Genomic DNA, 576716 nt, shown 5'->3' on the forward strand with positions numbered 1-576716 from the left:
ATTTTCAATTGGAAAATGTCTGTATAGAATGATGAAAAAGAACCTTGAATTCCATCCTCGACTATTCCAGCTCATACGTTTAATTTTTGACAGTGCTGAGTATGTGCCTCAGTTATCCAATGAAGAGTCTCTTCACTCCAATATCTGTAGTTTTGCAGACTCAAGAAGGCTGCTTCATCAGAAAAAAAGATTTAATGAATGAAGCGGGGATTTTGACTACACAAATCTTGCATTACTTCGCAAAACTGCATTCGGCTATCTGGATCATCCTCATTGACTTCCTGGACATTATGAATTTTATATTAATCTTTCTCTGGCATACTTAATTATACATCAAGGCTTGTATTATCATTTATTGGACCACCAGCATTTACAAGATGTATAACGTGTCTAGTTTCTCTAAATTTCTTCTCAGTTTACTAACAGAGGATTGTATGATAGGTGTATATATTAAATAATACATTTATATTAAATAAATTACTACTTCAAGTTTTACCTCAAATCCAACCATAATAATTAATACTTTCAATAATTGTTTTTCCGTGAATGAGACCAGTATTTATTTATTTCATGCAATAAACTGCCAAGAACTGACTTAACCCTTAACTTGGCGCGCCTATAACCGCTGTAAGAAACATGTTTTTGCTTACTGGATGTGATTTTTAGAAGGCTCCATTATCAGAGTCAATTACAGTTTTTTTTCTATTTTAAATTTTTTGACATTTTATTGACATTGTATCCCATAAGATACACTACTAGGCGTCCCGTACATTACAATGTACCTCGCAAGACACATTGCCAGGAACACTATAAAACAAGTACTGATGCCCAATAGATACATTGCCAGGTTATTAAAAAAATACCTCCGTATCTAGAAAGATACATTGCCAAGATGTATATTTGTAGTTTGGACCAATATATTGGGTCATTGAATTAAAACAAAATTATCAAAATTCCACAAAATATAATGAAAACAATAAACAAATCTACAATAAATTGTTCCGCTAAAAGTCTTTAGAATTTTCAAGACTTTTAGCGAAACATTTGTAGATTTGTTTAATATTGTCATTTTATTTTGTGGAATTTTGTGTTACTTCAATTATGAATAGACGGCTTTTTGTGTAGGGGTTTCAACCATATAGTCCTGTCGCCAGGGGGGGGTACAACGGCCTCGTTAATTCAGATGGACTTACTCAAGTTTTTTTTATGTATTTTGACCCGTAGAACACGAATTTTTTGGGTAACAGTTGATCCGGATGTCGATAAGATTGTTATAGACCAAGAACTTGAGGAATCAAATAACAGCGATTTTTGGCAAAACAAAACAATATTTTGTATTTTTTGGGCCATTTTAAGTAAAAAATATTTCTACAAGTTTTTTCGTAGGATGCACAGTTTTCGAGATAAACGCGGTTGAACTTTAAAAAAATCGAAAAATTGCAATTTTTGAACCCGAATAACTTTTGATTAAAAAATAAAATAGCAAGTCTGCTTACCGCATTTGAAAGTTTAAGTCAAATTATATCGGTTTTGATTATTTGCATTGGTAAAAATTTATTTTTTTATTGTTTAACAAAGCTATAAACACGTAGGGTTTCCCGTGCTTTTACATGCGTTTTAACGCATGTAACGTAGAAATAGTCTTGATTGCACTAGTACCTATTCTACCTACTCGTTCGATTTTAAATGAGAAATCATAGAAACATCACTCACGCACTAGTTGTTTGTAGCTTTGTTTAACAGTAACACAATAAATTTTTAGCAATGCAAATAATCAAAACCGACATAATTTGACTTGAACTTTCAAAGGCGCTAAGCAGAATTGCTGTTTTACTTTTTAATCAAAAGTTATTCGGGTTTAAAAATTGCAGTTTTTCGATTTTTTGAAAGTTCAACCGCGTTTATCTCGAAAACTGTGCATCCTACTAAAAAACTTGTAGAAATATTTTTTGCTTAAAATGACCCAAAAAATACAAAATATTGTTTTGTTTTGCCAAAAATCGCTGTTATTTGATTCCTCAAGTTCTTGGTCTATAACAATCTTATCGACATCCGGATCAACTGTTACCCAAAAAATTCGTGTTCTACGGGTCAAAATACATAAAAAAAACTTGGGTAAGTCCATCTGAATTAACGAGGCCGTTGTACCCCCCTGGCGACAGGACTAATACACACAGTATTGAATCAATTAATATATATTATAATCATGTACATTTATAAATTATAAATAAACTACAATGATGATCAAACATTTATTTTTAAAACTTAAATTCAAAACTTCAAATAAAACTTGGAACACTCAAAAAATAAAAGTAGAAAGTAATTATAAGTATAAAAAATACTTATTTTACTATATATTATTAAAAATAGTTATTATGAAAATCATAAAAACAATTACGGGATTCCGTCAAACATAATCTCGCCCTACATTTTGTACAACTCATTGCTGTTTGTCCTTTGCAACAGTTTCGGCATCGTCCTTTGGTTGTAAAAGTTGAAAAGTGTCCGAAAAGATCTTTTCTGACATCTTCTCCAGGTATATTCTACGAATATATGACGTGACTACGAATCTTCTTTTTCGGTGTAATCGATAATGTCATCACGCCCAGAAGGATGACGTCACTAGTATTATGTCAAAAAAATCGTAATTTAAAAATAAAAATCGATCTGTTTCGGGCATTTCTATGTTTATTTAGATAATATCTAATGAATTTATGCGTTACTTTATAGACGCACTGTATATACCTAATATGTAAAAAATAGAATTCGATAATATGAAAACATACTGTAACATTTTTTTATACGAATACTTTCAAGAAATAAGAAATATTGACGGACATACATAAATAATTCATACATACAAGCTGGGACATACATACAAAGCTTTTGGAGTAGATAAGAACATACGATAAATCATTACAAACATAATATACCAAATGTTTTTATCACTTTTCTGTTAATCCTCTAATGGGCAAAGTAGCTAATAAGAAACAGTTAGTATTTGTCCATATACCGGGTGATGTATCCAAAAAGATACTCATTCAATTTTCATCAGTACCTGCCAATGTATATTCAAGGATACTATCTAAATTGCCGCTAACCTGGCAATGTATTTTCAGAGATACTACTTTTCAAAGTGACCCTATCTATTTGTTTATAAACGAATCCTGAATATTATTTTATACGATTGATTGTTGCAGGCCTAATTATCTAGAATTATAGTTTACCAATTCAGATAATAACTTCAAACATTTAAAAAATGAATTTACTTTCCGAATGACACAAACTAACACCTTTTTTGGAAGCCATTTTTAGCACGCTTACATAAAACGCTCTCTCATTGGTGGAAATCTCTGTGTATGACATTCAAATTAATTTATTGGTTAGGCGAATACTTTATGGAGAGGGTACGTTTAAAATCTCGCGGCAACTTTACGTATATATAGAGAAATTAATTTTAATAAACAACGTATCCTGGAGTACACACCGCCAAGTTAAGGGTTAAATTTGACCCAAGTCAATTCAGTGTTTAAAAACTATGGTTTTTTGTTATATACATATTTGATCAACTGATTTATGAGCAATAAGAATTTTTGATATCTTCACGTAAATTTTACCGTACTATTTTGTCAGATTTCTCACACCACACCATATCCAACACAAGCAGGTACTCTTGTGTTGTCTTACTGCTTGTTTATGTTTAGTACCGTTCTCGATACGGCAGGAGTACGTCAACTTTGTTTTTGAACGGTTTACCACGTGCTATAGAGTATAAGTACCATTTTTCTTTAATCTGAACTATATGAAAAATATTTTTAAAGAAATACGTGTTAGAACTTAGTTTTGAACATGAATACAGTTTGAACTTGTCAATTGTGAATTTAGTTTTGTGCGTTTTTCATCATTCATTACAATATTTATTTAGCAACGTTAATAAATAAGGTAAAGTACATAAATAGTGATCAGATTTTTTTGTTTCCCTGATTATCACTTTTAAAATGGAATAAAAAAATATGAAAAAATTTTTTTTAAGAAACGCTTTTTTTTAGTTACGAGTGAGTAAAATTAAAAATATTATAAAAAAAAATCAACTAAAAAGCAAATAATTAAAAAAAATTGAAAAAATCCAACACATTCGTCAAAGAAAAGCGTGGTGCGTCTTCATCGAATTAAGTTCGTCCCACGCTTTTCTTTAACGAATGTGTTAGATTTTTTCAATTTTTTTTTATTTTTTGCTTTTTGGTTGATTTGTTTTATATGTTTAATTTTAGTCACTCGTAACTAAAAAAGCTTAAAAAATTTTTTTTCATACTTTTGATATTTTTTACTTTTTAGTCTTACACTTTTCAAACATTAAAATATAATAGCATCATGTTTATTAACATATGTATAAAACATAATATGTACTAACATGAAAAGTAGTCGGAATCGGCAAAAAAATTGAAACTTTATTATTTATTTATGAAGCATAACATAAACAATTAACGTAAAAAGTGAAATTATGTATAGTTCATATAATTAGCTACAATCTGTAAAAGTTTCAAGTTTTTACATTGTAAAAAACAAGCGAATTTAAGCATTTTCCATTAAAATCGTTTTTTATTATTTAAACAATTAATAATCATAAAAAATTTTTTTTCATTGACTATTCGTGTATTGTTTCCACGAATGCATATGTCTGCAAATTTTCATTCATTTGCATTGGGGAAAAGGCAGTCAAATTAACGTCTAAAAATTTGACGCAAACTATTGAACTAAATAAAAGCGTTTAAAAAAGCTTCTTTGAATTTCAAAAATACACAATAGAACAGTTTTGGCCTTTAGAAAACTCGTTCGAATCCTTCCCTTTATTCATTTCTTTAAGTATTCGTTTAATTTTCTTTTATTTTGCATATTCTTCTTCCAATTGTTCATGTCTGTACATTTTGAATATTTTTATCATTATTGCTATGTCTTTGTCATGCACTCTATTTTCTTCTGTGTTGTATTTGTCGCGACAGAACTAATTTTGACATCCTTTCTTTAAATTATTTTATATATGTCCTATATATTATTTTTTCTTTTTTCTAGCGTCGACACACCTTTCCGGTAGGAATCGAGCACGCTGGTTCGATTGGCCATCAGACCGACTTTCTAAATGTCCCAACCTTCATATTTCTGATGACTTTATAAAGTTTGTTATTTTTACTTCATCATAGAGTTTTTATTATATTTGCTTTTGTTTTTATCTTGCATACTTCCATTTATATTTTTAGCGTTGGTTTAAAGAGTACTCTAACCAATGGATTTCCTTGTCTCATTCTTTGTTTTGCATAACAATCCTGATTATGCCATTTAGACTTTTTTGGTTGGTTTTAGCATTATTTTCTAATTGGACCATATTTCGTTTAGTACAGGAACTGAAGCTTTTCACCTCGCAATTTTTACAGAATGGATCGATTTGCTTGAAAATTTGAGAATAAGTAGTGGATAGTCCAAGGATCAAAATCTATATGATACCGTAATTCGCTTTTACCATGAGGGTGGTTGCCACCCCATCTCGGGGGTCGAAATTTGTTATTATATTTTGACTGCAAAAGTTGATAAAAACATTCATTCTAAGCCAAAAATGTTCTATACATTTTTTTGATAAAATTAACAGTTTTCGATTTATTCGCTATCGAAAGTGTTAGTTTTATATCGAAAAAATCAATTTTTTTCGATAGTATACTCATTTACGATTCACTCAATTTTTGCCGTAGAAAAATTTTCTTTAAACCATGTTTTTAGGAATAAATAACCTACAATTTCATATTTAAACATGTTTTCGTATCTCTGATGCTAATCTTTATATTCTGAAGAAAATGGCATTTTTTACCAAACTACAAAAATTCTACAAAACTACAAAAACTAATCATTTTAAGCCAGTCAAACTTCTAGAATCTATTAATAATACATAAATAAAGAATCATGAACAAGGCTAATGACTAAAAACACCGATAACTTACATTATTATGCTCCCAATTATATTTCTCATTTTTTTTTTCAAAAAAATATATTGATTTTTTAACCGTAACTTTTTTATTTTTTATCTTAGAAAATTTGGTAAAAAAGGATTTTGTAGGTTTTTACAAGATCTATAAGGCTATTAGTATTAAATCTTTTTAAAATCCTCAGCCGCAAAAAGGGGTGACTTTGAAAGGGTTGGTAAAGGTGGTTTTTGCATGTTATTACAAGTTTTAATTGTCAATAGCTCACTCACTTTTTGCCTTAAAAAAAATTTTGGCAAACTATCTTCTTGGGCACTAAATAAGCTACAATTTCATATTCAAACATTTTTTCGTATCTCTGATGCTAATCTTTTTATTCTGAAGAGAAGGGCATTTTTTTCCAAAGTACAAAAATTCGTTATCCGCTTTTAACTCCATTTTATTTTTTAAACTAATCATTCTAAGCCGGTCAAACTTCTAGAACCTGTTAATAATATATAAATAAAGAAGACTAAATAAGGTCAATGACTAATTTAAATTAGGGCGGTGATTAGGGGGTTGTGTCGGATCACTTTTTCCCTGAAAAAAATAGGGACTGACATTCTATTCATTATAAGTCACTTAATTTTTGAGCTAGAGACTTTTTTATTTCTGGAGATAGATGTTTTTAAATACTTTAAATTAGATTAAACAAGTTATCCTCGAAAAATGCATAGTTTTCCCGTCTTTTGAGTTTGAAACTGCAATATTTAGCATTTGACGAAGAAGAGCTACAATATATTAAAGTATAACTCAATTACTGTTGGCCTTAAAGAAAATTAGAAAACACGGTTTTTCTCAAAAGGTACATTTTCGTTAAGTAAAGTTGATTTGATAAAACGAAAACTTTTTGAGTTATTAACAGAAAACATTGATTTTTTCGACATAAAACTAACATTTTCGATAGCGAATAAATCAAAAACTATAAATTTTATCAAAAAAATGTATTAAACGTTTTTTGCTTAGAATGAATGTTTTTACCAACTTTTGCGGTCAAAATATAATAAAAAATTTCCACCCCCGTGATGGGGTGGCAACCACCCCCATGGTAAAAGCTCCTTACGGCATCATATAGATATTGATCCTTGGACTATCCACTACTTATACTCAAATTTTCAAGCAAATCTATCCATTTTGTAAAAATTGCGAGGTTTTGTCCTATTTTAAGCTTCATTACTTGGACTAGTTGTACTTCTAGTTACTCGTATTTTAGTTCCCGAAATATTTGATTTCATATTATTGTATCGTACGCTTGTTTGCAATCTATGAACATTAAAAGGAGTATGATTTTCTTTCCGTAGCATGTAACAGCTTATTAGCACGTTTACTATTAGTAAGTTTTAATTACTTGAGGAGGTAGGAGCAAAATTTTGGTCCAATGTTATTTAAATTCATTTATTTGTTTTTAATTCTGAGAAAACTAATAAATATTTAAAAAAAATTTAAACGCAGAATGAAAGATTACATTATTACCGAGGGCCGAAAGACCCGAAAGAATAAACGAAAAGTTTCTTTTGAATGAAAATATATGAAATTAAAAATCACACTAAATTTTCTCTTTTTTTTTCACCTTTTAAACCTATTAAAATGAACATAGAAATTTTCAGGGACTTTAAGCCCTCGATAATAATGTAATCTTTCATTTTTAAAGGATTCGAACAAATGAATGCATTTAAATAGCATTCTACCAAGATTTTGCGCCTACCCCTTTAATTAAATACTAAGGTTATTTTAATGAAGGATTTATTTAAATTGCGATTTTTTTCTCCAATCACTCATTTTTATTCGTAAATATTTTCATTTTAGTCAGGCTCATTTATTCTTTTTTTTTATTTATTTGTCATATCCATTATTATCTGATCGTAATCTAATTTATTTCTGCCTTTTTCCCTTACTATTGCAAGTAGACTTTCGGGACTCATAGTTTGGATATTTTCTACTATTTAACACGTTGACGGACAGTGCGTCAAATGTATAAGCAAGTGTTGTGACACTATATGTATTTTGCAAAATAGAGTAGGAAAAATGCAACGTCTATATACGTTGTGTCATATTACATCAATCGAAATTAGACGTCTATAGACGTTCTGTCCGTTAACGTGTTAACTGCCTTCACTCTTTTCGTTTCGTTTCACTCGAAATTTTTAAAGCATATATTTTTCATTTTTCTGAAGATTATCGAATCCGTTACAAGCATTCAGTCTTATTCTAATAAAAGTTATGAATTTTTTAAAGTAAAAGGTGCAAATATATGAATTGTTAAAGTTAAATCGCAAAAGTTAAGTGACAAAATTTGAAATTTTAGCTTTTTAATCACGTTTATAATAAAATATAAATTACAAGAAAAACGTGATTTAATTTTTTTTTATTTTTAAGGTAAAATTGCGATTTTGACAATGTTCTCCCATTTATAATTCAAAATAAACTTTATCTTCGTTTTCAGCACCATAAAAAACATAAAGTAAGACCAAAATTAGTCATTCACCAGTCGTGGTCAGTGTCTCGAGAAATCAGCGATTCTATTTGGTGAGAAATCGAGAAATAAGCGATAAATATTCTGGAGGTGTATAACGTCGGTTTTAAAAGTTGCAACATTTTTTGTCTATAAAATATTTTGGTCGAAAACTCCCCACAAAACTTATTTGTGCTCTATATTTTAACATAAACGTGATTACAAATCGATTTAACTTTGTAATTCACGAATCTGCACCTTTTGTTTAAAAAAAATATAGCTTCTATAAGAATAAGCTTGACTGAAAGCTTGCAACAGGTCCTATAGTCCTCAGAAATGTAAGAAATATATTCTGTAATCTGAATATATTTCTAAAGTATTTGAAATAAATTTCTGAAATAAATATATCTGAAAAAAAAATAATAAAATCGAACAGAGCTGTAGCGAGTTAAATGCAAAAAAAACGTGATTTCTTTTTTTTTATTTTTAGGGTAAAAATTGCGTTTCTGAGGATGTTCCCCCTTATAATTTAAAATAAACTTAATTTTCCTTTTCGGCACTATCAAAAACATAGAGTATGAACAAAACTAGCCACTCACTACAGCTTGGTCAGTAACTATGTCATTTTCGCCTAGGTATGTCAATATCAGGCGAGGTAGAATTCTTAACCATTCAGATTGAAAATCTGATTTTAAATATTGAGTTTACTTGTTTTTATACTGATTTTTGCTTACTGTTTTTTCTGTTTGTCTTTTGTGACGTTTTTAATATTATTGTGATTATATTGCTTGTATTTCTTGTGTTAATCGTTATTCTAACCTAATCTAGTTTTGTATGTCTAGTCCCTGACGACTAATATTTTTATAAAATTTTCCGTTTGGGATGTTACTCATTAGTTAAACTTGTTAATTATACTATTATTTTTTCTTTTGTTGAATTTTAAACGCACCATTTAGCAACTGACATGAACGCCAATTTACATGATTTACAATCAACCATATGAACTCGAGTCTGTCAACACTGATATGATGGACCACATGCAAAGTATAAACGCTTCTTTGGGGCGTCCTAGTTTTCGATAAGCAATTTTCTTTAATGAGCTTTCAAACTATTGATCACTTGCAACTTTCGATACATTTTCATTGTTTCTGCTCAATAAAATATTGACTACACCGCAAATATTCTCAATTATAAAACAACTATACAATAGACAGTTGACAAAATGCTCAAAAAGTTTCAAAACCAAGGGCTTCTGAGGATGCTATCACTTATTACTTTAAACTTATCGCTTATTTAACCACTAATGCTATGTTGTATTTTTGATTGTCACTATTTCACAATCACAAGGTTAACAGCCATGCTTTGACTAAAAAGATATGTTGGTGGATGTTTTATGCCCTATAATACATCAAATGCTGATTTTTCTGTGAGTTTATGCATTATTTTTATGTGGTTTACTATTCTGTACATATTTGGGAGTGTTCGCAAATTGTGAATTTTTTAATGTGCAAATGGCAAAACTATTTTATTTATGAATTTTACGAAATAAAAGGAAGATATCGAGCAGTGAATTTTATTTAACCTTGCCCAAATATACTTTCGCTCCTAGAGCATCTTCAGGGGCATTTCGTCAAGAAAAGAAAGGTATTCTCGAATGCCATTTATTATGATTGGTGGCAAGTTAAATTATTAACATATATGTAGGTATCTAACAAATACACTATTACACGAAGGACAAACAGATAAATTTGAGTGCCGGTATACTTCTACATTTTTTGAAGATGGAGGTTTTTGTACCTCCGTCTCAAATGTAACCATAGTTACATTTAGTCTTTGTCAGCCATGTATTTAGGATTTATAAAAAAATGTTAAAAAGTCAATCAAAATTAGATCATAACTTCAAAATTAAGCAATTTTTTAATATTTTTTAAATTTCCTGAAGAATTTTTATTGTTTTTTATGTTATCCGAAATGTTCAACAGCCGTTTACTAATGATATTTTTAATGTTATGTATAGTAATCAACAATCTTTTATAATCCAAATTCTAGTAATTTATTCATTACTATTTTCTGTTCTTTCATACATATTCTAATTTTTTTTTAATCCATTTCTTTCCAAATGAACCCAGGCTAATTTTTTTTATTTCAAAATTCGTGTTAAAATACTAGCTTTTCGAATATATAAAAAGATTTTTTATACGCACAACATTTTTAAAGTTATTCTAAATGATTATAAACTACAAAATTTCAAAAATTTGGCATTAGGATTTTTGACTACATTAATTAATTTTTTATCTTTTTTTAATACATTTTGATACTATCACTCTTCTACTTTCATTTGGCATACTTAGAATTGCCCTATCTTCATTATTTTCTGTCTTATGTTATTGCAAAATCTCTGGGATAAACAAATAGAATAACTATTATACTAATTAATGGATCGGAATTTTGAGGGTTTGTGAAGTACCCCAATACCCAACTTTGGGTGAAACACTAAAGTTTTAAGGTAGTTTTAGTAAAAGTTATTAACAAATAACGATTTTCACTTATTTTGCAGTTTGCGTAGCAACAAATTAACTTTCTAACTTTCAAAAATCGGCATTTTGAAGGTTTTTCAATGTTCTAAAAAATTAAATTTTGTAATTTTATGTCAACTATTTAGCTTTTGAATGGGATGCAAAAAATCGAAAGAAATCGCGATTTTTACACTAAATTGTTAATAATTAAAAACGGACGCGAACTCTAGGCAGGAAACAGGTAGGTTTTCTTCCTATAGATCTACAATAACTAATTAAAAAATATGAAAAAAATTTTTTAAGAAACGCTTTTCTTTAGTTACTAAAGAAATTAACTAAAAAGCAAAAAATAAAAAAAAATTGAAAAAATCTAACACATTCGTCAAAGAAAAGCGTGGCGCGTCTTATTATGTGTTAGATTTTTTCAATTTTTTTTGATTTTTTGCTTTTAGTTTGATTTTTTTTAAAATATTTTAATTTTAGTCACTCGTAACTAAAGAAAAGCGTTTCCTAAAAAAATTTTTTTCATATTTTTTTATTTTTTACTTTTTAGTCTTACACTTTTCAAACATTAAAATATATCGTCATGTTTCTTAAAATATGTATAAAACATATGATGTACTAAACATGAAAAGGGAATCGGCAAAAAATTTTAAACTTTATTGTTTATTTATGAAGCATAACGTAAACAATTAACGTAAAAAGTGAAATTATGTATAGCTCATATCATTAGCTACAATCCGTAAAAGTTTCAAGTTTTTACATTGTAAAAAACAAGAGAATTTAAGCATTTTCCATTAAAATCGTTTTTTTATTTAAACAATTAATAAACATAAAAAAATTTTTTTATTGATTATTCGTGTATTGTTCCCGCGAATGCATATGTCTGCAAATTTTCATTCATTTGCATTGGAGAAAAGGCAGTGAAATTAACGTCTAAAGATTTGACGCAAACTATTGAACTAAATAAAAGAGTTTAAAAAAGTAGTCAGCTACCTGGATCTTTGAGTGTCTCGAGAAAATCTTTATTTCTCTGGACTGTTATTGATTCTATTGTATTCTATTGGGTTTGTTTTATGTTTTTGTCTTACGTCTATGAGGTCCATCTCTTGCATTATTCATTTTTGTTCCCAATTGGTTTTCATGAACCCGATGTCATCTTCCTGTATCTTTGATATTTTCGTTGTTAGATCACTCCATGTTACTTCAACGTCTGTCTGTACCAAGTTAATACTTATTTCTCTTGTCACCTTTTCCTTTTTAACTTTCAGAAATCTTTTTAACCTAATATCCATTATAACTGGATTATGATCACTATGTTTATCAGTTCAAGGGTAGGTTTTCGTATATTTTATGTACTTATTACAGTTGTTATTGATCAAAATGGAGTCAATTTGATTATTAACAATGCTATTAGTATCTTCCGTTGCTGCAGGTGATTTTCAAGGATGTTGTTGAATAAGGTATTGGCTATTAACATGTTCTCTACGCAGAATTGTATAAGTCTCTCTCCCCGATTGTTCCTGATATCGAGACCGTACGCTCCTATCTTGTCTCCTTCAGCACCACGACCAAGTTTGGAGTTAAAGTCTTTCATGATTATCGTTATCTCACCTCTTTTTGTCACTCGAATTATTTCATCTATGTTGTTATACAATTTTTCGATTTCATCCTCTGAATTGTCACTTGTTGGAGCATAGACCTGAATAATATTTATATTATTAGGTTTGTATGGATTGTTCGTAACTTCAACATTGCTACTATATCATTTAGTTTAGAGTGATGAAGTCTGTGACTGATGGCGCAATTTTCTCCCGTACTACCTTTGTTACCCTAGTCAATTATCTACTAGGATTGTATGCAATAGAATGATAACAAAACTCGTCAAATGCCTAACGAATGAACAATCTGCCTTTAGAAAATAATGTAGTACCTATTACAGTATGGTGCAAATGAAAGGAATAAATTCGTTATTTCGTAAACTGGCGACTTTAATTAAAATTCCCGAAGCAGGTCGATTTTTATTTTTAAATTATAATATTTTGGCATACACATCTTAAAAGTAACGTCATCCATCTGGGCGTGATGACGTCATCAATAATTTTTTTAAATAAGAATAGGGGCCGTGTCCTAGCTCATTTGAAAAGCTATTTAACTCTCTATTCAGTAATGTAAACATTAACATAATTAATTATACAGGGTGTCCAAACAATCTTTTTTAATTAAATTAATTGGCAAAAAAAGAAGAATGTATGTAATTTATTTAATTCAAAATACGTTTTACTGTTGCCATAAAACAGAGAAGAATGATTATTTCACAAATAAACATTGCTTTTCGCTTAAATTCAATGTTCAAGCCAGCTCCCGCCGGCCACTGCCTCTTAGAAGTTTAAACATTATTTAATTTAAATGAAATAAATGGCGACTCGAGGGCGTTATTCGAGGACTTATTCCCCGTTAGAGGGCGTTCTAACCTTACTCCGGTATAAATAGTTTTATTGTATACCGAGAACTACGGAAGTTTTGATTTAAATTTGTCTTCTTGCATAGCCTCCTTGACAAAAGGTAGACCTAGAAATAGCGCTATCGGGGGATGGCAGGAGACAGATTTAAATCAAAACTAAACCGTCTATTTTTGTATTTTTATTTAATTTAAGCGAAAAGCAATGGTTATTTATGAAATAAACATTTTTTTCTTATTTTTGGCAGTAGTAAAATGTATCTTGAATTAAATAAATAACATTACATTCTTCTTTTTTTTTTGTCAATTAATTTAATTCAAGAAAATTTTTTTGGCCATAAATAATTATATTAATGTTTATATTTTTTTCCCTGGAAGCCGTATCTTGTGAACCGGTTGTACTGCAGCCACTTGGCTTATTGTACATCTTTCATTCGTTTATGAAACCCATTCCAGAATTATACAGGTCTAGTGGGTGGGTGCCATATATATTTGGAGTCACTTCGATGTCTCCGAAAAGTGTTTGCCGCATACGATCCAATGCCTCACAGTCATGCAAAACATGGTTGACTATTTCAGGTTCTCTGTTACAGAGTCTGCAGCTCAAGTCTCCAGGAAACAGCCCCATTGTATGCAGGTAACCCTTAGCTGGCGCTTGTCCAGTGAGGAAACCTGTCATGACTCTGAGCTGATTTCTGCTTGTTTTCAGCAGTAAATCAGCCCTATACTAGTACATGTCCGTCCGATATACATCTTGCCATGTATTTGACCGGGTACACTCTCCCAGTGTGAGTTGTGTTGGCTTCGGATACAGGCTTTTTTTCGTTCGCGGACGGTGCTTTTTGGCACTTCTACGGCCCGATCTGGACCCAGGTATTTCGTAGCTGATGCTCTCTTGGCAATTGCATCAGCTCTTTCATTACCGTATATGCCCCGATGACCTGGAACCCATACCAGCATAACACTGTTATGTTGTGCCAGTCTGTCAAGTTCTTGTCGACATTCCCACACCAGCCTAGAGTTCACCTTAGCTGCTTGGCTATCTGTGCATATGTTAACCCGCTGCAGTTCGAATGCCCTCAGGTTGTTTTCTCTTGTACATTGCAAGATTGCAAAAATCTCTGCCTAAAATACGGAGGTATATTCTCCCAGTGGAATAGAAATGTTGAAATTTCCACCACTACAGAATATTCCTGCGCCCAAACCGTCTGCAGTTTTAGACCCGTCCGTACACCAGGTGTAACCCTGCAGTCTGGGTCGAGAGTTTCCTCTGTCCCATTCGTCTCGTGGGCAAATGTCCACTTGAATAGATACTTCAGGCTTGTATCTTGATGTCATATGGTCAAAAATCATCATCCATTCGGCATCATTAGTTTCATTCGTTATTCTACTATGTACTGTTTTAATTGGTACGTTGCTCAGGTTTTCTCGCAGTCTATAATATCCCATTCTCGCCTCACCTCTTATTGTCATATGTATGTAAAGGAGGGATATCCAGTAGTGCCTCCATAGCTGCCGTAGGTGTGCCCCTCATAGCCACCGTGATCCCGAGACAAGCAAGTCTTTGCACCTTGCTTAATTTGATGATGGCACTTTTTTGTTGCACTTTTGGCCACCATACCGCTGATGCATATGTAATTGTGGGTTTTACCACCATGTTATAAGTTACCCCAATATGGTACCCCGTCAAAATAGCCCCGTCAAAAAAGCTCCGACAAAATAGCCCCGACATAATATCCCGCACACAAAATAGCTCCGACAAAATAGCCTGCAGACAAAATAGCCGCGGAATAATAGCCCGCCGACAATATAGCCCCGACAAAATAGCCCCGACAAAATAGCCCCGAAAAAAAAGCTCCCTTCAGAAATCATCATGAAATAATTCCTTAAAAATACATTTTTTCGGAAATGGTAATTAACCTCTATTCAGATGTTTATCTTAACCACATTAAATAAAAATTGTCTTTTCAGAGAACTCGAGTCCTGTCTATCTTGAAAGTTTGAACATTTAAGTTAAGCGAAAATCAATGTTAATTTATGATATAAATATTTTTTTCTGTTTTCGAGCAAGAGTAAAATGCATTTTAAATTAAATAAATTAAATACTTTCTTCCTTTTTGTCAAATAATTTAAATTAAAAAAAAGTTTTTGGACACCTTGTATAAATAATTATGTAATTGTTTATAAGAGGCTGTTTTAGCCGGGGCTATTTTAGCCGGGGCTGTTTTGACCGGGGCTATTTTGTGTGCGATCTATTTTGTCGGGGCTATTTTGTTTGCGGGCTATTTTGTCGAGGCTATTTTGTGGACGGGCTATTTTGACGGGGCTGTTTTGACCGGGCTATTTTGACGGGTCACGGTCCAATATACCATGTCTGGTCTCAAACCCCACATTTTTCCATGAGTACGTCTGGCTACCATTAACGTAGTTACCCCTCTCTTCGTTATTCTTTCTCTCTGCTGATTCCAAGTAAGTCTTGAGTCTAATTATTATCCCGAGATACTTTACTTCACTCACCAGATTTAAATGTAGACCATTTAGACTTAGAGGACCCAATTCCTCTGAATTCCTCCTTTTAGTAAATGTCATGATTGTCGGTCTTGACGGTCCAGTTAGCTGGGGCACAGTCGATCGACAAGTTTAGTGGATTTGCGATTTGCGGTCGCTGGTTCGAGCCTCAGCTAGGTCAGAAATTTATAAAAGGCCAACGCCGTAGTATAAAACTCAAAGAGTCTACGGCTTGGTGTGGATAAACTGGCGTCGGATCGGCCTATAGAGGAGCGGTACGGCAAGGGATAAGGGCTTGAGGCTTGGTGATACTCCTCCATAGATCCCTACCGAAGGGCGTTGACGCCTAAGAACGGTATATATATATATATATATATATATATATATATATATATATATATATATATATATATATATATATGATTTTTGACTTTAGAGGACTAATGTTAAACCCTACATTTGAAGTCCATTCTGTTACTCTCTGACTGTACCATTAAATTTTCCGTGGGCTAAGATGACTAGGTCATCCGTATAGCCCAGAACATGATGCCTATCGTTGTCGAGTCTAGCTATCAGGCCATCCATGACCAGATTCCACAATAGAGGAGATAAGACTCCCCCCTGCGGGCAACCTTTGGCTACCTGAGTTGACACTGTATCCCCTAGCAACGTAGCATATATCACACGGCTCCTCAGCATGCAGTCTATCCATCTGCAGCTTTTTTCGTCTATTCCTTTTAGACGGATCGCCCTTGTGATCGCTTCGTAGGGGGTGTTGTCAAATTCTTCCTCAATACCGAGAAATGCACCCAACATCACATCTTGGTTTTCTAGAACGTACCCACCCTCATTCCGTCTCCACCCTCTGTACGATATGGTGCAGTGCCGTTTCTGTGGAGACTCCCACTCGATACGCATAATGTCCCAGATGTATCGGACTTTCAACCGATACACCATCCCTGATGTGCCTATCGAGCAGTTTTTCTAAGGTCTTTAGTAAGAATGACACCAAACTTATTGGCCGCAGAGACTTAGCCCTTTCCTGTCCTATTTTGCCAGGTTTGGGTATAAAAGCCACACTTATCAGCCTCCATGCTTTTGGTATGTACCCCAGTCCTAAACTAGCCTGCAGTATCTTACACAATTTTTTGAAAAGAAGATCGTTTCTCTTTTGTATAAGTATTGGATAAATCCCGTCCGGGCCCGGCGATTTATATGGCTCGAATGAGTTTATTGCCAATTTGATTTTGTCCTGGTTTATAACTTCTTTTGCCACATGCCAGTTTTCCCTAGAACCATAAGTCATGATATCCAGTCCGGTTTGCCATGTGTCTAGTGGTATCAGTTTTGTTTCAGACTCAGGAAAGTGCACCCTGAAAAGCTCTTTCAGGGTGTCTTCACCATTCTGAGTGTATTCACCTGACTCTTTTTGGAGCGAGGGAATACTTATCTGAGGTTCCTTTGAGAGAACTTTATGGAGCCTTGACATTTCTGAAGTCCCTTCTATCTCTTCACAATGCCTTCTCCACGATTCTCTTTTTGCCCTTCTCAGTTCCTTATTGTAGTCAGTCAGAGTTTTGCGATAATCGCCCCACTCACCTGATCTTTTGGCGAAATTAAATTTTCGTCTAACCTCTGTCCTTTGATTTGCAAGATTTGAATTCTTCACTATCTCCGGACAGTTGTCTTCGAACGCTGAAATGACAATCTCCCGCGGTATACCCGCTGGTATTCTCCCGCGGTATTCCCGCTGGTATTCTCCCGCGGTCTCTTTTTACCCTCGGGTTTTACCAGTACTCCCGTTTTGTTTTTATGGGGATTTGCTATGGTCCATATCCCAGCAGTCATTTTTGCCTCTCTCGTCATCTTTCTTTTTTGAGCTCCAGAAAGGCGTTTTTGCTACTTTGTGTAGAGTCTGTTCCACTTGGAACACCTTCTGGCTCAGTATTTGGGATAGATACAGAATCCACGGCTGAAGTCGCCTCTGTGTCTGTTCCCGTTTTTGTGTTTGTTTTTTCAGTCTCGTTCTCCATATTTGTTCCCACGAGTCGGGACGAAATGATGTCAGGCACGGCAGTGCGCCCTTACCGTGCTAAGGCTATAATCCCCCAGAGTTCTCCATCTCTCTAGCTAGGGCATCGCTTTAGATACACTTTACTCCCTGTACCATGCATCCCGTTGGCACGACGGTGTTACACCTTAGGATTGGGAGTCATAGATCATTTGGCGATACCCAGGGTGCACCACGTGGAGGCGATCCATCGCTAGACGCCCGCATTAATGTTTATATTAATAAATAGATAATTAAATAACCTTTCAAATGAGCTAGCACACGACCCTATCATTTAAAAAATCATCGATTACGTCATCACGCCCAGATGGATGATGTCACTAGTATGATATATATGCCAAAAAATCACAATTTAAAAATAACAATCGACCTGTTTCGGGATTTTTCGTTAAATTCTCCAGCGTACGAATTACGAATTTATTCCTTTAATTTGCACCATATTATACAGGGTGTTTCATTAATAATTGTCCATATAGTAACTGGAGAAACCTTAGCACAAAATACGAAGATTTAACCTAAAACACTTAAATAAAATGTGGTTCCTTACTGAGCTACAGGGTGTTTTATCTAAAAATTTAAAAACTATTTTTGCTTAGCATTTTCAAACTATTTAACGTATCCTTTTCATACTTGGCAGGAAGTATAGGTACTGCAGAAGGTACTAAATTATGTTAAACAAACGTTTATGATAATTACCAGAGGCGTACGACGGGGGAAAGTGAATGGTTGACCCTTTCCAAATTCTACGCCACTGGCGAAATTGCTATTTTAGTTCAATTTTTGGATTCTCCAATACTTTCCATGAAAATAATATACTCTTCATTCGTAACGATAAAGTCATTAGTTTTCGAGATATTTGAAGTTAAAAATGAAACGACACGGTTATTTTGAACAGTGTATTGTGTCGCTTCATTTTTAATTTCAAATATCTCGAAAACTAATCATTTTATCGCTAAGAATGAAAAGTATATTATTTACATAAAAACTATTGCAAAATCAAAAAAATACACTAAAATAACAATTTCGTCAGTGGCGTAGAATTTGGGAAGGGTCAACCAGCCACTATCCTCTGTCGTACGACTATGGTAGTAGCTAGAAACGTTTATTTATCTTAATTTAGTAGGGTGTACAGTACATGCACTTTCTGCCAAGTATGATAAGAATACGCCAAATAGTTTTAAAGTACTGGGTACAAATAATTTTTAAATTTTAATCATATGAATCATATAAATTAATTAAAATAACTGTACCGTTTCATATTTAACTTCAAATATCTCGAAAACTAATGACTTTATCGTTACCAATGAAGAGTATATTATTTACGTAGAAAGTATTGTAGAATCTAAAAATGGCACCAAAATAGTAATTCCTCCAGTGACGTAGAATTTGAAAAGGGTCAACCATCCACCATCCCCTGTCGTACGCCTCTGGTAGTAGCTAGAAAAGTTTGTTTATCATAATTCAGTAGAGTGTCTAGTAGTCGCACTTTCTGCCAAGTATGAAAAGCATACGTCGAATAGTTTTAAAATGCTGAGCAAAATTAGTTTTTAAATTTTTAGATAAACTCAGGTAACTTTAGGTAACTCAGTAAGGAACCACATTTTATTTAAGTGTTTTAGGTTAAATCTTCGTATTTTGTAATAAGCTTTCTCCAGTTACCATATGGAAAATTATTAATGAAACACCCTGTATAATATGAACAAAGAATGTAAAAAAATCTGCTTTTAAACGTTCTTTTTAGGGCATATACTAAAAATTTCAAATACCTACTCATATAACTAATACCAATTTGAAGTTATTAACTTTACGCAAATCAGACAGGTATAAATATAGGTACCTTCCAAAAAACCATCCTTTGTTCACCAACACACTTAATTTGTTTCACTCCAGCAATACTGATATCTTTTTCTAAAGCTAATTATTTTCGTTCCGTTTGTTGTTAGCAGACCTTTTTTTCTCTAAATTTGACAGCAAGAATCATTATTTTGTTTCAGTCCAATTCGGCAGAACGGTGTCGCATTCTTTTTTCTTACAGTTCTCGTTTTTTACTTTTATATGATTAAAAATATTTGTTGCATGAATTTTTATGATCCGTATCTCTAACTTTTGGTGACCAGTCAAAGAAGTTTCTTATTTTTACATTTGACAAAAGTTCGACAATTAAAAAGTCGGCCGGAACAACAATGTCAACAATACACATACATAACAAAAACTATTAATGAGGGATATAAAAAAGGGATATAAAAAAACTATATTAGCTGCTCTCTTATGTACTTTTGATGTAGTGGTGCGCACTGATATTAAAATACCTTAAATCAATATTTATTACTTATCTATTACATGTTTTCTTTCCAAGAAAATTATAAAAAAAAACAAAACAGAATTTTGGTTCATTTTACGATAAAATGAACCAATATATTGTTCAGTTAAGTTGTTTTATCATTTGCCATATTTAGCCCGATCAGGGAACGCAAAGTTTTACGAAAACCTCCAAAAAAATAAAGGAAGGATGAAAATTTTTGAATAGGTGGTTGAAATTGTCTATTATTATATAAGAAAAAGTTTACAATTCCACATCCCCTCTATTTTACAACAATTGGAAAATACGGGGTGAAAAATTTGTTCTCGGCTCGGGGGTGAAGTTCAAACGAAGTACGTTCAAAATAAGCCCGGAATTGGATAAAATAACTAAAATTCTAAGTAACTTTTTTTCTATAGAGTTTTTTTACTAAGTCAATACTTTTCGAGTTATTTGGGAGTGAATGTGTTCATTTTTAACCAAAAAAAAAATGTTTTGGACGGTTTTTCGCAGATAATTCAAAAAGTAACTATTTTAGCGAAAAAATATTCTTAGTAAAAATATAGCTTATAAAAAATTTAAAAAAATGGTGTATGCGTGAGGTCGGCAGACCCAGTAGAAGCAGAGTTGCAGCTAATGAAATGTAGGTTCTTCTTCGTCAAATTCCAAATCGAATATTTCAATGTGAAATAACCAAAAAACGGAGCACTTTTCGGGGAAAATTCATTACAACTTTTTTAAAGTGTAAAGTTTAAAAAAGGTTTATTTGTGTTTTTTTTTAAATCTTCTAACATTAAAAGTAAGTGAGTTACGCTGAAAATGTTGTTGGTCCCTTTTATATTTTGGTAAAAAAATGGCGAAAATCACCCCTTAATTAGCTTCTCAAATAAAATTAATCGTTACCGCTTTACAAGTTACTTTACTTATGTATTGTTTATATTATCTATTGGTTTCATTGTTTCAAAGTGCTTAGTTTTCCTAGATCCTATTCCCAAATTTTCATCCTTCCTTTATTATTTTTTGGGTAAGATTGTTCTTTGATCTGGCTAATTAGAGAATATACTTTTAGAATATTAAAGAAATGCATCAAGCTCTGGAAGCTACTCCCGAAAGCAGTAAACGTATATATCTACCTTGATTGTAAGTATGTGGACATATGCATGTAGATAGACAGGTTCAATGAGGCGGCTTTTGACCTATTCCACTGCGACCTTTTCAGATATATTGTGGTCCTCTAGCCCTAGCTTACATTCTGTAGCCTGACTCTTTTTAAAAGGACTAATAACTTATGACTGAACCTTTCATATAAAACAAAGAAAAGTCTACTAAAGTAATTATGATTTCAAAAATTAAGTTGTTATTAGAAAAAGAAATAAATTTGATTATAAATCATTACACTATAATATAATTGCGAAATTAACTGTACCATGCATCTAGTTCTAGCATCTGAAAACCCACTCCCATTACGTAGAGAATATTTGGCAAGCAAATATTTCCTAATCCAACATTATCGCTGCACGTAAAATGCAAAAATAATTAGTCAATTAAATACAGCTGATTTAACATCTACACATTTTACAAAAAAGAATTCTCCACTACTAGTGACAGCATTTGTAACTTGCCATGAACTTAATTTAACAAACTCTCCTTGCTACCTTATTTGGGAATCATTGGATATACCACACTTAACAAGCGTTCTATCTACAAATACAGTGGAACCTCGATAAGTCGGCCCCCGATAATCCGGAAGTCCGGCTAACCCGGACCGATTTTCATCAGACAATAAAAATGTATTAGATTTCAACAATAAAAATGTATGTATTATGTTAAAACATTTTATCTGTACCCTCTTCTGGAATGTCTTAAAAATATCAAGTTTCATTGATAAAACTTCGCTTCGACCATAATATAATATTTGAGAGATAATGGGTATTTGTGTAATTTGAACTATACGATAGTAAAAATGACTCATGGCACACGGCGGCGGCGGCAGAGCGATGTTCATTATCTCGGGCTATCGCAAACAACAGGCACCTGCTATTCCTTTATTTATTTCCAACTGTCTTTTAAAAAATTATATTTTAAACAATGGTCTTTTAAACAATGAAAGAGTCACTGTTCTAAAATAACATAACATTGTTCCGATGGCAGACGAAATTGACACAACCAAAACTGACTGAATTTTTTTACCTAGAAATGAACAATACTCTACTATACTGTCTATTATACTTATACTCTATTTATACAACTATAGGTAGATGTGTACTCTGCATATTTCATGTTATTTTAATTATAACGGATTTTATCTATAAGTATACCGTATTTTATTAATTTTTACCATGCTCTCCGGCTAACCCGGATTTTCGATAACCCGGATCGGCCGCGGTCCCGATTAATCCGAGTTACCGAGGTTCCACTGTATTATTATTCCTAAATACCAAACTAAATTTTTTCATAATACTCTCAAGGAAATCTTAAGCAATTATTCAGATTACACCACGATCTATACAGATGGGTCAAAATCAGTAAACTGTACAACAAGTGCTTACTTTGTACCAAAAATAAATTTTAAAAAAGTATTTACTCTAAATAATCAATCCAGCATCTTTTCCGCCGAAGCATGTGCTATATACAAAGCTCTTGAATGGTGTTGTGAGAAACAATGGAACAAAATTGTTGTGTGTAGTGATTCACTATCAGTATTAAATGCATTACAAAACTTTAAAGTCACAATTAACAGCAATATATTTATATTAAAAATATTGCAACAATTACTAAAATTATCAGCTTCAACATATAGTGTTAAATTTGTGTGGGTTAAGGGACATTCAGACATATTAGGTAATAGTATTGCGGATTCAATAGCTAAAAATCCACTAAAGTACCCTCAAATATTGATTGAAGAACTTAACACATGTGATCTTTTTGCATACGTTAAACAGCATATTAAATGTAAATGGGATAGACGTTGGATTCAGTTCGGTGAAAGTACAGGCACTAATTTGTTTAAATTACAACCAACAGTAGCTGTTAACCAATTTTACAAAGTTGTTGCACTAAGTAGAAATACAGTGTCGACCATCCTAAGATTAAAAGTAGATCATGGATGTTTCCCGAAGCATCTACATAAAATCGGAGTTCTCCCAACAGGCAGATGTGACTGTGGAACTGGCATAGCTAATCTAAATCATATATTTTTTAACTGTCCCTTAAATCTCAATGCAAGTATGTATGTGGCTGCTACAAGAATTGCTGAAAGCAGGTTTAAGTACTCCCCTAGACTTAAATGTGCTATTAAGTGTGGATAACATTAAAATTTTTAAACTAATTATGACATTTCTTCAAAAAATTAAATTAAAAGTGTGAATGTAAAACTAATCGTTTGAATGAATAGGTATTTCTTTTGTATTATGTAATGTATGAATGAGATATTTACTGTAATTAATTATATTATTTTGTAACCTATGTATTAGGTCTGGATCCCGCGTATGAAAAAAAAGTTGATTAATAGCAAGCTGAAAATTTGTTAATAGCTTAAGGGTGTCTAGTCGAATAAACTTTGATATATGGGAACACTGAAACAGGAGTAGTTTTAATTGTGGAACAGGTTAAAAATTTGGAACAGTCACAGCACGAAAAGGGCACATTTATTTTGTCCGACAGAACAGACTTAAACTCTCCGAACAGAGATTAAACTCTTATGAAAAAATCAGACTGCTATTTATTACCTGTCATAATTCCTGTCATTTGACATATTCTACATGTTCCACTCATTAAAACGCCCATTTGGTGATAAATAGCAGTCTGATTTTTGCATGAGAGTTTAATCTCTGTTCGAAGAGTTTAAGTCTGTTCTGTCGGACAAAATAAATGTGCCGTTTTCGTGCTGTGACCGTTCCAAATTTTTAACCTGTTCCACAATTAAAACTACCCCTGTTCCAGTGTTCACACATATCAAAGTTTATTCGACTAGACACCCTTAAGCTATTAACAAATTTTCAGCTTGCTATTAATCAACTTTTTTTTCATACGCGGGATCCAGACCTATATGTTTTTAGTTGTTACCGTAGTGAAAAAAAAATTAATATAGTTGTATTTATTAACATAGTACGTAGGCATTGTTATTTGTAAGCTTTATTTTTTTTTATTTTTTTATTTTTAAGTGTATACTGGACAATTTTATACTTATGAACGAAGAATAATAATTTTATATGTAGTTACGTGGCTAAAGGTTCTGAACCAAGGCCAGAATAAAATAAAAAAAAAACTGTACCATTCCAATGGCCTTAGTTGTCAGGCATTTAAGCTAAATAAAAAAAAAGAAAAAATATATTTTTATTTATAAACATTTTCTTATATTTTCTTATTATATATATAATAAGAATATATATATATATATATATATATATATATATATATATATATATATATATATATATATATATATACAGTGCTAGTCAAAAGTCCGTACCCCCCCTCGTATCTTTTGAACGGTTATACCTATAATAGTGAAATTTGGAGGGAGGAAATAAACGGACGTAAGCTTCTTAACTAGTCATGACAGATGACGTAATAGTGACAGATGACTTTACAGCGCCACTGTGACAGATAATTTTAAATGGGACCTTATGGCAAGTGATACCTCGTTTGAAAGGTATTGAAAATACCTATTCATTTATACTAATTTTGTTTGAGTTTAAGCTAATTTTGATGAAAAAATGAAATAAATATAAAATTGTAGTTTCGCATTTAATTAATAAAAATTCAAAATTCTGCCTATGATTACTTGTCAAAAGGGTTGAAGTTTACGTAAAAACTACTAGAAAATTGAAAAACGTCAAATTTTTTGACAAAGAAACCATAGGCGGACATTTGAATTTTTGTTAATTAAATGAGAAACTACAATATCATATTTATTTAATTTATTCACCAAAATAAAAATCCACCTACACCCAAAAAAATTAGTATGGCTGAATAGGTATTTTAAATACCTTTCAAACGAGGTATCACTTGCCATAAGGTCCCATTTAAAATTATCGGTCACAGTGGCTCTGTAACGTCATCTGTCACTATTACGTCACCTGTCATGACTAGTTAAGGAGCTCATGTCCGTTTATTTCCTCCCTCCAAATTTCACTTTTGTACGTATAACCGTTCAAAAGATAAGAGGGGGGGTACGGACTTTTGACTAGCACTGTATATATATATATATATATATATATATATATATATATATATATATATATATATATATATCATAAAGGAGTACGACCGTCAATTCCAATATAACAAAGGAGCACTCGTAAGTGTAGGGTTTTATCGGTCAAGTGGGTGAAAAAAGAGACAAAGAATTCAGCTACTTCATCTATTTATTGAAGACGTTTCGTCTACTGCTCAGTAGACATCATCAGTTCATCTACAAAAAGAGTGGTATAAGAGACAACATCCAAAAGAGAGGTAAACAAGCACTAGCGTTACCTTAAAAAGACATGTAGCAAACGATACGACTATGTACATCTTATCGTTTGCTACATGTCTTTTTAAGGTAACGCTAGTGCTTGTTTACCTCTCTTTTGGATGTTGTCTCTTATACCACTCTTTTTGTAGATGAACTGATGATGTCTACTGAGCAGTAGACGAAACGTCTTCAATAAATAGATGAAGTAGCTGAATTCTTTGTCTCTTTTTTCACCCACTTGACCGATAAAACCCTACACTTACGAGTGCTCCTTTGTTATATATATATATATATATATATATATATATATATATATATATATATATATATATATATATATATATATATATATATATATATATATATATGTATATATATATATATATATATATATATATATATTTCAATATATTTTCTATCAAAATATGAATTCCAAAGTAAATTAATGTGATGTAAATTTGAACTCTATTTTTCAAACTCTAATGCCGATTTCGTGAGCTGAGCAGGGCGAGGATACCTAAAACTCTCATACAATAGCTGTAATATATCTTACCAATCGGCCCCTTTATCCATCCAAGCAAATTGTCATTAGTTACCTTTCCTATCCTAATTGACATCAACGGAGATTATTTACTCTTAGTCTAAATAAAATATCTTCCGGTACACATGCTCATTGGAATGGTCACGTTCTTTCATTATACATAAACAATTGTAGCCACTCGTGTTTTCGTGGATAAAGATGTGTTTCAGCTTCAATGATCTCCCAACGATATGTCGTGATGTAGAGACTTCATGATCTCGGCTATTGGCTGCAAATTATTCTTACAATGGACACAGCACGTGTCCGTGGAAAATAAGTACCTATTTGAGTTTTAATGGGGGAGTGTATTACAGCGTCCGTTGTTTTATACGAGGATTGATCAGTTAAATTTATATGGTATGGTAATGCAAATATATGCTATCTAGGAGTCTATTGTTTATTTTTTGTAAAGACACTGATTCATTATCTTATCTGTTCTTATTGTGTCCTATAAAGCACAAAATATAGCCTTATATTATAGCAAAATATAATCGTGATATAAATATAATCAACCCAAAAATTTGCACAATAAATAAATTTAATATAAAATATTGATTTTAAAAAAGTATCTGTATATAATTTTTCCTTTGAGGTGTTTTCGTTTTCTGTTTTTTTTTTATTTTTAGATTAAAAGAAAGTAGAGTTACGATTTCAGAAAATATTTGTTTTGGAAACAGGGAGTACTACACCCTTAATATCTGAGAACTTTTTGTTTTCTTCTTCTTCTTCTTCTTCTTCTTCTTCTTCTTCTTCTAATATCCTTTGATCCTCTCAGGCGTTGGATTGGGATTCCGGTTCTTCCTGTACCCATTTTTCCATGCATTTCTATTTTTGGCCATCATTTTTAATTCTTCAATAGTTTTTCCTTTAATTCTTCCTATTTCTTCGATCTGATCTATCTATTTTCTTCTGAGTCCTTCTCTTCTCATTTTTCTCCTACTTCCCCATTCTAATATTTGCCTTGTAATTCGTTCTAGTTTCATTCTATTAATATAGTTAAGAAAGCCACTGCGCATCCGCTAGGAAAAATATTCCGATTCGGATTTTTTGCACAATCTTACTCAAAAAGGACCCCTTTTAACAAATTTGCATGTTGCCAGGACAAAAATAGGGTCAAAAATTTTTAAAACGTTTTTTTTTTGTTTTTTTTTCCTAAAATATTTTTTTTTGCATGGAACACAGTTTTATTAGGTTTTTTAAATCATCCCAAACAGAAAAGGTCTTTAGTGACTTTTCTCTTAAGTTGATAGTTTTTGACATAGGTATTTAAGCGATTAAAAATTGAAAAATTGCGAAATCGGCCATTTTTAACCTTCAAAAACTATGTGAAAAACTGAAAATTTGAATGTTGCCAAGGTAGGCAGATATTCTTTGAACATCGATTGATGAAATCCCGAGGAGTTTTTTGCAATAAAATATTCAAAATTCCTTTGTTTTTTAATTGCTAATCAAGCGTGCGCAACACTATTTTCCACGTGCGTTGCATGTGTATACAGTATCGTGCAAATGAAAGAACTAAATTCGTTATTTCGTAAACCGGCGACTTTAAGGAAAAATCCCGAAACAGGTCGATTTTTATTTTTAAGTTATGATATTGTGGCATATCTGGTATACTAGTGATGTCATCCATCTGGGCGTGATGACGTAATCGATAATTTTTTAAATGAGAATAGGGGTCGTGTGCTGGCTTATTTGAAAGGTTCTTCAATTCTCTATTCAGTAATATAAACATTTACATAATTGTTTATACAGGGTGTCCAAAACATGTTTATTAAATTAAATTGTTTGACAAAAAAAGTAGAAGGACACCCTGTATAAACAATTATGTAAATGTTTATACTACTGAATAGAAAATTGAAGAACCTTTCAAATGAGCTAGCACACGACCCCTATTCTCATTTAAAAAAATCATCGATTACGTCATCACGCCCAGATGGATGACGTCACTAGTATACCATATATGCCACAATATCATACATAACTTAAAAATAAAAATCGACCTGGCATTTTTCCTTAAAGTCGCCGGTTTACGAAATAACGAATTTATTCCTTTCATTTGCACAATACTGTCGGTGGAAAATAGTGTCGCGCACGCTTGATTAGCAATTAAAAAACAAAGGAGTTTTGAATATTGTATTGCAAAAAACTCTTCGTGATTTCATCAATCGATGTTTAAAGAATATCTAGCTACCTTGTAAACATTCAAATTTTCAGTTTTTCGCATAGTTTTTGAGGGTTAAAACAATTTTTCAATTTTTAATCGCTTATATGTCAAAAACTATCAGCTTTAGAGAAATTTTACTAAAAACCTTTTCTGTTTGGAATGATCCAAAAAACCTAAAAAAACCTTTGTCCCATGCAAACAAAAATAATTTTAGGAAAAAACCAAAAAAAAACGTTTAAATAATTTTTGACTTACTTTTGGTCCTGGCAACAAGCAAATTTGTTAAAAGGGGTTCTTTTTGAGTAAGATTGTGCAAAAAATTCGAATCGGAATATTTTTCCTAGCGGATGCGCAGTGGCTTTCTGGACTAATATGTCCGAATCAGAACATTTGCTTGTGTTCTGATTAATGTACTCTCTAATAGGTTTCGACTTTGTCAATTGTCTATTATTTTTCTTTTATTTTGTTGGCTTTTAACATATTTATGCATGTGAGTCCAGCAGTGTCTGTTATTTACTTTATATCCTTCGTTCAAGCCACCTCCAAATTTTCCCCAGCTTTCGCTTTTTGCCATGTTTCTCTTCGTAATATATTCCTTCTTATCGCTTTCTAGATGTTTAGTTGTATTTCTTCCAGGCAGTTTTATATGGAGAAATAAAAATATCGGAAAAGAAACTAAAGGCAGAATTTACAAAACAGTCATCAGCTCAATAATGACATATGCGGCAGAAACACGACCTTACGCAGAGAAGGCAAAAATATTGCTCGAACCAGCGGAGATAAAAACCCTTCAAAAAATCGATGTTAAGACACTATGGGACAGAGATGGAAGTACAGATATAAGACGGAAATGCAAGGTGGAGAACCTTAATAACTGGGTAAGAAACAGAAGAATAGAATGGTGTGATCACATAAGCCGAATGACAACAAATAGAGTAGTAGGAAGGAGGGCGCGGGACGGTAACCAATGGAAAGACGATTAGTAGGAAGACCATGAAAAAGATGAAACGACAACTTGCTGGAGGCAAATTTAAAAAACAGGGTCATATCTATAAAAAAGAAGAAGACATTAGTTTGGGTTAGGATCATTTTGAGTAGGCACTTCCACTCACACCCTTCCACTTGACCTAAGAGGTCTATTATTCATCACTATGATTCATCCCTAGGGTAAGTAGTCCCTTCAGGGCTCCTTTCTTAGGATTTAGTTTATAATGCTCAAACGTATTGAGCCTAGAATCTGCCGTTCGCACTTTTTGTCAGTCCAATTTTGTCCATGTGCCACTTGAGGCGACAGTGTCCTGGTGGGAGATCTATGATAATTTTGAGATCATTCCTGTTCATATCTAGTAGGTCTTTGCATCTCTTCTTCGAAGGTTAATTTTATAAAAGACTTCGAATTCTTGAGACCCCTTTGTTCGTACCAATGGATACGTTTCATTCAACAAGTTCTTCTTCTTCTTCTTCTTCTTAACTCAGGCGAGAGTCGTTAGTCTCTGGCACTTGGTCATAAGACCTTTGTACCAAACCCTGTTCTTCTCCTTAAACTTTAATAAGTCCTGTGGCCTCAACGAAGACCAACAGTTTTCTTATCGGTAGTTTTAAGATCTCTTCTGGTTCAAACCTCATTTGACCAGTGAAGTTCTGCCTTACATCACCTAGCACACTGCAATAGCATAGTATGTGTATGGTAGTTTCTTCTTCCATTTCGCACTTTCTGCACCGTGGTTCATTCACCTTACCTAGTTTGTATAGGTGATTTCTTAAACGACAATGTCCAGTCACCATTTCAGTGACCGTTTTGATCTCTCGTTTATTGAGGTTCATCAAACTGTTCGAGAGTTTTTTATCAATATTCTTGATTATTTTTTTAGTCTGGATTTGCCCTTGAGTGGTTCTCCATTTATTTTGATGATTCTTTATCAGCCATTTCTGAACCTCGTTTTTCATAGCATCTTTAGTGATGCCATAGAAAGGTTCTGGGCCTTCAAAAGTTTTTCTCGAGCCTTGTTTCGCTAACATATCTGCTCGTTCGTTCCCATGCACCTCTTCATGACCCGGCACCCATATTAAAGACACTTTGTTGTCTTTTGCCAGGTTATTGAGGAGATCTTTGCAGTTTCTCACCAGTTTTGATTTGGTGAGAGGGTTCTTTACAGCCAGAATAGCCGATTGGCTATCTGTGTAAATGTTGATTCTCTTAGCTTTAGGGTCCTCATCAATTATTTCATCAATGCAGGCCACCAAAGCAAAAACTTCAGCCTGGAACACCGTTGTATGTTGACCTAGGCTGTAAGATTTATTATAGTTACATGTTTGCCCAAAGACTCCTGATCCAGTACCATGGGCAGTTTTAGATCCATCAGTGAACCATATTAAGTCTCCATTAATGTTTGGGACTTTTTGTTCTCTAGATGGTATAATTGTGTTAATCTTCTCAGTGAAGATTAGTTCTGGTGTCATCATATCTAAGTTCATCATAAAGATGTATTCCTCAAGTATAGTCCCAGTAATGTTTGTGTGGCTATTCAATACATAATTTGGCCTCCAAGTATTGTTTGCTTTGAGCCTCAGGATGGTCATAAAGGCTACCGCCGAAATATACAATTCCAGCGGAGGGAGACCTGTGATAGCCTCTAATGAAGCCGTTCCTGTACTATTCAAGGCTCCTGTTATATTTAGAAGCGCTTGTCTTTGTAGGGTGGTGAGAGTGGTCACACAAGATTGCAAAGCCGTCTTTCTCCACCAGAGTACTGACCCATAAGTAACTGTCGGTCGTATCACTGATGTGTACAACCAACATATCACCTTTGGTTTCAATCCCCAGGTTTTACCTACAACTCGTCTGCAGTTCCAGAAGAGTCGCTTAGCCCTATTGGTTATATTGGTAATATGAGTATTCCAATTGAGTTTCGAATCCAGGGTTACCCCTAGATACTTAACCTCATTGGTTCTTTCCAGTACCTCTCCAAATAATTTCAGCTGACTCAGTCCAGTAAGCTTCCTCTTATTTGTAAAGGCTACCAGTTTAGTTTTAGAAGGGTTCACGGAGAGGTTCTCTTTCAGAAACCAGTTCTCTATGTAGTGAAGGGCATATCGCATCTGATACGCAACAGTGCTGGGAAATTTTCGCCTAGTTACTATCACGATATCATCTGCGAAACCCTGGACCCAGATTCCTTGGGCGCTTAGCCCATGAATCAGATCATCGACAACTATGTTCCATAATGACGGTGACAATACACCGCCTTGAGGGCATCCCTTAGTTGCCCTCAGATTTATGGTATCTTCATGCGTATCTGTGGATATTATTCTGCTCTGAAGCATCTGAATAATCCACTTGCATGTTGTGTTGTTGATTTTCTTCCTCACCAGTGCGCTTTGTATAGACTCGATTGAGGTATTATCAAATGCACCTTCTATATCTAAAAATGCAGCAAGGGCGACTTCTTTCTGATGCAGACTCCTTTCGAGTTCCGACACTAGATTGTGCAGGGCGGCTTCACCTGATTTCCCTGCCTGATACGCCCATTGCCGTTGGTGCAGTGGATTTTCATTTAAATTGTTTTTCTTGATGTGTTCGTTCAAGATTTTTTCCATGGTTTTTAACATGAATGAGGTCAGACTTATAGGCCTGTAGGATTTTGCTAAGGTGTAATCTGTTTTTCCTGGTTTGGGAATAAACGCCACCCTTGCCCTTCTCCAAGCTTTGGGAATGTATCCCAGAGCATGGCTAGCTCTAAATATTGTGATCAGGGGACCCATGATTATTTCCAGACCCTCCTGGAGAAGCTTAGGAAATATACCATCCGGTCCCGCAGTTTTATAAGGTTCAAAAGTTTCAATAGCCCATCTGACCTTGTGAGAACCAAACATCTCGTCAGAGGTCAGCCAGTCCCTTTTGGTTGGGCTATTGTTTGCTTGATGATTGTTATTAGCAGTCAATTGCGTCGACCCTGGAAAGTGAACACTTAAAAGATGCTCTACAGCCTCCTTCTCTGTGTCCGTACGGACGGATTCAACAAGTTACATTAAAGCATACTACTTATGGAGCATAAACATGAAAATTGACTAAAAAACTTTCATATACAAATCAGACAAAATTTTGAAATTGAATGACAATAAAATTGAGGTGTAAAATATAGCAAAATAGACAACTATAGGTAACTATAATTGCCGATTGAAAGGCCAAAAGGGATTGGCCATAACTAAGCAAATCATGTGGTACTTTAGACTAAAGTCGACTTTACATTACATGACTTATCATGTGATTTGTCATATGATTTGGTCATGGAATGAAATTTACATGTTTACATTGTGTTTTATCATAAGCATTGTCATGCGGCTCGTCATGAGCCAAATCATATGATAAATCACATGATAAATCATGTAGTGTAAAGTCGACTTAAGACCAATATTAGAAGGAATGCCGCGTAAGACCAATATTAGAAGGAATGCCGCGTACCAAAAAAGTTTATTAATAGCGAGCTGAAAATTTGTTAATAGCTTAACGGTGTCTAATCGGACAAACCTTAATGTACTGGAATACTGGAACAGGGGAAGTTTTAATTGTGGAACAGGTTACAGGTTTCGAACGTCAGACTACGAAATCGTGCTATGTATTTTGTCGGACAGAACTTCCAATTGATTTGTTACCATTTCATTAAACTCTCATGTAAAAATCAGACTGCTATTTATCACCAACATAATTCCTGTCATTTGACATGTTCTACGTGTCGAACTTATTAAAATGCCCATATTTGTCGGACAAAAATTTTTTCATATATTGTATAAAGTTTACTATTGAATAAACTTAAATTAACCCTGCTAGTTTTCACAATCATAAACTTGTCATCACTTGTCAAACATCTTCCACAAGTAAAAACACGTTACACACTTAAAACTTCCCCTGTTCCAGTGTTCCCATACATCAAATGTTGTCCGACTAGACACCGTTAAGCTATTAAGAATTTTTCAGCTTTCTATCAATAAACTTTTTTTTGGTACGTGGCCCTATTAAGGCAATTTACTATTATAATTGGTAATTAGCCACAATTTTACTTTGAAAGTAAGTTTATTTAAAAATGTGGAACGCTTCCCAACTATCTAAAATAGTAAATTGCATTAAGATGTCACAAGAAAATAAGATGTCATAAGAAAATAGCTTCAGAACAATAATAATCGACTTTGACTTTTATAGACGTCAATTACAGTCATATAAAAAACAGCTCCTGAAAATTACTATTTAAATAGTGAAATAATATATTTTGGGCTTGTAAAACTCGATCTATTATATCCTTAATAGTTTTTTATTCCCCGTGACCAAGAAAAACCTAGAAGCTAATTGTATTTGAATTTATTTTACCCCATTTGGGGTTTCCGTTTGGAGACGTCAATAATTGGAAGTGACAAAGTGTTCAGTTATTAAAAACTTTAAAATTTAATATGGACTATGCAGGGAGACCTCCAGATAAACCTCCAGATATTAACAGAATGGATCAAGATGATAATATAGAGAAAAGTAACATCAATATAAATAACACATGGGACGGTAAATCAAAAAATAAAGGAGAAACTGTAAGTAATAAATCTGATATTTCTACAGACAATATAAGAGAACATTTCCTATATCAGAGCAGTGACGTAGGACCTTTCCATATATATATATATATATAGAAAATAATACTCCGAACTTTAAGGGTCAGATTAATGCTATCAAAATTGGCGACATTATACTCTCTAATTTTTCGAATTTAGATAACAAAATTACTAGTATTGATTCAATAGGCAAGAATAGAATTAGAATTAAATTTAAAGATTATCAATCAGCCAATTTTTTAATCAATCAAAAAACTTGCTCATTGTTTACAAACAACAATTTAGATGTTTACGTTCCGAAGTTTATACTCCATAGACAGGGTATAATTAGGGATATAGATATAGAATTTTCAGAAGAATATATCAAAAATAAAATTAAACAATACGATATGCACTGTAAGTTCGAAGTAGTTTCGGTTAGAAGAATAAATAGAAAGGTAGAGAAACATATCGAAGATAAAACAATAATAGACAAAGTTCCAACAAAATCATGTATTGTTAATTTTAAAGCACAAACTCTTCCTAAATATATCACAATTAATAAAGTGATCAAATACGTTGAACCCTATGTTCAAAAAGTTCTATTATGTTTCTCTTGTCTTCGTTTTGGACACCTTGGATTTAATTGTAAAGCAAGTCCCAGGGGCAACAAATGTCATGATTTCCATAATACAAAAGATTGTATAGTAAATGAATATACTCCAACTTGTTTCAGCTGTCAAGGTAATCATTTGACTACACACCTAAGTTCATGTCCTGAATTTTCTAGACAGAAACAAATTAAGAATACGATGTCATCATTAAATCTAAATTTCTTTGATGCATGTAAACAAATTCCGAAAGTTTCATATGCCAATATTACTGCCAGAAATAGTAGTTCTTCCTTGCCAACCAATTCTAATCAGAATGAGCAATCTTATCAAGTAATTCCAAATCAATCAGCTTCATCCGCAAAGAAATTCTCCTCACAAATGTTCTTCAGCAGTAATAACCCAGAAAAAATAAATTTTAAGCGACACCGGCCAAGTTCTCCCAATACTTTGGAATCAGCTAGAAAAGAAATACTTTCTCAAGAAAATATTCCTAGACAAAAAGGTGGTATTTATAATACGTCTAAATATACAGAGCATACACATACAACAAACTTGAAAACACAAGGAGTACCATCACAATTAAATAATGTAATTTTAGAATTGGTTCTTAATATAATTAGTTCATTAAAACTCACTGAAAATTTAGACAAATCAAAAACAGAGATTATACAATAAATCAATAGATACTTAAGTACGGCAGCGATCTCACAAGAAGACTTACTATCTCAAACATCATGTCAGACACAACTAACCCTTTAAACTTTTTACAATGGAACTGTCGCTCAGCAGTTTCTAATAAACCAAATTTAGAAGCCTTACTTATTCAAAAAAATGTATATGTGGCCATGTTATCAGAAACATGGTTTAAACCAGAAAAATTTTATAACTTCTCAGGATATAATTGCTTTAGGTCTGATCGCCCTGATGGGTACGGAGGCACAGCAATTTTAATTAAAAATAAAATAATTACAGAAGAGATAAATTTATTGGATAATTATAATTTTACTTATACTTGCATGGCTGTTAAAATTTCGTGTATCAAGAAACCAATACATATAATATCCATATATAAAGAACCAGGTATTAGAGTAACGGTTGAAGAATGGGTCAATTTTTTTCAAAACATTCCTTCTCCATTCATCATTGGAGGGGACTTCAACGCTCACAACATGGCATGGGGTTGCGAAAATAATGATACTCACGGTAAAGTTTTATTAGAGGCGATAGAACAATGTAATCTATTATACTTAAATGCTGGTTCTCCAACTCTTGCACTAACTTCCAGCCCATCAGCAATCGATATAACAATATGTACCCAGGACATTGTATCTAAATGAACTTGGTCTGTTATTCAAGATCCACATGGTTCTGATCATCTACCCTTGATCATAGCCTTGGAAAATTCGGAACAAGCAATACAACCTAGTGACAATACACACAAAAGATGGAATTTACATAAAGCAGATTGGAATTTGTATTCATCGAACTTTTATTCGGGAAAACAACCACAAACTTATGAAGAATTAGTTACCGAAATAAAACGATGTGCAACCATTTCAATTCCAAAATCATATAATAGTAACAAATATCCTACAAACAAGATACCCAAACCATGGTGGGATAATAACTGCGAATCAGCTGCAAATAACCGCAAAACAGCATATAGACATTATAAAACAAATCCTAATCTTCACAATCTAATTGAATACAAAAAATTAGATGCCTTAGCAAAGAAAACTTTTAAAATTAGAAAAAAACAAACTTGGATAAATTACTGCGAAAGCTTAAACTCCAACACTCCAATCAGCGACGTCTGGAAGAAAGTAAATCGCTACAAAAACCGAAAGCAGTCCAATCAACTTCCGATAAACACCGAAGCTGCATGGATAGAAGAGTTCCATTTCAAGATTTCACCTCCTTGGGTTCCAAGTCAGATAAATGAATTACCGTACCCAGAGAAAACTTCAATCTAGAGAAACCATTTGAATTATGGGAATTAAATCATGGGCTCAAGCAAAATAATAGTTCATCTCCAGGGATGGACTGTATATCATATTCTATGCTATATTTTCTACCTACAGAATATAAACTATTATTACTACAAATTTTTAACACTATATGGCAAAACAAAAATTTAATTCCCAAAGCATGGAAGGAATATATTGTATTACCTATAAAAAAGCCAGGAAAGCCAGATAACAAAGTTGAATCTTACAGACCTATATCTTTAAGTTCCTGTATACTAAAAACTCTAGAGAGATTAATCAAAAATCGGCTTGAATACTGGCTTGAGTCCGAAGATATCCTTCCCAAATCTCAGTACGGCTTCCGAAAATCCAGGTCTACACAAGATGCTCTCACTTCCCTAGTCTCTTCTTTACAGGTCAATTTTACAAATCAGGCGTCGACAGCTGCAGCATTTATAGATGTAACTTCAGCGTTTGATAACATAAATTTAGATATTCTATATAAAAAATTAGTAGATCTTGGAATGCCACTTAAAATTTCAAATTTCATTGTATCCTTGTACAAGAACAGATGGACTTACTTAAAAATAAACGAGAACCTTTTACCACCAAGGTTAACGAGTATAGGTATACCACAGGGTAGTATTTTAAGTCCACTTCTCTTTTCATTGTACAATATAGATTTAGAACATATAGTACCTCCACACTCTAATATTTTACAATTTGCAGATGATGTTGTGTTGTACACCTCCCATTCTTCCCTAGACATTTGTAGACGTCAACTTGAATTTACATTAGATTGTGTAAAAAATGATTACCATTCTCTAGGCTTATCCATATCAACCACAAAGACTGAAATTTGTTTTTTCTCCAAAAAACGCCAAATTCCTCAAGGCACCTTCAAATTAGGTAGAATAGAATTTCCGTTAAAAAATTGTGTTAAATATCTTGGGACGTATTTGGATCGTAAATTGTTATGGAAGGATCAAATTCATTCTATTATAAAGAAATCAGAAAATTCTATGAATATCCTTAGAGCTTTTTGTAGAACCGGTTGGGGAGCTGACCCGAATATTGCATTGCTATTCTATCGCTCAATGATTCGACCAATTTTCGACTATAGTTGCCATTTATATGGGTCTGCGTCAACAGGATATCTTAATAAAGTTGAAATTCAAAGGAATAAATGTTTGAGACTCTGTCTCGGTTACTTAAAATCTACTCCTATTACTATTATTGAGATTGAAGCTAAGGAACCACCACTTACTCTACGTAGACAGTTTTGTACAGATAAGTTTGTAGCTAGAGCTATCTCAAAAAACGTCAGCTACTTAAGGACTATTCGTAACTTGAATATATTAGATTTAAGCCATAAATATTGGTGTACTAAAAAAACCCCCATATACGTTGAAAGCTACAGGAAGTTGACAATGAATGAAAACCAAATGTACAAAAATAAAATACCTTTAATTTACACTAAACCTCCTGAAACTCTCTTTTCCAAGGTAATACAAACAAACTACATGGATTCAAACCTTCCAGGCAATATTATCAACAAAATAATTAAAGACAGGTGGCCTATGTTTCAATATATTTTTACTCACGGCTCCAAAATTCAAAATAAAACCGGATGTGCAATGTACCACTGGAATTCTGAATACAAAGAATAATGCCGATTGCCTAATGAAGCTTCAATATATACTGCCGAATTATCAGCTTTATTACTTGCGTTAAAATATATAGCCTCTGTTGGTATGGACAATTATATCATTTTCACTGATTGTAGAAGTATTGTGGACAAACTCACTTCTATCCAATCGACAAAAAATCTAAACCACATTGAGATAGAAATTAAGAGTCTATATTATGATTTTACTTCCTCGGGCAGTTCAATTATTATTTGTTGGGTGAAAGGACATTCTGGAATATTAGGAAATGAAGAAGTCGACAAATTAGCTAAATCTGCAGCTTTAACCAAACAAAACATAAGCAACATACTTCTACCAGTAACCGATATAGATAATATCAGTAAAAACCATTGCAAACAAAATTGGCATCGTGTATATAACCAAAGTACAACGGGAATAAATTTTAGAAATTGCCAGCCACTAATTCCCAATGAGAGATGGTTTAAACAAGAATCAAATAGGCTATTTATAAAAACAATAAACAGAATGAGGTCAAATCACGCACTAACCCCAGCATACAAACACAGCATAGGTATCAGTGATAACCCTTATTGCGCCTGTGGTGGAATGGGAGATCTACAGCACCTCATATTGGAGTGTGGACTGTACAGACAAAATATTAAAGTAATGTATGAAAAGTTAATTGATCTAAATTGTCCTTTACCTGTCAATTTAAACGAAATTCTTTTTCCAAAAAATAAGCAGACGTTACAATGTCTTTACGAATATGTAACGTCCTGTAAATTTAAATTTTAAATAGGCTTAGATAATAAAATTGTAAAAATATCACACAAAATTGAAAAATGTATCCATTAAGATAGATTAACACTCTGTAAATTTAGATAATAAGTACGCTTAGATATTAACTTAAAATTGTTATTGTAATACCATACAAAAAAACACAAATAGTCTGGCTAATTGGCTCTGTCAAAGCCATTAATAAAAAAAAAAAAAAAAAAACAATAATAATACCAATAGAGGGAGATAGTACTAATAGTATATTAATAAACAGTTTTTATAATTTTTAACTACAATTTTTAAACTAAAAAATGTATATTGAAAATGGTTATCGATAAGGAAGAAGAAACATCAAATAATTTTTTTTTACAAAATTGACATGATTATTAAATGGCGTATAAAAATATTTGGGATACTAATTATTTTAAAATTTTTATCCTAAATCGTACACATGAATTGTTTATAGCTTTCTTTAAATGTTGTATTCAAAATATAAAACAACAATAATTGACGTTTAACAAGCCGAGCCTCTTAAATAAAAGCTTTAGTCATTTATTTTCCCATATTTTTATTGGACATGTGTGAATTTCAACTTTTCTATACATTTCAGTTATCTGCTCCAGATTTTAAAAAATGGTACTAGCACTCAAAATGATTATTACTTCATAAAGAAAGCACTGCGCATTCTTTTCATTGTTATTTCAGATTTAAAAAGAACGATTACAATGTGGATAATAAAGCAGTTAACATACTGACATTGTTTTACAAAACTACTACAAATGTCACGACTTTGTTTAAGGAACATACGATTACATAAACAGATCATGAACTATTGCAAACAATAGGTACACATACACAGTACACAGGAAGAGAAACTGACAAGGTAATTTCTTGTTGTCTTACCATGAAAATAATACCACGAAAAATAATATAGTGAGTGTTTCGTGAAATTTTTACTATGAGTCACGTATATTAAACGAAGTTGCAATAATTAATAAAGTGGTAGGTAATATTTTAGTAGTAGGTATCAAATTTTTAATGTAATTCAACTACATATACTCCAACAAAAGGTATCACACGAGTGAAATAATATCGTCCATGTTTAAAAAGAGAAATAGAGAAGGAAATTAATTTATATGGATATTGACTGTAACAAGTCAGATCAGATTAAAAGCAATTGATAAAAGCTATTGATTAATTGGTACCAATAACACAAGTACGATACCTGATATTCTTTTTAACATCCAATTTATGTACAATCTTTAATAATGATTACAATAAGTTAATTGTTTAATTAAATTACAAGGGACGTGCAGAAGTCCAGTGACAATAATATATTACCTATGTCAAAATTTTAGTAACAAAATTATTTGTGACTTTGGGATAAATGTGTACCTACATACATATTTACAATCTTTTGCTAACGAAGTTGAAGTCAGCTGTCTTCTTCTCTTCTTTACGTGCCATCTCCGCGACAGAGGTTGGCAATCATCATCGCTATTCTGATCTTAGATACTGCTGCTCTGAATAGTTCGGTTGATGTGCATCCGTACCATTCCCTCAAGTTACGGAATCATGAGATTCTTACGCAGTCGTCTTCGGAGATATTTATAAGATGACAAAAAACGTTATTTTCCTTCTATTCCGTATATTACAGTAGCACTTAATGATCAGATTGTATTTGTTTTGCCAAAACTAACGCATTTCTCATCACAGACAAAAACGCAGCAGTTTCACATCTCGTTCTCTTTCGTATTACGTGAATATAATGTTCAGTAAAAATTTTTTTGATGCTTAAGTATATTGGAATACATGTGTTGTGTAAGCGTGCAAACCTAGACGAAAAGGCTATAAACATAAATGGAGAGCAAATTAGTCACCTAAGGTTCGCGGACGACATAGTCCTGATAACAGTTCGCATTGATCATGCCATCGAAATGCGCGAAAGGCTCTATCGTGCCTCTACACAAGTGAGTTTAAAAATGAATAATGCCAACACACAAGTGACAACAAACCTCGTTCTGAGTAAGAACATCAACATAGCTGGAACAGGTATAGAACAAACATCAGCATACAAATATCTGGGACACGAAATTCGCCCCAAAAGAAGAACAGAAAGAAATTTAGAGAAAAGTCTTTCATTAATGTGTGCTGCCGGTTCTAAGCTATGGTGCGGAAAGGCGAACGCTCACTAAGACGTCCGCAAACAAAACTTGAACTACCCAGAGAGCAATGGAACGGTCCATGTTGGGATTAAACCTGAGAGGCCGGATATAATTGTGCCGTAGATCGGTAGTAACCGACACAATCAAAATAATATCGACCTTAAAATTGAACTGAACAGGGCACGTCACGAGAACGAAGAACAGCAGATGGACAAAACGTATTCTCGAGTGAAGACCCAGACAAGACGCCTTTCGAAATAAAGGACGACCACCAACAATATGGATAGATGACCTGAAGCGGATACACCAAAATTGTATGCAAGCGGCTCAGGACAGCGATTCGTCTGATGAACTACGGGAGGCCTACGTTCATTAGTGGACAAGTATAGACTGAATGATGAAACATGTTATGTTTTAAACGCAAAATTTATTTCCAATTGCCCCTCGTTTACAAATAGGTAAATAAATAATATAACGTTGTGGTCCACTTACCCCATATTAGGGAAAATGGAACCTAGTGCAACTAGCTTTTATATCTATTTTATTTTTTTTTTTCTTAGATAGGTACATAATTTCATTTTCCATGCATGTTTGAGCTTAAATTTTTAATTTTAGGGATTCCACTTACCCCGGTGTAGGTATCTTATAATAAATTAAATTTTTTTGAAAATCTTGTTGGTAGGTCGCTTGTAGTGTGGAGGTTTAGGATACTGTTTGTCTGGGGCTTCATAAGGTTCTTCACTATCCTGTTGGGGTGGTTTTTCAGTGGTCTGTCATATTTTTGGGAGTAACGGCAATTTCTCCTTTAACGGTCTTCATTATTTGATGGAATGGACTGACACCTGCTATGAATGGAATGACAGGCAAACATCTTTTAAAGTTGTATTCGAATAACAAAGAGATTGAAACCAGTACATGTATTAGCGAATAGCAGATCTCTAGGCTTTAAATGAAACTACTGGACAAATCCATGCTAGTTTGCTGATGGTTTTTGAAATCTGTAAGTGTAATGAGTGACCCGAGTGTAATAAGTGAGTTCGACTGCAAATCGCCTAAAGAAAATATCGCAATCGATGAATATGTCGGCCAAATCAAATTAAAGATGATCAACATTCACGAACTGTCCCAAAAATATACTGAGATAGCTAGTGATAGGATGAAATATCAATATAATTTTCGATCCACGAATGAAGGCTTTGAAGTAGGTAATCTTGTCTATGCAATTCACAATGACATCGAAGCCTTTCTCCTAAACTTCAGATAAAATGAGAAGGCCCATATAAAATTAAAAACAATAAATGATGTAATATATCTGTTACCGGCCAAACCCGATATCATGATAAACTTGTTTGGCCTAGGCCTAATTTTGAAATTTTATAATAATTATTCTAGTCCGCAATTCCGGAATGTCAGACGATGGATCTGTCTCCTTCAGCATTCCCCATATGCACGCCTCATGTGGAATTAGAGCTGGTGAGTGGCGATCTCTCAAAATGATCACGCAATATTCGAAGAGACTCCCTGGCCGTGGGACATGTTGCCCCGTCCAGCAGAAACCATTGTTGATTTTAAGCTTGGACCGTTTTCGCAACCTTTTCCGTATGACCGAAAATAGCACTCCACAATAAAAAAGTTTTCTGCAAAACTGAGAACAATCCTGGAGTACCTAACATTAACACGACATTAACATATTATATGTTATAACAACGTTTAGAAACCATTCAGTACGTTTCGGCGCATGACACATACAAAGGCATACGCATTTCAGTACTGTTTATTTAGCCGCATACCGTATATTCGTGCAATAATCTTACTTTGATAGTACTTTTAGGGAACTTTATAAATTTGACAACCTATGGTTGATTAGTCGTTTCGTCCGCTGAATTGTCTATTCATTTTCGCTCCTTTGTTTGTGCTCTTGTAGTTAACAATGCACTCTATGTCTTTGGTTAGTTGCGTCAGTACTTCTGATGTAATTTCTACTCTTGATTAGTTTTCTGTTGTGACGTTTTCTATTCATTTCACATATTTAATTGTAAAGTTGTATTCCCTCAACTTCAATCTTTTGGTTAATTTGCTATATGGTTCTGTAACACCGAATAGGTAGTACTAGAGAAATAATTGATGTGCCATTACTGAATATTTCTTTCTCCGTGCTATTCTTGCTCCGTTCATTACTATGTTCAGCTATTTTTGTGGAAACTATGTAGTTCCATTTTGATACTGTTTCTGTCATTTTCATGTGAATTTCGGTTATTATAATTTCCTATGAATGAGATACTATGAAGTTCTCCTGCTGTTTGTAAATCATATTTTTATTTGAAGTTTATTTGCCAGATTGGTCAGTGTGCTGTTCCACTGTGTAAACCGAATCGCGAGCCTATCTAACTAATATCTGGAATGTCGCGAGAACTTATTACTTTGTTTTTGACGGTGTAGTTGCTTCCAGTTACACCTTAGTTCTGTTAGCCTAAAAGAAACTTTCGTACATTAAAAGTTAAGAACGTTGTATAATGTAAACTCATAATATTGCCTCATTAAGTAAATTTCTGTTTATAAAATAAAAAAAATAAAAAATACATTTGAACATATCATGTATTTATCTTTCAACTTACATGACATTGATACTTTTTTGTTATTTACAATAAATAGTTATTTTCCTAACTAGTGCGGAAAGTGATACTTTCACGCACGAGACTGCCGTTGACCCGAACGACGCGATAGCGGAGTTCGGGCAAGCAGTCGAGTGCGGGGAAGACACTTTCCGCATGAGTTAGGAACAATATTTTTTCTAGGGCAGTACGTTTGGAAAAAGCCACAAAAAATAGTTATATCAATGTTTATTTAGAAGTGAAAATACACAAAGTAATTCTTTGACAAGGTTGTCAAAACCAAACTTTCAATATAATGGGTTACCACGACGACAATATTGGTTTCCATGACGAGGATTCAAAACCATTGTAATTAGGTTTGTTCTAGCATCAGTTTCAAACGGTTTGAAACCATCAGCGAATAGTGGACCAGCTCGAGTAGAGGGGATAGCACTGGTGACTGTATTATGTTTTCTCACTGACCAACTGTTTGCTGACGGTTTCTGACTGGTTTGACTGTTTGCTAGAACAAACTTATTGTCTAGTGATCTGACTTTTAAATATTATGTCAAAATAATTTTATTTCATCGAATTATCATAGGCCAGGAACCGAAGCTTTTCACCTAGCAATTTTTACAGAATGAATAGATTTGCTTCAAAATTTGAAAATAAGTAGTAGATAGACCAAGGATCAAAATCTATATGATACCGACAGGCGCTTTTACCATGGGGGTGGTTGTCACCCCATCACGGGGGTGGAAATTTTTTATTATATTTTGACCGCAAAAGTTGATAAAAACATTCATTCTAAGCAAAAAATGTTCTATACATTTTTTTGATAAAATTAACAGTTTTCGATTTATTTGCCATCGAAAATGTTAGTTTTATATCGAAAAAATCAATGTTTTAATAGGTATACTCATTTACGATTCACTCAATTTTTGCCGTAGAAAAATTTTTTTTAAACCAAGTTCTTGAGAATTAAATAACCTACAATTTTATATTGAAACATTTTTTCGTATCTCTGATGCTAATCTTTATATTCTGAAGAAAATTGCATTTTTACCAAGCTACAAAAATTCGTTATTCGCTTTTAACTCCTGTTTTTAAAAACTAATCATTCTAAGCCAGTCTAACATCTAGAATCTATTAATAATACATAAATAAATAAGAATGAATAAGGCCAATGACTAAAAACACCGCTAACTTACATTATTATGCTTCCAATTGGATTTCTCCTTTTTTTTTCAAAAAAATGTATTGATTTTTTAACCCTAACATTTTTAGTTTTGATCCTAGAAGTTTGGTAAAAAAGAATTTTGTAGGTTTTTATAAGGTCTATAAGGCTATTAATATTAATTATTGTTAAAATCCTCAGTCGCAAAAAGAGGTGACTTTGAAAGGGTTGGTAAAGGTGGTTTTTGTATGTTATTACAAGTTTTAACTGTCAATAGCTCACTCAATTTTTGCCCTAGAAAAAATTTTTTCAAACCAGCTTCTTAAGAAATAAATAAGGTTCACTTATATGTTTAAACATTTTTTCGTATCTCTGATGCTAATCTTTTTATTCTGAAGAAAAGGAAATTTTTTACCAAACTACAAAAATTCGTTATTCGCTTTTAGCTCCATTTTTTTTAAAACTAATCACTCTAAACCGGTCAAACTTCTAGAACCTATTAATAGATAATACATAAATAAAGAAGACCAAATAAGGTCAATGACTAATTTTAATTAGGGTGGTGATTAGGGGATTGCTTCCAATCACTTTTTCGCTGAAAAAAATAGGGACTGACATTCTTTTCATTATAAGTTACTTAATTTTTGAGCTAGAGACTTTTTTTTATTTCTGGAGATAGATATTTTTAATACTTTAAATTAGTTTGAACAAGTTCTCCTCCAAAAATGCACAGTTTTCTCGTCTTTTGACTTTGAAACTACAATATTTAGCATTTGACGAACAAGAGCCAACATATAATAAAGTATAGCTCGATTACTATTGGTCTTAAAGAAAATCTAAAAACACGTTTTTGTTTATTTTTTCAAAAGGTACATTTTTGTTAAGTAAAGTTGTTTTGATAAAACGAAAACTTATTAAAAACATTGATTTTTTCGATATAAAACCAACACTTTCGATAGCGAATAAATCGAAAACTATCAATTTTATTAAAAAAAATGTATAGAACGTTTTTTGCTAAGAATGAACGTTTTTACCAACTTTTGTGATTAAAATATAATAAAAAATGTCCACCCCTGAGATGGGGTGGAAACCAACCCCATGGTAAAAGCGCCTTTCAGCATGATATAGATTTTGATCCTTGGACTATCCACTACTTATTCTCAATTTTTCAAGCAAATCGATCCATTCTGTAAAAATTGCGAAGTTTTGTCCTATTTTAAGCTTCATTACTTGGACTATCAGTAGTAATTGCACAAGAGCTCTAAAATTATTGAATTTTTCCCGAGTGACACTTTGACAGTTTTAATTTCACGATCCGAAGGGGAGTGAAATTATGTCAAAAGGGCAAAAATTCGATATTAATTTTAGAGATCGAGTGCAATTTGTTGCGATTATTTCATGAATAAAACTGTTCAAAACCAAAATTTAATTGTAATTTATTTATGTAAGTACAAATTAGTACAGTTAAACACACAGTTGTTATAAATATTTGACGATTGAAAGTCATCACTTTTATAATTTTTAAAACATTAATTATTGTCAGTAATGTCACTGAATGTATTTTTCGTAGCAACCAAGGGCATCTGACGTAATATACTTGACGACGCGCGACGGGACATTATCAAAAATTATCGGGTATAATACACCAGGCTGTGGGTGAAAAAACGTGATATAATTCAGGAATTCTTGAAACCTATCAGGTGTTGTAAAGGACGATGTCAGGAATAACTTCTACTAAAATGTAACCAAAAATTTGAGGAGGTTTTTTAATTATGACGTTTTGCATTTGTTAAATTTGCAATTTTTAAAGATTTTTAATTTTGCAGCTTAGGATATTCATTTTAGAGAAAAACTTTTAAATAGAAAATTGTAGTAAATTAAAAAACCTACAATTTGAGTTATGGAAAGTTTTATTTTGTTAATTCGTTATTGCAAAACAGCCTGCGAAATGTCCAAAATGGCCGTTTTTTGTAATTGCAATTTTTATTGTAAAAATAACTTTTATTTATTTTTTTAAGGCTTTAAAATGAAGATCTTTCAATGACAAACATAAAAAAGTTTGTATTGTTCGATTGGTGAACGTATTGCTTAGATATTATAACTTGTTTATAAAAAGGGGTCAAATGTCGAAGTCTATAACTTTTTGAAAAAAAAATCGTAGAAAGTTAATCTAAGATCCACTCTCCTTCAAAAGACTTATATTTGCATATTCTGATGAAACATTTTTCAACCTCTTACTTCGGGTTTGAAAATAAGGGGGCAAATTTCGTTATAAACGTTTAGAACTGAAGACGCCCCTGTACATCTTATGAGTTTCTAACTTGCAGATTATTGTTGCTGAGGACAAAATAAAGATTCGAAACAAAATAAAAAATTTGTACGACCAACTGAAGCAGAGATAATTGTTTTTGTTTTCTTAAATCGTAGTGACTTTATTTATAACAATTAATTATTTCACAGTCATTGACTAAAGAAAGACTTATATTATCTTAAAATACAAATTATTTTAAACTAAAGTTACATTTTATTATTAAAAATGATTTTTAAGGTGTAGGTTTATTTTTCTTTAGGACTGTGATTTATTGTGTCGGTTGCCCTTAGCAACGGTTAGCAACTTATCGTACATTGAATCACGGTTTTTGCTCCAAATTTTAAAGCACCGCTTGGATTGACATGAAATTTGGAAAATTTGGAAAACACATAGATAACATGTCAAAGAATAAAAATGATAATGGGCTCCTGTGTGCTTTTGCACTGGGGGTGAGATCCTCCCCTTAAAATTGTGAAAACATATCCGTTCAAAATAAGCCCGGAAATGGATAAAACGACTAATTCTAAGGAACTTTTATTATGTAGCATTTTTTCATTAAGTTATTACTTTTCGAGTTATTTGCGAGTAAATATGTCCATTTTTCACAAAAAAACACGTTTTTAGGCGGTTTTTGGCAAATAACTCAAAAAGTAAGTATTTTATTGAAAAACCATTTTATTGAAAAACCATTCTTAGCAAAAATATAGCCCATTAAAAATTCAAAAAATGGTGTATGTATGAACTCACTAGACCTAGCACAAGCAAAGTTCTAGCTAATGAAAAATAGGTTCATGTCCGTCAAATTTTAAAGTGAATATTTCAACGTGAAATAACGAGAAAATGATGCAATTTTTGGAGAAAACTCATTAAAAATTTTTTAAAGTGTTTAACAAAATATTATTTTTTGTTTTTTAAAAAAGTTTCTAGTATCAAAAGTAAGCAAGTTACGTTCAAAATAACGTTGATCTCTTATTTTTTTTGTCGAAAAAATTCGGGAATGTCACCTCCTAATTACCATCTTAAATCAAATTAATCGTTACCGCTTCACAAGTTACTTTGCCCATGTATTATTTATATGATCTGTAAGTATCATCGGTTCAAAGGGCTTATTTAAAAAAAATTGCTTTTAAAGTAAATCTGTTTCAATTATTAATTTTGAAAAAAATGTATTATTTTCAAAATAACTGAAAATTTATTAGTGTGACCAAAAATTACAAAGAGTAAAGAAATGTAGTTTTTGCTTTACTGAATATTTTGAATTTTTTTTTGTAAGGCAAAAATTGGTTAATATATGGCTGTTCTAAATTTGCATACACTCCTGATTATTGACTAGTTCTTTTCAACTACAGCCCCTTCAAAAATAAGAACTTTAAACCGATGAAACTTACAGACATATACGACGCATACACGAGTAAAACAACTTGTAAAGTAAAAAGGATTAATTTCATTTTTGATGCTAATTAGGGGGTGACGTTCCCATAATTTTTTTGTCAAAAAAAAGAGACGGAATTTTATTTTGAGCGTATTTTGCTTACTTTTGATGCTACAAACTTTTTTAAAAAACAGATACACATATTTCTTTAAGCACGATTTTTTGGTTATTTCACGTTGAAATAATTCACTTTGAAATTTGACGGATATGAACCTATTTTTCATTTAGAATTTTGTTTCTACTGGATCTAGACAGTTCATGCATACATCATTTTTTTCAATTTTTTTTTCTCAATCATACTTTTTCAGTTATTTACCAAAAACCGCCTAAAAACGTGTTTTTTTGTTGAAAAATGAACGTATTTACTCAATAACTCTAAAAGTATTAACTTAATGAAAAAATGCTACAGAATAAAAGTTGCTTAGAATTAGTCGTTTTATCCATTTCCGGGCTTATTTTGAACGAATATGTTTTCGCAAATTTTAAGGGGTGAAACTAACCCCCAGTGCAAAAGCACACAGAGGCCCAATATCATTTTTATTCTTTGACATGTTATCTATGTGTTTGCCAAATTTCATGTCAATCCAAGCGGTGCTTTAAAATTTGGAGCAAAAACCCTGATTCAATGTATTATAAGTTCCTAACCGTTGCTAAGGGCAACCGACACAATAAATCACATTCCTAAAGAAAAATAAACCTCCACTACACTTTAAAAATCATTTTTAATAATAAAATGTAATTTTCGTTTAACATAATATGTATTTTAAGATAATATAAGTCTTTCTTTAGTCAATGACTGTGAAATAATTTCTTAATTGTTTTAAATAAAGTCACTACGATTTAAGAAAACAAAAACAATTATCTCCGCTTCAGTTGGTCGTAAAAATTTTTTGTTTTGTTTCTAATCTTTATTTTGTCCTCAGCAACAATACTCTGCAAGTTAGAAACTCATAAGATGTACAGGGGCGGCTTCAGTTCTAAACGTTTATAACGAAATTTGTCCCCTTATTTTCAAACCCGAAGTAAGAGGTTGAAAAATGTTTTACGCATTTATTTACATCAGAATATGAAAATACAAGTCTTTAGAAGGAGAGTGGATCTTGGATTAACTTTCTATGATTTTTTTTTTCAAAAAGTTATAGACTTCGACATTTGACCCCTTTTTATAAACAAGTTATAATATCTAAGCAATACGTTCACCAATCGGACTCTACAAAGTTTTCTTATGTTCAGTATTGAAAGATCTTCATTTTAAAGCCTTAAAAAATAAATAAAAAATATTTTTACAATAAATAATGCAATTGCAAAAAAATTTTGGACCTTTCGCAGGCTGTTTTGCAATAACGGATTAACGAAATTAAACTTGCCATAGCTCAAATTTTAGGTTTTTGAATTTTCTAAAATTTTCTTTTTAAAAGTTTTTCTCTAAAATGAATATCCTAAGCTGCAAAATTAAAAATCTTTAAAAATTGCAAATTTAACAAATGAAAAACGTCATAAATAAAAAACCTCCTAAAATTTTTGGTTACATATTAGTAGAAGTTATTCCTGGTATCGTACTTTACAACACCTGATAGGTTTCAAAAATTCCTGAATTATATCCTGAAATCGACCTATGTTTCACCCACAGCTTGGACTATAATATCACAAGAGAGTGAGAATAGATTGAAAATAATGCGACAGTTTTTCAAAAATTTGTTGCCTGGCAATAGATACGAGTCCGCAGGGCTCGAGTGGCTATTGCCCAATGACAACAAATTTGAGTAAAAATGAAGCATTATTTTCTTATTTATTCTTACTGTCGTGTGATATTCATAAGATTATTTTTTAATACGTATATTATGGATATTTTCTTAAATTTGACAGTTGTCAAAACTAGGAAACTGGTTGCTATTAAACAGAAACAATCTACTTAAAAAAATTCTATCGGTAATTTTCTACAGTAGATAATTCTCAGTATAATTTTAATCTGATTGGACAGACTTAAACACGTGATCAAATATCTTACTATACGATTGTAAGTTAAAATCATTAGAAAATAATCAGTTTCATTTTTATTCCTGTAGCTTTCTATTGGCCAGAATCTCCTATGAATGAAATAATCGCGCTAATTTCATTAAAACATGAACACATGAAAAAGATAAATTTGAAATAAATTAGTAAATCATATCTCAATATTAGTTTATTGCATATATTATAATATATTATAATGCCATATTACAAGGTATTTTACTTTCCCGCACGCCGTGTAGGAAATAATTTACTTTCGCGCACGCCGTGCGGGAAAGTGCAACTTTCGGAAACGGAATGCGTGCGTGAAAGTGGCTCTTTTAGAACGGCCGTAGAAAAAATACCTTTTTGTAATTTTACATCCCTTAAAACTATCCTCATAATGTAAAATATAAAAGTAGAGAGAAAATGATCTTTGCAAAAAAATATAATAAAATTTATACAAAAGATGTATAGAAAAATAAGTAAAATATTAGACATTTATAGAAAAACAGTCATGTCACTAAATTATTCTAATATACATCACTGTCGTCACTGTAGTTCGTTCCTTCCTAATCTTTGTCATAGATTGGAGCATTATTTTAGCAGTTAACACATGTAGCATTAGGGCGCGTCCATAGTGCACGCTGGTTTCCGAGTCAGGCAGCCAGCGCCGAGTCGGTGTGCGAATTATCATTCGCATTTATTTGTCAACGCTCTGGTGCACTTTAAACAGGCCCATTTAAATACGAAAGATTTAGTGCAAAAAGCTCTATCTTTCTGTAGGTGCTTGACATGCTGCATCCTTCTTTTTGTATTTTAATGGCCTTGGCATAACCAATTGCCCAGACTAAACTACATTTTTTTCGGTTGCAAAAAATTATCTCTAAACTAAATTCACAATCAAGATGCAGTAGAAATAAACCAACCAAGACACTTCAATGTTATGAGGAGCACCCCGAGTCGTGATTTACAATGTATAAACTTTGTAAATCATGATTTGAGATATATACAGTGTATTTACATTGAAAATCATAATTTGCGAGTGCTCCTCGTAACATTGAAGTGTCTTGGTTTGTTTATTTCTACTGCAACTTGATTGTGAATTTAGATTAGTAATTCCTTCGCCGCAGGTGATTTATGAATTTTTGTGGGCTGTAAATATTCATTAGCACTATTCCATCTTAAAATGTCTTAAAATCTCTTAATGTGCTCGTCCAAAACATCCATGTAGGTACGAATAATGCCACTTTTACAGCAGTGCTTTTCACTAGTAGCCGCGAAAAGGTCCGTATATCGAGATCCCATTCACACCGGTTCAAAAATTCGTATACGCTCCAAAATTAAAAAAAATGTTGAATGGGTTGCATGTGAGAGTTCATTTTAAATGAAGTAAAGTCTCTCTTTTACTTCATAAAAAAAAGTTGTTTGTTATTTATTAAATAACTCCGTTTATTTTAAAGATATTGTATTCAAATTAAAGGGAAAATCCCAGTGATTGGCTGTATACCATAGTTAAAAAACTTACATAGAAGTAAAAAACTTCGGTTTGTAAAATGGTGTATAATTTTTATTAATCCATCCAAATGGTATATAAAAACGCCAGAACGTTTTCGATCTAGTCAGATCATCTTCAGTGACATTCTGAACTGTAGTTGAAACTAGCCCACTAGTTGGTACATAGCCTGGTTGGTACGGCACAATGTCGATGTTAATATAGATTATCATATTAAGTAGTACTCGAAAGCAGCATGGCTTCACTGCTCGAAACAGCTGAAAGGGTACTTGTCAAGGTGAGTGACACAGACCTAATTGTATTAATTTTATAAGGAATTTCAAGGACTATAAAACTACATTGAAAACATCTAATCAAATTCTTTAGTTTTTAAAAGGTAAAGGGTTAAACAGCACATGAAAGGTGATAATCGCGTTATCGACCTAACTTAAACTAACCATCTCTTGTGGTTATTTCCATAAAAAAAATTTTCTACCCCGAGAAGGGGTGAGAACCACCCTCAAGATAAAAGCGTATTTTGGCATAGGGTCGACTTTGTTTCTTGACTGTCAAAATCAAATAAATTGATATTAGGACGTAATTCGGAGCCAAATACCCTCATTGACTGCAGCAATATGTATAATGCTAAATTGAATTCGTATGCTAGAATGAACTCGTAGCTAAGATTTGATTCGTTGTAAAACTTCGGTCTACATTACAGATATTACATACATTACAGATATTATGACACATAAAGCCTGTTTTAATAAACCTAGATGGCGCATTTTATAAAACCAAATATCTCACCTCCGCTCAGAGTGTCATAAGTAAAAAAAGCAAGGTTTCGAGAAAACGGCGTTTAAAGTTTGTCCTACAACATTTTCGGGTTTAATTCAAAAACTATTAAAATTATAATAATAACTATTTAGAAAAGAGGAAGGCCACCGACCTCCTGGAAACAAGGAATTACAAAAGCCATGTCAGAAAGAAATCTTCAAGAAAATGACTGGCTAGATCGACAGGCTTGGCGATTGGGTACCGGAAGGCGTAGAACGCTATAGAACCGGTTATAAATATATATACTATTTTAGTCAGTTACAATGGTTTTTGAAGCTCTATACAATAGCGTATTAAGTAGGTATATTAAAATTATTTAAAAAAAATATTTTTTTTTTATGAGTTGTGACACTAGACAGATAAAATAACGAAAAATTTACGAAATATTATTTATCAAAAGTGACAATTGCAGTACAGAATATAATATCATTATCATTATCTGGTTAACAGACTTATATTTTTTAATGACGTGAGTTTAAATACAAGTAACAACTAACAACATTAAACACAAAATACTGCAAAAATAAAGATAAATAAGTGATAAATGTGTCACTTTTTTGAGCACATACGCAGACTGTTTTGAATAAAGTAATCACATAATACTGTCTTAACTAGACAAACGACGCTTTATACACATCTTAGATGGACAGATGCTTTGCACAAGTCGATATGTGACACTGTTTGTGTTCGGTGCGTCGTTGAATTTGGATAATCGTATAATGACACTAGTGTCATCTACCGATAAATACTTGACCCATAGACGTGACACTTTGTGAGATAGGAGTTTATAGCTTTATTACTGTTGGTGCAACAAAACCGATTTTAAAATTTTTTGAGTTATGACACTCTTTGAGCCCAGGTGCGGTATGGACATTCTTTTATTAATAATTTCATTAACTAATTACTAAATCAAACTCACATTTAATGTTAAAAACAGTATCCAAAAGCAGTCACGTTTCGACTTAATGCTAATTTAGCATTCAGTACATCGTATTGTACTAGAATGCCGTGGGACGAAATAAGGTAAAACAAAAGACAGTTTGTGGAGCGCGACAATCTCAGAATTTTAACTAAAGACACGTTCCGTTTTGTTCCAACTAAAAAAACCGTCGAGAAAATATGTTTATGTAGAAACAGTATCTGTTTATTTGTTTTTCCGGTCAAGTACATATTATATTATATTTAATACGCTGATTGTCTTCTTATTTTAGTGCAGTCACTAAAAGTTTTCACCTCCGATTTCGTTGAACCTCCATCTATTTTCATGAAAATGGGTGAGTATTTATAGCCCGGATCCCGCTTATAAAAAAAACTTTATTAATAGCAAGCTGAAAATTATTTCAGGTGAACAGGGAAAGTGTACTTTTGAAGTGTGTAAAACAAATAAATCCTAGCTGAGCGCTTTCGGCTTATAAAGCCATCTTCGGAGCTATGCTACAATAGAAAGGTCTCTAATGAATAATTGATCTTAGAATTCAAAAGTTTAACTTACGTCAAAAGGTTCAAAATACCACTATGAAGAGAGATGGATCCCATGTACGATATACAAAAAATACTTCTATTACTTGTGCAATGTTTTAATGATGGAAAAAAATATAGAAAAAAACCTTGTCTGTCTGTTGAAAAAAGGTGGTCAATTCTTGCAGTTCTTAGTCGGAAAAGTTGAAAAAACATATATATATTACAAGCACAAAGGACTTTCACGAAAAACTACATTACATATAACAAAAATTTGATCATGGTAAGGTCGAGAGACCTTACCATCTGATGTGTGCTGTGTCAGTATGAAGAATGGCGGAATGGCGGCATGTAATCTGGTGGATTTTAATGACAGCTGACATAGATAGTGTGTGCTGGTAAAGGTACTTTCACCTTTTCTCATAACAAGTGACAGTTGACATATGAAATTTTAGCAATCGAATTGAACAACTTTTCAACATGGTCTGTAGTTACATAAATCTAGTTTTTTAAATTATAATGAAATACATATTATTGAAAAAAGACGACTTAAGGTCCAAGATAAATCAGTTGACAAGTTATCCTTCAAAAAACTGAACTCGGATCTTTTTTAAAAAATTTAATATAGGATGTAAAGAAGCTTGATGGTGGAGTTTTCCATATTATTGGATGTCACAAATTTCATTAGGTGCACTATGACTATGGGTGTATTGAAGATGGAAAATAAAATTAATTAAGAATGAATTTTTTGAGAATATGGTTTTCTAAAGAATAAGCTGCCAAATGATTGATTACAATTATTGATTTATAATGATAATATTTAGTAAAGAATTAAAAAGTTTTTAAAAAATGTTTGATTTTGATTGCATGAGGTCAAACTTCTTCCTCTAGAGCCTCCCACAAGAGTCTGAATAGAGGTTTATAGTTGTAATTAAGATTGATTTATGTATTTAAGCAAAAATCAGGATTAAGTTTCATTTCTTTAGTTATCTCTAGATCTTCTAAAAGGTTCATTTTTCTATAGTTTTTGGTTGGTACGTTATGAGATGTTCCTTGATCCTCTGAGAAAGAGTCCTCATAGTTCTGCCTACATAAGTCATGTTACAATCTCCACAAAACAGCTTATAAATACCACTTTTATTCAGTTTGTCGATTTTATCTTTGGTGTGGCTGAAGATGGACTTAATGTTATTTTTGGTTTTGAAGGAGATGTTTAGGTTACTGACTTTATTACAAAGTAATCTTGATACTTTTTCTGAAATTGGCCCTAAGTAGGATAAGGATCTATAAATAGATGTAATGTTGGGTTCGTTTTCTATGTTAAAAGCTTGTTTTAGTCTCTTTTTGAGTATTGACTTTCTAATGACCTTATCTACGGTAGAAGAGGGGAAGCCATTGTTGTTTGCTATTTGTTTAATGATTGAAATTTCGTTGTTGTAATTGTCTTGGGACATGGGGATGTTTAGAAGTCTGTGAATATAACATTGAATAGCTGCCATCTTACGTTGAAAGGGATGGTTAGATGACATGGGTATCATATATATGGTCAGTTTGAGTGGGTTTTCGAAATACTGAGTATTCCAGAGTAGTAGAAGGTGTAGAAGCAGAATATGTATTCTTTTTGATGGTTAGGTCTAGAAAATTGATCATGTTGTTGGTTTCTAACTCCAATGTGAATTTAATTGCAGGATGTAGGTTATTAATTATTGAAAGAATGTTGTTAGGTTCTGAAGGAGAACCTTCTATAAATGCTAAAATATCATCCATATATCTGTACCATAGGATTATTTGTGGATGTGATTGGACAAAAGTATTTTCAAGAGAATCTAGAAAAATATCTGCCAGTAGTGGAGATAAAGGATTTCCCATTGCTAGACCTTCTGGTTTTCTGTAAATTTTGTTGTTTAAGATGAAGAAATCTTGAAAAAGGCAAAATTGAAGTAGTGAGGTGATTTGTGAACATTTGTTAGGGTCTATATTCTTTGAAATTAAAAGATTGTTTACAATAGGAATGGTACAGTCTTTAGGAATGGTACAGTTTACAATAGGAATGATTTTTCAGTCTTTACATTTGAAAATTATTTGTTAATAGCTTAACGGTGTCTAGTTGGAGAAACTTTGATGTACGGGAACACTGGAACAGGGAAAGCTTTAACTGTGGAACAGGTTTCAGGTTTCGAACGTCAGACTACGAATACGTTCCATGTATTTTGTCGGACAGAACTTCAAATTGATTTGTTACCTTTCATTAAACTCGCATACAAAAATCAGACTGCTATTTATCGGCAACATAATTCCTGTCATTTGACACGTTCTACGTGTGGGACATATTAAAATGACCAACGTGTTTGTCGTACAAACATTTTTTAATACATTATATAAAGTTTGCTAGTGAATAAATTTAAAAACAACCCGCTAGTTTTTACAATCATAAATTTGTCAGGATGACAAGTTCCACAATTATTAAAATCACGTTCCAGAATTAAAACTTCCCCTGTTCTAGTGTTCCCATACATCAAAATTTGTCCGACTAGATACCGTTAAGCTAATAACAAATTTTCATCTTGCAATTAATAAACTTTTTTTGGTACGCGGGATCCGGCCTATTAGAGGATATCTCAACAAACAAAACTGATATAGTTACAAATTGCGCTTTTACCCTGGGGGTAAAATGATAACCATCTCTTCTCGGGAGTGACAATTATTTTATTAAAAATAACCCCCATACATCGCTATAGGGACAGATTCTAAGCAAAATGTGTTATATCAAGTTATTAAAATGAATAAATACTTTTTGAGTTATTAAAGATCAAAGATTTAAATTTTTCGTGAAAAAATTTAATGTTCTATTGCGGGTTTTCATACATAGCTCAAAAACATCAAGTTTTTGCAAAAAAGCTATCATTACCAAAATTGAGGATGCTAAAAATCGAAAAATTCCTTGGTTGCAAAACAATTTAGTACGAACTCAAAGTGAGTTGTATATTTTTTTCGTCGAGTACCTAATCAAATCTACATACAGTGAGGACGTTTGAGTTGGAATAAATTCATTATCTCAAGAATGGACAAATTTGGAGGGAAATCCTAAGACAGGTCGATTTTTATTTTTAAATTGTGACTTTTTGACATATATATCATACTAGTGACGTCATTCATCTGGACGTGATGACGTAATCAATGATTTTTTAAATAAGAGTAGGGGTCGTGTGATAGCTCATTTGAAAGGTTATTTAATTCTCTATTTAGGAATATAAACATTAACATAATTATTTATACACAGGCTGTACAAAAAAAATTTTTTATTAAAATAATTTACAGAAAAAGAAGAATGTAAGCAATTTATTTAATTTAAAATACGAAATTTACGGAACTAAAAGGCAGATATCGAGCACTGAGTTTATTTAATCTTGCCCAAGTATACTTTCGCTATCTAGAGCATCTTCAGGGGCATTTCGTCAATAAAAAGAAAGTATTATCCTCGAATGGCATCTAATAAAATAGTTTGGTGGCAACTTAAATTAACATATAAATACACACTTAACAAAGGAAATACATTTTACTGCTCAAAATATATTTTACTGGTAATAATGTTTATTTCACAAATAAACATGGCTTCTCCCTTAAATTCAATGTACACCCTGCTAAGATACAGGTTGGTGGCAGTTTTAACATTGAATTTAAACGAAAAGCAATGTTTATTTGTCATATAAACATTTATTTCTGTTTTCTGACAGCACTGACATGTATTGAAATAAATTAATTAGGGATTCCAATGAACTGTCAGTGGTGGCCGGTGGATGGCTAAACTGACATGGCCATAGACATAGTTAAGGGGGGTGGTCATTTCGTATCTAATGTTTACATTGAATATTGACAAATTTGTAAAGAATATCCTGTTTGGTTTTGTTTTTTTTTTAATTGTGTAGCGAAATTTGTGAAATTGTGATAGCAAATTAAATATGAAGTGGTTTAAACATTGGATACGCCTATGGATGACAGTTTCGCCATCCAGCAGCCATATTATATCACGTGATTTGGAATGCCTAATTACATACATTCTTCTTTTTGTATCGATTAATTTAATTTAAAAAATTTTTTGGACATCCTGTATAAATAATAATTATGTATGTTAACGCTTATACTACTGAATAGAGAATTAAATAAGCTTTCAAATGAGCTTCCACACAACCCTTACTCTCATTTAAAAAAATCATCGACTACGTCATCACGCCCAGATGGATGACGTCGCTATATGCCAAAAAGTCATAATTTAAAAATAAAAATCTACCTGTCTCAGGATTTCTCTCCAAATTCGCCGCTTCTTGAGATAATGAATTTATTCCAGCTCAAACGTCCTCACTGTTATGTCAGAGAACAACGACCACATGTGGTCGTTGTTCTCTGGTTATATGTATTCAATCTTAAATAACGGGCAACGATGCATTTTATAACAGACTTACTAGACGAGGGTATTTAGCACTAAAAACACCCGAATAAATCGATTTTAAATACAGCACCTAGAGACTTGCAGTTTTTTGCATTACGTTCAGGATGACGTCAGGAAAAAGTCTACTATTCGAAAATGGGTGGAAATGCATAAGTGCATAAAATGCATCCAAAATTGCATAACCATGTCAAAATCAGTATACTAAGGACCACATTTTGTTATTCGGGGGGTTTTTGGGATCACTGAACACGAGTACGCCATTAGAACTGACCTCCGGATCAACTGGTGCCCAAGGTCACTGCAAGAGACGTCATCTTCTGGAGTTTCGAGGGTTTTCGGCATTACATTGATGCAAATGGATTACTCGGACTATCTGGTGCACAGGGTCGCTACTAAGGCACGTCATCTTCTGGAGTTTCGAGGGCTTTCGGCATTTAGTTGGTGCAAAGGGATTACTGGAGGGCTCTTAAGGTCGCTAAACACGAATGCGTAATCAGAATCGACCTTCGGAACACCTGGTGCTCGCGGACGCTGTATGGTGTATCATCTTCTTAAGTTTCGAGTGTTTTCGGCATTAAATTTATGCAAATGGATTACTCGACGGTTTTTCAGGGCGCTAAACACGAATATGCCATCAGAACAGACCCACGGAGCACCTGGTACCCAGGGTCATTGCAAGGGACGTCATATTCTGGAGCTTCGAGGGTTTTCGGTATTTGATTGATGCGAATGGATTACTGGAGGGTTTTTGAGGTCGGTCAAGACGAATATGCCATCAGCACCGACTCCTGGAACACCTAGTACCCCAGGCAAGGGGCGTAATGGAGGATGTCGGGATGACGGAGGGGCATGGAGTTTCGAGGGTTCTCGGTGCTACATTGATGTAAACGGATTACTTACAGGTTTATGGGGTTTCTGAATGCGAATACGCCATCAGATCCGACCCACGGAGCACCTAGTGTGTAAGGCAGGTCATCTTCTGGAGTTTCGAGAGTTTTCGGCATTAATTTGATGCAAACGGATTTCTCGTGGGTTTTTGGAGTTGCTGAACACTAATGCGCCATCGGAACAAACACCAGAGCACCTGATGCCTAGGGCACATTATCTTCTGGAGTTTCGAGATTTTTTGGTACTAAATTGATGCAAACGGGTTACTCATGGATTTTTGTGGTTGCTGAATAGAAATACGCCATCAGATCCGACCCACGGAGCACCTGCCGCCTAAGGCACGTGATGTTCTGGAATTTCTAGAGTTTTTGCTACTAAATTGACGCAAACGAATTACCATGGATTTTTGGGGTTGCTGAACACAAATGTGCCATCAGGACAGACACCAGAGCACCTGGTGCTTAGGGCACGTCATCTTTTAACCATATGAACGTTGATTAAACGATCAACTGGTTAAATTTATCAACGACTTATTAAAATGGTTACACTGTTGACTTATTCACACATTCTTAACACAATGATTCGACTGGCATAATTTTATTATTACGATGGTAGTCACAGCAAGCGATCTCTAAGCAACTAAAATTTTGGGCGAGAGTTCAAATTGGTGAATTTTTTTTTGCTATTTGTAGACTTTTTATTAAACTAACTATATCGAGGTATTCAATTTTTTTAGTTATTTATAAACATAAACTCAATTTTTATGTGACAATGTTTTTCCTTTATTTATTTCAAGATCGATTTACTATATTCTATTTTGGTAGTGTTATTATGCGTTGACGATATTATTGATCATAGTAATTACTAGATAAAACAGAATCCTTCATCTAAGTCATATTCGTGTTCAACAACCTAAAAAAACCCAAAAGTAATCGAAACTCCAGAAGATAAGCCTTGCCTTAGGCACCAGGTGCTCTGGTGTCTGTTCTGATGGCGTATTCGTGTTCAGCAAACCCCAAAAACCCAAAAGTAATCCGTTTGCATCAATTGATGCAAATAAAGTTGATAAAAATAAAAATCGACCTGTTTCGGGATTTTTCCTTAAAGTCGCCAGTTTACGAAATATCGAATTTATTCCAGACATTTGCACCATACTGAATAACTAACTAATTTTACAATTAATTTCTAAATCTGCAATACTAGATAAAAATTATGAAAACAATATTGGATATAATATTATGTACAATGAATTTAGGCTTTAAACAAGTCTATCTCGGTTATTTTTTATCCTACAGAAATCATAAAATAAAAAAGTACAATATTTGCTAAAGAAAAAACTAAAATTTAATTCTCTATTATTTTTTGCGCATATCGAGCATTTTTGGGAGTTATTATCAAAATAAAATGAAACTCACGAAAATTTGAAAAATTTATTTCAAAATATGCATTCTAAACCGATCAAAATTTTTAAGGTTAATATTTATGCTAAAATAAAGAAAGTCTTGTAGCGATTACTACAAATTTTCATTTTTGTGGAAATGACGTAAGTTTTATTTTTAATTTTTTCCTAAAAAGATCAAAAGGGTTCTCTTATTTTTATCATAATTTGCTTAATTTTGATGCTATCAATTTCTTCTGGAGCTCATTTGATAGATGTCCCTAAGTACTTTTAGGACAAGTGTTTAGAAAGTATATTTTATAAAATGCACCGTTTTTCCGTTTAATAACTTAAATACATAGATTTGAGTACTCGCCGAAAAAAATATACATTTAATTACCTATAATTCACTTCAAATTCATACTAAAAGGTTCTGCATTTAGTATGATTCTTGTTTATCTTTTGTTGATCGATTTATCTTCAAGTTTGGTAATGATAAATGTTTTGCAAAACTTATAGTTTTTGAGTTATTTATGAAAAACCGCTCTAAAACATGCATTTTTTCACGAAAAATTAAAATCTTTGCTCAAAAAGTATCGGAGAGTTCTCCGTCTATCATAAACGTACCCATACTGGCACAACTATACACAATTCATCATCCCATCCTACACGACACAAATTAGCAGCCTACCATAGTATGATACATAGACTGACAGAAATTCTCATGTCAAAAAATAACTTCGAGATAGAACTGAACATCATTAAACAAATCGCAGTAAACAATGGCTATAACGAACAAACAATTAATAAAATTTTAAACCAAAAACTCCATAAGAAAGCCCTGAAATTAGTCTATCCACCACCACAGAAAGAACTCAGTACCTTCTGCTCTATCACATATACTGGCAAGATAACAACAAAAATAGCCAGATACATAAAAAACAAAGGAATAACACCAGCTTTCAGAACTAAAAACAACTTAAGCAAATATATTAAGAACAATAAGAGCCGAAAAAGAAAACAACTACAGAGTGGGGTTTACAAACTAACTTGTGGTGACTGTCCGAAAACTTACATCGGTCAAACTGGCAGAACCTTTGACAAATGGATAGCAGAACAAAAACGGACTTTCAACAATAGAAAAACAGACACTTCTACATACGCACTTCACCTTCTAGATCATAATCGTTCTTTTAATGAACAGTTTCAAATTCTGCATATTCAAAATAAAGGCCTTAAGCTATCTTTATTAGAATATATGGAAATTAATAAATTGAAAAATACAGATATAATTCTGGATGACCAACTCGAGACAAACAGCTCCCTACTCCTCAACCTCTTCAGTTATAGTCCAGTCGGCAGGTTGTGGAAAAGGGGCGTCACGAAGAAAAATTCCCGAAGTTAATGAAATTTTAGGATGTTGTTTGTACATGTTTACTGATGTCAAATCCAAGTTTTCGACCTCGAGGAGGTTGTGGAAAATTTTTGACGGCCGAAAAACCTCGAAATTTTCAGACTTGTTTCAGTTTGTCGCTCTTAACTCTAAAACGGTCAATCCTACGTGAAAAGCTATCATATAGAATTTAAAGACGGCACAATTTTCCGTCGATCAAAAAAAAAGTCCGGAATCGGTCCAATAGATAAACTTTTACGGGCGATCAAAAAATGACAATTTTTTCTAATTTTGTTAAAATCTTAATGTTGTTCTGAAGCTATTTTCTTGTGGCATTTTTATAATCAAGTATATTCAAATGGGAAATAAGCCACAATTTTACCTAAAAATGATTTTATTAACGTTTCGACGCCCAAGTCGGGTGTCGTTGTCAAAATACAAATGAATTTTGTATTTTGACAGTATTTGTATTTTGACAACGACACCCGACTTGGGCGTCGAAACGTTAATAAAATCATTTTTAGGTAAAATTGTGGCTTATTTCCCATTTGAATATACTTGATTGTTAAAATCTGGCATAACCTCATTTTCAAAGTGCTGTAGCTTTACAGCATCACTCCCAATTGCCTACCCTCCTCCCTAAAAGTTGTAGAGCATCAACAAGAGAGTTCAAAAACCACAAAAATTTTAAAATTGGCCTAATTTTTGAAATTTTAGAACCTGTTTTTTTAAAATTGGCGTTTCTCGAAAGTAGCTCCCACCTGGTTTTATGCTCTTTCCTGGGGCTTATTCAACCCTATAACCCACAATCGTCTCTGATACCATTCCGTATCGACCTAGGGACGTAATAAGGATTTACCTATGTATGTAGGATTATTGAAGATATATGTATTTAAATCTACCGTATCCATATTATCAGGATATTTTATCGGTCAGGATTTATTATCCTTTAGTAGAAAATATCTGTAGGTATAGGCCAGTGCAAATAGCGTAAAAAATGGGTCAACTAAGAAATAATCCCGTTGTTCCAATTTTACTTTATCGTACTATATACGTAGTATAGTATAATAGATAAAGTTATAGGATCGTGCAAAAAATTTTTTTTCAGATTTCACTTTTTTTCGACGTTTTGAGTCCCCCTGAGTCTAAAAAGCAAATAAAAAAAACATGTCGGAAGTATGTACGTACGTATGTACGTACGTATGTACGTACGTATGTCGCCACCGCCCAGCAAAAACTACTGGACCGATTTTGATGAAATTCGGTATGAGTAAGTTTAAGAGAATTTTGTCGAGAAACTAAGCTTTTAAAAAAAATCTCTCAAAGGGGGGCCGAAATAGGGGGGTTATTTAGGGCCCATTTTTGCAAATTTTGACAGAAATAAATGAAATTCAACTCAAAGTAAGCTCATCGATAGGTAAATAAAAGTACGGAATTTGACATTTCCAAATTCAAAATGGCGGCCAACATGGCCGACCGCCCCCCGACACATTTCCCTATCTATCTAAAAAGTTTTTGAAGATAAGTTTAATTTGAAAAAGTCGTTATATAGCCTAAAGATGGGGCTATAAGAAAGATGTTATTGTTTTTCAGAAAAAGATATGGGTTGCCTATATTTAAGGGGTCAAATTTTGACATAAATTTGAACTAGATTTTTTCAAAAATGGCTCCAAGGAATTTTTTTATTTTTTGATATATTTTTGATATCCTATCAGTAAATTGAATGACATTAGTCATATATCTTAACTCCCCATAGGAGGGGAGTTATGAATTTTTTATAAAAAAATATTCGAGTGCCCGTAACTTCCTTCTTAATAGAAACTGAAATTTGAAATTTTGCAGACATATATGGTATTTTATTATCTATTATCACAATAAATTATACCAAAAACATGGCTTCCGGTTGAACCGGAAATGAATAAAAAATCTTAATTTTTTTGATACGCCCTGTATATTTTAACACATTTTGAAAGAATGCAAAATTACCTTTCCAATGACATAAAATTTATTGCTGTAGCTCAAAAACTCGAAAAGTTACGGTAAATAGAAATTTTGCTATAATCTTATGTGTGTCCTCTCTCACGCGTTCATAACAGAGCATTATTGTAGAGCAGTCAATGAGGGTATTTGGCTCCGAATTCCATCCTACTACATTGATGTACTTGATATTTTCACAGTAAGTAGGGAATATCTCAAGAAACAAAATCTACCATATATACTATGGCGCTTTTTATCTTGGGGCGGTTCCCACTTCTTCAAGGGGGTGGAAAATTTGTTGGTCAAAATAAGCACGGAAGTGGCTGAAGAACCTATTTCTAAGCAAAAACTGGTCTATACTTTTTTTTGAGAACTCAATACTTTTTGAGTTATGCGTAGTTGAAAATTGGCCATTTTCATTGAAAAATGACACCTTTTCGGACGGATTTTTTGTGAATACCTTAAAAACTATGCATCGAACTAAAAACTCTATATAAAACATTTTTTAGATTATAAATAATAAAGAGATTCGTTCCTTCGTAAATGTTCTATTTATAATACAAAAAGAGATATGGTAGGTGAAAATAGTTTGTTTTTTGGTGCATGCTCAAATTGGTGTATTCAACTTGAAATAACAGAGGAACGGTAGGTTTTAGGTGCATAATGCTACCAACACCTTTTGTAGTGTTTGAAAAGGCCTTTAAAACGAGCACCGTTAAATGTCGGTTACTTACAAACTAAGCGAGATATGGTGCAAAAAATATAATGACTAATGTACTTTAAGGAAAAATGAAAAGTATATACATTTAACTCCCCATCCACCATAATTTAAATGCATTGTTTTTCTTCTCAATACCTTTTAATATAGTGTTATTTCTACTTTCAAAAAGTTAAACGGGTTTAAAATGAATGGTTTTTTTTTAAAAATGTGATCAAATTATAGAATGAATTTTTAAATTTTCTTAAAAATCTTCCTTTTTCTCCATATAATTCGAAAATAAAAATATTTCACCCCTGAGAAGTGGTGGGAATTTCCCCCATGATAAAAGCGCCATAGTATATAGGATAGACTTTGAATTAGGAGATTGGGCTACTCCCAAAATTTCATTAAAATCCATGCAGTAGGATAGAATTTGGAGATAATATCTTGTTCTTAATCTCGCGCATTGACTGGCGTAATCGAAATAGAATGAAATGCAAATATTGTAAACTATTAATTTCTCAGAAAAATGAACTAATTTGAAATGAAAGTATGATTATAATATTCTATTGATTTATGCAATAATCTACACATCTATAGTGTGTCCCCGAAATATGGCATCGAACATTTTCTCAAATGCAGGAATTAATGATGCGTAGAACCATAAAATACTTTTAAGTACAGTAGGTGTTTCTAAAATATCAAAATAACGAGTAACTTTGTTATTTTTATAGAATGCCAATATCTAGTACCATAACGATAATAGATCGGCACGATAAAGTTCTCGGGCGGCCCTTCCGTCCAGCGTTTTTAATATGTTTTTTGAACTGGTTCCCTAATGTAAAATCTTTTATTCTATCAAACTTACGGTAAAAGATAGAAGGTTATGAATATGCAACATATCTTGCTTTGAGCGAAAAATGCGCCTCTAAAGCTGAAAGAAGGCCGAAAATTTCTTAAATACTTTTTCTTCAATTCTTAATTAAACAAAAACGAATGTATTGATATATAAATAAAAACTGATTGAACATATTTAAGTTGAATTTGTATTTGATACACAAAGTGATTAAAAAAATAAGGTTGCACCTACATTTTGCGGTTTATTGATAGAATTGATAATGTATACAAATATAAATACACGTAAATATTATACCACAGAGTTAACATATTCAGTGCAGGACCCTAAAACCCGATTCATATTTTCAAGTTAATTTAAAACTTCAAACTCCTTACTTTTATTGCATTTATTTAATAAATTCATGTATATTTTATAACGGTTGTCAATATTATTTAATAAATACTACTAAAATCTGACTGATGTTATGACGAAAAGCAAAATAAAATTAAAATAAAATAGTTGTAAAAGTTAGTGTTGTTTTGAATAAGAGGAAAAATATCCAAAATGTATATGTGAAAAAAAAACTAATTTGATTAGAAATTTTCATTTTATTTGCCAGAAAATAAAAACACTTGAATCAATGGCTATTGTTTATAAAAATTGAACACATTTTAAAGGAATTCCCTGACTAAAAGTTCACTAATAATTTACAGGTATAAGTTGAAACTGTTTTCTATGCAACAATAGGTTAATCCTTTCAGTAGGCAAATGACCTTTTACTGAATAGTTTTAAGGTGAAAGCAATAAAAGCTAACGGGAAATACGTCAAAAGTATGATTTGGTTGGGTCAATCCTCCCTTCTTTCTCCCTTCACCCTTCCTTTTCCCTCCTCCCTTTCGACCTCGTCCCTTCAGAAGTAAAAACAAATATAAATATTTAGCCAGTGGTGTAGAAGCCTCCCAAAGTATCGGGTCGTATTTATCGTGCGAAGTTTTCTACTTTTACCTGATATCCTTCCAAAACGTTCGTTACTATATTGTTATTATTATAGTATATTATAGTAGTGTGTGTACAGTAGTATATAGTTGTTAGTAGTGTAGTGAAGAAAACATGGCCTCAACTTCGTCAACACCTACGAGAGAGAAGTGTTTCATATGCAGATCATCGTTGACAGAGGGTGTGGTGAATCATGTGAAGGTAAGAGGTGTTGCCAAACTTTGATCGCCCGTAAAAGTTTATCTATTGGACCGATTCCGGACTTTTTTTTTGATCGACGGGAAATTGTGCCTTCTTTAAATTACTATATAATATCTTTTCACGTAGGATTGACCGTTTTAGAGTTATGAGCAACAAACTGAAACAAGTCCGAAAATTTCGAGGTTTTTCGGCCGCCAAAAATTTTCCACAACCTCCTCGAGGTCGAAAACTTGGATTTGACATCACTAAACATGTACAAACAACACCCTAAAATTTCATTAATTTCGGAATTTTTCGTCGCTAAAAGTACTTGCCGACTGGACTATTAAAGACTTTTAAAAAGTCAAACCCATAGTAATCTAAATCACTTGAGAAAGGTACTCTGCCGAAACAGCTGTAGTCACATAGTTGTAATAAATTTTGTGGAAGTATAGAAAACGAACGTTTTCAGTGTTTTATTGTTTTATAAAATGAACTTCCATCAAGTAACGGTCGAATCCATCAATTATTACAAAAAGTATTGATTTATTTTAATAACTTAACTTATACCTATAACAAATTTTGCTTATAGGGCAGTCAGTGAGGGTATTTGGCTCCGAATTCCATTCTACTGCATCGATTTACTTGATATTTTCACAATAAGTAAAGAATAGCTCAAGAAACAAAGTATACCCTATGCCGATGTGCGCTTTTATCTTGGGGTGGTTGCCACCCCTTGTCAGGGGTGAAAAATGTTTTGGTTAAAATAGCCATGGAAGAGGCTAGAGAACCTTATTTTAAGCAAAAACTGTTCTATAATTATTTTTTGAAAACTCGGTACTTTTTGAGTTATTCGTGGTTGAAAACTGGCCATTTTCATTGAAAAATGGCACCTTTTCGGACGGATTTTGGCTAATACCTTAAAAATTATGCATCTAACAAAAAAACTGTATAAAATATTTCTGTAGGTTATAAAAAAATAAATAGATTCGTTCCTTTATAAATCTTCTAGTTAAAATACAAAGAGGGATATGGTAGGTAAGAAGAGTTTGTTTTTTGATGCATGCTCAAATCGGTGTATTCAACTTGAAATAACATAAACTGTCGATTTTAGGTGTATAGTGATACTAATAACTTTTGTAGTGCTTGAAAAGACCCTTAAAATGAGCAATACTAAATGTCGATTACATTCAAACTAAGCGAGATATTCTGCAAAAAATTGATGACTAATGTATTTTAAGAAGAAATGAGAAGTTTATTTAACCCCTCATCCATCAGAATTTAAATACATCGTTTTCCTTCTACAATACTTTTTATTATAGTGTTATTTCTATGTTCAAAAAGTTGGACTGGATTAAAATGAACGGTTATTGAAAAAATAAGATGTAATTATAGAGCGATTGTCTAAATTTTCTTAAAAGTTTTCCTTTTCCTCCATGTAACTCGAAAAAGATAAGAGATACGAAAAAAAGATACCAAAAAAATGTAGGGCTTTTTCAGATAAAAATTTTCTTTAAATTTTTTATTACTGTATCTCTTATCATTTTCAAGTTACATGGAGAAAGAGAAGATTTTTAAGAAAATTTAAAAATGCTCTCTATATTTTTTTCTCTTTTTTCAAAAACCATTCATTTTAAACCCGTTTAACTTTTTAAACATAGAAATAACACTATATTATAAGGTATTGTGGAAGAAAACGATGCATTTATATTTTGGTGGATGGGGGTTAAAATTACTTCTCATTTTTTCTTAAAATACATTAGTTATCAATTTTGTTTGCAGCATATCTCGCTTAGTTTTAATGTAATAGACCTTTAATTAATATAACTCACTACAAAAGGTATTAGTAGCATTATACACCTAAAATCGACCGTTTCTCTGTTATTTTAAGTTGAATACACCAATTTGCGAATGTACCAAAAAACAAACTATTTTCACCTACCATATCTCTTTTTGTATTATAAGTAGAAGATTTATGAAGGCAAGTGTCTTTTTGTTTTTTATAACCTACAAAAATGTTTAATATAGTTTTTTTAGTTAGATGCACAGTTTTTACGGTGTTCGCAAAAAACCGTTCGAAAAGGTATTATGTTTCAATCAAAATTTTCAACCACGAATATCTCAAAAAGTATTGAGTTTTCAAAAAAAAATTATAGAACAGTTTTTACTAAGATTTATTCTCTAGCGAATTCCATGGTAATTTTAACCAAAAAACCCCCAAGATAAAAGCACACATTGGCATAGGATAGACTTTGAATTAGGAGATAAGTAGAGGCTAGGCCCAAAATTTTATTAAAATCCATACAGCAGGATAGAATCCGGGGGTAATATCCTGTTCTTGCTCCCATTGACTGGCGTATTATAATTTGTCCCTCTATCGATTTATGTGGTTATTTTTAATGATATAATTTTCACCTCCTAGAAGGTGTGGCATCCACCCAAGGGTAAAAGCGCTAGTTGACACCATGTCACTTTTGTTATATACTTGAGGTATCTTCTATCTAATCTCTATATAGCTAGTCGCCAATTTTTATGAAAATCCATAGAGGTTCATCGAAATCAGAGATCGAAATCTTCAGTGACTGCACTACTATGTTTATTTGTTTTTTCGGTCAAGTAAATATATATTATATTTACGACGATTATTGTCTTCTTATTTGTGGTGACTGTAAATATCTTCTTAGATGAATTCAAAGAAGCGTGTGGGATCATAAATATTTGTATTTTATTGTTTGTTCATTTTTATAGCTGCGTAGTCTTTGTTAAAGCTTTGGAATGCTAGATTCGTATCCTATAACTGATTAATAGATCAATTTTATGGATAATGTACAATCACCGTGTCGGATTCCGTTTCATTCTCTTTATGACTTTGTAGATCATATCCGAACGTTTTTGTCTCAAACGTAGCAAATTTAGAAATGTTCCCGATTAAAAAATTATATTTTAAAATGTAGTTTATTTTTAATTTATATTTTATCCTTTTTACAGGCCTGGATCCCGCGTAACAAAAAAAAGTTTATTAATAGCTTAACGGTGTCTAGTCTGACAAATTTTGATGTACGGGAACACTGGAACAGGGGAAGTTTTAATTGTGGAACAGGTTACGGTTTTGAACGTCAGACTACGAAAAGGTATTGAAAGGTCCCATGTATTTTGTATTTTGTCGGACATAACTTGTCTACATGTTCTACGTGTCGGACTTATTAAAATACCCAACATATTTGTCGGACAAACATTTTTTCATATAAGTATTATATAAAGTTTGCTATTGAATAAACTGCTTGTTTTCACAATCATAAACTTGTCAGGATGACACGTTCCACAATTAAAATAATGTTCCACAATTAAAACTTCCCCTGGTCCAGTGTTCTCATACATAAAAGTTGGTCCGACTAGACACTGTTACGCTATTAACAAATTTTCAGCTTGCTATTAAACAACTTTTTTTTGGTAGGCGGGATCCAGGCCTAATATTTAACAACTAAAGCATTTAATTTGGAATTATGTTTAACTTATTTTAAGTCCACACATTTTATAAATGATGAAATACAGGGTGATTAACTTTTCTGACAAAATCCGTTACATCTGTTATTAGAGGAGATACCAAAAAAGTTTACAGAAATAGGTGGCAGCTGTAAGCTTCATATTTTACAATTAGTTACAAAATATATTTAATATAGAGGGTCCTTCATAACACTGTACCACATCAAATATAAATATGTTTTTTTAATGAAACATCTGGTATTTTATTTTAAATTTAAAATGCGCATACAAATATTTTATGTCATACAGGGTATTTAAAAAGTTATAAGCAAATTTCAATGATTATTTCATTCATAGGAGATTCTGACCAATAGAAAGCTACAGAAATCTGAATTAAATCGATAATTTTTGATAATCTCCCGTCGTTAAGTATATTACGTCAGATGCCCTTCGTTGCTACGAAAAAATACATTCAGTGACATTAATGACAATTAATGTTTTAAAAATTATAAAAGTGATACTTTCAATCGTCAAATATTTATAAAAACTGTGTGTTTAATGGTACTTACATAAATAAATTACAATAAAATTTTGGTTTTGAACAGTTTTATTCATGAAATAATCGCAACAAATTGCACTCGACCTCTGAAATTAATATAGAATTTTTGCTCTCGTGACATTTTGAAATAATTTCACTCGCCTTCGGCTCGTGAAATTAAAACTGTCAAAGTGTCACTCGGGAAAAATTCAATTATTTCAGAGCTCTTGTGCAATTACTACTGATTATTTCATTCATAGGAGATTCTGACCAATAGAAAGCTACAGAAATACAAATTAAACTGATAATTTTTGATAATTTCCCGCGTCGTCAAGTATATTACGTCAGATGCCCTTCGTTGCTATGAAAAAATACATTCAGTGACATTAATGACAATTAATGTTTTAAAAATTATAAAAGTGATGACTTTCAACCGTCAAATATTTATAATAACTCTGTGTTTAATTGTACTAATTTGTACTTACATAAATAAGTTACAATAAAATTTTGGTTTTGAACAGTTTTATTCATGAAATAATCGCAACAAATTGCACTCGATCTCTAAAATTAATATAGAATTTTAGAGCTCTTGTGCAATTACTACTGAAAATTTTGCACAGGAATTTTGAAAAGTTCAATTGAAAAGGAGTACAAATGAACGACCGGTAGTAGCCATAGTTTTTGAATGATGGTCAAAATGCATAACTCTCGTTAGCAGAAAAAATTTATTACGAAAAATTTACACATTGTACTGAATACTTAATTCTGAAGACTCTAGTGTTTATTATTAAACTATGAGATATTTTTAAATTGTTTGTAAAAGGAGTTTGTGATTTAATTATTAAACAATAATTGCTTTTTAAATAAATTTTATTACCAGGTAACATGGAACAATATGTTGTTCATTAAAGAATTTTGTACATCCAGAAATTCCACCCCTATAAGGCCGTACTCTTACTTTTTTGCCACTGTTGATGGTATAAAGTATACCGAAATGTATTTAATTTTTGAAAAATAGACAGCGGTTCCATGGTGGCTTAGTTAATGGAACAATTATTTACTAATTTCATGTAATAAATTAGTCCTTATAAAAAATGTAAAAAACTGACTTAAATTTTACGCAAGCCAACTCAATTTTTAAAAACTAGACTTTTTGCTATAGTTATTTTTAGTTCATATTTTTTGGTGACAAATATGAGAATTTCTTTTTGTCTTTTCAAATTAGTAGAAAAAACATCAGTGCCTACTAAAAATTTATTATAAAATTTCTTCAAGTATTTTGATAATCGAAAAAATTAAGGACTAATTTACATATTTTTCATTTTACAATTCAATTCAATACATACTTTTTAAAAAATCGATGAGAACGATCTGGATTGCCGATCTACCACATAATTTACAAGATTTAAAAAAGAGAATTGTATTGTAAATTCGTAATAAACCTTGAGAAATGAATCACAATATTCAAGATGATAGTCGCCATCGTTCCAATTACTGCCAAGAGACAGGTGGTGGCAGTTTGAACATTTAATTTGAGCGGAAACAATGTTTATTTGCCTAATAAACATTTTTTTCTTTTTTCTTCATCATCATCATTGGCTCTACAACCCATGGTATTTTCTGCCTGTTCTCAAATCAGTTTCCATTCCTTCCTATCCTTCGCCTTAATTTTCCAATTTCGTACTGTTAATACTAGTAAGTCATCTTCCACCTGATCCTTAAATCGTGCTCTGGGCCTGCCTCTTTTCCTCACTCCATCCGGTCTTTGGTTATAAAATGTGTTTCGATGGCTTTATGTCATGCATTGTCTCTAATACGCCAGTCAGTGAGAGCAAGAACAGGATATTACCTCCGAATTATATCCTACTGTATGGATTTTAATGAAATTTTGGCAATAGTCTTTACTTATCTCCTAATTCAAAGTCTACCCTATATACTATGGCGCTTTTTATCTTGGGGGCGGTTCCCATCCCTTCAAGGAGGTGGAAAATTTTTTGGTCAAAATAACTACGGTAGTGGCTATAGAATCGAATGGTAAGCAAAAACTGTTTTATATATTTTTTTTAAATCTCAATACTTTTTGAATTATTTGTGGGTGAAAATGGTCACTTTCATTGAAAAATGAAACCTTTTCGGACGGTTTTTGGCGAATACCTTAAAAACTATGCATCTAACTAAAAAACTATATAAAACATTTTTGTAGCTTTTAAAGAAACAAACAGATTTGTTCCTTCATGAATCTTCTAGTTATAATACAAAAAGAGATATGGTAGGAGAAAATAGTTTGTTTTTTGGTGCATGCTCAATTTGCTCAAATCGTTGTATTCAACTTGAAATAACAGAGAAACGGTCGATGTTAGGTGTATAATGGTACCAATAACATTTTTGTAGTGCTTGAAAAAACCTTTAAAATGAGCAATAATAAATGTCGATTACATTCAAACTAAGCGAGATATGCTGCAAAAAAAAATTGATGACTAATGTATTTTAAGAAAAAATGAGAAGTTTATTTAACCCCTCATCCAACAAAATTTAAATGCATCGTTTTCCTTTTACTATACCTTTCATTATAGTATTACAGTCGAACCCGCTTATTGGAATAGCCTTTGTGCCAAGCAAAAGTATCCCTATAACCGGGATATTCTAATAACCGATCATTGGTTGCTACTATAAATGTTTCGGGACCTCAAATTTCTATTCCTTAAACCAAAATATTCCTTTAAGAGGTATTCTAATAAGCGGGTTCGACTGTATTTCTATGTTCAAAAAGTTGGACGGGTTTGACGGTTGGACGGGTAATGAATGGTTTTTGAAAAAAAAATAAGATCAAATTATACAGCGCATTTTTAAATTTTCTCAAAAGTCTTCCTTTTTCTCCATGTAACTTGAAAATGATAAGAGATACAGTAATAAAAGACAAAACAAAATTGTTATCTGAAAAAACCCTTCATTTGTTTACTGTATCTTTTTTTCGTATCTGTTATCATTTTAGAATTACATGGAGAAAAACGAAGATTTTTAAGAAAATTTAAAGATACGCTCTATAATTTGATCTTATTTGTTTCAAAAACCATTCATTTTAAATCCCTCCAACTTTTTGAACATAAAAATAACACTATAATAGAAGGCATTGCAGAAGGAAAACCATGCATATAAATTCTGGTGGATGAGGGGTTAAATATACTTCTCATTTTTTCTTAAAATACATTAATCATAAGTTTTTTTGTAGGATATCTCGCTTAGTTTGAATGTAATCGACATTTAATATAGCTCATTTTAAAGGTCTTTTTAGGCACTACAAAAGGTATTGGTAGCATTATACACCTACAATCGACCGTTTCTCTGTTATTTCAAGTTGAATCACATAATTGAGCATGCACCCAAAAAACAAACTCTTTTCACCTACCATATCTTTTTTAATTATAACTAGAAGATTTATGAAGGAACGAATCTCTTTGTTTTTGTATAAGCTACAAAAATGTTTTATACAGTTTTTTTTAGTTAGATGCATACTTTTTAAGGCATTCGCAAAAAACCGTCCGAAAAGGTGTCATTTTTCAATCAAAATAACCAATTTTCAACCACGAACATTTCAAAAGGTATTGAGTTTAAAAAAAATTATAGGACAGTTTTTGCTTAGAATTAGGTTCTCTAGCCAGTTCCGTGATTATTTTGACCAAAAAATATTCCACCCTCTTGAAGGGGTGGGAACAGCCCCCAAGATAAAAGCGCCATAGTACAGGGTGTAACAAAAATACACGTCATAAATTAAATCACATATTCTGGGACCAAAAATAGTTCGAATGAACCTAACTTACCTTAGTACAAATATGCACATAAAAAAAGTTACAGCCCTTTGAAGTTACAAAATGAAAATCGATTTTTTCGAATATATCGAAGAGATTTTTTATTGAAAATGGACTTAGAATGGCTATTGGAATGTGGCATTCTTATGGCAGGAATATATTAAAGAAAAATTATAGTGAAATTTGTGCACCCTATAAAAATTTTAGGGGTTTTTGTTCCCTTAAACCCCCCAACTTTTGTGTACATTTCAATTAAATTATTTTTGTGGTACCATTAGTTAAATTAGATATTTTAAAATTTTTTGGCTCTTAGTATTTTTCCGATAAGGCAGTTTTTATCGAGTTGCGGCTTCTTTTTTAATATGTTTACATAAAGATTTTATGGGGGTTTTGTTCCTTTAAACCCCCCAAATAATTGTGTACGTTCCAATTAAACTATTACTGCGACACCATTAGTTAAACACGGTGTCTTAAAACTTTTTTGCTTCTTTTTATTTTTTCGAAAAGGCATCTTTTATCGAGACTTCTTCGAATTCTTTTTATGATTCAAAATACATATACTTACCTAAAAATGTAAATCATAAATAAATTTTCCTATTGTTACCAAGTCTCCATAATCGTAGGACTTAACCATATACAAAAATATGTGGTGGATTTGACAAATATTCAAAATATCTTGATAAAAACTGACTTTTCGAAAAAGTACTAAGAGGAAAAAGAGGCAAAAAAGTTTTTAAAACATTGTGTTTAACAAATGGTACTACAATAATAATTAAATTGGAACGTACACAAAAGTTTCGGGGGTTTAAAGGAACAAAACCCCCATAAAATTTTTATGGGGTGTCTAAATTTCACTATAATTTTTTCTTAAGATACTGCTGCCCTAAGAATGCCACATGTCCATTTTCAATAAAAAATCTCTAATAGTTTTCGATATATTGGCAAAAATCGATTTTCATTTTGTAATTTCAAAGGGCTGTAACTTTTTTTTGTGCACATTTGTACTAAGGTAAGTTAGGTTTAACCGAACTATTTTTGGTCCCAGAATATGTGATTAAATTTATGACCTGTATTTTCGTTACACCCTGTATATAGGGTAGACTTTGTTTCTTGAGCTGTTCCCTATTTACTGTGAAAATATTAAGTAAATCGATGTAGTAGGATGGAATTCGGAGCCAAATACCCTCATTGAGTGCCCTATAAGTGCCCTATAAGTACCAATGCTAGGCTCACTATAAAGGCAGTAAAGCTCAAAATCATAGCGTATACGCCATAATATGTTTCCTGCACGACTTTATAAGTATGTCTGATGATTTGACGTTAAAAACAGCCCAACGGTTCTTTATCACTTTTTGTTATCTTCCACGTTTTTGACGCGTAAATGAGTACGGGCTTGATTAGAGTTCTGTATATCAATATTTTCGTTCTTTTTGTGACTATATTTAATTTAAAAAGTTTCTTTAATCTATAGTATGCTCTATTTTCTAGATATATACGTCTGTTAATTCTGTAGTTACTGTATCACTGTGGTTAATTTGTGAGCCTAGTAATAGGTCTGGATCCCGCGTATGAAAAAAAAGTTGATTAATAGCAAGCTGAAAATTTGTTAATAGCTTAAGGGTGTCTAGTCGAATAAACTTTGATATGTGTGAACACTGGAACAGGGGCAGTTTTAATTGTGGAACAGGTTAAAAATTTGGAACGGTCACAGCACGAAAACGGCACATTTATTTTGTCCGACAGAACAGACTTAAACTCTTCGAACAGAGATTAAACTCTCATGCAAAAATCAGACTTCTATTTATATCCAATTGGGCGTTTTAATGAGTGGAACATGTAGAATATGTCAAATGACAGGAATTATGACAGGTAATAAATAGCAGTCTGATTTTTCATGAGAGTTTAATCTCTGTTCGGAGAGTTTAAGTCTGTTCTGTCGGACAAAATAAATGTGCCGTTTTCGTGCTGTGACCGTTCCAAATTTTTAACCTGTTCCACAATTAAAACTGCCCCTGTTTCAGTGTTCCCATATATCAAAGTTTATTCGACTAGACACCCTTAAGCTATTAACAAATTTTCAGCTTGCTATTAATCAACTTTTTTTTCATACGCGGGATCCAGACCTATAATAGATGAACTCTCTTACTCCTTCGAAATTACACAGAGAGGTTCAAAATTATGGAATAAATTCCCGAGACAGATCTATTTGTGTTTTTAAATTATGATTTTTTGACATAATGCCATAACAGTGACGTCCATTTGGGCGTAATTACGTAATCGATGATTTTTGTAAATGTGAATAGGGATCATGTGGTATCTCATTTGAAAGGTTATTCAATTCTCTATTTAGAAATATAATCATTAATATCATTATTTATACAGGATGGCGAAAAAAATATTTTTAATTAAATTAATTGAAGCAAAAAGAAGAATTTATGTAAATGATTTAACTCAAAATACATTTTACTGTTGTCAGAAAATAGAAAAAATATTTGTTTGACAAATACACATTGTTTATCTCTTAAATTCAATGTTTAATCTGCCAAGAGGCAAGTGGATGTCTGTTTGACATTTAATTTAAGCGAAAAGCAATGTTTGGTTATTAAATAAACATTGTTTTTTCATATTTTCTGAAAGCAGTAAAATTTATTTTGAGTTAAATAAATTACACAGAATCTGAATATACAATTGAATAACCTTTCAAATGAGCAACCACACGACCCCTATTCCCATTAAAAAAATTATAGATTACGTCATCACGCTCAAATGGATGACGTCACTATTATTGCATATTATACCTTTCTCAAAAAATCATAATTTAAAAAAACCACCTATCTCGGCATTTTTCTCCAAAGTGGCCTATTCTCGAAAAAACGAATTTATTCCATAATTTTGAACCTCTCTATATGTTCCAACCGTCAGATATTCGTGTTTTGCTATTTGGTTATAGTTTGTGACTTATTTATACTTAGTTTTATTAGTATGTACTAACGTAACCAAATCCGCCGTTCTTCTTACTATGATATCAATATCTATCGTCTGTATAAGCTAGTGTTGGTATACTTCTTTTATTAGTAATGGTTCCTCTTGTTGTTATTCCAGATTCTTTAATCCAGATTTCTCTAGGGCAATGTTGAATAGAAGTCACGATAGACTATCTCCCTGTTGAAGTTCTGTTTGTGTCTGGAAAATTCTTGATACTCCGTTCTGCACTCTTACTTTACTATCGACTGTTGAGAGGGTTGCTTTCACAAATTTCACTAAACTAGCCACATCTAAAGGTCACATTCTACACACATTCAACGTAGCCACAATCTAAAATACATAGACAAATGGTGAGTATCAATTCCATACTCATTTGTTTTTCCAAAGCTAACAAAGTAAATTCTCCCATAACATCAAATTCCTTCTGGAAAAAGTGAATCTTGCAGTTTACGGCCTCATTGCCTCTCCAAGCAAGTTCAAATGAGCAAAGGTGAATAAAATTTTTTTGTTCTCCATTGAGGATTTCCTCGTCGTAGCTTTGGATGATTTTTAATAGTTCTTCGGTGGATAATGCTTTTAAACTTAGTTTTCTTTTTTCTTGAATACTTTGAAGCTGCCTCCGCTTGGTATCTATGGCCAATCTTGCACATTTGAAAGATATATCTGTAAAAGGGTCGGTTTTTATGCCGTACTCCGTAAAATATTTTCTTGTACCACTTTTGCTGTAGTATTCCACATTGACTTTACGGACGACTCTTTATAGTCTTCGCCATTTCCTTTTTACATGTTAAAGGCATAATCCTCGAGAAATTTTGCTAGTTCCGTTATGGTACTACATCTTTCAAGCGTAAAATTTCTCACCCGTAGGAACTTAGAAAATTTGTTCCAAATAGAGTTTCTGGACCTTTGCGTGTTCAATGGGACATTTTCCGAAACCAATTTTTTGATTTCTTCCCCTGACTGGCATCCAAATCTTGATTTTTCGTCTGGATTCATTATATCTGCCCAACACTGATTACGCCTCAATGACGTTTGTCAAACTGACAACAATAGAATTACCAGATACCTTCGTGACGGATCTGTCATAATTTTGTCGCTGATAAATCACGGACAGGAAGTAGTTTTGTCAGTATGAAACGTGGCGTTGCTATTACGTTTTATCAGTTAAAAATAGTCTATTGAAATACTCGACATAAAATTTTATTTCATAACTTTTTTATGGACTATAGCTTTTTGATTTTCTGCTATATTTCAATAAATCGTTATATGTCTTATATTGTATGTTGAGTTTGAGTATTTCATAAAATGGCTTCAAATAAAAGAGAACGTTGTATTAAATGGGAAATTGAAAAAAAAAGTAAACAAATTAATTTATTTTACTTATAAATGCACTATAAATATGTTAATTTCAGCATATTTTGAAGAATATTGTGGGGGATTTTCTACATATCAGAAAATAAAGGCCTTTTCTTGTAGAGTGGAGCCTCCTCTTCGCTTTTTCACAATAAGTGAATCACGTATTAAGTTTTCTAAAAACCTTACATCATCTTTAATAAACCGGATTTCATTCTGAATTCTTTATCAGTGTATTTTGAAAAGGAATTTTTTCTTTCTTAGAAAGTTTTCCTTTTTCGTGTATTTTCCATCATGTTACTTAAATTATCAACCTCTTCGACAGCCGCAATACCTCTTAAACACATTGTTTTATTATATATCTACTCACAACAAATAAAAAAATAATATATTTTTTCTCTGATGACTTTGGCAGTCATAAAATAGGTTATACCAGACTTAAACAAGGGTGTGGGTCGGTATAAGCTAGGACTAAATTCTTATATCAAGTACTAACTTGTACTCCATGTTCCATGTTTATTGGTTGTGAATTTGTCTCGGTGGCGTTCAAAATCCCGACAGCCAAAATTCCGACGGCCAAAACACCGACACGCCAGAATCTCGACAGGCCAAAATCCCGACACGCAACAATCCTCGCCTAAGCAAAAAATCCCGACCACTACATTTTGAATATTTATTGTTTCCTTTTCAAATGCAATACCAAATCATATTATACAGTATTGAAATTGAAAAATTAATTACCTACTAATAAGTACGGGTACTAATTATTATTATGCATTTTAAAAGAACAAATCATTAAACACTTCATTTTATAATATGAAAGCTATACTTACTGAAATGGAAGGTTGTAAGTGACATGATAATATCAATTATATGAAAGTAAACTTGAATTTAGGATTTGATTGTACACTATATTATTGTTAGTTCATATTAAATGGTAAATACTTTTGTTTAGTAACAAAAAATAAAAAACATATGGCCATAAACAAAAAACCAGAAATAAATGTAATTATATGTTAAAAAGGAACTTATCAAACCTGTCGTGATTCTGGTGTGTCGGGATTATGGCTGTCGGGATTTTGGCTGTCGGGATTTTGGGGTAGACCCATTTTGTCTATACCTGATTTATTCTCAATATAACTTTTAAGCTTGGTTTATTAGTAACAAGCAGTGTTAGTGTTATAATATATATGCCAAAAAATAACAATTTAAAAATAAAAATCGTCCTGTATATACATATTATATACTCTACATTGTTGTTCTGGTTTTTATTCAGCTGGTAAAAATTATCCTCATGTATGCGTGAATCTCGAACAAAAAGTTATCGTGAAAGTATGAACGCAAATATTTACCAAATGGTAGTGGTTTATTCTAGAATTTATCGTTGTATGTGTTTTTCTCCGAGTTAGTCATTTAATATATCAAAATGATTGACGTAAGCTGCAAATATGACAGGTTAATACCTAAGCAGTCAATAGTACCACGTAGTACCTAAAATGGGTTAAATAAAGTTCAATTACAAAAATATGTATTGCACACATTAGTATAAAAATAGTTTATTTTTGTCTTATGGTTTCCCAATTGGTCTCCTGGAATTTACAGTAGCGTACACAAAGGAAAAGAATAATCAAGTCACAACACAATATTAGTGGGTATCTAACAATAAAACACTGAAAACGTTTGTTTTCTATACTTCCACAAAATTTATTATAACTATGTGACTACAGCTGTTTCGGCAGAGTGCCTTTCTCAAGTGATTTAGTTTACTATGTGTTTGTCTTTTTAAAGTCTTTAACTGAAGAGGTTGAGGAGTGGGGAGCTGTTTGTCTCGAGTGGGTTATTTAGAATTATATCTGTATTTTTCAATTTATTAATTTCCATAGATTCTAATAAAGATAGCTTAAGGCCTTTATTTTGAATATGCAGAATTTGAAACTGTTCATTAAAAGAATGATTATGATCTAGAAGGTATGTAGAAGTGTCTGTTTTTCTATTGTTGAAAGTCTTTTTGTGTTCTGCTAACCGTTTGTCAAAAGTTCTGCCAGTTTGACCAATGTAAGTTTTCGGACAGTCACCACAAGTTAGTTTGTAAACCCCACTCTGTTGTTGTTTTCTCTTTCGGCTCTGTTGTTGTTAGTTCTGAAAGCTGGTGTTATTCCTTTCTTTTTTATGTATTTGGCTATTTTTGTTTTTATCTTGCAGAATATGTGATAGCGCAGAAGGTACTGGGTTCTGTGGTGGTGGATACACTAATTTCAGGGCTTTTCTATGGAGTTTTTGGTTTAAAATTTTGTTAATTGTTTGTTCGTTATAGCCGTTGTTTACTGCTATTTGCTTAATGATGTTCAGGTCTATCTCGAAGTTATTTTTTGACATGGGAATTTATGTCAGTCTATATATCATGCTGTGGTAGGCTGCTAATTTGTGTTGTGTAGGATGGGATGATGAATTGTGTATAGTTGTGTCGGTATGGGTAGGTTTATGATATACGGAGAACTCATGGTTGTTGTGTAGTCTGATGATTGTTACATCTAGAAAGTTTATGGACTTTTTCTGTTCTGTTTATATTGTAAACTCAATATTACTATGAAGTGAATTAATGTCTGATAAAAATTGGTCAAGTTGTCTGTTAGTTCCTGTAAATCATACTAGTATATCATCCACGTATCTCCACCAATATAAGAACTGTTTAAATACGGGATATTTAGAAATTGTTGTTTCAAGCTGGTTCATAAATATATCTGATAGCAATGGGCTTAGAGGATTACCCATAATCAGTTCTGCACTGTTGTTTGTGTTTATTTGATTATTGAATTCAAAATAGTCTTGATTTATGCAAATTTCAAGAAGGTGTAACATTTCAGATGCAATGATTGGATTTGTACTGTTATGGTCTAAAGCTGTAGTCACATAGTTATAATAAATTTTGTGGAAGTATAGAAAACAAACGTTTTCAGTGTTTATGAACTTCCATCAATTAACGTTCGAATCCATCAATTATTATTGGGTATATTCAATTAATATTTTTTGAAACATTTTTACTTATATAGGTAATGTTTTTACACTCGCATTTGAGAAATAGGTCCAGATGCGGTCGTTTCATATGCGGTCAAGGTAATTTTCGTTCCAAAAGCGGTCAATCCAAAATATTTTGGCAGGTAAGGTTGCACTTGCGATCAGACATTTTACTTAAAAGCTAGAAATGTAAGAAGGTCGTAACGTAAATTAGTAACCACCCGAGTTATTAGCAGGTCCGGTCGACCCTATTGAAATATTTTAATCCGCTTATCTATATTTCGAACAATAGGTAATGAAAACAGTAATGACTAAACCACAATAATCCCCTCATTGCGGATTTTTGGAAAGTTTGTATTTGCCTAATTATAAAGGTTGGGGGGAGAATTACCAAAATCTAAATATAAAAACAAATACATATTATTTGCATATTGTTAGTTTGAGAGATTGTTTAGTGCAGTACGTAACAACTTTTAATAATGGAAAATTTTGAAGTGATTGAAACCACCAAGGGAAAAGATTCTGCTCTTCACGCTGGATATCAGTATCGAAAATATAGGAAGAATGAGGAAGATGTTGTAACTTGGGTATGTGTAAAAGAACGTCATCACAACTGTAAAGGGAGGATGAAGACAAAACTGACGGAATTACTCGAATTCAACCAACACACTTGTGTCCCCGATGTAGCTCTCTTAGAAGTAAAAAAGGCTACGTACATTTCAAAAAAGAGAGCTCGAGAAGAAGACACTCCAACCCCAGAAATTTACAGGGAATAGTTCGAAAAACTATTTACAAAAGGACTCGATTTTGTAAGTGAAATTCCTTTGTATGCCTCACGTAAGTCTACACTTTGTCGTTCAAGACATTTACAAACTGGTGTCGGACCAGAACCAGCGTCATCTATTGAAATAGATATTCCACTGGAAATGTTGACAATAGATGATACAGTTTTTTTTTTTTGTTTTGACGACACTGAAGAATAAGAAAGAATTTTATGTTTTTCGACTTCGAAAGCAAAGGAAACGTTAGCAACAAAAACAGAAATTTTCTGTCGACGGTACATTTAAGAGCTCCTCCAAACAGTTTACACAAATATATACCATGCATGTTGATATGGGCAGCACTGACGACGAAACAAGAATGGTTCCTATGTTGTATGCGCTTCTACCAAACAAAAAAATGAAAACGTATAGAAGCATGTCCATGAACCTAGCAGAGCAAGGTTAGCAAAATGTAATCAGACCAAGTGCATAATTAGGTGCTAATTAGGTGCTAATTAAGTACCCCAATCGCGAATTTATTGCTCCTTTTTTTTTAAATTATGACGTGTTCTGCCAGGTACATATGAACTCAGCAGAGCACAACCATAAAAAACATCAAATCGAAAAGTGACCAAGCTTATAATTAAGTACTAATTAGGTGCTAATTTAGTACCCCAATCGCGAATTTAGTGCTCCTTTTTTTTAAATTATGACGTGTTCTGCCAGGTACATATGAACTCAGCAGAGCACAACCATAAAAAACATCAAATCGAAAAGTGACCATGCTTATAATTAAGTACTAATTAGGTGCTAATTTAGTACCCCAATCGCGAATTTAGTGCTCCTTTTTTTTTAAATTATGACGTGTTCTGCCAGGTACATGTGAACTCAGCAGAGCACAACCATAAAAAACATCAAATCGAAAAGTGACCAAGCTTATAATTAAGTACTAATTAGGTGCTAATTTAGTACCCCAATCGCGAATTTAGTGCTCCTTTTTTTTAAATTATGACGTATTCTGCCAGGTACATATGAACTCAGCAGAGCACAAACATAAAAAACATCAAATCGAAAAGTGACCAAGCTTATAATTAAGTACTAATTAGGTGCTAATTTAGTACCCCAATCGCGAATTTATTGCTCCTTTTTTTTTAAATTATGACGTGTTCTGCCAGGTACATATGAACTCAGCAGAGCACAACCATAAAAAACATCAAATCGAAAAGTGACCAAGCTTATAATTAAGTACTAATTAGGTGCTAATTTAGTACCCCAATCGCGAATTTAGTGCTCCTTTATTTTTTAAGTTATGACATGTTCTGCCAGGTACATATGAACTCAGCAGAGCACAACCATAAAAAACATCAAATCGAAAAGTGACCAAGCTTATAATTAAGTACTAATTAGGTGCTAATTTAGTACCCCAATCGCGAATTTATTGCTCCTTTTTTTTTAAATTATGACGTGTTCTGCCAGGTACATATGAACTCAGCAGAGCACAACCATAAAAAACATCAAATCGAAAAGTGACCAAGCTTATAATTAAGTACTAATTAGGTGCTAATTTAGTACCCCAATCGCGAATTTATTGCTCCTTTTTTTTAAATTATGACGTGTTCTGCCAGGTACATATGAACTCAGCAGAGCACAACCATAAAAAACATCAAATCGAAAAGTGACCAAGCTTATAATTAAGCACTAATTAGGTGCTAATTTAGTACCCCAAATGTGAATTTAGTGCTCCTTTTTTTTAATTATGACGTGTTCTGCCAGGTACATATGAACTCAGCAGAGCACAACCATAAAAAACATCAAATCGAAAAGTGACCAAGCTTATAATTAAGTACTAATTAGGTGCTAATTTAGTACCCCAATCGCTAAATTCGTGCCCTAAATTCGTTATTAGGGCACTTAATTAGCACCTAAATTTAAGATAGGTATGTTTGGACTTTTTTGATTTTTTGAGGTAGTACTCTAATGACTTCATATGAACCCGGCAGAACATGGCTTAAAGGAAAGAAAAAATGGAGCATTTAATTCGCGATTGGGGTACTAAATTAGCACCTAATTAGTACTTAATTATAAGCTTGGTCATTTTTCGATTTGACGTTTATTAAAGTTGTACTCTACTGAGTACATATGTACCTGGCAGAACGCTCATAATTTAAAAAAAAGAAGCTCTAAATTCGCGATTGGGGTACTAAATTAGCACCTAATTAGTGCTAAATTATAAGCTTGGTCACTTTCCGATTTGATGTTTTTTATGGTTGTGCTCTGCTGAGTTCATATGTATCTGACAGAACATGTCATAACTTAAAAAATAAAGGAGCACTAAATTCGCGATTGGGGTACTACATAAGTACCTAATTAGCACTCAAATGTGAGATAGGCCAGCAACTGTATTGATGATTTTTTCAACGGCTTGACTTTGTACTGACCTCGCATAAACTTGAATGCAGTACGCGCCAAAATTTGGAAAAAAAACTGAGCATGAAATTCGTTATTAGGGCACTTAATTAGCACCTAATTAGCACCTAAATTTAAGATAGGTATGTTTGGACTTTTTTGATTTTTTGAGGTAGTACTCTAATGACTTCATATGTACCCGGCAGAACATGGCTTAAAGGAAAGAAAAAATGGAGCATTTAATTCGCCATTGGGGTACTAAATTAGCACCTAATTAGTACTTAATTATAAGCTTGGTCATTTTTCGATTTGACGTTTATTAAAGTTGTACTCTGCTGAGTACATATGTACCTGGCAGAACGCGTCATAATTTAAAAAAAAGGAAGCACTAAATTCGCGATTGGGGTACTAAATTAGCACCTAATTAGTGCTAAATTATAAGCTTGGTCACTTTTAGATTTGATGTTTTTTATGGTTGTGCTCTGCTGAGTTCATATGCACCTGGCAGAACATGTCATAACTTACAAAAATAAAGGAGCACTAAATTCGCGATTGGGGTACTACATAAGCACCTAATTAGCACTCAAATGTGAGATAGGCCAGCAACTCTATTGATGATGTTTTCAACGGCTTGACTTTGTACTGACCTCGCATGAACTTGAATGCAGTACGCGTCAAAATTTGGAAAAAAACTGAGCATGAAATTCGTTATTAGGGCACTTAATTAGCACCTAAATTTAAGATAGGTATGTTTGGATTTTTTTGATTTTTTAAGGTAGTACTCTAATGACTTCATATGTACCTGGCAGAGCATGTCATAACTTGCAAAATAAAGGAGCACTAAATTTGCTATTCGGGTACTAAATTAGCACCTAATTAGTACTTAATTATAAGCTTGGTCACTTTTCGATTTGATGTTTTTTATGGTTGTGCTCTGCTGAGTTCATATGTACCTGGCGGAACACGTCATAATTTAAAAAAAAAAGGAGCACTAAATTCGCGATTGGGGTACTTAATTAGCACCTAATTAGCACCTAATTATGCACTTGCTCTGATTTCATTCTGCTAACCTTGCTCTGCTAGGATCATGGACATACCAACAACAGTGACGCTTGATTTTGAAGATGCTGTTATTCAAGCTCTCAAAACTGTTTTCCCAGATGTTAGACTGCATGGATGCAACTACCATTTTAATCAGTCGCTTTGGAGGAACATTCAGTCGATCGGACTGACAACACAATACATTAACGACGATAACGTTAGACTTCATTTAAGAATGTGTTCTGCATTGGCATACTTACCTTTGGAGCAAACAGAAGACGGATGGCTAATTATTCAATCTGCTTCTCCGGAAGATGAAAATTTGACAAAATCTTATGATTACTTCGTTAACGAATGGCTAGAAAATCCAGTAATTAGCATGAATATGTGGAACTGCCATGGCCTCCGACACCGAACAAATAATGCCGTGGAAGGATGGAACAACCGGTTAAACAGAATGTTAAAGAAACCTCATCCAAACATATATTTATACATTCTCATAAAAAATTTAAGAAAAGAAGCAGCATATTTCGATTTCATATTAAATAGAATGGACTTAAGAGGAAACAGTAGCGATCAACAGGTAGCAAAAACGCGTTCCCAGATTGCGGCTGTAATTTTGAATATTTTTTCGAGATATTTGACACACGTATTCGTAATATAATAAAGAATGGCGGTACAGAGCCCAATTTCAAAAATATATTAATATCTGGAAATTACTCTGTAATTAAATACAATATTAAAAAAACGAGCCTGTACCGCCATTAAGAAGAACAAAAAAATACACTTTCTTCAAATAAACTTTTTTATCCGATGCCTAGATTTTGTGTAATTTTGGAACTACTAAAATTTTTTATTTCATTAGTAGTTCCAAAATGACACAAAATCTAGGCATCGGTCAAAAAGTTTATTTGAAGAAAGTGTATTTTTTTGTTCTTCTTATTGGCGGTACATGCTCGTTTTTTAATATTGTATTTAATTATAGAGTAATTTCCACATATTAATATATTTTTCAAATTGGGCTCTGTACCGCCATTCTTTATTATATTACGAATACGTCTGCCAACTATCTCGAAAAAATATTCAAAATTACAGCCGCAATCTTGGAATGCGTTTTCGCTACCTGTTGATCGCTACTGTTTCCTCTTAAACCTAGAAAATAAGAAACGAAAGAAAATGTATATTCAACTGGATAATAGGATAAAGAGTGCAACAGAACTATTGCAGCGCTCTTGTGATATAAAATCATTTTTGGTGTCCGTGGCAAATATTCAAAAATTTCACTAAAAAAAACATTAAAATAAAAAAATGACAAAAAAAAACAAAGATAAAAAAACAGAAAAAATAGATAAAAAAGCTAAAAAAAGATAAAAAAAAACAAAAAAAAATTAAACATGCCTATGATTCATCATAGTCCGTCCTAGTCTGGATAAAATGTGAAGGATTTTTTTAAATGTTTGTACTTAACTAATACACATTAAATATAAAAAGACATGAAAGCACCTTAGGGAAGGAACTCCCATTTTTAAATTTATAATACTTTTTAACATTTGACACAAACAGTAAGGTAGCCAATTTATATAGAAAAAATCAACAATTCGATAATATTTTATTTATGTGACACTAAGGTTTATTAAATCAACTATTTTCTTTTTGTTTAACTAGTGCACATAATCTCACTAAACTCTCAAAAGAAGCAAGTTTTTTATATCAAAATGCTTTTTGCCGCAATAAAATTATTAAGCATTTTCTCCTCTTATCAACGTCTATGGTAAATAATATTTAAATCTTACAAAAGTTGGTTATAGAATTATTCATGTGATAGTGGTAGAAAAAGGTAAAAATATTATTTGTTTATTAGGCAATGACCGCACATGCAACGATAAAATCAACATATTTTTGTATGACCGCAAATGCAACGATAATAGCCGTGATCGCAAATGCTACGACCGCATCTGCAACGACACCGCATTTGATACGTTTAAACACAACCGAAAAAGATTTATTTTGATGACTCTTACAACTTAGTTAATTATAGTCTAATTGATTCTTTCAGGAACAATGGAACGGATTCGCATCGCAACAAAGTTTACAATAAAAAAATGCCTGAAAGTTTCTTTTCGATATGATTTTTTTTAAAGGCTTCCTCTGCATTTTTAATGTGATATAATTTTCTATTTCATCAATATTTGAGAGACAGACATCCTGAACTTTTGTGTAAGTCTGTATAAAATTTAGGTCTTCTTTTTGAGATTCAAACTCTTACGATACCATTACTTTGCGTGTACCGAACAATGACTTATTTTTGCTACGATTAGGCAAAGCGGGTACTAAGTAACTATAATTTTTAATTTACATACAATACTTTTTATTATCATAACCACAACACACTTTATTTAAATAATCTTTATAAATGGATTAGATACACGTTTACAGTTACCTGCTGAGAACAAACGGGACCTTTTGGAAGATAGTTATATGTAATATGTATTATAGGTGTTTTAACAATTGAAAGAGATTAAGTTTTTGGATTTGTTTGTTCACACATTTTTTTCCCTTACATTACGCATCAACCACGCATGGTTATTAGCGTGTATGGATTGTGTTACAAAATTATAAATTAAAAATAGATTTTAAACATAACAATAGCAAATTATAAAAAGCCCTAAATCTATACAAAGTAAAGTAAACTAGGTACTGTATTTATTTGTAAGAGGTTGCAGTCTTTGAGGAATGTGAAAATGTTTTTTGTATCACTGTCTTTCAGGGGCGTCATTTGATAGGGTCAGGGGAAGGGCACCCCCTCACTCTGAAAATGACTGAAATTTACAAAAAATAGATCAATTTTGTATTATGTTTGCATATTTAATGTATTGTATATAAAATGTTCCCCCCCACCCCCTAGCAAAATTTCAAATGACGCTCCTGCTGTCTTTTCCGAGTGCACTTGCACTACTTAATGTTGGTGGTATGTTGTACTTTTTTCGTTGCACTTTATACTTCGGACACTGCAATAAACAATGTTTTACGGTAAGAACACTTCTACACAAATCACACACAGGTTGGTCGACACGTTAGAGTATGTAGTCATGGGTTAATCGAGTATGGCCAATCCGGAAACTCGGAGACGAGTGAAGATTACTTGTTCTCTTCTGTTTTGAATTGTGGAATTTGATTGTGGTTAATGTTAACTTCGTGCAGCTTGGTTGGGGAGTTTTTCCATGTATCCTGCCATATTTTAAAAGTATTTTCTTTGAAATATGCTTTCAGGTTGGTGTGTAGGACCGAAATGGACACTCCCCCCACTCCGACCGAAATGGACATAGGCTCAGAGAAAACTGATGAGTTAAAGATCGGTGCTTCAACGCCTTCACATGAGGATATCGCGAGGGCCGACGACGAGGTCTTCCATGGAGCGTCTCACTCCACCCTCGTGGAGCAGTTTGGCTCCATGTCCGACAGCGTGGCGGCCGAACACGTACAATGGGCCGAACGGCCCTGTCGTTCATGCTCTCCAACCCCAAATGAGGAACCTGATGTAAACCCTACACCCACGGTAGGTGACCCACCTACCAATGGGACAGAGCCTAGAGAGTCCCCGACTAAGCACTTTAAGCAGATATATACACTTATTAATTGATATAAAATGGCTTCGAACGGTGCGAATACTCTCAAAATATTACAAGTAAATATCGGAAGGGCTAAGGTGGGACATAATCTGATTCACGCCAAAGCTCTGGAAATAAAAGCAAACCTCATTATAGTCCCTGAACCTAATAAAAACATCTCTAAAAAGTTTGGTTTGGTCGCCGACAAGCGGGCTGACGTCGCCATCTTCTTGGTTAATAGGAACCTATCCATAAGCAAAATCACCAAGAAAGAAAGCTTCAAGTTAAAACTCAATGATGTAGCTATTATAGTCTGTTATACCTCACCAAACATCAACATCACACAATACCAAGAGAAGGTCGAAAACATCATAGAGGCGGCAATAACAGAGAAGCATTATATAATTGCTGGCGACATAAACGCCAAGTCCATATGGTGGGGGTCCCCAATAAATGACGTCAAAGGGAATATATGGAACGAATGGATTGCCTCTACCGATATGGTAGTGATGAATAATGGGAAACACATGTTCGAAAGAGGTGAATCCGGAGCCACATAGATGTTACCTTGGCATCCAAAAACTACGCTAAAAAGATTACGAATTGGGACGTGCTAGATGATAACATATTTACCTTCCATAAGTACATCTTCTTCGGGATTGCCACAAAGGAAACAAAAAAGAACGGCAGGAAGATACTTGACTTCAACAAAGCAAGATTTGCGGAGTTGATTAGTAATCTACAGGAAGAAACCACTGACTTTCCCACCTTCAGGTATTCCATTACTAGGGCATACAAGTTAAGTAGTAGGAGCAAAACCGCCTCATACACCGTACCCTACTGGTGGAATGACGGAATTCAGTCGAAACGGACAGAATGCCTTAGATTCAGACGAATCGCCCAGAGACACAGGACCCAGCAGACAAAAGACGAATATAAATCCGTCAAGAACGAACTAAACAAACTTATAAGAGCGCAAAGCTCACATGTTGCCAAGACTTGTGCGAGGCGCTGGAAAATGACGTATGGGGCGATGCCTATAGAATAGCCACCAAAACGCTGAAGTTCGAGGTCCCATACAATCTGTGCGATGAGAAAAGAAGAGAAACATTTTCTTTCCCAACAAGCCCGGCATTGAACATAAGTACAATCCACATATCTGTCCGGAGAAAATAAGTAATGCGGAACTCATCAAAGCAGCAGAGTCCATTAAAGTAAGTAAATCCCCTGGACCCGATCGTGTGCCACCAGAGGCGATAAAACTAATAGTTAAAACACAATCAGACGCTATCAGAGCCATATTGAACCAGCTGCTGACAAAACAAGAGTTTCCTAACCAGCTCAAGCTCGCGAGACTAACTCTAATACTCAAACCCGCTAAAGACCCGGAAGAAGCTACCGCCTATAGACCGATATGCCTACTCGACTGCCTAGGAAAGTTGTATGAGAATATTGTTAAAAACCGTCTTGAAAGAGAGCTGAGAGAAAAAGACATCATCTCAACCAGACAGTACGGTTTCAGGAAAGGAAAATCTGCTATAGATGCGGTCAAGCATATTACAGACACTGTGAAGAACACCAGAAAAATATGGGCCGTTTTAGTAATGTTTGACTTTTATATGTATGGGCCCAGTTGGCCTTTAACTTGGCCAACTGGGCCCATATTATTACTAAATTAGAAACCGCTAAAGTCTCGGGATATCTGATCAATATTATAAAAAGATATTTAAGTGAGAGACATGTTTCAGTGGCCAGAAATGTTGAGATGAAACTCACAGCCGGCGTACCGCAAGGCTCTGTACTAGGTCCAACGTTGTGGAATGTCTTGTACAATGGGGTTTTAAATATCGATTACGGTAGAAACAACATGGCAGTAGCCTATGCAGACGACCTTGCTATATTGGTCACCAACGACATGTACTGGGACCTTGTGGAAATCGTAAACGAATGCTGCGAGAAAGTAAACAGGTGGATGGAAAATAATGATCTTGAACTTGCAGGTCACAAAAGAGAAGTGACCATCCTTAAAGCTCCAATAAATGGACCGGACTTGACCTTCCAAATAGGTAGTAGCCAACTAGAACCGACGAACTCTGCGAGGTATTTGGGTATTGACCTGGACAGAGGCCTAAGATACACGAAACACTTATTAAGAGTGGTTAAGAAGGCAGACAAACGGACGGCAGCTATCCAGAGAATAATATCTAACATTGGAAGGCCCAGCAGCAACAAGAGAAGTTTGTACCTCCAAGTGGTGCAGTCGACCCTTCTATATGGAACCCTCGTCTGGATCAGCGTACTAAAATACCAGAAGTACAAAGATATCATAACAAGAGCCCAAAGAAAGCCTCTTTTAAAAGTGGTGAGCGCGTACCGAACCACTTCTACGTTGGCCTTACAGGTGATAACGGGCACTCTTCCTATTCACCTGTTCGCCAAAGAGAGACAAATGCTGTATGAAGCACACGATGGCCACTTACAACAGGTGAGAAGGGCCATACGAGTAAACATGCTAATGGAATGGCAAAGGGAATGGGAGGTACAGACCACGAAGGCTCGCTGGACCAAAACACTGATCCCGATGTTGTAGCTTGGTACAACTCTAAATTTAAACGGGTAATTTACTACTTTACTCCGTTCCTGACGGATCATGGATCTTTTAGGTCTTACACATATGGCATCAAAAAAACCAACGATGATATATGCACCACGTGTCACGAGAGGGACGATGCGGAACATTGCATTTTCCGGTGTAATGTTTTCGTCGTAGAACAACAAAGGCTGCAGAATAGGTTTGGCGCTATCTCGCACAACAACATCATGCAGATTGTAATGACCAGCAAAGAGAATTTCGAGTGTATAATCGGCCATATAACAAGCATCATGAAAAGAAAGTCTATAATGGAAAGAGTAGAACAAGCTGGGTGAGAGAGTCTACCTCCTTCATAGCGGTCAACTGTAAAAAAAATAAAAAAATAAAATAAAATCTTTATTTCCTTCTTTCTTCTTTATTGAATAAAAATGTATCGAGTTACCTTCTCTGTTTTTTTCTCAATGTTTCTACACGCTCACCGCTATTAGGTAAGTGCTGTAGATATAATAAATAGCTCTGAGGGCACCTTTAATCCGGTCTGCGCGGGGTATCCCCATGTTTCGTTCGCTAATGATCTCGTCCAGGGATACCTCAGGTCGAAGAGGGGATGGTTTTAGTTGGTAGGTGACCTGGCAGGGATGTCCGAAGGGATGTCACTTAGTTTTGACACCAGGTCGTCGGCGTATGTCTCTGGTTTGGGTTGAATCCAACAGTACTAGGGACACCTTCCCTAGTCGATTTACGAATCTTTCCACCTCATTCCAAAAAAAAGGTTGGTGTGTAGGGTTTTTATGTTCTCTTCTGCGGTTGGGTTATTAGATGCATTTTTTGCTATTTTGTCTACAACCTCGTTACCTTCGATTCCAGTATGAGATGGTACCCAAATAAAATTAACACATTTAAGTGTAGTGATATCAGTAAATATACATATACTCATAAACATCACTACGTTTAACAATCTTGTTAAACTAGATATCAGATAAATAATGTCTTATCAACAATATTATTTCCTTCAAATCGGCTACCAAGATCAAACCAACATGTCATATAAGTCATATTATATTATAACAGGTGCCAGGTTCATCCACGCAAATGCAACTAATTACCCCACAATATTTATCACAACCAAATCCTTCGTCTTTCCTCCCAAACTTAATCAACAACAAAAATCAAACACAGTGTAGCTCAAATATCCAAATAATATCAGAGACTAACCAACCTAACAACAACTCAGCCAATCTCAAGGCAGACTGAATCCGACACACCTGGGACACCTTTCCAGGCGGTCTTAAGAAGATTGCCACCTCCCAAAAAAAGGGTGAAACAACTCATGTAGCAAATGAGCATAATGATCAATTTACTTACTCCCGCAATCAATAAACTCAATGGATTTACAAATAAAATATAAAATAGTCGTTCTGAATGCCAATGGCCTTCATCCACAGAAAAAAGAACTCAAAACATTGGTGCAAAACTAAAGTGGCATAATTAAAATTTATTCGATCAAACATTCTAAAGGGAGAAACACACCAAGCATTACTTATAAGTAGAGTTCGGATTTAAAAGCATAAAAAACGCAAAAAAAGCGCTTAAAAAGCATAACAATTTTACGAAAAAAAGCATTTTATTATACAAAAAAAGCATGAAAATAAGCATATAAATTTTAACAAACCATTTTTTTAAAGAAAATATACCGGGTGTCCACTTATATTTTCCCCATTTTAACTGTCTATAACTTCTAAACGGCTCAAGATAGAAATATGGGGTTTTCGCTGAAATGTTTTATTTTAGTAAAAGTTTTGTCTGAATGGATTGAATTTTTTATATCGCTTTCAAATACAAAAATAATAATGGCGGATTTTTGAAAAAAACGTTGTTGACTTTTTTTAAAGGAACACCCAGTATATTCTTTTGCAAATTAAAAGAAATATCATTCACCTATCCAGCGATATAAAGTTTTTTAAAATCGGTTGTCAAATCACTGAGTAATTAATTTTTAAAATGAGAGGTGCAACGTGGATATCACATACCTAAATACCATAACGAAGCAAATTGATATGTTATGTGATTTCCACATTGCATCTCTCATTTTAAAAATTAATTGCCCAGTGATTTGACAACCGATTTTAAAAAATTTTGTATCGCTGGATAGGTAAATGACCGTTTTTTTCAAGTTACAAAAAAATATACTGGGTGTTTTAATAAAAAAGTCAACAACGTTTTTTTTAAATCCGCCATTTTTTATTTAAAATCGATATAAAAAAGGTCATTTACCTAAAAACTTCAAAAACGGTCATTTACCTATCCAACAATATAAAAATTTTTAAAATCGGTTGTCAAATGACTAACTAATTAATTTTTAAAATAAGAGATGCGATGTGGAAATTACATAATATCAATTAATTTGCTTAGTTATGTTATTTAGGTATGTGATATCCACGTTGCACCTCTCATTTTAAAAATTAATTGCTTAGTGATTTGACAACCGATTTTGAAAAACTTTATATCGCTGGATAGAAATGACCTTTCTTTCAATTTACAAAAAAATATACTGGGTGTTCCATTAAAAAAAAGTCAACAACGTTTTTTTCAAAAATCCGCCATTTTTATTTTCGTATTTAAAAGCGATTTAAAAATTCAATCCATTCAGACAAAACTTTTACTAAAATAAAACATTTCAGCGAAAACCGCATATTTCTATCTTGAGCCGTTTAGAAGTTATAGGCAGTTAAAATTGGGGGAAAATATAAGTGGACACCCGGTATATAATTATCTCTAGGCTTAGCTTAAGAACTAGTAAAGACCTATTATAAAAATAATAATAAAATAGAATAAACAAAAAAAATAGATAACTGAAACAAAAATGCTTTAACCTAATTTTTATCGACACGCTTTAGATTTTTAGATGAAGTAAAATATACAGGGTGTCCCGAAAAGATTGGTCATAAATTATACCACAGATTCTGGGGTCAAAAATAGGTTGATTGAACCTCACTTACCTATATACAATAGTGCACACAAAAAAAGTTACAGCCCTTTGAAGTTACAAAATGAAAATCGATTTTTTTTTCATATATCGAAAACTCTTCAAGATTTTTTATTGAAAAACATCTTAAAAAAAATTAAAGTGAAATTTGTGCACCCCGTAAAAATTTTATGGGGGTTTTGTTCCCTTAAACCCGCCCAAACTTTTGTGTACGTTCGAATTAAATTAATATTGTATTACCCTTAGTTAAAAACAATGTTTTTAAAACTTTTTTGCCTCTTAGGACTTTTTCGATAAGCTAGTGTTTATCGAGATATTTTGAATATTTTTCGAATCCACCACATATTTGTATATGGTTAAGTACGATTATAGAGACCTGTTAATAATCTGAAAATTTATTTATAATTTACATTTTTATGTGTATTTTGAAAAAGAAGCCACATCTCGATAAAAGGTGACTTATCAAAAAAGACTAAGAGACAAAAAGGTTTTAAAAACACGGTGTTTAACTAATGGTACCACAATAATAGTTTAATTGGAACGTACACAAACATTTGGGGGGTTTAAAGGAGCAAAACCCACAGAAAATATGTATGTAAAATATATTAAAAAGGAAGCCGCATCTCGATAAAAACTGGCTTATCGAAAAAATACTAAGAGACAAAAAAGTTTTAAAAACGTTGTGTTTAACTAATGGTACTACAATAATGAATTAATTGGGACGTACACAAAAGTTTGGGGGGGTTTAAGGGAACAAAACCCCCATAAAATTTTTATGGGGTAGACAAATTTCACTATAATTTTGTTTTAAGATGTATCTGACATTAGATAAAATCTAAAATATAAATAGTTTTCTCAAGTTTTTCAAATCTCTAATAGTTTTCGATTTATTGAACAAAATCGATTTTCATTTTGTAACTTCAAAGGGCTGTAACTTTTTTTATGGGCATATTTGTACTAAGGTAAGTTAGGTTCAATCGAAATATTTTTGACCCCAGAATGTTCGGTATAATTTATGACCAATCTTTTCGGGACACCCTGTATAATTTTTATCTTATCTTTTATATCATTTTTGTTTAAAGCATGAAATAAATAATTACTCATTTAAATGTTCCATCGTAAAGTTTCGGCACCTATCACTCAAAACATTTTTGTAGGTATATCTAAAAGCTTCTTTCAACGTCCACTAAGGTTATCGGTGCATACTTATACTTTGCCACTACTGCCAGATCCATATCTATATCTTCAACGTGCTCTCAATTTAAAACTGAAAATATTTTCTTCATCTTTTGAAATCCTTCGTTTTTGTTAATACATCATTGAATTTTGTTAATACTATCTGAACAATTTTTCCAAGGATACCTTCCATCTTTTTTTCAAAACTGTTTATTTTGTGGATCGACTCAACTAATGACATTTGCCGTTTCTCCAAATATTTTATTGTTTCACTCACAGAACAAAAGTTGCTATTTTATCGATTTGCTAGCAGTCGCTTCAAGTTCCAATACGAAGTTTTTAAAATTTTCGAAATATGCGGCGTAGTATAAAGCTGCATCTAACCATCTACCCCACCGAGTTAACAGTGGTTCCGGTGGTAATGGCATGTTAGGGAATCTGTCTCTAAAAAGTTGCACCCTTAAAGGAGCTTTATTGAAATTTTTTTCCATTTTTTATCAACTCATTAACAAGTGGAAATTGCAGCCGTATAGTCTCAGCAACGCGATTCAGGCCGTGTGCTATACACGTACAGTGAATTAGATTTGGATAAAACACTTTAAGATTTGATGCCGTTTTGATCATATATGGTGCAGCTTCGAAAAGAATTACCTAATACTATTTTGTTGGTGGGCACAGCCTCGGGAAGATAAAAATTTGTTAAAGCGTCATTTACGAGTCTTGAAACTGTATTGTTATTTATTGCTTCTAGTTCTTTTTAGCACACTAAATAACCCATCGTCAAGATTTCTTCGTGAAGTACGCCTATGAAGTAATTAGCGACGTATCTTCCACAAATATACGTAACCTCGTCCACAGCAAATCAGATGTAATTGTTTCCCACTAGTGTTTTTACTTTTTTTCTGGTTTTATTTTAAATGCAATAATTAACATATTTTTTCGCAGAATATTTTCATCCGGCACATGTCTTCGATAGTAGGTACTTTTCCAAAAATGATTTAAAACTTTCATTTTGCAATTTATTTAAAGAGAGATCAGAGTCCAAAATTGCACTACATAGATCAAAATTAAATTTCTGCTATTCGCAAATGCATAAAATGATAGTAGTATATAAAAAAGCACTAAATAAGCACAAAAATTCAAAAAAGGCATAATAATTTAAAAAAAGCAAAAAATGCATAAAAAAGGGCTGTCAAAATGACTTATTTTTGCATATTTCGTTCTTATTTAAAAAGAAAATATTCCTGCTGGTATTATTTACCATAAGCATTATGCTTAGAAATCCGGACTCTACTTATAAGCAAATAGTATAACAATTATTGAGAATGAACATGGACCAATAACAATATCTGCCATATACTGCCCATCTAAAGGCATCGGTACCAAAAAGACATCGGTACCAAATATTGTAAAGCAGAATTATGATTCTACTTATCATCAGACCAATCACCGATATTAGTAAAAATTTTCGCAAAAAGCTTAGATAAAGAACAACAAACCACTTTGCGTAAAGGTAAGACTAGTTGACGGCAGATGACACCGTGATTGTAGGAAGCTCTAACTAAGCTTCAAAACAAAAGGACCACGCTGCAGCGCTACGCTGTGGATCCACAAAAGTAGTTTCCGATGATTAGCCGTAAATTCCCATGCAAATCAAACGCACCATCCGAGACGAGCGACAGTGGCCAGTCACAGTCGCTCGTCTGGGATGGAACGTCCACTTCCCCTAAGAACTCACGGCCACTCATCGGAAACTACTTTTGTGGATCCACAGCGTAGCGCTGCAGCGTGTTCCGTCTGTTTTGAACCTAAATTCTTATGTAAATTAAACGTTCCATCCCAGACGAGCGACTGTGGCTGCCACTATCTGGTCCGTTTGGTTTGAACCTAAGTGCCACTAAACAAAACAAGCCGTTTCTGTAATAATATGGACTAAAAATTAATATAAAAAAGACTAAATGTGGTAAAAAAATGTCAAAACGATAATAAAAACGAAAACAAATATTCAAACAAACATTTGGGAGATGTATCGATAGAAGGGGTTGATAAATACAAATACTTCCACCTCATCCCTTGAGACTTTATCAGGGCGTGGTGACACTCTAAATATTGTTAGCTTGCTGTATCCATTGACTGCGATTCTGTATCAGATGCACGACTTCATATAGGGATTTTCCCATCAGAGTCTGCATTTGGTCTGCACATCGTGTTGAAGATCTTCCTCTTTGTCTCCCGCTTTCCACCTTACCCTCTACTACCAATAGTTCCATGGTTCCTGTTCTTCTGGCTATGCGGCCGAAGTAATTCAGGTATGAGCAGTTTATGTTTTTAATAGCATGTCTTTTATATGACGCTCTTCCAGAATTGACGGTTGGTTCTGTGTTCTGTTGCAATCGCAATTGTTGGTAATCGGGGAGCCCAAGTTTACAAATCTGTCTACTACTGTCTACGATCATTATTTTTGTATTTCCGGTGTTGATCTCTGAAGTCCGAATTCTTTGTTTATAAGAATTAGTCGTCCGGCGATGATTATCATTTCAACTTCTTTCGCTTCTAGTATAAAAATCTTTTATCTCCGTATCGCTAGTTACTGATTTTTCTGCCTCCTATAGTGATTCCTCCATCCCATTCCTCTAGTACTTTCCTCGTTATATCTTCAGAATATATGTTGTATATTAATGGTGATAGTACGCAGTCCTCTCTAGTTCCTTTTTTCTTTGAATGCTTTTGAATATATTTCATGTACTTTAACTTTAGCTGAGTTTTTGTGATATAGATTTCTTATTACGTTAACTAGGTGGCTAGGTGGACTTTTTTTTTTCTATTTTCCATTATACTCCAGAAGAGATCCCATTTTACTGAATCGAAAGCCTTTGTGTAATCTACGAAACCTAGTAGCATTGGTATATTGTGCTCCCGTTACTTTTTATTATCTGTCTAGTGCAGGCGCGGATCCAAGGGGGGACAATGGGGTCAATTGCCCCTCCTTGAGACTTCGCCTGGTGTCGCCTTTTTTTAAGAAAGAGATAATTACGATTGAAAATAAATAGTGAGTTTTGTGTTCTGTTGATAACTGAATAAAGGAATGAAACATAAAACAGAATTCCTTCTCCAAAGTACGTGTTCTCGGTCTTACTGTATGGTGTCGAGTCAAACTGAATAAAATCGATCTACTTACCTATATCGCCTTGAGGCTTTCGAAATGTGGTCCTATAGAAGAATTTTAAAAGTATCTTGGGTGAAAAAGATTCGAAACTCCACAATACTAGAACGTCTCAGCAAGATTACTGAGATTATAGAAGGCATCAAGAAGAGAAAAGTGGAGTATTTTGGACATGCAATGAGAAGTTTCAAATATAGGTTGCTACAAAATATTATGCAAGTGAAAATAGAAGGCAAAAGCAGTCCAGGACGAAAAAGCACTTCGTGGTTGATTTAGAGTGGAAGTGAATAAAATTAAGATAGCTATGATAGTAACCAACGTTCTGAAAGGACACGGTACATGAAGAAAAATAAAGTAACAGCCCATACCGAAAAAGAATCCTGCGTACGCGAGTGGCGAGAAAATTTTTATTTCATTGCTCCCTCCTTGCAAGGTTGCTGGATCCGCCGTTGGTCTAGTGTTCAATATCTGCTAACGTGTTCTATTTCCTGGTATGAATCAGCATTGTTTTTCGGCTATCTGGAAATAGAAATGTCGGTTTCAACAGATATACGGAAGATACCCCAGGTGGGTAGGAAGTTTATTCCACAGTCCCACACCGAAATAACGGTCTGCCTCGAGGATTCTGGGGGAGGCAAGTCGACATTGAAAAAGAAGAACAACAAACAACTCCATATAGCAACTTACAACATCCGTTCCATGGCAAAAGACGAAAAACTCTACGAACTAGAAGAGGAATTAGGGAATATGAATTGGGATATAATGGGACTATCAGAAGTTAAAAGAAGAGGTGAAGGGTATGTGGACTTACATTCAGGCAACAGGCTCTATTATAAAGGCAATGAAGACTATACATACGGTGGAGTAGGTTTCTTAATCAACAAGAAGAGAAAATCACAAATTCAAATAATTGACAGCATCTCAGACAGGGTTACATACATGATTTTAAAACTAAATCCAAAAACCAAATTAAAGATTGTGCAAGTTTATGCTCCAACTGAAAAGGCAACTGATGAAGAAATAAATACTTTTTACGAAGATCTTAAAAAAGCTATAGACACCAACAGAGAATCCAAAATAATAATAATGGGAGATTTTAACGCCAAAATTGGAAGTAAGATTGAAGACTCTGAAAGCAAGATTGGAAATTTTGGATTCGGCACAAGAAACACAAGGGGAGAAAAACTTATGGAATTTCTGGAACAAGAAAACATGTATATTATGAATACCTTCTACAAAAAGAAACCTAACAGAAAGTGGACATGGGTTGCACCTAACGGAACCACCAAAAATGAAATAGACTATTTTCTCTCAAACAACAAAAGAATATTCGAAGACGTAACAACAATAAACAACGTAACAACGGGTAGTGACCATCGTATAGTTAGAGCAAAAATAAATATTAACATGAAAGAAGAGAGGAAAAGAATATTTAAAAAAACAACGCGAATAGATGCCTTTAAAGTAAAAACAAATGAAGAGCAATTCCGAGAGGTCTTAGCGGATAAGTTCAAATATGATCCTTCACATAATCAAGATGAAATTGACGAAATTAACAAAAACATCAATAAGAACCTTCTCGAAGCCGGACTACAGGTCGCAAAGAAAACAAGTACTAAAGAAGACAAAATAAGCAACGAAACTAAACAACTGATGACGGAAAGACGACAACTACTAACGCAAAACAAACGCCATACTCAAGAATACATAGAACTTAATAAAACAATTAGAAAAGAACTAAAACGCGACTTACAAAAATGGAACGAGAACTTAATAGAGCGAGTCATTGAAAACAACAGAGGCTTAAAATGTCTAAGACCCGCATTGGGTGTTCAAAAAATCATTAAAATTAAAGACGCCAATAGTAAGGAAGAGAAGGACAAATATAAAATAACAAAAATAGTCGAAGACTTCTACAAAAGCTTGTACAGCTCGCAAAGCCAGCCTAATGAATCAACAAAGGAGAACGTCAAAAGAAAAATAAAAAACGTGGGATCAGAAGTACTACCAAATATAAAGGGATTCGAAATAGAAAGAGCTTTAAAAGAACTAAAAAATAATAAAGCTCCAGGACAGGACGGTATAATTGCCGAGCTCTTGAAAACAAGCAAGACAGTAACAATCCCTATACTAACAGAGCTATTTAATAAATGTCTCCATAATAGCAAGATCCCTAAAGACTGGAACGAAAGTCTAGTAATACTTTTACACAAAAAAGGGGACAAATGTGACCTACAGAATTACAGACCGATATCGTTGCTCAGTCAAGTATACAAACTATTCATGAGAATTATTAACAACCGGTTGACCTACAAAATGGACAATTACCAACCAGTGGAACAGGCTGGCTTCCGCAAAGGATATAGTACATCAGACCATCTGCTGACAATGAGAACATTGATAGAGAAGGCAAATGAATACCAACTACCCGTATTTCTTGCCTTCGTAGACTATGAAAAGGCGTTTGATAGTATCGAGATGTGGGCCATAGAACAAGCTATTAATAATTGTAGAATAGATTCGAGATATAGACAACTAATACATAATATATATGAAAATGCAACTATGATAGTACAACTAGACGAAAATACAAATCCCATCCCTATTAAGAGAGGCGTGAGACAAGGAGACGTAATATCGCCAAAGCTTTTCAACCTAGCACTAGAAGACGTCTTCAAAACGACAAATTGGTCAACCTATGGCATTAACGTTAATGGCAAGAAGCTAAATCACCTCAGATTCGCTGACGACATTGTGATTATAGCGAGCTCATTCGAGGAACTGCAAATTATGATAGAGGAACTCGCAGGCAGCTCCCAATACGTCGGTCTAAAAATGAACATGAAGAAAACAAAAATAATGACAAACACAGATGACCCCAGACGCATAACTATAAATGGCAGTGAGATAGAAAAAGTCCAGGAATATATCTACCTAGGCCAAATCCTGAAACTTGACAAAGAAAACCAAAGTGCGGAAATTAATAGGAGAGCAAGACTAGCATGGGCAGGATTTGGAAAACTTGGTTGGATACTTAAGAACCGCAAAATACATCAATATTTGAGGACCAAAGTGTTCAACCAGTGCATCCTTCCTATCATGACATATGGGTGTCAAACCTGGACCCTAACCAAGGCAAATATGAATAAACTAGCTACAACAGAAAGAGCTATGGAAAGAGCAATGTTAGGTATACGACTGTCAGATAAAAAGAGGAGCGACTGGGTAAGATCAAAAACAAAAGTCGAGGACATAACAACAAAAGTTGCCAAACTTAAATGGAGCTTTGCAGGCCACACTGTTAGACAAAAAGACCAACGTTGGAATGCCACGATACAACATTGGAGACCTTACCAAAGTAAACGACCGAGAGGAAGACCACAGATGAGATGGGTTGATGATATTAAAAGAGTAGCCGGAACGAATTGGAAATATGTTGCTCAGGATAGAGACCGATGGAAGGAGTTGGGAGAGGCCTATGTCCAAACGTGGACGATAGAAGGCTAAGAAGAAGAAGAAGGAAATAGAAAGTTATTTAGGATTTCAGAAAATAATGACCAAACAACATAAATATGGGCCAGGATAGAAATAATAAGTAATGCGTTTGTATAAATGAAATAGTATATTGTACAACAAGAGAGAAAAAAGACATATTTCTCACGAGCGCAGAAATTTGTTGGCGCAAATCAAGCGAGAGAGAAATATGTCATTTTCTCTCGTGTTGTACACTGTACTTTTTCTATGGATGCGTTTGTTGCCGCAAATCAAGCGAGAGAGAAATATGTCATTTTCTCTCGTGTTGTACACTGTACTTTTTCTATGGATGCGTTTTTGTCAAGAGTTTAAACTTCAAAATTAAATAATTTAGGTGCTTTTAGGTATATTATATGCCTAAATTGAAATAAAATACATATATACACATAGGTATTTAATATTCTTAATATTTATATACTTTATTTATTTAAAATTATAAGTCACAGTTGAACAGTCTTAAAAGGTAATTTTTGATCAATTTTGACAAGTTTAAACACATTTTATTTGACAAAAAGAATTGTGTTTGTATTGTGCATGTTACCATGGAAATGGCGATCATATGTATGTAAACCGGCGGTGAACCCGTGAGAAAAAATATGTCTCACTGCAATGGCCGACTTTTCTCACTGTGTGAGGAATTGTTAGTTTTGAATGTATGTAAGTAGTGAGAGAAGTTGTACATTGTATAGCATCCATAGAAAAACAATTTTCTGCAATAAAGACCTTAGATTAGAACTGAGATTAAGAGCGCTGAGATGTTACGTGTTTTCGATACTACAATATTGACTTAAAAGTTGGAGACTGAAGCAATAATACATAAATAAACTATGCTCATTTCAAATGTGGTGTTACAGAAGGATGTTTAAAATAACATGGACACAGAACACGAACACATCAATTAATAATAAAGACAATAAAAATAATAAAGTTACGATATCTGGGACACATAATGAAGGAACAGAGATGTGAAACGCTAAGATTAATAATACAGGGAAATATAAGAGGAAGAAGGAGAGTGCCATGGTTGAAAAATTGAAGTGACTGATTTAAATGCAGTTCAATAGTGTAGATAGAGTAAAGACAGTGATGATGATATTCAACCTCCGATTGAAAGACTGCCGTTACGGAAGAAGAAGACTAATTGGTTTCAATTTAGAGAAAAACTAGACAGACCCTATTAGAAACCATACAACGTTTTGGTGCGAAATACTGTGAACGACTGCTTTTGCATCCTAATGTCTTCTTCTTCTTCTTCTTTTTATATAGACATTACTCTGTCTGTTTTTCAATGTGCCTCCAGTAAGTTGTCATTCCATATTTTTCGTGGTCTTCCCACTGATCGTCTTCCTATTGGGGAACCGTCTCTCGCCGTCCTTACTACTCTATTTGTTGTCATTCGGCTTATGTGGTCGTTCCATTCTACTCTTCTGCTTTTCACCCAGTTATTAATGTTGTCCACCTTGCATCTCCTTCGTATATCTGCACTTCTAGCTCTATCCCACATCGTCTTACCATCGATTTTTCGCAATGTTTTCATCTCTGCTGTTTCTAGCATTCTTTTTGTCCTTTCTGTATCAGGTCGTGTTCCTGCCGCGTATGTCATTATTGGTCTGATGACTGTTTTGTAAATTCTGGCTTTCACTTCTTTTCCGATGTTTTTATTTCTCCATATTGTTTCATTCAGGCAACCTGCGGCTCTGTTTGCTTTATTCACCTGATCTTCCACTTCTGTTTCGAGCTTTCCGTAGCTGCATAGTGTGATGCCTAGATATTTAAACTTCATGACTTGTTCTATTATTTGACCCTCCAGCTCTAATTTACGCATCCTAATGTGCTGGCGGAAAATATAATAAGGTCTTAACTTTAGACTAGTTTTAAGGAGATTACTCACTGGAGTAACTTTCTACATGTTAGTATATTTAACATAATAAATGTTTATTGCTATTGCCCACGTGGACAACGATCTCAGGGTAATATGCTTCATATTGAGGCGCTCAGAGCAACAGTGGCCTAACCCACACCCCCCAATTTTACCAAAATGCTTTTATTACATTAAAGTTATCGATTATTTAAGTATTTTAAAATGCAATGTGGTTCAACCAAGCATTGCTTGAGCAACTCTGTATCTGAAAATACTTAAATAACGGATAGCTTTAATGTAATAAAAGCTTTTTTATTAAAATTGTGGGATGTTTGTTAGGCCACTGTTGCTCTGAGCGCCTCATATATGCTTCATAAGCTAAAATATGCTTTGCTGTCTGTAGTTCTACATAACATCACATTCATGTGCAACTGCTTAATCTTCATGACCATATTAAAAATTACGACAAATTCAGAAATAAACAGAACTTTATTCTAAACTCAAAACAAAACAAGAGATTTATGATAGTTAATGTTATGTCCACGGCTAGTTTTAATTAATATACTCCCTTTCTCCATTTTTTTTTCATTCTTACTTGTCAACAACTTAATATCAAGAAATCATCAATTTTATCTATCTGAAAGTTAGTTACGATTAAGCTGAAATCTCTTCAATTGTAATCAACGTAGTGGAAGTGAGTTTTTTCTATTTCTGATATTTTATAATACAAAGGAAGTAATCAAGTAGCGATAAATTGTGGAATTTAAGTGAGGGATTAAAAGAAAAGAAAATGATAATTTAGATAGAACACCTGCATTAATCTGTTCTTAATTTCATGTATTTCTGCATAAATGCGGAAAATGTGAAGTGATTATCTGATAGGGCAAACAAGTATGTATTAACTGAATATATTAAAACTGTTACGATTATTTTATCTACAATTAAAACCAAACGAAGGTATGCAATTTACGAGTATTATTAAAGATGTATGTAGTCGTTCTGGCGAGATAATATATTATTTATTTTTAAATTTTTCTCTTTCGAGCTTGGACGTTTATGCTTATGTTCACACTATTCAATCAGTAATATAATTTTTTCATCTTTTATCTCTTTGCCTAATAGTCAATTTATTAGAGAATATAATATATATACTATAGAGAATATAATATATCCACAGAGAACGGCAGTTCTCGCCAGTGGCGCACAACACCCCTACATGCGACACTATATATACACGAAATTTTCGATTTTCTAAACCTGACTGAATTTAAAATTGGGCCAAATCCCATCTTAAAGTTTAGGAAAAGACTCGTCCATCCATAAATTACCTCTCCATTTTGGTCCAAGGGTGTGGACTTTACGGCCCTTCCCATTTAAAGCCTGTTTTTCGTTCTCGTCCCCAAAACTCCCAAAAATTTCAAAAATTTAAGCCCGACCTTTGCGGCTTCTGATAGCACAGATCATTACCTTTCCAACGCATGTTTAATTTTGAAAATCGGTTATACCATTCAAAAGTTATCGAGCTCAGAAATATGACTCAATTTTTATTTAAAAAATGGAAAATGTTTGTGGATATGTATGTATGTATGTATGTGTGTGGAAAAGTTACACCGATCTGAATTTTTTTTTCTGTGTTTCAAGAGGGTGTGAGGGCCGATTCAGAACCGGTCTAATTTTAGACTTCTGACTACCCGTAAGCCAGCTAGAGGGCTAGGTAGATACAAAATAGCATATTTTTTGGACGTATATATCTTAGGTTCCAGGAAAGACAGGAAAACCGCAAATACACCAAATCAATAAGGTTGAGTTAAGCTTTCAAATGGGGCTTAAGCTATCAAGCTGAGACATACACACTGCTCACCATAGCCAAAAACTTAAAAATTAAACTTTGAAAATTTTGGTTTTTCGACAATTACTCAAAATTTCAACCTACGAATTGCGCCAATAACTGAGCGTTTGTAGAAGGACTCAGGATGCGTCCAACGGTGTATACCTTACATCTGGGAAAATTCGAATTTTTAAGTTATAGGCTTCATAAGTATGATCAAATCTATTTCTTATGGGAAAAACGGTTTTTCAAGCTCAATAATTCCTGTAATACGTTCAGTTATTATACTCGATCTTGGATGCATCAGATACTACTTGTTAATACGTTTCAAATTCATGTTTAGTGATCAACATCAGGTAAGCCGTTCAGAAGTTATAGAGCTCCAAATGTATAATTAGTCCAGGAACTGAAATTTTTCACATCGCAATTTTTACAGAATGGATAGATTTGCTTGAAAATTTGACAATAAGTAGTGGATAGTCTAAGGATCAAAATCTATATGATGCTGAAAGACGCTTTTACCATGGGATGGTTGCCACCTCATCTCGAGAGTGGAAATTTTTTATTATATTTTGACCGCAAATGCTGGTAAAAATATTAGTTATGAGCAAAAAATGTTCAATATACATTTTTCTTGATAAAATTAATAGTTTTCGATTTATTGGTTATCGAAGCTGTTAGTTTTATATCGAAGAAATTACCAGAAAACGGCAGTTCTCGCCAGTGGCGCAGAAATACACCCCCCTACACGTGACACTATTATATACACGAAATTTTCAATTTTCTAAATCTGACTGAATTGAAAATTGTACCAACACCCATCTTCAAGTTCAGAAAAAGACTCACCATTCATATGTCAACCATCCATTTTGGTCCAAGTGTGTAGATTTTACGGCTCTTCCTATTTAGGGTCTCTTTTTCGTTCTGGTATCCAAAACTCCCAAAAACTTCGAAAATTTAAGTCCGACCTTTGCGGCTTCTAACAGTACTGATCACTACCTTTCCAACGCATGTCTAATTTTGAACATTACCAGAGAACGGCAGTTCTCGCCAGTCCCGCACACCCACATCCCCCTACACGCGACACTATATATACACGAAATTTTCGATTTTCTAAATCTCACTGAATTGAAAATTGGGCCAACTCCCATCTTAAAGTTCAGAGAAAAAGAGTCACCCATTTATATGTCAACCATCGATTTTGGTCCAAGGGTGTAGATTTTACGGCCCTTCCTATTTAGGGTCTGTTTTTCGTTCTCGTCCCCAAAACTCTCAAAAACTTTAAAAATTTAAGTCCAACCTTTGCGGCTTATAATAGAACTGATCATTATCTTTCCAACGCATGTCTAATTTTAAAAATCGGTTATACCATTCAAAAGTTATAGAGCTTAGAAATGTGACTCAATTTTTATTTAAAAAAGGGAAAATGTTTGTGGATATGTATGTATGTGTGTTTGAAAGTTAAACCGATTTGATATTTTTTCTCTGTGTTTGAAGAGGAGGTCAGGGCCGATTTAGAACCGGTGTAGTTTGTGACTTTTGACCACCCATAAGTCAGCTATAGGACTTGGTAGGTACAAAACGGCATATTTTTTGGGGGTATATATATTCGGATCAAGAAGAGGCAGGAGAACCGCAAATACAGCAAATCAATAGTGTTGACTTAAGCTTTCAAATGGTGTCTAAGCCGTCAGGATCAGACATACACACGACTCAGTATAGCCAAAAAACTGGAAAACTAAACTTTGAAAATTTTGATTTTTCGACAATTACTCAACATTTCAACCTACGAATTGCGCCAATAACTTAGCGTTTGTAGAAGGACGCAAGACGAATCTAACGGTGTATACCTCATATCCGAGAAAATTCGAATTTTTAGGTTATAGGCTTCATAAGTATGATAAAATCTATTTCCTGTGGGAAAAACGGTTTCTTAAGCTCAGTAATTCCTGTAATAGCTTCAGTTATCATACTTGACCTTAGATCCATCAGATACTACTGGTCAATACGTTTCAAACTCATGTTTAATGATCAAAATCTGTTAAGCCGTTTGGAGTTATTAAGCTACAAAAGTGTAATCCAATTAACGATTATTCCCGAAATGGTTTATGTAGTTGTAGTGGTTACGACGCTAAATTTGATCTGGCAACGGGCAATCCGACTTCATTTACCGGCCATCTCAATATTTTTTTTTCAATCTATTTCGAATAGAAAAAATCTAGTGTACATTCGATGGACACTAGATCATTTGGAAGATAATGCAACAAAGGTGACCATTTATAAAGCTTGACGTGTAATAGAGGAACATTGCATTCAACTTCATACATTTAATTTATAAATAACTTTGAAAAACTCCTGATACAAGAATAAAAAAACCGCTAAACGCCGTAAAAATGAGTGGCGCATAAAATATTCCAGCAACAAAAGATCTGATATGAATATTACGTGGCGCGAAAATGGATTTTCATTTGATGCAAAACTAAATTCTAATTTTATTTTAAAAGATTTTTCCATAATATTTGCTAAATTTGAAGTAAACGCGCCACAAAAGAGTTTCAAAATTCAAACTGTATCAAAGTTACTCTTTTGTGGCGCGTTTACTTCAAATTTAGCAAATATTATGGAAAAATATTTTAAAATAAAACTAGAATTTTGTTTTGCATCAAATGAAAATCCATTTTCGCGCCACGTAATATTCATATCAGATCTTTTGTTGCTGGAATATTTTATGCGCCACTCATTTTTACGGCGTTTAGCGGTTTTTTATTCTTGTATTCGATATTCGTGAATATTATTCACGAGACAATTTAAAACAAGCATTATTTACAAATAGTCTAAGAGCTAGTGAACCCTCCGACTAACGGTCGTCCTGTAAGGCTAGACATTTGTCTAGTGATAATTCATAGCACACCAAGGCTAAAAACCATGACCTGGCAGGCATCAGCCGTGCACGTGTATCTACCAGGTGAATCGAAAAGTGCATAGTTTAGGGGGAAAATAAACTTTCTCCTGTAAAGTTTAAATTTAAGTATGTGTTTGAGTAAGTCACTTGGAAGAAATGTGTACAATGACAGACGATTCTGAAGAGCATAAGACCTTGCCAGGCGAGGGGAAAGATTAGGGGTTTTTCCTAAAATTATATTTTTTGCATCGAACAAAGTTTTTTTAGGTTTTTTGAATCATTCCAAACAGAAAAGGTCTTTAGTGACTTTTCTCTTAGGTTAATAGTTTTTGTTATATAAGCGATTAAAAATTTTGAAAATTGCGAAATCGGAAGTTTTTAACCCTAAATCGGACATTTGACTAAAAATTTCAATGTTGCCAAGGTAGGTAGATATTCTTTAAATATTGATTGATGAAATTCCGAAGAGTTTTTTGCAATACAATAACGAAAACCCCTTTGTTTTTTAATTGGTATTCAAGCGGGCGCGACACTGTAGTATAAATGAGGACGTTTGAGTTTGCATAAATTCATTATCTAGAGAATGGGCAAATTTGAAGAGAAATCCTCAGACAGTTCGATTTTTATTTTTAAATTAGGACTTTTTGGCATATATATATAATACTAGTGACGTCATCCATCTGGGCATGATGACGTAATCGATGATTTTTTTAAATGAGAGTAGGGGTTGTGTGATTGCTCATTTGAAAGGTTATTTAATTCTCTATTCAGTAATATAAACCTTAACATAATTACTTATACAAGGTGTACAAACAATTTTTTTCTTCTTTTTGTCTAAATTAATTAAATAAAAATTTTTTTTGTACACCCTGTATAAATAATTATGTTAATGTCTATATTACTGAATAGAAAATTAAATAACCTTTCAAATGAGCTATCACACAACCCCTACTCTCATTTTAAAAAATCATCGATTAGGTCATCACGCCCAGACGGATGACGTCACTAGTATTATATATATGCCAAAAAGTCCCAATTTAAGAATAAAAATCGACCTGTCTAAGTATTTTTCTTTAAATTGCCCTTTCTCTAGATAATGAATTTATGCAAACTCAAACGTCCTCACTTACAGTTGAGTCCGCGAGTCTTTACCCGTGCGTCATTAATACCTGGCGAGATAAAACACATACTTTTTATTTAGCATCATTCTCTTCCACGCATGAAACTCATGACAAACCAGCTGCCGTTTGTTATTAAAGAAAAACACATGTTATTTTTATGAACCATCTAGACTCAGTGCATTGAAAAGAGATAGGTACAAAAAAAGACGATTCGGTATGTTTTCATATTTTAAGCACAATTTGTTTGACGTTTCTGCTTTGTTTACTTTTGTGGCTGTCAGTCAGTTGAATTTTTTGCGGTTTTTGTCGAATTTTTGCGTTTTGAAGTTTCTTTATATTACACAAACAGTTGTTTTCACAACTAATTTTATATTGGGCTTTGAAATTTTAAGGTAAATAATTATATTTTGGCAATTAATATTTAAAACATACAAAGCTAACGTCATTCACACAGTAAAGAAATGATTGTGTTTAGATTTGCGTCAAAGTGAATAAAATAACAAAAATAAAATGTTATTGAATTTTTTTATAAATTATTTATTTATTTATTAATCAATAATAATAAAAGAATTTATTAAGATACTTCAAATGTAGCTGTAATTCTGCACAAAAATTTTGAAGCAAAACTTACATTTGACATTCTATATATTTGATAACGTCAAATTTTCTAATAAAACCCGTAATCGGAACAGTAGCCACTTTTTGTCAGTTGTTGTTGAGATTTCAGGTAAAGACTCGCGGACTCAACTGTATACTACAGTGTCGCGCCCGCTTGATTAGCAATTAAAAAACAAAGGAGTTTTCGATATTGTATTGCAAAAAACTCTTCGGAATTTCATCAATCAATGTTTAAAGAATATCTACCTACCTTGGCAACATTGAAATTTTTAGTTAAATGTCCGATTTAGGGTTAAAAATGGCCGATTTCGCAATTTTAAAAATTTTAATCGCTTATATAACAAAAACTATTGATAAACTATGATAAAAACTATTAACTTAAGAGAAAAATCACCAAAGACATTTTCTGTTTGGAATGATTCAAAAAATCTATAAAAACTTTGTTCGATGCAAAAAAATAATTTTAGGAAAAACCCATAATCTTTCCCCTCGCCTGGCAAGGTCTTATGCTCTTCAGAATCGCCTGTCATTGTACACATTTCTTCTAAATGACTTACTCAAACACATACTTAAATTTAAACTTTACAGGAGAAAGTTTATTTTACCCCCTAAATTTGCACTTTTCGATTAACCTGGTAGATACACGTGCACGGCTGATGCCTGCCAGGCCATGGTTTTTAGCCTTGGCGTGCTATGAATTATCACTAGACAAATTTCTAGCCTTACAGGATGACCGTTAGTCGGAGGCAGGGCCGCCGCTACCATGTGTGCAAAGTGTGCATCGCACACGGGCGGCCGATTATAAGGGCGGCCAAAAGAAGGCCACTGATAACACTTTTTTTTTAAACGAAAATAAATTCAAAAAATTAAATAGTAATGATTCAGATATTTCTATAAACTCTAATATTCCAAACAATCTAAACAAAAATGCCAGAAAATGTTATTTATTATATTATGAACTGCCCTTTTGCAGCTGTAGTCATAAAGTAGTTCCGTGAATGCTTTTTAATTCAAAGTGGCTGGCGGATTTCGGATTTTAAGATATTTTTATCTACGTGGTCCATATGCGATTTTTTCAAATTCTGAACATTTATGAATTCTTAAGAGAGTACGATACGACAATAGGATACTTTCCGAGAATTTAGATAAGTGCTTGTTAAGTTACTCTCATTGAGTAATAGAAAAGTCTTTTTTATTACCAGATGGTTTTAAAAAATCTTTTCTATTACTCGACGGTTGCTGTTATGATATTGTTCCTTTATGCTTATGTATTTTTATGGATAGGGTTATAGTTCAGACTAAGTTGAGAATTTGATGATTTTAGAGACGCTTTTCTTTTGCACACTACTGTATTTCAAATAGGCCTGGGTCCCGCGTACCAAAAAAAAGTTGATTAATAGCAAGCTGAAAACTTGTTAATAGCTTAACGGTGTCTAGTCGGGCAATTTTGATGTACCGGAACACTAGAACAGGGGAAGTTTTAATTGTGGAGTGGAACAGTTTAAAAATTTGGAACGTCAGATTACGAAAACGTCCCATGTATTTTGTCGAACAGAGCATTCAATTGATTTGTTACCCTTTCATTAAACTCTCATGCAAAAATCAGACTGATATTACTAACCAACATGATTCCTGTCATCTGATATATTCTTCGTGTTCCACTCATTAAAATGCTCAGTTGGTGATAAACACCAGTCTGATGTTTGTATGAGAGTTTAATAAAATGGTAACAAATCAATTGCAAGTTATGTCCGATAAAATACATGGAACGTTTTCGTAGTCTGACGTTCCAAATTTTTAACCTGTTCCACAATTAAAACTTCCCCTGTTCCAGTGTTCCCACACATCAAAGTTTGTCCGAATAGACACCGTTAAGCCATTAACAATTTTTCAGCTTGCTATTAATCAACTTTTTTTGGTACGCGGGATCCAGGCCTATATATTTAAATATAGTAACGTTGAGATTAGAGCAATTATTATTCATATACGCGTTATGGTGTCCTGCATATTTCTTTAAATACTAGTACCTACGTTGAAACGATTAAAGTGTTGGAAGGGGCGGCAAATATTAAGTTGCACACGGGCGGCCAACACTTTAGCGGCGGCCCTGGTCGGAGGGTTCACTAGCTCTTAGACTAAAAACAAGATTTAAACTCTACAGTATATTTGACGTATGTAGAGATATGTGCGCATTTAATTGTACGGGATGTTTCATTAATAATTGAAAATATTAAGATTTAACCCAAATCAGCTAGTCCGCAAGTGCTTCCTAAGGGAGCTAGAACTCTTTGAAGATGGCGTCTTGATTACAGTTCTTTTTTAGAACGCGTCTATTTAGAAAAACGAAAAGAAGTACGCCGATTTACCTTCCTGAGATAAATCGATTCCATAAATAATAATTTGCGAATTTCTAGTACTGATCATAGGCGTCCCTTTTGGGTAGGGCAACGGTTATTTTATCGCATAACTTTTTGTCTTTAACTTTTAAGTATTTTTGACACTGGATTATTAAATTGTGAGTTATTCAGTACTAAAAGATAATCTTGTTTTAAGTCGTTACAATACACCGTTTAGAATTTGAAAAAAAAAATTCAAAAATGCTGTAACGAAAATAGGTCAGTTGGTTGGAATCAGGTGCCTTTTTGGTCCATATTAAATAAAACTGTATTTCAGTTCAGATAACATTATATTTACAAAGATAAAAAAGATCAAGGCAGGTTTTTTTTATATTTGATTCAGAGTTGAACCACCATCTCCATATAGCTATTATATTTACAATTCACAATCGGTGATTAAATCGTAACAACTGTTAGCAACATGTTAGTTACGACATGTTAGCGTCTTATAACAAAATACGAATCATTATGTCTTTGCACCTAGTCTGTATTTATACACAACAACCTATATCAACAACACTTATAGTTCAATGTCGTATTTACTTCTTATTGTTCGTGATTATCTAAGGTTAATATACGTTTACGTATATACGTTATAAGGTTAATAACAATGATAAAGTTATGCAGACTTTATACTAAAATCTTAATAAAGATGCACTATGTAGAAATAAACAAACCAAGACACGTTTAATGTTACGATGAGCACTCGCAAATCATGATTTAAAATGTATAAACTTTTTAAATCATGATTTGGGAGTGCTCCTCGTAACATTCAACGTGTCTTGATTTGTTTATTTTTATCACATCTTTTTTGTGGTTGTAGTATAGGTGTAAAATTACTGTAAGATGTATACTTATATGAATTACATTATGTGGATAGTTATACTATGGAAAATAAGATACTACACTGCAAAAAAATCCTACATATGGGGGCGCACGCATCATATTGAGTCATAAAATGTATAACCTCATAGCTAATTTTTGCAGGATTATTTGATAAAAACATTAACTGGTAATATTGTCCGACAGATTTTTAAGGGTAGTCACTCCAGTTGTCGGATGTACCAAAGTTTAGAAACCTCTATACATATTTACGAAATGCCTCCCTTCCGAAAATTTTCCGTATTAGAAAAGTTTTCTGACTCGACATGAATAACTGAGTAAAAAAGCCTTGTGAGGATGGTAATTTTTTTTAAGTGTGGGCCCAAGTCTATAATTTTATTTGACTAGAATTGTTAACTCTTTTACTTGATTTGTCTTTACGTTTGAATAATTCGCCCATGCATTCAAATATATTTATAGGAAAATTATTTACTTGCATTCGATGCCATTATAAAGTTTCTTTGAACTAAATAATTCATAAGTATGAAGTATATTGATCCTAAAATAATGTAATTTAAAGTAGGTGTATGTACATCAGAGATGAAGATTATAGTTTTATTACAAGGCGTATAATACGCAGCAATAAAAACGTGAGAAGTAAGTTTATTATCAAAGAAACGTACTTTACGGAAATGGCTAATGATGAAATCATTAAATATTGACGATAAACTGCTACAGACCGAAACACGTAGTTAGTAAATTAGATGACTTGGATGCACAATTTAAATTTATACTATTTGGTTTTTTTGCATACATTGTCTGTTTTAGTTTTATGTAGTTATCTAATTTCTTGACGATTTTTTAAACAATACAATTATTTTGAACCATTTAAACTTCAGGCGGCCGATGCGTCCAAGAATGAAGACTGTTGTGGCTTCGCTGTGACCATAACGACGACGGCAATAAGCTCTGTGCGACTACCTAGAAGCTATAGTGTTTACACCGCAGATTTATATGGACTACTTCAGGCACTAAAGACTTCACTTCACCCTACTTCAGATGAAAGCAAGAAAATCACCATATGTACAGATTCCCTCTTCTCGATTCATTCCATAAGATGCATCTTCACAAAAAACCCACTAGTCCAGGAAATACACAACATCTGCAACCAACTATATTCCAATAACATAACAGTCACAATGATCTGAACTCCATCCCATGTTGGTATATTGGGAAATGAAAAAGCAGACCAGGCCACTAAAACAGCATGTTTTTTCTGACTCAGCCTTCAAACAGGTCCAAACCTATACGGACCTTAAGATATTGTTTAAACAAAAAATTCTCAGTTCATGGGCAGACCAATGGTATAGAACAAAAACTAAGCTGCACGAAGTTCAACCTAACTTATCTCGGCTTAATATGTCATCCATGAACAGGAAAGAAAAATCAGTTATTGGCCGACTCATACATTGATATAGAGACTCATATAGGGCATACACGTCTCACACACGGATACCTTACGATGTCAGAAAGCACTCCAGTATGCCATTTCTGCAATAATCTATTCCTATTCCATTAAACATGTAATAGTGGACTTCTGTCAGTATGATTTCTCTAGAAACAAATTCAAGTTAAAAGGGAATCTAAAAGACATCCTCGGTGTTCCAAACGGTTTTGACTGTGTTCTAAAATTCCTAAAAGAAACACGTTTATTCCAACTAATCTAACCAGTGCACAGTGTTTAATCTATAAGTTTTATTGTCTAACTAATTATCACTAATAAGAACTGATCGCACCAAATGTATGTTTGTATTTATATTGTATGTATAATTTGTATCTATAATATTGTATAAATACTGTTCCCATGTCAATGACCAGTAAGTAGCTGTCAAGACACGTTATTTACAAAAAAAAACTTCAGGATTTATGTTCGTGCGTTTTTCTTAATTTTCTACAAAAAATAAGTATTTTTTAAGGATTCTTCGCACTAAAACTTGAGTAAATATAAAGAAAATATAATTCCTTATCGACCGTTGCTTCAATAATATTTTCTAGACCAGGGTATTTGGGAAAAAATAAATCGATTTTTAAATACAGCACCTATCAACTTAAAAGTGTTTGCAATGCATTCGGCATACCATCAGGAAAAAAGTTTACAATAAAAAAATGGGTTGAAATGCTTAACACGTTGACGGACAGTGCGTCAAATGTATAAGCAAGTGTTGTATTGTGACACTAAACGAATTTTGCAAAGTAAAATAGGGAAATTGCTGAATTTCTTTTAGCGCTTATAGTTTATGGAAACAATAAGTTTTTTTAACATTTTTTGTAAAAATGTGAACGACGACCATGGATGTCGTGTCACATTTCATATGCATCTGTAAATGTAAAAATCTACCGATTTTTTTGTCACAGCTTGTTTATACATATAATTAGAGAATTAACATATCGGAAAAAAACGGGAAAAATTGGGAAAAAACAGGTTTTTTCCGTTTTTTTCCAGACCATTTTAAAAATTGGAAAAAATGAGAAAATTTGAAAATATATTTTAATTGAGACTTAAGTGTACTTAAACTAAGGGACTTTAATTGTAAGTGTCAAAACCGAAACTTCAAAGGTAGAAAGCACATTATTTAACCAAATTGCTCAGTGGTATATTTTTATCTGAGTCTGAATCTGAATTTTCAGACCAAGCATCTGATTCAGACTCGATCTCCGCTTCACCATCCTGAACGGAGAACACAACATGATTTTTGCCAGTCTCTTTTAAAAGTGGATCTATTCTAGTATCGTAAATAAATATCTGTTTTTCGTTTATAACCAAATTTAAATGAATAGCAACAACTTATAAATTTTATCCTGTGATAACATATTTTTTTGCTTGTATATATGAGGCCGTGTAAAGACCAGTTTCTTTCTGAAGAGGCGGAAGATGGAGGACTATTTAAAATTCGGGAGGCAATTGGCATAAGTGGCTGCGATGTACATAAACCTTGCTACCATATAACGGGATTAGTACTACATATTTGCACTATCCCATAAAGAATTTTGACTAAAAAATCCAGTTTTTGTCCTAAATTGGGCTAGATTTGCCACCACCTTCCCTACATGTAGGTTTAGGCCCAGTCTTTTCACCTCCGAATAAATAGTTATCGGGAAGTTTATCTGGCAGATTACATGTAATCTGTCAAATAAACTTCCCGATAACTAGTTATTCGGAGGTGAAAAGACCGGGCCTTAGTGAACAAGCCATTTCAGAAATGAAGTCTATGGCTTCCATTAGTTGGTCTTCATTCAATTATTCTTCTTTAAAGCGAGCATCAAGAGGCTGCAAAGTGAATCAGCTTAGAACAAAATTCGTAGCGTTTTTCAACATACATATTTTAGCAAGCTTTCGATAAGAGAACTAGTCTGGTTAACTTGTTGGGGAATATTTTTTAATACCGTGTCTTTTATATACCTACTTAAAGACAAAAGGCACTTCTTATAATATGGATCTATCGAATTCTACTAAATTTATCGATTTTGATACGGGATGCAGAATTTGTTTAGTATATTGTAACAAATGTCAGTTTTTCCGTATTTTTCCATTTTTTCCTGTTTTTTTCCGGAAAAAACAGGTTTTTCTCCTGCACCCAATTTTTTCGTAAATTTTAAATATCTACATATAATACGCGAGTTTTCTACAGCTGTCGCCGCTTCTCGCATCCTAATTTCTAGCGTTTTCTGTCGAAGCAATATTCAGTTTTTAGGTCTCTGGCGGTCATTGCATCTTCGACATCTTCTCTCCAGGATCATGTTGGTCTACCTCGTTTTATTCTAATGGGTGGAGTCCATTTTTCTATTTTTTTTTGGCCATCTATTTTCAGGCATTCTCTGAAGATGTCCAGACTAGATGAGTCCTTTGGCTTCGATTGTGTCTATTATATCTGTATCAATTTCCATTTCTCTCCTAATATCTTCGTTTCTCACCCTATGAAGTCTAGTGAGCCGGCAACATCGTCTCCAATAGTTAATTTCCATGTCCTTAATTTTTGATTTGTTTCTTTGATTTATTTCTCAGAGTTCGACGCCGTACTACCCAATATTTTCTATTATTGTTTTATACATTCACCTTTTATATTCTTTTGTTATTTTGTTATTCCACAATAGTCCGTGTAGCTCTCTGGTGGCTGATCTTGCTTGGCCAATCCTGGAATGTATTTCGTCGTTACTCCCTGCATTTGAAGTTATTTGGACTACCGATTTTGAAGGTTTCTATTGGGTTCCCATTTCAATTTGTAGGCTTTTTGGTGTTTCTCCTACTAGTAAGTACTCGATTTTTTGTATATTATTTGTAAGGCCCCACTTAGTGTACTCCTCTTCCAGTTTTCTGAGCATATAGTCTATATCACTCTCGTCTTCAGCTAGAATGGCTTGGTCGTCAGCGAAGTGTATGGTGTACAATCTATCGTCATCGATTGGGATGCCCATATTGCAGCACTTTTTTCTTCACAGTGAGAGCGCATCATTTAAATATATTTTAAAGAGTGTAGGTGCTATGCAGCAGCCTTGCTTTAGACTTTAGACCCTTACTGATAGGAATTTCTCTCGTTAATTTGATTTCAGTTTTAATGTTTACCGTCATATTTTTGTAAAGTTGTTTTACGGCTTGTATATATTTTTTGCTTATTCCTTATTTTTCCATTGCTACCCAGAGCATTGAAAATGGTACACTATCGTACCTATGCTTTTGTCAGATCTATAAAGACTATATGGGTGGAAATGTTGTGGGTTAATCTTTTCTCAATAACCTGTTTTGAGAAAATATGCTATCCATACAGGATCTACCTGCACGAAATCCATTTTGTTCTTCTACATGTGTCATCTCTTTTTCTATTTTATTTTTTATTATTTTTACATAGAGTTTTGAGAGTGAGTTTATAACCCTAAGCCTAAGCCCCCTATAAGTTGAACAATTTTTTCTATCTCCTTTTTTGTATATGTTGTTAATATGTGCTTTTGTCCACTCCGGTGGTAAGTCATGACCTTTATAGAATAAGGTGAAAACATACGCCAATAATTCTCCTAATACTTGTGGGCTGTGTTTTAGTAATTCGTTCGGTATTCCTTGTGGTCTGCATGACTTTCGATTGTATTGCATTGTCACAGCTTGTTATTTTAAAAATGTCGTCTATAGACGTTGTGTCACATTACGTCAATGAAAATTAGACGTCTATAGACGTTATGTCCGTCAACGTGTTAATTGCATTTACAGTGCATAAAATTCATTCAAAATCAGTATATTAAATTATTAATGGCCAGATTTTGTTATTCGGGTTTTTTGAGTCGCTGAACAGAAAGGCGCTATCAAAACTGACCACGCACCGAAGCATCTGGTGTCCAGGGTCATTGCCAAATCGTCATCTGGACTTTCGAGGGTGTCGGCACTAAAATTATGCAAACCGATTACTCGGGGGGGTTTTAGGGTCTCTGAACCAGAATATGCGATCAGAACCGACCTCCGGTGCACCTGGTACCCAAAAACTTGGAAACTTCAGAGAATAACGTGCCTTAGCAGTTATCCTGGGCACCAGGTGCTCCGGGTGTCGGTTCTGATGGTGTATTCGTGTTCAGTGACCCCAAACCTCCAAGCAATCTGTTTGCATCAATTTAGTGCCGAGAACCCTTGAAACTCCAAAAGATAACGTGCCTTAGCAATGAAACTTAGCACTAGATGTTCCCTTAATATACTAATTTTGACATTTTTAAGCACGTTATAATGCAAACAAGTCTGGCCAGGCTCCTTCAACAATCAAGGCTCAGCTTGTTGAAACTTTTCACCCTGATCTATTTATAGATCATCGCTGATACATTTTAATATTTTTTGTTTTAGATTATTATTTGTACAAAAACAGAATGTTACTTTTTTTGTTTATTTCGTATATTTTAGTTTTAGTCAAATCTATGAACATACGTATTGTTTAAATGATAAAACTGAAACTTAGTAAATAATCCGAGTATTTAAACTATCGATCGAGCGATTCATTATAGAATCCAGCGTGCAAGAGTGCAAATCGAATGCAATTTACTCATTGTTCAACGTACCAGTGGCGTAACCATACCATCTCAGGCCAGTGGCCAATTCATTGGATGAGGCGTGAGGAATATCGTTACATTGTAATTTAATTGTAATAAATATAATACAACACAGTAAATTATATTATATAAAACTAAGATAGTTACCCAAAAGTAACATTCTGTCCATTTTAGTTAAATATCTAATTTTCAAACATATAGGTTTTGTAGGTATATGTAAAATAATTATTTTTAATATAATTTATAATAAAATTATAGTTTAATATTACCAATATATTTATTAATAAAATTTATTGTTCCGCAACAGTATCAATAATATTAAACTTTAATGATCTACTTTAAATAGACTGGATAACCAAGTTATGTAGCCTGTTTTATCTAATAGAATTCCTTAAATGTGTAGGTGTTTATTAATTTTAGTTTCGAGTTTATGCTTATTTTAGTTTATTTTAGTATGTTTTAGTTATAACACCTGTGACTACATCTAGATCTTTCAGCACTAGCTGTAGTCATAGATGTTATAATAAATAACATTAATGCAGTACACACTTCAGGAAAGCTGCATGACATAGAATTGTTGTTTATTTGTAATAAGTAAATCAGCAAGTTCTTTAAAACTTATTAATTTTTCCATCTCATTTCTGAAGGTGGACCGAAAACCGCAAATTTTCCTGACAAATAATTCAGATATGTATTTTTATATTTCAGATTTGTATTTTTATATTTCAGATATGTATTTTAATATTTCAATAAACTCTAGTGCTTTATTTAAGAGAACAGTATCATTGAAATCTTGCAAGTGGCAGGTTGCAAAGCACTGTAATTTGAATAAGTTTTATCCATTTGAAGAAAATACAATCTCAATACAATATATTTCCAGTCGTCATAGTCTTCCATCCAAACATGTATCTATTTTTTTAGATGCCCGATTTGTGAATGACCAACTTGGTTCCTAATTCGTTTTCTGAAGTATTAAGGAACGGGATAGCCATATAGGTTCACGTCTCATACCAGATATGGTGTCAATATATTAATGTTTTTTAGGAAATGACTATTATTAGTTATTTTTAAGAAAGAACCTTTAGGTTTGCAATGTCCGTTTTCGACCATGAATTGTTTTACTTGATCATTTAGTACTTTAAAATTACCTACTAAAGTATTATAATAAATCCTTATTAGTAATATATGGTGAAGATACAATTGTTTGCACTTAAATATGATTCACTTCGATTATTGCTAGTACATTGTTGTGGTTGTTTTGGATATACGCTGGCGTCGGGTGCTGTATCTCCATACTGTTACGTTTAGTCCAATTATTCTTCACTTTCAGAGCACTGTTCACTTGAGTGTTATCAATAGTCTCATCATTCTTAAAGTACTGACTAATTTTGGGTAAGTTTTTATTTTTTTCCTTAGAGTGACTTTTTCTCTTTCGTTTTTCGCTCCGATTCAAATATTTTCTAGAACCAATGTCGATATCTAACTTTCACAATTATGTAACTTTTTCTTTATTTGCGTGTTCAATAAAAATAAAACTACAAAAAATCAAAGAATGTGTAGTACACAGACCTCCGTAGTAAAAAAATACAAATCTGTGACTCCCCTAACACCATGCGTCGCTAAACCACCAGCACCACGAAAAAGTACTCTCTCGGTTAACAAAATGAGGTTAGTAGGTACTCTCAGGTTAAGTAATTAAAATTCAGTTAGGAGTTGGGAGTTAGGAGTTAGGAGTTCACATTAAAATTGATCATTTTCTTATGCAATCAGATTAAACCCTAATTATTTATTTGAATTTATATGGGGTCTTTGATTGTGTCTAACTTTAATTGATTAAGTACTTATAAGTAGAATGAAATTTATATTTTGACTGTTTTATTAAAGTTTGTTGAAAATGTTCTGTCACCCTGTAGTTACGCCGCCATTGCAAAGCACCCAGTTGCTAAAATTTATATCTAACAGTCAGTGATAAAGAACTTACTAGTTTTTAAGATTAGATGAAATGAATATAAATGATAAGAATAAATTAAGCATATTGCGGTCATCAATTTTGCTTTCCTGTGAAGAAAAGAAGAAACGAAGCATGTAATGGCAACTTTAGATTATAGTTACAGATGCAAATATTGGGTTTTGTAGTTTTGAGTTTAGTAGGATTGTGATTTGTGTTGTATTCTAATATTCAAGGATATTTCAGTATCATTACAGGTTCTTTAATAATGACAAGGAAGAATCGATTCAATGGTCTGTATTTAAATGCTTCAAGCACGTTAAGATTTACAGAATAATAACCTGTTATGTCTGTATAAGATAACGCAACTTTCTGAGTATTCAAATAAAACGTGTTACGGACAGTTTTTCTGAAATGATACAATAAAGATCATCATCTGTGTCTTAGGTGATAATGAAAGATAGCTCTGGTCTTTTTTGTAACACTATAGTCCAGACAATGGAGGTATTTTCTTAGACAATGAAAAATATTTTTGACGAGGGATCAAAATGTTTCGAAAGTGATGATGAAATTTCAAAAAGAGCTTGTAATTTTTTTTTTCATTTTATTAAGTGCAAATTTACAAACTACTCCAATTACAACACAGAGTATTTAGCAAATAGTAGCAAAGTCTTGAATCCTGGCATGCTTTGGGCACCATCCATCGATGGTTCTCCAATACATCTAATCAGTTAGGTCCTCTGGCCATGTCCTTTTCAGTCTTCTTCCCACAAGTGGCGGCTGGTAGAGTTGTTGAATAGTTTGACTTTCATGGGCGAAATTTCTTTCTTGGGCTTTGGTTGCTTGTAGTTTAATAACATATTCGATGAATGGTATCCCAAGGTCATTATGGATAGTTATATTGGAGACGTACCATGGTGCATTCGCTATCATGCGCAGCGTCTTTGATTGAAAAGTTTGCAGTATTTTAGTGTTGCTCGGTTAGCTGCAGCCCCATAACTCTATACCATAACTCCATATCGGCTTTAGTATAATTTTGTATAATAATACTTTGTTTTCTAATGATAACTGGGATCTTTTACCTAGCAGCCAATACATTTGTCTGACTTTTAAATTTAGTTGAGCTTTCTTGGTTTTGATATGGTTCTTCCATGTCAGCTTTCGGTCCAAATGGAGTCCCAGGTACTTGACATCTGATTTTAAGGGGATAGGAATGTTGTTAATATGAACCTGTGGACAGTCGATCCTTCTTGTTGTGAACGTAATTTGTGAAGACTTTTCACCGTTTACTTTAATCTTCCATTTTTTAACCATGTTTGAAGTGAATTTAAATAGTTTTGCAGTTTGTTAGAAGCTCTATCTGGGTTATCGTCTGATGTAAGGATTCCTGTATCGTCGGCAAATGTGGCCATAGTAATGTCATCATCAGCAGGTATATCAGCAGTGTAAAGGAGATAAAGGAAGGGACCGAGGACACTACCTTGAGGTACTCCGGATTGTATGGGATGATATTTGGAAAGTGAGGTATTTACTTTGATTTGGAAAAATCGCTCATTCAGATATGATTTTAATATCAGGTATATTTCATTAGGCATATTCTTTTTCACTTTATACAACAGGCCTGTATGCCACACCTTATCAAATGCCTTTTCCACATCAAGGAATACTGCCGCACACATTTTCTTTCCCTCTAAAGTTTCTTTTATATAATTTACAATCCTATGGCACTGCTGTATTGTTGAGTAGTTCTGTCGAAAGCCAAATTGATGGTCAGGTATTATGTTATTTATGTTTATTCTTTCGAGAATTCGGACTAAAAGAAGTATTTCCAAAAATTTTTGACATTATTGGTAGAAGGCTTATAGGACGATAGGAGGAGGGTTCTGTAGGCGGTTTGCCCGGTTTCGCAATCATAATTATTTGTGCGTATTTCCATTGAATAGGAAAGTGACACAGTCTGTTATATACAATAGTTAGCAGGACTATCGCTTTTCTAGGCAAATGCTTTAGTACATCACCATTAATTAAGTCATAACCTGGAGCCTTATGAGGGTTTATTTTATTTATCGCCTTCCAGATCTCTGTTGGTGTACATGGTTTCAGTGGTAGTGATAATTGACAAGGAGCGTCGAGAAATGTGTATACTTCTTCATCTTCAGCATTGACTTCTGTATGTAGACTAAATACCTGGGCGAGGTGTTGTGCTAATGTGTTTGATTTTTCTTCATCAGTTTTTGCCCAGCTTAGATCTAATTTTCTAATTGGTGGAATAGATGCTATTTGTCTCTTGAATTTTTTGGTCGCTTGCCATAATGAATGGTCATTAGGTGTTAGGTTGGAGATGTAATATTTAAAAGTCTCATTACGGGCCTGGATTAAAGCTGTACGCAGTTGATATGTTAACCGATTTAATTGTGTTTTATCCCGGGGATTCCTTGACCGCTGCCATTTGGCTCTAGCTCTTCTTTTTTCATTTAAAATTTCTAAAGGAATGTTATGATCATGGGTGGTAATTTTTTTATCATCTGGAGTTGACTTCCATGCAGCATCTTGTATTACTTCTGTTAAATGTTGCACTGCTTTTTCTATTTCATGGGGTTCTTTAATTCGATGTTTTAAGTTTATATTTGTGTTGATAATAGCTTGAAATTGTTCCCAGTTGGTTCTTTTATTGCAGAGTTTTGCCACAGGTTCCTTCCAAATTACAGTTGTACTTAGTGTTATGATTATTGCGGTATGATCTGAACTTAAATCAAGACTGGGTTCTATTTTGTAATGTATATTTGAGATACCTTTGATAACGGCAAAGTCTAGCAGGTCAGGAATCCTGTTTTGATCGGTCGGCCAATACGTTGGCTGACCTGTCGAAAGGAAGTTTAAATTATTTCTCTGCGAGCACGCCAATAAATTTCGACCCTTTGGTGTTATAAGCCTCGATCCCCATACGGTGTGTTTGGCGTTCCAGTCTCCAGCTGCTATAAATCGGGGTCCTAGTTCTTGAAAGAAGGTCTCGTATTCTTCAATTGATATGGAGTGTCTAGGAGGACAGTAAATTGCTGCAATGGCAAGTGGCCATGTAAATGTTTCTATTTTTAGTATGGTTCCTTGTATTTTAGGCGTGGCGTAATTTTGTAGGAAATAGTGTTTAATAGAAGATTTAATAATAATTGCTGTTCCTGCGTGAGCAGTTCCATCAGGATGATGAGTAAGGTACGTTGTGTATAAAGGGATTTTTACTACTGTTCTTTCGGTTGAGTGTGATTCTGAGATGAGAAGAACATCTAATTTATTTACTTTTAAAAATGCTGTGATTTCCTGTACATGGTTTGGTAGCCCGTTGGCGTTCCAGGCGGCTATTCTAATTAATGGAGCCATTAATTCGTTATTTTACTAATGACTGTTGTTAGCATGTTCAGGATCATGCTATTTTGGTTCAGAAGTTGATTAAATAGATTTTTGAATTCATTTAAGAAGCTTGTCATCATGTGTGTTAAATCTTTACCATTATTTGGTCTGTTGATGTTTCCTGAGGTTACTTGAGCATAATTGATTCCATTTTGCGCATATTGTTGAGTCATTTGGTGCAGTGCTGGATTGGGATTTATGTATCCTTGTGTGTTTCTAGGTCCAGTTGTGTCGTTATTCCTGTTCTTTGCTTTTAATAAGTCTCGATAAACAGTGCAGCCTTTATAGTTCGCTGGGTGGTTGCCCTTGCAAAGAGTACATGTTGCAGGTGTGTCTTTCGGCTTTGTGCAACTTTTGGTGTCGTGTGATCCTCCACATTTAACACATTTATAAGGTTTATAACAGTATGACTTAGAGTGTCTGTATGCCTGACATCGAGTGCATTGCACAATGGTGTTCTTGTGTTTCGGAGCTTCTACTCTAATTCTGGTATTGTATATAAATTCCACATTAAAAACTTTATTATTGTTGTTTTTTGGTTCCAAATCGACGAAAAATAATGGTAGGGGCTCTTTTGTTACTCTGTGCTGGATGTTTAAAACATTTCTGACTGTGTGGCCTTGCCTTAATAATTCAGATTTTATTTGCTCTAAGGGTATAGAATGGTGTAAACCTCTTAGGACGACTCTATATGCTCTTTCTTGTTTGAGTTGATAGCTATGGTGTACTATTTTTTCGTCTCTCATGTAATTTATTATTTTCCTATAAGAATCAGGTGTTTTGGCATTTATTTTAACAACATTTTCAGGAAGAGTGGTAGTATAATATGTTTCATCTTCAGTAACTTGCGCTATAGAGTCAGTCATTGCTTTGTAGTCTATTACTCCGTAAACATAAATAGGGGGCGGCTTGGGATCTTTCGTTTGGGTATTTGGGTTGTCATCGTTTCTTTTACCGGTATGGATTTGGTTTGTATCTGCGTTTTCTTCTGAGAGAGTTTGAAACCTATTAGATGTGCTTACTGAACCACCTTGCTCAGGAGTTTCTGCTATTTTTCTACGTTTTCTTTTTGATCTCGACTCTTTTAGTTGTTGCCACGGACAAACATTTGCATAACTTTCCATGTTTTCATCGTCACTTGATGAGGACGGTAGGGAATAATCTATTCCTTCTTCGAAAGTTTTTGAGTGTATCTCTGGCTGCGGAGGAACTGAGTTTTGGCTCATTTGAGGTAAGGATAAATTTTGGAAATTAGATGGATGAGTGTACATATTTGGAAGAGGTGGGAATTGATTTTGATAGTAGTGCATCATGTCTGCTGATACAGAGTTGTGTTGTTGCATATATTGATGATTTGGTTGCATTGGTATCATTGTATTTGAGGTTTGATTTATTTGTGCATTATATATATTGTTGACTGGACCGGATCCGTTCCAATTTCCAGCCAAAAACATTTTTATAAATGGATGATTATTATTTCTTGTCTAGTGCAATTGAGTCGCACCCAAGAATAATAAAATAAAACATTTGAAAATAAATTGCTGATAAAAAGTCTATATAGTCTTTGTGTAATTCTAATTCTAATTAATAGTCTATTTGGACACTTTGAATTTGGCAAACTCTTACCCAGCTAGTGGATAGTGTAATGTTCTTGCTGGACCACTTTCACTATTTTTAAACGATGCTAATTCACTATTTTTGAGGTATTAGTACTCAACAAACAATGGCTGATGTTTACCATGTAGTGGGTCAACTGCACTTTACTTGTAATTAAAAACAACAAAAGTATGAAGAGCATTAATTATTCAACCGTTTACGTTCTCTGTCGAACATTGCTGTCCAGCTTCCTGTTATTCTCTTTAGATCGTCTATTTGTTTGGAGGCAGTTTTTTTATTTAATTTGATGGCTTTGGTATTAGCCAGGTCTGGTAGGCAGTTGTCATGGACTCCTCTTGTCAGTAGGTACTTGGTCTACATTCTACAATGTTTATTGATAACCTGAGATCGCTTTTCCTTATCAGGTGATGGGTCCATATTAATTTTAGTTATGGTACTCTATACGTTTATTTTTGTATATCTCAATGTTAATCACTTAGGGGAGACTAGAGTTGTCAAAATAGCCAGAGATAAATAACCAAATGGCAGTGGACGAAGTACTAGCCGACCGCACGAAAGATGGAGTAAAAACCTTCCATGAAGGTGTTAATCTGCCAATAAATAAGCAGAATTGCCTATAGAGTTGTAGAGAGGAGAAAGCGGAAGAGGATAAACACAAACCGAATAACCGAACACAATTTACGTTCACCTGTGGGGACTAATGGAAGTACTTGGAAATTTTGGAGAAAGGAAACTGTTGTAGGTTTCCTGCTCGAACCTAACTTATATTAAATAAAGAGATTTTATTACAAGATATATGTAAGACAAACGTGAGAAAGCACAGAAGGCAAGAATAATATTAATTATTTCATTTATAGAGATTCTGACCAATAGAAAGCTACAAAAATAAAAATTAAAGCGGTTATTTTTTAATGATTTTAACTTCCAATCGTGTAGTAAGATTTTTTCATCACGTGTTTAATTCTGTCCAATCAGATTATTAATACAGCGGTAATTTTCTACTGTACAAAATTACAGTGGGAATTTTTTCAAGTAGATTGTTTCTGATTAATTGCAACCAGTTTCCTAGTTTTGACAACTGTCACATTTAAGAAAATATCCATACTAAACTTTTAGTTCTGCATCTAATATCAAATTCTCACGAGAACACAAATCGGCAAATTTCAGAGCTCGAGTTTACTTCGGTAAGATTATTTCATGATTAAAACTGTATTTATAAATAATTTTAATTATTAATATCTTTGTCTAAATATTCGATAAACTGTGCTGTTCAATTTGACAAGTTGAAAAATGTGTGTCACATTAATTGGGATCAATGTCACTGAATGTTTTTATACACTTGAAGACTTGAATTTTATATTTAAGTATTAAAAAATAACCTTACGAATATCACACGACAGTAAGAATAAATAAGAAAATAATGCTCCACTTTTTCTCAAACTTGTCATTGGGCAATAGACACGAGATACACGAGCGGGACACCCTCAAAAAAGCGTTTTTCTGAAATTTTTACAGTATATAGCTCTAACATTTCTGAAGACAAAGGTATCTGTTTCAAACTTTTATTTTTATCCTGATAAAGGTTATGAATTTTTTAAAGGAAAACGTGCGGATTTGTGTATTGCAAAGTATAATCGCAAAGGTTGTGTGACGAAGTTTAAAATTTAGCTTCCTAATCACGTTTATGTTAAAGTAGAGAGTAAAAAGAAGTTTTCTGGTAAGTTTTAGATCAAAATGTTTTATAGAAAAAAAATAGTGCAACTTTTAATGTCGACATTAGAAATCCTCAATATAACGCTTATTTTTCGAGATACTGACCATGGGTGGTGAATGGCTAATTTTGGTCCTAGATTATGTTTATGACCGTGACAAAAACGAAAATGAAATTTATTTTAAATTTTAGGTGGGGGAATACTGTCAAATTGCAATTGTACCCTAAAAATAAAAATAAATGAACAACAACTCTGGTCCGCTTTAATATTTTTTTCTAAAATATTTTTTTCTAAAGTTTGTACACTATTGGGACCGTGCAAGTTCGGCAAAGCGACACCTACTTCTACGCTCTGCAACTTTATTCGCACTTTTAATTATATTGGCCAATTATATTAGTCCTGGTTACTGGATAATTGTCAAGGCCATAGTCCAAAAAAATAATAAGAAGAAAAAATAAGATTCAGGTTATGTTATTAAAACGTAAACAATTGTATGTAGTAAATAAAATTAGTTATTATTAAAATGCAGTACTGCAAGCAAAATACAATTAATTAAAGTTACCTTTATATCATAATTGCATATAATATCAATATTGTGAAGCAATTAATAATTTTTCTTCTTAAATGACAGTAGATATGAAATGTACGTCAATTTGACAATTTCAATTGACAATATGAATTATTTAAGAAAGTTGCAATATTTCTCCGCTATTCGCGCACGATCGTTTCTCAATTCCCTTAAAAGTACTTGCACACCGCGAATACATCGCTCACATTTTTGAAGACAAGCTGCTTTAAGCTTTTAGTCTTATTTTACTAAAAGTTATGAATATTTTAAAGTACAAGGTGCAGATTCGTGAATTGCAAAGTTTAACCGCAAAATTTGACTGACAAAATTTTAAATATAGATTTTAAATCAAATTCAAAAATAAAACATGAGTACAAAGAAGTTTCCTGGAAAGTTTTGGAACAAAATGTTTTATAGAAAACAAATGGTGCAACGTTTAACATCTACGTTATAAATCCCCAAAATAACGCTAATTTTTCGAGATACTGGTCGTTGGTGGTGAATGGCTAATTTTGTCTTACTTTATGTTTTTGATGGTGCTGAAAACTAAAATCAAATTTATTTTGAATTTTAGGTCGGAGAACATTGTCAAAATCGCAATTTTGCCCTAAAAATAAAAAAAAGTGAAACCACGTTTTTCTTCAAATTAATAATAATAATAATAATAATAATAAATGTCTTTATTAGTATTCCAAAAATTATACAACAAAACAAAAATATTAATTGGTCTGTAGGGCGAGGTTCAGCTTGTACATCACTGAAGGACAGCAATGTACAGCTGCTCTTCCACCTAACCCCCATTTCCTAATAGAAGGGCGAAAAACTATATTTTGTATATAAATATACTTACATATACTGATACTACTAGATAGTATGCAAATTAGGTACTCTAAAAATCGTAGGCTTGGCATTACTGCTCAGATAACAAATATTTAAACATTTTTTCCTTAAAACTATGTCCGGATAATGTACGAATATCATAATCAAAATTATTCAAATGACTCGCAATTGAAAAAGAAAATGAGCGTTTGAAAAAATGCGTTACGTGACGTGGTAAAGAGAGAGTGTTCCTATGTCTTAGATTAAGGTTATGGACATCAGTTCTGTAAGTTATTCTATTGTATAGGTAAGGAGGTACCCCTTCCCGAAGAATCTTATGGTAGAAACATAAAGCATGAAGTTTTCTGCGGTCTTTCATGTTTAACCACTTATTTAAAGTAAAAGTATGGCTAATACTTTGATACTTTCTAATTCCAAAAATTAATCGCAAACAGGAGTTTTGTAATTTCTGTATTCTCCTAGAATCAGTCTCAGCATTGGTATTGGAATTTGGTAGCACTGTTTAATATATTACGACTTTGGTATAGAAGCTTAAGTACCCCGTATGCTCTTTGTAAACAAAGACTAACATGGTGTGTAAATCTTAAGTCTTCATCCAACCAAACCCCCAGGTTTTTTACCTTTTTGCTAAAAACTAAGTTACCATTTTCTAAAAGCAGTTTATTTGAGTAAGTTTCTAAAAATATTTTTCGATGAGAGGATCTACCAAAAACAATAGCCTGAGTTTTGGACGCATTCAGTTTTAGGCAATGATTTTGAGAAAAAATCTGCATATTTAATAAATCATAATTTATTGCATGAACTGCTTGTTCACACTCGTCTAAATTAAATGACATATAAAGTTGTGTATCATCAGCATAGTAGTGTTGAGTGCAAGACAAAAAAGCAGAAGGAAAATTTGATGTATACACAGAGAATAAAATGGGACCTAGTATCGATCCATCCTTGAGGAACACCATTGTTAAGTTCTAAAAAAGAAGAAATTTCTTGATGAAGTTTTACAGCTTGATGTCTATTTGATAGATAAGATTTCATTAACTCGACTGCTCCTTCATCTAACCCAGAGAACTGTAGAATATAGGATAATAAATCATGGTTAATTGTATCAAAGGCTTTCGAGTAATCCAAAAGAATTAGAATTGATATTTTATTTTGATCATAAGCTTTGAAGATGTCATCAGTAATGTTTACTAAAGCAGACAGACAACTATGCCCAGACCTGAAACCGGACTGTATAGAAGGAATAATTTTATTCTTATTTAAGTGAGTACTTAACTGATTTTCAATTACCTTTTCTAGAATTTTGGATAATGTTGGCAGAACACTTACAGGTCTAAGATCATTTAAACTATTAGGAATTTTAGTTTTAGGTAATGGAATAACATGCGCACGTTTCCAGTTATTAGGAAAAACAGAATGTTTTAAACAAAAGTTGATAATATGCGTGATATACGGAAGAAGATAGGGAATACACAACTGTAATGTTAATATGTTAATACCATCATGTCCAACAGCTTTACTCTTTATCTTATTTATTATATATAAAATATCAGTTTCAGAGACTGGTTTAAAATTAAGCAATTTGTTAAAATAAGTTTTAACATTGTTTTGATAAAACATTTTTGTATCTAATTCCTCTTTCATTTTTGGTATAACTTCAATAAAGTGTTTATTAATGTCATTTATATTCCATTTGCTACTTACATCAAAACTTTTCTCATGCTTATCGTCATTTATCAAATATTTTAAATTGCTCCACATATCTTTGGCAGATCTAACATGAATATTTTTAAAAAATGATTTTTTTTCTTTTATAGTGACTGCTGATACTAAATTACGTAATTTTTTGTAGTTATTCCAATGTGCAATATTTTTAGAAATTTTATAACTTAAAAATGCTTTGTCCCTATCCAGCATTAAAGCTCTAATCGTATCAGTCAGCCATGGAGCATATTTCTTTGTAATCCTGTAAGTCCTAATTGGGACATGAATATCAAGCAATGTAACAATATTTTCAGACAAAAAAGTTACTTTACTATCTACATCTGTGAGGTCATAAATATTTCTCCATGGTATGGACTCCAGATCAGATTTAAATTGATTATAATTTAAGTTTTTAAAGTTACGACCAGTAATAAATTTTGTTTTATTGGTTTTAACCTCACAACTTACCTTTAACATTATCATTTCATGATCACTTATTTCAGGAATATGTTTTATTTCAACTGAAATTATTTTATCCTCACTTGATGTGATCACATAATCCAGTAGGGTGGATGTAGATTTTGTGATTCTTGTTGCTTGATTTACCAGCTGTTTTAACCCAAGACCATTTAATAAATCAATAACGAATTGTGTAGAATAATTGCTAAAGTTTAATAGATCAACATTAAAGTCACCCAAGCACAGTATATGATCTACTAAGGGCAATATTGAAGATACAACTGTTTCAAAAGAGTCGAAAAAAGTTTTATAAAATATTTCATTGGGATTATAGCACACACCGATTGCTAATGTTTCATTTTTAAACGAAAGTTTTAACCATATCTGTTCTATTTCATTTGTTGATTGTATAATGTTATACGTTATATTACTCTTTAAATATACTCCTACACCTCCACCCGTAGTATTTCTATTTCTATCAACTCTTACAAACTGATAACCAGGAATATCAATAATATGATTAGAAACACCTCTACTTAACCAGGTCTCACTTACACCTAATACGTCCAAATCATTATCCAGAACAAGCCTTTTTACATCATTGAAATGAGCAACTAAAGATCTAGAATTAATGTGAGCACATTTTAGATTATTCATGATTTGCTTAAATCGGATGCATATATTATATATTTAAATAACATTTCTTACAAATAGTATCAGTGGCTGCTTATAAATTATAATTAACAAAAAATCTCCCCAAATTACCTGTACTAATTGTAGTAAATAATAAATCTCTGAAATGTAAACAAGTATACGAACCTAAATAAAACAAAAAGCAAACTTTAACTGCCAGTAACAATACCTACTTAAAATTAGCAACTAATGCCCAATGTATCAATTAAATTAGAAAAATACTATTTTAAATACAGCATAGATACAAAAATACATAAACAAATAGATAAATAGATAAACAAATCAGATTGAGATTTGTCAAGCTCCGAGCAATTATCCCATGTAAATTTAATGTTTAATTAATTGCATTTATAAATTACTATGTCGAAAGGTCATTTTCAGATGATATGAGTTTCCTAGAACCATTTTGAAAAGCATAGATTTTACCTTGAAATGTCCAGCAATTCTTTACCCCAAAAGTTGATCGAACTTTTTTAAGTAACTCCTGACCACTGGGTGATAACATCTCACTAAACACCACACCACAGCCTTTAAGATTCTTCTTTTGATTGAACACATGTTCTTTTAACCACTTGTTTATAAATACCACAGCAATTGGTCTTGGTCTCCTATCATTGCTCCGCTTTTTTCCTAGTCGATAACAACAATCAAAACTGGTTGGTGAAATATTTATTTTTAATTTATTGCCAATTAAGTTCGCCACAACGTCAGGAAGGTCTTCTTTCTCTTTTTCACTAACGCCCATTATAACAAGAGATTTATTTCGTTTGTCTTGTTTTAAGTACTCTATATCGGATTGGTTCTGTAGCACCATTTTTTGAACTTTATTTAGCTCCTCTTTAATAGAATCTATCAATTCCAAAGCATTTTTCTCGAATTCATTGATCTGGGTAAAATGCGTACCTGGATTACTGCTGGTTATCTGCGATTTTAAATCCATTATGCCCTTTTGAAGGAATTCCTCAAGCTTCGCGACACGTGTAGCGATTGATTTGCTGTCCATTTCAGGATTGTTCCTTGTGGTCGGCATATTATTACTCACACACACGTTTGTACAGGGATTAACACTTAAAACCACTAACAGAATGCAATTAATTACAAATAAATCAAAAATTCTCGGATCACGACATAAACACGACTTACTCGTTTAGCGCCATCTATCAGAGTTCTATCAGAGAATTAAAAGTTGCACCATATTTTTTCTATAACGTATCTACACCTAAAACTCCCCATAAAACTTCTTTGAACTCTATGGTTCTTTTTTGACTTTTGTAGACGTCAAATACAGTCATCTAAAAAACAGCTCCTGAAAATTACTATTTAAATAGTGAAATAATATATTTTGGGCTTGTAAAACTCGATCTATTACATCCTTAATAGTTTTTTATTCCCAGTGACCAAGAAAAACCTAGAAGTTAATTGTATTTGAATCTATTTTACCCCATTTGGGGTTTCCGTTTGGAGACGTCAGTTGGAAGCGACAAAGTGTTCAATTATTAAAAACTTTAAAATTTAATATGGACTATGCAGGGAGACCTCCAGATATTTACAGGATGGATCAAGATGATAATATAGAGAAAAGTGACATCAATATAAATAACACATGGGACGGTAAATCAAAAAATAAAGGAGAAACTGTAAGTAATAAATCTGATAATTCTACAGACAATATAAGAGAACATTTCCTATATCAGAGCAGTGACGTAGGTCCTTTTCATGTATATATAGAAAATAATACTCCGAACTTTAAAGGTCAGCTTAATGCTATCAAAATTGGCGATATTATACTCTCTAATTTTTCGAATTTAGATAACAAAATTACTAGTATTGATTCAATAGGCAAGGATAGAATTAGAATTAAATTTAAAGATTATCAATCAGCCAATTTTTTAATCAATCAAAAAGCTTGCTCATTGTTTACAAACAACAATTTAGATGTTTACGTTCCGAAGTTTATACTCCATAGACAGGGTATAATTAGGGACATAGATATAGAATTTTCAGAAGAATATATCAAAAATAAAATTAAACAATATGATATGCACTGTAAGTTCGAAGTAGTTTCGGTTAGAAGAATAAATAGAAAGGTAGAGAAACATATTGAAGATAAAACAATAATAGACAAAGTTCCAACAAAATCATGTATTGTTAATTTTAAAGCACAAACTCTTCCTAAATATATCACAATTAATAAAGTGATTAAAGACGTCGAACCCTATGTTCAAAAAGTTCTATTATGTTTCTCTTGCCTTCGTTTTACACACCTTGGATATCATTGTAAAGCACGTCCCAGTGCAACAAATGTCATGATTTCCATAATACAAAAGATTGTACAGTAAATGAATATACTCCAACTTGTTTCAGCTGTCAAAGTAATCATTTGACTACACACCTAAGTTCATATCCTGAATTTTATAGACAGAAAGAAATTAAGAATACGATTTCATCATTAAATCTAAATTTCTTTGATGCATGTAAACAAATTCCGAAAGTTTCATATGCCAATATTGCTGCCAGAAATAGTAGTTCTTCCTTGTCAACCAATTCTAATCAGAATGAGCAATCTTATCAAGTAATTCCAAATCAATCAGCTTCATCCGCAAAGAAATTCTCCCCACAGATGTTCGTCAGCAGTAATAACCAAGAAAAAATAAATTTTAAGCGACACCGGCCAAGTTGTCCCAATCCATTGGAATCAGCTAGGAAAGAAATACTTTCTCAAGAAAATATTCCTAGACAAAAAGGTGGTATTTATAATACGTCTAAATATACAGAACATACAAATACAACAAACTTGCAAACACAAGGAGTGCCATCACAATTAAATAACGTAATTTTAGAATTGGTTCTTAATATAATTAGTTCATTAAAACTCACTGAAAATTTAGACAAATCAAAAACAGAGATTATACAACAAATTAATAAATACTTAAGTACGGCAGCGATCTCACAAGAAGACTTACTATTTCAAACATCATGTCAGACACAACTAAACCTATAAACTTTTTACAATGGAACTGTCGCTCAGCAGTTTCTAATAAACCAAATTTAGAAGCCTTACTTATTCAAAAAAATGTATATAGACCAGGGCGCATCTGTTAAAATATTAGTACATTTGGACGTTGAGAGGTGTCTCAATTTTTTTTTTTAGAAATTGCTTGAAAATAGCTCAAATAATAATATTTGAGTTATCCTCCCTCTCAAAAAGGCCCGGAACATTGTTTAAATATCAAAAAATGAAGGAAAAATTCGATTTTTTTCTTCGTTTTTTGATAATAACTTTAAAAGTATTCATTTCCGAGAAAAGTTGTATTGACATAAAAGTTGCGCAATTAAATTTCCTACACTATAGAATTGGTTGAAAATTTAAAAAATAGTCACCCTTGTGGCAAAATAGCAATAATTGCGAAAAAACCATACAAAAACAGGTATTCGCGTTTTACATTTTTCAACCATTTGTGCTACACTTAGGACCTTCATGTTTCACCCAGAAAAATTTTATGATACAGTAAAATAATACTGTAAATTTAATTAAGATCGGTTTAATAGATTTTGCAAAATAAATTTTGCAATCCAGCTTTCGCAAATAAAAATCATTTTTTAAAAATGTTGCAGGACTGAAAATAAAGCAGATAGTAAGTTGAATTTTTTTACATATAGAAGTGTACTGTACCTTTCATTTGCAATTTGCAATATTAAAATCGATTAACTAATACGGCATCAGGAATTTTTTTAAATAAACATTAATTATTGGTGCTACGCGCAGGACAGCGGATAGTTTGCTCTGATTGGGCATTCCAATGACCTTTGATAATGATTGATACATTTTAATTTTTATTAAATTTCGATATAAATATATAAATTAATTTATTGCAAAATAAAAACACATACTCTGTCCTTTGAAATAACACTTTTTTTAGCAAAAACTTTCTTTGTTCATATATTTTAACTTAGAGATTAAAAGTTTATTATTTTTAAACATATGCAATTGTTTAAACAATATTTCACAAACAATAATAAAATTAGTTTGATTTTTGTGGAATTAAAATATTAAAATACAACAAAATATAGAGTAAGAACAAAATATATTAAATAAAGATTGGAATAAATTTTGGTGGAAATCAACTTGTGTGAATCGAACACCGCTGTTCTGCGCGTAGCACCAAAAATTAATGTTTATTTAAAAAATTTCCTGACGCCGTGGTACATAATCGATTTTAATTTTGCAAATTGCAAATGAAAGGTACAGTACACTTCTATAAGTAAAAAAAATTCAACTTGCTATTTGCTTTATATTCAGTTCTGCAACATTTTGAAAAAATGAATTTTTTTACAGTGTTGTTTTACTATATCATAAAGTTTTTCTGGGTAAAATATGAGGGTCCTAAGTGTAGCATAAATGGTTGAAAAACGTAAAATGCGAATACTTGTTTTTGTATGGGTTTTTCCGCAATTATTGATATTTTGCAACAAGGGTGACTATTTTTTAAGCTTTTTAACCAATTCTATATTATAGTAAATTTAATTACGCAACTTTTATGTTAGTACAACTTTTCTCAAAAATGAATAGTTTTAAAGTTATAATCAAAAAGCCAATAAAAAAATCGAATTTTTCCTTCATATTTTGACATTTTGATTATTTAAACAATGTTCCGGACCATTTTGAGTGGGAGGATAACTCAAATATTATTATTTGAGTTACTTTCAAGCAATTTCTGCAAAAAAATTTGAGTCACCTCTCAACGTCCATCTCAAAACAGATGCGCCCTGGACTAATATGTGGCCATGTTATCAGAAACATGGTTTAAACCAGAAAAATTTTATAACTTTCAAGGATATAATTGTTTTAGATCTGATCGCCCTGATGGGTACGGAGGCACAACAATTTTAATTAAAAATAAAATAATTACAGAAGAGATAAATTTATTGGATAATTATAATTTTACTTATAATTGCATAGCTGTTAAACTTTCGTGTATCAAGAAACCTATATATATAATATCCGTATAGAACCAGGTATTAGAGTAACGGTTGAATAATGGGTCAATTTTTTTCAGCACATTCCTTCTCCATTCATCATTGGTGGGGACTTCAACGCTCACAACATGGCATGGGGTTGCAAAAATAATGATACTCACGGTAAAGTTTTATTAGAAGCGATAGAACAATGTAATCTATTATACTTAAATGATGGTTCTCCAACTCTTGCACTAACTTCCAGACCATCAGCAATCGATATAACAATATGTACCCAGGACATTTTATCTAAATTAACTTGGTCTGTTATTCAAGATCCACATGGTTCTGATCATCTACCCTTGATCATCGCCTTGGAAAACTCGGAACAAGCAATACAACCTGGTGACAATACACACAAAAGATGGAATTTACATAAAGCAGATCGGAATTTGTATTCATCGAACTTTTATTCGGGAAAACAACCACAAACTTATGAAGAATTAGTTACCGAAATAAACCAATGCGCAACCATTTCAATTCAAAATCATACAACAATAACAAATATCCTACAAACAAGCTACCAAAACCATGGTGGGATAATAACTGCGAATTAGCTGCAAATAACCGCAAAACAGCATATAGACGTTATAAAACAAATCCTAATCTTCACAATCTAATTGAATACAAAAAATTAGATGCATTAACAAAGAAAACTTTTAAAATTAGAAAAAAACAAACTTGGATAAATTACTGCGAAAGCTTAAACTCCAACACTCCAATCAACGACGTCTGGAAGAAAGTAAATCGCTACAAAAACCGAAAGCAGTCCAATCAACCTCCGATAAACACCGAAGCTGCATGAATAGAAGAGTTCCATTTCAAGATTTCACCTCCTTGGGTTCCAAGTCAAATAAATGAAGCTACAGTTACCGTACCCAGAGAAAACTTCAATCTAGAGAAACCATTTGAATTATGGGAATTAAATCATGGACTCAAGCAAAATAATAGTTCATCTCCAGGGATGGACTGTATATCATATTCTATGCTATATTTTCTACCTACAGAATACAAACTATTATTACTACAAATTTTTAACACTATATGGCAAAACAAAAATTTAATTCCCAAAGCATGGAAGGACTATATTGTATTACCTATAAAAAAAGCCAGGACAGCCAGATAACAAAGTTGAATCTTACAGACCTATATCTTTAAGTTCCTGTATCCTAAAAACTCTAGAGAGATTAATCAAAAATCGGCTTGAATACTGGCTTGAGTCCGAAGATATCCTTCCCAAATCTCAGTACGGCTTTCGAAAATCCAGGTCTACACAAGATGCTCTCACTTATCTAGTCTCTTCTTTACAGGTCAATTTTACAAATCAGGCGTCGACAGCTGCAGCATTTATAGATGTAACTTCAGCGTTTGATAACATCAACTTAGACATTCTTTATAAAAAATTAGTAGATCTTGGAATGCCAGTTAAAATTTCAAATTTCATTGTATCCTTGTACAAGAATAGATGGACTTACTTAAAAATAAACGAGAACCTTTTACCACCAAGGTTAACGAGTATAGGTATACCACAGGGTAGTATTTTAAGTCCACTTCTCTTTTCATTGTACAATATAGATTTAGAACACGTAGTACCTCCACACCCTAATATTTTACAATTTGCAGATGATGTTGTGTTGTACACCTCCCATTCTTCTCTAGACATTTGTAGACGTCAACTTGAATTTACATTAGATTGTGTAAAAAATGATTACCATTCTCTAGGTTTATCCATATCAACGACAAATACTGAAATTTGTTTTTTCTCCAAAAAACGCCAAATTCCTCAAGGCACCTTCAAATTAGGTAGAATAGAATTTCCGATAAAAAATTGTGTTAAATATCTTGGGACGTATTTGGATCGTAAATTATTATGGAAGGATCAAATTCATAATATTATAAAGAAATCAGAAAATTCTATGAATATCCTTAGAGCTTTTTGTAGAACCGGTTGGGGAGCTGACCCGAATATTGCATTGCTATTCTATCGCTCAATGATTCAACCAATTTTCGACTATAGTTGTCATTTATATGGGTCTGCGTCAACAGGATATCTTAATAAAGTTGAAATCCAAAGGAATAAAAAATGTTTGAGACTCTGTCTCGGTTACTTAAAATCTACTCATATTACTATTATTGAGATTGAAGCTAAGGAACCACCACTTACTCTACGTAAACAGTTTTGTACAGATAAGTTTGTAGCTAGAGCTATCTCAAAAAACGTCAGCTACTTAAGGACTATTCGTAACTTGAATATATTAGATTTAAGCCACAAGTATTGGTGTACTAAAAAAACCCCCATATACGTTGAAAGCTATAGGAAATCGACAATGTATGAAGATCAAATGTACAAAAATAAAATACCTCCAATTTACACTAAACCTCCTGAAACTCTCTTTCCCAAGGTAATACAAACAAATTACATGGATTCAAACCTTCCAGGCAGTATTATCAACAAAATAATTAAAGACAGGTGGCCTATGTTTCATTCAATATATTTTTACTGACGTCTCCAAAATTCAAAATAAAACCGGAAGTGCAATATATCACTGAAATTCTGAATACAAAGAATCATGCCGATTGCCTAATGAAGCTTCAATATATACTGCCGAATTATCAGCTTTATTACTTGCGTTAAAATATATAGCCTCTGTTGGTATGGACAATTATATCATTTTCACCGATTGTAGAAGTATTGTGGACAAACTTCTATCCAATCGACAAAAAATCTAAACCACATTGAGATAGAAATTAAGAGTCTATATTATGATATTACTTCCTCGGGCAGTTCAATTATTATTTGTTGGGTTAGAGGACATTCTGGAATATTTGGAAATGAAGAAGTCGACAAATTAGCTAAATCTTCAGCTTTAACCAAACGAAACATAACCAACATACTTCTACCAGTAACCGATATAGATAATATCAGTAAAAACCATTGCAAACAAAATTGGCAACGTGTATATAACCAAAGTACAACGGGAATAAATTTTAGAAATTGCCAATCACTAATTCCCAATGAGAGATGGTTTAAACAAGAATCAAATAGGCTATTTATAAAAACAATAAACAGAATGAGGTCAAATCACGCACTAACCCCAGCATACAAACACAGCATAAGTATCAGTGATGTGATAACCCATATTGCGCCTGTGGTGGAATGGGAGATCTACAGCACCTCATATTGGAGTATGGACAGACAGTACAGACAAAATATTAAAGTAATGTATGAAAAGTTAATTGATCTAAATTGTCCTTTACGTGTCAATTTAAACGAAATTCTTTTTCCAAAAAATAAGCAGACGTTACAATGTCTTTACGAATATGTAACGTCCTGTAAATTTAAATTTTAAATAGGCTTAGATAATAAAATTAAAAATTGTAAAATTATCACACAAAATAATTGAAAAATTTATCCATTAATATATTAAAACACCCTGTAAATTTAGATCATAAGTAGGCTTAAATATTAACTTTCAATTGTTATTGTAATACCATAAAAAAACAAATAGTCTGGCTAACTGGCTATGTCAAAGCCATGAATAAAAAAAAATCTATGGTTTAACACTAACGAAATCAAACAGATAAATTTTAAATTTTGTCATTTAATTTTTGCGATTTAACTCTGCAATTTAGAAATTTGCACCTTTTATTTTTAAAAGTTCATAACTTTTATAAAAAAAGACTGAAAGACTACAGTTACTTTCATAGTCTTTACAAAGGTGAGAAATATATACTGTAGACATTTTGGAAAAAAATATTAAAATGGAACAGAGTTAAACGTAAAAATTCGTGACTTCACTTTTTTTTCATTTTTAGGTTAAAATTGTGATTTTGACAATGTTCCCTCACATAAAATTCAAAATAAACCACTTTTTCATTGTCAGCACCATCGAAAACATAAAATAAGACCAAAATTAGCCACTCACCTTCCATGGTCAGTATCTCGAAAAATAAGTGTTATTTTGGAGATGTATAACATCTATATTAAAAGTTGCGCCATTTTTTTTATTACACATTTGTAACTAAAACTTTCCAAAAAACTTCTCTGTTCTCTATGTTTTAACATAAACGTGATTATTAAGAAAAATTTTAAATCTTGCCTCTCAACTTTTGCGATTAAACTTTGCAATTCACGAATCTTCACCTTGTACTTTAAAAAATTCATAACTTTTACCATAGTAAGGCTAAAATCTTAAAACAGATACCGTTGTCTTCAAAAATGTGAGCAACATATAGCGAACAAATCTTACAAAAAAATATTAAAATCGACCAGAGTTGTAGCGAGTTAAACGCAAAAAAAGTGATTTCACTTTTTTTATTTTTATGGTAAAATTTCAGTTTTGACAATATTCCCCCACCTAAAACTTAAAATAAATTTTATTTTCGTTTTCAGCGCCGTCAGAAACATAATCTAATACCAAAATTATCCATTCACCACCCATGGTCAGTATCTCGAAAAATAACCGTTATATTGGGGATTTCTAATGTCGATAATAAAAGCTGCAGTATATTTTTTATAAAACATTTTGATCTAAAACTTTCCAAACAACTTCTTTGTACTCTATGCTTTAACATACACATGATTAAAAAGCTAAATTTCAAACTTCGTCGCTCAACTTTCACTTTAAAAAATTGATAGCTTTTATTAGAATAAGAGTGAAAACTTGAAGTAAGTACCATTCTCTTAAGAAAGGTGAGAAATATATATACTGTAAAAATATAGATTTTAAATCAAATTCAAAAATAAAACATGAGTACAAAGAAGTTTTCTGGAAAGTTTTGGATCAAAATGTTTTATAGAAAACAAATGGTGCAACGTTTAACATCTACGTTATAAATCCCCAAAATAACGCTAATTTTTCAAGATACTGGTCGTTGGTGGTGAATGGCTAATTTTGTAAACATTGTCAAAATCGCAATTTTGCCCTAAAAATAAAAAAAAAAGTTAAACCACGTTTTTCTTAAAATTAAAAGTTGCACCATATTTTTTCTATAACACATCTACACCTAAAACTCCCCATAAAACTTCTTTGAACTCTATGGTTTAACATTAACGAAATCAAACAAATAAATTTTAAATTTTGTCACTTAATTTTTGCGATTTAACTCTGCAATTTAGAAATATACACCTTTTATTTTTAAAAGTTCATAACTTTTATAAAAAAAGACTGAAAGACTACTAGACGAAGCAACGAAGCATTAAACCTAGGAATTTTGTGAAGTAAGATGAATCGTCATGCAACTTTTTGCATTCGATTAGAGAGAGTGTCAGGCAACTTTGTGAACTAAATTCATCTAGGGCAAACATTTTTGTGCATAAGAAAATGCATTTTAAAAGTGCATCTCGAAGAGGTGAAAATGAAAAATTTAGAACTCGGGCAATATTGATTGAAATGAGTTGAATTTTTATAATAGGGGGTTTTGGGGATCGCTGAGTACGAATTTCATATCGGCGATGGTCTCCAAGGTACCTGGTGCCCACGGTGGAACTCGTCGCCTAGAGTTTTACGTTGTAATCATTAAAAAACAGTCAATATCCATTACTCGGGGGGTTTTTGGGGTCGCCGGCCACGAATTTAGTGTTGGCGATGGTCTCCAAGATACCTGGTGCCCAGGGTGGAACTCGTCGCCTGGAGTTTTATGTTATAATCATTCAAAATCAGCCAATAAGCATTACTCTGAGGGTTTTGGGGGTCGCTGAACAATAATTTCATGTGTTCGATGGTCTCCAAGGTACCTGGTGCCCAAAGTGGAACTCGTCGTCTAGAGTTTTATGTTATAATTATTACAAATCATTTAAAACCATTACTCGGGGAGTTTTGGGGTCGCTGAACATGAATTTCATGACGGTGATGGTCTCCAAGGTACCACCTGGTGCCCAGGGTGGAACTCGTCGCCTGGAGTTTTATGGTATAATCATACAAAATCAGTCAATAACCATTATTATGAAGGTTTTGGGGGTCGTTGGGCATCAATTTCATGTTTGTCGTCAAGGTAGGTTTACAATAATCTAAAAAAATACGTGTTAATTAAATGTTAGTTCACGTATTCATAATCAATTTATTTGTATAATATAATGAAAAAATTAATAAAATAGTAAAATAAAATAATATAATACTAATATAATACTTACTTGAAGTTACACAATTTTCTCTCTTCCGCATTTTCGAAAACCAAAATTATAAAACAGCGCAGCTATAGACTGTAGATAATGAAAATTCCTTTAATACCAATCTTAAACAGCTTGAAATTATAATAATATTATTTATTCTGTAATTAACAAAACTAATAAGTCTAACAATATGACTTTTTCAAAACACCAACATTAAAAACTTACTTTGCTTTAAATACGGTATCACTTTTTAGATGTTTTTTTATAATTAATTAAAAATTTTTAAAAGAACAAAACTACATAAAAGTGTAGCTTGGAGGTATTCACATATATACTATGCTTTGTTTTTAAACCAGGAGCAGTAAAATAAAAAGACAGATTCACACCCAAGAAAGTCAATAGACAACGTAGAATGAAGTAAACACTTCTGTTGTATATAGGTATATTATAAATTTATTAAAAAATTTTTAAAATTCATCCACAAGGGAGTGGTTGTACAAAACGTTTTCGGTCAAACTGACCATCCTCAGTGTAAACGTCCAGTGTACAAGTAATTGAAACTAGCCACTTGAATAGGTGTAAAACCTCAAAATAACATTATTGCTATTCAAGTGGAGGTTTTACACCTATTCAAGTGGCTAGTTTCAATTACTTGTACACTGGACGTTTACACTGAGGATGGTCAGTTTGACCGAAAACGTTTTGTACAACCACTCCCTTGTGGATGAATTTTAAAAATTTTTTAATAAATTTATAATATACCTATATACAACAGAAGTGTTTACTTCATTCTACGTTGTCTTAACAAAGGTATACAGCCAACTACAGGGTTTACCCTTTTAATGTTTTAAAGTCAATAGAAAAATCACCATATACATCTTCTTGTTTGGTTGATCATACCGGCCCTCGACGGTAATCCATCAACATTATATTATACTAATACGTAGCTAAAGAGTTCTAAAAACCGCTGTTTTTTTATATAAAAGCAGACTAGAAATCTAAAAATTAAAATAATACGGCAGAAAACACAAAAAATCGCTGATATAACTTAATTACCCTTGAAATGGCAATTATGTCAAAATTTCATAAATGTCACTAGTGTCAAAATTTAACGACAACTGCTTTAAAAGCGACAAAATTTTAAAATAATTTTTAAATAGGTAATTTTTTAGGATATAATATAAAAGTGTTTTAAGAAAAATTATTAATGAAAAATATATTTAGCGACCCCCAAAACACCGAAGTAATGGATATTGACTGATTTTGAATGAATATAACATAAAATTGCAGGCGAAGAGTTCCACCCTAGGCACCAGGTACTTTGGAGACCATCGCCGACATGAAATTCGTACTGAGACCCCAAAAACCCCGAGTAATGGTTATTGACTGGTTATAACATAAAACTCCAGGCGACGAGTTTCACCCTGGGCACCAGGTAACTTAGAGACCATCGCCGACATGAAATTCGTACTAAGCGACCCCCAAAACCCCAATATTAATGGTTTTTCACTGATTTTGAATAATTATGACATAAAACTCCAGGCGACGAGTTGCACCCTGGGAACCAGGTACCTTGGAGACCACCGCCAACATTAAATTGTGTTTAGCGACTCCAAAAACCCCCCGAGTAATGGTTATTGACTGATTTTGAATGGTTATAACATAAAACCATAGGCAACGAGTTCCAACCCTTGGCACCAGGTACCTTGAACACCATCGCCGACATGAAATTCGTACTCAGAGACCCTCAAAACCACCAGGGTAATAGTTCTTGACTAATTTTGAATAATTGTAACTAAAAACTCCTGGCGACGAGTTCCACTTTAGGCACCAGGTATCTTGGAGACCACCGCCGACATTAAATTCGTGGTCAGCGACCCAAAAACCGCCGTGTAATGGATATTGACAGATTTTTAATTATTATAACATAAAACTCCAGGCGACGAGTTCCACACTGGGCACCAGGTACCTTGGAGACCATCGCCGACATTAAATTCGTACTCAGTGACCCCCAAAACCCCCAGGGTAATAGTGTTTGGTTGATTTTGGATAATTATAACTAAAAACTCTACGCGACGAGTTCCACCCTGGGCACCAGGTATCTTGGATGACATCGCCAACATTAAATTCGTGGCCGGCGACCCCAAAAAACCCCCCGATTAATGGATATTGACTGATTTTTAATGATTATAACATAAAACTCTAGGCGATGAGTTCCACCGTGAGCACCAGGTACCTTGGAGACCATCGCCGGTATGAAATTCGTGCCCAAAACCCCCGAGTATAAAAATTCAACTCATTTCCGTCAATAGCTCCCAAGTTCTAAATTTTTCATTTTCACCTCTTCGAGATGCACTTTTAAAATGCATTTTCTTATGCACAAAAATTTTTGCCCTAGATGAATTTAGTTCACAAAGTTGCCTGACACTCTCTCTAATCGAATGCAAAAAGTTCCATGACGATTCATCTTACTGCACAAAATTCCTAGGTTTTGGGCTTTTTAGTGCTTCGTTGCTTCGTCTATACCGTTACTTTCATAGTATTTACAAAGGTGAGAAATATATGCTGTAGAAATTTTGGAAAAAAATATTAAAATGGAACAGAGTTGTAGTGAGTTAAACGTAAAAATTCGTGACTTCACTTTTTTTTTTTTTTAGGTTAAAATTGTGATTTTGACAATGTTCCCTCACATAAAATTCAAAATAAACCACTTTTTCATTGTCAGCACCGCCGAAAACATAAAATAAGACCAAAATTAGCCACTCACCTTCCATGGTCAGGATCTCGAAAAATAAGTGTTATTTTGGGGATGTATAACGTCTATATTAAAAGTTGCGCCATTTTTTTTATCACACATTTGTAACTAAAACTTTCCAAAAAACATCTTTGTTCTCTATGTTTTAACATAAACTTGATTAATAAGAAAAATTTTAAATCTTGCCTCTCAACTTTTGCGATTAAACTTTGCAATTCACGAATCTGCACCATGTACTTTAAAAAATTCATAACTTTTACTATAATAAGGCTAAAATCTTAAAACAGATACCGTTGTCTTCAAAAATGTGAGCAACATATAGCATACAAATCTTAGAGAAAGATATTAAAATCGACCAGAGTTGTAGCGAGTTAAACGCAAAAAAAGTGATTTCACTTTTTTATTTTTATGGTAAAATTTCAATTTTGACAATATTCCCCCACCTAAAATTTAAAATAAATTTTATTTTCGTTTTCAGCGCTGTCAGAAACATAATCTAACACCAAAATTATCCATTCACCACCCATGGTCAGTATCTCGAAAAATAACCGTTATATTGGGGATTTCTAATGTCGATAATAAAAGTTGCACTATTTTTTTTATAAAACATTTTGATCTAAAACTTTCCAAAAAACTTCTTTGTAATCTATGCTTTAACATACACATGATTAAAAAGCTAAATTTCAAACTTCGTCGCTCAACTTTTGCGAGTGAACTTTGCAATTCAGAAATCTGCACCTTTCACTTTAAAAAATTCATAACTTTTATTAGAATAAGAGTGAAAACTTGAAGTAAGTACCATTCTCTTAAGAAAGGTGAGAAATATATACTGTAAAAATTTCAGAAAAAAAATATTAAAAGGGAACACAGTTGTAGCGAGGTAAACGCAAAAAAACGTGATATCTTTTTTTTTTATTTTTAGGTTAAAATTGCGATTTTGACAATATTCCAATAAAGTATGAATAAAATTAGCCATTCACCTCTCCGTGGTCAGTACCTGGTCATTTTATTGGTATCTCCCGGTCGCCTAAGAGCCCTGCGGGCTCTCGTGTCTATTTCCAGACAAGTTTTCGAAAAATTTTCGCATTATTGTCAATTTATTCTCACTCTCTTGTGATATTAATGCCGTTAATTTTTTTTCGATTATTTCACTCATAGAGATTCTGACCAATAGAAAGCTACAGAAATAAAAATTACGGCGATCATTTTTAATAATTTCCCGTCGTCAAGTAATTTACGTCAGATGCCCTCCCCACAGGGAAAGATAAGAGGCGGAAGGAGTATAGGAAGAAGGAGAGTGTCATGGTTAAAGAATTTAAGGGACTGGTTTAGATGCAGTTCTATAGAACTCTTTAGAGCAGGGGTGGATAGAGTAAAGATAATGATAAGGATATCCAGCCTCCGATTAGGAGACGGCACTTGAAGAAGAAGAAGCCCTTCGTTGCTACGCAAAAATACATTCAATGACATTAATGACAAACAGCTTGTCACAGAGAACACCAAGAAACAGATTTAGTAAATATTCAGGCGAAGATATGAATATAATATTAGTTAAAATGTAGTTTTATTCATGAAATAATCAAACCGAATTACTCTCGAGCTCTTAAATTATCGATTTGTTTTGCCCTCGTGCCACTTTGACATAATTTCACTCCCCCTCGTGTCATGTCAAATTAAAACTGTCAAAGTGTCACTCGGGATACAAATCGATAATTTTAGAGCTCTCGTGTAGTTACTACTGATTATTTCATTAACACGTTCGCTGCCATGTTGGTCCGATGGGACCTTCGCTGATATTGCTTCAATAGGCCACGTTGGTCCAATGGTACCAACGCAAGTTTTGCATTAACAGGCCATGTTGGCCCTATGGGACCAACATTTATTCCGATATGTACCTAGCCGTTGGTGTTTATTTAGTATTAAATAACCATGGGAATGAACCAACGAGGCCTACAAGCTATGTGCTGTATACATAATTTGTGCGATTTATGGAATATGACAAATGTGGTCCCATATAAGACAAAAACGTTGAACACATTATTTGTTATATGGTGGCTCATAGACGCACTTACAAAAAGGAATGGTTGGCTCACGGAGGCATTGATTTAGAAAATATAGTCGGCAGTGAACGTGTTAAAATTACAGAAATAAAAATTATAGCGATAATTTTTGATAATTTCCCGTCAAGTATTACGTCAGATACCCTTCGTTGCTACAAAAAATGAACATTCACTGACATTAATGACATTTAATGTTTTTCTTCTTCCTGTAGTTCCTCTCCTATCGTAGGTTGGCTATCATCATAGCTACCCGTACCTTATTGGCGGCGGCTCTGAAAAGATCTACTGAGCTGCAACTATACCACTCTCTTAAGTTTCTCAGCCAGGAAATTCTTCTTCTATCTATGGATTTTTTCCCCTTAATTTTGCCCTGCAATATGAGCCGTAATATCTCATATTTCTCACCTCTAGTAACGTGGCCCAAATATTCCAGCTTTCTTATTTTGATGTTCTTTATCACCTCGCAATCCTTTTGTAGCCTTCTTAGCACCTGTGCATTCGTAATTCGTTGGATCCATGGTATTTTCAAAATCCTTCTATAGCATCACATCTCAAATGCTTCTAACTTCTTTGTATTGTCTACTTTCAGTATCCAGCTTTCCATTCCATACAACAAAGTCGAGAACACGTAGCATCTTAAGACTCTTATTCTCAGCTCCAGAGGAAGGTCTTGATTAACAAACATTTTTTTAATTTTTATGAATGCCTTTCTTGCAATTTCTATGCGTGTCCCGATGTCTCTACCGTGGTTGTTGTTCTCTGTTACCCAGATTTCCAGATATTTGTAGGTATTGTCCTTTTCATGATCATTTTTCAGTGCGTAACAAATGATAGGAAAAAGGGTAAGTCCGTGATAATACACATTTATGACATTTATTCTAACATGACATTTTGGTTAAATCTGACAGTTGTCACATTTTATTTTCAATTTGGAATAAAAACCAATCAAATGTGTTTCTTGCATTTATAAAATGGTATTTTCTTTGATTTGTATAGTCTTATAAATTATACAGATTATATTTGTAATATATATATATATATATATATATATATATATATATATATATATATATATATATATATATATATAGATATTAACTGTAGCTACAGGCACCCAGTAAACCGACGTCAATGTAGCTCCCGGTGTATAATGTATATAGTAAATATTGATATTTAGGCACCCAGAAACTATTTGATAAATAGGCACCCAATCTGTATAAAATTTTGATAATATAATACAAACAAGCACCACGCAGCATTGCCACATTTATGGGGGTCACATTGACTGTTTTTCTTATTAAAGTGTATATTAGTTATTTAAACTTAACACTGATTTTACGTGTTCATAAAATATGTATGTAAAAGTGGGTGCCACTAATTATCCTAATAAAAAAATATGCAATTTTATTCGAATGAAGAAAGACCTCAAACTCATTAAACTTTATTTTATTTTAAATTTGTATCAAAAATAAATTATCAAAACTGCATAACAGAAAGTCATACTTGCTCAACAAACAAAATATACACTAAAGACAAAATAAATAATAATAAACTACGGAATATCTTCTTCTTATACTTGTTGTAGATCTGTCGATTTCTTAATTCCGACGTTGAAATATTTCTTGAGAGGTAGACTACCGGCTATCACTTCATCTTTTTGGTGCTCTCCCCGGTGGACCCTTGCCTGCCGGCTTTCCTTCTAGTGCAATTCTTTGTAGTCTGTGCTCCTCCATTCTTTATACATGACTGAACCATTCTCTTCATTTTTGCCTACCCCATCTGACTACATCTTGCACACCACATTGTTCCCTGATGAAGTTGTTTCGTATTATATATCGTCTTGTCTTCCCTGCTATTGCTCTTAGTGTCTTCATTTTGTATGTATCCTAGTTGTAGCAATTCCACATCTTCTATTATTTCATCCATTAGTATATTGAATAGAAATGGACTGAGGCTGTCTCCCTGTCTGATTTCCCCTGGTGATGGTATGTTGGCCGTAGTAGTGTCGTCTGTTTTAATTTTTGTCGTGCTGTTATTGTTCATTTGTTTTATGACTGTCAAATGCTTTCGTTAGGTCTACGAAACAAATATATGCGGGTTTGTTATATTTTATCTACTTCTCTTTCACTTGTTTCATGACAAATATTGCATCCGTCGTCGACCTGTGTTTTCTTAATTCTTCCTGTTCTTCTCTGGTCTTTTTCTGTGAATCCAATTTATCCTTGAATATGCCTGTGAATAACTTCATTGTCGTATTTAAGAGAGTTATTCCTCTGTAGTTGTCCGGATATGATCTTTGTCCTTTCTTAAAAATGGGTATTGTGATATTGGTGTGCCAATCTTGTAGTATCTCTGCTCTGTCTAAAATTTTGTTAAACAATGTTGTGAGACAATAATTAGTGACTTTCTGACTGCTGTATTTCAGCAGTTCGTTCGGTATTCCATCAGTACCTGGCGATCGTCTATTCTTTAAAATTTTCATTCTCGCTTCTCCTTCAGTTTCTTTAATGATATACCTGTCTCCTGTTTTGTAATCGTGTTCGACATTGGCTTCTTCACCTTCGTAGGGTTCTTTGAAATATTTTCCCATGTCTCAGTTGGTATCGCTGTTGTCTGTACAAATTCATTTATTATTTTTTTTCTGTTTTTTAGCATTTTCCAAACTTTCCTCAGTGCGCCATAGATGTAGTGATCCATGTCACTTGTGAACTTGATCCAATGCTCTCTTTTTGTTGTACTTATTAGCGAATTTATTCTGTTGGTTTTTTATATATATATATATATATATATATATATATATATATATATATATATATATATATATATATATATATATATATGGCGCGTTGTTCCTGCGTTCCGGTGCTTTTGTAACACATATAGCATTTTCTCTTTTGTTCTGCAAGTTCTTTGACTTCTTGACAAAACCATGGTTTATTGTTCCTTATTGCGCTGGTGTTTGCTTTTCTTTGAAGACAAACATTTTATTTTTTTATATGATTTTCTATAGAATTTTTGCTTTCCAAGTATATAAAAACTATATTTTTTTGATATACTGATCTTATCCACAGGACATCTTTTTGACGTCTTGTAAAATTCAAAGCTAAAGAAAAAACCTATCATTTCCACCCCAACAATAATAACTGTACCTAATATGTAGTCACTTTTGTATACATTGATGAGCGCGCTAATAATCGGCAAAATAACGCAAAAGATGGAAAACATATTACGTTGTGCGATAGAATGAAATGAAACTAGTAGAGTTGGGAAATTTAGCGACAAAAACGTATATATATATATGGCGCGTTGTTCCTGCGTTCCGGTGCTTTTGTAACACATATAGCATTTTCTCTTTTGTTCTGCAAGTTCTTTGACTTCTTGACAAAACCATGGTTTATTGTTTCTTATTGCGCTGGTGTTTGCTTTTCTTTGAAGACAAACATTTTATTTTTTTATATGATTTTCTATAGAATTTTTGCTTTCCAAGTATATAAAAACTATATTTTTTTGATATACTGATCTTATCCACAGGACATCTTTTTGACGTCTTGTAAAATTCAAAGCTAAAGAAAAAACCTATCATTTCCACCCCAACAATAATAACTGTACCTAATATGTAGTCACTTTTGTATACATTGATGAGCGCGCTAATAATCGGCAAAATAACGCAAAAGATGGAAAACATATTACGTTGTGCGATAGAATGAAATGAAACTAGTAGAGTTGGGAAATTTAGCGACAAAAACGTATATATTTAAATTATATTTATTGTTTTCCACCTTTAGACGTATCAGAGGAGAATGTCAGCTCAAACAGTCACTCTCACAGTGGCAGTTGCTAAACTCGTGCGATACGTCTAAAGGTGGGAGACAGTAAATATAATGTAAATTTATAGGTTTTTGTCGCTAAACTCCCCACATCCACTAATTTCATTTTTTTTATCTAATAACTTAATAATAAAAAACTTAATATGTTTTCCATCTTTTACGTGATTTTGCCGGTTATTAGCGCGCTCAGCACTGTATATAGTATATATACACTTGACTCCACGAGTCTTTACCCGTGCCTTATTAATACCTGGCGAGATAAAACACTTACTTTTTATCTAGCATCATTTTGTTCCACGCATGAAACTAATGACAAACCATGCAGTTACCGTCTCTTATTAAGTAAAACCACATGTTATTTTTATGAACGATCTACGCTCAGTACAATGAAAATAGATAGGTACAAAAAAGACGATTGGGAATGTTTTCACATATTTTAAGTACAATTTCTGACGTTTTGGTTTGTTTACATTTATGGCTGTCAGTTTGTTGAAGTTTTTTATAATATACAAACAGTTGCTTTCTTAACTAATTTTATATTGGAGGTTGAAATTTGAATTGCTTATTTATTTATTAATCAATGATAATAAAAGAATTTATTAATCTACTTCAAATGTAGCTGTAATTCTGCACCAAAATTTTAAAGCAAAACCTACATTTGCCATTTTATTTATTTGATAACGTCAAATTTTAACCCGTGATTGGAACAGTATCTACTTACTGTCACTTGCTGTTGCGTTTAGTAAATTTCCGACTTATTTCATATGCTTTAACTTTAAAGGATGACGCACGGGTAAGGACTCGTGGACTCACCTGTAATTTTAACCCGTGATTGGAACAGTATCTACTTACTGTCACTTGCTGTTTCGTTTAGTAAATTTCCGACTTATTTCATATGCTTTAACTTTAAAGGATGACGCACGGGTAAGGACTCGTGGACTCACCTGAATAGAGATGTTTAAAATAATGGAATAAATTCAATTTATCGAAAACAGTCCACTTTGGAGAAAAATCCCGAGACAGGTCGATTTTTATTTCTAAATTATGATTTTTTTACATATTATATACTATAATAGTGACTTCATTCATTTGGGTGTTTGATGTAATCGATGATTTTTTTAAAATTTAAACGGGGGTCGTGTGGTAGCTCATTTGAAAGGTTAGTCAATTCTCTAGTCAGTAATATAAACAATAACATTATTATTTATACAGGGTGACCAAAATATATTTTTTTGAAATAAATTAATTCGCGCAAAAAGAAGAATATAATTAGAAATGTAAGTTATTTAACTCAAAATACATTTTACTGATGTAAGAAAATATAAAAAAAATTATTATTTCATACATAAACATTGCTTTTCGCATAAATTAAATGTCAAACAGCCACTCACCTACTTGTTGGCAGTTTGAACATTTAATTTAAGCGAAAATCAATGTTTATTTATCAAATAAACATATTTTTCTCTTTTCCCACAGTAGTAGAATGTATTTTGAGCTAAATAAAATACATACATTCTTCTTTTTGCAGCACAAAATTTAATTCAGAAATAGTTTTTTTGGCCACCCTTTATAAATAAGGATTATGTTTATATTACCAAATGGAGAATTAAATAACCTTTTAAATGAGCTACTACACGAACCATATTCCCATTTAAAAAAATCATCGATTACGTCATCACGCCCTAATGGATGACGTTACTATTATGGCATATATGTCAAAAAATCATACTTTAAAATTAAAAATCGACCTTTCTCGGGATTTTTCTCCAAAGTAGCCATAAAATGAATTTATTCCATAATTTAGAATCTCTCTGTATATGGATTTTAAATCTGTATACTGTACATTTATCTTGGCGATTCTATTTCATCAAATAAATAAAAATTTCATTAGATAAAAAACCTCGTTAGTTTCTCCACTTTATTCCACAATAGAATGACTCAGTTCTTACAAGAAAAAAAATATTATGCTTTTAAAGTATTCTTTGTGGTAGGGGAGCAAAGTATGCTAAATTTGCAGTCACTCGAGCGCTTTGGGGACCTATTGGGTTGTGAAGAGTAGGTCCCAAAACCAAAAAAAAATTGAGTAAAGTTTTCAATTTTAGTAGACGCTTGCCATTTTTTAATTTAATTTTCCATTTCCAACAATCGTTTTTTCCGATTATAACGCCATCTATCCATAATTCAACAAAATGTTTCGCATAAAAGTTACTTATTTTTACGTATCGAATCCAAATCTGCAATAAAAAATGGGGGCTCCTATTTAGGATTTTAAAGTAACCCCCCACCCCACCTCCGTGGGAGGTCGTGTGTGGTGCCATTCTACAGATTTTTCAAAAATATTGAATAAGTGCATTTTACAGTTTTTCGATCTGATGTTCATTTCGCGAAATATCGCAGGATTCGTATTTAAAATATTAAATTTACCATCCCCATCCGTGGGAAGTCGTGTATAGTATCATTCGATAGATTTTTAAAAAATATTGAGCACAAATTTTTTAGTTTTTCGATCTGTCATTTATTTCGCGAAATATTCTCTTTTTCTTGTGAAACTTTGGGACTCGCCCATTTCCTTACGCCCCAGGCTCAAATCGTCAGATTTTTGAAATATACACTCTTTTCATTTATTTAACTTACCTTATCTTAATCTGACAATTTGGAGTTTTTTTAAAGATAGATTTTTTTCGGGCCCCCCTTAACGAACTCCCCTGTAAGAGCCAATATATGGTAGACGTACATCTGCAGGGTACCAGGTTTCTCCCCATATGATAATCTGACTCGCTCGAGTAATTGCAAAAATCCCCGCTTGGGCTCGCCTACCATTAGTGGCTTCCAATATAAACACTAATAGTATAAGAGCTGTGAGACATTTTTGAGTAGGTATTTTAGGCAACCTGAAAATTTTTTAGGTGACTCTTCCATGATAGCCTAATACAAAAATGCCGGTCTGGCTGGAGGGTAGCGGTTATTTTCCCCAAAAATCCCCCCCAAAGTTAAAAAAAGGGTAAAAATTGTTATTACAAAAAATATCATTGACGTGGCTTTAAAGTAAATTTAAATATTCAAATATAAAGAAAATAAACAGGCCAGGCGATTTGAGGGCGATTTTTAACTCTGCAAGATACTTGCATGGGCGCCCCAGGATTATTTTCAGGGGATGCATCTGAACTTCAGAAGATTTCATCTGAATCTGTACATACTATTAACGAGTATAAAATATACAACTATACATGAAAAGCTATGTACATTCCTTCCGGACAGGGAAGTACAATTATTATTTTGACAGGGTATTTTTTAATATTAAAAATAATTATTCTAAAACGACAGGTTTTTTTTGGTGAAATTTTCCAACTGCCATGTGATCGAACAAATTACGCGTGCATATAAATGAAAAGCGCTATAGGTAAGCAGGAGTGTGAGAAAGAGCGTATACCGATAGCTGTTTGCGTCCTCTGTTGTACCTGAGCGAGTCCGTTCACTCGAGAAAAATCACGTGACCTGGCGATCCCACGTTGTTGTGCCTCGAAACGTCAGAGTAACTATTATATATTATAGTTTTTAAGTAACTTTTTCTCAATTAAAGGAAAATAATAGGTACTATACAATAGATTTTGCAAATATGATAGAAAAAGACAGATATATTATTATAAAGATATAGGTAGAAAAGTATAAAAGTATAAACTAAATTAATTCTGTGTGAGAATCTTGTACTTCTTCTTCAAACTCCTCATCTGAGCTTAAATATTCACTGTCTTCTTCTTCGTCAAACGCCCCTCGAAACTCAGATTCCTCTTCTACATGATCTGTAAATAGTTGTAATATGTATTTATAATTAATTAAAAATTAATTACTGATTAATTAATTGAGTTGCTACGTATTCTCTGTCCTTTTATACGAAGTCGAAGCCTGGACAATCACGGGCGTATCTGAAGATAGACTTGCCATTGTTGAGATGTGGTGTTATCGAATAATGTAAAAAAATATCATGGACGCAACACGTAACAAACACGGAAACATTAAGAAAGATAAACAAAGGCAAAACAAACACTCAACACTATGAAAGAAAGAAAAATGAGCTACTTTATTATATAAGGAAAAGTATTAAGTATTAGTTATATAAGTAAGAATACGTAGCAACTCAATTAATTAATCACTAATTAATTTTTAATTAATTCTAAATACATATTTACAACTATTTACAGATCAGGTAGAAGAGGAATCTGAGTCTCGAGGGGAGACGAACGAAGAAGAAGAGAATGAATATTTATTTTGGCTCATTTTTCTTTCCTTTATAGTGTTGAGTATTTCTTTTGCCTTTTTCATCTTTCTTAATGTTTCCGTGTTTGTTACGTGTTGTGTTCATGATATTTTTTACATTATTCAATAACAGCACATCTTAACAATGGCAAGTCTTTCTTCAGATGCGCCCGTGATTGTCCAGGCTTCGACTCCGTATAAAAGGACAGAAAATACGTAGTAATTTAATTAAATTGTCGTTAATTAATTTTTAATTAATTATAAATACATATTACAACTATTTACAGATCATGTAGAAGAGGAATCTGAGTCTCGAGGGGAGTCTGACGAAGAAGAAGACAGTGAATATTTAAGCTCAGATGAGGAGTTTGAAGATGAAGTACAAGATTCGGACACAGAATTAATTTAGTTTATACTTTTATACTTTTCTACCTATATATTTATAATAATAAATCAGTCTTTTTCTATCATATTTGCAAAATCTATTGTATAGTACGTATTATTTTCCTTTGATTAAGAAAAAGTTACTTAAAAAACTATAATATATAATAATTACTCTAAAGTTTCGAGGCACAACAACATGGGATCGCCAGGTCACGTGATTTTTCTCGAGCGAACGGACTCGCTCAGGTACAACAGAGGACGCAAACAGCTATCGGTATAAGCTCTTTCTCACACTGCTGCTTACCTATAGCGCTTTTCATTTATATGTACGCGTAATTTGTTCGATCACATGGCAGTTGGAAAATTTCACCAAAAAAAAACCTGTCGTTTTTAGAATATTTATTTTTAATATTAAAAAATACCCTGTTAAAATAATAATTGTACTTCCCTGTCCGGAAGGAATGTACATAGATTTGCATGTAAAGTTGCATATTTTATACTCGTTAATAGTATGTACAGATTCAGATGAAATCTTCTGAAGTTCAGATGCATCCCCTGAAAATAATCCTGGGGCGCCCATGCAAGTATCTTGCAGAGTTAAAATCGCCCTCAAATCGCCTGGCCTGTTTATTTTCTTTATATTTGAATATTTAAATTTACTTTAAAGTCACGTCAATGATATTTTTTGTAATAACAATTTTTACCCCTTTTTTTTAACTTTGGGGGGAATTTTTGGGGAAAATAACCGCTACCCTCCAGCCAGACCGGCATTTTTGTATTAGGCTATCATGGAAGAGTCACCTGAAAAATTTTCAGGTTGCCTAAAATACCTACTCAAAAATGTCTCACAGCTCTTGGACCATAAACGTTAAAGGGTTAATACTTTATTACTATTATTATAATTAGGTTAGGTTAGATATCTTGTACTTTGTCGTCTAATAATTTAAGTATTCTTTTCGTTCTGTCTCTCATATTAACATCCAATTTAAAGTTTATTGCACTCACTTTACTTTGATTTACTGCACACAAAGAGCACCTTTGAAAATACTTTTTTGCATAGAATCGGATATATATCTCCATTGATCGCAGCTATTTAAGCGGTATAACAAATCGGCGCGAAGTAACATGAGTTAGGTTATATTAGGGAAAGGCGGGGTTGTCAGATTTATGGTGCCACTATGCCACTTTTTTTGTTGGTGCCAAATTGACTAAAATTATATAGTTACATACAGTTGTATATAGTAGAGCGCCATCTATCGAAAAATGCCTGAACAAATCAATATGTCCGTTTAGAAAAAGTCTCAATCTGGCACCATTACGTTTTTTACATATTCTGCATTAGGGACACTTGTACTCTCCTAGGACGAAAACATACACGCTGTCGTACTGGCACCCAAAATCGGGTGCCACATCGTCAAATTGGGTGCGACATTGACATGTTTTGCTTAAAAATGGTGCCAGATTGACAGAATATATCTGTATATATATATATATATATATATATATATATATATATATATATACAAGCTGTACGCTCCCGAGGAAGCTGAAGCTGTTTTCACTTGAAGATCCTTTTTGTGGGGGATCATCCCATTCTGACTTTGGTTTTACAATTGCTGGTGTGACTTCGCTGTTTCCACTACCTTTCTCCATTCTTCTCTCTCTCTGATTTTGCTTCCTATATTTCTAATTTCCATACTTCTTAAGTCTTCTTCCACTTGTTGTCTCCATCTGAGTTTGTTCTTCTCTCTTCTCATTATGTGTCCATACCATCTAATTCTCTGTGCTTTTGTTGCTCTTACTATGTTCTCTTGACCCATCCATTCTTGTATTTCGTAGTTCATCCATTGCCTTGCATCCTCTTCGTTTTTCCTCTTTGGTCCCAGAATTTTTCTCATAATTTTTCTCTCAAAAACTTTCAGCTGCTCTTCTTCTCTTGCTGTTAATGTGAATGTCTCCAAAGCATATAGCACTATTGGTCTTATGGTCGATTTGTAGATTTTCATTTTTGTATTTCGGCTTATCTTCTTATCTTTGAAAATTTTTTTATTTCTGTAGAATGCTTTGTTTCCTCCTTGAATTCTTCTTTTCATATCTACACTTTCATTTCTTCTGTTGACTAATACTCCCAAATATTTGAATGTTTCAACCTCTTCGAAGCTGTGTGCGTCTATTGTCATTTCTGTCAGTTGCGTCTTCTTTTTTTTACTTACATTCATGTATTTTGTTTTATTTTCATTTATTTCCAGTCCTCTTAGTTTAGATTCGTTTTCTATTTCTTGAAAGGTTTTCTTTAATGCCTTTTTATCTGTTGCTACTATGGTTATATCGTCCGCATATCCAATTATTTGTACTGTATTTTTATTTATAGTTCCTGCGTTTGACAACTTTTTTATTATCTTATCTAATGATAGAATAAATAGTACAGTTGAGAGCGCATCTCCTTGTCTTACTCCATTTTTAATTTTTATTATTTCTGTTCTCTCTCTTCCGGTGTCTATTGTTGCTTGGGAATCTCGCATTGTCATTTCTATCATTCTTATAATTTTATTTGGTATTTTGCTCTCTTGTAAGTCTTGGATCATTTTTCTTCTACTTAGTTTGTCAAAAGCCTGTTTAAAGTCTAGAAAAAGTATATGTGCTTCTCCGTCGTACTCGTATGTTTTCTCTATCTATCGCTTGTTTTAGTGTATGGATAGCATCTATCGTGGATCTTCCTTTTCTGAAACCGTACTGGTAGTCTCCTATGCTTTGTTCTGTGTATATTGTTAGTCTGTCTGTAATTATACCAGTAAGTACTTTATATGTTACATTCAGTAAATTAATTGCTCGGTAGTTTTTACATATCCTGTGGTCTCCTTGTTTTGGGATTGTCACAATAATTCCTTTCTTCCATTCTTCGGGCATTGTTTCCTTATTCCATATATTCTGTATTAGTTCATAAATCTTTCTGTATAGTGCTTCACCCCCGTATTTTATAAGTTCTGCACATATTCCGTCGTCTCCCGCTGTTTTCCCGTTTTTCAGTTTGCATATTGTATCTTTTACTTCTGTATAGGTCAATTCTTCTTCTTCACCTTGTTCCGGGTTCATTACTGTTTCTCTTTCTTCTTCTACATCCGTTTCTTGATACATTTCTTCGAAATACTTCTGCCATGTTTCTGCTTCTATGGCTACATTAGCTGTCCGTTTTCTACTACCTAGCTTTAAGTATTGGTACAGTGGTTTTGAATTGTGTCTCTTATTTTCTGTTTCGATCTCGTTCATAATTTCGTCTACTTTTTTATTTTTCTTTGATTTAAACAATTTCTTTGTCTTTTTCCTTTGATCTTGGTATTTTTCTCGTTCCTCTTCTTTACCTGTGCTTAGCCATTTCAATCTTGTTTTATTCTTTTCGTCCACTGCTAGTTTGCACTCTTCGTCAAACCAATTGTTTCTTAATGTTGTTCTGAAGCTATTTCCTTGTGGCATTTTTATAATTACATTTTGTATTTTATAATTATTTTGTATTTTGACAACGAAACCCGATTTGGGCTTCGAAACGTTAATAAATTCATTTTTTAGTAAAATTGCAATTGTTTCTTCTTTCTTTTTGCATTTTTCCAACTACTTTCTCTGCTGCAGTGTTTATTCCTTGTTTGATTTTTTTCCACTGCTCCTCCATTTCTTGTTCCTCCTTGAACTGCATCTCTACATTTACTTCTTTTACAAATCTTCTTTTTACTCCTTTATCTTTCAATTTATCTACGTCCCATCTTCCCTGTGCTTTTCGTCTTTCATTCTTTTTGTTTTTATTTTACATTTTGCAATCACTAGCATATGGTCCGAATCGATGTTTGCCCCTCTGTGAGATCTCACGTCATTTATCGACTGTTTGTGTGACTTTTTAATAAGTACATGGTCCATTTGATTCCCCTCCAGACTGCCTGGTCTCATCCATGTTATCTTGTGTATGTTTTTGTGTTTATATCTCGGGCTACTTATGTCCATGTTTAAACCCGTGTTGAGCTGCCCCCCCACTAGCAAAAATTAAAAAACAAATAGCCTTGATTTATGAGCTATTTATGAGCTCTCATATTCCGCAAACTAAAAATTTTGAGCTCGTTCCACTGAGCAGGAATTTAATACCCTAGTGGGGGGGGGGCTGAGTCAGCCCCCCCACTACTTAAAAATAGGAATATTGAATCGGTTTTTGCGGCAGAATTACGAGCTATTTATGAGCTCTTGAAATTATTTAGTTTCGATTTTTGAGCTCATCCCCTTCACCCCCAAACAACCCTTTAATTGATTTAACTTAAGAGAAAGATGCTGAGAAAACTTAAAATATATCGTATTGCGGATATAATTCCTATAGCTTATATACTCTAAGAATAAACTATTAAATCAAGGGCATTTCGATTATTGAGCTACAACCCCTTCGCAAGAAAACCACCCTATCTTCCCGGCTTAAGAGAAAGTTGTATTTAAAATGCGTTAAACTAATTATTTGGCGACTACATATCATTTAATAATATATAAGCTTCCAAATTACGCGTATTTAGATTAGTAAATTGCAATTTATTTTGTATAGTGCAGTCACTGAAGGTAAAAATCAACGATTACCTTCAAGTTCGGTGAACCTTCATCGATTTTCACGAAAATTGGTCAGTGGTTAGAGGATACGTCAAGAAACAAAGGTGACATGGTACCACCTTGCGCCTTTACCCTGAGGGTAGATACCGCCCCTTCTCGGGGGTGAAAATTATTTTATAAAAAATAACTGCACAAATCAATAAATGAACAAATTAAAAGCAAAATTTATTATATAAAGTTAATAAAATAAGTCAATACTTTTTAAGTTATTAAAGATCAAAGATTTTAATTATTTGTGAAAAAAATGCATGTTTTGAAGAGGTTTTTTGTAAATCACTGAAAAACGGTAAGTTTTTACAAAAAAGTTAATAGTAGTTTAATTCGTATAGCTTATATTCTAAGAATAAACTCTTAAATCACGCACCTTTCGATTATATAGCTACAACCCCTTCGCAAGAAAACGACCCCATTTTCCCGGCTTAAGAGAGAGTTGTTTTTAAAATAATTTAAGTTGATTATTTGGCGACTACATATCGTTTAATAATTTATTAGCTTGCAAAATATACGCATCTCAATTATTGAATTGCCATTTTCTTTCTATAGTGCAGTCACTGATGGTAAAAATCAACTATTACCTTCGATTTCGGTAAATCTCCATTTATTTTCACGAATTGACAATAACAACTTGGGGTTTTAGCCTGGGGTATATGTCACCCCCTCTCGGGAGTGAAAATTACTTTATTAAAAATAACCCCACAAATCGAGAGAGGGACAAATTGTAAACAAAATTTGTTATATAATGTGATTAAAATAAATCAATACTTTTTGAGTTATTAAAGATCAAATATTTTAATTTTTGGAAAGAAAATGCATGCTTTAGAGCGATTTTTCATAAATGACTCAAAAACTGTAAGTTTTTACAAAAAGTTTTCATCACTAAAATTGAAGCTAATAGAAAATATAATAAATTGCTTACTTGAAAAACCTTTAATGTTAATTTAAAGTAAGTTATTGGTAATTAAATGTATATTTTTTTCCGCGACTGTTCAAATCTAAGGGTTCAAGCTTAAATAACGGGAAAAAGATGCATTTTATAACACTTAGGTACTAAATACTTGTCAAAGTACTTAGAAATACCCATCAAAAATAAGATCCAGAAAAAGTTGATAGTATCAAAGTCCGCTCACCAATTTTCGTGAAAATGAATGGAGATTTACCGAAATCGAAGGTCATAGTTGATTTTTACCTTCAGTGACTGCACTAGAGAAAGAAAATGGCAATTCAATAATTGAGATGAGTATATTTTGCGAGCTCATAAATTATTAAACAATATATAGTCGACAAATCATTAATTTAAATTATTTTAAGTACAACCCTCTCTTAAGCCGGGAATAAGGGATGGTTTTCTTGCGAAGGGGTTGTAGTTCAATAATCGAAAGGCGCGTGATTTTAGAGTTTATTCTTAGAATATAAGCCATACGAATTAAACTACTATTAACTTTTTTGTAAAAACTACAGTTTTTCAGTGATTTACAAAAAACCTCTTCAAAACATGCATTTTTTTCACAAATAATTAAAATCTTTGATCTTTAATAACTTAAAAAGTATTGACTTATTTTATTAACTTTGTATAATAAATTTTGCTTTTAATTTGTTCTTTTATTGATTTGTGCAGTTATTTTTTATAAAATAATTTTCACCTCCGAGAAGGGGCGGTATCCACCCTCAGGGTAAAGGCGCAAGGTGGTACCATGTCACCTTTGTTTCTTGACGTATCCTCTAACCACTGACCAATTTTCGTGAAAATCGATGAAGGTTCACCGAAATTGAAGGTAATCGTTGATTTTTACCTTCAGTGACTGCACTATACAAAATAAATTGCAATTTACTGATCTAAATGCGCGTAATTTGGAAGCTTATAAATTATTAAATGATATGTAGTCGCCAAATAATTAGTTTAACGCATTTTAAGTACAACTTTCTCTCAAGCCGGGAAGATAGGGTGGTTTTCTTGCGAAGGGGTTGTAGCTCAATAATCGAAATGCCCTTGATTTAATAGTTTATTCTTAGAGTATATAAGCTATAGGAATTATATCCGCAATACGATATATTTTAAGTTTTCTCAGCATCTTTCTCTTAAGTTAAATCAATTAAAGGGTTGTTTGGGGGTGAAGGGGATGAGCTCAAAAATCGAAACTATATAATTTCAAGAGCTCATAAATAGCTCGTAATTCTGCCGCAAAAACCGATTCAATATTCCTATTTTTAAGTAGTGGGGGGGGGGGCTGACTCAGCCCCCCACTAGGGTATTAAATTCCTGCTCAGTGGAACGAGCTCAAAATTTTTAGTTTGCGGAATATGAGAGCTCATAAATAGCTCATAAATCAATGCTATAAATAGCTCATAAATCAAGGCTATTTGTTTTTTAATTTTTGCAAGTGGGGGGGGGCAGCTCAACAGGGGTCATGTTTAATGCTGCTGCTAAATTACATAATCTTTCTCCATTATTGTTTGTTGTGCTATGTAATGAGTTTTCCCCTGCAACCTCCCTAAAGCATTTTTCTTTACCTATTTGTGCGTTGAAATCGCCTATAATAATTAATATATCTTCTCCCGGGATTTTTTCGGCATTTTCTTCTAGTGTTTCATAGAACTGTTGTTTTATTAAGTCATCACTGTTTTCTGTGGGTGCATAGACATTTATTATGGACAACTTGTTCGGTTTGCTGTTTACTCTTATGTATGATAATCTTTGACTTATGGGTTTAAATTCCATAACTTTATGCCTCATTTCCCCTAACACAATAAAAGCCAGGGCCCCCGTAAGAGCTGCTGGCGCCTGTGTGCAAAAAAAAGGATTTTGGCGCCCCTTAGGCATTTTGGTTTATGTTTATATATTGATTTTTTAGAAGGTAGGTCGATAGGTAGGTTTTTGAAATAAAGCAAAAAACTGAAGTTTAGAAGTCATAAGTTTTAACGAGTTTTTTCCGAAAAGTGTTAAATTTTTTTGGTTATAGAAAGGCCTATAGACTTCATGAATACACCATTTTTTTCGTTTTTTTATAAGCTACATTTTTGATAACAATATTTTTCAGTCACAAAACTCTATAGAACACAATTTGCTTAGAATTAGTCAGTTTACCCATTTTTGGATTTATTTTAAACCTATATTTTTTCACCACCGAGAAGGGGTAATATTCACCCCCCAAGCAAAAGCAACCAACGACACAAGTCCAACTTTTAAGTGGAGGGTAAGGGTAGAACCTACATCCAAATTTTCGTCTAATTCGTTGGTCACCTTGAAAATTACACGGTATCGCCGTATTGCACGTTCATTTACTGGGCTATATATCTAGGTACAATGGAAAAATAAAAAATAGCTGTTGTAGTAGCGATATTTTCTGAGACTTTGCTATTGCAAATTCATCAATTACATCTCTAACATTTATACCATTAAAATTTTCTTGTTCAATTGCTAATATTGCTAGACCAGGCAATCGTTCTTGAAGCATTGTCCAAATGATTTTTAACTTTGAAAAAGATCGCTTGTCAGCAGCTAAAGATACAGGTAATGTCAAAAGAATTCTTAGTGAAATGCTTACGTTTGGAAGGTTGAAGATTAAATTGTTTTCAAATATATATTGTAAGTCAGGTATAGTCAGTCTTAAGGGGTCAGTATCATCAGGTAAAGAAAATAACTTTTTAATTTCATTAAACAAATCATTGGAGTCTATACCTATCCTTATTATCCTGATCTGACAGTCATTCTTCAAGAACAAAACAACGTTTTAAAAGATCGCTGTCACTTAATTTAAATATGTTTCGTGTGTGTTTAGTATTTATACAGTCGGAAAAATGAACATATAAAACACGCTGTATTTTCTTGTCACCGTGTCACAAAGAAAATTGTCCAGTGTAACAGTGTAACAATAGTGTGTTTTATATGTTCGTTCATGGGTATTCTTTCATTTTTCCTACTGTACCTAATCCTATTTAATTTCTCAACTTTTGTTTTAAAATTAATTTTTATTTTTTTTTGCAAATTATTTTTAAATTTTTGACGCCTGGGTTTTGGCGCCACTAAAAGATGACGCCCGTGTGCATTGCACACTTTGCACATATGGTAGCGGGGGCCCTGATAAAAGCAGTTCCTCCATATCCTTGTTTTTCTTCTCCAGCATACCATACTGTATAATTTTCTTTTTCGATTTTTCCATGTCCCCCCACCTGGTTTCTTGAATTCCTGCAATATCTATATTGTATTGTTTCAGCTGTGTCGCTAGCTCTTCCATTTTTCCTTCTTCTAGCAGTGTCCTGACGTTCCATGTTCCAATTTTTTTTGTCATTTTTTTAATTCTCTTCCTTTTTTTTGTATTTTTCTTATTATTTTGAATATACCGTGACTCATTTACCTCTTCGTTTGTATTGTCTGTTTCCTTTTCATCCATCCATTCTGTTTTGTCTAGTTTTTTGGGACATTTTCAATTTCTATAAGTTTATTTTCTCTTGCATTCCATTTTAGCACTTTGTCATTTATTTCTAATTTCTGGTATCTGATTTTTATTTTTGCTCCTTTGCTTCTCTGTTGTTTTGCTATGTCTCTGATTTCTTTTTGTATCTTTGCTTCCTTGAACGTCAGCGCTGCATCTATGTATATTTCTCTACAGTCTCTTGTGTATTTGAGTTTACCTTTTTCTTGCAGTATTTTCTGTTTGTCTTCCCAGCTCTTCGTTTCTATTATACATTTCTTGTATCCTATCTTGAACGCACTTTTAACTTCTATTTTCAGTTGCAGCTCTGTTTCCATCATTTTTTGTATGTTTTCTCTTAGTCCAACTTCATCTTCCAGATCTACCTGAATTCCTGTTATGATTAATTTATTGCGTATTTTTTCTTTAGCGATCTTCTCTAATCTATTCTCCATGAGTGTTAACGCTTTTTTGAGTTCTTCGTTTTCTTTCTCCCATTTTTGTTCTTTTTTTTCTACTTCTCTTTTTAAATTTTCTGTTTCTGCTTTGTTTTGCTTAAGCTTCTGCTTAATATCTTCCAGTTCGTTTTTCATATCCTTGATTTCATCTTTAATCCCTGTTTTGCTTTCCAGGATATCTTCTTTAATTTCTTGCCTCATCTGGCTCAGCAATATCTTAATCTCCTCCATGTCCGTTAATATTGTACTTACTTTTTTTATGCGCGTGTCTGGAGCTTTTTTGATTTTATGTTGCTCTTCTTTGTCTTCTTCAATCGAGCTGTCGTGCTCCGGTTTGTGTCTTTTTCCTTCTTTTTTATTTTCTTCGTTGTTCATCTATTTGTCTTGTTGTTTGTTTTCTAGACTGAAAATCTTTATCAATATAATGCGAGAAAAATATATTTTTAGTTTACTTAAAGCTTATAATACACACAAAAAATAGGAAAATGTAACCTGTGTCTAATAGTAATTATTATTATTATTATCTTCTTATTTTTAATTACGTTTTGGTAAGGTCTCAGATATTTTGCACACGCCGGCAACGTCGCAGAATATTTGGCCGTACTTCTGTTTGCTAATTTATTTATGGCTTTCAGTAATTAAATATTCATTAATGTTTAATTATACACGTTTTTGTTATATTCAATGTTTGTTGTATTTGTAACTTAAAAAAATATTGTTCTGTATAATATTATTGCAAATCTCCTCTCTTACGTGCATCAAATTAACAGAAAGATGACTTACAGTTGAAATGTTGAATTCACCACACACTTTGTGAAAATTTCACCAAAAACCAATGTTTACTTCCGTACTAAAACAACTTTTTTCACCAGAGAGCAAATCAACTTGTGTTCACACCAACTTTTAACACTCGAACCTATATTTGTAATATTATTATCTAATTAAAAAAAAATATTTTTTTATTATGGCGCCATCTATCGACAACTAGAATAACTAGAATAAATGTTATAAAAATGTCACCGACGAAATGTAATCACCGACGTGCCTTTTTTTCTGTTACATACAATTTAATGCGTTAGAAAGAAATCGAAAAACTGTGACGCACTGAAAGATGATCATGAGAAATACTGTATTTACTCTTTCTACTTGTTGTCCCACGATATCTAGCCTTCCTACTGTGTGTTGCTTAGAAATAATCATGAACTTGGTTTTCTTATCGTTCATTTGTAGTCCATATTTTTAACTGACTAGCTATTTACTAATCGTTGCAGTGCTTCTAGACTGTCTGCAAAAATAGCGGTGTCGTCTGCGAATCTTATGTTGTTCAAGATTTTTCCGTTTATTGATATACCCTGTTCTTAATCTGATATTGCTTCCTTAAAAATAGCTTCGCTGTACAGATTGAATAGCAATGGAGACAACACGCAACCCTGTCTAACACCTGTTTTAATTTCTATGGTTTCAGTTTCGACATTTTCGATTTTAAGCTTTGCTTTTTGGTTCTAGTACAGATTCACAATAACCCGTATATCTCGACTGTTTACATCCTTTTCTTTTAAAAGTTCTACGAGTTTCTGATGTACTCTATCAAAAGCCTTTTGATAATTTATAAAGCAGACATAGAGATCCTGGTTCATATCTAGTCGTCTTTGTGCGAGAACGTTAAAAGCGGACAGAGCCTCTCTCGTTCCTAGTCGTCCTCTGAATCCAAACTGGGTGTCATCTATATCTTCTTCTATTTTTTTGTATGGTCTTGTATTATTTTAAGGAATATCTTAAGTGTGTGGCTTAATAAGGAAATTGTTCTGTACTGGGATCATTCTGTCGCATGTACTGACTTGGTTAGTATTACAAACATGGACAGCAACTAATCATGGGGTATTACTCCTATTGTGTATACCTTGTTGAACAAATCTAAAAGTATATGCAGTGTTTCTTCGTCAATGCATTTAATTAGCTCAGTGGCTATCTGATCTGGGCCTACTGCTTTATTCATGTTTTACAACTTGTCAAAAAGAACACCAAGAACAGGTTTAGCAAATATTCAGGCAAATATATCGATAAAATATTAGTTAAAATAATTTAAAAAACAGTTTTGTTCATGAAATAATCTTATCAAATTACACTCGAACTCTTAAAAATTATCAATTTGTTTTGCCCTCGTGACACTTTGACATAATTTCACTCCCCTTCGGGTCGTGAAATTAAAACTGTCAAAGTGTCACTGGAGATACACATCGATAATTTTAGAGCTCTTGTATAATTACTAGTGATTATTTCATTCATAGGAGATTCTGACCAATAGAACTAGACCACAGAAATAAAAATTAAACTGATTATTTTTTGATGAGTTTAACTTCCAATCGTATAGTAAGTTATTTGATCACGTGTTTAATTCTGTCCAATCAGATTAAAATTATACTGAGAATTATCTACTGTAAAAAATTACCGATGGAAGTTTTTAAGTAGATTGTTTCTGTTTAATGGCAACCAGTTTCCTAGTTTTGACAACTGTCACATTTAAGAAAATAATAATCTTACGAATATCACACGACAGTAAGAATAAATAAGAAAATAATGCTTCATTTTTACTCAAATTTTCGAAAAACTGTCGCATTATTTTCAATTTATTCTCACTCTCTTGTGATATTATACCCGATAATTTTTGATAATTTCCCGTCGGCGTCGTCAAGTATATTACGTCAGATGCCCTTCGTTGCTATGAAAAAATACATTCAGTGACATTAATGGCAATTAATGTTTTAAAAATTATAAAAGTGATGACTTTCAACCGTCAAATATTTATAACAACTGTTTGTTTAATTGTACTAATTTGTACTTAAATAAATAAATTACAATAAGATTTTGGTTTTGAACAGTTTTATTCATGAAATAATCGCAACAAATTGCACTCGATCTCTTAAATTAATATAAAATTTTAGAGCTCTTGTGCAATATCTACTGATAATTTCCCGTCCTCAAGTATGACGTCAGATGCCCTGCGTTGCTACGTAAAAATGAACATTAAGTGACATTAATGACAATTAATGTTTTACAACTTGTCAAAGGGAAACAGCATAAACAGGTTTAGCAAATATATCTTCAGGCGAAGATATAAATACAATATTAATTAAAATGATTTAAAAGGAGTTTTATTCATGAAATAATCTTACCGAATTACTCTCAAGCTTTTAAAACGTATGGATGTGTTTTGCCCTCGTGACACTTTGACATAATTTCACTCGGGATACAAATCGATAATTTTAGAGCCCTCGTGTAATTACTACTGATTATTTCATTCATAGAAATTCTGTATATATTTCGATATTATATATTTCTATCTTCTTCTGTTTTGCGCCTGTGCTATCCAACTGGTCACAATTCTTTTGAGGTCGTCGGTCCATCACGTTGGCTTCGCATTTCTGACCGTTATCTCCACTCAAGAAAATTTTTGTCCATTTGTCGTCTTCCACTCTGGCAACATGGCCCGCCGATTTCCATTTTGCCTTACTTTATTACTTAAATATAAAAAATCTTTAATATGTAATTTTAAAGTATTAAATCATTTTTCAACGGATAGCGATTACAGTTTGGTAAAAGCCATCTTAAAAATAAATCTTCTTCTTCTTATACTTGTAGATCTGTCGTCGATCTGTTAATTCCGACGTTGAAGTATTTCTTGAGAGGTAGACTGCCAGCTATCTCTCCACCTTTTTGGTGGTCTCCCCGGTGGACGCCTGCCTAATGGTTTTCCTTCTAGAGCAATTCTGGGTAGTCTGTGCTCCTCCATTCTTTTTACATGACTGAATCATTCTCTTCGTTTTGCCTGCCCCATCTGACTACATCTTGCACGCCACATTGTTCCCTGATTATGTTGTTTCGTATTCTATCTCTTCTTGTCTTCCCTGCTATTGCTCTTAGTGTCTTCATTTCGGCTGTTCGTAGCATGCTTTTGGTTTTATTGGTGTCTTCTCTTGATTCAATGCCATAAGTCATAACAGGTCTGACGCAAGTTTTATAAATTCTAACTTTGCTGTCCATTCTCATATATGGGTTATACGGATAAGACAGCGGCCTTGTTAATTTGTCCTCTTTAAATTAAAATTAATTAAAAATAAATAAATCAATAAATCACATAAAAAAAAACATGATAAAATCATCTTGTTCTTCTTCTTTTACTTCTTGGAGATCTTTCGATCTGTTTAATTCTGAAGCTGCCTGTGGTTAATTTTCTGGGAGGTAGATTTCCATCCCTCCATATTTTAGGTGGTCTTCCGTGGGGTCTTCTTGAACCGGGCGGGTTGTCTTCTGGGGCAATTTTTGGGAGTTTATTCTCATCCATTCGTCTTACATGGTTGTACCACATCCTCTTGCGCTGCCTTCCCCATCTTACAATAACTTGAATTTTGATTGCTTTCTAATATCTGTACTTCTCACTCTGTCTCTTCTTGTTTTCTCCACTATTGTTCTTAGGGTTTTCATTTTGGCAACTCTTAGCATCTATTTCGTTTTTTTGGTGTCTTCGCGCACTTCTATGCCATATGTCATGATCGGTCGTATGCAAGTCTTGTAGGTTCTAATTTTACTATCTGTGCGCATATACGGATTTGACCAGACTATCTCCCGCAGACATCCTGGCAATGTAGATGCTTTGTTGATCTGACTCCTCAGGCCCTTTACTAGGTCGTGGGTGCTTGATATATCTATGCCCAGATATCTGAATTGCATCACCTTTGCTATGGGGTTGTTCTCAACCACTAACTTACATCTGAACGGATCTTTTGCTATTGTCATACATTTAATTTTGTTTGTAGAAATGTTCATATTTAGTTCGCGGCTTATTTGAATGAACTGAAAGAGCTGTCACTGAAGATCATCTTCTGATTCGGCAATAATTGCTGCACATCTGTGTAACACACCATACCAATTTTTTGTTGCCCATTCTATATCCGAGATTAAGATATGTTACTTTGTTGTTTATAATTTTGCCCATGAGTAGGTTAAACAAGAAGGGGCTTAAACTGTCGCCTTGTCTAATTCCTCCCGGTGTTGGAATATTTTCAGTGAACTGGTCTTCTGCTCTAACTTTGGTTACGTTGTTGTTATTTAGGTTATGGGCTAGCTTTGTTATGCTGGTCGGTGTTTTATTTTCTATTAATATATTTAGAATATCTTCCAGGCGAACTTTGTCAAACGCCTTCGTCAGATCAATGAAGCAAATATACGCTGGCATACCGAACTCTATAGCTTTTTCTTTTATTTGTTTTAAAATAAATACTGCGTCTGTTATAGACCACTCCTTTGTGAAACCTTGTTGTTCTTCAGCATTAGTGATTTGCCTTTCCAATTTGTCCTTAAAAATACCCGTGAAAAGTTTCATCGTAGTATTTAAGAGGGTTATTCCTCTGTAGTTGTGTGGGCAAGTTTTTTGTCCTCTTTTAAATATGGGGATTGCGATGCTCTTATGCCATTCCTCTGGTGTTTCTGTTTCGTTTAAGATTTTTTTAAGAGTTGCGACAGTTTACTTGCAAGCTCAGGGCCGCCATATTTTAAAAGTTCATTGGGTATACCATCCGTTCCAAGTGATTTTCTGTTTTTTAGCTTCTTGATCTTTGCTTGTACCTCTTCGTCATTGATTATAGCACTTATATGTGTTTTGTATTCAATATACAGCGTTTCTTCAAAATCATATAGCTCTTTAAAATGCTGTTACAATGTCTCTATAGGTACTCCCTTGGTCTGCACGAACTTGTTAACTGGTTTTTTCCTGTTCCGAAGCATTTTCCATACTTTGTATGGAAATGAAAAAATCAAAATGATAAAACAGGAAACAACAAAAAAATAGAGAAATCCAGAGGAAAGGAACGGGTTTAAAAACTACATAGAGAAAACTGTAGAAAATTCATGAACACAATCGTTTTAAATGAAGCCATAATAGAAACAATGGCTAACTATAGAAAACAGGAGGAAACTAAAAAAGTATCGGGTAAATCATAAAAAAAGGAAATATTCTCACATACAGACATAAACGGAATAGCAACTTCAAATAAAAAGAGAATAATATAAACTATAGAAGAATTTACAGACATTTAAATACAAACAATCTTACTTATTTATATAAACAGAAACAGTATAGAAGAAGTATAAAATTTAGGATATGAACATATACCAGATATTACAAAAGCATTCACACCCGAACACTAAAATATATCAGGAAGAATAGGGCTCCGGAAGAGGATGGAATAATAACAGCATACTTATATTACGAAGTACCAGTAATAATCACTAAAACACAAAAACAATTCAACTTGCGCCTACCTAAAGAAGCTATATAATTTGATCAAGATCAAATCAGAAATGACCAAGAAGTGGAGTAAAACTGTTTTACCATTAATCATATGGAAATCTTTTACACAGTAATGGACTTTTAACCAACCTTCAGAATTATGGACCAATCAGTATTCTTCTCCATCTATCAAATCTATTTGTATATAAACATCAAAATTAGGAGCTAAACCTACCTCTCTCAATTTTCCACCTACCTCTATCCAAAGTATACATTTCCTGACCTCATTGTAGGGAGCAAAGTTGTACTTTTCCTCCCTAGGGAGATAAAGTACTTTTACTCCCTAGGGAGTAAAAGTAAAAGTGACGTCATTAATGTTTACATAAATAATTTGACTTATATTTGACAGTTGACAGTTATACTGTACGTACCCACGGTACGTACCTACCTACTTGTTAGTTTTAGTTCTCTAATAAATTTGGTTAGTTACAAAAATAAATTATATAAAAAAGAAAAATTACTTGATATTTTGAGGGAGGTGGAAAAACCATATGTATAACATGGAAGTAAACTGCCTTTTCCTCCCTTGAATGATTACTTCTCGGAAAGTAAACTTCATTCTCGGGAGGAAAAGTAGCACTTTGCTCCCTTGTTATATCTACGAATAGCTATTATATCAGCTAAAAGAACAAGCGGAAGATGTGAGAACCGATAAAATCTATATGGAGATGGGTATGTACTAAAGAGATGTTTAGGGTGGATAAAATTATTGGATTACAATTTTAAATCATGCATTAAATTAATGCGATAAGAAAACACAAATAAACAATGAAAGACTCAATAACCGTCGATTTTTTTATGACATTATTACTTACGTATGATCTTTTTTATTGGGGTAGAACGACCAGTCGCCTACCAACTAAAACTACCCCTTCTTCGGACAAGACAACTCAAATCAAGTTCAGCAGAGAACGAAACTGGAGAGATACCTTACGCAGTCTTAACCATGTACAGTGGAACCCCGACAAGTCGGCCTCCGAGATAACCCGGAAGTCCGGCTAACCCGGAAGTCCGGCTAACCCGGACTGATTTTCGTCAAATGAAATTCTTCTTCTTGTAATGCCTATTGATGTTGGCGATCATCATGGCAATCTGTACTTTGCACACTGCTGCTCTGAAAAGATTTGTAATGGTTGTGTTCAACCACGTACGTAGATTTTTCAGCCAGGAAATCCTTCGCCTTCCTGGTCCTCGCTTTCCCTCTACTTTATCCTGCAAGACCAGTTGCAGCAGTCCATATCTTTCACTGTTCCTCATGATGTGACCGAGGTATTCGATTTTGGCTGTTTTTATTTTGATTAACAGCTCTTTTTCTTTTTGCATTCTCAGCAAAACACCCTCATTAGTAATATGGTCGCTATAAGATATCTTCAGGATTCGACGATAAAGCCACATCTCAAAAGCCTCAATTTTCTTGCAGGTGGCGTCTGTGAGAGCACGACTTAACTCCGTACAACAGTATAGGAAAGATATAACATCGTATAATTATATATAATATATAGACTCGTATATATAGTAGTAATCTGACTTTTATGGGTATCGACAAATCATGACATTTGAATAATTTTGCCATTTTTGAAATGCAGATCTTGCTTTCTCTATCCTACATTTTTTGATTTCTATAGAATAGTCCCAATTTTCATTGACGTTCGTACCAAGGTAGGTGTATGTTTTTACTCTTTCTATTTGTTGACCATTCACACTGATTCGTCCAAATTGCTGTTCATTCTTATAGATCATCATACATTTTGTTTTCTTTGTGTTTAGTGAAAGTCCGTATCTCTGACTGACTTCTGCGATTCTGTTCATTAACCCCTGGAGGGTTTCAAAACTGTTAGCGAATACCACAGTGTCGTCTGCGTATCTTATGTTATTGATACATTCTCCGTTAATTCGAATTCCGGCTTCAACATTATCCACTGCTTCTTGAAAGATTTCCTCAGAGTAGATGTTAAACAGCAGTGGGGATAGTATACATCCCTGACGGACCCCACGTTTGATTTTGATATCGTCGGATTCTCCTGCCTGGATGATCCGGGATCATCTATCCCGGATAGATGATGTTTGATTCCACTACAGATTGCTGATAATCCTTAAATCAGAGGTGTTTATTCCAATATTGGTTAATATCTCCATCAGCTTGTTGTGCTTTACTGTATCGAGCCCTTTATGGTAATCAATGAAACATGCATAAATATCGCAATTTACGTCTCTACATCGTTGAAATAGCACTTGTATACTAAATAGAGCCTCTCTTGTACCCACTGCATTTCGAAAACCAAACTGCGTTCGGCTGATTTTTTCTTCGCACAGTCTATATATTCTTTGATGTATAATTTTTAGAAATAGTTTTACTAAACGAAATTGACATAACCGAAACTGATGTGAGTTTTTACCTAGAAATGAACAATACTGTATACAACTTTACGTAATTTAGATGTACTACTGTGCATATGTACCTCATGTTTTTGCAATTATAATGGAGTTTATCTGTAACTATACCGTATTTTATTAATTTTTACCATATTCTCCGGCTAACCCGGATTTTCGATAACCCGGATCGGCCGCGGTCCCGGTTAATCCGACTTATCGAGGTTTCACTGTATAAGGAAAATTAATTTGGTACTTACCTATCTATATACGATAAAATACCAAAACCTAAGTTTTTGTAATTAGAGAAAAAATATTATACTTGATATGGATAAAAAAGGTATGGCGGCATAATATTTCTATGGAGATATTTCTTTAGTTACTTTCCAGTGGAGGAGAACGGGTTGTATAATTTTAGGTTTTGGTATGAAACATCCCCCACCCTGTTTCATGTGCTCTTTCTAACACAGACTTTTTCTTCATGAGTTTTGTTATCTGGTCTTCTTCTTCTTCTTCTTCTTTAGTACATTTCTATCCAACTTTGGGCATAGGCTTTCCCTAAATCTTTCCATAACTGTCTGTCCTTAGCTGCGCTTTTCCAGTGAGTCTACAGCTTTTACTTCCTCTTTCTCTTCTTCCTGTCCTCGGTCTCCAGTTTTGTATTTCAGCATTCCATCTTTTCTATCTGGACTACGGTGGCTTAAAGTTTTTCTTTATTTTGTATTGCAACAGGTTGTCTGAAGATATCAATCTTAGCTTTGACCGCATTATGTGTTGTTCCGATACGAATGCATTCCAGATTGCGCATTGGTTTTCTTGATACGATACGTATAAGACCTAAAAGGTCCATGTCCGATCAGTAAATATGTAAAGTAATGGTTTACACGCTTAAAATTACATGGATCTGATCATGGATGGATCTCAATGTTAAAAAATGTTGTTTTATTAGTTTTACACGTAAAATAATCAAATACCAGTCTTCATATGTCATTGATAATCAACCACTTAAATATGTTACTACTATCACAGACTTGGGAATCATATTTGATGAGAAATTAACTTTTATAAATCATATTAATTCAATAGCTGTAAAGAGTAGTAAAATGCTTGGTTTTGTGCTAAGAAATTGCCAATACTTTTCAGTTCATACTGTCAGGGTTGTTTATTGTTGTTTGGTCAGATCAATTTTGGAATACTGTTCAATAATTTGGTCTCCTTATTTTCAAAATCACATGATTTATTTGGAAAAAGTACAACATAGATTCTTAAGAGTGTGTGCTTTTAAATGTGGAATTACTATAGCTAATCATAATTACATGGAGATTGAGCAACACATTTCATTGACTCCACTAAGCATCCGTAGAGATAGATTTTCACTAATATTCTTATTTAAGTTGGTTAATGGTCTGTTAGATTGTCCTAATATCTTAGAATATGTTACTTTCCACATACTACATCGTGATTTAAGGCAACAACCATCTTTTCGAATTCCCTTTCATAGAACAACTTATGGTGTGAATAATCCTCTTGACAGATGCATGTCTTTGGCCAATAATCTGCAGATCGACTTATTTAAATACAGTTTGAACCAACTAAAGAGGTACCTATCTTGTATTACATAGTATTAGGTTTGTTCTAAATGTTTTTGTTTTAATAGTTTGAAATTATTATTTTTATAATAGCCTATGTACTAGTTATCTCAATGATCTAGATTCAGTAAGTCTGATACAATTATACAATAATTACTTTGAATTTTTTTAACATGGATATACCTAGTTATAAGATCTAACCTGTCTTAAAAATTTAACTTATGTTTTTGTACTGTTAATGGGGGTTTCCCCTAAATAAATAAATAAAAAAAAATAAAAAAAAACATTTATACTACACCAACACATCAGGACTTAGCGTTTTGGTCCACTGGGTCTTATCGCCATTCGTTTAGCATTTATTATATTGATATCGGTTCTTACCTTAGGAAGTTTTGAGCTTTATATAATATCCGCCCTTCTTTAGCTAGGTGATGAATGAGGCGCTAACCTGCAATCACCTGTGGAGTACTCATTGAAGTCCCCGGAATACATTTGTTACTTTTAGAAGATGATTTCACTGGGCTCTTGTTATCATGTCTTTGTACTATTATTGGTATCTATACCAATGAGAGTACCTCTATCCAGATAAGAGTTCCATATAGAATGGTTGACTGTACCATTTGCAGGTAAAATTTTCTTTTGTTGCTGCTGGGATCTCCTATATTGGGCAAGATTCACTGGGAGCTTTCATTCTTTGTCCTCCTTTTGAACTGCCTTTGTGACGTGTGGTGTGAATCTTAGGCCTGAATAGAATTACATTCCTAAGTATTTTGCATAATTTGTAAGCTTTATCTTATAACGACCAATTTGAAAAGTCATTTGCAAAGGGTCTGTTTCTCATTCTGGTTTTTACTTTTAATAGTATCTTTGTCGCCTCTAGTGGCACACGGTTTCGTACAGAGAATTTACCTATGTTGATGGCATTGACGCATCTATCGGGGATAGTTTTTAAACAGGTCCCTTGTTAGAGCATTTAACCAATAAGCGTTGGTAGATTGACTCTAGCCACTCATGCTGGGCGTGTCTCGTGAAGTCATCGTATGTGTTGATCCCGTCAAGACTCGTCAGCATGATAGGTTTCGGGGTGCTTTAGTGAAACGTCAATCTGGGTACCAATTTCCCTTATCATGGGTTTTGGCCACTGTCTGTCCGTGTGGTTGTACGTATACATGTCTATGTGCTTGTCTAGGTCCACCATCATTTTCTTCATAGACTCTTGAGTGATTTTGTAGCCAGTCCTTGAATTTCTGCATCTTATGCAGAGCATAACGTAATACTCAGCATACCTCTTTTACAGTTTTAGCGGGGTTCCGGCGATCTTTTATCAGGGCCGTAGAGATATAAATCTGATGACCGATACCTTCGATGTATTCCAGCAGTTCTAACGCTTGACGATATGTTTTTATAAATCTCAGAGACCCCTCTGGAGGCTTTTCTTATTGATAAATTCTGAACGTCACTGAGAAAATTTGTTATTTTCCTTAATATGAGCTGGGTAAAGTCATTGAGATGTTGAAAACATTGAAAAAACTTCAATGTGCGACAATGGGGCCCTACAGAAAATGCAATCAAACAATCTCGTCTCTCTTATGTTGCGCTGTGCATACCGCTTACCTGGTCGAAAAATAACTCTTATAGCTGTCGATAAGAACCGTGTATCTTATGTGCCTTTCTGTTTTTAAGTTTTGTTAACTGTTATTTTTTATTATTAATTTAGTTATGTTTCAGTTAAAGAGTAAAACAAACTATCTTCTTTATTTCTAAAATTATAAGGGGCATTCAAAAAACAAAATGTTCACAAAACATAAGACTACAATAGGATTCCGATGTATATGAGTATTCCACGAATATACGACTGTTTTGAATTATCGCGACGACCAATATTTTAGTGTGCAACATAAGAAGTACGAAAGTATTTTGCTCTAATAATTATTCCAATAAACAACAATATAATTTGCAAATATTCGTTTTCGCGATAATCGAAGAGAGTCGTATATTCGTGGAATGGGGTATACTAACATTTGTACCTCGTTCTCCCTACATGGTGTCACAAACTTAACATAAGAAAAACATTTATTTTCTTCCACCCGGTATAAGTACAAAAAAGAAGTTAAAGTAAACTTTTGCACAACTGTGTAAATACTAAAGAAAAATCTAAAATAATAAAAAAAATAGCGGAATCCGTTAGTCCGTTCACGAAAAGATCAACTATGAGAATGAGCATAATTTTCTAAATCCCTAACTTTTGACGAGCAGTTTATATGTATAAATAAGGCGTTCTCATTTGAATAAGCTCCTCACAAAAGCAGCCAATAAGTGTATTGCTGTTCTAAAACCTTAAGAAAATTACCTATACGAAATAATAGTGAAACTGTGACACAATTTTTTCAATTTTTTTTTAAATTGAATTTTTGTTTTAACACGTCGGGTGCCCCTGTATGTCGGGGGCCCGTATACTTGATACGGCGCTAGCTACGCTCCTGTTTCTTATTTGCTAAACAAAATCCTTTTTAATGTATTAAAAATCAACATCAAGTAATACCATTACCACATATCATAGGTAATATTTATATTTTTTCCGCAATACTAATTTTATGTTATATGTACTATCGTTTCAACGCGCGAAGACCCACAAAATTAAGTGGAGTTATTTAAACTCATCGGTTGTTTTAAACAAAAGATCACCGATCTTCCGTTAGACGTGTTATTTCTATAATTGTAAATTACATAGATATATTTGTCCATAAAAATCATCACTAACGGTAATGATGATTATTTTACAAATTTTGTTAACCATAACTGACAAATTATTCTTTCGATATGTACATAATTCTTTAGAAGTAACGTGGCTATCACACCATACAATAAAATATGTAATATAAATCACAGTAAATATCAATAAATCGTAAATATTTGTTTTTCTATATACCTAGTTTACCATTGTTAAATTAAATTTTAGAGTTATTGCCAATGATTCTGTATATTTTCTACCTTTCTCTACTATCTTCTCGGTCTTCGTTTCTTTAGCCAATATACCTATATATGATACACCGATATGATAAAGCTATATCAGATTGTTAAAGAGACGGTATGGAGAAACAAATTTAATATAATATGAAGTACCTAATTTAATAAGTCCCGAAAAGATTGGTCATAAATTATACGACACATTCTGGAGTCAAAAATAGTTCGATTGAACTTTAACTTACCTTAGTACAAATGGGCTCATAAAAAAGTTACAGCCCTTTGAAATTACAAAATGAAAATCAATCGAAAATTTTTTCAATATATCGAAAACTGTTAAAGATTTTTTATTGAAAATGCACATGTACCATTCTTATGACAGGATCATCTTAAAAAAATTTAATGAGATTTATCATAAAAATTTTATGGGGGTTTTGATCCCTTAAACCGCCCAAACTTTTGTGTACGTTCCAATTAATTCATTATTGTGGTAGCATTAGTTAGACACAAAGTTTTTAAAACTTTTTTGCCTCCTAGTATTTTTTCGATAAGCGAGTTTTTATCGAGATGCGGCTTCTTTTTTAATATATTTACATAAAAATTTTATTGGAGTTTTGTTCCTTTAAACGCCCCAAATGTTTGTGTACGTTCCAATTAAAATATTATTACGGTACCATTAGTTAAACACAGTGTTTTTAAAATTTTTTGACTTTTAGTCTTTTTTTGATAAGTTACCTTTTATCGAGATGTGGCTTCTTTTTTAAAATATACCTAAAAATGTAAATTATAAATACATTTTCAGATTATTAACAGGTCATTATAATCGTAATTAACTATATACAAATATGTGGTGGATTCGATAAATATTTAAAATATCTCGATAAACACTGGCTTATCGAAAAAGTCCTAAGAGGCAAAAATGTTTTAAAAACAGTGTGTTTAACTAATGGTGCCACACTAATAATTAAATTGGAACGTACACAAAAGTTTGTGGTGGGGGGGGTTAAGGGAACAAAACCCCCATACATTTTTTATGGGGTACAGAAATTTCTTTTTAATTTTTATTTAAGATACTATTGCCATAAGAATGGCACATGTCCATTTTCAATGAAAAATCTCTTACGATATATGAAAAAAAAATTGATTTTCATTTTGTAACTTCAAAGGGCTGTAACTTTTTTTGTGTGCACTATTGTATATAGGTAAGTGAGGTTCAATCAACCTATTTTTGACCCCAGAATCTGTGGTATAATTTATGACCAATCTTTTCGGGACACCATGTATATACCATATCTATCTGTATTAGTCTGTATCAAGGTGGTTAACTGAACTTCAGTGAAACGTTAAGGAATGGAGTGTACCTGGATGATCTCCATCTGAATGCAGAACTTTTAAACTCCAACACTATCCCACCAGTCCACAAGTATTGCGCCAATTGCTTTTAAAATTGACACATCATATTGGAGAACGTTAAAAGGGAGTTCGGTGCCCTATTTGCTAATAGAACCATAAACTCTCTACCTACCGTCTACCATAAAACCAGGATGTAACAGTTGCAGTGGCAAGCACACAGTCTAATGCTCAGGACATAACCACCGGAGCCCCACAGGAGATTTAATCCGTCTTAACTGAGAGACGCATTTCTCATCATGAACTCTAATCAGAATCAGACATAAAAACTTTGATAGAATTTACCACTCTTGTCTTAATCTACTCCCTGACCATCGCCAACTCAAAACTATACAGGTATTAGCTTTAGTGATCTTCTGCTTAATCTGCCACTTACTATAAAATTGTCAATAAAATTTACAATTGTGAACATACTTTGGCCGTCCGCACATGAGTCGATCGAAAACAGGTCTCGAGGTTCGCGCGTCTTGCTCGTCTTGTACGAACCCTGCGGCACAAGCGAATGCTCTCCGCACACTAGTCGATTCAGTTTGCTCACATCTTTTTTATTTAACAACCCAAACGACTATTTAGATCTGTAAAAAGTACGGTATTGTTACATTTTTAGTATCATTTGTATACAATGGGCATTATACAATTGAGGGTTCTATTTCCCCAACGAATTTTATAATAAACACCTAGAAACAAAAGTTCAATGTTTTCAGAATTTTATATTACAAACAATATATTTCCACAAATTTAGTAGGTCAACAATCAATGAACTATAGTAGGGCTACAATCTTTAGTAGGGCTACAATCAATGAACATAACATGCACCGATCTTTAAATAAAAGTAAAATTTCATTCAGCGCAAAAAACAACAAAAAACGAAGGAAACAAATAAAATAAATTACCTATTATGACTAAAAACGTGCATCTCACTCGAACTTTCTCGTGCACTACGGATCGCAAGAGACGAGAGTCGTACAAGACGAGGAGATTTTGCAATCGTAAACGCCTCGTGTACGGAGCCCAATGCCACAACGAAGGAACTTGAGTGGTAGGGAGAAATCTACGCGATTTGAATCGAGCCGAGTGCTTCGAGCGTCGCTCCATGTGCGGACGGGCTTATCTAAATCACAATGAAATATGTAATATCTTGACCATATGCAATATTAGCATAATCGATAAACTCGACGATGGGTGTGATCTCGTAGACGACTCAGTTACCTCTGACCTCCTACAGATAATTTCCTTTCCAAAAATATCAATTTTTCTCATGGAATCACATACCAACATACATCCAAAATAATAACAGATTATTAAAACTCAGGGAGGAACCTTTTCAAACACTACCTGGCAACCAAGGCCCCTCATCAGTTAGCTTAAAATGAAAATCGATATCGACAGAGGTATCTGAGACATACTTAATAAAAAATCAACCAAATTAATACATCAATGCGTATCTGATCTCGAAGTCAATTATTAAAGACCAGCTCTCACGATATATATACAGGGTGCTTGGTAAAGAATGGGCCATAGCTTAACCTTAGATTCCTGAGCTTAAAATAGGTCAATTTAAGCTAACTTATCTTAGTACGTAAGTTGAAAATAACCGAAATACAGGGTGTCAAAGTTTTATTTTATTTATTCTTGAATATTTCCTGACAGGCATGGGATAACAACACACAATTTGGTAGGCGGGGTTTTTTTGGGACCAGAAATCTAAATTTGCCACCAAAAACCACTCTACATACTTTCTCTATCAAAATTTTTATTCTCTTAATATTTTTACTTAAAAAAGGTATACTACATTCATCTCGCTAAACTCAACCGTTTTCGAGATAAACGCAGTTTAAACTGCAATGCAACATAATTTTTTATATATCATTGTAGTTATACCCGAAAAATAAACTTAAAACCATAATAATTTTCAAAAATGTATCGCAAATTTCTTTAAATGGGATTTGCGATGCAATGACATAAATATGAGAACTTGCACAATTATTATGGTTTCAAGTTTATTTTTCGGGTGTAACTAAAATGGTATTATGCAAAAATATGTTGCACCGCAGAATTAAAATGCGTTTATCTCGAAAACAGTTGAGTTTAGCGAGATGAATGTGGTATAATTTTTTTACGTAAAAATATTAAGAGAATAAAAAGTTTTATTCAAAAAGTATGTAGAGTGGCGGTTAAAAAAATTGAACGTATTAAATGAGCGCTAAAAGACGTATGTGGAGCCCTCTGCGCAGTACATCATTTTTGGTGGCGAATTTAGATTTTTCGTCCCAAAACCCCCGCCTACCAAACTTCGTGTTGTTATCCCATAATCCCATATCTGTCAGAAAATATTCAAGAATAAATAAAATAAAAGTTTAACTTTGTCACCCTGTATTTCGGTTATTATCAACTTTCGTACTAAGGTAAGTTAGCTTAAATCGACCTTTTTTTAAGCTCAGGAATCTAAGGTTAAGCTATGGCCCATTATTTACCAAACACCCTGTATATATCATAACCAAAAGTAAAAAAACGGTCAATATAAACTTCTCGATATTCGTTAATCAAATACAATACAAGCGTCCCTTGGCAAAGATTATGCTGAATAAAGACAACCAATGCCGCATGGCACTTTCAGATTAGATATTGGACTATTTAGATGGCGGTACATTCTGGAGGAAATTCAGATCATAACTAAATTAAAAACAGCAAATTCTTCTCAAACACTTAATCCAATCTTCAAAAACTGCAATCATTTAAACACCTACCAAACATTCCGTATAATCCTAGATTTGATCCTCTCCTCCGTGAAACCACTGCGGATCAATCCAAATGGTACTCGAAAACCTACACGATCTACAAGAACTCCATAATCGCTGTATACCGATGCGCTCCGAAAACCTAATGCGCAGGCGATCTCCCTCTGGGTACGTTCAGGATACGTTCAGGACATGCAACGCGAATAGGCCTAATATTTCTTAGTTGATTAACTTCGTTGATTAATCAACTCCGTTGATAAACAAACTGTCGAAAGTATCCTCCAAATTGGCGATACCAACTCACTAGGTCATCGTAATGTCCTCAGAAATTATGTGAATCGTCGAGCATTGGCCTTAACCTGACGAGAATGGTCAAAGTTTTCTTTTACTATACTACTTTCAAAATCCTAAGATCCAACTTTATTAGGCTTCCGTAAAAAGACAAAATTGCGAACAAACTGGCCTCGCACAGACTCTTCTCAACGTTCTGGATGAAGTTTGAAAAGATCCTTAAGTGAAAACGGCATCCAACCAATGTTACATTTGAGCACATTTGTCTAATGGGATCAAAGAAATAAAAGATTTCAGATTTATTGTACAAGAAAATATTTGTTATAACCATATTAGTTTCGTGGCAATTAACTATCAAATAATTTTCATTTTTACATGTTTGAATCGTAAGCGCGTCAAGAATGCTTTGTGTCTCAGAAATGTCAACTGCAATTTTGGAAAAAAGTACCAAGTTTTAGATATAGATACTTGCACATGTTGTCTAAGTCCTTCCAGGTAACCTTATCAGTAGTAATTACACGAGAGCTATAAAATTATCGATTTGTATCCCGAGTGACACGTTGACAGTTTTAATTTCACAACCCGAAGGGGAGTGAAATAATGTCAAAGTGTCACGAGAGCAAAATAAATCGGTAATTTTTATGAGCTCGAGGGTAATTTGATAAGATTATTTCATGAATAAAACTGTTTTTTAAAAATAGTTTACCTAATATTTTATTGATATATTCGCCTGAATATTTGCTAAACCTGTCCATGGTGTTCTCTTTAACAAGTTGTAAAACATTAATTGTCATTAGTGTCACTGAATATTCATTTTTGCATAGCAGCGAAGGGCATCTGACGTAATACTTGACGGGATATTATCGAAAAAAATTTCCGCTGTAATTTTTATTATTGTAGCTTTCTATTGGTCATAATTTCCATGAATGAAATAATCAGTAGTAGGTAATTACACGAGAGCTCTAAAATTATCGATTTGTATCTCGAATGACACTTTACTAGTTTTAATTTCACGACCCGAAGAGGAGTGAAATTATGTCAAAGTGTCACAAGGGCAAAACAAATCGATAATTTTTAAGAGCTCTAGAGTAATTCGGTAAGATTATTTCATAAATAAAATTATCTTTTTAAATCATTTTAACTAATATTATATTGATATTTGCTAAACCTGTTTCTTGGTGTTCTCTGTGAGAAGTTGTAAAACATTAATTATTTGTCATCAATGTCACTGAATGTATTTTTGCGTAGCGACGAAGGGCATCTGACATAAAATACTTGACGACGGGAAATTATCAAAAATTATCGGGGGTAATTGTACAAGTGCATCAAAATTATGGATAATTTTGCTTCAAAGCGTATTGCCTAAAGACTACTAGAGTTCATTTTCGTAATTTGGCGAAAGAGCCCGACTCCGAAGGAAGAGGGTCCTTTCGTCAAATGTGATAATGAACGACAGTAGTTTTTAAAAGTCAGTACTCTTGAAAGCTAAATTACCTGATTATTTCGGTGCACGAGTAGGGAGAAAATTACTTGAAGAAAGTGGAACTATCAATTGAAGAAATAATATTTTTCTAAACAATTTCCGATTTCTACTATGTAATTATTATCAGTAGTAATTGCACGAGAGATCTAAAATTATCGATTTGTTTCCCGAGTGACACTTTGACAGTTTTAATTTCACGACCCGAAAGGGAGTGAAACTATGTCAAAGTGTCACGAGGGCAACAAGTCGATAATAATTTTAGAGATCGAGTGTAATTCGCTGAGATTATTTCATGAATAAAACTGTCTTTTTAAATCATTTTAACTAACAGTTTATTGATATATTCACCTGAATATTTGCTAAACATGTTTCTTTGTGTTCTCTGTGACAAGCTGTAAAACATTAATTGTCATTAATGTCACTGAATGTTCATTTTTGCGTAGTAACGAAAGGCATCTGACGTAATGTTTGACGACGGGATATAGTCAGAAATGGTCTCTGTAATTTTTATTTCTGTAGCTTTCTATTGGTCAGACTCTCCTTTGAATGAAATAATCGCCGTAATCAAGCGATAATAAAATTATCGAGTAGACAAATGGGTGAGTGTAATTTTCAGTAGTAATTGCACAAGAGCTCTAAAATTATCGAATTTTTCCCGAGTGATACTTTGACAGTTCACGACCCGATGGGGAGTGAAATTATGTCAAAGTGTCACGAGGGCCAAAATTCGATAATAATTTTTAGAGATCGAGTGCAATTTGCTTCGATTATTTCATGAATAAAACTGTTCAAAACCAAAATTGTATTGTAATTTATTTATGTAAATACAAATTAGTATAATTAAACACACAGTTGCTATAAATATTTGACGGTTGAAAGTCATCACTTTTATAATTTTTAAAACATTAATTGTCATTAATGTCACTGAATGTATTTTTTCGTAGCAACGAAGGGCATCTGACGTAATATACTTGACGACGGGATATTATCAAAAATTATCAGTAGTAATTGCACAAGAGCTCTGAAATTATTGAATTTTTCCCGAGTGACACTTTGGCAGTTTTAATATCACGAGCCGAAGGCGAGTGAAATTATGTCAAAGTGTCACGAGAGCAAAAATTCTATATTAATTTCATAGGTCGAGTGCAATTTGTTGCGATTATTTCATGAATAAAACTGTTCAAAACCAAAATTTTATTGTAATTTATTTATGTAAGTACCATTAAACCCACAGTTTTTATAAATATTTGACGATTGAAAGTCATGACTTTTATAATTTTTAAAACATTAATTGTCATTAATGTCACTGAATGTATTTTTTCGTAGCAACGAAGGGCATCTGACGTAATATACTTAACGACGGGAGATTATCAAAAATTATCGATTTAATTCAGATTTCTGTAGCTTTCTATTGGTCAGAATCTCCTATGAATGAAATAATCAGTAGTAATTGCACAAGAGCTCTGAAATTATTGAATTTTTCCCGAGTGACACTTTGACAGTTTTAATTTTACGAGCCGAAGGCGAGTGAAATTATGTCAAAGTGTCACGAGAGCAAAAATTCTATATTAATTTCAGAGGTCGAGTGCAATTTGTTGCGATTATTTCATGAATAAAACTGTTCAAAACCAAAATTTTATTGTAATTTATTTATGTAAGTACCATTAAACACACAGTTTTTATAAATATTTGACGATTGAAAGTCATCACTTTTATAATTTTTAAAACATTAATTGTCATTAATGTCACTGAATGTATTTTTTCGTAGCAACGAAGGGCATCTGACGTAATATACTTAACGACGGGAGATTATCAAAAATTATCGATTTAATTCAGATTTCTGTAGCTTTCTATTGGTCAGAATCTCCTATGAATGAAATAATCGGGTATAATATCACAAGAGAGTGAGAATAAATTGAAAATAATGCGACAGTTTTTCGAAAATTTGTTGTCTGGCAATAGACCCCGCACGAGAGCCCGCAGGGCTCGAGTGGCTATTGCCCAATGACAACAAATTTGAGTAAAAATTAAGCATTATTTTCTTATTTATTCCTACTGTCGTGTGATATTCGTAAGATTATTTTTTAATACGTATATTATGGATATTTTCTTAAATGTGACAGTTGTCAAAACTAGGAAACTGGTTGCCATTAAACAGAAAAAATCTACTTAAAAAAATTCTATCCGTAATTTTCTATAGTAGATAATTCTCAGTATAATTTTAATCTGATTGGACAGAATTAAACACGTGATCAAATATCTTACTATACGATTGGAAGTTAAAATTATTATCAAAAAATAATCACTTTAATTTTTATTTCTGTAGCTTTCTATTGGTCAGAATCTCCTATGAATGAAATAATCGCTGTAATGTTGATTCTTGTAGGTTTCTATTGATCAGAATCTCTATGAGTGAACTGTAGTCCATTGAAATGTTACATTTAAGGTTGTATTTCTTAGAGGAGTTAATTTTATTTTTTTAATGTGTAGGGGGGTTCAGTAGAAGCTTAAGTTCAAATTTTTGGGGTCGCCACCCTTGTCCCCCGGCCGCCATATTGGAAAAAGTGGTGCAAAGGGCTTTCGCGCTGTATCTCCTAAATTAGCAATCCTACAGAAAATTTAATTACACATAAAATATAGCAAATTAAATTTTCTACAATTTTATATGTATTACTTTTTATCGTCAAGTGACCAACAAAAAAGTTATAAACAAAAATAAGAGAAAATTTTGTAAGACGTTTCCTTTTCGAGGTTATAACTTTTTTCCCGTTCATTTCACAATAAAATATCATAACGATTTTGTAGAGGATTTTCCAATGAACAATTTTCACTATAAAGTTGTTTAATTTTATTCATTATCTAAGTTTTACAGCGCTCCAAACTTGACCAGATTCTCGAATTCTCATAGAAAAACAATACCTACTTTTCTATCTATAAATTAAGCGAGCGGCATCAACCGTTATGCCGACCACGAAAATCAAATTTAAGGTAAATGAACAATTTTGGTCTATTTTTATTTTTTCGAGGTCGCTGAATCCGAATATCAAGTTTATTTTTATCTAGAGTTGGTAGAACTTGTTCAAAAATCAAATTTTATACAAAAATGCCAAAAATCAATTTTGATGATTTTTCAAATTTACCTCGCTGTATCTTTGGTCGCTGTAAATATTTCCTTTTGAAAATTTTACTATATCATCTTTGAAGTATGCAGATAACATGAAATTTGTCCAAAATGTTTAAGCACATTAAAAAAGTAGTTGTTAATTATTAAACATTTTGTCATCATATTTCGTTAGTTTCATGTTTACTTTAAAAATTTGAGTGACAAACTTTTTAGTTTATAATTTTAACTAACACAACAATAAAAAATAATTCAGGAAGAAGTTTTTTGGAAAATTTTAAGTCAAAATATACAATAAGAAAAAAGTTATGTTACTTCATAGACAAGCGGCACAACCCAAAAAACGCTTATATCTCGAGATCCTGACCACTGTGTGGTGAATGGCTAATTTTGATCATACTTTATGATTTTGATATCAAAAATCGTTTTTTTTTGCTCTTCTTAAGAATTTTGCATTTTGCGGTTGCGTCATTCTTCTTCTGAACCGGCGAATTTGTCCTCAAACAACTTCTCGGGCCTTTTCTATACCTATATGCTTAGGGTTACAGTTATAAGTTTTATAGTGGGGAGAAAGCTCAAAAACAGATTAATAATAGCATAGGAATGTTAAAATCATAATTGACTGTATGAATAAAAAATATATATAATATATAGATAGAAAAGTAAGCCTAACGTTTGTTTTTATTGTATCCCTATGTCATCATCATCCAGCCTCAAAAGTCCACTGCTGAACATAGGCCTCCTCCCCTCGTTTCCAACCCCATCTATCCTGCGCCGCTCTCATCCAGTTTTTATTTACCTTTCTTAAGTCGTCAGTCCATCTTGTAGGCGGTCGACCGACGCTTCTCTTGTCTTCTCTTGGCCTCCATTCCAATAACCTCTTCGTCCATCGCCCATCTGTCATTCTGGCTATGTGTCCTGCCCATCTCCACTTCAACCTGGCTATCCTCTCGATTGACGTCAGTCACCTTTGTTCTTCTCCTGGAGAAGAACAAAGGTGTATCCCCATGAGCATTCGAGAATCTGGTCAAGTTTGGAGCTCTGTAAAACCTATATAAATAAATAGAATTAAACAACTTTATAGTGGAAATTGTTCGCTGAAAAACCCTCTACAAAATTGCTATAATGTTATTTTATTTTAAAATGAACTGAAAAAAAGTTATAACCACCAAAAGGAAACTTGTTAAAAATGTTTTACATATTTTTGTTTATATCTTTTTTGTTGGTCACTTGATGATAAAAAGTAATATAATCAAAATTGTAGAAAATTTAATTTGCTACATTTATGTTTAAATAGATTTTCCGTAAGTTCTATAGTTTACGAGATATAGCGCGAAACCCCCTTGCACCCCATTTCCAAGATGGCAGCCGGGGGACAAGGGTGGTGACCCCAAAAACTTGAACTTAAGCTTCTTCTGATCCGCCCTATACATTACAGAAATAAAATTGACTCCTCTAAGAAATGCAAGGTACGGCTTAAAAAATGTAACATTTTAATGGACTACTAATCCAAAATATCAGGAGACTAAGCGATTTCTTGATGAATTAACTTAGCGGTTTTTTTCAGTGATGTCGTCGGTAGCCTTTCTTTTTAGACTGTTTCGCATAGCATGCATTTGTAATATGAGTCAGTAGGTGAAGTTATGTTCTATTAGCATATCTATAACACAATATTTATTATTAATTTTTATGCCTTTTTCCTAAATTATTTACAATTTTTATTGTCTATGGATGGTGAATCAAATCGCATACAATATTTATAAGAATCGTTACTTACCTAAAACAACAGTTATAGCGTCATCTGTGTACAGTTTAGAATGACACTTTTTATTAGTGCACCTCCACTTGATACTCTTACTTATGAGTCCGCAATTTCGAAACTTAAAATTTTGAAAAGCACAAGAGTTTTGTTTCTTTATTTGTACGTTTTTACATATTGCTGATGAATAAATTTAAACAACTGTCATGTTTTGGATGATTTCACTTACATAAGTTCTAATAAGTACCTAATAATTATCGTGCAATCGTCCCATACAGAGGATTAAATCTGCCATCGGCGCAATCGTGCCCACAGGGGAAAGGACCCTTCATTGAGATTGGATCCATCTGCAGTATATACCATCGGCGCAATCATCCCCTGTCCAATAAGATTTCCATTCTCAAAGATATCATGTGTAATAATTATAACCCTTAACGGCATGATGCAAGTAGTATTGAGCTACAAAAAAATATTTTCCAATTTTTTATAACAATATGTGTGTTTTTGGACGGCGCGTATAATTTAGTATTAAAAATATTGTTTTTATCATTTTAAGATTTTTATTATTTTTAATATATCTCACAAACTATTGTAGTTATTTTTCAAACACACAGACAAACCAAAGGAATATTTCCAATATTCTATACAATTAGCTATCCAATAGTTTTTGCAGTATAGTACATTTTGCAATGTAGAAAATATAAGTCTTAAAGAAAAGTTTTTCAATGTTTGAAAAAAAAATATAGTCCTTATATAAGAATATTTTTTGTTGCAGCTTAAACTACCTTAAGAAACAACAGAAATAAGCGGTCGAATGTGAAAATCGATCCAAAAACATCGAAAATATCATCGAAGACACAAAAGTGTAAAAAAACTATAACAGATGTTTTTAATATATTGTAAAAATTCAAAATAAAGAAATTAAATGAAGTATAATTCAGACTTGTTATCGAAAAATAAAATAAAATTAGACTTAGAATTAAAAATATGCTTTATTGTCATGTAAAATTGTACAATTTTATCAACAAAGAAAAGTCACGAAAACAAAACAGTAACAATACAATTTTTTACTAAAATTACATAAATCATCAATTAATTAAAAAAATAATAATAATGAAGTAAACAGAATCAATCAATTGCAAAATTTAAAAATTTAAATAAATTGCAAATTGTATAGTCTACCTTACTAACTAATAGTAGGGGAGGAAAGTATGCTAAATGTGCAGTCACTCGAGCGTTTTGGCGACCTATTGGGTTGTGAAGAGTAAGTCCTAAAACCAAAAAAAGTTAAGTGAAGTTTTCCATTTTAGTGGGGACTTGTCATTTTATAATTTAATTTTCTATTTAAAACAATCGTCTTTGTCGATTATAGCGCCATCTGTCCATAATTTAAAAACATGCCTCAAACAAAAGTTACTTATTTTTACGTAAGGAATCCAAATCTGCAATAAAAAATGGTGGCTCCCATTTAAGATTTTAAAGTAAACCCCACCCCAGCTCCGTGGGGGGTCGTGTTTAGTGCCATTCGATAGATTTTTCAAAATATTTAATAAGTGATAGAAGATGAAGTTTTCGATCCTAATAGCATTATTAATAATATTTAAAAAATATTAAAATATTACTAAAAGATTTTTAAATTGAAAACTTATTGGTCCATTTCCTTGGTAACACCTCCAAGGCTTCTAAAATTTGCAAGCCAAATGGATGCTGAAGCGAAGAAGACAAGAGGGAATTCAAAGGGTGGGAAAAGCTCTCGGTGCTGATCAATTGGAGTATGGAGAACAAATCTACGTTCTCTCCGATGAGGCTCGAATAAGAGCCGAAAATCGCGATTCAGAGGACTGGACTGCGCTCCGTATTCTAATTGAAAAGTAAGATTGTTTTGCCTTCGCATTGCAACTGAATTAAAAATAAAATTTTTATTTTATTTTTGTATTGGTCTTTACTCCTTCGAGTAACTAGGTCCATTTTCTGTTGGAATTTACCAGCTGAACAAACGGGGTCGTGAATTGTAAGTTTTTTGAATTCCCTCTTGTCTTCTTCGCTTCAGCATCCATTTGACTTGCAAATTTTAAAAGCCTTGGAGGTGTTACCAAGGAAATGGACCAATAAGTTTTCAATTTAAAAATCTTTTAGTAATTTTTTAATATTTTTTAAATATTATTAATAATGCTATTAGGATCGACAACTTCATCTTTTAATTGCCAGATGACGCTAGTCACCTAATATTTTCACTTCAGTTGCAATGGGTGGGGAAAGCTCTCGGTGCTGATCAATTGGAGTATGGAGAACAAGCCTACGTTCTCTCCGATGAGGCTCCAATAAAAACCGAAAATCGCGATTCAGAGGACTGGACTGCGCTCCGTATTCTAATTGAAAAGTAAGATTGTTTTGCCTTCGCATTGCAACTGAATTAAAAATAAATATTTTATTTTATATTTAATAAGCGCTTTTTTCAGTTTTTCGATCTGATGTTCATTTCGCAAAATATCACGGGATTCGTATTTAAAATTTTAAATTTACCCACACCCCTCCCCGTGGAGAGTCGTGTTTGGTATCATTCGATAGATTTTTGAAAAATAATGAGCACGTATTTTTTAGTTTGTCGATCTGTCGTTCATTTCGCGAAATATTCGCTTTTTTCTTGTGAAACTTTGTGACTCAACCATTTCCTTACGCCCCGCTCAAATCATCAGATTTTTTAAATATACATTGTTTTGCATACTTACCTTATCTTAATCTGACAATTTGGAGTTTTTCTAAGGATAGATTTTTTTTCGACCCCCTTAACGAACTCCCCTGTATTGAGAGCCAATATATGGTAGAGGTACATTTACAGGTTACAAGGTTTCTCCCCATATGATAATCTGACTTGGCTCCCCTACCATAATTAATTAGGCTGCTGCATATGACATCCAAATATAGATAAAAAAGACTAGGTACTTGTACAAAGGGTACTGAAATTTCTTAGTTATTGATTAAGAAATTCCTCTACGGAATAATATGGTCACAGTATATAGAGGTTCCACAGTAAAATCACTCCTCTGTCGGCGCTTTGATCTCAAGAAGTAATACCGGCAGTACGCAATTGGTAATTCACCAGTGGTGGATGCGGGTTTTCCCTGTTAAAATATGTACGTTTCTATGCGACTAGCAATGCGAGAGTGTGGTAAAAGCGACTAAGAACATTGCGCGGTCGCCATGCGCGACTACAGATTTTACTTCCAATTTTTCGGAGAGTGGTTCTACTGTCCCTCTTTATACTGTGATATGGTCTTTCAGATAGGTAAGCTTTTGTCATTTTACGAAATTTGGAGAAATATGTTGCAGATTTAAATTGTAGAGAGAGATGGTTGTACATTTTTTTTACGGAATATAATATAGATTTCTTTACTAACTCAGAGGACGGGGTTGGTAAATAGACGTCAAAGGTAGAATTTCTCGTGAAATAGTCATGATTCGTGCTTGCGGAAAAGACATGTAGATGTTTACGAATTAAGCAAACATTTTCTAAAATATATAAAGAAGGAAGAGTTAAAATACTGCTATCTTTGAAGTAGCTTCTGCAATGTGTTTTTCTTCTGAGGTCAAACAGATATCGTATTGCTCTTTTCTGTAATTTGAAAATAACATCAGATTTGGCAGCTGTACCAGAACCCCAAAAATAAAGACCATATCGAAGATGCGACTCAGACAAAAAAATATGTTATTTTGCATATCTGAATCTGATCTTATAGCATAGCAAGCTGAAGATAATTTCTTCCTTAACAAATCGATATGAAGGGACCATTTAAGGTTGCTGTCTAAAAAAATACCAAGAAATTTTGCAGAATCAACGGTACTGACCTGGCTGTTATTAAGAAGTAAGGGTTGAAGAGCTCCTTTATAAGATAATACTACTGTTTTATCTACGTTAAACGAGAGCAAATTAGAGTCGGACCAGGTTTTTATTGTAAGTAGATCAGAAGTTATAGTAGCATGAAGAGTTGCAATATTTGAGTTGCTCCAAGTGATACTGGTCTCATCAGCAAAAAGAAAGATTTTTCCATCGACTTTTAAACTAGTGATGTCATTAATAAAGATAAGAAAAAGTAGAGGATCCAATACTGAACCTTGAGGTACCCCACATACAATATTTTTCAGACTATTTAGAGTCTGTATCATTTGCTCTAACCAGTTGTTTCCGATCATCCAAGTAAGACTAGAACCAATTCAAAGAAATACCTCGAATTCCGTAGAAATTTAGTTTTTTTATCAAAATGTCGTGATTTACACAATCAAAAGCTTTGGCGTAGTCACAAAAAACGGTGGCAGTGTGAAGATTATTGTTCAGTGCTTGGTAAACGTCATGTAGTACAGAAAATATGGCATCAGTGGAACATTTATTATTTAAAAAGCCGAACTCTTTTTGTGATAAAATGTTGTTTTCAACGAGAAAGGGCATAATTCGGGCTTTTATGAGTCTCTCAATAATTCTGGAGATTACTGGTAGTAGTACAATAGGTCTAAAATTAATAGATTAATAGGTATTAATAGATTTTCACCACCTTTATGAAGAGGAATAATGATGGCTGTCTTTAGGCACTCTGGAAATTTACCTTTCTCAAAAGAACCATTAATTAGTGAAATGAGGACTTTCAACACATTTTCTGGGAGATTTGAAAAAATGTTTATCGATAGACCATCAGTACTACAGGAAGATTTGCTGTTGATACTATTGATTGTTTGGATCAGTTCAGACTTATTAACTGGTTTTATAAAGAATGAATTCGACACCTTTCTTGCACTAGGAAGATAGGAAATGGAATTTTGTTGTGGCAAAATAGTTAATGTAATATTTTTACTAATATTACCAAAGTATTCATTTAGATTTTCAGGGTCTGGAAGGGAAAACGTTTGAGAAGTGTTGGTTTTATTTCAAAGATCGTTTATTATGGACCAAGTTTCTTCTGCAACACTTTTAGATGTTCCCAGTTAAAGGAAATGCTTTATTAAAGATACAGACAAGCTTACCTAAAAAATTACGGAAATTATAGTCCACGTCCACAGAAGGAAATTGCCACTCAGAGGTTAAGCATAAATTTTTTATAAGTTAAAATATATTAAAGGATTTTAAAATCATCATCATAGTCATCATCGTCCTTATATACCGAAGAATAATAGGTACCTTAAGAAACTACAGAACTGAGCGGTCGAATTTGAAAATCGATTGAAAAACATCGAAAATAATCATCGAAGACACAAAGGTATAAAAAACTGTAACCGATATTTTTAATATATAGTCCTGTCGCCAGGGGGGGTACAACGGCCTCGTTAATTCAGATGGACTTACTCAAGTTTTTTTTATGTATTTTGACCCGTAGAACACGAATTTTTTGGGTAACAATTGATCCGGATGTCGGTAAGATTGTTATAGACCAAGAACTTGAGGAATCAAATAACAGCGATTTTTGGCAAAACAAAACAATATTTTGTATTTTTTGGGCCATTTTAAGTAAAAAATATTTCTACAAGTGTTTTCGTAGGATGCACAGTTTTCGAGATAAACGCGGTTGAACTTTAAAAAAATCGAAAAATTGCAATTTTTGAACCCGAATAACTTTTGATTAAAAAATAAAATAGCAAGTCTGCTTACCGCATTTGAAAGTTTAAGTCAAATTATATCGGTTTTAATTATTTGCATTGGTAAAAATTTATTTTTTATTGTTTAACAAAGCTATAAACACGTAGGGTTTCCCGTGCTTTTACATGCGTTTTAACGCATGTAACGTAGAAATAGTCTTGATTGCACTAGTACCTATTCTACCTACTCGTTCGATTTTAAATGAGAAATCATAGAAACATCACTCACGCACTAGTTGTTTGTAGCTTTGTTTAACAATAACACAATAAATTTTTAGCAATGCAAATAATCAAAACCGACATAATTTTACTTGAACTTTCAAAGGCGCTAAGCAGAATTGCTATTTTATTTTTTAATCAAAAGTTATTCGGGTTTAAAGATTGCAGTTTTTCGATTTTTTGAAAGTTCAACCGCGTTTATCTCGAAAACTGTGCATCCTACTAAAAAACTTGTAGAAATATTTTTTGCTTAAAATGACCCAAAAAATACAAAATATTGTTTTGTTTTGCCAAAAATCGCTGTTGTTTGATTCCTCAAGTTCTTGGTCTATAACAATCTTATCGACATCCGGATCAACTGTTACCCAAAAAATTCGTGTTCTACAGGTCAAAATACATAAAAAAAACTTGGGTAAGTCCATCTGAATTAACGAGGCCGTTGTACCCCCCCTGGCGACAGGACTAATAATATAATATCGTAAAAAATTTAAAATAGAGAAATAAAATAAAGTAGAATTGAAATTTGTTTTTGAATAACAAACAAAATGAGATTTTGTAAGTTAATATCTATTAAACAGTTTTATAATCATCATAGAAAAATGTTAAATGAAAAAAATACACGAAATAGATCTTGTTAAGCCCTATTGTGAGCAGTTATCTTTTATCTTTTCTCATACAAAAAGACGCATTTTACGCACTACATGCTGTAAAATACAATTAGACATAATTTGAGCATTTACTAAAAAAGCTATTTTATTATATCTTCATCTTCCATAAGTTTGTTTAAAAATTTTGGTATATTATTTCATTTATATGCGTAACTGCTTAGGCTGTTATCTATGTTTTGTTACAAAGTAATATTTTATATGATTTTGAGAAAAATTAAAATATAACCATATTAAAAACTACTTTTAATTATGCAGTGAATGTCAATTTAAGTACACTGTTAGTGGCAATTATTTATTATCCTTCTCGATAATAAAATGAAGTAGAAGCGTTTTATAAGACTCTTTTCAAATGGAACGGCACATGCAAATACCTTATGTAATAAGGCAAAAATATACCCTGTTCGTAACACTTCAACAGCCAGGCTACTGAAGCGTTTTTTCGACAGGTACCTAATACCTATAAGAACAACTACTATTGGCTGCGTAGGATCTGGCGGCCATTTTTATTTATAAACAATTTTGTGTCAAAAAACGGCCTTTTTCCTTTTTATCAAATTAATGGAAAACGGTGAAACTTTCGGTTTTTTTAGTACAAACAACTTCGAGAGCATTGAAAAAGCTTTAAAATGGCGTATTATAAGCTTTAAAATGGCGTAGGTTGATGTAGGTACTCATTTATTGTTAATATAATTGCAAAATAGGTCGAAATTGTAAAAAAATTAATTTCGCAATATAATAACTATTGTAAAAATTAGTCTACAGCTTTGAAATTTTTGTTAAATGATGGTTCTTTGGTCTAAATATATGACAAAAATTTCAAAGCGATTCATTCAATTGTTTAAATTTTATTCAAATTGTTTATCCCAGAGAGATATTGTAATAACATAAGTCCGAAACAAATAACGTTAGAATCATTCTACAGGTGTCAAATGAAAGAGCATCAGCTAAACTTTTAAATTGGTTTAAAAATGTGAATAAAAAATGCATTTATTAGTAATAAATGATTATGCAAAAGTATCGTCAATTTTTCCTTATAAACTTTTTGAATATTTTTTTCAAAATTTTTTAAATTTTTTTTGCCGTATTTTAGGTGCACAACTATCAAGTAATGTTATGTATATAATAATTAATAAAAAAATGTAATAAATATATATAATTTATTATATAAAAAAATAAAAAGTTTATAAGGAAAAATTGACGACACTTTCGCATAATTAACTATGTATTTTTAATGGGAAATAAGCCACAATTTTACTAAAAAAATGATTTTATTAACGTTTCGACGTCCATATCGAATGCCGTTGTCAAAATACAAAAAAAAAATAATGAAATAAACAAAATGTCTGAATTGCCGATATAAATGAGTCAGATTAAATAAATTATTAGAAGAATTTTTTACTAAGCAACAACATTTTTGTTTATTTCATTCTTATTTTTTGTATTTTGGCAACGGCATCCGATTTGGACGTCGAAACGTTAATAAAAGCATTTTATTTAGTAAAATTGTGGCTAATTTCCGATTAAAAATATTTAATTACAAAAATGCCACAAGAAAATAGCTTCAGAACAACATTTCGCATAATTATTTATTACTAATAAATGCATTTTTTATTTACTTTTTTGAAACAAATTTGAAAATTTAGCTCATGTTCTTTCATTTGACACCTGTAAAATGGTTCTAACATTATTTTTTTCTGGCTTATGTTACTGCAAAAAAAAGCTCTCTGGGATAAATAATTTTTAATAAAATTTATACAATTGAATGAATCTCTTTGGAATTGTCACATATTAATCACCAAAAAACTCTCACTTGTCAAAAATTTCAAAGCTGTACACTAATTTTTACGATATTACGAAATTATTTTGTTTACAATTTCGAACTTTTTTCACAATTATATTATTATAGGACTGGATCCCGCGTATGAAAAAAAGGTGATTAATAGCAAGCTGAAAATTTGTTAATAGCTTAAGGGTGTCGAGTCGGACAAACTTTGATATATGGGAACACTGGAACAGGGGAAGTTTTAATTGTGGAACAGGTTAAAAATTTGGAACCGTCAGACCACATGACGGACCACATGTCAGACAGGTTCTAATTGATTTGTTACCCTTTCATTAAACTCTCATGCAAAAATCAGACTGCTATTTATCACCTGTCATAATTCCTGTCATTTGACATATTCTACGTGTTCCACTCATTATAATTCCCATTTGGTGATAAATAGCAGCCTGATTTTTGGATGAGAGTTTAATGAAAGGGTAACAAATCAATTGGAAGTTCTGTCGGACAAAATGCATGTGACGTTTTCGTGGTCTTCCAAAACTTCCCCTGTTCCAGTGTTCCTATATATCAAAGTTTGTCCGACTAGACACCCTTAAGCTATTATTGCTATTAATCAACTTTTTTTCATACGCGGGATCCAGACCCAGGGCCGTCTCAACCCGGGTGTGCAAGGGGTGCGAGGTACCCGGGCGCCAAGTCCAAGGGGCGCAAGCCGAACACTTGCTAGGCTAAAACTTGCGCTTCTTTTCCTTAAAAAAACTACAAATACCAAACATATATAAGTGCACTTTCATTATTTTTTACAAAGGCTATTAATGCTTAAAAAAGTTATTAAAGTGAAAAAGATGGTGTAGGTATGATGTCTGTATACCCAGTAGAGGCAGAGTTGTACCTAATGAAAAGTAGGTTCTTATTAAATTCGTATTAAATTCCAAATCGAATATTGCAACGTGACATAACCCAAAAATGAAGCACTTTTCGGGGAAATCTCATTTCCGGTTTTTTAAACTTAAAAAAGCTTTATTTTTTTGTAAGCAAGTTACGCTCAAAATTAAGTTTGTCCCTCTTTTTGGTAAAAAAAATCGTAAAAATCATCTCCTAATTAGCATCCCAAATAAAATTAATCGTTACCGCTTTACAAGTTACATTACTTAGATATATGTAATGTTGATATTACTTAGATATCTGTAAAAAAAAATGAAAAATTTGGTTTTATTTAAAGTGATTTTTCTTATTTTGCAAAAAAATGCTTTTCAAACTTATTTGAGATCCCAAAAATCTCAAAGAGTAAAAAATGTAGGTTTTGCTTATTTAAATTATTTGCATTTTTTTGTTTTTCTGTAGGACAAAAAAGATATAGCTGTTCAAAATTTACATACACTCGTGAGTAGTTTACTACTATATTGTTGTTAGGTTCGTTTATCTGAATCCGTCAACAAAGCTTGCCGAAGTTAGAGAGCATTTTCTAGGTTTTCTTACCGGTTACTGATATTACCGGACAATGATTAGCAAATTATTTGTTAGAATTTTTGAAATAAATGAATTATGATTTAGATGATTTACGAGGCCAAGGATATGATAATGGGGCAAATATGAGGGGAAAAAATATTGGCCTTCGAAAAAAAAATTTAGACATGAATCCTCGTGCGTTTTATGTTCCTTGTACAGCTTACAGCGGTAATTTAGTGCTAAATGATGCTGCTAAATGCTCATTGGAAATAACAATTTTTTTAATTGTTCAAGAAATGTATGATTTTTTAGCATAAATATTACAGTGGAATGTCATAATGGATGAGATACCCACTTTTATATTAAAACCGCTTTCAAATGCGCGATGGGAGAGTACAATTGATTCTTTAAAACTATTTAGTTTTAATATGGGGAAAATTTACGATGCATGCACAAGTACGACAATGGCACAAGAAACATTGCAAGCGTATTGATGACAAAATTAAACAACTTAAAGTTTATCTGCTGTCGTGATATGGAACAATATTTTCAGCAAAACTTTGCAAACGAGCGATATTATTATTTCGAAAGCTGTTAAGATGCTTGATCAAGTTAGTAAATATTTAGCCAACAACCGCACTGACATTGCGTTTGAGCAAATATTAATTGACTTAGTATCAATTGCTAAAGAACTAGATTGCGAGACTAAATTTTCTGTACTGTTCGTCCACGTCCCCGAAAAAGACATTTCAATTACTGAAGTTGTAGACGAGCCTCTTTTAGACCCAAAACAATATTTTAAAGTTAACTTCTATTAATATTTATTGGACATTGCCATTGCAAAATTAAGTGAAAAATTTGAAATGTCGAGGGAACATAATTATATTTTTTCTTTCTTGGAAAATATATTGAGTTGGAGAAACTCCGAAGAAAACTTAAAAAAAAACACAATCTTTAAATTTACAAAAAAAACTAGCGCATTAAGAAAGCAAATATAATTAGCTTTAATTTTAGCGTTCCTACAACCTATACCTAAAATATTCTGACAAAAGGGGGGCGCAAAGATGAGTCTTGCACCCCGGCATCATGTATGCTTAAGACGGCTCTGCCCAGACCTATTAACAATAAATGAGTACAACAACCTTTATAATAAGTCATTTTAAAGCTTTTTCCATGCTCTCGAAGATGTGTGTATTTACTAACCATAAGTTTCACTGTTTTCCAATGATTTGACAAAAAAAAAAAAGAAAAAAATGCCGTTTTTTGACACTAAATTGTTTATAAATAAAAATGGCCGCCAGATCCTAGGCAGGAAATAGTTAAAATTTTTTCTTATAGGTATTACCTGTCGAAAAAACGCTTCAGTACCCGGGCTGTTAAAGTGTCATGGAAATAGCTATTTGTATAACAAGGGAGGAAAGTGTAACTTTTCCTCCCGAGAATGAAGTTTACTGCCCGACGCGTAGCGGAGGGCAGTAATCATTCAAGGGAGGAAAAGGCACTTTACTCCCATGTTATACATATGGTTTTTCCACCTTCCTCAAATAACAAGTCATTTTTTCATTTTTACTTAATTTATTTATGTAACTAACCAACAAAATTTATTAGAACTAAAACAACAAGTAGGTACAATATAACTGTCAACTGTCAAATATGAGTCAAATTATTAATGTAAACATTGTTAAATCAAAATAACAATTTACTGTTTTTTACCATTCTGCAAAATACAGGGTGTTTTATAAATAAACGTTAAAATGTATAGATACTTCGTAATAGAAAATAGATATTATACAGGGCGTGAGTAAGTTATATTTCATGAATGAAATACTATGACGTCACTTTTACTTTTCCTCCCTAGGGAGGAAAAATATTTTCCTCCCTAGGGAGGAAAAGTACAACTTTGCTCCCTACAATCAGGTCCGGAAAAGTATACTTTCGGTAGAGGTAGGTGGAAAAAATATTATCCTGGACTATTTATACATACTGTATTGAATTGACTCTTAAAATCGAACGGCGCCATATAGGTTATAATTAAGGTAATATTTAATTAGTTTCAATCTATCAATGATAGAGTGAAAACCGACTAATAGTCCATTGAAATGTTACATTTTTTAGGCCATACCTTGCATTTGTTAGAGGAGTCAATTTTATTTTTTCAATGTGTAGTGGGGCTTAGTAGAAGCTTAAGGACTTTTGGGGTCGCCACCCTTGCCCCCCGGCCGCTATCTTAGAAAAGGGGTGCAAAGGGGTTTCGCGCTATATCTCATAAACTACCAACCCTACGGAAAATCTAATAAAAATAAAATGTAGAAAATTAAATTTTCTACAATTTTGTTTCCATTACTTTTTATCGTCAAGTGACCAACAAAAAAATATAAACTAAGTCAAAATTAGTCAAAATTTTTAACAAGTTTCTTTTGGAGGTTATAACATCTTTCAGTTCATTTTACAATAACATAATATAACAATTTTGTAGAGGGGTTTTCAGCGAACAATTTCCACTCTTAAGGTGTTTAATTCTATTTATTTATCTAGGTTTTACAGCGCTCCAAACTTGACCAGATTCTCGAATGCTCATAGGGATACAAAAAACAAACCGTTAGGATTACTTTTCTATCTTAATATTTTTTTATTCATACAATTTATTATGATTTTAACATTCCTATGCTATCATTAATCTGTTTTTGACCTTTCACCCCACTATAAAACTTAGAACCCTAAGCATATATAGAAAAGGCCCAAGAAGTTGTTTGAGGACAAATTTACCGGTCCAGAAGAAGAATGACGCAACCGCAAAATGCAAAATTCTTTAGGAGAGCAAAAAAACGATTTTTAAATATTTAAAATAGGGACTAAATGAAGAGTAATCGTCCAGGAGCATTCTGGACGAGCATCGGTATAGCGTTTGTTTTTTGACAACGATGGCTTTTATTTTCATCGATATTGGTTCGAATTTCATTATCTTAATTTAATCGCCCCATTTTCAACCCTATCTACAGTTGCGTTTTTATGAATCTGAAACAAGTTCTAACATAGCGCGTATTTCAGTAACGACGCAACTACCCTATAGTGGCTCAGCACATTTTTACAGTTCGGTCTTTTTGTATCACCTTTACATAGTATTTTAGAAGTTAATTGCGCAATAAACAGGAATTGACAAAATTTGCAGTTACGTCATTTTTCTTCCTTACCGGACTGAATATCTGCCTGCTATTACTTTTATTATTATAATTTATCCTAGGAGGCACAGAAGTCGGTCCCCCTCTACTTAACTTATTCTTAAAGTTGTGCTACCTATTTGGCCACGTGCAGTCGTATTAAAAATTGTGAAAAGTATTTTGAGTTCTACAGATGTTACTATTGAGAGTCTTGTGGGTAAAATTTATATTTTTGTGATTAGATAAGCATTTTGTGTTTTTTTGTAAGAGCGCATCATGAGTGGTGGTTATTTTATTTGTAAGAAACCTCTAGGGAAAATTATTTGTCAGTTGGAAAGTCGAGCCATCTTTACTCAATGTTGTCGGCGAACGTTTCTCTGAAAACACTGAGATACAAACTATTCGCTAAAACAGTGACAAAAAATGCATTTAATCTCTTTTCACTTCCTCCAACACAAGATGCAACCCGTTTCCACAGACTCCGAGTGTATCACCAGATTCAGTCATGGCTCGGTAAATATTGTGATCCAGAAAATTGCGGGCTGGGAAAATCATGGAAAATTTTGGATACCAATCCAAACTTCTAAGCCTCCAGTACCCCGAGCTTATGATATTCATATTTAGCAGGTGCAATGGAAACTGGAAGTGCATGTGGTTGCCGAAAAGCAAACCTCAAATGTTCAGCATTGTGCCTCTATTGTGGTGGTGAAGGTTGCAGCAACATCGTGGAGATATCAGCATTAATTATTGAAGAAAATGAATTGGTAGATGAATTACCGACAATGACACCAAGTCTAACTCTCATTATACCACAAAAATTCACCTCGGATACTGATTCGGATCGTGAGTCGCGGCCTGGACCATTGAAAAAAAAAATGAAAAAATAATAACTATGATGGGTCTTTTTCAACTGATGGATCAATAAATAATATTATTTTGTATAGAAATTGTCCGTGGATTAGGCCTATTGGGGATACCATACAAAAAACGCGCCTCCAGACTCTACCTCATAGGTGGCCGGGAAAGGGGTCAAAAATAACTTAATAATAGCACAGAAATGTTAAAATCATAATAAATGAATATATAGATAAAAAAGCAAGCCCAAGGTTTTGATTTCATTGTATTCCTATGAGAATTCGAGAATCTGGTCAAAGTTTGGAGCGCTGTAAAATTATAGTGGAAATTGTTCGTTGAAAAATCCTCTATAAAATCGATATAATGTTATTTTATTGTAAAATAAACGGAAAAAAGTTACTACCTCCAAAAAGAAACTTCTAACAAAATTTTCTCGTATTTTTGTTTATAACTTTTTTGTTGGTCACTTGACGATAAAAAGTAATAAATATAAAATTGTATAAAATTTATTTTCTACATTTTATGTGAAATTAAATTTTCTGTATGGTTGCTAGTTTAGGAGATACAGCGCGAAAGCACTTTGCACCACTTTTTCCAAGATGGCGGCCGGGGGACAAGGGCGGCGACCCCAAAAACTTGAACTTAAGCTTCTACTGAACACCCCTACACACTAAAAAAATAAAATTGACTCCTCTAAGAAATGCAACCCTAAATGTAACATTATATACGACTATAAATATTTATGGAATTTAATACAATTCTTTATCACTATTTGAATTTTTTTTCTTCTGTACTTTGTTATGCTGATAATAACTCTAAGTGTTTGAAGCAAAAAAAATAAAAAAATTAATATTAAAATTAGAAAAATATTAAATTATTATAAACATAACGTCCTACTGCTCCTCATCAACCCCCAGTTTTTTTAAATAGCGAGTGTGGTGGAGTGGCAAATCATTTGAAAGGTTTTTTTTTCTACACGACCCTTGTATGTTTTTTAATTAGCGGAATAACTTTGAAGATAATTTTTTGGATTTATCTAATTTATTGGTTGAACATCAGTAATAACAAAAAACATAAAATTTCATCAATTTAACCAATTAAATATCCGAAATAACCTCCTCTAATCTACATACAATAATACAGTATATTTTGAAAGCATCTTCGTATATTTGCAAAGACCTCAATATTATATATTGAGATTGGATATTCAACCAATAAATTAGTTACATCCAAAATTATCTTCAAAGTTATTACGTAAATTAAAAAAAAACAATGTGTGTGTACTTTGTACGCACGTAAGAAGTTATACTTCTATTATGTGATTTCAACGAAATTGATATATGTACCTACTTTAGGTCCGGTTTCACCAACAACAAAAAAATCAATGAATAGCTATTCGTCGAATAAAATTTATGAGACGTTAAGTTTATATTTTGTTTCAATATCATTTTGATTAGAGAGAGAAGGAGAAACAGAGGTACAAGACACAACAGTCAAAAGCAAAAAAGAGACAACTGAAACAATTAAATCGTACAAACTAAAAGATAAAAAATCTGCCAAAAAATTTGCAGACTTGCTAAATAAGGAGATAGAAGAAAAATTTGACCATAACCAAGTTAGAAACACTGAGGAAACATGGAGAATATTTAAAGATTTGGTAATCAATGCTGCCAAGAGAACACGTGGAACGTGCAGAAAAATCAAGAATAAGAAACAAACCTCTTGGTGGAACGACAATATCAAAACGGCAGTAAAAACGAAGAAGAATAAATGGCAAAAATAATTAAGCAAAAGAACACCTGCAAATTGCGATGAGCTCAGCAGTATAAATAGACATTTGATTTAAAAGTTTAAATTTTTTGGATAGATTTTCATTTAAATGGTAAAAAGCGCATCCAGTAGACTCGGCGAATTTGGATCCATCTGTATAAATACACTTTGACTCCGGCCATCTTTTCAGAATTGTTTGCTCAACAAACGTATTTATGTTAAATTTATTAACATGTGGTTCAATATTAAGATAATAATAAGGAATATGTAGTTATAAGAGGTTATAATAACAATTATAAAAGGGAAGGATGTCATTTCTGTAAAACTCGCTATTAATTGAATTGAGGTTTTGTATTTTGTTAGATCTTTTTTGTGCTAGGAGTTTTGATATAAAAACATCACACAAAAATTGCCGTCTAAGATGCAAAGGAGGCTCTCCTGCTTCGATTTCTAAAATATGTGTTGGTGTGCTTCGTATACATCCAAGACAGAGTCATAAACACTTGTTTTTTATTTTTTCCAATATCTGTAATTGAGGTAAATTTGCATTTCCATATAAAATACAACCATAGTCAACCACTGAACGTATTAGTGCTCTATAGAAGATTAGTGATATATTTGGGTCGGCTCCCCACTTTGTGTGACCAAAAGCTCTTAGTACATTTAATTTTATTGCGTTTTCACATTTTTTTTGACAAATGATGAATATGTTCTTTCCAAGAGAGCTTTTGATTTAAAATTATGCCAAGGTATTTAACAGATGTTTTATATGGGAATGTGAAAGGTCCTATATTAATTTAGTTGTTTTTGTTAATATTTTGCTTTTTATTATTTTTTTTTGTTGGCTTGGAATGTTCTATTTATTGCCAATGTTTCCTATTTTATTTCGTTTTCTCTTGTTTCATCACTTGACAGCATGACTCCTAGGTATTTATATTTACTTACTTCTTCAAATTGTTATCTTCCCACTTTGACCTCTATATTAGTAGGTTTTTTCCTAATTTTAACATTTTTGTTTTGTTTTCGTGAATACTCAAACCCACTGTTTTTTTTTCTTGAATGAGTTCCTCTACCATTTGCGTTAATGTATCTCCTCTATTTGTCATTATCACACACACACACACACACACACACACACACACACACACACACACACACACACACACACACACACACACACACACACACACACACACACACACACACACACACACACACACACACACACACACACACACACACACACACACACACACACACACACACACACACACACACACACACACACACACACACACACACACACACACACACACACACACACACACACACACACACACACACACACACACACACACACACACACACACACACACACACACACACACACACACACACACACACACACACACACACACACACACACACACACACACACACACACACACACACACACACACACACACACACACACACACACACACACACACACACACACACACACACACACACACACACACACACACACACACACACACACACACACACACACACACACACACACACACACACACACACACACACACACACACACACACACACACACACACACACACACACACACACACACACACACACACACACACACACACACACACACACACACACACACACACACACACACACACACACACACACACACACACACACACACACACACACACACACACACACACACACACACACACACACACACACACACACACACACACACACACACACACACACACACACACACACACACACACACACACACACACACACACACACACACACACACACACACACACACACACACACACACACACACACACACACACACACACACACACACACACACACACACACACACACACACACACACACACACACACACACACACACACACACACACACACACACACACACACACACACACACACACACACACACACACACACACACAACGTCATCGGCATATGCTACAATTTGACCTCCTCTATTTCTGAGTCTTCCTTTGTTCCTTTTTCTGGTAGTATATTCTATTGTCATGTTGAATAATGTTGTGGATAAACTGTCGCCCTGCCTCACTCCTTTGTTTGTTTCGAACTCTTCTGTTTCCCCTATTTGCGTTTTCACACTCACTCTGGTATGACCATCGTTATTTTTATAAGTTTTCTTAATTTAAGCGGTACCTGTATAGACCAGGGCGCATCTGTAAAAATATTAGTACATTTGGACGTTGAGAGGTGACTCAAATTTTTTTGCAGAAACTGCTTGAAAATAAATCAAATAATAATATTTGAGTTATCCTCCCTCTCAAAAATGTCCGGAACATTGTTTAAATAATCAAAATGTCAAAAAATTAAGGAAAAATTCGATTTTTTTCATCGTTTTTTGATTATAACTTTAAAAGTATTCATTTTCGAGAAAAGTTGTACTAACATAAAAGTTTCGTAATTAAATTTTCTACAATATAAAATTGGTTAAAGATTTAAAAAATAGTCACCCTTGTTGCAAAATAGCAATAATTGCGAAAAAACTATACAAAAACAAGTATTCGCATTTTACGTTTTTCAACCATTTATGCTACACTTAGAACCTTCATATTTCACTCAGAAAAAGTTTATGATACAGTAAAACAATACTGTAAATTTTATTAAGATCGGTTTAATAGATTTTGCAAAATAAATTTTGCAATCCAGCTTTCGCAAAAAAAATTCATTTTTTCAAAATGTTACAGGACTGAAAATAAAGCAGATAGTAAATTTAATTTTTTTTGCTTATAGAAGTGTACTCTACCTTTAATTTGCAATTTTGCAAAACTAAAATTGATTAACACCACGGTGTCAGGAATTTTTTTAAATAAACATTAATTATTGGTGCTACGCGCAGGAGAGCGGATAGTTTGCTCTAATTGGGCATTCCAATAACCTTTGATAATGATTGATACATTTTAATTTTTATTACATTTCGATATAAATAAATCAATTTGTTTATTGCAAAATAAAAACGCATACTCAATCCTTTGGAATAACACTTTTATTAGCAAAAACTTTCTTTGTTGATATATTTTAACATAGAGAATAAAAGTTTATTATTTTTAAACATATGCAATTGTTTAAACAATATTTCACTAACAATAATAAATTAGTTTGATTTTTGTGGAATTAAAATATTAAATACAACAAAATATAGAGTAAGAAAATAATATATTATATCAACATTGGAAGAAATTTTGGTGGAAATCAACTTGTGTGAATCGAACACCGCTGTCCTGCGCGTAGCACCAAAAATTAATGTTTATTTAAAAAATTTCCTGACGCCGTGGCAATTAATCGATTTTAATTTTGCAAATTGTAAATGAAAGGTACAGTACACTTCTATAAGCAAAAAAAACTTCAACTTGCTACCTGCTTTATTTTAAGTCCTGTAACATTTTGAAAAAATGAATTTTTTTTTGCGAAAGCTGGATTGCAAAATTTATTTTGCAAAATCTATTGAACCGATCTTAATGAAATTTAGAGTATTGTTTTACTGTATCATAAAATTTTTCTGGGTGAAATATAAGGTCGTGTAGCATAAATGGTTGAAAAACGTAAAATGCGAATACTTGTTTTTGTATGGTTTTTTCGCAATTATTGCTATTTTGCAACTAGGGCGACTATTTTTTAAATTTGTAACCAATTCTGTGTTGTAGGAAATTTAATTACGCAACTTTTTTGTTAGTACAACTTTTCTCGGAAATGAATACTTTTAAAGTTATAATCAAAAAACCAAGAAAAAAATCGAATTTTTCCTTCATTTTTTGACATTTTGATTATTTAAACAATGTTCCGGACCTTTTTGAGAGGGAGGATAACTCAAATATTATTATTTGATTTATTTTCAAGCAATTCTGCAAAAAAATTTGAGTCACCTCTCAACGTCCATCTCAAAACAGATGCGCCCTAGACTAGTAGCGTTCTTAATATCTCCAATAGTTGGTTTCGTTTGATGGAATCAAAAGCTTGTCTAAAATCTACGAAAAGTATTTCTAAGTTTATGTTAGATCCGTTCGACTTCTCCATTATTTATTTTAGTATGTATATCGCATCTATTGTGGATTTTCCTTTCCTGAATCCACATTGATATTGACCTATCTTATTGTCCGTTGCTTTCTGTAATCTTCTTTGTATTATAGTTGACAACACCTTAATATACTGTACTCAGTAATGTTATTTCCCTGTAATTTTGGTTGGTTGGTTTTCCTTCTTATGTATCGTTATGATTTGCTCTGTTTGCCATTCTTTTGGCAATTTTTCTTGTCCAGATGTTTACTATAAGTTTGTGTATTTCCCTATGCAACGGTTCTCCTCCTAGTTGTATGATTTCGCTGTTTATTTTATCTTTCCAGGGTGCTCTTCCGTTTTTTCTTGTAACTTTCTTCATCCCTAATGTAGTCTCTGCCGCGCGCCGTGTGGTTAATTGATTTTTTAATATCACCCCATATTTCTTCGAAATCATCTCTTTCCTTATTCAGTGCGGCAATTCTTTTACATATTTCATCTTCTTACTTTTGTATCTCTTTTGCTTCCTTTAATTTCTCGATATTTCACTTCTTATTCCTCTCTTTCTGCTTCTCATTACTTTCATCTTTTGTCTCAGCTTTGCTACCACCAGGAAATGGTCTGAATCTCCGCATGCACCTCTGTAGCTTCTCACATCCATTATACTTAATTGTCTTCTTTTCGATATCAATATGTGGTCTATTTGTGACTCTGTTTTTTGGTCTGGAGAAACCCATGTGACTTTGTGTTTTCTTGGATGCTTGAACATTGTACTGCTGATAGACATATTATTTCCTGTCTCCATGTTGCATATTCTGTGCCCATTGTCATTCGTTTTCTCATGTATTGTATGTTTGCCTGCTATTTGCTGTATATAATCCTCTTTTCCTATTTGTGCATTAAAATCGCCCAATATTAACATCACATCTTTTGGTATTTTTTCTAGCTTTTCTTCCATAGTATTGTAGAAATGATCTTTTTCTTCCTCTTTCGCATTTTCTGTCGGTGCATAAGCATTTAGTAGGGATATGTTTGTCGGTTTAGCCTCAATCCTTAGGTAGGCTATTCTTTTGTTTATTAGTCTGACTTCCATTATTTTGTCTCTCATATTTCCAGTCACTATGAATCCTACCCCATGTTGTCATTGCTTTTCTTCCCCTGAGTATATGAAGGTACCATTCTTTTGATCTATTTGTCCTTTCCCTTTCCATCTAATTTCCTGTAATGCTGCTATTTCTACCTTGTACTGTTTCAGAACTGATGTTATTTCTTCCAGTTTTCCTGCTCTAAGTAATGTTCTTATGTATATTCCATGAAGCTATTCTTATAACACCACCTTCTCTTTTTTCTTTTTTGTATTGCCCTTCTTACTTTCTTTCTTTTTGCTGATCTTGCTTGTTCTCAGGTCCTTTTGTATCATTACCTTGTCCATTTTTCTTGCTGTTGTCGTCATAATGTGTTTCCGTTCCAATTTCCCGGAGGTGGGGTGGGGGGCTACTTTAAAATCTTAAATAAGAGTCTCAATTTTGTATTGCTTGCAGAATTGGATTCTTTACGTAAAAATAAGTAGCTTTTATTCGAGACATTTTTTCGAATTATGGATAGATGGCGCTATAATCGGCAAAAAGGATTGTTGGAAATGGAAAATAAATTTAAAAAATGGAAAGTCCCCCACTTTAATGAAAACTTTACTTAACTTTTTTTTTGGTTTTAGGACCTAATCTTCACAACCCAATAGGTTCCCATAACGCTCGAATAACTGCAAATTTAGCATACTTTCCTCCCCTACTATCATATATTTAGTATACATGATATTTCCTTGAAATAGCTATTTGTATAACAAGGGAGGAAAGTGCTACTTTTCCTCCCGAGAATGAAGTTTACTGCCCGATGCGTAGCGGAGGGCAGTAATCATTCAAGGGAAGAAAAGGCACTTTACTCCCATGTTATACATATGGTTTCTCTACCTTCCTCAAATAACAAGTCATTTTTTCATTTTTACTTAATTTATTTATGTATCTAGCCAACAAAATTTATTAGAACTAAAACTAACAAGTAGGTACAATATAACTGTCAACTGTCAAATATAAGTCAAATTATTAATGTAAACATTGTTAAATCAAAATAACAATTTACTGTTTTTTTACCATTCTGCAAAATACAAGGTGTTTTATAAATAAACGTTAAAATGTATAGATACTTACGTAATAAAAAATAGATATTGTACAGGGCGTCAATAAGTTATATTTTATGAATGAAATACCATGACGTCACTTTTACTTTTCCTCCCTAGGGAGGAAATATACAACTTTGCCCCCTACAATCAGGTCCGGAAAAGTATACTTTCGGTGAAAAACACTATTCACGACGACGCGATGTTTCCGATAAATCAAATGTTAAAGATGCCCTCTGGTACGAAAAAAGTCTTTAATTCTATTCCTCAATTCCGGAATGTCAGACGGTGGATGGGTCTACCTCCTTTAGCATTTCCCATAATATGTACACATAAGGTGGCATTAGGGCTGGCGAGTGGCGATATCCCAAAATGATCGCGCACTATTCTAAGAGACTCCCTGGCCGTGTAACAGGTTGCTCCGTACTGCTAAAACCATTGTCCATTTTAAGCTTGGACCGTTTTCGCGATCTTTTCCGTATGACCGAAAATAGTACTCCAAGATACAACATGTTTCTGCAAAACTGAGAACCATCCTGAAGCACCTAACATTAACACGACATTCACATACTTTATAATGACTTTCTGAAACGACTCAGCAAGTTTCAGCGTAGGACACATATAAAATTTAGGCATAAGTATTTCAGTACTGTTGATCTTGCCGCATACGGTACTTTATTTATTTATTAAATTAGTTATTGCCAATTTGCCAATTAAATACGTCAATCGTATAGTGCGATAGAGATGAGCCATATAGTACGATGGGCGGCGGCTTAAAAGTCGAGACGCATATAATTAACAATTAAAAAATAACGGTCAAAATTGAAATAAGCCCCGATTATTGTTCAGAATCTTGAAATTTGATAATGACAAGAACTTCTGTGAAAAATGACAACAGACCTTTTTTGTTTAGAGTGACCTAAAGAAAATCTAAAACGTGTTTTTCGGAGCAGAATGTTCGCCCAGCACTCTTCAGATTTGTGTACAGGGTATTTTTGTTTAAAGGAACATAAACAGAAATTCACAAAAAAAACCGAAATGAACACATTTTTGATTCGGGAGCGATCTCACAACCTGGTAACAAAAATGATCAAATCAAAGACAAGAAATCAGCTAAAAAATACGAAATGCATTTAATAAAAAACACATTAGAATTGGAGATTTGCAATACTTGCAGAATAAACTCATTTAATAATGATAATCATTTAATTTTTGTCCTAATACAACTTGGAGGAGTATGGCTATTATTATAGAGCAAACAAAGGAAAATATTTTAATCAGATTTTAATATACAACATATAATATATAATATATAATATATAATATATAATATATAATATATAATATATAATATATAATATATAATATATAATATATAATATATAATATATAATATATAATATATAATATATAATATATATTATATAATGTTTCAAAAATTGTTATAAATCGCACATGTTACCTTTAACCAATTTAGTACAATAGTACCATTCAATGTACCATAATAAAATGATATAGCAAGAAGACGATTTTCGTAGATTTTTAATATTTTAAATGCACTTGTGTATATCTTACTATTTACTGACTTAAGACCTACTGATCGCAACTTTTCTATATCTATATTTTTGTGTATCTACCATTGAAAGTGATAGTTGGAGAGGTAGAAGCGGATTTTGTGCGTGATAAGTAATATGGAAAAACTATACGGGGATATGTTGAATTAGTTGTGTACATGACTTTCCCCAACGGACGGAAACCAGAGTGGGGCACGAGGGTAGTTATAAGGGGTCAAAGTCGCGGTTTTTGTTATTTTTTTTTGTGACGCTCATGATCCAGATAGTGCACCAAAATTTGGTAATAAGTAGGTCATGACGTAACTTAAGTAAAATCTTCAGGGGCGGAACGCTGCGTTGCCGACAAAGGGTGGGGGCAGGGGTGAATATAAAAATTATAAGGGATTTTTTGTGACGTTCGTGATCGAGATAGTGAACCAAAGTTTGGGAGAAAGTAGATCATGACGTAACTAAGCAAAATCTCCAGGGGCGGAAACCCGAGTGGGTGACGATTGTTGTTATAAGGGGTCAAATTCGCGGTTTTTATTATTATTTTTGTGACGCTCACGATTGAGATATTGCACCAAAATTTGGTAATAAGTAGGTCATGATGCAACTAAGTAAAATCTCCAGGGGCGGAACGCTGCGTGGTCGACAAAGGGGTGGGGGTAGGGGTGAATATAAAAATTATAAGGGGTTTTTTGTGACGTTCGTGATTGAGATAGTGAACCAAAATTTGGGAGTAAGTAGATCATGACGTAACTAAGCAAAAGCTCCAGAAGGAGATTTTGCCACGGAAGCCGGAGTTGGGGATGATGGTAGTTTTAAAGGGTCAAAATCGCAGTTTGTGTTATTTTTTTTGTGACGCATCACAACATTTGTCCCCCACGCAGCGTTCCGACACTGGAGATTTTACTTAGTTATGTCATGGTCTACTTATTTTGCCTTATTTTGCCAATACAACTAAAATAAAAAAGTGCTGTGCTAGAAAATAGATAACTATTTAATAAGTAATTAAAATATAACTAATGTCAATATTATTATTTTGTTAGTATCCAAAACTTTTATTTTTCGGTGTATACACAATATTTTTATAAAAACATTTAACTATTGATCAAACAACCGAAAATAAATTAAGATCAGCAAGGCTTATGTCAAGACATATGCCTTCTAGATCCTAGCAGTTTTCTCCAATATATGGTACAAGAGACGTAAATTGACTTAAGTCTTATTGCCATACCATATTGACCAATCATGTTTGTGACCTTCATATCATCGTGAATAACTTTGAATTATAATGTGGTAAATTTAAACCGTGTGTACCAATAAAAAGAGCTAATTTTTTTGGTCCAGAAGGCATCAAAAAAAATTTTTGCGAAATTCTGACTTTTTTTCCCAAACATCAGAGATATATAATATATAATATATAATATATAATATATAATATATAATATATAATATATAATATATAATATATAATATATAATATATAATATATAATATATAATATATAATATATAATATATAATATATGAAAGAATACCCATGAACGAACATATAAAACACGCTGTATTTTCCTGTCACCGTGTCACACAAAAAATTGGCCAGCGCAAGTACATGTAATAATTATTGTTACATGTACTTGCACTGGACAATTTTCTTTGTGACACGGTGACAGGAAAATACAGCGTGTTTTATATGTTCGTTCATGGGTATTCTTTCATTTTTCCGACTGTATAATATATAATATACAATATATAGTATTGTTATGCTCTGTATTTCTCTCTTTTATGAGATTGATGAGCAAGTTCTTAATTTAATTAATTACTCAATTATTTTAATTACTTCTTATGTACAACAAAACCAAATTTAAATTAAATTTTCTAATAAACTTTATTCTCAGGGCTGATTTTATTTTTGATGCTTTACCTTTGGTTTGTGGCTTCTGGTATCTCTAGTTGCTTACTCCATCCAAGACAAAACAGGGAAATTAAACACACTCAATGTCATATAAATGTTAAAAAATATTATTTATTTATCCAATATACCATAAACATAGGATTTAAAAAATATGGTAAAATCTAAATTTGTTGCAACTATTTCTCATCTACTAAATTAAGCTTTAATTCTGATATCTCCTCTGTTTTAACAAAAAAAAATTATTCAAATAATTCGTTATTTATTCTTACAAAATTTGACAAAATTTACTTATCTCCTTTTGAATTGATTACTTATTTCTTCTTTAAAATTTTGAATGACTAATCCACAGAGAACGGCAGTTCTCACCAGTGGCGCACAACACCCCTACATGCGACACTATATATACACGAAATTTTCGATTTTCTAAACCTGACTGAATTGAAAATTGGGCCAAATTCCATCTTAAAGTTTAGGAAAATACTCGTCCGTCCATATGTTACTTCTCCATTTTGGTCCAAGGGTGTGGATTTTACGGCCCTTCCCATTTAAAGCTTGTTTTTCGTTCTCGTCCCCAAAACTCCCAAAAATTTCAAAAATTTAAGCCCGACTTTTACGGCTTCTGATAGCACAGATCATTACCTTTCCAACGCATGTTTAATTTTGAAAATCGGTTATACCATTCAAAAGTTATCGAGCTCAGAAATATGACTCAATTTTTATTTAAAAAATGGAAAATGTTTGTGGATATGTATGTATATATGTATGTATGTATGTGGAAAAGTTAAACCGATCTGAATTTTTTTTTCTGTGTTTCAAGAGGGTGTGAGGGCCGATTCAGAACCGGTCTAATTTTTGGCTTCTGACTACCCGTAAGTCAGCTAGAGGGCTAGGTAGATACAAAATAGCATATTTTTTAGGCGTATATCTTAGGTTTAAGAAAAGACAGGAAAACCACAAATACACCAAATCAATAGGGTTGAGTTAAGCTTTCAAATGGCGCCTAATCGATCAAGCTGAGATATACACACTGCTCACCATAACCAAAAAACTGAAAAATTAAACTTTGAAAATTTTGGTTTTTCGACAATTAGGTACTCAAAATTTCAACCTACGAATTGCGCCAATAACTGAGCGTTTGTAGAAGAACTCAGGACGCGTCTAACGGTGTATGCCTTATATCTGGGAAAATTCAAATTTTTAAGTTATACGCTTCATAATTATGATCAAATCTATTTCTTATGGGAAAAACGGTTTTTCAAGCTCAATAATTCCTGTAATACGTTAAGTTATCATACTCGATTTGGATGCATCAGATACTATTTGTCAATACGTTTCAAATTCATGTTTAGTGATCAACATCAGGTAAGCCGTTCAGAAGTTATAGAGCTCCAAAAGTATAATTAGTCCAGGAACTGAAATTTTTCACTTCGCAATTTTTACAGAATGGATAGATTTGCTTGAAAATTTGACAATAAGTAGTGGATAGTCCAAGGATAAAAGTCTATATGATACCGAAAGACGCTTTGACTATGGGGTGGTTGCCACCTCATTTCGAAGGTGGAATTTTTTTTTATATTTTGACCGCAAATGCTGGTAAAAATATTAATTATAAGCAAAAAATGTTCATTATACATTTTTTTGATAAAATTAATAGTTTTCGATTTATTAGTTAGCGAAGCTGTTAGTTTTATATCGAAAATATTAACAGATAACGGCAGTTCTCGCCAGTGGCTCAGAAATACAACCCCCTACACGCGACACTATTACATATATACATGAAATTTTCAATTTTCTAAATCTGACTGAATTGAAAATTGTGCCAACTCCCATCTTAAAGTTCAGAAAAAGACTCACCCATTCATATGTCAACCATCCATTTTGGTCCAAGGGTGTCGATTTTACGGCCCTTCCTATTTAGAGTCTGTTTTTCGTTCTGGTCCCCAAAACTCCCAAAAACTTAGAAAATTTAAGTCGGACCTTTGCGGCTTCTAACAGTACTGATCATTACCTTTCCAACGCATGTCTAATTTTGAACATTACCAGAGAACGGCAGTTCTCGCCAGTGGCGCACACCCACACCCCCCTACACGCGACACTATATATTTACAAAATTTTCGATTTTCTAAATCTGACTGAATTGAAAATTGGGCCAACTCCCATCTTAAAGTTCAGAAAAAGACTCACTCATTTATATGTCAACCATCGATTTTGGTCCAAGGGTGTAGATTTACGGCCCTTCCTATTTAGGGTCTGTTTTTCGTTCTCGTCCCCAAAACTCCCAAAAAGTTTAAAAATTTAAGTTAAAACTTTGCGGCTTCTAATAAAACTGATCATTACCTTTCCAACGCATGTCTAATTTTGAAAATCGGTTATACCATTCAAAAGTTATAGAGCTTAGAAATGTGAATTTTTATTTAAAAAAGGGAAAATGTGGATATGTATGTGTGTGTGTTTGAAAGTTAAACCGATTTGATATTTTTTCTCTGTGTTTAAAGAGGGGGTCAGGGCCGATTTAGAACTGGTGTAGTTTGTGACTTTTGACCACCCATAAGCCAGCTATAGGACTTGGTAGGTACAAAACGACATATTTTTGGGGGAATATATTCGGATCAAGAAGAGACAGGAGAACCGCAAATACATCAAATCAATAGTGTTGACTTAAGCTTTCAAATGGTGTTTAAGCCGTCAGGATCAGATATACACAAATACACACGGCTCAGTATAGCCGAAAAACTGAAAAACTAAACTTTGAAAATTTTGGTTTTTCGACAATTACTCAACATTTCAACCTACGAATTGCGCCACTAACTGAGCGTTTGTAGAGGGACTCAAGACGAATCTAACGGTGTATACCTCATATCCGGGAAAATTGTAATTTTTAGGTTATAGGCTTCATAAATATAATAAAATCTATTGTTTCTCAAGCTCAATAATTCCTGTAATAGCTTCAGTTATCATACTTGACCTTAGATCCATCAGATACTACTGGTCAATACGTTTCAAACTCATGTTTACTGATCAAAATCGGTTAAGCCGTTTAGAAGTTATTAAGCTACAAAAGTATAATCCAATTAACGATTATTCCCAAAACGGTTTATGTAGTTGTAGTGGTTGCGACGCTAAATTTGATCTGGCAACGGGCAATCTGACTTCATTTACCGGCCTTCTCAATATTTTTTTTCAATCTATTTGGAATAGAAAAAAATTTAGTGTACATTCGATGGACACTAGATCATTTGGGAGATAATGCAACAAAGGTGACCATTTATAAAGCTTGACGTGTAATAGATGAACATTGCATGCAACTTCATACATTTAATTTATAAATAACTTTGAAAAACTCCTGATACAAGAATAAAAAACCGCTAAACGCCGTAAAAATGAGTGGCGCATAAAATATTCCAGTTACAAAAGATCTGATATGAATGTTACGTGGCGCGAAAATGGATTTTCATTTGATGCAAAACAAAATTCTAGTTTTATTTTAAAATATTTTTCCATAATATTTGCTAAATTTGAAGTAAACGCGCCACAAAAGAGTTTCAAAATTCAAACTGTATCAAAGTTACTCTTTTGTGGCGCGTTTACTTCAAATTTAGCAAATATTATGGAAAAATCTTTTAAAATAAAACTAGAATTTTGTTTTGCATCAAATGAAAATCCATTTTCGCGCCACGTAACATTCATATCAGATCTTTTGTAGCTGGAATATTTTATGCGCCACTCATTTTTACGGCGTTTAGCGGTTTTTTATCCTTGTTATGTTATACACCTGTTCAATACAAAAATTAAGCAAATATGGTGTGGATATAAACAAACTCTCTCCGTTTCACAAATGATTTGACTAAACTTTTTGTTTCTTCTCTACTTCTTTTCCCGGATTGCGTCGTCCTCGATTTTCCCACACGTACTCTTAGGATGTTGCGAAAGGCCCCTCTCGTCCAGACTGCTTCACAAACAAACAAACAGGACTCGCTCGAATTCTCGACTCAGTTTTCTCTCTGCTCGATATATATATATATATATATATATATATTGATGCACGTTAAGTTGTGACTTCCGGTATACAGAAGAGGCTGTCCGACTTCCACCTTTTCTACTAGGAATTATTTTTTAAAAATTGTGTATTTGGTAAAAGGGGGGCTTATAAAATGGGTCTACCTATTGAGGGGAAAGGATTTACCAAAATAAATTTTGTATATATATACGTATATACCGAAGCGTACAGCATACGTTATGGCTTCCATATATAGGGTAGTTCAAGGCGCGTTGTCACTTCCAGCGGTGTTGTCATATTTTGGAAGTCACAACGACTCGTCTGCTAGATTTACCTCCTATTTTGAGCGTAATGTGTGATCTTTTGAAACTTTTACTGTGAATACAGTCTGTGTTTTAAAGTTGTCTATTTAAATTAAAATATTGATATTCTTTTGATTATACAGGTTTACAAAAAAATACATTTCGGACTATTTGACGAAACCATATGACTAGGGGGGTTTTTGGGGTCGCTGGTTACGAATCCGGGGTTCGCTAACCTCTATCACGTCAGGTAAAGGTTATTTCAAGGACAAATCAAGATAAATCGACAGTCGCTCTGAAAAAGTATATTAGGAGGGTTTTGGGGTCGCTTATAACGAATCCCGGATCCGCTGACCTCTATCACGTGTAGCTGAAGGTCATTTCGAGGTCAAATCAAGATAAATCAACACAATCGCTGTGAAAAAGTATATTAGGGTGTTTTTGGGGTCCCTGATCACAAAACTGGGGCCCGTTGAGCTCAACCACGTCAGGTAAAGGCCATTTCAAGGTCAAATCAATTTTGTTAACTCCTCCTGATTTGAACTTGAAATGACCTTTACATGACGTAGTAGAGCTCAACGGACCGCAGTTTTCATGATCAGCGACCCCAAAACTCCCTATACTTTCAGAGCAATTGTGTCAATTTATGTTGATTTGACCTTAAAATGACGTTGAACTAGACGAGATAGACGTCAGCAGACTCCGGATTCATCTTCAGCGACCCCAAGAACCCCCTAATATACTTTTTCAGAGCGACTGTCGATTTATCTTGATTTGACCTTGAAATGACCTTTATCTGACGCGATAGAGGTGAGCAGACCCCGGATTTGTGATCAGCCACTCCAAAAACCCCCTTGTCATATGGTTTCGTCAAATTGTCCGAAATTTAGTTTTTTTTTGTAAACCTGTGTTATTTATGATAATATGATTGATATTTATTTTAACAAAAATACTAATATATTATTATTGCTGTAAAATGGATTTATTGGAATTAATTAAAAAAGTGTTAATAGTAAGTCATTTATTTATGAAAATTATATCAAAAATGTTAATAAATAAATTTGAACTTATAGAAAATTTTAATATTTTAGATTTTATTACAGGCACCGTCCTTTTAATTTTTGATGTACCAATAATAATATGTAATAAAAAATTAAATGGCTAAACCCTCCAGGTGGGGATTACCCGCTAAAAAGCTATCTAGATCCATCTTTTTCGAGCAGATTTTTCCCAATCTGCTACTCGATACTATTGACTATGCTTCTCCATTTCTTTCTATCCTCTTTTGTTTTTCTGCTGGTCTCTAATTCCTGCCCTATATAAATCTTCCTTTAATTCCTGTAACCATTTATTCTAGTTCCTCCGCGTCTCCTTCTAACTCCGGGTCTCCATTGTAAAATTGAGTTTATAGTTGTTGCGCTACCTGCTCTCCATATATGCCCCAACAATCCAACTCTGTGCCCAAATCTGAAAATCTGGAATAATATCTACCCGGGTCGAAACATTTTTTTTTTAATATATGAAAATAGTTATTTATGAAACGGAGTGAGTGCTATACATCGCGTAAGTTCGCAAAAAGTACTTCACGCACAATTTCATACAATATTTTATCTACGATAAACAAATAAAAATACTGTAACTCTTCGTCACTGGAATTCATTTCTATTCTACAATTCTTAGAACTGTGACATATAAAAATTCTAATTTCTTTCAAACCACAAAACTGTCAAACTTTTTTTTTGTAATTTATTGCTCATTATGTCATCACCTCTCTTGTGCTCTGCACAAGAGATCTAAGGTTAGAGCTAAGAATAAGGTTGGCTAGGTGCTACGTTTTCTCGACTCTGTTTTACGGAATGGAAGCTTGGACCTTGAATGCGGCATCAATGAAAAAACTGGAATCATTCGAGATGTGGGTATATAGAAGAATTCTAAAAATATCATGGACAGAACACGTCACAAACAAAGAGGTTCTGAGAAAGGTGAATAAAGAAATGGAAGTCTTAAATACAATTAAAACCAGAAAATTGGAATATCTCGGACATATTACACGTGGAGAGAGATACAACTTGCTCCAACTCATTATGCAGGGAAAGATTCAAGGAAAAAGAAGCATAGGGAGACGCAGAATATCGTGGTTGCGCAACCTGAGAGAATGGTACGGATGTACATCAAACGAACTTTTCAGAGCAGCCGTCTCCAAGGTCAGAATAGCTATGATGATTGCCGACCTCCTTCGCGGAGATGGCACTTGAAGAAAAAGAAGATGTCATCACCATGAAACGCGAAAGTTAAGAAAGAATATTTAATTATATGAAAGTGTGTCAAAAACAGTGAGAAAAAGTAAATCCCATTTAAAATACATTGTTACTTCATGCTTACTTTAAAGCACTGCTATCTATAATGACAGTTTTCACAAACTAAAAATTTATATATTATAATATGACATAGAGTAGATAAAAGTCATTTATTAATTATTAATTGATTATAGTCAGAAGAAAATTAGATCATGCACCCCTTGTTTTTTATAATTGTTAACATACTAAATTACATATCCAATAATTATTGTTATCCATTAAATAGATCGATGCAGATCGGCCTTATATCGGATCCTCTTCTATTAGTCCGTTCGCTGACGGTAAAATATTGCAAAACCCATAAATTTTAAAAAACCACTTAAGATTGACATGAAATTTGGCATACACATAGGTAACATATCAAAGAAGAAAATTGATATTGTGCCGATGTTTTCTTTTGCCAAGCAGACATTCCGTTAACATTTTTAGTCACAACATAATAACTATCAATGTTAAAGTATTATTAGAGCAACGCGTTATGGTGTCATATTTCTTTTAATGACCGACACACAAAATATTTTAATGACGGATCCCACACTAGAACCAGATTTTTATTACCTACTGCTGATAAGGTAGAGTTATCAAATATCACTCGTTGTCATCTCTGTGTTAATTTGAAATAATAAAATATAAATATTGTAGTTTTGTATTCTAAAATATTTGGAAAAAATATCTATGTATTTTTTTTTTCATTTAGGTACACATCATTTTAAGGGATTGTCCGGAAGAGTACAGGCTCAGTATATCGGCAAATTAATTTTGTTTTAAATACCGTCCGTATAGAGGAGGTGCTCGTTGGGGATAGGCGCAAAATCTTAGTCCAGTGCTAATTAAATGCATTAATTTTTTTCGAATTCTGAGAAAACTAATAAGTATTTTTGAAAAATTTAAACGCAGAATGGAAGCTTACATTATTACCGAGGGCAGAAAGTCCCTGAAAACTTATATAATGTTTATTTTAATAACTTATATACCTAATATATGTTTATTTTAATAAAGATAATGGGATGATAAAAAAAAAGAGAAAAGTTAGTGTGATTTTTAATTTTGAATATTTCATTCAAAAGAAACTTTTTTTTATTCTAAGGGACTTTCGGTCACCCGTAATAATGTTATCTTTCATTCTGGGTGTATGTTTTAAAAAATATTTATTAGTTTTCTCAGGATTCGAAAAAAATAAATGTATTTAAATAGCATTGGACAGAGATTTTGCGTCTACCCCCTTAGGAGAGAGTTTACTGTATTTTATATTATTACGAGAATTTATTACTTTAAACTTTTTATCGCTCTTGATTCATTTTATCGTGTATTTAATTCCATTCAATTGTAATTGTACATTCAATTTTTTTGTAATTTTTACACGTTTTATTACTTTCGAAATAACAATAACTATAAAATCGATTTTTCAGCCTACTTGGGTCAAAAAAATACACAATTTTCGGAAATTTCGTTAAATGAGAACATTTACCTACATTTCTTGTATTTAAGTTTTAATAAGATTTTTAAAAATAATTTAGATTATTTAATAGATACATTCACCGGCACGAAAAACGGGCACCCCAAAAAAATGGGTCATTTTTGATGGCTCGTATCTCCTAAACCTATTCTCCGATTTAAGTATTTCTTTAATATGTTATAGCCTTATTCTTTAACTATATCGCTGTAATAATATTGTTTCTAGACAGGTAAATTATCATTGTATACTGGGCGTACCAATCAAACTGGTTTTTTTTTTCAATTTTCACAACACTCTGTGGAATATTCTAGCCTTTATACAATATTGAAATTAAAACCCAACTATAGCCCCAGGTTTTCTTAATGTTCTGTTTGTTATTCATTCGCTTATGTTGGATAATAAAAAAGTTAGGGACTTTAACAATTAAACATGTTCTTTATCAATACATGGTGTTTCTAAATAAGTGCGACAAACTTTAAGGGGTAATTCTGCATGAAAAAATAATGATCGTTTACTTGATAAAGCTATGTCCGCAAATGCTTGCAAATATAAAATATTTTGCCAAACGATCATTATTTTTTCATGCAGAAATTACCCCTTAAAATTTGTCGCACTTATATTTAGAAACACCTGTATCGATAAAGAACATGGCTAGTTGTTAAAGTCCTTAACTTTTTTATTATCCAACGCAAGCGAATGAATAAAAAAACAGAATGTTAATAAAACCTGGAGCTATAGTTAGGCTTTAATTTAAATATTTTATAAAGGCTAGAATATTCCACAGGGTGTTGTGAAAATTGAGAAAAAAACCCAGTTTGATTGGTACACCCGGTATACAATGAAAACTTACCTGTCTATCAACAATGTTATCATAGCTATATTGTTAAATAATAAGGCTATAACATATTAAAAACATTACTTAAATCGGACCAAAGGTTTGGGAGATACGAGACATCAAAAATTACCCATTTTTTTAGGGTGCCCGTTTTTCGTGCCGGTGAGTGTAGATTAAATTAGAAGTTCATTGTAAAAAAGGAAGTAAACAAAAACACGAGAAAAATGAATTTATATAAGTAAATAGGTAAGTAAATATTATAGATTGAAATAAGTACAGAAAATATATAATTATAGAGATATATAATCACTTATTGTACCTTCATTTAAGGCTAACTTTAAAAGTAAAGCAGATCTGCTATTATTCATGTTTAAAAACAAAAGGCACACAAAACACTAAGTACGATTAGGACCGCGAATCTACAACAGATAAATGTCTGGAAACCGTTACACAGGGTTGCCAAAAAACGGAAGTCACACCGAGCGGTGTGGTATACGGAAGACGCTACGCGTTGTGTACATAACCTGTATAGTAGCACGGGAGCGACACTAGCGCTGGTGATATACCGTCGAACTAAAATCTGATCTTATGAGTATGTTAGATACGATATGACTTCCAGCGAAATTTTTAATATAAGCCTTCTGATACCATCTAGTAGCCAAATTCGTAAAAATATAGGCAAAACGTTGTGACTTCCGAAATCGGAAGTCATAACGGTATATATGAAGTAACAACGTATTACGAGAATCTACTTTGGAAGTCACATGGATACATGTATCAATATATATATATATATATATATATATATATATATATATATACATCCTACTATCAATTTGGCATCGATACATTATGCATTTACCATCGATTTGGCATCGTCTTGCAAAGTGGCATCTGTATATCGATGCCACTTTACACTACCTTAATAACTTTATTCCTGTACTTGCTACCAGAAGTCTAATCAGCTCGGTAGTTAGAGATTTGATTCCTTGATGTTACTTTAATATATCAGCTTTCCTTGTTTACCTCTTACTAAGTTATATAAGTTTATTCCATAAAATGTTTGAGTCCAAAATGATCGTACAGTGAAAATATTATATACATTTAGTTCAGTGTTTTACCGTTTTGTCGCTGCCGTTATATACATGAAAACGTATATCCCACTTTCATTATCAATCATTTTGGCATCAGAAATTTGGCATCACTGTTGAATACAATATTATTCACAACGAAAAATAGACAATTTGAGAATGTATATATTATTTTCATAAAGAAATCAGTCTGGCATCATGTTTTATTGTTTTCACCCAATTTTGAAAAAATGTGAAAACTTTGTATTATCCATGTCCGTCTGTCTGTAACCACAACTCCTCCGTCAATATACCAGCTAGAATGACAAATGAGGTATCAAATGAAAGCTGATAATCCAAGGATGGTACTAAAGGTGAGATATTTGACCTTGGCGGTCTGTCCGTCGGTCTTTACGACCGCGAATATAACTCCTCCATCATTATACCAGGTAGAATGACAAATGAGGTGTCAAATGAAGCATATAATCCAAGGATGGTACTAACGGTGAGATATTTGACCTAGGCTGTCTTTCCGTCGGTCCCTCCGACCGCAAATATAACTCCTCCGTCATTATACCAGGTAGAATGACAAATGAGGTGTCAAAAGAAAGCTTATAATACAAGGATGGTACTAAAGGTGAGATATTTGACTTAGGCGGTCTGTGACTCGGTCCCTCCGACCGCGAATATAACTTATCCGTCATTATACCAGGTAGAATGACAAATGAGGTGTCAAATGAAAGCTGATAATCCTAGGATGGTACTAAAGGTGAGATATTTGACCTAGGCTGTCTTTCCGTCGGTCCCTCCGACCGTGAATATAACTCCTCCGTCATTATACCAGGTAGAATGACAAATGAGGTGTCAAAAGAAAGCTTATAATACAAGGATGGTACTAAAGGTGAGATATTTAACATAGGCGACCTGTGCGCCGGTCCCTCCGACCGCCAATATAACTCCTCCATCATTATACCAGGTAGAATGACAAATGAGGTGTCAAATGAAAGCTTATATTCCAAGGATGGTAATAAAGGTGAGATATTTGACCTAGGCTGTCTTTCCGACGGTCCGTACGACCGGGAATATAACTCCTCCGTCATTATACCATGTAGAATGAGAAATGAGGTGTCAAATGAAGGCTGATATTCCAAGGATGGTACTAAAGGTGAGATATTTGACCTACATGGTCTGTCCGTCGGTCCGTCCGACCGCGAGTATAACTCCTCAATCATTATACCAGGTAGAATGATAAATGAGGTGTCAAATGAAAGCTTATAATCCAAGGATGGTACTAAAGGTGAGATATTTGGCCTAGGCAATCTTTCTGTCGGTCCGTACGACCGCGAATATAACTTCTCCGTCATTATACCAGGTAGAATGACAAATGAGGTGTCAAATGAAAGCTTATATTCCAAGGATGGTAATAAAGGTGAGATATTTGACCTAGGCTGTCTTTCCGACGGTCCGTACGACCGGGAATATAACTCCTCCGTCATTATACCATGTAGAATGAGAAATGAGGTGTCAAATGAAGGCTGATATTCCAAGGATGGTACTAAAGGTGAGATATTTGACCTACATGGTCTGTCCGTCGGTCCGTCCGACCGCGAGTATAACTCCTCAATCATTATACCAGGTAGAATGATAAATGAGGTGTCAAATGAAAGCTTATAATCCAAGGATGTTACTAAAGGTGAGATATTTGGCCTAGGCAATCTTTCTGTCGGTCCGTACGACCGCGAATATAACTTCTCCGTCATTATACCAGGTAGAATGACAAATGAGGTGTCAAATGAAAGCTGATAATCCAATGATAGTACTACAGGTGAGCGATTTGACCTAGGCTGTCTTTCCGCCGGTCCGTACGACCGCGACTATAACTTCTGCGTCTTTATACCAAGTAGAATGACAAATGAGGTGTCAAATGAAAGCTGATAATCCAATGGTGGTACTACAGGTGAGCGATTTGACCTAAGCTGTCTTTCCGCCGGTCCGTACGACCGCGACTATAACTTCTGCGTCTTTATACCAAGTAGAATGATAAATAAGGTGTCAAATGAAAGCTTATAATCCAAGGATGGTACTAAAAGTGAGATATTTGGCCTAGACAATCTTTCTGTCGGTCCGTACGACCGCGAATATAACTTCTCCGTCATTATACCAGGTAGAATGACAAATAAGGTGTCAAATGTAAGCTGGTAATACAAGGATGATACTAAAGGTGAGATATTTGACCTAGGCGGTCTGTCGGTGGGTCCGTCCGACCGCGAATGTAACTCCTCTATCATTATACCAGCTATAATAATAAATGAGGTGTCAAATGAAAGCTTATAATCCAAGGATGGTACTAAAAGTGAGATATTTGAGCTGGGTACTCTTTCTGTCGGTCCGTACGACCGCCAATATAACTCCTCCGCCATTATACCGGGTAGAATGACAAATGAGGTGTCAAATAAAAGCTTGTGGGTGAAAACCTAGGACTTACGAAGTCTAATTTAAAAATAGGGCGTATCAGAGATATGCCTTAGACATCATAGAAGACAATGACACAGAAAAATCAAACAAGCAATATGTCAAAAGGGCCTTAGTTATGTATCTTCGGTCCTGTTGGTCCAATCGTGATGTATAGCACCTCAAATGATAGGATTTGACAAACAGAATACAATGAGAGAAAAATCAAATACAACCTCATGTCAAAAGGGCCTTAGTCGCGTATCTTCGGTCCTATAAGACCAATCGTGACGTACGGCATCTCAAATAATAGGACTTGACAAATAAAATACAATGACACAGAAAAATCAAATACAGCAACAAGTCAAAAGGGCCCTAGTTATGTATATCTAGTCCTATTGGTCCAATTGTGACGTACAGCAGCTCAAATGGTAGGGTTTAATGAACAGAATACAATGACACAGAAAAATCAAATACAGCAATATGTCAAAAGGGCCTTATTTACGTATCTTCGCTCCTATTGGTCCAATCGTGGCGTACAGCACCTAAAATAACTGGATTTGACTAATATAATACAATGACGTATGAAAATCAATTACAGCATCATGTCAAAAGGGCCTTAGTCTTGTATCTACGGTTCTATTGGTTCAATCGTGACGTACAGCGTCTGAAATGATGGGATTTAACTGGCAGAATAAGATGGTGTAGACAAATGAAAATGACGGCATGTAATAACACTTTAAAATTGTAGAAATAAAATGGATTAACACACATGGTATGACATATTAGGTGAGAGTATTTAACAAATAGAATACGATTACATACGTCCAGTTTTTGACAAGCGACTTCTCTACATATGATAAACGCGAAAGGGCCCCAACGTTCACTGCTCGACATAGGCCTCCCGTTCACTGCATATACCCACTGCTTTCTGACGCTGTGACTTGAGAGGATAGGATTTAACGAATAGAACGACAAAGAAGACTAAACAAGGCAGCTCACGGGAAAAACACAACTGTCCGTTTTATACTCTACAGGGAAGCATCAAATATTCAACGTAAGAATATATTAGAGTATAACGGTATGATAAATCTTTTTCTTCTTTTTTTCATTTAGTGCATTCCGTACGTTTTTTAAACATAATCAGGAGAAGTTGTTGAATTTCTGAAGTCTATAAAAGAATTTCTTAACAAACCTTTTTTTAATTGTGTTATGGATTATTTTTAAGAATGTGTTTAAAAGGCAGTTCGCAGGCTTATTGTTCAATGGTCTTATCACTTTCAAGCGCCTGTCTTTTTTGTAGGACTATTAATTGTTTCTTGTGATTTCAACCATTCTAGCGGGGCAATGCCTTTTCTATAACTGAAATGAATATTGTTATCCATTTAATTTTTTTCCTCAATTAATTGAATGCCTCCTACTGGTGTTTGGTCTAAGCTTACCGCTTTTCCCCATTTAAGCTAAACTGCTCGTCAAAAGTTAGGGATATAGGAAATTATGCTCATTTTCATAGCTAATTTTTTCGAGAACAGATTAACGGATTCCACTATTTTTTTTTAATATTTTAGATTTTTCTTTAGTATTTACACAGTTGTGCAAAGGTTTACACAAACTTCTTTTTTGTACTTATACCGAGTGGTAGGTATAAGTACAGAAAAGAAGTTTGAGTAAACCTCTTGATAGGTATTAGTTACGTATCTTCACTCCCATTGGTCCCAACGTGTCGTACGGCGGCTCAAATCATTGGAATCAGCCAACACAATACAATGACTAGGGAGCGGATTTATATGCGATCAATTTTGATGAAATATTCGCATATATATGTGGTAAAAAATTACGAAATATGCGCAAGATATGCACAAAAATTCAAAAAATGCGCATTTCGGGAAACCACAAATTTTCTGTCTTATTTAGTAATCTTATTTATTATTTTTCAAATAAAATCATTTTTTATATATGCAATTTATTCACAGTTTTTACAAAAACTGCTACCAATAGTTACCTATTTAAAATAAAACAACAATATCACTATAAATATATCTTCGATTATAATTCACTACAATGTGTTTTTCCAAATTCTTTACGAGGAAACATATTCTTTGATCAGACAAAATATTTTTGTAACTTGAAAAACTCCTTTCAACATCGATAATTGGTGCGTATTTAAAATAACTTGTTAATTTCCGTTAGAAAATCGTAAAACTTTGGCTAAAGGTGTAAATTCTCTTAACAATAGAGGATTTAAAAAATCACCAGAATTATAGGTAGGTACCTACCCTAATAGCACAAGGACGTCCAATGGACGTCCTTCACGGACTTTAGGGACGTCCATTGGACGTCCGTTTTCGTCCGAGGAACGTCCTTTATACGTCCTATTTGGGTCCAAATGTCGCGCTACCGAACGTCCATTGGACGTCCATCTAATGTCCGAGGGGACATATATTGGATCTTAATCGGACGTAAATTGGACCTTAATCGGACGTCCTAGGGGACGTAAATTGGACCCTAATCGGACGTAAATTGAACCTTAATCGGACGTAAATTGGACCTTAATCGGACGTAAATTGAACCTTAATCGGACGTAAATTGGACTTTAATCGGACGTAAATTGGACCTTAATCGGACGTAAATGGGACCTTAATTGGACGTAAATTGGACCTTAATCGGAGTAAATTGGATCTTAATCGGACGTCTTAGGGGACGTGAATTGGACCTTAACAGGACGTCCAATTTTGGTCCAAATTCCACGTTGCCAAACGCCCAATGGAGGTCCACCTAACGTCCGAAGGGACGTTCGGTGGACGTCAATTGGGCCTTCATAGGACGTCCCAGTTTGGTCCAATGTATTGCTGCCGATCATCCATCTAACGTCCTGGGAGGACGTTCGGTGGACGTCTAGAGACGATATTTATACCTGTGGAGAATGTATTGTGGGAAATAAAAAATATATTTTTTAAGGAACTTATATTACATCTTATATTAATTTACAATTATTGGATATTAGATTATTTACATTAAATTATAATTACATTTCTCCAAGAAATTAACGCACCACCTTAAAAATGGGCCATTTTTGATGTCTCGAATTTCCTAAAGCCATTGTCCCATCTAAGTGATTTTTTTAATAATATTATAGCCTAGGCTATATGGGCTACCTCCATAAGCTTGTCATGCACGGGGAGCTATACTGTAATAATATTATATCACATCGCTGAGGGAACTCTACATTACATATACTTTTCGAATCAAAACTTTTATTCTCTTAATATTATTACTTAAAAAATATATACTACATTCGTCTCGCTAAACTCGAAAAATAACTTATAAACCATAAAAATCTCCAAAAATATAAATGACATAAATGAGAATTGGCACAATTATTATTATGGTTTTAAGTTGATTTTTCGGATTTAACTACAATATTATGCAAAAAATTATGTTATATCGCAGATTTAAAATGGGTTTATCTCGAAAACAGTTATATTAAGTTTAGCGAGATGATTGTAGTACACTTTTTTTAAGTAAAAATATTAAGAGAATAAAAGTAGACTGGTACGCAGTCTGATTTTTGCATAAGAGTTTAATGAAATGGTAGCAAATCAATTGGAAGTTCTGTCCGACAAAATACATGGAACGTTTTCGGTAGTCTGATGTTCCAAGTTTTAACCTGTTCCACAATTAAAACTTCCCCGGTTCCAGTATTCCCGTACATCAAAGTTTGTCCGACTAGACGCCGTGAAGCTATTAACAAATTTTCAGCTTGCTGTTAATCAACTTTTTTTATTACGCGGGATCCAGGTCTATAAATGAATACAATAAATAAGTAGGTAGGTACATATTATACACTTATTTATACGAGTACAATTAATAGTAGAGCTGGTTTTTGGGATGTTACAAGCAGCATTTGCATTTCCACAGAGATACTTATGACAGAAATAATAAAATACCGAGACGGACTATTATTATAATAATTTACAATAGGACCCGACGGCCGACGCTATAGGGACAGGTAAAATTTATGACTGAACAATGCACCGAGCATCGATACAAGCAATATGTACCGGTCGAAGGTTATTTTTTATTGTGCCAAATGGACGTATATAGTACCTACCTTTAAAAATCGAATACACAAATTAAAAGATATTTAACAACCATAAAGATTTGTCAAACTCTATCACCGACTTCATGAAAACAAGTATTACTACATTCTTTGATGGTTTTTGCTGTAAATTTTAAAGGATTGACATGAAATTTGGCATACGCATAGCTAACATGCCAAAGAAAAAAAGTGATATTGTGCCAATGTGTGCTATTGCCCTGGGGTGAGTTTCACTCTTTCTCTGGGGTGAAAAACGTTCAAAATATGTCCGGACTTCGATAAACTGATTAATATTAAGCAACCTTTATTCCATACTTACAAAGTATGTGTACTTACAAATTAGTATGTGAATTTGGGGGGTGAGTTTCACCCCGAGGAGGAGTGATATACAAAATATAGATAGATACACAAAAGATATACAAAAATGTTTCAAAACATCGAAAAAATGTGGTAAAATGCAAATATACATATCATATTATGATAAAATTGCGATTTTGGCGATTTGCCTTTTTGGATAGAATGATGATGATGTTGATTAGGATAAAACTGCAAAGAATTTTTTTATCGAAATATAGTAAAAAATATGAAAAATATACCAAAAAGCTTGAAAAAATATGTAAGTATGTAAGGAAAAACATAAATAATTAAATAAACTTTTGACAACACAACACAAAAGTTTGAAACACTCACTATTTGGATTGGTTGTCCTGGCTTGTGATTTTCTTCTTTGCAGATGACGCTCACGGATCGATGTCAATGTCCAACGGACGTCCGAGCACGGACGTCCAATGGACGTTCATATTTATTCAACACGTAAGTACGTCCAACGTCGGACGTCCGAAGGACGTTCATTTATAGTCCATCCGCATTAGGACTAAAACTGGACCTATTTTGGGCACACGTACGCTCAACTTCAAAAAGATGCTCTCAATATTCATCTGTAGTAAGGATACATTGATAAAAATTATATTTTTGCTTATTAGAATTAACCACCAAACTTCTATCATCTTGGTAACGGGAATAATAAAACATTATAAAGTCCACTTTACATCAACAATAATTGAACAAGAAATTGACGACAAGTTATTCAAGGTCAAATTTGGCTTATACAAAACACAATTCTACTTCCAATTTTGCCGTGAATAAACAGAAAATAAAGAAATTTGACAAAATAAAACATATCCAATTGTTCTATTTCATCAAATTCCTTCATTTTCTTTTACAAATCATACATTTTGTACTCGTCAAATTTGGCCTTGAATAACTTAGTCAATTTGTTGTTCAATTTATTGTTGATGTAGAGTGGACATAACGAATAATTTACCGATCAGATTTTCACACTTTACATAAAAACAAAAACATGTATTAGATATTAAACTACATATACAGTTTTGAATTAAATATGATTTATAATCTTTTCCATTTAAACTATTTTATTAACATAATTAAGTTAATATTTTATTAAATAATTTTGCTGTTTAATCCCCTTATTGGTAGAATATGTCCAATATGGACGATTGGAAAAGGTCCGTATTTCGTCCGAGTACGGACGTCCAAAGGACGTTCATATTTATTCCACCCGAAGGACGTCCAACACCGGACGTCCGAAGGACGTACATATTTAGTCCACCCGAAGGACGTCCAACGCCGGACGTCCAAAGGACGTACATATTTAGTCCACCTGAAGGACGTCCAACGCCGGACGTCCAAAGGACGTACATATTTAGTACACCCGAAGTACGTCCAGCGTCGGACGTCCAAAGGACGTCCGTTTATGGTCCATGGACGTTAGGACCAAAAATTGACCTATTTTGGACGTCCAAAGAACGTCGTGTGCTATTAGGGTATTAAATATAACAAAAGTATATAAAATTCGGATTTCCGGGTAAAACATCCTTCGTCATTTTAACATCCTACAATCATTTCATAACGGCGGCGTATTATCCTATAAGTACTTTGTGTAGAGATCGTTTATTTTCTAAGAAAAAATGAAAGGCGGTTAATGAGCTGTCTCTCTTGGTTCTCGAATTAATACAGACCACAGCCTGTGCGTGGAAATATTTTGTCGAATTAAAAAATTTAAATTTTGTTTTGGACTAATGAAATAAAACATTTTAGTAGTTCCAAAATGACACAAAATCTAGACATCGGATAAAAAAGTTTATTTGAAGAAAGTGTATTTTTTGTTCTTCTTAATGGCGGTACAGGCTCGTTTTTTTAATATTGTATTTAATTACAGAATAATTTTCAAATATTACCTAATATATTTTTCAAATTGGGCTCTGTACCGCCATTCTTTATTATATTACGGATACGTGTGCCAAATATCTTGAAAAAATATTCAAAATTACAGCCGCAATCTTGGAACGCGTTTTGGCTACCTGTTGATCGCTACTGTATCACCTTAAAAGATTTTTTAAACAAATTCACAAAAATAATTTTTTCATTACGAACGATTTTTTAGATAAGTTGGGTTATTCTGAGCAAAAAAGGTATCTTGAGATTTTTCTCTAAAATTGATTTTTGTCGAGTTATATGGCCATTTTCGCATTTTTCAGGTTTTAGATCGCGTATAACTCGACAACAATCAATTTTAGAGAAAATTGACAAGAGACCTTTTTTGTTCAGAATGTCCAAAATTATCTAAAAAAAATTGTTCAAAGTGAAAAAATTATTTTTGTGGATTTGTTTAAAAAATTGTTTAAACAATTTTTAGATATGTCACCTTGTGAATATGTTATAAGGACCTCTTTTTGAGTAAGTTTGTGCAAAAAAATCGAATCGGAATAATTTCACTAACAGGGGCGACGATAAATCCGGGACTATAGCGCTAATTATTAATAATTAAAAATAACAGCTTTGTAATAAAATAATGACAAAAATCTCTTAAGGACCTTGAAGCAAGGGTTTGAAACTTGATCTGCTCACTTTTTAATTTCATAATAATAACTTTAAATCGAGTTATTAAGACTTAAAAATGGCCATTTTCGCATTTTTCAAATTTTTAATCGCATATAACTCGACAACAATCAATTTTAAACAAAAATGGCAAGACACCTTTTTTGCCCAGAATGACACAAGTTATCTAAAAAAAAATTGTTCGAAATGAAAAAATTGCTTTTGTGAATTTGTTTCAAAAAATTTTTTTAAACAATTTTTCGACCAATGCACCGCCCGGCACCCTTTGGATATGTTATAAGGACCTCTTTTTGAGTAAGTTTGTGCAAAAAAATCGAATCGGAATAATTTCGCTAGCGGGGGCGACGATACTGCCCGGTCTACTTTTGATGCTGATGGTGATAGAATAGATACTTTTTATATAACAAAAATAAAACTTTTTTTAAACTCTTTAAAAAATTTGTGGCGGGTTTTCCCCGAAAAGTGCGTTATTTTTTGGACATTTTACGTTGAACTAGTCGATTTGGAATTTGACGAATAAGAACCAACTTTTGATTAGCTCCAACTCTGTTTTTATTGTGTGTCCAGACTTCATACATACATCATTTTTTTTACTGTTTTATAAGCTTTATATTTGCTAGGAATAGTTTTTCGATCAAATACTTACTTTTTGATTTATTTGCGAAAAACCATCTAAAAACAAAAGTTACAAGGAATTTAATTAGTTTATCCACTTACGGACTTATTTGGACCTATATTTTTTCACACTCGAGAAGGGGGTGGTACTCATCCCCAGAAAAAAAGCACACACTGGCACTCTGATGTTCATTTCGCGAAATATCGCAGGGTTCGTATTTAAAATTTTTAATTTACTCCTCACCCCTTTCCGTGGGGGTTCGTTTTTGGTATCATTCGATAGACTTTTGAAAAATATTGAACACGCATTTTTTAGTTTTTCGATCTGACGTTCATTTCGCGAAATATTCGCTTTTTTGTGAAACTTTGTGACTCGCCCATCATTTCTTCAGATTTGGGAACACTTAATAATCGGAGGGGGCCAAGTCAGGAGAGTAAGCCGCATGAGAAAGTAATTAGAAGCCCAACTCGAATTTTTGCTACTGTCACAACGCTCTTGTGAGTCGATGTATTGTCTTAGGTCTTGAGAACACTTTTTTCTTCTGCTTATGGAGTCGTTTTTCATTCATCACATACCGGAACTCACCACATAAATTTTGAAGACCCTGACATCAAAACTGTATTAAATTATATGTGATCTAAGTAAGTTAATGAAAAGTCAGAATAGATAGAGTAGAACACTTATAAAAAAAATTGTAACAAGCAATTGGACATCGTAAGTTCTAATTTTTCACAAAAAGTGACCGGAAGTTGAACCGGCAGTCGATATTTGAACCCTTCGTGTAACTTTTTGTCAGCTGATATGACGGATGAATTTTGTTCACCTACAGATATGGACGAACAGACAGGCATGAAACCGGAAGTATGTATTTGTTCTGGTCTTTCTTAGTCGTGTTGACCAATAGTTTGTACTATTTCGACGAATTTAAAACAGTACTTTCGGTTGCAACTCTGGAACAGGCAGTCCGAGGTCAAACTTCTCACATGTAATATCATATTTTGGTTATAGGCTTTCATTTGACACCTTATTTGTCATTCTTTCTGTCCTACTAATAGACGAGTTGTGTTTATTGACGGACAGACATGGATAATTCTAGGTTTTCACATTTAATGATAAAAACAATAATTATACAATTCAGCTAACCTGACTATATCATTGTGATAATGACTTCTTATCTAAAAGTGACAACGGCAATAATTGCCGTTGTAATAATTATTATTCCATTCACTCACGATAAAATATCGCAAAACCTCCAGATTTTAAAGAACCGCTTGGATTGACATAAAATTTGGCACACACGTAGCTAAAATGCCAAAGAAAAAAGTGAGATTATGCCGATATGTTCTCTTGTCCTGGATGTGACTTTCACCCCTTCTTGGAGGTGAAAAAACATACGTGCAAAATAAGTCCGGAAGTGGATAAACTGACTAATTCTAATTCTAAGCAAATTTTGTTCTATAAAAGTTTTAGGTCAATACTTTTCGAGGTATGTGCGAGTGAATATGTTTATTTTTCATAGAAAAACACGTTTTGGACGGATTTTCGCAAATAACTCAAAAAGTAAGTATGTACATATTTTATCGAAGAAAATAATCCTAGCAATAATATACCTTATGAAAAAGAGGTGTCAGTATAAGGTCTGTAGACCCAGTAGAAGCAGGGTTGCAGCTAATGAAAAATAGGTTCTTATTCGTCAAATACCAAATCGAATATTTCAACTTAAAATAACCAAAAAAATAAAGCACTTTTCGGGAAACACTCATCATAACTCTTTTAAAGTGTTTAAAAAAAATTTTTTTTGGTGTTTTTAAAACAGTTTCTAGCGAGTTTCTAGCGTGAAAAGTAAGCAAGTTACGCTGAAAATAAAATCGTTCCCTTTTTTTTGGCAAAAGAAAGTCATGAAAATTAATTGTTACCGCTTCACACGTTACTTTAGATAAATGTATTGTTTATACAGGGTGCCTCCGAAAATAGTGCGTTCCTTTAAGGTGTGGATATAATACACAATTTAGAACAAAAAGGTGTTGTAACATTTTTTCCTAAAGTTAACCGTTTCAACAAAAATTACGTTGTTCTCCATAAGAGTAAATTTTTATTTTCATAAATTTATATGACCTGGCAACATGGCGTAGAAGAACCTGTGACTGTGAAATTTAATCTAATGGGACCCCTTGTTTATTTACTAATTGAGTATCAATTTGCATATCAAAATGTATTTTCGTTTTTTGGTCAAACGGCTGAATTTAGAATAAAATGTTATAAGAATTTTTTGCTCTACATTGTGCTTTCTATCTATACCTTTAAGGAACGCACTATTTTCGGGGAAACCCTGTATATGATCTGTAAGTTGCATTGGTTCAAAATGATTATTTTTGAAAGGGGTTTTGTTGAAAGGCCTCGAACGAATCACTAGTCACGAGTATGTATATGCAAATTTTGAACAGCCATATCTTAACCAATTTTTGTCTTCCAGAAAATCAAAAAATTCCAAATATTTAAAAAAGCAACACCTACATTTTTTACTCTTTAAGATATTTGGTATCACTAATAATTTTTAAGTTATTTTGACAAAAGTCTTTTTTTCAAAATTAAAGATTTAAAAAAATTTACTTTAAAACCAAATTTTTCCACAAATAAGCACTTTGAACTGATGAAACTTACAAACACAAACAATACATAAAGTTACTTGTGAAGTGGTAACGATTAATTCCATTTGGGCTGTTAATTAGAGGGAGTTTTTAGAATATTTTTAACCAAAAAAAAAGGAACAACTGTATTTTGAGCGTAACCTGCTTACTCTTGCTGCTGGAAACTTTAAAAAAAAAATAAAAATAAACGTTTTCTTAAACACTTTAAGAAAGTTGTAATAAGTTTTCCCAGAAAAGTGTTTCATTTTTTTTATTTCACGTTAAAAAATTCGATTTGGAATTTGAGATATAAGAGCTTATTTTTCACTATAGTCTGTTTTTAAACAAGAGGAGTCATTCAAATTTCCCGCGCCGTACACCTTGTTTGTAATTGGTACAACCTCAGGCAATTTTACTCATATCAAATTTTGACACTATTGGCATTTCATAGGTTAGTTTATTTATTTTATCAGCAATTTTTGTATTTTCTGCGTTCTTCCTTTTATTTTTAGATTTTTAGTCAAGATTACCGTCAAAGGCCGATATGATCAACCAAAAAAGAAGATTTATCTGATGATATTTCTAGTGACTTTCTTGGGTGTGAATCTGCCATTTAGTTTACCTACTCCTCTTGGTTTTAAAACAAAGCTTAGCAATAACTCTGCTTCTACTGGGTCTACAGACCTGACACATATACCATTTTTTCACTTTTTTATAAGCTATATTTACTATTTGCTAATTTTTTTTCAATAAAGTACCTACTTTTTGAGTTATTTGCGAAAAACCGTATAAAAACGTTTTTTTTTTTTTGTTGAAAAATGAACATATGCACTCGCAAATATCTCTAAAATTATCGACTTAGTGAAAAACGCTATAAAATAGAAGTTGCTTAGAATTAGTCAGTTTATCCAATTCCGGACTTATTTGAACGTATTTGTTTTCATACCCTATAACCGACGAAACTCACCTCCAGATCAAAAGCACATATCGGCACAATATCACTTTTTTTCTTTAACATATTAGCTATAGGTACGTGTCCCAAATTTTATGTCAGACCAAGCGTTTCTTCAAAATTCTGACCAAAAACCCTAAGTAAATTAAACGAAAATATAAAATGAATTTTTCAAACAAATATTTTAAGTCGGTGTGAGAAATTTTAATTTAACAGATGAAATCAAATAAACACAATTCAACTCGTAAAATATTTAGACCCTTGCTTGGTAATCCAGCTGAACAGGTAAAGAACCTACCTTTTATGTAGTTTATAATCTGAGAGGATGGAATATTTTACCAAAATATTCCATCCTCTAAGTTTACAATAGACCTTTTCTACCTGTCCTCAAAAGATCGGTATTTTTAACTCGTGGCAACGTCGAAAAGCGGCAAAATGATGGGAAATACACATTTTTATGTGGTGGAAGTCAAAATGGTTATGAAGTGTAAAAATTTTTGTATATAATTTAAATTTTTAAAATTAAAATTTTAGAAAACTGAGAACGATACAGGGCGTTAAAAAATGCGCTCAACAAACATACACGAATTAAAATTCGAAAATGATAGTATTTCTTGGTGATGCCAAATGACTGCAACATGAAAAGATGACATAATGATAGCGGGATGTATATATATATATATATATATATATATATATATATATTTATATATATATATATATTTATATATATATATATATATATATATATATATATATATATATATATATATATATTTATATATATATATATATATATATATATATATATATATATATATATATATATATATATATATATATATACTGGGTTGGGCTAAAGAATGGAACCAAGCAAATATCTTTGAAACGAAAAGAACAATCTTTTTGAAACTTTGCATGCAAGTACAGTGACGCAAAACGCATCTGTTGCTATACTTTTTGTTACTAATTCACTTCCGGTTTCACCGGAAATACCCTTAACTTATTTATTTTAAATGGGACACCCTGTATATTTTTGCAGATTTTGAAAGAACTTATTATTTTTAATTCATACATACCAAATTTAGAAGAAAAAAATAGTTAAAAAGTGTCTGTAGATAATTTTTTGTATTAAAAATAAACGAGTACTATTGTCCATACTATAGACTAAAACTATTGTTGTATTTATTTGAATTTAGCATAGTAGGTAACTGTTACTGAACTAATTGACAGAAATAAGTTCTATTCAAAATGGTTCATTTAAGTGAAAGAGATCGCATTGAAATATTATATTGGTCATGGTGATCGTGTTAGAACTCATGACGAGGTGTGTAATATTTTTAATGAATTGAACGAAGTTATTAAACAAATATTGCAATTGATTTAGAGGAATCACCTCAAACTATCATTTTCAACATTTTAAATGATTTTTTTTTATTTTTATTATCGTTGGTCTAACGTAAATAAATTAACCTATTTTTTAACTGTAAAGAGATTTATTTCTTGTTTTAATAGTTTTTTCTTCCAAACTTGGTATTTATGAATTACAAATAAAAAGTCCTTTCAAAATCTGCAAAAATATACAGGGTGTCCCATTTAAAGTAAATAAGTTAAGGGTATTTCCGGTGAAACCGCAAGTGAACTAGTAACAAAAAGTATAGCAACAGATGCGTTTTGCGTCACTGTACTTGCATGCAAAGTTTCAAAAATATTGGTCTTTTCGTTTCAAAGATATTTGCTTGGTTCCATTCTTTAGCCCAACTCTGTATATACAAACAAGTGGTTTATTAGGGTTGCAGTCAGAAGTTTGGCCAGGATATCAAAGAAACACTCTTTTGACTTTTTGTCTAGCTTTCGGGGTTGTTTGACCCCTTTATCAAGACTCTGTAATATAAAACAAAAATGTAAGTATTTTAAAATATTACATTGTTTTAGTAAACCTACTAGTCGTTGAGATTATTAAAGAGAAGTTTGATGATGCTCAACATTTCAAATTAACACAAATATTGGAAACAGAAAACAAAGGACACAATACATTTTAAAATTTTTGAATAATTAGCAGAAATACAATAATTATTCTGTCATGTTAACCTACTGATAATGTAAGTCAAAAACTCTGACACATAGAGAACAGAAAGAAGAAACAATCAAATTAAATAGTATCAAATAAAAAAGTAATTAAGTGTTATGATTATTGTGGTTCTTTTTAAAACATCAGAGGCCCATACAAGGTGTGTTCAAATTCACTAACTGTACTTAAGAGTATGCAACTCATTATACGTCCATGTGTGTTTTGTAAAACAAACAAGTATTTTTATGTTTTGGTTTTTAGTGTTGCGCAAGTAGATAACAATATATGTTGCTAAGTTTTTCTATATCTGATTTTTTATTTATACATGAGTTGCTAGATTTTATGCAACACATTTCCACAAAAACGCGTTTACAGTGGTTTGTTTCCCTTGCCAAAATACAGGAACCCTCGAAATTGAACTCATGTTTCAATGTTATAGCATGTTCTGTTAGTGCACATGCATTTATTTTGTTAACTTTTATGTCACTACGGTGACTGATGGCTCTACTATGGAAATTACGAGATGTTTCGCCAATGTACACGTTGTTACAATTGAAACAAGGTATAGAATATACAACATTCGAAGATTCCTGCATAGTGAAGGGATCCTTAGTTTTTGTGTATAACATAGACACCGTTTTCACATTCCTTGTTGCGATTTTTAAGCCATTCACATTTTTGAAAATGTTGAATAGCTTCGGTGTCAGATCAGGAATGTAGGGCAAGGAACCAAAAGTTATTTTGGGTGGTACTACTGATGTGTTGCCTGTCAGTTGTCGGACTTCATTATTATGACAATTTCGTCCGTCAGCTGATTGACAAGAAGGAGAACCAAAAATAAGTTTGTTTAGAAGCCCTATGGGATAAGAATTTTCTAATAATATGGATCTCAGCTTTTTTAGTCCCCTATCCCTAAATTCCAGGTGCGACAATTTAGTGACTCTACTTTTTAAGGCCAAAACCAAGTTTGTTTTCATCTTAGATGGGTGTTGGGAATGAAAATTTATGAAACGGTTACTAAAACAAGGCTTGCGATACCACTCAGTCTTCAGAATGCCATCCCTGCAAGGTGTTCCAGAGAACAAAGGAGTTATCGGTTCCAGAGAACAAAGTAACTGATGTTTTAAACACTTTTAATAACCAATGTGAACACCTTAAGTTTACGGTTGAGAGGGAGGCGGATAATATGATTCCTTTTTTAGACATGCTCATTCATCATTAAAGACATCCCTAACTTGAAAATAGCCTTTAAAACATCTTTAACTTCACGATCTATATTTTCAAAGGTTAAGGACAAGAGTGACATTAGGGATTGTTCTAACGTTGTCTACCAGATTCCCTGTAACAACTGTAATTTGGTATATGTTGGACAAACCGCACGCAATTTAGGTAGTCGTTTAGTTAGTGACCGCAGTGATAGCAGATTATATCCTGAAAGATCTGCTCTTGCCGAACATGTTAATAAAGAACATCACAAAATGAATTACGAATCGGTCAGAGTTTTAGCTTCTGAATCCAACTATACTAAAAGACTGTTCTTAGAGATGGCTTTCATTTCGCAGAATTCTAATGCAATGAACAAAAGGAGTGACATAAATCAATTAAGCTCTATTTACTCATATCTATTATGTTTGGACAACTATCCTCATTTCAATGATGTCTTATCAACTGATTCATTGTAAAGTTTCCAGCTTTCAGTACATTGAAATGTAAATTATTTATAATTTTGGTTTTTAACTTCAAACAAAACTCTGGTAAATTTTTGATGTGTATTCTTAAAGTATTAGTACTACATAAGACAAAGAAAAAAGAAGAAGTGGTGTCATTTGCGTATGTCCAGGAATGACATTGACTTCTAACCTCACATTTCACACTTGCCGGCACACGTGGCATGTAAACCTTTTTAATTGTCTTTTTCTTATGTGTTAGTGTAGAAAATAATTTGTCAATTTGGTCTTTTACACCATGTATTTTTTAATATTTGACTCAATCAATGAGTGGTGCGTGAATTTGTCACCTGTGAGTATAACATCCACGGAAAGCAAATCTCAATAACGTAAGTTTTTAGACCTTTACACCTTGTACTGTATGTTTTCGAGGATGCTGTACTAACAGTAGCACTTTATTTCAGTTATTCCTGATGATGAAAATAAACATTTTCGAAAGCTTGAAACTTAGTTAAAAGAGTACACTTATTTCACCGCTGCATATCCCAATAACCTCAGAATTCCGTATATATATATATATATATATATATATATATATATATATATATATATATTTATATATATATATATATATATATATCAATCGGTTTTAAAACGTCTTGCGACGTTGTCCGATGCCTAATTTCCATGACACTCTATCATCCCATTGGCCCTCTCTAAGATCTTTTGCGCTCATCGCCTTCGTTACTCCCTCTCTCCAAGATTTCTTGGGTCTTCCTCTCTTTCTGCGGTTTGGTGGTACCCATTGCATAATTATTTTAGGGAGTCTTGAGTTATCCATCCTCTGGACGTGTCCGTACCATATCAGCTGTTTCTAGAGAGAGCTCTTTCTATGTCTGTTTTTAGAGAGCCGTCAACCCCCATTCGCTGTCTTATCTCATCATTACGTATTCTCTTTCTGCGTGACACTCCTACTGATCTTCTAAAAGCGTCCATTTCTACTGCCTCCAGTGTTCTTCTGTTGTTTTCGGTTATCCGCCAAGTTTCTGCTCCGTACAATAGACTGCTTTTAATAAGAGATTCATAGATATTGTGTTTTCTTCTTTTTCCTATTTCATGATTCCACAGTACGCTGTTTAGACAACCTATTGTTTTTCTGGATTGTGTTATTCTTCTCTTTATTTCTTCATCATCTTTCCCCGTTGTGTCAAAAACGATTCCTAGATATGTGTAATGGTAGCAGGGCATGATGGTTTCATTATTTTCTGATGTGATGTTCGATAGTTCGGTACCTATTGGCAGGTATTTTGTTTTTTCTGTATTAATTTCTAGTCCCCACTTTCTATATTCTTCTTGTAATTTCCTTGCCATGTACTCTAAATCATCTTTATCGTTTGCTATAACAACCTGGTCATCAGCAAACTGCAATGTATATAAGCAAATCTCCCCAAGGTCTACGCCCATGCCTCTGCATTTTCGTTTCCACTCTTTCAATGCTTTTGCAACATATATTTTAAATAAGGTCGGTGATACACAACACCCCTGACGTAGACCTTTATTAACCAGGAAGCTTTGCGATAATCTGTTTCCAGTTTGTATTTGTTATGTTGACCCTTCATACAAATTTCTTAAGGCTTTTATTGAGGTGACACTAATATTCGTCTGTCGTAACACGTTCCAGAGTTTGTTTACAGGAACTGTATCGTACGCCTTCTGCAAGTCAATAAACACGAGGTGGGTTTCTTGATTTGTGCTTAATTTTTTTCTATTAGTTATTTGAGGCAGAAGATATTATCAGTACAGCTTCTTCCTGTTGGAAAACCGGATTGTTCTTCTTCCTCTTGGTCTTTGTACTCCTTCTCAATTCGGTCTCTAATTATTCGTCCATACAAACGGCTGAATGTACTAGTCACTGATATCCCTCTATAGTTTTCACATTTAAGCTTATCTCCTTTCTTATGGATCGACGAAATATAAGCAATTTTCCACTCGTCGGGTGCTCGATATCTTGTGCAAATAGATACCAATCGGCTACTCGTTGTAGACAGAAACAGGAATCTTCCTCGGACCCAGGAAAATTAACTTCTCAACTCGGTCAACGATTTCGTTTCAACTTGATTCTGCTCGCAAAAGCCAACTTCACCACTTTACACTGACTTCTCACTTTTCAAAAACTGGACTGCTCTCTCCAGATATTCATTACACAGTGCCTATTTTTTCTCTCGTCAAAATCAGACTCGACACTCTCATCCCTTCCATCCATCATTTTCCACCAATCAAAAAACATCCTTTCTACCCACTACACCCATATTATCATTTCTTAAGAACCAATTTAATTTGTATACAACTTTCCATTTTGTTAAATTCTCGGAGATATCAAATTACTTTCGTTGTTTCAAAATGCTAAACAAAAAGCGTTACATTCTAAACTCAATAAATTTGTTTAGGTACCGCTTAACCTTCTTCGAATTTTTTATAAAATGTCTTATTGTCCATTGCAAAGCGAAATAAACGGTATTGTCTAATCTGACCGCACCATTGTTTAAGTCCGTTCAAAAACCCATTAAGAAAACCACCTTCTTAACGATTTCACTTTTCCGCGAAAACACTGATTACCAACTAAATTATCCTATTACAATTTTTGGTCATATACAGGGCGATGAAAATCTATAATTTCGTGGTCTCTGATATAAATTTATTTTCTAAATTTTTCCCAAAAAAAATATACAACAATATATAATATATGATACACTAAGCAGCAAAATTAACGCACCATCGTAAAAATGGGACATTTTTGATGTCTTGAATTTTCTAAACCTGTTGTCCGATTTGAGTGATTTTTTCAGTATATTATAGACTTATTCTTTTAAAATATCGATGTGTTAATGTTGTTGCTGTACAGGTAATTGTCATTGTGTACCGGGAGTAAAAATCATACGGTGTTTTTTCCTCAAAGTTCGGAGCACCCTGTGGAATATTTTAGAATATAAAAAATATTTGATTTTGAAACACTCGAAATGAGGTTTGCTATTTGACATTGATCAATATTATTCCAAATCTCGAGAGCTACTGTTTCTACTTCTTGTAGAGATCTACGAGGTGGCAAACGCTGTCGTAGTCTTCTGTCAATTATGTCCCACAATTGTTCGATTGGGTTAAGATCTGGACTATGCGGTTGCCAATTTAAAGTCCAAAGATTTACCTGTTGTAAATATTCGGTTCACTTCGTACAACGTGAGTTCTTGCACTATCGTGCATTAACAAAACTTAGCATTATTACCAATATATGGAGCCGATAGCATGGTAGCTATAAGGTTACTGCTTGAACCCACTCATCACGGTTCAAATTCCTTGTAGCAAGTTCCATTTCCACAAAATAAGAAAAAAATACGGATTTAATTGAAACTTTAAATAATAAATCTACTAATTTTCACAACAAACCAGACACTTTTTGACTGTTAACAATTTGACAACTATCAAATTGTTAGTTTGTCATAGACTACTTTAGGCTTGTTTATTAATCTAAAGAGAAAATTAGGATTTATTGATGAAAAACATGGCTAGTTGTTAACGTACCTAACTTTTTTATTATCCAATATAAGTAAATGAATCAAAAAACAAAATATTAAGAAAGTCCAAGACAGGAATTGAGTTTGAATTTTAGTGTTTTATATTTGCTAGAATATTCCACAGGGTGTTCCGAACTTTGGAAGAAAAAACGCAGTATGATTTTTACACCCGGTATACAATGACATTTACCTGTCCAGCAACAACATTATCACATCCATATTCTTTGACCAAAAGTCCCATTTTTAAGGTGGTGCGTTAATTTTGCTGCTTAGTGTATATAATATATTATACAGTACGTGAATCGTTCAGCTGGACATAGGGAATATACATTGAGAGAATTGTGGCAACTGCGCTAACCTGTGTTAGTTGAAGCTTCTGTTCGAGTACGAGTTTTTGGTGCAATAGAGCTGTTAGAACGAATAGAATGAGTGAGTTTTGAAGCAAGGCTGTCCATAAATAAATCAAAAACAAAGTTTATGATTAGTGAGTCAATAATTTTACTTAAAATATTTTTTATTTAAAAACTAATTTCCAAACTAAACAGTTTTCCCATCCCCTTAGGCCAAAAATATTTAGTTACTATATTGTCATATTTTGACGTTTATTTGTGTAAGTCGAAATGATTTGTCAATTTTGAGGTTAATGCCCCTTAATGCTAACAACCATATTGTCATCGAGAGAGCTCAGTTGCCACAATTATCTCAATATAATAAATTGTATCTATTTATGTATGTAAATATATACAATGTATTTTCCCTATGTCCAGCTGAACGATTTACGTAGAGTATAATATGTAATATATAATATATAATGTATAAAATATAATGTATAAAATATAATATATAATATATAATATATAATATATAATATACAATATATAATATATTATATAATATATAATGTATAAAATATAAAATATAATATATAATATATAATATATAATATATATTATATAATATATAATATATAATATATACTGGAATTTGAGATTTGCAGTAGTTGCAGAATAAATAATAACATACTCATTTCATTTTTGTCCTAATACAACTAGGAGGAGTATGGCTAGTATTATTGAAATATACTTGACTGTGAATAAGAGGTCTAGTGATGGTATTGATGAGGTCATAATGTGTATTCTAGATGAATATAACAAAATACTAGTTCACGAAATAAATGTCAAATGGTAAAATACGTAAAGGTGGTAGAAACAGTACTTTAATAGTTTATTCAATGAAGAATTTTAAAGAAAACTATTAAAAAAAAAAGAATAACCATTTTCAATTTCTTAGCATCCGAATGGCTTGCAAATTGTAGAAGCCTCGGAGGTGTAATCAGAGAAGGTTCCCATTGTTTTCATTGTGGTGGGGTGTAGAATAGCATTATGTTGTTTTATATGCCATTAGAGTGAAAACTTAGTCTTTTTGCTAGCAGTTGCCGCTAGGGCATCTATGCCATTTCGTTCGTTGCAATTCGGGACTGCATGCTGGGGTTTGTTTTGGTTGGATCAGGGAGAGCAGCATATGTGCCTCCTGATGAGAGACTAATAAGTTTCGAAACCGGTAGGGGTGCTTGCAGCACTCTCTGATTGGACTAGAATATGGTTCGGCTGTGTTTTCGTTTTGCAACGAAATTGAAAATGGTTATTCATTTTTGATTTACATTTACTCTGTGTGGAGTATGAAGGGAACCATTCTCGTTGGAACTTTACCGCGCTGAGCAGATGGGACGTGAATTGTAAATTGTAGAATTCCCTCATCTTCCTTAGTCTCAGCATCCGTATGGTTTGTAAATTGTAGAAGCCTTGGAGATGTAACCAGAGAAGGTTTCCATTGTTTTCATTCTGGTGGGGTGTAGAATAGCATTATGTTGTTTTATATGCCATTAGAGTGAAAACTTAGTCTTTTTAAAACTATTATAGTTTAAACTAATTTTTATTTAACAGAGACTTTAACAGTATGGTCATCAAAAATACGACCGAAGAAATTATTTAAGCACACTAAAAAATAAAGAACCTAAGGTAAATCACCTGTTAGGCACTTTGTTCCTGTCTCACCTGTCTATCTGTCCACACTTCCCCTAGGATATTGTGGACCCGATAATTCTAATAGACTACTCTTCCGGGATTTGTTCATCATTTCGAGTTCTTGCTATTATTTTATGTAGGTATTTTTCCGTATTGTATTCCGTACTTCGTCAATAGAAGGAGTTTCTAATGGTGTATTGTTTCTTGCTTCTGGAGGTGGTACTTATATTTTCATCTTCAACTTCGGTGAAAACTTGCTGTTTATAATGGTACACCCACCCATCTAATCCGTCCTCTTTTATACTGAGTATATTATGTCCTTCCTTATTTTCTTGTTTGATTTTGCCTTTTTAATATCTTGTTCTTCCAATATTCTATTTTCAAAAGCTCGTTCTTCGTTATTTCCTTCTGTGTAAGCATTTATATTCTCTTCTTCTAGTTTTTAGTTTGTTCTGAATACTAAAAGAAATTGAGAATAAACACTAGAACTCTAGAACAGTGGAGAGAAGCTCTTAGGGAAAAAGGTTTAAAGCTTAATAGTAGGACACAAATAGATGGAAGTACATTTAAAGGTGGAGTTACTACAAATAAAATGATAACTTTAAATGGTGAATTGATTGTAAAAAGTAATAGTACCTATTAAATATATAAGATCCGTATTGTAAAGTATGTAATGGGAAAATGGATGGATATGCATGTAGTAGAATTAGGCTGGGATGGATGAAGTAAAGGGAAGCGAGTGGTGTATTGTGTAACAGAAAGATTTCAATGAAACCCAAAAAAAGTATATAAAACTGACATAAGCTCAGCTGTGATGTATGGAACTGAATGTTGGGCAGTGAAATATTAAGAAGAATAATGAATGCCTGTGACGGAAATATGAGTGCTTAGATGGACGAGCGAAGTGACAAAAGGAATAAACTTAATAATGAGTATGTTAGAGGACGTCTAGGGATAGCACCAATTGATGCCAAATGGAAAGAGCATAGAGCATAACATGTTCAACGTCGAGACGTTAATCATCCATTATAAAGAATTTCTGAATTCCTAGTTTCTGAAAAGAGTAGGCTAGGAAGACCAAAAAAAAAACGTTTACCAACGTGGCGCAAGCGAGAGCGCTCACCATCGTAGCAACCAAATGGCGTAACAATGGAGTACAGTGGTGTCCCAGTGGCAGGTAGAATTGCTAAACCTGTATAAACATATGTAATCGAACGTATCGAAAATTACTACATATGTTTATACAAGTTTAGCAATTCTACCTTCCACTGGTACACCACACCAATGGCGCGCCATTGTCACGCCATTTGGTTGCCACGTTGGTGAGCGCTCTCGCTAGACAAGACATATCGGTAAAGAGAATTTATATTGATAAGAGTCAGAAGAGTGCCAAACGTGTGGAGAAATATGATTATAGAAGACGACTCCACTTAAGGATGGAGATTGGATACAAAGGGAACTGTGACAATGATTTATTTAATTTTTTTATAGTAGTAAGTTATGTTTAAATATCTGACTTTGATTATATTATAAATATGTATAAATTCATTAATAAATACTGAAACAAACTACACTCACCGGCACAAAATTCCGCCACCAAAAATTTTTGATTAAGTTTGACAATTCATAACTTTATTATTTGTGCTCGGATTTTCAAGACTCTTGTACCAGTTTGTAGGTACATATATTGATATCGTTTGTTATTATTGCGGTATATAACACAAAAATTTTGCTTGCATACAGGAATGAATGGAAGCGTGGTATTTTCTCCTAACTTTAAAAAATTCTGTGGAAAAATGGAAGAGCTGATTTTGTTTCATAGTCCTGTCATATTATCCTGGAGGCATCACTAAAATTTCGATTTTCGAATTATCCGAATATCTCTTTTCTTGGAAGAGCTGTACCATTTTTTGTAGATAAAAACACTGATGGACTCATAAAATAGAGGTTGGATTGATAAGATTAGAATGGCCCGCATGCAGCCCAGATCTCAATCCTACTGAGCATTTATGGGATGAATTAAAAATTTGCCGTCATCCTAGGCCTCCAGAAATTTTGGTACAGTTACGGCCCTGGTACAGGAATATCGGGCTATTCCCCAGGCACGGATAACACATCTTTATTCGATGCCAAACAGATTGCGAGCAGTCGTTGCTGCAAGAGGTGGACATACCCGCTATCGAGTTGTTTTGTTTTGTTGTTAGTTTTGTTTTGTTTTGTTAATTTTAGTGCGTTTGATATTTCTAATTAAAAGAAAAACCTTCAAAGCAGTGTTTTTATTTACAGTTCTTACAATAAAATTGATATTGGGATAATTCAAAAAACAAAAACTTAGTGATTCCTCCAGGATAATACAAAAGGAGTATGGAATAATATCAGCCCTCCAACTGTTCCACAGAATTTTTTAAAGTCAGGAAAAAATACAGCGCTTTACTCACCCCCGTATAATGCCATCTAAGCAAAAAATGTTTGTTACCGGAATAATACCAAACGATATCAATACATGTACCTACAAACTGATGCAAGAATCTTGATACTCGGAGTGGAGTACAACTAAGAAAGTTATAGATTGTCAAACATTATCAAAAATTTTGGGTGGCGGAATTTTGTGCCGGTGAGTGTATATTATAATATATTATTAAAGATTAATTTTAACTTCCAATCAAAAATTGTCTTCCCAATAGATCGTATCAAGTTGATTACTAGACTGAGCAGAATCTCAGTCACCCCATGACCTGTCTATCTCATTGCCATCGGTGCCCACAATACTAATTTCTATTTATTTCATCTTTGTCAAGTTATGATGTTATTATTTTCTCATTGATTGATTTCGTGCTTACTCGCAGTGTTTTGTATGGTTCTGGGCTCTTATTTAATTTTCACTTCCTTTTCTTTTATTCAGTAAGTTCTGAATGTTAAACAAAAGAGTTAGGCAGTGCCGGATTAAGGGGGGCTATGGGACTATTAGCCCCCGGCGGTAAATTTTGAGAGGCGGTACGTCGCTCCCATTATGTTATAATTCTATATGTGGATATTTCAAATTTATGGGGTTAATTTTCTGAAATAGCATGGTAATAAAAAATCGTCTCGTCACGGATAAGATCCATGCCTGCGGTACTAGGTCGCAAAACAAAAACATGTTTCATGTTTCCAGGAAATCGGCCAGCGCCACTGCGCCTGGCGGCAGCGTGTCCGTCTCCAACACGCCATGTTGTCAGTCGTGTTAGCGCAGTTTTCAAGACTAGTCTCAAATTTTACTTATTTATTAGTAAAGTGTTTTCGTGACATTTCTAAAAAATGACAGGAAACGAAGGAAGTGCATTTTGGAAACGACAAAAGTTAGAAAAAGAACAAAAAAAAATGTGTGTGTGTACTTTGTATGCACGTAAGTAGTTATACTTCTATTATACATTATTATGTATAATTTCAACGAAATAAATATACTTAACAGTTTATTTATATTTTATTTAAATATTAAACTAACTTTCTTACGTACCACATTCAAAAAAAATTTATTAAAACAATACCAAACATTAAAAAAAAAAGAATATGAATCGTCCGGTATTTATACCCGGGACCTCTCGATCTCTGGTCCAATGCCCTACCAACCATGCTATCAAACCCCGTCTACGTGACGTCTCGGATATAATTACACATCACGGTGACAAATAGATCAAGTGAAGTATAAAAATAAAATCAATGGGAAAATCCCTGTAGCTGGCTGTATACCATAATTAAAAATCATATATATATATATATATATATATATATATATATATATATATATATATATATATATATATATATATATATATATATATATATAAAGGGTTGTCTACAGCTAATGCCGTTTACCTTCCGTCAGCCAGGACTTCCATTTTTTCGATCTTCCCAGTCTCCGTCTTCCCAAATTAAAAATCATACAAAAGTAAAAACTTCGTTTGTATAATGGTATAAAAAAGTTTTATTAAAAAAACATTAAAAGTCATCCAAAAGGATTTGCAAAACGTTTTCAATCTGGATCAGATCATCCTCAGTGCGTTCTGCTTAGTACATGAAACTAGCAACTTTTTGAAATAGGTTATATCGAGAATTATGGTTTACATAATAATTATATGATATTTATAGCGACTTCAAGTCGATGTTAAAAGATTAAATGCGTTAGGAGTGCTCAAAGCGCAACATGGTTCCCTGCTCGATAAGAACTTGTGGTTCTTGCCAGTTAAATGTTGGTCTGTGTCCATTGAACTGGCAAGAACCACAAGTTCTTATCGAGCAGGGAACCATGTTGCACTTTGAGCACTCCTAACACATTTAATCTTCTAACATCGACTTGGAGTCGCTATAAATATTATATAATTCTCGATGCAACCTATTTCAAAAAGTTGCTAGTTTCATGTACTAAGCAGAACGTACTGAGGATAATCTGATCCAGATTGAAAACGTTTTGCAAATCCTTTTGGATGACTTTTAATGTTTTTTTAATAAAACTTTTTTATACCATTATACAAACGAAGTTTTTACTTCTGTATGAAGTATAAAAATGTTATAATAGATATTTGATTATTTTACTCCCGAGGAAGGCAAATCCAATGTCACAAAATTATAATAAATAATACGTTTACTAAAATCACTAATATATCTTTTTAATGACTTATTTGCGCTGATACATACATAACTTGAAAGATTAGCAACGAACTACATACTGTCTGTGTGCACATGCGCCCAGTATTAAAAAAACCCCAAGATTCAGCTTTTTTTTGCCAAATCCAGGCAAGATAGTATACCAACGAGCACTTCTTTTCAAGACGATCCAATTGCAACAGTTTCCGATGTTTAAGAAGGTAGGTTTATTTGACTGTTTTAGTTACTTTCTTAATAAAATAAAATTTGCAGCAGAATCTTCATTACGTCGAGATGATTCATCCACAGCAAATTCAGACCCACACAGAAAAGAGTTCTCCTGAACGTCAAATTCTAGTCGAAAGTGGTGTTAATCGAGTTGATTTACAAGATCCAAAATTCTGGCCAAGAAATTGTGTAGATGAAGTTCTGAAAGAATTCAAAACACAGAATCTTAATTCTTTAGACTTTGAATCTTCAAAAAGAAAAATAGGAGAACAAGTACTGTACTAAATCACTATTCCATAAAGTTTTAAAGAATGGTGAAAAAATTCGACGTGACTAGTTAGTTTATTCCAAAAGCATAGGCTATTTACTTTGCTTATACATATTGTCGACTCTTTTCAAGCGAAAATTGCACTTTTCCTTTTTTACTGGATTCGACGACTGGAAAATGGCTAAAGAAAAATGTGACAGTCATGAAAGGTCAGTCGTTCATTTAGAACATCTTAAAAATTTTCATTGAGTATGAGAAAGACCGATGATTCTCTGCGGCAACAGATTGAACATGAAACCACATATTGGCGAAACATATTACAAAGAGTCGTTAGTGTCATAAAATTCTTAGCTATAAGATATATAATTCTTAGTAGGGGACTCCCTTTTAGAGGAACCGACGAAAAATTTGGTTCTACTAGCAATGGCAATTACCTTGGATTACTAGACTTGTTGGCGGTATATTGAAAAGGATATCTTTTAAAAGAATATATTGAAAAATATGATTCAAAAGGCTTCACAATTATTTGAGAAATACGATGACGGAAGAAACATTAAATTCGTTCGCTGTTTTAAAATGATCTGCTTACAAAATTAGATTTTAATAAAATCATCGACCTGTTTGCAAGTAGGACGTGCAGGAAAATTTGTTTGTAAATAATTATGTTAATTTACTTTATAAGTTGTGAGTTTGTGTCTTTGTGGCTTTTTTGTATATTTGTAATAAATTACCTAATAATATTAAAATAGCTTTAATGAATTGTTAACCTATACCTACTGGAGAGTGGCGGTATAGTATGACTTAGCCCCCGGCGGTCCATGAACTAAATCCGGCACTGGAGTTAGGTGTTGTTTTTAATTTTGTATGAAAGATCTTTATATTATGTGTTCTTTATTAAGATCAGAAGATGTGTTGTTTATATAAATAAATATCCTAACCCTTTCCAAAATATTTATTCTGATGTAGCCACCACTCCATAGTTATTTAGAAGATATATCGTCTTCCATTTTCTATTTATAACAATTTCAAGATTAAAATTCATCGTTTGTTGCTTTTATTAACAAATGTAATAACGTTAATTATTTGTTATATTAACCTATTATTCTTTTATTACAGATTAAAAATGGAAACAGTTATTCGGGAGGGTGCTTTAAAATTGCTGGCAAATGAAAGTACCTGTGATGTCATTCTCAGTTGCCAAGGACGTCGTTTGATGGCTCACAAATTGATATTATCGATTGTGAGTCCTGTTTTTCGGGTAAAGATTTGAATTGGTTATTGGTAGTGCTAGAAATTTATCAATAATTTATTTATTTTATTTTATGCTATTTTTATGCTATTTTTTTAGATGAGAGAGGTTAGACCATTTTTATAAGAGTTTGAAGTTATTTTTTCAAATTTATGTTTTACGAATGTATTAACGTAATAAATTTAATCGAATGATTCTTCATCATTGATGAAGTTCTAATTCTTCATCATTGATGAAGCTCTAGTTTAACCTTGACTTTCTTTAGTATTATTTCGCCAGTCTTTTATGTTGATCGCTAACCGTTTTCAGTTTACTGCACCAATCTTCCTCGCCTCTTTGTCCATACCATCTCTTGACACATGACCAACTCATCCAAGCGTACTTATTTTTTAAGTTATTATATCCCTGCTACTTACATTTCGTTACTTCTCGTAAAGCTGTAAATTATATCGCTTTCTTTAAATAATATTTTTACATATTATACAATAGGTACAATATAACATTGTACATATTGTACAATAGGTACAATAAAACAAACAAAACTAATCCCATAGCAATCCATAGAGGCGTAAGACAATGAGATGTAATATCCCCAACTCTTCACCTTAGTTCTGGAAGACGTCTTTAAAGAACTGGATGGGAAGTAGGGTGGAACGAAAAAAGTCAAAAAAATAAAAGAAAAGAAAAATTCTTGTGGCTATCGTTTAAAAGTTGTGTCAGGTGATGAAAACAATTGGTGCGAGAGCATTTTGAAATAAAAAAATTCCATATTGGATTTGAAAAATGAAAAAACAAAAAAATTATTTTTGTCAAAAAAATCAATAAGGCTCTGATCAAATTTCAATGATCGTGTTTTACCAACTAAGTGTGACATTCTAAAGTGCTTTCTCTTTATTCGTAATGAACTTAAGTTGACAAATAATAATAGAGATCCATCTATCGCCGACGTCTTGAATGCCGTTGCAACGAAAGTAGAACAAATATGAATAAAAGCTTCTATTCCAACATTATCGCATAAGTACATTCAAGATATGATTAAAAATATTTATACAGAGTATCAAAATCTTAAGCGATAGGTACACAACAACTCAGCAAGCATCTGATTCATAAATATAAAAGATTTGCCAGTTTCAAAAGGAGTGTAAAAAGTTATTGAATATCGCGGCTTGCAAGTGCAACATGACTGGAACTGTGTGTGTGTACTTGTGATGAAATCAAGAAAGTACCACAAAATGAGCGAATTTTTCTTCAAGATCAACGATCCTGTCGAAAAATGGCAATTGGACCAGTGGATATTGCAGCATCTGTAGCAATAAGGAAGAAAATGGAAAGAACCATGAAGGCAAAGGCAAGTTCTCAAAAATATAATACTGACGAAATTGTTCTTAAAGCATGTACCGTAGATTCCTCTAATCCTTCAATAAGTAGCAGCTTGTCTGACTCAAATTCTTCTGATGCAGATGATCATGAAGAAGAATTCATTGCTCCTTTGTCAACAGTTACAGTCCAACCATCTACGTCACAAATACTGCGACACTTCACTTCAATGGCTAGTATGCTTATTTCATTGCAATGAGCTACCTCTACGCCATTTAATTCAACAGTCAGATGGACGGACCAGTGGACCACTTAATTTTTCAGGGCCAATAAGGAAACTTCTGGAACGCTGTGAAGAGAAGGCTGTTGTAGATTTTGCCGCAATAGAAAAAAACCTAGCAATATTATTAGAAACAACAGACCTTAGTACCGATCAGAAGTACTTATACCAAATCAGTCAAGCAGTTGCTGCGGGAAAATGTCCTAATGATTTGAGCCTTAAAAAAATCTGGAAAAATATCACACGTAAGATGGCTGACAGTTGATAATCGGTTGCTTCGATTGTATGTTGGAACTGAATGTCCCAGCCCCCAATTAATTATGTTAGGAAGTTTCATCCAAAAAGTGTATGCACCAATTTGGTTTTATATAAAACTGTATTCTAGCTGTTCTGATGGTTCAAAACATTTATGGCGAATGATTCATTATTCACGATTTCTACCAGTTGACCAAAGAAAAATTGTCGATGCCTTTATCCAAAGGAATGCTTATTTTGCCCATCCCGAAAATGTATTAATCGGTATGATGAAAGATGAACGAAAACATATACGGGATCTAGGACTACGCAGAGTGCCGAAAGCTAGAGAAAGTCAGAAAGAAAAAAAGATCCGATGATTCAAAATACCAACATTAAATTTTAGTGCTGCAGATTATAATGACTTAATTTCTGTTTCTGGATTCAAAGTTACGGCTCCTCCTTTGCTAAAACATATTTCCAATGAAGATGTAAGGGATATGAATGATTTTGGGAATTACAGCAACATAGAGATCTTAAACTGCCCTTGTCATACAAAATCCGTGAGAAGAACTGTTAAGTTAGTAACTGAAGCATCAGCTGCTGTTTGTGGACCAGAATCAACGGATGGCTTTATTCGTTCAAGTTTGCAGTCTAGAAATATGCCGTTTTTTAACACAAAATCAGACTACCAATCTTAAAATGTATATTGTATCACAAAACAATTATTTAGATTCAAAGAACTGATAAAATAAATAAATTTTTAAAATTTTGTTTTTTGTTGTTATTCCCAAAAATTTAAATTTAATATGGAACTTGAAGATAGGGTCTAATACAAAAAAGATTTCTTACAGTTTTATTATACATCAAATCACAACTTTTTCGCACTAGCCCAATAAAAAATAATGACTTCGAATTTTTCGTTCCACCCTAATGGGAAGATATGGGTATCAACATAAACGGAAAGAAACTCAATCACCTCAGATATTACGATGATGTTGTTCGTATGACAACCAACCAAGAAGTCTATCCACAACATTGACTTAACTAGCACAAGCACCAGAGAAGATAGGATTAAAAATAATGAACATGAAAAACAAACATCATGACAAATACAAATGACAGCAAAAAATAAATAACGTAAATATTGAGGTTGTTGACGAATATAATATATACCTGGGTCAAATAATCAAAGCTAATAAAGAGAACCAAACAATTGAAGTACACAGAAGAATCAGATTGGCGTGGGCAGCGTTTGGAAAGTATACAATAGTACCTAAAACCGTGTATTCCATCAGTGCATCCTTCCTCTTCTCACGTATGGCTCAGAAACATGGACATTAACAAAGACCAATATAAACAAAATAGAAATAATAATAATCAAACAAAGGGATAAGAGAGAAAACAAAAGTAAAAAATGTAACTGAACATATAACAGGGTTAAAGTGGAGATTTGCTGGCCACAATGCAAGACAGGAAGTCAAAAGATGGAATGTTGAAATACAAAACTGGAGACCGTTGACAGGAAGAAGAGGAAGAGGAAGACCCCAGATGCGATGGAAGGACGATATTGTGAAAGCTGCAGGAAACGATATTGTAACTCACTGAAAAAGCGCAGTCAAGAACAGACAGATATGGAAAGATTTGGGGAAGGCCTATGTCCAAAGTTGACAGAAATGGGATAAAGAAGAAGAAGAAGACGAAGAAGTACAATAGGTACAATTGTACCTACTCTTCTTAGTATCTCTCTTTTAAAGACGACCAGACGGTTTTCATATGTTTTGGAGATTCACTTTATGTCTGACTCAGGGAATAAGTATTCTATATATTTTATGTATTATACCCTCGGAGATCCGTGGAAAAAATTTACACCCAAAATAACAAAATTCATTTTGGCAACACTGTGTAAATGTTGATAGTAACATATCCTTTTTAAGATAAACACAACTGTAATTTAGTCCAAACAAATTAATATATTTTTTTGCCACCAAAAATGACATTTTTTAACCAAATAATGTTTCAAATATGATGTGCAAAATAATTTTTAATTGGGTTCTGCTAATGGGCTTGCTCTTTTTGTCATTAAAGTAAAAAAAACTTCAAATTTCACTCATTAAATCATTATTGTCCGGTTATCGTCTTAATTATTTTAACTGTACTAATATCCGTCGAGTAATTCTGAATGATTAATAGGTTGTTAAAACATTTTATCTGTAGCGGCTTCTGGAATATCTTAAAAATATCGAATTTCATTGATAAAATGCACGGATCTACCCCAAAATCCCGACAGCCAAAATCCAGACAGCCGCAATCCCGACGGCCAAAATCTCGACACGCCAGAATCCCGACAGGCCAAAATCCCGACAGGCCAGAATCCCGTTTGATAAGTTTCTTTTAACATATAAATACATTTATTTCTTGTTTTTTATTTATGGCCATGTGTTTTTTATTTTTTGTTACTAAACAAAAGTATTTTGTATTAAAAGTATTAAACAAAAGTCGGAATTTTTACTTATGCGAGGATTGTTGCATGTCGCGATTTTGACCTGTAGGGATTCTGGCGTGTCGGGATTCTGGCGTGTCCGGTGTTTTGGCCGTCGGGATTTTGGCTGTCGGGATTTTGGGCGGCACCGAAAATGCACATATCCCACCGATCTTCGCTTCGACCATACAGGGTTATTCACTATATTTTGACCGGAATGGGACGTTTCGTCGCCGCCGGTTCATCGCCGCCGTTTCGATGCCGCCGGTTCATCTCCGCCGTTTCGATGCCGCCGGTTCATCGCCAGTCCATTTCATCGCCGGCCGTTTCATCGCCGGTCGTTTCAATCGCCAGTTAGTCAGTTGATCTTGTATTATGGGAGATGACACGACACGACGTTAAATTCAGTTCAAAACTTATGACAAATAAATAGATAAAAAATATTATTATATTAATTTACTGTTCTATTTCTACTTCCCCTAAATTTGACACTAAACAGTATTAAATTTGTAGTGTTAAATTATATTTTATATTATAAAAGTTTAAAAGTCTATTAAAAGATTAAGTATAGCAACGGGAATGGTCATATCTCGCATTTACTAGAATTCCTAATTAATACTAAAAATAAATAATAAATGTAACTGTCGAAAATTCGGAAATATATCAGTTAGCGATTAACTGACTGGCGATGAACCGGTGGCATCGAAACCGCCGGCGATGAATCCGCCGGCGATGAACTGGCGGCATCGAAACGGCGGCGATGAACTGGCGGCGATGAAACGTCCTAGACCCTATTTTGACCCCCCTGTAAACTGCTTCATTTACAGAATTAGAAAATTATGTTGAATACAAAAGTTATTTGATTTTTAAATTATAATTTTTTGACATATATATCATACTAGTGACGTCATCCATCTGAGCGTGATGACGTAATCGACTATTTTTTTAAATGAGAATAGGGGTCGTGTGATACCTCATTCGAAAGGTTATTGAATTCTCTATTCAGTAATATAAACATTAAGATCATTATTTATACAGGGTGTCCAAAAAACATTTTTGTTTTAATTAAATTAATTGACAAAAAAGAAGAGTATATGTAATTTATTTAATTCAAAATACATTTTACTGCTGTCAGAAAACAGAAATAAATGTTGATTAAACAAATAAACATTACTTTTTAGTCTAAGAGCTAGAGGCGAGAAATCATCGTCATAAGTAATATGGAGTTTGGCATGCGAAATGTGTCTATTGTATGTTGATAATTATGACCCCTTTCAGGCTGACACCTCAGTGGATACAGGGAGTAGCAATAAGGGATGAAAGGGGAAAGTTAACGCAGTCATTAAAGGTTTTCACCTCCTATTTTGTTAAACCTCCATCGATTTACATGAAAATTGGCGAGTAGTTAGAGCATATCTCAAGAAATAAAACTGATATGGTGCCAACGTGCGCTTTTACCCTGGGGGTGGATGCCACCCCTTCTTAGAGGTGAAAACTATTTTATTAAAAATAACCCCACTAATCGATAGAGCGACAAATTTTAAGCAACATTTATTACCTCTAATTATTAAAATAAATCAATACTTTTTGAGTTATTAAAGATCAAAGATTTGAATTTTTCGTGAAATAAATGCATGATGTAAAGCGGTTTTTCGTAAATAATTCAAAAACTGTAAGTTTTATCAAAATAGTTATGAATACCAAAATTGAAGATAATAAAAAAAAAGAGATTTCTTATTCGAAAAACCTTTGAGAATTAATAAAAAGTGAGTTATAGGTGATGGAATGTATATTTTTTTCGGCTAGTACCCAAATCTATGTATTCAAGCTCAAATAACGGGAAAACGGTGCATTTTATAAAATATATTTATTGAACACTTGTCAAAGTACTTAGAAATATGTATCAAATGAGCTCCCGGAAAAGTTGATACCATTCAACATTACGCTACAAACATTTTTCAAAGATTAGGCTCCAAAAATTTGGAGCTTATTATATTATTTATATGTATAAGTTTTTAAAATTGTTTTAAGACATTTATATAAAATATATCAAAAATGTATTTGAATATTATGTCAAATGTGCCAATTATTGGACACCCTCAGTTTCTGTACATATTCAGTTTATACAGGGGCGGTTCTAGACCAAAACAAGTGGGGGGCAAGGGAACACAACCGGTGAATAAACAAGATAACGTGCCTTTTTAACGAAAATTATAGTACAAAAGTACTGTAAAAACTGAAGGGGGCAGCTGCCCCTCTGCTCCTGGCTAGAACCGCCACTAAGTTTATATCGATAGAAAAAATTCAATTAAATATCGAAATAATATAAAAATAATATTTTAGTAACATACATTTAATTAATAATAATATGTTCTTTTTATCATTCGTAACTTCACGCATGTGCTCTTAAATTGACGCTATTGTATAGGTACTTGCTACTGTCATTTCGGAGTCGGCGTTTGTATTGAATATATCCATCTCCATCTGAGCTATATCAACATCTTTTACGAGCACGATACATTACAAGTATTTGGTTGAACGCCTATAAAAAAAATCCAACAGATCTGGTTATTGACAAAATGGTTGGGAACTTGCTGAAGATAACACATATAAATTCAAATGGTTTGAAGGGCCTCAAATGCCAGAGATTGTTAGAGATATTATTTTTGAGAATGAAACAGACGATGAGATGGATGATGAGCAAGCTGATGATGACATTCATAATAGCGAAAGTGATGAAAATAATTATGATAGCGATTTTAGTGAATGTGGCAGCGAAAGTGAAAAATAAATAGTATTTTCAACGAAAATTTTGATTTCGTTTATAAATTCGCAAAGTCCGTTCGTTCGTTCCTGCGTTGCCGCCCCTGCAATATCTGGAGCTTATGTACCGATGTCAATGTAGTTTTGTCTCCTGAATCCAAATCCGAAAACGGCATTTCGATATCTCAAACCATATCTTCGAGATAACCGACCTCAAAAACAAGTTGCATCTCGGGACAGCAATTTATGATTTTTTAGCAATTTAAGATAGCGAGATAATTCTACAATGGAGACACTGTACGTAAAAATGTTAATTAAAATTTCATATTATTTCAAAAATATATTACTTCATATAAACTGTAAAAGAATTGAAATATGAAATAAATAAATATTACTTATTAATTTTAATGTAAGTAATGTTAAATGGCAGGTTACAAATTTTTGGTGCTGTCTACCCAATGATTTATGTATTATGTATATTATATTGTATAACATACAGTGTGTCTACTTAAGTTGGACACATATATTACGGGACACTTTTTTATTTTTAATTTTACGGAATAAAGTTATAATTCGTAAAAAGTTCTGCATCGTCTAAAACCTACGATTCAATCATCAGAGAGCAAATTTTATTTATATTATAGGAGGTATTTTAAAAAATATGAATTTCGCTCAAGATTAAAGTACCTTTTTTCACACTGTTGTAAATTATTGTTACTACGAAAAATGGTTTGAAATTAAAAACTGTGTTCTAATATATGCAATAGTTGTTTTTATTATAATTAAATAATTAATAATTATTATAATAATGTAACTATTATCTACATTCTTCTAATAAAAAGAAAATATTTAATTTTTTTCTCAAATTAGAGATACCTACCAATCATAATTTTCATTTATAACTCTTTTATTATTAATTTTACGAACAAAAATTATTCTTCATAAAAAGATCTGCACGGTCTAAAATCCAAGACGCAATCAAACATAAGATTATATAAAATTGTATCGATTCTAGTCGATGTGTAAAAAATATGAATTTCGCTCAAGAAATTCGCTCAGTAAAGTGCCTGTATAGCTCACAATATTTAAATAGTAGGATATAATTGCACATTAAACATAATTTTTAATTCTAAACAACTTTTCATAATAGCAATTTTCCATATTAGGAATTTAAATACATAAGAAACAAAGTTTTCGTTATAATAATGCTCGCATTTTTAACTTGTTAGATTTAAATTGTAATAAAACGAACTTGATAATAAATTATAATCCTAACTTCATTCCCGAAGTTCCTTTAAAAATTATTCTGTTAACAAATTTCAAATAGCGTATGTTTTAATTTTCACTTTTTCCTAAAAACTCGAAAGGGTTCTCTTATTTTCATCATCACTTGCTTAGCTTTGATGTTATAAACTTCATCTGGAGCTCACTTGATAGGTATTCTTGAGTACTTTGACAAGTGTTCAGTGAATATATTTTATAAAATGCACCGTTTTCTAGTTATTTGAGCTTGAATACTTAGATTTGGGAATTAGCCGAAAAAAATATACATTCCATCACCTATAACTCACTTTTTATTAATTCTAAAAGGTTTTTCGAATAATAAATCTCTTTTATTTTTTATTATCTTCAATTTTGGTAATCATAACTATTTTGATAAAATTTACAGTTTTTGAATTATTCACGAAAAACCGCTTTACATCGTGCATTTATTTCACGAAAAATGTAAATCTTTGATCTTTAATAACTCAAAAAGTATTGATTTATTTTAATAATTAGAAGTAACAAATTTTGCTTAAAATTTGTCCCTCTATCGATTAGTGGGGTTATTTTTAATAAAATAGTTTTCATCCCCGAGAAGGGGTGGCATCCACCCCCAGGGTAAAAGCGCACGTTGGCACCATATCAGTTTTGTTTCTTGAGTTATGCTCTAACTACTCACCAATTTTCATGCAAATCGATGGAGGTTTAACAAAATAGAAGGTGAGAACATTTAATGACTGCACCAACTTTCCCCTTTCATCCCTTATTGCTACTTCCTGTATCCACTGAGGTGTCAGCCTGAAAGGGGTCATAGTTATCAATATACAATAGACACATTTCACATGCCAAACTCCATATTACTTATGACGATGATTTCTCGCCTCTAGCTCTCCGTCTATTTCACTTAAATTCAATGTTTAAGCTGCCACCCATCTGCCTCTTGGCAGTTTGAACATTGAATTTAAGCAAAAAGCAATGTTTATTTTACAATAAACTTTTATTTCTGTTATCTAACAGCAGTAGAACATATTTTGAAATAAATAAATTACATACATTCTTCTTTTTGTGTCAATTAATTTAATTAGAATATTTTTTGGACACCCTGTATAAATAATTATCTTAATGTTTATATTCCTGAATAGAGAATTCAATAACCTTTCGAATGAGGTATCACACGATTCCTATTCTCATTTAAAAAAATAGTTGATTACGTCATCACGCCCAGATGGATGACGTCACTAATATGATATATATGTCAAAAAATCATAATTTAAAAATCGAATAACTTTTGTATTTTATACTTTTTTCTAATCCTGTAAATAAAGCAGTTTACAGGGGGGTCAAAATATAGTGAATAACCCTGTACATCAGTCTTATTCGTACCTTCGAATCGATCGCAGGCTACCGTTTACAAAGAGAACCGGATTCATAAATTTTTGTTGAATTATTAAAAACTCGTTAAAAATTTAATACTCGATAAAGATATAATTTTAAAGTCCAGTGATTTTTAAATAAACAAATTAAATTGGTTACCCCATTATGGGGAAACAAAGTTCATTAGGGACGTCCTCTCAGACGAAAGACATAGTGAATAGTGAAGATAGTTTAATGGAAAATAATAGTTTTGAACCTAGTGCTACTTTGCCGATAGAAAAACAAAAGGATATTAAATATTTCAACTTGATCTCAGATAAGTACAATTTAGATAATATTTGGGTTTATATTGAAAAAATTGGGAATGAAACTGGTCTTTCTAGATTGCATCCTATGGCGATAGGTCACCTACTATTTAAGACCCTGAAACTTACACATATTAAAGAGATAAAAAGCATTGGCCGTAATCGTATAAAAGTTTTGCTGTCATCACGTTTAGAAGCTAATAATCTTGTCAAAAATAAATTATTAGACGCTCAAAATTTAAGAGCTTACATTCCAAATCACTTGTTGCAAGTTAAAGGGCTTATAAGGGATGTAGACACCCAATTTGACATTAATTATCTCATGGAAAACATTGAATCTACTTCCAAAGTTTTAAATATTTATAGAACAAAGCGTAGAATCCAAAAAGAGGAAACAATTGAATACGTAGATAAATAACTATAGTTGTCACCTTTGAGGGTAATATTCTACCCAACTATATAGGTTTTAATAGAGTTTATTTTCCGGTAGAACAATTTATTGGTAGGGTCGTTCAATGCTATCGATGTTTGAAATTTGGTCATGTGTCAAAGCAATGTAAAAGTTCCCAGGAATGTTGTATTCAATGTGGGCAAACTAAGACTACTGATCATACTTGCGATAAAGCTATGTATTGTATACATTGTAAAAGTAATGAGCATGTTACAATATCAAAAAAGTGTCCCTTTTATGAAAAACAAAAAAAGATTAAAAGTATAATGATCGAACAAAAGACTACTTTTTTAGAGGCAAAACATTTGTGTGAACAATCATTTTCTGGTGTTATAAGTCAAAATTACTTTTCTTTGCTTGAAAATAATGAACAAGAATTTCCTGCGCTTCCAAAAATTAATAAAAATTCTGTCTCCACTCAGCTAGGCCCACAGACCAAAAAAGCGCGCCCTCTAATATCTTCTCAATTGAACAATAATTCACATGCATCTGTAGGAAAGAAAAGGAAACCAAACTCTCCTATCATACAATCTCCTATTCATAAACCTATCTTTCCCTTTACATTTGGACCTGCCCAGCCTTTACCGGCTAATCCATATAAACCCAATTATAACAAAGTTGAAAATAAAAATCAGTTGACAAAAGCTATAACAAATTTTATAATGAACCTCTTGGAACATATTCGTTCAATTGAAGATATAAAAACGTTAGACGATAAGACTATAATTAATGAATTAGAACAGGTTTTAAATACTGTAAACAATAATAGCTTAGCTAGTAATAATGGATGTACAAGATATTTTAAAAATTGGTCAGTGGAATGCTAGATCTATTATGTCAAACAAAAACAGTTTAATGCAATACGTAAACAATAAACAAATTGATATTTTACTAATTAGCGAAACATGGTTTAAAAAAGATTCTCATTACAGATTTAATGGTTATAACCTAATAAGAAGAGATAGGAAGGAAGACCGGTTTGGTGGCGTTGCGATTCTTATCCGTAACACAGTAACCTTCAGGGAACTAAAACTAAATTATAACTTTAATTCTGATATTGAAGTTTGTGGCATCAAAACAAAATTTAAAAATATTAAACTCAATATATTATCTATATACAAACCTCCTAAATGTAAAAGTACAGTATGTGATTGGGCAAATATATTTTCACAGGTCACTGGTTCAGTAGTTATAGGTGGAGATTTCAACGCGCATAATACGATTTGGGGATCTAATTATAATGATGCAACTGGAATACAACTTATTAAAACTGCAGATGACTTAAATTTTACAGTAATTAATAATGGAGAACCTACCATTTTAACTAAACCAGATCAAAATAAATCAGCTATTGATGTTACCTTCGTTACAGCTGATCTAGTCAATAAAATTAATTGGTCTATACATACATTCATTTATGGATATTCATTTACCTGAAGAAATTATTCCTAAAAGTAAATGAAATACAAGAAAGGCTAATTGGTCCATGTACGAAATTTCAGCAGAGCAATTTTTCAATAACTATTACCAAATGGAAAATACGTCGGACAAATATAATTTTTTAATTGATTGTATAAATTATGCAGCTCAACTATCAATTCCACAATATAAAGCTTATAAAAACAAAATCAGAAATTCTCCGCCGTGGTGGAATACAAATTGTGATAACATTATCAAGGAAAGAAAAGAAGCACTTTCAAATTATAAGCAAAACCGTAACTTTGAAAATTACTTAAAATGCCAAGAGAACATGGCTAAAAGTAAAAAAAAAAATTAAAGGAAATAGCTAAAGAAAGTTGGAAAAACTTTGTCTCAAACTTAAACAAAAACACTCCTTCCTCAGTATTATGGAATCAAGCTAGAAAAATCAATAGAAAACCAATTACTAATCGAATATGTCTTAATGATACATTAGCCGACGAAATTTTTGATCAAGTTGCTCCTCCATCAGTCCAATTACTAAAAAGCTACAGCTATGCTTCAAATGAACAAAACCATTTTTTGCTAGAACCGTTCAACATTACAGAATTAGAATATGCTCTTAAAAATCGGAATAACACAAGTCCAGGTTTGGATAATATTAAATATCCCATGATACAACACCTTCCAAAAATAGCTAAACTCTTGCTGTTGGAAATATTCAATGAGATGGTAAAAAATGGGAGTTTAGTCCCTCAATTTCAAAATGTCATTATAATACCAATACTGAAACCAGGTAAAAATCTCAACGTGGCACAATCATATAGACCTATATCTCTTATGTCATGCCTTCTTAAAACAGTCGAACGAATGATAAAACAGAGATTGGAATGGTGGTTAGAAAAAAAGAAATTACTTCCCAACCTTCAATTTGGGTACAGAAAAGGAAGAAGTACTTTAGACGCCCTTTCAACATTAGTGGTAGATATACAAAACACATTTACAGACAATTATTTACCTGCAATATGTATGGACATAGAGGGTGCATATGATAGAGTCTGTCTAGATATTTTAGTTGAAAAATTAGTCAAAAATTTCCAAATACCAGCCCAACTAGCAGGAACAATATATAATTTTTACTCATGTAGAAAGATATATCTCAGAGCACATAACAGTAGTCTGATAGGTCCACGATACAATAACTTGGGGCTGCCCCAAGGATCAGTATTGAGCCCTTTGTTGTTTAATTTGTACACTGCTGATCTACATAATAGCCAAATTGAAAACTGCACTTTGAAGATTATACAATATGCTGACGATTTTCTTGTATACTCGTTTTCAAAAAAATATGATAATTGTATACAAACATTAGATAAAATGCACAACTTGTCAAACAATTGGTTCCAACAAAATGGATTTGAAATTTCCACAAACAAATCTAGTGTTTGCATTTTCACACGACACAACTTACCAAATATTGATAAATTACAATTAAGCAATCATGAGTATAGTTTCCAAACTTCTATCAAATATTTGGGGATGATACTTGACCGAAAACTAACATGAAAATCACATATTGAGTTTATGCTAAACAAATGTAATCAATGTTGTTCTGAAGCTATTTCCTTGTGGCATTTTTATGATTAATTATTTATATGGGAAATAAGCCACAATTAAAATGAAAAAAATAATTTTATTAACGTTTCGACGCCCAAATCGGGTGCCGTTGTCAAAATACAAAATATTACTAAAATAAACTAAAGTGTTGTTGCTAAGCAAAAAAAATTCTTCTAATAATTTATTTAATCTCACTCATTTATATTGGCAATTCAGACATATATTATACATTTTAAAGTAGAAGACTTTAAAATGATATTGCCAATATTTTATGAGTTGCGTTCCTGGGACGACTTACTGAAAGATAGTTCATTCGATTACATGAAATTAACCCCAACTCAAGAATATCCGTCATAAAAAATTATAGCATGTGATATGTCTTTAAAAAGACAACCAAATGCAACGACAGTAAAATTCTCGCGTTAGAGACTTCATAGTAAATCACAAGGGAAAACCAGGAAAAACCTGTGATACTATCCCGACATCGTAAGTATTTGGTCTTACATTAATTTACTCTCAAAAAGTAATACCAAATTCTGACTTGTAACATGTTTAAATTATAAATATTATTAATAATACTAGATATATAAGTAATACTAAAATATAAAATATGTACTAGCTCGATATTATTGACTTACTAATCTTGGTATTTTCTTTCTATTGACTTCCTCTTTCAGTATGGGTAACCACATCCTACTGCATTCTACCGAGGAATTTGCGACACAATTGGTTTCATTTAGCATAATTAGAGCCGCTTCTTTGATTTTTCTCTTTTTACTATCTGATTCTTTCAGGACTATACTTGAATCTCTCCACTGAACTCTATGTTCATTATCCCATGCGTGTTGACATATTTGAGATCTCTCAAATTCTCTATTTTTAATATAAGATTGATGTTCACTTATTCTAACATCTAATGGTCTTGATGTCTCACCTAAATAAAATTGTTCGCATTCACAAGGTATTTTATAAATGCAATTTTTTGTTCTTTCTTGATCATTGTTAGATGTAATTAAGGAATAATTATAATAATAATAATTCTTAATGTAATCAAGGAATAAATTTTTTAAAAGCAATTTCAAAAACGTGGTGGGGAGCAGATGTTGAAACATCATTACTTTTCTACAAAGCTTATATACGATCAATCATAGATTATGGTTGTGTACTCTATGGCTCTGCATCTGATCGGGCCCTAAGCAGAATCGACGTAACACAAAATACAGTTCTGAGGATTTGTTTAGGTGCTATGAAATCAACTCCAATTAATGCGTTACATGTCGAAGCTTTAGAGATGCCACTGAAATATAGAAGAGAATATCTAAGTAAAAAATTTATTATGAAATTACAACATAAAGATCCTTCCCTTCATTTAAAAATAAGCAAATTGAATGAAGCTGATCTGACGAATAAATATTGGAAACACAAGAATTCACCTCCACTTTGTGAAGCTTTTCGCAGTATGTCAAACTTTGATGTTACTTCAAATCCAGACGAAATCTTAGACTTTGAAGATTTTCCTGCATTATTACATTTGGTAAAAGTAATTAAGCCAAGTTATCATGAAAAGGCAGCTATCAGTCATAACATCTTAAGAAGTATCTTGGACGTTTTTTCGGAGTCTATAATTATCTACACAGATGCGTCGAAGTCAACGTTTGGCACTGGATGTGCCTTTTATGTCCCATCAAACAATACAGAAAAAATGTATAAAATAAATAATGCTTTCTCAATATTCAGCGCTGAAGCAATTGCAATTTATGAAGCTTTATCATATTTTATGAATACAGAAAATAAGTCTACAGTAATTGTTTTTGACTCACTTTCCGTACTGACAGCTATTCAGACAATAATATTTCCAAGTCATAATTTAAACAACTATATCTTCCAAATTAAAAAAATACTTTATGAAATAAAAAACCAATACAGAAGTAAAAACTTCGAGATGTATTCTGGTATAAAATCGTTTATTTAAAAACTATAAAATGTCATCGATTGCAGAACGTTTTCGTTCTAAACAGAACATCTTCAGTGCATAGAATGAAGTATTTCCACGTTAGATTAAAGCAAAAGGTTAAAAATGTGACTGTTAAAATGAAAAATGTGGGAATACTTACATCCTGCCGAGTATTTTGAAACTAGCACACCGTAAATAGTGTTAACATCATCATATATGGTTTACATAATGTAATATGTTAAAATGTTATGACTACAAGTCGATGTTAATGGATAAAGTGGAACACATGCTAAAAGGGTGCCATGGTTCCCTGCTCGAAGATACTAGGTACTTGCCAATTCAATGGGCACAGACCAACTGAGAAATTATGAAGTGGATATACAATTTGACAAGGGTGACATGACATGACAAGATAAAGCCAATTTTTGGTTAAAGTTTCATTTGATTTTGGATTTTTTAATAAAATGCGAAGGTTTGTCTGCAAAAATAATTTAAATTATTTGAATAATAAAATCTAATGTAAAGTTTAAATTAGCAACTCTCTATTCCAGAATAACTTATAGATTCATTAAATTTAATGCAGATATATTACGTGGTTTAAGTTGTGACGTCATCGGATGTGAAATGACGAGATGAAAGTTGAGTTTGTTGAAACAAGGAAATACACTACATAATAAGATAATTAGACTTGCGTGGAAAAACAAAGCTAAACCAGCTGAGAAAACCAGAATTTAAGAGTGTTTTTATGTGATGAAATGTTGGTTGCCTAACAAGGCAAGCAGACAACAGGTTGAAAGTAAACGGTAGAATATTGCGAGAAAACAGTATATATACAAAAGGTGGCTATTTATTGTGTTAAATTTATTATTATACTATTGTAATGAATAATTATGTCTGTTAAAAGTTGGAAAATAGTTGTTAACAAAATTAAATAACTAAAGATTACTGTTAGTGAGGTAGATATATGTGTGAAGGATATGATTGTATATAGTATTGTGAAATGAATGAAAGTATGTAATAATATAATAAAATTAAACTATGTGACATAATGTCTAATTCATCTTTATGCAGTTTTGAAAGGACTGAATGAATTGGAAGTAATGTATCTTGATAGTCTACCAACGTAGAATAGTGAATAAAATAATTAGAATGAGAGCTACCAATATAGGTCAAATTGTGGGTTGGTGTCAGTATGTAAAGAAGAATCTAAATTGAATGAGTATATGAAATAGAAAAGTATGAGATTGATTTCTATTGGTGATAGTGGAGTGAACAGACTGAACTAAATGAAATATATTTAAGTGCAGAACTTTATGAACGTATGTGATTGTAACTGAAATCAAACAAATGAAAAATGTGAAAAAATTTTTATTTTAAATTGGGATAAATGGATATTGGAAGTTGCCTGATATGAATGGAAATGAAAAGATAGATGAAAAAAGAAGAATAGTGAATGCAATAAAACTTAAATGTTATAATCTGAAAGAAGTTTGACTGAATGGGTCGTAATGGATATAGGTGTGCAGTATCCTATTGTTAAGTAAAGTCTAAGAATCTAAAAAGAAAGAAGTGACAGAATGTTACCAGTTTTATACCAGAATACATCTCGAAGTTTTTACTTCTGTATTGGTTTTTTAAACTATGGTATACAGCCAACTATTGGGATTTTCCCATTGATACTTTATGAAATCTATAAAAAACGAAGAGAAGTGCATTTCCTATGGGTTAAAGCACACATAGGTATCACCTGTAATGAACATGTTGATTTATTAGCAAAAAAAGCCATCACACATGGATCGTTAACCGGACATAAACCTTCTAATCCAGATATATGTGCAATTGTTAAAAATGAAGTTAACCAACAATGGAGACGTACATGGAACGAATCTAGCAAACATAGTTCCTCTCAATACGCGATGATTCAACCTAAAGTGCCTACTGAGTACTGGTTAAAAAATTATTCCGTTCCCCGCAGATATATTACTTCCATTATTAGAATAAAATTTGGGCACGCCTGTTATCCTTTTCATTTGGCGAAAATTAACATTTTATCTTCAAATCTATGTTTAGACTGTCAAAAAGAGGGAGACTTAAATCATATATTTTTTGAGTGCTCAAAGTATACTCAACAAACTAATAAACTAATTGAAAATTTATTAAAATATAATATATTTCCACCTTATAATTTATGTTACCTACTTTCTCTAAATAGGAAAACAATATATGACTGTTTAATGGAATTTATTTGTAAAAGTAAAATCAACCTTTAAGCATTATCCACAAATGATTATTTACCTTTGTTTTATCCCATATGTATTTACCTCCTATCCGCGACCTAGTCTAGTTATGTCTAAACGAAATGTCTTGAAGGGTCCCTAGACGAGAAGAAGCAAGTGACCCTGTCTTATTCCTACCTTAACTCCTGAATATAATAATTGTAATATTAACAACCACCTTTACGGTAACGTTTCCTTATCTTTCTTAATTTTGTTTTGTTTTATATTTTTGAAATGTATGTAGATTTTGAAATATACTTGTTGTGACTGGCTGAGTGGCGACAGCCCATGCCAAAAAAAAACCCTGTACATGGTTAGTTTGTTTTTCCGACTTAATTTCTGTTCTGTACCTGCTTGTTTACTCCAAAATAACATTTGTTAGCTAGCACAGTATCGTTGGTTTGACTTCTTTTGATGTGATGTTATTGCTTGTTATGAGAGAACCGTGGTTGGTAAACTTGTTTACTACCATAAAATTATAATAGTGGTGCACACTGACGATTAATTCGGTGTTTCTAGCTCTATAGCTGTTGTTATGCCATCCACTTTGGTTTTTCCTCGTTTATTTTCAAGCCCATATTTTGTGCAACCTTTGAGAAGGTAAAAATTGCTTAAGTATTCGTGTGGTGCGTACAATCAAATCCAAAACCTCAGCAAGCCATAATCTGCGTTTACTTATTAAAAATTGATGATTTATTGTATAATTCCTTCATAAGCATTATATCATGTCCAATTCGTCTTAACACTTCTTCCTTTAAGACTTTTGCACTCCAAGGAATTTTCAGAATACGCCGATATAGCCACATTTCGAATGCCTCCAATTTGTTTACGGATTGGACTTTTAGAGTCCAAGCTTCTACCCCATATAGTAGTTGCGACCAAAGATAACATTCGACGAACCTCAATCTGATGGCCATACTCAATTAATTTATCTCTTATATCTCATCTAACTTATCTCTTGCCACGCTATCATACGTTGATTTGAAGTCCACAAACACGTATCAATATCACATGACTTAAAACCATCTAGTTCACCGAGGAGTTCTTCCACATACATACTTAAACGGCTGTATAGAGTGTTAAAGAATATTTTGACTATTTTGAATATTTTTGCAGAATTATGCCATTGTAATTTTTACATTCCAACAAATCTCCCTTTTTTATGCAGTGGACAAATTAATTCAGTGTACCTTTCCTCTTATTCTTCGTTTCAAACTTTAACTTTGACAACTCTTTTGAAAATTTGATATAATGATGTTGTGTTTGATGAGCTCTGCAAGGATGCAGTCGATTCTTTTTTGGAACGTGTGGTTGTGTGTTTCACTTCCAACATTGAAGAAGATTCTACGTGGATATTGTTTCTTCGATTTTAAGACGACGTATTATTTTCCACTTCTTTACCACATTTTTATCCCTACAGATCGTCAACTGCCGCTTCTTTAATTGTTCTTCTACGTATTTCGTATGGTTCGCTAGCTGATAAATTCTCAGCTATTATGTTTTCATTTTCTAAGTAATTTTGTATATTTCAAGAGTTTCTGATTGCAGCTGGTGCTTTTATTGTACTTTTTTCTGTTTTATACTTGAAATTATTGCACTTATTTTTGTACGTTCTAAGAGTAGTAAGGTATGAATCATTAGATTAGAGAAGTGCCTGGCTTCTGTTAGGATGTAATCAATTTGATTTTTTTTTGTTTCATCTAATGAAGGTCATATTACTTTATAGATATTCTCGTTGGGAAAGTTGGTGCTTTCAACGTTTATTCTCTAGGAAGGTATTATAGTACATTTTTTTACGGTTTTTGCTGTAAATTTTAAAGAACCACGTGGATTGACATGAAATTTGGCATACGCATAGCTAACATGTCAAAGAAAAAAAGTGATATTGTGCCGATCTGTGCTTTTGCTCTGGGGATAAGTTTTACCCCTTCTCGGGGGTGAAAAAATATACGTCCAAAATAAGTTCGGAAATGGATCAACTGACTAATTTTAAACAACTTTTGTTCTATAGTATCAACAAAATTACAATGTTTTTAGACGCTTTATCGCAGATAACTCAAAAAGTAAGTATTTTATCGAAAAAAACATTATAGCAAAAATATAGCGTGAAAAACATGGTGTATGCACGAGGTCTGTAGACCTAGTACAAAAAGAAGTTATAGAAGTTGTAGAAGCAGAGTTATAGCTGATGAAAAATAGGTTCATATTCGCCAAATTCCGAATATTTCAATGTGAAATATTCAAAAAATGAAGCCGTTTTTGGGGAAAACTCATTACAACTTTTTTAAAGTGTTTTAAAAAAGATTTGTTTCGGTTTTTATAAAAAAGTTTCTAGCATCAAATGTAAGCAAATTACGCTTAAAATAAAGTTAGTCCCTTTTATTTTGCCCAAAAAAAAACGGCAACATCACCCCCTAATTAGCAACTTAATGAAATTAATCGTTACCGCTTCACAAGTTGCTTTACTTACATTGTGTTTATATGATCTGTAAGTTTCATCGATTCAAAGTGCTTATTTTTGAAAAAAATTGGTTTTAAAATAAAATTTTTAAAATTTTTAATTTTGAAAAAAATAATTTTTTCCAAACTAACTTTAAAATTATTCAAAATACTAAAAATCTCAAATAGTAAAAAAGTTGGATTTGATTTTTTAAATATTTTGTAATTTTTAGTTTTCTGTAAGACAAAAATTGATTAAGATATGTCTGTTTAAAATGTGCATACACTCGTGATTAGTGACTCGTTGAAGCCCTTTCAACTAGAGAACTTTCCAAAATAAGGACTTTGAACCGAAGAAGCTTACAGATCATATTATAAACAATACACACACGAGTAAAGCAACTTGTGAAGTGGTAACGATTAAGTTCATTTGAGATGCTAATTAAGGGGTGATTTTCCAGATTTTTACCAAAAAAAAGGAACTAACTTTATTTTGAGCGTAACTTGTTTACTTTTGATGCTAGAATTTTTTTTAACTAAAATAAAGCTTCTTTTAAACACTAAAAAAGTTGTAATGGGTTTTCCCCAAAAAATTTTTTTTGTTATTTCACGTTAAAATATTCAATTTGAAATTTGACGAATCTGAACCTATTTTTCATTAGCTATAGCTCTGCTTCTACTAGTAGACCACAGAATTTAGCACTAAAAACACCCGAATAAATCAATTTTTAAATACAGCGCCTACAGTGCAGTTTTTTGCATTATGTTCAGGATGACGTCTTGAAAAAAGCCTACTATTCAAAAATGGGTGGAAATGCATAATTGCACTTTAAAGTGCATAAAATTCATCCAAAAATGCATAAATATAAAAATAAAGTCAAAATCAGTATACTTAGGACCAAAATTTATTATTCGGGGTGTTTTTGAGGTCACTGAACACGATTACGCCATCAGAACTGACCCCCCGGATCACCTAGTGCAACTTTATCTGGGTGCCTGGGAGTTTCGATAGTTTTCAGCATTAAATTGATGTAAACGGATTATTTACGGGTTTTTGGGGTCGCTAAACACGAATATCCCATCAGAATTGGCCTTCGGAGTACCTGGTGCCCAGGGTCGCTACTAAGGCACGTCTACTTCTGTAGTTTCGAGAGATTTCGGCACTAAATTGATGAAACTGGACTAATCGGGAAGTTTTTAAGGTCGTTAAATACGAATATACCATCAGAACAGACCTATGGATCACCTGGTGCCCAAGGTCACTACAATGGACGTCATCTACTGGAGTTTCGAGGGCTTTCGGTATTAAATTGATGCAAATGGATTATTTACTTGTTTTTGGGGTCGCTAAACACGATTTTTCCATCAGAATTGAACTCCGTAGTACCTGGTGCCCAGGATCGCTACTAGGGCACGTCATATTCTAGAGTTTCGAGGGTTTTCGGCATAAAATGGATGCAAATGGATTACTCGGGGGGGTTTTGAGGTCGCTAAACACAAATATTCCATTAGAACAGACCCACGGAGCCCCTGGTGCCCAGGGTCACTGCAAGGGACGTCATCTTCTGGAGTTTCGGGGGGTTTCGGCATTATATTGATACAAATGGATTACTGAAGGGTTCTTGAGGTGGCTAAATACGAATATGCTATCAGAACTGACTCCAGGAGAACCTGGTGCCCAGGGCTATTGCAAGGGGCGTCATCTTCTGGAGTTTCGAGTCTTCGGTACTAAATTGATTCAAACGGATTACTCATAGGTTTTTTGGGTTACTGAACGCGAATACGCCATCAGATCTGACCCATGGAGTACCTGGTGTATAAGGTAGGTCATTTTCTGAAGTTTCGACGATTTTCGGCATTAAATTGATGCAAACGGATTACTTACTCATAGTATTTTGGGGTTGTTGAACACGATTGCGTCATCAGAAGAGACACCAGAGCACCTGGTGCCTAGGGCGCGTCATCTTCTGGAGGTACTACAGTTTTCGGTACTTAATTAATGCAAATGGATTACTCACGGGTTTTTGGGGTTGTTGAATACGAATGCGCCGTCAGAACAGACATCAGGGCACCTGGTGCCTAGGACATGTTATCTTCTAAAATTTCGAGAGTTGATACAAACGAAAAATAAGTTGATGCAAACGGATTACTCACGGGTTTTTGGGGTTGCTTAACACAAATTCGCCATCAGAAAATACACCGGAGCATCTGGTGCCTAATGTAAATCATCTTATGGAGTTTTGAGACATTTCGGTACTAAATTGATGCAAGCGAATTGCTCATGGGTTTTTAACAGAAATCAGAACCGACCCTCGGAGTTCCTAATGCCCTGAGTGACAAGTGACTGCTATGCACGTCATATTTTAGAGTTTTCAGGCATTTCGACACTAAATCGGTACACACCGTGTACTCGTAGGTTGTTAAGTACGATAAATATAGACTTTATTTATATCTGACAATGTTTTTCCTTTATTTATTTCCAGATCGATTTACTATATTCTATTATGATAATGTTATTATGCGTTTGCGTTGTTATTGATAATCGTAATCACTAGATACTCCAGAATCCTTCATATAGGTCATACTCCTGTTCAACAACACCAAAAACCCTAAAGTAATTTGTTTGCATGAATTTGGTACCGAAAACTCTCGCAACTTCAGAAGATAAAGTGCCCTAGGCACAAGGTGCTCCAGTGTCTGTTATAACGGCGTATTCGTATTCAGCAAACCCAAAAAGCCATGAGTAATCCATTTGCATCAATTTATTACCGAAAATTTTCGAAACTCCACAAGATACGTGCCTTATGCACCATGTGATCCGGTGTTTGTTCTATTGGGGTATTCGTGTTCAGCATCCCCAAAAACCTATAAGTAATCTATCTGCAGCAATATAGTACCTACCGAAAAACCTCGCCCAGAGGATGACGCCCCTTGCAGTGACCCCGGGCACCAGGAGCTACGATGTTCTCTTTTGATGGCATGTTCGTGTTTAACGACCTCAAAAACACCCGAGTAATCCATTTTCATCAATTTAATGCCGAAATCTCTCAAAACTTCAGAAGATGACGTCCCTTGCAGTGATCTTGGGAACCAGGTGCACAGGGGGTTGGTTCTGATAACATACTCGTATTTAGCGACCTTAAAAACCCTCCAGTAATCTATTTGCATCAATTAAATGCCGAAAACCCTCGAAACTCCAGAAGATGACGTGCTCTGTCTCCAGAGTACCAAGGTAACACGGAGTTCAATTCTGATGGCATGTTCGTGTTTAGAGACCCCAAAAAAACCGTCAGTAATCCGATTTTATCAATTTAATGCCGAAAACACTCAAAACTCCATGAGATAACGTGCTTTAGTAGCGATCCTGGGCACCAGGTACTCCTGAATTAATTCTGATGGCATATTCGTATTAAGCGACCCCAAAAACCTGTAAGTAATCCGTTTGAATCAATTTAATACCGAAAGCCCTCGAAACTCCAGAAGATGACGTCCCTTGCAGTGACCTTGGGTACCAGGTCATCCAGAGGTCTGTTTTGATGGCATATTCGTGTTTAACGATTTCAAAAACTCCCCGAGTAGTCCAGTTGCATCAATTTAGTGCCGAAATTCCTCGAAACTCCAGAAGATGACGTGCCTTAGTAGCGACCCTCGGCACCAGGTACTCCGTAGGTCAATTCTGATGGTATATTCGTGTTTAGCGACCCCAAAAGTCCGTGAGTAATCCATTTATGTATATCAATTTAATGCCGAAAACTATCGAAACTTCAGAAGATGACGTCCGTTGCATTGACCTTGAGCACCAGGTGATCCGAGGGCCGGTTCCCATGGCATATTCGTGTTCAGTGACCCCAAAAACCCCCCGAATAACAAAATTTGATCCTTAGTACTTATACTGATTTTGACATGTCAATGCACTTTTGGATGCATTTTATGCACTTTAAAGTGCAATTATGCATTTCCGCGCCCATTTTTGAATGGTAGACTTTTTCCTGACGTCATCCTGAACATAATATAAATAACTGCAAGTCTCTAGATGCTGTATTTAAAAATCGATTTATTTTGTGCTAAATGCCCTCGTCTAAGTCTAGAGACGTAATATATACACCGTTTTTGTTTGACTTTTTTACATGCTATAATTTTGCTATAATTTTTTTTTTCGACAAAATACTTACTTTTTGAGTTATTGGCGAAAAACCGTCTAAAAGCTTGGTTATTTTATTGAAAAATGAACATATTCACTCGTAAATAACTCGAAAAGTATTGACTTGCTGAAAAAACTCTATAGAACAAAATTTGTTTAAAATTAGTCAGTTAATCCATTTCCAGATTAGTCAGTTTATCCATTTCCAGATTAGTCAGTTTATCCATAGTAAAACTAATTTTTAATAATTTACTGGAAAAATACCTATTTCTTCCCACCGATAGTTTCAGTAATATTAGAAACGATTTTATATTGAATAATCATCATAGTTAGTATAAACTTACTAATACCAATTGTACTTCTCTTCTAGAACTTGTTGCTGGAAGGATCCGCAGATCCAGCTGTCATTATTCTGCCTGATATTCCAAATCATACGATGTCTTTAATTCTAGATTACATATATACCGGGGCTGCCACAGTTTATTCAGATACAGTTCAACAATTTCTAAGCTTGGCAAAACTGTTTAAGATTCAGTTAGACATAGAACCGTTGAAACATCCGCCTTTTAATCAGAAAACAGAGGAAAACATTGATACTAAAACAGAAGACGATAAAAATATATTTTTCAGTAAAGAAAAAATGAAAGAAGAATATTTTAACAAGAAAAAGAAATTACCTGACTTGATATCTATTCACAAAATGAAATCGATCGAACGTAGCAAAAAACGGAGGAAAATGAATAGTTGTTTGCTGCCTAGTCCCTGGCGACCTAGAGTTGAAACAGTATTAGGAGATCCAAGAGAAGATTCAGAATATCTGGTAAGAAAAATACACTAAACTACTAAAGTATAATCAAATTCCATTGCGCGCTATAATGATCTCAGATGGTATTATTTCAGTTAAGTTTTACTGTCGTTTGTGATTGTTTGTAATTTTCTTTTAAGAAGTTTTAATCTTATATATATTTTTAACTTTAACCTTTCTACCATTTATTTATTGCATTAAAAATCATTGTTATTATATTATTTAAGCATAATATGTAGGGATATAATATAAATCTAACTGTTTCAGTTACCTGCAAATATTCATTACTCCAAGTCACTAGAACACGATTCCAACAATAACTTTCAACTTCCTATAGTTCCAAGATGCTATAGTACTGGTCTATATAGAACAATATCTGACTCGTGTCCATCTGAAAACAATAACTTTAAAACACAACTGCATCTTGATATCAACGAATCGTCTGATAACGTTAGTCTAAATGCTAGAATTCCATGGTTTCCTGAACGTTCGACAGAAGACAAAGATCATAGCGAGAAGACACCAACAGATACTCAAAAGTGGTTAACATTAAATCCTGCACTTCAAGTAGATAGTTACAGATACCATGATGATACAGATAAGTCTTTAGAAAATGCCGATGTTCCAGAACTAGCGCATTCCTCTAATTTTAAATTGCAAAAGAATAGAGAACTACCTGAAAATTTTGATAAATCTGCTAATAATGCTGAAAGTAACTACGTTGTAAATCAAAAATCAAGTTGTGTAAATCCGGTGGAAACAAATAGTGATAAACAGAAACCTTTCAAGTGCGAAGAATGTAAAAAGTGCTTCAGCCAATTAAGGAACTTCAAATATCATCGGTAAGTTTTCGATTTATTTTGCTCTCAAGTAAAGATTCAAAATATCAAAAAAGAAAGGACGTTAGGCTTTAAAAATATTTTCATATATTTTGGCTTTCTTTTTTTAAATTTTCTAGAATTTTTTAATTTTTTGATATTACCTACATATAATATACGGGTATGGTCTATGCTTATTTTAGCTATTCCTAAACAATTTTTGAGTATCATAACATCTCAATATTTTTTTAAATAATGTTTTTGGAAAACGATTTCCTAAGTGGTAATCGAAACGTATAACAGCAGTTCAAAATGTAAATTGTATTACAATCAATTGTGGCTTAATGATTACGAATTTCTAGGGTAGATTTCGATCGAGTGGTCAAAAAATTGTTATCAAAAATTTAATTTTTTATAAATTGTTTATAAGGCTCGTAAACTGAAAAAGATAAAAAAATTTATATAGGTATGTAAAAATTTTTTCTTATTAAAAAAAAAGAAAATGGCGTTTACTACACTTAAACTTAATAATTACAAATCAAGATATTGTAAAATTAATGCATAATCCAAATTGCAAAATAAGCATTTTTCGAAGCTTTTTCGGCCGTAACTTAGCTTCTACGCGAATGAGCTTAACAAAGTCTTATTTTAAAGCTTAATTCGTAGACTTTTATAAAGAGTTTGTTAAATTACTTAATCTTTATTTGTATTAAAGTTATACCCGTTTGAAGTTATAATTTCCTTAAAACATTTGTACATTAATTTGTTTACAAGGGTTTTAAAGCAAATTTGGGCAACAAACATTTATACTTTAATTAACAGTAATGATAGAAGTATAGAAGAACTAAAAAGGAATATTTTAAGCTTAGAAAAATGTTCGTGGGTTGATTTTTGGCCAAGATATAGATATATTAACATCGCGCTCTAAGGCGCAATATCGGCTCACGGCGAAAAGCTTCGCGCGCAAACCTCTCGGTACATGTTATAATTTATATATTTATACGGTGAATAAATAAATTATTTTTCATGTTTGAAGATCCTAACAAAATTTTATATTATATTAAAAATTTTATTTTATATTATATACAATACTCTCATATTAACCCTATAGAGATGTGTGGCGCTAGTCACAATCTCTTCTTGTCATTATTTCACAAATAAAACGTATCTATTGTTATATGTTATAACATATTGCCTAATAAATATTAAATAAAAAAGAAATAAAATTTGCATGGCTGTTCGGAAGAAAGAACATTATTTTACCATCACGCGATGGGAGATAGAACAACTAATAAGCGCGATAACAACATATACCGGTCTCCCCGAGGACGAAATAGATGTTAAAACGCTACGTATAAATAGGCATGGGGAACAGGTGGCGACCATAGCCGTACGCCCCTCAAAAGCAGAAGAGCTACGGAGGTATAGAACAATAGTAATAGGTTGGGTTGCATGTCCCATAATGGAACGCCATACGCCGATAAGGTGTTATAAGTGCCTCCATTATGGTCACAACACCTATGAGTGCAAAGGGGAGAGCAGGGTAGCATGCTGCTACAACTGCTTTAAAAACGGGCATACAGCGGTGCAGTGTAGCAGCACTGCGTACTGCTTAACTTGTAAGGAAGAGGGTCATAGAATGGACTGCATGACATGCCCAGCCTATAGGGCGTGGGTGTACGGCAGGGGAGGGGAAAGGGAACCCATAAAGAATTAAAAGAAACAAAAGCGAAAGGGTGAGAGGTGGGCCCCTATACAGCCCACTAGTGAAACAGGAAACCACTTTTCATAGGGTAAATTTATCGATTTTAATCGTACATATTTATATTTATTTATTTTATTTATTTGAAAATTTTATGTATACATATTTTATTTATATAAATTTTATTTATATAAAATTTAATTTCACATATAATTTTAAAAATCTTAGTGTGTTGTGTATTGTCCAGTATACCATTTTAATCTTTTATTTATTTAATTACCTATTTATTCATTTTATATTTACACCTTTATTTTATTTATATTTATTGTGTTCAATATATACAAACGGATATGGGTCAACTCTCTAGGGAACTGAACCAAAAATGAACCTCAAGGATCAACCTGGTATAAGGATAATACAGGTGAACGTGTGTCGAGCAAAACGCGCACACGATCTGGTCCACGCGAAAGCCTGCACGCTAAAAATAGACTTACTCATCGTCCCGGAATTTAACAAAAAAATAACGTCGGACGGTGGTTTGGTGCAAGATACAAACAAAAACGTGGCGGTGCTCTTCAGAAATAAAGATCTTGGCGTGCGTGGCATAGTCAGGGGCGGAAATTATATGCTCATTAAGATGAAGGATTTTTGTCTCCTGGCATGCTACATATCTCCAAACATACCCATCATAGACTACAAACAAAAAGTAGATGAAATAATGAGGATCGCTACAAGAGAGAAGCAAATAATGATTGTCGGGGACATCAACGCAAAATCTAGGTCATGGGGCTCTCCCATGAATGATGAGAAGGGAGAGTTCTGGAATGAATGGATAGCCCAGGCTGGCCTCCATGTACTCAATAACAACAAACCCACATTCATAAGAGGGGCCAGCAAATCGCATATTGATGTAACCATTGCAACCGAAAGGCTATCCAGACGCATCAAAAATTGGGATGTCCTCGACGAACAGTTATTCACCTACCACTGTTACATAACGTACGAGGTGATGGTTAAAGGGAGGGTTCTAAGAAAACCGATAGGTTGAAGAGAGAAAATATTAAACAAAAACAGGTACCTATCGGAGATTAAAAAAATTGACGAAGACGCAATAACAGATCTCGGCCAACTCAGGAAGACACTTGTTAACGCCGTTGAGTTGGCCACAGTGAAGACAAAAAAGAACGAAAGAACCCCATATTGGTGGACGGATGACATAAGAGAACTACGGGAAATGTGCCTCCGAGCTCGGAGGAATTACACAAGAAGCCAGGGCAATGAGATATATAAAACAGCGAAGAGGAAACTAAATAACAAAATAAAGAAAGAGAAAAAGAAAAGGTGGCAGAATCTAATAGACGCGCTAGAAAATGATATATGGGGAGACGCATACAAAATAACAATGAAGTCTCTCAAAATGATCGCCCCATACAGACTAGACGAAGACCAGCGGCGTGAATCTGCGGAACTTCTCTTTCCTGCAAAGGAGGAGCAAGCTTTCCTGAAGATTTTCCCCACGGTAGTGGAGGAGTTTACGGAGGAAGAAATAAAAGCCGCTGGTCAGGAAATTAAATCGGGAAAAGCTCCCGGCCCCGATGATCTGTCACCTGAGGCACTGAAGATAATAGCAACAGAGAAACCAGGTTTGATTAGAAGAGTATTTAACAATCCACTGCGGAACCAAGAGTTTCCCAGGGAATTAAAGGAAGCAAATCTGGTATTGCTACTCAAGCCTGGGAAACCCCCCGACACGGCATCCTCTTACAGGCCGATATGCCTTCTAGACTGTCTTGGCAAGTTTTACGAAATTCTTGTGAAGAAGAGGCTGGAAGGGGTATTGGCAAGGGAGAGAACTCTATCCAGTCAACAATTCGGATTTCGAAAAGGTCGATCAGCAGTAGACGCAGCGATCTGGATTAGAGACGCGGCACAAACAAGTAGAAAGAGGTGGGTGGTACTTGTTCTATTGGACATTAAAAATGCCTTCAACTCGCCGAACTGGGGCCTCATCATCGATAGGATTGTCGAGCTGGGGGTCCCGGATTACATGTCCAATATAATAAAGGACTACCTATCGGAAAGAAGCGTATGCATAACGAAGAAAAATAAGATGATTATGACTGCTGGAGTACCCCAAGGGTCAGTCCTGGGACCCACACTATGGAACATATTATACAATGGGGTACTAGAGGTAAATAGAACACAAGGAGTAAGGGCAATAGCATACGCAGACGACCTAGCCCTACTAATCGAAGACGACACGAATCGGGGCATCATACATAAAGTAAACACAGCAATAGAAAAAACCGCGAAATGGATAGAGAACAACGATTTAAAATTGGCAGTAGAAAAGACTGAGATAATTATCTTGAGGGGACGGCGGGATCGAAAAGACATTAATTTTCGGTTCAGAGGCTCCGAAATAAAACTCCAGAAAACAGTAAATTATTTGGGAATAATCTTCGACGACAGAAGGTAATTCGACCCACATATACAGGAAGCATGTCGGAAAGCGGAGGCAAGGACCTCAGTCCTACAAAAATTAATGCCGAATATAGGAGGCCCTGGATCACACAAACAGGCAGTAATGCTACAATCCATTATGTCAATAATATTATACGGGGCCCCAGTGTGCCATGAGGTCGTAAATAAAGCCAAATACAGAGACATGCTTCTCAGAGCGCAAAGAAAACCCCTGATCAGAGTGTGTAGCGCGTACAGAACCATATCAACCGTTGCCCTACAGGTAGTGGCCGGAGCTGTGCCAGTGCACATTCTGACATAGGAGAGGGTACGAAAGCATCGAAGGGGTAACGGAGCTATAAGTTCAGGACCAGAAGAAAGAAGAAGAAGCCTGGAAAGTTGGCAGGATCAGTGGTCAAGAGAAACATGCAAAGCCGCCTGGACGAGGACCCCTATCCCTGATGTAGTGAGGTGGTATGAATGCAGACACAGGCGCGTTAACTATTATTTCACACAATTTTTGACGGGGCATGGATCCTTTCGGTCATATACATATCGTATAAGAAAGACTGAGGACGATCTGTGTACCGAGTGTGGAGTAGTGGATGACGCGCACCACGTGATATTCGTATGCCCTGTATATCATGGAGGGCGAACCTCGCTGCAGCTGAGGATGGGGTCCCCTCTGGGTGAGCCCAAGAATTAATGCATAAAGCCATTATGAATGAAAAAATGTTTGACTTGATCATTGGATTTGTCACTGAAACGATGAAACATAAGGAAGAAAGAGAGAGGAGACTCCAACAAAGATAATCTGTTTGTATTTTTTTTTAACATGTGTCGTTTCGCGCCGACCGGGGTGGGTAGCCAATATACAACTCCCACTTCTGCCGGGGCAGAGTCATTTAAAATAAAAGAATTTTTAATCCTAGTGTTAGTAAATGTTAGATGTTTTGTTTTTCATGTGTTTATATCTTGTGTTGTGAGTATAGATGAATGGGCCACTCCTACAGGGGATGGGGAAGGAAAGTTTAGTTGTTCTCACTAACTGTTTAGTAATGCTTAGCCAGTTTACGGTGGATGGGATGATAGCGTGGTCGCGCCCCCTCACCCATTATCATGCCGATAGGTCGGTTGCCTTACGGACCCTGGCTGGCTGCATGCGTGGATGGGGTGGCGAAACCGGGTTGTCGTGACAGTCACAGAGCGCACGCAAAAAGTGCTAGACGGTGGTGACGAGCAAAGCTGGTGGGTCAGAGCTATGCCCGCTAAGGTCGGTTCCTGGCCCGCCGGTTGGAGAAAGAGGAGGTGAGTTTAGTTGGTAGGCGGCTCGCTACGGTTAGGCGTAGAGAGTTGAATCCAACACACCTGGGACACCTTCCCAAAAGTCTTCAGAAGATTCTCACCTCCCAAAAAAAGGTCATAATTTATATATTTATACCGTGAATAAATAAATTATTTTTCATGTTTGAAGATCCTAACAAAGTTTTATATCATATTAAAAATTTTATTTTATATTATATACAGTACTCTCATATTAACCCTATAGAGATGTGTGGCGCTGGTCACAATCTCTTCTTGTCATTATTTCACAAATAAAATGTGTCTATTGTTATATGTTATAACATATTGCCTAATAAATATTAAATAAAAAAGAAATAAAATTTTGTCCTATAATTCTTATAATCAAAAACTAAGATTTCAGAAATATTAATTAAAAGGAAGGTGTTCTTATTCATTAATACTATTTTTATCCTTATTCATACTATTGAGACACTGAAGCCCCAAAAATTTTAATTTTAGTGCCTGCAAGAACAGACTTAGTACCACCATGTAACTCTAAAAGTTGCTCTCAAAACTTATGTAGATGTATAGTGCAGTCACTGAAGGTTTTCACCTCCGATTTCGTTGAACCTCCATCGATTTTCATGAAAATTGGTGAGTAATTAGAGGATACCTCAAGGAACAAAGGTGACATGATGCCAACCTGCGCTTTTACCCTGGGGGTGGATGCCACCCCTTTTCGTGGGTGAAAATTATTTTATTAAAAATAATACCATAAGTCGATAGAGGGACAAATTATAAGCAAAATTTGTTATATAAAGTTATTAAAATAAATCAACCCTTTTTGAGTTATTAAAGACCAAATATTTTATTTTTTCGTAAAAAAATACATGTTTTAAATCGGTTTTTCACTTATAAATCAAATACTATAAGCTTTTACAAAAAAGTTAATATTATTAAAATTGAAGATAATAAAAAATTTAATAGATTCCTCACATAAAGAACTAAACTAATGTTAGTTCAAAGTGAGTTATTGGAAATTGAATGTGTATTTTTTTCGACCAGTATTCAAATCTAAGTATTCAAGCTTAAATAACGGGAAAACGATGCAATGTATAAAATATTCCTGCTAAACATTTGCCAAAGTACTTCGGAATACCTATCTAATGAGCTTCAGAATAAGGTAATAGCGTTAAAATTAAGTAAGTTATAATGAAAATAAAAGATCCGTTTCGATTTTTTTAGGAAAAAGTGAAAAATAAAACATACGCCATTTTCACAAAAATTAAAATTTATAGTAATCCTTACAAAAACTTCTTTAAATTAGCATAAGTAATGTTTTCGATAATTTTGACCAGTATAGAATGCATATTTTTGAAATAAAGGTATGATTTAAAAAATCAAAATTTTTAAAATGATTGTAATTCTCATATTCTTTTGATAATAAATGCAAAAATACTCAATATACGTAAAAAGTTGTATATAATCCAATTTTAGTTTCCTCTGTGCCAAATATTTTACCTGTTTTACTATTTCTACAGGGTAAAAAATAACCGAGATAGAAACGTTTAAATCTTAAATTTTGCTGTGGGAACCATGCAACCGGGGTCATTTAACCTTTTATTTTTAAAAAAGTAAGGGGTTTAAAAGATTAGGTTCAACATGTTTGAATATCACTTGGAATTAACTTTCAAACAGTTTTTAGATGAACCTGATATCGTAAACACAAACAGAGTTATTAAAAAAAAGCAATAACATTTTTTGGAAAAATTTTTAAAAGATAAATTCTGAAAAAATTTTGGAGCATAAATTTTAACGCTATCAACATGTTCGGTGGCTCATTTAATAGATATTTTTAAGTACTTTGACAAATTTTTAATAAGATTATGTTATAAAATGCATCAGTTTCCCGTTATTTCAGCTTGAATACTGAGTTTTTTACTCACCGAAAAAAATATACATTCAATTACCTATAACTGACTTTTAGTTAACATTAAAAGGTTTTTGCAGTAAGGGGTTTATTTCATTTTTTATTAGCTTCAATTTTGATAATAATAACTTTTTTGTAAAAACTTACACTTTTTGAGTTATTGATGAAAAATTGGTTAAAAACATGCATTTTTCTCAAGAAAAATTAAAATTTTTGATCTTTATTAACTCAAAAAGTTTTGAATTATTTTAATAACTTTGAAATTTGTCCCTCTATCGAATTATGGGGTTATTTTTAATAACATAATTTTCACCCCCGAGAAGGGGTAGCATCCATCCCCAGGCTAAAAGCGCAAGTTGGCACCATGTCACCTTTGTTCCTTGATGTATCCTCTAACCGCTCACCAATTTTCATGCAAATCGTAGGAGGTTCAACGAAATCGGAGGTAATAGCTCATATCCACCTTCAGTGACTCCACTAGTAAAAAAGTTGAAATTTTCTGTATACCTACATTACAGATATTATCTCGATCCAGATGCATGAAAGAAAATATGTGTAAAAATAATATTAATAAATAAGAACACGTTTATTTTAAAATATAATTCTGAAATCTTCGTTTTTTTTTCTCATTTAGTACAAAAAATTTAAGAAAAAGTAAATAGAATGAAAGGTGGTACTATGTACTTTGTGATGTTTTAGTATAAGCATGATAAAATTTTATTAGGATCATCAAAAATGAAAATACCGAATACATAAAGGTAACTTGCGCAATTTGTAAAAGGTTTTTTAAAAGGTTTTTTAAAATTTAATTTAAACTGTATTATTGCATTTTTAACACGTTTGTAGAAAAGAACTGTTAAAATTTGTTAGAATATACAACAATAAAAGTAGATGTTATTCTATGATTGTTATGATTAAAGACTGGATTATATGCAAAATGCATATGCATATATATGCTGCATATTTCTCATGTTTTTCATAAATGCATATGCCTTGCATATTTGGAGATTTAAGAGCATATAAATGCATATTTTGATGGGAATTTACTCTACCCCATTTAAAAATAAGGTATATATTAGTAACATCAACATCCATTAAAATAAAATGTGAAAGTAAATATTTTGCTGTTAAGCTCCTTTGTTGTTGTACCCATAAACATAATGGGCGTTATTTATAGCTGCAGGTATCATTATCCGGATATTTAAGATTTATAGACTTCTCAGAATTTACAAATTACCTAAGTAAATACCGATTATATTTTGAATAACATTACAAATATTACCTGTACTTTCTGCTGGTGTCGGCCAACTATGAATTATTCTGGGAAAACCAACCAAAACGAAATTTTAAGGCAGCGTTGCCAATTTAGCTTATTTTATGCTAGATTTGGCATATTTTTGTGTTGTTTAGCTTATTTATTTCTTGTTTAGCATATAGCATATTTTCTAGCATATTAAATAATATAAAAATTATTTAGTAAAAATCGAAAATCTTCTAATTCAGAACAAATTTTTATGTTGGCCTTACAATTACTAAAACAACTTAGGAACTCTCTCACAGGAACTTGAAACTGATATCAGTGAGTCAAATCTGATTCCTAACAAAAAATGTTTAACCATTCACACATACACACCTACATCAGCAAATCCCTTCGCCTTCAATAATGTTTATATTAGTACTTATGTCTGTGGACCATGAGATTACTATTAACTACAGGATCATGTTTCAGCATTTTTTAAAACAAATAATTTATCTGTACTGGGTTATGCTTGCTATAGGGATTTTTTATTAGTTGATAATGGAATACCTACTGTTGAACTGATCATTCCATCATTCTTGTGAGGTTTGGCAAATACTATATTGGTCGAGTTGGCAACACTGTTTTAAGGGTAGGATAGATTATTTTATTTTATGAATGGTTAGTCTTAAATCAATCGCCGATTATTCAACTTTTGTGATTGCAAGTTATTGACTATACTGTGTAAAAAAATCATTTTATTATTATTGTGAAAATGCCTAAAGTAGCAAGGGAAAAATCAAGTCTTCTCAGAAGTTGGATTGGAAGTAACAATCATCTAAAAGTTATCGACAGTGAAAGTATGTTTTGCACCATTTGTGATAAAAAGGTAAGTTCTCCACTTCAATAGATTTTTAAACTTATCAAACTTCTTTGCACATCTATGTGTCTGTCTATTCTAAAATGACAAACCGTCCCATTTCTTCAAAAACTGTTTTTTAAAGTTCGCAACGGTTTGGCTTATACAGAGCGAGGTGTTGAGAGTGGCCCACCCTGTATACTACGGTACACTGACTGTACTTTATTGTTTGACGATTTCAATTTCACTTTGAGAAATAAAAAAAAATTGGGGGAGGTTTAAAAAGTTTGATCATTTTAATGTAGGTATCTATTTACGAAAACATCTAAAACATCATTATCATTATATTCCAGATTCCATGTCAAAAGAAATTCCAAGTAGTTCAACACATAAAAACTTCACTTCACCAAACTAAGCTATCAAAAAATGATAATAAACCTCGCCAGCAGATTCTACAGAACAGTTTGCAGATTCAGAATACGTCAGTTGGGCAAGAAACCTTTGCAAAGGATTTATGCCATTTTTTTTTGAACTGCAATATCCCTCTGCACAAGTTAGAACATAAATCGTGTCAAAACTTTTTAAAAACTTATTGCAAGATTAAAGATAAACCAGCTCAAATACCAAGTTCTTCAACTCTTCGGAAAAAATATGTCAGTGCATGTTACAAAGATGTGATGACGAGTATTAAAAATCAGTTAAAAGCCGATTATCTTTGGATTTCCGTCGACGAAACAACGGATACAAAGGGTCGACAAATTGCGAATCTAATTGTTGGAGTTCTTAACGACTCTGGCGATTTTAAAAACTCATACTTAATTAGTGTAAAATGTTTGGAAAAAACAAACTATGCTACAATAGCTAGATTTGTTAACGAATCCCTAACAAATTTTTTTTTACCTGATCAAGTACCATTTGAAAAAATATTATTAATGCTTAGTGATGCCGCCTCATATATGATGAAAGCTGCATCCAATCTTAAAATCTTTTTCCCTAATTTAATTCACTGTACATGTTTGGCGCACGGCCTAAACAGAGTTGCAGAGAAAGTTAGAATTGAATTTCCCAATGTAAACACCTTAATAAATAATGTAAAAAAAGTATTTCTGAAAGCACCACTACGTGTACAGGTATATAGGGAGATGCTTCCCGATATTCCTTTACCACCAGAACCAGTATTAACCAGATGGGGAACTTGGCTTAAAAGTGCTATATTTTTATCTGAACACTACGACGACATCAAAAGCGTTATTTCAAGTTTTGATCCGACTTGTACCGCTATTGATAACTGTCAAAATATTTTTAAAGAAAAGTCTATTAAAAATCAATTGTTGTATATAAAATCGAATTTCGATATCATTGAAAGTTCAATTACAAAATTAGAGGCTCAAAATTTATGTCTTCACAATAGTATGTCTATTGTTGATTCGGTTAAACAGAAAATAACAAATCTGAATGGGGAAATTGGAGTAAAAATTAAAGATAAACTTGATGACGTTTTAAACAAAAATGAGGGTTTCACTTTATTGCGTTCAATAAATAATATAATCAATTTTGGAAACTTCGATGAAAATATTAATATGGATCCGTCTCTAATAGCAAAGTTTAAATATGCCCCAATTACATCTTGTGACGTTGAGAGATCTTTTTCTGCCTATAAACAAATATTAACAGATAGAAGACATAATATTAGTTTAGAAAATATGAATCAATATATGATTATTTATTGTAACAATAAAAATATGTAAATTTGTTTTATTGTACTCTTTTTATAATATTAGTTTAGAAAATATGAATCAATATTGTAACAATAAAAATATGTACATTTATTTTATTGTACTCTTATTTATCTTGTGGTCAAAATAAAATATTTTGCCGTTTTATTTGTCACAAAACCTGAAGTTAAAAAAAAATATTAAGAAATAATAATACAATTTGGTTTAAATTCAAACCTATTTATTTATTTTTATTATTTTTTATTTATTTATGTATTTAACGTAAACCATAAAATTATTCATATAAAAATAAGTGCATATATAAATGCATATTTGCATGTTAATTGTGCATATTCAGCTTGTTTTAAAATGCATATTGCATGCATATTTTAGACATTTTTTAGTGCATATTTTCCAGTCTCTAGTTATGATTTACGTATTGACAGTATAGGCAGTTTTGATGTAATGTCAAGAAAAATATAAAAATGGAGTGACAAGTTAAAGTTTTTGTAGGTATTGTCCTGTAATTGAAAATGAATAAATTATAATTGTTGATATATAAGACGTTTGTAGAAAAAATATTGAATGATATACATGTTAAAATTACATTTTTAAGGCACTCATGTGAATTGCAGAATTCGCTTCGCTCATTCTGCAAACCTTCACATGCGTGCCTTAAAATTGTATTTTTAACACTTATACCATAAATAACTATTATTTTACAATTTGATGTTTGCAGTATGACAATATCTTGAGTTGTAATTTTTGGATATAAGTTTAGTAAACGCCATTTTCTTCGTTTTTTATTAGAAAAAAACTTTTATTTGAAACAATGCTTTTATCTCTTTTAATTTACTAGCTATAGCCTTATAAACAATTAAATTGTTTATAGCCTTACACCTAAAGGTAGAAAGGCTTAGGACTAGTGTTGCCCAAGTGCAAGACCAAGACGAGACTTAGAGAGTCTTGGTCTTGGTCTTGCGACAGTACACCTGGTCTTGGTCTTGGTCTTGGTATTGCGCTCCAGGTCTTGGTCTTGGTCTTGGTCTTGCAGCAAGAGTCTTGCAAGTCTCGCAGTTGCCCATTAGCCTATTACATATCTTAGAACTAGAACAACGTAACAGTAACAGCGTAGGTCAATTTTAAGCTTTAATATCACAGCCGTAGTAAAGACCAACCAAATTAATAAATATCTAAACAACTGACACCGGGTGGGGTTTGAACCTACGATCTAAGCGATCCGTGTCTATATTCCAACTAACCAAAGTTTATTAGGAACTTACGTATTTTTTCGAGTATTTGCCATTGACCATGTGTGATTTGAAAAGAATTCAATTCAGTGACAGATGTGCACAATATGAAGGGCCAGAGGGAAAAAGGATTAATGTAAATTTTTGGTCATTTTGAGATTGTTGTGCAATCTGTTAGCTTAGAAAGGGTACTATCAACCTGTGAATGGACAAGGGGACATAAATATGATAATCGTCTTAAAATCACTTCACAAGATTGGACCCAAGGGGTAAAAACAATGAATATGTAACTTTATTTTTCATTTTACCGAAAATGCTTGCAGATAGACATTCATCGTTCTTTCCCCTGGCCCTTCATATGTTAACGCCAGTTCTCATTTTGGTACCGAATACCAAACCGAGAATAATACACTTCTCCAAGAAATTAAGGCACCTCCTTAAAAATGGAATGGGTCATTTTTGATGTCTCGAATTTCCTAAACCTGTTGTCTGATTTAAGTGATTTTTTAATATTATATAGCCTTATTCGTTAACAATATCGCTGTAATAATATTGTTGCTAGAAGTTAAATTGTCGTTGTATAGGTACCCGATATAATCGGTTCGCTAAACTCAGACACAACTAGCTAGTGATTTTAGTAAGTAATTTTGCCAGTTTAGTAATATTGGCAAAAAAATAATTACTAAATAGTTACTAATTACTCAATAGTTAGTAATTTTGCCAATTTTGGCGAAATTGGCCAAAAACAAAAAAATTACCTACTAAAATCACTAGCCAGTTGTGTCTGAGTTTAGCGAACCGACTTTAACTTATCGGTACTAATGAGTGTACCAATCAAACTGTGTTTTTTTCTCAAAGTAAGCATCACCCTGTGGAATATTCTAGCATTTATAAAATACTGAAATTAATACCCAATTACAGTCTGATATTTTTTTAACATTTTGTTTTTTCATTCGCTTATGTTGGATAACAGTAAAGTTAGGTATTTTAACAACTAACCATGTTTTTTATCAACACAGGGTGTTTTTAAATAAGTATGGTAAATTTTAAGGGGTAATTCTAAACAAACGGGTCATGTTACCCGTATGCGCGCCAATGGTGAATATTAAATTCTTAATTGTATGTCAAAAATGAGTAATAACTACCTCTTAAAACCCACCAAATTTCATTTGCATATCTCAACCGGTTTTAGAGCAATAAATCGTCAGTTTGTAAGAAAAATTTTAACACCCCCTATTTCGGAAACGAAGCATTTGCGAACATACACTTATAAAGCAAACTGTCAAATTATTTTTCGGGCAGAATTACCCCTTAAAGTTTGCCATACTCATTTAAAAACACCCTGTATTGATGAAAAACATAGCTAGTTAAAAAAGTACCTAACTTTTTATTATCCAACATAAGCGAATGAATCAAAAAAACAAAATGTTAAGAAAATATGAGGCTATAGTTGGGTTTTAATTTCAATATTTTATAAATGCTAGAATATTTCACAGGGTGATGCGAACTTTGAGAAAAAAAAATACAGTTTGATTGGTAGTGTCCAATGACAAATTTACCTGTATAGAAACAATATTATTACAGCGATATTTATACAGAACAAGGCTATATTATTATCAAACATTAAAATCAAATAAATAAAAAATCAAATTATCAACCACTTAAATCTAACAAGTTTAGAAAATTCGAGAGACCAAAAATGACCCGTTTCTTGGAATAGTGTATAGCAACCAAAGAGCATAACAAAAGAACAGTGAGTCGATTGATAAAACAAATGACTAGTTTAATTTAACTACCTACAGAAAAAACTGCTATGAATGTCCTTTTGTTTTCCATGTATTTCACTGTAAATATTTCTTTGTTGAATGCCTCGTAGACTAAATATTTGGGTATGTATTTGGTTACACGGTATAGACGGCACGGCATTATCTGTTAGTCTGTCTCCTATCGTAATCACACTCAGCAGAAAAAATATACATACATAATAGTCTTATTATTCTATATATCGATATGATTTTTAAGTGTTTAAATTTCTACAAAACTAATTAAGGAAAAAAATTAACTACTTATTGTAGGTATATTTTTTATCAGCATATGATATATTTTTAAAAAGTTTCGATACATTATAGGTCTGGATCCCGCGTATGGAAAAAAATTGATTAATAGCAAGCTGAAAATTTGTTAATAGCTTAACGGTGTCTAGTCGGATAAACTTTGATATATGGGAACACTGGAACAGGGGCAGTTTTAATTGTGGAACAGGTTAAAAATTTGGAACGGTCAGACCACGAAAACGGCACATTTATTTTGTCCGACAGAATAGACTTAAACTCTCCGAACAGAGATTAAACTCTCGTGCAAAAATCAGACTGCTATTTATCACCTATCATAATTCCTGTCATTTGACATATTCTACATGTTCCACTCATTAAAACGCTCATTTGGTGATAAATAGCAGTCTGATTTTTGCATGAGAGTTTAATCTCTGTTCGGAGAGTTTAAGTCTGTTCTGTCGGACAAAATACATGTGCCGTTTTCGTGTTCTGACCGTTAAAAATTTTTAACCTGTTCCACAATTAAAACTTCCCCTGTTCCAGTGTTCCCATATATCAAAGTTTGTCCGACTAGACACCCTTAAGCTCTTAACAAATTTTCAGCTTGCTATTAATCAACTTTTTTTCATACACGAGATCCAGACCTATTAATTTAAGAATGGAGGGCGGCTATTCTCAAAACCTGGACAATTAATTTTAGAGCGAAGAATGTATGTTTGTTTATGGTATTATCCGTAAGGCGCATAAGTCCAATTTTACAAATTTTTTTTGCTTCTCATAGAGTGCCTACCTAAGAATATACCCGAACTAATATACTTCATAAAAGACCCTCAGTTCTAATTGCAAGACGCAAGAGTCTTGCAGGCTTAGTCTTGTTCTTGCTCAAATCTTGCACGGTAAGTCTTGGTCTTGGTCTTGCTCAAATTAGGCGGTCTTGGTCTAGCGAAAACGCAAGAACAAGACCAAGACTGCAAGACCAAGACTGATTTTGGGCAACACTACTTAGGACTAAGTAAGTAAATAATTTAATTGTTTATAACAATTTTTTGACCACTCCGATCGAAATCCACCCTCAAAATTCGTAATCAGAAGCCAAAAATACATAAGAAATACTTGGGTTTGACCATCAGAATTGAACATACCACGGTGACCTCTGCTTGGCACCTAGACTAATAGAAGCATATCTAATGTTAAACTTAAACATGCCACAAGAAAACAATTTCAGAAACTTTTTAAGTATGTCTCAGGACCTATTTTGATTTAATCAATAATTTTTTATATTCAGTTTTTGGTTTTGCTTTGGTAATTTTTATAAGAACATTGCAAGATTTACTTCAGTAAAACAATAAGGTCCCTTAATTAAAACCAAGAAAACACCAAGACAAATTGTTGCTGTAGAAATTTACAAGAAGTAAACGATTCTAAATGTAAATGCCGTTTTTATTAAAAAGCGTAATGTACCATTGTCATGCTCCATTTGTAAACATTTATCGCAGTTTAAATCTCAATTAAATTTGTTTAGAAGTTTGACAAAACAGTGAAACCATGAAAAAGAGGTAAAATCCTAGCGGTATAATATCGTTTTTTTTAAGAAGTAAGTGAAACGGTATAACGAATAATGGTGCAACTTTTTCGTCTTCGTCGAAAAATAAGTCCCGAAACAGCTTAATTTCTCAATAAAGAGACTAAAACGCAATTTGATATCGTGTGCCAATTATAGTTGCATGTAAAGACGAAATATATTATGAAACGGTTAATTTTGATGCTGTCTGCTGTCTCCTTAATATTTTTGGTTTTTTATTGTCTACATAATAACGAGCTGCACTTCCATTTGCCGATACTGTTATTTTCGATGTAAAATTATTATTCATGAATATTTTTATTAGTGTCTCCTTATATTATTAGGCTGATAAAAATTAAATCGTCAAAATAACTATTTGACATGATACAATAAATATAAAGGAATTTATTGAAATAAAAGGCAGATATCGAGCACCTAGTTTATTAAATCTTGCCCAAGTATACTTTCGCTAATTTAGCATCATCAGGGGCGTTTCGTCAAATCAGGAAGGTATCCTATCAGAATGTGACTTTGGAGTGATGTCAAATTTAACCCTGCTGTCCCGTTCGAGTCAACTACACAAATGTACTGTTCGGGTCAATATGACCCAACTATGCTTTACGCTCCTTAATCGAAATAAAATAAGCTAATGTTGATAAACAAAACTTTATTAACAAGAAATTATGGTTAATTAAACAAAAATTATGTTGTTAATATAATTTAAACCTTATTAACAAAAATAAAAGGTATCTTTTTCTTCCAAAAAACCTAGCAACAAATATCTACAAAAATTAAATTCAGTTTACGACTGGGACAGTAATAAAAAGAATGGATTTTACAAATATGTTTATGATATATACAACATAATAGTTAGTCTTGTTATCGTTTTTAGGGCAAGTTTACAGCGTGCTCGTTTAGCAGGCGGAGTTAGATTTTCCATAGACGGTTCACTAGCATTTCCATCTTGTCTACTTGTTTCTGTTCGTGTCCTTTTTACCAGTTCGTGAAACCATTTAGTTATTGGTATATTTTTTCGGGAAATGATGACTGGTTTAATTAGTTTTTTCCCAATTCCTCAAGAAAAATTCGCCGTTTTGTCAGTTTATTGGTATTCCATTGGATATTTATTGATGCCCATAACACGAACGCGTTGTAGGCAGAAATGTACAGCAGATTATAAAAAAACAATCATTGGCCAGTGATTTACCTCTTCTCACATGTATACGTGCCAACAAGCTAATCTAGAATATCAACTGCTCCCTTATTGGAATTGTAATCTAAAATAATTTGGGGCTTTTTCATTTGATGAAAGTGATGCATGATGCATCGATTTATGATGCAAAGTACTCATAAGAACAACATTTTTATTATTTTCAGGAATATTGTCAACAACAGTGGTATCTTGCTTGAAACAAAAAAGACGAGCTATGAACTTATTTATTCGCGATTTTTGCTGAAAGCTCCGGTTTATTTTACTGATAGTCCCCGGAATTGTATCTACTGTGTTTTAGAATGAATTGTCCTTAATTTTACGATGTAAAAAGTTATTACACGTAATATTGTGGCCTTCCAAGTCACTACTCAAGTCACACATCACACGCATTACTGTATAGATCTGCAATTTTAGAGCATAAGAAGTTTTGCTGTTCATAATTACATAAAAATCAAACTTGTGTGCCATATTTTGCTGGTTTGCTTGGAATGTACCATTTGAAGGGAGAGCGGCCTCTAAAGGCAACTAGTTGCTTATCGACTGTAACATTTTCATCAGGGTTAAAAAATTTTGGTACATTTTCAACCTATGTTTCCTAAATTTCACGTATTGCAGCAAGTTTACCAAAACGTCTCCTATCCTTTCTAGTAGTTTTGTTATCAAAACGTATTACTTGCAAACTTTTTGTAAATATATCAAGCGACATTGTTGATTGAAATATATTACGACCCGTTTCTTCATTCCACAAACTTTTAGTGGATTCGCCATGGGCCTTATAAACTCGAGCTAAAACTAAACGACCAAGGTATTCTTGGAAACCAACTTTATTCATGTCTTTCCAGTTGGTTCCAAAGACATGCTGTCCGTCCATATTGGTCATATTTATAATTTGGTTTGCAACATCGTCCAGCTATACTACAGTTTATTTTACAAGTTCTAGCTTGCAGAAACCTGTTTTTATTTAGAGACGTATCCGGCTGACAGACACACAGGTACTGCCAATATAGAATACTTCCAACTAAACACACATACACAGGTAATTTTTAACGGTTTAAATATGCGGGTCATATTGACCCGAACGTACCCTAGGTAACAATTTCATTTTTATCAAAAAAATCAGGAAGTTGATTGTTTATCTCATATGCAATATAAAGACCTCATATTAGTGAATAAAGTCACGAAACACCAAATCGTCACTGTGCGTAATAATTTGTAAAATAAGAAATAAAATATTTTTTGGGTCAAATAGACCCGAACAGGACAGCAGGGTTAAACAAGTAACATTTAACTGATTTAACACACACTGAACAAAAGACAAAACAGTTTTCTACGGCAGATCAAAGTAGTAGACTTTTTAATCCACAATGACGTCGGGACTCTTGCGCTAAACTTCAAAGAGAATGAAAAGTCCATATGGAATTAAAAATATAATGAATTATGTCAAAATGGAAACCAAAAATTGTCCATATAAATCCTTTTGTACCACATGCGGGTCAAATTATACTGAAGAAGCAAATACCAATAATAAACAACATCAAAAGAAGATAATTGCTGACCAGGTTTTAATGAGTTCATTTAAAATTTTCCGACAGAAGAAAAATCGAATCCGCGTGACTTATTACGGTCTCGAAAGATGTCTTCGTAACTTATTATGTCTCCCCAACACATCAACATTTGGGGTAAAAATCCACAAATAAGCAATATACCCTCCTGACGAATCATTTATCTTTTAAAGATATGAAGAAATTATTTTTTTTTTATTTCAGCTCTTTTGTTACCTAATTAATATTAGGAACACAATATTATGGCTTATTTATCTGTAAAGTCTCGTCGTTTGGAACATTGACATTGAAATATATTTTTTTAACAAAAGTTCTTATTGGATCAGTTTGAAAGCGATATATTTGATGCCACAGAAAAAATAGGGTTTTGTCCTGGTTTTCGTACTAAAGGATCGTGTACAGAAGCAATATTCGTCATAAAGCAAATTACTGAAAAATAACTAGAGTATAATAGTCCAGCATTTCTATTCTGATTGACTTGAAGACATTTGACAGAGTAAGACTCAAAGATGTAATCCATCTTCTGTATAATAGAGAAGTTCCCCTAGATATCATAAAAACTACTGAAAACGTCTACCAAAACAACAAAATGGAAGTCAGAATAGATGGGCAACTTACAGAAGTTATATAGACAGCGGAATAAGACAGGTATACTCATTGAGTCCTATGTTCTTCAATTTAATCATGAACGAAGAAATCATCAAAAGCGTCACCAAAGGAAGAGGATACAGAATGGAAAATAAAGAAGTAAAAATACTCTGTTACGCAGACGACGCAATACTAATAGACCAAAATGAAGATATTCCGCAAAGATTAATCCACAGTTTTAACATAAAAACAAAAGAATTCAATATGACAATTTCATCTCAGAAAACTAAAACAATGGTAATCAGTAAAGAACCAATCAGATAACAGATAAAATACCTTGGAATTACACTGCCCAGCTACGGAGACGGAGACCTGGACAAAGAAGTGAGAAATCGAGTAAAAAAAGCAGATAGACTGGCAGGATGCTTTAATATACTATAATACTCTGGGTTAATTAGCAAAATACAAGGAAAAGTTATTTACCAGCAATTTCATTGCTGGAATCGAATCTTGTGATTTTATATATTAATAATATAGGTATGCAAAATCCGCAGATAGTATGCTACTTTTTTTATAAACAAAATGGCGGCCAAAAATCGTGTTTTTTAAATTTTTGTCATATAATTCCAAATATTTAACTTTACACCAACAAACCCAAATAAAAATTCACCGTAACTAAATTCTGCATAGAGATGTGTTTTCCCGATTTGCTTAGATGAAAATGTTCCCCGAAAAATGCGGGTTTTTTCAACAAAATCTTTAATATTCAACTAAAATTTTAGGTAAGTAATTGTTTATCAATAATTAAATAACTTAGTAATATAAAAGCTCTTTTCATATAGATTATATTTCCAGAAGCCGATGGAAATTAAATGAATAGTTTAGCAACAATTGAATTGTTAATTAAAATTTTACGGTCGCTATAATAACCACAATAATTACGATAAATAATAATAACTATGATTTTTGTATAAAACGAAACTGTACCTATCTAATATACTTTACAGAATTAAAATGGGACTATTTAAGCGGCCTCAGGAATATTTTAAAATTATAAACAATTTTTTGGCTTATAAACAAATTGAATATCTCGGGACATATAAAAATTAAATTACAACATGAAAACGGTATTGGAAAAAAATCGGCAGGATACTTCTTTTAGAAGAAAAACGTGTAATTTTGATGATTGGTTCCTGAGATACAATCGGTCAAAGTTGACCGGCATTTACGGCAAAGATATAAACAATAGGATCATAATTTTTAAATCATCACCTTTTTATTTTTATCCTCTTTCTCCACACCAATTTTCATATCTTTAGAGTACTCATGACATATATTATTATAATAAAAACTATCGATATTACGAGTGAAAATTGCCAAAAATAGCAAAATTCCAATCAAAAATTAGGTTGGAGAAAATGTAATCTCAAAGTTCAAAATCGGTATACGTTTAAAAAATGCGTTTTCTCGGCTTCCCATAAAGCAATTTTCTTCATTATTTTTTTGTTCATAAGTAACTCGAGTTGTGCCATATAACTAATGCATTTTTAAATGACAAAGTTGCTTTTGTTTTGGTATAATAGATTAATTTATTTATAAGAAAATAAAACTACTATACTATAGTACATATTTTTTCCAGTTGTAGACTTTTTTAGATAAACTTACTACAAGTGTACCTTTTAACGTTAACACCACAAATATTCTTGTTTGAAAGCTTAATAATTATTTAAACAATCTTTATTTAAACAAATTAAAAAATTTTGTTATAATAACTAAATTAATTTATTATAACAAAACAAAAGCAACTTTGACATTTAATAATACGTTAGTTAGATGCCTCTACTCGAGTTACTTTGGGACAAAAAAAGAATGAAGGAAATTGCTTCATGGGAAGCCGAGAAAATGCATTTTTTTTAACGTATACCGATTTTAAACTTTGAGATTACATTTTCTCCAACCTAATTTTTGATTGGAATTTTGCTATTTTTGGCAATTTTCACTCGTAATATCGATAGCTTTTATTATAATAATAGACGGTATGAGTATTTTAAAGATATGAAAATTAGAGTAGAGAAAGACGACAAAAATTAAAAGGTGATAGTTTGAAAATTATGATTCTATTGTTTATATCTTTGCCGTAATTGCCGGTTAACTTTGACCGGTTGTATCTCAGGAACCACTCATCACAATTAAACGTTTTTTCTTTTATAAGAAGCGTCCTGCCAATTTTTTTCCAACACCTTTTTCATATTTTAATTTAATTTAATATTTCTCGAGATATTATATTTGTTTTTAAGCCAAAAAATTGTTTATAATTTTAAAATATTACTGAGGTCGCTTAAATAGTCCAAAATCAATTCTGTAAAGTACATTAGATAGATACAGTGTCTTTTTATACAAAAATCATAGCTATTCTTATGTATTATCATTATTGTGGTTATTATAGCGACCGTAAATTTTTAATTAACAATTTAATTGTTGCTAAACTGTTCATTTAATTTTCATCGGCTTCTGGAATTATAATCTATATGAAAAGAGCTTTTATATTGCCAAGTTATTTAAATATTGATAAACAATTACTTACCTAAAATTTTAGTTGAAAATTAATGACTTTGTTGGAAAAACCCCCATTGTCCGGGGAAAATTTTCGTCGAAGTAAATCGATAAAAACACGTCTCTATGCATAATTTAGTTACTGTGAATTTTTATTTGAGTCTTTTTGGTGTACATTTAAAATCTTTGGAGCTATAGAGTAAAAATTGAACACGATTTTCGGGCGCCATTTTGTTTATAAAAAAAGTAGCACACTATCTGAGGACTTTGCATACCAATATTATTAATATATACAATACAATTATAAGATTCGATTCCAGCAAGAAAATTGCTGGTAAATAGCTTTTCCCAAAAATGGCCTATTCTCCGATAATCTGTCCAGACCGAAATCGACATATTAACACTGAGATAAAATCAAGAATTTATAAAGGCAGTGTAAGACCAATAATGACGAATGGACAGTAAATAGAAAAAAGAATGGAATGACCAAATAAGCAGAATAGGGCAGACACGTGTGACAAGTGGTCAAAATAGCAAAAGATAAAACACCAATCGGTAGAAAAAGTATCGACTGACCGTGCCGTAGATCTATTTATAGATTCCATTATTTGTAGAAGAGAATTTATGAAAATTCTCGTATATTACTTTTCGGGAAATTTTGAAAAAGGCTAAAAGTGTATTACCGAAATCAAGGTCGAGAATCGGGTCAGTTTTTATGTGTAGAAAGCAACGGTAGTATAAATATTTACCAAAAACCGAAGTGTTAATGGATTGCCAAATATTGATTTTTTTAAGGAAGTCAAGTACTGAGACTATCCCGTAGTTAGGTACTACATTACCATTATGCGTGAATAACTAATTTACGCTTCCGTGGACAAAGAAAAATAGATTTTAAATTCGAAATAAAAGCATTAAGTAATTGAAACGGTCATATTTTTTGTACCCATGAAGATTTTAATATATACGTACTATAGATTGGTTTTTTCGTGGGTTTTGTAAGCTTCTTTTAAAATATGTGTCTATTATGTTTTAATTGTAAGTAAGTTTTAAATCTTTAACAAATTTTCCAACAAAATATATGATTTTAGTAGCATATCAACATGTTTCTTTTAGGTGCTTTCTCGTTTCTTTCAAAATAGAAATTGACAAAAGTAAAGAAAAATTGTTGTGTAATCAATAATCATGGAAAGTGTATATCACAATTTTCTTTGCCTATATACCTATGCGAACTTAACTTTACTAATCAGATTTCTTCAAAGTTTCTAGTCTGAGTGATATTAATTCACTTTAACGGCATGTCCTGCCTAAGCGCCTCCATCTAAACATTCTCATTTCTGACACATGCATTCATTGCTCCTCTTTATTTTTAATTACCCAACATTCAGTTTTGTACATCATAGCTGGTTGTAACGATATTTTATAGAATTTTCCCTTTGAATGTTTCTGTCACACAACTCACCACTCGCTTCCTATCCCTTGATCCATCCAACCCTAATTAAATTGCATAGATTCCCATCTATTTCCCCATCATTCTGTAATGCCGATCCTAGATACATAAAACTATTACTAACTAATTCGCTGCAAAACGATATCAAGAGACGTCTTATATTATATTTCAATTCGTTCAGAGAGCGTCATCAATGCCCTTACGTACTCCACTCTCATAACACCCTTACCTCACTTATTAGAGATCCTCAGAGGGTGTATATATGACTACCTCTCAACGAACTGAAACAAATCCAGCCTCTTAAGGGGAACGGAGCAAAATGCAAAATTATGACGAATGTCAAAATTTTCAATGTGTTTTTTTTTAATGTATTCATTTTTTTTTTCGAATCCTAAGAAAACTAAAAAGTACCTATTTTTGAAAAATTTACAAAAACGTATAAAGACTACTTTATTTCCGAGGACCGAAAGTCCCTTAGAATAAATAAAAAGTTTCTTTTGAATGAAATATTTGCAATTAAAAATCACACAAATTTTTTTCTTCTATTTTCTCCCCTGTAACTTATTAAAATAAACATTATACAGAGAGAGTCTGTAATTTGGAATAAATTCAATATCTCAAATACGAATTGTTTTTTGGAAAATTGCTCAGACCCGTCGATTAGTATTTCAAATTTTCCTTTTTTACATACAATAATAATGTATACAGGGTGTCCCAATTTAGAGATATGACGTCATTGTTGATTTTCTTAAATGGCAACACTGTCATTTTGATAGCTATTTTGATAGGGTGTGTAAAGTTATACATCACTGCAAAATATCAAATTTTTCTGGGTGTAACCAGAAAAGGTTCCAATTGTTTTCATTCTGGTTGGATGTAGAGTAGCATTATGTTGCTTTATATACCATTAGAGTGAAAACTTAGACTTTTGATAGCAGTTGCCGCTAGGGCATCTATGCCATTTCGTTCGTTGCGATCCGTGACTGCACGCCGGGGTTTGTTTTGGTTGGATCGGGGAGAGCAGCATATGTGCCTCCTGATGAGAGACTAATAAGTTTCGAAACCGGTAGAGGTGCTTGCGGCACTCTCTGATTGAACTAGAATATCGCGCGGCTGTAGTTTCGTGTTACAACGACATTGAAAATGGTTATTCATTATTTTTTATTTACTTTACTCTGTTTGGAGTACAAAGGGAACTATTCTCGTTGGAACTTTACCGCGCTGAGCAGATGGGACGTGAATTATATATTGTAAAATTCCCTCATCTTCCTTAGTCTCGGCATCCGTATGGCTTGCAAATTGTAGAAGCCTCGGGGCTGTAACCAGAGAAGGTTCCCATTGTTTTCATTCTGGTGGGATGTAGAGCATTATATTGTTTTATATGCCATTAGAGTGAAAACTTAGACCATCAAATTTTTATTCTCTACCATTTACAAGATAATAAAAAATAACAAAGTTATGTCTGTAATTTGGAATAAATTCAATAATTCAAATAATAATTGTTTTTTGAAAAATGCTCAGACCCGTCGATTAGTATTTCAAATTGTCATTTCTGACATAAAATAATAATGTATATAATGTCCCAATTTAGAGATATGACGACATCGTTGATTTTTTTAAATGGCATCACTATCATTTTGATAGCTATTTTGACAGGGTGTGTAAAGTTATACATAACTGCAAAATTTCAAAATTTTGATTCCCTACCATTTATAAGATAATAAAAATAACAGTTATGAAAAACAAGTAATCAAATAATAATGAAATTTAATTATTTCAATTAAGCAAATGCTCATAATATTGCCCACTGACCATTTGACAATAATTGAGGGCAACATTATGAGCATTTGCTTAATTGAAATAATTAAATTCAATTATTATTTGATTATTTATTTTTATTACTTTGTTATTTTTTATTATCTTGTATATGGTAGGGAATAAAAATTTGAAATTTTGCAGTTATGTATAACTTTACACACCCTATCAAAATAGCTATCAAAATAACAGTGTTGCCATTTAAGAAAATCAATGATGACGTCAAATCTCTAAATTGGGACACCCTGTATACATTATTATTTTATGTCAAACATGACAAATTGAAATACAAATCGACGGGTCTAAGCATTTTTCAAAAACGCTGGACGGAAGGGCCGCCCGAGAACTTTATCGTACCGATCTATTATCGTTATGGTACTAGATACTGGAATTCTATAAAAATAACAAAGTTACTCGTTATTTTGATATTTTAGAAACACCTACTGTACTTAAAAGTATTTTATGGTTCTACGCATCATTAATTCCTGCATTTGAGAAAATATTCGATGCCATATTTCGGGGACACACTATAGATGTGTAGATTATTGCATAAATCAATAGAATATTATAGTCATACTTTCATTTCAAATTAGTTCATTTTTCTGAGAAATTAATAGTTTACAATATTTGCATTTCATTCTATTTCGATTACGCCAGTCAATGCGCGAGATTAAGAACAAGATATTATCTCCAAATTCTATCCTACTGCATTGATTTTAATGAAATTTTGGGAGTAACCCAATCTCCTAATTCAAAGTCTATCCTATATACTATGGCGCTTTTATCATGGGGGAAGTTCCCACCACTTCTCAGGGGTGAAATATTTTTATTTTCGAATTACATGGAGAAAAAGGAAGATTTTTAAGAAAATTTAAAAATTCATTCTATAATTTGATCACATTTTTTACAAAAACCATTCATTTTAAACCCGTTCAACATTTTGAAAGTAGAAATAACACTATATATATATATATATATATATATATATATATATATATATATATATATATATATTAAAAGGTATTGTAGAAGGAAAACAATGCATTTAAATTATGGTAGATGGGGAGTTAAATGTATATACTTTTCATTTTTCCTTAAAGTACATTAGTCATATATTTTTTTGCACCATATCTCGCTTAGTTTGTAAGTAACCGACATTTAACGGTGCTCGTTTTAAAGGCCTTTTCAAACACTACAAAAGGTGTTGGTAGCATTATACACCTAAAACCTACCGTTCCTCTGTTATTTCAAGTTGAATACACCAATTTGAGCATGCACCAAAAAACAAACTATTTTCACCTACCATATCTCTTTTTGTATTATAAATAGAACATTTACGAAGGAACGAATCTCTTTATTATTTATAATCTAAAAAATGTTTTATATAGTGTTTTTAGTTAGATGCATAGTTTTTAAGGTATTCACAAAAAATCCGTCCGAAAAGGTGTCATTTTTCAATGAAAATGGCCAATTTTCAACTACGCATAACTCAAAAAGTATTGAGTTCCAAAAAAAAAGTATAGACCAGTTTTTGCTTAGAAATAGGTTCTTTAGCCACTTTCGTGCTTATTTTGACCAACAAATTTTCCACCCCCTTGAAGAAGTGGGAACCGCCCCAAGATAAAAGCGCCATAGTATATAGGGTAGATTTTGTTTCTTGAGCTATTCCCTACTTACGGTGAAAATATCAAGTACATCAATGTAGTAGGATGGAATTCGGAGCCAAATACCCTCATTGACTGCCCTACAATAATGCTCTGCTATGAACGCGTGAGAGAGGACACACATAAGATTATAGCAAAATTTCTATTTACCGTAACTTTTCGAGTTTTTGAGCTACAGCAATGAATTTTATGTCATTGGAAAGGTAATTTTGCATTCTTTCAAAATATGTTAAGATATACAGGGCGTATCTAAAAAAATTAAGATTTTTTATTCATTTCCGGTTCAACCGGAAGCTATATTTTTGGTAAAATTTATTGTGATAATAGATAATAAAGTACCATATATGTTTGCAAAATTTCAAATTTTAGTTTCTATTAAGAAGGAAGTTACGGGCACTCGAATATTTTTTTATAAAAAATTCATAACTCCCCTCCTATGGAGAGTTAAGATATATGACTAATGTCATTCAATTTACTGATAGGATATCAAAGATATATCAAAAAATAAAAAAATTCCTTTTTTGAGCTCCTTTTGAGCTTTTTGAGCCGTTTTTGAGAAAATCTAGTTCAAATTTATGTCAAAATGTGACCCCTTAAATATAGGCAACCCGTAACTTTTTCTGAAAAACGATAACATCCTTCTTATAGCCCCATATTTAGACTATATAACGACTTTTTCAAATTAAACTTATCTTCAACAAGTTTTTAGATAGATAGGGAAATGTGTCGGGTGGGCGGTCGGCCATTTTGGCCGCCATTTTGAATTTGGAAATGTCAAATTCCGTATTTTTATTTACCTATCGATGAGCTTACTTTGAGTTGAATTTCATTCATTTCGGTCAAAATTTGCAAAAATGGGCCCAAAATAACCCCCCTATTTCGGCCCCCCTTTGAGAGGTTTTTTTTAAAAGCTTAGTTTCTCGACAAAATTCTCTTAAACTTACTCATACCGAATTTCATCAAAATCGGTCCAGTAGTTTTTGCTGGGCGGTGGCGACATACGTACGTACGTACATACTTCCGACATGTTTTTTTTATTTGCTTTTTAGACTCAGGGGGACTCAAAACGTCGAAAAAAAGTGAAATCTGAAAAAAATTTTTTTGCACGATCCTATAACTTTATCTATTATACTATACTATGTATATAGTACGATAAAGTAAAAAACAAATAGTATTTGAATTATTGAATTTATTCCAAATTACAGCCATAACTTTGTTATTTTTTATTATCTTGTATATGGTAGGGAATAAAATTTTTAAATTTTGCAGTTATGTATAACTTTACACACCCAGTCAAAATGGCTATCAAAATGACAGTGTTGCCATTTAAGAAAATCAACGATGACGTCATATCTCTAAATTGGAACACCCTGTATACATTATTATTGTATGTCAAAAAGGACAATTTGAAATACTAATCGACTGGTCTGAGCAATTTTCAAAAAAACAATTAGTATTTGAGATGTTGAATTTATTCCAAATTACAGACTCTCTTTGTATAAGTTTTCAGGGACTTTCGGCCCTCTGAAATAATGTAATCTTTCATTCTGCGTTTAAATTTTTCAAAAATATTTATTAGTTTTCTCAGGATTCGACAAAAATGAATACATTTAAAACACATGAAAAAATTTTGACATGCGAAATTTTGCATTTCGTTCCGTTCCCCTTAATACCGAATCCCAGCAAAATAACTGCCATATATCGATATGGATGCCATAGCGATATCTGCTTAAAACAATTCGAAGTTGTACTTCCGTAGAAATAAAACCTCCAGTGAGATCAAGTTTCTGGTTAAGCCTCTCCGTGGTTTCGATTACTTACATACCAAGCGAATGATTCACAATCTACAAAACTATTTCTATTCACAATCATTTCATCATCCAAATATATCATTTTATTTGAAGAGTACAGGGAAAAACAAGAGGAATGTCACATTTTATACATATTGAAATAAACACCAATAAAGGTTTAATTCTTATGATACCGAAAAAATACTTAGGAGTTTCTTAGCAGAATTCTAGCAATTCTTATTCTATAATCTTAATATAATATGAATCTATATTATTTATTAATTTAATACCTAATGCACCAAAAAAACTGCTAACATTCCTTATTTTTGTCCAGTGGCGTGCGGACAATCCTGGTCCTTCGACTGGATACAAAGCTTAGAAAATTTATATAGACTGATCTTTCTGTTTATTGTTCTGAATCGATATTCTAGTCGATAGTACTCAGTTTTTTCTACTACATAGCAAGAAAAGCCAAAATTAATGAAAAAGTGACATTCCCTTGTCTTTCCCCTGTACTCTTCATTTGTAGAAACTCCAGCTTTACAGAAACATTCCAAACACTTTTTGTCCTACTAAGTTTTAAATTAACAGATTGTCTCCACTGTTCCAGTTTTTTCAGCTTTTATTTCACTATTTCCTACTAACAGCGTAGACAAACTAACATTAGCGCACATTAAGCACCAGGGAATTGGACCAGGGTAATAAGGCGAAAATATACCCTGTTTGTGACAGCCAGGGTACTAACGCGTTTTTTCGACAGGTAATACCTATAAGAACAAATTGTAGCTATTTCCTGCGTAGGATCTAGCGGCCGTTTTTATTTATAAACAATTTATTGTCAAAAATCGTTCTATTTTACGTTTTTTTCAAATCAGTGAAACTTATTGTTGTTCTGAAGCCTGAAGCTAGTTCCTTGTGTCATTTTTATAATTAACTATTTAGAGGGGAAAATAAACTACAATTAAATTGAAAAAAATAGTTTTATTAACGTTTCGACGCCCAAATTGGGTGTCGTTGTCAAAATATTTTGTAGTATTTTATATTTTGACAACGACACCCGATTTGGGCGTCGAAACGTTAATAAAATTATTTTTTTCAATTTAATTGTGGCTTATTTCCCATCTAAATAATTAATTACTGAAACTTATGATTTTTTTAGTACAAACATCTTCGAGAGCATGGAAAAAGCTTTAAAATGGCATATTACAAAGGTTGATATACTTATTTATTGTTTTTATAATTGTAAAAAAATGTCTAAATTGCAAAAACGTTAATTTTGCAATAACTATTGTAAAAATTAGTGAATAACTTTAAAATGTTGTCAAATGAGGGTTCTTTAGTGCTTAATATGTGACAAAACTTTCAAAACGATTCATTCAATTGTTTAAATTTTATTCAAATTGTTTATCCCAGGGAGCTTTTTTTACAATAACGTAAGTCAGAAAAAAATTATATTGGAATCATTATACATATGTCAAATGAAAGAGCATGAGCTAAACTTTTAAATTGGTTTAAAAAAAGTAAATAAAAATGAATTTATTAGTAATAAATAATTATTGAAACAGACTGTATGACTTGTACACACTTCTAAATAGGTCAAACCGGCAAACAGGTGTATGTTCTCAAAGAAATTGAAAGTGTGTAAAAAATTTTTTTTAATAATCAGCTAAGTACTTTCAACACATAACGTGCCATCATCAGAGCTTCCTAAAAGGACATTTAAGATAAGAGATTTTTTTATAAACAAAAGATTGAAAAAACTTACGTCCTCTTATAAATCCTTCATAGAAGAGCAATTGTTAAAATTCACATGATAAATCATGGATACTGGGCAAAAGCCACAGATATCGGGTATTAAACCCTTAAAATTAAAAGTTTATCACATATAAATTCTATTTTAGTTTAAAATTACAACATGGCTGCGTCATGTTGTAATTTTAAAACTTTAACTTTAAAACTAATTTTAAAAAATTCTGTGGAAAAATTGGAGGGCTGATTTTGTTTCATACTACTTTTGTATTATCCTGGAGGTATCACCAAGGTTTTATTTTTTGAATTATCCGAATATCTCTTTTCTTTTAAGAGCTGTAAATAAAATTACTGCTTTAAAGGTTTATTTAATTAAAAATATCAAACGCACTAAAATTAACAAAACAAAACTAACAACAAAACAAAACAATTCAATGGCGGGTATGCCGATCTCTTGCAGCAAAGACCACTCGCAATCTGGTTGGCATCGAATAAAGATGTGTTATCCTTGCCTGAGAAATAGCCCAATATTCTTCTTCTTCTACCAGATCCATAACTGTACCAAATTTTCTGGAGGCCTAGGATGACTGAGAATAGCCTTTTTTTAATGTATAAACATTCTCAATTTCTTTGCAACACGAAAATGCAGCAGCTGCATAATACTCTGGTTAAATCGGAGAGTGCAGGAAGGTTATAAACCGGTTTCGGAGGTCTTTTCCCCCTTAATCAGTAGTCCCATATCCTCTTCTCTCCGATTTATCCACATATCACACGTTGGGTCTTTCCGAATTGCAAAGAAAGAAATGTCACGGATGAACTAGAGCCATCTACCGAAAAACAGAAAAACAAAGTAAGTTATCAATCGAAGTAGCACAGAAAACGACAATAAATATCGTCTCCATACCACCAGATTGACAACAGGTGACAACAAAATTTTAGTGATGCCTCTATAATAATATGACAGTACGTCATGACCCACTTACTCCAAAATTTTTGTGCACGATCTCCATTTATGAGCGTCACAAAAAAAATAATAAAAACCGCGACTTTAACCAACTATGATTACCCTCGTCCCCCACTCTGGTTTTCGCCTCTGGGGATTTTACTTAGTTATGTCATGGTCTACTTATTCCCAAATTTTGGTGCACCATCTCAATCACGAACGTCGTAAAAAACCTCTTATATTTTTTATATTTACCCCTGTCCCACCCCTTTGTCGGCCACGCAGCGTTCCGCCTCTAGAGATTTTACTTAGCTACGTTATGACCTACTTATTCCCAAATTTTGTTGCAGTATCTCGATCATGAGCGTCACAAAAAAAAAATAATAAAAACCGCGACTTTGACCCCTTATAACTACCCTCGACCCCCACTCTGGATTCCGGCCGTTGGGTAAAGTCATGTACACAACTAATTGAAAAGATACCCGTATAGTTTTTCCATATTACCGTTATATTATTTATCATGCACAAAATTCGCTCCCAGCTCTTAGACTATTACGTATTAAAGAACCCTGATTGGACAAACATTTTAAAGCTGTACACTAATTTTTACAATAGTTATTGCGAAATTAACGTTTTTGCAATTTCGATCTTTTTTTGCAATTATACAGTGATGAGAACGCTAATAACCGGCAAAATAGCTCAAAATATGGAAAACATAATACATTGCGAAACAAAAAGAGATGAAACTAGTGGAGGTGGCAATTATCGTTATAAACGTCTAAAATAACATTAAATTACATAGTTTCTCACCTTTAGACGTATCGAACGAGTATGATAACTGTCACTGTGACAGTAGAATTTTATAAAATACTCCTGTCACAGACGTCTAAAGGTGGGAAACTATGTTGTAATGTAATGTTAATTAATACGTTTATAACGATAATTTCCACCTCCACTAGTTTCATCTCTTTTTGTTGCGCAATGTATTATGTTTTCCATCTTTTGAGCTATTTTGCCGGTTATTAGCGTGCTCGTCACTGTATAAACCATAATGGTTTTTTTGCAGTTGTATCAACTTTTGTAATACGCCATTTTAAAGCTTTTTTATGCTCTCGAAGATGTTTGTACCAAAAAAACATAAGGTTCACTGTTTTCCATTGATTTGAAAAAAAAGAAGAAAAGACACTAAAATTTTTGACACTAAATTGTTTCTAAATAAAAATGGCCGCCAGATCCTACGCAGGATATAGTTACGATTTGTTTTTATGGGTATTACCTGTCGAAAAAACGCTTCAGTATTCAGTACCCTGGCTGTTGAAGTGTCATGAAAAAACCTTATCTTATTACCCTGGACTAAATGTTACCCTGTAGTTTAGGTGTCATGTGATTCAAAGATAATAAAAATAAATAAAGATTAAACACCAAGCAAATTTTTGCAATCCTACTTTTACATGAAATTTATTAGTCTTTCCCACACCCGTTCTAACACTAGTTGTTAGAACACACACATATATGTTTCTCATAATCTACACATGCACATATTCTTGTCACCAGAAAATCGCCCGAGCAACTTGATTATATGTAGCATGTTTGTATTCCTGTATGTTTTCATCTACTGCCTTGCAATATTGAAAATTTCATCTGTTGTTGATCTGTCCTGTATAAATCCAAACTGATTATCGGCTATTTCAGTTTATTCACATATACGGCTATCAATTACTTTCTTCCATATTTTCATGGTGTGATTAGTTTTAGGGCCCTGTAGCTCGTGCATGTTCTATATCTTCCTTGTATTTGTAAACAATTAGTGATATTATACCTCTTCGCCACTCTTCTGGGATTTCTTCAACTTTCATAATTCTATTAAATAAACTTGTTAGTTAACTTGTTTCTGTCTCTCCACACTTCCACAGTAATATCGTCTGGTCCATATGCTTTCCATTTCGTTATTTTTTTAAGTGCTTATACCACTTACTCGTTTGTTTTTTGGTGGCCATCGCTGTTACTTCCTACTTTAACTTAACTAGATATGTGTCAAATCTTCATTTAACAAACTGTCAAAGTACTTTGTCATCTCTTTTTAACAGCCTTTTCAGGTATTTTATTATTTAAATCTCGAATACATCTAATCCGATTTTCTGTGCTTTATGTTTGGCTATTTTATATATTTTGTTTATCCTTTCCTCGTATCAAGTTGATCGTATAGATTTGGGGCCCAGACTTCACCCGGCTCCCACGTCTGTCAGAATGAGCAGGGACTGCAAATCTGGCATCTTATGGCCATCCTTGTTTTTGTTCGATTTTTTCAGAAATTGTTACATTTGATCTTGTCTCAATGTTATCTTTGTTTAAAATACCTACCATTTTTTTTTGTTGAATTATTAATATTGCTTACAACTTATAGTAGGGGAGCGAAGTATGCTAAATGTGCAGTCACTCGAGCGTTATGGGGACCTATTGGGTTGTGAAGAGTAGATCCTAAAACCTAAAAAAGTTAAGTAAAGTTTTCCATTTTAGTTGGCGCTTGGCATTTTTTAATTTAATTTTCCATTTCCAACAATCGTTTTTTCCGATTATAATGCCATCTATCCATAATTCGAAAAAATGTTTCGAATAAAAGTTACTTATTTTTACGTAAGGAATCCAAATCTGCAACAAAAAATGGAGGGCTCCTATTTAAGATTTTAAAGTAAACACCCACCCCACCTCCGTGGGAGGTCGTGTTTAGTGCCATTCGATAGATTTTTCAAAAATATTGAATAAGTGTAGTTTACAGTTTTTCGATCTGATGTTTATTTCGCGAAATATCGCAGGATTCGTATTTAAAATATTAAATTTACCCCCCACCCCTCTCCGTGTGAAGTCGTGTTAGGTATCATTCGATAGATTTTTAAAAAATATTGAGCACATACTTTTTAGTTTTTCGATCTCTCATTCATTTCGCGAAATATTCGCATTTTTCTTGTGAAACTTTGGGACTCACCCATTTCCTTACGCCCGGCTCAAATCGTCAGATTTTTTAAATATACACTATTTTGTATGTACTTAACTTACCTTATCTTAATCTGACAATTTCTAATTTTTTTAAGGATATTTTTTTTTCGCGCCCCCCTTAACGAACTCCTCTGTGTTAAGAGCAAATATATGGTAGAGGTACATCTGCAGGGTACCAGGTTTCTCCCCATTGCTAATCTGACGCGCTCGAGTAACTGCAAAAATTCCCTGCTTGGGCTCCCCTACCATTATATTTTCATTAAACGATATATGGAACACTTAATATTACTTATAATAATTGTTTTTATTTGACAATGGTGGTTTTTATGCGTAACCTTAAACGAGAAAGCTGAAAAAGTATGTTACACACACATTTTTTTAATGAATTCTTACGTTAGACAAACATTTTTAAAATTATTTCGGCAACTGCTACACGTTGTGTTCACAGCTCATTGTTAGGACTAAATGATATTTGTTTTACATTACCTATACAGTATAGTCATCGCACTTCTTTATTTAACAAAACCGTATACAACATTTGGATTCGATACCGACAAAAGGTGTTAATATAAAAGATACTCAATAAAATCGCTTTAATCTATTTTTTTATTGCTGAAAGAAAATCTACCTAAGAGATAGTATTTGTATTTGAGATTTACGATATAGTATTTACGTAAATCTTAACTAGTTTTTTTTTGTAATAAAAAAATCGATCACGATGTATATATAAAAATAATGCATGATTAGTTGTCATTATTTTTTGCATAAAATTATAAATTGAAATAAAAAAATTCACTTATTTTAAATATTTATTTGCAAATTGTGGCTCTTGAAGCCGCCATCCGGTTAAAGGTGAATATAGCTTTTCCCATACGTGCTCTTATTTCTTAGTTATTGGTCCATTTTTTGTTCTTGGTTTTTTTAAGTTTATATTGAGTCCATATTGTTGACTGTAACATTTGATTTTGTTCATAAGGGCTTGCAGGTCTTCTAGGTTGTCCGCAAATACTATGGTGCCATGTGCATATCTGATGTTGATTAGCCAGTGCCTGTTTAGTAGAATACCTTTTTCAGATAATTGCAAAGCTTCTATAAATATTATTTCCGAGTAGAGATCTGATTAGAGGGGATACAATACAGCCTTGCCGCATTCCATGCATGATTTTCATATATTATATTCGATGTGTTCACCTTCAACTATGAGATTTGCGGTCTGATTCCAGTAAAGGTTTTTAATTATTTTCAGATCTTGGTTGTTAGTTTCTACTTCTTTTAAAATTTGCATCATCTAGGAGTGCTTAACTCGATGAAAAGCTCTGTTGTAATCAGCCAAACATGCGTATACGTCGCAATTGACATCTCTGCATCTCTAGAAAAAGACATAATGAGAACAAAGGATCTCTCGTACCAATAGCATTTATGAACCTGAACTGGTTGGGGGAAATTTGACTTTCGCACAGCTTATAAAATCTCTTCTAGATTATCTTTAGTGCCAATTTTAGGGGATAACTCATGAGGCTTATAGTATACATTTTTTGGCTCCTGGTTTTTTGAAAATGCAATAAACATACTGGACCATTCTGTTGGTATTTCTCCAGAGTTGTATAAATACGTTATTAAGTATGTTTGTGATTATTGCTACTGATTCGTTGTCCATTGAGTAGTTCTACTTGTATATTATAGGGGCCTGCTCGTGAGCAATCGTTTAGCTGTGTTATTGCAGCACAAACTTCCTACTGTAATATTCTTGGTCCATCATTTATCTCTTCTTCTAGCACAAAGATGTTATCTCTTTGGTCTTCAAATAGTTTCGCTAGGTATTCTTTCCACGTTCTTAGTTTACACTGTTTGTCCAAGATGATATATACATCAAGATCAGTAAGATTTGGTTTTGTCTCCATTATAGTCCAACTGTGAGATCTTTAACTTTTCTATGAACCTACATTGTGACTATCGTACGTTAACCGTAGAGTCACAATTCCTTCGCATCTTTTCATTGCTTCTTTTCCTTTCGCTTTTCTGATTTTACATCTTATTGATATATTTATCGTATTATATTTATCTGGGTGATTTTTGACTTCTATTCTTTTGTCCACTAGTAAAAAGATCTCATATATTATCCATGATTGTTCCTGGATTAATTAATTTATCTGCCTTTAAGTGTTTATCCTTTACTGGATAAACATACTGGCTCGCGAACATACTGGATTTAGTCTTTAGAAGAAACGTTGGAAGGAAAAATAAGTATAGGGAGGAAAAAAATGTACGGCTATGTAACATCAGAAAGTGGATGCATACAAATAATTTAACAAGCTCAGGGCAAACAAAAATTGCCATGTTGATCGTCAACTGAAATGCATATAGGAGATGACTTCACTGGTAGTAAATATAATATCATTTAATGTAATTCTGAGACGGTGTTCCAGTTCCTAAATGCTATTTGGGTGTACTTGGTATAATTAACTTTGATTTTCCATCTATTTATACAATCTAGTAGTAGAATCAGGTTATATATTTTTTATTTTCCGGTGGCGACCAAAATCCCGACAGCCAATATCCCGACAGCCAAAATCCCGACGGCCAAAGCACCGACACGCCGGAATCCCGACAGGCCAAAATCCCGACATACAACAATCCTCGCATAAGCAAAAATCCCGACCACTACATTTTGAATATTTATTGTTTCCTTTTTAAATCTTCTTCTTCTTCTTCTTCTTCTTCTTCGCGCGACTAGGATTACTCCTGTTTGTCTGCCTCTTATTCCGTTTCAGTTGTTGTTGACTGTACATTGTCTTTCCACCTTTTCGGCGGCCTTCCAACGGGTCTTCTGCTATACGGCTTGTTGCTTTTACAGATGTTCGCTAATCTATCTGGTTCCATTCGATTTACATGTTCGTTCCAGTTTTTCTTTCTTGTTTTTATCCACCTGTTAATATTTTGAATTTTGCAACGTTCTCGTATACTTATGTTGCTTTGTCTGTCTCTTAATGATATGCCCGCTATTGATCTTAATACTTTCATTTCGATATTGTTGATTTGTTGTTTCGTCTTTCTTGTATTGGTCCTTGTCTCCGCTGCATATGTTAGGATAGGTCTTAAATTTGGTCTCCTTTTTAAATGAAATACCAAATCATATTATAGAGTATTGAAATTGAAAAATTAATTACTTACTAATAAGTACGGGTACAAATTATTATGTATTTTAAAAGAAAAAATCATTAAACATTTTATTTTATAATATAAAAGCTATACTTACTGAAATGGAAGATTGTAAGTGACATAATAATATCTATTATATGAAAGTAAACTTGAATTCAGGATTTGATTATACATATTATAGGACTATTGTATCTTGGCTAAAAAAATAATTTAATTCATATACCCATGTCACAGTATAAAGAGGTTCCACTCTGTGGAACCTCCATGTGAACCTCTCAGTAGAGAGAGGTATATGGAGGTGTGAACCTCTATATACTGTGTTCATGTTACAAATTTTATTTAGAAAATTAGTTCATATTAAATGGTAAATACTTTTGTTTAGTAACAAAAAATAAAAAACAGATGGCCATAAACAAAAGACCAGAAATAAATGTAATTATATGTTAAAAAGGAACTTATCAAACCTGTCGGGATTCTAGCGTGTCGGGATTTTGGGGTAGACCCTTTTGGATGCTATAGAATATGCAATTTCTCTCACTACTTACATACATTCAAAACGAACAATTCCTCACGCAGTGAGAAATATTTTTTCTCACGGGGTCTCCTACGGTCTTCCATACTATGATCGCCGTTTCCATGGTAACAAGCATAATACAAACACAATTAATATTGTCAAATAAATGTGTTAAAGCAAAATCTACCAGGAATTACTTTTCACAACTGTTCAAAAATAACTGTTAATTAGAATTTAAAAAAATAAGGTATATAAATTTTAAGAATATTAAATACCTACATGTATATGTATTTTATTTCAATTTATGCATATAATATACCTAAAAGCACCTAAATTATTTAATTTTGAAGTTTGAACTCTTGACAAAACCGCATTCATAGAAAAAGTACAGTGTACACATGAGAAAAACACATGAGAAAATGACATATTTCTCCCTCGCTTGATTTTCGGGTCAACAAACTTCTGCGGTCGTGAGAAATATGTCTTTTTTCTCACTTGTTGTACAATATACAATATTCGGTGTGTCATGTATTTGTATTATGTTGGTATTATCATCAAACGTGGTGACTGTAGTTAGCAGTCTTTTTTGTTGGGATATCGGCCATAAATATAAGAAAAAGGAGAGGACAAAGGATACTTCCTTTAAGGGCACCAAATATATAAAGTAATAAGGGAACATTTCCATAATGGACTCTGACTTTAAGGTGTCGATCTATAAGATATTAATAAAAAGTAGTGAGATGTGCACAACGGAATGCTTATTCTACGTTTAGAAAGGTAGAGGTCCATATTTTATTTTTTTCTAGGCTTATGTAAATATTATTTGTGCGAAGTTAAAAGTAATCAGAATTAGAATAAAAATAAAATAAAAATTCCATTTTTATTCAGTTGCAATGCGAAGGCAAAACAATCTTATTTTTCACTTAAAATACGGAGAGCAGTCAAGCCCTCCGAATCGACGATTTTCGACTCTTGTTGGAGTCTCATCGGAGAGAACGTAGGCCTGCTTCTCCATACCTCAAGTGATCAATACCAAGAGTTTATCCCCCACACCGCAACTGAAATGAATGGAGTAGGTGACTAGCGTCATCTGGCAGTAGAAAGATGAAATAGTTTTCAATCCTAATAGCATTATTATTAATATTTAAAAATATTAAAATATTACTAAAAGATTTTTAAATTGAAAACGTATTGGTCCATCTTCTTGGTAACACCTCCATGGCTTCTAAAATTTGCAAGCCAGATGGATGCTGAAGCGAAGAAGATAAGAGGTAATTCAAAAACTTACAATTCACGACCCCGTCTGTTCAGCTGGTAAATACTTACCAGCTCTCTGGTGTAAAACAGTCGTTTTGTGAGGAAATAGACATCGGTTTTTGGTGAAATTTTCACAAAGTGTGTATTAAATTATAAACTGAAATTATTGCAGATGATTTTTGTATTCGTTTAATGAACGTAAAAGAGAAGAGTTGCAAGATTATTATATAGCAAAATATTGTACGCAAGATATACAGCAAACATATTGAATATAAAAAAAACTTGTATAATTAAACTTTAATCTCTGTTTAATTATTACTATAAGCATAAACGATAGATAAATTAGCAGACAGGAGTACGGTCAGACATTTTGTGACGTTGCCGACGTGTGCAGAACATCTGGTAAAATACAAAAAGTAAAAAAATAGGAGAAAACTGTGCAGTGATAGGCATAGGCATCAACCCTTGTCAGTTATGACTTACCCCGCTGTCAGATGCTAAGATTAATTAGGCAAAAAGTGTAGTTATTTTGGACATAGGTTCCGTTTCGTATTTTTTGGGTATATCTTACGGTTTAACCTTTAACTACACGCGCTGGCGTATTTTGTACGCCAGATATAAGAATTCTCCTGTAAATATATTTAAAAATTTAATTTTTGACCTTGTTTATCTCTCTAACCTATCACTGGAACGTGCTTTACAATTTGGTTTTAGCTTCGTTATAATCGAGTTCTGGGAAGATCGTAATTTACAGTTTATTATTTGTTGTTTCCGGTGGTGGACAATATACGCCACGATTATATTAATATAAAGTAGTAATATAAAGTACATATTTGAATTGTTTTTTAGTCATTATGGCACAAAATATATTTTTCTTTATAAAAAATACTTTTTCTCCTGTAAAAAATCACATTTCAAAAAAATTTTTATTAGTAATTTTATTTATCATGGAATCCAGTTATTCCATGATTCCAGTTATAAATCCCAATTGGCTTACTGAGAAGGAACTCCAAGTATTCACTGATGCCGAATAAGGTTTATAACAAACAACTAAATGTATTTTTTCAAAAAAAAAACAAATCCGCTGTTTTAAGTGTATTTTCTTGTGGCGTATAAAGTACGCCACGCGTGTAGTTATGTTATAACTTGATGCGCGGATAGTTAAAGGTTAAGGAAATAATAAAAATATTTTTTACTGGCTTTATTTTGATGAAACCAAATGTATTAGAAGGGGAAGTATTAGAGTATTAGAATATTAGAATATTGGAGTATACAGTGATGCAGAGAATAACCGGCAAAATAGAGCAAAAGATGGAAAACGTATCAAGTTGTGAGATAAAAAGAAATGAAACTAGTAGAGCTAGAAAATTTAGCGATATTAACCTATAAATTTACATTATATTGATTGTTTCCCACCTTTACACGTATCAGAGGAGTATGTCAACTAAAACTGTCACTGTGACAGTGGTAGTTACCAAACTCGTCTGATACGTCTAAAGGTGGGAAACAATCAATATAATGTAAATTTATAGGTTAATATCGCTAAATTTGCTTGACTAGTTTCATTTCTTTTTATCTCACAACTTAATACGTTTTCCATTTTTTGTGCTATTTTGCCTATTATTAGCGTGCTCATCACTGTATATAACGTATTGAGTTTATTGAGTTTATACTTAATAAACTATCAGTAGGAAGCGATCATAGACCAATAAGAGCCAGAGTAACGATAAACCTACAAAAAAAAAGAGCAAAACAGGTACAAACGTGTAGTTTGGACTTACCAAATCAGCCAGGGTAATTACAGAGTAATAATCCCAAACCTCTAAGTATCGACGATCACAATAAATTAATAACAGTCTCGGTTAGAAACACACAACTCAAATTTGGCAAGAAAAATAACACCAAAAGTGAAAATATTAGCAAAGATAAAAAAAGCCCCATTGACATACGACGAAACCTAAACGAGAAAGAAAAGGAACACAACGAAAAATATAGAAAATTAAATAAAAGAATTTCAGAGGACAAGATTTAAGAAGATATAATACTAATGTAATTACTCAAACAGTAGAAGAGAATAAAGGTTTAAAGATAATGAAAAGAGAACTCACACAAAGTAAAACAGAAATATACAAGCTGAGAGACAAAGACGGAAAGGCAACAACAGGTAAACAAAACATTCTTAAAATAACTAGAGAGTTTTATAAAGACCTCTATAAATACCAGTCAAAGACCACAACACAATTTACCGACACGAGTAAGGACTCTCATAAATCAGGGATCTGAAGGACTTTTACCCATTACAGTGTCAGAAGTAAGATCAGCTTTAAAGGATATGAAGAACCATCGATCGCCTGTTGATGATGGACTCGTTATTAAGGCAATAAAAGCAAAAGGAAAATTTCTATTAAAATCAGTAGGCGAACTGTTTAATAAATGTGGGTTTTATTCCAAAAGAATGGAACAGTGCAGTGATAGTCGTGTGACACAAAATAAGTTATATTAATACAAAAACCGTGATATTACTAGATTAGAAAATTATAGACCCATCAGCCCCTTAACACATATATAAAAACTCTTCATGAAAATCTTATTTTTGTGTCTATTCAGAATTCATATATTCATTATATCTTCCAAATCTCCTTCTTGTATTCTTCTTAACCTCTTGCACTCTCTTCTTGCTCCCATACAAATTTATCCTCATAAATTCAAACAACTCATTCCGCCATTATGGATATTTTCTTTCATACCTCCCATTTGACCTCACACTAAGCCAACTCCTGTGCCGCACTCAGCCCTCGATTAACTCACTCATACCCTCGCATCCCTGATCAATCAAGCCAAAGCATTCACAAAAACCTCCTTATTTCAACATCTCTTTAACTCGATATACTCATTTTTCTGTTTCTTCCTTTTGCTCGTTAGTTCAAACCTCGCATACTTACGTAAGCTGAGCGATTCTTCTTCCAAAACAGTCCAGCTTACGATCCTTTTAGAAGTGATCTTGAAACCAGCAATATGTCCAGTAGGATTCACTATTACCTTTCACGAACGTAGATGCCTTATCGTCATTTCGCACGGCGAGTCCCACGGCGCGAATCCATACTGATAGGTATTTCCCTCTCCCATCTTGCACTCGTGGGTTTCATGGACGATCCTTCGCATTCAGGTCGCCGGCTATGACTACCGGTACACTCTCCGTCCTAGCCTCTTGCATAATCGAGTTAACGTACTCTTCATATACTCGAAGCGGGACGTTTTGTGAGACATAGCAATTGTACACCACCAATTTTCCAACATATACCGTAACATACCCATTCTTAACAGAATATCTGGTGATGCCAACGCCTCGGCTCACCACGCCTATGGCCACGTCAGATCTCTTGTTTTTAATGATTCCCTGTCGAGAGACCAACGTTACATTGGGCTCCAGAAAGAGGATCATGTCATAACCTTTCCTTCGTGCGAGTTCCCCTGCAACGGCATTTGTCCTTCCCGCATTTATTGGAAGGAAATTTGTATTATATGGATCTTCTTTCTCTAACTTACTTCTCGTACACTGTCTTATTCCTGGTCCTAGGTTCTTTCACCCAATCTTTCCTCATCCCTCCTGGAAGGGTCTCTATTAAGGTCCCGCTTTTCCAGGATTAATTTTTATACTATAAGCTGTTGGCTCTGTGACCAGATTCTTTACAAGTGAGGTAAACAGTTTCCTCACTACGGCACTCTCGTGCCTGATGCATCTCTTGCCATATCTGTAGCCGGAGTATGCCCCGCTTTTTCCCTTGCAGTCGGTTTTACTATGCCCGAACAACAATCATATAAAGCGCCTCCGAACATGCAGTCTCTCTCATATCTTGCACACGAGTTCCAGGTAATGGGTATATGTTCTCTTTAGAGTACCCTCTTGGCTAAGATGAGCGTCAGTCCGATCGTAACGTTTGTGTTCCCGTCTCTATTTTCCCTTATAGTGACGCGTTTGACGTAGTTAGATCATCTGCTGCCGGTATACCTCCTGACCTGCCTCAAGATTTCTTTTTTCGTTTGTGACATCTCCGTCTATATCAAATAGGTTCACCTGGACCTGATAGTCCCGAGCTTCCTCTACTGTGTTTCCCTCCGTACGGACCCCGATAGTCTTCTTTAGGCGCTCGGCCTGTTGTTTCCCTGCCACTTTGAGGATGAGGTCCCGTCTCTGGTCTTTTTAGCACTTCTGACGCTAATCTCCTTCTTCCTCGTGTCTACGCTACCCTTGATTCGCTTGAGCAACTCGACGTATGATTTTTCACCTCCCTTCACTTTTAGCGCCCCACCCTCCTCTCCGTGCGTTCATAATCTTCCAGAGCATACCCCCAAAGATGACTTTATAGACCAGGAGGCATCATCATCATCATCATCCAGCCTTCTGCATCCAAAGTTGAACATAGGCCTCCCCTAATTTCTTCCAATTTTGTCGGTCTTGGGCTTTCTGCAACCAATTCCCAGCAATCCTTTTGACGTCGTCTGTCCATCGTGTACTTGGTCTACCTCTACTTCTTCTGTCTTCTCTTGGTCTCCACACTGTAATTTTTTGGGTCCACCTCCCGTCCTTCATTCTGGCTACATGGCCCGCCCAATTCCACTTCAGCCATGCTACTCGCTCTATGACATCTGTGACGCCTGTCCTTCTTCTGATTTCTTCGTTTCTGACCCTGTCTCTGAGAGTCAGTCCAAGTAGTGACCGTGCCATTCTTCTTTGGGCCACTCTAAGTTTCGTTGCTGTGGCCTGGGTTAACGATAATGTTTCAGCGCCGTAAGTCATGACTGGAAGCACACATTGGTTGGTTGCCAGGAGGCATATAACTTAAAAATTCGAATTTTCCCCGATATGAAGTATACACTGTTAGACGCGTCCTCTGTGAAAACCAAATTTTCGAAGTTCGATTTTTCGGTTTATTGACTCTACTGGGTCGTGTGTATATCCTATTCTAATCACTGAGGCACCGTTTTAAAGCTGAGCTCAATCGCTACCGATTTGATGTATTTACGGTTTTCCTATCATTCTTTGAACTTGAGATTTATTCACCCAAAACAGTAACACAATTCACCAAATGCGTTCCCACTTATTTTTCTACGCAATTTGACAAAATCGCCAAAGTGTCACCGTATATTTGTCAAGCTGTACACACACATATCCAACCACAAATATTTTCCCCTTTTTAAATAGAAATTGAGTCAAATTTCTGACTCGGTAACTTTTTAATGGTATAACCGATTTTCAAAATTAAATCTGAGTTTGAAATATATTGACCAATACTATCAGAAGACGCAGAAATGATGGATATCGCAGATATCAGAAATATGGAATTTGGTTCATTTTCCCATTGGCTCTGAATCGAAAACTTCGCGTATTTATATAGTGACGCGTGTAGGAGGGAGTGCTCCACTAACGAGATCTGCCGTTCTCTGGGATACATAGATTTTCTACTCTACCTTATTCCAAACGCGTTCAGTTCTGTCAGCCTAAAACTGGATATTCACGGTCAATCCATTTGGAGCCACGCCAATATTTAAATAAACAAAGATTGGATGTGGGAAAAAATTCTTCAAGGAGCTTTTTCTGTCTTTGTTTAGGCTTTAAGTGAATACTCCCAAAATAAGTTAAATTGTAAGATAATTAACTATAATATACTTAATTAAATTATAAGATAAATAACACGACTATCTTTTCTGTTTTGAAAATTTTTATGTGCATATAGCATCGATGTAGTGTGACAAAACGCTTTAGCAAGGAGGACTTTTACATTGAACTGATTGAAATTTCTACAGTTGTATTACTTTAATTTATAACTAATATAATGTATAACTAATACAGGGTGAGTCATGAGGAACTGTACATACTCCTACCTCGCATAGAGGCTCCTATGGGGAATAACAAATGACCATTAAAAACTGTCTGCTCTCATTGTTTAATAATATACAGGGCGAGTTTCGCATTTTGACAGAAATTTGTATTCGTCATAACTTTTGAACGGTCAGATCGATGTGTCCCTTTTTTTGGTCAATCGTTACACTATTGCCACCTAATCAACTGATTTATTCTAACTAGAAAAAACTCAGGTCCGGCTTTAAAGAAATTAGTTCGTTTGGGTCTTAGAAAAAATTTCACCCTGTATAAGCTTTTTGAAAACTCTAATATGAATTTTACAAATTAGACAAATAGGTAATTAAAATAAAATATTTATTTTTTTCCGCACACGATTGCTTAATTTTTTATAAAAAAATCAAATTTGATTATGAATTAAAAGTTTGGTAAAGTGAACCATAGATTTAACAAAATTAACTTTTATTACCAAAATTAATTTTTTTTGAATAAATATTTAATTTATGTTACCACCAATCAACTGATTTATTCAAACAAGAAAAAAATCAGGCCCAGATTTAAAAAATAAGTTCGTTTGGGGCTTAGAAAAAATTTCACCCTGTATACGCTTTTTGAAAACTCTAATATGATTTTTACCAATTAGACCAATAGGCAATTAAAATGGCATATTTATTTTTTTCCCCACACGATTACTTAATTTTTTATAAAAAAAAATCAAATTTGACTATGAATAATTAAAAGTTTGGTAAAGTGAACCATAGATTTAAAAAAAAAATAACTTTTATTACAAAAATGAATTTTTTTTGAACAAATATTTAATTTATGTTATCACCCAATCAACTGATTTATTCAAACTAGAAAAAAATCAGGCCCGGATTTAAAAAATTAGTTTGTTTGGGTCTTAGAAAAAATTTCACCTTGTATACGTTTTTTGAAAACTCTAATATGAATTTTACAAATAAGACAAATAGGCAATTAAAATGGCGTATTTATTTTTTCCCCATACGATTACTTATTTTTTTATTAAAAAATCAAATTTGACTATGCATAAAAAGTTTGGCAAAGTTTTTGCATAGATTTACAAAAATTAATTTACAAAAACAACGTTGTTCTTAAAATTATAAGTTTTACCATTTTTTTTTTTTTTTCTATAACACGTCTAGATCTAAAACTTCCCATAACACTTCTTTTGAGTTAGTTTAACATAGACGTGATCGAATTGATAAATTTTAAATTTTTCCACCTAATTTTTGCGATTTACAAGTTTGCAACTTTTACAAGAAGAAGACTGAAAGTCTACAACAATTTTCATAGTCTTCACAATGGTAAGAGGTATGTGCTGTAAAAATTTCAGAAAAAAAAATATTAAAATGGAACAGAGTTGTAGCGAGTTAAACCGTGAGTTCATTTTTTTTTTCATTTTTAGGTTAAAATTCCGATTTTGACAAAGGGCCTAGCCGGGTAAGATGTGAAAAGTGCCCCCAACTCGATTTAAATTCCATATAGGCCACTTTTTAGCACATATAGAGGAACTCACTTTCTGAAATTTTTAGCCGACTAGGTGGTCACGTGACCCCCCTAGAGCCTAATTAGGCTTTTTATGTTTTTATTTTTTATCTCAGCCGCATCCCAAAAACTTTATTTAAAAAAGTTGTAAGTTTCAAAAAGATCTAAATAAAATTTTTTTTAATTTTTTGGCGGGAAATTCGAGTTTTTAGAACAATTTTAAACTTTTAAATATCTCTGAAAAAAAACTAAGACACTCGTTTTTACGAAAATCAATTATAACGTGTATTTTTGCACAGTCTTTCATCCTGAATTTTTTCAGATTTTTAAAATTGGTGAAACGTACCTTTAAACATTAAAAACCGCATTTTTTCGGTTTTTTTTTCGTTTTTTGATACAATTTTATACTTACATATTTTTCAAAAAAGGTAACACCGTCACTAGAATAGGTAAAAAACTGACAAATAATTGGGGTTTGCTTTATAAATTTTTTTTGTAACGCCATCCATTTTCAAGATACAGGGCGTTGAAGAAAACAAAATTTTACATATTTTTTACGATTTTGCTGAAACTACTGGCAACATTGTAATAAAACTTGTCGGGTTTTAAGAGGTAGTTATTGTGCATGTTTTGACATGCAATTAAGGATTTGATATTCGTCATTGGCGCGCATAGGGGTAATGGTCTGAACTTTTTAAAGGATAAAGATAGTACGCCACTGACATACTTCAAATTAACAATCGTTTTTGAATTCCCCGTTCAATTTGTGGCAAAAAATTTATCTTCTTATTTTTTCATACGACGCGCCATTTTTATTCAAAAAATAAACGATCTTAACCCTTACAAGGCGTTCGAATTTCTAGTAGTTTCTACATCTACATACATTACATAAACTCGTACATCCATTATAAAAATTAATTCGAATGCTTTGGAAGCTTTAAGATATTTAATTTTTTGCAACAAAACGGCGCGTCGTATGAAAAAATGGGAAGATAGATTTTTTGTCACAAATGGAACGAGGAATTCAAAAATGATTGTTAATTTGAAATATGTCAGTGGCGTACCATCTTTTTTTCTTTAAAAAGTTCAGACCATTACCCATATGCGCGCCAATGATGCATATAAAATTCTTAATTGTATGTCAAAAAATGCACAATAACTACCTCTTAAAACCTGCCAAATTGTATTGCAATGTTGCCAGTAGTTTCGGCAAAATCGTAAAAAATATGTAAAATTTTGTTTTCTTCAACGCCCTGTATCTTGAAAATGATGGATGGCGTTACAAAAAAATTTTATTAAACAAACCCCAATTATTTTTCATTTTTTACCTATTCTAGTGACGGTGTTACCTTTTTTGAAAAATATGTATAAAATTGTATCAAAAACCGAAAAAAAAAACCGGAAAAATGCGGTTTTTTATTTTTAAAGGTACGTTTCACCCATTTTAAAAATCTTAAAAAATTCAGGGTGAAAGATTGTGCAAAAATACACATTATAATTGATTTTCGTAAAAACGAGTGTCTTAGTTTTTTTTTCAGAGTTATTTAAAAATTTAAAATTGTTCTAAAATTCGAATTTCCCGCCAAAAAATTTAAAAAATTTTTTTCATATATATCTTTTTGAAACTTACAACTTTTTTAAATAAAGTTTTTGGCTAGCTCTTGACGCGGCTGAGATAAACAATAAAAACATAAAAAGCCTAATCAGGCTTTAGGGGGGTCACGTGACCACCTAGGGGGCTAAAAATTTCAGAAAGTGAGTTCCTCTAAACGTGTTAAAAAGTTACCTATATGGAATTTAAATTGAGTTGGGGGCACTTTTCACCATCTTACCCGGCTAGGCCCTTTGATTTTTTAAATAAAAAATTAAGTAATCGTGTGGGGAAAAAATAAATATGCCATTTCAATTGCCTATTTGTCTTATTTGTAAAATTCATATTTGAGTTTTCAAAAAGCGTATACAGGGTGAAATTTTTTCTAAGACCAAAACGAACTAATTTTTTAAATCCGGACCTGATTTTTCTCTAGTTTTAATAAATCAGTTGATTTAATGGTAACATAAATTACTTGTTTGTCCAAAAAAAGTAATTATTGTAATAAAAGTTATTTTTTTTTAAATCTATGGTTCACTTTACCAAACTTTTAATTCATAGTGAAATTTGATTTTTTATAAAAAATTAAGTAATCGTGTGCGGAAAAAAATAAATATGCCATTTTAATTGCCTATTTGTCTAATTTGTAAAATTCATATTAGAGTTTTCAAAAAGCGTATACAGGGTGAAATTTTTTCTAAGACCCAAACGAACTAATTTTTTTATTAAAGCCGGACCTGATTTTTTTCTAGTTTCAATAAATTAGTTGATTAGGTTGTAATAGTGTAACGATTGGCCAAAATAAGAGACACATCGATCTGACCGTTCAAAAATTATGACGAATACAAATTTCTGTCAAAATGCGAAACTCGCCCTGTATATTTTTAAACAATGGGAGCAGACACTTTTTAATGGTCATTTGTTATTCCCCATAGGAGCCTCTATACGAGGTAGGAGTATGTACAGTTCCTCATGACTCACCCTGTATAATGGTAGGGGAGCCCAAGAGGGGATTTTTGCAGTTACTCGAGCGCGTCAGATTATCATATTGGGATAAACCTGGTACCCTGCAGATGTGCCTCTGTTATATATTGGCTCTTAACACAGGGAAGTTCGTTAAGGGGGTCCTTAAAAATACTCGAAATTGTCAGATTAAGGTAAGGGAGTCAAAAAGTTTCACAAAAAAAGCGAATATTCCGCGAAATGAACGTCAGATCGAAAAACTAAAAAATACGTCCTCAATATTTTTCAAAAATCTATCGAATGGTACTAAACATGACCCCCACGGAGAGGGGTGGGGGTAAATTTAAAATTTCATATACAAACTCCGCGATATCAGATCGAAAAACTGCAAAATAAACTTTCAAAATACTTTTGAAAAATCTATCGAATGGTACCAAACATAACACCCCACGGAGATGGGGTGGGAGGTTGCTTTAAAATCTTAAATGGGACCCCCAAATTTTTATTGCAGATTTAGATTATTTACGTAAAAATAAGCAACTTTTATTTTGAGACACTTTTTCGAATTATGGATAGATGGCGCTATAGTCGGAAAAAGATTATTGGAAATGGAAAATTTAATTAAAAAGTGGAAAGTCCCCACTAAAATGGAAAATGTTACTTCACTTTTTTGGTTCTAGGACCTAATAATCACAACCCAATAGGTCCCCATAACGTTCGAATGACTGCAAATTTAGCATACTTTGCTCCTATACCATAACAGCGCCCGTATATGCCTTTGCATTTATACTCAAATAAATCAAGTATCATTTTTTTCAGATCTCTACACGAGGGAACAAAAGAATTCGCTGCGAAATGCTCTGAATGCGGAAAGGTATTTAACGACAAAGGTTACCTCTCGAGCCATATGAAGATACATCGAGATAAGAAAGAGTACGCTTGTCCTCATTGTCCGAAGCGATTCAATCAAAGAGTCGCCTACAACATGCACACCAGGATACACACAGGTTAGTTATATAGATTTCTGTATATTACTACTTGTACTATATTATATATAGATATAATATAATATATATACAGTGATGAGTGCACTAAAAATCGGCAAAATATCGCAAAAGATGGAAGACATAATACGTTGGGAAATAAAAAGAGATGAAACTATTAGAGGTGGGAAATTATTGTTAGAAACCTCTAAATTTACATTATATTACATGATAGTTTCCCCAGCTTTAGAAGTTAGCTTAAGAGCTATTTATTTGATTTCAGCCATAATTATACCTACGTACGACGTTTAGGATGACGTTTAGTAAAATATTTTAATTAAGTTATTTTTATTATTAATTTGACTTATAATTAAAATCGCTACTAATTAATTTTTTTACTAGCATCTGTTTTAATTTATTCAATCATTTTTCATAGAAAATTAAAACATAATATTTTTCAACGTCATACGTATACTTATGACAGAAGTCAACTAGCCACGTATAAGAACTAACTTTACCTGTACTATCTCATAATTTAATATGTTTTCCATCTTTTGCGTTATTTTGCCGGTTTTTAGCGCACTCATCAATGTATAAATTGCTTTAGTTATTTTGGATAACTTCGTTTAATTTAATGATATTTTATGATATTTTATCAACTTTTTTCTGCTCTGGTTAACTTTTATAAGATATAAAAAGATCTACTATCAAATCGAGGACATGTTATCTTTCCTCTTGATGTTCAATTACTCACGTTGACTATTTTTTTTTGCTCTTTCTGATAAAGATTCATTCATAAATTAATTTTACCGAAGTGTCACCGAAGAATTATTAGCAAGATGTGAAAGATATCCTGTTTATTTGAGCTCAGGAGTTCATAATGTCTTAAACAAATTACATCCACTTGAAATAATTAGAAACGGAGGTTTTCAGTATATTTGTTGTAACATATGGAGCCTAGACGTGGATAAGAAGCAGGAAATCGTAAAGAGCTATAGAAAGAAAAGTTGTTGGTGATATTAATTTAAGAAATCTATAAAACATGCTCTAAAATTAATATGCAGTCGAGCTGGATATAGTCAAAAATATGAAGATGGAAGAGAACAAAAAAATTAGATATGAAGATCATATACAGGCCATAATATGAAAAAATATCATGCAAACGATATTAGTTCTATATTCATAATACAAATAAATACTGGGCTATACATAGATTAAAGATAGATAAACCTATGTATTTATAAAAGTATTTAGTGTTTATTTTAACCAACTGTCAAATGAGTCCTGTTCCTTTTTTCGCGCCGTCAACCGCCTCTTCAAACATCAATATCAAGAAGTGAGAACCTCAGTACTCTATTAGAGGCATCTCCGTCTTGTTTTGCTCCAACTTTTCTAATGAATACTAAGTTTTCTACACAACCACATCTGTGTAGTTATCCACTTGTTTGATACATAGCAAAGATGCCTAGGGTAATTTCCAGAAAATACGTATCCTGTGGATACAGGCTCCATGGCTCATTTTATTCCAGACAGTTTTGTGCGACGTTTAGGTCTTTCTCGTAATAAGTAAGCAATCCCTGCTGAAGGTCTAAATGGATTGTCGACATATACCACTCATTGTACCAGTAAAGGAGCCAGGAGAGAACGTCGTATTTTTTCATGTTAAATGTGAAACCATAAGAAAACGCTTAAGATATTTGCTCATTTTTGATCATTTTTGACGCTTTTTGTGGTGGGGGTACAACGGCTCATCTGATCGTGATGTATGAACCCTCGTTAGAAATGAGGTAGATCAAGAAGTAAATATTAAAGGGTTATTGATTCGAGAGTGGACAAAGAAAGGGGCCTTAGGCATTAGTACATAATTTTGAAAAATATTTAGTGCTCATGAAAATATTTTATATTTATTATTCTTAATATTCTTAACATATGACCTTATTGAATTACTTATTTCATTGTTTATCTTCATTATCTACTTTAAATTTCCCACGTTAAAATTGGCAACTCTACATATTTTATAACAGCATGCAAGGTTTTTTGATATAATAGCCTCGGCAAAAAATTAGAATATACCCTTTAACATGTATGTGGCAAATTATGCCACATCATTATTAACTTTAACCCCGTTTTTTATTACTGCGATGGAGTTGAGAACCAACAGCTCGCTCGTGAAAAGTGGATCTTAACTCACTTAAATGGAAAATTGATCTCAAAAGGACCCCCGACAGGATAAAGAATAGAGCTAAGCTCCTGGGAACGTTATCTGGAAGATTTGGAAGCACAACAAGCCAAACTCTCCCACATGAGAAAAACTTACATTAGGCCAATTATCGATTACATGACATGTCTCTACGCGGCACTAAACACACGCCCCAATAATACCATCGTGGCAACAGAAAGAAAAATCTTAAAAAAAGTGCTTGAGAAAGTGTTGGTTGTATCCGTCAGCATTGGTACATTCACTCGTTAAAGTTCCCACCATACAGATGAGAATTCATTCTCTCAGCAAAAAATATGTACTACGTACAATAGGTACCTCTAACATGAGAGCTGATATCCCCATAAATGAACGGGAAATAGGGCGATATCGTGTAATTTTCATAAGAATATATGTTGAAAAATCTAAATTAGTTACCAGTAATTATGAAATAAATTCAGTATTTACATCAAATAAAGAAAAAAGCCTGTGAGATTTTTGATGATTTGTCTGGGCCTAGTAGTGATGCGACTGATAATTTTGAGCCCGACGCAATATTTCGCTGGGAAATATTTAATATTGTCATATAATAATGGTAGGGGAGCCCAAGCGGGGATTTTTGCAGTTACTCGAGCGCGTCAGATTATCATATGGGGAGAAACCTGGTACCCTGTAGACGTACCTCTACCATATATTGGCTCTTAACACAGGAAAGTTCGTTAAGGGGGCCCGAAAAATAAAATCTATCCTTAAAAAAACTCGAAATTGTCAGATTAAGATAAGGTAAGTTAAGTACATGCAAAAGAGTGTATATTTCACAAATCTGACGATTTGGGCCGGGCGTAAGGAAATGGGTGAGTTCCAAAATTTCACAAGATAAAAGCGAATATTTCGCGATATGAGTGACAGATCGAAAAACTAAAAAATATGTGCTCAATATTTTTTTAAAATCTATCGAATGATACCAAACACGACTTCCACGGAGAGGGGTGGGGGGTAAATTTAATATTTTAAATACGAACCCCGCGATATTTCGCGAAATGAACTTCAGATCGAAAAACTGTAAAATACACTTATTCAATATTTTTGAAAAATCTATCGAACGGCACCAAACACGACCCCCACGAAGGTGGGATGGGGGGTTACTTTAAAATCTTAAATAGGAGCCCCCATTTTTTATTGCAGATTTGAAATCCTTACGAAAAAATAAGTAACTTTTATTCGAAACATTTTTTCGAATTATGGATAGATGGCGTTATAATCGGAAAAAACGATTGTTGGAAATGGAAAATTAAATTAAAAAATGGCAAGCGCCCACTAAAATGGAAAACTTTATTTAACTTTTTTTGGTTTTAGGACCTACTCTTCACAACCCAATAGGTCCCCAAAGCACTCGAGTGACTGCACATTTAGCATACTTTGCTCCCCTACCATAAGCAATTTAACCAGAAGATTTAATACTGAAAATAAAATTCATTCGCTATTTAAAATTTTATGGATATTCCGAGATGAAGATGAAGACAATATTTAAAAAAAAAATTGATAGGTATATGTATTGCGCGAGTTTTATAAAGAAGACATCAGTGAGGAATTGATAGATGAAATATTTTATTTGAAAGCGATATACACGGATAATATTGATGACTCTCAACTTTCTCCAATAGATTTGCTTAATAAAATTAAACATCTCAAATTTGAATTGTTATTGCGTTAAGAATATTTTGCACATTACCGGTTAGTCGCAGAAGCAGAAAAATCCTTTAGTTTTCTTTTTCGCATAAAAAAATGTTATGAGGTAATAGCTACAATGAAACATAATCGGTTAGCTGCCTATCGTCTTTGTGAATTGAGAATGATCTGGCAAAATCATGCCATTTTTCGAAAATCACAGACATTTTTCCCATCAGAAAACTCGAAAAACACCTGCATTATAAATATTTTTACTATTATAAATATAATCTAAATTTAATAAAATTTATATTTGAAATGTGCCTTCTTATTTATTATTAATAATTTTATTTCTACAAAAATTAAACAATTTTTTTCGCTTTTCACTTTTTGCCGGGGGCGCTCCCTTCACTTTCTACCGGGGCCCGCTCATCCCTCTCGGCGGCCCTGAGTGGAAGTGGAATAGTGAAAAAGGTATATTATTTCATGAGTTTATAACGAAAAATCTCTAATAATTAAAGTAAAATAATCCTCTTTCAGGTGTGAAACCCTATGCTTGCAATGTGTGTCCAAAAAGCTTCACCAAAAAGCACCACCTCAAAACTCACATGAACTCTACGCGGCACTAAACACATGCCCCAATAATACCATCGTGGCAACAGAAAGAAAAATCTTAAAAAAAGTGTTTGAGAAAGTGTTGGTTGTATCCGTCAGCATTGGTACATTCACTCGTTAAAGTTCCCACCATACAGATGAGAATTCATTCTCTCAGCAAAAAATATGTACTACGTACAATAGGTACCTCTAACATGAGAGCTGATATCCCCATAAATGAACGGGAAATAGGGCGATATCGTGCAATTTTGAGGGTCAACTCCGAATTGCATGAAAATTTGGATTTAGGTTCTCCTTACTGTCCACTTTAAAGTTGAACTTGTGCCGTTGGTTACTTTTACTTGGAAAAACCGAGCGTTTAAAATAAGTCCGGAAATGGTTAAATTGACTAATTCTAAGCAACTTTCGTTCTATAGAATTTTCTAACTAAGGGTAAGAACATAACAAGTAAGTCGAGGTGGAGGTGGATGTGGAGGTAGCGGTCGATGTCGACATCCATGTAAAACAAACACATTGTACTGAATGAAAGAGAACAGAGCAAGTAAGTCGCGGTGGAGGTTTAGCCATCTAGAAGGTTTACATCGATGCTTTTGAAAATAAAATGAGTTTGTTTTACATGGATGTCTACTGCGCGGCCTACAAGGATGCTTTTCTGTGATTGGACCGTTCGAAGCCAAGTTGTCATTAACTGCGCTATCTGAGTTGATACTTTTTATAATATAATCCCTTTTTTTGTACTCAGTTTATTTTTGAATTTTTAAAGTAATTAAATTCAGTAAATTTTTGAAATATGAAGGAGTATCTGATTATTTACAGCTGACATTTCATCACTATCATCACTTGACTGACACAACATCGCAAAAGCACAGTCTTTTTGTCATTCAAATTTCATTAAACTACTTCACTTGATAGTGGTTCTAGCTCGACTGACAGCGCAGGTGACCTCCTTGCTATGTGCTGTCGACATCGACCGCGACTTAACTAGTGGCATCTACCGCGACCTACACATCCACCTCGACTTACTTGTTATGTTCTTACCCTAGTCAATACAATTGAAAATATTTATTTTTTAACAAAAAAGCAGCGGTTTTAGGCGGTATTTCACAAATAACTCAAAAAGTAAGTATTTCATCGAAAAACATATTCTTAGCAAAAATGTAGCATATAAAACAATGAAAATAATTGTGAATTTTTGAAGTCTATAGTCCCAGGAAAATCAAAGTTGTAGCTCATGAAAAATACGATCTTATTCGTCAAATTCCAAATCGAATATTTCTACGTGAAATAACCAAAAATTGAAGCACTTTTCGGGAAACCCCCTTTTCTTTAATTAAACAAAAATTGAAGCACTTTTCGGGTAAATTTGCTATAATTTGCTGTAAAGTATATTTAACCCCTCATCCACCAGAATTTAAATGCATTGTTTTCCTTCCACATTATCTTTTATTAGTGTTATTTCTATGTTATTTCCCAAAAAGTTGGACGGGTTTAAAATTAATGGTTTTTGAAAAAAATAAGATCAAATTATAAAGCGCATTTTTAAATTTTCTTAAAAATCTTCCTGTTTCTCCATGTAACTCGAAAATGATAAAAGATACGAAAAAAACCATACAAAAATGTAGGGTTTTTTAGACAAAAATTTTGTTTTTGTATTTCATTACTGTATCTCTTATCATTTTCAAGTTACATGAATAAAAAGGAAGATTTTAAGAAAATTTAAAAATGCGCTCTATATTTTGATCGTAGAAGGAAAAAATACATTTAAATTCTGGTGGATGAGAGGTTAAATATACTTCTGATTTTTTCTTAAAATACATTAGTCATCAATTTTTTTTGCAGCATATCTCGCTTAGTTTGAATGTAATCGACATTTAATATTGCTCATTTTAAAGGCCTTTTCAAGCACTACAAAAGGTATTGGTAGCACTATACACTAAAATCGACTATTTCTCTGTTATTTCAAGTTGAATACACCGATTTGAGCATGCACAAAAAAACAAACTCTTTTCACCGACCATATCTCTTTTTATAACTAGAAGATTTCTGAAGGAACGAATCTCGTCGTTTTTTAATAAGCTACAAAAAATTTGTATATAGTTTTTTTAGTTAGATACATAGATTTTAAGGTATTCGCAAAAAACCGCTCGAAAGGGTGGTATGTTTCAATGAAAATGGCCAATTTTAAACCACGAATAACTCAAAAAGTATTGAGTTTTCAAAAAAAATTATAGAGCAGTTTTTGCTTAGAATTAGGGCCCCTAACCACTTTCGTGGTTATTTTAACCAAAAAAATTTCCACCCCCGAGAAGGTGTGGGAACCGCCCCCAAGATAAAAGGTCATAGGGTAGACTTTGAATTAGGAGATAAGTAGAGGCTATTCCCAAAATTTCATTAAAATCCATTACATGCAGTAGGATCGAATTCGGAGGTAATATCCTGTTCTTGCTCTTATTGACTGGCGTAATAATACATAAATATAGGATGATATAAGGCAATATAAATAAGGCAATATAAGGCAATGATAAAAGGCAATGAAATAGTTGACAATTTTGCTAAATCAGCTTATGTGATCGGAGAAAAAATAAACAAAAATTTAATTCCAGCTTCAGATATTGATACTTTTAGCAGACAAAAACTTAAAAATAGTTGGCAATTGCATTACAGAGAATGTAATACTGGCTCAAATTTTGCTCATTGTAACCCTAGGATATTCTCAAAAAGATGGTTTTACACAGAATATAACAGACATTTTATAAAGACCATTAATCGCCATCTTACATGCATAGAATCGGCTTGGCAGATACTCCCAATTGTACTTGTGGCAAAATCGGAGATCTAACACATGTCATATTAGAATGTCATTTAAACATAAATAACATAAACGACCTTTATAAGGAATTAAAAGATTTAAAATGTTTTTTCCCAATAAACCTAAATACTTTAGATAATATTTACAAATGATATGGAAATTCTTCATCTCATGTATAAACATGATAAACTATGTAAATACAACTTGTAAACGTAATATGTAATAAATAGGCATAATTTGTTAATGTGGTTTGAAAAAATTTAAAAAAATAATATTAAAAAAAAATACAAAATAAAATAATAACAAAAAAAATAATAAACAAAAAAAAGAAAAAAACAGGAACAAAAATAAAAAAGAATAGAAAAAAAAAGAAGTAAAAAAAGTGTTTCGCACAAAATAAAATATATATTAAAAAAACAGTAAAATAATTAAAAAAAAAAACAAAATAAAAAAAAGCTGCACAATGTACCAATGTATCTATAAAAATAAAATTGTAGAATGTACTTATGTTATAAGAAATTTATGACTATGAATCTGCAATCAATCAGAAACCAGTCTGGCTAATTGGCTCTGCCAAAGCCATTTTTCAAAAAAAAAAAAAAGGATGATATAGGTTAAATATATCAAAATATAAAGAGACTTTAAGACTGACAGCCGAAATGTGACGTCACTAATGTCATATTGTTATTATTACTTTGTAAACAAAGGTTGAAAAGCAAGAATTTTCTCAATCTCAAGCCTTTTTAATTCCTATAAAGTTGAAATTTTGCTGCCTCTGCTGCTTTTTTCGCTTAAGTATAGTGTTTTTTAAGACAATACCACCATAATTTGGTCTTAAATTACTATGAGATATAAGGGATATTCTCCAAGCAAAAGTTAGGAACATTTGTGAACCATTGTATTTTGTATAATAAAAATGGTAATGTGCTTTGCCCCAGCTTGTAAACACTATTGTGAAAGAGGGATATGTACATTCTTTGTGTTTCCAAAGGAACTGGTTAAAAGAATAGGTGGATTTCATTACTAAGGTAAGAAAATATAGTGAATAAAAAGAACTGATTTATCGCCCGGCCTCGCTACTTACAAATTATTCCACCATGAGATGCACTGTCGAAATATCATATCCCCTCCATGTCCACCCTCCGAGCGGATAGAAAAAACACAAAAAAGCTATAAAGCTTGTTAAATGACAGTCAGAGGCTAAATATGATTATTTTTGTTCTCCAAGCTATTTGATTTTTATTTGGAAATAATTGGAAGCTATTTTGGATATAATTGGAAGTATCTTTGGATGGTGAAATTATTGTGAAAAGCAATAGTTTTAAGTACCTAGGATCGGTATTACAGAGTAATGGAGAAATAGATGGAGATGCATGCAGTAGAATTAGGGCTGGATGGATGAAGTGGAAAGAAGCGAGTGGTGTGCTGTGTGACAGAAAAATTCCAATGAAGCTGAAGGGAAAATTGTATAAAACAGTCATAAGACCGGCTATTATGTACGGAACTGAATGTTGGACAGTGAAAAAGAAAGAGTAACAACGAATGCATGTGGCGGAAATGAGAATGCTTAGATGGATGAGTGGAGTGACAAAGAAGGATAAAATTAGAAATGAGTATATTAGGGGAAGTCTAAGTGTGGCATCAATTGATGTCAAAATGAGAGAACATAGTTTAAGATGGTTTGGTCATGTTCAACGTCGAGACGTTAATCAACCCAATGCGAAGAATAGCTGAAGTGCAGATTCCTGGAAAGAGTAGGAGAGGAAGACCAAATAAGACCTGGGGGGAGACGATAAGGCAGGACATGTTGGTAAAGGGGATTAACATTGATATGACCCAAGATAGAATTGTGTGGAGAAATGCAATTAGGGAAGCCGACCCCGCATAGGGATAAGACAAAGAGAATGATGATGAATTGGAAGCTACTTTGCTGTACATATACGAAATGAGAACGTGCAAAGCAGGACGAAGGTGGAAGATGTAATTGGAAAAATTGCACACAAATGAAATGGAACTGGATAGGCCACGTGGCACGGCAAAACCACAAAATATGTACGAGAAACATTGTACATTGGAGACCACGTCAGCACAGTTGTAGTAGAGAAAGACCACAAAAACGATGGCTAGATGACATAAAAGCAATAATAGAGAGAAACTGGCTCCAAATAGCACAAAACAGAGAAGAATGGACAACTGATGTGGAGGCCTTTGTCCAGAAGTGGATGCAAACAGGATGAAGATGAAGAAGAAGACTTTGCTTATAAATATAAGTAACAAAGAACTATAGTAAGATTAAAATTCATAACAGTTTATAATGGTTTGCTAGTTACAATTGGAAATTAAACTCAGACGACTTAGCTACTAAATAACTAGAAAATAATTTTATGATAAGTTCATCGTTTATGTTTGATTATTGTTCTATTATGTTCTTTTCTTTGCCTTTATACGTTACACGATTTTATTTTTGATTGCAGGTGTAAAACCCCACGAATGCCCTACATGCGGAAAAAGTTTTTCACGAAAAATGTTATTAAAACAACACCAAAGAGTACATACCGGAGAGCGACCATACTCTTGTCCAGAATGTGGAAAAACATTCGCCGATAGGTCAAATATGAGTTTGCATGCTCGTCTACACACAGGTAACTTAAAAAATAATATGTGTCATTACCTGGTAAAAGGTTGCCGTTCATTTCGTGGTACATTAAAAATTCAGTAGTATATAGCATAGAGATAGTATTATGTCTATAATACATGTCTATAGTATTATGTATGTATACCTATCCCTGTTTAAGTTTATGTTGTATCAGACTGCAAACAATTTCTTAATCGTTACAGTAGTGGAAGTTGTGGAAGTGGAATAGTAAAAAAGTTATATAGCCTAATAAAATAAAAAAAAGTCAATATGTAAATTCGTACAGGTTAAAACAAATTTTATATCAAAGTTTAGGTGGGTATAAAAGATATTTTCAAGAAAGTATCCAAATCATACAAGGGGATCATTGTTTAAATAATTAAAAAGGGGTCATTTTTGCAAAAAAATTACTTTTTTAACTGCTGAGGTCATTCAATTACCAACGAAGGTCTATAGGATTTTTTTCTGCAAAGTTGAAGAGTAAATATTTCTCATAAGACTTACTAAATTAAATTTGACCCCTATTTATTTAAATAATTATACATAAAACTTTAAAAACAAATTTGCAAAAAATTATTTTTAGCGTTTTAAATAAGCACTATAAAATATCTTATTTTACAAACTAAGTTGCGCTATGTTACCAGTATCAAGCAAAAAAAATTGGTCGAAAAATATTTAATAGTTTTTGAGATATTGAATTTGTTTATTAAATGTTACTATATTTTCAATTGCAAAAACGCGGTTGTTGCCAAAGAAATATTCACCTGCTTAAGATCTCAATATTTTTATTATTATGTATATTTTCAATAAATGTACTGATAAATTCAAATTTCAGTTAAACTCCCCCTAAAATGGCATTTGAAAATTATTCAAATTTGTTTATAATTTGTTTTTTTAATAACGTCGCGGGGATTAAGTATTTTGAAATTACGTTTCAATCATTGGGTTCCTGGATTTTTTTACTAATTAACAAATTTTTTTTGTCGTTTTTCTTCTTCTTTTTCTTCTTGGAGTTATATTACTACGGGCCCTTTTAGGGTTAATTTTATTAAGAATGTCGAATCACTGAGTTGTAGATTCTAGACCTAAAAATATTAAGATTTAACTAAAATCTTTTAAATAAAATGTGGCTAATTACTGAGTTACAGGGTGTTCTATTTAAAAATTTAAAAATTATTGTTACCAAGTACTTTAAAACTATTTGACGTATCCTTATCATACTTGGCAGAAAGTGTGGCTATTATACACCCTATTAAATTGTGATTAATAAACGTTTCTAGCTAGTGCCAGAGACGTCTAGGGGATAGTGAATGATTGACCCTTCCCAAATTCTAAGCCACTGAGTGAATTACTATTGTAGCGAAATTTTTCGATTCTCCAATACTTTGTATGTAAATAACTTTATTTGTGTTGATAAAGTCATCAGTTTGAGAGATATTGGAAGTTTAAAATGAATGAATGAATGAATCAAAATAACTATGCCGTTTCATTTATAACGTCCAATATCTCGAAAACTAATGACTTAATCATTACCAGTAAAGAGTATATTATTTACATAGAAAATATTGGAGAATCGAAAAATTTCGCTAAAATAGTAATTCCCTCAGTGGCGTAGAATTTGGGAAGGGTCAACCATTAACTGGCCCCTGTCGTACGCTTCTGGTGGTAGCTAGAAACTTTTATTTATCACAATTTGGTAGACTGTATAGTACCCACACTTTCTGTAGAGTATGATAAGGATACGTCAAATAGTTTGAAAGTACTTGGTGAAAATAATTTTTAAATTTTTAAATAAAACACCCTGTAACTCAGTAAGTAGCCACATTTTATTTAAGTGATTTTATACCAATCTTGATATTTTTAGGTCTAGAATCTACAACTTAGAAATTCGACATTCTTAATGAAACTTAACCCAAAAAGGGCCCGTAGTAATACAATGCAAAGAAAAAAAAAGAAGAGGAAAAAAAGACAAAAAAATTTGTTAATTAGTGAAAAATTCCCAGCAACCCAATTATTGAAACGGAATTTTAAAATATTTAATCACCGCAACGTTATTAAAACAACAAATTATAAACAAATTTGAATTATTTTCAAATGCAATTTTAGGGGACAGTTTAATTGAAATTTAAATTTATCAATACATTTGTCGAAAATATACATAAAAATAAAAATAATAAGATTTAATACAGGTGAATATTTCTTTGGCAACAACCGCGTTTTTGTAATTGAAAATATAGTAACATTGAATAAACAAATTCAATATCTCAAAAAATATTAAATATTTTTCGACCAATTTTTTTCTTAATACTGACAAACATTGCACAACTTATCCTGTAAAATAAGATATCTTATAGTGCTTATTTAAAACGCTAAAAATAATTTTTTGCAAATTTGTTTTTAAAGTTTTATGTATAATTATTTAAATAAATAGGGGGTCAAATTTAATTTAGTAAGACTTATGTGAAAGATTTACCCTTCAACTTTACAGAAAACAATCCTATAGACCTTCATTAGTAATTGAATGACCTCAGCAGTTAAAAAAGTAATTTTTTTTTTGCAAAAATGACCCCTTTTTAATTATTTAAACAATGATCCCCTTGTATGATTTGGATACTTTCTTGAAAATATCTTTTGTACCCGCCTAAACTTTGCTATAAAATTTGTTTCAACCTGTACGAATTTACATTTTGATTTACATGGAGTGTAATTTTATTTTACTAGACTAATATTATTTCATGAGTTTATAACGAAAAATCTCTAATAATTAAAGTAAAATAATCCTCTTTCAGGTGTGAAGCCCTATGCTTGCAATGTGTGTCCAAAAAGCTTCACCAAAAAGCACCACCTCAAAACTCACATGAACTTCCACACTGGCCTCAAGCCGTATAACTGCCAAAAATGCGGACTGGCTTTTTCTCAGAGTAGCAATATGAGGACACATTACAAGAAATGTTTACTAAAATCTCAGAACGCTGAGTCTGATCGTAACAACCAACGAAATGACGAAGAAGACAAGAGTGTGTCATAGTTGTTGCTGAATAGAAGTAAATAACAGGTAGGGTATTTATTCAATTTAGTTCAAATGAAAAAGTAAAACAAAATCATTTTATCTGTTAAAATGTTAAAATATAAATTCTTACTGGTACGTATATCAATAAAACCCGCTTTTTAGTATCTTTCTAATGAATGTATCTTTAATATTACGGTTGACTGGCAGTAAACAGATCACTCTGATTATCATTACATTTTTGTTTAATGAAAATTGTCCTTGTCGTCTTGATAAATGGAAGATCTTTAATAGTAAACGATTTCTTACATCTTGCATCGTGGGCAAATTGCAGAATTTAAATATAACCAGATTCTTGAAGATACGACCATGCATACTTGCGTGTGGTTAAAAATACAAATTGATTGCTTCTCCGTCTTCCGTTGTTGCTTGTCACGATAAATTATTATTAATGTATGCGTCGATGAAATTTATTAGGATTGTTATTTATTTAACCAAAATTTATTTTTTGATTGGATCTTATCAGCACTTACAATATCAAATTTAGCTTCATTTTTCTGGTCATTCATGTCGTTTGTTTTGATCATACTACTGCAATAGTTTGCATAAGCAACGCCGATGATAAAGGGCCTGCGAGGGATGCACTGTAGGCAAGCTCCTCTATGTGGGGCGCGACAAAAAAGGCTTTGTAGATTTCTTTCTGCTAGTATTATACAAAATACTAATAGTATAGAGAAAATTATTGTTTTAAATGTGGTTTAAATTACAATCATAATACCTACGCTTTTACGTGTTTATTATTTTTGCATCCCACACATTATAACCCTTACAAAGGTTATTGGCTAGCTCAGCCTGGCGTAGGTCCTGGGCTGTCCCAAAATAAATCACTTTTCCAAGGATCTATATCTAACCTCCAAGGGCGGTTAATCAATAGAATTTAAAGATAAATTCACATATTCGTTTATTAATACAGGTAAACTAAATCACATAATACGCATTTATTGCTATAGTAAGGGAGCGAAGTATGCTAAATGTACAGTCACTCGAGCGCTTTGGGGACCTATTGGGTTGTGAAGAGTAGGTCCTAAAACCAAACAAAGTTAAGTAAAGTTTTCCATTTTAGTGGGGACTTTCCATTTTTAATTTAATTTTCCATTTCCAATAATCGTTTTTTTTCGATTATAGCGCCATCTATCCATAATTTGAAAAAATGTTTCGAATAAAAGTTGCTTATTTTGTAAAGAATCCAAATCTGAAATAAAAATTTGGGGCTTCTATTTAAGATTTTCAAGTATCCCCCCACCGCACCTCCGTGGGGGGTCGTGTTTGGTACCTTTCGATAGATTTTTCAAAGATATTGATAAGTGTATTTTGCAGTTTTTCGATCTAATGTTTATTTTGCGAAATATCGCGGTATTTGTATTTAAAATTTTAAATTTACCCCCCACCCCTCTCCGAGGGTGGGGGAGTAAAAATCGCTTTTTTTTTGTGAAACTTTTTAACTCGCCCATTTCAATACCCCGCACAAATCGTCAGATTTTTGAAATATACACTGTTTTGCATGTCCTTAACTTACCTTATCTTAATCTGACACTTTCTAGTATTTTTAAGGATAGTTTTTTTTCGGGACCACAATAATGAACTACCTCGTATTAAGAGCCAATATATGGTATAGGTACATCTGCAGGGCACCAGGTTTCTCCCCATATGATAATCTGACGCGCTCGAGTAACTGCAAAAATCCCCCCTTGGGCTCCCCTACCACTATTTTAAAAGAAAAACTAAAGTTGTTAACAAATGAAATTAATCGTCAAAAAAACTATTTTATTGTTCAGTAGCACTTTGCTAATGTTGGACTGCAAGAGGGCTACTTATCTGCGTTGGCTCCGGCGAGGGATATCCGTGCCGTCCTCAGATCTTGAGGGAACTTCGGCTCACGTAGCCTCTGCTGGTTGGAGGTGTTTCAGATGTATTGCAGTATCGTCGGCAACGGTGCGGAACGGGGCGGCTAGATTAGTATTGTTATAATACAGTCACAGCATAGGAATAGGACTGACTACACACTACACAGTTGTTAGGAGGCTCTCCCCAGCGACCCAAATAAGGTGGAAAAACTTCTTGTATTATAATTCCGTCGGTTTTAATTGTTTGAAGTTTTATTCGGAAGACAACAAATTATACAAAGGCACTCTTTTTTAAGTGGTTAACGTATGGGAGAAAAACTAGTACGGACGAATATATTTGATGCTCGCTAATTACAATAAATAGTTCAGGTTTTAGAAAATTATTATTTGAAGTACGTTAAAGGAATAGGACAGAAGCTAGAACAATTGAAGTTCTGAATAGCAAATGGGAACTTAATTTGAAATAAAAAACTACAGAATGAAATGTAAACTAAAACGAAAAAGCTTGGAACGAAAATTAATTCAAATGTCAAAGAAACAAAATAAAGAGAAAAGCTATATATGAGAAGTGAAATACAAAGGAAAGTAATAGGAGAAATTATAGAAAGGAGATGGAACGTTGTAACGTTACAACATGTAAAATATATGCCCTCCTCCGGCGCCAATTTGTAAAGTGTAGCTCCGTTAGACACCAGACTCAGTAAAACACAAGTTAAGTTGAGAAAAAATGTAGTGTGTACAAGTAAATAACAATATAAAATTAACTTCTTTCTACAATGAAATAAAATCTCAATCCCAGAGAAGGTTTTGATAATGCCAAGACTCACTGTTGATTACCTGCGAACAAATACATAAATACAGTTAATTGACGTCACAACACGACGCGTTATGAACATGCATATGTGAAGTTACTACTACTAATGAAATAAAAAATTTTAGTAGTTCCAAAATGACACAAAATCTAGGCATCGGATAAAAAAGTTTATTTGAAGAAAGTGTATTTTTTTGTTCTTCTTAATGGCGGTACAGGCTCGTTTTTTTAATATTGTATTTAATTACAGAGTAATTTCCACATATTAATATATTTTTCAAATTGGGCTCTGTACCGCCATTCTTTATTATATTACGAACACGTGTGCTAAATATCTCGAAAAATATTCAAAACTACAGCCGCAATCTTGGAACGCGTTTTGGCTACCTGTTGATCGCTACTGTTTCCTCTTAAAATGCGTATTTCATAGGTCTTGAAAATGAATGCTTTAAAAAAATTTTCCAACTATTTGCAAAAAAGTTATGAAACAGCAAAGTAAATATACGAATTCTCCGTTATTTATAATTTGTTTTAATTGTTTTAAAGCTTAAAAGTGAGTCTATGGTACAATCTAATTACTCACAAAGAATGTCAAAAATTAGTGCAATGGTTATATTTTAATCAAAGATTAAAAATACTTTTTTTTGTAATTTTTAGCGCGAAAGTAGGCTTGATACAGAGCCGGAGATAAAATGTTCACTCGAAGTGACTGACACGCTTAAACTCGCGCGAGTTGTGTATGTGGGCGGGTAGCTACGGTACTGTATTATTCTACTTTCGCGCGTGTAAATTACAAAAAAGTATATTTATAATCTTTAATTAAAATATAACCATTAAACTGATAATCGATATTCTTTTATAAATAATTAGCTTGTACTTTGAACTCACTTCTACGCTTTGAAAGAATTAAAAAAAATTATAAATACCGTAGTAATCGTATGTTTACTTTGCTGTTTCATAACTTTTTTGCAAATTGTTGCAAAAAAGTTTTAAGGCATTCATTTTCAAGATATTTGAAATGCGCATTTTAGCTATTTCTTAAAATTATAATATAATAAAAACTTTCTGAGAAACGTTAATTTGTTTATAACTATTTTTTTTACACATTTACGGACTATGCAAAAAAATAAAAAATTTATATTTTGTCGACAAAATGTTAAATAGGCATCTCATCTTTAAAAGTTTCAAAGTGTGACCAGTGTATCATAATTATTTTGGTTATTATTGCGACTGTAATTTATTAATTAACAATTGAATTGTTGCTAAAATATTCGTTTAATTTTCACCAGCTTCTGGAACTATAATCTAAACCAAGAAGGCTTTTAAGTCACCAAATTATTTAATTATTGGTAAATAATTACTTATCTAAAACTTTATTTGAAAGTTAAAGATTTTGTTGGGAAAACCCGCACTTTTCGAGGAAAATTTTCGTCGGAGCAGATCGGGAAAACACGTCTCTATGCAAAATTTAATCACGGTGAATTTTTATTTGGGTGTTTTTGTTGTAAAGTTAAAATCTTCGGAGTTATAGAGCAATAATTGAAAAAAACACGATTTTCGGGCGCCATTTTGTTTATAAAAAAGTAGCACACTATCTGAGGACTTTGCATACCTATATTATTAATAAATAGGATCTTATAATTCGATTCCAGCAATAAAATTGCTGGTAAATAACTTTTCCCACAAATGGCCTATTCTCCGATAATCAGCCCAGACTATATACACACATCAAATAGAAAGGACTGTCGGTGCGAGTATAGGATAGAGATGAGACAGACCACAGCCTCCTACAGTTACAAGCCATGAAGTAGAAATTTGGCAACGTCAATGGGTAGTCCTATTCGAATGTGGCCAGCTGATTGCAGTGCATTGAGAGCTATGTATAAATTATATTTTTTTACTTAATATTAAGTGTTTTTATGTGTCTAGGCAGTTATTTAAGTTATATTATTGGACTAATATTATTGATGTTGTAATTGTACTACAATGTAAGGGCTTATAATATGTAGCTACGGATTATGTAAACTTTACAAAAATAACGTAGGTATTTGTGAACAAAGCGCAAAATATATTTATCTTGTTGCATAAAAAATCTTAAGCAATATATTTTAAATAATTTTACTAAAAATGAAAATAATAGTAAACATGCAAAAAAAAGCAGATAAACGTAAAAATAAAGAAATAAAAGGAATTGTTGAAACTACCCAAAAAAAGAAAATTATCAACGTTAACAAAATAATAGTCATTTTTAGTCAAGTCCAATTTAAGCGGTGTTCAGACTGATTGTTATCTCTCAATATGTTTCAAATCAGTATCGTTAACTTTGTAAAAATACGGACTTGATCTCAATACGAAAAAAACAAAGTACATGGTAGTCAGTAAGCGCGAAATATTAAATGCACAGTAACCAACAACTAATTGACAGGGTCGACAGCTACACATACCTTGGTACTTGGTACCAACATAAACAGCCAGTGGGACCACTCAAGTGAAATAAAACAACGCATAGGAAAAGCGAGATCAGCGTTCATAATGATGAAGTCTCTTTTCAGAAGCCACGATTTACCTCTTGCTACCAAAATCTCTATCATCAGATGCTATGTATTTCCTGCGTTATTATACGGAGTAGAGGCCTGGACTCCTGGAAACTTTCCGAGGTTTCTTTGAGAAAACTCGAGGCATTCGAGATGTGGTGTTACAGGCGCATTTTGAGAATTTCGTGGGTGGATCGTGTGACTAATGTTGAGGTTCTACGTAGAATAGGCAAGGAATGCGAGATTATTAACACAATCAAAGAGCGCAAACTGGAATATCTTGGCCAAGTTATGAGGAAAGAACAGAGATATGGCTTGTTGCAACTCATTCTTCAGGGCAAATATTTGGAAAGAGAAGACCAGGGAGAAGAAGAATATCTTGGCTTCAAAACCTGAGAAAGTGGTTTAATACATCGACAACCGGACTGTTCAGAATAGCAGCAAGCAAAGTTAGGATAGCCATGCTGATCACCAACATCCGGAACGGATAGGCACCTTAAGAAGAAGAACTTTGTAAAATTTACTAGGTATTTTTATTGACAGTAATCGTAAATGGTCCTTGCATACTGATTCCCTAGAAAGAAACCAGCCACAGTAACTAGCCTTCCTTAAGAAATTTGCTTTGCAATAAGATCTGTTTCAAAGGAAATAAATTTATCATCTGCAAAAATGGCATATTTAACATTGTTTAAGTATCATCTTCGATATAGGCATAATTTTTGGAGTTATAGTACAGCTGCCCAATTTGATACTACATACTTTTAAATTACAAAAAAGAGCAATTCGTTATCGATTTGATAGACTTTCCTCTTTATATATTTTAGAAACTGTTTGTTGGATTCACAAGCATCTAAACATTTTTCCTGAAAGACCTGATCATGGCTACTCTTTTTAATTTTACTAATTTAAGATTGTTTTGTTCTGTTGGTTTATATTTTTATATTATTTCACTTTTTTGTTAGCTTTGTCCATAAAATTGTACAATTTTCAGTGACAATAGTAATTACAGTGTTAATTTAAGTTAGAATATAAGCCCTCCGTTTGTTGGTTTGTTACTGTAATAATAATAAAATTAATAACACGTATAAGGTGTGGACTCAGCTAGAAAAGTATCGAATTAAAATCGAATTAAAAGTATCGAAATTAGTGTTTTTTAAACTTTAAACAATATTGTAATAATGCTTGATTTACGACTCCCTGTATTCGTTTTTTATTGTTGGTATACTGAGTACATACCCGTATTTTCTCTTAATCTGCTAGGTAGGTACTACACATTGTTAATTATTAAAACACTAGATTTTAAAAATTAAAAATATTGACTATTCCTGTACATTTTAAACATTTGTATGAAAAATTAATATTATTACTAGCAAGTTTAACTTATTTATTTCATACCTTCATTTTTAAATTTTAATTTAGTTAAAATTTCTCTTATTTAAACAATTTTAAAAAGAGATTCATGCATTTTATTTAAAATATTCCGTTATGAAACGGACCACCAATGCTCCTTCGTAGGACTACCTAAATCATATGTTGCGACGTTGCATTTTTACTTCATGGCTTGTAACTGTAGGAGGCTGTGGACAGACCAATCAACATTCGATCTGGTAAGGAACGGCTCAGCGATTAATCAAAACTTAATCACTGCGACAGAACGGTTTGGCCTTACCGGTTGGCTTTCAATCGGTCCCTTTAGATTAATACTCTTTAGTTGAACTCTTCCTCTATTGTAACGAAGCTCTTTTTATACCGTTGTCGGTGCTCCATCTCCACCGCGTGTCGAATGGAAGTGGTAGGTAGTGGGAGCGCGTGTGTACGCAGCGCTGTCGAGTCGAATACTCGAGCCGGAGGCGCTATTGTTTTTACCTCAGGAGATGCCATCATTTCAGTATAAGTTTTTATTGCGTTTGGAGAAGGTCTTTTCATTATTATGGCCTGAAAAGATTTTTGGATATTTGATGCCTGAATGCCTTTTCTATCAGCACCATACCCTGCCCTGTTCCTATGCCACCCTGCATCTATTACTAACCAACATGATTCCTGTCATTTGACATGTTCTTCGTGTTCCACTGATTAAAATGCCCAGTTGGTGATAAACACCAGTCTGATTTTTGCATGAGAGTTTAACGAAATAGTACCAAATCAATTGGAAGTTCTGTCGGACAAAATACATGGAACGTTTTCGTAGTCTGACGTTCCAAATTTTCAACTTGTTCCACAATTAAAACTTCCCCTGTTCCAGTGTTCTTATGCATCAAAGTTTGTCTGACTAGTTGGTTAAGCTATTAACAAATTTTCAGCTTGCTATTAATCAACTTTTTTTTGGTACGCGGGATCCAGGTGTATAACAGAACAGATAAGAGAATCGTGCTCTTAGAAACCTGAAACAGGCTTGTCAAAATGAGAGTGACTATTTCTCTATGTTGACTAATCAGTTATTTAGTTAGTTCGATTTCTTGTTAGAGATAAAAAATTTTAGTAGTTCCAATATGGCACAAAATTTAAGCATGGGATAAAAAAGTTTATTTGAAGAAGGTGTATTTTTTTGTTCCTGCGTCCTGTCATCTTTAGTCTTCGATTATCTCAATATAATGAAATATTTCCGCCACTAATCTTGTAATTGAACATGCATAATATATACACTATTTTTTTCTTTCCGCAATTACGTCCAAATCACCTATCCATAAAAACTAATACAACCATGCATCGTTAACTGTATCGTTTTATCTTTCCGACAATTTTTTCCATACCTAAAATAAGACATCCACTTATCAATCCAAAGTAAATTGAAACAGATACCGGCGATATAATTGATAAAATGAAGATTTTCTGAAAACTGCCTTTTTTGTCGACTGATAACCAGTTTGAGGAATCGTTGAGAAATCCATCCATGTAATAATGACACCAATAATCAGATATACCTCTTAAGGTACTCAAATTAACATTAACTAGATGTATCTCGTAATTGAAGAATTCACGTTGCAAACCGTTTGTGTTGAGAGGTAGCACCGAAAATGGTTAAAAACGATTCAATTAGCATCGTTGATCATAAAAGGTGTAACATCATTAATCGATTTAATTTTTTGTTGCTTAAATATGTTTTTCAAGATTAATATAATAGGGAAGTCAATATAGATTTTGACTTCGGAAAAAATCAAACAAGATAGAACTTTTTGTAATTTGATTAAGAAATGTTCAATAAACAAGATACCAAAAAAGGTCTACTCCAGAAATGGGTGCTTCATTTTGTATTAAACAAATGAACTGCGAAATTAGTTGTTTTTTTAATAACTCCGAAAATATAAATCTTGGAAAAAAACTGACTTGACCATTGAAAAATTCAGAAAATTTTACAAAAAAAACCATATATAAAGATTTTTCTAAAATTAAATCTATAGCTCCTATAATTGTTTTATTTATAACGCTAAAGTCACCCTTCTCACAAACATTGGTGCACTTTAAACTAGCGTTCGGCGAAGAGCATGATTGAGTTATTTTAATATAATTCTTTAAGTAATGGATCAAATGAAATTCTACAAATTGAACATGAAAGAAGAACAATTAAGCTATCTTATGGTTGTAATAAAAAGAAATAAAATGTATGGGCATAAGTACGGGGGGGCGGAAAGTGAGACTTACATGAATTTTGTTTAAAAATGGTTTAAAAATATGTAACTATAGGCGAACTATAGGAATTTTTTTAAGCACAAGGTGCAGATTCGTGAATTGCAAAGTTTAATCGCAAAAGTTGAGTGGCAAAATTTAAAATTTGTCTTATTAGTCACGTTTATGTTAAAACGTAGAGTACAAAGAAGTTTTCTGGAAAGTTTTAGTTACAAATGTTTAATAGAAAAAAAAATGGCGCAACTTTTACTATAGAAGTTATACATCCATAAAATAACGCTTATTTTTCGAAATACTGACTATGGTCGGTCATAAGTTATGAATTTTTAAAAATCAAAGGTGCAGATTTGTGAAATGCAAAGTTAAATCGCAAAAATTAAGCGACAAAATTTAAAATTTATCTATTTGATTACGTTTATGTTAAACCATAGAGTTCAAAGAAGTTTTATGGGGAGTTTTAGGTCTAGATGTGTTACAGAAAAAATATGGTGCAACTTTTAATTTTAAGAAAAACGCGGTTAATTTTTTTTACTGCAAAATTGCGATTTTGACAATTATCTCCCACCTAAAATTCAAAATAAACTTGATTTTCGTTTTCAGCACATAAAGTAAGGCCAAAATTAGGCATTCGCCACCAATGATCAGTGTCTCGAAAAATTGGCGTTATTTTGCACCAGTTGCACTATTTGTTTTCTATAAAACATTTTGATCCAAAACTTTCCAGAAAACTTCTTTGTTCTCATGTTTTATTTTTGAATTTGATTTAAAATCTATATTTCAAATTTTCACCGAAATTCACGAATCTGCACTTTGTACTTTAAAAGATTCATAACTTTTACTAGAATAAGACTAAAAGCTTAAAGCAGAAACCATTGTCTTCAAAAAAGTGAGCGAAATATAGTGTACAAACTTTAGAAAAAAATATTAAAACGGCGTTGTAGCGAGCTAAACGCAAAAAAAAACGTAATTTCATTTTTTTTTTTATTTTATAGAGTACAATTGCAATTTTGACAATATTCCCCCACCTAAAATTTAAAATAAATTTCATGTTCGTTTTCATCACGGTCAAAAACATAATCTAAGTATGGTCAGTATCTCGAAATATAAGAGTTATATTGGGGATTTCTAATGTCGATATTAAAAGATGCACTATTTTTTTTTATAAATCATTTTGATCTAAAACTTGAAGCACGGCAAATTAGCTAAACATGTGATGTACATAAACTTAAAAAAATACGTGCTACATAATTTAAAATCGCACCGGCGGCTCTAATCATCAAGAGATTTTAGGGTGTGAGTTCATACAATAATATTTATGCTAGAGAAAAGAAATTATTAATTTTTTGGGCGCCATTAATAGATCAGAATCTATTACTATTTATCTATATAAAAATTACAAAAATGTTACGAAAAAAATGGTATCCCTTTGACTACTAATGGTACTTACCCTTGTTGTCTGTAGTAGGCTGCGTTTCCTAATACAATAAGGATACATAGATGGATTGTGCGAACAGAAAAAGACGAAATAAGTTTTAACATAGTTACCATTTATTTAGATAGAAAATAGTCATTAAACTGAGTTGATTAGAAAAATAAAAAAATAAGTCTTTCGCGTTTCATCTTAAAAGTTCAAAAAAAAAAGAAAAAGGAACGAAACAGTTTATTGCAAAATACCTGGTGATGATCCATTGTTGTTGAATTGCTGGAATCAGGTTAGCTCGCCAGAGTTGTGGATACGACGAAATCACTTTCACTTTTCACTTTCATTTTTAGAGTTAAAGTACTGTTACATAGTTGTTATTATATTATACGAAAAATAAAAATTCCATAGTTCTTTTTGTTTTATGAAAAGAAAATAACTGTATTCATGATTATGAGTGATACTTCTCACTGACTTGATAATTAAACATATTTTATTTAGACCATTGTCTTAAAAAAGAATGGAACGGCGTTCCACGAAGATTGAATTAAGTGCGGTTTATATGAGACATATTAAACGGAAGTCTTATCCGCAAATGTTGAACTAAATTCTGTTTGAACGAAAAATATTACACGCTGTACTAAGAAAACTATTATTTTATCGTACCGGACACAACACAGAGAATATACCGGTATGGTATTTAAGACAACATATCGCACTTGCGATTTTCACTACAGAATCTTTAAGATTCCATTTTGCCTATTTAGGCACAGACAAAAAAAAATGCAGGTCTTTACTGCATGACCGCTAGAACTTAAGTTTTTTCCTTCTTGTCCTAATCCTCGACAAGATTCCTCTCTGCTCTCTATATTCACCTCCCTTTTTCACAGCTATCACCTAATTGACCAATAATCATCATTCCGAAATTTTCGTACCAATCACATAGCTGGGAAATAATGTTTAGACCAGCCTTATTATGATCATACGTTTCTTTTTCGGCCAATCACCACGAGTGTCCTTTTTGTAACCGTTTAAGGATTCCCACGAAAGTTACTGCGTTGTAACCTTGTGGAATTTTGAGATTTCTATCACTCAAACACTTAGCAATCTTTCCTATTCTTCTTTTTATGAGGCATATCCTGTGCAAAGTAAATAATTCTTAGGAAAGCTGTCTTCGAGCTCTAAAGTGTCTTTGTAATTTTACTGCCTGCAATAGCTAAATTATCAGCTTAGGCGTCTAGAATTTCTTAAAATATTAATCCTTCCGCTTTCTTGTGGGTGGCCCAAGAGAAACGCGTTGGGAAGTACATTTCGTCTTACTTCTATCTATAACGACAGAGACGGACTTTTGCGATATTTAGATTGTGATTCTTCCAGCCTGTTTCACTGCCTCCCCCACGATTTCAACTTCGTGCTAACCAGTTTGAAATCGGAAAAGGAACAAACAAAAAAAAATGAAACAGCAAAAAAAAATGAAAACCAACATTTGTTAGTCACCATATCGTAATATCGTTCAGAGGCCTTAGGCTTTCTCTAACGATCAATACATGTCTTACAATCTAGACATGGACGCGTTAATCATAACACAAAAAATTCACAAGAATACAACGACGCAATTCGTCATCGTAGACACAAAAAAATAAAAACACAAAAATAGGGCAAGATATGTTAACGTTTTTTCGGATGCATAGGTTTCTTTCAACCTAGACTAACACCACGAATAACATAAGAATAATGATGTCTTAGCATCATTAACGCCATAAAAATTAACATGTTATCCTTGACTTGGATGCATAAAGTCTCTCATTCATGACTTATTCCAGAGATAACACAATATAATAACGCCATAAGCAGTTATTATTTACGAACAAAAAAACAAAAAAAGGAGTTACTGATAGTTCTAAGTTGGACCTTGTAATTCTATAAAGATAAGCCTGTAATTAGTTTGTTGTGGAATAATGGACACATTGCTTTTCAGAAACTTACTACTCTTTCAAGAACAGGGGGGATTAGGAAAATATTGATATTTTAACTTCGTTGTGGTAACCAGAACAAGCGATAACTGACGCGTATCATACGCCTATCATAGGAACATTTTCGGTGGGGTCAACTTAAGGTAGGGTCATAGTCGGTAGAGTCTATTATTCAAAGTTACACAACCAAACGGAAGTTTTAGGAAATGACATAGGAAGTCATCACCTAAGGTCTGTGGCTAAATTACGATTATGAATGGCTTCTCATTCCGACGAGTCAACTGGCGGGAATCCGCTCACTTCATCCCTAGCCTTTCTCAGTGTCTGGCCATCCATACCGTAAAGGGGTTAGACAACATATTTTAATAGAGGGGCTGAAATTCATAGGTCCTTGAAGTAAGAATAAACTTAGGCAAAACAAATAGGTTCTATTACGAACTATCACTAGTAACTGTACTAAGGACTTCTGATATCAATCTAGATACCAAAAAAAAATAAAAAACATTTTTCAAAAAAAATATAAAAAACATTTGCCCTAAGCTTAAGCTGGATTGCATATAAGCGAAGGTAATATATCCTAGAAAGATACCAAAAAAAATAAAAAAATAAAAAATCAACTTTTTATTATCAAAAAAAAGTTTTACTTCTATATCGGACTAACGCACGATATAAAAACATTTGAAGAAGGATTTTTAATATGTCCTTTCAACAAAACAAAAAATTTTATTCTTATAACTAGGTAAAACAGTTCAAAGAACTGGGGTGTGAGCCAAACTGAGTTGCTCTGGAGATCAACGTGCGGAATCCCCTACACTACTTCCAGAGGCTCGTCTCCTTCGCGACAACATCAAAAAAAAATATATCAAATAGATAAACATTGACCGCAGCGGGATAATTCCCTACTATTGGTCTACACCACACATCAAAAAAAGGTTGTCGAGGCAGCTCTAAAAAAATTAATGCGCGTCTCTCGTCCTGAAGGGAACGAGGCACTTGGGGACGGTTTTGCCGAAGCAAAGTTGTATTCAACGTACTACGTACTAGGGTATCAGTGCATTACTGATCCCACGCCAAAATTTGTTGGAAGAGAAACAAATCCCTTCTAGGAAAAAGTTCGCAATTTGCGCGACTTTTCCTTTAACACGGACCACGGAGGAAATGGGGTGTCGCTAAAAAAATTACCGAAGTATTTAGATTATAATAGGCTTTCAGATCAAAAATTCATATGTCCAAAATCATTTATTTGAAATCACACTTTCCAAAATTGAAGAATTTCGACTAATAAAAAAATTTGGTGCACAAAACAAAAAAATTATTTCTCTCAAAAAAACTTTAAGCACCTGTACTATAAAATAAAAAAAAATAAAAAATATCTAAAAAATTATATTTAAAGTTGGTTCATATCGCCCTGTAAATAACGGAATATACATTTCTATTCGCTATCGGACAAATCTGAAGCATCTGACGAAACATTGACGGATGAATAAGCTTTTAAATCTTTAATATGCCAATTTCCAGCATTGGAACCATCTGGATTCCTAAGAACGTAAACTAAAGAGGATAGTTTTTTAATTATGGTACATAAAATATATTTGGGAGCCAATTTTGCCATGAAATGTTTCGGGGCGCTAGATAAAACCATATTTTTTCTCCAAACTTGATCGCCAACGTTAAACTGTACGTCGCGTTTACGCAAATTATATGTTTTTGCATTTCTCTGATATGCACGAGACAAATTTTTACGCACGGCCGTGAAAACTTCTTTTATTCCCGTTACTTCGGACGCGTAATTATCGCGATCACCCGGTAGGATTTCTATATCAACAAAATCATGGGGTATTTGACCGTAGTAATTTCCAGACAACGTTACGTGTCTAGCAAAATTTAAAAATGCCGGTGTAAATTTGGTTACTTCATGTTTCGCTGTGTTCATGGCTTGCCGAATTTCATGTATGTGTTTGTCCCAATCGCGATGTTCGTCAATATAACTTCTGATTGCCGTACCAATAGTACGATTGCTCCTTTCAACAAAATTTACTTGGGGAGAATAAACCGCAGAGAACCAGATTTTTTGGACTGCATATCTCTCACAAAGATCTTTCATTATTTTACAATTTAAATTAGAGGCATTATCACACATAAGATGTTGTGGAACTCCAAATATGAGAAACACCTGTTCCTCTAAAAATTTACAGATATTTGAAGCAGTAGCCTTGCGAAGAGGATGTAACAAAGTGTACTTAGAAAACCAATCTGAGACCACCAGCAACCACGTAAAACCGTTTCTACTTCTGGTTAAAGGGCCTATTAAATCAACGGCGATAATTTGCCATGGGTATTCGGCTTTTTTCTCTTTACCCATTTTACCCATTTGCGCCATATTTGGTGCTTTTTGTGCTCCACACGTTTTGCAGGCACGGACATATTTAACAACATCTCTTCGCATTTTTGGCCAGTAATAATTTTCTTGGATTCGAGCAAGAGTTTTATAAACACCAGGATGGGCACAAGTTGCAGGATCATGACACGACTTAATAACATCCTCACGTTGAGGTTTGGGAACAAGGACTTTCCACTCGATTAAATTTGAATTAAAAGGAAGACAAGCCGGAATAAATTTGTATATGAGGTCGTTCTCTACTTTCCACTGTGGAAAACTTTCTGGGTTAGACAAAATCTTTGTACGCAAATCATCGTACCAAGGATCGATGCGATCAGTATCAACTTCAAGATAAGCAATTTGATCATTCTCATGAATCCTACTAAGTGCATCAGGCACCTTATGACATGCTCCTTTACGATGGACGATTCGGAAATCAAACTGTTTGAGACGCATAGCCCAACGAGCTAAACGGCCTGTGGGATTTTTTAAATTTCTAAGCCATAACAACGAATAATGGTCAGTGATGAGGGTAAATTCAACACCATCTACGTAAGGACGAAATTTTTCAACAGCAAACAAAGCTGCAAGGGCCTCTTTCTCGGTGGTTCCATACGAACGTTCTGCTCTTGTCAAAGACCGACTAGCATAGGAAATCACCTTTTCTCCACCGTCTATTTCTTGAGTCAATACAGCTCCTAGACCGGTGTTACTTGCGTCACACTGAATAGTGAAGTGACGAGAATAATCGGGTTGTACTAGAACTGGGGAAGATACTAAAGCTTCCTTTATGGCGATAAAAGCATTCTCAGCTTCTGATGTCCAAACTATAGGTTCTTTCTTTTCCTTTCCTTTCAAAAGATCATTGATAGGGGAAACAAGGGTAGAAAAATCTTTGACGAAGCGTCTATACCAAGAACAAAGACCAATAAAACGTTTAATCTCCGTTGTGTTAGTTGGACGGGGATAATTAACCATAGTGGAAATTTTGTCGGGGTCCGACCGAAGAGAGTTATCACCAACGATATAGCCTAAATACTTCAAAGTTGTTTTGAAAAATTCACATTTGTCTACATTTATCGTAAGGTTAGCATCCTTTAGTTTATCTCGCACTTGTCCTAACAAGGCAACGTGTTCCTCAGCAGTGGAAGAACAAACAATAATATCATCCAAGTAAGTAAAAATAAAAGGTTCGAATTCTGGTCCAAAAATCTGATCTACTAATCTTTGCTGGGTCTGAGCACTATTACAAAGACCAAAAGGCATCACAGTAAATTGAAAAGATCCACGGCCAACAACAGCAAAAGCAGTTTTTTCTCGCGAAGATGGATCAAGAGGGATCTGCCAAAAAGCTTTTTTCAAATCTATCGAACTTATATATTTAGCGTTACACAATAATGACAAAATTCGGTCAATATTGGGGAGAGGATATGTGTCATGACGAGTAACTTCATTAAGATTCCTGCCATCAAAACAAAACCTAAACTCGCCTCTCTTTTTTTTTACAAGCAAGACTGGACTACACCAAGGACTGTTACTCGGTTCTATAACTTTAAGTTTGAGCATCTCATCTAATTCGCGATTTAAAATATCTGACATGTATGGTGACATAGGAAAAGGACGTTGTCGAAAAGGCTTTGCGTCACCCGTATCGATAGTCATTTTGATCATATCTGTTCTTCCTATACCATTCTTTTTGTCTACCTCCTGAAAACTATGGATGGCAGCATCCGCTAGAGGTCTTAACTCGGCGGCAAGAGAATCAATCGAACACAAAGATTGTGGGAACGAAACATCGCCTTCAGGTTTTGAAGTTACTATCTCGCAACAAGGATTTCTGACACTCCATTTATTTTGTTCGAAATTTATCGCTAAAGAAAATTTTGAAATAAAGTTACTTCCTAAAATAAAATTTATTGGTAGCGATGGCACTACAAGACAACTAATCACATGACAAATTCCATTCGCCACAAACGGCAAATCTACAATACCAGAAACCTTTTTACTCGATCCGTCGGCTAACGACACATTCTGACTACACGGTAAATCAATCTCAATGTTGTTTCTCTCAAGAAAATCCAATCCCTTGGATCCGACTACAGTAGTGGAACACCCGGTATCTAATAAAAGCGTAAAGGGTTGCGAAAGAATTTGAACCTCCAAGTAAGGTCTGTTATCGAATGGCTTTGAAGCAATGACCGGAGATAATTTTGACGAATGTTTATAAAAATTTTTTACTGTACCTAGCCATTTGTACCAATCAGAGACATTAAAATTTTCTGGAAACTTATTATCGGCCGCAAAACATGAATGTTCGGGGTTTGAAATTTTATTGTGAACACTCTTACCGAACTTAAGGGTGTTGGTTATTCGTTTTTTGAAGGTTTGACACAGTTTGTGCATGTCCTTACCGTAACATTATCTGCGCCACATCGGAAACAAAAATATCTATCAAAACGCTGTTTACAGTCGTTGAAATTGTGCCCGCGTCTTCGGCAATTAAAACAAACGATCATCTTCGATTTATTCGAAGTACTTTTACTAGGGTTTTTCGCCTCAGAATTTCGCGGAGCCGAGCGGTCGTCATTATTTTTAAAATTTGTTTTTCCGTTAGGAACATTGGCTTTTCTGGAGGGACCGGGGAACTCATGATTAACATAAGCGACGGACGTTTCCTTCTTGACACTAGGCACGACCACATTATTCTCTAGTTTACGAATAACAGCAGACAACTCCTCAACAGTATTGGTATCGACTAATGCAATCAACGGAATATATTCAGGGATAATATTTTGCCTCAAGTGTTTCACGATAGTTTTCTCTAAAGGCTGCACCGTCAGCCGTTTTGCCAAAGACATAACCTGTGCCTGAAATAAAGCGAACGACTCATTTTTCTTCTGCTTCCTGGATTATATCTGGTTCCATAAATCCTCGTCGTAGTCTTGGGGAAGAAACGTAGCCTTCAAAAGACCAATCAATTCGTTCCATGAAGAAACGGTACTACGAACACTCCTGAACCACACAGCAGCGCTACCTGTAAATAACTCGACAGCTGATCTGAAAAGAACCTCTTGTCCTACATTACGGGATTCAGCCAGGTCTCTAACTTTTTCTATGAAAGGGAAAACTCCTTTAGAATCTCCACTAAACTTAATGTTCCAATCAGCTAAATTAGTTGGATGCGACACCTGAACGACGGGAGCTGGAATATTAACGACCGGCTGTGAAGGAATTATATTCGAAGAAACTGATGGCCCAACAGGAACGACTTTGTCATCTAATTGCCCTTCTAAAAGTAAACAATCTGCAGAAGCCTCTGCCTTATACTCTTCTTCTTCCTCAAATTCTACGGGTAACCTAGCTATTCTAAAAGATAAATGCGTAAGATGAGCTTTTGCCCTACGATAGACCGAATCTCTAACGTCTCCTTCGAAATCTCCAATTAAACTACGGATGTCAACAGCAGTTTCGTCTATCTGCTTCTTCTCATCGTTGAATATTAACCTATTTTCCTCTAAATCAATAACGGCCTTTTTACTAAGTAATTTACGAAGCATTGTTTTTTTGTCACTAAGATTTTTCTTAGTCTTAACCCCTCGTATAAACAATTCATAATCAATTTCGTCATTTTTTAAGTATTGAACCACGGAGGATTCCATTTTGAATTATATTCTTTCAAAAATTATGCAAAAAAAATTCAACAAAAATATTTAAACTCAAAATTTACTGTAAACTTGGAATTGGAAACTAGCAGTTATTATTTTATTTACCTTTGGAATTTTCTCTTTTCGTATTTACATTACTATCTTATTTCTTATCTGCGCATCCATCGAAATTTTATAAACAGTATAAAATCTCTATTCAGACACCTTTAGACAACAAGGAGCCACATTTTAAATTAGTGCTGGGAAAAATACCATTTACGTGTAAAACAAAAAAAAAGGAATGCAATGACGTTGTTTTTAAGTACTCGTTAACACGGAGCAAAAAGAAACAAAAAAAATGACAGAAACCTCTAGGTGCGGTCGCCGTTTTATGAATAAAACTTAGGTTGCGTTAAAAATAAAAAAGCCTTTTTGTGACATTACTAATTAAGAGTTATATGAAAAACTTAGCGTTATTTTATGAATCAATAGTGAGCAGAACAACGTGGATAAAATAAGAAAACAAACTAATAAGAATTAGACAAAAGATAGCCCCACGTTCTAGGGTGCCATTTTATGAAGCACGGCAAATTAGCTAAACATGTGATGTACATAAACTTAAAAAAATACGTGCTACATAATTTAAAATCGCACCGGCGGCTCTAATCATCAAGAGATTTTAGGGTGTGAGTTCATACAATAATATGTATGCTAGAGAAAAGAAATTATTAATTTTTTGGGCGCCATTAATAGATCAGAATCTATTACTATTTATCTATATAAAAATTACAAAAATGTTACGAAAAAAATGGTATCCCTTTGACTACTAATGGTACTTACCCTTGTTGTCTGTAGTAGGCTGCGTTTCCTAATACAATAAGGATACATAGATGGATTGTGCGAACAGAAAAAGACGAAATAAGTTTTAACATAGTTACCATTTATTTAGATAGAAAATAGTCATTAAACTGAGTTGATTAGAAAAATAAAAAAATAAGTCTTTCGCGTTTCATCTTAAAAGTTCAAAAAAAAAAGAAAAAGGAACGAAACAGTTTATTGCAAAATACCTGGTGATGATCCATTGTTGTTGAATTGCTGGAATCAGGTTAGCTCGCCAGAGTTGTGGATACGACGAAATCACTTTCACTTTTCACTTTCATTTTTAGAGTTAAAGTACTGTTACATAGTTGTTATTATATTATACGAAAAATAAAAATTCCATAGTTCTTTTTGTTTTATGAAAAGAAAATAACTGTATTCATGATTATGAGTGATACTTCTCACTGACTTGATAATTAAACATATTTTATTTAGACCATTGTCTTAAAAAAGAATGGAACGGCGTTCCACGAAGATTGAGTTAAGTGCGGTTTATATGAGACATATTAAACGGAAGTCTTATCCGCAAATGTTGAACTAAATTCTGTTTGAACGAAAAATATTACACGCTGTACTAAGAAAACTATTATTTTATCGTACCGGACACAACACAGAGAATATACCGGTATGGTATTTAAGACAACATATCGCACTTGCGATTTTCACTACAGAATCTTTAAGATTCCATTTTGCCTATTTAGGCACAGACAAAAAAAAATGCAGGTCTTTACTGCATGACCGCTAGAACTTAAGTTTTTTCCTTCTTGTCCTAATCCTCGACAAGATTCCTCTCTGCTCTCTATATTCACCTCCCTTTTTCACAGCTATCACCTAATTGACCAATAATCATCATTCCGAAATTTTCGTACCAATCACATAGCTGGGAAATAATGTTTAGACCAGCCTTATTATGATCATACGTTTCTTTTTCGGCCAATCACCACGAGTGTCCTTTTTGTAACCGTTTAAGGATTCCCACGAAAGTTACTGCGTTGTAACCTTGTGGAATTCTGAGATTTCTATCACTCAAACACTTAGCAATCTTTCCTATTCTTCTTTTTATGAGGCATATCCTGTGCAAAGTAAATAATTCTTAGGAAAGCTGTCTTCGAGCTCTAAAGTGTCTTTGTAATTTTACTGCCTGCAATAGCTAAATTATCAGCTTAGGCGTCTAGAATTTCTTAAAATATTAATCCTTCCGCTTTCTTGTGGGTGGCCCAAGAGAAACGCGTTGGGAAGTACATTTCGTCTTACTTCTATCTATAACGACAGAGACGGACTTTTGCGATATTTAGATTGTGATTCTTCCAGCCTGTTTCAAACTTACCAGAAAACTTCTTTGTACTCTCTATTTTAACATAAATGTAACTAAGAAGCTAAATTTTAAACATCATCACACAACTTTTGCGATTAAACTTTGCAATGCACAAATCCCCACCTTTTCCTTTGAAAAATTCATAACCTTTATCGGAATAAGAATTAAAGCTTGAAATAGGTACTTTTGTCTGCAGAAATGTTAAAGCTATAAACTGTAAAAATTTCAGAAAAAAATATTAATATGGAACAGAGTTGTAGCGAGTTAAACGCAAAAAAACGTGATTTTATTTATTTTTTTTTTTTTTTTTGGTAAACTTGCGATTTTGACAATGTTCCCCCACATGAAATTTAAAATAAACCTTATTTTCGTTTTCAGCACCATCAAAAACATACAGTATGACTAAAATTGGCCATTCACCTCTCCGTGGTCAGTATCTCGAGAAATAAGCGTTTTTTGGGGGGTGTTCCGCTCGTCTATGTAGTTAGGCTATCGATTATGTATTTGAGAAAGGAACTACAACGTTAACGGGGTTTTATTGTTTCATATAGTCAATGGACCTTTAAATATGAAAAACCCGTGGAGTGCTACCATTTAAAGGGATGCGTTTTTCAGAAAGGGGTGAATTAGTCCCTACGCACAGAGCAAATTAGGGTGAGTTCTATGCACTTTTGGTACAAACACGTCTACAGGAAAATTATTTTAGGTTTTTACTGTCGAAACATCACATTTTCAAGTCAAAAATATTTTTTTTACAATAATATATTCAAAAGAAAAGCAAGAAAAAAACACGAAAGATAGCAATTTTGTTTTTTGCCCCATAAATTTTTTCCACGGGGATATAGGTATGGCATTTCTTCACGGAAAAAAGCTTCCATCCTTCCTCTTTAAAATGACGTGTGGCAGAAGTCTCTATGATTTATAGTTTCCAAAATATGATTTTTCAAAGTTTTCCACTCACAGCGATTTTCGGCCATTTTCCTTGTTACTTCTCGAACATTGTTCTGTAACTTTTTTCTACGTACCTCTAGGGATATGCAATGGACATTTTGTAGGAAGAAAAGTCAATTGCCTTTAAAGCAGCCTATTGTAGAAGGCTTTATGGCTATTTTTAAGCAAGATATGGTTGTTCAAATTTTTTATACTTTTAATGATTTTTGATATATTTTACGATTATTTTTAAATTTCTCATTATAACTTTTTTTATTGAATATTTAGGTATATACATTGTCTAATAAAAAAAAAGCTTATTTTCTTTACTTTAAAATGGTGTATTGTAAAAAATTCTAGGACTATTTTTAAACAAGCTATGCTTTTTCAAAATGTGACATATACACATGCAATAGGTCCCACTAAGTTGGAACCATATGATAATTTTTTTTATTATTAACTTTATGAAAAAAAAATATTCTTTATAAAATGCTTTGCATAGTCTAAAACCTAAAGGTAGACTTCCGCACCAAGCGACCGAGACAGGAGACCGCGACAGGCGACAGATAGGCGAGGTCTCCCCACGACTGCTCTCAATGCAATTATATCAGGGTAGTTCTGCAGCCCGCGACCGAGACCAGCAACCAACTATCGTCGCGGTCGCTTGGTGTAGAAGTCTACCTTAAGATGCAATCGTCAGATATAAAATTTTATGAATAGTGTACGTGGTATGTTAAAAAATATGAATTTCACTCAAGAGTAAAGTACCTTTATATTTCACAATATCGAAAAGTGTTATTAAGAAAAGTTATTTGGAATTAAATATTATGTTATAATATGCAATTACATTCTTCTAATTGAAAAAACAAAAAAAAATTAAAATTTTTCTCAAATTACGAGTACCCTTGGATATCCTACGGATATCTTGTTTAAAAATAGTCCTAAAATTTTTTGCAATACACTATTTTAAAGAAAAGAAAATAACCATTTAATATTCTACAATGTATATACCTAAATTTACAAGAAAAAAAGTCATAATGAGAATTTTTAAAAATAATCAATAAAAATATCAAAAATCATTAAAAGTATAAACCCTGAAAAAGCATAACTTTCTTAAAAAGAGCCGTATAGTTTTATAAAATAGGCCATTTTAACGGTAATTAACTTCTCTTTCTACTAAATGTACCATTGCATATACCTAGAAATACGTAGAAAAAAGTTACAGAATAATGTTTGCGAAATAATGGGGAAAAGCCCCAAAAATACTGTGAGCGGCGAATTTTAAAAAATCCTAATTCGGAAACTATAAATCCTAAGTGATTTTTGCCCAACTTCGTTTTAAAGAGGAAGGATGGAAGTTATTTTTCGCTGAAGCAATACCTATACCTATATCTCTGTGGAAAAAAGTTATGGGGCAAAAACAAAATTGCTTTCTTTCGTGTTTTTTTCTTGCTTTTTTTTTTAATATATTTTTGTAAAAAAAATATTTTTGACCTTAAAAGGTGATATTTCGATAGTAAATTTAACCTGAAACAATTTTCCTGTAGACGTGTTTGTACCAAAAGTGCATAGAACTCACCCTAATTCACCCTGTGCCTAGGGACTAATTCACCCCTTTCTCAAAAATGCACCCATTTAAATGGTAACACTCCGCGGTTTTTTCAAATTTAGAGGTTGACTGACCATATTATGAGACAGTAAAATCCCGTTTACGTTGTAGTTCCTTTTAGCTCTCTTATTTTGAACATAATCAATAATAGCCTAAGTTTACGACCATATTAACAATAAATATGTACACCAGCACAGTAAGAAATAATATAAAAAATTACAATATACTGGTAGAAAGATATTATGGAAGATATATGGATATTATGGATCAAAGTAAACAAAAAATACGTAGAAACTGAAACAGAAATCCACTGGGGAGTAAGAACTTATTGCCAACTTAAAATGGCGATGTTCTACGTTCTATTATAGCAACATTACACTGATAACAGCCCAAGTAGCACCGAACGGGTTTATTAAGTATTTTAAGGATGCTTTAAAGCTCTAGAATAAAACTAAAATTAAAACCATTTGGTTTTTAAGTAAACCTTAAGGTTTTAATAAAACCGCTTTCAGCATAAAAGGGTCCACTCTGAAAGAGGTCAATAAAACCAAAAATAAAAATCTTCTTAAAACTTTGTTTTCTTAAGCAACTGGTTTTAAAGCTGCTGTGAAGGTGCTTTTAAAACCATGTTAAAAGACACTTAAAGTGCAGGCAGTTTTATAGCAAACTTAAAAAGGTTTCTTAAATGGAGACTTTTAAAGACAATTTACCATATTAAATGATTCTTTAATCCCATATATTCCATATAAACCAACAAATTTTTACATGTGTTAGGTAGATACGTATTTGTAACCATAAAATAATAAAAAGTAGGTACTTGGTTATTTCGTACTGTCAAGGTGGAAAAGCACTTGCGCACCCAACTTTATTGATAATATTAACAAAAATAGGTCTAAATAACTCACGCGCCCTAAAATTTCTGATTTTTGGAGATTAAAAAATAAAAATAATAAAAAAATTTTAATCCGAAATTTATTAATTTGACAGTAAACTAATTTTATCTACAATTTTAATGTTTTAATGTTAAAATAAATCGAATGTATGTCTTTAGGTCGCTTATTTATAATTTTTATGTAAGCCTTATATTGTAATCTATCACAACTTTCAGCATCTCCAGAAAGCAATATGGCCAAAATCCAAATAAAACTATTTGGTCTATCGACAGATAATTGTTAAGATCAAATTGTTTTATTTTATACCTTTCCAAGGGCATATATCCTACATAAAAGCAAGGTTGCCTTGGAATTAAGACCGTTTAGTTTTAATGCTGCTGTCAGTAAGGCCATTCGGTTTTAATGTGAATCTAACCTAAAATCGAGGAATCGTAGTGCTGTGTGTGTTGTATTTTTCTTTTAAAATGACCAGTTCGTTTATATTTTAAGTACTTGCGACTTATTTCTTCCATACTAATTGTACTTCCACTTTTTACAAGACACTACACCACTGTTTCGCTCTAAAACAAATAACCGATCATTTTGGACATTAAAGAAGAAGGGATGAGTTTAGTTTTATTGTTTCTAACAAGAAGCATAGTTTAGTCTTTACGATAACCATATTGATTCAGTTAAGAGCGTTTGGTTTTAACATACCCTACTAATTGCTTTTAAGAAAGCAAATTTAAAGAAAACTAAAAAAATAGTTTTAAAGCATATGTTTTACTGACATAATAGTCTTGAGATCAAGTAGTTTTAATAATAGCTTTTATTAGTCATATTAGGAGAATCTTTAATACTGCAATAAAACTAAAAGGTAAGAAACTAGAATCTAATAAAACCAAACAGTCCGAAAATTCTTCATAAAATTGATTAGTTTTAAAGTGAACTGAGAATAAACCATTTTAAAGCTACAATAAGGCAAATTATCTATTAATATTAATTAGTCTTATTTGATACTCTTATTAGATACTTTAAAACTAGTGACAAATGCTTAACAGTTTTAAAGTTCTGTATACTGTATAATGACAGTATATCCAGGGGCGTAACAGAGGCCCCCGCAGCGTGAAGCTTTTAGGGGGGCCCCAATCGCTTCGGGGCCCCATCTTGTCATCTAATAGTATGTAAAAATATGTTCTTGTTATATTATTTTACGTTGTGTGTTTAAAATTAAAAACGTAAATTTCTAAATAGACGTGTTTGGCAAGTGAATCATCTCATAATATCTAGAAACTTAATCCCTTCCGGCCTACCGAAATTTTATGGTAACGACAATAAACTATAATGTACGTGACTATTAAAAGATTTGAGAATTGCAATTTGCCGAATTTTAAAACAATATTGCTAAATCTGGTTTTCTGTTTAATCTTTACCTACCTTTAGTATTTCGATACAATTATCCGGAGTCGTAACAGAGGCCCCTCAGCATGAAGCTTACAGGGGGCCCTAATATGTCAAGGGCCCATCTTGTTGTCTAATTTATGTAAAAATGTCTTGTTATATTATTTGCATACATATTTTTTTTAAGCAGTGCAGTATTGAAAATGAAGTTGTCCATCCGAAATAATAAAATTGTAGTTATATTCGCTGATAGTAGATAGTGTAGGTACGAAGAAAGTTGTTTATCTCATAGAATAATACTAATGTAATCATTTAGTAATTTTTGTTCTATTTTATTCTATACCCATAAAGATGAAAAATGTAAGTCCTCATAAACAATGCATGAATACACCAATAGCTCAGTAAATTACAGTTTTGGAGTGAAATTATCAACGTCACGACGGACGTATTTGCTTGACAATTTGGATTTAGGTTCTAGTTACAGTCCACTTCAAAGTTGAATTTATGCCGTTGGTTGCTTTTACTTCGGGGGGTGACACCCCTCCTTGGCGTGAAAAACATATGTTTAAAATAAGTCCGAAAATGTATAAATTGACTAATTATAAGTAATATATAATTTATTTTTCAAAAAAAAACAACGTTTTCAGACGGGTTTTTCGCAAATAACTCTAAAATAAATATTTACCGAATTAAATATTACACATAGTTTCAAAAGTTATGCATCACCTCTCGTATTCACGATGTTTACGCTTTTATAAATCCGTATCTTTATCATATATTTATTGGGCCTTTTTTATAAAAAATATATCATTTTTGGTTTTTATTTTATTTGATTACCCATTTAATTGACCTGGTTTTGCCAAGGTGTAGACATTTGAAAAATTTATTTTGGTGAAATTTTTGAAAACGCGATTAAAAATTAATCGTACTTTAATTTTGAGTTGGACCGTATAAGAATTATCGATTTATTTAAAGAAGGACATTCACAGCGGTTCGTGGAGGAAAGAGTGGGTGTTTCTCAGAGTGATGTCTCACGGATATGAAATAGGTTTCTGGAGACAAACTCGATAGGGAATAGAGCTCGGTCTGATAGACCCCGAGTTACCAATGATCGACAGAATAGATATATCAGAATTTCCATCTGTAGAAATTCTTATATGTCTGTACCAGCCCTCCAAAAAGAATTTAGGCATGCTACAGGAGTCAGAGTATCGTTGGCTACAATAAGAAGAAGAATTTTAGACTCAGGTTTGAGGAGTCGTCGACCAATATGAGTTCCTCAGCTACAACCTAGACATGTTTTGGACCGCCTTCAGTGGGCTCAAGAACACATACAGCTCCCCTAACAATTTTGGAATTTCGCGCTTTTTTCAGACGAGACCAGAATCTGTTTAAATCATGATAACCGGCGAATTCGTGTGTGGCTAGTTGTGCAATTCTTGTTGGCTCTCGCCACATACAAATTCGCCGGTTATCACTATTTAAACAGATTCTGGTCTCGTCTGAAAAAAGCACAAAATTCCAAAACAGTTGGGGGAGCTGTATATGTTCTTGAGCCCACTGAAGGCGGTCCAAAACATGTCCAGGTTGTAGCTGAGGAACTCTTATTGGTCGACGACTCCTCAAACCTGAGTCTAAAATTCTTCTTCTTATTGTAGCCAACGATACTCTGACTCCTGTAGCATGCCTGAATTCTCTTTCGAGGGCTGGTCCAGACCGAGCTGGACCGAGCTGGAGCAGACCGAGCTCTATTCCGTATCGAGTTTGTCTCCAGGAACCTATTCCATATCCGTCAGACATCACTCTGAGAAACACCCACTCTTTCCGCCACGAACCGCTGTGAATGGCCTTCTTCAACTAAATCGATAATTCTTGTACTGTCCAACTCAGAAATTAAAGTACGATTCATTTTTAATCGCGTTTTCAAAAATTTCACCAAAATAAATTTTTCAAACGTTTACACCTTGGCAAAACCAGGTCAATTAAATGGGTAATCAAATAAGATCAAAAACCATAAATGGTATATTTTTTATAAAAAAAAGGCCCATTAAATATGTGATAAAGATACGGATTTATAAAAGCGTAAACATCGTGAATATGAGGGGTGATGCATAACTTTTGAAACTATGTGTAGATATCGAAAAAATATTTGTAGCAAAAATCTAGCTTATAAGATAAAGAAAATGGTATACTTATTCATGAAGTCTATCGACACAGTAAAAGCACAGTTGAAGCTCATGAAAAATTGTTTTTATTTGTCCAATTCCAAATCGAATATTTCAATCTGAAATAACCAAAAATTGAAGCAATTTTCGCGAAAAACTCTTAAAACTTTTTTTAAATGTTTCAAAAAATTCCTTATTTTTATTTTTTATAAAAGTTCCTAGCACCAAAACTATACGAGTTACGCTCAAAATAAAGTTGGCCCCTTTTTTGGGCCAAAAAATCGTGAAAATCTGCCCCTATTTCGGACCCCAAATAAAATTTATCATTAGCGCTTTACCATTTACTTTAAATATTTATTGTTTATATGATGTAAACTGTAAGTTTGACCGGTTCGAAGTTCTTATTTTTGAAAAAAATTAAAAAGTTTTTACATTTTGGAAAAATGCCTTTTTTCAAGATAATTTAGAAAGTATTAATGACCGAAAAATCTCAAAGAGTAAAGAAATGTAGGTAGGTCTTGCTTTTATAAATATTTTGGCTTTATTTTGTTTTTCTGTAAGACAAAAATTGGTTAAGACATGGCTGTTTAAAATTTGCATATACTCGTGATTAGTGACTCGTTCAAGCCCTTCAACTAGAACCCTTTTAAAAATAAGCACTTTGAACCGGTGAAACTTCCAGGTCGTATAAAAAAAGTTAGGTAATTTGTAACTAGATAATGATTAGTTTCATTTGGGGTGCTAAATAGGGGGAGATTTTCACAATTTTTTACCAAAAAATGGGATTAACTGTATTTTGAGCGTAACTGGCTTGGCTTAGTTTTGATGCTAGAAACTTTTGTAAAAAATAAAGCTACTTTTACATTTTAAAAAGTTCTAATGAGTTTCCCCCGAACAGTATTCCATTTTTTGGTTATTTCACGTTGAAATATTCGATTTGGAATTTGGCGAATAAGAAAAACTTTTCATGAGCTACAAGATTTCTTTTACTGAGTCGATAGACTCCATTTTTGTTTCATTTTTTTTATAAGCTAGATACATTTTTGCTAACAATATTCTTTTCGATCGAATACTTACTATTTGAACTATTTGCGAAAAATCGCCTAAAAACGTGGTTTTTTGTTGAACAATAAACATTTTTACTCATAAACAACTCGAAAAGTCTTGAGTTGACCACTTCGGTGATGACACTGAAAATTACATGGTATCAACATATTTTACGTTGATTTACTGGGCTGTAACACATATAGGTATTTGTTACACATGTCGCATTTAGTAATTTTTTAAAGGGGGCCCCATTTCCAGTTATGCGGGAGGGCCCCGACGGAGTTTGTTACGCCACTGAGTATATCTACAAGGTAATTTTAAGACCATTATCTTCTTATTTACCTTAGTAAAACGTTTATAAACCTTAAATAAAACTAAAATGTTTTTATTGTGCTACTTGAGAGATCCCATTGGCTGTTTTCACTTCGTTTCTACAGATACGATAAACGAAATTATCACTGGCGAAGCGTCCATGTAACCCTTGTTACCATTGGTAACAGTTAAAATTTGCAAATAAATATTTTATGACTACTATGAAATAATTCCATTTATATTTTTTAAAAATAGAAATATTTGTTAATAGTATCTACCTAATTCAGTAAAATAGCCAACTAGAAGCACGAAAATATCAGCGAGTTTATGTAAAATCGGTTGCACGTTATTATAATACGCCCTTACCACAGTATATAGAGGTTCCCACTTTATACTGTACCCTTACCGTGCGCCGCGCCGTTAGCTGAAAATTCACGGTGTCTAGTCGGACAAACTTTGATGTATGGGAACACTGTATATATAAAAATATTTACAAAATACTGTGTATATAAAAATATTAATAAAATACTTCTGGTTTTGGTAACACTTTAGAAAAGGCACGCGTCGCCACTGGAAATTATCGAGGCAAAAGTCAAATACACCCAGAAATACTGTGTACAGTAAAAAATTTGTTTGGAAAGCTTTTTTGAACTTTTGCAGTATTAGAAATTATGAATTAGATGGAAGCCGAACGGTAGAAGAATTGGCGTCAATTTTAAAAGATTGGGCCGTGAATATGAGAAGAAAAGGTGTACGAAGTTTAAAAAAGCTACGGTCAAAACTATGTGGAATGTAACAAGTAAGCTTTTACAAGAAAAGTATTTTAACCCTTAACTGGTGACGTGCCGTCAAAATGACGTATCGCAACTGCGCGATACTTCGGGATCCCCACTTACTCTAAATTTGTACGGTCGACACTCTCAGCACCTGAGTACCTTTCAGTGTAGTCATCGAAAGTACATAACAGAAATTTACAGTACAGTATGTAGAAAATCACAATACGTCAAATTGACGGCACATCACAATTCACGTAACTATTGCAACAAATTGTGCAATATAAAAATGGCCAGGGACTGTCGAACTAACGTCAGAACGTGTATGTATCGATCTGTAAATGGGTGCCGAAATTTGTAATTATTACTGTAAATACTAGTTATTAAAATTAGTTTTCGCTCAAGTAGTGACTAATAACAATTGTGTTACGTGCTAATCATCAAGAACAAGCTGTAACTTCAGTCAGTAAGAGATGTTTTACTTAATAATCTTCCAACTTAAACACATTTGTCAAACTATCAATAGTTTTTCACTGTTGCTATCTTGTCCCAACGGACGCCAACGGTTAGGCAACCAGTATTGCAGTAATGTATCCAAGGTTATCACTTATTTCCAGACATCCAAATCGTAATATAAACAAATTCAAGTTACTTTTGACTACCTGAGTAACAATTTAAATCAATGTTCCCCCACTGTTAGCATCAACATGTCTGGACCCAATTCTTCCAGTATAGGTACTTACTAGTTCATATGCAACTGCTACTATGACTAAACAACGTCCGAAGTATCCCAAGAAGACCGAAGCAATTTCATAATTAGTTGAACGTCTCTATAGTATCCAATTATTATATATTCAATTTTTTTTTCTTCATAATTTTTACCTAATATTGTTTAAGATTTAGAAATTAACTGTTATATTAATTAGTTTTAAGTCCTTATTGTAATTAATTATTGTATAACCAATATTGTTTGTGTCAATGGCCATCGCTGCCGAGACACATAAATTTAAATAAAAAAAAATGGCCAGTTCACGCAAGAAAATAAAAGTGAGTGATGCAGATTTTAGTAATAATTATAATGCATTACAATGGTATTCTGACGATATTCTGACGATAATTCTGACGATAGCATATTGGATGAAATTTTTATACATGAGCACGAAACAGATAGTGAGCAAGAAGGCAATTATATACCTATTTTTGCCTAAGTTTACCCATTGCATATTTCTAAGTAAAGCAAAGAAGTGATTTATTTTGTTAATCAGCGTGGTAAATAAACGTGGTAATGAAATTTATTGTTTGTTGAGAAAATTTTGGTAAAACGTTTAATTAGTGAATCTTTGTTTTTTTTTTTTTGTTAACGCTATACTCTGGCTTATCTAAATAAATACTTAAATCAGTTGCAACAATTTTTTTAAGAGAATGACACTTTATAAGGTGTGTTTAAGAGGATCGGTACGTATTTTCAGCTGCAATGCTATTCAAATGTGGATTAATTTTTTTCGAATCCTGAGAAAATGAATAAGTATTTTTGAAAAATTTAAACGCAGAATGAAAGATTAGGTTATTAGCGAGGGCCGAAAGTCCCTGAAAACTTCTATAATGTTTATTTCAATAAGTTACAGGGGTGAAAAACTAAGAGAAAATTTAGTGTGATTTTTAATTTCAAATATTTGATTCAAATTAACTTTTTATTTATTCTAAGGGACTTTCTGCCCTCGGTAATAATTTAGTCTTTCATTCTGCGTTTAAATTTTTCAAAAATATTTATTGCTTTTTTCAGGATTCGAAAAAAAATTAACACAATGTCGTGGTAATATTTTCCAAATCTATCTTTGTCTTACAACGCACTCAGCCGAATAGAATATTGTCAGTCAGACATACTGACAATCAGTGACAATTTTAAATATTTGACATGGCATCGGGAATATTTTCAGCTGTTGATTAAATACTATTGATATATAGTGTATTTGATAAATAATTGATTTAAGACGTGAACTTAAAAAAAAGTTATTTATTGTGTATTATTTGTGGAAGATCCAAGCAGAGAATACATCAGGATAATATATTCTGTGATCCAAGATCCAAGTATTTTGTTGTTAAAGATGTTCAAAATTGTAAGCTTTCCATAGTAACAATATATTATTAAAAAATCACTAACACTTTTCCTCTTTTCTCGATTGAGTATTAGTTTTTGTTGTACAAATAAATTATTACAATCACTGAATACATAGTTAGTGAAAAAATTATCACATTTATTAACTGAATTAATAATTTGCAATTATACAAATAACAGTTATCCAAGAACATTCAAAAGTCATCTCTTTAAAGTTAATCATGACATTGTCAAATAGAATGACGTTCTAGTAATGTTTACATATTGATACCAGTGTGAATTTTACTACACGTAATTTGCCGTGTAAAGACAGAAAAAGTAGGGATACCCGTAAAATATTTGCGAATTATGTACCCATGGCCTTAAGCGTTAGTAATTAAAAAATAAAAACATTCGCAATTTCAATTTGATGGCAGTGTCAATTTGACGGCACGTCACCAGTTACGTGACAACTGTGGCACGTCACCAGTTAAGGGTTAAGGAAATGAATGTTATAATTGACTATAGTTTTTTTAAACCAGGAGTAGTAAACTAAAAAGACAGATTCACACCCAAGAAAGTCACTAGAAAAATCAACAAATACTTCTTTTTTAGTTGATCATATCGGGCTTCGACGGTAATCCATACATATTATATTTTACTAATACGTCGGTAAAGAGTTCTAAAATAACTGTTTTTTATATAAAAGTAGACTAAAAATATAGAAATTAAAGGAATAATGCAAAAAACACAAGATATCGCCAATATAACGTAATTAACCTATGAAATGCCAGTAATGTCAAAATTTCATAAATGTCATTAGTGTCAAAAATTGTTTCGAGCAAAACAGTGGAAAAACAGTATAGTAAACTTGTCTGAGGTTGGACCAATTACAAACAAGCATTACGGCTCGGTAGACTTGAATTACTCCTATTGGATTAAACACAAACCATAATTATTGAAACTAACACCTACGGGTCTTCGTTTAATTTTTCTAATTGTTCATTTACCAATTGTACCCTTAAATAAATAAGTGTGTGCTTGTATTTATTTAAAAAAAAAAGCAAAAAAATTTCTTCCGAATAACCATCGAACATTGATAAATCCTCAAAAATGTATTAATAATTTTCTAAATCTTGGTGCTTTATGTAAACAGCTGTTTCCAAGCAACAAGATTTGAAAGTCTTATTGAAGTTTTTCACACAATTATCAATGTCCTCGGGTTATTACTACTGAAATAGCTATTTGTATAACAAGGGAGGAAAGTGCAACTTTTCCTCCCGAGAATGAAGTTTACTGCCCGACGCGTAGCGGAGGGCAGTAATCATTCAAGGGAGGAAAAGCCACTTTACTCCCATGTTATACATATGGTTTTTCCACCTTCCTCAAATAACAAGTAATTTTTTCATTTTTACTTTATTTATTTATGTAACTAACCAACAAAATTTATTAGAACTAAAAGTAACAAGTAGGTACAATATAACTGTCAACTGTCAAATATAAGTCAAATTATTAATGTAAACATTGTTAAATCAGAATAACAATTTACTGTTTTTTACCATTCTGCAAAATAGAGAGTGTTTTTAAATAAACGTTAAAATGTATAGATACTTACGTAATAGAAAATATATATTGTACAGGGCGTCAATAAGTTATATTTCATGAATGAAATACCATGACGTCACTTTTACTTTTCCTCCCTAGGGAGGAAAAATATTTTCCTCCCTAGGGAGGAAAAGTACAACTTTGCTCCCTACAATCAGGTCCGGAAAAGTATACTTTCGATAGAGGTAGGTGGAAATAGCTATTTGTATAACAAGGGAGGAAAGTGTAACTTTTCCTCCCGAGAATGAAGTTTACTGCCCGACGCGTAGCGGAGGGCAGTAATCATTCAAGGGAGGAAAAGGCACTTTACTCCCATGTTATACATATGGTTTTTCCACCTTCCTCAAATAACAAGTCATTTTGTCATTTTTACTTAATTTATTTATGTAACTAACCAACAAAATTTATTAGAACTAAAACAACAAGTAGGTACAATATAACTGTCAGCTGTCAAATATAAGTCAAATTATTAATGTAAACATTGTTAAATAAAAATAACAATTTACTGTTTTTTACCATTCTGCAAAATACAGGATGTTTTATAAATAAACGTTAAAATGTATAGATACTCCGTAATAGAAAATAGATATTATACAGGGCGTCAATAAGTTATATTTCATGAATGAAATATTATGACGTCACTTTTACTTTTCCTCCCTAGGGAGGAAAAATATTTTCCTCCCTAGGGAGGAAAAGTACAACTTTGCTCCCTACAATCAGGTCCGGAAAAGTATACTTTCGGTAGAGGTAGGTGGAAAACATATTTTCAGTCATGTGTTAAGGGGAACGGAGCAAAATGCAAAATTTTGACGCATGTCAAAATTTTCAATGTGTTTTAAATGTATTAATTTTTTTCGTATCCTGAGAAAACTAATAAATATTTTTGAAAAATTTAAACGCAGAATGAAAGATTACATTATTACCGACGGCCGAAAGTCCCTGAAAACTTCTATGTTTATTTTAATAAGTTACAGGGGTGAAAATAACAGAGAAAATTTAGTGTGATTTTTAATTGCACATATTTCATTCAAAAGAAACTTTTTATTTATTCTTAGGGACTTTCGGTCCTCGGTAATAAAGTAGTCTTTCATTCTGCGTTTAAATTTTTTCAAAAATCCTTATTAGTTTTCTCAGGATTTGAAAAAAATTAATAAATCTAAAACACATTGAAAATCTTGACATGCGTCAAAATTTTGCATATCATGTATTATCTCCGAATTTACTTGCTTTCATTTATTGCTTTTTACTTGCGTATAATAGTTCTAAACATTTGCACAAAATTTTGAGCAACGTGACACTGTAAGAGTTGTAGGTAACAAAGTATACTCATCAGTAATAGTACAGCTTTAGCTAAGTCTTACCTTGTTTACTAATCTACACCATCCTTTCACGTCAGTCTTGGTCTTTATTTACTCCTATTTCACATAGGTGGCGATAATAAAGACTCAAACTCTAACTGAAAAAGACACACCTGTTTCTTTATGTCTATCAGGTTAGAAAACAGAACATCTCAAACAGCTTTGTTATAAAATTAATTCCAAGAGAATATTAAAGAATATACCATTAGAATACCGCTTATGCTGCTGAATTTTCTATCAAAGCGAAAAAAAAATATATGCCTAAAGTAATGAGCATTATATTCATCATCATCACACAGCCAAATTTGTCCACTGTCCACTCAAGATGTCTCCACCCTTCTCTGTCCTGCGCAGCTGCAATCCAGTTTGTCGCTATTCTTTTAATATCGTCACAGATGATCACCGACGAGTAAGAAAATAGATTAACAAAGAGTTCAATTGCTTTAGTGCTCCAATTTCTATTGCAGAGACATCTGCATAGTCAGTATTCGATGACTCTGAATAACCAGCAGCTACATTACGGAAGTTCTAGAAATAGAATTTCGTGATTATACTTTTCGTGCTCACTCTCACTGTTAATGAGTATCATATTATTGTCATGTAAGGTAATGCGAGTATGCACATAGCTGAATTAGATCAGGTGACCATAGCCCACTAGATTGGCTACCTCTTCAAAATCAACATTAATTCATATATAATGACAGATTGGTTGGGCGAAAAAATCGCCATAAGTAATGTCTATTAAGCTCTAATAACCATCTCATAAGGGAGCTATGCGACTTACCCCATATTTTATTGCTATTTTAGTGCTAATTTATTACGCAAATTAAAAATTTATTGCTTCAACCCCTTCAGGGAAACATGTGGTTATTGCAGCTTAATATTAATCTACAATACCCAACACTCATATTGCAGGAACAAAAGTAGATAGAGGGTCACTTCCGGCGGCATATTTTATTGCTAATTAATTGATGAAAGATGGGGTATACAAGCATTTACAAACTCACCCCCTCCAACCCCTAGCGTTAGCATCATTCCCTGGATTTCACAAAAAGTGAAAATAACCAGTTTAAAGATCTAAGACTAAGGAGGTATTTTTTTGCTAATTAATTGCTGCAGGTCTACGCCAAAAATGAACTTTTTGCTTCATCCCCTAAGGCTACGGCTCCACGGGCGAGAAATTGACGCTAGCAGTCAGGGCCGGATTAACACTTTTGCCGCCCATGGGCCAGAGGTCTGCCTGCCGCCCTAGCGGGGGTGCAACACCGGGGGGGGGTCCGGGGCCCCCCCCCGAAAAAAATTGAAATTTAGAGGCAAAATAACGCATTTTGGGACATTTTCCAGCGCTCAACTGTCTCTTGATATTGTAATGGTTTTAGTACCTCTCATGATGAAAACAAGAAACTATGTCCTAAAATTGCGTTTTATTAATTAAAATAAACTATTTGACAAAACTCCGTTAATTACGAAACCATTTTCTACAACCGTGATATTCCATTACTTAAGATTACAATAATAGTAAATAAAATCGTTGTTGATATTATTTTGTGAAACATCATGCAGCTCGTAATTCCCAAACTCAACAATTCTTTTATAGTTTTATGACTATTTTGGCTGAGAATGATTGATTTGGAGTGAAGTGAAAATTCGGCTTCGTTACTCGGCGACGGCTCACCTGTGAATGTGCCCGCAGGCTTTGAGCCATAATCGGTCATTGCTGTCGATTTATGGGCAAAAACAGGACAGTTAGGAAGGGGCTAAAATTAGTAAAAGGTGTACAGAGTAAGACTGCAAAATAAATGATAATTTCTGTATTGAATATAGGATAATAACAAATATATACAACATCGAAATATAACTGTTCAGAGCATACAAATCACATATCCAAACAAATAACTTACTCACTAAATTAGCTTTGTTAAAGTAAATATAACTTAAAACTTCTTCTTTCTTGCACGTGCATTGGAAAAATCATCAACAACTGCACTGAAATCGAGTTTTGTTGTCAGTTCATGTTCTATGGCTAAAACAGCCAGGCTGACGAGTCGTTCTTGAGTCACTGTTGAACGCAGATAGTTTTTTACTCTTTTCAAGGTCGAAAACGATCTCTCAGCAGAACAGTTTGTAGCAGGAGTTGTCAAAAACATTTTCAAACCAATAGCCACGTTGGGAAACAAGTCCTGTAGATTTTTTTCTATCAAAAATCTGTACAAGTTTGATAGTGAAAAGTCTTTTTCGGCTTCTTTGTAGTTTCCTCGGATCAGAAGTCCTTTCAGATGGATGCACTCGCATATAAACTCTGACTCTTCAATGTCTTCAATATAGATTTTCTGCAAAGACGTCGCGTTAGCAGTAATTTCTTCGGTAGTTAGAGTCTTTAATTTTGTTAGAAATGAAAACTTTGCAACGAAGTCTGTGTACACAGAGATCCTTTTGTCTAACTGAAACTGAAGTGTTTCCACGATGATGTCATAACTTTGTTGAAGACAATTTCCCCTAATGTCATCATCCTCATCATAAGTTCTTTCTTCATCTTCTTCTGAAGATTCATCAAAGAACCTCTTTCTTTTCGCCTTTCTTGGCCGCGCGTGGCGGTGATGGAGTTGGTGGGGGGAGGGAAGCGGCAAGGCGACAAGACGCCTGCCATCAGCCAATGCTAGCAACTACTACGATCCCACAACTAAATTTCCCGTGCGTAGCGTACGATACAGACTGCCGCCTCGCCCCTTCGACTCACTTGGATAGAGTGGCGTAGCGTAGTGTACTGCGACACATTACACCGCGCAGAGTGTCGCGTTATAAATAAATAATAAACAATAAAATAGTTTTTTAATATTTAATGCTCAGGTTCACTGGTCTTGATAATCGATAATAAAGCTTTATAATCAATCAAAAATAATTACACTTTTTTTTTCTCAAATCCGCCGCCCCAAAATTTTGCCGCCCTGGGCCGCGGCCCAGTTGGCCCGTGCCTTAATCCGGCCCTGCTAGCAGTAGCAGTAAAATAAACTTAAGGTTCCGCGGAACGGAATGGGAATAGCCGAACTGAACCGACTACGCACAAGTCCTGTAGTCGGTACAGTTCGGCTACTCCTGTTCCGTTCCGCGGAACCTTAAGTTCATTTTACTGCTACTGCTAGCGTCAATTTCTCGCCCGTGGAGCCGTAGCCTAATGAATAACCATGGCTACTGCGGTTTAATATTTAAGCTACAATACCCAACACTCATGTTTCAGGAACGAAAGTAGATTGATCGTCGCTTCCGGCGGCATATTTTATTTCTAATTAATTGCCGAAAGATGTTTAATACACTTTTTAACACTTAATTAACATACTAATAACTCGAGCCCAAATAGACCAAAATACTTTAATAATAGCTCAAATCGAAGGACACCAACTATTCTTTTCTTATTCTTCAAGTGCCGTCTCCTAATCGGAGGTTGGATATCATCATCACTATCTTTACTCTATCCACCGCTGCTCTAAAGAGTTCTATAGAACTGCATCTAAACCAGTCCCTTAAATTCTTTAACCATGACACTCTCCTTCTTCCTATACTCCTTCCGCCTCTTATCTTTCCCTGTATTATCAGTCTTAGCATTTCATATCGCGGTCCCCTCATTACGTGTCCCAGATATTGTATTGTCCCCTTTCTTATTTTTATTGTGTTTATTATTTCGCATTCTTTACCCATTTCTCGCAGTACTTCCGTGTTCGTTTTCCTCTGTGTCCATGCTATTCGAAGCATTCTTCTGTAACACCACATTTCAAATGACTGTAGCTTATTTATGTGTTCTTGCTTTAATGTCCAGTTTTCAAGTCCATATTGTAGTATCGAGAACACGTAGCATCTCAAAGCTCTTGCTCTCAGTTCTAAGCTAAGGTGTTTGTTGCAGAGAACTGTTTTCATTTTTACAAACGCATTTCTTGCTATTTCTATCCTGGTCCTTATTTCTCTTGTTTGATCATTTTTCTCTGAAATCCAGGTTCCTAGGTATTTGTATTTATCAACCCTTTCTATCGGTACATTTCCCAAATATATGCTTGTTTGTATGTTTGTTTTCTTAGTAATTATCATGTATTTGGTCTTTTTTATATTCATTTTTAGTCCATATTCTTTACAGAAATTGTTTGTTTTGTTCAGTAGTAGTTGGAGTTGTTCAGCAGAGCTTGCTATAATCACGGTGTCATCTGCATATCTTATGTTGTTAATAGATCTTCCGTTAATTATTATTCCTTCACTTTGAGATAGCAATGCTTCTTCAAAAATGGCTTCACTATATGCATTAAAGAGTAATGGAGACATAATACATCCCTGCCGAACTCCTCTCCTGATTTCAATTTCTGGACTGGGTTCGTTATCTATTACAATTTGTGCTCTTTGATTCCAGTAAAGGTTTGTTATTATTCGTAAGTCCCTTTTGTCTATGTTTTTTGTCTTTAGAATTTGGACTAATTTTTCATGTCTTCTTTGTCAAAAGCCTTCTCAAAATCAACGTAACAAACATGCACATCCACATTCATGTCCATGCATCTTTGAGCTAACACATTAAAAGCAAATAACGCCTCTCTGGTTCCTAGTCCGTTTCTGAACCCAAACTGACTATCATCTATTCCTTCTTCTAGTTTTTTGTTTATACGACCATGTATTATTTTCAAGAATAATTTGAGAATGTGACTTATTAATGATATTGTTCTGTATTCACTGCAATCTTTAGCGTTTGTATTTTTAGGGATAGCACAAAAGGTTGAGAGTAACCATTGTTTTGGTATGTTTCCTGTTTTGTACACTGTGTTAAACAAGTCTACGATAATGTCTAAGGTTTCATCATTTATACATTTTAAGCTTTCTACTGGGATTTGGTCTGGACCTACTGCTTTACCATTTTTGCTGTTTTTTAATGCCGATTTAATTTCTTCTTTTAATATCTTCAAAACCGTATCATCTTCTACTTCGACTTCCATCTGCTCTGTTCTATTGTCTTTGAACAATTCATTTATGTATTCTGTCCATATCTTTAATTTTTCGTTAGTACTCAACACAAGTTTCCCATCTGTATCTTTTAGTATTCCCGGTTTTCTTTTTCTGTTGATCTGCGTTAATTCCTTAATTTTTTTATGTGTGTTAAAATTATCATGTCTTTTCTGGTGTTCTTCTATTTCTGCGCATTGTTCTTTTAACCACTGTTCTTTAGCCTGTTTAATTTTGGATTTTATTTGTTTATCCACATTTTTGTACATCTGATTATCTTTGTTTTTATGCTGACGTCTTTCTTCCATTAAATCTAAGATTTCCTCCGTCATCCATTGTTTCTTTTTGTATCTGGTTGGTGTAAGAATTTCTTTTTGACATTTATCTATTTCTGTCTTTATTAATAACCATTTTGTCTCTGTTTCAGTATTTTGCTGGATTTGTTCTTTAACATTCATTAAACGGTTATTAATTTCATCTGTCAGGCGTTGTTTTATGAGTGGGTTTCTTAGTTTACTTGTATCGATTTTTACATCTGTTGTTCTGCGTTTTATTATTTTCATTTTGAGCCTAATTTTGGTCACTACTGGATTGTGATCTGATCCTATGTCGGCACCTGGATAGGTTTTTGAAGATATAATTGCGTTCTTGTATCTTTGTCTAATCAATACATAATCTATTTGGTTTCTTACAATTCTCCCTTCTTGATCTGCTGGTGACTTCCAGGTATATAGTCTTCTCTTTGGCATTTTAAACAATGTATTAGTTATGACAAAATTATTGTTTTGGCAAAATCCGATAAGCCTGTCACCTCTTTCGTTTCTGTTGCCCAGACCATATCCTCCTGTACATTCTTCTACTTTTTCGTCTCCAACCTTTGCGTTAAAATCTCCCATTATAATTGTAACATCCTGCGTTTTAATGGATTTTAGAATATTGTCTAGGTCTTCGTAGAAAGTTTCAATATCGCTCTCTGGTTTGTCCGCAGTCGGAGCATAAACTTGTATTATGTTTAATTTGGGTTTATTCTGATTTAATTGTAAGAGGATAATTCTGTTGGAGTATGGAATGAAATTTACTACAGCTTTATCCATGTGTTTGTTTAGTATTATCCCGACACCATATCTGTGTGAACCGTCTTGACTTCCTGAATAGTATATTGTTTTATTGTTGATTTTCATCTTTCCTGAGTCGGGCCATTGGACATCGCTGATTCCTAAAATGTCTACATTCAGCCTTTCCATTTAAATAACGGCATTATGTACTTTTCCAGCTTGATGTAGACTTCTAACATTCCACGTCGCTACTTTGCAAGGTTTTCGCATGTTGACGACCGGGGAGGCCTTGCAGTCTTGTGAGTTTCCTCCTCTGCCGGATCTTGTTTTCCGAGTTTCATGATCAGTAGAGTGTTTGGTTATGTTGTTAGTCATGATGATTAACTAGGGATGCTCTATGAGCCTTTAATGCATTGGTTTCCCGTTGCCTTATGCATCTCCACGCCGTTGACCATGCCTGGTTCGTCCGCCTTTAGAAATGATTTCTCATTTCTAGGACAAGAAGGTGCCCTTCCACTTACCGACTCTTCCACTTACCGACTCTTCCACCCGAAGCTGTTGGTCAGTAAGTGGGGGATTGCTTATACCGGCAATCACTCGGACGTGAGCGCCTCGTTTGTTATCTAGCAGGATGTACCGGATGATCATGATCTAGATAATCTCACGGGCAGGTGAGGTTGACATTTGAATAGGAGAGGCTATGTATTGCGCATCACTATCCCTTACTATCCCAACATTGCAACATTGTATACATTTGTTTACAGTCAGCAATAAATTAGCAAAAAATATCCACTTGATTTTAGATCCTGAAACATGAGTGTTGGATACTGTAGCTTAAGTATTAAACCGCAGTAGCCATTGTTTCTCGTCAGGGGATGAAGCAAAAAATTCATTTTTCGCGTAGACCTGCAGCAATTTATTAGCAAAAGAATACCCACTTGGTTTTAGATCTTTAAACTGGTTATTTTCACTTTTTGTCAAGTCCGGAAAATGATGAAAACGGTAGGGGTTGGAGGGGGTGAGTTTGTAAATTCTTGTATACCCCATCTTTCAGCAATTAATTAGCAATAAAATATGCCTCCGGAAGCCCCCTCTATCTAGTTTCCTTTCTGAAATATGAGTTTTGGGTATTGTAGCTTAAGTGTTAAACCGCAGTAGCCAGTGTTGCTCGTTAGGGGATGAAACAAAAAATTCATTTTTGGTGTAGACCTGCAGCAATTTATTGGCAAAAGAATACCCACTTGGTTTTAGGTCTTTAAACTGGTTATTTTCACTTTTTGTGAAATCCGGAGAATGATGATAACGGTAGGGGTTGGAGGGGGGAGTTTGTCAATTCTTGTATACTCCATCTTTCAGCAATTAACTAGCAATAAAATATGCCGTCGGAAGCGACCCTCTATCTACTTCCGTTCCTGAAATATGCTGAAATGTCCTGAAATAAGCTTAATATTAAGCTGCAGTAACCACCTGTTTCCCTGAAGGGGTTGAAGCAATAAATTTTTAATTTGCGTAATGAATTAACAATAAATTAGCAATAAAATAGCAATAAAATATGGGGTAAGTCTCATAGCTCCCTTATGAAATGGTTATTGTAGCTTAATAGACATCCGTAAGTAGCAATTAAAGAAAACATCGTTAGACAAATTTAGGCTTCCAGGAAAGTCGTGCAAGTAAAATATCATATAAACCTGGTGATAATAAATTTTATGAAAGGAAAATAATCCTTGCTAACAAACGAAATGGAATAAACTGCGCGTTTAAACACCCTGACGACAAAGTATTGAAGTGTAAACAAAACTTCCGATTATGTAACTATAAAACCGAACAATGACAGTCATATTTCCTAATTTTTAATCACTATATCCACTATAAATGATTATTCGCTCCACTATTATTATTAGTCCAAAGAAATAAGGATTTTCTCGGGACACTCAAAGATCCAGGTAGCTGACTACTTTTTTAGTTATTGTAGACCTATAGGAAGAAAACCTACCTGTTTTCTGCCTAGAGTTCGCGTCCGTTTTTTAATTATTAACCATTTAGTGCAAAAAACGCGATTTTTTCGATTTTTGCACCTAATTAAAAAGCTAAATAGTTGACATAAAATTACAAAATTTAATTTTTTAGAACATTAAAAAAGCTTCAAAATACCGATTTTTGAATGTTAAAAAGTCAATTTGTTGCTTCGCAAATTGCAAAATAAATGAAAATCGATTTTTGTTAATAACTTTTACTAAATTTAATGTAGAATTTTAGGGTTTCACTCAATGTTGGGTATTTTGGTACTTAACAAACTCTCAAAATTTGAGATCGTTCCATTAATTAGTTTAAAAGTTATTCTATTTGTTTTTCCCAGAGACCTTTAGTTTGCAATAATATAAGACAGAAAATAATGAACATAGGGCAATTCTGAGTATGCCATATGAAAGTAGAAGAGTGGTAGTATCAAAATGTATTAAAAAAAGATAAAAAAAATAATCAATATAGCCAAAAACCCTAATGCCAAATTCTTTAAATTTTGTAGTTTATAAACATTTAGAATAACTTTAAAAATATTATCCGTAGAAACAATCTTTCTATATATTCAAGAAGCTAGTACCTATTTTAACACGAATTTTCAAATAAAGAAATTTAGCCTGGGTTCATTTGGGACAAAGTTAGCATGTGTTTTTTTTTAATTAACAGCTAATTGGTTTATAATAATTAAGGAATCTCAATAATGCCATTTTAAAGAATGCGATTTGTATTTTTTGTTTAAAATTTGCACAAACATTGTACCTTCATAGCACCCTCTACGGTTTTTCACAAATGTAGTTCAAACGGTTACTAGGGGGAACCTACAAATCCACTGAGAATACCAAAAAAGCAATTTCAAGCTAATATCATTTTCTGTATCTCCGGATCAACTCAATGGATTTTGATCTTTATTTTTTTAATTTGCATGTAATTTCTACATGCAATTTGTTTATAAATTTATTAATTAATATACAGTCTAATTTGTTTAAACAGTTCTTGAAAAAATATTTTTTTTACAAAAATCAATTTTTTAATCATAGTATCATTAATGATCATAGAAAAAGTTAAAGTACACTTTAATAAATAAATTATTTACATTAGGTAATTATTTATTAAAGATAATTTATTTGTAAAAGTATCCCTAACTTTTTCTATGATTAATAATGATAGTATGATTAAAAACATAAATTTTTGGAAAAAAATTATTTTTTCAAAAATTGTTTTAACAAATAAGACTGTTTATTTATTAATAAATGTCTAGACAAATTGCACATTTGTAATGTACAGAAAAATTACATATGAATTAAAAACAGAAAGATCCAAATATATTCAGTAGATCACGAGATATAGAAAATGATAGTAGTTTTAAGTTGCTTTTGAACTCATGCATTTGTCGGCTCCCAGCTCCCCCTTCACTTACCACGATTAGTCACCAATTGAACTGCATTTTTAAAAATTCGTGTAAAATACCAGCATTTTGAATATTTTGAATATGTAAAATGATTTTTTCTACGGCCAATAAATTTAAAGTTATTCTTAATGTTTATAAACTACAAAATTTCAAAAATTTGGCATTAGGATTTTTGACTATATTAGATAATTTTTTATCTTTAATTAAGTACACTTTGATAGTATTACTTTTCTACTTTTATTTGGCATACGCAGAATTGTCCTATCTTCATTATTTTCTTTCTTATGTTATTGCAAAATAAAGGTCTCTGGGATAAAAAAATAGAATAACTTTTAAACTAATTAATGGATCGGTCTCAAATTTTGAGGGTCTGTTAAGTACCCCAAAACCAAACTTGGGGTGAAACACGAAAGTTCTAAGGTAGTTTTAGTAAAAGTTATTAACAAATAACGATTTTCACTTATTTTGCAGTTTGCGTAGCAACAAATTATTAACTTTTTAACTTTAAAAAAATCGGCATTTTGAAGGTTTTTCAATGTTCTAAAATATTAAATTTTGTAATTTTATGTTAACTATTTAGCTTTTGAATGGGAAAAAAATCGAAAAAATCGCTATTTTTGCACTAAATTGTTAATAATTAAAAACGGACGCGAACTCTAGGCAGAAAACAGGTAGGTTTTCTTTCTATAGATCTACAATAACTAAAAAAGTAGTCAGCAACCTAGATCTTTGAGTGTCCCAAACTGCCCAAACATGGTCTATTTGTAGCTTATTTCACTGGAGAATATTGTCTAGCTTTATCCTCGACGTTGGGTTACTAATAGTCCTCAAATATAAAATAAAAACTCAAACCTCTCGTTGTAGTTGTTTTATTTTAATGATCAATTTGTTCATGAAAATGAAAATGGGTTTTTACAAATGGCAGTGACATTAAATCTAATGATATTCATACTACAAAACTATTTACCTACATAAAGTGGCAAAGCTAAGGCTTTATTAAATATTTTTTTGTACAAATTTCAGTTTAGAAAAACATTTATTTCACTACTTAAAATTAATTATACTTTTATAACATTTAAAACAAATTATTAATTTAATATACCAAAGTAGCATTTCATCAAATAATCATGTATATTTTTTCTCAATATTTTTTCTTCCATCATAAAAAGTAAAAGGATATATCATGTATCTTTTTTCAGAATATAATATTGTCTTCTTCGTAGTAAAATAGTTAAAACAATTCCATGTTCCATCATTCGTATCATTTTAGTAGTCGTTTTTTCTTTTTGTTTTATGTTCCTTTCAACGTATACAGTGGAATTATTGATGTTTTCATAACTTCATCTATATAGGTAACTTATTGTAGAACACTCTTCTCTCATAGACTACTTTTTTCCTTTTCTGGCCTTGTAAAATTGCAATTATATTCTTTATTTAATTGTCTGTATCAATCCTACGTAATATTTTAACATTTCGATGACTAAATTGGACCCTAGTCTTAAAACTGTCTTACCAAAACACCCTGAAGACTTTACATAAAGGTTCAAGCATACTTGTCTCGTAAAATTGTTTTAATATGACCAATGGGGATTATCCCCAATGTAGAAATTCTACACAACTTAAGGGAAGTTATTAACTTATTTGCCATCTTATAACAGTATAAATATATGTTATTTCATATAACTTTTGAAGATAAAATATATTATTGCAAAGTTTAATTTAACAAGTAAGTTGGGGTTTCTTTGCTTTACAAAATTGCCTCTGAATGTAAAGAAAATATATGAGGTGTTTCACGTTTTAAATGTAACGAAATGTTCAATTTTAAGTAGAAATAGCGTTAACAGAAAGAGTCAGATTCGAAACATTATTTAGGTAAACAGTAGGTTTTATGTGACTGTAGAGTATATATATATATATATATATATATATATATATATATATATATATATATATATATATATATATATATATATATATATATATTAAACTGCATTTAAATTGTATAGAACTTCTAACAAATACCTAACAGTTTTATTAAATTTTCCTATGACATTCAAAAACTTTGCAATAACCTATTTACATCATATTTATCTACTAGTATACGAGTATATATATTATATATTTTGCATAATTCCTTTAGAAAATCTTAGTTCATTATTATAAGAAGGATATTTCGAATAAAAAAGATTTATAAAATAAATTAATATTTCTGTCGGATTATTCCTCAAAATACATAGTAGTTCCGTTCCAATTATTGGTTATAAAAGGGACTGGCATCTTGTCAAATTATGTTGTCCATTGAAAAATGCGGTCAAGACAAGCAAATTATTGCAAGGGAATTATAAATCATTTAGTATAACGTACTTTCATACTCATTAGTCCAAACACAAACAAGGTAATAAATTTGGCAATGCTTGATCATTAAAGTATTTTTGAGATATTATAAGACTGCATAATTTGAAGAATATATATGAAGAATATATATCTATACATATATTCTTTCTATATATATATATATATATATATATATATATATATATCTATACATATATTCTTTCTATATATATATATATATATATATATATATATATATATATATATATATATATATATATATATATATATATATATATATACAGGGTGGTTCATCTTATTCGCCTCGGTGTCTGTACGGAAAACCACTTGATATTTTAAAAAAATTTCTTCACAGTAATATACAGGGCCATTAATACTACAATCTAAAAATAATATGAATTATACAGGGTGCTCCAAAAAAGAGTGGTATATCAAAGTTATATTTTTTCTTATGGAATGCCCTATATCTGATGGCATTACTGAATTGACCTTAAAAAATAAGCTATACTTTTATAAGGGTTCCCTATACCTAAATACAGGGTGTTTTGATTTATTTCGATTTTTATGAAAATGTAAGGTTTTAGAAAAAAATAAATATCTACGAATCTAAGTATCAGTAACAAATTCCTTCTTGGATCTTAATAATAGACTATTTAGCATACTTAAACAGATGCTTACTGCAACAAAATTTCTTACAGGGTGGTCAAAATATGAGATTGTTCTATTAACAAATTCAAGCTGTAATAACTTACTTAATTTAAATGGAACACCCTATATCTTACTAGTCTATCGCGTAGAAAATATACTTTTCTTTCAATTTGTATTAGGGTTTCCTACACCTATCTTTTTACAGGGTGGTCAAAATATTAGATTGTTCTATTAACAAATTCAAGCTGCAATAACTTACTTATTTTAAATAGAACACCCTGTATCTTACTAGCCTATCGCGTAGACAATTTATTTAGCTTTCAATTCTTATTAGGGTTCCCTATACCTATCTCCCTTCATTTGTTAAATATTTAAAGATTTCCTAATTTGCAAGCTTTAAAAATTAGAATTAAGTAAATATGTCGTGGTTACATATTATGTACAACACATCACCAACACCGGCAATATACTTAGACATGATACTGTCAATAATAAAATTTTCATTGTTATCATGTAATTACACAGAGTGTTGTATTATTTTAGTTGATTTTGGCCTACATGTGACATTGAATAATATGTTTATATTAAACTGCATACCCTATATTAGATGCCGCATTCTGGAAGATACTTAAATTATATTTCATTCCGTATAAGTATTTTCCATATCTTAAACCAATGGTTATTAAATAAATTTAAGAACACCACTTTTTGTTTGAATCTTTGAATCGCAATTACAGACAATTAAATGCAATGGCTACTATGACGAAAACGAGCCTATTGTACAAAAATATGTAAAAATGGGTATTTACAGAATAACATGGGAATTAACATTTACAGAATAACATGTGCATTGAGAATGTTTACATGGAATTGAAGAGATTTTAAATATCTTCCATTATAAAGAATAGAATATCGAGTATGCCATTTAAAATAAGAACACTCTGTGTGATTAAATGATAAAAATATGAATTTTATCTATTAACGAAAGTATCTTGACTAAGATATTTAAGTACATATATTGCCGGTGTTGGTGATGTGTTGTACATCACCACGACATAGGTACTTAATTCTAATTTTTAAAGCTTACAAATTAGGAAATCTTTAAATATTTCAAAAATGAAGGGAGATAGGCATAGGTAACCCTAATAAGAATTGAAAGCAAAGTAAATTTTATACGCGATAGATTAGTAAGATACAGGGTGTTCCATTTAAAATAAGTAAGTTATTACAGCTTGAATTTGTTAATAGAACAATCTAATATTTTGACCACCCTGTAAAAGATAGGTATAGGAAACCCTGATATAAATTGAAAGCTAAGTAAATTTTCTACGCGATAGACTAGTAAGATACAGGGTGTTCTATTTAAAATAAGTAAGTTATTACAGCTTGAATTTGTTAATAAAACAATCTCATATTTTGACCACCCTGTAAGAAATTTTGTTGCAGTAAGCATCTGTTTAAGTATGCTAAATAGTCTATTATTAAGATCCAAGAAGGAATTTGTTACTGATTCTTAGATTCGTAGATATTTATTTTTTTCTAAAACCTTACATTTTCATAAAAATCGAAATAAATCAAAACACCCTGTATTTAGGTATAGGGAACCCTTATAAAAGTATAGCTTATTTTTTAAGGTCAATTCAGTAATGTCATCAGATATAGTGCATTCCATAAGAAAAAATATAACTTTGATATACCACTCTTTTTTGGAGCACCCTGTATAATTCACATTATTTTTAGGTTGTAGTATTAAAGGCCCTGTATATTTCTATGAAGAAATTTTTTTAAAATATCAAGTGGTTTTCCGTACAGAGACCGAGGCGAATAAGGTGAACCACCCTGTATATATACAGTATGTCCCTGTAAGTTGTATCCATATGGAAAACTTTTTTACATAAAGGTAAAAAAAAGTTATTCTTCATAAAAAGCTCTGCTTGGTCCAAAGCCTAAGATTTAACTATCAAATATCAAATTTTGTGAATGTTATACGAGGTATGTCAAAAAGTTTGAATTTCACTCAGGAGTAAAGTAGCTTTATTTTTCCCAATATTAAAAATTGCTATTATAAAAAGTTGTTTGGAATTAAAAACTATATTCTAGTGTATGCAATTACATCCTTCTAATTGAAAATTTTTTTTTTTTTAAATTATGGATAACTACATTATTTTCAGTTATTTGAATTCAGATAACTCTTTTATTATTAATTTTACGAAAAATAGTGATTCTTAATAAAAAGTTCTGCATGGTCTAAAACCTACAATACAACAATTTAATTTATGAAATTAAATTTTACATGATTGTATTTTATGAATTTTACAATGATGATTGTATTTTAGATTTTAGACCATCCAGAACTTTTTATTAAGAATCACTTTTTTTCGTAAAATTATTAATAAAAAAGTTATCAGAATTGAAATAACTGAAAATATTGTTAGTTATCCATAATTTTTCAAAAAAAATGTTTTTCAATTAGAAGGTTGTAATTGCGTATTAGAATAGGTATAGTTTTTAATTCCAAACAACTTTTCATAATAGCAATTTTCAATATTGTGAAAAATAAAGCTACTTTACTCTTGAGTGAAATTCAAACTTTTTGACATACCTCGTATAATATTCAAAAAATTTGATATTTGATCGTTAAATCTTAGGTTTTGGACCATGCAGAGCTTTTTATGAAGAATAACTTTTTTCGTAAAATTAATAATAAAAAAGTTTTCCATTTGGATGCAACTTACAGGGACATACTGTATATATATATATATATATATATATATATATATATATATATATATATATATATATATATATATATATATATATATATATATATATATATATATATATATATTTATATACATATATTGCTTTCTGTGGTTTTCCGAGTTTGACTCCGCGTTGAATAATTTTGTATTTGAGAAAAACCATTATTTTGACGACGTTTCGGCAAAATCACATTTGCCATTCTCAAGTCAGGTAGTTGCTCTTCGCGCTTGGCAATGGCAAGTGTGATTTTGCCGAAACGTCGTCAAAATAATGGTTTTTCTCAAAACCAAAATTATTCAACGCAGGGTCAAACCCGGAAACTCACAGAAAGCACATATAGCTCCCGCGGAAACAAGTGTAACATATTTTATACATATATTCTATATATAGGGTTATGTTATTTGAACCAAAATATACTTACTTAATTGATCAAATGTACATTTATGAAATGTTGCTGTAAAAATGATACAGTGTATTGAGTTGAATTTTTTTTCGCCGATAGTATCACTGTATATTTATATATGGTACCAAAATAGGCATAAAGGTCATAGAGGTCGCCACTTAACAAATGATTACTGATGATGAAATTGAGTCGATTGAGTGAAGAAGTGAAACGTTTAAGCGATTTTTATTAGAAAATATGAAGTAAAAATTATTTTTTTGTAAAATTGAGACTCTTAGTATTATCTTAAATACGATGATTTTAATTGTTTTCGAGGATAACGCATTTAAATAGTATAGGGTCTGAAAAGAGGACTACAAATATTAGGTATTTCATTTTCGGAAAGTGTGATGGTAAATATGATTTCTTTTAAGAGACTTATTTTTGCTGACGCAAATATAATGCAATGCGGCATTATATTGTAATCAGAGTACAAATGAAGAAATGCAATACATTATATATGATTGGTGTATAAGTACAAAAAAAAATTATTGCAATTGCTCGTTAGTCAGATGGTATGTACTGCTATATCCTTCTGTCTGTAACAGAACGACATCAAAGTACAAATCATTTCCAAATTTATTTCATCGTTTATGTGAAAAAAAGTAATTTACATTTAAAATTCGGATTGGTTGACCTATACAAATCACACCTAATCAAATCAAGAAGATAGAATTTTGATTGGGGTAGATGAAAATCCTGAATTGTTTAAGTCAGCTATCAGCAGCAACATAAGTTAGTCAATACTCTAGTATTAAAATTCTAAAATCTAGTATATTTTATTAAGAACATTCTTTCCCCTATAAATAAACTTTTATGAAATTTTAAGAAAATCCGCATGCTATTAAAGAGAAATGTTTTCAGAATGATATTAAACTGAATATTTGGTGTAGTAATATGTATAGGCAGGCAACTACTAGACTCATGTGATTTACTAGGTGTAAAAGACAAAATGATTTATGTAGAATAAACCTTAACTTCTTTCCCGTAACTGTATGACGCATCTCCTTCACGATGGATTGATAGAGTGATTTTTAATGGCCAACAAAATGTCTTGAGTATAATCCACTGTTTTTTTCTTATTTCGGAATATAGGAAGTCCTTAGATTATGCAAATAAAATTAATGCCCGAGATGAACTTGAAAAAATATAGGTTATTTCACGTACATAAACTTAACGAAACACTTTTGAAATTTTCAAGTTTGAAATATTCTATAATTAGCCGTTAATTAACCGCTAATTAATCGTGAAAAAAAAAATTTACCGCTCATTAACTTTTTTTTTTATGCGATGTTTCGCTAAGTTGACGTCAACTTAGCGAAACACTTATTTAAAAAATTAGTATTTCGTTCCCGCTTATATCTCAATCGACGCTATTATTTAACCGTTAATTAATCGTGAAGAAAAAAATTCAATAATTTATTAAGTTTTTTTTTTATGCGATGTTTCGCTAGGTTGACGTCAACTTAGCGGAACAAAAATTTAAAAAATAGGTATTTCGTTGCCAGTTACGGCTTGTTCGATTCTATGAATTAACCGTAAATTAATCGTGAAGAAAGAAATTTCACCACTTATGTAGTTTTTATTCTTTATATGTTTCGACAAGTTGGTGTCAACTTGGTGGAACGAAAATTTAAAAAAATGGTTTTTCGTTTTCGCTTATAGCTTAATCGACGCTACGAATAAACCGTAAATTAATCGTGAAGAAATAAATTCAATAACTTATTAAGTTTTTTTTTTATGCGAAGTTCCGCTAAGTTGACGTCAACTTGGCGGAACAAACATTTAAAAAATGTTTATTTCGTTGCCAGTTACGGCTTGTTCGATGCTATGAATTAACCGTGAATTAATCGTGAAGAAAGAAATTTTACCGCTTATGTAGTTTTTATTTTTTCAATATCTCGCGAAGTTATTATCAACTTAGCGATACCAAAATGTGTAAAATATGAATTTCGTTGCCAGTTCAAGCTTGATCGGTTCTATGAATTAACCGTAAATAAATCGTAAAAAAAAAATTCAATAATTTATTAAGTTTTTTTTTTATACGATGTTTCGCTAAGTTGACGTCAACTTAACGGAACAAAAATTCATAAAATAGGTATTTCGTTGCCAGTTACAGCTTGATCGATTCTATGAATTAACCGTAAATTAATCGTGAAGAAAAAAATTTTACCGCTTACCCAGCTAACAAAGTTGGGGTAGTGCTACCGGTAGCATTGAGTAGTGGTGCTTCCTGTTCGTGTGATTATCAACCCAACCCAACTATCAACCCAAGATAAGTATCAGGTAAAACCTTCTAATATCTTGGGCCTGATTTTCCTTGTTATATATTTTGTGTCTGGCTTTTCAGGGCAAAGAAAAGGTAAACGATTTTTGAAATAAAGGTCACGTATCCAGTTTTTTTCACGATTAAATTACGGTTAATTCATAGAACCGATCAAGCTTGAACTGGCAACGAAATTCATATTTTACACATTTTGGTATCACTAAGTTGATAATAACTTTGCGAAACATTGCAAAAATGAAAACTACATAAGCGGTAAAATTTCTTCCTTCACGATTAATTCACGGTTAATTCATAGCATCGAACGAGCCGTAACTGGCAACGAAATGGATATTTTTTAAATTTTTGTTCCGTTAAGTTGACGTCAACTTAGCGAAACATCATATAAAAAAAAACTTAATAAATTATTGAATTTTTTTTTCACGATTTATTCACGGTTAATTCATAGAACCCATCAAGCTGTAAGTGGCAACGAAATTCATATTTTACACACTTTGGTATCGCTAAATTAATAATAACTTTGCGAAACATTGAAAACTGCATGAGCGGTAAAATTTCTTTCTTCACGATTAATTCACGGTTAATTCATAGCATCGAACAAGCCGTAACTGGCAACGAAATAAACATTTTTCAAATGTTTGTTCTGCCAAGTTGACGTCAACTTAGCGAAACATCATATAAAAAAAAAACTTAATAAATTATTAAATTTTTTTTTTCACGATTAAATTACGGTTAATTCATAGAACCGATCAAGCTTGAACTGGCAACGAAATTCATATTTTACACATTTTGGTATCGCTAAGTTGATAATAACTTCGCGAGATATTGAAAAAATAAAAACTACATAAGCGGTAAAATTTCTTCCTTCACGATTAATTCACGGTTAATTCATAGCATCGAACAAGCCGTAACTGGCAACGAAATAGATATTTTTTAAATTTTTGTTCCGTTAAGTTGACGTCAACAAAGCGAAACATCATACGAAAAAAAAAAACCTAATAAATTATTGAATTTTTTTTTTCACGATTTATTCACGGTTAATTCATTGAACCCATCAAGTTGTAAGTGGCAACGAAATTCATATTTTACACACTTTGGTATCGCTAAATTAATAATAACTTTGCGAAACATTGAAAAAATGAAAACTGCATGAGCGGTAAAATTTCTTTCTTCACGATTAATTCACGGTTAATTCATAGCATCGAACAAGCCGTAACTGGCAACGAAATAAACATTTTTTAAATGTTTGTTCTGCCAAGTTGACGTCAACTTAGCGAAACATCGTATAAAAAAAAAACCTAATAAATTATTAAATTTTTTTTTCACGATTAAATTACGGTTAATTCATAGAACCGATCAAGCTTGAACTGGCAACGAAATTCATATTTTACACATTTTGGTATCACTAAGTTGATAATAACTTTGCGAAACATTGCAAAAATGAAAACTACATAAGCGGTAAAATTTCTTCCTTCACGATTAATTCACGGTTAATTCATAGCATCGAACGAGCCGTAACTGGCAACGAAATGGATATTTTTTAAATTTTTGTTCCGTTAAGTTGACGTCAACTTAGCGAAACATCATATAAAAAAAAACTTAATAAATTATTGAATTTTTTTTTTCACGATTTATTCACGGTTAATTCATAGAACCCATCAAGCTGTAAGTGGCAACGAAATTCATATTTTACACACTTTGGTATCGCTAAATTAATAATAACTTTGCGAAACATTGAAAACTGCATGAGCGGTAAAATTTCTTTCTTCACGATTAATTCACGGTTAATTCATAGCATCGAACAAGCCGTAACTGGCAACGAAATAAACATTTTTCAAATGTTTGTTCTGCCAAGTTGACGTCAACTTAGCGAAACATCATATAAAAAAAAAACTTAATAAATTATTAAATTTTTTTTTTCACGATTAAATTACGGTTAATTCATAGAACCGATCAAGCTTGAACTGGCAACGAAATTCATATTTTACACATTTTGGTATCGCTAAGTTGATAATAACTTCGCGAGATATTGAAAAAATAAAAACTACATAAGCGGTAAAATTTCTTTCTTCACGATTAATTCACAGTTAATTCATAGCATCGAACAAGCCGTAACTGGCAACGAAATAAACATTTTTTAAATGTTTGTTCCGCCAAGTTGACGTCAACTTAGCGGAACTTCGCATAAAAAAAAAACTTAATAAGTTATTGAATTTATTTCTTCACGATTAATTTACGGTTTATTCGTAGCGTCGATTAAGCTATAAGCGAAAACGAAAAACCATTTTTTTAAATTTTCGTTCCACCGAGTTGACACCAACTTGTCGAAACATATAAAGAATAAAAACTACATAAGTGGTGAAATTTCTTTCTTCACGATTAATTTACGGTTAATTCATAGAATCGAACAAGCCGTAACTGGCAACGAAATACCTATTTTTTAAATTTTTGTTCCGCTAAGTTGACGTCAACCTAGCGAAACATCGCATAAAAAAAAAACTTAATAAATTATTGAATTTTTTTCTTCACGATTAATTAACGGTTAAATAATAGCGTCGATTGAGATATAAGCGGGAACGAAATACTAATTTTTTAAATAAGTGTTTCGCTAAGTTGACGTCAACTTAGCGAAACATCGCATAAAAAAAAAAGTTAATGAGCGGTAAATTTTTTTTTCACGATTAATTAGCGGTTAATTAACGGCTAATTATAGAATATTTCAAACTTGAAAATTTCAAAAGTGTTTCGTTAAGTTTATGTACATGGTTATTTCTAATTTTTTAAGTCGATTTTTTAACGTCTGCAATTTCCTTAAAGAATTCGGAAAGGCATAACAAATATTTAGTTCGAGTTTGTTCTTTTAAATTAAACTGTTAATAAGTCTGATTTATCGTCAAAATAGAAAAAGTTATGGTGTATGTATGTATTGTTTTTTTATTGTAAATGTCCTTTCGGTACTTTGAACTTTTCAATTCCGTTTGTCTCCAAAACAGACATAATTATCTTGTTTAAACAAGAGTATCAATTTCAAGTATAAAATATAATACATAAAATAATATTCCCTGTCCAAAATATTGCCTTTGTACATCTTTTGATAACAGTGTATAAACATAAAAATATCAATAACTTAATGAGTTCTTAACTTTTTAAGAAAAGCTGCCAAAAATAAAGGTGGAGTAAAAAAGCAACTGTTCCGATTTGGCAATTCAAAAAAGAATAAAAGAGAAGAGAGGCCACATAACAATATTAGTATTAGGGCTTCCAATCCCGCAGCCTGAGTTCAATCTCGGTATTTGCGGGATTACGAATTTTCAATCCCGCGGGATCTCGGTATTTGCGGGATCCCGCATATTGAAAATAGTCATATTTTCATATAGTCATATATTCAAACAATAACAAATATTGAAAAAACAAAAAATCTATCTTCTTCCAAAAATACACCAACAAAATTTTAAAAATCAACCAAAAAAACCCATTTTCAATTAAAACCGGGAGCATAAACTCCGAGTACGTTCTCATGAGTATGAGCATAATGTATAAGTTTATACTACATTTCACATGAATAAAAATATGTTGATGTAATGAGTTTCTACCATAGATATAATAACCTGTAGATTAGGCTAGCTATGGGCCGCTCTGTGCATCGAGGTGTAACGCCGATATCAAGGACGCCATTGGTCAATATTCATTTTGAGTGGTCTAGCCATCTTTGTCCGTCATATGAGCGGTATCGCTTAGTAAAAGAGATCGATAGACCACCGATCAACTGCCGCACGTTACGCTTTTTTGCTCAGTATGCATTGTCTACGGTTAACATGTCTCTGGTTTCTACTCACCGTACATAAGAGTAGATACTACCGCGTGGAGTATGTACTCCAAAATTTGGAGTATAAACTACATTCTCATTTTTATTCATACGAGCCAATATCTAAATCTAAACTGTCATCTGCCAAACTCCTGCGTATTTTAGACACAGTATAGCCAGCAGCAGAAAATGCCCTTTCGGTTTCCATACGTAGACGGTATTCTTTTTTAGGCTTTATATGTAAATGTAAGATATTTTCCCATTGACTCCCCAGATTCATTTCTATTTTAATATTGGACTCAAGCGTATTAGCTAGAGATGGCGACGGGCAAAGTAAATACATTACATGCTGACAATATAGTAAACTCTAACTCCTGTTCCAATGTAAGATCAAGATCGGAACCTCTACATTGTTTCTCACGTGTTTCTTACTTGATCAGCCTCTTCGTCATAATTGCTCTCAGATGAATTTAAAAGGCTGAACTTCATTCCCGTTACAAAATCATTAATTTCTTTTCGAAGTAAACTTTTCGGTGGGAGGAAAAGTTTCATCGTCACACGAGGCTTGGTAACTACGAGGCTTTTGGAGATAAATCAGTAGTGCAGTCACATTTCTATGTCATTGTAAAATACGGCGCAAAGACAGTTTTTTGATAATTTTGAGCGTAGCTACAGCAGTAATGTACGCTTTTTTTAGTCCCGCAAATCCCGCGGATCCCGCGCATGTAATCCCGCATGATTGGAAAATGATGCGGGATCCCGCAATACCGAGATCTCGGTTTTGCGGGATTGGAAACCCTAATTAGTATATCACTATAAATATGGAAGAGTAAATCGCCAAAATAATCTGGAGCTATAATATCGGAGAGAAGTTAATGCATTTGTATAATATTTAGTGTGATTTTACAAATGGAATAAAAAATTTTCGCCTATTTTTGTGTGATTGATCGATCAAGTGAATTGTACTTTTTCGGAAAATCAAAGCCAGTTTAAAAACACAAGCAAGTTAAAATAAAGACGTTTGGTGTCTGGTGTTTGGTGTCTAAAAAGTCTGATGGGAGCTGTTATTATTTTTGTTGTTACTCATCTAGTCTAGAGTAGAGCAGTCAGTGTGTTTTTTGCTACATATTTGTGGCTGCAATTTCGTCAGAAAATATTTTAAGGTCTTATATTTTATAATGGAATGATGTATTTTGTATAACTTAACATGGATGCTATGATACGAACTATTGTAAATATGATTACATAGATATAGATTACACAAGAGTCGTGAGTCGTGAATTAACAGATTAGAAATATCACTCTTCAGCCATAAAATAATATGCTAAAAAATAAAGAATATGAAAGAAAAACCATTAATTACACCGTTTTGTTTTAATATTATTCGCAATATGGCTTGTATTTTAAAAATATAACGATTATCATTTACTAATTTGGTGATGATTAAAAAAAAATAAATATAAGATAAATATAAAATAAATCAATTAATCTCTATTTATAATAAAGTAGGTAGGTATCTTAGTCTTGTTTCCTAATCTCAGAATATACATATTGCCTAGTTGTGTTTGTAACAAACAGTAGATCCCAATATTAAAAATAAAATTGATGCTAATCTCTAAGATAAAAAAAGTTGCGTTTATGTCGCCAAATATATAGAATAGAATACAATATGATCCATTAGAGCCAGATCCATAAAATAAAATAAAATAAAATAAATTGTAAAATAGTTATTAAGGTACCAAGGGTATAAGGATAATAACGCTTGAGGTCAATGGTGTATATACCGAGGGCCTTTTGCCCGAGGGATATCCGTTGACCGAAAGCGTTATTATCTATAATACCCGTGGTGCCTTCAACGTTTAATGTCTGACTAAATTATTCTTTATATGCAAAAAATTTGAATGAATTTTGAATTAATTAGTTTTCAACAAGTACATTTACCAGCAATAGTCGTAACGTAATTGTGGTAACCATAGTTTTACTTCGGTTGTTATTTGTTAACTTGACAGTATTTAACTAGTTATTTAAATTTAATACTCCAGGGCGTTATTTTTCAAAATATCGCCCTAGGGCATTATATCATACTTAACTGACTTCGAAATCATGTCATCATTATTTGTCAAATAAAATATATCAGTCGGACATTAATATATTAAAAAATAATAATAATATAATACATACAAGTAAAGTATGTTGTATTGTTGGTTGCCTATTCAAATCGAACACATTTTATTGTAGGTATAGAGAATTATTTATAATCTATTTTGAAAGAAAAAATGTGATCAATTGTTTTTTTTTACAATGAAAGAGAAATAAAGAAACGCCGCTCTTTAAAGAATAATAAAATATATTTAAAAAATAGGGAAATTTACTAACGAAGAAATCTTGATAAATGTGCAGGATTTGCATGAATTTTGGTCAGTTTTTTTCTGATGCACTTAACTATTTCAGAAATTTCTAAAATGAGTAATGCACATATCCCAAATATTATAATGCATAAATTTGGGAATAGGGAAAAATAAATAATATTTTTGAAGTGAATACTTCTTATCGTTCGGTATAAAATTTTGGCGGGTGTAAAATCGTATTGGGCGTACCTCAAAAATCGTGACGCGATAGTTTATCTTGAGGTTAGCCCCTGGCGGTATAGGTTCGTTACTTAACTACTTGTATTATAGATACTTGAACAAATTATATAGGAACGCTATATTAAAATAATATTTTTAAAATTGAATAAAGGAATTATATTGTTTGATCGTGTCATGAACACGTTCGTTTTATCAAAGGTACCGATGTGTTACTAAATGAACGATTTAAGTACGCGGTACCAGCCAAGTAGCGCTTGTTCAAGATGGGCACCGAACGTGTTAAACAAATTTTGTTATAGGTAATTAAATTTTTCGCCAAATTAAAAGAAAATATTAGTTACTTTATTAAGAAAAATAATTTAAAGCTTTATGTAACTTTATATTTACTTGATTTAGATGTAAGACGTTTATTATTTTAAAAAATTGAAATAAAAATTATTTTGAAAGTTTGTTAATCCTAAAATTAACGGATAAAATCACTAGTATATATTATGTATTAAATTGGGTATATATTATATTATATTATAGGCATAATAAATATATTAAATAAAATTAAATCTAACCGAGTGGAAACGAATTGAATCGAACCGAATATAATCGAATCTATAGGTATTCACTTCTGTTGGCACTCCGCAAGTGCCACGCTCTAATTTTTTTAAATAAGCTTCTAAAAGTATTTTCTTATAAAATTTTTATATTGATTTAAATAGATTACATTTTTAACTAAAAAATTTTTTATTTGACGTTTCGATTTCCACTTCAAAAATCGTTATCAAAATTCAAACTACATATATATACAGGGTGTTAGTAAATAAGTATGAAAAATTTTAAGGGCTAATTCTACATGAAAAATTAATACCAGTTTGCTCTATAAATATATGTCCGCAAATGCTTAGTTTCGGAGATACGGGGTGTTGAAATTTTTATTTCAAACTGCCAATTTATTTATTGCTCTAAGACCAGTTGAGATATGAAAATGAAATTTGGTGAATTTTAAGAAGTAGTTATTACGAATTTTTTGACATAAAATTTAGAATTTTTATATTCATCATTGGCGCGCCTACGGGCAATGGTCTGAATTTTTTTAAAGAAAAAAATAGTACGCTACTGAGATATTTCGAATTAAAAATTATTTTTAAATTTCACGTCTAATTTATGATAAAAACCTTTCTTGCCTTTTTTCATATGATGCACCGTTTTTATGCAGAAAAATAAAACATCTTGGAGCGTATTTTTCATTTCTTAATACATCATCAAGAACTATCCAATATAATAATACTAAACTAGAACAATAACAGAAAATATTACTAATAAGATTTCAACTAGGTGCAAAGCTGCAAGAAATGTTTAAAATGATCTCCTTTGATTGAACAGAAGAATTTTATATTCATGATTGGCGCGCGTACGGGTAAGGGTCTGAATTTTTTGAAGAAAAAAATAGTACGCCACTGAGACATGTCAAACTAAAAATAATTTAGAATTCCTTGTTCAATTGACGACAAAAATCTTTCTTGCCTTTTTTTCATATGCGGCGCCGTTTTTATGCAAAAAAATTAAACATCTTAACGTTTACAAAGTATTTGAACTAAGTTTCTATGCATATGGAAACTACCTCAAATACTTGGTAAGCGTTAAGATGTTTTATTTTTTTGTATAAAAACGGCGCCTCATATGAAAAAAAGGAAAGATAGATTTTTTGTCGTCAATTGAACGAGGAATTTAAAAATGATTTTTAGTTTGACATATCTCAATGGCGTACTATTTTTTTCTTCAAAAAATTCAGACCATTACCCGTACGCGCGCCAATGATGAATATAAAATTCTTCTGTTATCTGTAAAGGAGATCATTTTAAACATTTCTTGCAGCTTTGCACCTAGTTGAAATCTTATTAGTAATATTTTCTGTTATTGTTCTAGTTTAGTATTATTATATTGGATAGTTATTGATGATGTATTAAGAAATGAAAAATACGCTCCAAGATGTTTTATTTTTCTGCATAAAAATGGTGCATCATATGAAAAAAAGGCAAGAAAGGTTTTTTATCATAAATTAGACGTGGAATTTAAAAATAATTTTTAATTCGAAATATCTCAGTGGCGTACTATTTTTTTCTTTAAAAACCATTTTCAGACCATTGCCCGTAGGCGCGCCAATGATGAATACAAAATTCTAAATTTTATGTCAAAAAATTCGTAATAACTACTTCGTAATATTCACCAAATTTCATTTTCATAGCTCAACTGGTCTTAGATCAATAAATAAATTGGCAGTTTGAAATAAAAATTTCAACACCCCGTATCTCCGAAACTAAACATTTGCGGACATATATTTATAGAGTAAACTGGTATTAATTTTTCATGTAGAATTAGCCCTTAAAATTTTTCATACTTATTTTCTAACACCCTGTATATATTTTATTTTGTTACTTTCAATTATGCTACTGTTTTCGAAATTCTATCTCTATTTATGATTATTTATTTGATTACCAGTTCTATAAATATGCGATTGTTTATCTTCTAATTTAGTTGTGTGTTATTTTACATACTCCAGTATTCTTGTATAGACCCTAAAGCTTGTTGAAAGGCAAACATACCCCTGTAATTTTCTGGATAGATAGGGTCGTCTTTTTAGATCCTGGTAATAATATGTAGGTACTTAACCTTCTCCATTCTTGTGGTAGTTCCACTCTTCTCAATACGTCTGTAGTCTTTCCAAAAACCATCATTTTCTCACTAGGGTCAGGAATTTAATCATTTTAGATTCAATCCGACCCATTCTGCAAGTAAGTTTTTTCTATTTCAATTTTTTCAAGTGTTTTGTTCAGTATCTCTATATTGATTTAAAATTTCTTAAATTAGTTTAAGTGATCCTTTTACCACACGTCAACTACATATATCTTCATTTTAAACTTAATATTTGTTTCGTCTAGAATTTTTTATACTTATTTACTAATGTTCCGTTTAATCTGATCGTTTTCCAGAATGTTCTAGTATTTTTGTTATACAGGGTGAGTCACCACTAACGGGACGAAAGATTACAGCGAAATGGTAAAAGATTTGAAAAAAATTTTAAATTAGTAGTTTGTAATTTCACAAAATCTACATTTTAAAATTATTTTGAAATATACAGGGTGTCCCAATAAATGGCGACGTATCAAAGTTATATTTTTTCTTATGGAACACCCTATATTTTATTGCATTTTTAATTGTCCGCAGAAGATAAGGTATAGTTTCATAAGGCTTCCCTATACCTATGTACGGAGTGTTCTGAGTTATGTTGACTTTTCTTAAAATGTAGTTTTAAAAGAAGGCTTATTCTCAAGTTATTTAAGAAATTATAAAAAAATTACTTTTATATTTAAGTATTTGGATATTAGTTGAATGTATTTCATGATTAATTATTACACATTTATTTAATGGGTGTTCAAAATTTACCGTTTCATTATTAGATTATTTAATGTGTCATATGATTCTTATTTTAAATGGAACACCATGTATATTAATCAATAAATATACTAAACAATTTTACCTCTTTCGAATGGTATATGGATGTCCTATACCTAGGTCTCACAGTTTTTGCGTAATTTACAATTATTTAAATTCTTAATCTGTAAATCGAGTGGAGCCGCGAGAAGAAGCACTACGGAGCAGAGAACGCCCACTAACCAGATGGGCCGATGATTGAAACATGTTATCGGTAACTGGATGCAAGCCGCACAAAATAGAGATGAATGGACAGAGCTGAGGGAGACCTATGTCCAGCAGTGGACGCGTACGGGTTGATGATGATGATGATGATGAAATCGATTTTAAAACAAAAGATGTAGTTAATTAATGGCATTGTATGACATTGTCACCTGATGACAGTATGGTCTGGTTTTTATTTTATAATTAATGTATTCCGTGATTGATTATTACACATTTATTTACAGGGTGTTCAAAATTTACGGTTTCATTATTGGATTATTTAATGTGTCAGGATGCTTATTTTAAATAAAACACCATGTATATTAATTAATTATTGTACTAAGCGCAGGTTCATCTTTCGAATGGTATAGGGATGTTCTATAACTAAGAGTCATAGTTTTTGCGTAATTTACAATTGTTTTAAACGGTAAATTGATCTTAAAAATAATATTTATAGTCACTCTCGATTTTTAAACAGTACGAAATAAATGTTTGTTTACTGTATCATAATGAAATGAAAATTATGTCTATTTACTAGACCATTATTATGAAAAGTAGGTATATTGGTCTGTATACAATACATTAAAAAAATCAGGATCTTCTATAAAGTCTAAAGTCCATAAACGATAAGTTAAATATTTATCATAATCCTGTTGGGTCTAATACTGGTGTAGTTGAGTTTTATACGGATAATAATGGTTTCTTTTAAGTATTCTAACAGTCGTTTGACTGATTTACAATTCACCCGAAATTTTTTCTTTACTAGTATTTGGGTTTTCCGTAACAGAAAGCAGAACATCAAGCTCCTTGACGTCATCACAAATAACTGGTTTATTTTTATTTAACTTTCCGTATGCAACATTACCAGTAGTACGGAATCCATTGAAATCTCTCAAAAACGTCCTTTTTGGGTGTCTTCTATCAGGATACTTTTGAGCGTAAACTTAAGAAGGTAAGATACAATTTTGCAAACACTCCCCAATGCAAAGTAAGTACCATGTCTACTTTTTCGTAGATTATTCATTTTTAGGAACAATTAAATTTGAATTTCATACACGGATGTTTATATTTTTGATAATTACCAGACCGTACTGTCATAAAATGACGATGTCATACAATGAGATGCATCTTTTGTTTTAAACTCGATTTACAGATTAAGAATTTAAATAATTGTAAATTACGCAAAAACTATTAGACCTAGGATGAATAATCCAATAATGAAACTGTAAATTTTGAACACCCTGTATATAATTGTGTAATAATTAATTATGGAATACATTCAACCAATATACAACTATTTAGATGTAAAAGTATTTTTTTCCTAATTTCTTAAATACCTTAAGAATTAGCCTTCTTTTAAAACTTTACATTTTAAGAAAAGTCACCATAACTCAGAACACTCTGTACACAGGTATAGGGAAGCCTTATGAAACTATACCTTATTTTTTGCGGACAATTAAAAAATGTAATAAAATATAGGGTGTTCCATAAGAAAAAATATAGCTTTGATACGACGTCATTTATTGGGACACCCTGTATATTTCAAAATAATTTTAAAATGTAGATTTTATCAACTTACACACTAATAATTTAAAAAAATTTCAAATCTTTTACCATTTCGCTGTAATCTTCCGTCCCTTTAGAGGTGACACCCTGTATATCTGATTTATTATATCATTTCTAAATTCTTTCAAACATTCCTTATTTGCTTGCTTTCTTATTTGTTTCGCTTGCTTTATTCTTTTTTCTAGAAGGTGCTGTCCACTAACAAATCACTTATAAAGAAACATTCAAACATATTTATAATATATTATGTCCATATCTGTTATTTTGATTTTGACTGTAGATTCCTGTACATATGTACAGTATGTCCCTTGATTTTATTTCAACATATTCGTGAATTTCCATCTCTCATCACGTATTCGCTTTTTTTTCTTACTCTATTTGTATAACAGCATCTACAGTTCCTTCATTTGGGCCAGATTTGGATAATAATTATTATTTAAAGTTGTAATTCAATTAGTAGAATTTTATTACAGTTTTCTGTTGCCTGTTAGCTACAACTATTCCTAATTCTTTTTTCGATTCTTTCGCTCTTTTCTTGGCTTGTATGCCTAAGTAGTAGAGATGATAATGCTCAATCTTCATAGTTCTTTTTGGCGATTTTTGTTTCACATGTAACTAAACTGTTAATATTGTAACTTGCCATTTTTTCCATTAATTGTTTTGTTTTCCTGTTAAGCATGTGATATTCATTGTCCCAATTTTTAGTATTTGTTTTCATCTACTTTATTTTCGTTTCTTTCACTGTATCTTCTGGTGGCCTTATTCTGCAATATTCGACATACAATGTGTAGAAATTAGTTTTGTATTTAGTTTTTTTCACATTGTGAATGATTTCGTTGCATATTTCTTTAAGTGTTAGATCCGATTCTATATATAATATACAATGTGTCGTTTGAAACTTCTCAAATTATTTTTAACCACTTACCATTTTCAATTTATGTTCAAATATTTTAAAGGTACCTAAAAATACTTTATGGAAGAATATTCTACATTTTGTTCTATATGGAAGAAACAAACCCAAATAATTTGTTTTATTTGTATTTTTATAACGATTTCTGAAGTGGGAATCGAATCATCAAATATAAAAATATGTTCAATTGTGGTTTATCCTCAATAAATCTAAATATTGTGAATTCAACATCATAAACATCATAAACTGTAGGTGTACTAAAATTTATCAACGAATTAACACAAAATAAAACATAAAAATGTGTTCACATATCAGGTACATATGTATATTTCTCAATTGTGCAGTTTTCCGACGGTAACTTGACGGTAAATGATGACATGTTTTAAGCATGCAAATATGTTTTAAAACAGAAAAATACAAAAAGTTTGTAGTTTTGTCATAATAACGTTAAACGTTAACTTAATACACTGTACATATTTAATTTTAGTACAGACTTAGTAATTTCGTCCGAACAGTCAAAATTGTTTGTTATAGCTATTTACTTGACACATATAAACAGGGATCTACTGTTACATCACATTAACAAATTTATTCCTGTTTGAATCCATTAGCTATTGGTTCACGTTGTTCTTGTTCTCGTTTCTGAAGTTGGAAGAATACCACAAGTCTTCCACTCAACATGAAAAGGAAAACTAACGCCGGGGCTGTCCTTTCTAGTTTATCTGCTACCATATAATGTGAATATACGGCCATCAGCGTTAGAATTAGGAGGACTATGTTGGAAAGGTTTTTTATCTTATCTGAAAAACGAAATAAATTTCAATAAACCTCTGAACCAAATAAAATATTCCAGATTAAAAATAAATATACAGTGCGTCCATAAAGTAACGCATAAATTCATTATTAGCTAAATAAACAACATTATTAGAAATTCCCAAAATACGTCGATTTTTATTTTTAAATTCGGATTTTTTGGCATATATATCATACTAGTGACGTCATCCATCTGGTCGTGAGGGCGTAATCGATGACTTTTTAAAATGAGTATAGGGGTCACGTGATAGCTCATTTAAAAGGGTATTTAATTTTCTATTCAGTAGTATAAACATTAACATATTTATTTAAGCAGGGTGTCAAAAAAAATTTTTAAATTAAATTAATTGACACAAAAAGAAGAATGTATGTAATTTATTTACTTCTAAATTCTAAATTTTACTGCTGTCAATATACAGAAAGAAATTTATTTAAGAAATAATCATTGATTCTCGCTTAAATAAAATGTTCAAACTGCCAAGAGACAGGTGGGTGACAACTGTAACATTAAATTTAAGCGAAAAATATTTTGAAAAACAAAAATATTTATTTGTCAAATAAACAGTGACAGCTTGAAAATTGAATTTAAGTGAAAAGTAATGTTTATTTGTTCAATAAACATTTATTTCTGTCTTTTGACAGCAGTAGAATGTATTTTGAATTAAATAGATTAAATACATTCTTCTTTTTGTGTCAATTTTTTAATTTAAATTTTTTCTGACACCCTGTATAAATATTCATGTTAATGTTTATATTATTGAATAGAAAATTGAATAACCTTTCAAAAGAGCTAGCACACGACCCCTACTCTCATTTAAAAATTAGTCGATTACGTCATCACGCCCAGATGGATGACGTCACTAGTAATAATATATGTCAAAAAACATAATTTAAAAATCGAATAACTTTTGTTTTTTACATTTTTTTCTAATTGCAGTTTACAGGGGTGTCAAAATATAGTGAATAACCCTGACTATCCTGTATAAATAATTATATTTATGCTTATATTGCTCAATATACAATTAAATACCCTTTCAAATGAGCTATCACATGACCCCTATTCTCATGTAAAAAAAATCATTGATTACGTCATTACGCCTAGATGGATGACGTCACTAGTATGATATATATCCCAAAAAATCGTAATCTAAAAAAAATCGATCTATTTCGGGAATTTCTAATAACGTTGTTTATTTAGCTAATAATGAATTTATGCGTTGCTTTATGGACGCACTGTATTAACTACTAGTGCAGTCACTTAAGGTGGATATGAGTCATTACCTCCGATTTCAGTGAACCTCCATCGATTTTCATGAAAATTAGTGAGTGGTTAGAGAATACCTCAAAGAACAAAGTTGATATGATGCGCTTGCGCTTTTACACCGGGGTGGATGCTACTCCTTCTCGGGGGTGAAAATTATTATATTAAAAATAACCCCAGAAATCGATAGAGAGGTAAATTCTAAGCAAAATTTGCCTTATTAAGTTTTAACGTTTTTGACTTATTAAAGATCAAAGATTTTAATTTTTCATGAAAAAATGTTTGTACTAAAGCGGTTGTTCATAAATAGCTCAAATACTAAAGTTGTTACAAAAAAGTTATTATTGCCAAAATTGAAACTAATAAAAATCCGAATAAATTCCTTTCTTGCAAATTTTTGACTATTAATTCAAAGTTAGTTATAGGTAATTGAATGTATATTTTTTTTGGTGAGTACTGAAATCTAATTACGCGTGCTTAACGGGATCTCAATAAATGGTCACAAAATAAACAACATACGTTTCGCAGATGACACAGCCCATCTTACAAACAGTCAAGCAGAGCTGATTAATTTTATACGACTGGTCGAAAACTAAAGTCAAATATTTAATTGTAATTAAACATATTAAAGACTAAGATCATGATAGTGGATATACTACATAACAATCATCCACACATAATCACAATTGACCGGTTTGAGGTTGTGAGCTCATACTTATATCTGGGATCATTGATCACAAACACAGGGCCACTACAGGAAAAAATGAGGCGCTCAGAGCAACTGTGGCCACAAGTTGAGCATTTTTAGATTAATATATCAGTAAAAACAGCAACATTAAATCTTCGAATTAACAAGGGTCTACACAGCCTCTCCCTATATTTGTCTAAATCTATCAATACATAATTTGTAGCTCCATCCCATAAGCATAATGGAAATACGAATGCAAAGATTGCATTTATCTCAAAACTTCGTTTTTGGGGTTTGGCCACTGTTGCTCTGAGCGCCTCAAATAAAACGTCGATGTGATCTAGCAAAATTTGGCACAGCAAAAATGACCACAATATGGAAGGACTATCAAATTTAAAGAGCGTTAAATGAGGTTGATCAACTGCTTAATATTCCCAATACTGACTTACGGATGTGAATCTTGGACCCTGAGACAATCGGAAAGGGGAAAGATAGACGCCACTGAAATGTTCTGTTGGAAACGAATGCTACGAATTCCCTGGACCGACCGTAGGACAAATAATTCAATTTTAAGAGAGCTAAAAGTTAGCCAACGACTCTCCAGTAAAGTCCATCCCCAATAATTGAAATACTTTGGACATGTTATGAGAGCAAAAACAGAAAACATGGAAAGACTCATTATACAAGGAAAGGTGGAAGGCTCAAGATCACGAGGAAGATCCCCAACAAGATGGATCGATCAAATCACAGGAATATGCAAAAGACCTATGCATAGTTAAAAAAATTACAAGAGACAGAGATCATTGGAGACGGACAATACACGACATCACGTCGACCACTACACTCCCTCTGGGGGAATAGGATTGAAGAGAGAAATACCGGGAAAACGAGGCATTTTATAACATGTACGTATTAAACACTTGTCGAAGTACTCAGAAATACTTATTAAATGAGCTCCAGAAGAAGTTGATAGCATCAAAATGTATGCTGCAATTTTTTTTTTTTAAATATTACATTTTTTTTTTTAGAATGACTACGTTAATTTTTATGTTATCAGGTTCATCCAAAAACCGTCTAAGAGGTAATTTCAAGGGCTATAAAATCATAGTAAACCATTATTTAGGGTATTTACTTATGCTAAAAGACAATTGTTTAGTAAGTATATGTTATAAAATGCATGCAATGATATAAATGCTATAAATTTGGTCAACGTATATACCTGCCAAAGGCGCTCGGTCTATACACCATTGACCTCAAGCGTTATTATCCTTATAATACCCTGGGTACCTTAATAACTATATAAGCTTTAATTTTGGTAATAACAAATTTTTGTAAAAACTTATGTTTTAGAGTTATTTATGAAATACCACTTTAAAATATGCATTTTTTCACGAAAAATTAAAATCTTTGATCTTAAATAACTCAAAAAGTATTGATTTATTTTAATAACTTGATACAACAAATTTTGCTTAGAATTTGTCCCCCTATCGATTTATGGGGTTATGTTAAATAAAATTATTTTCGTCCTCGAGAAGGGGTGGTATCGTCCCCCATGGTAAAAGCGCAAGTTAGCACCATATCACTTTTGTTTCTTGAGGTATCTTTAACTAATTACGAATTTTGGTGGAGGATGGAGGTTCAACCAAATCGGAGGTGAAAACCTTCAATGACTGCACTATACTTCAATGTTAATGGATTAATCTTCATTATTAGGATGAAAGTATTTTACAAAATTGTACAGTATTATACCATGAATCGTTTATTTGGCAATGACGTTAATAATTATCGTGTAAGGTTGACAAAGTTGAAATGACGAACAGTAGGTAATTATGCGAATCCGGATTTTCTGATTTCGGCACATCATTACTGTAAACGGGAGGGGATACTGCCATTACTAATGATAGTGTAGGGTGCGATGATGCATCATTACTCAGTCTATCTCTCGACGTTGCAAAATACTCCGGTCAACTTACACATCTGAGGTTACAAAAATTACCATCGAGCTGAAAATTGGCATTATTGTTCAAAATACCATTATAAATGAAATCTAAAAAGTCCTCATAAATCCGACCCGAGCTAAAAAAATGTACGCGCGGTCAAAGGTCACCAAATATAGTTTTTAGCGATTTTCAGCGAAACGGTAAGTTTTATCATAAAATTAGTTCTAAAAAAATGTAGATTAAATAATTATCTATAAAAAATGTCTTATTACTTTTTTTCCTAAGAGCCACCGTTTTTGAGATACAACGATTCAAAAAGTTGTAATCGTCATAATATGCGCACACGTTTCCAGACCACCTTTGAGGTAGTGTACTTAGCGCGTTTTTTAACTTGGTTTCCCCAGTAGGCCTATTCCACGGATCTGTTATAATTATGTTTAATTTGAAGCTATTGAATAATCGATATTGGCAAGGGTTAAAAATGATAAAAGTTATAAAAAGTGGTATAAATTAAAAAAAGGGAAATTTATCCAACTGGTTCATAATTTTCTAATACATCTGCTTCCTCTTCTCCTTGTTCATCTTGTTCTTCTTTACCTTCTAGTTCTTCTTCTTCTTCTTGTTCTTCTTCTTTTTGTTCCTCTTCTTTTTGTTCATCCTGGGTGCAAGTAAATTGTCCCAATAATGACACATCGCATGGCTCCTCGATAGAATCAAATGAATTCTCAATTGTTGGTGATTCAACATTGCAGCACGACCGGTTTTGACAATTAGTGCATGCTACCGAACAAAACAGTCCAACTTTTTTGCAACCACATTTAGCGCTACATCCCTTTTTTACAGTTGCAAAAAATTGTGTTCAGGAGTTTTTCCGGCGCAGGTGGGAGTAAAGTTCGAATTGGTTCTAATGAACTGTCGACTAATTGCCATCCCCAGTCTTTTGGATCTAGCTGATAACCAAGCCACACTTAAACTTGGTAAACTACCCGAAAAAGATGTTGATGTGCAGCCGCTGAGGTTGGGGGAAGACAAGATAATTGCACTTGTTTTTTATTTCGAGTATTTTTAAAGAAACATGCATATCGAAGCTTATCTAAGCACGTAGTTTTTTTAGGCGCTCCATACATAGAGAGAAGAAAGCTAATTCTGTTGGAAATAACTTCTTGTGGAGTTGAATTAGTTTTTTTTAAACTGCAGCACATTCAAGTAATACAATTAGGTTTAACACGTATTTTCACTCCGGAGTAGTACTCAAGACTAATTAATACCTCGAGGGTGTCATTATCCTGGAGGATTTCGCCACCCAGTAAGATAACGGTGTAATTTGCATAATAGTAAACAAACTAAATTTGCATAAAGTTTATTGTATCTTGAAATGTTTATTAGTACTTAGCAATAAACATTTTGCCTAGAAAGTTGGCTTTCATTATTATGTTCAAACCCTTCTGAGAAAAGAATAGATAGGGTGATTAGATTAGCCGACGTACCGATAGAACAGGTTTATTCCGACAAAACCCATCTTTACAAATTGAATAAGACGCATAAGTAAGAAGATTTATTATAAGTTAATACTTTGTCATATCAATTTACTATTTTTGTTGGGAATAAGCCGTAAAATTGAAATAATAATTCTTATTACTTTCGCGTTACATTCATATTGTAAAGATTTTTTTGTTGGCACTGTAAATAATGCAGCTTATACATTGCATCCCTCGGTAGACCGCAAGCTGTATAGTAGAAACATTATCATATTTATAATATCTTATATTATTATGTATAATATAAGTTAAGTTGACCGATAGAATATTATGTTTACTTGTATTACAGCTTCAGTGATGTATATACGTGGTGTACTAATACATATTATGACGATTAGAACTCTTTCAACTCTTTGAATCGTTGTATCTCAAAAACGGTGGCTCTTACGAAAAAAAGTATTAAAATATTTTTTGTGGATAATTATCTAATCTACATTTTTTGTAAGAACTAATTTTATGATAGAACTTACCGTTTCGATGAAAATCGGTAAAAACCATATTTTGTGACCTTTGACCCCGCGTAAATTTTTTAACTCGGGTCGGATTCATGAGGACTTTTTAGATTTTATTTATGATGGTATTTTGAACAATCCTGCCAATTTTCAGCTTGATGGTAATTATTGTAACCTCACTCATATTTTTGAGTCTAACTAGACCGGTCAAAAAGTAGCATGTCGACTCCGGAGAGGGATTGTGTTGAAATCTTTGACGGTTTTTGCAAAATTTTATTGCAACCTATGGAGAGTATGTAGTCTACACACACCCAAACTTATATGGAATCACAATGTATTTCAAAGTAATATTTATTTCTTTTGAAAAAACTTTTGATTGTTACGAAGAAACTTGTGATTGAAAATAATAAACAAATCTATAAGATAATCAGATAGTACAGCTCGGTACGGTATAGGTTATTTGCTTGAGTTGCAAATTGAACGAAAATAAATAAACTAACTTTTGCGTCCAAAAACGAAAATATGCCTCATGTGGGGTTATAGAACTTACGACGAGGAAAGATTATTAGTCTTGTGGAGCAAGCAATGTTCTCAGAGGGAGGTTCTCTCTTTAGAGCTGGGCGTAACACAGGGGGTTCTGTCCAAAACTTATGCTGGGCAACAGGAACTAGGAAAGCTCAAAAATAAAGCAAGGGAAAGTCGCCAAAAGGTAATAATGGCTCGCCACGATCGTTTAATAGTCCAATCAGCTGGAAGACACCCAACCAATTGTCACCTGCAGCTCCAAAGGCAGCTTTTGGAAGCTACAGGTGTAACTGTTTCAGTTGAAACGATAAGAAGAAGAGTTCATGCCAAGAAGTGTACAGCAGAAAACAGTTATAGGTTCCCTAGTTATCCAGGCAGCACAAGATTGATCGCCTAAATTGGTGTCTTCATCACCAAAACTGGAACATTGGGAATTGAAAAAATGTGCTATTTTCAGAAAAAGGATTTGTGTAAAATCAGATGACCCACGAAATCGTGTCGAGGTCGAGGAGAGGTCGAGGAAGACAAGCAAGAACGAAAACCGTCAGATCTGTCCACAAATATACAAGGGGAAGTGTAATGTTCTGGGCAGAAATTGTGGTCCGTAAAAAAACTCCTTTAATTTTCATCCAATCAACTCTTACTGCTCACAGATATGTTGATAACCTGTAGTTAGGCTCTGCAGAGGTGTAACAGGAGAAAATTTAATTTTCTTGCATGACAATGGACCTCCACATACCATTAGAGTGACTAGAGACATCATTTAAGCAGAAGGTATCCCTTGTTTGAAGTGGCCTGCTTGCTCACCCGAGCTTAACCCTATAGAGTATTTGTGGGATATGCCTAAAAGAAAAATTAGAGCTCGCCGGGATAATCCACAAAACATCGCACGGCTAGTACAAGCTGCTCTTGAAGGATGGAGCAACCTACCACAACAAAATGTTGATAATTTGATTAGGAGCGTGCCCACGTAAACTGAAGCTTGTATAAGGACTAGGGGTGATAACACTGGCTACTAAAAAACACAAAAAAAAATGAATAATAGTTATTTATGATATAAGTGTTAAAAGTACACGTTTAAGGCACGCACGTGAAAGTTTGCAGAATGAGCGATAGCGAGTTCTGCAATTCACATGAGTGCCTTAAAAATGTACTTTTTAACACGCATATCATACAATATTTTTTCTACAAACGTAATTACAGGACAATATCTACAAAAACTTTTACTTGAACTTGACTGACATTCCATTTTTATATTTTTTTGACATTACATCAAAATTGCCTATACGGTCAATACGAGCTGCAGTGCCTTAAAAATATTTTAAAGCACTAGTGCCTTAAAGTAGCATTTTTAACGCTCGTATGGAGTGCTAAAAATTGCATTTTTAACACGGTTGTGGAAAAAAATAATTTAAACATTATTTGTTTTACATTGAAATTTTTTTTACTATTGACTGTAAAACAACTAGTTTCAATTTGTTTGTTAAATACTTTTTTCTAAAACCGTGTTAAAAATGCAATTTTTAGCACTCCATACGTGCGTTAAAAATGTTACTTTAAGGCACTAGTGCTTTAAAACTTTTATGGCACTGCAATTCGTAAACATGGAATGTCAGTCAAGTTCAAGTAAAAGTTTTTGTAGATATTGTCCAGTAATTACGTTTGTAGAAAAAATATTGTATGATATGCGTGTTAAAAAGTACATTTTTAAGGCACTCATGTGAATTGCAGAACTCGCTATCGCTCATTCTGCAAACTTTCACATGCGTGCCTTAAACGTGTACTTTTAACACATATCATAAATAACTATATTGTTTAATTTAATTGTGATCCAATTGTTATTAAATTGCTTTAAAATAAATATTGTTTGGTTTCGTGTGTTCGTTTTTTTTTTAATTTGCACGAAATAATAAGAAATATCAGGTGATTCCATATAAGTTTGGGTACAGTATAAAGAAGGACAGTAGAACTACTCTCCGAAATATTGGAAGTAAAATCTTTCAACGCGCATGGCGACCGCGCAAGGTTCCCAGTCGCTAGACCACCACTCTTGCATTGCTAGTCGCGTAGAAACGTACGGGTTTTAACAGGGAAAACCCGCATCCACCACTGGTGAATTACCAATTACGTACTACCGGTATTACTTCTTGAGATCAAAGTGCCGCCATAGAGGTTTTACTGTCCCTGAACGGATTGGGGGATTGAATTCTCCCCTCTACCTCGAACAAGTCGCCTGTTTGGGGCGACTACCTTCGATGTGGTGGTTCGGGTAAAATTAAAACTCTGCAGGGATTAAGCTAATATAAACGAATTTACCTTCTTTATTTGGAGAATCATTTTCACAAAAACAAACTAAAACTCACTACTTACTAACCTTTACAAAACTACTTCGCATCTAGCGATCTAAATTTACGATGCATGTTGCTTCGTTGAGTGTAGGCACACGAATGCTAAAAGGCGGGAGTGAACCACACTCTAAAGCGATAAGCGATTACACAAAAAACTCGGTTTCAGACCCGACGCATTTTGAAGCATGCAAGGAAACCTGCTTTTTTACACCTATCCAAATTATTATGTCGATTGAAAGGAAAAGGCGAGTGTCAGTTGCACTATAAGTTGCAACCGCAACATAGTCCCCGTCTTGATGGGAACGCATCAAAAAACAAAAAAGAGAAAATAATTGAGTATAATTCGAAAAAGGGTATAACTAAACTAACAAATTATCAAAATTCTTGAAGGTGAGTCATAGGAAGAGGACACAGTTTAGCAATAGAGCGAACGTATAACCCTTCAGAAGTTTTAACCTTTACAACTCTTACTCTATTATCCTTTCCCGGATATATCTCAACTACCCGAGCTATAGGCCATTTAAGAGGAGGCGAGTTTTCGTCCTTGGGCAAAACGAGGTCATCAGGCTTTATGTCTTCCTGAGGAGTAAACCATTTAGGTCTATTTTGAAGCCTATTAAGATAATCGCGTGTCCAAACCTTCCACATATGCTGCTGAATCCTGGAGCATTTATTCCACAAGGACAACTTATTTTCTTGAATATGAGAGAAATCTGATTCAGGATATGAGGTTAAGTTAGATCCAATAAGGAAGTATCCGGGGGTGAGAAAAGAAAAATCGGACGGGTCATCTGAGAGCGCACAAATAGGGCGTGAATTAAGTACTGCTTCAATCTGTGAAAGTACAGTAGATAGTTCTTCGAAGGTAAAATTGGAGTTACCCATTACTCTTACAAGATGATACTTGAAGCTCTTTATGGCAGCTTCCCAAATACCACCGTGGTGTGGAGAGCGAGGAGAAATAAACTTCCACTGAATTTGACACGAAGTAGCGAACGAGCGAATAGATTCAGAGGTATCACCTTTGAGAAGCAACTCATATAGTTCCTTCAATTGGTTTTTTGCACCGAAAAAGTTCGTGCCATTATCGCTGAAAATGACACTAGGATTGCCCCTTCGGGCGATAAACCTTTTCAGAGTTAATAAGAACGCTTCAGTAGAGAGACTGGAGATTAATTCCACATGCACAGCACGAGTAGCTAAACATACAAAAACTGCCAGATAGGTCTTAGTAAGGGGAGCTCTTTTGAGTTTAGAAATCTTAATTGGAAATGGACCACCAAAATCGACTCCAACGTTTATGAATGGACGCGACACTTGAACTCTTTCCTTTGGGAGATTAGCCATGATTTGAGAAGCGACTTGTGCGTTAAAACGATAACAAGTGAGACAATTTTGTGTTATACGTTTGATTTGTCGAAGACCATCGAGAGGCCAAAATTTCAATCTAACATTGGAGAATGTATTTTGAGGGCCGGAGTGTAGAAGTCTTCGATGCTCTCGGGTAAGTAATAAATTGACAATATGTGATTTCGAAGGTAACAGCAGAGGGAATTTTTGATCATGAGGAACATCCGAAAGAAGAAGACGACCACCTACTCGTATCATTTGAGAGGAATCTAGAAAGGGATTCAATTTACGAATGGACTTATCATTAATCAGACGATTATCCATTAAAAGTTGGATTTCCAAACTGAAGAAATGAGACTGGGTCAATTTGATAATCATTAACTCAGAACTAGAGAGTTCATTTAGAGTAAGCAGACCGATACGTCTATGAGACTTAGCTTTTACACTGTGAATAAAACGAAGGCAATATCCAAAAATTCTCTGAAGTCGAGTGAAGCACGAGAATTTGCAGAGAGTATCATACATTTGCGAATCTGGTTTTCTGATCAGATGAGTAACCTTTTGAGTTAAGGCAATGCATCAACATTAATACTCGAAGGACCATTAGATACACAAGTGTTGAAATCAACGTGTGGATCTGACAAAAATTGAGGACCATTAAACCAAAAATCACAATCAAGCAACTGCGAGGGTGCAGCACCGCGAGATAATATATCCGCAGGATTGTCTTTCGATCGTACATGTCTCCATGTATAGTTGGAGGTGAGTTCTTGTATTTGAGTTACTCGGTTGGCTACAAAGGTAGACCAACGAGAAGGGTGTGAGTTAATCCATGCGAGAACGATTTCTGAGTCTGTCTATAAATTGACATAATTTATTTGAGAGAGTGATGGAATCAAAACAGAGAGAATCTTGGAAACAAGATTAGAGAGTAATAATTCTCCCATAAGTTCTAATCGAGGAAGAGTAACAACCTTTACAGGACTAACACGACTCTTTGAGGAGATTAGATGGCAAGAGATAAAGCCATTTTAGTTTGAAGTTCTCAAGCAAACGCAAGCACCGTATGCGTTAAGACTTGCATCTGAAAACCCATGTATTTGAATACTTATTACATTGCTAGAATTTAGCAGCAACCTGGGAATCTTGAGATTAGAGAGGTGAGGAAGTGTTTCTAAAAATAAATTCCATTCTGAGAGCAAATTTGAACTGAGACAGTCATCCCAATTCGATTTTTCCAACCAAATCTTTCTCATAATTAACTTGGGAGTTACCACTACGGGGTTAACCAATCCGATAGGGTCGTAAATTGAAGCGATTAAAGAGAGAACTTCTCTTTTTGTATAGGTATCCTTGACGGTAACCTTTGGCACAAGAACTGAAGAATGATCAGAGTGAGAATTCCAACATAAACCGAGAATTTTATTCGTGTGATTGTCGGGATTAATTACATAACTAGCTCCATCAGAGATATGAGAAATACTTGCGAGAAATTCAGGAGAGTTTGCACACCATTTATGAAGTGAAAAACAAGCGAGTTTTAAACATTCGGTTAATTGACGATGAATCTCGAAGAGTGTTTCGAAATCATTGCAGCCGTACAACACATCATCGATGTAACAGCAATTTAAAAGAGCATCACTAGCCAGGGGGAATTGGTCAGCATTTCTTTGAGCTAACTCCTTATTAAGACATCTAGTGCTGAGAAACCCAGAGTTATTTAATCCATAAGTGATAGTTTCGAGTTGAAGACATTTCAAGTCCTCTTGAGGGGAATCACGCCATAATATATTCAACAGAAAAACCTGTTCGGGATTCACTCGAATTTGTCTATACATGTGACGTAAATCTGCTACAATACAATATTTAAACAATCTGAAATTTATCCAAATGTCGAACAGTTCGCGTTGTACTGTATAACCAGGGAGCATTATATCATTGAGACTTAGATTTGAAGTATTCTTCATACTACCATCAAAGACAACACGCAACTTATTTGTTACGCTATCTTTCAAAACACAATGGTGAGGAATAAAATATTTTAAATCAGAGTGAATATTTCGAGTGGAGAGATGAACATATCTGCAATGTCCAAGTGCAATATATTCGTGAATAAATTGTTTATACTGTGAGTACAATTGATCCAACTTGATCAACTTCTTTTCGAGATTTAGAAATCGCTTCTTTGCAAGAAAAAGTGATTCGCCCAATTTTTTATGCTCGTTTGAAGATTTGAAAGGAAGATCTTTCTTGGAATCTACCAGAGGATAATATTTTAAGTGACGATTTAAAATTGTCTTCGGTCTGTTACTCCGAAGGAGTTAGGATTTTTGAAGTACAAGTAGGAGACGAGACTTCTTCAATTTCCCAAAACGACCGTACGAGTGAATCGGTATTTTGAGCTTGAACGAACAAAGATACTTCATTTCGAGGTTGAGTATTTTCTTGGATTTTGAGTGTGGAATATGAGTCAATTGATCCAGAGGGATGAGGTACAATTCCACCTACAAGATATCCGAGGTGAGTATTTGTTAAAGTGGGAAGATTAGGGCCTAACTTTATTAAACCATAAGTGAGTAAGTCGAAATAAATATCTGCTCCAAGCAACATTTGAACTTCGGCAGGAGCACAAAATTCTGGATCAGCTAGATGAATGTTTGGTGGAATTTTGAGAGCATTAAAATCCAATGTCATTTGAGGATGCTTACACGTGATAGAATAGAATAGAATAGAAATATGCTTTATTGTCACTGAAAATACAAATTTTATGGACAAAGCTTAATTAAAGTCAGAAAAAATAAATAAATAATATCTAACAATAACAATAACAAATACAATTTTCTGAAATTTGATAAATCGTCAATATAAAAAAAATATACAAAAATACAAAATATAAGTTAATAAAGTAAAGAAAAAAAAACAAAATCGATATATTTGCAACAATTTATAGAAATTGCAAAGTGAATATACAACAAAGTAAACTATTTATAGACATAGGAACTAATAAGTTAAGCTGCTGCATGTGACACCCAAATATAGATAAGTTTGGTTACTTGTACATTACTGTAATTTCTTAGTTAGTCATTAAGAAACTCTTCTACTGAATGTTGGGAGAATGGCACAGGAGAGTGTAAATTGTTTCGTGGGATTAACGTTTGAGTAAATATTTAAATCCACCATTTTATTCGACGTCGAACAGATTTCTGATATACCAGAAATTTGAAGACTTTTTGTGTAAGGAATACATTTCAAGCGACTTGCTAATTCTTCAGTGATAAACGACAGCTGGCTAGCTGAGTCTGTGAGGTTAGCGTACCTTAACAGGATTATTCTGAGAGTCATAAATTGTAGTCATGCTGTTTGGAGTAGAACCTCCTTTTCGTCCGAGAGTGCATAGAGAGATGATGCTTGGTAAAAATCATTAGAGTCAGATTGATTTGCTTTTCGTGAATTTGCAGAAGAGCTTGGAGTTTCGATTTGAGTATTGGGATCACGAGATGCATTACCGTAAGTACGAGAGTTTGGATGAACATTGTGAGACTGGCGAGTATTATGAGAGTTATGATTTCCTTGTGAATCTTGAGAGTGACGAGTATTTTGAAAATCAGTGTTTCTGTTCGATAGACTACGAGATTCTTGATTTGTTCTTGGGATGAAACGAGAATTATTTGAGTTGCGAGTAGAACCGTTAGAGAAGTGGAACAATGAGTGATGCCTCTTGCCACATTTGGCACAATTTGACATAGAAGTACATGAACTTGCCGAGTGACCACTAGCCAAGCAGTTGAGACACGCTTTCTTTACCTTGACTGTTTGATAACGCTCATCTTCATCCATATTTAAAAATTCCTGACCAGTGTATATTTTGTGCGAGTTATTTTGGCATAAAAAACATTTAAAGTACTGATTATTGTTACTATACTGCATATTATTGCTAACTGTGTTGAGGGAAGTAAAACGAGAGGATTGTTTTTGCTTAGGAGAGTGAGGACGCTCAGGAACGAGATTTTCGAGAACTTTACATTTTCTTTCGATAGATTCTAGGAACTCAGTTAAACTTGGGAGTTTTTTGATATCACGCTCGGTTTCAAATGATCTTTTTGCGTTATAGTCTAATTTTTGAGTAAAGAGATTAATGAGGATTAAGTCAGCGAGTTGACTTGAGACGTCTAGATTTGCTAAAGAAGCGAGATGACTTTCATTTTGAGTTAAAAAATCCCTAAGAGTGTGTGCATTTGGTTTTGTAACGAGAGGAGCACTTAATAAGCTATTCAAATGGCTATTTACTATTAAGTATCTATTTTCGAATCTATCGCATAAGTTCTTTACTGCGATTTCAAAATTGGAGTCGATTATTTCAAGATTGTCAATTAATTTTAGCGGTTCATTTTTTAGCACTGATTTAACATAAATAAGATTTTGCGCGTTGGATAGTTGTTTATCATCTGTTATTAATTTTGTGAAAATCTCGAAGAAACTGGTCCATTCGGATATTTCACCGGAGAAAAACGGGGCTCTTAGCTCCGGAAGCTTTACATTTTGACTTGTGCTGACAGACGGTGTTACATTAGTTACAATGGGTGGAGTCTGAAACGGTTTCGCAGATAATTGTGTGATTCTCTCGTGCAACTATGAATCTAAATTATAATACTGCTCTTCAACTACATCCCTATCTGAATTGTATTTTTCGAAACCTTCTAATTCGAGTTCCTTTTGTAGGACGAGATATTCGCGATAAGTTTCGTTTATTACGTTTTTTCGTGCAATGTATTGACCACACTCTAAGACTGCATTTTTATTTTTTGCGACAAATGTCTGAATTTTAGTAATGGAAACTTTCGTGTGCCCCTCAATTTTATAATTTTTGCAACATCAGTCGCTTCAACATCGGTCATTTTGGAAACGTGAAGAAATATTACAAATTTTTAAATACAACGAGAGATAGTTTGTACCATAAATCTAATATCTACTTAAACAGCAATAAACAATCATAAAAAAATACATGCAACAACGATACAAAAATAATTCAATAAACGTTTAACAATAAGTGGCCAAACCGCATAAAAAACCACTACCGCATTTTAAATCAACACGACGCGAAACTGAAAACCTGTCTCTTTTATCTGTAATAAAAACTTCTAGCAACGATTTCGACTTTTGAAAGGCGAGGGGAAAACTTGAACCTGGTAGGTATCGACGACCAACTTCGAAACGAACAATAAAACCTGCTTTTCTACCTTCCGGGACGGGTTAAAACTTCGAATAACAAAAACTGCTTCTGTCTGCCTTCTTTAACGCCAAATTTGATTGAGTGTGTGAGAAATTCAAATATATTTTTTCTTTGTGAAGAAATGAGAGAAAAACAAGGCTGTTTTTTACGAGTAGCGTGAAATATTGAGGTTACTGCGTGGAACCGCCTTTGATTAAACGAAAAATGATCGCCGTCGTGCTTTTTGAAATTAATCGCCAACTTCCGGCTTTTACAGGAAAACAGGACTACTTCCGGAGTGAATAGGATCAACTTCTGGCTCGATTGACCAGATGGACGGATTGGGGGGTTGAATTGTCTCCTCTACCTCGTACAAGTCGCCTGTTTGGGGCGACTACCTTCGATGTGGTGGTTCGGGTAAAATTAAAACTCTGCAGGCATTAAGCTAATCTAAACGAATTTACCTTCTTTATTTGGAGAATCATTTTTACAAAAATAAACTAAAACTCACTACTTACTAACCTTTACAAAACTGCTTCGCATCTAGCGATCTAAATTTGCAATGCATGTTGCTTCGTTGAGTGTAGGCACACGAATGCTAAAAGAGGCGGGAGAGAACCACACTCCCAAGCGATTACACAAAAAACTCGGTTTCATTTTGATGCATGCAAGTAAACCTGCTTTTTTACACCTATCCAAATTATTATGTCGGTTTAAAGGAAAAGGCGAGTGTCAGTTGCACCATAAGTTGCAACCGCACAGTCCCTCTTTATACTGTGGTTTGGGTGTGTGTATGTTGTGAGGTCGCTACCGTATGAAAAAATTTCTGATTCGGTTTCTTTGCGGATTCCTGTTCAAAAATGCCCCCTTTAAATAAATCAGAAGAGTGTCGGGCCAAATTTTTGGGCAAAGATTGTTTAAACAACTTTTTTAAACAAATTTAAAAGATTACCTTTTTTCTCCGAAAATATGTTTTATTTTTTCTGGGCAATTTTAAACAAAAACGTTATATTGTCATGTTTCTCAGATGTTGATAGTTTTCGAGTTATAAGCGATTTATCTGAAAAGAGCGAAAATAAGTACCCTTTTTGCAGGCTTGAAAACTCATATGTAAGTTATAATTTGTGGGGTTGCCAAATGCCAAATGCCTAAATTGAAGTTTAAACATTAAATTTCAATATTCTGACGAGTAATCGAGGCTTATTTCAATTTAGACTGTTGTTTTCTAATTGTTACTTATGCGTGTCCGCTTAAGGTTAAAGCCGCCGCGTCGAGGAGGTGCTCCACCTCTCGTCACACTAAATGGTGCGTTTCTGTCGCTTTTATACATATTATACATTCTTCTGCGAAAAATTACCAAGAAATACTTGACATTTATTAAAACTTTATAATTTAGGTATTATTAACATAGTTTTTTATGTTGTTATTTATTTATTCAATTAATTACTACCAATGTGGTAATCAAATACGTCAATCATATAGTGCAACAGAAACACGCCATAGAGTGACTCCCGTGGCGGCGGCGGGCGTTGCCGCGGCCTATAAGTCGAATGGACGCGCATAATTAAAAATTAAAAATCAACAGTCTAAATTGAAATAAGCCCCGGTTACTCTTCAGAATCTTGAAATTAAATGTTTAAACTTAAATTTAGGCACCTGGCGACCTCAAAAATAATAACTTACACGAGTTTTTAAGGCTCAAAAATGCGTTCCTATTTTCGCATTTTTTTATATCTATTTAATCGCTTATAACTCGAAAACTGCCAACTTTTGAAAATAATGAAGTCACCTTTTTTAAATTAAAATGACCCAAAAAACCTAAAAAAAAGGTGATCTTTTGAATTTGTTTAAAAAATTTTTGCCCAAAAATTTCGCCTGACACCCTTCTGATTTGTTAAAACGATAAGTACAGTTTTAATAGTTATTCTCAAAGAAACCGAATCAAAAATTTCAACGGCAGTCACCTGCGGGAAAATGTCACTTTCCGCCCTAGTTAGGAAATAGTTATTTATGATATAAGTGTTAAAAGTACAATTTTAAGGCACGCATGTGAAAGTTTGCAGAATGAGCCTCGCTCATTCTGGAATTCACATGAGTGCCTTAAAAATGTATTTTTTAACACTTATATCATACAATATGTTTTCTACATACATTATAAATTTATAAAATACAATATTTTTGTTAATTGCTGAAACCATGAAACCTATGACCCGTAAAAGGTAGAACTGGTTGTCTACACTCGAGGGGAATGTCTAAAAATTCTTAGCGAAAATATTATACCGTTACATAAACTTGTTTTTTCTACAAACATGTTAAAAATGCAATAATACAGTTTAAATTAAGTTTTAAAAAAACCTTTTAAACCACCTTTTTCAAATTGCGCAAGTTGTACTATAGTGCGGCAGATTCGTGCAAATATTATAAGAATTGTGCATTTAATGATAGAAGCATATAATTTGGACCACACATACTAGACATATAAAGGTTCAAAATTAGATATGAGGCCATCTTAGATTTTACCTTTTACAAAAATGGCGGGCATTCAAAATGGCGGCGATACATACCTATGTGACTAATTGCACGATAACTTTTTAACGAAAAGTCCGACTTCAATTTTAACATCCTCAAAATCATTGAATAATGACCCCTATTAATGAATGATCTTCTATTAATGAACGATTTCATTATAGGCAACATAACATACATTGCTTGCATAAATTAATTAAACGCTCTGTGATTGGCAGTTACCTGTGGTGTAGGCAACCAAACATATACCTATTTATATTCCCACTAAAAAATTTAAAATCAAGTAGCCGCTGTTAGTACTATCTGTCATTGTATGTCATTACTTACTTTATTGTTTAAAATTCTGTGTATTTGAAAAATCAAAAGATGGATAATGACGAAGAGTTTAATTTAACTCCACCAGAAGTGGCAGAAACTGCAAATGAAATATCTTTAAGTTTACTGCCTGAAAAAAGCAGAGTGTTGTACGAAAAAACATACGCTGAATTTACTGCATGGTGTGACGAGAGAAAAATAATACAATATTCAGAATCTGTATTGTTGACATATTTTTCAAACATTGCCGAAAAAGGACTAATAGCAAGTTTGTCCGAAAAAGGACTAAATATAATAAGTTAATTATGTTTATCAAGAAAAAAAGAACAGGTTATGTACCAAAGAAATCAAAAACACTTGAAAAAGAACAAGTCCAGAAATTCATCTCTGATGCTCCTAACGACGTGTTTCTAATGATAAACGTAAACCAGTAAATTAAGTTTATATATTTAATACTCGTATTTCATAACATTTCATTTTGTAGGTTGCATTGATTTTCGGAGTGGCTGGTGCGTTAAGAAAGGACGAACTATTGAAATTAGAAACAAATAACGTTCAAGACTTGGGGACAAAGTTTCTTGTCACAATAAAAGCATCAAAAACACACACAAATAGAATATTTACCATAGTAGATAACGAAGCAAATACCATTATCAATGCGATCAAAAACTATATTCCTTTAAGACCGGCACACACACACACCACATAAACAATTTTTCATTTTTTATAAAAATAACAAATGTTCCACACAGCCAGTTGGCATAAATAGGTTTTCCAAAATTCCTTCCGTTATTGCTAAATTCTTGGAATTGGAGCACCCGCATCTCTACACTGGGCATTGTTTTAGACGTTCATCTGCCTCAATACTGTGTGAGTGTGACAGTGGTGCAGACTTTTCAGCTATTAAAAGACTAGGTGGCTGGAAATCGACTGATGAAGCAGAAGGTTATATAGATAATTCTATGCAGAATAAACTTGAGACGGCTGAAAAACTCTTGGGACAAAATACCACTAAACCTTGTCAAAGTACTTCCTTCAGCACCACCGCTTCTTCATCTTCTATCACAGAATTTACAGAGGTCCAAGAAGACTTAAATATAAATTTGTCAAAATGCTATACAGCAGATAATCATTCAAACCTTCCTTTAATTTCAGTAATTGTACTATTTCGAATATTAATGTTTACAATAATAAAACTATCACTAAGGAAAATTAAACTTTTAATAAAGTTAATGAAAGCTGAAAAAATTGTTGTTTATCGTTAAGTAAATAAAAATTTAAACTAAGATATCTTTATTTCTGAAAAGTACGGTCGACGGAAAAGTTTTGTAACGAAGTCGTGAATTAAAATGGCGATTAACAATCTCGAACATTAACGCGCTCGCGCCGCTCACGCGTTAAAATATCTCAATTGTTAATCGCCCTTATTAATACACTTGTCAGTTAAATAACTATTAACTGCAGTGCCTTAAAAATTTTAAAGCACTAGTGCTTTAAAGTAGCATTTTTAACGCTCCTATGGAGTGCTAAAAATTGCATTTTTAACACGGTTGTAGAAAAATAACTATAAAATCATATAGTATTGTTGGATATGTCTAGAACAGTGTTGCCAATCTGCGGATAATTATCCGATTTGCGTACCTTTTTGAGAGTTGTCGTATCTTCTTCGTATCTTTAAATAAATCGGATATTTGCGTATATTTTTCAGTGTATCTACAATCTACTAAAACTTTCTCATCCATATATTCCCAACACCAACAACACATTAATTTTGGTTCCACCCAAATTTTTACACCGGATGAATGTTAGTGACATCCGATACTTTTCATCTTTTGACAAAAGGGACATGTGCCAATTCTTTTGTTTAGAATTTAAATACACAAGTGCGTCCACTTAAGGCATACTAATCCAATTCAAATTTCAAAAACCGTCTGCCGTCCGATGTTATTTATGAGTTTTTAGTTTTTAGTCTTTAAACTTATCAAAGCTAATTCACGCACGATTTAGTTTTATTTTCATTTTATGTAGTGCAGTCTAGGGATGGGAAAAACCTACCGGTTATAACCTAAAACCGGTTTTTTCTCTGATATAATCGGTTTTTCCAGTTGTTTTTTGTCCCGGTTATAACCGGTTTTCTCTTTTTAAAGTAACAACCGGTAAAAACCCGGATAAGTGGAAAAATACTGAATTCAGAGAAAAAATAGAAAATTTTTTCGCCCCACGCTCGTAAATGAGAAATTTTAAGCTGACTGTAACCTATTGTACATAGGCTATGTCTTTAAAAACCGTACACCGGTTTTTGTAACAACCTGTTTTTTTGACCGGTTATAACCGCCAGGTTAAACCGTAGGTATTGATTTATTTATTATTTATTTTTCTAGTAGCTAGTTTTAGGTAGTTATTACGTTTTAATAAAATAATCTTTAAAAGTGTTTTTTTTTTACTTAATAATTATAATAAAAATAACGATCCAAATAATGAAATATTTAGCTTTATTTATTTATTTAGAATTTAACACTTACGATAATACAAAATACGAATAATATAATAATAGTAAGTAAATAGTATTTTCCACCTACCTCTTCCGAAAGTATACTTTTCCAGACCTGATTTTAAAAGTTGCAAAGTTGAACTTTTGCTCCCTAGGGAGGAAAAGTAAAAGTGACGTCATGGTATTTCATTCATGAAATTTAACTTATTGACCAATATCTATTTTCTATTACGTAAGTATCTATACATTTTAACGTTTATTTTTAAAACACCCTGTATTTTGCAGAATGGTAAAAACAGTAAATTGTTATTTTGATTTAACAATGTTTACATTAATAATTTGACTTATATTTGACAGTTGACAGTTATATTGTACCTACTTGTTAAGTTTTAGTTTTAATAAATTTTGTTGGTTAGTTACATAAATAAATTAAGTAAAAATGAAAAATTACTTGTTATTAATTTGACGAAGGTGGAAAAACCATATGTATAACATGGGAGTAAAGTGTCTTTTCCTCCCTTGAATGAATATTCATTCGTTCATTCTCGGGAGGAAAAGTAGCCCTCCCTTGTTATACAAATAGCTATTACACACATGAATTGGGTAATCAGCTAGGATACGAGATTTTCATCTATAAACGAAAATTTTTAAACTGTGAAACAGAGAATCCAGTAGATTAAAGGGCCGGTTGTTCGAACGCTAATCAGAAATGGAATCAACTGATCATTATCAAATATTTAATTACTATCAATGTCAACTTTGATTGGGTTGCTGAAAACATAATTGATTACAATTATGAGATTAATTGATTAATTAATCAATTATGTTAATAATTGTTACGTTAATTGATAATTAATAATTAATCAATCAATTAATTATGTTAATTATCATAATGATAATTGATTACAATCAACTGATTGGCGTACGAACAACGGATTTTGTTATTTGATGGTTGTTAAAGGGAGTAAAAGAATAACATTGGCAACACTGATTTTAATAACAGAATAATTTTTGACCTAGCGCACCTTTTCGTGACAAATCGAATATTTTTCGAGCGATCATCGGATAATCTAGAGAAATGCGATTGGCAACACTGGTCTAGAACGAAATAATACTCTCTAAATAAGGGGTGGGCAAAAGCCGGCCCGCGGGCCGGATGCGGTCCTTTTGCTTACTTTATCCGGCCCGTTGAAAAATCCCATAAGCAATTTTTTTTAATATCGTTTATGCGATTTTGTTCAAATCAACAGTATTAGCATGTATTAGTGTATGTAGTGTTCATATAAATAATGAGATATATAAATAATAGAGAGTACTATAATTTCGAACAGCTGTAACCGGTATACCCCGTCAAAATAGCCCCGTCAAAAAAGCTCCGACAAAATAGCCCCGACATAATATCCCGCACACAAAATAGCTCCGACAAAATAGCCTGCAGACAAAATAGCCGCGGAATAATAGCCCGCCGACAAAATAGCCCCGACAAAATAGCCCCGACAAAATAGCCCCAACAAAAAAGCTCCCTTCAGAATTCATCATGAAATAATTCCTTAAAAATACATTTTTTCGGAAATGGTAATTATGCCCTATTCAGACGTTTATCTTAACCACATTAAATAAAAATGGTCTTTTCAGAGAACTTGAGTCCTGTCTTCCCTGCCTCTTGGAAGTTGGAACATTTAAGTTAAGCGAAAATCAATGTTTATTTATGATAAAAACATTTTTTTCTGTTTTTCGGGCAACAGTAAAATGCATTTTAAATTAAATAAATTAAATACATTCTTCCTTTTTGTTAAATAATTTAAATTAAAAAAAGATTTTGGACACCTTGTATAAATAATTATGTAATTGTTTATAAGAGGCTGTTTTAGCCGGGGCTATTTTAGCCAGGGCTGTTTTGACCGGGGCTATTTTGTGTGCGATCTATTTTGTCGGGGCTATTTTGTTTGCGGGCTATTTTGTCGAGGCTATTTTGTGTTCGGGCTATTTTGACGGGGCTTTTTTGACGGGGCAGTTTTGACCGGGCTATTTTGACGGGTCACGGCTGTAACCACATCCCTACTTTAAAGTATGCAACATAATTTTATAAGCGGGGGTCGACTGACGACATAGAATATAACGTGCATTTCTCTTACTTTTCGGGGCAGATTCGTCTCTATCTTCTGCTTTTCTCAGAGCGTCTGTTTGTTTACCCTGATCCAGTCGCGAATGTTTTTCAACCAGGATATTTATCGTCTACCAGTACCCCATTGTCTTCTATTGTATGCTTCATAATCAGCTGCAACAACTTGTACTTTCATCAATTTTCAATCAAAAAACTTTTCGAAATCATTTGTAAGTATGCGCCCTAAATATGTTGTCATTCTCCTTTAAATAGTGATCAAAAGTTCTCTGTCTCTTCCTATTCTGTGCAACACCATTTCGTTCGTAATATGATCGGTCCATGGTATCTTCAAATATCTCCTAAAAAGCCACATCTGAAAAGCTTCCAGCATTCTCATTAAGATAAAATTAACAGTCCAAGCTTCGGCACCATAAAGAAGAATGGAGTGAATATAACATTTTACCATATCGGATTTGCAGATTGAGTCTTTGGTTACTCAGAAATTTTGTCATCTCCAAAAAGGCTGCTCTTTTCTTGACCGAATTTCTGATTTCGGATTTCGATATTCCCTAATCGAGACTCGTGTAAGTTTTTTTATCTGGATCTTTGTTATGAGTAATATAATGGAACATACTTCTTTAAAAATTACGTGACATATTTTACTTGACATATTTTAATAGTTGTTCGCATGTATCTATTAAAGTCAAGTTTCTTTGTCCAACTGCTTTAAAATGATACTTATAGTATTTGTCAAAAAAATTTCTAGCGCAGGGAAAAACTACACCAAAAACAGTCGCATGTGCACAGACATACACAGTTATAGTCCTCCGGCCCGGGAGACATTTTAAAAATTTCATTTTGGCCCGCGCTTAAAAGTATTTGCCCATCCCTGCTCTAAATGTAGAGGATCCGATATAAGGTCAAACTTCGTCTAGCTGTTTATCTGATAAAAATTATTGGATATGTAATTTAGCATGTTAGAAATTACAAAAAACAAGGGGTGCCCAATCTAATTTTGTTCTAAGTATAATTAATTAATAATTAAAAAATGACTTTTTTTATAAATTAAAAAAAAATGTTCGACCAGGGCAGATATTATTTCAGATTTTTTGGATCATTCTAAACAAAAAAGGTCTTTTATAATTTTTCTTTTATATTGATCGTTTTTGAGTTATAAACAATTTAAAACTGAAGAAATAACGAAAGATGACGATTTACAAGGCTCTAAAACACAAGTAAAAAATATCATCTTTGTAATCATCAAGTACCTAAAATTAAAGTTCAAACCTTCTTCTATCAGGTCCCGATAAAAATTTTAGCCATATTTTATTCTAAAACATATTTTTTTTATTGTTAATGAGGAAGGTTTCTTATGGGGAGACTGGCATTAACAACTAAAAAACAATGTTTCAAAATGGAATAAGTCCAAAATACTTATCAAGACCTGATAGAATAAGGTTTTAACCTAAATTTAGGTACATCGTAATTTTAAAAATGATATTTTTTACTTATGTTTTTGAGCCTTGAAAATCGCCATCTTTCGTTCTTTTTTCCGTTTTAAATTGTTTATAACACGAAAACGATCAACTTTAGAGAAAAATTACACAAGACCTTTTTTGTTAAAATGATCCAAAAAATCTGAAATAATATCTGCCCGGGTCGATAATTTTTTGTTAATTTATAAAAAAGTAGCCATTTTTTAAATATTAATTATGTAATTAGAGTTAGAACAACATTAGATCGGGCACCCCTTGTTTTTTGTAATTTTTAACATGCTAAATTATATATCCAATATATCCGTGCTGGCGAGCGGCACGCACCAACATAATGACCAGGTACTGACCACGTTGTGGTGAATGGCTAATTTTGATCATACTTTATGTTTTTGATGGTGCTGAAAACGAAAACGAGGTTTATTTTGAATTTAAACAAAAATAAAATAAAAGAAATCACTATTTTTTAAATTTAGCTCGCTACAACTCTGTTCCTTTTTAATATTTTTTCTGAAATTTTTACAGTATACAGGGTGTCCAGAAACCCTACTGACAAACGAAGACAGGAGATTCCTAATATAATTTTAAGACAATTTAACCCAATTCACCTAGTCCAAAAATGCTTCCTAAGGGAGCTAAAGCTCATGGAAGATGGCGTCTGGCAATTAGTTTTTCTTAAATATCTCCAGAACGCTTCTATTTAGAAAAACGAAATTTGGTGAGCTTATTTATCTTCCAGGACTAAATCGATTCCATTCATTGCAAATTTCTAATACCGGTCATAGACGTCCGTTTTGGGTAGGGCAAAGGTTATTTTATCGCAAACTTTTTTGTCTTTAACGTTTAAGCAGTTTTGACTCTGGATTATTAAATTTGGAGGTATTCTAGAACTAAAGGGTCTAAAAGGACAAAAAAAGTTTTCTAGAAAAATCGATTTGAAAATTTTTAGTTTTTTGAATTTGAAAAAAAAATTGATAATAATTTTCAAAAAAAACGGTGTATTATACCAACATAAAGAAAGAGTAACTTTTAGTACCAATATGCCTCATAATTTAATAATCTAGTGTCAAAAATGCTTAAAAATTAAAGACAAAAAAGTTATGTGATAAATAGTAAAATATAATAAAAAATATTTGTCCTGGTAAAAGGTATATTAGTTTAAAAAGCCCCTATAGGGCTACAAACATAGAAACAAAACGTTTTCGATCTGTAACAAGAGCATCATCGGTGTTACAAGAACATGGTGAGCCAGCCAAAAAATACAAAGGTGAAAGCATTTCAAAACCAGACTAAAAGTCTTATATAGATGCAAACACAGCAAAGTCCAAAGGATGGATAAAATTCCTATGGCTACGGCCCTAGGGCAACATATGACTCCCACACGTGGTAAGGGGGTCAATAGATAACAATCAGGTCATTATGTTACAAGAGGTAACAGGCAACTAATTGCAACTGGTTCTTGTAACACTGATGATGCTCTTGTTACAGAGCGAAAACGTTTTGTTTCTATGTTTGTAGCCCTATAGGGGTTTTTTAAACTACTATACCTTTTACCAGGACAAAATTTTTTTATTAAATTTTACTTGTAATTAATGGTATACAGCCAGCTAGAGGAAATTCTTCCTTGTGGATTATGTGATAAAATAATTGTTTTTATTAACGTTTCAACGTCCAAATCGGATGCCGTTTACAAAATAACTGTTGACCTACCCAAAACGGACTCATATCACCGGTACAAGAAATTTGCAATTAATGAAATGGATTCATCTCTGGAATATAAATAATCGTACCAGTTTTGATTTTTCTATGTAGTTTTTTTTTAATCTTTTTTTTTAATTCAAGAAACGAAAAATTTTCAAATCGATTTTTCTAGCAAACGGTGTATTCTATGGACTTAAAGCAAGCGTAGCTTTTAGTACTAGAATGAATTTAAATTTAATAATCCATAGTCAAAAATGCTTAAAAATTAAAGACAAATGGCTAAAAAGTATGGGATAAAATAACCGTTGTCCTACCAAAACGGGCGCCTCTGACCGGTACTAGAAATTCACAATACATGAAATCGATTTATCTCTGCATGATAAATATGCATACCAATTTTATTTTTTCTAAGTAGAAGCGTTCTGGGGGTATTTAAGAAAAACTAATTACAAGACGCCATCTTCAAAGAGCTCTAGCTCCCTTAGAAAGCATTTTCGGACTAAGTGAACTGGGTTAAATTATCTTAAAATTATCTGAGGAATCTCCTATTTTCGTTTGTCGGTAGAGTTTCTGGACACCCTGTATATACTTCTCATCTTTCTGAAGACAATGGGACCTGTTTCAAGCTATCAGTCTTATTCTACTAAAAGTTATGAGTTTTTTAACGTAAAAGGTGCAGATTCCTGAATTGCAAAGTTTAATCGCAAAAGTTGAGTGACAAAAATTAAAATTTAGCTTTTCAGTTACATTTATGTTAAAATATAGAGTACAAAGAAGTTTTCTGGAAAGTTTTAGATCAAAATGATTTATACAAAAAAAAATGGTACAACTTTTAATATCGTGAAGTTTATTTTGAATTTTAAGTGGAAAAACATTGTCAAAGTCGCAATTTTATCCTAAAAATAAAAAAACTACCTTTATTGTTAATAAACTTTACCTGTAGAGATTTAAATGAAAAAACTGCAATTTTTGACCCCTATTTGTTAATAACTATTTATATGCCTCCGAACTGTGTCGGTCTTTTTTGTATTTATAATGTATTAGATAGGTATAAAAGTACTCAAAAAATACATTTGCAACCTGACTGGGTGAGTGTCCCGATAAAAACCTTTTTTTATCCTTAGACTAATGGTCGGCAATTGTAAAAGTCAACCAAATATATTGAAAACTACTAAAATATACACATATTTCGTCAAACTACATCCTATTACAATAATAGATAAAATGCTTTATTTTTAGCAAAAATTAACTTTTATCCCATCGTAATACAATAGTTAGTTATTATTATAATTATTGTACCTAATACCTCCACGGATACTAAAATGATGCATTTAATTTATATTAAAATTTCATAAAATTATATTCGCCAGGTTTTATTTGTAGAATTGACGAAACAAGCAGATATTTATTTTTGGTTAGTTATTACAGAATTTTTGACCGCAACCTACATTTTGTCAATGTTAACTATCTAAAAATACTCTTAAGTGAGTCGGTATGTATAAAAAAGTTCTGTTTTTAATTGTTTTGCTACATCTAGATTATTTTATTGTAATATTTCTCATTTTATACATTTGTTTTTACTTTTATTATCTTACTAGCGAACAGCAAATTAAGGGATACTTTGAAATTGGGAGTTTATATTACCGAATTTTGCAAATCGCTTTGCTTAGTCAAAATTTGAAAAGGAAATGGAATGCGACGTATTACTGTAACCGAAACCATGGAAACATTTATTTACTATTTTTTTTTTAATTTTTATTTTATACTTATATTTTATATTTATTTCCCGGCGTTAAAAACTATTTGAACTTGACGTGACCTTATCATCCACAATGTTTCGTGTATTGTTGAACATTGGATTTCCCCAAAACTAACCATTCTCTTCTGTTATGATCGGCCTGGATCCAATCTGTTTTCCTTCTTTTTGGATCATCTGCCCAGCGTGTAGGTGGACTCTTTTCTTGAATGAATTTAAGTGAAAGAATATATATCTAAGTTTCGTAAATACTTATTTTGTCATTTGTATGAGTTTCAATTTCTTCATCAGGATAAGTGTATTTAAAATTGTTAACTCTTGTAGTGGGCCGATTAGTTGCCAATTTCTTGTTTACTAACCACAAGTAGCTTTGTGTTTGATGTATTTATGCCATTCTTGAATGCCTCGGTATATAAAGTATTTTCTAATTTATTAGAATGCCTCGGTATAAAAAGAATTGACTATATGTCATACTTTTGGCCAGGATCACTGTGTCATCCACATATGCACATAAACATTCATTATTGTCTACCAGAATAGAAGGTTTTTCAATATGAATTTTGTACGTCTTAGATTTCTATCATCTATTTCTATCATCTCTAGATATTCAAATAGCCTATCGTGTTGAACCGTATCAAACGTCTTTTCAAAATCTATAAAACAGACGCTGGTTTCTGCAATTATTCTGTAATATAACAGTCCGTTAACTTTAATTATCTTTATAGTTATTTTATTTAAATTTTAATAACGGTTTGTCATTAAATTATACTTAAAAATAATAAGATCTAACTAAAATAAATCTTTGACTGACGTCATACTTAACTATTAGTTGGCACAAGTACTTCAGTTGGTATTAGACACCATTCGCTGTCATGTGAGTTTCGTTCTGTGAGGCTCCTCGTCTAACGACGGGAAATAATTGACACTTCGCTTGGTACGCTAGAACGGAAAAGTGGCGGATGACTGATTGAAAAGGACGGAAATTTTAATACAATAGTTTCAAGCTTTTATAAGTGATATTTAGTGGCAAATTATTGGTGGTGCTTTGGAGAAGCTAGGAGACTAAGTTTTGGGAGATCCCGGAGGAATTGGAAGTCATGTCATCCGGTAAATTTTTTTACTCTTAAAAAAAGTTTGAGAAAAAGGAACGAATATGGCCGCTCTCATGTCATATTAAATTCCTATTGAATTTATTTCTGTAAATGTATGAATCGAAGTTGTTCTTTGAATTTAGTATCTTTAATTATATCCATAGTTCGAAAATATACACTCAGATGAAGATTATCTTGTCACATATCCTGTAAATTATATCATTTGATTTGTGTGGTTATGTCAACCTCATAATATTGAATTCAAATTTTACAGATTACATTCATTATTCTCTATTCTATTAGATGGTGTGTATTCTGGCCACCTTAAATTCGTTCCAAAAGCCAGTATTTTTCTTAAAATTTACAACACATTACATTATCCCATACCATTTTTAATAATAAAAAAAATACCCTTTATAGACATATTTTTCAGATAAAAATCATATTCTGTATTAAATATTGAATTTAAAGTTAAATCCCAAATTAATGTGTGTAATGTGAATCAAGGTCAAATCCATCATTGTTTTTGCTAATGATCTTTTTGTTGTTCATTCTGAAAAAAAGATATCTCATTTCTTTTCCTCTGGCTCTTTGACCTTTCCTTAGATTCTGACATTGAAACTAAAACGGGACATGTTTGTTTTTAGCCACTTGGGGGAAATCTTAAACTGTAACCAGTCCGTCAGCTCCCCTCACAACTGGGAGCAACCGTTCTACGCCAAGCCAGGTCATTTGGAGACCAGCCTGGAGAACCTCCCACATACCTACTTTGTATCCTGCCCTCTGCACCCCAGAAGGGCATCGGTATATTAATTGGTACAAGCTAGCACCATCCCTGTGCTAATTCGCCTACCAGGGATTTTGGAATCCGTAGCAAGGACACTCTCGGGGACCATTTAGGGTTTGTTTTGGGACACTTAGTATCTGCTAGTGATTGTCACTTCCACTATTACACCACATTCATTTTTTGTATAAGACTCGGGACATTTATTTTGATGATTAAGTTTTATAGTTTATCGCACATATTTTGTTTCAATATTTAAGTTGCATATTGTTTTTATATATCTATAATAGTTGATAGTGTTCCCCAAACCAGTAAACTCTCTGGTCAAAGAGGTTTGAGCTCAGATCATCTTTTCCCCATATGAGATTCTCTTTACCTTTATATATTACCTGAAATTTACTTGTACCATTTATTTACTTAATTAACTTTATATTTTTAGTACTAACCTTGCTTGTCTCCACTTATCAATTTAAAATTATATACTTTGTCCTCTTAATTTGCTTAATTTATTAACTTATTCATATAACTTTAATCTTTCTTTAGTCAATCATAATTATTTAACTTATTTGCTTAACTTTACTTAAATTCATTTAATCAATTTCTAATTATATCTTTGGACGCTATTCCCTTTGAATAGCTATCCATTTTACTTGTTATATTTTTTAGTGACTACGTGTCGAAGCAACTGATTTTTATATATCAAGTAGACCGTAGGTTCACCTTAATGAGGCTAGTGCCTATTTAACTCTTTGAGAGTTACGGAAATTATTCATTGTGAATAATCCTCCCTTAATTATATTCTGGTTCATTAGTTCTATAGGGTTTAACGTTGCTGTACGTATTGCAATCGTACAATTATTTGGTGAAGGTTGTTATTTAACCTAGTATATGTAAGTTGGGGGTATGCTCCATATAAGAGCTACTCCATTACTAATGTAACTATAGATTATATTTATATTACTATAGGTAATTATTTCCCATTGTCATTTTAGAGTTACATAGTTTGTATTTTTCTAACTCAGAGGTTGTCAAAAATCTAAGTAGTTATATTTAATAAATATTTATTTGTTTTGTATATCAATTATTTTTTTTCCCATTTTTGAATTTAATATATTTACTATTTAACAGCAGTGTAAGATACCTGGAAGTTTGGTCCATTCCAACTTCTGGCGCCCATAATTCAGTCTATTTTATTTATCTCCTATATTCTTCTATTTTTATTATATTATTATATTTATCTAATTTATTTTCTGAACATATATTTTTATCTTAAAAGATTTCCCTTTTTCTAGTCATCATCTCTCTTTAGGTTGAGCTACTGTTCTTCGACAGGCATGCAAACGAGCCGTATCCATCCTTGAGTGTCAAGTTGCTCTCTTGCATCTATAGCTAGCCAACTCTATTCAGTTTGCCTCTGTCTCTCCATACTTCCATTATCAGTTCATCACCCTTCCTTCATTCATTTCATCTTATCATTTTAGTTCAACAAATACTACTGCAAAGTAGTATTTTTGTTACATTGGCGCCCAACGTGGGGCCAACCTTTTATAGGTTCTAAGACAGTAGTTCTTTTAGTTCATTTTTTTTCTTTTATTTATATTATTTCCTTCTGATATCTTTTTATACATTCTGTTCTGATTTATTTTGTTTTTAATTACTTATTAATACTTAACAGGTATACTGTCACTGCTGTATCTATTAATTAGTTGAGATTTTGAAACCTCGTTTATAGTTTTGTCATACAGCTTACATTCTGGGTTGAATTTGAAACGAAGTATAAGTAACTAGCATATATTAGATTATATTATTTTACTCTTTCAGCCAGTGTTGTATTTGTACGTACAGTAATCGTTAATACTTACATATTTTTTTTTCTAGTACAAGTATAATAATTAATTTTTTTTTCCAATATTTAGGTACTATATTTACTTGATTATACCTTATTTACTTTATTTATTTGATACATATATTTTGCTGGCCATTTTTGATTTTGTTGGTGTGTTGCTAATATTTTCTCCGTACTTATATATTTTGCGTACAAACTTAAGTATATTTCATATTTCTGACCTTTGGATTGCTTGTCAATAATTTTTGCTTTCATCATGTGTGCTTTTAAAGTTGAACATCTTCTGGTGGACGAATTGGACTATGAGTTGAAAATTAGGGACGTAGTACCAGAGGAGTCGGCAACTGTCGATAGGAAACGCAATCTTCTGCGGGGTGCTTTGAAGCAAGAAGAAGGCAATAGGAGTTTCACCCAACTTTCGGCTGTACATATCCCTTTTGAGGACCAACAGAAAGGAATATCCGAAACGTTGGATAGCTTGTCGAAGAAAATAGAGAAGTTTAGGGGAACTGTACAGGACAATGAATATGTTAGATTAATATCTCGTCTAGCTCATATTTCTGGCCGAGTACACTTGTTACAGTGTACTACAGAAGAGCAGGAACCTTTTAAAAAGTCTGTTTCTCTTAAGATCCTTACCTTGGAGGGTGAGCTTGATTCTAAGGTTAACCCCATAGCCACATCTACTCCTAATGCTCCAGTCAGTGTCGTTCCTAGTTTCACATACTCCAAACCTGTGCAAGTACACAAATGGGGTGTTTCATTTTCCGGTGAAAAACAGCACAATGATGTGATTACATTTTTAGAAAAGGTCGAATGTCTTCGAGTATCTAGAGGTGTCTCTGAAGAAAATTTGTTTGCTGCTTCAGCTGAATTGTTTACCGGTCCTGCTTTTACCTGGTTCATGAATAATAGAGGTAATTTATCTTGTTGGTCTGATCTGGTTCGCAAGTTGAAGTCAGATTTTCTTCCTTACTCATACCAGGATGATCTCTTGGATGAAATCAAAAACCGTAAGCAGAAACCAGGAGAGTCTGTCACTATGTTCATTAATACTATATTAGGCATGTGTAGCCGTTTAGATACTCCGTTATCTGATTTGTCCAAAATAAAAATCATCTTAAAATGTTTACTGCCCTTTTATCATCAGCAATTAGCTCTTATGGACATCCAGAGTATTGATGACCTCACTGTAAAGTGCAAACATTTGGAGGAAACGTTATCCTGGTCTTCTCAGCCTCCATCCACATCTCGACCCTCTTCTAATTCTTCTTCTCAGCCAACTTCCTTTAGACAACGTTCTTGGCAAAATAAGGGCCCTGAACGTAATGTTTCTGTTTTTAGTTCCGTTGTTTGCTGGAATTGTCATCAGTCTAATCATAAGTTCAATAATTGTGGTATCCCACAAACTCGTATTTTCTGCCACGGTTGTGGTAGGGAAAATACCCTCAAAAGAAATTGTGTCAAGTGTTCGGGAAACGAAATGTCGGAGGTCCGTCCCCTGAGCGTTTCTCCGTCCAACACCCAATCAGGGAATCAAACCCCATCAGAAAACGAGACAGCTGGCCCAAGCACACCAAGCAACTCAAACCCATCTTCCAATCGGAAAGGGAAGAAGGCATCGTTCAGGAAACAAGCACACACCACAAATCAAAATCAGTCCAGAAATTAAGTTTTAGTCATGATACGTTGAACGCACATGATTCACAGGGTTGCAAAGCCACAAATTCTTTAATTGGTAGTGTTAAGTATAATAATAATTTTGATGGTGAAGTAGTTCCATATAATGGTTGTATCCAACCAAATATTTTAGATTTAGATATTAACTCTTTATTAGTTAGGAAACAAAATGATAATAGGCCATATCTACCTATTCAAATTTTAGGACAATCGTGTTTAGCTTTATTAGATAGTGGCTCTAATATTTCATTGATAGGAGCACATTCATTAAATTTATTGAAAAATGCTAATATTCCCATTATGCCCATTTCATCTTTGCAAGTATCTACTGCAGATGGTACAGTCCAATCTATTACAGGCAAACTCCAAATTGAAATCACGGTGGCAAATTTATGTAGGAAAATTACATTTTATGTTATTCCTTCTGTACAGAATTCTATAATTTTAGGTATGGACTTCTTCAATGCTTTTAATAGCACCTTAAGTTGTTCTGATTTTTCTTTTTCCATATCTGAATTTAATCTGTCTACCCTTAGTGCTATTCATGATTTTTCCAGTTTATCTAGTTCTGAACAAAGGCAATTGGAGAATATGATCTCTCAGTTTACTACTATTTCTTCAAATGACAAACTAGGTCGTACTTCATTAATATCTCACACTATTGAGGTGGGAAATCCTACTCCTTTCAGATTATATCAGTATCCCATACCTCAAGCCTGGCAGGCAGATTTAGAAAAAGAAGTCGATTCGATGCTTGCTTTAAATATCATAGAACATTCAACGTCGTCCTATTGTTCCCCACTCTGGTTAACAAAGAAGAAGGATGGATCCTTCAGGATCTGCTTTGATGGTCGAAAACTAAACAGTATCACCACTAACAGGGATGCTTATCCAATTCCCCGAATCGACGTGATTTTGAGCAAACTTCAGAATGCCAAATACATCTCTTCGATTGATTTGTCTAAGGCCTTTTTACAGATCCCACTGAGTGAAGAGAGCAAGAAATATACTGCTTTTGCTGTCAGTGGTAAAGGATTATTCCAGTTTGTCACCATGCCTTTCGGTCTTGTTTCTGCTCCTCAGACAATGTGTCGTCTGATGGATTTAGTCATTGGTCCACAGTTAGAGCCCTATGTTTTCTATTATTTGGACGATATTTTAGTAGTCACTCCTGATTTTTCCCTTCATATGGAAATTTTAGATAAATTGTTTTTACGTCTTAAGGAAGCTAATCTAACAATTAATCTGGATAAGTGTCAGTTTTGTCGTCCTAGTCTTAAGTTTTTGGGTTATGTTGTTGATAATCAGGGTCTAAGGACTGATCCTGAGAAAATAGTTGCTATTAAGAATTTTCCTATACCTAAGACCACCACCCAAGTCCGTAGGATATTGGGAATGTGTGGATATTATCGCCGGTTTGTACCTTCATACTCTACCTTGTTGTCACCTCTTACGGATCTTTTGAAGAACAGGAAAAAGGGGCAGACCATTACCTGGACTCCTGAGGCTGATGAAGCTTTTAGGCGCGTTAAAGAGGCTTTAACTAGCGCACCAGTCATGATGTCACCTAATTTTAATGAGCATTTTTATTTGATGACTGATTGCTCTAATACTGCTTCTGGTGGCGTATTGTTCCAGTTGAAAGATGGCTCGGAACATCCCATAGCTTACACGAGTAAGAAATTGAATAAGGCCCAGAAAAACTATTCCACCACTGAGAAAGAACTCTTAGCTATCATACATGGGTTGGAAGCATTTCGTTATTATTTAGAGGGCCGTAATTTCACCATAATTACGGACCACAGTTCCTTGGTATGGCTTCATAGTATGAAAAACCCATCTCAGAGACTTTCCCGATGGATATGCAAACTGGCTGCCTATTCATATAAGATTGTTCATCGAAAGGCCAACGGTGTAGTGGTTGCTGATGCTCTTTCCCGTGTCCATGATCTTAATGTCTTAGATTTGTCCACCTTAACTCCTGACGAGTGGTATCAGAATATGATTGATAGGGTTACTCAAGACCCACAAAATTATCCTGATTTTAAGGTAGAGAACAATATACTGTACAAACATATCTTAAGTCCTATAGAGGCCTTATCCAATATGTCAGATTGGAAAATAGTTGTACCTACGCCAAATAGGGAGAACATATTACGTATGTTTCATGATGAAGTTACTGCTGGACATTTTGGTTTTTATAAAACTTTTCATCGTATTGCCGAATTATATTATTGGCCTGGCATGCGCAAGTCTATCAAAAAGTATATTTCTAAGTGTTTAGTTTGTGCGACTTGTAAACCCAGTAATTTACCACAAGCTGGACTCATGGGTTCCTTTAGGAACATTAATTTTCCTTGGCAGATGATCTCGTTGGATCTCATTGGACCCTATCCTCGTAGTTATAAGGGTAATACTTACTGCTTGGTAGTTGTGGATTATTTCACCAAATTTCCTGTAGTTTGTCCTCTTCGTCAGGCCACAACTCCAGCCATTCTGAAATATTTAGAGGAACAAGTCTTTTTGTTGTTTGGTGTTCCCCAAATTGTGTCATGTGACAATGGTCCTCAGTTTGTGTCGAAGGCTTTTAAAGATCTTTTAGCTAAATATAAGGTCCAGAAGACCTTTTATAATGCTGCCTACCATCCTCAAGCCAATCATACTGAGAGAGTGAATCGCAGTATCGTCACCGCCCTAAGGTCCTATACATTCCCAGATCACAGAGCTTGGGATCAATATATCCATTCCATAGCTCAAGCCATAAGGACCTCTGTCCATGAGGTTACCCAATGTTCTCCTGCATATCTCAATTTTGGTAGAAATGTTGCTTTATCTGGTGACTATTTTGGTACAATTTCCGACACTTCCACAAATCTCCCTCAGATATCCGATAACCTTCATCGCTTAGAAGATCTCCAGACTCTACCTCAAATTTTTTCTGACATTCGGAAGAAGTTAAAAACTTCCTATCTAAGGAACCAGCAGCAGTATAACTTGAGGAAAAGAGATCTGCGATTCTTCGTTGGAGATAGAGTGTTGAAGCGAAACTTTGTAAAGTCTAATAAGGGTGATGCTATTTCGGCAAAATTTTGCCAGAAATATATTCCCTGTACGGTTGGGAAGGTAATATCTCCTTTAGTGTATGAATTGAAGGACAATTCGACTAACAAACGAATTGGACAATTTCACATAAAGGATTTACTGCCTGATAACACCATGGATGAGGTTGATTCATCATCTTCGGAAGAAGATTAACTTTATAGGGTTGTTTGAGCTAACTTCTTCCTCTATTTGTCTTTAGCTCGATCCTTATTAAGATTCAGTATTTTAGTTTAATATTTTATTCACCAGATAGAGCAGGTACATATCTCCATTTTTATCTTTTGGCATGGTTGTTAGATGACTTCCAATTTATGAATCATTAGGTTAATTATTTTTTTTTAGTACGCTTATGTATGAGCTTATCATTTTTTTTCATTATTAATGTTGCACTTTAATTATTATGCATCAACATTATTAATTATTAATACTGTTAGTAGGATTACCCAGTTAATAAGAACCAACTTGTAATTTTTAGATTGTGCACCTACCCCCTTAGCATAGAAGGGTTGTTGATTATTGTATATTTATATATTTGAATATGTAAGCTCATGCAAGTACGTTGGTTTAATATTGATATTTGGTATGGAACTATGGAACTAAGAATATTATACACTACTTATCTCAGGTTGTGTGTTGTATTTTTGATATTTGACTACATACTATTTTTTTTTATATGTATCTTTTATTATCTTGTTATTAGATTTGCCATATTGGAAAGATGGGGTGGTTCTTAATTTTATATTGGTTTACTTTATCAACATTTGTCACAGATATCCTAAATACTTTATAATAATTTATATCCTTATGCCCTACACAGTATGATTCTGGAATTAGTTTGGAATTCTGATGTATGTATGGATTTCTTCTTAAGAACTAGTCTGCCAATGCTCTGTAATTTGGGTTCCTAGGTAACCTAGTGAATGCGTGGGTTCGAAATTCAGCAACTGATCACTGCTATCCGATTTCGTAACCTATGTTTTCATAGCAGAGTACGCAGATGTTTATTCATCAAAATATTTCTGGTCAGGAAATGTTGGCCACATGTCCTGACCATCCTTGTGTAATTATTCCAATCATTCCAGTTACATTTTTTAGCATTTGATAGGGAATATTTAGTTTACATTATGTCCCGTACTTCATAGGTAGTAGGTTCCTTTTAGTATTTGAGGTGTTTGGACAAATGAATTGCTTATTTTAGTAGATTTCCTCTTCTTTCCTGAGGCATTAGTTTGTTGTTGAGATTCAGGAATATTTCCTGGATAATTCTATGTATGCGAGAACGTATGAATCTACAGTTTTATTCCAAATTGGTTGCTCGTTCTTGTCATATTTTTTTTCTATCATTTATCATGGTGTCATAGACCTTGTCAGTTCACCTTTTAGATTTTTTTTTTATTACAATTGGTACGTTATCAGCTATAGCTATAGCTAGTGAACAACAGCACGGACCAATTTTAGTTAGTCAACGACTTACTTGAGTCGATGGACCTAATTTAATTTATTTAGTATTAGTGAGAATTGGTACACAAATCTTCCTGATCGTTCTTCTTTGGATATGCTCCTATAAATCTGGTGTCCATTGATAGTCCGATTTTGGATAAAGCGTCCGAGTCCTCACTTATTTTGTTTATTTGGTTGTATAGGCTCGTATTGCCGGTTGTGGTTGTACATAGGCCTAATTAATTTATGTGATTTAGTATTGGTGTGAATTGGTCCATAAATCTTCCTGGTCGTCCTTCTGTGGATATGCTTTATGAATCTGGTGTCCATTGATAGTCCGACTTTGGATTAAGTGTCCGATTCCACATTTATTTTGATTAATGAGTTTTTGGATAACTTTGATATGCTTACTATTTGTATTATTTGGCACTGGTGAGAATTGTTCCATAAATATTCCTGATTGTTCTTCTCTGGATATGCTATTACGAATCTGGTGTCCATTGGTAGTTCAATTTTGGATGAAGTGTTCCATTCTTCACTTATTTCAGTTGTTGATTTCTTTTGTCTTACTTTAGTATATTTATTTGGTTTATGGTGCGAATTGGCTCATACCTTTGCCTGGTTGTTCGTCCTTGGATATACCCTTTTTAAATTTGATGTCCATGGATAGTTCAATTTTGGACTTAGTGCCAATTCGACATTTATTTGTCATTATGAACTTTAGTACATTATTTAGCTTATGTTTTGGTTTGCAGACAAAATGTCGATGACATTTTAATATGACTTCGAGTCATCTTTTCCGATTCATAGTTTTGGTGTAGTAATCATCCTTCTTTCCCTGATCCCTAATTTGTGGTTACTTGTAATCTTGCGGGTCAACGTAGAATGATAGATTATTACCACTTGGTTATTAATATTTTGAATTAAAAAAAAAAAAAAAAAAATTTTTGCTTAAAATTTTTTTTCTCCGAGTAGAAGGGGAATATAACAGTCCGTTAACTTTAATTATCTTTATAGTTATTTTATTTAAATTTTAATAACGGTTTGTCATTAAATTATACTTAAAAATAATAAGATCTAACTAAAATAAATCTTTGACTGACGTCATACTTAACTATTAGTTGGCACAAGTACTTCAGTTGGTATTAGACACCATTCGCTGTCATGTGAGTTTCGTTCTGTGAGGCTCCTCGTCTAACGACGGGAAATAATTGACACTTCGCTTGGTACGCTAGAACGGAAAAGTGGCGGATGACTGATTGAAAAGGACGGAAATTTTAATACAATAGTTTCAAGCTTTTATAAGTGATATTTAGTGGCAAATTATTGGTGGTGCTTTGGAGAAGCTAGGAGACTAAGTTTTGGGAGATCCCGGAGGAATTGGAAGTCATGTCATCCGGTAAATTTTTTTACTCTTAAAAAAAGTTTGAGAAAAAGGAACGAATATGGCCGCTCTCATGTCATATTAAATTCCTATTGAATTTATTTCTGTAAATGTATGAATCGAAGTTGTTCTTTGAATTTAGTATCTTTAATTATATCCATAGTTCGAAAATATACACTCAGATGAAGATTATCTTGTCACATATCCTGTAAATTATATCATTTGATTTGTGTGGTTATGTCAACCTCATAATATTGAATTCAAATTTTACAGATTACATTCATTATTCTCTATTCTATTAGATGGTGTGTATTCTAGCCACCTTAAATTCGTTCCAAAAGCCAGTATTTTTCTTAAAATTTACAACACATTACATTATCCCATACCATTTTTAATAATAAAAAAAATACCCTTTATAGACATATTTTTCAGATAAAAATCATATTCTGTATTAAATATTGAATTTAAAGTTAAATCCCAAATTAATGTGTGTAATGTGAATCAAGGTCAAATCCATCATTGTTTTTGCTAATGATCTTTTTGTTGTTCATTCTGAAAAAAAGATATCTCATTTCTTTTCCTCTGGCTCTTTGACCTTTCCTTAGATTCTGACATTGAAACTAAAACGGGACATGTTTGTTTTTAGCCACTTGGGGGAAATCTTAAACTGTAACCAGTCCGTCAGCTCCCCTCACAACTGGGAGCAACCGTTCTACGCCAAGCCAGGTCATTTGGAGACCAGCCTGGAGAACCTCCCACATACCTACTTTGTATCCTGCCCTCTGCACCCCAGAAGGGCATCGGTATATTAATTGGTACAAGCTAGCACCATCCCTGTGCTAATTCGCCTACCAGGGATTTTGGAATCCGTAGCAAGGACACTCTCGGGGACCATTTAGGGTTTGTTTTGGGACACTTAGTATCTGCTAGTGATTGTCACTTCCACTATTACACCACATTCATTTTTTGTATAAGACTCGGGACATTTATTTTGATGATTAAGTTTTATAGTTTATCGCACATATTTTGTTTCAATATTTAAGTTGCATATTGTTTTTATATATCTATAATAGTTGATAGTGTTCCCCAAACCAGTAAACTCTCTGGTCAAAGAGGTTTGAGCTCAGATCATCTTTTCCCCATATGAGATTCTCTTTACCTTTATATATTACCTGAAATTTACTTGTACCATTTATTTACTTAATTAACTTTATATTTTTAGTACTAACCTTGCTTGTCTCCACTTATCAATTTAAAATTATATACTTTGTCCTCTTAATTTGCTTAATTTATTAACTTATTCATATAACTTTAATCTTTCTTTAGTCAATCATAATTATTTAACTTATTTGCTTAACTTTACTTAAATTCATTTAATCAATTTCTAATTATATCTTTGGACGCTATTCCCTTTGAATAGCTATCCATTTTACTTGTTATATTTTTTAGTGACTACGTGTCGAAGCAACTGATTTTTATATATCAAGTAGACCGTAGGTTCACCTTAATGAGGCTAGTGCCTATTTAACTCTTTGAGAGTTACGGAAATTATTCATTGTGAATAATCCTCCCTTAATTATATTCTGGTTCATTAGTTCTATAGGGTTTAACGTTGCTGTACGTATTGCAATCGTACAATTATTTGGTGAAGGTTGTTATTTAACCTAGTATATGTAAGTTGGGGGTATGCTCCATATAAGAGCTACTCCATTACTAATGTAACTATAGATTATATTTATATTACTATAGGTAATTATTTCCCATTGTCATTTTAGAGTTACATAGTTTGTATTTTTCTAACTCAGAGGTTGTCAAAAATCTAAGTAGTTATATTTAATAAATATTTATTTGTTTTGTATATCAATTATTTTTTTTTCCCATTTTTGAATTTAATATATTTACTATTTAACAGCAGTGTAAGATACCTGGAAGTTTGGTCCATTCCAACTTCTGGCGCCCATAATTCAGTCTATTTTATTTATCTCCTATATTCTTCTATTTTTATTATATTATTATATTTATCTAATTTATTTTCTGAACATATATTTTTATCTTAAAAGATTTCCCTTTTTCTAGTCATCATCTCTCTTTAGGTTGAGCTACTGTTCTTCGACAGGCATGCAAACGAGCCGTATCCATCCTTGAGTGTCAAGTTGCTCTCTTGCATCTATAGCTAGCCAACTCTATTCAGTTTGCCTCTGTCTCTCCATACTTCCATTATCAGTTCATCACCCTTCCTTCATTCATTTCATCTTATCATTTTAGTTCAACAAATACTACTGCAAAGTAGTATTTTTGTTACAAAAGCTTTTCTTGTTCCTAATCCTTCTCTGAAATCGAATTGTCTGTTTCTTTGCATTTCTGTTTAATTACATTAGGACTTATCTTGAGAAGCAGTTTGAGATTGTGACTCATAACACTAATTAGTCTTAAGTCTTTGCAGGATGATGTATTAGATTTTTTTGGTAGATAAATCTAGACAAATCTACATGTTTCTTAGTTTTGATAGGTTCTGGTCATTTAAAGTCGAATGATATTTGATAAGGGCCGGCTTTCCCTTCTTTGCTTTGTTTGAGGGTTTTTTCTACTTCCACTTTTAAAATATACCAATATTGGTATATTTTATAGTATTAAGTGGTGTCTTCGTATTAAGGAAGAGTTCTTTTATGTAGTTCGTCCATTTTGCATTTGTCTCATTTATAAGAATCGAGAGTCCAGTCCAGGATTATTTTCCATTTTTAAGTTTTTGGTGTATATTGAACTAATCATGTCTTCTTTGTAGTTCATCCATTTCACGACATCGTTGTTCAATCCTGGCTCTTTTGCTCTTTTAACCTCAGAAAAGGCAGACCAAGGAAAAACTGGATAGATAAAATAAACGAAATTTGAAAAAAAGACTAAGGTCGATTGAAGAAATGAGAGTAATGCGTTCAGGAGAAATGCGGAAAGCAGGAGAAACGGATAAGCAATAAACATTAAAATAATCGCTGACGCTGAATCTCACGCTGAAAGGCATAAGGATTCTCCGAAGAAGAAGAAGAAGAAGAAGAAGAAGAAGAAGAAGAAGAAGAAGAAGAAGAAGAAGAAGAAGAAGAAGAAGAAGAAGAAGAAGAAGAAGAATAAGAAGAAGAAGAAGAAGAGGAAGAAGAAGAAGAAGAAGAGGAAGAAGAAGAGGAAGAAGAAGAAGAAAAAAATATATACAGGGTGTTTGGTAAAGAATGGGCCATAGCTCACCTCAGGTTCCTGAGGTTAAAATAGGCCGATTTAAGCTAACTTACCTTAGTACAAAGTTTATAATAACCGAGATACAGGGTGCCAAAGTTAAACTTTTTTTTTATTTATTATTGAATATTTCCTGACAGGTATGAGATAACAACATGAAATTTGGTATGTGGAGGTTTTTTGGGTCGAGAAAACTAAATTCACTACCAAAAATTATACATTGCCCAGAGGGCGCCACATACGCCTTTCAGCACTCATTTATTACGTTCAATTTTTTTTATCCCCCACTCTGTATAATTTTGACATTAAAATTTTTATTTTCCTATTAGTTTTACTTAAAAAAGGTGTACTTCTTTTATCTCACTAAACTCAACCGTTTTCGAGATAAACGCATTTTAAATCTGCGATACACCATCATTTTTAGCATAATATCATTGTAGTTACACCCGAAAAATAACTTAAAACCATAAAATTATCCAAAAATGTATCGTAAATTTCTTCAAATGGAATTTGCGATGCAATGACATAAATTTGAGAACTGGCACACTTATTATGGTTTTAAGTTATTTTTCGGGTGTAACTACAATGATATGCTAAAAATGATGGTGTATCGCAGATTTAAAATGCGTTTATCTCGAAAACGGTTGAGTTTAGGGAGATGAAAAAAGTATACCTATTTTAAGTAAAACTAATATGAGAATAAAAATTTTAATGTCAAAATTATACAGAGTGAGGGATAAAAAAAATGAACGTAATAAATGAGTGCTGAAAGGCGTATGTGGCGCCCTCTGGGCAATACATAATTTTTGGTAGAGAATTTAGTTTTCTCGACCCAAAAAACCCTTACATACCAAATTTCATGTTGTTATCTCATACCTGTCAGGAAATATTCAATAATAAATAAAAAAAAGTTTAACTTTGACACCCTGTATCTCGGTTATTATAAACTTTGTACTAAGGTAAGTTAGCTTAAATCGGTCTATTTTAACCTCAGGAACCTGAGGTTAAGCTATGGCCCATTCTTTACCAAACACCCTGTATAGATCTTCAATATTTCCTATATCTTTAAATTTTGTTTTGAAGCTATTTTCTTGTGGCATCTTAATGCAATTTAGAATTTTTGATGGGAATAAGCCAAAATTTTATTTTAAAATTAAGTTTATTTGACTTTTGATTTCCACTTCGGAAGTCGTTGTCAAAATACAAAACATTAATAAATAATAATCAATATAATAATAAATAAATCAAATTTTGTTTGTGTTGCTTGGTAAACAATTCTTCTAATACTTTAATTTTATCTGACTCATTCATAATGAAAATTCAGACATATAATAATTATACATTTTAAATTAGATGACTTTAATATGATATTGTTATGAGCTGCACTTCTGGGGTGACTTTATTGAAAGGTAGTTCATTCGATTGCATGAAGTCAACTTTATTACGCATATGACTAAAGAATATCCGCCAGAAAAATCATGGTAGATATGTGATTTGCCTTTAAAAATACAACCACATGCAATAATGACAGTAAAATTCTGCTGTTAGTGATCCCATACGAAATTAAAGCAGGAAATCAATATAAACAAATTACCAGGTTTAGTAAGTCAATCAAATATTATTATCTAAAATACATATCATTTATATTTTAAAATAACATACACATAAAAATAAAATAAAAGTTTGGAGTTAATTTTGAAAGTAAACTAAACATAAGATCAAGTACTAAGTACTTACTTTACCATGTCGAGATAGTATCACAACAGGAGAATGTTACTGTCATCATTGCAAGTTGTCTTTTTAAAGACACATACCACATTTCGTCCCGGGGACGCAACATGTTGGCAATATAAGTTTAAAGTCATCTACTTTAAAATGCTAAATTGTCTATATGAATGAATCAGATAAAATTACATTATTAGGAGAATTTTTTATCTAGCAACAAAACAAAATTTGTTAAATTTCAAATTTCCGTGGAAATGGAAACGTCAAGTAAATTTAATTTTAAAGTAAAATTGTGGCTTATTCCCACCGAAAATATTAATATCTTTAAATCCAAAATACAGTGCTAGTCAAAAGTTCTCCCCCTCTCGTATTTTCTGAACGGTTATTGTTATGATAGTGATATTTGGAGGGAGCAAATAAACGGACGTAGGCTTCTCAACTAGTCATAACAGGTGACGTAATAGTGACAGATGACGTTACAGAGCCACTGTGACCGATACTTTTAAATGGGTAATAGTTGTGATATTTTAAAATATATACAAGTGATACCTCGTTTAAAAGGTATTCGAAATATCAAATTGATTTTGATTTTGGTGAATAAATTAAATAATTTAATATAACGTTGTAGTTTCGCATTTAATTTAAAAAAAAAATCAAATGTCCGCCTATGGTTTTTTTGTCAAAAAAGTTGGCGTTTTTCAGTTCTCTAGTAGTTTTTACGTCAACGTCAACATTTTTGACAAGTAACCATAGGCGGCAATTTGAATTTTTATTAAGTAAATGCGAAATTACAATTGTATATTTATTTCATTTATTCATCAAAATGAGCTTAAACTTAAACAAAATTAGTATGACTGAATAGGTATTTTCAATACCTTCCAAACGAGGTATTACTTGCCATAAGGTCCCATTTAAAATTATCTGTCACAGTGGCGCTGTAAAGTCATCTGTCACTATTACGCCAGCTGTCATGACTAGTTGAGAATCCGTTTATTTCCTCCCTCCAAATTTCACTATTATAAGTATAACCGTTCAAAAGATACGAGGGGGGGACTTTTGACTAGCACTGTATTGTATATTTCTATATACTGCACAAACTTTTACGGAGCACAGAGGCATTTACGAAATTTATTTTATTTGAAAATTGGCTATTTAATAATTTTATTATGTTTGTTTTAAATTTAATCGCCACCAAATTTGTAACGTTGCAATGTTAAGCTATAATCAACTATTAAATGTTACCTCCAATTTAAATATTTGTGTTAAGACTATTTTTTAAATATATTTAGTGGGTAATTAATTCATGGTAAAGCTGTATTTATAAACTTTCTTTAAGCTAAATAATCAACATGAGGTTTTACAAATAAATGAATAAATGTAAGCAATAGCATCATATAAATGACTGAATATTTCAGCGCAATTTTTTCTTTTATTCTGTATATCTTTGCAAATGTGTAGTAATTAGCTTCCTAACACATAAATATAATATTTATTTATGTATTTATCTGTATGCATTTATTAGTAGGGTACAGCTGTGTTAAAATATTGATGATGCAACTATTCACGTTAAATAGCTTACACCTCTGGCTCCCTATCCGGGGTCCGGACAAATAATCCCAGACAAAAATCCCCACAAATTATCCCTGGACAAAAAGTCCCCAGACAAAAAATCCCCACAAAAATCCCCACAAATAATCCCCACAAATAATCCCCGGACAAAAAATCCCCACAAAAAATTCCGGACAAATAATCCCCACAAATTCTTTTGGACAAAATATCCCCACAAAAATCCTGGACAAAAAATCCCTAAGAAATATTTGCTGCCGAATAGCTCCCAAAAAGTTTTTCCGTGAATGCAATCGACGCAAATGTTTTTCAGCTTCAGTACATGAGAGCAGATAATAATATCAGTACAAGATTTTGTATGTATCAAAACAATTGGAATTTCCACTAATTTCAATTCCAATTCCAGAACCACGCATCGCGAGGAAAGTTATACAAAGCTTTTCGATTATTTTGACTTTTCTTAGTGCTTTTGGGAACAAATTTATATGTATTACTAGTCGATATCCGTAAAAACATAATTGAGGATCAGTGTGCATTCATAAAAAAAACTTTAAACTAAAAATTTATCCAAAATCAAACTGACCTCTCTGGCCTCTCCCCGTCCCCGAGCAGCTATGTCTGTAGGACGGCCTAGAAAAAGATGGAAAGGTGCAGTCAGAGAAGATCTGGAGAAAGTGGGAGTGAGACAATGGGAAATAGTGGCACAGAACCGACAAACATGGAAGGCAATAGTAAACGCGGTAAAGACTCTCGAAGAGTTATAACGTCATTGATGATGATGTCGTTAAATTTACAAAAAGGAACATTTTTTTGCATTACAATCAAGATTATCGTTTTCAGGACCAGCAGTTATGATCACGAATAGGCAATGTTTTGAACAGAGTTATTCAAAGCAGAGTGAGAAAAACTCACAATTTTATTCGAAATTAAAATGAATGCTTAATTTTGAATGCTAATCATTCTTTTCGTGCCGAAAACAGGTTTCCTGGCGATGCTATAACTCTCATGCACTGAGGCTGAAAAACATTTGCGTCCATTGAATTCATGGAAAATCATTTAGAGAACTATTCGGCAGCAAATATTTCTTGGGGATTTTTTGTCCGGGATTTTTTGTGGGGATATTTTGTCCAAAAATATTTGTGGGGATTATTTATCCGGGATTTTTTGTGGGGATTTTTTGTCTGGCGAATATTTGTCCGGGTATTATTTGTGGGGATTATTTGTGGGGATTTTTTGTGGGGATTTTTTGTCTGGGGATTTTTTGTCCAGGGATAATTTTTGGGGATTTTTTGTCTGAGATTATTTGTCCAGGGATTATTTGTTCCAGCTTCCGATAGATTCTTCAATATTTATTGAATTGAAGTTTATATAATTCCCAATTTGTAAAGCCGGATATGATAAACGTATTGACCGATTGAGCTAGTAGCGCAGTTTTTTGAATAAATAATTACTAGTCATAATTGGATAGTAAAGTTTGTCGTTGAACACTATGATATGAGAGGTTACGAATAACAATATATATGAATAAGGGACTCACAAGTCTTGTGAAATGAAAGACATAAGTAGACAATTTTGTTATTAGAACTCGTACAAAATAATTTTTAATGGTTCTAATAATAAAATTGTCTACGTATGTCTTTCATTTCACAAAACATGTCAGTCCCTCATTAAAATATGTACATGTATTGTTATTAGCAACCTCTCATATCATAGTGTTTAACGAAAAACTATCCTTAATAGTAACTACTCAAAAAACTGCGATGTATTCTACTGGCTCAATCGATCAAGATATTTATCACATTCGCCAACACGAGTTGCGAATTATAAAACGGTTAATTTGGTAAATATTGGAGAATTTATCACATGTACCAAGTTTAGTGGTGATTATGTATAATAACTGGTAATTATGTATAATCATCGAATTAATCACATTTACCGTAGTAATAACACGTCAACTTCTCAGAGAGCGTCCTCCCTTATATTAATATTAATATTTTTAAAACTATCTTTGTTCTGCCATCGTCTTACGTGTACAAAACGTATCAGTGGTATTTTCTGTATGTTCTTATTTACTTATATTTTGATGTAGTTTTATTTCGTTAAGTATTTGTTAATTTCGGACAGTTTAAATTAGGTCCACTGTATTTTTTCATCTTAAACAACGTATATATTTCGTCGTCATAAATTGGTTTTTATTGGTAACGTTGCACACAGGAGAACTGAACTGAATAAAGAAACAACCAGGCAAAAGTATCAAGAAGAAATAGAAAAATTGTTTTTGGAAACAAATAATGAAGCCACAGGTGTAGAAGTAAGATGGAAACAAATAAAACACATTAAAGAAGAAGTAAGTAGAAAATTGATACACATAATTAGAAACTAGACAAGAACTAAGTAGCTTTGAGACTTTGATAGGGAGTGTGCAGAGCTCTCAGAAAAGAAGAAAAGGTAAGAATACCTATGTTGACCAATCCTAATAATAAAAACAGTGGAGTGTATAACCATGTATAAAAACAGTTAAAGAAAAGGTGCAGGAAGGAAAAGAGAGACTTTAGTGAAAAAAAAAGTGGCAAGAGATAGAAGAAAAATTTAAAAACAATGAAATAAGATAATTTTATCAAGAGGTAAAGAAAGTAGAAAAAGGGTACCAAAATAAAACAAGCCACATAAAGACAAAAGAAGGAGAGAGTGAGCCGGAAAAGTTATGAAAGAATGGAAACTGTATTTTGAAACATTACTAAACGGTGATTGAAGACAGGAATTGATTCAGGAAGAGAACAAAGACAGAACAGAGGAAGCAAATATAAGCATAGCCGAACCAACCAAAGACGAAGTGCAAAGAGTTGTAAGCAAACTTCTTCTTCTTCCTTATTGTATGTAGGCTTTAATGCCTGTTTCTTCTTCAATATAAGGCTCCTACATTGTTTAAATTATCACACCATCTTTTTCTTGGTCTGCCAATACTACTCCGTCCATTTGGTGACTTATTTCGTGTTATTCGTACTATCCTATCCTCTGCCATTCTACTAATGTGTTCGTTCCACTCCTGTTTCCTATTTGTCACCCATCCATTAATGTCTTCTACATTGCATGATCTTCTTATGTTTTCGCTGCTCTCCCTATCCAACAGACTTTTCCCTGATATTCGTCGAAGTATTTTCATCTCTGTTGTTTCTAGTAGTAGTCTCGTTTTAGATGTGTCAGGTCTTGTCTCCGCCGTGTATGTCAATATAGGTCTAATTGCTGCTTTATAGATTCTTGCTTTTGTGTCTTGTCTTAGGTGTTTGTTCTTCCAGATTGTGTCATTAAGAGATCCCTCCGCTTTACTTGCTTTTAAGCTTTGTTGTCGTACTCCGTCTTCGACATCTCTGTAACTGGTTATATCTATTCGCAGATATCTAAACCTTGTAAGCAAACTGAAAAACAATAAAAGTTTAGGTCAAAAAAGGAAAGACAACTACAGGAAAAGGTGTATGAACTGATAGATATGGAGAGAACAATAGATGCCTGAAGAGTGGACCAGAGCCTGAATAATCTCATTACATGAAAAAGGGGATGCAAGGATGGTGCAAAATTACAGGGGTGCTGCTCTGCTGGACGTGTGCTATTATAGTATATTTGCTAGGATTGTGAGAGAAAGATTAGAGGTATACACAGAGAAACTAATAGAAGAATACCAAGCAGGCTTTAGAAATAACAGATAGACGACAGAACAAATATTTAACATAAAACATTTAACGGTTTACCTTTTGTATACGCTATTATTTATAGATATGGGCCATTCCACGAACATACGCCTGTTTTGGATTACTTCTACAACGAATATTTTACTGTGCAACATAAGAAGTACGAAAGTAAATGGCGCTAATAATTATTCCAATAAACAACAATGTAATTTGCAATTTACTTTCGTTCTTCTTATTTTGCACAGTAAAATATTCGTTGTCGAAGTAATCCAAAACAGGCGTATGTTCGTGGAATGGCCCATACTAAACAGGCTTATGATAAAATTGATAGAAAAAAGTACGAAGCAGTAAGTCAACTGAAAATATCAGAAAAACTAATCAAGCTAATAAGAATTACTTTAAATAACACAAGCAACGAAATAGTGTAGAACAGTCACAAATCTGAAGAGTTTGTAGTTAAAAAAGGACTTAGATAAGATGACTATCGAGAGTGTTATTTATTCTGATTTTGGAAATAATTGTAAGGAACAGCAGAATGGAAACTCAAGAAACGATATAGCGTATCGAGCATCAATGCTTGGCCTACGCCGACAACTTTACGCTGCTAGCAAAAACGAATAACGAGTTAAAGAAAGTAGATTAGTAAGAGAAGTAGAAAAATTCGGCTTAGAAATTAATGTAAGGATTCGTTAAAGACAATCGTAATAAAAGTCCGTGTGATGTTTAATAGTTTTAATTAATAAAATAGATGACTAAATTATAGATACTATTAAATTGACGAAATGTAAAAGTGTTTGTGTAATTGCGACTACAATTTTACGAGTTCTCACAAAAGAAACTGTCTTTGAAATAATCGCGTTTATCTACTTAATATATAACCGGCTTGTCAATATATAAGTACGTCTTAAACTTTGTCCCTTCGATTATTGCCAAATACAATGTCTTTCCTCCGAATCTCAAAATCGACTGCCTCTCGCATCCCTACGATAAAACAAATTCTTTTATATCTAATCTCCTTTTTCCGTTTTAACCTATTAAAATTGGATCAAAGTATGTACCGACTTTTTCCAATAAACGAAAACCAATAAAATTAGTCAAGGCGGATACTTATGTTTATCTTGCGTCTCAGCTAACTCCGATTCCCGATCCCCAAGCTAATCCGCACATGTGTTCTTATGCGTGAGACTCTTATTTCGTTTTTGTAATAATACATAATTAAGAAAAATTATATACAGGAGTCTTAAAAATTAAGGTAAAATATTTACAATTCTACATTCGGCCATCCTGCTCGAATTCGACCCGAATTCCGTGTACTTATGTGTCCATGTCTTCATATATACTCAGTACCCGTTTATTACCATATCGGGTATAAACTTAACTTGTCTACATATGTGCCATCCTTGTTCTCTTTCTGTGTTTCAGCTCGTATCGACAATCTTCCAGTATTAATGACCATCTGACAACTCTGATAGTTAACTCCTTTCTACACCTCGTCTTCGTAAATGCGAAACAATCTGTATATTTTTTAAATTTGCTTCCGAGTAAAAAAAACGAAATTTTTTCACCGCTTGAATTATACTTCTAGCTCATCTTCTAGCTCATAACTCATATATTTTTCCTCGGCTGGAGTTGATTTCTTGCTAATGTAATAAACTGGGTGAAGTTTATTATGGTTTTACGATCTTTGTAAAAGACACGCTCCATATCCATAAATGCTGGCGTCTGCATGCAATGTTTCTATCTCTTCTTGATAAATCTCTAACACAGGTTGATTAATCGGCGGTTCTCTATATATTATATGGCTCCAAATAATCCCTTGAAATACCGTAGGCCTATTACTTAATCCAAACTGACATCGACTCTCGTTTCTCAGCATCTCTCTATATTTATTAAATTGTTTAATTATCTCCTGTTCTATGAACTTCTTCATCCTCAGATCTTCTTTGTTCTTCATCTTCGTTCCGAACAGTACTTCAAACGGCGTCGAATTTATTCTTCTTTGATAAGTTGCATTAAAGAACTGTTGCGACTTATGAATATGTTTATACCACTTCGTCGGTTCCTCAAGACTGAGTTTAGTTAATACTGGGATTAACGTTCTATTGATGCGTTCTACTTATCCATTGCCTCTTGGTACGCCTGTTGCAATTTTTACATATTTTATATCTTCACTTTCGCAATAGTCTTCGAATTCCTCTATATCCGTCTTTATTTTTGTATCTTCTGTATGGTTCAGCTGAAAATCATTATTGACTGTCGTCTCGCTAATTATTGTAATCCTTATAAAAGTATCTACTCTTTTTTTAGATAAAATTATTCCGTCTTTGGTTATTGTAACCTCCGCTTTTCTCAGTATATTGTTTCCGATAATAATTTCCACGTCTAGTGCTGCTCTTGGAATAACATGAAACAAAATATTAAAATCCTCTCCTTGAATTTCTACCATTTTATTAAATGAACCTAAAGTTTTAACTCTCGTACCTCCTAATCCACTTAAATCTAATACGTTTTGTGAAAGAATCACGTCATCAAAATATTTTTCAAAAATATCCTTTCTTACTGAACTGATGTCACTTCCTGTATCCAATAATGCACGTAGTGATAATTTTCCAACCTTCAATGTTACCGAGTTTTTATACCCCAATTTAATAACATTTACATGTCCAGAAGTTGATGGTTCCTCTTCTCTGTCATTGCATCTAGAAGAGATATGTCCAAACTGATGGCACTGAAAACATTTCACTTCCTTGGCTTTGTCAGGGCAATCTTTCGATCTGTGTCCCTGACTTCCACAATTGAAACATTTTTCTTCCTTTTTATTCCTACTTTGAGGCGCTCTTCTTTCATCTCGTCTTACTTACTCGTTCGTCCACGTCTTTTTATGCGTCTCGGTTTTAACTGATTTTTGCGTCGTCCGTTTTTTAATTAACTCGTACAGTTTAATCTTCTCTTTAAAGTCACCGAAATTTTTGGCACCATAAAGTATTACTTTATTAGCAGGGTCGTCCATAATTCCCTCAATTATATATTGCATTATGACTTCATTTTCGATGTTTCCTCTGCTACCGATTTCTCTCATTTTTAGTACATACTCCTGTGCGCTTTCACCGTGTTCCTTCTTTATATTCATCAACATTTTGTGTATTTCGGCACTACTTATTTTGTTCTCAAACTCTGTTGTCAGTCTTTTCTTCAGGAGCTTCCAGCTATGAACTCATTTCTCTGACTGTATATACAGTTTAGCTATTCCTTTTAGAGATCCTTTAGCAAAAATTAGCATTTGCAAATCATTCCATCCCATCAGATTGGAAATTTCTTCAAAATCAGCGATCCATTTTCCTATGGGATAATCGTCGTTTCCGTCGAAAGTTCTTATACTGTCTTCTACGTCTCTAAAAGTTAAGGCAAATGAATCATTCAGTCTACCTCTCGTCATTTTGTTTGATTTTGATCTATTCCTCGTATATAAATCCGTCGTCCTTTGATCTTCCATATCGTCATTATTATTATCGTCGTCGGTAACGTCTTTACCTTCTTCCTCGTGATAAGCGTCTTTAACACTATTTGCGTCGTTATCCTAATTATAGCCATCGTCTTCGGTAACGTCTTTACCGTTTTCCTTGTGATAAACGTCTTTATCACCGTCATCATCGCTAGCGTCTTCGTCTTCATCGTCATTCTCGTCTTCAAAATTGAAGTCGTTCAAAAATGAACAAATACGTTCAATCACGTCGTCCTCTGAACCAGCGTAGTTCAGATCCAAAACATTGCAAACTGCTACTAAGTACGGCATACTTAGTTTATTTTTCACGTCGTCTAATTTTGTAGAATATTCCTCGGATTCTTTATCCCACGCAAAATTTGTAAAATTTCGCAAGTTCTTCCTAGTTTGTCGTGGCAACCCTTTATCACCGTATGCAACGCCTTAACAGCACTTAATGCCGAATTTCTAAGATTTAAACTAATTTTTGGAAAATCGTTAAGAGTTTGTTTAGACTGCATTTTAAAAAGGTATATAATAAAAAAATAAAAAGTTAGATTATCTTTTAACTAAAAAGTTAGATTATTTTTCCCGTATACAAATTGTATTAATGTGAACAGTAGAATTGTAGTCGCTTTTACTTCAAAATTGTCAATATTCACTACAAATAGTAACAAAGTTATGATTTATTAAAACAGATGAACAAAAAACAATGAAAAACAAAAAAAAAGTTAATCGTTAAATAATTTATAATAGTTCTTTCTCAACATTCACTGTTTATCGTCAAAATTCCAGTTCACAGTTCCTCGAAAAAAAAATCTTTGGTCAGGTTTCTACTCTGGGGACCCAGAACAAAGTGTCTACTTTTGACTACTTTTAAAATATTGGAGCAAACACACCTGATTTCTCCTTGGTAATACTGCTTGCTATGATTGCGTCTCGTCGTCGTCGTCGTCACTGCCCAAACAGCCGTCGTATTTGCCTAAACAGCGTCGTCTACACTGTACTAGCCTGCTACTCCACCAACACAACAATTCACCAACAGTTTCCAAAGTCCGAAAGTCACCAATAGTTCAAAAAGTCCGAAAGTCACCAACAGTTTCCACGTTTCACAAACAGTCATAAACAGTTTCCAAAAATTACGTCACGTCACTTGAGCAGATTTTTTAAATTACACGTCACTTTACGGTATTTCGCGAACTTTACGACGAAATTGTCTTTCTTAGATCCAGGTTGAGCCTCAAAAATGTAGGGATTCGTTAAAGACAATCGTAATAAAAGTCCGTGTGATGTTTAACAGTTTTAATTAATAAAATAGATGACTAAATTATAGATACTATTAAATTGACGAAATGTAAAAGTGGTTGTGTAATTGCGACTAAAATTTTACGAGTTCTCACAAAAGAAACTGTCTTTGAAATAATCGCGATTATCTACTTAATATATGACCGGCTTGTCAATATATAAGTACGTATTAAACTTCGTCCCTTCGATTATTGCCAAATACAATGTCTTTCCTCAGAATCTCAAAATCGACTGCCTCTCGCATCCCTACGCTAAAACAAATTCTCTTATATCTAATCTCCCTTTTCCGTTTTAACCTATTAAAATTGGATCAAAGTATGTACCGAATTTTTCCAATAAACGAAAACCAATAAAATTAGTCAAGGCGGCTACTTATGTTTGTCTTGCGTCTCAGCTAACTCCGATTCCCGATCCCCAAGCAAATCCGCACATGTGTTCTTATGCGTGAGACTTTTATTTCGTTTTCGTAATAATAATTAAGAAAAATTATATACAGGAGTCCTAAAAATTAAAGTAAAATATTTACAATTCTACATTGAATTCAAGAGAATTATAAGTAGATTAGTGAGAGAAGCAGAAAAATTCGGCCTAGAAATTAATGAAGAAAAAAACGAAATTTATGGTTCTAGGAAACACAAAAAGAGAACCTGAAGATATGCTAAAGTTAACAGCGTTTGATGGAAAAGAGTATAAATTTAAAAGATTAAAGCACTTTACATATCTAGGTCTCATAATAGACGAAAAAGGACACGAGCAAAATGAAATAAAGCACAAGATAGCAAGAGGTAACCGAAAGGTCGGCAGTTTAAGAAAATTATTAAGTCAAAGTACGAATCGAGAAAGACGAAAACCAGACTATACAAAACCGTAATAAGAGCAACAGTCACCTATGGATGTCAGACCTGGGTGCTAAATAAAACAGAAGGAGAAATTATAGAAAAGCTATTTTCGGAAGAAAAAACACGAAAGATGGTTGGCAAATAAGAACCAATCAAGAATTATGGATGCTTTACAAAAAATCAAGTATAACAAGATACACAAAGGCACAAGGACTTAGGTGGGCAGGTCATGTCGAGAGAATGGAGAGGGCAAGATTTGCAAAGAAGGTACTGCTAAGAAGACCAGTTGGGAAGACTACAAGGAGACGAGGTACACCAAGAAAAAGATGGCACGAAAAATTTCAGGAATATATATGGAAATTACAGACTGGAAAGAGAAGACGAAAAATAGGATACAGTGGAGAACCGTAGTGCAGCAATTTTTATATAGAAATTAAATAAAATTATATATAAGACATTAGTATATACTGTCATGTGTATTATCTAAAATTGTACAACTGAAGTTGTAAACTTGTAAACCCCTAGGCCTACAAGGCTTGTAGAGCATAATAAATTAATAAATAAACGTCTCACACCTCAACAATAAAATGTGATACTTTCAGCTATATTTTTGCAGGTAAGTTTCTCTTCTGATTATCGCTTTAGTCCAGGGCGCATCTGTTTTGAGATGGACGTTGAGAGGTGACTCAAATTTTTTGCAGAGATTGCTTGAAAATAAATCAAATAATAATATTTGAGTTATCCTCCCTCTCAAAAAGGTCCGGAACATTGTTTAAATAATCAAAATGTCAAAAATTGAAGGAAAAATTCGAATTTTTTCTTCGTTTTTTGATTATAACTTTAAAAGTATTCATTTCCGAGGAAAGTTGTACTGACATAAAAGTTGCGTAATTAAATTTCCTACAATATAGAATTGGTTAAAAATTTAAAAAATAGTCACCCTAGTTGCAAAATAGCAATAATTGCGAAAAAACCATACAAAAACAAGTATTCGCATTTTACGTTTTTCAACCATTTATGCTACACTTAGGACCTTCATATTTCACCCAGAAAAACTTTATGATACAGTAATATAATACTGTAATTTTCATTAAGATCGGTTCAATAGATTTGGCAAAATAAATTTTGCAATCCAGCTTTCGCAAACAAAATTCATTTTTTCAAAATGTTACAGGACTGAAAATAAAGCAGATAGCAAGTTGAAATTTTTTTGCTTATATAAGTGTACTGTACCTTTCATTTGCAATTTTTAAAATTAAAATCGATTAATTACCACGGCGTCAGAAAATTTTTGAAATAAACAATAATTGTTGGTGCTGCGCGCAGGACAGCGGTGTTCGATTCACACAAGTTGATTTCCACCAAAATTTCTTCCAATCTTTATCTAATATATTATTTTCTTACTCTATATTTTGTTGTATTTTAATATTTTAATTCCACAAAAATCAAACTAATTTTATTATTGTTTGTGAAATATTGTTTAAACAATTGCATATGTTTAAAAATAATTAACTTTTATTATTTAAGTTAAAATATATGAACAAAGAAAGTTTTTGCTAATAAAAGTGTTATTTCAAAGGATAGAGTAGATAGAGTTTTTATTTTGCAATAAACAAATTTATTTATTTATATCGAAATGTGATATAAATTAAAATGTATCAATCATTATCAAAGGTCATTGGAATGCCCAATCAGAGCAAACTATCCGCTGTCCTGCGCGTAGCACCAATAATTAATGTTTATTTAAAAAAATTCCTGACGCCGTGGTGTTAATCGATTTTAATTTTTCAAAATTGCAAATGAAAGGTACAGTACACTTCTATACGCAAAAAAATTTTCAACTTGCTATCTGCTTTATTTTCAGTCTTGTAGCATTTTGAAAAAATGAATTTTTTTTACGAAAGCTGGATTGCAAAATTTATTTTGCAAAATCTATTAAACCGATCTTAATGAAATTTACAATATTGTTTTACTGTATCATAAAGTTTTTCAGAGTGAAATATGAAGGTCCTAAGTGTAGCATAAATGGTTGAAATACGTAAAATGCGAATACTTGTTTTTGTATGTTTTTTTCACAATTATTGCTATTTTGCAACAAGGGTGACTATTTTTTAAATTTTTAACCAATTCTGTATTATAGGAAATTTAATTACGCAACTTTTATGTCAGTACAACTTTTCTCGGAAATGAATACTTTTAAAGTTATAATCAACAAACCAAGAAAAAAATCGAATTTTCCCCTTAATTTTTTGACATTTTGATTATTTAAACAATGTTCCGGACCTTTTTGAGAGGGAGGATAACTCAAATATTATTATTTGATTTATTTTGAAGCAATTTCTGCAAAAAAATTTGAGTCACCTCCCAACGTCCAAATGTACTAATATTTTTACAGATGCGCCCTGGTCTACTTGGCAAATAAGAGAGAATACGGTTTCTATGACTGTTCTACAATTCTTTATTTTTTCCTAATTTTATCACTAGTGCGCTTCTTATTGAAACTCACTTCTAATTTTTTGCATTCTTCTACACCCTTGTCTTTTTCGGTACTACTGTAGTATGCGGTCTACCTCGAGGGTCTGATCTACCAGAAGGATTTGCACAAAATAATGAAATGCAAGAAAACTCTTGTAGAAAAAAAGATTTATTCACAAGTAATAAACATTTGGAGCAAAATAAATGTAAAATGAAAATAGCCAAGACTTAACTAATTTTTGTAAATCTACCAGGCCATTTTATTTGAAAAGAGAGAATGATATTTGCGCATACCCTGGGAAAAGATAAAGGTGTTAATTGCATAATAGTAAAGAAACTAACTTTGCATTAAGTTTATTGTATATTCCTAAATAGAAGTACATAGTATAAATGTTTATTAGTACTTGGCAATATACATTCCGCCTATAAAGATGCCTTTCATTATTGTCTGCAAACCCTTCTGAGAAAAGATTATGGTGATTAGCCGCATATGTATACAGTACCGACAAAAACAATCTTTACAAAGTGAATAAAACGCATAGGTTAGAAGAATTATTTTAATTTTACAAATTATTACTTTGTCATATCAATTTACCTATTTAATTGGGAATTAGCCACAAAATGGGCTTATTCCCAATTAAAATAGCAAATTGATATGACTAATTAAGTTATTATTAAGTATTAATTTGTAAAATTAAAATAATAATTCTTACGATTTATGTGTTTTATTGACGGTGGACAGGACGAATCATGGAATGGAGGCCCAGAAACTATAAAAGAAACCGAGGACGACCACCGACTAGATGGACCGACGATATAAAAAGAGTAGCGGGAAACTGGCTACAGCCAGTAGCGGTACAGTGTAGAGAACACTGGAAAGAACAGAGGAAGGCCTATGCCCAACAGTTGACGCGATTGGCTGATTCATGATGATGATGATGATGATGGTGTGTTTTATTCACTTGCGAAGATTTTTTTGTCGGCATTGTAATATAATACAGCTTATAAACCGCATCCCTCGGTAGACTACAAACTATAGTAGAAAAGCGACAGTAGACCGCATCCTATAGTAGCACCTATTTTTCTTATTATAAGTCGCATATTTCATCACTGCTCACTTCTCATTTTTTTATATCGTTCAACATTTGTGAAATAGGAACGTTGCCATATGCCTCTTTTGCCTCTTTTACCAGATCTCTTACGTTTACTCTTCGTAATTTTTTCCAAGACTGCTTTAGTGTGAAAATATTGTCTGTGATATCTCTTCCAAGTCTGGGTCCTGCTTATTTCTGAGGTATTCTCCTTTTCATGACCATTTTTAAGTGCGTCACAAATTGTAGAAAAAAAGGTAAGTCCGTGATAATACACATTTATGACATTTATTCTAACATGACATTTTAGTTAAATCTGACAGTTGTCACATTTTATTTTCAATTTGGAATAAAAACAAATCAATTGTGTCTACTGCATTTATAAAATGGTATTTTCTTTGATTTGTATAGTCTTATAAATTGTACAGATTATATTGATAATATTATTATTTTATTTAATAAATAATTATTTTTTGATTATGGCGCCATCTATCGACAACTAGAATAACTAGAAGAAATGTTATAAATGTCTGTAATCACCGACGCGCCTTTTTTTCTGTCACACAATTTAATACGTTAGAGAGAAATCGAAAAACTGTTAGGCACTGAAAAATGGTCATGAAAAGGACTATAGTTTATCTTTGATTTCTATTTCATAATAAAAAGCTAATGGTATATTATTTTTTCTATTCTCATACTAAGCTAGGACAAATAATCCCCGGACAAATAATCCCGGACAAAAAATCCCCACAAATTATACCTGGACAAAAAATCCCCGGACAAAATATCCCCGGACAAATAATCCCCGGACAAAAAATCCCCACAAAAAATCCCGGACAAATAATCCCCACAAATTTTTTTGGACAAAATATCCCCACAAAAAATCCCGGACAAAAAATCCCCAAGAAATATTTGCTGTCGAAGAGTTCTCTAAAAGTTTTCCTAAAATTTTAACAAGTTTCGAATTCCAATTCCATACTGAAAACTTTATTTGTTTTATATTTTTGTTAACTTTAGTTGTTTATATATGAAATCGTGGAAAATATGGGGAATGAGCTAAGGCCCCGTTTTCATGACTGGCCCGCGCATTTTGATAACGAGCGATTACAACTACATACATTTTAGTTGAGACCGTTCACATGCCAACGCGCGTCTTAATTACCTAAAACGCGCGTTAGCATGTGAACGGTCTTCAGTAAAATGTATGTAGCGCCTGACATGAAAACGGGGCCTTAGCTCATTCCCCATATTTTCCACGACTTTTGAAAAAAATCACACTATTTTGTCATGGAAAATTTGAAGTTTTCAACATGGAATTGGAATTCGAAATTTGTTAAAATTTCGGGAAAACTTTTAGGTAACTATTCGGCAGCAAATATTTTTGGGGATTTTTTGTCCGGGATTTTTTGTGGGGATATTTTGTCCAAAAAAATTTGTGGGGATTATTTGTCCGGGATTTTTTGTGGGGATTTTTTGTCCGGGGATTATTTGTCCGGGGATTTTTTGTCCGGGGATTTTTTGTCCAGGGATAATTTGTGGGGATTTTTTGTCCGGGATTATTTGTCCGGGGATTATTTGTCCGGACCCCTAATAATATATCAATTATGATGTCTTATAATGAACTTATAATGAACTTCATTATGATACAGATTTTCATTAAGATACAGATTTTTAACCAATAGAATCGCGATATGGCATTCGCGATAAAGGTGGTACCCGCGCAGTGACCAATGTCAAGTCAAATACATACGCTTTGACAGTTCTCAATGTGTAAACAAAATGTGTTACAAAATTAATAAATTTGAATATATTTTTTGTTGTGAATGATCATAGAAAAAATAGTGTATACAACTTGCATTTAATTATCATTATGAAGCTCGTACTCTATACGAAACTCGCCGCCACGGCTCGTTTCGTATCCCTCATACTCGCTTTATAATAACCATCATTAAATGCTCGTTGCATAATATACTATTCTAATAGTTTATTCAATTAACTGCAAATAAAACTTTATTTATTAAAGTAGAACACTTACGATTTGGCCAAAATGCCATTGCACTACCACAGATCATTTCTAGCCCTCCAACTGTTCTTCGGTACCATTTTGAAGGAATTTTGAAATCTAGCATCTCAGATAGCGGAAATACCTTTGCATATTTGACATATTCTTTTCTCTGAAACAAAATTAAACCTTTTTTAATCTTATCTTATCTTATCTTATCTTTGGAAAGGAACGGAATTAAACGGATTAAAAGTATAATTGAAAAATTGATTGAATAATTGGTAGATTTTAGAAGGTTTCGGAATTTTTAACCACTTTTGGAATAGATGGATGAGTAACAGCAAAGTTGAAACTTTTAACAACTTTTTTTGCCGTTTGTTAAATATCTAATTTCTTCTTAGTTTATTTTGTTATTTCTTTTTTATCCGTTTCTTAGTTGGAATTGGATTACTTGGATGCTTTGCTCGTAATAGTACTTTTAATTTTGTTCTCATTTAACAATATGACCATATTAGTTTACCACCCATCAGTTTACCGAATGAAACATTTTTTATCAAATATGTTCACAGCTATCCTTAATATGATAGACCATTTTGGAGTGTAATTTTCCTAGTCACTACGGATTTGCTAGAAAATTTGGATTTAGGTTCCTCTTACCGTGAAAGGTTCTTCTTACCTTGGGGGGTGAAAGCCCCCCTTCGGTTGGGGGGTGAAAAACAGGCGTTCAAGATAAGTCCGGAATAGATAAATCGACTACATAATTCTAAGCAACTATAGCGTTTTTTCACTAAGTCAATACTTTTCAAGTTATTTTGGAGTGAAAATGTTAATTTGTCAACAAAAAAACACGCATTCAGAAGGCTTTTCGCAAATAACTCAAAAAGTAGATATTTTGTCGAGAAAAGTATGCTTAGCAAAAAAATGGTGTATTTATGAAGTCTGTAGACGTAGTAGAAGCAGACTTGCAGTTCATGAAAAGTAGATTATCTAGCAGATTATGTATATCTTAATAGTAGGGGAGGAAAGTATGCTAAATTTGCAGTCACTCGAGCGTTATGGGGACAGATTGGGTTGTGAAGAGTAGATTATAAAACCAAAAAAAGTTAAGTAAAGTTTTCAATTAAGTGGGGGACTTTCTATTTTTTAATTTAATTTTCCATTTCAAACAATCGTTTTTTCCGATTATAGCGCCATCTATCCATATTTCTAAAAAATGTCTCGAATAAAAGTTGCTTATTTTTACGTAAAGAATCCAAATCTGCAATAAAAATTAGAGGCTCCTATTTAAGATTTTAAAGTAACCCCCCACCCCAACTCCGTGGGGGGTCGTGTTTGGTGCCATTCGATAGATTTTTCAAAAAAAAATTAGTACGTATATTTTGCAGTTTTTCGATCTGATGTTCATTTCGCGGGGTTCAATATCGCGGGGTTCGTATTTAAAATTTTAAATTTACTCCCCACCCCTCTTCGTGAGTCTTTTTAAGGTCAATAGAATCACTTAGATTATTTTTTAACCCTTATTTTTTAAAGGATTGTAGTTTAAATAGCTTGAACGAATCATTAATCACAAGTGTATGCAAACCTTGAACAGCCATGTCTTAACCAATTTCTGGCTTACAGAAAAACAAAAACATTCAAAATATTCAAAAAATACTTCGAGATTGTTCGAGTCACTAATACTTTTTAAGTTATGTTGATTATTTCATTCATAGAAGATTCTGACCAATAGAAAGCTACAGAAATAAAAATTTTTGATAATATCCCGTCGTCAAGTATATTATGTCAGATTCCCTTCGTTGCTACGAAAAAATACATTCAGTGACATTAATGACAATTAATGTTTTAAAAGTTATAAAAGTGATGACTTTCAACCGTCAAATATTTATAACAACTGTGTGTTTAATTGTACTAATTTGTACTTTCATAAATAAATTACAGTAAAATATTGGTTTTGAACAGTTTTATTCATGAAATAATCGTAACAAAAAGAACTCGATCTCTAAAATTATTATCGAATTGTTGCCCTCGTGACACTTTGACATAATTTCACTCCCCTTCGGGTCGTCACTCAAAACTGTCAAAGTGTCACTCGGGAAAAATTGGATAATTTTAGAGCTCTTATGCAATTACTACTGATTTTTTCAATCATATAGATTCTGACCAATAGAAAGCTACAGAACTAAAAGTTACAGCGATTATTTCATTCATAGGAGATTCGGACCAATGGAAAGCTACAGAAATAAAAATTAAAGTGATAATTTTTGATAATATCCCGTCGTCAAGTTTATTACGTCAGATGCCCTTCGTTGCTACGAAAAAATACATTCAGTGACATTAATGAGAATTAATGTTTTAAAAGTAATAAAATTGATGACTTTCACTTTCAACCGTCAAATATTTATAACAACTGCGTGTTTAATTGTACTAATTTGTACTTACATAAATAAATTACAATAAAATTTTGGTTTTGAACAGTTTTATTCATGAAATAATCGCAGCAAATTGCACTCGATCTCTAAAATTATTATCGAATTGTTGCCCTCGTGACACTTTGACATAATTTCACTCCCCTTATTAAAACACTCCCCTTCGGGTCGTGAAATTAAAACTGTCAAAGTGTCACTCGGGAAAAATTCGATAATTTTAGAGCTCTTGTGCAATTAGTGCTGATAATTTCCCGTCGTAAGTATTACGTCAGATGCCCTTCGTTGCTACGAAAAAATGAACATTCAGTGACATTAATGACAATTCAAGTTTTACAACTTGTCAAACAGAACACCAGGAACAGGTTTAGCAAATATTCAGGCGAAGATATCAATAAAATATTAGTTAAAATTATTTAAAAATAGTTTTATTCATTAAATAATCTTATCAAATTACACTCGACTTCTTAAAAGTTATCGATTTTTTTGCCCTCGTGACACTTTGACATAATTTCACTCCCCTTCGCGTCGTGAAATTAAAACTGTCCAAGTGTCACTCGGGATACAAATCGATAATTTTAGAGCTCTCGTGTAATTACTACTGAAAATTTTAAAAATTCTTTAAAAAGTATTTTTTTCAAATGTTTTACTATAAAACCAAATTTTTTCAATAAAAAAGTATTGCGAACAGGTTAAACTTACATATATGAAAAATATACCTGCCTATCTATAAAATAAATTGTAAAGCGGTAACGATTAATTTAAGGACCTACTTTATTTTAAGCTAACTCGATTAGTTTTGATGTTAGAAACTCTTATAACAACTAAAAATAAAGCTTTTTTGAAAAACTGAAAAGTTTTGATGTGTTTCCCCGAAACTTCATTTTTTGGTTACTTTACGTTGAAATATTCGATTTGGAATTTGACGAATAAGAACCTATTACTTTTTCATGAACCTTTCATGAGCTACCTCTACTAGATCCATAGACTTCATAAATACACCTTTTTTTAGCTCCATTTTTTCTAAGAATATTTTTTTCGATAAAATACTTAATTTTTGAGTTATTTGCGAAAAAACGCCGAAAAACATATTTTTTTTTGTTGAAAAATAAACATTTACACTCGCAAATAATTCGATAAGTATTGGCTTTTAACTTTAAATAAACTCTATAGAATAAAAGTTGCTTAGAATTAGTCAATTTATCCATTTGAACGTATGTTTTTTCATCCCCGAGAAGGAGTGATTTTATCCCCAACCTAAGCTCAAGTACAATAATGAAATTTTCACTAGTAATACCACTAGAGGTCAAATTATTTCCGGAAATTTTTTTGAGATCATGAATATTTTGAAAATTTCCCGAGTCGCAGACGAGGGAAATTTTCTAAAAATATTCATGATCAAAAAAAAATTTCCGGATATTAATTTGACTTCGCGTGGTATTCGGTAAGAAAATTCCACACCAAATTTGCATTTGAAAATCCAAAGCTGCATGAACAGATGAATAGCGCGCCATAGCTTTGTCAGCAATTATTTAGGCTTTCAAATTCGTAATTTCTACTCATTGTAGTTGCATGGGAATACCATTTCAAGATAGAAAATAGTATATTCTTCAATTTTACATAAGTTTTGAGTAACTACAAGTGATAGAAAATGAATCAAAACTAAATTATGTAAACAAATAAAAACCAGTCTGTCAAAAATGTTCTGTTATTGTAAACGTCAAAAAATTTCCACTATAATTCGCTGTTGGGTACCCCACGAGCAAAAAATTTCCGATAAAATACCTCCGTTGCCATGGTGATCTGTCAAAATAACGTATTTTGATTGGTTCAAAATTACAGGTGTGGAATTTTCAAGCAAATCCGTCGTGATTAGGAAATTTACACTCCAAAACGTCAATTACTGTACTATTAAAGATAGCTGTGAATATTTTGATAGGCAATACATGCCAGACGTATTTGTCTATGTATGAAACTTGATTTGAAAAAAAAAATGTTTCATTCGGTTAACAGATGGGTGAAGGTCGGTATAGATTCGGATCCCGTACTATTAGTTTCTTTGTATTACTTCATCAAACAGTCATCATCTAATCTTCGCTTGTCCACTGCTGAACATGAGTCTCTCTCTTAATTTTCTATATGTTTCGATCTTGTGCCTCTTACATAAAATTCCTATAGCAACGTTTTAGATCATCAGTTCTTTGGCCTCAACTATCCTGTCAGCTATTAGCACAATATCATCTACAAACCTCAGGTGGCTTAGTTTTTCTCCGTTTATATCTTTTACATATATGTATATTTCAAAAGCGTAGTGAACAGTTTCGGTGATATGGTGTCCCCCTAACGTACTCCACGTTATATCGGGAATTTCTGAGTTGGACGATCACCCACTCTAACCCCCGCTGTTGCGTTTTTGAGGTATACATATTATGTCGTATATTTAATTGTATCTTTATACCGATAGTCAATTCGGTATTCTGTCAAGGCTTTCAACATATTTTGTTGATTTATGGTGTCAAAGGAATTTTCATAGTCTACAAAAAAAACAGTCATAATTGCACTTTTTTCTAATTTTTACGTATAACTAGTTTTTATTTTTTATTGTTATTTAGTGTCGTGCCTAAATAATTATAAATTAGCAGCGGCTGTTTTGGCACGTCGTATCTATACATTTTTTCAACTACGCGTAACTATGGTGTCGGTCACAATAATAATTCAATTCCTCCTTACATTTAAAAATATTCTAACAAACCTAGACAGGCAACTGGCCAAATTATACATACATTTATCGTGTATATCAACTACTTTAATCGAAAGTAGCTCGATATTTTTGTTTCAAAAATTACTCTTTTCAATATAACAATATTGAAAATTGTATAATTATATAACAAACCATTGTAACATATAATAATATATAAAGATGTTGAACAAAGGTTTTTTATATGTTTAGATATTATGTCCTCCCTTTAATATATAATATTCAGAAACTGTTTTGTGCTTAACAATAATCAGCCAATATTATTTAACTATCCCTTAAAGTTTTTGAATATTTTTTCAATGCTTTATTTCTACTGCTTATAAAGACTAAATCATCCCTGTAGACAAGGATTTGACTTCTGGTTTCTACATCGTGTTATTTCGCTTTCTCTCAATGTCTCTCAATTGATTAAATGTGAATACATCTAATTCGTGCTAAGGACTAACATTAAGAAACAACAATCATTTATCTGTAACTTCTTAGAAACACGGAGAACTAACATTAATTATGTATTGAAGTTGAATAACAAAGAGTTGCCAAAGTAGGTTCAAATTGGATCTAATTTTTAGTAAACGTACTAATATAAGGGTACATTAAAATAACACTACAAATAATAATACTCACCAAATCTTTATGTAAGTCTTTAGAAAGTACACTAGATATTTTAATAAATCCCACAAAAATGAAAAACAAACCTAACAAAATCGATAACGACTTCAACACGATGGACCCCATCTTCGGATTACTCATTTTTATTAACTGTTTTCTAGCAGCTTTTCAACGTTAGCACATTTTAAAAACAACAAGATTCGCTAAATTTTTGGAACTATTACACGAATTCGACCGTCAGTTTTTTGGGTATCGGAACTTTTGTGTTTGAAACATCGCGACGCTTTGAGTTCGAGCGATCAATACAACGGCGCTTCGTGCGATGTCAACACAGGAGCGTACTCGTGTGAATTACATAAACATGGGTGCATAGAAATCGGCCCACTTCAAAATTTGGTCATTTTTGATTTGTCGAATTTCCTAAATCTGTTGTTTGATTTAAGTAATTATTTAGTATGTTATACACTTATTCTTTAACAATATCGCTGTAATAATATTGTTGCTAAACAGGTAAATTTTCATTGTATACCGGGTGTACGAATCACACTGTGTTTTTTCTCAAAGTTCGCATCACCCTGTGGAATATTCTAGCATTTATAAAATACTGAAATTAAAACTTCAACTATAGCCTCAGGTTTTCTTAACATTCTGTTTTTTTATTCATTTTTACTTTACCTACTTTACTTTACTTTTTTTACTTTAACAACCAGTCATGCTGTTCATCAGTACAGGGTGTTTCTAAATAAGTGCGACAAACTTTAAGGCGTAATTCTGCATGAAAAAATAATTACCACTTGCTTTATAAACATATGTCCGCACATGCTTCGTTTCCGAGATATGGGATGTTGAATTTTTTCTTACAAACTGACGATTTATTTATTGCTCTAAAACCAGTTGAGATATGCAAATAAATTTGGTAGGTTTGTAAGAGATAGGTATGGCGGATTTTTTGACATACAATTAAGAATTTTATATTCACCGTTGGCGTGCATACGTATAATATGATCGGCCATATTACCCGTATGCGCGCCAATGGTGAATATTAAATTCTTAATTGTATGCCAAAAATGTGCAATAACTACGTCTTAAATCCCACCAAATTTCATTTGCATCTCTGAACCGGTTTTAAACCAATAAATAAATCCTCAGTTTGTAAGAAAAATTTCAACACCCCTATCTCGGAAACGAAGCATTTGCGGAGATACGATTATAAAGCAAACTGTCATTATTTTTTCATGCAGAATTACCCCTTAAAGTGTGCCATACTTATTTAAAAACACCCTGTATTGATGAAAAACATGGCTAGTTGTTAAAGTACCTAACTTTTTTATGGTCCAACATAAGCGAATGAATAAAAAAATAGAATGTTGAGAAAACATGATGCTATAGTTGGCTTTTAATTTCAGTATTTTATAAATGCTAGAATATTCCACAGGGTGCTGCGGACTTAAAAAAACACAGTGTGATTCGTACACCCGGTATACAATGACTATTTACCTGTTTAGCAACAATATTATTACAGCGGTATTGATAAAGAATAAGGCTATAACATATTAAAAAAATCACTTAAATCGGACAACAGGTTTAGGAAATTCGAGACATCAAATACGACCAAATTTTTAAGTGGGCCGATTTCTATGCACGCAAGTTTATATACCGATAGTAAATAGGTACTCAGATTAATTTAATGATTTATTTACTGCTTCTTTATGTATCTGTACTTCATTTATTCACCTTTTCTTCTTATATAAATGGACTAGAATTTAGAATTTATTGATTAATGCGTACATGAGCTTAATAACTTAATGTGTTATGAATTTAATTTTACAAAATTTTTGTAGGTTCATAGGACTGTGGATCTGGCAGATACCGCTACAACGATCGAGTGGTAATCACTACAAAAGTTCTCGAAGGAATTTCCTGTATTGCAACAAGATATACGGAACAATTACAACAAAATTTTGATATCACTGTTGATACGTTAAAACATTTTATTTCTTGTTTATTGGTCAAGTTAGAATTATAATAAAGGAATTTTCATTATGTATATATTTTTTTGTTTTTTACAAGATTTTCAAATTTACATTGTCTTTTGAAAATTGGGCATGGAATTTTAGCTTAAGTATATATAATTTACTTCAGTTCTTTATGGAAGAAAATGGTTTCACAAGAGAAGCGCAGGAAGAAGATCTATTACCTGGTCTATCTAACGTGGTTCAATAAAATGACCATAGACTGCTTTGTAGCAGCTGTAACCAAATGGTAGGGGAGCCCAAGCGGCGATTTTTGCAGTTACTCGAGCACGTCAGATTATCATATGGGGAGAAAGGTTCTAGGTCAATTGCTCGAATGCAATTATTCGAATGCAATTGCTAGACATGAAAATTGCTCGAAATACAAATTGCTCGAATAAAATAAAATAAAATAAAATAAAAAAGAGAAGTATATATTTATCTAAAATATTTATTCACAATAATCCACAAAATATCCACAAAAATCCAATACATACCCAATAAAGAAACATTGGTAATGGGTAAGCATGTTAATGGGTATTTAATGATTTTAATCTTTCCCTAATACCTGGAAATTATTATATTACCTAATTATCATAATGAGAGAAAATCAAAACCGTTATTTGTCTTATTATTTTAAAAGTTCAAAGATAGTTTAGATTTGTAATAAATACTTTTTCAGCATAAATTAATATGTGCTACTTCGGTATGCGGTCTACGGCAGAGTTTCTAGTTTGGTATGCGGTCTACCGTCTGATATGCGATCTACGGCAGTTTAGCTGATTCGGCATGCGGTCTACGTACAAAAACAAATTAGAGAAACTATTACAAACTTTTTATTTATTATTTATATTTATACTTTACTTTACTTGTCATACTTGTGCTTTACTTCACACTTCACGTGTTATTCTGTCTAAATCCCGAACCGAGGATTAGCGGCGTGTAATTTGGGTTGCCTATATAAACTTGAATCAACGAAATGGGCCTTGAGTGTTAATTTAAAACGCTGAAAAGACCGTTTAGTGATAATAAAAAGGGTGGGTTGTGATTGCGCGCAGCGGTCAAATACCTCCTGCCCTGCGGTTCTCTCACTCTAATACCCGTAAGTTGGGTTTGGACCGAAGGGTTAGGTCTTCCTCCTTTCAGGCAAAAACCGATATTTACTGCGGTTGCATGATATTTAATATTAAAATAGTATTGGATGTGGTAGAATGTAGACTCTTTGTATAATTACCAATTGAACAGTGAAGCTGTTAGTAATAATAAAATAGTAATGTTTGTAATAGTTTCTCTAATTTGTTTTTGTACGTAGACCGCATGCCGAATCAGCTAAATTGCCGTAGACCACATATTAGACGGTAGACCGCATACCGAAGTGGCACCTTCTATGTTTATATTTTGTATTATTTTGAATAAATATTTTAGATATATAATTTTCTATTTTATTCGACCAATTGCATTCGAGCAATTGCATTCGAGCAATTTACCGGTTACCGGGGAGAAACCTGGTACCCTGCAGATGTACCTCTACCATATATTGACTTTTAACACAGGGGAGTTCGTTAAGGGGGGCTCGAAAAAAAATCTATCATTAAAAAAACTCGAAATTGTCAGATTAAGATAAGGTAAGTTAAGTATGTACGTGCAAAAGAGTATATATTTCAGAAATCTGACGATTTGAGCCGGGCGTAAGGAAATGCCTGAGTCCCAAAGTTTCACAACAAAACAAAAAGCGAATATTTCGCGAAATGAATGACAGATCCAAAAACTAAAAAATATGTACCCAATATTTTTTAAAAATCATTCGAATGATATCAAAAAAGACTTCCCACGGAGAGGGGTGGGGGTAAATTTAATATTTTAAATACGAATTCCGCGATATTTCGCGAAATAAACATCATGTAGAAAAACTGTAAAATACACGTATTCAGTATTTTTGAAAAGTCTATCGAATAGCACCAAACGCGACCCCCCACTGAGATGGGGTGGGGGTTACTTTAAACGGCGGGTGTAATTCCCTCACCAAAATAATCTTTTGCCTGCGTTTATAAGGGTATGTCATAATCCCGCAGGTATTTTCCTCACCAAGACCAAAATGGTTATTTCAGTTATTTCAGGTAGATTTTACCGGTGTTATCGAAATGCCTCCCTCTTTTTCAGGTAAATATTTTCATACATGAAATGCCTCCCAGGTACAATCGAAATGCCTCCGTTTCGTTAATCCTTTAGGCTAATATTTTGTCTATTTAACTCTGTATAATGACACAATGTTACCAAATCATAATTTAAATAGGTAGTATCTATCTATTTTGATTTTTATAATTGTTAATGCAGTGTACTTATATAAAATCGTCGGTGATTCTGCAAAACCTCGTATGAGAATTTTTTTTCCAGAAGTTAGATTTTTGCCCTGTCTAAAACTCCGTTAAAAAATACACATGTTAACGTAATGAAAATATCATTTCGTAACTATGTTAACGTAATTAGGTTTCTTGGCATTTTCATTACGTTAACATTTGTATTTTTTAACGGAGTATACGAGGTTTTTGCAGAATCACCGACGAAATTTGTTTCACATAAATATTTAACAGTACGACATATTTCTTTTTAGAAAAGAAAGTTGTTACCCGACAATCTAATATCCAGCTTTTCTGGGTAATTCCAATTCCGATTCTAATCTCTTCTTAATGATTCCATAAATAGATACTTTTACCTTAATCTTTTTGTTTGTTTATATTCTCTGAATACGAGTTTATATTCTCTGAGTTTACATATCTGAAAATTCGACATTTCCTCTACATCTTTGGTCCGAGCACTCTTTATCTTTACAAAGAACCACAAACCCATGCGAAAGTTTTCATTCCAAGTATGATTCTTCTTTCTACTGCCCTCATCCTAACATTAATAATTTTATTGATATAATTTTACAATTTCAAATAAATATCTACATTAAAATGAATTCTGCTTCGACACCAAAAAAAATTGTTGGGGCAAGTAGAGCAAAAATAAATTTCTAAATGAAAATATTTTAGAATTAAGAGAACGTAAAATAAATAGATTAGAATTTGTCAAAGTAGTATCATATAAATTTAGGAAAAATATTTTGTAATTTTCAAATAAGTTTTTTGTGATGTTATTTTTAATAAATCTATAAAATACTTATTATGTTTTTGTATTTTTTGTTAATTTATTAATAACAAAAAATAATGGTTATTATAAAATATATTATAATGGATATCAAACTAATTGTATATGTATAAGTTAGTTGGAATTTATAAATACCGCCTAGTGTGAATATGTATAATACATAAAGGTTGAAAATAAAGTAAATTAAATAGGTAACAAAATACCAATTTTGCCAAAAATTTACAAAGGGACGAAGATGTGGCAACGTCTCACCTTCACATAAAGATTAGAAGCATGTAATTTATTTAAAGCTTGGGAGGCAATTCGTATGTGACCATTTTAGCGACAGGTAAGAAACCCTTTTTCGGGAGGCATTTCATATGCGGCCGATTTTACTAAAAATCATTCAATTGAATTATTTATCTACTATTAAATTACAGTAGGTACCTATAATTATAATAATTAATTAATTAATTAATTATAGTATTTTATTTTTAGTCACAATTGGAATTTTGACAAAAATGGCATGTTTAATAGAAAGTGATCGCGGTAAACCTTACGCGGTATTGGTATTTGAAAATTTTATTTTTTATAAAGTGAAAGTTTTAAAAAGTGAAGAAGTGTTCTGGAGGATAAAACAACTTGTAGTGCGAATTTTTTTACTATCGGTGCAACTTTTACAATATCCAGAAGTAGCCGACAATATAATCATGAACCAGATTGTCAGAAGTTAGATCGAAAAATTGTTTCTAACTATTGTAAACGTAAAGCCGAAGAGAATTGAAAAACCATCAAAAATTATACGCCGAGCACTTGCAGCTAATTTGTATGAAACAATTACTACGATTGTTGTCAGTTACATAAGAAAAAATATATAATTATCGACGAAAAATTATGCCTGGTCGACTTCCTTCCAATATTGATGAGGTTCAAGAATTTGTGACGAAGTGTGCTCAAAAAACAATCAAGAGGGAAAAATGTCTCTTTATAAACTGTGTCAAAAGTAGGATAATTGTATTTAGTTATGAAACAAATATAAGACTTTTAGCCACATTGAATTTTATTATATGGATGGCACATTGCAATTATTCATTATTCATGGGCTAATTAATGGGCATTATATTTCTTTATTATACTGTTTACTGCCAAACAAAAAAACAGAAATTAACAACAATATTTTTTATTTGTTAAAATCAGAAATTTTTAAGCTCTCAAAATTGAGTTTAATGCTAGTAAAATGTTTTTTTAAAAAGATTTTGAAAATGAATGCAATCATTGAAATGTGTCCGAACACTGAAATACATGTTTGTAAATTTCACCTACACTAAGCTTGGTATAGAAATGTCTTGGTCTCTTGATTTAATATCAGAATATAAAAATGATTCTGAAAGAGGCAAGTGGCTCAAACACACTTTTGGCCTTACATATAACACCAGAAGACGTATCAGATTGTTTTGTGTTTAATTTAATGTCATGCAAACCAGGAAATGAAATTTAAGATACAGTAGGAAAAATAAAAGAATACCCATGAACGAACATATAAAACACGCTGTATTTTCCTGTCACCGTATGGTACAAAAAATTGGCCAGCGCAAGTACATGTAATAATTATTATTACATGTACTTGCGCTGGGCAATTTTCTTTGTGACACGGTGACAGGAAAATACAGCGTGTTTTATATGTTCGTTCATGGGTATTCTTTCATTTTTCCGATTGTAGATATGTTGATTATTTAGTTGAAACTTCTACAGACGAAAATGCCATATTCTCCCCATATTTGTGGACAATTCTTCTGTTATTCGTATTACGAATGCTTGCGAATCTTTTCATTCGCATTTTAATTTATCGTTTTATAATACGCATCCATCCATATATATTTTCTTTGAAAAAATTAAAGAATTTCACGTAGATACGTATGTTAAAATTTAAAGTTTGCATATTGCAAAACCTATCAAAGATAAATAAGTTAAACTGAAATTGAAAAATGTAGTAAATTTATTAATAGTCGAGGAAATGAAGCATTTTGGCTCGCAATTTTTTTGTCCAACATGGATTTACTTGTAATTTTCACAGAAGGTAGGGAATAGTCCAAGGATCATTTTCTATATCATGCCGCTGTACGCTAAAACCTTGGAGGTGGTTGCCACCCCATCTCGGGGGCGGGAATTTTTTATTACATTTTAACCATGTAAATCGATGTAAAAAGGAATTCTAAGAAAAAAATGTTGTTTACATTTCCTTCGTAAAACTAATATTTTTCGAGTTATTCGCGCTTGAAAGTAACAGTTTTTCGATGAAAAAATCGACTTTTTTAGAGGGTTTTTTGAGAATACCTCGAAAAATATGCATTAAATAAAAAAACTGTAGATATCAAAATTGTATCTTTTAGTAACACAAACTAAATTCTTTTTCTGTAATATCTTTAAGACCAATACAAACCGATATACGGGATGTTAAAAGTTAGCTTTTTTCGTCAAATGCATAATTTGAAATATTCAAAGTAAAATAACGGAAAAACTTTGCACTCTTCGAGAAAAACTTAAATAATCTTTTTTCAAGTATACAGCTATTCCTTTCAAAAAATAATAATAAAAAGTTTCTAGACTAAAAATTAAGCGACTTATGATCACAAAAAGTCGGTACCTGCTTTTCTCTATGAAAAAATCAGTGAAAATAACACCCTAACTACCCTCCTAATTAAAAATTGGTCTTCACCTTTCTGTAATACCTTTTACATTTGTATTATCAATACACCCAAGAAGTTTGACCTATTTAACAGCCCTAATTTTAGAAAAATTGGAGTTTAAAGAAAAATTAATTTTTTGGAATTTCCCATCTTTCACCTTTTACTTCAAAATATTTCCGAAAATACTGGAGATATGAAAACAATAATGGACTACTAAATTGTAGAGTTTTTAATAACTAAAATTCCTTTGTGCATAGATTTTCATTATAGAGAACAGTTAGCGAGATAAGCTGTTTAAAACCTCTATTTACGAGCAAACACCCCCTTGTTCGAGCCTTTTAAACCCACCCTAATTAAAAACTAAGGGATCTTACGGAATTTAGTTTAAACAGTCTTATAATTCTTAAAAAATCCTACAAAGTCATTTTTGAAAAAACTTTTTATCGCCAAAAATGAAGGAGCTACGTTTATAAAACGATTTTTTTTTCGAAAAATTCGGATAGTCCGCTTATGGATAATTTTCAATGTACAGAACCGGTTCGTATACTGGAAGATGACTAAAAAACTATTTGCATTTGTATTTGTACATGTTTGTAAATTCGTATTTTTGTGTAAATAAATGTTTTTGTAATTATTTAATTCTACTTTTTTCTGTATAGATCTATTAAAATATCTACTTATAAAAACTGTAATGTTATTAAGGGTGGTCCTAAAGTATAAAACAATTGGTATTTAACCAATCAAAACCAAATTGTACCCATATTAAAGTTTACAATGTTTTTATATAATTTTTGACAATAAGGGGTAGTTTACATCCCTAAAAATAATCAAAGCCCTTAAGCATGATATAGAATATGAAGTACAGGGTGAGATGATCCTAATCCCAAATTTTAAGTAAATCGATGCAAGCCGAAATTATTCTTTTAGGATAAGTAAATTTTTTATATATAGCCCCAAGGGTGGTTTTAAGGGTTGGAATATTATGATAGTATATCTTAAAGCATAAAACAATCATTACGTAACTAATGAGAACCAAATATTGACAATATTAAAGTTTAAAATGTTATTTTATAATTTTTTACAATTAGGGGTAGTTTTCACCCTTAAAAAACCAAAAGCGTACAACAACTCAATATAGAAAATGAACTAGAGGGTGTAATGAGCCTGATCCCAAATTTTTGTACAAATCAATGCTGGACGAAAAAATTGCGAGGTTTTGCCATTTTTTCAACTTCATTTCCTCGACTATAATAAGATATCAGTCTAATCAAATGACTAGAATGGATTTTGTAAAGTGTCTGTCTTATTATAGTAAATATTAAATAATAATTTATACGTCTTGTATATTATCTATATTATAAACTATTATTATAATGTAAGGAAATTAATGTCTTGTATTCGGATTTCGGACATATTAAAGACATTCTTAAATTAAACCTATATTTTTATTTTATTACCTGAGTGAGTTGGTGAGGAAAATATATACCTACCGGATTAATAGGAACCTTTAAATTTGGTGAGGAAAATACCTGTCGGATTATATGTTTTTACTGGCATTTGAAAGAATTACTGAGAAGTGCTGTCACCAATTTATTCAACAAATTTTAAAGACTTATCATAGAAATAAAATAAATATTTGAATTATTAATCTTTAAAGGCTATAGCGGGATAAGATGGTAAAATCTGCACTCGGCTGGATTCTTAGTTGGGATTGGGCAATCGAAAGTACATAATTCAAAAACCCCCTAACCAAATTTTTAGCTCCCTATGTGACCCCAGGTGTCCCCTATCGAAAAAAATGTGTTTTTTCGAAAAACATTTTTTTTTGAGCGATCTTTTGCTTTAAAAAATGTGAAAAAAATTGTGACTGTACATTATTATACCCAAAATCACACTGATTTTTTTCAGATTTTTTGGATCAAAATTGACGCCAGGAAAAATTTTTGAATTTTTCAAAAAATTTTTAGGTTATGTAGGTAATTTTTGGCTAGCGCCGACAAAATTTTTTTTAGTGTATTTTTTTCCGTTCTTTTGAATGACAGGGATAGTTTTGCCATTTTCTCGCCGGAAATTGCTCAAAATTCGAAAAAACCCATTTTTTTGGTTACCCCCCTCATATTTTTAGTGTTTACTGAGTCATCTTTTCTTTAAAAAATCTGAAAAAAATTATGAACATACACTGATGCCCAAAAATATACTGTTTTTTTTTCAGATTTTTTGGATCAAAATTGAAAAATTTTGAATTTTTCAAAAATGTTTTAGGTTATGTAGGTAATTTTTGGCGAGCTCCGACATAATTTTTTTAGTGTATTTTTTTTCCGTTCTTTTGAATGGCTGGGATAGTTTTGCCATTTTCTCGCCGGAAATTGCTCAAAATTCGAAAAAACCCATTTTTTGGTTACCCCCCTCATATTTTTAGTGTTTACTGAGCGATTTTTTCTTAAAAAAAAACTGAAAAAACTTATGAACATACATTGATGCCCAAAAATATACTGGTTTTTTTTCAGATTTTTTGGATCAAAATTGAAAAATTTTGAATTTTTCAAAAAATTTTTAGGTTATGTAGGTAATTTTTGGCTAGCTCCGAAATAATTTTTTTTAGTGTATATTTTTCCGTTCTTTTCAATGGCTGGGATAGTTTTGCCATTTTCTCGCCGGAAATTGCTCAAAGTTCGAAAAAACCCATTTTTTTGGTTCCCCCCCTCATATTTTTAGTGTTTACTGAGCGATCTGTTCTTTAAACAATCTGAAAAAAATTATGAACATACATTGATGCCCAAAAACATACTGTTTTTTTTTCAGATTTTTTGGATCAAAATTGAGGTTAGAAAAAATTATTGAATTTCTCAAAAAAATTTTAGGTTATGTAGGTAATTTTTGGCTAGCTCCGACAAAATTTTTTTAGTGTATTTTTTTCCGTTCTTTTGAATTACTAGGATAGTTTTGCCATTTTCTAGCCGGAAATTGCTCATAATTCGAAAAAACCCATTTTTTGGTTTTCCCCCCTCATATTTTTAGTGTTTACTGAGCGATATTTTCTTAAAATAATCTGAAAAAAATTATGAACATACATTGTTATGCCCAAAAACATACTGATTTTTTTTTAGATTTTTTGGATTAAAATTTTACCCAGGGAAATTTTTTGAATTGTTCAAAAAAATCGGTTATGTAAGCCATTTTCGACAGACTTCGAAATAATTTGTGTATTTTTTTTTTCGTTCTTTTGAATAACTGGGTTAGATTTGCCATTTTCTCTCCGGGACTTCCTCACAATTCGAAAAGAGCCATTTCTTTGTGTCCCCCTATGTGTGCACATAAACTCAATTACATGTCAATAAATAACGATTTTTGATGTCAATAAATAACGATTTTTCGTTATTTTGAATAGCGTGATCAGGTTTTTTGAGAAGAGAAGGTAGCCATTTTGAGAAGAGAATATGCATAAAATACGACAAACTCCCTTTGTTGATATTTTTGCTATGTATAGACAACCTTAACCCCTTAACTATAGGTACATGGCTACCTTAATTACATTATGTATAGATGAATTCGTAGATATTTCTTCGTCTTAGTTGTGTTTTTCGATTTCTCAATTGAAACTACCATATTAATATTACCTTTTGCGTATTTATTAATTAAGTTAGGTAATTGAAAGTTAATTTTTTGATACGCTAGAGTACCTATTTTAAAAAATATATCAATATTAAAAATATCTAAATATATATATAGACATTATTAATGTTATTAATAAGTAATTATAAGTAATTAATAAGTAATAAGTAATTATTAAAAACGTTTTCACATCATGAAATATGCCATACAGCTATAGGCAAACGTTTATTTTCAACTTATTTTGTTTTATTAGTTTTACTTTTCAAAGGTGTAAAGTAAATAAAATTATTCGTTAAAAGTTACATTTTAAATAAGCAAACACGTTTGCACCGTAATCAAGTTATTTCCATAAATGTAGCTTACTAAATAAGTATGTGAATATCTACATATTAATATTTTCAATCCATAATATACTGATGTGATCTTGATTATTGATATGAGATAATATTCTTATTTGTCATTTAATTTAATCAATGCATTAATAATAATTTAATGAATTAACCAGATCACATATCAATATGTTTTCAATCTCAGGGCGAATTATAAAATTAATTACTTACTTACGTGGCTTCTCAGTATTTCTCAATGGTTCCTAATCGGGATAGGAAAGAAAAGAGTAAAATAATACACACCTATGGGTTACAATTATAATCAAAATATTGTTTATTTTATTTAAATGGCAGTCACTGCTTAATATGTGCTAGATCTTATTATTCTTAAACATAACATTTACAAATGGGAATCTTATTTCCTTTTGGTTTCCAATTGAAAGCTTTTATTAACATTTAACTATTAGGATTTATTAGCAACAATTCTATTTAAGTTTGATGAAGCTTTTCTGATATTATTGATTATGTTCTTCAATTTATAATGTGGTATTTAATACGAAAAACCCATACATTCATGTCCAAACAAATGAGACTGACCTTTTTCTGGTGAACTGAGAATGTCTTCACACAAGACCCGTTTCCTGCTATCCTTGGCTGCGATCAAAACCTCGTCCTGGCTTTCAGTAATGTTCTCCTTTGAAGATTAGCTCGTATAGCTCTCGTTCCTGCTTCTGTCGTGATGCTGTGTTCTACCTTTTTCGAAACTGCAATCAGCTACCGGGACACTCTTGGCTCAAGGAGGTTCTTTACTCTCAACCTGGCCTACCTCTCGTTCCACGATAGATCTCCACACTCACGGAACTACACCGGCTTTCTCACTCTCCGTACACTACCGTCTACTACTGGACTTCACTTCTCGACAGCTCAAAACATTCTGATCTCTATTTTCAGTCATTCACCTACTTTCTAAATATCCCTTCCAGATTCACAAATCAACCTTCCACCACCAACTCTCATTCACAGTATTCCTCAAAACCAATTTTTAATCTTTCTAAATATGCTTAATGGATTTAAAAAAAAAATAGTTAATTCCCATTCTAAAATTACTTTCTACTATTTACAAAATTTAATGACCTATTATCTACTTCAACTGAGTCTTATTTAGCATAGGCTAATGATCGAACCTTCCGCGAACAACGATAATGACCTATTATCTATTTCAACTGAGTCTTATTTAGCATAGGCTAATGATCGAACCTTCCGCGAACAACGATAATGGTACGCCATTCACTTTGTTTATTCTCGGCGCATTGTCCCGAGTTTCGTATGCTTTTTCTAATCACTTCTTAAAATTAAATATAACAATTTGTTGTATACAGGTTGTTCTAAATTTATATGCCCGTGGTTGAGAAAATTGAAAATATTTTATATTAAATTGAATTCTGTTTATAATTATCAAATTTTAAGTTTCATATCAAATAGAAATATAACAATACATAGATAGAATAATAATACAATAATACTATATACAGTATATTTTTGGGCATCAATGTATGTTCATAATTTTTTTCAGATTTTTTAAAGAAAAGATCGCTCAGTAAACACTAAAAATATGAGGGGGGGGAACCAAAAAAATGGGTTTTTTCGAATTTTGAGCAATTTCCGGCGAGAAAATGGCAAAACTATAGCAGCCATTCAAAAGAACGGAAAAAAATACACTAAAAAAAATATGTCGGAGCTAGCCAAAAATTACCTACATAACCTAAAAATTTTTTGAAAAATTCCAAATTTTTCAATTTTGATCCAAAAAATCTGAAAAAAAAACAGTATATTTTTGGGCATCAATGTATGTTCATATTTTTTTTCAGATTTTTTTAAGAAAAGATCGCTCAGTAAACACTAAAAATATGAGGGGGGAACCAAAAAAATGGGTTTTTTCGAATTTTGAGCAATTTCCGGCGAGAAAATGGCAAAACTATCCCAGCCATTCAAAAGAATGAAAAAATATACACTAAAAAAAATTATTTCGGAGCTAGCCAAAAATTACCTACATAACCTAAAATTTTTTTGAAAAATTCAAAATTTTTCAATTTTGATCCAAAAAATCTGAAAAAAAAACCAGTATATTTTTGGGCATCAATGTATGTTCATAAGTTTTTTTAGTTTTTTTAAAGAAAAAATCGCTCAGTAAACACTAAAAATATGAGGGGGGAACCAAAAAATGGGTTTTTTCGAATTTTGAGCAATTTCCGGCGAGAAAATGGCAAAACTATCCCAGCCATTCAAAATAACGGAAAAAAATACACTAAAAAAAATTATGTCGGAGCTCGCCAAAAATTACCTACATAACCTAAAAAATTTTTGAAAAATTCAAAATTTTTCAATTTTGATCCTAAAAATCTGAAAAAAAAAACAGTATATTTTTGGGCATCAATGTATGTTCATAATTTTTTTCAGATTTTTTAAAGAAAAGATGGCTCAGTAAACACTAAAAACATGAGGGGGGGGAACCAAAAAAATGGGTTTTTTCGAATTTTGAGCAATTTCCGGCGAGAAAATGGCAAAACTATCCCTGCCATTGAAAAGAACGGAAAAATATACACTAAAAAAAATTTTGTCGGCGCTAGCCAAAAATTACCTACATAACCTAAAATTTTTTTGAAAAATTCAAAAAAATTTTCTGGCGTCAATTTTGATCCAAAAAATCTGAAAAAAAGCAGTGTGATTTTGGGTATAATAATGTACACTCACAATTTTTTTCATATTTTTTAAAGCAAAAGATCGCTCAAAAAAAATGTTTTTCCAAAAAACACATTTTTTCGATAGGGGACACCTGGGGTCACATAGGGAGCTAAAAATTTGGTTAGGGGGTTTTTGAATTATGTACTTTCGATTGCCCAATCCCATCTAAGAGTCCAGCCGAGTGCAGATTTTACCATCTTATCCCGCTATAGCCTTTAATACACGTCTTTTGTAATTTTATTTATGTTTTCAATAAATATAACTTCTGTACAAAAAAATTAATACCATCTTGCATCTTTTTTTAATATATACAGGGTGTCCAGAAACTGTACCGACAAACGAAAACAGGAGATTCCTCAGATCATTTTAAGACAATTTAACGCAATTCACCTAGTCTGAAAATGTTTCCTAAGGGAGCTAGAGATCTTTGAAGATGGCGTCTTGGAATTAGTTTTTCTTAAATATCTCCAGAACGTTTCTATTTGGAAAAACGAAAACTGGTACGCTTATTTATCTACTAGAGATACATCGATTTCATTAATTACGAATTTCTAGTACCGGTCATAGGCGTCCGTTTTGGGTAGGACAACGGTTATTTTATCGTATAACTTTTTTGTCTTTAACTTTTAAGCATTTTTGAAACTGGATTATTAAATTGTGAGGTATTCCAGTACTGGAAGGTACTTTTGCTTTGGTCAGTTGGACGTTTTCTAGAAAAATCTATTAGAAAATTTTTCATTTTTTCAATTTTAAAAAAATTTGAAAAAAAATTTCAAATAAAAACGGTGTATTTTACCGACTTAAAGCAAGAGTACCTCAGACTTAATCATTAAGTGTCAAAAATGCTTAAAAATTAAAGACAAAAATGTTATGAGATAAACTAACTGTTGACCTACCCAAAACGAGAGCATATGGTAGTTAATAGAATTTCGTAATTGAGGAAATCGATTTATCTCTGGAAGATAAATAAACGTACCAGTTTTCGTTTTTTTAAATAGTTTTTTTTTATTTTTTTTTTTTTTCAAATTCAGCAACCGAAAAAATTTCAAATCGATTTTTCTAGAAAACAGTGCATCCTATCGACTTAAAGCAAGAGTACCTTTTAGTACCACAATACCTCACAATTTAATAATCCAGTGTTAAAAGTGCTTAAGAGTTAAAGACAAAAAAGTTATGTGATAAAATAACTGTTGTCCTACCCAAAACGGACACCTATGACCGGTAGGTACTAGAAATTCTCAATTAATGTAATCGATGTATCTTTGGAAGATAAATATGCGTGCGAGTTTTCGTTTTTCTAAATAGAAGCGTTCTGGAGCTATTTTAAAAAACTATATACAAAACGCCATCTTTAAAGAGCTATAAATAGTTTTCGGACTAGGTGAATTGAGTTAAATTATCTTTAAATTATCTGAGGAATCTCCGATCTTCGTTTGTCGGGAGAGTTTCGGGACACCCTGTATAGGTAAATTTAATTGCGGCTCTCGAAACATTTCAAATTTTGAAAAATGGCTCGGACTATCAAGGAGCTTGGCCACCCCTGATATAATATATAAAATTAAATGTGGCTAAAAGTCTTATATTTGTTTCACAATTATCTTACTTTTGATACAGTTTATAAAGAGAAAATTTTCCCCCTTGGTTGTTTGTTAAGCACACCTTCACAAATTCTTGAACCTAATCAATATTGGAAGGAAGTCGACCCGGCATCATTTTTAGTCGATAATTATATAAATATAGTTTTTCTTATGTAACTGATATCAATCGTAGATTTGTTTCAGGCAAATTAGCTGCAAGCTCTTGGCGTATAATTTTTGCTGGTTTTTCAGTAATATTCTCTTCGGCTTTACGTTTACAAAAGTTAGAAACAATTGTCCGATCTATCTTCTGACGATCTGGTTCATGATTATGTTGTAGGCTACTTCTAGATATTGTAAAATTTGCACCAATAGTAAACAATTTCGCACTACAAGTTGTTTTATTACACCTCCAGAACACTTCTTTACCTTTTAAAACTTTCACTTTATAAAAAATAAATTTTCAAATACCAGTAAAGGTTTATCGCGATTTCTTTCTATTAAACATTCCATTTTGTCAAAAATTCCAATTGTGACTAAAAAGAAAATACTATAATTAATTAATTAGTTATTATAGGTACCTACTGTAATTTTATAGTATGTAGATAAATAATTCCCTTGCATGCCTTTTAGTAAAAACTACCTGAAATAACCACTTCGATTTTGGTGAGGAAGATACCTGTGGGATTATGAGATAGATACCCTTCCAAACGTAGGCAAAAGATTATTTTGGTGAGTAAATTACACCCGCCGACATTTTCTTACTGCACCAGATATTATTTGCAATTATTCACTATTTATGGGCTAATTAATGGGCATTATATTTCTTTATTATACTGTTTACTGCCAAACAAAAAAAACAGAAACTTACAACAATCATTTTTATTTGTTAAAATCAGAAATTATTAAAACTCTCAAAATTGAGTTTAATCCTAGTAAATTTTTTGTAGATTTTGAAAAAACTATATACAGGGTGTCCAGAGACTCTACCGACAAACGAAGACAGGAGATTCTTCAGATAATTTTAAGACAATTTAGGTCAATTCACCTTGTCCGAAAATGCTTCCTAAGGGAGCTGGAGCTCTTTGAAAATGGAGTATTGTAATTAGTTTTTCTTAAATACCTCCAGAACGCTTTAATTTAGAAAATCGAAAATCGGTACGTACATTTATCTTCCAGAGATAAATCGATTCCGTCCATTGCGAATTTCTAGTACCGATCATAGGCGTGCGTTTTGGACAGGGCAACGGTTATTCTATCACATAACTTTTTTGTCTTTAACTTTTAAGCATTTTTGACACTGGTTTATTAAATTGTGAGGAGTTCTAGTACTAAAAGGTACTCTTGCTTTAAGTCGGTAGGACAAACGGATTTCTAGAAAAATCGATTTTAAAATTTTCGTTTTTATTGAAAAAAATTTAAGGCACTCGTGTGAGTGCCGACAGAAGTGAAAACTTCTTATAGTATATAAATTACGAGCTCGATGCTTTTACCATATCCTAAAAGAAGTGCTATACCTATATCATATACGATATACGCGATGCGTATGTCCTATGCTATTTATGTATACATACACATAATTTATATATGTACAAAATTTATTTCAGCGAAGTGATGACGGTCGCAAATTCAATACTTTTTCCCCATCCAAGTAGTGCACAACGTCCCTAAAGAAATTTTCAATTCAAAAATGTATTTCGTCAAAGCTATAAAGGTCGCTAATTTACTACTTTTTTCCCATCCAAAAAGTGCACAACGTCCCTCAAGAAGTTTTCACTTCAAATATTTATTTCGTCAAAGCAATGATGGTCGCTAATTTAATACTTTTTTACATCGAAAAAGTGCACAACTAGTGCCCTAAATAAGTTTCACTTCAAATATTTATTTCGTCGAAGCGATTACGGCCCTAAGTCAATACTTTTCCTCCATACAAAAAGTGCACAACGTCCTTATAAAAGTTTTCACTTAAAAAATTTATTTCGTCGAAGCGATGACGGTCGCCAATTTATACTTATTCCTTATCCAAAAAGTGCACAACTTCCCTCAAGAAGTTTTCACTTCAAAAATTTATTTCGTCGAAGCGATGAAGGTTCGCTAATATAATATTTTCCCCATCCAAAAAGTGCACAACGTCCCTCAAGAAGTTTCCACTTCAAAAACTGATTTCATCGAAGCGATGACGGTCGCTAATTTAATACTTTTTTACATTAAAAAAGTGTACAACGTCCCTAAATAAGTTTCACTTCAAATATTTATTTCGTCGAAGCTATGACGGTCCCTAATTTAATACTTTTCCCCCATCCAAAAAGTGCACAACGTTCCTAAAGAAGTTTTCACTTCAAAAATGTATTTCGTCGAAGCGATGATGGTCGCTAATTTAATAATTTTTCCCCATCCAAAAAGTGCACAACGTCCCTAAAGAAGTTTTCACTTCAAAAATGTATTTCGTCGAAGCGATAAAGGCCGCTAATTTATATTTTTCCCCATCCAAAATGTGCACAACGTCCCTCAAGAAGTTTCCACTTCAAAAATTGATTTCATCGAAGCGATGACGGTCGCTAATTTAATGCTTTTTTCAATCGAAAAAGTGCACAACGTCCCTAAAGAAATTTCACTTCAAATATTTATTTCGTCTAAGCGATGACGGTCCATAATTCAATACTTTTCCCCCATCTAAAAAGTGCACAACGTTCCTCAAGAAGTTTTTACTTCACGAATTTAGTTCATCGAAACGATGACGGTCTTTTAATACTTATACTTTTTAATTAATACTTTTTTCCACCCAAAAAGAGCTCAACGTCCCTAAAGAAGTTTTTACTTCAAATGTTTATTTCCTCGAAGCGATGACGGTAGCTTATTTATTACTTTCTCCCCATACAAATTTAATAATTTTTCCCCATCCAAAAAGTGCACAACGTCCCTAAAGAAGTTTTCACTTCAAAAATTTATTTCGCCGAAGCGATGACGGTCGCGGTGACGGTCGCTAATTCAATACTCCTTCCCCATCTAAAAAGTGCACAACGTCCCCAAAAGAAGTTTTCACTTCAAAAATGTATTTTCCCGAAGCGATGACGGTCGCGATGACGTTCGCTAATTCAATACTTTTTCCCTATCTAAAAAGTGCACAACGTCCCTAAAGAAATTTTCACTTCAAAAATTTATTTCGTCGAAACGATGACGGTCGCTAATTTAATAATTTTTCCCCATCCAAAAAGTGCACAACGACCCTCAAGAAGTTTCCACTTCAAAAATTTATTTCTTCGAAGTGATGACGGTCGCAACGACGGTGGCCAATTTAATACTTTTTCCCATCTAAAAAGTGCACAACGTCCCTAAAGAAGTTTTCACTTCAATACATATAGGTACGTACAAAATTTATTTCGCCGAAGAGATGACGGTCGCGATGACGGTCGCGAAGTAAATTCTTTTTTCCTATCGAAAAATAGGTTTTACATTTATTTTAAATTTAAATACTTCTATACAATTTATGTATAGATACCCATAATATAGATACGTACAAAATTTATTTCGTCGAAGAGATGACGGTCGCTATGACGGTCGCGAAATAAATCTTTTTTTCCCCATCCTAAAATAGGTTTTACATTTATTTTACATTTAAATATTTCTATACAATTTATATATACATACAAATAATATATAGCATAAGCGATGACGGTCGCAATGACGGTCGCGAATTCAATGCTTTTTCCCTATCCAAAAATCGCACGACGTCCCTAAAGAAGTTTTCACTTCAAAAAATTTTAAAAATTTTCAAAAAAACCGGTGTATTTTACCAACCTATAGCAAGAGTAACTTTTAGTAACAGAATACCTCATAACTAAAGACTGGATTATATGCAAAATGCATATGCATATATATGCTGCATATTTCTCATGTTTTTCATAAATGCATATGCCTTGCATATTTGGAGATTTAAGAGCATATAAATGCATATTTTGATGGGAATTTACTCTACCCCATTTAAAAATAAGGTATATATTAGTAACATCAACATCCATTAAAATAAAATGTGAAAGTAAATATTTTGCTGTTAAGCTCCTTTGTTGTTGTACCCATAAACATAATGGGCGTTATTTATAGCTGCAGGTATCATTATCCGGATATTTAAGATTTATAGACTTCTCAGAATTTACAAATTACCTAAGTAAATACCGATTATATTTTGAATAACATTACAAATATTATCTGTACTTTCTGCTGGTGTCGGCCAACTATGAATTATTCTGGGAAAACCAACCAAAACGAAATTTTAAGGCAGCGTTGCCAATTTAGCTTATTTTATGCTAGATTTGGCATATTTTTGTGTTGTTTAGCTTATTTATTTCTTGTTTAGCATATAGCATATTTTCTAGCATATTAAATAATATAAAAATTATTTAGTAAAAATCGAAAATCTTCTAATTCAGAACAAATTTTTATGTTGGCCTTACAATTACTAAAACAACTTAGGAACTCTCTCACAGGAACTTGAAACTGATATCAGTGAGTCAAATCTGATTCCTAACAAAAAATGTTTAACCATTCACACATACACACCTACATCAGCAAATCCCTTCGCCTTCAATAATGTTTATATTAGTACTTATGTCTGTGGACCATGAGATTACTATTAACTACAGGATCATGTTTCAGCATTTTTTAAAACAAATAATTTATCTGTACTGGGTTATGCTTGCTATAGGGATTTTTTATTAGTTGATAATGGAATACCTACTGTTGAACTGATCATTCCATCATTCTTGTGAGGTTTGGCAAATACTATATTGGTCGAGTTGGCAACACTGTTTTAAGGGTAGGATAGATTATTTTATTTTATGAATGGTTAGTCTTAAATCAATCGCCGATTATTCAACTTTTGTGATTGCAAGTTATTGACTATACTGTGTAAAAAAATCATTTTATTATTATTGTGAAAATGCCTAAAGTAGCAAGGGAAAAATCAAGTCTTCTCAGAAGTTGGATTGGAAGTAACAATCATCTAAAAGTTATCGACAGTGAAAGTATGTTTTGCACCATTTGTGATAAAAAGGTAAGTTCTCCACTTCAATAGATTTTTAAACTTATCAAACTTCTTTGCACATCTATGTGTCTGTCTATTCTAAAATGACAAACCGTCCCATTTCTTCAAAAACTGTTTTTTAAAGTTCGCAACGGTTTGGCTTATACAGAGCGAGGTGTTGAGAGTGGCCCACCCTGTATACTACGGTACACTGACTGTACTTTATTGTTTGACGATTTCAATTTCACTTTGAGAAATAAAAAAAAATTGGGGGAGGTTTAAAAAGTTTGATCATTTTAATGTAGGTATCTATTTACGAAAACATCTAAAACATCATTATCATTATATTCCAGATTCCATGTCAAAAGAAATTCCAAGTAGTTCAACACATAAAAACTTCACTTCACCAAACTAAGCTATCAAAAAATGATAATAAACCTCGCCAGCAGATTCTACAGAACAGTTTGCAGATTCAGAATACGTCAGTTGGGCAAGAAACCTTTGCAAAGGATTTATGCCATTTTTTTTTGAACTGCAATATCCCTCTGCACAAGTTAGAACATAAATCGTGTCAAAACTTTTTAAAAACTTATTGCAAGATTAAAGATAAACCAGCTCAAATACCAAGTTCTTCAACTCTTCGGAAAAAATATGTCAGTGCATGTTACAAAGATGTGATGACGAGTATTAAAAATCAGTTAAAAGCCGATTATCTTTGGATTTCCGTCGACGAAACAACGGATACAAAGGGTCGACAAATTGCGAATCTAATTGTTGGAGTTCTTAACGACTCTGGCGATTTTAAAAACTCATACTTAATTAGTGTAAAATGTTTGGAAAAAACAAACTATGCTACAATAGCTAGATTTGTTAACGAATCCCTAACAAATTTTTTTTTACCTGATCAAGTACCATTTGAAAAAATATTATTAATGCTTAGTGATGCCGCCTCATATATGATGAAAGCTGCATCCAATCTTAAAATCTTTTTCCCTAATTTAATTCACTGTACATGTTTGGCGCACGGCCTAAACAGAGTTGCAGAGAAAGTTAGAATTGAATTTCCCAATGTAAACACCTTAATAAATAATGTAAAAAAAGTATTTCTGAAAGCACCACTACGTGTACAGGTATATAGGGAGATGCTTCCCGATATTCCTTTACCACCAGAACCAGTATTAACCAGATGGGGAACTTGGCTTAAAAGTGCTATATTTTTATCTGAACACTACGACGACATCAAAAGCGTTATTTCAAGTTTTGATCCGACTTGTACCGCTATTGATAACTGTCAAAATATTTTTAAAGAAAAGTCTATTAAAAATCAATTGTTGTATATAAAATCGAATTTCGATATCATTGAAAGTTCAATTACAAAATTAGAGGCTCAAAATTTATGTCTTCACAATAGTATGTCTATTGTTGATTCGGTTAAACAGAAAATAACAAATCTGAATGGGGAAATTGGAGTAAAAATTAAAGATAAACTTGATGACGTTTTAAACAAAAATGAGGGTTTCACTTTATTGCGTTCAATAAATAATATAATCAATTTTGGAAACTTCGATGAAAATATTAATATGGATCCGTCTCTAATAGCAAAGTTTAAATATGCCCCAATTACATCTTGTGACGTTGAGAGATCTTTTTCTGCCTATAAACAAATATTAACAGATAGAAGACATAATATTAGTTTAGAAAATATGAATCAATATATGATTATTTATTGTAACAATAAAAATATGTAAATTTGTTTTATTGTACTCTTTTTATAATATTAGTTTAGAAAATATGAATCAATATTGTAACAATAAAAATATGTACATTTATTTTATTGTACTCTTATTTATCTTGTGGTCAAAATAAAATATTTTGCCGTTTTATTTGTCACAAAACCTGAAGTTAAAAAAAAATATTAAGAAATAATAATACAATTTGGTTTAAATTCAAACCTATTTATTTATTTTTATTATTTTTTATTTATTTATGTATTTAACGTAAACCATAAAATTATTCATATAAAAATAAGTGCATATATAAATGCATATTTGCATGTTAATTGTGCATATTCAGCTTGTTTTAAAATGCATATTGCATGCATATTTTAGACATTTTTTAGTGCATATTTTCCAGTCTCTACTCATAACTTAATAATCTAGAGTCAAAAAGCTTAAAAATTAAAGACAAAAATGTTATGCGATAAAATAATCGTTGACCTACCCAAAACGGACTCATATGACCCGTACTAGAAATTTGCAGTAAATGAAATCGAGTCATCTCTGAAATATAAATAAACGTACCAGTTTTCGGATTTCTAAATAGTTTTTATTTAATTTTTTTTGGAAATTAAAAAAAAAGAAAAATTTTCAAATCGATTTTTCTAGAAAACGGTGTATCCTATCGACTTAAAAGAAGAGTACCTTTTAGTTGTAAAATATCTCACAATTTAATAATCCAGAGTCAAAAATGCTTAAAAATTAGAGATAACATAGTTATGCGATAAAATAACTGTTGCCCTACCCAAAGCGGACGCCTATGGCCGGTACTAGAAATTCGCAATACATGGAATCGATTTATCTCTGGAAGATAAATATGTGTTCCAATTTTCGTTTTTCTTAATAGAAGCGTTCTGGAGTTATTCAAGAAAAACTAATTACAAGACGCTACCTTCAAAGAGCTCTAGCTCCCTTAGGAAGCATTTTCGGACTAGGTGATTTGGGTTAAATTCTCTTAAAATTATCTGAGGAACGTCGTGTCTTCGTTTGTCGGTAGAGTTTCTGGACACCCTGTATAATGCAATCATTCAAATATGTCCGAACACTGAAATACATGGTTGTAGATTTCACCTACACCAAGCTTGTAGTATGTGGTATAGAAAAATTCAGTCTCTTAACATCAGAATATACGAATGATTCTGAAGTAGGCAAGTAGCTCAAACATACTTTTGGCCTTACATATATAAAACCAGAAGACGTATCAGATTGTCTTGTGTTTGATTTAATGTCATGCAAACCAGAAAATGAAATTTTAGATAGATACGCTGAGTATTTAGTTGAAACTTATACAGACGAAGACGAAAATGAATAGAATAGAATAGAAATATGCTTTATTGTCATGAAAAATTTAACAATTTTATAGACAAAGCTTACAAGAATCATAAAAATAAGAACAATAACAAATAACAAATACAATTTACTAAAATGATATAAATCGTCTACATAAATAAAAATAATGAAGATAAACAAAAAAAACAGTAACAACCTATTGCAAAATTAAAAAAAAAAATTTTGCAAATTGCATAATCTACCTTAAGAAATTTAATAAGTTAAGTTAAGCTGCTGCATATGACACTCAAATATAGATTAAGATTATACTTATAAATAAGAATACTGTACTTTCTTAGTTATTGGTTAAGAAACTCTGCTGTTGAATAATATGGTCTTTCAGATAAATAGGCTTTAGTCATTTTACGGAACTTGGAGAAAGATGTTGCAGATTTAAGTTGTAGAGGGAGATGGTTGTAAAGTTTTTTCGCAGAATATAATATAGATTTCTTTACTAACTCACTGGACGGGATCGGTAAATAGATGTCAAAGGTAGAATTTCTGGTGGAATAGTCATGTCTAGGTCTTGCTGGAAAGACATGTAGATGTTTACGAATTAAGCAAACAGTTTCTAAAATATATAAAGAAGGTAGTGTTAGAATCCTGTGATCTTTGAAGTAGCTTCTGCAATGTGTTGTTCTTCTGAGGCCAAACAGATATCTTATTGCTCTTTTTTGTAATTTAAAAATAACATCAGATTGGGCAGCCGTACCAGAACCCCAAAAAGGGAGACCATATCGAAGATGTGACTCGAACAAAGAAAAATATGTTATTTTGGAAGAGGCTAAATTCATTTCCTTTGAAACAGATCTTATTGCAAAGCAAGCTGAGGATAGTTTCTTGCTTAACACATCAATATGAAGGGACCATTTCAGATTGCTATCTAAAAAAATACCAAGAAACTTTACAGAATCAACGATACTGATCTGGCTGTTATGAAGAGGTAAGGGTTGAAGAGCTCCTTTATAGGACAATGCTACTGTTTTATCTACATTAAACATAATGCCATATTCTCCCCATATTTGTGGGCAGTGGCAAGTTCTTCTGTTATTCCTATTACGATTGCTTGCGAATCTTTTCATTCGCATTTCAATTCCTCGTTTTATAATACGCATCCATCCATATTATATTTCCTTAGAAGAAGTTAAAGAATATCAAGTAGATAAGTATGTTAAAATTTAAAATTTGCATATTGCAAAACCTATCAAAGATAAACAAGTAAAACTGAAATTGAACAATGGATAAAATTTAATAATACGGTATCAATCTAATCAAATGACGAATGGATTTTGTAAAGTGTGTCTCTTATTATAAGTAGTAAATATTAAATAATAATTTATACGTTTTACATATTTATTATCTATATTATAAATTATTATTATAATGTAAGGAAATTAATGTCTTGTATTCGGATTTCGGATGCTTTCATAATAAACATTCTTAAATTACTTACATCTATATTTTTATTTTGTTATATACCTCAGTGAGTTGGTGAGGAAAATACCTACCAGATTAATACGAACCCTTAAATTTGGTGAGGAAAATACCTGTCGGATTATATAGTTTTACTTGTTGGTGAGGAATTTACCTCCGCCCGTAGAATTAGATTCATATTCTAAACCCTACAGGGCATTTTCAACAGATAGAGGCCAATACCAGATGACACGAGTGCCCATGGGATTGAAGACAAGCCCGGGATGTTTCTCAAGAGCAATGACAATGATAATGTCAGAATTAACCTACGAAAGCATGTTCATTAGGGTACAGTAGAACCCCGATTATCCGTGCTCCTCGGGACCGGGCGTGGCACGGATAATTGGAAAGCACGGATAATCCGAACATTTATTTCTTATACATAATACATAAATATGTACGTTTATACATACAGTTGATTCCGCGAGTCTTTACCCGTTCATCATTTAAAGCATACGAAATAAGTCTGAAATTTACTAAACGCAACGGCACGTGGATATTATTCCGATCACGGGTTATAGTATAAAATTTGACGTTATCAAATAAATAGAAAGTCAAATTTAAGTTTTGCTTTAAAATTTTGGTGCATAATTACAGCTACATTTGAAGTAGCTTAATAAATTATTTTATTATCATTGATTAGTAAATAAATAAACAATTTATAAAAAAGTTCGATAACATATTTTCTTTTTGTTATTTTATTCACTTTGGCGGAACCTTAAACACAAGTATTCAACTGTGTCAACAATGAGGTTAGCTTTGTAGGTTGTCAAAATTTATCGTAAAATAACATAAACTTATTACAAAATTTCTAACTCCAGTATAAAATTAGTTGTGAAAACAACTGTTTGTATACTATAAAAAACTTCAAAATGCAAAAATTCGACAAAATAACAGCAAAAAATTCAACAAACTGACAGCCACAAAATTAAACAAACCAAATCGTCAGAAATTGTACTTAAAATATGTGAAGACATCCCCAATCGTCTTTCTTTGTACCTATCTCTTTTCAATGCACTGAGTCTAAATCGTTCATAAAAATAACATGTGTCTTTACTTAATAACAGGCGGCAGCTGGTTTGTCATTAATTTCATACGTGGAAGAGAATGATGCTAAATAATAGGGCTTTTCATTCACAGTCATTTGTTTCGAGCTTCTGTCATGTGTCATTTAATATTAATATATCTACGTCATACGTTATTGGTATTGCCAATGATATAAACCGAAGACGTATGACGTAGATAGGGGAAAGTCGGATAAAATGGTCCCCCTGGGTAAAATGGTCCCCCAATATATTTCTCATAATTTTTTATAAAACCATCGTTTAGCTTTCTTTATTATATTCAGTACTACTAGCGCCACCTATGTACGAAGCTGTGAAGATGTGCGAAGCATATTAGGCTAGTTTTAATATAACCCATAAAAACACACGTGATATTGTTAATTTCGTGCTCGCAAAAATTGTGTTTTTAAGTGTTTTAATTAAAGTAAGTAGAATTTTTTTAATGGAGTTTAAAAAGGTATTCTTTCTGTTTATATCAGATATGTTACAATTTCTCTAATTATCAGAAGTCACTCATGTAAATTAGTTTATATATTTGATCAGATTTTGAGGTAAAATGGTCCCTCCATGTTGAGGCAAAATGACCCCGGGGACCATTTTACCCTTGCTTAGCCTATCAAATAAAGTTTTGAGTTATACAGAAATATTTTTTATAACAATCAAATGTAGTTATATTATCTTTACAGAAATAATGGTTAGAACTTATGTTCGGAAGACGACAAGACAGCAATGGGATTCAAATTCAATGAAACTTGCCTTGGAAAATATTTCTAATGGTATGCCGTATGCCTTTTAAAAGAGCTGCTATTAGGCTTTATATTCTGCCTTTAAGTACTTTAAAAAGAAGGGCCAAAAATCGAAATTTATTGGTAAGTGAACTAAAAGTAGACTAGTTTATTTATAAAGGAGATGTCAGAAAATTAGCGTTACTTTCTTTTAGGCAACAGGTTATTCGAAAATACTTGGTCGATTCACTACAACATTGCCCGAAAAATTGGAGACGTCCTTAAAGGAGTATGTTTTAGAGATGGAAGACCGACTATTTGGCATGACGAAGAAAAACATTATTTGTGAAATGGCGTACTCCCTTGCGGAGAGGAATGGTATTAAACACAGGTTTTCTAAAAACAAAAAGTCAGATGGAACGGTTTGATTTAGAGATTTTCTAAAGAGACACCCAGAGATTTCTTTTAGAACTCCTGAGGCTACCTCAGCTGCCAGGGCGAGAGGCTTTAATAAAGAGGCAGTCGCTAAGTTTTTTTCTCTTTTAGATGAAATACAAAATAAAAATAACAAACCCTATGAGGATATATAATATGGATGAGTCTGGCATCCAAACGGTCCCTGGCAAGTTACCCAACATTTTAGCACATAAAGGACGGAAACAGGTTGGTTTCCTAACAAGCGCTGAAAGAGGACAACATGTCACCGTTGTTCTCTGTGTAAATGCTGCAGGTCAATTCATCCCTCCAGTAATAATATTCCCACGCAAACGAAGGAATGAATTATTATTTCAAGGTGCCCCACTTGGAACACTTTCTCTTTATAACGAATCTGGATACATGAAATCTGACACCTTCATTCTGTTTTTAAAGCATTTCCAACAGCATACACAGTGCTCAGTTGAAAATAGGGTTCTATTATTGACTGATGGTCATTCAAGCCACAAATCTGTCAAAGCTATAGAATACTGCAGAGAAAATGGCATTATAATTAGTGTTGCCCAAATGCAAGACCAAGACGAGACTTAGACAGTCTTGGTCTTGGTCTTGCGCCAGTGCACCTGGTCTTGGTCTTGGTATTGCGCTCCCGGTCTTGGTCTTGGTCTTGGTCTTGCAGCAAGAGTCTTGCAAGTCTCGTAGTTGCCCATTATCCTACTGCATATCTTAGAACAACGTAACAGAGAGGTGCATTTTGAGCTTGAATATCATAGCCATAGTATAAAGACTAGCCAAATTAATAAATATCTAAACAACTGACACCGGGTGGGGTTTGAACCCACAATCCAAGTGATCCCTGCCTATGTTCTAACTAACTAAAGTTAAAACTACCTCTTAAAACCCACAAAATTTCATTTGCATATCTCAACCGGTTTTAGAGCAATAAATAAATCGTCAGTTTGTAAGAAAAATTTCAACACCCCCTATTTGGGAAACGAAGCATTTATAAAGTAAACGTTTATGAAGAAAACTGTCATTACTTTTTCGTGCAGAAGTATCCATTAAAGTTTGCCATACTTGTTTAAAAACTTCCTGTATTGATGAAAAACATGGCTAGTTAAAAAAGTATGGACCTTTTTTATTATCCAATATAACTGAATAAATAAAAAAACATAATGCTAAGAAAATATGAGGCAATAGTTGGGTTTTAATTTCAGTATGCTATTGCATGCTTGAATAATAAGTTAGCATAATGATAAAATATTCCATAGAGTGAGAAAAAACATAGTTTGATTGATACACCCGGTATACAATGACAATAATTGACCTGTTTAGCAACAATATTATTACAGCAATATTTATAAAGAATAAGACAACATATTAAAAAAAATCACTTAAATCGGACAACAGGTTTAGGAAATTTGAGACATTAAAAATGACCCGTTTTTAAGGTGGTGCGTTAATTTATTTGAAAAAGTGTATATCGTTAAACAAATAGGTATTCTGGTATTTTGTTTACACGATATCCAGCATTATCTGTAGTTACTTTTGTCTCGTATCGTTATCTTAGGATACTTTTAAATATTAATAGCCGCGCTGTTTCGGCCAATTTTGGCAGTTTAGCCAAGTGACCTCATAGCAAAGTCAGCATAAACAATACATAATAGTCTTACTATATGTATACCGATAAGATTTCTGGTGTTTGGATTCCTAGAAAACTAATAATGAAACAAATTTATTATTTATATTATACTTATTAAGTATATTTTCTATCAGCTAAGGTGATTTGCATTATAATAATGACCTCTGAGTACATGTCAAATGTGTCAAGTGTTTTTTTAATGGATATTTCGATTCGCTATCTATGTTTATGGTATTGTTCGTAATGCGCATAAATCCAATTTTCAAATTTTTTCTACAATTTTTTTTGTTTCTCATAGAGCATCGAAGAATATAGCCGAACTTATTACTCCCTAAAACGACCCTCAGTTCTAACTGCAAGACGCAAGAGTCTCGCAGGCTTAGTCTTGTTCTTGCTTAAGTCTTGCACGGTAAGTCTTGGTCTTGGTCTTGCTAAAATAAGGCGGTCTTGGTCTTGGTCTTGGTCTTGCGAAAACGCACGAACAAGACCAAGACTGCAAGACCAAGACCGATTTTGGGGAACATTAATTATAATGCTGTCGTTTCCTCCACATTGCACGCACGAGATGCAGCCATTGGATATAGCAGTATTTTCACCTCTAATGACGTATTTTAATGAGGAAATTATTTTATGGCTTAATGCAAACCCTGGAAAGGTCGTAACTCTGTATAACATAGTTTGAAAAATCGTACCGACGAGCTGCCACACTTAACAACGGACTCAGTGGATTCGAGAAAACAGGCATTTATCATTTTAATCCGAACATATTCCCAGATTGGAAATTTAAACCATCGTATAAGACTGATCGACCTCTAGTGGAAAATGAAACCGTTGATCCCATCCACGAACAAAGAACCCCTTCTCCACAAAGAGATACTTCTTCTCTTGTAAGGGCTTTATCTATAGGGAAAAGAAAAATTCGTAATATCTTCATCAGACGATTCAGATGAATGGGAAGCTATGTCAGCCTTTTTGGAAACAATCCGGAGGAATTATCGGACAATGAAACTATAGTCACTGCAACTTTAAATCCGGAAGTTGTTGCTTCAAATCATAAAGTTGACGTTACAAGCTCCGTAATTGGTAATTCAATCCCAATTTCCGAAATTAGCACTTCAAAACAAAATGAAATTCCATCATCGCTGGACGATACTTTTGTAACTCCATATGATATACAGGGTGTCCCGAAAAGATTGGTCATAAATTATACCACAGATTCTGGGGTCAAAAATAGGTTGATTGAACCTAACTTACCTATATACAATAGTGCACACAAAAAAAGTTACAGCCCTTTGAAGTTACAAAATGAAAATCGATTTTTTTTCATATATCGAAAACTCCTAAAGGTTTTTTATTGAAAATGGACATAAGGAATTTTTATCGCAGCAACATCTTAAAAAAAATTTATTGAAATTTTTGCACCCCATAAAAATTTTATGGGGGTTTTGTTCCCTTAAACCCACAATATTTTTAAAACTTTTTTGCCTCTTAGTACTTTTTCGATAAGCCAGTGTTTATCGAGATATTCTGAATATTTGTCGAATCCACCACATTATTTGTATATGGTTAAGTATGATTATAGGCACCTGTTAATAATCTGAAAATTTATTTGTAACTTAAATTTTTTGGTATATTTTGAAAAAGAAGCCACATCTCGATAAAAGTTGACTTATCAAAAAAAGACTAAGAGGCAAAAAAGTTTTAAAAACACTCTGTTTAACTAATGGTACCACAACAATAGTTTAATTGAAACGTACATAAACATTTGGGGGGTTTAAAGGAACAAAACCCCCATAAATTTGTTATGTAAATATAGTAAAAAAGAAGCCGCATCTCGATAAAAACTGGCTTATCGAAAAAATATTAAGAGGCAAAAAAGTTTTAAAAACGTTGTGTTCAACTAATGCTACCACAATAATGAATTAATTGGAACGTACACAAAAGTTTGGGGGGGTTTAAGGCAACAAAATCCCCATAAATTTTTTATGGGGTGGACAAATTTCATTATAATTTTATTTTAAGGTGGTCCTGCCATAAGAATGATACATGTCCGTTTTCAATAAAAAATCTCTGAGAGTTTTCGATATATTGAAAAAAATCTATTTTCATTTTGTAACTTCAAAGGGCTGTAACTTTTTTTATGAGCACATTTGTACTAAGGTAAGTTAGGTTCAACCGAACTATTTTTGACCCCAGAATGTGTGGTATGATTTATGACCATTCTTTTCGGGACACCCTGTATATCCACTACCTCAGGCACCTCCTCAGACAAGGAGTTCAAGGCCTTCGCAAGGATCAACTGTTTTCACCTCCACACCAAATTATTTTTTGATGAAAGCAAAACAAAAAACACCCAAGCCAACTTCACTATCAGCTAGAAAAGCTGTCAGCAAAAAGGTGTTTCGAAAAAACAAAGAAAATAAGAGATTTGATGATGATGAAGATGACGTTGCCTGTATATTTTGCTCGGAATTATTCAGTAAATCGCAGGCGAAGTAGGTTTGGACCAAGTGCAGTTTGTGCAATAAATGGTGTCATTTATTGTGTGCGGGTGTAACTGGAAAGCAGAAATTGTATATTTGCGATTTTTGTAAATAAAAATGTAGAAATTACTTTTCCTTTACAAAAGAACTATAGTGGTCATTTTACCTCATGGATGGGTTCATTTTACCCTAACCATGGTGTAAAAAGGTCCCTTTAGGGCTTTTTAAAAATAATGTTATTTTACTTTGAACTCTATACTTAAATAAAATTTTTTCAAAGAAATATGTTCTATTATACGCAACTTCTTGTCTAATTAAACTGTGCTTAAATATTTCGTTTTTTGTTATGTGTAGCCTAAAAAGATGTTAGAGGGACCATTTTGCCTCCCTTTCCCCTATATTAATATTATGTGACACCTGACAGAAGCTCGAAACAAATGACAATCATGAAAAGCCCTATAAGTATGTGTTTTATCTCGCCAGGTATTAATGACGCACGGGTAAAGACTCGCGGACTCAACTGTACATATGTACCTACCTACCATAAAAAGATAACAGAACAAATAAATCTTTCATTATGAGCCTCCTCTCGGCATATAGAGTGTCTGTCGAGTGATTTACGGTGACGCTATTTTAAAAAACCCAAAAATGCAATTTGAGTATTAGAAAATCATAGCACGGATAATCCGCAGCCCGGATAATCCACACACGGATAATCAGGGTTCTACTGTACATCGAAAAAATAAAAGTTGGAAGTGATATATCTAATTTTAACTATTTAGAATGGGAAATAAGCCACAATATTATTAAAAAATGATTTTTATTAACGTTTCGACGCCCAATATATATCTAATATATAAATGATATATCTAATAGCGTGAAAAAGTTGCTAGTGTTATTTTTTAGCATATTAGTATTTTAAATTATTTTTTCTAAACGAATTTTCTGCCTCCCCAACGTCCTTGAATTGTATTAAATATCTGATTTTTATGGAAATTTCAATTTATTTTATTTGGAATAAAATATGTGCTAACTCGATCTAAAATCAATTAAAAAAACTTTAAATGTTGTCTATTACAAATTTAAACGATATTTAAAGTTTTGTTTTTTTTTCAGTCTCCCCAACCCCTATGAAATTCCCCGCTTTGTGAGTGCTTGCGTATAATGTTTGCTTATGTTTGGTGCGGTTCGTTACTTTGTTATTGTTATTATGGTTGTTTGTAAATTAAAGATTTTTAAAATAGATAAACCATGACCGTTGGGAATAAAATCAAGATGTGCTGTGGACCGCCCCATTTTTGGGCAACCATCAAATATACCTGAAAATGTTTTACCGAAATATAAACAAGTTATGAAGTTTTGTGGTTGGAAGAGGATAAAAAAGTCACCAAGAAAGAGCCAGAATTTTCTGGTACAAGAATAATTTAACATACAAGAATTATTCATCTTTTAAAAGCCTATCATGACAAATATATGAAACCTATGAAACCATTTAAGAACAGGCAAAACAGTGAATTTTACAAAAATCAAATTCAATGCTTTAAGGACAACAGTAAAACTACACGTTTCGATCTTGCAGCATGCAAATGTGACACTCTGATGAATTGTCTTTGTAGCAAAGTGCCTCTGGAGGATCGCGAATTTCTATTAAATCAAAGAGGTCCCAGAAAAATGGTGATAAGCTCGATTGATAGGAAAAAACAAAAACAAATATATTGAGAGAGAACAACGGCTCAACAATTTAACTCAAGTAAAAACGGTACAAAGTTTTATCGTCAATCGATCGTGGAAGAACACATAACACTTGCACTTGCGTGCATGCGCCAGGGTGCAAATTGTTGTGTAATTAAGAATTAGGTTTTATGTTTATTTGTGTTAGTCTGTATGCAGCTTACGACCATGAGCTTTAGTGTGTAGCTGGCTTAAGCTGACAGCCGACAGCAATAATATATTCTTTATCTATGGCGGACAGACAACAATGATGGCCGCTTTAGAGCCTGTAAAATGTTATGTAGATCATATAAAATAAAATAAAGTTATTAAAAATCAGTGAACAACACGGATGGAATAGGCACGAAGAAAATTAATGCGGCCACGATACAAGAGAGAGGTCCTAGAGAGAGAGACAGAGAATGGGCAGGAAAATTTGACAGGCTGTGTAATTTGAGTTGCCTATATCAACTTAAATCTGTGAAATGGACCTCATATTTTTTTAACTTTATTAACTTAACTTAATTTTTAAATACTGCCTATCAGCCCTGATACCAAGTTAAAAAAATATGAGGTCAATTTCCCCGATTTAAGTTTATATAGGCAACTCAAATTACACGGCCTGTCAAATTGTCCTGCGCATTCTCTGTCTCTCTCTAGGGCCTCTCTCTTGTATGTTGTTGGTGGCAATCTCGCTTCACTATTTGAATGGGACGGGGCCATTCCATCCGTGTTGACAGTTCATTTGATGTTTTGCAGAATTGCGTGGATGTTAATTAAACACCGAAGTACTTCTAGTCAGTTTTATTTTAAAAGAAAGCTCAATAATTCTACAAATAACTTAAACATCAAAATCAACATTTATTTTTCTTTGACACATATTTTTGCTTACAGTTGACATCTGACACTTATATAACATTGTTTCCAACTACATCATACAATAACAAAAATCCCCTAGATTTGCCGTTGCTTATTTTTACTGGGTATTCAACACCCCCCCCTCAACGGTAAATCTCCTAGATCTAAATTAATTTTTTATTCTAAACCTAGCAACTCTCTAAATTTTTTAAACAGAGTTAAACCTAATGGTTTTGTACATATGTCAGCCTGTTGGTCACTTGTATTAAGATATTTTAATACAACAATATTTTCCTTAATTTTATCTCGTACAAAATGAAATCTAATATCAACATGTTTTAGTCTCTTATGAAATTCCGGATTTCTACTAACCCTTATAGCGCTTTGATTGTCTGCATGAATTAGAACCGCTACATAATCAGGTTTTATTTTTAAATCATACATTAAGTATCTTAGCCAACATGCTTCACTCACACATACACTTAGTGCAACATATTCAGCTTCAGTAGAGGACAAACTGACTGTAGACTGTTTCCGTGATGCCCATGACACCGTGCAATTAAAAACTTTGAATACATATCCTGATGTAGATTTTCTATCAGTACGGTCACCTGCCCAATCTGAATCTGAGTACCCTACTATCAAATTTTCCTGTTTATATTTATGTTTATAGTATATCAAACTCATAGTAACTGTGCTTTGAATATATCTCAATACTCTTTTTATTGCTACCCACAAATCGTTACTTGCACATGTTTGATACCTGCTTAATATACCTATAGCTATACACAAATCTGGTCTTGAGCATAACATTGCATACATCAAACATCCTATAGCAACTCTACATTTCTTTTCTATCTCTATGCTCTCAGATTTTTTTTCGTTTGAGAAAATCGTGGTGAAAATTATTATCCATTGGTGTTGTTGATGGTTTGCAGCTTGACATGTCAAATTTCTTCAAAACATTTTTTAAGTAAACAGTTTGATTAATTTTTATTTTGCCTTCAGACACATTTTGAGTTATGCACATACCCAAAAAATGTTTTATTTGACCTAAGTCGTTCATTTTGAAGTTTTTGTTTAAAATGTATTTTATTTTCTCAACTTCTTGATCATTTGTACCTGCCAACAGCAAATCATCAACATACAGCAAAATGTATATCCTACCTTTTTCATTTACTTTAATATAAAGACAATATTCATATTCAGATCTTGAAAAACTCAAATTTTGCATCAAATTATGAAATTTGTCATTCCAATTTTTAGGTGAACTTTTCAAACCATATAAGGATTTTCTTAATTTGCAAATAGTGCCCTCTTTTTCTTTAAATCCCTTTGGGAGTGAAATAAAAACATTTTCTTTAATATCCCCATTTAGAAATGCACTACAAACATCTACTTGATGAATTTTCATATCAAAAGTATTACACATGGCTAAGAAAATCCTTATTGATGGTAATTTTGCTACTGGACTATAAATATCATTAAAAAACATACCAATTTGTTGAAAACCTCTAGCTACCACACGAGCTTTATATTTCACTACTTTACCATTTTCATTTTTCTTTTTCTTGAACACCCACTTGCACTCAATGACTTTTTGACCATCACTACTTTGCACAAACTCCCATGTTTCATTTTCTAGCAACGCATTTATTTCTGATTGCATAGCTTTCTTCCAATTTTTACACTCACTACTGGCCACTGCATCATCATACATCTGGGGTTCTTCATCATCACTAAAAGTCAACAAACTCATTTCGTCATCATCCAGAACATAATCATCATATCTTGAGGGTCTTTTTATATGTCTTCTCAGGTCATATCCATGCTCCTGCTCTATTTCATTCACATCTTCAACACTGCTATCGGTTTCGAGGTCACTCTCACTGCTTTCTTCTCTATTATTTTGAGGTTCTTCTGCTTCACTGTCATCTTCTTCTGACTTTATCTCCTCACATATCATCTGTATGTTTTTATTCATGTCTGTCTCCCCATTTTTTATTTCTATGGTTTTCTCGGGCAAAAATATGACATCTCGATGAATTTCAACTTTATTTTTGTCTGGGACAAATATTTTGTAACCTTTTACATCCTCACTGTAGCCAATAAAGAAACCAAACATATTTTTTGCATCCCATTTTAATCTCTTCTCTTTTGGGACATGCACTGATACTCTAGAACCAAAACTCTTGAGTGTAGAAATATTATTGACTTTCTTTTTGTACCATAATTCATAAGGTGTCACATTTTTTATGCTACTAGGGCCTGTTCGGTTTAAAACATACACTGCTGTATGTATGGCGTCTGCCCACAAGTTTTTATTCAACTTTTGCCCTTGTATCATAGTTCGGGCTGATTCAACTAGGGTTCTATTTTCCCTCTCAGCCCTACCGTTCTGCTGAGGCGTATACACTACTGATCTCTGATGTTTTATGCCTTGATAGTCAAGCATCTCCTTTATTTCTTGGTTCATAAACTCTAAACCGTTATCTGATCGTAAATTTTTCATCTTGCAGCCTGTCTCTCTCTCGGCTAATGATATAAAATTTTTAAGGTGTTTCTTAACTTCTGATTTATTTTTCATGAAATACGCGTACCTATAATTTGTATAGTCATCCTTTAACAACAGGAAATACCTATTTCCCCCTAAAGACTCTTCTTCCATAGGGCCACATACGTCTGTATGCACTAATTGTAATGGCTCACTTGCTCTTGATTCACTTAACTTGAATGGTATTCTGTGTTGTTTACCTGTTAAACACTGTTCACACACGAATTTTTCGTCTATAAAATCAATGTTATTTTGCCTTAAAAAGTTTCTCACATATGTAGTATTTTGATGTGCTAGTCTGCAGTGCCAAACTCTCAAACTTTCTGTTGTTTTTGCAGAATTACACTCTGATAAAAATACATCTACTAAACAGCTGTTTTCTTGAACTTGACCGTCAGACAAGTTTTCGTTAGGGGTGCGTTCCGAAATTAAAATATTTGCAAAGGTTTCAGTGTTTTGTTCTTGTGAGAATAACATTTTGTATAATTTGTTATCCCGTGTTGCCAATGCTCTTATTTCTCCTTTGTCATTATAAAATTCACATTTTTCATTGTTTGAAAACATCTTATAACCTTTATCTAAGGCACATCCAGCTGAGAATAAATTAAATTGTAAATCTGGCACAAATAATACATCTGACAGGGTTGACTTTATAAATTTCTTACCATTAAATGCCCATAGAGTTATTTTTCCAATACCTTTAACTGGTAATTTTTCTCCATTTCCGACTTTTACTTGTTTTTTATAGCTTATCTCTATCAATTCTTCAAACAGATCTTGATTCCAGCACATATGTTCGCTAGCTCCTGTGTCCAAGCACCATTCATTTTTATTTTTCTTACTCCCAGTATATACCATGAATGCATTACTGTCAATTTTATTTTCTTCTCTGCTTGTCTGTTGTTTTTCATTTTTATTTTTATTAAACCAACACTCTTGTAAGTTGTGTCCTCGTCTTTTACATTGACTGCATACTTTTATGTCTTTCTGGCTATTATTATCTCTCTCTTTCTTCTTGAAAAAACAATTTTTCGCAATATGGCCACCTCTGCCACAAAAATGGCACTTTAATCTGGTTTTCTTTTGCCCTTTAAATTCTCTGCTTGTATCACTTTTCATCGCCAATGCTGTGCTGCCCTGTGCTGACTTACTTCTTTCTTCTTCGATAAGTAGTCTTGATGTAAGTTCATCTAGGGTTTGTTTATCAGATGGTACGGATTCCCATGCGGATCGAAAATGCTTATATTCCTCTGGCAATGCCATAAGTATTTTTGTCATGATCATTTTATCGGACAGCTCTTCACCAGCTTGCTTTAGCTTATTTTTTATCTCTTCAAGCTGTGATATGAATGAGGCAACATTTTTACCTGATGAAAACTCCAAGAGAAAAAACTTTTGTTGCATTAAATGAATGCTCACCTCTGACTCTTTGTCGTAGACAGACTTCAACTTTGTCCACATATCTTTCGAGGTCTCACAGGATAAAATGTGTGTCATAGGGCCTTGCTCTATTCTGGTTACTATAAATTCTTGTGCTTTTGAATCACTAGCATCCCATTTCTTTTGGTCATCTCCAGTAGTGCTCGGTCTCACAGACTTTCCTATTACTATGTCATAATAACCACGGCTTTTTAGCACTACCCTTGTTTGAAATTTCCAGGCTACCCAGTTGTCACCACCACTAAGTTTCAACGCAGCCGATGAATTTTCCATTTTTCGGATTTATGTTTTTCTTTTTTTATGTATATATACTCGAGCTTCTTTTTCACCTTTTTTTCAGCTTTTCTTTTTTTATTTTCGTTGGCCGCGGCAAACTACCGACACAGGCTCTTCAACACTGACTTTTTTACTGGCGAAATACTCACGAAACAAGTGATCTGGGCCCATAACCTGATGTTTTGCAGAATTGCGTGGATGTTAATTAAACACCGAAGTACTTCTAGTCAGTTTTATTTTAAAAGAAAGCTCAATAATTCTACAAATAACTTAAACATCAAAATCAACATTTATTTTTCTTTGACACATATTTTTGCTTACAGTTGACATCTGACACTTATATAACATTGTTTCCAACTACATCATACAATAACAAAAATCCCCTAGATTTGCCGTTGCTTATTTTTACTGGGTATTCAACATCATTGTTAAAAATACTTGGTTTAAAAACATGGTTTATATCAGGTATCAGGTGTGTTTTAACCTATTTGTAAGTGGCGATTCGTAGCAGAAAGTGTGTAAATATGAGAAATACCAAGGGGCGTTTATCCAGGGCCGGATTTACCGTAAGGCCACAGAATAACTAACCATACAGAAGCGAAACTGACTGTCGTTTCCATTGATTGTGTGGGAACCGAAATATTTGACCTTGAGCCCTAGTTACAGAATGGAACTTGATGTTCTAAGGAATAGACCAATTCAAATGATGTGATATTTTTGACAAGTAGTTATTAATTAATGTTGAAATATAAAGTTTAACTATAAAATATAAATAAAAGATAAAATAAAACATATATAAATATAAAATTTAACTAAAAACAACTGTCACTGTCAGTCTAAAAGTGAGGTTATACCAGTTACGTTGACACATGAGCATGAAAATTATGTTACCATTTTGGCCCTGAGTTTCGCTTCTGTATGGTTAGTTATTCTGTGGTAAGGCCAACTAGGCCCGGGCCTAGGGGCGCCGAGGTTTGAGGGGCGCCCCCGTTTGTTAGGCAACCGACAACAACCGTTCATGAATTGACAAAAGTTTCAAAATTAATGCTTATTTGTAGCCTCCATAATTTAGGGAAGGAAAAAACCATGAAGGAAATAGGGAAGTACAATTAAAAAAAACACTTTAAATTGTTCCTCGGACGCAGACACGGTACACACACTATCGTGGGGCGCCAACGGCCATACCATGTTGAATACACCGAACATGCGTAACCGCCTCGCCCACCCCCTCCTCCACCTCGCGCCCGTCCGCCAGTAAACGTCTCGCTGCGGCTGAGATTGCATCAGTTGTAGTACCGCTCCGTATTGGTTATGCCTGTGCGTTGTTTGCTTTTAAGATAGTTTTCTGTGAGAGCTCACTCCTACAATTAAGCTACCAATTTATAATAATGGGTAGCAAGAAATTATCAGGTTACCAAAACCGTGTTCGCAAAGCAGAGGAGGATAAGAAAGCCGTAGTTACCCTGTCAAAACGCCGTAAATTGACGAGATGTTTAGTGTGCGCCCTGATCTGATTCAAGAATTAAGTCAGATAACAACAATAAAGTTTGCACTGCTGGTAGCGAAATCGACAGCGACAATCATCAGCAACTCGAGGTAAGAAAAATTTATTAAACAGGCTTTTGATTTGGTACAATGGTAACTTTCTTAATAGTGACGTAGCGTGCTAGGCATATATATGTTAACTTAATGTTAGTTGTAAAAAAGGAACCATAGTAAATTTTAATACAATTAAAGACTTGAGACACGTTCGTCAGTTAGGCCTTCCGTCATGCGTACCGGTACTTGGTACTTGACTGCCATGTACAGTAATGTAGAACTGAGACTTTGTTTTAATCGTGCATTTAAATTAATAAAAGATTTTTACTTGCAGCTTCAACAAGTCAAACCTAATGATGAAAACAATGCTCATTGTTCTTAAAATTACACCTTAAATGTTGAGAACAACAGAATTTTAACTTCGACTCAGCGTGCTGATTACACGCAAAGTGTCAACGCGGTTCAGCAGTCACCCCCCGTCGACAACCTTATAGCCGAAGAAAAGGTAAGTTTTAAAATAGTTAAGTTACCTCAACAATAAAATATCATTCATCATTCTCTTTGCCTTATCCCTATGCGGGGTCGGCTTCCCTAATTGCATTTCTCCACACAATTCTGTCTTGGGTCATATCAATGTTAATCCCCTTTACCAACATGTCCTGCCTTATCGCCTCCCCCCAGGTCTTCTTTGGTCTTCCTCTCCTACTCCTTCCAGGAATCTGCACTTCAGCTATTCTTCGTATTGGGTGATTAACGTCTCGACGTTGAACATGACCGAACCATCTTAACCTATGCTCTCTCATTTTGGCATCAATTGGTGCCACACCTAGACTTCCCCTAATATACTCATTTCTAATTTTATCCTTCTTTGTCACTCCACTCATCCATCTAAGCATTCTCATTTCCGCCACGTGCATTCGTTGTTCCTCTTTCTTTTTCACTGCCCAACATTCAGTTCCGTACATCATAGCCGGTCTTATGGCTGTTTTATAGAATTTTCCCTTCAGCTTCATTGGAATTTTTCTGTCACACAACACACCACTCGCTTCTTTCCACTTCATCCATCCAGCCCTAATTCTACTGCATGCATCTCCATCTATTTCTCCATTACTCTGTAATACCGATCCTAGGTACTTAAAACTATTGCTTTTCACAATCATTTCACCATCCAAAGATACCATTTTATTTGTAGTAGCTCCATCTTTAAATGAACATTCCAAATACTCTGTTTTTGTCCTACTAAGTTTTAAACCTTTTTCCTCCAGAGCTTGTCTCCACTGTTCCAGTTTTTGTTCTAAGTCTCTTTCACTATTTCCTACTAACACGACATCATCAGCATACATTAAGCACCATGGAATGTTACCCTGTAGTTTCGCTGTTATCTTGTCCAAAACTAATGAGAATAAATACGGACTAAGCACAGAGCCTTGGTGCAATCCTACTTTCACATGAAATTTATCAGTCTCTCCCACACCTGTCCTAACACTAGTCGTTACTCCCTCATACATATCCCTCACAATCTTTACATATTCACCAGGGACTCCTTTCTTATTGAGTGCCCACCACAGAATCTCTCGAGGAACTCTATCATATGCTTTCTCAAGATCAATGAATACCATATGAGCGTTTGTTTCTTTACTCCTGTATTTTTCCATCAACTGCCTTATAATGAAAATTGCATCTGTTGTTGATCTACCCTGCATAAAGCCAAATTGATTCTCAGATATTTCGGTCTCTTCACGTATCCGTCTGTCAATTACTCTTTCCCATATTTTCATGGTGTGGCTAAGCAGTTTTATAGCCCTGTAGTTTGTACATTGTTGTATATCTCCCTTGTTTTTGTAAACAGGTACCAGTATACTGCTTCTCCATTCGTCTGGCATTTGTCCGACTTCCATAATTCTATTAAATAGACCTGCTAGCCACCTTGTTCCTGTCTCTCCCAATGCTCTCCATACTTTCCCAGGAATATCATCTGGTCCTACCGCTTTTCCTTTCTTTATTTTTTGAAGCGCTTGAGCCACTTCCTCGTTGGTTATTTTGGTGACCATTGCTGCTACTGTCTCCGTTGACTCTACAGGCTGTCTGTCAAATTCTTCATTTACGCTCAAATTCAACAATAAAATATGCTTTGATATATTATTCTAAATAATATGCTGTGGTTATTTTCATTCTAGGAAATTAGAAGAATGTCAACAACCAGCCAGGAACCTGTTGACGATACTATAGTGGTCCCGATGCACACGGTGCACACCGACACCGACCCTGCAAAATGGACCATCAATGAAGAGATACGAGAGCATGTGGCGACCCACGGATTCCACCAGAACAAAAACATTGATTTTGTTGCTTCTCAAAGAGTTTACAGAGACAAAACAGTGTACCTGCCAAAAACAATATTTTCTCGTGTTATGAAAAACGGAGAGATCCAAAACCGATGGTGACTTGTATATTCTAACAGTACAGGGTGTGTTTTTTGCGTAGCTTGCTTACTGTACATGTCAGTTGAAAACGAGTCTTCATTTATTCGTGGGTTTAATGATTGGAAAAACGCTCGCGATTGCTTAGAATCTCATGAAAACTCAGTATCACATAAGGACTGTGTGGCAAAATTTAAGCTCAGGGCCTGGATTCCGTGCACTGTAGATATCTACACGTCGCTTTTTATCGATGTCAATTTTCGTAAAAATATTTGAATTTTTAGCTTTAATTGAATTATTTTCTAGTTTTGCTAGGTTATACTCTAATTGATGCTGAAGTGACACTTAGTAAAACAAGAAAATATTTGAATTAAAACTAAAAATTCAAATATATTGACATTGATAGAAAACGATTGGCGCAATGTCAATATATTTTAATTTTTAGTTTTAATTCAAATATTTTCTTGTGTTACTAAGTGTCACTTCAGCATAATTAGAGTATAACCTAGCAAAACTAGAAAATAATTCAATTAAAGCTAAAAATTCAAATATTTTCACGACAATTGACATCGATAGAAAGCGACGTGTAGATATCTACAGTGCACGGAATCTAGGCCCAGGACTAGTGCGTCTGGTCGTGTGGATGAAGCAATATGTAAACAGTTCGAGTCTGAAGTTAATTATTGGAGGGACGTCTTACGAGGTGTGTGAGGTCATTAGGTCGTTAGCAATGAGAGGGCTTGCGTTTCGAGGAGATAACGAACATTTTGATAGCGACACCAAAGGCAATTTTTTAGCTACGTTAGAGTTAATTGCAAAGTTTGACCCATTCTTAGCCGCTCACATTGAAAAATTCAGTGAAAAGGGAAGTGGAAATACGTCCTATTTGTCAAAAACAGTGTACGAAGAATTGATTTCAGTTATGGGGGCAGGAGTCCAAAGTATTATTGCCAAGGAAATAAAAGAAGGCTAAATATTTTGGAAGAAGCGTGGACTCGACACCCGATATATCCCACATCGACCAATTGACTTTCATAATAAGATATGTTGCGTTTAGTGGTGAGCCAGTAGAAAGATTTGTAGGTTTTATGGCAAACATTGGCCACAAGTCGGAACAGCTTTGCGATGCCGTACAGGAGAAGTTAGAAGAGCTCGGGTTAAATATAAAAGATATGCGAGGCCAGTCTTACGACAATGCAAGCAACATGTCCGGCAAATACTCTGGACTACAAGCGCGGATTGCTGCCTTGAGTCGTTTCGCTGTTTATGTGCCCTGTTCACCCCATTCATTAAATTTAGTAGGATCTCATGCGTCTGAATCTTGTCAAGAATCGTCGAGATTTTTTTTGACCCTCCAGGAACTCTCTATAACTTTTTTACTGCTTCAACGCATCGTTAGGAAATCTTAACAAGCAATATTACACGCGTTTTACAAAACCTTTCAGTAACTCGCTGGTCAGCGCGATCCGATGCTTGTCAAGCTCTGAGGGAAGGCTGGCCTGGTATCGTAGTAGCTCTTCAAAGCATACAGGCGGACCAAAGTCAAAAGGCCGCTACTCGAAGTGAGGCAAAAGGTATTCTTACGAATTTACTCCAATTGGAAACTGCTATTCTAGTTGTATTTTGGAACGCAATTTTAAAAAGGTTTAAAGTTGTCAGCGAAAAGCTCCAAAAAGTAAGTACGAATTTAAGCACTGTAGTTGAATGTTACGCTTCCTTAGCGGAATTCGTACTTTCGCTGAGAGACAACTTTGCTATTTATGAAAAAGAAGCCAAAGAGTTAACCAGTATTTCCCAATATTCGTACGATCTTAAAAGGAAACCATTAAGAAAAACAAGGAGTGACGAGACAAAGCAGGGAGGATATGTGCCATCTGACGGCTCAGAAAACTTTCGAGTCAAAGTATTTAATGTAGTGTTGCCCAAAATCGGTCTTGGTCTTGCAGTCTTGGTCTTGTTCTTGCGTTTTAGCAAGACCAAGACCAAGACCGCCTTATTTTAGCAAGACCAAGACCAAGACTGACCGTGCAAGACTTGAGCAAGGACAAGACTAAGCCTGCGAGACTCTTGCGTCTTGCAGTTAGGATTGAGTGTCGGTTTATGGAATATATTAGTTCGGGAATATAGGTCTGGATCCCGCGTATTAAAAAAAAGTTGATTAATAGCAAGCTGAAAATTTGTTAATAGCTTAAGGGTGTCTAGTCGGACAAACTTTGATGTATGGGAACACCGGAACAGGGGAAGTTTTAATTGTGGAACAGGTTAAAAATTTGGAAAGTCAGACCACGAAAACGTCACATGTATTTTGTCCGACAGAACTTCCAATTGATTTGTTACCCTTTCGTTAAACGCTCATGCAAAAATCAGACTGCTATTTATCACCTGTCATAATTCCTGTCATTTGACATGTTCTATGTGTTCCACTCATTAAAATGCCCATTTAGTGATAAATAGCAGTCTGATTTTTGCATGAGAGTTTAATGAAAGGGTAACAAATCAATTGGAAGTTCTGTCGGACAAAATACATGTGACGTTTTCGTGTTCTGACGTTCCAAATTTTTAATCTGTTCCGCAATTAAAACTTCCCCTGTTCCAGTGTTCCCATATATCAAAGTTTGTCCGACTAGACACCCTTAAGCTATTAACAAATTTTCAGCTTGCTATTAATCAACTTTTTTTCATACGCGGGATCTAGACCTAATATGCTTAGAGACAATGAGACGCAAAAAAATATATAACAAAAATTTGGAAAATTTGATTTATTCGCATTATGAACAATACGATAAACATATATAGCGAATTAAAATATCCATATAAGAACACTCAGAGGTCAATTATTACAATGTAAAAGATAAATATTTATTTTCATTCTTTCCTAATATTAGACAACGCCTTCGCTCCGAAAGTAATTGTATTAGATTTTGAGAATACCTACCTTTCATAAAATAATCTGCTTGTGTTGTGTGACGCCGCAGACAGTATAATATTATCGCATTGAAACTTTTAAAGATATAATGTCGCCTTTGTTGATAAAGATATAATACTAATAGCATATCCACTGTTACGGACACCCAGTCAATTGTTTTTCCTTATCAGTTAGTGGGAATAATACCCTATCGTAAAGACTAAACGTCCTAGTTATAAACTTTTTGCAGAGTGTGCAATTAGATATTAGATCAATAGGCCAAACAAAATTTTTTGCTGAAAAAGCACTAGATAAGATAATGCCCGGCTACCCTGTCTAGTCCATTTACTCACGGTAAAATGTTACAAAACCTTGAAATTTTAAAGAACCGCTTGGATTTTGGATTGACATGTTTGCGTACACATAGCTAACACGTCAAAAAAGAGATATTGGCCGATGCATGTGTGATTTTGCCCTGGGGATGAGTTTCACCTTTCACCCCTTCTTGGTGGGATAAAAAACAAAGGTTCAAAATAAGTCAAGGTTGAATAAACTGACTAATTCTAAGCAACTTTTTTTCTATTTTATTCATCTACAAATAAACCAAGTCAATACTTTTCGAGCTATTTGCGACTGAATATGTTCATTTTTCAACAAAAAAAACACACGTTTTTCGACGGTTTTTGCGCAAATGACTCAAAAAGTAAGTATTTTATCGAAAAAAATATTCTAAGCAAAAATATATCTTATAAAAAATTGAAATAAAATTATGCATTTAATGGTAGGGGAACCCAAGCGGGGATTTTGGCAGTTACTGGAACGCGTCAGGTTATCACATGGGGAGAAACCTTGTACCCTGTAAATGTACCTCTACCATATATTAGCTTTTAATACAGGGGAATTCGTTAAGGGAGGCCCGAAAAAATATATATTCTTAGAAAAACTCGAAATCGTCAGATTAAGATAAGGTAAGTTTAGTATGTACCTATATGCAAAACAGTGTATATTTAAAAAATCAGACGATTTGAGCGGGGCGTAAGGAAATGGGTGAGTCACAAAGTTTCACAAAAAAGCGAATATTTCGCGAAATGAATGTCAGATCGAAAAATTAAAAAGTACGTTCAATATTTTTCAAAAATCTATCGAATGATATTAAACACGACCACCCACGGAGAGGGGTGGGGGGTAAATTTTAAATTGCAAATGTAAACCTCACGATATTTTGCGAAAAGAATATGAGATCGAGAAACTGAAAATTACACGTATTCAATATTTTTGAAAAATCTATCGAAGGACACCAAACACAAAATGCAAACTTTTATTAAGAAACAGACTGACTCCCGTGGGACATGGTAGATAGCTCAGTTAGTTAGACGTTAGATTATAGGTAGGGATAGTTTAGATCGTGGGTTCAAACCCACCCAATGTGAGTTGTTTAGACATTTATTAATTTGGTTGGTTTTTACTATGTCTATGTTGTCAAGCTGAAAATGTACCTATACGTTTACGTTGCTCTAAGATCTAAAGTAATATTTAGTAAATAGCAATATGCTAGTGGGTAACTGCGAGACTTGCAAGACTCTTGCTGCAAGACCAAGACCAAGACTGGGAGTGCAATACCAAGACCAAGACCAAGACCAGGTGTATTGGTGCAAGACCAAGACCAAGACTGTCCAAGTCTCGTCTTGGTCTTGCATTTAGGCAACACTAATTTAATGTGATTCTGGATGTTTTAAATGCAGAGCTAAAACGGCGAAGCGAGGCTTACACTGTCCTTTGGGAAAAATTTATTTTCTAGAAAACTTGTTAGACCTCGATGGACGTACAATTACAAAATTTGCTGACAAACTTGTGGAACTTTATGCGGAAGATTTAGAGTCTGTTTTGGAAGACGAGTGCATGCACTTAAAGGAGCATTTAAAGATTTCAAATTACAAAGGTACATCAGCCTCCGAACTCAACGCTTTTCTTCATAAGAAAGATTTAGGGGATGTTTACCCAAATGTGAACATTGCTGTGCGAATATTACTTAGTATTCCAGTGACTAACTGTTCAGGAGAAAGATCGTTTTCAGTGCTGAAACGCGTTAAAAATTGTTTACGTTCCACTACTCGCGATGAAAGGTTAAGTCCTCTAGTGCTCCTCGCGATTGAAAAAAGTATTACAAAAAACTTGGATTGTGAAAATATAATAAATGTGTTTGCCGAAAAGAAGGCAAGGAAGAAAGTGTTCTAGGAACATACTTTTATTATTATTAATTAAAGTTCGATTTTCCTGTTCTTGTATGTTTTAATCGTAAAAATAAAACTTTTAATTCACCCCTTCTATGTTTTTTTTTATTAAAGGTTAATCCTCTCATCCTAGTCGTCCAAGTAAGCCTTTTCATACCCTTCCTTTCACTATTCATTTGCTCATTCAATTAGTACATATGCAGCTTTTAACTTGCACCGGCGGGGGGGGGGGGGAGGCATCTAGGGAGGGGCGCCATTGGAGACGAGCCTATAGTGAAAAATTTGGTAAATCCGGCCCTGCGTTTATCCACTCTAGTTTTTGGAAAACCCTCTAGGAAATTTGATAAAATGGAGTGCAGGGCACCAGAAGCATTTGATGTAAGCGATCCAACCAAATGGACGAGATGGAAACAAAGATTTGAAATATATCTCCTAGCAGGAGGAAAGGATTCAGCACTAGAAAAAATTAAAATTGCATTACTGTTTAGATTTTGGGGGAAACATGTTTAGATGTATATAATACTTTTCCCAAAGACAAGAAAAACAATCTGGAGGATGTATTCGATAGTTTTGATTAGTATTTTCTCCCAAAAAGAAGTGTTACAATGGAAACATTCAAAATAATATTACACAAAAGGAGGATCAAACTGTGGATGCATTTGTTACAGAGCTTAAAAATCAAGCTGATAATTGTAGTTTTGTATGCCAGAATGATAAATGCAAAACATCTTATAGTGAACGCATGATAAAAGATCGAATTGTTTTAGATGTACACCTGGTTCCAAAAAAAACTGATACGACTCTTGAAGCGTATTTTGTAGAAAATTGAGCAGTGTATTTTGAAGGATAAATACTTAATATTTACATACTGTCAATGTCACTGCCAAATCCTAAAATTTGTCAGATAGCTTATTCTGTTCCACGGTTATTAGACTTACTTTATTATTAATCTTTATTATTACTACTTTCTCTGCAACTGAGGGTATTTTATCAACTATATTGTTTTTAAACAATAGATGGTAAAATAAAAATATCGACAGTTCAAAAATGTGAACATTATTGCATTGTGTGTGGCCTAAGTTTGGGCTGAAAACTGAAATGTGTTTTATAAATTTTTACAAAATTTTGGAATATGTTTAATTACGTAGACCAATTTTAACAGTTGTTTTCAATACAGATTTCAATCCTCTACAAATAGTTTCTAATGTCTTTTGATGTCAAATAATTAGGGAAGCTGGAATTCAACAGTTTAGAATTTTACATTGAGATATTGCAAAATTGTGACGCATGTCAAAATTCTCAATGTATTTCAATTGTATTCATTTTTTTCGAATCCTGAGAAAACTAATAAATATTTTTGAAAAATTTAAACTCAGAATGAAAGACTACATTATTACCGAGGGCTGAAAGTCCCTGAAAACTTCTATAATATTTATTTTAATAAGTTACAGGGCTGAAAATAAAAGAAAAGTGTGATATTTAATTTCAAATATTTCATTCAATAGAAACTGCTTGTTTATTCTAAGGGGCTTTCCGCCCTCGGTAATAATGTAACCTTTCATCCTGCGTTTAAATGTTTCTAAAATACTTATTAGTTCTTTCATGATTCGAAAAAAATCATATTACGATTCAAATGACAGTACTCTCGTAAAAAATATACAAATATACAAAAAAACCTATCGGCTTCTTCCAAGAGTTCGGAGCCGTTTTTTAATAATTGTTAACAATGTAGTGCAAAAACGCTTGCACTACAAATCTTAAAAGATTATAACTTAATACGTGTTCTCTATTTCTTAAGTTTTTATTTATTTATACATTGAATATTAATTTGTTTTGTTGTATAATTCACGTTTACAATAATTATGTGATCTATTTGATGTAAAAACTATCATTTATATACTCTTTATAAAATACAGGAATTCAAAATAATATAAACATTTAGACCTTAATAATTAGTACAATTTATGAATTAACATAATATGTAATCAGTTGTTTGTTGTTTGTTTATTTTATTATTTGTCTGTCATAATAAATATAATGTCAGTTCAATCAAATACACTGCTCAACATGATCAAATCTTACTAAGAGTCGTATCAGTTTTTTTAGGAACCGGCTGTACATGATAAACAAGTACGACAAAAGTTGTTAAGAGAGCCTGATATGACATTACAACAAATACAGGATTATTGTAAGTCAATAGAGGTGACAAAACAACATATAAAATTCATAGAGTTATATATTAGCATAGAGAGAGTGTCTTTCAGAGCGAAGTGACGACACCATCTTTTTTATTTGGATTAGTGCTGTTTCACTCTTACGCATAGTAAAGCCACAGTAAAGCTGCTACAGTTGTCCTCCTCTTCCGTGCCTATATTCACACTGAATGTCATCATAGATTTTCGATACAATGTGTTAGAAAGAGATGCAGTAAACCAGTCCATGAGATCTTGTCGTCAGGAAGCGCGGAAGGTAGGCTCCCTCTATGTTAATATATACCTCTATGATAAAATTATTAGCAGATGATTCTTCTTCTTCTTTAGTTTATTGGCCTCCACCTACTTGGGAATTTGGCCAGCTCATCGTCGTGGAATAAGGGAAAAATCCCTTATTCACTTACAATTTAGAGTTAGTACATTGTACAATTTGATTCTTTTTCTTCTTCTTCTTTAGTTAACTGACAATTTTGGTTGGTGTGGGAAAAACATGACAAGATAAAAAAAAAATGTCACGCTAGGGGTAACTGTCTATCAATAAACAATCTTCTTTTTCTTCTTTGATTTAGTAGAAATTTTGAGTTGGCATGGGACAAATACAACAACTAAACTTTTTTTCAACGACATTAAACTTTTTTCTCTCAGGGCAACTGCCGACTACTACACAATCTTATTCTTCTACTTCTTTTTTAGTTTACTGGCAATTTTGAGTTGGTATGGGACAAATACAACAAAGACACAAACTTTTTGCTTTTAGGGGCAACTGCCGACCATTACACAATCTTATTCTTCTACTTTTTTTGAGTTCACTGGCAATTTTGAGTTGGCATGGGACAAATACAACAAAGACACAAACTTTTTGCTTTTAGGGGCAACTGCCGACCATTACACAATCTTATTCTTTTACTTTTTTTGAGTTCACTGGCAATTTTGAGTTGGCATGGGACAAATACAGCAAAGACACAAACTTTTTTCTATCAGGGGCAACTGCCGACCATTACACAATATTATTCTTCTATGTCTTTTTTAGTTTACAGGCATTTTTGAGTTGGCATGGGATAAATACAACAAAGGCACAAACTTCTCTTATACAGGGGCAACACCTGACCATTACACAATCCCATGTTGTTGCCACATATAGGTATAATGAAAGACCCAGGTGATTACAGAATGTTTATAAAGAAACAAAATATTATATTATTAGTTTACTTAAATCTCAATTATATTTTCGCGTGTACTTTTGACATATTTTTCAAATTATTTATTATTATATATTATACATATTTATATTCATTTATTTTATCTATTTATTTCCAATATTTTACTTTCCTCATAACTTAATTTTGTGTATATTCAAAAAATGTATTAAAAGTTTAATAAGAACCAACTGCGGTTTATAAAGAAGGGTTGTAAGGGATATGGGTGTTAAGCACCCATTTTTAGCTAATTCAGTATATAAATCAAAATTTTGCACAGTGTTTATAGGACATTCAAGAATCACATGTTGTAAATCTGCTAATTGACCACATTCATAATAAGGATGTTCTACTATCCCCATTTTGAATAGGTGATTTGGAACTAAACAGTGACCTGTACGCATTCTGATAATAGTTGTTATATGTCTTCTATCTATGTAAGGGACATTGAGATACCAAGGACTATTTGTGAAAACTGGTTGTAGCGGTTGATACCAAATACCTTTATATTTAAAAGATTCCTTCCACTCTTTTTTAAATTTATCCCAGTACATTTTTTAAAAAAAAAGGAAAATAGTCATCTTTCTCCACCTTTATGTTTACTGGACAATTGAGACAACGACCTACATTAGCAAGTGAATCAGCTTTAATATTCCCTAATACCCCGGAATGCCCTGGGATCCATGCAATGATAATATCTAAATTATAATTTTTTGCTTCTAATATAAGTCTTTTTGTCATTCCTGAACAACCATTTACTACCTTTAAAGTTTTATTATTAATTTTCTGGATAGCACTTTGAGAGTCTGTAAATATGATAGCTTTGTTAATATTTTTTTCTATGCAAATTGATACTGCTTTATTTATTGCGATTATTTCAGCATTGCAAATTTGAGTATGGCTGAATAACTTGGCGGAAAAATTATACTCTAAAGATGGGATATGTACACCCATACCTGAAGTATTTAACATGGGATCCACTGAACCATCAGTGTAAATCCATGTTTATGTGTTTTTCACAAAATTCATTATAAAACTTTTGTTGACTATAAATCTCTGTTTTGACTGGTTCTACAAGATATTTTAATTCTATTTCATAAATAGGATTTATTTCTGTTTGTTTAATATTTATAATTTCATTTTGAGAATTAATGTTAGCTTCTATTAAATATGGATATTGTCTATATTTCCAATAGCCAATATTTGATATACAATAATTTGTAATATTATTAATTATTTCCTCTAATGGATCACCCTTTAGTTCTTTAATTTTAAGAAACGTTTTCATAGAAAGAATTTTTCTTCTATATTCTAGAGACATTTCACCACATTCAGATAATAATGCATTTGTAGGAGTTGAACGCATACAACCAGTAACAATTCTTAAAGCTTGAAATTGTACGGAATCCAATTTTTTTAAAACCGTTTTGTTTCCAGGTGTTAAGATACTACCAGCATAGTCTAGATGTGATCTCACTAAACCTTTATAAATGGTTATTAGGGTCTTAGGATCCGATCCCCACCAGGTTCCACATAATGCTCTCATTATATTAAGCCCCTTCCCCGATTTATTGCAAGTGTTCTGAATGAACTCTGACCAGTTTAAAGACCCAGTTAAATTAGACCCTAAGTATTTAACTGATTCCGACCAGTGAATTATATTATTATTATACATAATATGAGGAATATATTTGTAACTTTTCCTTTTTCTGAACAATACAGCTGATGATTTGTTAATAGAAATTTGTAAATTATGCTCAGTTACCCAAGCATGAATATTTTTTAAATTATCATTTATCTCTGTTATTAGTTTAATTGGATCTTCACCTACTATTGTCATAACTATATCATCTGCATATTGAATTAATTGAGCCCTTCCTAATGGAATTTGGTGAATATTTTTAGTATAAATGTTAAATAATGTGGGGCTTAGTGGGGATCCCTGCGCTAAACCTAAATTGGATACCTTTGGGCCAATTATATTATTCTTACAATTTTTAATAAAAATTTCCCTATTATTTCAAAATGCAAAAATAAGATTTACTAAATCGATCGGAATATTCATCTCTATTAGTTTTTCATACATCAAATATATATTAACATTATCATAAGCTGCTTTGATATTCAAAAATACTGCAATTAACTTTTTATTGTCACTAAAGACTTCCAGTACTTTATGTGTTAAGATATTTACTGCCTCCATACTTCCTTTTCCGCTTCTAAAACCTATCTGTAATTTAGGCAGTAATCTATTGCCCTCTATAAACCACTCTAACCTATTTTTTATAAGATTTTCTATTATTTTTCCCACACTTGATGACAATGCAATAGGTCTATAATTCTCCCACATTCCTATATTTTTCAGTGGTTTTAATATAGGTATTATTAATATTTGTTTCCACTGATGTGGAATAGTCGCTGTTAATAAAAGTTTATTATAAAATTTTAAAAGTAATGACAAAGCAATATTAGGAAGATTTTTAATCATTGAGTAGGAAATTTTATCTAAACCAGAGGCTTTATCCTTTTTTATGTTTAAAATGTTTTGTATCTCTGCCATAGAGAATGGTTCAGTAATTACTGTTGAAGGGAGAATATTAAAGCTGGGATCTATATTAGTGATTGACATATTATCTAATATTTGTAATGCTACAGTTGGATTTGGTAATTTATTTGTATTACTAGAATTTTGATTATTTTTAAATTTTTTAACGGTTTTCCAAACTTTACTAGTAGGAGTATCCCTGTTAATAGAAGAGCAGAATTCTCTAAAACTATCCTTTTTCTTGCGTTTTAAATTCCTTTTGACATATGCTTTTATTTTTTTATACTCTATATAATTCTCTATGGTTGAATTACTTTGATAATTGTTGATAGCATTCCTTCTTAAGCATATTAATTCATCACACTCTGCATCCCACCAGGGATTACTTTTTGTAGTGGATGTTCTAGTTTTATAAAAAGGAATAGTTTTAGAAGCCGCGTCATTAATAATATTAATTAAATCTTTATAATCTACCTCATCCTTACAATTACTTTCTAATGAGTTTTCTATATACTGATAATATTGACCCCAGTTAGCCCTTTTATAATTTCTTTCATTAGAGATTTTTAGTTGGCTAACAGTATTTAAATTTTGTTGATTTATATTAATTTTGCAAATCGTTGGAAATGACCGCTACCTCCAGTATCCTCATATACTTCCCATACACCATTCATAGCCAATACAGCAGACGAAATGGTCAGATCCACTGCGGATGGATTTTGACCTGGTTGGCCCAATCTTGTAGGTGTACCATCATTAAGCACTACTAAATTTTCCTCTTCAATAATTTTCATTAAAATTTTACCATTTATATCAGAATGGTTACCTCCCCACAGTGGATGATGACCATTCAGATCTCCCATGATTATGAATGGATGGTGAAGAGAATGTAGTACATCTTTAAAACCATTTTTCTGTATCTTAATGCCAGATGGGTTATATACATTCAGAATTTGTATATCATATTCTTCTAAGAGAATACCTATGGCTTGAAAATTTTTATGGGATCTTGAATTATCTATGTTAATTCTGCTATGTATAATTTTTGATTTTATTAAAGTTGCAATCCCCCCATAATTATCATTACGATCATCTCTATGTATTATGTAGTTATTAATGGTAAAATAAAAATCTGGTTTGAGCCAAGTTTCATTTAACATAATTATGTCCGGGTCAATTTCTTTGATAAAAATTAACAAGCTATCTCTATTACTATTAACACTGTGCAAATTCCATTGTAAAATTAATAATTTACAATTACTAATATTCTGAGTCATCGTCATCATTTATTTTATTTGAGGTATTTAAATTTGTAAAATTATTTAGCCGGGTCATAAAATTTAAAACATGAGATCTATCAGAATCTTCTAGCTTTCTTGCTAGATTTATTATATCGTCTAACATATTAGAGTGGTCCCTATCAATCCGATATGAGTCCAGTCGCTGAGAAGTCATTCCCCTACTAGATCCTTCTATAGAATCAGAAACGTGATATGTATTATTCGTACTTGTTCCTATTATTGGAGATGTATTATATAATCTGCCATTTGGACTTATTAAACATTCCTGATAGGATTTTTTATCATATGTTTGTTTTATATCTGTATTTTTTCTTTTTTTGTTATTACTTACTGCCTCCCTGTATGTACTTTTCTTACGGCTCTCGTCAATGTTATGAATGCTCCTTCTCTGATTAATAGCTACCTCATTATCTTCAGATCTAATATTTTTTAATGGAGGAAAATCCTGTTTATATTTTACAAATTCTTGGTTTTTATTTATTTTTGGAAAGAATTCTGATGCTTCATAGAATGATAAATTATCTAGTGACATATATTCCCCAGGGGCGGCCCGTCGGGTAGGCAAGGTAGGCGCCGCCTACCCTCTTCAAATGTAGTACAATAATATAAATTATTAATATAAATTACTTATTTCAAAATTGTAATTTATAAATTTTGACACAATATCTACAATAAAATAGCAAAAATTGTCCAAATTATTTTTAAAAATATCCAAAAAATTTTCTCCGTAGTTATAATTATTGTACGCTCCTTGTAGTATCAGTAGTAGGTACTGTATAGATTCTATATTCTCCTTGGTCAGACACTCGGGAACGTAGCCTGAAATAGAACGACGCCAACACCGAATTGACGTGCGATCTCTCTCTGTTTACGCGAGCAGACCTGCTGCAGGTCTACGATTTTGAACGGGCGGATAGGCACAGAGTCTTATAGCCGGACCTACAAAATTTTATCAGTTGCTTCTCTTGTGTCTTGTGAAACTGTTTTAAAATAATTGTTTTTTGATTTTGGCTGTTATTAGTAGGTTAAGTATTGAATAAAACTAGGTAGGACAATTTAAATTTGTTTATGAAAACTGAATACATAATGATACATAAATAAAATAAGTAATATTTGACGTTGTTGAAACGTAGGTGTGTTAGTTTTATTGGTGGAAAAACTTTAGTCATCGAATATGAATATTTTAAACAATGTAATGCAGTTTGATCGAGACGCCTTTTTCAAGGCGCCAAAATCAAGAAAGATTAGTAATTATTTCAATGGGCCGGCCTTTACAAAATTTAACAATTTTATCCACAGATAAGACAAAGGACAATCAACCATTTTCGAGATCGTTTAAAACAATATGGTATGAAAATCATAAATGGCTAAGCGGAAGTTATTTTAAAAATTCACTTTTCTGTTGGCCTTGTCTGTTGCTCTCAAATTTGAAGCAAAATGTTTGGGTGAGTCAGGGATATTCAGATTTGAAAAATTTATCAGCTAGTTTAAAAAGACATGAATCTTCGAAAGAACATTTAAACAATTGCTTAGATTTAAAACGGTTAGAAAAAAATAAACAAACTACTGACAGTGCTTTCGCTGGACATATTTCTCTATCTAATAAGATATATAATGAAGAAGTTGAAAAAGATTGAAGAAGTTGAAGAAATTGATGTTACAATTCTTTTAGCAAAACAAAAACTTACATTTCGCGGTCGTGATGAGAGCCATAATTCTTCAAACATGGGTAATTTTAAAGAAATTTTTAATTTAGTAGTTAAACGCGATCAGGAAATCCAGAATCATGTTAAAAAATAGAAGGGGTGTTCACGGGTTTGTCAAAAACAATACAAAATGATTTAATAGATTGTCTTGCCGATTACGTAAAAAATGAAATTTCAACAGAAATTAATGAAAGTCAATTTTTTTCTATACTAGCTGACGATACTACTAATATAACCGAAAAATCACAGTGTACTTTAACAATCCGTTTTGTTAACAAAGTTGGTCAGGTAACAGAAAGATTTTTAGGGTTTTTTGATGTTAGCGATAATAGATCTGCAGACGCTCTACATAGTTTAATTTCAAACGTGCTTGAGCCATATGATTACAAAAATAAATTAATTGCTCAATTTTACGATGGTGCAAGTGTAATGGCTGGCTCTTTAAACGGATTACAATCAAAAATGAAAGTAGATGCTCCAAAAGCAATTTTTACACATTGTTGCGCTCATAGATTACATTTAGTATTGCAAGACGGCTCAAAATGTATTACAAACTGTAGGATATTTTTTGTCGCCTACCCGAAGTATATGTGTAGCCTACCCGCACACTGAGGTCACGAGCCGCCACTGATATTCCCTAATATGTTTTTGTCTTTTATACTCTGGACAGCTCCTGTTTGTGCTGTAACGAAAAAGCAATGGACTACCCCAGCTAATTGAAACAATATTCGAAAATATTACCTCAACTAACCAAGATAGCCATCGTTACACCCTTAGCTTAGCTCAGTCACTCAGGTGTGTGTTCGTCTTGTCCTAACCTTAGAATGAACTCTGAAAATTGGAATGGAAGCAAACAAAACATAGTTTTTAACTAATCATGTTTATTGTTCATAAAGATATAATAAATAAAATGACTTAGTAAATTGCATTAACAAATGTATTCAAATTCTTGCCAAAAACTAACAATTCTGGATTATACTTATGGCTTTTGGTAGCTGATGGTATCTTCTTGATGTCGTATGGTACTGCTGTGGACTTCTCTTGACCTGGGCAGATGTTGAGGCCCTAGGTCAGTGCAGCAAAAGATGTTCAGTGTTGCAGCCTAGATTTCATGGTCCATTGTTGTGGTATAGCCCTAGTTCCATCACCGGTGTGGATGGCTTGAAGCTCCCGGAGGGAGGACTGTGATCTTTATTCCCAAAAACTATAAAACAGAGACACATATCAATCATCAAGAAGAAAAACCAAAATATACCTTTGACAAATAGTATTCAGAAATAGTAATTGGCAAGGGTAAATTACATAGAATTTAGATGAGAATAGTTAAAATTCTGATTACCAAACGTGCATATTAATAGATGAAAAGAAATATAGAAATCAAACACATGTAAATTAAAAAGATTTGAAACTAAAATATTAGAACACATGGTCTGACATTGGAAGTTAGGTTAGATATTTATAAAAAATGTTATAAGAAGGAATGGAATGGATGGAATATAATGACTGTAAGAAATTATTAAAAAAACTATTTGTAGCTCACCCCAAGAGGAAGATGATTTGTTGAAATAAAATGATTTATTTTTGAAGCTGCTTTGCTTTTTAAAACATTTCCACCTCCATTTTGAGAATGAGATATGGGGGTTGTCATTGTCATTAAAATGACATGACAACGAACCTTGGACGAAATTTGAAATCACGAACATGGAACACAAGAGATGATACAATGTAAATAGGGTTGCCTATTACAGAACGAGCGCCAACCGATTTTTATTAAAGGGGAAAATGGGTAAACCAAATAGAAGAAGATAATGATTAATGAAATATTAAAGAAAATAAGATAAAATAATTATTTAAAAATAAAATATCAAAGATGTGACGTTTGTAACGTTACACACTCCTCTCACCCATCAGAAAAATTTTGAACACACGTGAGAAATTTTTCTCAAAGAAAACAGGAATGTTACACACTCCCTCCACTCATCAGAAAAATTTCGAACACAGGTGAGAAATTTTTCTCAAAGAAAATAAGAAGACAAAGTTCTAACCAGAAATAAATATATGCAGTAGTAATCGTTCAAAACAAATCAAAAATAAATACTCATAATAAAGTAATTATTAAGTCAATGTATATCGTTAATTTAAATTATTATTCATAAAAAATTTTAAAGTACCAAAATAATTTTCAGATGTTACTCTGGGGAAAATAAAAATATTACCCAATGAATTGTAGTATTCATCACACTATAAAATATTTATTTATTATAAATAAATGACATCAGAGAATATCTATCTCTGGAAAAAAAATAAATGTACTTTAAAAAAGTATGAAATTACTTCAAAATTATAAAGACATGTAGTATAAAGTGTAAGTAATAATCAAATTTAACTAATAATCCAAAAGTAAGTAAGTATCCACAGTCAAATAATGTAGACATATTAAAAATGAATTGCATTGCAAATATTCTGGTATTTATATAAAATAAAAGGCATATAACCAAATTTAAGTAAAAATAATGGATATCACATCCTTAATAAAATAAATAGCTAATGGAGCTACTAAGAAGTGAATCTCACAACAAAACACCAGTACCCTAGATAACTCAAGTACGGAAAGTACGGTAATAAAAATAATAATCAATATGAAAAAGTAAGTAAAAGCATATAAGTAGATAAAGATAATATAAATATAATATAATAAAAAGAAATGCAAGTGCAACTATAGATAAACCATTAAAAAAAATAGGTACCAACTACATGGAAAGCCAAATAAGACAAAGTTCTACACCAAAGGGTTTGAAAAAACTGCATAAAACTAGTCATAAAAGACTTAACCAATAAGTTAATAAAGAGAGAGATAATGATACATAATGCAAATGTTACTTCCATCAAATGCATACCAGGGATCTACACTAGAGAACAAAATATATGTATAAAAATGCATAAATATGATTTGCAAAGATGGAAAATAACAAATGCTAGTAGCTAAACTACAATCATACTTCAAAGCGCCACAATTCTACACCAGATTTCTAAAAGTAGATATGCATAGAATTGTTTGAACTCCAAAAGAAAAAATTTATAAAAGACATCATCCTAAAAATAATATACAGCATTAAACTGTATATCAACAGTCATTAAGACCAAAAAAACGGAACTCAGACTCAATAGATCTGGCCCAACCCTATGGATAACTTATATGTACCCTAGGAAAAAAAACACTAGGTGTCTATGCAGCTATATATATAAGCCATACACAACTTATAAGTGCCGGATGAGGCTTTCATGCTAATATGTATCAAAAATCAGTACAACACCCAAAATAAAATAATAAAACAATAATATATAGATAAATAGGGCATTGTTAAATAAAAAAGATGTTAAATATAATGTTTATCATAATTAATATAAGTGCAATAATGCAAAAAAATGAAAAATGTAAAATATCATGCTTTACGAACAAAAAATTTTTTTTGAGATTCAAGACAAGAAGAAGAATGGTTTAAATTAATATTCTGAATACGTAAAGAAGAAGAATAAGAATAAAATACCTCAATGAAAGAAAAGAACTTGAAAATTGTCCTAGTCTTTACTATACAAGTAAAGTAGTATATACCATCTGAACAGAAAGTTCGACGGAAACAACAAAATTTTTGGTAGTTGTACAAAATTGGTAATAAATATATGAAAACAACTAGGAAATATAAGAATAAGTAAAAAGTAATTGAAAATAAGTAATAAAACGAGATTTAAATGCACTTAGTACACAGAAGTACCTATGAAAAGAACGTAGAAGAGATAGTACGTATAAAAAGTACAGAAAATATGACAATAAATGGAAAAATTCTCTTGGGTTTTGGAAAGTTACAATAAAATAAGAAAGTAATTAAATAAGAACTACCAAAAAAAACTGGTTAAATTGAAAAAAACAGGAAAAATGCCATGTGGACATTACTATCAAGGTCCTAACATAAAAATTAACCAAAAAAAAGTAGGTAAAAATGTTAAATATACCAATATTTGCAACTGTAAATGTATTTTAAATCAATTATGCTGAAATATATAATTAAATTATTGAAACTGGTAATACTTTTTGACCCATAACATGTGAAAATATATAAAAATTAGTCAAAAAGGTAGTCAAAAAGTACCAAAATAGATAATATATGTAGATTTACTGCAAAAATTGAATATAAAAATGAAATATAATAAAATAGTATTTATTAATGCTTGTATGCTTGCACCAAACCAAAATTCAACGTTCTATTCCTCAGATAAGACAAGTGCGTGGGTGCGCCAGTGTAACGAAAAAGCAATGGACTACCCCAGCTAATTGAAACAATATTCGAAAATATTACCTCAACTAACCAAGATAGCCATCGTTACACCCTTAGCTTAGCTCAGTCACTCAGGTGGGTGTTCGTCTTGTCCTAACCTTAGAATGAACTCTGAAAATTGGAATGGAAGCAAACAAAACATAGTTTTTAACTAATCATGTTTATTGTTCATAAAGATATAATAAATAAAATGACTTAGTAAATTGCATTAACAAATGTATTCAAATTCTTGCCAAAAACTAACAATTCTGGATTATACTTATGGCTTTTGGTAGCTGATGGTATCTTCTTGATGTCGTATGGTACTGCTGTGGACTTCTCTTGACCTGGGCAGATGTTGAGGCCCTAGGTCAGTGCAGCAAAAGATGTTCAGTGTTGCAGCCTAGATTTCATGGTCCATTGTTGTGGTATAGCCCTAGTTCCATCACCGGTGTGGATGGCTTGAAGCTCCCGGAGGGAGGACTGTGATCTTTATTCCCAAAAACTATAAAACAGAGACACATATCAATCATCAAGAAGAAAAACCAAAATATACCTTTGCCAAATAGTATTCAGAAATAGTAATTGGCAAGGGTAAATTACATAGAATTTAGATGAGAATAGTTAAAATTCTGATTACCAAACGTGCATATTAATAGATGAAAAGAAATATAGAAATCAAACACATGTAAATTAAAAAGATTTGAAACTAAAATATTAGAACACATGGTCTGACATTGGAAGTTAGGTTAGATATTTATAAAAAATGTTATAAGAAGGAATGGAATGGATGGAATATAATGACTGTAAGAAATTATTAAAAAAACTATTTGTAGCTCACCCCAAGAGGAAGATGATTTGTTGAAATAAAATGATTTATTTTTGAAGCTGCTTTGCTTTTTAAAACATTTCCACCTCCATTTTGAGAATGAGATATGGGGGTTGTCATTGTCATTAAAATGACATGACAACGAACCTTGGACGAAATTTGAAATCACGAACATGGAACACAAGAGATGATACAATGTAAATAGGGTTGCCTATTACAGAACGAGCGCCAACCGATTTTTATTAAAGGGGAAAATTGGTAAACCAAATAGAAGAAGATAATGATTAATGAAATATTAAAGAAAATAAGATAAAATAATTATTTAAAAATAAAATATCAAAGATGTGACGTTTGTAACGTTACAGTGCTATTATGCTCATTACTATCACAATGTATACATTTAGTGAAACAAATTATGGACCCCCTCTCATGTTCTAAAGAACCGCAATTTAAGTATTTACTTTTGTTACTTTTACATATTTTTTTAAAGTGACCAAAATTTAAACAATTATAACATTGAACTACCGGTAATATATAAGGAAGAACCCTATGTTCTATGCCACAAATATATGCATTTTTCGGTAATGTATATATTTATATATACATTAAATATATACCCAAGAAAGTGATACTTATGGTACGTAGGTATATATTCAGCCTCTATATTTTTATTAGTGATCGCATTATTTTCTAATGAACATTCCTGATTAGTTGTAGTGATTCTATTAGGGTTCTTTTTTTTTCGTACTTAATCTCCTAGCTTCAATAATTTTACAATTATCATTTTCGTCTCACAATATTTGACAGTCATTTCATCTGTAAAACTCTCATCAATAAATCTTACTACCCCCTTACAGGTAACATTTTTATATGGAATAAACAAGTCAAAACCCTTCTTTATAACCGCTTCATTCTTTAAAAATTTATTGGCTTCTGAACTAGTTATAAATTCAACACTAATTCGATTCTTACCTTTTTTGTTAATTTTTTTAATAGAATTTAATTGAAGATCAAAAATTTCGCGTGCAATAGCCAAGTAATTATAATTTCCTATATTTTTATTAGTATTGCTCGAAATGTACACTTCATACTGACCTTTATCTTTATAACTATATTCAGAAACCTTTTGTAAAGGTTTTTTCAATGATTTTTCGGTATTTATATCACAACTGGAGGATACATTTTCAGATTCCATCTTTTCATCTTGATTATTAGATATTTTTTTAATCTGATGTAGATCAAGTTTGTCTAACGGGGGAGGTCCCCCGCTAGTTTCTGCCATAATATAAACCCCCTTAAACTCCTTCCTTAGTAGAAACTTTTACTTTTACTTACTCCAAATTCAATTGAATAATCTATAATTTATTAAAAAGAAAGAATAAGTTAAATTAAGGATGTATTAGTACTTAATTTACCGTTTATACACTCTGTAAAACTGTAAGTACTGAAGATCACCTTTCTCTTGAGGATCATGTTTTTATTTGGGAATGGGAAAGCAAACAATATAATAAAATTTCAAGTTGGTATGAAAGCCTTAGAATTATTGATAAGAATATTGTATTTAAGCTTCTCTCGGGAGCTGAGTCAAGCATTTTGCCATTAAAATATTTTAAACTGGTGGGGCTAGATCAAATATATATAACCCCATCGTCAATAACCATTTTCTCGTATGTAAATAAATTTTAAATCAAAGCCTTTAGGTTTGCTACTTTAAAAATGTTATTATAAAAATCAAGTTAAAAATGTTCAGTTTCCTATTGTAGATTTAAATACAGAACCTCTTCTAGGATTATTAGATTGTATTGATATTAACATGATTTCACGTATAAATACAGTGCAAAAAAAGATATTTAATTCAAATGTTACTTTGCCAAAAAATATTAATGAATTACATTAAACATTTCCAGAAGTTTTTGAGGGGTTAGGTTGTATTCCAGGCATGGTTGACATTAAATTAAAACCTGATACAAAGCCAGTTATTCAGGCACAAAGGAAGGTACCATTAGCGTTACATACTCAATTAAAAGTTGCACTCGATGATCTTTTTTTTAATTGCCTTTTTGCCAGATTCCAGTAAGAGCCTAAGAAGGTATCCATTGAAATCTGGCAGGCAGCGGTGGAAAAAAAATGTTTTTTTGACATCTAATGTCACGGAGCAAGACAGGCCGAGTATGACACTAGGCCAGAAGACACCAGGGTAGTGCCGGATTAACCGTATTCCGGCTAAAACCTTAACCACCGCTCCAAAGCAGTGGTAAAAGAAACCAAAATCCATACACCGTCCTTGGTTTAATTTCTTCTTCTGTCCTCCTGTTCCTTCTTCTTCATCACCCCGAGATCAGACAGTGTACCTCTCTCCATTCTCTCTCTCCTCTTAACATCACATTTACTATATTTCTTTCATCCAGCCTGAAACCCATTAGCCTCTCGAAGTCTCCCCTCTCATTTGCCCACCTCTGACAGTTAAAGAGGTGGGCGGGAGCGTCCGGCACCCCACAAACAGCACAGTTCGCCGAAGCAGATTTACCTATCCTATTTGTGTAGGTGCCAAAGCTACCATGCCCGGTCAGAAACTGCGTCAGGAAGAAGTCCAGTTTCCTGAACTTACATTCCCACCACGGCCTCAGATCGGAAATAAGCTCCTTCGTCCACCTTGCATTTCCGCTATCACTCGCTCATTCTCTCTGCCACTCCTCTATCGTTCTCTCTCGATCTTCCTCATCTATATTTCCATCCATCCTGCTCGCATACACTCTCGCTCGCTCTTTACACAATAAGACGATCGGTATCACCGCTCCAATAACATAAAGAGCCTCGTTTGAGGCCGTCCTATAGGCACTAGATACCCTGAGGAGCATTCGCCTTTGCGAAGTCTCCAACAGCTTGGCGTACTTCGCTGTATTCTGCACGCTGCGCATCACACGGGAGCAGCGTATGGCACCACCGACTGGAAAACTCCATTTAAAACCCTTCTTTTGGTACTACCTGGGCCTCCAATGTTCGGCATTAACCGTACCAATACCTCCAGACTTCGGTTCTCCTTCTCCACCGTCTTTTGGACATGTACTCCGAATCTCAGTCCTTCCGACAGCCAGACTCCGAGGTACTTAACCGATTTAATCGGTACAACCTCCACCCCTTCCACTATAAAGCGAAGAGATGATTTGTCTCGGCTCCCTTTGAGAACTACCACCTCAGTTTTCTGAGGTGCTAGTTGTAGATCGTTCTCTCTGATCCACCTACTAATACGACGCAGGGCTGTGTTAGCCGCATTAACCATATCCATTTTCTGGCTTGTCTTCGCAACCAGTGCGAGATCATCGGCATAAGCTACAAGAGTGCAACCCCTCGGCATCTGTAACCTCAGCACCCCATCGTACAGGGCATTCCAGAGGGTGGGACCCAGTACCGAAACCTGCGGAACACCCTGCGACAACCTGATGCTGGTATCCTTTCCGTTATGAACCTGTCAGTAAAGTACTTGTCAACCACGTTGACCAGGTACTCACTGACATCTAGCAAGATGAGAGCCACCCATTTCTTTGTATCCTGCGTGACTAAGCAGGTCACTTCTGATACCGCATCTATGGTGGACCTTTTTGGTCCTAAAACCATACTGATGATCGCTTAATGTATGCTTTTCTTCCAGCTCTCGCTCAAGGCGACCTGTTACAAGCTGTTCGTATAATTTAGCTACCGAGCTAAGAAGGCAAATTGGCCGAAAACGCACCTCTTTCTCATCCCCTCTACCTTTCGGGATAAGGACAACCTTAGCTTCTTTCAACCGAGTTGGGAACTGCAGTTGTTCGAGCAGTTCGTTTAGCATCCTCAGTAAAACCTGCGGGTATCTTTGTGCGGCGAGCCTTACCGTTTCCGGCATGACTCCGTCTATGCCAGGTGCTTTTCGGATCTTTATTCGTCCAACGGCCTCGCGGAGTTCCAACTCCGTAAAGGATTCCGCATCTACGAAATCGGTAACCCCTTCACGTCTATCCTCCACCTGAGGAAAGAGCTCCCGTATTAAACGGAGTTTCTCTTCCTCGGGCAGGAGGTAGGGTGTCTTTTTCCCCTTTATTTCGCTACACACAATCTTGAAACCCTGGCCCCAAATATCTCTTTCGAGGTCCTGAAGCAGGTTACTCCACCTTTCGCTTTTCGATCGTCTAATCTCATTTCTGTACTCATTTTGCATTCGCTTCAATTCATTCATTCTTTCTTCCAAATCTGCTGCTTGCACTCTTCTTAACCTCTTGCACTCCCTTCTTACTCTCATACAATTTGTCCTCAGATATGCAAGACGGTCATTCCACCAGTACGGTTGTTTCCTTTCATACGTCCCATTTGACCTCACACAAGCCAACTCTTGTGCCGCACTCAGCCCCTCGATCAATTCACTCACATCCTCGCATCCCGGACCAATCAAGTAAAAAGCATCCACAAAAACCTCCTCATTTAAACATCTCTTTAGATCGATATCTCCATCTTTTCGTTTTTTCCGTTTGCTCGATAGTTCGAAACTTACATACTTATGTAAGCTGAGCGATTCTTCTTCCAGAACAGTCCAGCCTACGACCCTGTTAAGAAGTGGCGTTGAAACCAGCGAGATATCTAGAAAAGATTCACTGTTAAGCCTCGGTTTCCTCGAAAGTGGCACCGACAAACTGCGAGCGTAACACTGCGATGAATGACGTCATAAAAAACTGTACCACACAAAATAATAGCGGTGGTTTCCAAGGATGCGTTGGAAGCCACCGCTTGCTGAGTTTGCACATTCCATTGCCGCAGTGAAGAACCTTGAATTTTTCACTGTAATCTGACGTAATTCATCGCAGTGTTACGGTCGCAGTTTGTCGGTGCCGCTTTCGAGGAAACCAAGGCTTTACCTCTCACGAACGTGGGTGCCTTACCGTCATTTAGCACGGTAAGTCCCACGGCGTGAATCCATTCTGTTAGGTATTTCCCTCTCCGATCTTGCACTCGTGGATTCCATGGACGATCCTTTGCTTTCAGGTCACCGGCTATGACGACCGGTACGCTCTCTGCCCTAGCCTCTTGCATAATCGAGTTAATGTACTGTTCATATATTCCAAACGGGACGTTAGGTGAAACAGCAATTGTACACCACCAGATCTCCAACGTATACCTTAACATACCCAATCTTAAGAGCTAGCAATCTTAGCACTAGATGATCTGGAACAAAAAAATATTATATCAAAATTAGAATATCCTACTGATTGGGTTAATTCTTTGATGATAGTAGAAAAACCTAATGGTAAACTACGAGTGTGCTTGGATCCTAAACCTTTAAATCTTTACATTTGTAGGGAAATCTATAATATTCCAAAATGTGATCAGCTTCTTAGCCAGCTAGATGGTAAAACAGTCTTCTCAGTAATTGATATGAAAGATAGATTTTGGCAGCTACAATTAAGTGAAAAAAGTTCTGATTTATGCACCTTCAATACACCATTTGGTAGGTACAAGTTTAATAGGGTTCCGTTTGGACTTAGCAGTATTCCTGAAATTTTTCAAAAAAAAAATGTGTAGGTTTTTGGGGATATTCATAATGTTTACATATATTTTGATGATTTGATTTGTTGTGGTATTGATGAAAATGATGAAGCATTTAAAAGAATTTTAGAAAGGACCTTAAAATACGATATGTATTAAATTTAATTTAAAAAAATTGCAATACAAATTAAGCGAGGTAAATTTTTTGGGAACAAACATATCAAGAAATGGCATACAACCTTCTTAAAAAAATATTGAAGCGGTCATGGCTATTGAAAGGCCATTAAACAAAAAAGATTTGCTTAGAATACTGGGACTGTTTAAATTTTTTTCAAAATTTTTGCCAAATTTATCTCAATTAACTGCGAATATGAGAAATTTGACACGAAATGATGTAAAATTTCAGTGGAATGACTCTCACCAAAATGAGTTGGATACGCTTAAGCTTAAGGCACTTATAACTAATATACCAATTTTAAAACCTTTTGATGACAATAAACCTATATTAATTCAAACAGATTCCTCTACATAGTAAAGGTATTGGTAGTGTGATAATGCAAGATATGCACCCTGTAAGTTTTGCTTCTCGTTCAATGAATAGTGCTGAAATTCGATACGCTCAAATTGACAAAGAGCTTTTGGGCTTAGTATTTGCTTGTGAGAAATTTCATTTTTGGATATATGGGCGTGAAATACTTGTTCAGACAGACCATAAGCCATTAATTCCGATTTTTAAAAAGAATCTTGATGATGTATCTGCTCGTTTGCAAAGAATGTTGTTAAAATTGTTAAAATATAACGTTAAAGTTGAATATTTACCAGGGTCAAAAATGTATGTTGCAGATACTTTAAGCAGAACTTTTATTAAAACCGAAACTCCAATTATTGACAAAGAATTAGAATATACTGTTCATGCTCTTTCTCTGTCAGTACCAATGACAAAAGAAAAAAGAACAGTTTTCAAAAGGCCATATTAAACGATCCAGTTTTGACTCAAGTGAAAGAGTTTTGTTTATCAAACTGGCCTAAAAATCCTCATAGGCTTGAACATGATCTAAAATATTACTTTAACCGTAAAGAACATATTCATTTGTCAGATAATTTGCTTTTCTTTGATAAAAAAATTATTATTCCTACTCAACTGAGAAAAGAAATGCTTCGTCTAATACATGCTGCACATTTTGGTATACAAAAATCAAAACTAAGAGCTAGGGAAATAATGTTCTGGCCAAAAATGTCAAAAGACCTTGAATTTCATATTGAAAACTGTGAACCATGTCAGTTAAACAAACCTTTAAATCAAAAAGAAACGTTGATTAATCACAAGCAACCTGAAAGGCCATGGCAATTTTTATTCTCAGATTTTTTAGAATTTAAGTCAAAAAGTTACCTTTTAATTATTCTTGATCTGTACTCTCACTGGATAGAGTTATTTCCTGTGAATGATAAAACTGCAAATACAGTTATATGGTGTTGCAAAGAAACTTTTTCAAAATTTGGTATCCCATATATATGGTATATATTTTTTGCAGATAATGTCCCATTTAATAGTTTTTGTATGAAACAATTTGCTCAGGAATGGAATTTTGAATTAGAGTTCTCAAGTATTGATCACCACCAATCAAACGGTTTTGCAGAAAAATATGTTCACATATGTAAAAATATGCTAAAAAAAATTAGTACCTAACTTAAATGAGCTGCAAAACTGTTTGATGGAATACAGAAATACTCCTCTTACAGGAATAGGTTTTGCTCCCTCCCAATTATTGTTGAACCGTATTGTCAAAACAAAACTGCCGATTTCTTCTGAAAATTTAAAATCTAATATTGTTGATCCACAAGTAGTTTCAGAAAAATTAAAAGCAAATTCACAAAAAATGAAAGATTACTATGATAAAACAGCTAAAAACTTACCTATTCTTCAGAACGGCGATAATGTATTATTTCGGAAGAATAATTCATGACAAAAAGGTAAAGTAGTTGATAGGTATAATGAAAGGTCGTATTTGTTAGTTGATACAAAAGGCCAAAAATTCAGAAGAAATCGAAAGTTATTAAATAAAACCAACCTGCCAGTTACAGTTTCTGAGTTTTATTTTTCAAATTTATTATATGATCATACTCCTAGTTCTAGTTTCACGTGCCATGTTGAAAATTATGTAGAGGCTGTAAGTGTGTCATCTGAGATGGAATCTGCTGATGAATTAGAAAACACAGTCATAGAAACACAAAATACCTCCACTGAAACAGCACAGAATGAGGAATCCAAAGATAATACTATGTAATTGCTGTGGCAATCCTGTTGGTAATAATGAGGAACAGACGTCCATCTTAGGTAGCAGACATCCTATTGGTTTCCCTCCTATGGGATTGAAATTTTTCCTCGACTCTGGTGGGAGGGCCGAGTAACTGGTCTTGGTCCCTAAATTGTGTGAGGGGAGCACGACCCGTGAAACCAAACACAGTCCCAGCGTTCAGCGTCTGTGCACCGGGTGTTCGCCGGACACCGCCGCTGGACGCTAAAAGGCGTGGCAACTGAGGCGGACAGTTGCGGCGCCTTCGCCTTCAGTAATTTGAGTAATACCTTTCAACCTCCCTTCGGCTACTCTAATCCCTAATTCTAATCCCCACTTCCAACAAACGTTTTGTCGGCTCTCGACAAAAACACTTCATTCTTAGAATGATCCCAACCCCCATTATAAAGAGTAGTCGAAATGTTTTCACCCCACCCAAGTACCTTTATCCCATATATACAACTCCCCACCCTAATCCCGCGTAACAGGGGAGGCAGCAGTTACGTGGAAACTCCAGGTAGCCTGCGAATACAGACTGCTACTGCATCCGGAGGCAACCGTGATCAAAAGCCTAGAGGAGTAAACCTCGATAAAATAATCCACAGTATCACGGTGGAAGGCATCGTGCCATAGATATGAGAGATGCGAGGGTTAGAGCATCACAAACGATCCCTTCGGGACACCTGGCGAACTCCCGGAGAATCAAGCCTTAGCGTGGTAAGGGCGCACTGCCGCGCCGAACGTACAGTACGTCCCAACTCGTGGGACCTAAATGGCTACAGCATCAAACTATAAACCGCGGGCGACCCGGACGGAAAGCCGGGAAGAAATATCAGACCCTGTCAGGAAGAGACTCAATTCTCTTCCTGGCACAAGAATCGAATTATTACAGACAAACAATCTAAAACGCAAACAGACCTACGAAAAAGAGGGGATATACAAAAAAGGACCTGCAACGAAGCAATGGAATTACTAGAATATCTAGACTATCTCACTACACAGTTAGGCAAGCTAACAAAACAAATACAAGATACATCAAACACGGCTAAGACTATTAAGGACACTGTGAGCAACTTGAAAAGAAGCATTCCTTGCAAAAGTCTGAACACTGGAGGGACTGGCTAAATAGACACTCGATTTTACCTGTAGAACCCCTAACTATAGACAGCGAAACTCAAGCTGACCTTGGCGAGGAATGTCAATGTACCGCTGAGTCTAGGACCCCACCTTTGTCAACACAGAAACCGAAAACGGCTGAAACGAGCACGCAGACAGATGCTTGACCTGGCCCCCCTGGGGCGGTCAAGATGACAAGGCTAGAAGGGGTGGAGACATACGAGGACTTCCTGAGGCACACCCGTTTCGACTGGCCCGAGAAGATCTTTCGGAAAACGAAAATAGAAATTGGAAACCACCTAGAATCTAAATGTAACACTAAAGTGGTGGTCCTTGAACCCAAAGACCCAAACATGGTGTTTTCCTACAGACCCAAAGACCCTAACGGCCCTGAAAGGAGAATACGAAGTTATGGAACACACCTATACGGTGCTGAGAGAGGGGGAAAGGCACACCACGGAAGAAAAAATTATAAACCTGAAGTGTCAAACACCGGAGCAACTCTGGAATACCCTGGGACGTGCCAGAAAGGAGATTAAAGCGTGGGATTCGGTAGCTCTCCACCACGTCAGCTACATACCGGTTGTGGAGTTAAGGAAGATGGCTGAGGCCATTTTCCACAAGACTGAGGTGGCTCAGGTGTCGGTACACACCACGGTCACACGGAAGGATAGACACACATATGGATTTATAGTAACTAAAAAAGATGCTATATACTCTCAGCTCCTGGAGGGGGTGGAGAAGGCCGTTGGCAACACGCAGGCAAAGGGGGCTATCCAGAGCCTGCGTAGCACTAGGGACGGGGGGTTATTAATAACACTGGACAAAGACCAACAGGCAGTTACGGCCATAAAAAATAAGGAAAACGGGCTCACAGCCAAACTTGTGGGCTCTGAAAGGCAAGCTATCGTCCACCTTAGGGGGATGACAGCCAACACCGAAGAGACGCATATAAAGGCCGCCATACAACAATATCTGGGTGCGTGGGATCCGACATTTGTAATAAAGCAAATTCGGCCCATGAGGAACAATACCAAGGAGGCCACCTTGGTTCTAAGCGCGCAGGCTGCGAAGAAACTCCTAGACATCGGTTTCCTTAAGGTGGGCCTGGCTCGGTGTGAAGTTAAAAAGCGATACAATATGAGAAGGTGCCAGAAGTGCTGGAGTTATTCTCATGACGTTACCAAATGTAACGGACCCGATCGCACAGGGTCGTGCCTTAAGTGCGGTAAGCCGGGACACGCGATGGACGCATGCGGAGGCGATGAGTACTGCGTGGTATGCAGCCAGGCTCATAGACATGGAAGCGCTAAATGCCCAGCTTTCCGGGAAGCCCTCCAGAGAGAAGAACAGCGGAGACACAAAGAACACCCGAACCCACTCAATTATATACCCCCAGCCCGATAAATTGGCCACAACGAGTGAACAAGTGGACTCTTCTGATACGACACATACAAATACAGAGACAATAACGGATGAGCTACAGGTTTCTACTAGTGTGACACCTAATCTACCCCCTATTTTAATTACTGATGTGGGAGAGAAGATGGACGACGAAGTTTTCCATGGAGGAGTATTTAGAAGCAATGACACACCAGCCTCGCAGGATAAGCTCGATGACACGATGGACAAAGGGTCGCTGATGCCCATGCATCACACGTCTCCGCCCCAATACAGAGCGGAAAAGGAGACGAGCGACAAATCAGCACAGCACATAGCGTCCTACCCAGACGTCGATATCATCAATGTCACCATGTCTGGTGATGATGACTAAAGTCCCACTATTACCCCGCCCCTGGATTAACCCGGGATAGATGACTCTCGATTACTGAAATGGCGGGAACAGTCAACAAACCACTCAGGATCCTACAGGTAAATGTCGGGAGAGTCAAGGTGGCGCACGACCTGATCCATGCGAAAGCCCTGGACATCGGGGCGGATCTGATAATTATTCCAGATCCGAATAAGAATATTGTCAGGAATTTCGGATGGATATCGGATACGCTCTGCGATGTCGCTATCCACCTTATCAACAAGAACATATGTGTAGATAAGAATGTGTCACAAGAAGGGAGGGAGTAGTAAAACTCAACCTGGTTGATGTGGCTATTATAGCCTGCTACATCTCTCCCAATATCAACATGGCGACCTATCGGGATAAGGTGGATGGCATCATGGAAACGGCTTTGGTAGAGAAAGACTATATTATCGCTGGAGACATTAATGCGAAATCTGTCCTGTGGGGATCCCCAAGGAACGATAGTAGAGGAGAGGTATGGAATGAGTGGATCTCCTCTGTCGATTTGTTAGCCGTGAACAACGGCAAGCATACTTTCGAGAGAGGGGACTCACGCACCCATATCGACGTTACGCTGGTGACAGACAAGTATGCCAGTAGGGTCACGAAGTGGGATGTGCTAGATGACAATCTATTCACATTCCACAAGTATATCTCCTACGAGGTCGGCACCAAGGGGAACATCGATGGCGGCCGAAAGGTTGTGGCATTCAATAGGACAATCTTCACCGAGAGAGTTAGTGACTTACGCGGGGAGGTCACGGACTTCTCCAGTCTTAGAAGTGCCATAATACGCGCGCATAAGGCCAGCACGAGCAGCACTCAGGTATCGTATACAGTACCGTATTGGTGGAATGAGGATGTGCAAAATCATCGCACGCAGTGTTTCAGACTAAGGCGCATTGCACAGAGGAACAGAACCCAGCAGGCCAAAGACGCGTATAAGAACGCAAAAAATGACCTGAAGAAGATAATCAGGAGGTCTAAGCGCGCCTGCTGGACGAACCTGTGTGATGGGCTTGAGAATGACATTTGGGGTGAGGCCTACAGATTAGTCACAAAAACCCTTAAGGTCGAAACCCCTTACAGACTTAATGAGGTAAAGAAACGAGACATTGCGAACATCCTTTTCCCCAGGAGGCCTGAACTGCTGTTCTTGCCGGCTTTATGTGAGCACCCAGAAGCTGTCACCACCATGGAGCTCTCCAGGGCCGTGGAAATGATAAAGGCAGGGAAGTCGCCGGGACCCGACCGCGTGCCGCCAGAGGCCATCAGAATTTTAGTAAATGTTCAACCTGAAATGGTGAGATCAGTACTGTCCCGGCTCCTCGTGTCCCAGGTTTTCCCGGATGATCTGAAACGGGCACGCCTCACATTAATACCAAAACCCGGAAAAAACCCGGAGGAGGCCAGCGCCCACCGACCGATCTGCCTTCTTGACTGCCTAGGCAAATTGTTCGAGAATATAGTTAAAAACCGCCTACAAGCGGAACTAGATGCCTCAAATGCCATTTCTGACAGGCAATATGGTTTCAGGAAGGCGAGATCAGCGGTGAACGCTGTCAGGCGCATCACGGAAAACATCGGGAGCACTAGGAAAGGTTGGGCTGTACTGATCATGTTTGACGTAAAAAATGCGTTCAATTCGGCAAACTGGGGGCACATCATTAGTAAGATGGAAGCCCTCAACATATCCGTTTATTTGATAAATATTATCAAGAGTTATCTATCCAACAGGGTTATTATTGTGAACAAAAACGGAACAAGTAAACTCACGGCCGGCGTTCCACAGGGGTCGGTCCTTGGGCCCACGCTGTGGAACATTCTTTATGACGGTGTATTAAATCTCCGCTACGGAGAGAATTGCGAAGCTGTAGCCTACGCCGACGATCTAGCTATCCTAGTTACCCACGATCACTTCTTGGAGCTAGTGAATATAGCGGAAAGCTGTTTCGGGCGGGTGAACGCCTGGATGAATGAGACTGATCTTGAACTTGCAAGCGCAAAAACAGAGGTGGTGGTTCTTAAGGCACCCAGAGGCGGACCAGACCTGTTATTCCGTTTTGGAAATAACATAGTCAAACCTTCCTCTTGCGCCAAATATCTGGGCGTAGACCTCGAGCGAGGACTGAGGTTCACCAAGCACCTTACGAGGGTGGTAGGGAAAGCGGAGGCACAAACCGGGGCCCTCCGAAGAATAACACCAAATATTGGAGGGCCAGGTAGTGCTAAAAGGAGACTGTACCTCCACACTATACTGTCCACCCTTCTCTACGGAGCTCCAGTCTGGGTCGAGGTTCTACGCTATAAGAAATATAGAGACGTGCTAAACAAGGCGCAGAGGAAACCTCTGTTGAACGTAGTCAGCGCATACAAGACTACGTCTACCACGGCCTTACAGGTGATAGCAGGCGTTCCTCCTATCTACCTGCTAGCCACGGAAAGAAAAACATTATACGAAGAACAAAACGGTCACCTTCCGGAGGTAAGAGCGGCTGCTAAAGAGCAGCTTCTCACGGACTGGCAGGCAGAATGGGCGGCGGAACATAACAAAGCCCAATGGACCAAAAAACTCATCCCGAATGTAGGGACGTGGTACGCTTGCAAGTTTAAGAGGGTTAATTTTTATTTTACTCAATTTTTAACTGGACACGGGTCCTTCCGGGCGTTCACTCACAGAATCTGCAAGACTGATGACGACGTGTGCCGAACCTGTCACGTGAGGGAAGACACAGAGCACTGTGTCTTCCGGTGTAGCGTCTTCGCTTTCGAACAGGTCGAGCTCAGGAACAGATTTGGTGAGGTAGGCCCAGATAATATAATTAACGTCGCGATCGAGAACAAAATAAATTTTGAATTTATAATTGACATCGTTACGGCCATCGTAAACGTAAAGCGGCTCTAGAACGGGTAGAACAACAAAACGGGTGAAGTGGGCCCTCAAAGTCAGCAGAATAAAAAATTAGAAAAAAATAAAAATAACAGTAAAAAAAATAAATAAAAAATTAAAAGAATTTAAAAAAATACAAAAAAAACAATACTTTTATCAGTAAGATTTACAAATATCGTATACAGAGATATACCCCTATTCCCCTACCTTACGTTAAGAATAAGATTTAGTAATATTTTACACAGATACACATGACCTCAACCCCTACTTTATCTTTATTTTCAATTTCAACACGTCACTTAAAGACCTCCCCGATCCTCCTATCAGCTCTTAGGAAGGTGAGGATAGCATAGCAGGGCTTATGCAAATCTTCTTGAGACCTACTTACAGACCGCGCGGAATATCCCTATGTATCGTTCACTAATGAACACGTCCGGGGATGTTTCGGGTCGGAAGAGGGAGTGGTTTTAGTTGGTTGGCGGCTGGTTATGGGGGGCACGCGGGACGCATGAACCATACTCTGGTCTGTGGGGCCCAGCGTGTTCTCCTCTCCTGTCCGAGTACAACAGTACTAGGGACACCTTCCCTAGTCTGCTAAGAGCGTTCCACCTCAATCCAAAAAAAAAGGTAACAGACATCAAGTAACTGAAAATAACATAGAGTTCATATTTGAAAGTGACTCAGAAACTGATAGAAATAGTGAAATAAATGAATACCCCTCTGACAGTGATAAAAATTCACCTCTTATAAAAAGGAAACCATGTGAATGTAAAAAGCCAAATTATCTTAAGGACTTTTTCTTATATTAATGTTTTTGTTAAAAAAAAAAGAAAACAAAAAGAAAAAGCGTGTTGTGTAATTAAGAATTAAGTTTTATGTTTATTTGTGTTAGTCTGTATGCAGCTTAAGACCATGAGCTTAAAGGCAAGCGTCCACAGACCAGCATCGCACGCATCGGACGCATCGTACGCATCGGATTAATTTTTCATACTGCGTCCACTGTATCGGCAGAGATCGGATTGCCGACGCCACTACCTGCTAGGGTAGAAAAATTACTAAGGTAGACTTTAAAATTGGTTGTTTATTTATTTGTTGGTTGTTTAGCAATTGCTTATTTATTTAATTTAATGATTAATTTATGCATATTAACTGCATTTATTAGTATGACATTTTAATGTATCTGTTTAGTAATAAAAACGCTGGACGGAAGGGCCGCCCGAGAACTTTATCGTACCGATCTATTATCGTACTAGATACTGGCATTCTATAAAAATAACAAAGTTAATCGTTATTTTGATATTTTAGAAACACCTTGTATACTTGAAAATATTTTATGGTTCTACGCATCATTAATTCCTGCATTTGAGAAAATGTTCGATGCCATATTTCGGGGACACACTATAGATGTATAGAATATTGCATAAATCAATAGAATATTATGGTAGGGGAACCCAAGCGGGGATTTTTGCAGTTACTCAAGCGCGTCAAATTATTACATGGGGAGAAACCTTGTACCCTGAAAATGTACCTCTAGCATATATCGGCTCTTAATGTAGGGAAGTTCGTTAAGGGAGGGCCGAAAAAAAAATATATATCTTTAGAAAAACTTGAAATCGTCAGATTAAGATAAGGTAAGTTAAGTACATGCAAAACAGTGTATATTTCAAAAATCTGACGATTTGAGCGGGGCGTAAGGAAATGGCTGAGTCCCAAAGTTTCACAAGAAAAAAGCGAATATTTCGCGAAATGAATGACAGATCGAAAAGCTAAAACATACGTGCTCAATATTTTTCAAAAATCTATCGAATGATACCAAACATGACTTCTCACGGAGAGGGGTTAGGGGTAAATTTAATATTTTAAATACGAATCCCGCGATATTTCAGATAGAAAAACTAAAAAATACACTTATTCAATATTTTTGAAAAATCTATCGAATGGCACCAAACACGAACCCCCACGGAGGGGGGTGGGGGTTACTTTAAAATCTTAAATGGAGCCCCAATTTTTTATTGCAAATTTTGATTCCTTGCATAAAAATAAGTAACTTTTATTCGAAACATTTTTTCGAGTTATGGATAGATGGCGTTATAATCTAAAAAAACGATTGTTGGAAGTGGAAAATTAAATTTAAAATGGACAAGTCCCCACTAAAATGGAAAACTTTACTTTTTTTGGTTTTAGGACCTACTCTTCACAACCCAATAGGTCCCCAAAGCGCTCGAGTGACTGCACATTTAGCATACTTTGTTCCCCTACCATTATAGTCATACTTTCATTTCAAATGAGTTCATTTTTCTGAGAAATTAATAGTTTACAATATTTGCATTTCATTCTATTTCTATTGCGCCAGTCAATGCGCGAGATTAAGAACAAGATATTACCTCCGAATTCTATCCTACTGCATGTATTTTAATGAAATTTTGGGAGTAGCCCAATCTCCTAATTCAAAGTCTATCCTATATACTATGGCGCTTTTATTATTGGGGCGGTTTCCACCACTTCTCGGGGGTGGAACATTTTTATTTTCGAATTACATGAAGAAAAAGGAAGATTTTTAAGAAAATTTAAAAATGCATTCTATAATTTGATCACATTTTTTACAAAAACCATTCATTCTAAACCCGTTCAACTTTTTGAAAGTAGAAATAACACCGTATTAAAAGGTATTGAAGAAGAAAAACAATGCATTTAAATTCTGGTGGATGAGGGGTTAAATGTATGTACATCTCATTTTTCCTTAAAGTACATTAGTTATATATTTTTTGCACCATATCTCGCTTAGTTTGAATGTAACCGACATTTAACGGTGCCCGTTTTAAAGGCCTTTTCAAACACTACAAAAAGCGTTGGGAGCATTATACACCTAAAACCTACCGTTCCTCTGTTATTTCAAGTTGAATACACCAATTTGAGCATGCACCAAAAAACAAACTCTTTTCACCTACATCTTTTTGTATTATAAATATAACATTTACGAAGGAACGAATCTCTTTGTTATTTATAATCTAAAAAAATGTTTTATATAGTGTTTTTAGTTCGATGCATAGTTTTTAAGGTATTCACAAAAAACCGTCCGAAAAGATGTCATTTTTCAATGAAAATGGCCAATTTTCAACTACGCATAACTCAAAAAGTATTGAGTTCTCAAAAAAAAAGTATAGACCAGTTTTTGCTTAGAAATAGGTTCTCTAGCCACTTCCGTGCTTATTTTGACCAACAAATTTTCCACCCCTTTGAAGGGGTGGGAACCGCCCCAAGATAAAAAGCGCCATAGTATATAGGGTAGATTTTGTTTCTTGAGCTATTTCCTACTTACTGTGAAAATATCAAGTACATCGATGTAGTAGGATGGAATTCGGGGCCAAATACCCTCATTGACTGCCCTATAATAATGCTCAGCTACTATCGCGTGAGAGAGGACACACACACAAGATTACAGCAAAATTTCTATTTACTGTAACTTTTCGAGTTTTTGAGCTACAGCAACGAGTTTTATGTTTTTTTTTATATTTTTACGAGCTACAGCAAGATTTTTTTTCATTTCCGGTTCAACCGGAAGCCATATTTTGGGTAAAATTTATTGTGATAATAGATAATAAAGTACCATATATGTTTGCAAAATTTCAAATTTTAGTTTCTATTACAAAGGAAGTTACGGGCACTCGAATATTTTTTTATAAAAAATTCATAACTCCCCTCCTATGGGGAGTTAAGAAATCTGACTAATGTCATTCAATTTACCGATAGGATATCAAAAATATATCAAAAAATAAACAAATTCCCTGGAGCCATTTTTGAGAAAATCTAGTTCAAAGTTATGTCAAATTTTGACCCCTTAAATATAGGCAACCCATAACTTTTTCTGAAAAACGATAATATTCTTCTTATAGCCCCATCTTTAGGCTATATAACGACTTTTTCAAATTAAACTTATCTTAAACAAGTTTTTAGATAGGTAGGGAAATGTGTCGGGTGGGCGGTCATCAATTTTGGCTGCCATTTTGAATTTGGAAATGTCAAATTCCGTATTTCTATTTACCTATCGATGAGCTAACTTTGAGTTAAATTTCATTCGTTTCGGTCAAAATTTGCAAAAATGGGCCCTAAATAACCCCCCTTTTTCGGCCCCCCTTTGAGAGGTTTTTTTAAAAGCTTAGTTTCTCGACAAAATTCTCTTAAACTTACTCATACCGAATTTCATCGAAATCGGTCCAGTAGTTTTTGCTGGTTGGTGGCGACATACATACATACATACGTACAGCCGGTTCCTAAAAAAACTGATACGACTCTTAGTAAGATTTGATCATGTTGAGCAGTGTATTTGATTGATCTGACATTATATTTATTATGACAGACAAATAATAAAATAAACAAACAATAAGCAACTGATTACATATTATGTTAATTCATAAATTGTACTAATTATTAAGGTCTAAATGTTTATATTATTTTGAATTCCTGTATTTTATAAAGAGTATATTATAAATGATAGTTTTTACATCAAATAGATCACATAATTATTGTAAACGTGGATTATACAACAAATTATACAACAAATACACAACAAACGTGGATTACGTTACGAGAGTACTGTCATTTGAATCGTAATATGATTTTTTTTGAATCATGAAAAAACTAATAAGTATTTTAGAAAAATTTAAACGCAGGATGAAAGATTACATTATTACCGAGGGCGGAAAGCCCCTTAGAATAAACAATCAGTTTCTATTGAATGAAATATTTGAAATTAAATATCACACTTCTCTTTTATTTTCAGCCCTGTAACTTATTAAAATAAATATTATAGAAGTTTTCAGGGACTTTCAGCCCTCGGTAATAATATAGTCTTTCATTCGGAGCTTAAATTTTTCATAAATATTTATTAGTTTTCTCAGGATTCGAAAAAATGAATACCTACAATTAAAATACATTGAGAATTTTGACATTCGTCACAATTTTGCATTAACTCAATGTAAAATTCTAAACTGTTGAATTCCAGCTTCCCTAATTATTTGACATCAAAAGACATTAGAAACTATTTGTAGAGTATTGAAAACAACTGTTAAAATTGGTCTACATAATTAAACATATTCCAAAATTTTGTAAAAATGTAATACATTTCAGTTTTCAGCCCAAACTTAGGCCACACACAATGCAATAATGTTCACATTTTTGAACTGTCAATATTTTTATTTTATCATCTATTGTTTAAAAACAATACAGTTGATAAGATACCCTCAGCTGCGGAGAAAGTATTCCTAATAATAAAGATTTATAATAAAGTCTAATAACCGTGGAACAGAATAAGCTATCTGACAAATTTTAAGATTTGGCAGTGACATTGACAGTATGTAAATATTTAGTATTTATCCTTCAAAATACACTGCTCAATTTTCTACAAAATACGCTTCAAGAGTCGTATCAGTTTTTTTTGGAACCAGGTGTACGTACATACTTCCGACATGTTTCTTTTATTTGCTTTTTAGACTCAGGGGGTCTCAAAACGTCAAAAAAAAGTGAAATCTGGAAAAAAATTGCACGATCCTATAACTTTATTATACTATACTAGGTATGTAGTACGATAACTTAAAAATCCGCAAAAACGTATAGTCCAAGTAATGAAGCTTAAAATAGGACAAAACCTCGCAATTTTTACAGAATGGATCGATTTGCTTGAAAATTTGACAATAAGTAGTCCAAGGATCAAAATCTATATGATGCCGAAAGGCGCTTTTACCATGGGGGTGGTTGCCACCCCATCTGGAGGGTGGAAATTTTTTTATATACTTTGACCACAAAAGTTGGTAAAAACATTCATTCTAAGCAAAAAACGTTTTATATATTTTTGTGATAAAATTAATAGTTTTCGATTTATTCGCTATCGAAAGTGTTAGTTATATATCGAAAAAATCAATGTTTTTAATCAGTTTTCTGCTAATAACTCAAAAAGTTTTCGTTTTATCAAAACAACTTTACTTAACAAAAATGTACCTTTTGAAAATATAAACAAAACCGTTTTTTTTTTTAATTTTCTTTAAGACCAATAGTAATCGGGCTATACTTTATTATATGTTAGCTCTTCTTCGTCAAATGCTAAATATTGTAGTTTCAAAGTCAAAAGACGGGAAAACTATGCATTTTTCGAGGATAACTTGTTAACACTAATTTAAAATATTTAAAAATATATATCTTTAGAAATAGAAAAAAAGTCACTAGCTCAAAAATTAAGTGACTTATAATGAAAGGTATGTCAGTCCCTATTTTTTCAGCGAAAAAGTGATCGGAAGCAACCGCCCTAATCACCACCCTTATTAAAATTAGTCATTGACCTTATTTGGTATTCTTTATTTATGTATTATTAATAGGTTCTAGAAGTTTGACTGACCTAGAATGATTGCTTTTTAAAAAATGGAGTTAAAAGCGAATAACGAATTTTTGTAGTTTGGAAAAAATGGATTTTTCTTCAGGATAGAAAGATTAGCATCAGAGATACAAAAAAATGTTTAATAACGAAATTGTAGCTTAATTAATTTCCAAGAGCCTGGTTTGCAAAAATTTTTTCTACGGCAAAAATTCAGTGAACTATTGACAATTAAAACTTGTAATAACATGCAAAAACCATCTTTACCGATCCTTTCAAAGTCACCTCTTTTTGAGGCCGAGGATTTTTAAAAGATTTAATAATAATATGCTTATAGATCTTGTAAAAACCTACAAAATTCTTTTTTACCAAACTTTCTAAGATAAAAAATAGAAAAGTTAGAGTTAAAAAATCAATATATTTTTTTGAAAAAAAAAGGAGAAATCCAATTGGATGCATAATAATTTAAGTTAGCAGTGTTTTTAGGCATTGGCCTTATTCATTCTTCTTTATTTATGTATTATTAATAGATTCTAGAAGTTTGAGTGACTTAAAATGATTAGTTTTAAAAAAACTAGAGTTAAAAGCGAATAACGAATTTTTGTAGTTGGGTAAAAAATGCCATTTTCTTCAGAATAGAAAGATTAGCATCAGAGATACGAAAAAATGTTTTAATATGAAATTGTAGGTTATTTAATTCCCAAGAACTTGGTTTGAAAAAATTTTTTCTACAGCAAAAATTGAGTGAATCGTAAATGAGTACAATTGGTAAAACATTGATTTTTTCGATATAAAACTAAGACTTTCGATAGCGAATAAATCGAAAACTATTAATTTTATCAAAAAAATTTATAGAACATTTTTTGCTTATAATAAACGTTTTTATCAAGTTTTGCGGCAAAAATATAATAAAAAATATCCACCGCCGAGATGGGGTGGCAACCACCTCCATTGTAAAAGCGCCTTTCGGCATCATATAGATTTTGATCCTTGGACTATCCACTACTTATTCTCAAATTTTCAAGCAAATCGATTCATTCTGTAAAAATTGCGAGGTGAAAAGCTTCGGTTCCTGGACTAGTAAAATATATATGTAGTTCCTTTTTAAATATCTACAAAATGAAACATGCTAGGTACATACAACCTAATATCAAAAGAAAGCCTGTAATATTTTTACTACAAAATTAATTACTAATATACAATATACAGAGTGTACCATTTAAAAAATGAAAAAGAATTGTATTTGCAAATAGTGATCACTATAATATGTCAAAGATATTAAATTATTTAAAAATGACACTATACTGGCTATACTGTGATACTGGTAAAACTCTCATATGTCATTTTAAATATTTCGAAAATTATTAACTTTAGACCTGTAAAACCTTACACAAACTCTACATGTTTTTAAAAAATACATTCAAAAATGATTTGTAAACATTCTGTATCGGCATAGTAATATTACAGCTTATACACCAATTCTCTCGGTAGACCGCAAGGTATAGCAGAAACACGACGGTAGACCGCCTAGTAGCACACATTTTCTAACTAATTATACATTTGGATATAAAGGAATACACAAAGCTGTTACAATTTGATTTAAATGGAAAATAGTAACTACATCAGTAAAAGTTTCTTTAAAGATTAATTAAAGTTGCCTTTCTGAAATCGGTAAAATACTTTCTGTGTTTTTAAACTATATACTTGATACTTGTAACACACTTTGCTTGCTTTTTCATCTTTTGTGAGGGACAATGAAATGTCTTGCATCAATTTTACACTTCTCTTAGGAACATCATTAACAATTCTAATATTTTTTAAAAAGTTCATTGCATTTAAGATAGAAAAATGTTTTGTTTTTTTTTTATTATTTTATTAGGTGCAAATTTACAATCTACTCCAATTACAACACAGAGTATTTAGCAAATAGTAGCAAAGTCTTGAATCCTGGCATGCTTTGGGCACCATCCATCGATGGTTCTCCAATACCCCTAATGAGTTAGGTCCTCTGGCCATGTCCTTTTCAGTCTTCCTCCCACAAGTGGCGGCTGGTAGAGTTGTTGAATAGTTTGTCTTTCATGGGCGGAATAATAACATCTTCGATGAATGGTGTCCCAAGGTCATTATGGATAGTTATATTGTAAACGTATTATGGTGTATTCGCTATCATCCGCTAATATTTTGCAATAAGTTTGCAACATTTTAGTATTGCTCGGTTTGCTGCAGCCCCATAACTCTATACCATAACTCCATATCGGCTTTAGTATAATTTTGTATAATAATACTTTGTTTTCTAATGATAACTGGGATCTTTTACCTAGCAGCCAATACATTTGTCTGACTTTTAAATTTAGTTGAGCTTTCTTGGTTTTGATATGGTTCTTCCATGTCAGCTTTCGGTCCAAATGGAGTCCCAGGTACTTGACATCTGATTTTAAGGGGATAGGTATGTTCTTAATATAAACCTGTGGGCAGTCGATCCTTCTTGTTGTGAACGTAATTTGTGAAGACTTTTCACCGTTTACTTTAATCTTCCATTTTGTTAACCAAGTTTGAAGTGAAATTAAGTAATTAAATTAATTTATTATGAAATTAAGTAGTTTTGCAGTTTGTTAGAAGCTGTATCTGGGTTTTCGTCTGATGTAAGGATTCCTGTATCGTCGGCAAATGTGGCCATAGTAATGTCATCATCAGCAGGTATATCAGCAGTGTAAAGGAGATAAAGGAAGGGACCGAGGACACTACCTTGAGGTACTCCGGATTGTATAGGATGATATTTGGAAAGTGAGGTATTTACTTTGATTTTAATATCAGGTATATTTCATTAGGCATATTCTTTTTCACTTTATACAACAGGCCTTTATGCCACACCTTATCAAACGCCTTTTCCACATCAAGGAATACTGCTGCACACATTTTCTTTCCCTCTAAAGTTTCTTTTATATAATTTACAATCCTATGGCACTGCTGTATTGTTGAGTGTTTCTGTCGAAAGCCAAATTGATGGTCAGGTATTATGTTATTTATATTTATTCTTTCGAAAATTCGGTCTAAGAGAAGTCTTTCGAAAATTTTTGACATTATTGGTAGAAGGCTTGTAGGACGATAGGAAGAGGGTTCTGTAGGCGGTTTGCCCGGTTTCGCAATCATAATGATTTGTGCGTATTTCCATTGAATAGGAAAGTGACCCAAGTAGCAATTTTTCGACGCATTGGTTGTCAGTACAAACAAATGCACTGTGTACAACGTTACCCGAGAGCATTTTCAGTTGTTTCGGCCAACGTCCCCTACCCCGACTGACATTACGATGTTACAACCTGTAGTTATACGGGCAACTAATTTATTACCATTTTGACAACTACATATCACACTTCAGTTTTTTCAACAATCGCAACGACTTAAAAATGTTATAATGCTAAACTAATTATTATATATTTTATTTTGATGGAAATTTTCGATTTATTTAACAACCTGTTTATTTGTTTTTTAATAGCTGGTTTCCATTCCATTGTTTTATCAGTAGATTTGATAACCATCTTTGTATCTGCTTTGGTAGACAGGGTTGCCAGGTCAGTTTTAACTCTTTCAGTAGTTTTGTTTTCACAAAATCAGTAGATTCCTTTTAGGCCATGTAAATATACAGTAATACAGTGATATGCATATCCGTCCTAAATGTCCCAAGAGCAATTCCACAAAATTGGAAACCTAATTATTCCAAACCACCAACTGGTAATTATCATTTTTTAGCTAAAATCTACTAAATCAAAAACTAAAATATACTTAAGTATTTTTGGGATATATTTGGGATTTTTTATAATAAAAACAACAGCTAACTTAAGGGGATAGGCGCAAAATGTCGTCTGTTAAAATGTTTAATGTATTTTAAATGTTTTCGTTTTTTGCGAATCCTTAGAAAATTAATAAGTATTTTTGAAAAATTTAAACACACAAAGAAAGATTACGTTATTACCGAGGACCGAAAGTCCCTAAAAACTTCTATAATGTTTATTTTAATACGTTACAGGGGTGAAAAAAAGAAAAAAATTAGTGACTTTTAATTCCAAATATCTCGTTCAAAAGAAACGTTTTGGTTTTTCTAAATAATGCAGTCTTTCATTCTGCGTTTAAATTTTTCAAAAAGACTTATTATAGTTTCCTCATGATTCGAAAAAAAATGGATCAAATTCTGTTGAAATATACCAAAAATCTACTAAAAAATATTGCCTACTAGAATTTTTTAAAAAATATCAAAAATCTACCAAAAAAGTAGAAATCTACTAAATGTGGCAACGCTGTTAATGAGAATGATACACTTTTGACACTGGTCACATGACCTCTGTCACCCAATAAGAGGGTGCGTTCTAAAATGGTTTTCATAGTCGGCGCGGCCGGGTTTGGTTGGCGATTGGACTTCTAAGTTGTCTTATCCGTCTAAGGTTGGTAATTAGGTATTGTTTAGTAATATTGGTAATATTGTTTAATGCGCCATTTTGGTTTTACTTGAGATTTTTGGGATGTAAAGAAAATGAAAACACAGAATATAAAAAATGCAGGCAGGCATTTTCTGATAACTTTAAAAGCACCATCAATACATTAAATTTATACAGAACATCTTTAACATAAATTTTGACTTTTATATTAAAATTTGATTTTTTAAATTTGCATATTTTTTGTCAAAAATGTCATAAAAAAAGCAGCGCGTGTGTTTTTTAAAGGTGAAATATCCATATTTGACGGTAATCTGAGATGCGTTTATAAATTTCACATCAGGTAATAAGTCCTTTATGTATTTATATCATATAAATTTAAATATCCAATACGATGTCAAAACAGTTTACTTTTTGGTTTTCGCATTCACCATACAGGTGTTAAAAATATAGGTAAAAAAACCTAACTAGTCTGACTCCTTGAGCAACCATTGCACGCGCAGGTGATTTTTATAGTCGCTTCAGTTGTCTTATGCAACGGTTACGAAACGATGTTGCTTAAACAGGAGGTTGCCTAGGCAACGTCAAGACAACTCAAAAATCGTCCACCAAATCAGTGCAGAATAGGGTCGTCTTTTAGGCAATAACAACGTTGTAAGAAAACGTTGCCACGCAGTAGACAACGTTGTCGCGTCGACAAATTGCTACTTGGGGACACAGTCTTATCATGCTGTTATATACAATAGTTAGCAGGACTATCGCTTTTCTAGGCAAATGCTTTAGTACATCACCATTAATTAAGTCATAACCTGGAGCCTTATGAGGGTTTATTTTATTTATCGCCTTCCAGATCTCTGTTGGTGTACTTGGTTTTAGTGGTAATGATAATTGACAAGGAGCGTCGAGAAATGTGCATACTTCTTCATCTTCAGCATTGACTTCTGTATGTAGACTAAATACCTGGGCGAGGTGTTGAGCTAATGTGTTTGATTTTTCTTCATCAGTTTTTGCCCAGTTTAGATCCGATTTTCTAATTGGAGGAATTGAGGAATAGATGCTATTGGTCTCTTGAATTTTTTGGTCGCTTGCCATAATGAATGGTCATTAGGTGTTAGGTTGGAGATGTAATATTTAAAAGTCTCATTACGGGCCTGGATTAAAGATGTACGCAGTTGATGTGTTAACCGATTTAATTGTGTTTTATCCAGAGGATTCCTTGTCCGCTGCCATTTGGCTCTAGCTCTTCTTTTTTCATTTAAAATTTCTTTTATTTGTAAAGGAATGTTATGATCATGGGTGGTAATTTTTTTATCATCTGGAGTTGACTTCCATGCAGCATCTTGGATTACTTCTGTTAAATTTGCACTGCTTTTTCTATTTCATGGGGTTCTTTAACTCGATGTTTTAAGTTTATATTTGTGTTAATAATAGCTTGAAATTGTTCCCAGTTTCTTCTTTTATTGCAGAGTTTAGCCATAGGTTCCTTCCATATTATAGTTGTACTTAGTGTTATGATTATTGCAGTGTGATCTGAACTTAAATCGACACTGGGTTCTATTTTGTAATGTATATTTGAGATACCTTTGATAACGGCAAAGTCTAGCAGGTCAGGAATCCTGTTCTGATCGGTCGGCCAATATGTTGGCTGACCTGTCGAAAGGAAGTTTAAATTATTTCTCTGCGAGCACGCCAATACATTTTGACACTTTGGTGTTATAAGCCTCGATCCCCATACGGTGTGTTTGGCGTTCCAGTCTCCAGCTGCTATAAATCGGGGTCCTAGTTCTTGAAAAAAGGTCTCGTATTCTTCAATTGATATGGAGTGTCTAGGAGAACAGTAAATTGCTGAAATGGCAAGTGGCCATGTAAATGTTTCTATTGTTAGTATGGTTCCTTGTATTTTAGGTGTGGCGTAATTTTGTAAGAAATAGTGTTTAATAGAAGATTTAATAATAATTGCTGTTCCTGCGTGAGCAGTTCCATCAGGATGATGAGTAAGGTACGTTGTGTAAAAAGGGATTTTTACTACTGTTCGTTCGGTTGGGTGTGATTCTGAGATAAGAAGAACATCTAATTTATTTACTTTTTAAAATGCTATGATTTCCTGTACATGGTTTGGTAGCCCGTTGGCGTTCCAGGCGGCTATTCTAATTGATGGATTGATGGTCTAATTCGTTATTTTACTAATGACTGTTGTTAGCATGTTCAGTATCATGCTATTTTCGTTCAGAAGTTGTCATCATGTGTGTTAAATCTTCACCATTACTTGGTCTGTTGATGTTTCCTGAGGTTACTTGAGCATAATTGATTCCATTTTGCGCATATTGTTTTGTCATTTGATGCAGTGCTGGATTGGAATTTATGTATCCTTGTGTGTTTCTAGGTCTAGTTATGTCGTTATTCCTGTTCTTTGCTTTTAATAGGTCTCGATAAACAGTGCAGCCTTTATAGTTCGCTGGGTGGTTGCCCTTGCAAAGAGTACACGTTGCAGGTGTGTCTTTCGGTTTTGTGCAACTTTTAGTGTCGTGTGGTCCTCCACATTTAACACATTTATAAGGTTTATAACAGTATGACTTAGAGTGTTGGTATGCCTGACATCGAGTGCATTGCGCAATGGTGTTCTTGTGTTTCGGAGCTTCTACTCTAATTCTGGTATTGTATATAAATTCCACATTAAAAACTTTATTATTGTTGTTTTTTGGTTCCAAATCAACGAAAAATAATGGTAGGGGTTCTTTTGTTACTCTGTGCCGGATATTTAAAACATTTCTGACTATGTGGCCTTGCCTTAATAATTCAGCTTTTATTTCCTCTAAGGGAATAGAATGGTGTAAACCCCTTAGGGTTGTTTTTTTTTTAACGAGAATAATTTTCATAGTTGGATACTCAAGATATCTTAAAAAATACCAACAAACATGAAAAATGAGTAATATTTATGATATTTTAATCCCCATAATCAACTTATCATGGACTGTAATATTTTTACCTGAATATATAAAATAAAAGTTAAAACTGAGTTTACTTGTTTCATTACGAAGAAGACGATCGTCAAATTCAAATAACCGTAGTTTAGCTCCCACTGGGCCAAGCGAAATTCCGAACAGAGTGCGTGGGGTGCGTCCACTGATCGGCATTCCGAATGATTCATCGGCACGCATCGCAAAAGTTGCCTCTCGAAGCAATCCTTCGGCATTACCGATGATGGGATCCGTACGATGCGGATCAGTGGACGCAGTTACATAAGTTTTTGTACAAGGCAAACTAAAATCCGTTCCGTACGATGCGTCCGATGCGGGTCTGTGGACGCTTGTCTTTAGTGTTTAACTGGCTTAACCCATTTTCTACCAGAATATCAATAAATATATTTTTTCATAAATATACCTGCAGATAACAATGGAATGAAACTAAATAAACGTAAAAATATATTTTTATTAATTTTTTTTTATAAACATAAGAAAAAACGCTGTGACCGTATGGTCACACAGGGAGATTACCTATATATACATTATGTATTTACTACTGTGTATGAAAAATGTCGAAACATTCAATGCAAAGTCCTAAATTACATTTTTTACACTGTGTACGTATCACAGAAGAACATCCTTCTCCAGTACACCTACGTCTTTTGCCGTTAGAAACTTTAAGAACAAGATGGTCAATTTTGTTATATCGTAGATTGTCGGACACTCTATTCATGGACAGACTATTAATGCTGACTGAGGGCTTACCAGGACGACTAGGCGGAACTCCATATTTCCGCATATACATCTGTGCAATTTCTCGGCGGAAAACTATATTAGGTGTTTTTTTTCTTTCCTTTGAGGACTTCTTATAAAGCACCCACGCGTTATGTAGGCATATGTCTACAAGCCAAGTAAAAAGAGGCCAATACCACTTTTTACTTCTGATGCCAATTCTGTATAATGCCACATCTTCATCCATTCTATCCGTGCCACCCATGAATGTATTATATTTTGCAATAATCAAAGGCCTTTGTACTTGAATAATTTTCTTCTGTTGTTTAGAGTATCTCTTAACGTAACTTTGAGGATTAATGCCGTAGCAAGTTGATGCAGCAGTAACTACAGCATTATTCAATTATTTCCAAGATATAGACCAAGATAATTCCGTCACGTTTAGATATAACATAATCAACAGAACCTCTAGTTTTAGTAGCCATTACTTTGATGTCCGGCAAAGGGCAATACTTAGGCAAAGGGCAATACGTTGTCCAAGAATATGTTCTGCCCGGTAAGGGATGGTAGCCGGATAAAATTAAAATTCCGAAAAAAATTTTAACTCGTCAATGGAGAGATTTGGCTATGGAAAATTCTTGAACGCAGCATATTTTTTTTGTTTCTTGTAAAATATGTTCAAACATATCGTTATCAAAAATAGTTCGAATAGTTGTAATGAACTCATGTCATAAAATTCATAACTTTCAGATCTATTCTCGTTTTTAAATTTTTTATTATGTATCAAATCTCCCTCCATCCATTGCTTGATCTCAGTTTTTTTAGAAATTCTACATTTTTTATTTTTCCCTTATTTATTTGACTCACTTGTTCATCAGGTTCTGTTGTCTTTATTTCATCCACAGGGTCTTGTTCTCTCCTTGTTCCATATTTTCATTACGATTTGTTCGAACTTCAACTGACGCTAATAACTGTAGGACAGGGGCGGCCCGTCGGGGTAGGCAAGGTAGGCGCCGCCTACCCTCTTCAAATGTAGTACAATAATATAAATTACTTATTTCAAAATTGTAATTTATAAATTTTGACACAATACCTACAATAAAATAGCAAAAATTATCCAAATTATTTTTAAAAATATCCAAAAAATTTTCTCGGTAGTTATAATTATTGTACGCTCCTTGTAGTATCAGTAGTACTGTACAAGATTTTATATTCTTCCTTGGTCAGGCACTTGTAAACGTAGCCTGAAATAGAACGACGCCAACACCCAATTGACGTGCGATCTCTCTCTGTTTACGCGAACCAAAGGCCTGCTGCAGGTCTGCTTTTGAACAGTTTTATTCATGAAATAATCGCAACAAATTGCACTCGACCTCTGAAATTAATATATAATTTTTGCTCTCGTGACACTTTGACATAATTTCACTCGCCTTCGGCTCGTAAAATTAAAACTGTCAAAGTGTCACTCGGGAAAAATTCAGTAATTTCAGAGCTCTTGTGCAATTACTACTGATTATTTCATTCATAGGAGATTCTGACCAATAGAAAGCTACAGAAACCTGAATTAAATCGATAACTTTTGATAATCTCCCGTCGTTAAGTATATTACGTCAGATGCCCTTCGTTGCTACGAAAAACTACATTCAGTGGCATTAATGACAATTAATGTTTTAAAAATTATAAAAGTGATGACTTTCAATCGTCAAATATTTATAAAAACTGTGTGTTTAATGGTACTTACATAAATAAATTACAATAAAATTTTGGTTTTGAACAGTTTTATTCATGAAATAATCGCAACAAATTGCACTCGACCTCTGAAATTAATATAGAATTTCAGAGCTCTTGTGCAATTACTACTGATAATTAAAAATTTAAAGCGAGGTTAATTGTTAACTTATCAATTTATTCGAAGAGTAAATTATTATTTGATACATAAATAAAATAAGTAATATTTGACGTTGTTGAAACGTAGGTGTGTTAGTTTTATTGGTGGAAAAACTTTAGTCATCGAATATGAATATTTTAAATGATGTAATATGCAGTTTGATCGAGACGCCTTTTTCAAGGCGCCAAAATCAAGAAAGATCAGAAATTATTTCAATGTACCGGCCTTTACCAAATTTAACAATTTTATCCACAGATAAGACAAAAGACAATCGACCATTTTCGAGATCGTTTAAAACAATATGGTATGAAAATCATAAATGGCTAAGCGGAAGTTATTTTAAAAATTCACTTTTCTGTTGGTCTTGTCTTCTTCTTCTTTAAGTACCGTGCCCAAATTTTTAGGCGTGGGTAGCTTCCATAACAATTTGCCGATATCGTTCTCGATCTTGTGCGGCATGTAACAATTGATCTGCTGATAAGCCAGTCCATTGACGAAGGTTTCGGAGCCATGAATATTTCTTTCGACCAATTCCTCTTTTTCCGTCGATCTTTCCATTGAGTATTAACTGCAGCATCCTGTATCTGCTACCTCTCATTATATGCCCCAGTTATTCAAGTTTTCTCTTTTTTATCATCTTCATTAAGTCACCTTCGCCTTGACCTACTCTGTTTAAGACTTCTCTGTTTGAAATGCGTTGAACCCAAGATATTCTGAGCATTCTACGATACGACCACATCTCAAAGGCTTCTAATTTGTTCATCATGTTAACCTTCATGATCCAGGTTTCACATCCATATAGTAATACAGGATACACATAACATTTTAGGAACTTGATTCTTAGTTGTAAATTCAGCTGAGAGTTGGTCAGAATGGATCTAAGTTTCATAAATGCTCCTCTTGCAATTTCTATACGAGTTTTAATTTCTTCATCCGGATTTAGTGTCTCGTTTATCCAACATCCTAGGTATTTAAAATGGTTAACTTTTGTTATTGATTCATCACTGACAATTAGTTGCATAGGACCGACGTCTTGTTTACCAACCACAAGTAACTTTGTCTTTGTTGCATTTATGTTAAGTCCGTTATTGGAGCATTCTCTAGTGACTCGATCAATAAGAAATTGGAGATCTTCGATATTTTCAGCCATGATCGCGGTGTCGTCTGCATATCTGATGTTGTTAATAGTTTGTCCCCCGATTCGAACTCCACATTGTCCTTCCAAGGCTTCATTAAAAATTATTTCTGAGTATACGTTAAACAAAGTTGGGGATAACACACAACCCTGTCTGACACCTCTTTGAATGCAAATTTTGTCTGTTTCTTTGCCGTCTACCAGAATAGAAGCTTCTTGATTCCAATATAGATGTTGTAAAAGTCTCAGATCTTTATCATATATTCCAATCATTTCTAGATATTCAAACAACCTATCATGTTGAACTCTATCGAACGCCTTCTCAAAATCTATAAAGCAGACGTAAATTGGTTTCTGTAGTTCCCATAATCGTTGAAGTAATGTTAACATTGAGAACAAAGCTTCCCTTGTTCCCAATCCTTCTCTGAAACCGAATTATTTGTTTCCCATTGTCTCTTCACATTTCTGCTTGATTCTATTAAGAATTATCTTAAGAAGTAGCTTGAGAGAGTGGCTCATGAGACTAATTAGTCTAAAGTCTTTACATGATGATGTATTAGGTTTTTTTGGGAGTGGAATAAATGTAGACTCCAACCATATCTGTGCATAGGCGTAACCAGGATGATCCTAAGGGGGGGTTACAACTACCTGAAAGGGGGGGGGTGACAACTACTGGAAGGTCTCTGAGGGCTATTGTGTTAAGCGTATAGAGCTCAAAGTACATCCCAATGGGGGGGTTACAACCCCCAAAACCCCCCCTGGTTACGCCTATGTATCTGTGGCATCATTCCAGTCTCGTACACATGGTTATAAATGTTTGTTAATTGTGAGACATTATCGTCATCCAGAAGTTTGAGCCAGTCTGATGGTATTTGTTCAGGGCCTGGAGATTTCCCATTTTTGCTCTGTTTGATGGCTTTCTCTACTTCCGCTTTTAAAATACTAGGACCAGTATTCGTATACTTTGTGGTGTTAAGTGGTGGCCTCGTATCCAGGAAGAGCTCTTTTATATAGTTAGTCCACTCTTCCTTTTTTTCATCCAAGTCGAGAATTATGTTACCTTTGGAGTTTCTCATAAAGTGAGGAGTTCTTTTTCTCTGAGTGTAGGTAATTTCTTTAAGCTTTTTATGTATAGTAAACTCGTCATGTTTTCTTTGTAGTTCTTCCATTTCACGACATCTTTGTTCCATCCAGTCCTCTTTTGCTCGCTTAACCTCGTATCTTATTTGTCGATATATCTCTCTATACCGAATCTCGTCTTTGTTTTTCCAATTTCTTCTTTGTTGAGTAAGGTCTAGTATTTTATCGGTCATCCAATCCTTTTTCTTTATTGGGTCTTTTTCTGGTTTCAAAACTTCCTTTGCTATGGTGACCATGGTGGAATTCATGATATCTAGATTTTGACCGATATTTTCTTGTTCAGATCTTTCTAACTGTTTTTTAATCTCACGATTTATCTTATTTCCGAACTCATCTGCTATTACGGCATTTCTTAGGAGTCGAGTATTAGGTTTCTTCTGCGTTGTGGGGGCTTTTATTCTTTTTAGTTTTAGTTTGAATCCAGCACAGAGCAGATTATGGTTAGTTGCTGCGTCTGCACTTGGGTATGTTTTTGCAGATGTAATACTGTTTCTAAACCTTCTATTAATGATAATGTAGTCAATTTGATTTCTGACTATCTTTCCCTCTTGATCAGCTGGAGATTTCCAGGTATATAGTCGTCTTTTAGGTTGCTGAAACAAAGTATTTGCTATAATGCATTTCTCTTCTTGGCAGAACTGTATTAGTCTTTGCCCTCTTTCGTTCCTTTCTCCAAGTCCATACTTTCCGGTTATATCTTGTGTGATTTCGGCACCAACTTTTGAGTTGAAGTCTCCCATAATAATTGTAGCTTCATGTTTTTTTGTGCTCCGGAGAATTTGTTTAATTTCGCTGTAGAATTGCTCAATTTCTTCATCTGGTTTGTCAGCTGTTGGTGCATAGACTTGTATTATATTAATATTCAGCAGTTTATTTTGCAGCTGAATCATTTGATACGATCATTGAAGGGGACGAAAATTCGGATACAGTTACGAATTTCTTCTTTGACAATGATTGCGACTCCGTTACGTCTGGGTCCTTCTGCCTTTCCCGAGTGGTATACAATGTATCCATTACTCTCAAATATGTTTGACCCTGGCCATTTCGTCTCGCATATACCTAGGATAGGGATGTCTAGTCTGGCCATTTCTAGCTGAATATTTTGTAATTTTGCACCTTCAAACATAGTTGTTACGTTCCACGTAGCTATCTTGTGGATTTCCACGGCACGGGGTTTTCGTATGTTGACGACCTGAGAGGCCCCGTGGTCTCGTTGTGATCTTCCTCCCCTGCCGGATCTTGGATTCCGAAGTCCATGATCATTAAATGTATGTATAGTTTCCTTATCTGTCATGGGAAGCTGTACTAGAGATATCCACAAGGATCTTTAATGTAGTGGTTTCTCCTGGCCTTCTACATCCTGATGCCGTTGACCATTTCCTGGTTCTTCCGCCTTTGAGACCGATTTCTCGGTCTCAGGACAACAGAGTGCCCTACCACTCACCAACTCATCCGCCCGAAGCCGTTGGTCAGTAAGTGGGGGATTGCTTATACCGGCAATCATTCGGTGAGAAGTATTGATAAAGTGATAGAAGTAAAAAATAGTGACCCGTCTGCCCTCGGAAACCTAATAGCCATTCGGGGTCGGAAAAAGTAAGAATTGGCCAAGTGAGGCCGATAAGAAAGATTAAAGACATTTTACTCAAGACAAGTTGAAAGAGAGTAAAATGTGAAGGCCCTCATGACTCGCCAGATGCGACTCATGAGAGTATGAGTATTTTTCATCTTTTGTTCCCGCTCATACATCGGGGTCTTGTGTGTTGCTCTCAAATTTGAAGCAAAATGTTTGGGTGAGTCAGGGATATTTAGATTTGAAAAATTTATCAGCTAGTGTAAAAAAACATGAATCTTCGAAAGAACATTTAAACAATTGTTTAGGTTTAAAACGGTTAGAAAAAATAAACAAACTATTGACAGTGCTTTAGCTGGACATATTTCTCTATCTAATAAGATATATAATGAAGAAGTTGAAAAAGATTGAAGAAGTTGAAGAAATTTATGCTACAATTCTGTTAGCAAAACAAGAACTTGCATTTCGCGGTCGTGATGAGAGCCATAATTCTTCAAACATGGGTAATTTTAAAGAAATTTTTAATTTAGTAGTTAAACGCGATCAGGAAATACAGGATCATGTTAAAAAATAGAAGGGGTGTTCACGGGTTTGTCAAAAACAATACAAAATGATTTAATAGATTACCTTGCCGATTACGTAAAAAATGAAACAGAAATTAATGAAAGTCAATTTTTTTCTATACTAGCGGACGATACTACTGATAGAACCGAAAAATCACAGTGTAATTTAACAATCCGTTTTGATAACAAAGTTGGTCAGGTAACAGAAAGATTTTTAGGGTTTTTTGATGTTAGCGAGAATAGATCTGCAGACGCTCTATATAGTTTAATTTCAAACGTGCTTGAGCCATATGATTACAAAAATAAATTAATTGCTAAATTTTACGATGGTGCAAGTGTAATGGCTGGCTCTTTAAACGGATTACAATCAAAAATTAAAGTAGATGCTCCAAAAGCAATTTTTACACATTGTTGCGCTCATAGATTACATTTAGTATTGCAAGACGGCTCAAAATGTATTACAAATTGTAGGATATTTTTTGTCGCCTACCTGTCGCCTACCCGAAGTATATGTGTAGCCTACCCGCATACTGAGGTCACGAGCCGCCACTGCTGTAGAAGACAAATTGTCAACTAAACCACCACCGTCTTCGTTGCCAGAATCTTCATCCGTATCCTCATGAACATCTGGAGGACAAGTAAACACCGATGTTTCATCATTTTCTATATTTTCACCGTCATGGTCAATGCTTCTTCTAATATAAAACCACATCTAAAAAGAAAAAACAGAAAACCTATCAAATATCACATATTACCCCTGTGTGACGTTATGGTCACAAACAAATATTAGAAGCTCTACCGCATTCCATACAATACTTTTGTGATAAATTATATAAATATATCTTAAACACATGTCTCTAGATCCTATTTGTTCAAAAATATTTTTGGTTTCTTTAAAAATAAGATTAAAAATATTACTTACTCAAAGCGAACGTCCATTTTGATGCTTTCTAGTTGTAACACCTTATTAGTCAGCACAGTAATTCAAGAAAGAGCCAACAGACATCACGAGAAATTGGAAGACCACCCCAACCAATTAATATTACCATTACTGCAGCCACTAAACAACAGAAGATTGCGAAGATTATGGCCCATAGATCTTCGCTGAAACTGAGGTGAAACCGCTGGGTGATGTACCTCATAACGCCATTTTAGTGTACAATAATACATTGATATATGTTATTGTACTTGTTATCAAATTAGCTTATATAATATGTAATTATGATTGCTAATAAATGCTTACAAAAAAAAAAAAAAATCAAATAATAACTATAACATGGCTTTGCCAGCGAATAGATCAGGTACCGGGTATGTCATTCGTTAAATAGATATCACTAGGCTGCGTGGTCGTATAGCTAGTTGCATATATCGCTGTATGTGTTAAATATTGTATATTTAAAAGGGGTCATTAGTGTGACCATACTGAGGTTAAACTAGCAGAAAACGGGTTAAGCTGACAGCGGACAGACAACAATGATGGCCGCTTTAGAGCCTGTAAAATGTTATGTAGATCATATAAAATAAAATAAAGTTATTAAAAATACTTATTTGTATAATATCCACCATCAATAAAGTAAAACACAAATATTTCGGATATGTCTCTCCGCTGAAAATATGTTTTTTATTTCAACGCCATTTTACTAAAATATTAAATAGTGTGTTAGGCAACTTTTGTGAGGTAATACATTTTCGTTTCAAAAAAAATTTTTATCGCCTGTTAATATTTTTTCAAAATTTTTAATTGTCTTGAGAAGGCAGAAGATAGTTTCCAATTTCGACCAGATTTTACCAAAATAGTACTTAACAGCTGATGGGGCAACTTTTGTGAGGTATTACTCTTCCATTGCCAAAAAAAATTTTTTTTCGCGTTTTTCGATGCATCCTAATGTTCATATATCTGGACTACTTGATAGTATTTGGCAACCATTTACAACAACACAACCAGAACCTAGTAAAGGTACTAGAGAGACTTAGGAAGGTCAAATTAAAACTAAACCAGAGTAAAAGCAAGTTTATAAAAAATGAA

General features: G+C 33.1%; 2 protein-coding genes and 1 long non-coding RNA gene across 3 annotated transcripts; 1 reads left to right on the forward strand and 2 right to left on the reverse strand.

Annotated features, from left to right (window-relative positions):
* Nucleotides 1-3725: 3725 nt before the first annotated feature.
* On the forward strand, nucleotides 3726-480279 carry LOC114333307 (zinc finger protein 782-like). The gene is made up of 8 exons (XM_028283167.2): nucleotides 3726-3942; nucleotides 256854-256995; nucleotides 281672-282121; nucleotides 282374-282948; nucleotides 332967-333154; nucleotides 342894-343061; nucleotides 345844-346109; nucleotides 480074-480279. Exons 2-7 carry the CDS (start codon nucleotides 256861-256863, stop codon nucleotides 346080-346082), a joined length of 1755 nt encoding a protein of 584 aa, XP_028138968.1. The 5' UTR covers nucleotides 3726-3942; nucleotides 256854-256860; the 3' UTR covers nucleotides 346083-346109; nucleotides 480074-480279.
* LOC114333308 (novel acetylcholine receptor chaperone) lies at nucleotides 407897-478529 on the reverse strand. The gene is made up of 3 exons (XM_028283168.2): nucleotides 478248-478529; nucleotides 472476-472614; nucleotides 407897-412013 (listed from the first exon to the last, which is right to left on the reverse strand). Exons 1-3 carry the CDS (start codon nucleotides 478371-478373, stop codon nucleotides 411802-411804), a joined length of 477 nt encoding a protein of 158 aa, XP_028138969.1. The 5' UTR covers nucleotides 478374-478529; the 3' UTR covers nucleotides 407897-411801.
* A 55739-nt stretch (nucleotides 480280-536018) lies between the features above and the next one.
* LOC126890071 (uncharacterized) lies at nucleotides 536019-541493 on the reverse strand. The gene is made up of 2 exons (XR_007700276.1): nucleotides 536698-541493; nucleotides 536019-536361 (listed from the first exon to the last, which is right to left on the reverse strand). It is a non-coding gene; the product is annotated as an uncharacterized LOC126890071 (long non-coding RNA).
* Between the last annotated feature and the right edge of the window lie 35223 nt (nucleotides 541494-576716).

The sequence above is a fragment of the Diabrotica virgifera genome, chromosome 8 (assembly GCF_917563875.1).
Source record: "Diabrotica virgifera virgifera chromosome 8, PGI_DIABVI_V3a".
In the NCBI taxonomy this organism is placed as follows: Eukaryota; Metazoa; Arthropoda; class Insecta; order Coleoptera; family Chrysomelidae; genus Diabrotica; species Diabrotica virgifera.

Bases quoted from the DNA above. Each gene is read 5' to 3' on its own strand.
- LOC114333308 (XM_028283168.2), bottom strand. From the start codon at position 478,373: ATGAGTAATCCGAAGATGGGGTCCATCGTGTTGAAGTCGTTATCGATT. The intron at 472,615-478,247 runs GTGAGTATTATT...ATTTTGTTTCAG, and splicing joins AAGACTTACATAAAGATTTG to AGAAAAGAATATGTCAAATA. The intron at 412,014-472,475 runs GTAAGTGTTCTA...TTCGTTTTTCAG, and splicing joins AATGGCATTTTGGCCAAATC to ATAAGATAAAAAACCTTTCC.
- LOC114333307 (XM_028283167.2), top strand. From the start codon at position 256,861: ATGGAAACAGTTATTCGGGAGGGTGCTTTAAAATTGCTGGCAAATGAA. The intron at 256,996-281,671 runs GTAAAGATTTGA...CTTCTCTTCTAG, and splicing joins TTGTGAGTCCTGTTTTTCGG to AACTTGTTGCTGGAAGGATC. The intron at 343,062-345,843 runs GTAACTTAAAAA...ATCCTCTTTCAG, and splicing joins GCATGCTCGTCTACACACAG to GTGTGAAGCCCTATGCTTGC.